The 534085-nt window shown below is 40.7% G+C and overlaps 7 protein-coding genes, 4 long non-coding RNA genes, 2 other non-coding genes and 4 pseudogenes across 34 annotated transcripts; 6 read left to right on the top strand and 11 right to left on the bottom strand.

Annotated features, from left to right (window-relative positions):
* Window positions 1-702: 702 nt before the first annotated feature.
* On the top strand, window positions 703-14256 carry Aldob (aldolase B, fructose-bisphosphate). The gene is made up of 9 exons (NM_144903.3): window positions 703-815; window positions 5331-5452; window positions 6381-6592; window positions 7401-7455; window positions 8958-9118; window positions 10453-10536; window positions 11357-11531; window positions 11922-12121; window positions 13361-14256. The coding sequence occupies exons 2-9, from the start codon at window positions 5341-5343 to the stop codon at window positions 13454-13456; spliced, it is 1095 nt and encodes a 364-aa protein (NP_659152.1). The 5' UTR covers window positions 703-815; window positions 5331-5340; the 3' UTR covers window positions 13457-14256.
* A 4434-nt stretch (window positions 14257-18690) lies between these two features.
* On the bottom strand, window positions 18691-29073 carry Zfp189 (zinc finger protein 189). Of its 2 annotated transcripts, NM_001289901.1 has the most exons (4): window positions 28998-29073; window positions 28654-28826; window positions 27767-27851; window positions 18691-21232 (listed from the first exon to the last, which is right to left on the bottom strand). In NM_001289901.1, the coding sequence occupies exons 2-4, from the start codon at window positions 28684-28686 to the stop codon at window positions 19524-19526; spliced, it is 1827 nt and encodes a 608-aa protein (NP_001276830.1). In that variant the 5' UTR covers window positions 28687-28826; window positions 28998-29073; the 3' UTR covers window positions 18691-19523. The 2 variants fall into 2 exon arrangements, with proteins under 2 accessions (NP_001276830.1, NP_663522.2); NM_145547.3 differs by having other exon boundaries at window positions 28654-29073.
* Window positions 29074-29165: 92 nt separating this feature from the next.
* Window positions 29166-37652, top strand: Mrpl50 (mitochondrial ribosomal protein L50). The gene is made up of 2 exons (NM_178603.4): window positions 29166-29287; window positions 35672-37652. The coding sequence occupies exons 1-2, from the start codon at window positions 29196-29198 to the stop codon at window positions 36057-36059; spliced, it is 480 nt and encodes a 159-aa protein (NP_848718.1). The 5' UTR covers window positions 29166-29195; the 3' UTR covers window positions 36060-37652.
* A 1310-nt stretch (window positions 37653-38962) lies between these two features.
* On the bottom strand, window positions 38963-39705 carry Gm52736. The gene is made up of 2 exons (XR_003955403.1): window positions 39489-39705; window positions 38963-39398 (listed from the first exon to the last, which is right to left on the bottom strand). It is a non-coding gene; the product is annotated as a predicted gene, 52736 (long non-coding RNA).
* Window positions 39706-42333: 2628 nt separating this feature from the next.
* On the top strand, window positions 42334-60833 carry Baat (bile acid-Coenzyme A: amino acid N-acyltransferase). Of its 2 annotated transcripts, NM_007519.3 has the most exons (4): window positions 43691-43920; window positions 47078-47594; window positions 50411-50613; window positions 59836-60831. In NM_007519.3, exons 2-4 carry the CDS (start codon window positions 47129-47131, stop codon window positions 60427-60429), a joined length of 1263 nt encoding a protein of 420 aa, NP_031545.2. In that variant the 5' UTR covers window positions 43691-43920; window positions 47078-47128; the 3' UTR covers window positions 60430-60831. The 2 variants fall into 2 exon arrangements, with proteins under 2 accessions (XP_006537628.1, NP_031545.2); XM_006537565.4 differs by lacking the exon at window positions 47078-47594 and having other exon boundaries at window positions 42334-43920; window positions 59836-60833.
* Gm32894 lies at window positions 45776-61770 on the bottom strand. 2 transcript variants are annotated; one of them, XR_881264.1, is made up of 3 exons: window positions 61749-61770; window positions 58040-58136; window positions 45776-46209 (listed from the first exon to the last, which is right to left on the bottom strand). It is a non-coding gene; the product is annotated as a predicted gene, 32894 (long non-coding RNA). The 2 variants fall into 2 exon arrangements; XR_390557.2 differs by lacking the exons at window positions 58040-58136; window positions 61749-61770 and adding an exon at window positions 58205-58647.
* A 1212-nt stretch (window positions 61771-62982) lies between these two features.
* On the bottom strand, window positions 62983-75336 carry Gm33009. Of its 2 annotated transcripts, XR_390560.3 has the most exons (3): window positions 75179-75336; window positions 63510-63690; window positions 62983-63419 (listed from the first exon to the last, which is right to left on the bottom strand). It is a non-coding gene; the product is annotated as a predicted gene, 33009 (long non-coding RNA). The 2 variants fall into 2 exon arrangements; XR_881263.3 differs by lacking the exon at window positions 75179-75336 and having other exon boundaries at window positions 63510-63942.
* On the top strand, window positions 68934-106717 carry Acnat1 (acyl-coenzyme A amino acid N-acyltransferase 1). 11 transcript variants are annotated; one of them, XM_006537840.4, is made up of 7 exons: window positions 68934-69285; window positions 69473-69655; window positions 76180-76445; window positions 76779-76831; window positions 99115-99605; window positions 100951-101153; window positions 102339-106710. In XM_006537840.4, the coding sequence occupies exons 4-7, from the start codon at window positions 76815-76817 to the stop codon at window positions 102918-102920; spliced, it is 1293 nt and encodes a 430-aa protein (XP_006537903.1). In that variant the 5' UTR covers window positions 68934-69285; window positions 69473-69655; window positions 76180-76445; window positions 76779-76814; the 3' UTR covers window positions 102921-106710. The 11 variants fall into 11 exon arrangements, with proteins under 11 accessions (XP_006537903.1, XP_006537902.1, XP_011248302.1 ...); XM_006537839.4 differs by having other exon boundaries at window positions 76727-76831; XM_011250000.3 differs by having other exon boundaries at window positions 76180-76466; window positions 76727-76831.
* Gm26424 lies at window positions 75839-75942 on the bottom strand. Its single transcript, XR_003955442.1, has one exon. It is a non-coding gene; the product is annotated as a U6 spliceosomal RNA (small nuclear RNA).
* On the bottom strand, window positions 106165-120023 carry Rbpj-ps2 (recombination signal binding protein for immunoglobulin kappa J region, pseudogene 2; annotated as a pseudogene).
* On the bottom strand, window positions 137604-137942 carry Gm12452 (annotated as a pseudogene).
* Gm12451 (predicted gene 12451) lies at window positions 139934-154101 on the bottom strand (annotated as a pseudogene).
* Window positions 142098-175791, top strand: Acnat2 (acyl-coenzyme A amino acid N-acyltransferase 2). 3 transcript variants are annotated; one of them, NM_145368.3, is made up of 5 exons: window positions 142098-142133; window positions 142521-142586; window positions 166673-167163; window positions 168325-168527; window positions 169542-170409. In NM_145368.3, exons 3-5 carry the CDS (start codon window positions 166698-166700, stop codon window positions 170133-170135), a joined length of 1263 nt encoding a protein of 420 aa, NP_663343.2. In that variant the 5' UTR covers window positions 142098-142133; window positions 142521-142586; window positions 166673-166697; the 3' UTR covers window positions 170136-170409. The 3 variants fall into 3 exon arrangements, with proteins under 3 accessions (NP_663343.2, XP_011248271.1, NP_001343218.1); XM_011249969.3 differs by lacking the exon at window positions 142098-142133 and adding an exon at window positions 174713-175791 and having other exon boundaries at window positions 142525-142586; window positions 169542-169622; NM_001356289.1 differs by lacking the exons at window positions 142098-142133; window positions 142521-142586 and adding an exon at window positions 144491-144558.
* Window positions 175560-199732, bottom strand: Rbpj-ps1 (recombination signal binding protein for immunoglobulin kappa J region, pseudogene 1; annotated as a pseudogene).
* Plppr1 (phospholipid phosphatase related 1) lies at window positions 209988-490787 on the bottom strand. Of its 4 annotated transcripts, none has more exons than NM_178756.4 (8): window positions 490632-490787; window positions 343754-343861; window positions 267805-267993; window positions 249196-249328; window positions 230238-230488; window positions 226725-226901; window positions 224499-224630; window positions 209988-212603 (listed from the first exon to the last, which is right to left on the bottom strand). In NM_178756.4, the coding sequence occupies exons 2-8, from the start codon at window positions 343814-343816 to the stop codon at window positions 212571-212573; spliced, it is 978 nt and encodes a 325-aa protein (NP_848871.1). In that variant the 5' UTR covers window positions 343817-343861; window positions 490632-490787; the 3' UTR covers window positions 209988-212570. The 4 variants fall into 4 exon arrangements, with proteins under 4 accessions (NP_848871.1, XP_017175739.1, XP_011248351.1 ...); XM_017320250.2 differs by lacking the exon at window positions 490632-490787 and adding an exon at window positions 405121-405305 and having other exon boundaries at window positions 209989-212603; XM_011250049.3 differs by lacking the exon at window positions 490632-490787 and adding an exon at window positions 368070-368159 and having other exon boundaries at window positions 209989-212603.
* On the bottom strand, window positions 260846-260951 carry Gm22685. The gene has a single exon (XR_003955561.1). It is a non-coding gene; the product is annotated as a U6 spliceosomal RNA (small nuclear RNA).
* Window positions 304652-322428, top strand: Gm32657. 3 transcript variants are annotated; one of them, XR_003955402.1, is made up of 4 exons: window positions 304652-307789; window positions 309634-309784; window positions 312294-312411; window positions 314649-314806. It is a non-coding gene; the product is annotated as a predicted gene, 32657 (long non-coding RNA). The 3 variants fall into 3 exon arrangements; XR_003955401.1 differs by having other exon boundaries at window positions 312294-313294; XR_390555.4 differs by having other exon boundaries at window positions 312294-322428.
* Window positions 490788-534085: the final 43298 nt, after the last annotated feature.

Below are 534085 nucleotides of genomic sequence, written 5' to 3'. Positions count from 1 at the left end.
AATTTTCTTCAGGCATCCACATTCACACCATGGTGTCCCCCCAAATAAATAAACGAATAAATAAATTGATAATTATATACATCAAAATAAAACAACAAATAGGAATCTAAGAGCCAGAAGTTCACCTTTGCTGAAAGATCATCTCTATTAACTATAAAGTTTAGAGGACATGCAGCAAGTGGCTACTGAACCAGCACAGAGATAAGCAACATAAATATCACATCACTGGGTTAATTTGAAATTAATAATTCTGCACTGTCTTGAGTTTGTAGATGCTACGAACCCAGTGCTCTTGTGAGGGTGAGTCTCACTCTCCAAAGGAAGAAATTAAGGCTCAGAGGACTAAGATTAAACAAAATACATAAATGTAATTTCCTTGAGGAGTGGATTTGTTTGGAAAACATGAGAGCTCAGCCAACACCCTTCCAGAGCCTCTTGACAGATTCAGCTTTCAGTCCGTGTCCCTCACTGTGTGATCTAGGGGAAGCCTCATAGTTTCCTCACCTGTACAGAGTCAGGTCTGTGTTGGGAGCTGTGTAACCTTAAGACTCCCTTGTAGCTCTAACATTCTATGAGTGTAAGGAGTGTGTGAGCCTGATTATAAAGATTGGCTGTTCACAAGCCAATCAGAGTTATTGAATAAACACCTCCTACTGGGTCATGGTAGGAGGGGGGAGGGCAAAAGTTTAAAAAAAAATCACCAGACCTTGATAAGAGGGCTATAAAAACCGTGCTCTCTGAGCAGATCCATCGTATTTGGCGGCTGCCACCTCACACAGCTTCTGATACCTTGGAGGACTCTTCCCCTTTGCTGTGTAAGTAAAAGGATTTCCTCTGAAACCTGGGTTGGACCAGCAAGCTGGGTTAATGATAACATAGTACCTAGAGAGGGAAATGTATGTTTGTCTGGGGGTGTCTAAAACCTTGATGGATCTGCTGCACTAGCTGATTTTCTTTCTCTGAGCATGAATACCCATTCACACCTTTCCTGGAGGTGGCAAATATTGCTCCAGATGGACAGCCAGTTACTGTTCGCCTGTGTGAGGCACCTCTTGAGTCCTTGTCTTGGAAGAATACTACAAACACTTTTATTTCTTAAGTTCTAGTCAGGTTAGATTCCTGGTCATTTCTTCTCTATTTTTTTCCTAACAACTTATTATGATGTTTTGTTTACATATCTACTGCCTCCTCATTTTCTCTGTTCTCTTCCCACCCCTATTGGTATTGATGCTGGCGTTTCTTTCTCACAGAAATGAATCCGAGCCTTTGCCTTTTGCCTTCTATTGCTCAAATGAAGCAAGGTTGGCCACTTCAAAGTTATCATCTTCAATTGTGGATTTCTGAGCCTTCCAACATACTTGATACTGTCCCTAGTATATTCTACTTGAAGCAGACACTGTTAGGGCCATGCAGCATCAGATGTTAGGAATTAAGTTCTCCTGATTTATTTTGGTATATTTTCTCTACTATCTGAAAAGCAGGAATATTGTGAGAATATGTTGTCTTTTTTATAAATACCTCTTCAACCAGTTACCTAGGACTCCATAGGCCAGTTTGGCTCAGTCAGGGTTTGAACTCTGCTGCTGTGGTACATCTGGGAAGCATACAGGTCCAGGTAAGACAGAGAATGGGGTATAGGTGCTAAAAACCTGACAGTCTCTGTGGTTTGGGACAATTTTGGCAGAAGAACACCAGGAAAGGGCAGCCCTAAGCCATCTAGCTCATCAGATGTGCCTCTGTAGCAGCAGAGTGGGCAACAAAGCTGTGTGCCTCTTCATGCTCTCATAAATATAAGTGATGTGGGTACAGCATGGTAATCACAGACGTTCAATGAATTACAGCCTCACCCCTGTGGTTTGCCTTGAAAAATCCACCTGTCTTGAGCATAGAGAAGCTTTTGCTCTGCTCCTACATTTCTCCAGGAGTTAAATATTCACATCTTACAAATGGCTGACTGCAGAACCTCTTCAAGGAATGCAGGAAGAACCACACCTAAAGATTCTACCCATCCATTTGCAGAAAGACCGCACACCTAGGTCAGAAGCCACTAGAATGTGACTCGCAGTCACAGAACATAACTTGGGGCTGCCTGAGCCCCAGTCTCCCCATCTCTAAGTTGGTAGGTTTGATATAAATATCTCTGAGGTTTTCAGCATTTACACCTCATTTCCTATCCTACCCATTGAACCTGAACTGGATCTGTGTGCTTCCCAGATGTACCAGAGCAGCAGAGTGGAAGCCGTGGCTAAGCCAAATTGGCCTACGGAGCCCTAGGCAACTGGCTGAAGAGGGGCATATAAAAAAGACAACGTATTCTCACACTATGCCTGCTTTTCAGAAACTTATACAAAAATAAGTCGAGGCACTTGTGCTCTGCCTCACTATATTTACTGTGTCTCCTCATAAATGTTAGTACATATATCCTTTCCCATGGTTTACCTATGCAGCACACACACACACACACACACACACACACACACACACACACACACTTACGAAATCAAACATGGCAAAGAATGTGTGCAGCAAGCTGTGAGACTCTACCCACTCTACCCCACTCTACTTCGCTCTGCAGAAGTAACAGTAGAGTGGCCTCTTTTAGTTTAGAAAGACTAACACATAATATGTTGCTGTAATTTCCTTTGTTGCTGATTTTTAATAGGACAATGAGTATTCATTAGATATTTCTCTAGAAGTTTTTCATTTGATAATTAATGAGAATTTCCCACATCAAACTTTTAAAAATAAAGTGACTTGGGACCTTAGAAATCAGAAGTTTAAAGGAGTAAAGTTCACTATTGTTGAGTATTCCAGGCTGGTGTTCTGTCTCCCAGTGACGAACATTGACCCGTGACTCTGTTTTATGATTAACGGAGGGGCAAAATTTGTGCTGATGTGGTACAGACCTTTAGTCCCTTTGTAGAAGTTTAACTTCCTGTAAACAGGATGAGTTTGACTTGACTTTTATTTAAGACTGTAATTCTTGTTGAGTCTGCATACCCAGGATGGAGAAAATAGCCTGGCAGCAACAGAGACAGGGTGCTCTTTAGGTGAACATGACTATTCTGTCCAAAAGTTAAAAAAACAGAAATACTAATACTTTGTGTTTCCCTATCATTTATAAAACGCCTCCATACTTATCATACTGCTCAACAAGCTTACATTTGAGCAACCACAGTATTCAGAGGTCGCCTGTGAGTCATCTGTAACCAGATAATCAAAGCAGATATTCGTGCCAAGCAATTAATATTATAATAAAACTCAGAGTCCTTTTGTGATTTGTCCAAGATTCTAACTAGGGAGGGATTGCTGGTCCTTGAACCAAGGCTCTGTCTGATGAACTGGCAACAAATCCTTATATGAATGTCAGATGTTTGTGAATTGGTGATATCTTGGTTTAAGAATTCATAACCCAAGGCACACTATGCTCTCACTAGGAGATTAAGATTCCCTCAGGCCAATTCCTTCCACCAGACCCACACTTCCCTTTGTAAAAAAGAGTAATAAAGGGGAGTACCACCCTTTCCCCTAACTTTGTACATTATCAGGTATTAGCCCTACAACAAATAATTTAGATGAGTATATAGTCCCCCCCTAATATAATGATGAGTGTGTTTTTAGTAACTTTTCTATTGCCATGACAAAACATCATAACCAAGGCAATTTATAAAAGAAAGCATTTAATTTGGGGCTCACAGTTCCAGAAGGTTACTGTCCATGACCATCAGAGCAGGGAGCATGGCAGCAAGCAGGCAAGCATTGCACTGGATCAGTAGCTGAGAGTTCACATCTTGAGGCACATCCATGAGGCCAGGAGAAAGAGCTAACCGGGAATGACATGGGCTTTTGAAACCTCCAAGCCAGTTCCTAGTGACACATCTCCTCCAACAAGGCCATAATCCCTAATCTTTCTTAAATAGATCTAACAGCTAGGGTCTGAATATTCCATATATGAACCTACAGAAGTCCCTCTCATTTAAACCACCACAGAGAGGGGCAGGGTCAAACTCCTTTCTGGGATCACTGTGAGGAATAAATTACAGGCTAAGTGCCAAGCAATTGACAAGATGCTTGACAAACAACAATAATGTATTAGTATTACTGTATCAATTTTTCATTTTGTTTTATTATGGGATTTTTTTTTCTTTTGGCAACTGTTAACTTATTTCAGCCAACCGTTAACCTGAGAGGGGCATTTTGCTCCTTCATTTGAAGGTCACTACTCTGGTTAGCCTTTGCTCATCTGAAGATCTTTGGACTGAAGCTAAAAATCCTTGAAGCTAGACAAACAAGACATACTATGTAAATGTGGAAAATGCCATCTACCTGTGGCTGGGACTAGAAAGAGTCTAAGAAATATTTTTTTTTTCCTAAAAACATTGCTGACTAGCTTTCCCTAATGCCGAATGACAGTATTGGGTTAGAACAAGAATTTGGGAAGTACAGTAGCAGTAGTGACATCACCAGTTGCACCTGCTCGTGAATTAGCTCGGCAGGCCTTGGTTCCTTATATCTCCAGGGACAGGGTACTGAGAACTTCCCACAAAGAGATACAGAGAACGGGAAGAGGTGGCTAAAGGATAAAGCTGGGTGGCAAGTTAGCTTTCTCCCAACTTGGAGATCAGGCTGCTGCTCCACAGAGGGCTGCTTGGGTATGTGGAGTTGTCTCTCTGTGTTTAGCAGAGAGGATACTTGCAGCAGAGAACACCATTTGATTTCTGGTGTTCAGAACTCCTTTTAGTCCAGAGGCTCTTAGGAAAATTTCCCAGTGGTGCAACACAAGTAGTCTCATAGATGGTTAAATGAAAGGAAAATTAACCCTGTGCCTCCTCTGCTCTAATCCAAAGTCAGAGGGAGGTTAACTTTCATGGCAAGCATATGTTTTCCCTCTTAAAATTGTTCCCTAGAGAATAATCTGCTGGTACTAGAGACTAACAGAGGAAAAGTTGGGGGGTGGTAGTCATGGCCATTTGGAATATCCTCCAGCACCCGAAATTCACAGGACAGAGAGCCCATTCTTTCTTGATAGATTTTAGTTGTTCAACCTCATGATCAGTGAGCCTACAGATCTCCTGGGAAGTCTTCTATTTAGGGCAACTATGAGTATTTGATTACCTTCACCCTGAACATCTGGCATCTTACCTTATCCATCATGAAAAAACACCCTCACTCAGGTGAAGGGGACACAACAGGGGCCATTGGAAATGGGCCAGAAGTGTCAATGGGGCCCATCTAGCCTGTCTGCACATTTTAACTATCCTGGCCATTAATCCATCGGAGACACCCAGAATTGTGTGTACAGTTGTTCTGTATTTTTTTTTTTTTTTTAGACCTGTCATCATGGCTCACCGATTTCCAGCCCTCACCCCAGAGCAGAAGAAGGAGCTCTCTGAAATTGCCCAGCGCATTGTTGCCAATGGGAAGGGCATCCTGGCTGCAGATGAATCTGTGGGTGAGTGTAAGAAAGTTATGCCACACAAGAGCGTACCGTGCTTGTACTCTGGAAAAGGCAACTTGATAATCAGTCACCTTACTCTCACAGGAAGCAAAGGTTTATGTACTTAGTGTTGTAGACCATTAGAGCCCTAGAGTATTAACAAGAAGATTTTGGAATACCAAAGGAAGAAACTCAGACCCTCCATATTCGGAATTCAGCCTGTAGAAGTCAGAAATTCACTAACCAAGGGGACATTCATAACTGTCAATTCTTTATAACTGTCTATTGTAGATAGGGCATTGAGAACTTGCCCTGAAGGGAAACAGAAAAAACAGACAAACAAACAAAACCAACCAACCAAACAAACAAACAAACAAAAATGAGCTGGATTTGTCATGCAAACGGAACTGGTTAGTGAGCTCTGCCTTATCCTAGTTTGGACCTGCTGCTAAGGAGAATTCAGTTTAGGGTAAACCTGAGGGTTGTGTCTGAGAAAGTTACAGGATGCATATAGGGAAAAGCTAGAAGTTTTGCATAGTCTACATTAAAATTATAAAAGCTAAAGTTAAGAGCCTGACCCATCCCTTCTTCCACTGCATGGGTATCCAAGAGATTTAGGAGAGGAAGGGAGGGGACATAAGGGAAGGGGGAGGGGGGAAGGGGAGAGGAGAGGGTTAGAGGGCCTTTCACATTCGAGAGAGCCTTCATGTCCACCGGACCCCTGCGTGGCAGCCTGTATATTTCCCAGTCATCAGTCTTAGAGCAACTACTGTCTCCTTCTTTGAAGACCAAAACCCACACAGAAACTTTGAAGATCTAGGTTTAAGAGGAATGGGAAGAGGTCCCTGCTTTTCACACCATGAGAAATATTGAGCACGGGGGAAAGACAACAGTATAGCACTGGCTGGCTTTCCCGCATGCTACCTCTGGCCAATCTCCCTAGGTACCATGGGAAACCGCCTGCAAAGGATAAAGGTGGAGAACACCGAAGAGAACCGAAGGCAGTTCCGAGAACTCCTCTTTAGTGTGGACAATTCCATTAGCCAGAGCATCGGCGGAGTGATCCTTTTCCACGAGACCCTCTACCAGAAGGACAGCCAGGGAAATCTGTTCAGAAACGTTCTCAAGGAGAAGGGAATTGTGGTGGGCATCAAGGTGAATACCCCAGTTCCTATTTCACTCGGCCTTCTCCTGGGCGAACTCCCAGCACCTTGGCTAGCACAAGGCCTGACCTCAACAGGGCACCGTTGTTTCTCACTGCTTTCCATTCTCTTTCTCAGATGGATCCTTTCCAGGTTCCTCTTCCAGTGTTCTCTTTTCAGCCAGGGGTTTTTGCTTGTTTTGTTTTGTTTTGTTTGTTTCGCCAGGACATTAGTGTTTCTGCATGCCTATTTTCTCATTTCTGGAGACAATGAGTATCTGCTCCACTCATGATATAAGGAACAAACCTGGTTTTAAAGCAGGCCCTGTCCTGCAGCTTCTCAGTCCACAGTTGTTTTTATTAAAGCACTTGTCCTGTCTTCTTCCTGAGTCTTCAGTACAGCGTGCAGTTCTCCAATGAAAACGAGCACGAATTGAATACACACAGCTGCAAGCACTACTTAATCCACCACACAACATCCAGAAGTAGATTTAACTCCTCTCCTTATTTAGAGAGTAAGAATGAAAATTGGAGCCCGTGGGGTGCTGAAAAGCAGGCTACCTACCTCTCTCTCACTTTGAACAGATATTGCACTCCTAATCTCTAACCTCCTGTCTGAACACAGTGCCCGAGGGAGCAGATGCTCCTGATGGTCAGGACTGACACTGGGTTCCCAGTAGGCAATCCCCCCTCCTGCTGGAAGCTGAATTTGAGTCCCCACAGTGACGCAGACGCCTTTCTAGTTGACTTGCTTGTGAAAGATGAGAATTCTGTCTTACTCCTGCTCGACCCTCATAGAACTAATCATTGTTTTATCCACAGTTGGACCAAGGAGGTGCCCCGCTTGCAGGAACAAACAAGGAAACCACCATTCAAGGTAAGAACCTTGTCTACTGATAAGACAAAGAATTCGGGGTAGGGTAGAGTTGAAGGCAAGTGAAGGAAAGGAGGAAGAGTGACTCTCAGTTCTAACACCAGTGGGTGAACCTGCATGTTTGTTTGCGTCTTCCCGCTTTCTCCAAACACTCCTCGGTGCTGGAGATGGAACCAAGGGACGTTTCAAGATCACTAGGCAAAAGCTCTGCCACTAAGATACATACCCAGTCCAGACTGTCAGCCTTCCTTCCCTATCTTTCTTCCTCTTCTTTTTTCCTTCCTTCCTTCCTTCCTTCCTTCCTTCCTTCCTCCCCTCCCTCCCTCCCTCCCTCCCTCCCTCCCTCCCTCCCTCCCTTCCTTCCTCCCCCCTTCCTCCCTTCCTTCTTGTCCTGTATCTACTGCAGATTGAACCCAGAGCTTTCAGTACACTAAGCAGCCACTCTACAACTAAACTATATTCCTAATATTTTTTCTTTTTATGGTATGTGCGTGTGTGCCAGCATGTGGGTATCCACATGTGGCTGTACCATACTGTGTGTGTAGGTCAGACGATAACTTAGTTCTTTCCTTCCAGTATGGGAGTTCTGGGGCTCAAACTCAGGTCACCATTGGCAGCAAGCATGTTTATTTACTGAGCCTAGTAGTTACCCTTCTTTGGTTTTTTGAGATAGTCTCACTCATTAGTTCAGGCTGGCCTGGAACTCATGGAAACCCACCTCTGTCTCAGTCTCCAGAGTATTGGATTATGGGAATAAGCTAGAATACCCAGCTTTCTGGGTACTGGGTATTGAACCCAGTGCTTCACATATGCAGGGCAAGCATTCTACCACTGAGCTACATCCCCAACATAGCAATCCCACCTCTTCCATTTAATAATTGTGTGGCCCTGGGCCAATCCTTAGTTCTACCACAATAAAATGGGTAACAATATCTACTTTGCAGACTAGTTATAGTATATTTTAAACTCTGTACTTATATATAGTACTTACCTCAGTATGCTGCCTAGGAAAGACACACTGTACTTGGAAACACTATTTTTACAGAAAATTCCAGGAGGACTAGAGAGGAAAGACCTCAGATTTGGGGCTAGTTTGGACCCTTTTTCCATAATATGCTAAACAAATCTTTTTGAAAGATATTCCTTGTCCAAGAAGTTAGTCCCATCCGTCAGGTTAGCTCAGCAGAATTTGAATTTCAGATGTCACTTTCCACTTGTTCCAGATTTTCGGTCAGGACATTTAAAGACCATCAATTTCCACATTTATGAGGATTGATTTTTACTATGAGTTCCCTAGATTTTACTTAGATTACATCAAATATGTCAAAACTGGGGTTTTAAGTCTGGGTCTTCTGGCTCCATCCTGGGATCAGTACTTATTTGTTTGGGTATTCTTAGTTTTCAGACACAACCCATTGGAAAAGTCCTTTGCTTTAATGAGAAGCCCCAAGAACTAGGCACAGGGTGCAAAGAAGCCCCTCCCTTCTTTCTGTTGTGACTTGCAGGGCTTGATGGCCTCTCTGAACGCTGTGCTCAGTACAAGAAAGATGGAGTTGACTTTGGGAAGTGGCGTGCTGTGTTGAGGATTGCTGACCAGTGTCCTTCCAGCCTTGCTATCCAAGAAAATGCCAATGCTCTGGCTCGCTATGCCAGCATCTGTCAGCAGGTGCTCTCCTGTCATCCTGTGCTAAAAATAGACCATTCCTTCCTTCAGAGTCTTGTTTTACAATTTCATTATAATTGGACATAATCTTGGACATCAAATTGGATACAACCAAAATTGTGTGTGTGTGTGTGTGTGTTTGTGTGTATGTATGTATGCATGTATGTATGTATGTATGTATGTATGTATGTATGTATGTATATGCCAGTAGAAATCCTATTAACCTATGACTTCAGGGTAAATGCTATCAACTGCTGCTCTCTATCACTGTTCTATATGCCAAATCTTAAAAATATCAGGAAGGGGCAACATTTGGAATATAAATAAAATAAAAGATCCTGAAACAGCACACATGCACACACACACACACACACACACACACACACACACACACACACACACACACACAGAGCAGAATACAAACTTTTAATGAAGTCCAACTCGACTTAAAAAAAAAAAGGCCCTAGAGCAGCAGTTTCCAACTTTCCTAATGTTGCAACCCTTTTAATACAGTTCATGTTGTAGTATAGTACAACCATAACCATATAATACAACTTTGAACCATAATTTTGTTGCTACTCCATAACTGTAATTTTTCTACTGTTCTGAATCATAATGTAAATATCTGATATGCAGGGTACCTGATATGTGACCCCTGAAGGGGTTGTGAACAGGTTGAGAACTACTACTCTAGAGGCAGGAAATCTGCTTGTTTATACTTTCTAATGTCCCAGAGACCATCATCCAGATTCCTAGTTAGAGGGTGGTAAATTGGAACTAGTCTCCATCACAACTTGTTTCTTATAGAATGATAACTGGATGCTAATGTGTCCAGCCAACATGTGTTGATGTATTTCTGTGATAGGGTTAAATTTGATTTGCAACTGTGGATATTTTGTTAAGATTACTGGAGCTGTGGGTGCCTGGAAATTTCCAGTAATAACTGTAAGTGCTCCATTAATTCATAGTAGAGGATTTTTCTTAGTGTTAAACTTGGTGGTTTGAAAAAGATAGCGTCTAGTTTCTTAAGATAGCTAGAATAGTGTGTAGTTAGAATAAGATATAGGAATTAAATGTTTGCACTTTAACACCCATTCCCTAAAAGCTCTTCTTTAACTTCGCTTGTGTGTGTGTGTGTGTGTGTGTGTGTGTGTGTGTGCGTGTGTGTCTAAGCTACAAGCACTCACTAGATATGCCATTCACCACCGTCAACTAAACCACACAGCATTTCTCCCTAACACCTTCCTTTCCTTTCAGCCACATCTGTTGGCTGCTCCTTGGCAGAGGGCCATAGTGAGCATTACATCATTTGTATCTCCTACAATTTTCCTTTTCAGAATGGGCTGGTCCCTATTGTTGAGCCAGAGGTGCTTCCTGACGGAGACCATGACCTGGAGCACTGCCAGTATGTTTCTGAGAAGGTGGGTTTCGAACATAAAGTTCTCCACTCCCGTTACAAATTTTTATTCTAAGAAAAAGCTTTTATTTAAATACATAATAGAGGAATTTCAGAAATAACGTTTAGTTCAGTAGCACAGGAAACCAAAAGTGGTGTCTATCAACCCCAACATTATAGTGTCTTATAAACTTTGGAATTGCCAGTCCTTTTGCCTACTGTGGGACCTAGGGCAAGGCATGTTGCCTCTTTTGGACATCAATTCTGTGTGTACACTGTGAAATCTTAAAAGCTTCACATGAGAAACTATGAACCATGTTGCTCTCATGGGATTTTCTAAATCAGCCATAAAAGTTTTGAAAGACTGATTTTTTTTTGATAAATCATGAGAAGGTATGCCAGACATAGTGTTACCTCACCTGAATTTCTCCACATGTAAAAATAAGTGTGGTCTGAAAGAACTGTTTCTAAAATGTGTGTTACTATTATTAAGATTCCATAGGAAAACGGAGGCTAGTTTAGATGTCACAGATTACTGAATCAAGTCCATCTCAGATGGCATCACTGAACAAGGAAATGGGAAGAGATGAGGGTTGTCTAGGAAATAAAGCCATGACAGTACTTCATGCAGAGGCACAGTTAGCTGTAGAGGTGGTCTCATGTGGTATGGCTCAATGATATAGTTTGCAAATACATGGTCCATAGGAGACTTGGGGATCTTAGAAGATTTGACCAAGATACACATGGAGATTACTTCATCCTACACCCATATAATACAGAAGTGCCAGCATCTGGTGATTCTAAGATTTACTCCAAGCTTCATCATTTGTTCCTTTGTTCTTCAGGTCCTGGCTGCTGTCTACAAGGCTCTCAATGATCATCATGTTTACCTAGAAGGCACCTTGCTAAAGCCAAACATGGTGACTGCTGGACATGCCTGCACGAAGAAGTATACACCAGAGCAGGTGGCTATGGCCACTGTCACAGCTCTCCACAGAACTGTTCCTGCAGCTGTTCCTGGTAATGCCTTCAATCTCCTCAGACTTAGGGTTTTAGTTTTTAGTCCTTCAGAAGATAGCCACAAACATCTGCATTGGTGTGGAGCCTGTTTGGATCCTTGAAACAAGATATCACCTTCTACCTCACAGGCACCCAATGCTTTTATCTCCTACTGTGTGATGCTAAGTATCTTTTTCAGTTTACCTGAAGGTTCATATTTGTGCATTTCTTCAACATTTCACTACCCTCTCTATTAAAGCCCTTCTCTTCTCAGCAAGGGCAAACTGAGTTCTGTGACCCAGTCCCACACAAGTCCAGTAGAAGGAAGATTAAGACATTATATTGCTTTTAGGCCTATTGCTTGTTTTTCCAAGTTGGGACTATATAGTACTATGATCTCTCACATTGCAGGTATCTGCTTTTTGTCTGGAGGTATGAGTGAGGAGGATGCTACACTTAACCTCAATGCTATCAACCGTTGCCCTCTACCAAGGCCCTGGAAACTAAGCTTTTCATATGGAAGAGCCCTCCAGGCCAGTGCATTGGCTGCCTGGGGTGGCAAGGCTGCAAACAAGAAGGCAACCCAGGAAGCTTTCATGAAGCGGGCTATGGTAAGAAGTTGTTCTCTCTTGTCTTCTTCATAGTGTTGGTTTGTGAGGCCTGGCATTCTTGTTTGGACAATGTTCCATCAGATAGTGTCTACTAGGTATGAAAAATGTGATATGACAGTTCAATAGGAAGAGTGGGGTTAGAGAGGGGTTTGGGTTTTCTACCCTAGGCAGACAATTGATAATAAAAGAGAAAACGATTCTCAATCAAGGTACTTCAGGGGAAAGGTGATAAAAAGATCACTTCTTCTCATTTCCTGAACTTGAGATGCCTTTCATTTGGAAATTGTCACAAGAAAGGACATGGTGAAAACCAGCAATTGCATTGTAGGATGACCCAAGGATCACAGGAACAGATAGAAGAGTTTCAGGGGATCGATATAACATGCTAGAAATTAAAATCGAAGGTCCTGAGATTAGCATTGAGGAGTATACCAGTGCTCCTCAACAAACATTTCCAACAAAGAGAAAGGTGCTCATTTAAGGATTTTGTTAGGAATTTCAACATGCAGCTCTAAGTAGACTCAGTGGGTTATTGACAAAAACTAAAATGGACAGGACACGAAGCACAGAGGTGAAGTACTGGGGATTCCTGGAGGAAGTGGGACCGGGGTTACCTCTATGATCAAGATGCACTGTTTACACATACGAAATCGTCAAAGAATAAATAAAAGCTATTCTACTTAAAAACAAAAGGATTGGGAAAAGACCCAGAAAGGTGTTCAGGAGAAACAAGGACCAAAATGAGTTTAGTCTACTAGTAAATACTAGGTTTGAAATCATCTCTGATCCAAGGACTGGGGTGAACAAAGCAGATACAGGCACTGTGTGCAGGGAGTTTATGTTTAAAGCTCTAGGAGAGTGGATGGTATGAACAAATGTCAAGTAAAAGCAGCCCAAGATGAAGGTGAGGTTAGGGAATTGAGGGCCATTGAAGCTAGAAAAACCTACAGGATACAGGACTGTAAGAGACTGTTGTTGCTTTTAGAAAGACAGGAAGGAGGGAAGCAACGGGCAGTGAGTAATATGAGCCTCAAACCTGACAAACAAATAACCAGAACACTGGGAGAATAAGGGAGAAGACAGAAGGAAGGGACACCAACAGCAATATTCAGCAGCATTACTATGAAGAGTTAATATAATTGGATGGAAGGGTAGGTGGTTTCAAATGAGTAGAAGAGAGTAGCAAACCAGGCGCTGTTGCTCTTTAATTCAGTATCTTCTCTTATGTTTGGTTTTCAGGCTAACTGCCAGGCGGCCCAAGGACAGTACGTTCACACAGGCTCTTCAGGTGCTGCTGCCACCCAGTCGCTCTTCACAGCCTCCTACACCTATTAGATACTGTCACCACCAGCCAGGCTCCAGTTCTCCTAAATATTTTGGAGACCTGAATGGCTCAGTCAACCCTGGAAATTAGATAACATTTGATTGAACTTCTGAAAACACAACACATGTGAATCATAAACACAAGAGAAAAGCCAAATCAGCTTTGAAACCCAAGAATGAGCATGTCACCCAATAGTCTCTCAACACTTCCAGTTCCCTATGTTCCAGAACATTCATCCAAGAAAAGAACAGGCCACGACTGAGAAAAGCAACTCAGAAGCAGAGGATGGAGAAGGGCATTTTAATAAACATAGTTACCAGGGGTTGGTTATAGAAGAGGCACAGCAACAGAAAAAGAAATAAAACGTGTATGAACCTTCCGTTGGTACAGTTTCACTTTCCTGCTCTTGTTGAGGGATCCTGCATTTCATTGTCTTTGCCTATACCAGATACAACCCCAATAGTCAGGATCCTCAGCCCCAGATGCTCACTACAGTCAAGTGGCTGATGGCTCCCTTTAGCTGAATTACACTAGAAACTCTACCAGATTAAATAAGAGTTCTTTTGGGGCTTCCTATATGCAGTCATACTTGAGAACAGTCAGTCTAGACTTCTAGCTTGAGAATATTTGAGAATACTAAGCTGCAACAGAGACTCATCTCTTCCAAGCTATGGAGTGTAGAGAATGAGTTGATAAACCTGACTTGGCATACTCCTCTCCAGGAATCCAGGTTTTGTGACACAGAACTACATTTTCCTCTCAAAGTCAAGCTGGTCCCCCAGCTGTGCAATAAACAATCGTTGAATAATTTTGGTTTTTGGCTGTCAATGCTCAGACCTAGCTTTCAAAATGATTTTTTTTCTCCGAGACAGGGTTTCTCTGTGTAGTCCTGGCTGTCCTGGAACTCACTCTGTAGACCAGGGTGGCCTCAACTCAGAAATCTGCCTGCCTCTGCCTCCCAAGTGCTGGGATTAAAGGCGTGCGCCACCACTGCCCAGCCTTAAAACAATTTAAGAAAATCATAATTACAGGAGAATTTAAACACTGAAACTTTGGACAATACAGAAAGAATGATTTACCTAATGGGAATTGGGATATATGATAAGTAGAGAGGGGGAAAAAGAAAAACCCAAAAGATATTAGGAATAAAACAGATGTGTTAAGAAGCAATGCTTTAAACACATGATGAAGGATCTAGACACAATTATAAATTCATACCTATTATTAAGACACAGAACGCAGCAAACTAAATTTCTTGAAGAAGAGAAAGGTAAATGATACTGCACAAAGTACATTAAGAAACAGAGGCATGATTTTGAGGAATAAGAGAACTCACCCCGGGGCTTCATCTAAGGTAGCCCTGAAGTGCAGCAGAGGAAAGTGAATTTTACTTACTGTGTATCATCCACATTTGAATATGTGTTTCCATGTACTTGTCAGTACTTTCCTAGAAGCAACCATATTCATTTAAGTATTTCAAAAATAACCTTAGTGATAAATCTAGGTCATTTAGCAGAGGGCTTCTGTTTCAGATAGAGCCTAGAACACTCAGGATGCAGCTCTATAATGGATCCAGAGCTAAGGGAGAAAGAAGGCCATGGAGAAGCCGATGGCAATGTCCAATGACTCTTCCATTGGTGTAGAACAGCATTTCTTACCGCATTAATTTCAGAAAATAAGCAAAAACTTATGCTCTGTATCACGAAGATCTGAGACAAAGATTATAATTTATTCAGTACTGGCCTTGAATAAACTTCTCTTTCAGCCAGTCTCAGTAGAGCAAGTGAGGAGTATAGGCTTCAGATTTCAGACTTTTTCTGATCTGCAGAAACACAGTAGATTACGAGTTCAGGTACGCCAAGACATACCTCACTGAAGGATACGAAGAAGGCACATTTAAAAATGACGTGCTGGGTGATGGGGGTGTGTGCCTTTAATCCCAGAGCTCGGGAGGCAGAGGCAGGTGGATCTCTGTGTGTTTGAGGCCAGCCTGGTCTACAGAGTGAGTTCTAGGACAGTCAGAGCTACACAGAGAAACCGTATCTCAAAAGACAAAAATAAAACAAGAAAAAAAGAAATAAAAAAGAAATATGACACTATGGTGGTATCCAGATGAAAATCCAGAGAATAATGAACTAGAAAGAAAATTCAAACAAGTAGCCAAGGTGCTATCAAATCTGTGACAAAGTATGACAAAGACGGATGAAATGGTGGGGCTGGGGGTGGAATTCACATTGGTAGGCCATTGGAATTTGGATTTATATTCCAGGAACCAGGTGATGTCTTCAAGACAGTTTTTGGTAGAAGGCACTGCTTTTCATTCAAATTTTGTTTTGCATTGAAATTGTCAAATGTTTCTGCCATTGTTTTCACAGATTAGAATTTAGAACTTGGAACATTGATAATATAGGCTTTAATGTAATGACAAGGAGCTTTAGTCTTTCCATATCCTGTCTTATAAGCTTGTAGGTAGTACCTTGAGTGACAGACCTCTTCTACCTAAAAATTATATAAACCTTTTAGATGGCATTAATGGTTAAACACGAAGTTACTATAATCAGACTTTTATCTTCAGTCAAGGTTAATTACAGTTTCCTGGGGAAGAGGATTTATATAAGGTACTTTGCCTAGCTACTGATATACCTTTTGTACTGAAGGGCTATAACCTATTGAAATCTTATTTACATTAATTTTCTGAATTCTGAGTAACATGACGAGAACCGTTACATGACTTTAAACCTTAGTTCCTACCATCTTTCTGATCATCAAATAAATAGATACTAAAATAAAATCTTATTATAAACTTATAAAGTACAAGAAATTTTGTCCTTAGGGGAAATATGATATCCTCATGCCAAACAAGTTTAAATAGTAAAGGAAAACAAGACCCTGACTTGGGGTTGGTAAGTGGGGAGAAGCTGCCAACTAGGTACTTGTAATACAGGAGGAGGTGACATTTAAGTGACACTAGAAATAATCAAGGGAAAGAGACAGAAAACAAACTGTCTTTATGTCAAAAATATTTTAATTAGTTACTAAAAGATATATTTGAAGACATAGATATTAAGAACCAAAAAAGAATTGCCTAAACGGTGAAAGTAATAAACTTAGAAATTTGATATCCCACCTCCCCTCCCCCCCCAAGAATCAGGGCATGACTGGGGGAGTTAGAGAAACAGGGGAAGAGAAATGAGAAAGAAGAAAAAAAAACTAAAACAAATTGTAATTATGTGGCGTTAACTGAAAGACCTTCAAAGACAAGGGGAACCATTAACAATCTAAAAAGACTTGTGAGAGAAACCTGGATTTAAAAAAGCCTACATTACACTTTACAAAAATACTATTTTTAAAAATTCACACTGTATGTGACATATGTGACAATCTTTCAAAGGATTTCAAACATCATAGGGAAGACAAGGCCAAAGTCCAAGCCCAAAATGGGCTGTAGGTCCACATGATTTAGATATTCAGGGGTCTCACAGCAAGAGGAGCAAACTGAGTTGTAGTGCCCTAAAAGGTCATCCAAAGGTCTTAAATCCAGTTAGTGAGAGTTGGGCTACTATAGTTTGAAAACTCTTCAAGGAGAGCACATTTTAAATTTTGTGTGTAGGCTAGTGCTGTGTCAACTTGGCATGAGCTAGTATCATTTGAGAAGAACCTCATTTGAGAAAAGGGTTCCATCAGATGGGCCTGGGGGTAGTGCTCATTGTGGTTGGTGCCAACCCTGGACAAGTGGTCCTGGGTGCTTAAAAGAATGCAGGCTGAGAAAGCTATGGAGGGGAGCAAGCCAATATGCATTCCCCCATGTCCTCTGCTTCAGCTCCTGCCTTTAGATTCTTGCTTGTGTTCCGGCCCTGATGTCCTGTCATGATGGACTGTAAGCTGTAAGATAAAATAACCCCTTTCCTCCCCAAGTTGTTTATGGTCATAGTGTTTCATCACAGAATTACAAGCCCCAACTACATTCAAAAGATGGCATTACCACTTAGCTATGGGAGCATGAACACATCACACACTGTTGCTCTATTCATCTATACATTATGCACTTATCATGTTGTTGAGAGAAGAAACAAGACAGTACATCTGAACAAGCTCACAACCCGTTAGTCACAGTTCTAAAATAAATGTTCTGGAAACTTTGAGTTTTCATATAAGTTTCCAGGAAATTACTTGGTGGAAAAATTGACCAGAGGCTGTCTGTCATTACTGGTGTAATAAAGGAATTAATGTGTTTGAGGCACTGCCAAGGTCCGGTGGAGAGCTATGTAATAAATAGTGCCAGCATTGAATTTTCTCCACAAAATCTGAAAAGATATGATTTTGGAGACACATGATCTTAAGGCATTAGATAAGGAATTATGGATTTGTTCTTAGAATAAATTAGCTTATCTAAGCTTTCAGTGAAAACACACTTTGGATTAAGGCTTCTTCTCCTTCTCCCTTCTCCCTCTCCTTCCCCCCTCTTCGTTTTTAATTGAGAGGCGTTCTAAAAAGCCTCATCATTATTTAAGGCCTTGACCTAGGAACCAGTGGTATAAAATAAACTGGGATGATCTAGCGCAGGTGAAATTTAATACGTAGGGTAGTTTTAAAAATTATTTTATGTGTTTGAGATTATGTGCCTGCCAAGTAGAAATGTGGAAGTCAGAGGATCAACTGTACTTGTTCTCTCTCTTTCTACCAGGAACTCCAGTCTTGGTATCAGGGGGCTTTATCAACTAAAGCATCTAACACCTGGACCTAGAGTCTAAAATGAACTGTGTTTTAAACATCTAGACAGTATAATGACAATATGGCAGAAGAATGTACAGACAGGCATCTTACCATACATATACAGCCTCAACATTTATATAAACATGCACAATATTTGAGGTGAGAAGAAACTTGGAAATGAGTTTTCTAATGGAACCTCAACTTGGAACTCTATACTCAGATATTTAAAAACCCAAACTTAATCTTATATTGAAGTACTCCAGAAAAGTGTAAATGAGTCACAAGGAGAAGGGAGGAATTTCCTTCAAACCTTTGATTCTGATGTTCAAAACCCAGTAGTCTATTAGGGCTGATATTAGCCTAAAGCAGCAAATAATGCACAAAACAAAAACCCGAATAGGCTTTAATGATTAAAATAGATAAATTAATAGGTATAGGAGTGTTAACTAAAGGAGGGTCTAGAATTAAGAAATAAAAATTCAAATCTTGCATGCAAACCTACCATAAAACCTAAAGCAATACCAAAACATCTCAGCTTTCTAGCATACATTTTAGGTCATTTTTTTTATTATTATTTCCAGTTCTTGATAATCAAAATACGTACATCTTTCTTTACATGTTCCTGATTATGTGGGAATAATAAAGTAATGTTGATATAGTATTACAAACAGATTTCACAGATGAGGCAGCACAAAATAAATCAGTAATTTTCTTTTGGGGCCCATTTTGTGGCTCAGGAGAAGGCACTCCCAAAGATTCCTTGGTAATACCTTTATTAGTTGTTAACACTAACAAATGCCTTTACAACTTAATGATTCACGCCTTTATTAACCTGGGAAGTACTGGAGCTCCAAACTTTCACCAACTAATTTTCCATACAAATTTCTTGAACAGTTTTAAACACTGTTTGGCAACTTTGAAAATATCTGGACTTTCACAAATTACATTTGCTTAGTCACTGAGGTTTGACACGTATAGTCAAACTTCATAGAACTGAAGGGCAACTACAGGAGATGGCAACATAAGACTTTTGAATTATTCCTAGCTTCCCAGGATCAGTTGCTCCCTATTCGGTACACTAATTTCACTGTGCCCTTCAGAACTTTCCTCATATGCCTTGCCCAGTCGACTCTACTGAAAGGTTAGAGGCTTAGATAAATCAAATCTCTGTGGCTATGAAAACAACTAGTAATCGCCAAGTCAGTTCCCCACAGGCACTGCCCACTATTCATAGGATCTTTAGAAACTATTCTTCATGAAGCCAACAAGTATTTGCTTTACCACTATATTTGACCCACGTTGGGCCGTATTAAAACTGCACTTTGGTAGCTAGTCACAGATTTAAGCATTAAAATATCCCTAATTTTACTGCATCCACATAATATGCAACTTTTGATGCTGAATTAGAGAAATCTGACAAGTAAAGGCTTCGCCGCAGGCATCACATTCATAAATTTCCTGGGTTTTCACCTCTGCATGGATCTTCTGATGGTTGACAAGGCTGCGCTGTTGACTAAAACTTTTGTCACATTTTCCACACCTATAAGGCTTCTCTCCTGTGTGGATTCTCTGGTGCTGAATGAGACCTGAGTTCCTGCTGAAGGCTTTCCCACACTCCTCACACTTGTGGGGCTTGTTACCAGTGTGAACGCCCTGATGGCGGATGAGATTACAAAGTTGACTAAAACTTTTGCCACACTGTCTGCACAGATAGGGTCTCTCCCCAGTGTGGATTCTCTGATGCTCAATAAGAAACGAGCTCCGACTGAAGCTTTTCCCGCAGACAGTACACAGGTAGGGCTTCTCACCAGTGTGGATCCTCTGATGCTGTACAAGATGAGCACTGACACTGAACGTTTTCCCACAGTCATCGCATTTGTACGATTTCTCCTTAGGGGAGACTTCCTGCTGTATAACCAGACTGCAGTTTGGATCAAAACTTTCCTTAGTTTCACTGAATGGCGAAGTCTTTTCCCTGATATGGATTCTCTGGTGCTGAATGAGACCTGAGCTTCTACTGAAGGCTTTCCCACACTCCTCACACTTGTGGGGTTTGTCCCCCGTGTGAATTCTCTGATGACGGGTAAGGTTGCAAAGTTGACTGAAACTTTTCCCGCACTCTTGGCACTGATAAGGGCGTTCCCCCGTATGGATCCTCTGATGTTCAATAAGGAATGAGCTCCGACTGAAACTCTTTCCACATTCAATACAAAGAAAAGGCTTCTCACCAGTGTGTATTTTTTGGTGTTGTATAAGGTATGTACTTAATCTGAACGCTTTCCCACATTCACCACACTTATGAGGTCTTTCTCCGGTATGAATTCTCTGGTGTTCAACAAGCAATGAGTTTCGACTAAAACTTTTCTTGCATTTGGTACAGTGATAGGGTTTCTCACCAGTGTGGGTCCTCTGATGCTCAATAAGGTGGGATTTCCAACTGAAGGCTTTTCCACAGTCACTGCATTTATGGGGTTTCTCACCAGTGTGAATTCTTTGGTGTTTCACAAGGCTCCTTCTCTGGCTGAAGCTCTGTTTACACTGATTACACTGGTAAGGCCTTTCTCCAGTGTGGATTCTCTGGTGTCTAATAAGGGTAGAGCTCACACTAAAGGTTTTCCCACAGTAATTACACTCATAGGGTCGTTCCCCAGTGTGAATTCTCTGATGTTCAATAACAAAGGAACTTCGACTGAAGCTTTTCCCACACTCGTTGCACTGAAAAGGTTTCTCACCCGTGTGGACCCTTTGATGCTGAATGAAATGGGCCTTGCGGACAAAACGTTTTCCACATTCTTCACATTTATGACACTTCTCTTCTGAAGTTGGTCTCTTACGGACATTAGTGTGCCCTCTAAATAGTTTCTGTTCCTCACTCAGAGAGTCACGTGGTATTTCCCACAAAAAGATCCCTCTTTGTTTATCTAACCTACCAACAAGTTCAAAGGTTTCGCTACCCACAGGATCTTGATCAATTTCACTTTTGATTCTTGTAACTATTACACCCTGTGGCTCGATATCTTTCTCAAGTTCTTCTTTCACAGTTGGCTCTTCATCTTTATTTCTGTTTAAAACATCTGAAATATTTGTAAATAAAAAGTGTAAGTATCAGCCAAGCACTTTAATGAAAAGGAGAAATTATTAGAAAAACACGGTCATCAAGCTAACTCAACCTACTATAGCTAATGTGTATTTTCTTTTACTACTTAAGTTTTAAAACTAGCTCATAATATATATTTTATCAAATAATTATTTAAGAGGCAAGATATATTTCCTAGACTGGCCTGAACTCTTGGGCTCATAAGATTCAGTTTCAGCATCTTTAAGATAGCTAGGACTATAGGTGTGTGTCACTGTGCGTATTATTTAACATTAGTTATCTGATTGATTTATTGTTTTTCTTTTTTACAGCCTTGAAACTATCAAAGAAAAGATACCATAGGAAGAAAATATTAAGTTAAGGAAATTGAGAATGAGCAAGCATTGGAAAGTTTTTAGAATATAACTAGACCAACAACTGAGAGGAAAGGACAAAAAAGAGGATCCTCAGAGGGATGGAAAACAAAGAACAGAGGATTCCACAGTTAATGTATTAACAGAATTTACTGACTGACCACCCAATGCATGCAATGTACTTACTAAGTTATCAGCCAGGATTCAAAGATGAGACATAAAACACTACCAAATAAAATGGCGTTAAGTAAAACTGGAGAGAAAATATCAAGAGAAATGATAACATATTAAGTAGATAGCAGCACGTGCAATAAAGGATTGAGCTATCTATCCACAAGAATAAAATATAACTATGTTAATAGCTAACGGGGAAAAAAAGTCATCTGTGGTAGTTTAGGATATCATCTGCAACAAAGCATACCATCTAACAAACCCTTGCATAAGTGAAGGGAAAAGAATACAATGCTATATGATAAAAGAGTACCAGGCTGATTTTCTAACTCCAGCTGTTTGATAACTCTATTTCATATTTGACCCTAAACAAGTTCCTTTTCCAAAATTGTCTTTCTCACAATTTTGTTGTCTTCTAGTTTTTTAATGACTTCAGACATTACTAAGCTAGTGTATACCACCTTTCCCCAATTAAAATACATAAAACAAACAAACAAACAAACAAACAAACAAAACTCATCCCCTAAGCAACTACTAGAACCTTGGCTTGTTTCTTAGGCTAGTATCTCCTCTCAGATTCACTTCATTAATTTGCTTCCTTTAACACAACAAAAGCAGAATGTAAAGTCCCTCAACTTTCTACCTCTACCCATAAAAACTATCTGTAACAGGGGACGTATATGTCACTCATTTCCAACAGTGTTTCACTCCCCCTCCTGACCCCACTCTCTTCTGAGCAGGTGTTCAGTTCTTTCCTCTTCTTTCAATTGGCATCTTCCTACCATGGCATGACCTACTCCATTTTGAGCCTGAAATCTTTTTTTTCTTGATAGAAGCTACCCGAAACAAAATCCTATACTGTAGCTTTCTGTTGGATTTCTTATTCCTCACCTTCTCCCTATTAGATTTATTCTGTAAGCTACAACAAAGCATATTTTGTTTCTAGAACAGAGAACAGAGAGAGAACTTCTCACCAAATTACTAAAGACTTTCCAACAACACAGTGAATTTTATAGTCTTTATTTTATTCGGCAGCATCCAATATTGTTGATCACTCCTTTTCTTTTCTTTTCTTTTTTCTTTTGTGTGTGTGTGTGTGTGTGTGTGTGTGTGTGTGTGTGTGTGTGTGTGTGTGTGTGTTTTGAGACAGGGTTTCCCTGTGTAGCCCTGGCTGTTCTGGAACTCACTCTGTAGACCAGGCTGGCCTCGAACTCAGAAATCCGCCTGCCTCTGCCTCCCGAGTGCTGGGATTAAAGGCGTGCACCACCACGCCCATTTCTTAACCCTGCTTCTCTTTTTGATGCACTCACTCTCTCTCTCTCTCTCTCTCTCTCTCTCTCTCTCTCTCTCTCTCTCTGTCTGGCTTTTTCTACTGAATTTACCTCATTATTTCATCTACCTTTGACAACTGCTTTGTGTAGCTGTTACTCAGGATTATATCCCTATACAAAATACCTTCCAGTTAAATGTATCGTCGTCGTCGTCGTCATCATCATCTCTTAATGTCTCTTCATTTCTAATCTACACCACTATTTATTATTCTCAAATCCTAGATTTCTCCCTTTTTTCTGTTAATCTGAAGAAACTATAGATTTCTTTCTAATATCTATTTCTTACCTTAATTTTCATAACCAGATACCCATTTATCTTAAGGTTGCCATTGCACTACATTAGCCTTATGGATCCAGATGTTTAGAAATAAAATTCTATTCATGTCATTACCTGAGGATTTACCAACCACATCACTTTAAGATGAAGTGATAGTTCCTTTTGATTATGATATTATCAAACTTGTCATGATATGGCCCCCAAGCCTCAATCAATCTTTCTATTCGATAGGTAAGATATAATACATGGGGAAATCACTTGTCCAGTCTTTGACATCATACTTTTGTAGATGTCACTTAATAGTCATTCTTTAACACTGTTTACCAAAGATGCCCTTGGGTCTTTGGGACTTGGCCCAAAGGAGTTACCCTAAAAAGTCCTTGCAAAATTTACCAAATAGATTTAGGTGTTTTTCTTTCCTTAAATGCTAACTATTTTTGTTAATAACCATAGTAAGCAACAAGTTTCCTTGGAAACTATTGCTACTCTGTCCTTTATCTGGCTGTTTATTCAAGAAAATAAGATTTTTCTGGTATATGTGCATTACCACAAAAATCAGCTAGTAAATACTACAGAGTCTAGGAGCAAAGGTGTGGCTTGCGCCTCAGCAAAATGGTAAACTCTGAGACCTTTAGGAAGCTCCTCAGAACTGTGGAAAGAATTCTAAACATAAATTGAAAATATATAATTTCTCCTTATGCAAAATATGAGGATGCAATATGGACTGTTTGGTGGTGCTTCACAGATCTAGGGGAGCAGAGACAAACAACTGTTTTTACAGCACCTAGCTTACAGTCTTTATTACAGCAGCTCAATTTGACTAAAACAAAACCCATACACACAATCCCTTACTTCTTGTGACTGACTTAACTTCTTCCAGTACTATTCGCATCAGCTATAATCATGCCTGTTTTTGTATAAGATATATGGCCCTATTTAAAAAATCCCCTTAGTGGCTTATACTAGCATTAATTAATATCTTCCACTAAATAGGACTAATAATCTGATGGCTAAGAAGATATTGATGGTAACATGACTCTAAATCAACTTTAGAACTGTAGTTTATACTTTTTCCATAAAGGGTCAGACATTATTTTCACTCTAGCTATATAATCCCTGCTATTATAGCTCAAAAGTATTAATGACATTGCATTAAGGTGTGGGTTTGCCTGTTTGAATAAAAAATTGATTTATGAAAACAGACTGTGGGACAGATTTGACCTGTGGCCACAGTTGATAATTTTGCTACCTAACAGATTATATGATGGACAATTCTTTTGGTTAACAAAATTGGAGAATGGAGAGCTGGAATTTGTAGGGCCTAGCACAGTGTTTAGTGACTGCTCATATAGAACGAGTACTTTAACTGAGGAGAGAACATGGTCAAAGAAAAGAAAAAAGTTGAGCTCAAGGTTTTGTAGGCTCAATGACTCTCAGTTCTTAGGAGATCCAGCATGAGTCACTGAAATAACAACCAAAGAACTGAGTGATTAGCTATTATCTTTATCATCAAGGTTACTATTAAAAATTTGAAGATAAAAAAATCATCATGAAAAGGTATGAAGAGCCAATACTATAAAGAGATATGTTTTGAAAACTATCAGATGAAGTGGATAATAGTACATTGGAGCAGAAGAGCACAGGGATCTGGGGTTAAGGGAGCACTCATCAAGGTAGGGAGCACTCATCAAGGTAGGGAGCACTCATCAAGGGAACGGAAGCAGCATCTATTGAAGAGACCGTGGAAGGAGTAAAATAAAGAACAGTGAGAAGCTGTACTTGATATTAAATAAAGAAAAGAGCTGAACTTGTTCAGCTTCCAGTGTGATAGAAAATTAAGATTTTTATCCCTTAAAGTACCAGAAACCATCAAAAGTTTTAAACATATACAAGTACAAAATCATCTTGGTGGTGAGAACTTAGTGTAGTTAGTGCTAAGCAGTTTAGTGTTGAGGCAATAATCCAACCACGAGCAACAGTTTTTAAATTAACTTGTGTTCTTCCCCAGAAACATGACCATTCAAGCAGCATGTGATTCAGGCCTAGCTTTATGGTAAGTGCTGGAAACATGCAATGAAAAAGACAGTTACTGCCCTCAGTGCTGACCAGTGTGTCCTAAGAATGAACATAAAGAATGGTTTGCAGAATGATAGAAATGGCAGTCAAGACAAAGTAGTAAAGAGGGGGAACTTCACTGTGCAGAGGAGACTCCTGAGACTTGTCAGACATAACTTACATTGTTTCCAAAAGAAGAAAACTGCAAATGTGATACTCAATAGAGGTGAAAAGAAAAAATATCAATCAAATGAAGGGGGGGGGGGAGGTGGTGGTGTAAAACAGGAAACATCAACTAAGACTGTCATTATTTTTATTATTCGCTGATCAGCATTTGAAGTACTTTACCTATATATTAGCCCAGTTAGAGAAACAACAACCTAAGAAGTACATGTTGTTACTATTTCCATTTACTGAAGAAAAATGAAAAGATTTCCCCACAGTCACGAAACTGGCAGTGGAAGAGGTCAGATTCACACGTAGGATGTAGGTGGGTGCCATATTACCTCTCATAGATGAGATTTACCATCGAGTGGTGGCAGCCAATGATCTGAGTACAGGGAAGGCCCTCTGAGCAAAGGGTATAGAGAGCAAGGAACACAAGCAAACAGAAAAAAAGCTATAAAGAGCTTTAAACAGATGTGCAGTGGGGGCATGCCTGAAGTCTCAGTAATTTGGGTGACTGGAGCAAGAAGATTGTGAATTTGAAGCCAGCCTGGGCTTTGAAGCAAAAACCTGTCTTAAAACAAAGTCATAAACATCCATAAAAAGGTAGAATAAGGTCCAAAATGTGTCTGAGGAGTCTGAGCAGGCAAGACAAAAATCACAGACATGAGAAGGTAGAGTTGTATAAAATACACAGGAATTAATAAAACCTTGACGGGCAAAAGAAATGTAGTAAGTCACAGAAAACAGCATGAGGGAGCCATTGGTCCAGTTAAGTTTCTTTCTTTCCCCCAAGTTGGGAAGACCATGATATAAATCTATATTAGAACAAGGGTTACTAAGGTAAAGAGCTGGGGCTGTACTTCACTGGTAGAGAAGATGTTTAGCATCAACAAGGCCCTAGGCTCGCTTGATCCTCCAGCCCAGCCTGGTCTATAGAGTGAGTTCCATGCCAACCGGGGCCTCACAGTGAGAACCCGTCTCAAAGAAGTCAAACCAAACCAAACTAAAACAAAAAGAAAACAAAAAACCCTCCTCACTAGATACTTGTAGGACACTGATCCTGCGATGCTTGGGAATCAGGTAGAAGGGGACAGAAGGGACAGATCTTATAAAAGATACATGATTTGAAATTTGCAGAGTAAGTATAGCAATAGTATCAAAGTGGCCAGACAACATGCTGGCAATTAGAAGAGATCTTCACAAGTCGGGAGAACTGAAACCATGGGGGAGACATGAACACATCACGGGACGGAAAATGCATTATGAATGAATTGCTTCAAGTGGAAAGGTGAAGGAAAGACGGAAATGTAAGCTGCAGTTAGGCTCCACCAGGGCAAGAAGCAAGCCTTTCTGGCTCTTTGTTTAGTTGTCAACAGTGGTCAGAGACCAGGATACTGTGTTTTCAGACTTGCTTGTCATAACAAAATTAAGGCCAGAGTCAATGGTATGGAAAGCAGGGTTCCTGAAGTTTACAGGATCAAGACCCACTGCAGCTCACTCAATGACTGGGTTAAGCAGGGTGGTGGTGGTGGGGGGGTGGTAGTGGGAGGTGGTGGGGGTGGGAGGTAGTGGGAGTGGGAGGGTCGTGACAGATGATGATAAACAGGAGCACTGGGGGAAACAGGACTGCTGACCCCACATGAGGACATGCTCCTGGAAGGTGGAAAAATAAATGCTTTGGGACAAGCACTGGGAGAGCTGGGAGAACACTTAACTTCTGCCTCCCAGTCCTGAGACAAAGCAAGAGGAAGGAGGACCCGGGAGAATGAGCAGCCCCCACTTGAAGGTCTGCCAGAGAAGTGGTGTGCTCGGCTCTGTGCCAGCTTTCAGTGTAGGCCGGAGCGGTAAGGAACACTGTGTGATGAGCAGCCCAGGCTCCAGAAGGCAGAGTGAAAAGAGGGTGGGAGGAGAGCCGTGGGAAGATGAACCGGGAAGGAAAGTACAGAGCCAACAGAGCCGTCTGGGAATGAGATTCTGAAGCTGCCAAAGCCAGCCTTTGCTAACAAGGAAGCGAGGGAGACCAGAGTTGTAGAAAGATCCGAATCAGAAGGTTGGGACAAAATAGTGCTGGTGTCAGTTACACTGCTTGACGCATTCTGGGTTTAAGTGTTAGTACCTTATTAGATATTTTAGTTAGAAAAAGCGTGCATTCTTACCCAGCGAGACCAGCTTTCCGTAGCTGTCCATCATGACATCTTTATACAGGCTTCTCGGAGCTGGATCCAGATAACCCCACTCCTCCTGAGTAAGAAACATAGCCATAGCCTCAAATGTCAGCCACTGCTGGAATTGTTTTCTCTCTGTAGTCAGTTCCAGTGGTCTCTCCACTGAAAGTGGGAGAAGTTATTGTCACTTTACCATGCTCCCATTCACTAGGAGGAACACGGTAAGTAAGAGTTCCAAAAGGTGCTCAATTCATGGCACCTCACACTGAAAAGGATCTGGACTGGTCTAGATCCACGCCTTCCAAACTGAAGGTCTTCTCTGCTTTCGTTATTACACACTAATACCACGACTGTTTTTAGTTAACAGCCTTAAGACCACCCCAACGTTCCCTGGCCTCACTGTTCGCCCCAAGCTTCTACCCACACCAGCTTGGGACCCAATTCGACGCAGTTCCATTAGGTTTTCTAAACACTCACCTTGAGTTCAGACATTGTGCTAGCTGCAGAGGACAGACGAGATTTAAAAAAAAAAAAGAAGAAAAGAAAGAAAAAAGTGCCTCACCTGAGAAACTCATAAATGAGATCTAACTTGGAGCAGTCTTAATTTTCCCCAGCCGATTTATCAAGTTACTCTTGAAAAAAAGAAAAAAAGAAAGAAAGGAAAAAAGAAAAAGGGGCCTTGGGGAGTTTGTAAGTGAACTAAAAGCACCTTGCAGCAAGGGGTATGTCCCGCAGCAAGGGGTACACAGGAGTTGACTGGGGTCCTTTCTTAAGAGTTGTAGAAATGGCCAGGAGGGGGACAGGGGAAGAGGTGATGGCGCGGCCTTGCTGTCTTGGGAGTGGCGAAATAACGGAGATCTCTTGAAAGGGCAACTCACCTTTGGCTCCAGCGGTGGGCTTGGGGACGCCATCGCCTCGTTCAGGAATAGCAGCCACACGACATTGGGGCTCTGATGAGGCCTAGATGGCTGTTGGAAATAAGGCTCGGCGAGAAGGGGCTCACCGGATGGGTCTGGTGTGGTCCTGCCTCTGTCTCGGAGCGGTCAAGTTCCTAGGGGCATATCAGACGTTCTGTCTGGCTGTCCTCCAACCCCAAACCCAGTCCTCTGTCCCGCTGCCTAGCCTTAGGGTCTCCCTGTAATATCTCCTCCTTGTTGCCAATTCCTCCGCCTCAAAGTCAAGCTGCACTACTACCGACCACCCCCGGACCAGAAGGCGTTACCCGGAGCCTTCGCGGAACCGCTCCAACTACAACTCCCAACATGCCCAGGGAGCGAGCCACCGCCTTCTTCCGTAAATGGCAAGCGAACTACATTTCCCGGAATGCATAGGTCTGGGCAACGTCAGGGGCCGCTGAAGTAAGCTCTCATCTGATTGGCTGAGTCGGGCACGTCTGGCGCTCTTGGGTTGCTTGTCGAGAATGGCGGCGCTGATCGTGTCTCGGTTAGCAAGAAGAGGCTGGCTGTGGAAGCTTCCCTTGGCAACACGTAGAGAATTTTGGTCTCGATCCAGGTAAATCTGAGTGTTTCTCAATGGTCTAAGTTCCACGTAAGTAATCAGAAGCGGAGGGGACGAGTTCAGAGGGTTAAGATGGGACCCTGGTCCTGAGCCTTCAGGAGTTAGCGTGGAGTAGGGATCCGAGCTAAAAGCTTACGTTTCTGCGATTGGCAGGACCGCTTCTAACGGCAACACGGTGCGCTTTCCCAGATTTCACTGATGCATACAACAAATAGTTTCTAAATGCCTTCCGTGTCTCTAAGTGTGTACCCAGCAGTACTCTCTTTCCCACGCTTTAGTTCCACACGGGAGGGAACTGAGGCCCACTGAAGAGAAGCACGCACATGGTGGATCCAGAAGCCCCGTGACTTAACTGCTTATCCACAGTTTTCCTCACTGCATCCTGTGGGATCTATGTATATTACTTAGATAATATTTAGGGCCTGAAAATTTAACCGCTGGGACCTCAGAGAACAACGAACGTATTAAGTTAGAAGTTTGAATCCTCACCCCATGTATTAACTCTAACCTTTCCCTGGTTAGTGTCAGATGTCCCAAGTTCATTTCTTTTTTTTTTCACTCAACAGATATTTTAGTGTTTACTATATGATAAATATTAAAGATAAAGTGGTTAATTAGACCAAATCTTTGTCCTCATAGGAGAAGGGGGGCAGTTGGTGATAAACTGTTCATTTTTCAGGTAACCGTTCTTTAAGGTGTAAATGGATGTAGTGATGTATATTCACATAGAGGAGAGATTTCAGCAGTCAGGCCAATCCCACCTTTTTACATCCCTTTTTGCGTTCTGTTTGTTTGTTTTGTTTATTGTCAATCATCATAGCTCTGTGTTAGAATTTTAAATCTTGAAGCATAATTTCTTCCATGTTTTTCTTGCTCATGATTGCTGCAGCTATTCGTAATTTAAGATTGCTCTTTATGTCTTTGGGAAAAGCCATTCGATTTTTTTGAGTTAAGTATTTAAGTAGTGCAGACATGGAACAGTCATTGAACATGGACTGTCTCTTCATTTATATGTGTGTTTTCTGTTTCTTTCATGGATGGTTTAGAGTTTTAGAGTATAGATCTTTAACCTGCTTGGTTATTTTTTCCTAAATATTTTTTTCCTGCTGTTATAAACAAACCAGATTTCTTGATCATTTGGGGGGGGGTGATTTATTATTTCTCTAGAGAAACCACTGATTTTATTGAGGATTTATTTTATTTATGTCCATATGTGTATGTATAAATATATGTGTGCTGATACTCTCGGAGGACAGAAGAGGGCGTCAGATCCCCTGAGTTTGGTGTTACAAGAGATTGTGAGCTAGCAGCCTGAGGTGGGTGCTGAGGACTGCACTCTGGAAGAGCAGCGAGTTCTCTTAACTTCTGAGCTCAAAGCTCTCCAGCCCTCGACTTCTGACTCTTTATTAAATGTCTCTGATTGCTATTGACTGGCGGAGGCTTTGTATTCTTTCTTGGTTTAGGGTTATATGTACCTGGGATCTTTAACTGCTTCTTTTAGGTTCTGCAGCCTGTAAAGCTCCTTCTTGTAACTTTTTATTTGTGAAACATCTCTTGTATCGCCGTATATTTCTGATTTTAATTACATGAGGTTTTGAGGTTTTCTGTATTAGCCCTTAGTTTTGTTGGTTTCTTTTTATGAGATTTGTGTCTGCTCTGCTCTTTATGATTGCTTTTGTTTTGCTAACTTTGGGATTTACATTTTTTTCTTTTTTTTTTTTTTTTAGTTTCATGTGGTTCAATATTAAGTTGCTTAAAATCTTTAATGATGTAGTCATTTATTACTATAAATTCACCTTAGTGCTGGCTTTCTTTTTATGTTTGTTATTGTCTTTGTTAGGGTTTCTATTGTGATTAAAATACCATGACCTAAGCAACTTGAGGAGGAAGGAGTGTTAGAAATAAGCGTCACGGTTCTAAATAAATCACACCGTGCAGCAGGTCTCACATGGGAGGTTTATTGGGAGGGGGTCAGAGGCAGCCTTTGGGAGAGTGTGGAAGGAAAGAGAGAGGGGGGCAGGGTGAATAGACACAGCAGGAGCCAGCAGCTACACTGTCTTCTAGAGAGGACATGTCTCTTCTCTGGGTCTGAGAGCTGCCTGTAAAGACACCTGATTGCTGTGAAGTCGCTTCCAGTTGTTCATGGGTGTGCCTGATACTAACAAGGGGTTTATTTTATTTTACAGCTTGGGGTCAGTCCATCATCTGGGGAAGTCAGGCCAGGCTCTCAAAACAGGAACCTTGGAGGCAGGAACTATGTAGAGACCATGGAGCAGTGCTGCATTCTGGCTTGCTTCTGTGTAACTTGCTCTACTTGATTTCTTTTAGCACACAGGACCACCAGACTAAGTGTGGCACCACCCAAGGTGACCTGTGCACTCCCACATTAATTATTAATCATTAAAATACCTCGGGCACAGGCTGGCCCATGGGCCAGTCTTGTGGGGGCCTTTCCTTAAGTGAGATTGATTCCCTTTCCCCAGATGACTCTAGCTGTGCCAAGGTGACAGAAAAGTAGCCAGCACTGTTATGTTATACATTTTCACCCAACTCAAGATATTGTGTCTGTGTGTGTGATTGTGTATGTGTTGTGTGTGTGAAGTTGAGTGTTTTCTTCAGGCATGCCCTGCTTTATAGTTTAAGACATGGTCTCTCATTAAACCTGGAGCCCTATGACTTGACTAGACTAGCCAGCCCTGAGACCTCCTTTCCAGTTTTCTGACTACAAACATGTACACATTCTGTTAATTTTCTCTCCTGGATGCTGAGTATTGAACACAGTCCTGATGTTTGGTTGTTTTGGTTTCTATTGATGAGACTCCATGACCACAGCAACTCAACTCTTTTCTTTTCTTTTCTTTTCCTTTTCTCTTCTCTTCTCTTCTCTTCTCTTCTTTTCTTTTCTTTTCTTTTCTTTTTTCTTCTTTATTGGATATTTTCTTTATTTATATTTCAAATGTTATCCCATTTCCTGGTTCCCCCTCCCCTGAGATACCCTATCCCCTCCCCCTCCCCCTGTTTCTATGAGGGTGTTCCCCCATCCACTCCCACCTCCCCACCCTGCCATTCCCCTACACTGAGACATCCATCAACCTTTCACAGGACCAAGGGCCTCTCCTCTAATTGATGCCCGACAAGGTCATCCTCTGCTATGCTGCTGGAGCCATGGGACCCTCCATGTATACTCCTTGGTTGGTTTAGTCTCTGGGAGCTCTGGAGTCTGGTTGGTTGATATTGTTGTTCTTCCTATGGGGTTGCAACCCCTTTCGCTCCTTCAGTCCTTTCTCTAACTCCTCCATTGGGGACCTCATGCTCAGTCTAATGGTTGGCTGCATGCATCTGCATCTGTATTTGTCAGGCTCTGGCAGAGCCTCTTAGGAGACAGCTATATCAGGCTCCTGAGAGGCTGACCACGGCAACTCTTATAAAGGACAACATTTAATTGGGACTGGCTTATGTTTCAGGGGTTCAGTTCATTATCATCATGGCAGAAAGCATGGTGGCATGCAGGCAGACATGGTGCTGGAGAGTTCTACATCTCTGCAGGCAGGAGGAGAAATAAACATTAGGCCTGGCTTGAGCATTTGAAACCTTAAAGTCCTCCCCCCAAAGACATATTTTCCTCCACCAAGGCCACACCTCCTAATAGTGCCACTCCCTGGTGACCAATCCTTCAAATCTATGGGAGTCATCCCTATTCAAACCACCGCACTTGGCAGGCATTTTACCCACAAAGCCAAGTCTCCGGCCCTTTATGATAACGAGATACTCTGGAAGCTCCTTTGTTATTTCCTCGTTGACCCAACGGTATATTGCTTAGTATTGATACATTTGTTAATATTCTTTTTCTCTTGCCTTTCTGGTGATTAGTTTTTTCCTTTGTGGTCAGTAAGGCTATGTTGTATGATTTTGAACTTCTAAATTCATGAGGCTTCTTCCATGATACAATGTAATCTATCCTAAAAGATGTTTGATATTGGTGTTCTATGTGAATAGCCTAAGCACTGTTTGTTGAACATGTATTATTGAGTTCAGTTATTTTGGTGATTTATTTTTTCAGGCTTGTCCATATTTACTTAGTATGTTTCGGTGCTCTGGTATTGGGTACATGTTTATTTATATCCAATTAAATTGAATTGATCTTTTTTTAATTATCTAATAACCTTTAAAAGTTTATTTGGTTTGATAGAGGTGTAGCTCTTCCTACTTTGTTTTGTTTTCTATTCCCATCGAATACCTTTTTTGCTATCAGTTTTGATTAATGTAGCCCTTGATTCTGAAAAAAAGTTTCTTGTAGACAGCATATAATTAGAGTTTGGTTTTTATTTTGACGTTTTGGTTATGAGCCTTACCTTTAACAAGTGAGCCATCTCTCTAGTCCTCAATTTTTAAATTTTTAGCTATTCTATCTTTTGGAGTGTTGAGTCTTTTACCTGAATTTCATTTTATTCTGAAAGCGATGAAATGTTAGGGAAGGGACTGGAGGACTATGGGGAGGGAGTGAGCCAAAACTCAATAAACAACTCTTTGGAGAATGTTTGTTGAAATAGCGATTAGTTTTCTTCAAAAATGGAAGCTCTTTCGGTCTATTGTTTACCTTAGAATACTTTAGTAGAGTCCTATTTCCCTTTCCATTGACATAGCAAAATGAATGAAAATGGGTGATTTATAAATACCTTGGCACTGTTAATTGTGCTACAGCTACAGAGGGCCTTCTTGCAGCCTCATAACACATCAAAGGGTAGCATGTGGTGAGGCAGAGCAAGCCTGTCTCTGTCATACCACTAATGCTTTTATGGACTTCCCAGTCTCCTTAGCTCATGAACTCTAATTATCTCTAAAAAAGACCTAATTACAAATACAGAGTGTCCAGGACAAAAGATTTTGAGGAATTTATTTAGGCCACCGCACATATTGAGATGTTAATCAAAATTTATGAAGGACGAAGGATTAGTTGGTGGAACAAAGTCTTAAGTAAACAAGAAAAGTTATATTCCAAAGCATATTTTTGGCTTCATTTCTGGTACCCTGTTTTCAGTAGGGATGGTGAGTTTCAGTCAGATGCCAAGTCATGGAAACACATTACTTAGGTAGTTCACAAACCAAGGCATTTAAGTGGTGTTTCAGCCAGATTCTCTTCTACGAGCTTGTTAAGTTTGTTTTTAAAGAACCTCAGATTTACAAAATAGACCATTATATTAAAGATCTTACAATCTGGAGTGGTGGTTCTCAAGAAACAGTGTTGGCAGTGTCCTTGCTTGTTGTGACCCAGGAGGGGAGTGCTATGAGGAGTGTCATCAAGTAAATTGAAGCCAGCATGCTACTAAATATATTACAGTGAACAGGTTGACCTCTCACATACAGCAAGAAATTGTCCAATCAAGCTATAATTTTTTAAGTGAGGTAGAATATATCAAAATTAAAACTTATATAGGATGGGATACAACGGGCACTATAGACTGCTGCAAAAATCAAAGGAACTTAATATTGATTAGAGAAGTCAGGTTAAAGGTCTTAAGAGATATGTGTTTTGTCTTAGGACTTACAGAGTAAGTATTATTTCCATAAGTAAAGATGATCAAAGTGTTTCTTGTAAGGGAGGATGTATAACATGAGCTAACAAGTATCAGGAAAGTGGCAATGTGTTTGGAAAACAATGTAGTTTAGTGTGAGCAGGCCTATAATGTATATAGGAAATTGGTAGGAGGTAAATTTAGGTAGGCGTACTGGGGTTAGATCTTGGAGGATGTGCTGGCTAGTTTTGTGTCAAATTTGAAAGAGGGAACTTCAATTGAGAAAATGTCCCTTCCAGATTGGACAAGACTGGTGCATTTTCTTGACTGAAAATTGTGGGAGGCTCTACTTCAGTATGGGTGGTACAGCCCCCTGGCAAATGGTTCTGGATGCCATAAGAAAGCAGTCAGGGCAAGCCATAGGGAGCAATGCAGTGAGCAGTACTCTTCCATGTATCAGCTCCTGCCTTGATAACCTTCAGTGATGAAGTGTGATATGGAACTGTAAGTTGAAATTAAACCCTTCCCTCTCCAAGTTGCTTTTGGTTGAGATATTTTGTCACAACAATAGAAACCAAACTAAGACAGAGGACACAATTTACAGAACAATTTATCTTATCTTTGTTCTTTACTTAGTTTTAGAACTTATACTCATATGTAAATGTGTACTGAGTTTTTGCTTTCTTTGTAGCAGTTGGTTCAGCTGCGCATGTCTGAGGAGTTGTTTTCCATCTTACTCTTTTCCACCTCTCCACTGCGCTCAGAAAGCCCTAAGTGTGCAAAAAACCTTGATTTTGATTGCAAAGCAAGATTCCAGTCAGATGCTTGTGCCAAAGGTTCACATGTTTGCTTTTGATCATTTCAGGAAGGAGAAGGAGCCAGTTGTGGCAGAGACAGTGGAAGAAGTGAAAAAAGAACCTGTTTTGGTGTGTCCACCCTTACGAAGCCGAGCATACACACCGCCCAGTGATCTCCAGAGTCGCTTGGAATCTCATATTAAAGAAGTTCTTGGTTCATCTCTTCCTAATAACTGGCAAGATATCTCCCTGGATGATGGACATATGAAGTTCAGACTCTTAGCAGGCTTAGCTGATGGCTTAGGCCATGCGGTCCCTAACTCCAGGCTTCACCAAATGTGCAGGGTCAGAGATGTTCTTGATTTCTATAATGTTCCTGTTCAAGACAAATCTAAATTTGATGAACTCGTTGCTAGTAATTTACCTCCCAATTTGAAAATCAGTTGGAGTTACTGAGCAGTCTGGTCAGAGACCACGTTGGGGGTCATTCATTCTTATTCTCACTAGCGTGACTGAAAAGTACCAGAACTTTTCTCAAAACTTCAATTTTGTATAATTTTTTTTTTTGCTCCTTGTAGAAGAGCACATCTCCCCTCCCCCAAAGGAGAATCAACAAAGAAAACGTTTTCACATTTGCTAAAGCTATTTTTCCCCCAATAAAATCAAGTCTTGATAACTTATGAAAACTTTGTTATTCCAAGGTATATAGTCAGGGTTGTTGGGAGGAACAGAAGTGACAGCATGCAAACATAGTTAAAGGAGGTTTATGATGTTAGCTCACATTAGGATCTGGGCACTTCATCAATGGCTGTGTCACCCTTCACGAGGCTGACTGTCTCAGCAGTACCAAGCTGTTGCTGAGAGCCTGGGGGATTCTTTGAAAAGCCTACTGACCTTCAATTCATGCTGGCCGCCTGAAGAAGCTGGTTCTAATATGGACGAAAAGATGCAGCAATGGCAGGAACAAGATGGATGTACTTGTCAGTCGAGTGAAGGCAAGCAGGTGGAAGGAAAATCAGACCTTCCTTCTGCATGGGTTCTGCCCACATTTACTGTGCACTTCCCTCTCGAGAGACAATCTGCTTAAGAAAATCCCTTAGTGGAGCGGCCAGCTGCTTGTCTTTTAGTTGACTCCAGATCAGTCAGTGACAACCAAGATTAACCATAACACAAAAATACTAAGTACCTCGGGCTTCAGATAAGAGGCCATTGCAAAGATGTTTTCTTTGCCTGTCATACGGTTAAAGTAGTAGTTTCAATAAAATGTTCTTATTAAGGCTCAAAGATATGGGGCTATTATATATACAAATAAGAAAATGTATAGTGAGAATTTTGGTGTCTTAAAAAGAAACACAGAAATACTGTAGGTGTGGAATCTGGGGCTGCTTCAGACTTGTCCACAGCAGCTGACTAATTTGCCTTGTGCTCTAGCAGGGGCTTGATTCTTCCAGCTGCAGATGGTTTCTGTGATTGTGTGAGGTTTTGAATTCTGGGGGTTCTTCAGAGGATAAATGTTAGGGCTCTAAGAGGCGCTGAGTTGTTGATTGTTTGCTGTTGGTTGTGATTTGTTAAGCACTCGTGAACAAAGAAGAAACAACAAGAAGAAATTAGATGTCCTGATGCTTGCCCCAAGGAACTTGATGCCCCTAATGGGCAGAAAGTCTAATAGTAACATTATCCCCTTTCCCCTCTATCCTTTTTTCTGTGCTATCTAGTTTTAGGGGGTTGAAGGAGTAGAAGAAGAGGAGTGGAGAAGGGCGGAAGAAAAAGAACCCACAAAGTAGCCAAAAGACCAGCTACCAAACAAAATGTATTAGATGTCTGAAGGAAACGTGAACATCTGGTGCACATTATAGAAAGTTCCACTGTGTTTTACTCCATAAGTAAAGGTGGAAGAAAGGGCAACGTGTTCTGGGTTCATCTCTTGGGACTAACGGAGATTTGTTAAAGGGTAATGACTTTCTTTCTGAATGAAATTCACTTTTATGTATCACTTTATTATTTCTTTTAAAATGAATATTAGAAATAAAAACAAAATGTCTAGCAGTTATTAAGTTTTAAAGTGTTATTGCTAGAGTCTACATAGATCTGAATCACAAAATTGGTTGTTATATAAAAATCATGGTAGGAAGATTTTAAGCATGGGCGATTGCATTTATTCTCTTTCCTTGGATGACTTTCTTGAATCAGTTGCATATATAAGTTAATATGTAATTTATATTAATATATAAATGAATCTAGCAGATTCATTAGGGAAAATAATGGTTGAGGCAGAGGATGGCTTAGTGGGTAAGAGTGCTTGACCTGTAAGCCTGAGGATCTAGCTTAACCCCAGGAACAAATGTAAACAGCTGAGTATGGCCGCGTGTGCCTGTACCTCCAGTGTTGGAGAGTGGACACAGGTAAAAGCCCAGTGGCCAGCTAGTCAAAAAAGTGAGATTCCTATCCAGCGAGATACGCTTTCTCAAGGCAATTAGGTGGAAGTCAGTTGGAAAAACTATGTCTTGCTCTGGCCTCAGTATGCACACAGTTGTGCATACCCACACGACAGTGTCTAAGAAAAAGTCACAGTATGTAATAGTAGGTACACATCAGTGTCATTCATTACATTATGAGCTGAAATCTCAGTGTCTGGATCCCTGGATTTAGACATAATAGCTCCTGTTTCTATGAGAAGGAGACTCAGCATGGGGACACTTGGATTTTACATGCAGAATTTGGTTATCTTGTTTCCCATACAAAAGCATACTGATAGTAAAGAGGTGGGAAGTCAGAACGGAAAGAAACACTTTTGGCTACAACTGGACAAGCGACTGCAATATTCACTATTCATATTATTGTTAAGATAGAAGGAATGCTATTCAAAGTCTATATGGAAATGAGTTATTTGGAGATGATGTTAATGTCCCGAGTGATTATAAACTTCTGCATCTCTATAATACTCAGAAGTATACTCAGAAGTAACATGGTCCCAGGGTCATGAAATAACATTAAGAGGCAGCCAAGTGCCCTTCAAAAAACACAGGTCAGCTGCATATCTGTCAGTAACTCTAGAGGTAGCCAAACAGACACAAAAAGCTTTATCTTTTAAGAAACATGAAATGTAAAAGGCATAGGCTTTCCAATTTTATATAATCGAACCTATGAGCTTAATGTGCATTTGGTAAAGCCTAGTAAAATGATTAGGAAGTCAATATAAATGATCTTACATAAACTTTTGTTTCAGGTAGCAAAAGAGACTCCTCTTGCTGGTTTTTGTTTTACCATGGAAATTTTATGATTTCTATAGTAAACACACTTTAGGAGATAGCAGATACGTCAAAAATGAGAAGGAAAGGATCACCTCAGTATACAGATAATAATGTAACATTCCAATATATTTCCAAAAGAAAAAAATGTATTTTTATTTTCATTCTACAGATATGTGTTCATGTGTGTGGGTGTGCTTGCACATATGTACAGAGAATCATGTTTCATCCAGCTTTTACACAGGTGTTGGTGGAACTCCGGCTCTCACACTTGGAGTGGAGAGCACTTTATTGATTGAGCTGTCTCCCCAGTGCTGTTTTCTGCATCTTAAGACTACTGTGGCATCACATTGCCAAATTCACATGAGGTCCTCTTAGCCTTAAATCAGGAAAGTCCAACCTTTTGATTACCTACAAACACATTGTGCTCTGTTCATGGCTCTCCTGGGATAAGTGCAGCTTCTGGTCTACAGGTGGAACACATGGTGTGTGGCAACACAGATCTGATGGTGGGAAGATCCTGGGTATTCTATCAGTGTTCATTTCACTGCAGACAGGAAATATGATGTCAGTATTGTACATTTATTGAAACAGCTCAGTTCACATCATCTTAAAAATGTTTAAAGTGTGTTCCCACCTGTGTGTATAGTTGTGCAGATGTGTGTATCTCTGATGCCAAAAGAGGATCAGCTTGTTCTATGGGTGCTGGGGTCCAAACTGAAGTCTTCCTGATTGTACGGCCAACACTCAACCACTGAGTCATCTCTCCAGCCCATAGTTTGTTTTATTAGTTTGGTTTTGTGGGATTAAACTTAAACCTAGAAAGGAATGTTTTCCAAGTTCAGAGTCCTGAAGTAGCTGTATTGACTTTTTTTTTTTTCCTGTTAAATTAGTGGCCAGATAACACCACATAGTGACAGTGGAGTTTTAAACAAACAAAAGGTCAGGGAGAAGGTTGAGCAGGTAAAGGCACTTGTCACTGTGGAATTTGTCAAAAGACCCTTACTCAATAGGACCACAGACACTGCCACCAGTGCTGCAAAACACATGAGGATTTTTATTGATCCAACATGCTGGCACTCCCCTCTCAGCACACAGCCCAGAGGAGAGACCCAGAACAAAGAAAGAACACACTTTTTATACCTTTGTAAGGGGCAGATTTGAACAACAGGGTTCTCATTGGTGTAGCAAGTAACCCTTTTAGGGGTTTATTATGATTTGGTCAGCAAAGCAGTAATACATTTTGAACTTATGGATCAGTTATTAATGTCATAGCTATCAACGTCAGGGGAATTCTCACAACAAGGTCAGGGTGGTTTGTGGTCTTTGTCAGAATCCATTAGTCTTGCAAACTTTATATGCCTCAGTACAGGGGAATGCCAGGGCCAAAAAGTGGGAGGTGTGGGGGGGGAGTGGGGGGGCATGGGGGACTTTTGGTGTAGCATTGGAAATGTAAATGAAGAAAATACCTAATTAAAATTAAATTAAAAAAAAACAAAAAGAAAAAGCAAAACAAAACAAAGAATTCAATGTGGGGCAGTTGGCAGGAGAATTGCTAATTCTGTTATGGTTATTTCTCTGAGAACAGCTAATATTGTTTTGGCAGCTTGTAGGCTCAGTCATTTTGACCGCTAAAACTATGTTTTTACATTTGTTTAGTCAGCCACCTTCCTTATCTGGCTCTTCACTTGGCCTGCTAGTACAGTTTGGAAAGTCTTTTTTGAAGGGGGAAGGTACTGGGTGGTCTTGAATTCATTTTGGATATTGTATTACCAAGCCTGAGAACTTTAGGTCACTGTCCTCTGACCTTATATGGAGTATATGTTGCATGTGCATGTGCCAGTGTGCATGTACACATACACACTATATATGTATACATACATACATTGTAATACATACTGTATTTAAAACACGTATTTAAAAATTAAAAACTTCCTAAAGTGAAGTAGAAAGGAAGGAAGAAACCCAGGGTGCTAGGTCCCCTACCATGTAAGTTAATATGTAAGTTAATGTGTAGCCAGAGCGGTGGTTGCACTGCTTACTCTGTAGCCCAGTGTAAATTGCATTATCAAGAGCATCCTTGTCCTTTCATAGAAAAGCAGCTTCAAGTGAGAAAGGAAGTATGGGTTGGCTTGTAATCAAAGCAGTTTGCTCTGAGTTGATTGGAAATACATTAAAAAAATCACAACTCCTAAATTGAAAATAAATATCAGAATTTTTTTCCTCTGGGTTTTGATACTCAGTACCTCACCAGGATAAATACTCCTTTTGCTCCTTCCATGATGTTGGAGAGCTCTGAAGTTCCCACATGTGCTATCAGTACAGATGTTACCGGGGACCTGTGCTCACTAAGATGCTTTTGAGGGACACGGAAGACTACCACAAACCACTACCCTCTCTTTCATGTGGTCCCAATCTCTAACAATGGCTCTCCCTCTTTTTAGCACTTTTCTAGAATATTGTAGACAAAAACTCCTAGTCTGGAACACTATTAAACTATACTATTTGTGTTTCATTTAAAAGATGATTTTCTTTTTAGGTTAGGATTAAGATACATTAGAATTACACTCTGAAAATACATCATGAAATGGAAACATGACTATGCAATTTGAGAATAGTTCCTATAATCAACCGTCAATAGAATAAGAATAGGTTTAAAAAAAAAAGAACTATAATCAGTTTCTCCTGCTTGGATAAACTAGTTGACAAGTGAAACCTAGGAAGAGCCTAGTGGCTGATGCTAATGCAGGAAGGAATTCTACAGCTTGCAGGGCTGTGCCTAATTATCAGGGACTCACTGGAAAAATTCTTACAGATAAGTTTGACAGAGGTAGAGATACAGATTCCATTTCTGATGGCATTCTTCATCCCTACATGATCATAACTCTTCAAATTCTGGGAGATTGTAATGAGACATACAGATTCTTATCCTCTGCACATCTCTCTAGTAGCTGATAATTCACATTTATTCATATCTGTCTGCCCCACCTCTATATGTATGTGTATGTGTGGGGGGTGGTGTAAGAACCACCCCAGCCAACCATTCATTGTATATCTTTCTATATTTATTTATTATTTATGTGAGTCTCATCTGGTCATTAGTATATGCTAGAATCCTGAAGAAGTATGTCCTAATACCAGTGAAGGAATGGATGTGCTAACAAGGCAAGGGCAAATAGGCAAAGAGCAAAGGCTTCCTTTTTCGATGTCCTTATGTAAACTTCCAGCAGCAGGTATAGCCTAGATTAAAGGTGTGTATTCGTTCCTCAAGAGCCAGGTCAAATGTGTGTGTCTTCCTGCCTCAAAGGTCTGGACTAGAACTTCAAAAGAAGGAGGAGGAGGAGGAGGAGGAGGAGGAGGAGGAGGAGGAGGAGGAGGAGAAGAAGAAGAAGAGGAGGAGGAGGAAGGGAAGGAGGAGGGGAAGGAGGAGAAGGAGGAGGAAGAGGAGGAGGAGAAGGCGGAGGAGGGGAAGGAGGAGGGAGAGGAGGAGGAGGAGGAGAAAATCTCTCTCAGGTGAGCCCTCCATTTCTCTATTGTAGCTTATTCCAAATATAATCAAGTTAACAAGAATAGCCACCACAAGTATACCTCTTGTCAACTTGGCACACAATCATATTTTCTTAGGTCATGATTAATTTCAAAATGATAACTGTAACCAGATCACAATTAGACCTAAACATAATGTAACTACCCCACACACATTCACAACACATATATTTAACCAGGTCATACTTACCTCTAACATGATATAACTGTCCTTCATACATTCCAGATGTAGTCAAGTTGACAACAAGGAAAAGCCATCATACCTCTCTTCAACAATTCCTCTATTTTTTTCTCATTTTGTTTTTATTTTATGTATGTGGGTGTTTTGCTTGCATGTACATTCATGAACCACCTATGTGCCTCATGCTTCAAAAGTCAGAAAAGAGCATCAGATTATCTGGACCTGGAGTTACGGACAGTTATGAGTCACCGTGTGAGTGCTAGGAATATTCTTCCCCATGGAAGTACTGCCAGTGTTCCTGACCACAGAGCTGTCTCTTCAGCCCCATAATGCAATCAAATATAATTATGTTGAAATTTCCCATCAGGGTATCTGTTTTCCACTCATCGGATTTATTTGCTCCCTTTTTTTCCTACTCCTGCTGTGGCAGACTTTATTCCCAAAAGATTGCAGATGGCAGTACAAATATAAACAGAATAGTGCATGCGTATACATAGCATACCCTCTTCCCTTTCCCTTATTGCTGCTATTTAACTCACTATCAAAAAATCTCTGCTTCCTTCTCCTCATTTGAATTCTAACAGGGCCATATGCCTTCTTCACAAATATAAAATGGCTAAGACTATAGATTTCAGCTGTCTTAACTTTTGCCCTTCCAGCTGTGACGTGAAAAACCCAATCTGGATCATCTAGAAAGACCACAAGGAGGCTCCCATATCCTTGGTGTCCCCAGCTCTGTTCCAGTATTGAGAACAAACATGTGCAGGAGTGAATCCCAGATGATTCTATTCCCTTGCCTTGGAGATTTCCATGTGAAATAACACACACTGTGTCACAGAGACAGCCTCTTTTTTGTTGTTGTTTTACTCTTGTTTTTCTGAGACAGTCTCCCTATGTAGCCCAGGCTGGCTTTAACTTCCCTCCTGCCTCAGTCTCCCTAGTTCTGGGTACACAGGAGCTCTCTGCCACATTCCAGCAAAGGACGTGGTTTCAGAGGACTGTTGCTGTCAAAGACCAGAGTTTGTTAGGGCCTTTCCACACTAGAAGCCCGATGCTTTCATTTTTAGATCTTTATCTCAGGCATTTATTCAAAGTCCAAGTTCCAAGGTCTTAGTCTCTTCTCTGGGTTCAGCCTACTTATATCTGGTTGAGGAGGGAAATACTAAGATATTTTCCTCAGCTCTGACCGAATAGTCTGCATTTTTAAAAACTCTTCCATTATCTACAGTGTTGTCAGAGCCTTGGTTTGAGAGTCTCTGAGAAGTCCTGGGCATCTGTGCTGACCGACAGGGCCTCCTTCTCTAGAGCACACCACGTTCCTGAGGGTTGCTGTAAAACTACTGTAAGTGATTACTACCTCTGCCTTTCCTATGCAGCTTATCCTTTAATGAATTGCTCTGACGCCTGGTAGCTCTCTTATCTATTATCTCTTAGCTCAGCGAACTCTTGATAAGTACATGAAGTTATCATTATCTACCCGCAGAAAATCTTACATCACTTGAAAAACAGTGATATAAGAATCCTATGTTTACCAGATTTTCCTCTATTTGTCATATTTCATAGATAAACCTCATAAAACTTTTATTTTGAACAGGCTATATAGAGTTTTAACTTTTCCTAAGTTCACATATGTATCTATGTAAGTGATTAAATTTTGAAAAGGGCCTTTATATTTACCCAGATAATAAATGTGTTATTGCTCTTCATTTCTTGAAGTAGTATTTACTGAAAATGTATTTTCCCCATTTCCATTCCCCCATGGGACTTTCTTTCTTTCTTTCTTTCTTTCTTTCTTTCTTTCTTTCTTTCTTTCTTTCTTTCTTTCTTTCTCTCTCTCTCTCTCTCTCTCTCTCTCTCTCTCTCTCTCTCTCTCTCTCTTTCTTTCTTTCTTTCTTTGGTTTTTCGAGACCAGGCTGCCTCTGCCTCCCAAGTGCTGGGATTAAAGGCGTGCGCCACCGCGCCTGGCTGGGATTTACTTTCTATAGCCTTCAGGTTTGATGTGTATATTTCATAGGTAAGGAATTGTGAGCATTTTGTTTTATTTACTTGTTTTTCTCTTTCTTTTGAGCACTGTGATTGAGGGGTTATTGTCTCCTGCTTTGTTTAATGTCTTTTTGGTAGGGCCAACTGTCATTTTATGTTTGTTCTTTTCCTCTGCAATGTTTACTTTTCTCTGGCTACATTAAAATTTGCTCTCTGTGTTAAGAGTTTGATTATAATAAGAGCTGGGATTTCTGCTGGGTTTGTCCCCATATTTGTTATACTTCTTGTGACTGTAGCATGGTGGTTTTCAGTGAATTGAGGGGAAATTCAGCCCTAGTATTTTTTTTAAGATTTATTTATTATTATAAATAAGTACACTGTAGCTGTCTTCAGTCATACCAGAAGTGGGCATCAGATCACATTACAGATGGTTGTGAGCCACCATGTGGTTGCTGGGATTCAAACTCAGGACCTTTAGAAGAGCAGTCAGTGCTCTTAACTGCTGAGCCACCTCTCCAGCCCCTCAGGCCCTAGTTTTTAATAAGTATTTCCCCTTTGCTTATCTCTCATATGTCTTTCTAAGGGGCCAATTATTAGAGAATATATTCAGTATATTAAGCCATAAATATTTTCCTGTGTTTCCTGTGTCTCAAGTTCTCTAATCTTTTATCTTGATTTTTCCTCTTCATAGTTTAGCTTGAGCTGTTCTTATGTCTGCTTGGTGCCTTTTATTTGCTGTCTGGTAATTCCAACGTCTGGGCTATTTCTCTTTCTATAATAATGATTCTTTTTTTCTTGGATTCTATAATTTTAAATAACTTTTATGCAACTCAATGAAAAATAAATCCTGCGTGTGTTGTATATAAACAATATCTGAAAGGGGTAGGGCAATGATATTGCTTAGTGGGTAGAAGCACTTGCTGCCTACCTAGCCTAACAAGCTGAGTTCCATGTCTGGGGGCCACAGGATTGAAGGAGAGAGTCAACTCCCATCAACTATCACAGAAACTTTCTCTCTCTCTCTCTCTCTCTCTCTCTCTCTCTCTCTCTCTCTCTCTCTCTCTCTCTCACACACACACACACACACACACACATGTACACGTATACACAAATGCACACAGACCCACATATACACACATCCATACACTCACACACACATATCCATACACATACATACCCCCCCTCACACACACACAATTAATAAACAATTAAAAGAGCTTTGAACATGCTTTGTTGAGACTTGGGGCTAATCAGTGTGACCTGAGCCAAGTGTGAGTTGGGTCTGGGACTGTGACAGACTTATTAAGGTCAGTGCATCACTAACATCACTAATTTTATTAGTGGGGAGAGTAAGTCACCTTTCTCATCAAGAGATGGGCTTCACAGCACTGGTGAGCCCCTTGTAGGTTCTTTGGCTTTAACATCCATTTACTAGCCTTTTAAACTGAGGATTTCTGACGAGAGTTCTGGATCAGGGGTCACTAGGAAATTTGCTTGGCTCAGTGATAATACTCCTGGTTCGCTCAGCATAGGAACTTCTTTCTGCTCTTCCATCTTCATCCTCTGGAGGATGCTCTAAGTGAAGGCTCGAAAGCCTCGGTGGCTTCATCTCAGATTGTGATCTGTGTCTTGGTCTTCTGGTGATGTCCTGTAGACATGAACAGGTGGAGACAAGTTCTTAGTTTCTCAGAGTTCCATCAACCCAGACAGCACCTATCTAAAGTACACCTCTTTTTCTGTTTTGTTTCTCATCTCTCTATGTGACTTCCTTTCTGCTCCTTTATCATAAGTGAATATCAGAGAAGAAGGGACATTGTCCTGCTTCCTAGAAGTAGGTCTTTTTCACCCCCTGGAACTTGATCCATTTAGATCTCTGGCATACTCAGCAAAGTAAGTTAAGATGAAACTAACACAACAGATAAATAGATACAAATCTGATGCTGCAGTTTTGGTTGTTAGGAGCAATGGTCACTCTTGTGTCAACATTTAAATGAAGACGATCAATAAATATTTCAGTAAGACTTCTGTTATGTTTTGAAGGTCTTAGCTGCTTCTAATTGTGTTTTATAACTGTATAAGTTCTAAGCCAAAGCAATGGTTATATTTCTTTTTTGTAAGGTGAAACATACAGGTGCCTGTGCAAGACAGTAGTTAGCGGTGCCACTCATTTTGAAAAGGGAAATATTCAATCAATCATCCTGTTTTCAGCTTCACATCTCAATCCTGCTTTTGCCACAGTTGTGTGTGACGCCAGATTGAGATCTCCTTACTGTCCTGACATCATCCATGCCGAGTTGGAGTGCTGTTTAAATATCTCACTTTTGTTAGTGTGCCCTCTGGCTTCTAGAAATCTGTTGAAATCTCTGAGGGGTCTTGCATTACCAAATGATCACAGAATACTTGCAACAAATCAATGGAGAGTTAAGACTGAATCCTGAGAGGTCTGACTCTAGTCCTTCCATCATTCATTAACCATATTACAACCTGATTTCATTTCTGTTTCTTTCTGTTTTGAGGTTTTGGTGAAAATATTCCTGAAGAATTGTCCAAGATTCCCTCTGCAAAAAATGGCCAAGCTGACAGCTGTTCCTCTCAGTGCTCTTGTTGATGAGCCTGTGCACATCCAGGTCACAGGCCTGGCCCCCTTTCAGGTGGTGTGCCTTCAGGCATCACTGAAAGATGAGAAGGGAAACCTGTTTAGTTCTCAGGCCTTCTACAGGGCCAGTGAAGTGGGTGAGGTAGATCTGGAGCATGACCCCTCACTTGGAGGAGACTATATGGGGGTCCACCCCATGGGCCTTTTCTGGTCCTTGAAACCTGAAAAGCTATTGGGTAGATTGATAAAAAGAGATGTGATGAATAGCCCCTACCAAATCCACATAAAAGCTTGCCATCCATACTTTCCATTACAAGACATAGTCGTCAGTCCTCCCTTGGATAGCCTGACTCTGGAAAGGTGGTATGTGGCACCTGGGGTCAAGAGGATCCAGGTAAAGGAAAGCCGCATCCGGGGAGCCCTGTTTCTGCCTCCAGGTGAGTAGAATCCCTCTGATTAGTGCCACCTCTGTTTCCTCTGTATGGGATGCCTTGTACCTCTAGAAATTCAGCTTGGACATGAGTAATACAGAGTTCTCACCATCCTGCTGAGAAGCTGGGTTAATTTTGTCTCAGAATAAGAAGTAGGTGATATTCTACTCTAATTCAAGTTTCACCCCCACATTCTGAACCTTGTCTGAGGCTAGGACTGGTTAGAGCTTGTGGGGTCCCTATATTGTGAGGTTTCTGAAAATCTGGATGTCAGTTAAGTGGCTGGCTAAATGAAGACTCCAATAAAGCTATTGTCAGAAGATGTATCATGTTGACATTCATTTTAAGCTTGTTTAGATCATTTAAATATGTTTATACTCAAAATATAGAACACTCTATTGTGCTTCAGGTCCAGGAGTTAGCACTGTTTTTTGTTTTGTTTTGGTTTATTTTTGTTTTTGATTTTTTTTTTTGTTTTTTTGTTTTTTGTTTTTTTGCTCTTGTTTTCTGTTGTTGTTGCTTAGTATGACATCCCTGTTAAAAACATATACATTAGTGCAGGCCTTCTGACTCTGGCTGATATGCTAGCACCAGGTGTGTTATTTGCTATCTCCTGGGACATTGGATATGTAGAATCTCTGGCATCAAATGATCTTCTTGGGCCCATAGGAGGGATGAGTTATATTTGGTCACAAAAGTTAAATTAGACATCAAACATTTCAGGTCCTTTACTGTTCCCTTCTTTTCCACCCATCAGAAGATGCAAACTCATCTTTATTACTGTACTTAATAGTAGTTTCCAATGTGAGATACATTGTTGTGGGTCTCCCTTTCCTTTGGGACCCCCTGCTTAGCAACTTTACTTAGGGTGATTGAAGGCTTATAAAGTTTTCTGGAACTTAGGGCAGGGAAAACCAAGATGGGCAAAAGTCATTGGTTGGGGGCTTAGTGCACATGAAATGCCTCATTAGCATGGGGAAGTGATTCAGGAATCTCAGGCTCTGGCTGGACAGGTTTTGTCAGGAGAAAGGGAATTGATCATATAAACTAATTAGGGTTACCTGACTTCTCCGGATAAGGTCAGAGAAGGAGAAAACCTGCTAATAAGGGAGTCTCCCATTTTGCTCCAAGCTCAGAGGGTATACAATCATTGTGGACTTTGACCCTTACTAGCAGTGTTTTTACACATATTATGCCATCCCATTTCTTTTCTCAAGCTAAAGGACACATAGCCTGTTAAAAACTCCTCAGTGTCTCTTCATGTGAAGCCCATCTTTAAATGGACATAGTTCATCTTCCTTCCCTAGAATCAAGTTTTCAAGAAAGAAACATATAATTGTAGTGGGTGGGCTCTGGTTTAATTTAGAAATATCTGCCTGCACAGAGTGAGTATGGACTGATGCTTGGACAGTCCTCTCTTTCACTGGGCTCTTACAGCAGGGAGAGAGAGAGAGAGAGAGAGAGAGAGAGAGAGAGAGACAGAGAGAGAGAGAGAGAGAGAGCTCTTCATTCATATCTGTTCACATGGAGATTTTATCAGTTGCTTTCTGAGTCGTTACCACAGTATAACAGAGAAGGATATTTGGCCTTCCCCCCACAACCCCTGGTTCCTGCCATTAGCCTTGAGACATAGGCACTTAAGGCAAGTGCTCCAAGACTGAGCTTCTGAGCTGTATCTCTTACAAGATATTTTAGATAGTGTAATCATTAAGATATCTTTGAGCCATGAACTTCAATTATGTAGAGAGAACCTTTGTCTAACTAGGCCCTGTGAGGATGTGCTCTCAGGGACATGAAGATCTCCAGCTAGGCTCCCTTCTTAAAGGTTCCATGTCCCCTACCTGCCCTTTGAAGGTAGCCTTTGAAAGTTGGCCTTTGAAGGTATCAATCTATAGCACTTCTCATAGAAAAGCACATGTAAACAGAGATAGCATATTTAGTGTCAAATGTTGTGACCTTCTAGATTTCCTAAATCTCATTTGTGTACCTTTTATTGATTAAGGAGTCCTGGCACAATTTGTATGGTATTTCTTACTCAAAGCCTGTGGAAATTAATCCTAATCTGGGTCTCAAAGAGTAAATATGTCACTAAATGTGGCTTCTAATAAAATCCATAGAAGTTATGTTCTACTACGTATTGACCAGTCTTCACTTAGCTTTAGACATGAGCTAACTATTTGATGCTCCATTTGAGAATTTGTGCTTTAATTGCAAGATTCAGTTCTTCTTCTTGGCTTCCTATTCTCATTGGTGTTACCTGTAACTTTTTGATACCCTGCCTATGCTCTGGGAATGGGCCATGCTACCAGCCCCCTCCCAGCATTCCTTGAATCCATGGATAAAAGACACACACACACACACACACACACACACACACACACACACAGTTGTTCATTTTCAACTTGACATCTTGGCATAAAAGCTGGGTGCTAATGGAAAGCATGCTCTTATCATTACTCTTAGCTCCACACCTCCCACCGGCCCTAACTTTAGTTTGTCAATAATCTTGTCCCTGCTAAACATCTCTGACCAACCTTGTATAGGAGCTCACCTATCCTCCTGAGACCTCACATGGTTCCTGGTTCTTCTCTCTCCAAAGCATGGTGACCTCCCTTCCCTTCCCTTGCCTTGCATCTGTGTACTTTCTTCTCCAGGGACACGGAAGTCCTATCTGTACCTTCTACCCAGCAATTAGCCCATGGCTTTCTTTTCTGAGAGATCAAGAGCCAATTGGGGAACAGGGCCTTAGCATCAGAACCACCCCTATAGTTGGCTTCCTGCTTCTTTTTTTATGTGTTTTGTTTTGTGTTGCTTTTTTCCAGGAGAAGGTCCTTTTCCAGGGGTCATTGACTTGTTTGGAGGTGCTGGTGGATTGATGGAGTTCCGGGCCAGTCTTCTGGCAAGTCGTGGCTTTGCCACCTTAGCTCTGGCTTACTGGAACTATGATGACCTGCCTTCTCGACTGGAGAAGGTAGATCTAGAATATTTTGAAGAAGGTGTAGAGTTTCTCCTGAGACATCCTAAGGTAATTTTAGGTTCATTAGTATGTGTATTAGTCAGCGTTCTCTAGAGTCACAGAACTTATGGATAGTCTCTATATAGTAAATGAATTTATTAATGACTTACAGTTTGCAGCCCAATTCCCAACAATGGTTCAGTAGTAGCTGTGAATGGAAGTCCAAAGATTTAGTAGTTACTCAGTCTCACACATCAAGCAGGCGCAGGAGCAAGAGCAAGACTCCCTTCTTCCAATGTCCTTATATTGTCTCCAGCAGAAGGTGTAGCCCAGATTAAAGGTGTGTTCCACCACACCTTTAATCTGGGATGACCTTGAACTCAGAGATTTAGTCTTCTGGAATCCATAGCCACTCTGCCTCAAGATCTCCATACCAAGTTCCAGATCAGAAACTTCTTTCTTCAAGCCTCCAGATAAGAGTCACTGGTGAGCCTTCCAATTCTGTATTGTAGTCCATTCCAAATATAGTCAAGTTGACAACCAGGAATAGCCACTATTATCCACCCCTTGTCAACTTGACACAAATAATATCTCATGTTCACATGAAACAATAACAAGGTTGTGAATACGCCTAACATGATATAACTATCCCTCATACAATCGCAAACACATTTGTGAATTTACAATGGGGCAATGTCCCTTGGGAACATCCTTTTAGTGTCTCAACTTAAATACAAATTGATGTTAAAGAAATTGGAAGAAAGACAAATATATTCGTTAGCAAAATAAGACAGGGACATTCATATTACTTTACAATCCTTGTTTCTGCAACGGGTTATGTGGCCTTAATTGGTATTTATAACTACCTTCCTCTACCACCCATTCTGTATTTCCTTCACCTTCAGCCAGCACCTCAGCAGGTCTTGGCTCTTTTCCTGGAGGATGGACCCATACCATCATTCCTGATGGGTCTGTGTCCTTTGGATTAGGCTGTTGTAGTTTCCCATTGACTTTAATCACAGGACATGGTAGTACTAAGAGACGCCCTAAGGGATCTCCTACATTCCAGACATAATCTTGCTTACCTCCATTGTGAAAAGGTAATCCAATTTCCCCATGGTAATCTGGATCTATCACCCCTCCTAACACTGTTATTTCTTTTTTAGCCTGTTGGTTTAAGGGCATTAGAAGCCCAAATGACCAGGGGGAAGTCTGAGCTTGCAGTTCATTGGGATATTTGTTGTAGCTCCTGGTAGGAGCACTCCCTCCTCTGGAGCCAAAACCTCTAGGCCTGCAGAGCCTAGAGTTATGGGTACAAGAAGCAAAAGTTTTCCTAGAGGGTCACTAGGAGTGATAGTGAGTGGAACTTTTCCACCCCTTGATTCCTGGACCCATGGATCCTGGTTATGGGGGAAACTGTACCATATATCGAATACTGATTCGAGGCATATACTGCCTTCTGAAGAACTCTGCCCCAGCCTTCCATGCTATTACCACCTAATTGGTGCTGCAACTGCATCTTCAAAAGGCTATTCCATCTTTCTAGCAGACCAGCTGCTTCAGGTTGATGGGGAACATAGTAAGACCAGTGAATTCCATGATCGTGGGCCCACTGTCATACTTCTCTGGCTGTGAAATGAGTTCCTTGGTCAGAAGCAATACTGTGTGGAATACCATGACAATAGATAAGGCATTCTGTCAGTCTGTGGATGGTGGTTTTAGCAGAGGCATTATGTGTAGGAAAGGCAAATCCATAACCAGTATAAGTATCTACTCCAGTAAGAACAAAACGCTGTCCTTTCCACAAAGGAAGTGGTGCAATATAGTCAACCTGCCACCAGGTTGCTGGCTGGTCACCTCGAGGAATGGTGCCATATCTGAGTCTCAGTGTTGGTTTCTGCTGTTGGCAGATCTGGCATTCAGCAGCAACTGTAGCCAGGTCAGCCTTGGTGAGTGGAAGTCCATGTTGCTGAGCCCAAGCATAACCTCCATCTCGACCATCATGGCCACTTTGTTCATGTGCCCATTGAGCAATGACAGGGATGGCTGGGGAGAGAGGCTGACTGTCCACAGAACGGGTCATCTTATCCACTTGATTATTGAACTCCGCCTTGGCTGAAGTCACCTTTTGGTGAGCATTTACATGGGACACAAATATCTTAACATCCTTTGCCCATTTGGAAAGATCTATCCACATACTTCTTCCCCAGATGTCTTTCTCACCAATTTTCCAATTGTGATCTTTCCAAGTCCCTGACCATCCAGCCAATCCATTGGCTACAGCCCATGAGTCAATGAATAATCATACATCTGGCCATTTCTTCTTGCAAACAAACTGTAATACCATGTGTGCTGCCCGAAGTTCTGCCCACTATGAAGATTTCCCTTCACCTGTGTTTTTCAGGGTTGTCCCAAAAAGGGGTTGTAATGCTGCAGCTGTCCACTTCTGGGTGGTGCCTGCATAATGTGCAGAGCCATCAGTAAACCAGGCCCTAATCTTCTCCTCTTCGGTCAGTCGATCATAGGGAACACCCCATGAGGCTATAGGCACATGCTTGGCAGCAGATGGCATTGTAACAGGAGTAAAAACCATAGGCATTTGAACAACTTCTTCATGTAACTTGCTTGTGCCTTCAGGACCTGCTCTGGCCCAATCACATATATACCACTTCCATTTGATAATAGACTGCTGCTGTGCACGTCCCACTTTATGACTTGCAGGGTCTAATAGTACCCAGCTCATGATGGGTAGTTCAGGTCTCATAGTAACTTGGTGTCCTATTGTCAAACGTTCAGTTTCCACTAAGGCCTAATAGCAGGCCAAGAGCTGTTTTTCAAAGGGAGAATAGTTGTCTGCAGATGATGGTAGAGCTTTGCTCCAAAATCCCAAAGGCCTTTTCTGTGATTCACCTACAGGGGCCTGCCAGAGGCTCCAAACAGCATCTCTATCAGCCACAGACACCTCAAGTACCATCGTGTCTGCTAGGTCATATGGTCCAAGTGGTAGAGCAGCCTGCACAGCAGCCTGGACCTGTTGAAGGGCCTTCTCCTGTTCCAGGCCCCACACAAAGCTAGCAGCTTTCTTAGTAACTTGGTAAATTCTTGCGTGTGTTCGCAACCGGCCAGGAAAGACGCAACAAGCCAGAATCTTCTGCGGCAAAGCTTTATTGCTTACTCAGGAGCAAGAGAGGAAGAGTGTGGCAGAGAGAGGCAGAGAGGAAGAGAGAGAGAGGCAGAGAGAGGGGCAGAGAGGGAGAGAGGCAGAGAGCAGAGGAGGAGAGCAGAGGAAAAGACGAAGAGAAAGAGACGAAGAGAGGGAGTGCCAGAACCCCGTCCCTTTTAAGGAGAATTATCCTCTGCCTAGGATGTGTCACTCCCTGATTGGCTGCAGCCCATCGGCCCAGTTGTCATCACGAGAAAGGCAAAGCACATGGCGGGAAAACTGCCCCTGCACATGTGCAGATTATTTACTACTTAGAACACAGCTGTCAGCGCCATCTTGTAATGGCAAATGTGAGTGCGGCTCCCCACAGTAAATAGGCCTAAGTAACACACCCAAGTGAGGGATGTGCTGTCTCCAGAATCCAAATAGACCCACTAAATGTTGTGCTTCTTTCTTGGTTGTAGGAGGGGCCAGGTGCAATAACTTATCTTTCACCTTAGAAGGAATATCTCTACATGCCCCACACCACTGGACTCCTAAGAATTTCACTGAGGTAGATGGTCCTTGAATTTTGGTTGGATTTATTTCCCATCCTCTGATATGCATATGTGTTACCAATGAGTCCAAAGTGATTGTTACTTCCTGCTCACTTGGTCCAATCAGCATAATGTCATCAATATAGTGCACCAATGTGATATTTTGTGGAAGAGCCAAACGATCAAGATCCCTTCTAACTAAATTATGGCACAGGGCAGGAGAGTTAATATATCTTTGAGGCAAAACTGTGAAGGTATACTGTTGGCCTTGCCAACTGAAAGCAAATTGCTTCTGGTGGTCCTTATGGACAGGTACTGAGAAGAAGGCATTTGCCAGATCAATAGCTGCATACTAGGTGCTAGGAAATGTGTTAATTTGCTCAAGTAATGAAACTACATCTGGTACAGCAGCTGCAATTGGAGTTACTACCTGATTTAGTTTTCGATAATCAACTGTCATTCTCCATGATCCATCTGTTTTCTGCACTGGCCAGATAGGAGAGTTAAAGGGAGATGTATTGGGAACTACCACCCCTGCATCTTTCAAGTCCTTGATAGTGGCAGTAATTTTTGCAATGCCTCCAGGAATACTATACTGTTTTTGATTCACTATTTTCTTTGGCAGAGGCAACTCTGAAGGCTTCCATTTAGCCTTTCCAACCATACTAGCCCTCACTCTACAGTTCAGGAAACCAATATGAGAATTCTGCCAATTTCTGAGTATATCTATCCCAATTATACATTCTGAAACTGGGGAAATGACCGCAGGATGTGTTTGGGGACCTACTGGACCTACTGTGAGTCGGACATCAGTCAAAACTCCATTAATCACCTGCCCTCCATAAGCCCCTACTTAACTGGAGGGCCGCAATGTTTCTTGGGATCTCCTGGGATCAGTGTCAACTCAGAACCAGTATCCAGCAGACCCTGAAAAGTCTGATTATTTCCTTTTCCCCAGTGTACAGTTACCCTTGTAAAAGGCTGTAGGTCCCTCTGGGGAAGAACTGGAGAAAGGGTAACAGCAAAACCTTTGGGTGTCTTATCAAGATCCTTCCTCAGCGGAACCTGGCCACCCCTTCATTCAAGGGGTTCCGGATCTGCAAACTGGCTCAAATCTGGAAATTGATTCACTGGCCAAGATTGCCGTTCACCACGAGCTAATGTGAGAAATTTTCTGCTTATACAGATCAAACAAATATGCAGTAGGCTTCCTATGTATTTTGTTCCTGGAAACACCATGATTGATTAGCCAATACCAAAGGTCCAAACGAGTCATGCCACTATAAATTTCACCTCTCCTGTGCTGACCATTACTGGGTATGTTATTATAAACATTGTTTCATCTACGCTGTCCATTATAATAACTAGGATCACCCTGTCTCTGGCGATTCAATGCTGTCACCTGGCCCTTGTTACCTCGGAATCCAATTAAACCCATTGAATTTAATTCATCTAATTGAGCAGCAGCATCTCCAATGCTAAGGTCTGGCACAGGAAAAGGGAAAGAACAAAACCCTTCAAATGTGCTGGTGCCCCTCTCACCAGTTTGTCTTATAGAGCTGATAAAGGGCATATCTTCTGGACCTTCCCATTGTTGAAGATTAGGTTTTACACAACATATCCACTCTAGCATTGCAATTTCCCTAAGTCTTAAAATCCCTTCATCAACACTAAGCCACGGAATATTAGGCATCTCCAAGTCATTTCCAGTAGGCCATCTTTTGATAAACACTTCAGCCAACCATTCAAACAAACTTTTGACACCTTTTTTTAACGATGCGAGCTTCCGTATTAAACCTAGAATCTCCACTCAGAGGGCCCATGTCAGTAAACTCAGCCTGCTCTAGTTTTATGTTCCTACCACCCTATCCCACACCCTTAAAATCTATTCCCACACATATTCGCCAGGTTTCTGCTTGAATGAATTAGCAAACTCATTAAGCTCCTTAGTAGTGTAGCGAATTTCCTCATGGACTACACTTTCTATCTCCCCTCTAGGAGCCTGTTTTGTTTTGAGTCTGGTTACAGGTCTAGAAGAAACTATTGGTGGACCTTGAGAAACATCAGTATTGTCTTGTCTGGCATTTTCTTCCGTGAAAGTCAATGCTGGTTTATCAGACTCTGCAGAATTAATTTCCTCATGTTGGGAAGGCATATTTCAAGGGGTGGGGCTGAGGGTACTACTTCCTCAGGTGGGGCAAACCCTTGAGAATCTGAAGATTCAAAATTCTCAGCTTCAACATGGTCTTCCCACACATCCCCGTCCCAAGTTATAAGATCTCATTCTTTGCCAATTAGTGCCCTTACTTTAACTGTCGACACACTCTGAGGCTGAGACTTGAATTTTCGCTGTAGTTCAGCCAACGTTACAATGAGGGTTTCAGATTGATTTTCTGCAACTTGAGCTCTATGGCTGCAGGAAAGAAGATTCTCTTCAAGGACACACTTAGCAACTTTTAGATCGTTTACTTGTGTCTGGAGCTTTTCGATTTTATCACACAACTCTTTCCTTTCATTCATCATTTTTTCCACAGATACTAAGAGCAGCCAGCCAGTAAAATCATTTTTTGATTTTTCCCCCATCTTGTAGAAAGCTTTGTACAGTGAATCACCTAATTCATCAAGAAAATCAAGGGCATTAGCTTCTTTAAGTTTGAAATATAGTTTCAACCATGGGTCTTCAAAATTCTCTGAGCTCCCAGAAGGGGGAGAATCTGGAGAGGTTTCAGTAGTTGAAAGTGCTGGTGGACCAACAAACCAATCCCAGTATTTTAAAAGATTCATCCTTGTACTTCTCTTCCTCTAGAACCACTCCCGGTACCAACTTCTGTATTAGTCAGGGTTCTCTAGAGTCACAGAACTTATGGATAGTCTCTAGATAGTAAAGGAATTTATTGATGACTTACAGTCTGCAGCCCAATTCCCAACAATGGTTCAGTAGTAGCTGTGAATGGAAGTCCAAAGATTTAGCAGTTACTCAGTCTCACACAGCAAGCAGGCGAAGGACAAGAGCAAGACTCCCTTCTTCCAATGTCCTTATACTGTCTCCAGCAGAAGGTGTAGGCCAGATTAAAGGTGTGAACACACCTTTAATCTGGGATGACCTTGAACTCAGAGATTTAGTCTTCTGGAATCCATAGCCACTCTGCCTCGAGATCTCCATACCAAGATCCAGATCAGAAACTTCTATCTCCAAGCCTCCAGATTCCGGATTGTAGTCCATTCCAAATATAGTCAAGTTGACAACCAGGAATAGCCACTACAGTATGATTTTTTTGTTCCACTTTTATATTAACTTCAATTCTTTGCAACATTCGTTAACTTTGAAGTGTGAATCCACCAAGGCTGTACTTTTGCTACAAAGAACAGTAGTCTTTTGTTCTTTCTGGTTTAGATGTTCCATTTGTAACTATTTGTAACTAGTGACTGGGGACTCTCCACAACACACACAGAGGGCATATATGTGTGTGTGTGTGTGTGTGTGTGTATACATACACATATATATACACCACACAAATATATGTATATATATTTATGTGTATATATATATATATGTGTGTGTGTAATACATGCGTACACATATAATAGAGTTGTTTATGTACAGGTTCTGTATGGGGTAACGTCTTATCTCTCGTGTGTGTGTGTGTGTGTGTGTGTGTGTGTGTGTGTGTGTGTGTGTGTGTGTGTGTGTGTGTGCACATGCTTGTAGAGATAGAGATCAACTTTGGGTGTTGTTCTTTAGGAGCCATTCACCTTGTATTTGAAACAGGGTCTCTCTTTGGGGCCTGTGAATTACCTATCAGGATAAACTGGGTGGACAGTGAGCTCCAAGAGTGTTCTTGTTTCCATCTCCACAAGGCTGAGATTACAAGCAAGTTAGCATGCTTGACTTTCTTTAAGAAAAAAAAAAAGGTTATGGAAATACAATGTATATTCTCATACTTGCATGGCAAAAACTTACCTGACTGAGCTCTCTCCACAGTCCCAGCAGTTGCATGTATTTACATCTATAAACAAAGAACTTGTGAACCTGTTTCCCAGAACCACTGTAAACAAACAATTTGTGAACATGTTTCCCAGAACTAGAGTCTGAGCCATCTATCTCCATAGGAAAAAAAAAAAAAACAATCTGAACCAAAACACAACAAAAAACAACTTATGTTAGCATTTAGTCCACCATCAGCCACTTTTCTGGGAAGTTGCTAATCAAGAAGAATACATTGATATTTCTGTAATTCGCTGCCCCTAACCTTTAGTGCACAAAGCAGCTTTGTTTCAGGCATTAATTCAACATATCATTGTCTTAAGATGGAAAGAATGGTCAAGAATGCAGATTTTTTTGTTGTTGTTGTTGCTGGGTTTTTTGTTTTGTTTTGTTTTGTTTTGTTTTGTTTTGTTTTGTTTTGTTTTGTTTTTTGAGACAGGGTTTCTCTGTATAGCCCTGGCTGTCCTGGAACTCACTCTGTAGACCAGGCTGGCCTCCAAATCAGAAATCTGCCTACCTCTGCCTCCCAAGTGCTGGGATTAAAGGCGTGCACCACCACGCCCAGCCCAAGAATGCAGAGTTTGATTGCTTGATTTTGTGTAATTTTGCAGAAAAAGAGAAGAAATCAATAAGTAGAATAGATTGGCCTCATACTAGACACTAAAAAGATACCTAAGAAAAGACATTAGCCTCCAAGTCATCAAAAAGCATCCCCGGAAAATGGATGTATTGCTTTACTACAACAAATCAGTCATATTGGCCTTAAAATTGTGGACAAATGTCTTTCATGGGTGACTGGCACACCTTCCTCACTTAACATATTACTCTTTATTACCTCCCATTTTTAACGTGTGAAGAATCAATTTACAGCCATTTCTTCTGAGAATCTTTGATCCAGATGATTTGTCTATATGCATTGTTATAGTACATGTGATACTCTTATTATCTAGGTGTCTCACCATGGCCCTCATCTCCAGGCTTCTCATCTGATGACCTGATATTGTTGCTTTGCTGGGCATGTTTGATGAATGACAATAAAAAAAAGTGTGTTGAAATACTCCTTTTCGAAATTTCCTTATGAGATAGAAACTTTCTATTCAAGTTCCATGCATTGTCCAACTCCCCTCCCATCTCACCTCTCTGTGTAGGAAACCCATTCCTCTGTAATGAAGTTTACCCACCACCTGTTCCCTGACTCATGTTATTCACAGTAACACATACACTCTCTGTTTATTTTCCTGACTACATTGAATTTTGCTGGTTTTGTTCATTTGCTCTGTGGTGACTGAACCTAGGGCCTATCCTATGATAGTGAAGAGCTTCACCACAGTTCTGTATTTCTAGTCCTGGCATGATATTTCTTGAAGGCATTTTAACCACAGAGCCAACAATAATGCTGAATCCAACATATTTACAGTAAAGCCTGGTTAGATAAATATCCTGCATTCCACAACTCTAGCTACTTTATATATAAGCACCTGAGTGGCTTCTGTAAGTGTTTTTGTAGTTGTTGTTGTTTGTTTGTTTTATTAACTTGCTATTTTTTTAAATCTGAGATTGTGGATTTCCTAATGAAAGAATAAAATCTCATTTTCATTTTTTTTCAGGTCCTCGGCCCAGGTGTTGGCATCCTTTCTGTATGCATTGGAGCAGAGATTGGACTTTCTATGGCTATTAACCTAAAACAAATAAGAGCCACTGTACTTATCAATGGGCCTAATTTTGTTTCTCAAAGTCCACATGTATATCATGGTCAGGTCTACCCACCTGTACCCAGTAATGAAGAGTTTGTAGTCACCAATGCCTTGGGACTTGTAGAATTCTATCGAACCTTTCAGGAAACTGCAGATAAGGACAGCAAATATTGTTTTCCCATTGAAAAAGCTCATGGACATTTCCTTTTTGTGGTTGGAGAAGATGATAAAAATCTCAACAGCAAAGTGCATGCTAATCAAGCCATAGCACAGCTGATGAAAAATGGAAAGAAGAATTGGACTCTGCTGTCTTACCCTGGGGCAGGTCACCTGATTGAGCCTCCCTATACCCCACTGTGCCAAGCCTCAAGGATGCCCATTTTGATCCCAAGCCTCAGCTGGGGAGGAGAGGTTATCCCCCATGCAGCTGCACAGGAGCATTCTTGGAAGGAGATACAGAAATTTCTCAAGCAGCATCTCCTTCCAGATTTGAGCAGTCAGCTCTGAGTGGACTTGATTATATTCCTGGAAAGTGGAGCTGGGCATCTCCTGGCCAGCACCACTCCTCACTTCCATAGAGGAATGTCTTTGATCTCTTATCTGGCAAGGAAGGAGAGTACCACAAGAAAATACAGGAGGATGGAGAGTGATAACGTCTTGAATTTGGAAGGGGAAACATGTTTTCCATGGAATGAAATGTCATGCAGTGAGAGCCCTATATCTACATGAATAAAATCGTAGGCCTTTCCTAAAATGTTCAACATCATAGCAACTTTCTGTTATGATAATTATCAGGGAAATTATCAGTGATAAACCACAGAATACTTTTGTTTATAAAAGAAACATGAAAATAATTATATATTATCACTTATTAATTTCTTGAAACTCACATTAAATATACTTAGATCATTCTTGCTGTCATTGAATATCTAGAGACACATATTTTAGGGCATTGTGAATGGATGGATGTATGCAGGAGCATTGAACCAATTTACAAACAACAGTTTACAAAATGTTAATACAATCACTTTTGCCTCTAAGTATCTGCAGCATGGGGAGCACCCTGAAATGTGCCAGGGTGCAGCTAAGAGAAGCACACATGGTGGAGAGGACTGTGGCCCTCCACATTAGCGGTGAGCAGCCTTGCTTGTTTCATTTCTGTAAAGTACTATCCTGTGAATAATCCCTTTATGCAGCTCCTGTCTGTGTGACACACTCTGCTCTGATAATAGGGAAGTATGAAGATGACATCTGCATTCCCATCAAACTTTAATCATGCTCACTGAAATCAGCATTTAGTAATTTTGTTTTGGGGCTGGAGAGATGGCTCAGCTGTTAAAGTCCAGGCTGTTAAACCAAAACTATAAGAGTAATTTTGTTTTGAAAACAGTAATTTTCTTTAAAAAATTTTCAGCATTTACAAATATAAACCATTGTTAATACATGGTGTCTTAGTTAGGGTTTTACTGCTGTGAACAGACACCATGACCAAGGCAAGTCTTTTTTTTTTTTTTTAACTTCTTTTCTGTATGTCTTTTATCTTTTGTTTCAAATATATTTTCTTAGCATAGGTTTATAATCTTTTCATTTCCTTTTCTTTTTTTTTCCATTTTTTATTAGGTATTTAGCTCATTTACATTTCCAATGCTATACCAAAAGTCCCCCATACCCACCCACCCCCATTCCCCTACCCACCCACTCCCCCTTTTTGGCCCTGGCGTTCCCCTGTACTGGAGCATATAAAGTTTGCGTGTCCAATGGGCCTCTCTTTCCAGTGATGGCCGACTAATCTTATAAAAAACAACATTTAATTGGGGCTGGCTTACAGGTTCAGAGTTTTGGTCCATTATCATCAAGGTGGGAGCATGACAGCATCCAGGCAGGCATGGCACAGGAGGAGCTGAGAGTTCTATGTCTTCATCCAAAGGCTGCTAGTGGAAGACTGACTTCCAGGCAACTAGGGTGAGGATCTTATACCCACACCCACAGTGACACACCCATTCCAACCAGGTCACACCTATTCCAACAAGGCCACACCTTCAGATGGTGCCACTCTCTGGTTCAAGGATATACAAACCATTACACATGGGCATTACACAAAAGCAGCTGCAGCTCACAGAGCATCATTGCTAGAGCATTCAAAATGGCCATCAGTCTTCTCCATTGGACAAATCATGGCAGAAATATTCCCAAGCTACTATATTGCAAAGGGAAGAAGTTGAGGATAACTGGTGGTTAGCAGGGTTAAGACATACATGTAAGCATACATCTCAGATCATTTTTGAAGCATGATGGGAAACTAGTGAAGAATTATCATTTAATGGCAACATGAAGACACTTCTCATATGTCTGCCTGGACTCTTCTGTCTGATTTGTGATAATTTTTCTGCTTAAATTTTTAAAAATAACTTATGTTTCAGGTGGAATAAATTGCCCCCTCCTTACTGTTTGAAGTGGGAACTTGTCATACATATGTGATCAATCAAAATACATCAATTTGATTATAATAGCCATGTAATTGCAATAACAGATATTTCTAGCACTAGTTTTGGGATATAGGAAGGAGAATTCATGTTGGCATTTATGCTGGTGTATATACCCCTAAATTACATTCCATGGAATTTCTCTCAAATAAAAAAATTAATTTTATCTTGTCAGAATCACTAGAATGTAATATAATAGATCCTTAAATAACAAGATGTTCTTCTGTATAAAATTGCTAGCTATTTTAGAACAGTAACCAGTTCTCTTAATTCTCTGCCAGGCCTCCTCCCAGTTTCCAGTCCAGCCCCTTCAAATATATCTGCCAACCATTCCTCCCTCAATTTTCCAACAGTCAGCTTAAGCAGTCCTTTCTCCCAGTTTTCCAAATACTAGCATTGGGAAGTCAATATAAATGGTCTTACATAAACTTTATGTTTCAAGTGGCAAAAGAGACTACCTCTCTTGCTGGTTTTTGTTTTACCATGGAAAATTTATGATTTCTATAGTAAACACACTTTAGGAAATAGAAGCTATATCAAAAATGAGAAGGAAAAGATCACCTCAGTATACAGATAATAATGTAACATTCCAATATATTTCCAAAAGAAAAAAATGTATTTTTATTTTCATTCTACAGATATGTGTTCATGTGTGTGGGTGTGCTTGCACATATGTACAGAGAATCATGTTTCATCCAGCTTTTACACAGGTGTTGGTGGAACTCCGGCTCTCACACTTGGAGTGGAGAGCACTTTATTGATTGAGCTGTCTCCCCAGTGCTGTTTTTCTGCATCTTAAGACTACTGTGGCATCACATTGCCAAATTCATGTGAGGTCCTCTTAGCTTTAAATCAGGAAAGTCCAACCTTTTGATTACCTACAAACACATTGTGCTCTGTTCATGGCTCTCCTGGGATAAGTGCAGCTTCTGGTCTACAGGTGGAACACATGGTGTGTGGCAACACAGATCTGATGGTGGGACGATCCTGGGTATTCTATCAGTGTTCATTTCACTGCAGACAGGAAATATGATGTCAGTATTGTACATTTATTGAAACAGCTCAGTTCACATCATCTTAAAAATGTTTAAAGTGTGTTCCCACCTGTGTGTATAGTTGTGGAGATGTGTGTATCTCTGATGCCAAAAGAGGATCAGCTTGTTCTATGGGTGCTGGGGTCCAAACTGAAGTCTTCCTGATTGTACAGCCAACACTCAACCACTGAGTCATCTCTCCAGCCCATAGTTTGTTTTATTAGTTTGGTTTTGTGGGATTAAACTTAAACCTAGAAAGGAATGTTTTCCAAGTTCAGAGTCCTGAAGTAGCTGTATTGACTTTTTTTTTTTTTTCTGTTAAATTAGTGGCCAGATAAAACCATATACTGACAGTGGAGTTTTAAGCAAACAAAAGGTCAGGGACATGGTTCAGCAGGTAAAGGCACTTGTCACTGTTGGAATTTGTCAAAAGACCCTTACTCAATAGGACCACAGAGACTGCCACCATCGCTATAAAATGCAGGAAAATTTTTATTGATCCAACATGTTGTGGACTCCCCTCTCAGCATGCAGTCCAGAGGAGAGACCCAGAACAAAGAAAGAACACACTTTTTATACCTTTATGAGGGGCAGATTTGAACAACAGGGTTCTCATTGGTGTAGCAAGTAACCCTTTCAGGCATTGGTTGGTTTGTATAGTGACTAAGTAACCCTTTGGCCTAGTGACTCACTTTTCTTTCCCCCATGGTGGGTTATTAAGATTTGGTCAGCAAAGCAGCAATACATTCTGAACTTATGGATCAGTTATTAATGTCACAGCTATTAATGTCAGACGAATTTCGCAACAAGGTCAGGGTCTTTTTTTGAAGGGGGAAGGTACTGGGTGGTCTTGAATTCATTTTGGATATTGTATTACCAAGCCTGAGAACTTTAGGTCACTGTCCTCTGATCTTATATGGAGTATATGTTGCATGTGCATGTGCCAGTGTGCATATACACATACACACTGTATATGTATACACACATACTTGTAATACATACTGTATTTTTCAAAAATGTATTTAAAAACTAGAAACTTCCTAAAGCAAAGTAGAAAGGAAGGAAGAAAACAAGGGTGCTAGGTCCCTACCATGTAAGTTAATATGTAGCCAGAGCAGGGATGTTGGACAGGGAGCAAGGGTTGCTCTGCTTACTCTGTAATCCAGTGTAAATTGCATCATCAAGGGCATTTGAGGCTTTGGTCTTAGGGCAACCATTCCTCCCTCAATTTTCCAACAGTCAGTTTAAGCAGTCCTGTCTCCCAGTTTCCCAATACTAGCAGCTCCAAATTATAACAACTGTTCTAGCCTATCTGCTCAACTCAATCCTGGTTCAACTGTCTCCTACTAACAACTTCTGCACCAACTGCCTTCTCTTCTCACTTTGCTATCCTAATTCCATTTTCAGGCCCAGTTGGCTTTTTAATAATCTACTCTGTTCCCAGAAACCACAAAGGCAACCAACACTGAAGGTCTTAGAATCAAGCAGTTCTGACATCTAAGAATTCTTAAAGTGTCAGTTGATTAGTTACTGGGATCCTTCAAAAGGTCAGGTACACAGGATAAGTCAAACCACAGTTCCAAATAGTGTTGATTGTACATTTTAATCTTTTCTCTTTGTTCAGATTTGTAATTGTTTTTGTCAGTTTGGAGGGTGGTTCAGGGTAACATAATAACTCAAACAAACAAGCCAGCAATAGATATTTATTTGGCTCGGTTTTAGATCATATTTTTTTTTCTTTCAGTTTGTTTATGTAGAGGATTACATTGACAGATTTTTGTATGTTGAAGCATCCTTGCATCTCTGGAATGAAGCCTACTTATGGCAGATGATCTTCTTTCATGTGCTCTTTTGGTTTTGGGGTATTTTATTGAGTATTTTTATATCAATGTTCATGAGAGAATGGATCTGTAATTCTTTCTTTGTTGACTCTGTGTGGTTTAGGTATCAGGGTTACTGTGGCCTCATACATTTAATTTGATAATGTTCCTTCTCTTTCTATTTTATGGAATAATTTGAGGAGTGTTGGTATTAACTTGTCTTTGAAAGTCTGGTAGAATTCTTCATTAAAACCACCTGGCCCTGGGCTTTTATTTTATTTTTTTAATGACAGCTTCTATTTCCTTATTGATTATGGTTATAGGTCTCTTTAAATTGTTTATCTGATCTTGATTTAACTTTGGTAAGTGTTCCCTACTGAGAAAATTGTACATTTCTTTTAGATTTTCCAATTTTATGGATTATAGATTTTTGAAATACGACCTAATGATCCTCTGGATTTTCTTAGTGTCTGTAGTTATGTCTCCCTTTTCATCTAATTTTGTTAATTTGGATAGTCTTTCTCTTTTTTTTTATTTTGGATAATTTTTGTCTATCTTGTTAACTTTCTCAAATACCCAACTCTTTATTTAATTTATTCTTTGTGTCTTTTACTTTTTATTTGTATTTTTTCTATTTTATTAATTTTTGCCAGAGTTTGATTATTTCCTGCCATCTGCTCCTCTTGGATGCATTTGCTTCTTTTTGTTATAAGCTTTCAGGTATGCTATTAAGTTGCTAGTATGAGATCTCTCCAATTTCTTTATGAGAGCACTTAGTGCTATGAATTTTCCTCTTAGTTCCACTTTCATTGTGTTCTGTAAGTTTGACTATGTTTTGCCTTCATTTTTATTGACTTTTATAAAATCTTCAATTTCTTTCTTTATTGCTGCCTTGATACAGTAATCATTCAGTAAAGAGTTGTCAGTTACCATGAGCTGGTAGGCTTTCTGTTATTTCAGTTGTTGTTGTTGTTGAACTCCAGTTTTAATCCATGGTGGTCTAACAGGATACAGAGGGTTATTTCAATTTCTTGAATTTGTTGAGACTTGCTGTGTAACAGAGTATGTGACCAGTTTTAGAGATTGTTTTTGCTTATGTTTTTGTTTTTGTTGTTTCGAGACAGGGTTTCTCTGTGTAGCCCTGGCTGTCCTGGAACTCACTTTGTAGACCAGGCTGGCCTGGAACTCAGAAATCCGCCTGCCTCTGCCTCCCGAGTGCTGGGATTAAAGGTGTGCACCACCACACCTGGCTTGGAGATTGTTGAGATGCTGAGAAGAATGTGTATTCTTTTGTGTTTGTGTGAAATGTTCTGTAGATATCTGTTGGGTCCATTTGGTTCATTAATATTAGCTCCAGTATTTTCCTGTTTAGTTTTGTCTCAATGACCTGTCCATTGGTGAGAGTAGATACTGAAGTATTGCACTATCAGTGTGGTAGAGTTAATGTGTGACTTAAGCATTAATAATGTTTCTTTTACAAACATGGGTGATCTTGTGTTTGGGGAATAGATGTTAAGAATTAAAAAAAATCATCTTATTTGATTTTTTCCTTTGATAAATACTAATTGTTCTTTATCTTTTAAAAACTTTGGTTTGAAGTCTATTTTGTTAAATATTAGGATGGCTATACCTGCTTGTTTCTTAGATAACATTTGCTTAGAAAATCTTTTTCCAACCCTTTACTCTGGGGTAATATTTATCTGTGATGTTAAGGTTTGTTTCTTGTATGCAGCATAAGGAAGGATCCTATTTTCACATCCATTCTGTTAGCCTGTGTCTTTTTATTGAGGAATTGAGTCCATTGATATTGAGAGATACCAATGATAGTTAATTCTGGTTATTTTGTTGGTAGTGATGCTGGTGGTAGTGTGCGTGCCTCTGTGTGTGTGTGTGTGTGTGTGTGTGTGTGTCTGTGTGTTTGTGTGTCTGTGTTTCTGTGTGTTTCCCTTCTTTAGGTTTTGCTGTTGTGCGATTATTTATTGCCTGTTTTTTTTTGTTTGTTTGTTTGTTTTTTGAGGATATAGTTAACCTCTTTGGGCTGGAGTTTTCCTTCTAGTATCTTCTGTAGGGCTGAATTTGTGGATAGATATTGTTTACATTTGACTTTATTATGGAATATCTTGTATTCTTCTTGTGTGTCAGCTGTGTTGCAATATTCAGGGCTTGCTGTAATAGAATGGCTGAACTTTGTGCTCCCATATTTCCCTGGCTGTTGTTGATTGTGTTCTTACACTGGTATCTAGGCATCTGGGCATCTATGCATTTTATAGGTTTAGGTGGTGATTTCTGAGTTTGTCGTTGTGGAATGGGTGTTTTGTTCCTTGGTTTCTGTTTCTTCTCTGGTCATCGGGCTAGAGTGGACTATAGTTAAGTAGAGGGTCTTTATCCAAGTTGATGGCTGGAGTTCTGGGGACTGGTATGTCCTGTGACCTATCAGGGGGTCCTCTGGGGTTCTGGATGCCTGTATGGCCTCTGGCAGAGCAGGTATCTTCCACCAGAGACATGATCCAGATACACTGATGAAGAGAGGAAGGACTGTTGATGGCAGGCTGGGCCAGCTCTGTTGTAGTGTTGGTGGTCTATGAGGGCATGGAGTGGGTGTTTACCTAGGGATCTGGGATTGAGAGTGGCCTCTGATGGAAAAGAGGAGTTCTGTTGGAGGTGTGGTCTGAGATATGGTGAGGAAAGGAGGAGCTATTGCAGGTAGGCTGGGTGAGATCTGTGAGAATGTTGGTCATCCATAAGTGTGGAGAAGGGTGATTACCTGGGGTTCTGGGTGCTGGAGTTGGCCTCTGGTGGAGAAGGGACACAGAAACTCTTACAAAAAAGCACACAATTGTGCATACTTACAGTTTCAGAGGTTTAGTTCATTATATTCATGGTGGTTCATAGGAATGTAGCTGGACAAATAGCTGAGAGTTCTACCTCAGGATCCATAGACAGCAGGAAGAGAGTAACCTACCGTGATCTTTTGAAACCTTAAAACTGACCCCCCAGTGATGTACTTCTTCTAACAATGCCATACCTTCTACTTCTTCCTGATGACTAAGTATTCAAAGGTATAAGCCTATGGGGTCATTTTTATTCAGACTACTGTGTTCTGCACCGTCTCTAAGACTTAAAGCCATATTATAGTGCTTAAAAGTCTAAAGTTTAAAGTCTCTTCTCAGATTCAAGGAAATTGCTTAACTGTAAGCCCTGGTAAACTTAAAATAAAGAAGCAGAATCACATACTTGTAATGGCCCAGAACATACATCACCATTCCACAAAAGAGACAAAAGAGAGCATAGTGAGGAAATACTTTATCAAAGCAAGACCAAAACTCAACAGAGGAAACTCCAAATTCTCCATCTCCATATCTGATGTCAAAGTGCTCTTCTTAGCTTTGATCTCCAACTCTTCTTAGCTTTGTTGGTTGTAACACACTTCTTTCTCTTGGAATGGTTCCACACCCAGTCTCTCCAAAAGAACTTCAATAGTTGGTTTTGTTTTGTTTTGTTTTGTTTTTTTTTTTTTTTTGGTTTTGTTGTTGTTGTTGTTTTTCGAGACAGGGTTTCTCTGTGTAGCCCTGGCTGTCCTGGAACTCACTATGTATACCAGGCTGACCTCGAACTCAGAAGTTCACCTGCCTCTGCCTCCCAAGTGCTGGGATTAAAGGTGTGTGCCACCACTGCCCAGCTTCAGTTTTTCTGCTCCACCTTGGCAGCCTGTGGCACACATAATATCCCTTGTTGGCAGGCTACAATCCATGCACTTGATAACTGGCCCCAGGCCCTGATTTCTCTACTTGTAGTCTCTATTGAAGCTTAGACTTCACATCTACAGAGTCATACAATAAATACCCTCCTAGTGTGTAATCTCCTTCAGCCTAGATAGGCTGGTTCAGACTGTATACACCACTGAGGCGGGGCTACCTGCTGTGCTGCTTCTCATCACTCTCCTTTGATGTGACACTTCCTGCCACCTGCCTGAGGCTGAACTGGTTCTCCAAGATTTTCCGGAGTTAGCTGCAAACTGTGAAGTTGGTGAGTTTCTGCTAAAAGGCTGTTCTGACAACTTCACAACTCTACATCAAGAAACTTGGCGTGATTGGGGATGGGCTTCCCTCTTTATAAACACAGATTTTATTATTAAACATTTGAACCTTGAGCAGACTAGCTTGTCTTGGTTCCATTAATTCTCTACCTGCCTAGGTTCTCTCTTCTTTTTCAGCTCCAGTTGCCTCCCAGGCTTGAACCCAGACATGAGAGCCGCAGGCCGGCCCCAACAATTTGGCAAACCAACACGGGACCTGGGAATGGCAGAGAATGCTAGAAGAAACACTGCTGGTATGGAGCCCTACAGATAGAAAATTCGTACCGGAATTCGGAGAAGCAACGGGCAAAGGTTGCTAAGGTGTGGTATGGTCTGAGCTGGAACAGCGGTAACCCGCGCTGGATCCGCTCAGGTTCAGCAGTGATATCAGGAACTAGGAATGTAACAGGCAGTCGGCCGCAGCTTCCAGAAGCTGCTTTTTAGGCGAGAGAAATAAAAGGGTTTAATAAAAAGGGATTAAATAATCAGGCGGATTGGCCACAGTCGGAAACTGCATCTGGCTGGAGGAAAATGTCCCAGAGGCAGAGAGAAACGTTAGGGGATGCCCTGCATTTTTCTCTCTAGCCCTTACAGCAGTAGTTCTCTGCTCTCTTTGTGTTGTCTAACGTCTAATGTCTGGTGCACCGGCCTGTTCACGTGTCAATTCATGTATGTTTGTGTCTAGTTGTCTGAATGACTGAATGTTCTGTGATTCATGTTAAAACATAAATAAAGGCTGCTAAAACTTTATCTGCTGGTTTAGCAAGAGAGTGGCCACACGCTTTAGCCAGGACCAGGCAGAGCAGGAGGGTCCCTGATGGAAAAACTGTTTTTTTAAGAAAGGGAGTCTGCAGCCTCATGGTTTTGGGGTGAAAAAGCTGATAGATGTTTTTTCCTAAGAAAATTCTCTGCAATCATGATTATTGCGTTTAGCTAATGACAAAGTGCCTTTTATTTTATAACTATAGCTAGAAAAATTAATATTCTCTGATTGGTCTAAGTGTAGCCGCTTCTTTTTTTTTTTTTTACTGGTAATATGCTCTGTGTCTTCACAAAAGTATCAGCTCATAAATTATTGGTTAGTATTAAATAGTTGTAACATTGGTAACAGAAGGTTAGCCTTAAATTGGCAATTCAGGAATCTTTTCAAACACGTAGCATAAGCAGGCCAAAAAACTGGGTCTCCTAAGATACTTCTAGCTGAGATAATATTTAATGTGATTTTTATCCTAGAAAGTAGAATTAGATAGATTTAAAGCAATGTCTCTTTAATGAAGCATTAAAGCTTGCACTGTCATGCATTCATAGGTATAAATTGGCAGCCAAATCTTGCAATGTGTAGTAAAGATTTAATGTTGATTCTAAAGTGATATATTGCTTTGAAATTGGGTATTGCTTTCCCAAGGCTGTAGATACTATTCTAATGTTGCATAAGAAACTTAAAAATCATGGTTAAAAATTGCCAGTGTTCCTTTAAGTGCAGCTGGCAGTTTGATCGCAAATTTAAGATTTTATACTCACCCATATATTGTTAATTAAGATAATTACAAGAGTAATTATCTTATGAGAGCACTAACACAGCTCTCTGTGGCTATACAGCCATACTAAGCTCAGGGCAGCCTCAGCGAGGTTTGTGTGACTTTCTTTTGTTTTGCAAATGGTGTGCCTAAGGAAGTTCTTGAAACTTGCCTCTTGCCTCTCAAGGGAAGTTTACTTAAAATCCTTGCTCTCACACAAGGAGCTTTTTAGTTCTGGGGAGCAGCTGTTGCTCCAGAAACTATTCAGAGGCAATATCTTTTTAATACTTAAGGTTTTAGTTTACTTCAGAAGGCTTTGCAGAAAATAAAGAAAGCTTTTATAATTGTTATCAATTATAATCAATGGTAATTAAATATTAGCTGCCCATTTTAGTTAATGGTTATTAAATGTGCCCACAGCAATTCTTTAGCAGAATGCATTGTGACTATGGGTGTGAAAACCATAGCTGTCATAAGCTGACCTTAAGCCTTATCCTTACTGTAAACATTTATCTGGTTCCTATAAATCCTTTTGAAGTCATTCCTTTGTTTTGTGTCAGGTAACTTCAAGGTACTTTGCCTGCTGTTATTTCCTACCCCCTTTATTTTCTGTATTCTTTGGCAAGAGAAAACGTTATTGCAGAGTCGTTTTTCTTATCCTCCCGGCCAGCCGGCTGCTGGCTGCTGCGGGGCGGGGCCTTGAAGTATGCAGCTTTCCCTTAGTGGTAGTGGCACAGAGCCGCTAGAAAGTGGGCGCCTTTGTAACGAACTCAGGGGAGGGCTGCGCTCGTCATTGGTCCCATGAGCCTCCACCTGTCCCAGCTGGGGTAGCATATTTTTCCCACTAAGACTTGGGGTGCTCTGCCGTCCTCGCAACAGGTTGGGCTGCCTTCAGCTTCTTCCTCCTGAGAGGAAGGGGGGGGGGGGGGCAAGGCGGAGGTGGCACTCACCTCAAAGCACAGTTTCAGCATCCTATTAAAACTACTGTGCTGCTAATAAAGAATTGTAAGATATATTCGTGTCAAGTTTAGTGCATTCATTATACAGGAGGCCATGGTTCCAGGAGACTAAATTTCCATGACCTTTTCACCTCAGGACTGTGTCCAAGCTTTTGGACCTGTCACGCAGTCACTACTGGAGTTGGTGTGGCACTCCAGCTTTGGATCAGCAGGATTAGCCCTTTCACACGCTCTAATAATTTACCGATGATATAGATTTTGGGGTGGACGGTAGGCTTAGATTTTTAAAAATATTTATTTATTTTATGTATATGAGTAAACTGTCACTCTCTTCAGGCACACCAGAAGAGGCTGTCCGATCCCATAACAGATAGTTGTGAGCCACCATGTGGTTGCTGAGAACTGGACTCAGAACCTCTAGAAGAACAGTCAGTGCTCTTAAACACTGAGGAATTGGATCTTTTAAAAATAACCTACTTTTAATACAGGTTTTCAAATGCTTCAACCCCCCACTCTAGCCCACCGTCCAAAGGTAGGGGAGAGAAGGGATGGGACAAGGGCATGTGGATTGTTTAGGAGTAGTCCTTGGAGGTGATTCCAATCTCTGTTTGTCAGAAGATCAGCAGTCCAATTCAGTAGTGTCAGGATACCAAGCACAAATCAGCGGCAGTGACATGATCCAGCAGAAACTGCCAGGCACTAGGCAGTGGAATCTACCAGAATCAGCCTGGATGATAGGAGAAATTCTCTGCTGTGCCTCTCTCAACAAATTGAAAATCGGCAAAGACTTGAGCCCAAACAAAGCTTTGCAAGGTTAGCTATGCAAGCACTCCATCACTGTATATTGAGTTCTATTTATACTCTCTCCAAACATCATGTGTCCTCCGATTGGTCTTGCCTCAGCAAAACACCACATGAGTCTACATCACATGACATATCCAGAAACTTCTACTTCCACGAACCAATTCAAAATCCTGGATCTGGGCCTGGGTGGTAGCTGAGTTGGTCAGCCCCCTGGATCTCCCTCAAACTCCCCAGCACTGCTCTGGCTAGGCCACCTAATGCTACCATGGGCAAGAGCTAGGATCAGCTCTCCAGCTTTCATCAATCTAGCAGCCAGATACCCAAGTAACCCCCCTTCTGCAAGGCCAGAGAAACCATGAGATGGCTATGGTGTATCTTCTGGCACTGAGCCTCAGCAGCCCCCACAACCCTACCAGGGTGACATGGCAGGTTCTCTAAATCACTGGGGATATGGCTTTGTCCACTACAGAGGAACACCTGCATTGTATCTGGTGGCAGGATCTTGTCTTTGATCTTTGATGACTCCTGGTGTGTCCCTGCCCTAGACACACAGGGTGGCAGGAATCTAATCCCCTAAATGGTCCATCTATGCATTTGGTCAAGTAATTCCTCAGCTTGCTTTCTGGAAGTATAGTTTTTCCTTCTTGTGTGTGACGCTGCCCTTCTTTCTCTAGGTAGTAGTTGGTAGGGTGGCTAGCAATCTGAGTCCTTTCTTTGTCAGTATATTCTAAGTGAGGCCATCCCTTAGTCCAGTCCCACTTCCCAGTAAGTGTCTCTTGCAGGCCCATAACTGGGATAGTCTCCTACATAGCCATTTCTTGAGCCGCTTGGGTTTCCTCTCCACTCTCAGAGTTACCCTGGGCTGGGGAGGGGTTCTGAACCCCATCTTCCCTCTTCCTCCAGGGCTAGCACCTTCACCATTTGGGGACACTTTTCCCAAGGCCTGGGATTTCTTGCCCCCGGCTTCCATTTGTTAGGGCACTCTCAGGCCCAGTGGTCTCTCTCCTTGCAAGATGCACACTGGTTCTTTTCAAGGAGTTTTCTGTCTCTCTTCTCTGCTTTCCCTCACTACTGTAGCCCGGACTCTCTGTAGATTCCTTCCCTGTCACTTTTCTTTCTTTCTTTTTCTCTGCGCCTTCTTCTCCTCTGTCTCCCTGTTATGGTAGACTTTTTCAGCAACCTGCACTAAATCCCTCAATGGCTTATTCTGTCATCCCTCTAGCCCCTGAAGCTTTTTCCTGATATCTCTACTAGCCTGGTTTATAAAAGCCATAGTCACAGCAACTTTGTACTCCTTGCTGCCTGGGTCATAGGGTGTATATTGGCAGAATGCCTCCATGATCCACTCTAGAAAGGCTATGGGCGACTCATCTGGTTTCTGCTTAACCTCATGTACCCTGGTCAAATTTGTGGGTTGTTGTGTGGCCCCCTTGAGACCTGCCAATAGAGTCTAGCATAGACCTTCAGGTGGTCCTTACCTTCTGCCATATTAAAATCCCATTCAGGTCTAGTCAAGAAAAGCCTGCTGTTGACAACAACCCCCATGTCTGAGGGGCATTCTTTCTAGCTTCCTGCATTATTATCTCTTACTCTTCAGTCATAAAGAGCACTCTCATGAGTTGTTGGATATCATCCTAGATAGTCTGATGAGTAAGCAAAACAGTCTCAAAGAAATTAATAGGTCCCTTGGAAAGTTGTGTGTGTGTGTGTGTGTGTGTATGGGGGATTGTTGGGCCTTCCAGTTGTACAAGTTAGCCAAAGAGAAGGGCCAATATTGCATAGCCTGATTGCCCTTTTGTAGGCCCATATGCTTTCAGTGGGAGAGCCACCATGGTATCAGGGGAGTGGTTCTCAGACTTTGGGTCCCCATGGCAGGACTGGGAAGTCCCATGTTTCCTTCTTCCTGAGAGCCAGAACCTGTGAGGTGGGTCCTGGGGAGAAAGAAAGGCTTTTATCCATGGGGTGGGGAAGGGTCTCCTCTACTAGATTCTTCCAGGTAACTATATAGGGCACTTGGTCTGAGTGCCCGAGGGATCCTGGCCTAAAGACTCTTTCCTCTACTGCTTTGATCAGCTGCAAGTTGAAGGTCCCTACAGGTGGCCACCCTACTCTGAAGGTAGACCATTCAGAGGAACAGAGAGTAACTAACTTGCTCTTCTTTACTACTACTACTACTACTAACAAGTTTTCTCCTCCAGTGGTTAGCTAGGATATTTAACTGGGTAGATTCAGTCTGTCCAATAATGTCATTAGTCCAAGTCCAAAAACACAGGACAAGATAACCAACACCAACAAACACAAAGAAAAACAATAAATGCACAGTTCATTCCTGCCATGGGCAGGAAGTCAGTAATCAGGTGACTCGGCTGGCTTACACTTGACTGGGTCAAATGGAGGGGATTCCTCCTGCCTCCCAACAGGGGACTGGAGCCTCCTCCAGGTTCCTAATGGTAGTGACATTAAGGCACATCTGCCCACTGCTCTTGACCACCCCAAACACCGTGGGCTCTCCGAGTCTCCAGATGTTTGCAAGCAAACTGAAAGTTCAGACAAAACCATGGTACCTGCTTGAGCTGGTCCAAGACTATGATGAGCCTTAGCTACCAAGGAACCTCTGAGTGAACCATGCAGAGCCAGGGATCCATGCAAAAGCAAGAGGGTCATTCTGCATCCAAAGGAGAGGTGGCAGACCTGGGCAATCAGTTTTTATACAGTATTCAGGGCAGAATAGAGCATCAGCAACTAGGCACAATGTGATTGGCAAAACAGTGTGACTTTTAAACTGATTAGTCCTTAAGGAATGAGGTAGCAAGGGCTTCTCTTATCTGTGGGTGGCCAACAGTGGGTCCCCACTGTAGTCTTTCTGAGGAATGTAATCAGCCTCTCCCTTCTGGAGGGGAGGGGCTCCTATGTGCTCTATGACCTCTCTATTTCAGGAGGGGAAGGCTGCTTGGTGGAATTTTCCAAAGGTCCTGAGCCAACCTCTTCAGTATTATAATTCTCCCATCTATATTTTGAATATCCAGTGTCACCTTCATCAACTATCAAGGTACTTTCCCAAGGTATTATGCCCAATTCCTATATGGCATGTTACACGCATATGTAGATATACTATGAAAAGGAAAACAACAGGAAGAGGTACTAAAATGTGGGATATTTCCGGAAGACAATATTTTCAAGTTTTTTTCTTTTTTCTTGTGATTTACTTTCTTACCTACTCTCCAAAAAATACAGAATGCTTCATAAACGTGTGTGTCAGTCTTTTGCAGGTGCCATGCTAATCTCAGTATTGTTCAAATTTTAGCATATGGGCTGCTGCAATGAGCACTATTTTAATCACTTATAAAGAAGCACCACAGTCTTTAGAGCAACCAGCATTGGTAACTATACACCTTACATTCCTAAAACTGTAAGATGTCCGTTTTGAGAAAGTTTTGATGCTCCGCTACAGTATGTCACATAAATTCCAGTGCCTTTTCTTAGACCAACCAAGTCACAGACTTCAGGTGTGGCCCCTTGTAATATTTTCAAAAACACGATCCTCATGTGACTCTTTTGTTTCCAGTCCACACCACTGCAGAGATGGAAAGGGGATAACCTGCTTACAAGATTACTGCCACAGAGGAGGAAATCAAAGACAAAAGCCAAGAGAGGGAATCAGGAGCTGAGAGGAGGAGTCAAGGAAAAAGGCTTAAGTATTAAAGTCCATTCTGGAGCAGCTCAGTTGAAAGGCAGCCTGGGACAGAATCTCTGCTTTCAGTCTGTGAAGGCTCCTGCTCCTGCTCCTGCTCTGACCTTGGGAACCTAACAAACAGGATCTTGGAGCTGCTGGTGATTTTCCTGGAAACATTTGTAACCTTCTTCTATTCTTCTTCTTTTTTTAAAGTATAGAATGGAGTTTATTCAGGGCATGGGGAGGGGAGTTAAGAGGGTAGTAGAGACAGAGAGAGGGAGAGAGTAGAGAAATAGAGGCTGGCCATGAACAGGTCATGAACACGTGGTGAGATGGGGGAAGGGAATAGGGAAGGGAAGGGGGAAGGGAAGAGTCCAAGAAGGCAAGAGAGCAAGAGCCATTTGTAACTTTCAACACGTTATGGTGTTTTGTATGATAGAAATTTGCAAGCTACAGGTAAATCTGCAGTGCTTTGCCATTGTTCCTTAAAGGCAAGACATCCTGTCCTACACTGTGCATCTGAATTCATGGAAATGTCTAGGAGGTTAGTTTTTTGGTTTCTTTGGTTTTCTGTTTTCTAGTAGGCAGCACCTCTATTTTAGGAAAGCCTTTTTACATTTTGCTGTTTGTGTTTCTCGAATTACACCTGGTGGCAGATTCTCTGAGGATCTAGAAATATACTATATCACTATAGTATGTTGTTTGCAGATTTATATCAGCTTCATTGAGTGAAAAAATAAATTAAAAAGCAAGGAAAGGACATGACAGCTCCAAGGTATGGTGGAAGAAAAAGTTTATTACAGATATGTGGGAGAGCATAGTCAGAGGCAGGGACATCTGGGAGAGTCCAGAGGAGACATGTCCCTGAACCATGTAGGGAGATGGGGAGGGGAAGAGAAAAAGGAGAACCATGTACCATAGTCATGAGGCCAAATGTACAAAAAGGGGTAGGTAACCAAAATGCCTGGGTTATATAGGGAAGAGGCACTGGAGGAAGGCCAAGTTAGACTAGTGAGAGGTAAGTCAATTTCCTGAAGCTTACAACAATATATATGTAAAACATTTATAAAAAGAGATAAGTTTTAGACATTATTATTACCGCTGTTGTAATCTGTACTGAAATCCACATTGTAGAAAAGAGAAAAGACAGTATATTCAAGCATTTGAGTTATAGTAAAATCTATAGTAAAATGATTTTAGCCAAAAGCATTCACACTCTTCATTCTATCCAGAAGACTGGATGTATATAGATTAGACAGATGTTTTACCTGAGATAACAGATGTTTAGATTTAGAAGATAACCAGAAGGAAACTTAAAATCTTGAGCTTGTGACTATGATAATATTAGTAGTGCTTCACCAGGGCCAGATTAATAGTTTATCAGAACTCTATGGCTTAATATTAAAATTCTGAACTCTTAAAGTCTTTTCTATTTTATTTTTTAATTTAATTTAATTTTTTTAATTAGGTATTTTCCTCATTTACATTTCCAATGCTATCCCAAAAGTCCCCCATACCCTCCACCCCCCACTCTCCTACCCACCCACTCCCACTTTTTGGCCCTGTCGTTCCCCTGTACTGGGGCATATAAAGTTTGCAAGTCCAATGGGCCTCTCTTTCCAGTGATGGCCGACTAGGCCATCTTTTGATACATATGCAGCTAGAGTCAAGAGCTCCAGGGTACTGGTTAGTTCATAATGTTGTTCCACCTATAGGATTGCAGATCCCTTTAGCTCCTTGGGTATTTTCTCTAGCTCCTCCATTGGGGGCCCTGTGATCCATCCAATAGCTGACTGTGAGCATCCACTTCTGTGTTTGCTAGGCCCGGGCATAGCCTCACAAGAGACAGCTATATCAGGGTCCTTTCAGCAAAATCTTGCTAGTGTGTGCAATGGTGTGAGCGTTTGGAGGCTGATTACGGGATGAATCCCTGGATAGGGCAGTCTCTAGATGGTCCATCCTTTTCTCTCGGCTCCAAACTTTGTCTCTGTAACTCTTTCCATGGGTGTTTTATTCCCAATTCTAAGAAGGGGCAAAGTGTCCACACTTTGGTGTTCATTCTTCTTGAGTTTCATGTGTTTTGAAAATTGTAACTTATATCTTGGGTATTCTAAGTTTCTAGGCTAATATCCACTTATCAGTGAGTACATATCATTTGAGTTCTTTTGTGATTGGGTTACCTCACTCAGGATGATGCCCTCCAGGTCCAACCATTTGCCTAGGAATTTCATAAATTCATTCTTTTTAATAGCTGAGTAGTACTCCATTGTGTAAATGTACCACATTTTTTGTATCCATTCTTCTGTTGAGAGGCATCTGGGATCTTTCCAGCTTCTGGCTATTATAAATAAGGCTGCTATGAACATAGTGGAGAATGTTTCTTTCTTACTAGTTGGAACATCTTCTGGATATATGCCCAGGAGAGGTATTGCGGGATCCTCTGGTAGTACCATGTCCAATTTTCTGAGAAACCGCCAGACGGATTTTCAGAGTGGTTGTACAAGCTTGCAATCCCACCAACAGTGGAGGAGTGTTCCTCTTTCTCCACATCCTCGCCAGCATCGGCTGTCACCTGAATTTTTGATCTTAGCCATTCTGACTGGTGTGAGATGGAATCTCAGGGTTGTTTTGATTTGCATTTCCCTGATGATTAAGGATGTTGAACATTTTTTCAGGTGTTTCTCAGCCATTCGGTATTCCTCAGGTGAGAATTGTTCGTTTAGCTCTGAGCCCCGTTTTTTAATGGGGTTATTTGATTTTTTTGAGTCCACCTTCTTGAGTTCTTTATATATATTGGATATTAGTCCCAATATATATAAAGTTCTATAAACTATTCCCCAATACCCATAAACATTTTGTATGTTAATTCTTTTATTCCTTTCTTTTGTCCAGCTGTCTTAGACAACTCTTTTTGAGCCAAGTTCTCATATATAGCCATCCATAGTAAAAAAAAACAAATGTCTTTAGCTAGGCAGGCAGGCTCTGGCTACTTTAAACTAATCATGAGGAGTCATAGAAAATGTAAATGACAGGGGTTCCCATAAAGAATCCTATCCCCTTTATTATCCTCCCTAACCAGTGGGAAACAGCCTCCTGATTTAGCCTTTGCTTAGCTTAGTATACTCCAGCAGCAAACCCTGTAGGCCCTTTTGGTTTCTTTTTACATTTTTCAGGAGTTCTTGTGAAATGACTTAGGTTTAAGTGCTGCAGGGTAGGCCACCCATGTTTCTGATATTTTGTTACTTTCTTTTCAGATCCCTCCTCCAAGTTTGATTTTTCTTCTTCTGATTCATCACTACCCCTGAGCTGCCTTTCTCAAGGGATAGATGTTGTTCCCTCCTTCTGCTGTAATGTCATCATTCCTAGTTTTTGTACATTTTCTTTTTTTTCTTTTTTCTCTTCCTTCCTTCCTTCCTTCCTTCCTTCCTTCCTTCCTTCCTTCCTTCCTTCCTTCCCCTCTCTCTCTCTCTCTCTCTCTCTCTCTCTCTCTCTCTTTTTTTTTTTTGAGACAGGGTTTCTCTGTATAGCCTTGGCTGTCCTAGAACTCAATCGGTAGACCAAGCTGGCCTTGAACTCAGAAATCCACCTGCCTCTGCCTCCCAAGTGGTGGGATTAAAGGCATGAGCCACCACTGCCCAGCTTTTGTACATTTTCTAGGAGAATAGATCACATGATTTTTTTCATTCATTTTTTTTTTTACAAAAGTTCACTAAAAGTTGTTCAAATCACAAATTTAATAAGAAGTTTACAACAAAAATACTTACAAGTGTTTCCATTAGAAGTAGTTTTCTAGTTAGATATTCATTATCTGTCACTAACTCCACAGGTTCACTGAGAGTCTAAAACTAAAATTTTTGTATTAAGTTAGCTTTGAAGTTTTATATAGATAAACCCAGTCAATATCTTGTTTTCTGTCCTTGCACTTAGAATAAATCATTCTTTCTCTTTTATGACCTTTGGTTAATTGTTTTATTGCCTCTAGGAATGTGCTTCTAAGTGCTAAATGTCTGGTTTTTCTCTCTCAGAAGCAATTACCTCTTGACACATGAAGACTGGCAGAGCTATAATTGCAGTTTTCATATCAGAGAGGGCTTTAATATCAGTCCTATTATAAAAGGCTTAATAAATACTAGAATAATTCTAAGAATTCACATAAGATCATCATTAAGAAATCATCAATTTGTCTATATAGCACTACAAGACAGCACATCTTCATTGATCTGTAGAAATCTGGCCAATAGGGTAGGCTAATGCTCAGGATTTATATATTAACTGCATAAGGACAGAAACGGCATATCAGCTGCAGGAATTATTTCCTGAGATTTGCCCTTTGGGCCTCGCCTCTCTCTCAAAGGTTCTTTCATTGTAGTTTCATGTAGTGAAACATCTCTGGACGATCACCTGCTACCTTATAGCTGTTGTTAGATGGCTCCTGACAAAGTAGCATATATATATGGTACATTCTAGAAAAGAATCAAATATATATCATATATATGGCAAATTAAATTAAAATTTCTATGTATAGATTTTCATTATAAGCCTTTTGTTATAAGTTTAAAGCTAGGTTTTGTTTTTACAGATTCTTTAACCTCACCCAATGAACTTACAAATTAACCTGTGATAAAGACTATTTACACAATAATCTTAAAAGATGTCTTGAGAAATTATAGAGATTCAAGAGTCGAAAGCTGTAGAACCTTAGAAATAGACGATGTTAGGATCATTTGCATTTGGGATGGCAAAAGTTGTTACAATCTGCAAGAATTTGGAACTTGAGTGTGCCACCTTTGGCCTTTGACCTATACTTCGGCCAAGCTATTCTCAATAAGAAATCAAGGCTTCAAGAAAAATCTCTGAGTCCGAGAAAGGAATGGAGTCCAAGGAGGAAAGGTGGTGAAAGAACTCCCCATAGGGAGGTTTAGACAGTGAAGAGACAGAGAATAGTGTAGCCATAAGAGACAAAGAGGAACAAGCAGGACCTCCACCCGACGGAGGGTCCCAATACTATAGAAGCCAAAAGGGCACAGAGAAGCTGCAAGACCTTGTAGGCATCTCTGAGGGGGAGGCAAGAAAACTTGCAATGTAGGGACCCAGGAGGGCCCAAGGAGAGACAGTGCAGGTAGCTGCAAGGAGAAGGGGGCAAGGAAAGGCTGCAGACTCTGGAGTATGTAGGCAGCTCCTAAGGGGAGGTGAAGAAGTTCCAGGAAGGAGCTGAGAGGAGTCATGATGGAGCAGAGGGATAAGTGTCATGGTAACAAGAATTTCAATCTGGAGCATCCCCAATCAACTGAGAAACTTGTCAGAGAGAAATGCCCCAAATCACAGAGCAGAGGTATTCCTTTCCACATGACGAGGGCCCAGTAGGGTGAAAGGAAGCTTCTTGTCATACTGGTATGGCTTTTATAGCAAAGGTAGACAAAATAGGGAGCTTTTTAGTAACACCCAGTAGAAGGGGAAAGACAAGTGGTTAGAGAAGGTAGAGGAAGAAACAGTTGGAGAGGTGCAAACGTCTTAGTAAGTAGAATTGCCCATGTGGTGGCTGTGTCATGGTATCACCCCACCACCACCCCAAGGGGCTTTGTAGGAGATGCCTATGTGGTGGGCAAAAGAAGAGATATGACCATGTAATTAGCAGACCAAAAGGGTGTGAGGGACCAAAAGCCATGTGGGGAGAGGAAGAGGAGAATGGAGAGAAAAGAACCAAGGATTGTGGATTATGTAGAGCAGAGCCTCTTGGGGGAAGGGCAGCCCATTCCTTGGGCTGAAAAGTTCAGGACAGAAGGTGGAGTATGTCAGCTATACACTGTAATAGGTAAGGACTGAGGGATGCTGGAAGAACCCAGAGGCCATACTTTAGTGTAAAACCCATAGAAACACTCTTGAGGCCAAATGTACAAGTTGAAGACAAAAAGAGTGTAATAAATGCAAATGTATTGAGAGACAGTTCGCTGACTTTTTGAGGGATTTTCTTGGAGTATAGTTCTCGAGTGCTGGGGAAATGGGCTGGGGTGGTAATGCTCTTGGAGTGAAGGATGTAGTGTTCTCGGAGTGAAGAGGAAACAGGAGAAGCTGCTGGGAGAACAGCACTATGGTTTCCGATTGGTAACTGCATCTGCAGTGGGAGATGTTTTGTTTTCTTTCATTCTTTGTTTGCTGCTTCCTCTTGTTGGGCCAGTTCTTGGCTGTGTTTCCTCCTCAATCAAGTAAGAGTGGTTTCAAATTAGACAATCCTCTTAAGCTTGGGAGTCTTTCACCATGAGGTCTGTGACCAGCTCCACATCCAGACTATCAAGCTCAGCTTCAAATAACTCTGTTTCTAAACAGTGGGTGGCTTCAGCTCCACCTGCTGTTTATAAAAGAGAGAGACAGGATATGTTTAAAGAGACAGGTATGGTGAGGTTGGAAGAGTGCTTCAGCTGGCCCTAGGCCCTCCCTCGCTGAGGCATCCCTTCCCCCTGAGGTACCAGCCATCAGGCGGGCGGGTGCATAGGATAGGATAGGGAATAGGACACGGGAAGGGGAGTTGAGAAGGGAGTAGAGGCAGAGAAAGACAGCAAAAGAAAGAGTAGAGAAGGAAAGGCGGAAGCACAGAGCCGCTGAGACAGCACCCTTTGCGGGCAGCAGACAGCCGGCCACTGTCCGGACCAGAGGACAGGTGTCCGCCTGGGTCAGGAGGCGGCCTCAGCCTCAGCAGCAGCGGTCGCCATCTTGTTCCGGGACCCACCGAACTTAGGAAATTAGTCTGAACAGGTGAGAGGGTGCGCCAGAGAACCGGACAGCTTCTGGAACAGGCGGAAGCACAGAGCCGCTGAGGCAGCACCCTTTGCGGGCCGTAGACAGCCGGCCACCCTCCGGACCGGAGGACAGGTGTCCGCCCGGCTTGGGAGGCGGCCTCAGCCTCAGCAGCAGCGGTCGCCATCTTGCTCCGAGACCCGCCGAACTTAGGAAATTAGTCTGAACAGGTGAGAGGGTGCGCCAGAGAACCGGACAGCTTCTGGGAAAGGCAGAAGCACAGAGCCGCTGAGGCAGCACCCTTTGCGGGCCGTAGACAGCCGGCCACCCTCCGGACGGGAGGACAGGTGTCTGCCTGGCTTGGGAGGCGGACTCAGCCTCAGGAGCAGCGGTCGCCATCTTGTTCCGGGACCCGCCGAACTTAGGAAATTAGTCTGAACAGGCAAGAGGGTGCGCCAGAGAACTGGACAGCTTCTGGGAAAGGCGGAAGCACAGAGCCGCTGAGACAGCACCCTTTGCGGGCAGCAGACAGCCGGCCACTGTCCGGACCAGAGGACAGGTGTCCGCCTGGGTCGGAAGGCGGCCTCAGCCTCAGGAGCAGCGGTCGCCATCTTATTCCGGGACCCGCCGGACTTAGGAAATTAGTCTGAACAGGCGAGAGGGTGCGCCAGAGAACCGGACAGCTTCTGGGAAAGGCAGAAGCACAGAGCCGCTGAGGCAGCACCCTTTGAGGGCCGTAGAAAGCCGGCCACCCTCCGGACCGGAGGACAGGTGTCCGCCCGGCTTGGGAGGCGGCCTCAGCCTCAGGAGCAGCGGTCGCCATCTTGCTCCGGGACCCGCCGAACTTAGGAAATTAGTCTGAACAGGTGAGAGGGTGCGCCAGAGAACCATACAGCTTCGGGGAACTGCCAAAGCAACACAGCTTCTGAGAAAGGTCCTGTTTTGGGCCTTCTTCTTCGGCCAGGAGGAGGTCCAAATACAAGATATCTGCGCACCTTCCCTGTAAGAGAGCTTGCCAGCAGAGAGTGCTCTGAGCACTGAAACTCAGAGGAGAGAATCTGTCTCCCAGGTCTGCTGATAGACGGTAACAGAATCACCAGAAGAACAATCTCTAAATAGAGTCAACTATAACTACTAACTCCAGAGATTACCAGATGGCGAAAGGTAAATGTAGGAATCTTACTAACAGGAACCAAGACCACTCACCATCATCAGAACCCAGCACTCCCACTTCGCCCAGTCCAGGGAACCCCAACACACCCGAAAACCTAGACCTAGATTTAAAAGCATATCTCACGATGATGGTAGAGGACATCAAGAAGGACTTTAATAAATCACTTAAAGAAATACAGGAGAACAATGCTAAAGAGTTACAAGTCCTTAAAGAAAAACAGGAAAACACAATCAAACAGGTAGAAGTCCTTACAGAAAAAGAGGAAAAAACATACAAACAGGTGATGGAAATGAACAAAACCATACTAGACCTAAAAAGGGAAGTAGACACAATAAAGAAAACTCAAAGTGAGGCAACACTGGAGATAGAAACCATAGGAAAGAAATCTGGAACCATAGATTTGAGCATCAGCAACAGAATACAAGAGATGGAAGAGAGAATCTCAGGTGCAGAAGATTCCATAGAGAACATCGGCACAACAATCAAGGAAAATGGAAAATGCAAAAAGATCCTAACTCAAAATATCCAGGAAATCCAGGACACAATAAGAAGACCAAACCTATGGATAATAGGAGTGGATGGGAATGAAGATTTTCAACTCAAAGGTCCAGCAAACATCTTCAACAAAATTATTGAAGAAAACTTCCCAAATCTAAAGAATGAGATGCCTATGAACATACAAGAAGCCTACAGAACTCCAAATAGACTGGACCAGAAAAGAAATTCCTCCCGACACATAATAATCAGAACAACAAATGCACTAAATAAAGATAGAATACTAAAAGCAGTAAGGGAGAAAGGTCAAGTAACATATAAAGGCAAGCCTATCAGAATTACACCAGATTTTTCACCAGAGACTATGAAAGCCAGAAGAGCCTGGACAGATGTTATACACACACTAAGAGAACACAAATTCAAGCCCAGGCTACTATACCCAGCCAAACTCTCAATTATCATAGATGGAGAAACCAAAGTATTCCACGACAAAACCAAATTCACACATTATCTCTCCACGAATCCAGCCCTTAAAGGATAATAACAGAAAAAAACCAATACAAGAACGGGAACAACGCCCTAGAAAAAACAAGAAGGTAATCCCTCAACAAACCTAAAAGAAGACAGCCACAAGAACAGAATGCCAACTTTAACAACAAAAATAACAGGAAGCAACAATTACTTTTCCTTAATATCTCTTAACATCAATGGTCTCAACTCGCCAATAAAAAGACATAGACTAACAAACTGGCTACACAAACAAGACCCAACATTTTGCTGCTTACAGGAAACGCATCTCAGAGAAAAAGATAGACACTACCTCAGAATGAAAGGCTGGAAAACAATTTTCCAAGCAAATGGTTTGAAGAAACAAGCTGGAGTAGCCATCCTAATATCTGATAAGATTGACTTCCAACCCAAAGTCATCAAAAAAGACAAGGAGGGACACTTCATTCTCATCAAAGGTAAAATCCTCCAAGAGGAACTCTCAATTCTGAATATCTATGCTCCAAATACAAGAGCAGCCACATTCACTAAAGAAACTTTAGTAAAGCTCAAAGCACACATTGCACCTCACACAATAATAGTGGGAGACTTCAACACACCACTTTCACCAATGGACAGATCATGGAAACAGAAACTAAACAGGGACACACTGAAACTAACAGAAGTGATGAAACAAATGGATCTGACAGATATCTACAGAACATTTTATCCTAAAACAAAAGGATATACCTTCTTCTCAGCACCTCATGGTACCTTCTCCAAAATTGACCACATAATAGGTCACAAATCAGGCCTCAACAGATTCAAAAATATTGAAATTGTCCCATGTATCCTATCAGATCACCATGCACTAAGGCTGATCTTCAATAACAAAATAAATAACAGAAAGCCAACATTCACGTGGAAACTGAACAACACTCTTCTCGATGATACCTTGGTCAAGGAAGGAATAAAGAAAGAAATTAAAGACTTTTTAGAGTTTAATGAAAATGAAGCCACAATGTACCCAAACCTTTGGGACACAATGAAAGCATTTCTAAGAGGGAAACTCATAGCTCTGAGTGCCTCCAAGAAGAAACGGGAGAGAGCACATACTAGCAGCTTGACAACACATCTAAAAGCTCTAGAAAAAAAGGAAGCAAATTCACCCAAGAGGAGTAGACGGCAGGAAATAATCAAACTCAGGGGTGAAATCAACCAAGTGGAAACAAGAAGAACTATTCAAAGAATTAACCAAACGAGGAGTTGGTTCTTTGAGAAAATCAACAAGATAGATAAACCCTTAGCTAGACTCACTAAAGGGCACAGGGACAAAATCCTAATTAACAAAATCAGAAATGAAAAGGGAGACATAACAACAGATCCTGAAGAAATCCAAAACACTATCAGATCCTTCTACAAAAGGCTATACTCAACAAAACTGGAAAACCTGGACGAAATGGACAAATTTCTGGACAGATACCAGGTACCAAAGTTGAATCAGGATCAAGTTGACCTTCTAAACAGCCCCATATCCCCTAAAGAAATAGAAGCAGTTATTAATAGTCTCCCAGCCAAAAAAAGCCCAGGACCAGACGGGTTTAGTGCAGAGTTCTATCAGACCTTCAAAGAAGATCTAATTCCAGTTCTGCACAAACTTTTTCACAAAATAGAAATAGAAGGTACTCTACCCAACTCATTTTATGAAGCCACTATTACTCTGATACCTAAACCACAGAAAGATCCAACAAAGATAGAGAACTTCAGACCAATTTCTCTTATGAACATCGATGCAAAAATCCTTAATAAAATCTTCGCTAACCGAATCCAAGAACACATTAAAGCAATCATCCATCCTGACCAAGTAGGTTTTATTCCAGGGATGCAGGGATGGTTTAATATACGAAAATCCATCAATGTAATCCATTATATAAACAAACTCAAAGACAAAAACCACATGATCATCTCGTTAGATGCAGAAAAAGCATTTGACAAGATCCAACACCCATTCATGATAAAAGTTCTGGAAAGATCAGGAATTCAAGGCCCATACCTAAACATGATAAAAGCAATCTACAGCAAACCAGTAGCCAACATCAAAGTAAATGGAGAGAAGCTGGAAGCAATCCCACTAAAATCAGGGACTAGACAAGGCTGCCCACTTTCTCCCTACCTTTTCAACATAGTACTTGAAGTATTAGCCAGAGCAATTCGACAACAAAAGGAGATCAAGGGGATACAAATTGGAAAAGAGGAAGTCAAAATATCACTTTTTGCAGATGATATGATAGTATATATAAGTGACCCTAAAAATTCCACCAGAGAACTCCTAAACCTGATAAACAGCTTCGGTGAAGTAGCTGGATATAAATTAACTCAAACAAGTCAATGGCCTTTCTCTATACAAAGAATAAACAGGCTGAGAAAGAAATTAGGGAAACAACACTCTTCTCAATAGTCACAAATAATATAAAATATCTTGGCGTGACTCTAACGAAGGAAGTGAAAGATCTGTATGATAAAAACTTCAAGTCCCTGAAGAAAGAAATTAAAGAAGATCTCAGAAGATGGAAAGATCTCCCATGCTCATGGATTGGCAGGATCAACATTGTCAAAATGGCTATCTTGCCAAAAGCAATCTACAGATTCAATGCAATCCCCATCAAAATTCCAACTCAATTCTTCAACGAATTGGAAGGAGCAATTTACAAATTCATCTGGAATAACAAAAAACCGAGGATAGCAAAAACTCTTCTCAAGGATAAAAGAACCTCTGGTGGAATCACCATGCCTGACCTAAAGCTTTACTACAGAGCAATTGTGATAAAAACTGCATGGTACTGGTATAGAGATAGACAAGTGGACCAATGGAATAGAATTGAAGACCCAGAAATGAACCCACACACCTATGGTCACTTGATCTTTGACAAGGGAGCCAAAACCATCCAGTGGAAGAAAGACAGCATTTTCAACAATTGGTGCTGGCACAACTGGTTGTTATTATGTAGAAGAATGCAAATCGATCCATACTTATCTCCTTGTACTAAGGTCAAATCTAAGTGGATCAAGGAACTTCACATAAAACCAGAGACACTGAAACTTATAGAGGAGAAAGTGGGGAAAAGCCTTGAAGATATGGGCACAGGGGAAAAATTCCTGAACAGAACAGCAATGGCTTGTGCTGTAAGATCGAGAATTGACAAATGGGACCTAATGAAACTCCAAAGTTTCTGCAAGGCAAAAGACACCGTCAATAAGACAAAAAGACCACCAACAGATTGGGAAAGGATCTTCACCTATCCTAAATCAGATAGGGGACTAATATCCAACATATATAAAGAACTCAAGAAGGTGGACTTCAGAAAATCAAATAACCCCATTAAAAAATGGGGCTCAGAACTGAACAAAGAATTCTCACCTGAGGAATACCGAATGGCAGAGAAGCACCTGAAAAAATGTTCAACATCCTTAATCATCAGGGAAATGCAAATCAAAACAACCCTGAGATTCCATCTCACACTAGTCAGAATGGCTAAGATCAAAAATTCAGGTGACAGCAGATGCTGGCGTGGATGTGGAGAAAGAGGAACACTCCTCCATTGTTGGTGGGATTGCAGGCTTGTACAACCACTCTGGAAATCAGTCTGGCGGTTTCTCAGAAAATTGGACATAGTACTACCAGAGGATCCAGCAATACCTCTCCTGGGCATATATCCAGAAGAAGGCCCAACTGGTAAGAAGGACACATGCTCCACTATGTTCATAGCAGCCTTATTTATAATAGCCAGAAACTGGAAAGAACCCAGATGCCCCTCAACAGAGGAATGGATACAGAAAATGTGGTACATCTACACAATGGAGTACTACTCAGCTATTAAAAAGAATGAATTTATGAACTTCCTAGCCAAATGGATGGACCTGGAGGGCATCATCCTGAGTGAGGTAACACATTCACAAAGGAACTCACACAATATGTACTCACTGATAAGTGGATATTAGCCCAAAACCTAGGATACCCAAGATATAAGATACAATTTCCTAAACACATGAAACTCAAGAAAAATGAAGACTGAAGTGTGGACACTATGCCCCCCCTTAGAAGTGGGAACAAAACATCCTTGGAAGGAGTTACAGAGACAAAGTTTGGAGCTGAGATGAAAGAATCGACCATGTAGAGACTGCCATATCCAGGGATCCACCCCATAATCAGCTTCCAAACGCTGACACCATTGCATACACTAGCAAGATTTTGCTGAAAGGACCCAGATATAGCTGTCTCTTGTGAGACTATGCCAGGGCCTAGCAAACACAGAAGTGGATGCTCACAGTCAGCGAATGGATGGATCACAGGGCTCCCAATGGAGGAGCTAGAGAAAGTACTCAAGGAGCTAAAGGGATCTGCAACCCTCTAGGTGGAACAACATTATAAACTAACCAGTACCCCGGAGCTCTTGACTCTAGCTGCATATGTATCAAAAGATGGCCTAGTCGGCCATCAGTGCAAAGAGAGGCCCATTGGACACGCAAACTTTATATGCCCCAGTACAGGGGAACGCCAGGGCCAAAAAGGGGGAGTGGGTGGGTAGGGGAGTGGGGGTGGGTGGGTATGGGGGACTTTTGGTATAGCATTGGAAATGTAAATGAGCTAAATACCTAATAAAAAATGAAAAAAAAATTTCAACTTTTCTCCCAAAACCTCAGCCAACCTAGTACTATGGTAAAATAAATACAAGGTGAAATAAAGGCAATGGCCCCATTAAATGTCACAACAATTTTTATTGAAAAAAAAAAAAGAAAGAGTAGAGAAGAGGAGAGGTAGGCCATGTAGAGAGAGAGGGGGGGGGGAGGGAGAGAGGGAGGAAGTGGAGAGGGAGAGGGGGAAAGGGAGAGAGGGAGGAAGTGGAGAGAGAGAGAGAGAGAGAGAGAGAGAGAGAGAAGTCAAGCAGCCTCTTTTGTGGGAAGCCAGGCCTACCTGGCTCTTGCCAGGTAACTTTGGTGGAGCCTAGAAGTACTAACACCACCCATTTCGGGGTTAATCCTCCAAAAGGCAGGGGAATTGTTTGTGCATGCCCTTTGTTTCTATCCTTTGTGTGTGTGTGTGGGGGGTGTAATTCCATAATTATTCAGTCCTGCCTTCTGGGGGTAAATAATTGGGAGCATTAGAAAACTTATTCCATTGGATATTGAACAGTCACCCATCTTCATAAGTACTTCATAAAAATTCAGTTTGGCTCCTTTTAAAATTCATATTCTCCTTGAAAAAAATTTCTCCTTTTAAAATATTTACTCATTCTTCAATATGATTCTTTAAACATTTATTAACTGTTTTCTTCTGGGCCCTAGGCTAGGAATGAACACAGTGTTAAATAAGGCATGAGTCTGCTCTTGAGGCATTTACAAAGTCTGTAGCAGTGGTGTCCAATGGGAAGGTTCCTGATAATGAAAATGTCTTTATTTACGTTGTCTAATATAGGAGTCACTAGCTATATTTGTTACTGAGTAGTTAAAATGTGGTTACTGTAAGTGAAGAACTATGCTTTAATTTCATATGTTTTCAATGAATTAATATTGTGCTTAGAGCATAAAGGGTAGAAAAAGAAAAAAGATGTGTATTTTTGTTATACTCCTGTTAAAGCTGTAATGAAATGGTTGGTTAAACATTTTTAAAAATACATTGAGTTAATTGTAACTGCCAAGGTATTAATATATATATATGTAAATTTGCAACACACATATGTGTGTGTGAGTGTGCATCACAGTTATATGTTAATGGAAAGGCCACAAGTTTCTCTTCCCAGAGATAGGGAGAAGGACTCCCTTTTTAGCAAGCAGGAACTTCCTTCAAGCCTCTGAGGGAATGGGGGCTTTTGTTTAAATGCCTGAGCTTGGGTAAAGGACTTTCTTGGGGAACCAGACACACAATTATAGAATATTGCAGTTTTTTTTTAAATGTAGCTTATTTTATCCAAAGAGATAAAGGTTACAGAGGGGGTAAACAAATATTACTGTGTATATAGACAAATATATGTATTATACATAGATAACATAGAAAAATCAGACCATGAAAATGGAGCATGAGACAATGAGAGGTTTTGCGGCTTTTTTTATGTTGAAAGTAATGTCAACTTCCATAAAAAGGCTAATATTATTAATTGATGGTCTTGACTATCCACCCTCAAATTTCAGTATTTTGCAATTTTTTTTTCTTGCCTTTTCTCTCTTCAGGGAAGCCTAGTCAATATCTGTCGCCTCAGACAAATATGGCGCACCAGAAATAGAAGAAAGCAAAACATTTTCCCAGCTTTTGAGTTACAGAAAATCTTCTGGGAGATATCCATTACCAAGGCATATAGGGGTATATACTCTTTGTTGATATTATATTCTTATACATTGCTATTTGATTCAGGGCCTCCTTAGCTGCTGGGACATATATGCACCTGTTGTGGTTTTTCTATTGTTGCTCATGGTTCTTTCTTTCTTTCTTTCTTTCTTTCTTTCTTTCTTTCTTTCTTTCTTTCTTTCTTTCTTTCTTTCTTTTTTTCCCTTTCTCTCTCTCTCTCTCTCTCTCTCTCTCTCTCTCTCTCTCTCTCTCTCTCTTTCTTTTTTCTTATGCCTTTAGACCAGGCAGGCAGCTTTTAGTTCACAACAACTCTGTATTCCACCTAACTCTGGACTTTATATATAGACTTATACTATGTGTGTGCCTGCCTATAAGGTATCTCACCTTGGCATTTTTTTTTCAAACCAGGCTTAGAAAAAAAGCATCATGTTATATGGGCAAGGCTTCCCAAGCACTGAGGAAATCATAGGCCCTTCCCTGGGGTCCAAGAAAACACACACACACACACACACACACACACACACTCAGTATTTGAAATTCTGTAGTTAAATTTCTGCTACCCAGAGGGACATAAGCTAAAAAGGGAAATCATTTTACTCGAGAAAAATAAAAAGACATGCATGAGATTTTGCACATGTATAAGTTTGTGAACTATAACTCTTTCCCATTATATATCTTGTGAAATGCCTCTAAGGAGTTAAGGAGTATATTTAACTAACTACATTAATAGTAAGAGAAGGAAAATAATACACTATCAGAAAGCATACAAAAAGGAAACAGAGAGGAGGAATGAACTATCACATTTCTATTTTTTAATGATCTTGAAATTACAAGGTTTTGAATACACGTATACATGAACACATCATAGTACATATATGCATATGTACGTGCCACAGTGCAATATACTTATATGTGCCATAGTGCATGGTTACATGTGTTTGCCATAGTACATGTATACGTATGCATGTACAGAGATCAGGAGACAACACGAGGAACTTGGTTCTCTCCTTTTGCCTTTCAGGTCCTGAGGAGAAAACTCAGATTACCAGTGTTGTTTGTAGGTGTCTTTACCCATCAAACCATCTCCCTGGCCTCAAATTTCTACTCTTGTTTGGGGAAAATAGGGTTTATATGTAGGGTCACATGGCATGAGTTAAGATGTTAAGTTTCTAATTTATAAAAAACCATTATTTCTTCGAGAAATTGTTGTAGATTTAGAACTTTTTGTTAGACTATGCAAACTGGAGCAGGACAAATTATATTACAGCTACTGCAATGCCAAGAAGTGACTTCTTTGTAGGGACAGAATTTGGAAGTGTGACATTATGAGAAATGTCTAAGATGGTGGACATTCCTATCACTAATCCAAAGAGAATTGTCCCTGATTTCTACAATACTTTTCCACTTTAAATTCATTTTCAAAATTATCTTACTGTCATTTTTAAACACACAAATGTCATATGATATGATACTAAAAAGCATAATGAATATGAGCCAAAAGAAATCCACACCCCAAGGCAACAATTTCTTAACATAGTGTGTTTTATACATGGTGAAAAATTTCAATGTTTATAACAATAGGAAGGTGCTAGCATACAGCTCTCTGGCAGTGCATACAAATTCATTTTAAGAATGCAAATTTCTCTCTGGTTTTCATTTATACAAATACAGTTAGCTCAGTCCCTTAGTTTACTCTATAGAGTTAAGAAGAATTTATTGGAAGTGACTAGAGAGGGAAAGGCAAACATTTTCTACCTGATGTCCTCTGTACATACAGTACTCACTAACAATCAAGAACATCCATCTTGCATGCAGAATTAAAAATGGACTCAACCAAGTAAACACTGTATTTTATGTTCTGTTGTATGGGGATGAGAGATCTATACAGAAATCACTAACAGGGTTACTTAAGACACTGTCAATGTGAATGCCAGCATTACATGACAGGTGACTGTGGTTCCCTGAGCCCCCCACCCCCACCCCATTAAAAGCTCTTATAGAAAGAAACCCTGGTGATATTTTTTAAAAGACCATTAGTTGAGACTCTGAAGTGTATAAGTATAAAGTCTTATATGGTGTGTGTGTGTGTGTGTGTGTGTGTGTGTGTGTGTGTGTATGTGTGTTTTAAGCCTGGATATTTTTATGTGTCTATTGGATCTCTAATAGACTGTTATATAAAGAACAAAGAACAAATGGGCCTGATTATATCTTAGATGTGTCAAACTGAAAATCATTTGTATAAAGAAAAATTCTAGAGCTTTGGCTTGAATCCCTATCACACTTTAACATGTGCACACTATAACCCACCCACTGTGAAGGTGCCTTTGTTTAGCTCGTGTCCCAGGTGTTATGAGTATTGGGTTACTGGTCATATGGTCATATGGTCCTTTGTATGTTTGTTGGTTGGGAAACCTGAGACATCATTCACTTGCATACACAGTTGGCTTCAACAAGCCCTTCTTGTTTCCCTCATGGGTTTGTTTACATCAAAACCACATAATCCTTTAGGACAACTCCAAATAGAAAGGTTCACCGTCATCTAAGTCCTTTCCCTTACCTCAGTGTAAATGGTAGACATTTAGACTTAACATGACATTGATCATTGTGTGTACATTCTGGCAAGCCAGAATCCGTAAATTAAAGTACTTAATAGGGACTCCAGAAAAATTAAAAGGTGAATATCAATAGTTAGTGGAGTGTTGAGATACAACGTTTATCTCTCTAAGATAGACACTTCCAGACGATAGCCCCTGAGACCTATCAGCTTGCATTGCTTTCTGCTTGTGTCTATGTGTGTACTTATTTAAATGAGAATTGTATCTTTAGGACTTTACATTTACATTCCAAGAGAGAAAAGCTAGAAGTATTGAATTAAATTAAAGCATAAGTTAAATACCACAATTACAGCTTTTAGTAGACAAAGAGACACAGGGATAGCTTAGTTGGTAAAGCGATTACTCCAGAACTCCTGTAAAAATTCTAGCCATGGTGATACATGTCTGTAATCTCAACACTGATGTTGAAGATCCTGGATGTTCACTGATCAGTCAGTCATGTCTCATGGTGGGTTTCAGCCCAATAACAGACCTTGTCAATGTGTTATCATGAAGATAACAACCAAGGTTGTCTTCTGGTATACCCACATGTAGTCTCTCAGACACAAACACATATGTGCATGCATGCACCCAGGCACACACATGCATAAAAACAGATGAAGAAGAAAAAGAAAAAATCTGTTGCTAAGTTTTAGAAGATTTTAAAAAGGCAGGTATTGTTTTAGTAGGTTGATGCCATTATTATCCAATATTTGATTGGAAGAGGGTATAAAAGAAAGGTTCAAGAACTCAGTTGTATGGGATGCTTCTAAAACATTCTTTGGGAGGTAAGAATATAGAATATATTATCTATAGAGTAACTTTAGGTGCTTTCAATGAAGGACTGGGCAAAGAGTCAATACTGTAAGCAAAATAAAGGTGAAAAAGATTAGGGCTTAAGCAGCGTTCTGGGGTAGACAAAAGGCTAAAATAAAGGGAGCATTGATTTTTCTTTCAGTAAAATTGTTCCATGTTAATTGAGAAATGTAGTCAGAACAACTTAGAATGTGAACTTGCCAGTAGATAGACCCACTAATATATCTAGTATGCCACTAGGTATTTTTCAGGGCATCCTAAGAAACAATGAAGTTAGAAACCTATGTCTTGTGGCTCTTTGGTAAAATACCTGGCTCTCAGAAATAAAGTTAAGAAAGAAAGAAAGAAAGAAAGAAAGAAAGAAAGAAAGAAAGAAAGAAAGAAAGAAAGGAAGGAAGGAAGGAAGGAAGGAAGGACAAAAGAAAGAGAGAAAGAAAAGAGAGAAAGAAAAGAAAAGAAAAGAAAAGAGAAGAGAAGAATAATAAAGCCAACAAGCAGTCAAAACATCTCCAGTTTCTCTAATTAGAAAGATGTAAATCAGAAAAGACACATTCATGTTGCATAATACAATGAGCCAAGGGAAACCTGATGTCCTCTACTGAGCAGAAACAGAACAACTGCTCCCAGTGTTTCCCAGTGGTGCTGCTTCAGGGGAGGTAGGGTGGCTCTGTTTCTTGTTCTTCAAGCTCAGAATAGTGTTCCATAGCCAAAGAGGAAAGGGCTGTCTGGAAGGTGATCATCCTAGCTATTCTCATAGGAAGAGTCACAAGGTCCATAAGGGAAAGGACAAGTAAGCTTGTCCAAAACTGTCTGTGACTTTGACACCATATACACCCTGTTCAACAGCACTGGCATAGAAAGTGTAGCAGAAAACACCTCCATAAAGCCCTTCGTTTTATTTTTAGGAAATGCAAAACAAAGGCATTCAGGTTTGTTCTGATGAGTAGAAAAACCTGTGAGTACAGGAAGCTAAGAGCCCATGCCCAATTCTTCCCAGAAAGAATAGAAAATAAAAAATAGTCAAGGAGAAAATGTATTTTGTAATTTAAAGAAAAAATAAGTTTCAGGGGCAGCTATAATATTCAGACACTTGAGTCACTGAGGAAAGAATTCTTTCAGCCTATGAAATGAAGCTAGCCTGCACAATATCACAGCCTATGGAATGAAGCTAGCCTGGACAATAGAACAAGAACAATTTCTTTAAGAAAGTGTGTAACATATTTTCAGGCACTGCCCTCCTACTGCTACATTAAAAATAAACTTAGTTCTTGTAAGACAGTGGGAGCAGAGGATCAGGCATTCAAGGCTAGCCTCAGCTACATAGTGAGTTTGAAACCTGACTGTGCTGCATGAGATCCTGGTTTCGAAAACAACCAACCAGCCAAACAAACAAACAAACAAACAAAATCACCAACCCAAAGCAAAAAAGCAAAATACAACAACAACAACCACACTCAAAGCTGAATTCAGGCCATTCAGTAAGTGATAAAGATCTACCTGAGACTTGTGAGTAATCGTGAATTTAAACATGAACCAGTAACCCTAGACTGGCCATGAAGCCAAAGGGTACGTAATACAATTAGCTGTGCCATCCTGGCCTATAGGTAACAAAATCAAAGGAAACGGGTGGCAACAAGTACTGTTATTTCTTTCAGGTCATAAAATCATAAAACTAAATGACATGTAGACAATAATCAAGAAATTTAGTATTCCTTGTTGTCAATACGCACCTGTGAGTTCTATACCAAATAGCAACTTTCAGCTCAGTACAAGGTTAAATATTTGTAACATAAACATATGCATGCATGTGAGTATATGTGTTTGTGTGTGTGTGAGAGAGAGAGAGAGAGAGACAGACAGACAGAGACAGAGAGAGAGGGAGAGGGGGAGGGGAGGGGGAGGGAGAAAGAGGAAGAGGAAAAAGAGTCAGAGAGGCAGAGACAGACAGAGACAGAGACAGAGAGCCAAGGTCTGACTTTGTTGCCACTCAGCCTAGCCTGCAACTTGCTATGTAGCTCATCCTGCCCCAATCATGTGTTGATCCTTCTGCCTCTACCTCTCAAATAGAAGGGTTACATCTGTGCTCCACTGTGTTTGACTGTAAATGGAACAGTACTAAGGTTTCGTTGGCCCTATAGGGTGGAACACTACTTTCATGTCCAAGGTCCTGGTCAATTTTGGAAAAGGGCATTTTTGCACTCCTTCAATTAAAACTACAAGAAACAGAGACCCTAGGAACACTCCTCATTTTCCCTTATTCCTGCCTTGTCTCCCCAAGATGTTTTGATCATTTCTTTATAAGAAAGTGTAACTTTCCAGGCTCCAAGATGACTCAGCAGATAAGAGTGCTTGCCTTCAAGACTGATAATCTGTGTGGTCCCATGGTGGAAGGAGAAAACTGACTCAAGCAATATGTCCTCTGACTACACATGCAAACAGACAAACAGACAGACTGACAGACTGAAACATACAAACACAGAGCCACACACACACACAGAGCCACACACACACACACACACACACACCACACACGCACACACACATACCCTTTAACTCTAATGAAAATAATCTAAAGAATGTTTCCTCCAAAGCAAACACGTAATAAAAAAAACAAATAAAAAGCAAACAAATAATAATATGGCAGTCTGCTTTCATAGACAGAAAATGTGTGTGTGTGTGTTTTTATGAACAGCAAATACCAATGCCTAACTTCTTCACTATGTGTTTTACCATCTACAGTATAACATAGGAAACATTTATTTTAGTCTGTCTAACTTACTGAGTTTTATTCCTCCAGGGGTGTACCATGTATGACACCCTATCTTTAAAATGCATTCTGAGACACCTCTAAGTCTATAATAAAAAGAGTCCTGGAATCTATAATCTGTTCTCCTGGCCAGTCAGAGTTTGCCAATTGTCTCTGTTTACCCTGCACCAATTATATTGTTTGAGTTAGCTCAGGGGTAGATACCGTGAGAAGATTCTTGGAATAGTGGAGTCATGCAGCTATGTACTTCTCTGTGCTCAATGATCTCCAGGGCAAAAGGAAGTTGATTGTAGGGTTTTCCTAAAAAGACATAGATATAATTTTTTTTTTAAAGAAAAAAGACATAAAATGAATCATAATGAAGAAAGTCCCCAAGAATGAAACACTCAGAGACCAAAACCCCAAAGTTGTAGCAATCTGTTGGGCCTTGATGGAGCTGTCAATCAGCAGTGTTGGCTTCAAGACCCTCAGTGTTTCCAGTGGATAAGGCTATGCCAGGGTAGGGAGAGGAGAGAGTGGGGAAGGAGAGGGAGAGATGGGGGAGGAGAGTGAGAGATGGAGGAGGAGAGGAGAGAGATGGGGGAGGAGAGGAGAGAGCAGGAACATTGGTCATGTTACAGTGATCAAATGAGCTAAATGACATGCTAAACTCTGGTCAGTAATGGAGAGCAAAATTGGGAATTCTAACTAGATTTGACCCCACAGATTCATGTCCCAGCTACTATAAAACTGTAGTTTTGTGGTTTTGAATAAATTGAGCATTAATGCTATGGACATTATACCCCAACATGAATTTCTGTGAAGTTTTAAGAGAGGTATCACATGGATCCAAAAGATTACACCTCTCCTGCCCAATTTGGTCTGGAGTGATTAGATAATAATAGGTAATCTATTATGGTGGTGATGTAACTAGGGGCACAGGGTGCCTTTTTTTCAAGTTCACAGTTTCATTGGTAAAGGGATTTTAAAGGGACACAGAATGGAACATGAGGAGAATTTATTGCAGTCAGAACAAGAGTTTCCTTGATACGAGAGTGAATATGGAGAAATGGAAAGTTAGATTTGCAAAATTCTGTCCTGTTCCTGTTTTCTAATTGTGACTGGACTTGCAACTCTAGACATGTAAAGAAAGATCAAACAGAACCTACACCACTTAGATAATCATTAGTCTGTGAAACTTGTTTAAATAAAGAAGGGCCTGGTGGATTGTGAGTCAGGGCCACAGAAGCCACTCCCTCCCTCCCCTTGCTGACTCCTTATCTTCAAGATCCTGGTTGGGGGAAGGGGGGCACACACACACCTTCCACCACCAACATCTCTCTACTTCTCAGAGCTACACATTTCATACTAAAGTCCTTGAAAGCCTTGAGGACAGCCTTGCCTTGGACTTTTCAGTCTCCAGCTTATTTTCCTTTCATCACAGGGAGGAAGCGCCCCTTAACACCTTGATGATGATCAAGTTGATAGCCACACCTTCAAATGCCCTTGTGGATGAGCCTGTGTCCATTCGAGCAACAGGCCTGCCTCCATCGCAGATAGTGACCATCAAGGCAACAGTGAAAGATGAAAATGACAATGTGTTCCAATCCCAAGCCTTCTACAAGACTAACGAGGCTGGTGAGGTGGACCTGGAGAAGACACCGGCCTTGGGGGGTGACTATGTAGGGGTCCACCCAATGGGCCTCTTTTTCTCTCTGAAACCCAAGAAGGCTTTCCATAGGCTGATGAAGAAAGATGTGATGAACAGCCCCTTTTGCATCTGTTTGGACCTGTACGACTCTGTTAACTGGCTAGAAACAGTCAGGATTCCATCCAAGGCCAGCCAGAGAGTGCAGCGCTGGTTTGTTGGCCCTGGGGTTAAGCGGGAACAGATTCAAGAAGGTCGGGTTCGGGGAGCCCTTTTTCTCCCTCCAGGTGAGACAATCTTTGTTGAGTATAGATTATTAAAGGTTTTTTTTTTTTTTCCTACTTGTGAGCTCTTTTTTGCTATAGGAATTTTCACATGATATTGGGAATATAGGTGTATGGAAATAGGTGTAGAAATCCGTTACTGATAATGTATGGAAAATACTTTCAAAATTGTTCTTTGGTATACATACAATTGTACCATTTATTAGAGAAAAAGCAAATTTGCAAACTGATGGATGAATGGGCTTGCCTGTTTTTCCAAAAGGAATTAAGCTTTGGTGGAATATTGGAGATTTCAGGATATGGATAGATATCTCTACTATTTTCAGGATTCACTGAGATTTTGGTCATATAATTGTCAATGCTAAGAAATCTGCTCCACATAAATAGGTAGTGCCAAATTGCAGCAGTATGTTTAGGGCCATTTAACAACCTGTTGAAAAATTCTATGCTTCTCCTAAGTCAGAGTTCACTGGATGAAATATTATGAAACTCAATTCAGTAAGGCAAAGGGCAGTTTTAAAAGTCAGACACTAGGGTGTGGTGGCACAAGCCTTTAATCCCAGCACTCAGGAGGCAGAGGCAGGCAGATTTCTGAGTTCAAAGCCAGCCTGGTCTACAAAGTGAGTTCCAGGACAGCAAGGGCTACACAGAGAAACCCTGTCTCAAAAAACCAAAAAAAAAAAAAAAAAAAAGAAAAAAAAAAAAGAAAAAAATCAGACACTAACACAATACAACATGAAGGTTTCCTAATTTGATACATGCTGAAGAATGATGGCTGGAACACACCAGAAGCCCTCATGCTTTCTGTAATTAAAGCACCATGGGTTTATAAGAACAAAGAACTGCCTGTTGTGCTGTAGAAGCACTGCCGTCCATTGCATACAACAAATAAATCTGAATCTGAGCCCAGGTGTTGGAGGTAACAGAGACTGATGACTGTGCTATTCTGGCCCCGGTGGAGATAAGTGGACCTGCTGTGCATTCAGAACCAGGGTAAAGTGAAGCCTTGTGGGCAGCAGCAGACCTTGGGACCACTGCTCATTTCATTTTGAATTAAATTTTGGTCATTGCACATTCACATGATTTCTTATGGTCAGCTTTTTCCCATATTCACTTACATGAGCCTGAATGGATTTGTGACTCACAATTTAAGAAGCTATGACATAAGGTAGCAATTTCTATGAACTGTAATGTGGACATTTGTGTATGCACACATGCATGTGTGAGAGTGTGTGAACATGAACCACTGTATGCCTATATATACTTCCTTGTGCTAACTTTCCTTTGACTGTCATACTTAGCTCTTTTTTTTTATTCCGTTTTCCTCTTTCTTTTTTTTTTCTGCCAGGGAAAGGTCCTTTCCCAGGAATTATTGATTTGTTTGGTGTCATTGGGGGTCTAGTTGAATTTCGTGCCAGTCTTTTGGCTTCCCATGGCTTTGCAGTGCTGGCGTTGGCGTATTTTGCCTATAAAGACCTGCCTGAGAAACTGCAAGAGGTGGACTTGGAGTATTTTGAAGAAGCTGCCAACTTCCTACTATCTCACCCCAAGGTATTGAAAATAAATTTCATTTTATCTTGTGAAATCATAGGAAAGAAAAAGCGCAGGTGTCTCATCCGTTCTGTGCAGTCTTGGGCTGAGCACAGTTTATGCTTTAAAAGTGATAGGATTGTTGAGTTGCTCACTGGTTACTGGTTACTAGCATACAAAAGGCAAAAAAAAAAAAAAAAATACACAGTGCACACATTGTGACTCTCTTCACTGGGAAAAGCCAAGACATGTTCCATTTGAAGCTCTTAAAACATATTCATGTGTCTCTTTAATGTTCTATCAGCTACTGATCCTAAATCCTGAACTTGATATGTTTTCATACATCAGTGATGATCTCTACATGATTCTTTCTCCCAAAGTTTTGATATTTGTGCTAATAACCAAATTTGTGCTCATGTCTCTCTAGTGCATGGAATTACAGCTGTGAAACACCACTCTTGCCTCTCTTTTAAACATAGATCCAAGGAGCTGAACTCTTGTCCTCATGTTTGCCAGCAAGCCTCCTACCCCTGAGCTATCTCCTCACCCCCAAATACTTTTCTCTAGTGAAGTCAAGAGTGTGATTCTCTAGAAGCCTAACTTCCTCTGCTCTTGGCTTGTTCATTCAATATTGCTAGGTTCTAATTACATTTTTTACAACTTCACTTGAAAATGATTATTTATTTTCAGACAGGGTTTTCCTATATAGCATAGGTTGGACTGGAACACAAAATCTCTGGTCTCAGTTTCCCTAGTATTGGGATTATAGCTCCCTCTTCTGCACTCTTCTCAACATTATCTTCCAAGCTCCTGCATAACATTTGACAGAGCCCTTAACACCAAATGGATCTTCTAACCCAAAGTTCCAAAGTCCTTCCACAGTACTCCCTAAAACCTGGCCACCTTGTCACAGAAATACCCCACTATGCTGGTACCAATTTGCCTTAGTCAGAGTTTCTTTATGACTCTACTTTTCGTGAGGTTATAAGGTTATATTTTGATTGTTTAAAGATGGATGATAAGTATGTTCCCTGAAGATGGTAAAGCTCAGATAAGGTATTATTACATCAGTAGTAGATTCTTGATTTTGAAAGCTGGAAGACCTGAGTGTCAGAGTTTGACTGTTTTGAATGCCTGGCCTTCTGTCAGAAGAGCTTCCTCCCAGAGGCTGTATGTAAACTGTTTTTCCTTTGCTTTATATTTAAGATCCAACAGCCAGGAATTGGTGTGATCTCCACGAGCAAAGGAGCAGAGATTGGGCTAGCTATGGCCTGTTACCTGAAGCAGGTGATTGCCACGGTCTGCATAAATGGGGCCACCACCACCACAGCCGTCCCACTAAGATACCAGGATCTGGTTGTGACACCCATCCAACAGGCTCTGGAACGGATGGAGGTCCATGTTTCAGGGGCTGTATGCTTCCGTCACACTACACAATATCTCCAGAATAAGAATATACTTCCCGTGGAAAAGGCCCAGGGGAAGATCCTCTTCATTGTGGGAGAGAATGATGAATTGTTGGATAGCAAGTTACATGCACAGAGGGCCATGGACCGGCTCCGGAGGCATGGAAGAAGCAGTGGAAGGATGCTGGCATACCCTGGGGCAGGCCACCTCATAGAGCCACCTTATTCTCCCCTTTGCTTTGCATCCTGGCAACCTGTCCTGGGTCGACCCATGTGTTTTGGAGGAGATCTCATGGCTCACGCAGCAGCCCAGGAACACTCCTGGAGAGAGATCCAAAAGTTCTTCAGGAAACACCTCCTTCAATCCGGAAGCAAACTCTAAATAGAGTGTCCATGCCAGAGTAAAGTGCTGTAGCGAAAATGCTGGAATTGTTGTAGGGATAAAAACATCAGATGGGAATTGCTGGGAAAGGGTAGGGATGGGGGTCAGAATTCTCCTGGCTTTCTTTTTTTTTTTTTTTTTTTTTTTTTTTTCTCCTGGCTTTCTTACACTCACATTCACACCAATTCCATTGGAAGGAAATGAGATAAACGAAAAGACCAAGATACACGTGCATCTGATATGTTCCTGATAAATCTGTATGTAGTTTGCAATTTTCTTTTCTGTTTTTTAACGGTCACAAGAAGTTTTTGGTTTTGTTTTTGATTTTTAATCTTTTTTTTTATAGCTCAGATTTCATTCCCCTCCTGGACCACCTTCTGACTGTTCCATATCCCATACCTTTCCCTAACCTCCCATCTCCATTAGGATGTCCCCAGTCACAAGCCCCTGACCCATCAGACCTCCCCACTCCCTGGGGCCTCAAGTCTCTTGAGGGTCAGTTAGGTGCATCTTCTCTGACTGAGTCCAGACCCACCAGTCCTCTACTATATATGTAGTGGGGGCCTCATATCAGCTGATGCAGGCTGCTGGTTGGTGGTCCAGTGTTTGAGATATCTCAGGAGTTCAGGTTAGTTGAAACTGCTGGTCCTCCTACAGAGTTGCCCTCCTCACCTTCTTCCAGCTTTTCTCTAATTCAACCACAGGAGTCAGCAGCTTCTGTCCATTGGTTGGGTGCAAATATCTGCATCTGACTCTTTCAGCTTCTTGTTGAGTCTTTCAGAGGGCAGTCATGATAGGACCCTGTTTGTAAGCACACCACAGCATCAGTAATAGTGTCAGGCCTTGGGGCCTCCCCCTAGGCTGGAATCTATTTTGGACCTGTAGCTGGACTTCATTTTCCTCAGGCTCATCTTCCTTTTTGTCTCTGCAGTTCTTTCAGACAGGAACAATTATGGGTCAGAGTTTTTGACTGTGGGTTGGCAACTCCATCCCTCACTGGATGCCCTGTCTTTCTCCTGGAGGTGGGTTCTACACGTTCCCTTTTCCCGCTGTTGGGCATTTCATCTAAGCTGCCTCCCTTTGAGTCCTGAGATTCTCTCACCTCCCAGGTCTCTGGTACATTCTGGAGGATCCCTGCACCTCTTTCTTCCCAAGGTTGTTTGTTTCTATTCTCTCTGATAACCCCGAGGGCTTCTCCCCACCCCAAATACCTGATCATATCACCCCTTTCTCCTCCCAGTCCCCATTCCCTCCCAGGTCCTTCCCTTCCTCCCCTCTCCTGTGATTGTTTTCTTTCCCCTCCCAAGTGGGATTGAGGTGTCCTCACTTGGGTCTTTTGACTTGTTAACATTTTTTAGTTCTTTGGATCATATCCTGGGTATTCTGCACATTTTTTGGGGGGGTGCTAATATCAACCTATTAGTGAGTACATACCATGCATGTCCTTTTGAGTCTGAGTCACCTCACTCAGAATGATTTTTCTAGTTCCATCCATTTGCCTGCAAAACACAGTATGTCCTTACCCCTAATAGCTGAGTAGTATTCCGTTCTGTAAATGAACCACATTTTCTGTATCCATTTTTCTGTTGTGGGACTTCTGGGTTGTTTCCAGCTTCTGGCTATCACAAACAAGTCCTCTGTGAACATAGTGGAACATGTACCCCTGTGTCATGGTTGGAGCATCTTTTGGGTATATACCCAAGAGTGGTACAGCTGAACCTTTAGGTAGATCTATTTCCAATTTTCTGAGGAACCTCCAGATTGATTTTCCAGAGTGCTTGTACTAGTTTGCAATCCCAACAGCAATGGAGGAGTGTTCCTTTTCAGCACATCCTTGCCAACATGTGCTGTTATCTGAGGTTTTGATCTTAGCCATTCAGATTGGTGTAAGGTAGAATCTCAGGGTTTTGATTTACATTTCCCTGATCACTAAAGACTTTGAACATTTCTTTAAGTGCTTCTCAGCCTTTCAAGAATCCTCTGTTGGGAATTCTCTCTTTAGTTCTGCACCCCATTTTTTGATTGGGTCGTTTGCTTTTTTGGTGGTTAGATTCTTGCGTTCTTTATATTTTTTGGATATTAGCTCTCTATCAGATGTGGGGTTAGTGAAAATTTTGTTTCCTAATCTGTAGGTTATGGATTTTCCCTATTGACTGTGTCCTTTGCCTACAGAAACTTTTCAGTTTCATGAGGTCCCATTTATCAGTTCCTGATCTTAGAGCATAAGCCACTGGAGTTCTGTTTAGGAAATTTCCCCTGTGCCAATGGGTTCAAAGCTCTTTCCCACTTTCTGTTATATTAGATTCAGTGTATCTGGTTTTATGTTCAGGTCCTTGATGTACTGGGACTTGAGCTTTGTGTAAGGTGACAAATATGGATCTATTTTCATCTTTCTACATATAGACTACCAGTTCAACCAGCACCATTTTTTGAAGATTTTTTTCCATTGTATATTTTTGCTGTCTTTGTCAAAGATCAAGGGTGCATAAGTGTGTGGTTTTATATCTGGGTCTTCAGTTCTATTCCATTGATCAATGTGTCTGTCTCTATACCACTAATTTTAATTATTTTTGGTTGCAAGGTGTCTTACTCAAGGTTTTTATTCCTGCACTAACATCATAACCAAGAAACAGTGGGGAGGAAAGGTTTATGCAGCTTACACTTTCCACATTACTCTCTGAAAACACTTCCCAGAATATTTCACCTCAATGATGCTGGTCTCTTCTTAATCACAGCTAATTTCTTAGCTCCAGCTAACCAGCATCAATAGTCCCAGTAATGCAAGGTTTTCACTTTAGTAGTTCTGGTATCTTGTTAATCACAGCCAACTCTTCAGCCCCAGCTAACCAGAACCATAGAATCTTCACAATCAAATACCAATGGCTCTGTGAAGAGTCTTTAATCTTCCCTCTGAAATTTCACAAGCCAGGCCTCCATCTTCTGCACTGTTCTCAACATTATCTTCCAAACTCCTACATAACATTTGACAGAGCCCTTAACACGAAATGGATCTTCTAGCCCAAAGTTCCACTTTATCATAGAAATACCCCACTCAGCTGGTACCAATTTGCCTTAGTCATGGTTTCTATTCCTGGACAAAACATAATGACCAAGAAGCAGTTGGGGAGGAAAGGGTTTATTCATCTCACACTTTCCACATTGCTGTTGATCACCAAAGGATGTCAGGACTGAAATTCAAGCAAGCCAGTAAGTAACATCCCTCCATGGCCTCTGCATCAGCTCCTGCTTCCTGACCTGCAATTATACAAAGGGCATCCTACATTTTCAGGTTTGGCCTGCCTTCCAATCTCTTGTCAAATTCAAGTTGCTAAAATAAAATATACGGTGGGTCTTGGATTCTTCATTTAGACATGTTTTAAGAAGTTTTGTAGACACACTCTAAACAGAATGGAAAGTAACACCCACACACTGCAACTGAAGAATTCCCGCTTCTAAGAAGATAAAAGGATAAAGGACCAGCATCCACAGGAAGAGAACATTCCTCAGTAACTTGGGACAAGTTTCCTGTACATCGTATATTGAAATTGATTTACAAATCCACAAAAAGGACTTTTAATAAAAGCAGCTGACAAAAGAACTATCAACGTCATGGTAAAACAGCCGTATCTGTTCATACTATTCTGTGGTAGAAGTCTGACATAGAACCATAGGAAAATGCCCTTATTGTTACATTCTTGAACTTTGTAAAATGAACAAACAAACAAACAGAAAATCAACTTATAGTCTAATTGTTTCAATTCTTACTAAAATAAACAAAAGACTGAAATGAGATATAAGCATTTTTAAAAGTCAATAAAGCCGTGAACTTGAAAACTTACTTTAAGGTACAAAGCTGGATAAGGAATAGTTTGTTCTACAAAAGCATCTCATCTGTCCTCAAGTTATCAACTTAACTACATCCTGAATCCAGGACCTTAGAAAGCACAAAAGATGATCTAGTCAGCCATCACTGGGAAGAGAGGCCCCTTGGTCTTGCAAACTTTATATGCCCCAGGACCTGGGAATGCCAGAGCCAAGAAGTGGGAGTGGGTGGGTAGGGGAGCAAGGCGAGGGGAGGGTATAGGGAACTTTCAGGATAGCATTTGAAATGTAAATCAAGAAAATGTCTAATAAAACAAACAAACAAACAAACAACAACAAAAACAACTAAAAAGAAGGAAAGAAAGAAAGAAAGAAAGAAAGAAAGAAAGAAAGAAAGAAAGAAAGAAAGAAAAAGAGGAAGAAAGCACAGCAGGACTGTAAACTGCTCAGGCTATGAACAGATCACAAGGTCCTGCTTCCATCACAACTGAGGAGTGGTGCTTGGGAAACTGAGAGCAGTTACTGCAGAGATAGATTGGTAAGGCCACAGTGAGCTCTGCTCTGGACCACTGAGACAGCCTGGAGGGGTGAGGTGGGGCAGGGAGGTGGTGGGCTGCAGCTGATCTGAAGAGAATCAGCTAGAACAGCTGGTACTGCACAGCCCAGGGTGGACAGAAAGGCTGTCATCACCATGTTTAACAAGTGGCCTTCCCCTTGACATGCCAAGGAGGAGGCTGTTTAAAGGTGTCTGGAGTGGCACTTACACTGGTACATTCTACAAAACAGCAAGTGAAAACAGCAAAGCTGGAAAGCAATGGTCCTGACAGAGGAGTCTAAGAGTCTGCATGAAAACTTTCAGAAGCCCAGAGAGCAAGAAAGACACCAGAAAAATGCCATAGAAGTTACAGTCTGCATTCGAGGGTACTAGTGGCCCCTGTTTTAAGGGACAGTAAAAGCTTACTACAATCTAGAGGTAGTTTTTACTCAAGGATGATGGCATCACTAGACTGAGTCCTTTAACACCACATATGTGGTTCTTGTACTAAATGTAGCCCAATGAATCAGGTGCAATTCCCAAGAAACAGAATGAGGCATTACCAAAGAACAGGGATGGGAGCAAAATAAAACTGACATGTTAGCATACAGGCTGACATACAAGCCTGAATGTAAGCAAAGCTTAACAAAAAGGGAAAAAATGGACAGGATATTTCTACTGGGGAAAAATAAACAAAGGTGCAAAGAGGAAAGTGGAAATGTAAGTTACATATGTACATTTATAAACTTACAACTATATGTCCCTAAGGTACTGTCTTCTGGCTACCTAGTTCAGTTTATTTAGTTATAATCTAATAAAAGTCATCTTACACTCTTAAGTTTAAAATTATAATGATGTTCTGGCTAAGCTAAAAAGAAAAGGAAAAAAATACAATAAATCATCCTGCAGAGACTTTCCTCATTTTACCATACAGGCACTATCTTGGTAGCAAATAATTCTCATGATATTTTTTGTCATTTGCCAACAAGGTGGGAAACACCCTGTTAAATGTAATCACTGGGAACATTCCAAGTAAAGATAAAATGTTTAATTTACACATAATACAAGTTATGTACAAGAATTGTGGGATGGGGAAATCTGAAGAAATCCTTGAACACAGATGAACTGATGAACAGGCAGAGGCACAAAGCCTTCGAATGGCGGTGTTCAGTGACATGAACTCAGACTAAATGGCCATACGGGGCTCTGTTAGTATCTCTTACATTACCACTATAAATAATTTTTAAAAACAGGGGTCCTTCTGGTTGGTGCCAGCTCTGGGCCATCTTGGGTGCGAACTAGGCAGATGGTCCCCCAGAGGACTCTCGATGCCGCAGGCACTCTAGCATACCCAGGATCTTAGGACCACTGGTGAGTGGAACACAACATCTGTTCCAAACCAATCATGATGGGCCTGTGCCATCAGGAACAAGGACACAGGTGCCCTGCCTGACCAGCAGCTCAGGTTCCTTCTGATCAGTACTGGTATAATTTGGTTTCAAACACACAAGACATCCCCACAGTCCCCAGAGGAGACACCATTTCCAGGAGCTGTAACATGCCCAGGATCTTAGGATTTCAGGATTCCAGAATATCAGGAGCTTGGTCACACCAGGATCTCAGGGTCTCAGAAGTAGCTTGACTGCCAAGAGCTCTGACACACCCAGAATCACAGGTTCACCGGATCCCGGAATCACAGGATCACAGAGAAAGCTGGACTCAAAGGAGTCCAAAATCAACCAGGATTATAGGAAGGACAGGCTCCAATTAGATATATTGAGGGCAGCAAGCACTTGAGATAATCACATGGCAGGAGGCAAGCATAAGAAAAGAAGCAACAGAAATCTAGGTTACTTGGCATCATCAGAACCAAATTCTCCCACCATAGTAAGTCCTGGATAAACCATCACACCAGAAAAGCAAGATATGAATCTAAAGTCACTTCTCATGATGATAATGGAGGACTTTAAGAAGGAAATAAATAACCCCCCTAAAGAAATACAGGAGAATACAGTTAAACAGCTAGAAGCCCTTAAAGAGGAAACACAAAAATCCCTTAAAGAGTTACAGGAAAACACTATCAAACAGCTGAAATAATTAAACAAAACCATCCAAGATCTAAAAATGGAAGTAGAAACAATAAAGAAATCACAAAGGGAGACAACTTTGGATATAAAAATCCTAGGGAAGAAATCAGGAGCCATAGATGTGAGCATCAGCAACAGAATCCAAGAGATGGAAGAGAGAATCTCAGGTGCAGAAGATTTCATAGAAAACATGGACACAACAATCATAGAAAATGAAAAATGAAAAAAAGATCCTAACTCAAAATATCCAGGAAATCCAGGAAAAAAATGAGAAGACCAAACCTAAGAATAATAGATATAGATGAGAATGAAGACTTTCAACTTAAAGGGACAGTAAATGTCTTCAACAACATTATAAAAGAAAACTTCCCTAACCTAAAGAGAGAGATGCCTATGAACATACAAGAAGCCTACAGAACTCCAAATAGACTGGACCAGAAAAGAAATTCCTCCTGACCCATAATAATCAAAACAATAAATTCACCAAATAAAGATAAAATATTGAAAGCAGTAAGGGAAAAATGTCATGTAACATATAAAGGCAGACCTATTAGAATTATACTAGACTTCTCACCAGAGACTATGAAAGACAGAAGATCCTGGACAGATGGTATACACACCCTAAGAGAACACAAATACCAGTCCAGGCTACTATACCCAGCAAAACTCTCAATTACGATAGGTGGAGAAACCAAAGTATTCTATGACAAAACCAAAATCACACAATATCTTTCCACAAATCTAGCCCTTGAAAGGATAATAAAGGGAAAACTGCAACACAAGGGAGGAAATGACACCCTAGAAAAATCAAGAAAGTAATCTTTCAACAAACCTAAAAGAAGATAACTACAAGAACAGGATCCCAACTTTAACAACCAAAATAACAGGAAGAAACAACTTCTTTTCCTTAATATCTCTTAATATCAATGGACTCAATTCTCCAATAAAATGACATAGACTAACAGACTGGCTACATAAACAAGACCCAACATTTTGCTGCATACAGGAAACCGACCTCAGGGATAAAGACAGACACTACCTCAGAGTAAAAGGCTGGAAAACACTTTTCCAAGCATACAGTCTGAAGAAACATGCTGGAGTAGCCATTCTAATACAGAATAACCAAACCAAATTTATCAAAAATAGAATGAGGGGCATTTCATACTCATCTAAGGTAAAATCTTCCAAGATGAACTCTCAATTCTGAATATCTATGCTCCAAATGCAAGGGTATCTACATTTATTAAAGAAACTTTAGTAAGGCTCAAAGCACATATTGCACTGAACACAATAATAGTGGCAGGCTTTAACACCCCACTCTCCTCAATGGACAAACTCTGGAGACAGAAACTAATCAAGGATACAGTGAAACTAACAGAAGTTATGAAACAAATGGATTTAACAGATATCCATAGAACATTTTATCTTAAAACGAAAGAATATACCTTTTTCTCAGCACCTCATGATACCTTCTCCAAAACTGACCTATATAATTGGTCACAAAACAGGCATCAAGAGATACAAAAATATTGTAATTATTCCTATCAGATCACCACAGACTAAGGCTGATCTTCAAAACAACCATAAATAATAGAAAGCCAACATTGACGTCGAAGCTGAACAACACTCGACTCAATGATAACCTGGTCAAGGAAGAAATAAAAAAGAAATTAGAGACTTTTTAGAGTTTAATGAAAATAAAGACACAACATACCCAAACTTATGGGGCAAACAAAAGCAGTCCTAATAGGAAAACTCATAACTCTGAGTGCCACCAAAAAGAAACTAGAGAGAGCATACCCTAGCAGCTTGATAGCACACCTAAAAACTCTAGAACAAAAGGAAGCAAATTCACCCAAGAGGAGTAGATGGCAGGAAATAATCAAACTCAGGGATGAAATCAACCCAGAAGAAACAAAAAGAACTATGCAAAGAATCAACCAAACCAGGAGAAACCTGGTCTTTTGAGAAAATCAACAGGATAGATAAACCCTTAGCCAGAATAACTAGAGGGGACAGGGACAGCATTCTAATTAACAAAATGAGAAATGAAAAGTGATTCATAACAACAGGACCTGAGGAAATGCAAAGCATCATCACATCCTAGTATAAAAGCCTATACTCAACAAAACTGGAAAACCTGGATGAAATGGACAATTTTCTGGACAGATACCAGGTATCAAAGTTAAATCAGGATCAGCTTAATGATCAAAACATCCCCATATCCCCTAAAGAAATAGAAGCAGTCTTTCATAGTCTCTCAACCAAAAAACAGCCCAGGATCAGATGGGTTTATTGAATAGTTCTATAAGACCTTCAAAGAAGACATAATAATTCCAATTCTCCTCAAACTATTTCACAAAATAGAAACAGAAGGTACTCTACTCAATTCATTCTATGAAGCCACAATTACTCTGATACTTAAACCACACAGAGACCCAACAAAGAAAGAGAACTTCAGACCAATTTCCCTTATGAATATTGATGCAAAAATACTCAATAAAATTCTCATTAACAGAATCTAAGAACACATCAAATGCTCACCCGTCATGATCAAGTAGGCTTCATTCCAGGAATGCAGGGATGGTTTAATATATGGAAATCCACCAACATAACCCACTATATAAACAAACTCAAAGACAAAAACAACATAATCATCTTGTTAGATGCTGAGAAAGCATTTGACAAAATCCAACAACTCTTCATGATAAAAGTCTTGGAAAAATCAGGAATTCAAGGCCTATACCTAAACATAATAAAAGCAACATACAGCAAACCAGTAGCCAACATCACACTAAATGGAGAGAAACATGAAGCAATCCCACTAAAATCAGGGACTAGACAAGGCTGCCCACTCTCTTCCTACCTATTCAATATAGTACTTGAAGTCCTAGTCAGAGCAATTAGACAACAAAAGGAGATCAAGGGGATATAAATTGTAAAGGAAGAAGTCAAAATATTGCTATTTGCATAGATATGATACTATATCTAAGTGACCCTAAAAATTCCACCAGAGAACTCCTAAATCTGATAAACAGCTTCAGTGCAGTAGCTGGATATAAACTTAACTCAAACAAATCAGTGGCATTTCTCTACACAAAGGAAAAACAGGTTGAGAAAGAAATTAGGGAAACAGCACCCTTCACAATAGTCACAAATAATATAAAATATCTTGGTGTGACTAAGGAAGTGAAAGATCTGTATGATTAAATCTTCAAGTCTTTGAAGAAAGAAATTGAAGAAGATCTCAGAAAATGGAAAGATTTACAAATGCTCATGGATTCCAGGATTAATATAGTAAAAATGTCTATCCTGCTGAAAGCAATCTACAGATTCAATGAAATTCCCATCAAAATCCCAACTCAATTATTCCCCAAGTTAGAAAGGGCAATTTGCAAATTCATCTGGAAAAACAAAAAAGAACCTCTGGTGGAATCACCATGTCTGATCTAGACCTGTACTACAGAGCAATTGTGATAAAAACTGCATGGTACTGGTATAGTGACAGACAGGTAGATCAAAGGGATAGAATTGAAGACCCAGAAATGAACCCACACACCTATGGTCACTTGATCTTTGACAAGGGAGCTAAACTCATCCAGTGGAAAAAAAGACAGCATTTTCAACAAATGGTGCTGGCACAACTGGCGGTTATCATGGAGAAGAATGCGAATTGATCCATTCTTATCTCTTTGTACAAAGTTCAAGTCTAGGTGGTACATTTACGCAATGGAGTATTTCAGCTACTAAAAACTATGAATTTGTGAAATTCTTAGGCAAATGTATGATGGATCTGGAGAATATCATCCTGAGTGAGGTAACCCAATCACAAAAGCACACACATGATATGCCCTCACTGATTAGTGGATATTAGCCCAGAAACTTAGAATACCCAAGATCCAATTTGCAAAACATATGAAACTCAAGAAGAAGGAAGGCCAAAGTGTGGATACTTTGTTCCTTCTTAGAATGGGGAACAAAATACTCATGGAATGTGTTACAGAGACAAAGTTTGGAGCTGAGATTTAAGGAAGGCCCATCTAAAGACTGCCCCACCCAAGGATCCATCCCATAAACTACCACCAAACCCAGACACTAGGCAGATGAAAACAAGAGCCTGCTGACAGGAGCCTGATATAGTTGTCTCCTGTGAGGCTCTGCCAGTGCCTGGAAAGTACATAAGTGGATGTTTACAGTCATCCATTGGACAGAGCACAAGGTCCCCAATGAAGGAGCCAGAGAAAGTACCCAGGGAGCTGAAGGGGTCTGAAGCCCCATAGGAGGAACTTCAATATGAAATAACCAGTATCCCTGGTACTCCTTGGAACTATACCACCAATCAAAGAAAAGACAGGGTAGAACTTGTGGCTCTAGCTATATATGTAGCAGAGGATAGCCTAGTCAGTCATCAATGAGAGGAGAGGCCTTTAGTCCTGTGAAGGCTCTATGCCCCAGTATAGGGGAATGCCAGGACCTGGAATCAGAGTGGGTGGGTTGGAGAGCCAGGGGAGGAGGTGGGGGATAGAGGAGTTTCAGACGGGAAACTGGGAAAGGGGATAACATTTGAAATGTAAATAAAGAAAATATCTAAAAAGGAAAAGAAAAGAGGAAAAAGGAAAAGGAAAACACAGAAATAACTACTAACAGTATCTGCGAACAGATTCAGTTAACATGCATTGCATGTGTTGCAGGCAAGGCAGAGGCATTTTTAAAACTTTTGCAGACCTCATATAATCTTAAAAAATATGCAGGCCTCTTCAAAATTTGACTTGTTGAAATCAAAATAATTCCATCTTCTGAAAAAGTCTTAAGACTTCAGCTTAAAAAACGTTCCAGCCTTAGACCACAGGAACCTGGAAGTGTTCAGTATTCAGACTGAACAAACATGGTGAGGCTCGAACCTGAATGTACTTTAGAGCCAACCCTCAAAGGGTGGGGAGCGCAACCTGTTTGGTAACAAGGTGTACTACATACTGTGATATAAAAAAGGCATGGTGAAAAGGTACCTTTTACTAAAGTTTATGCAATTCCCTTGGTCCATAAATCTATGTTAAGTTTGTGTCTTCTAGCTTAACCTGTATCTCCAGCCATGTATCTATTTCCAGACCATTAAATCAAAACCAAACCAAAAACAACCAAAAAGGTGTGTGTGTGAGAGTGACAGCTGAAAACCTGGATTCCCATCAGCCTGTGCATTTTGATGTTGTTCATTGTATTATGGCTTGTGCATGTCACACCTGCACTTGCAGTTTTGAATAGATCACCCGGTATGAAACGTTTCCCCAGGAAACCACAAAAGGTTGTTCACTTTATCCTTAGCTTTTTTCTGTGAAATTTTTTGCCACATTCAAGTCAGTTGCAGTCACAGCAAAAAGATGATAGTTAGGACACCACGGTTGCTGTGGACGATGTGACACTGGTAGAATTTGTGCTGGCATTTGTGTAATTCCCCTCGCTGTTTGTGTTTGACTCATTGGAGGGCACTTGGCTGGATTTGACTCTGAGAATCACTCCTGCAGCGCTGCAGTGTGGCCTTGGCCCTGGCTATGGTGTGTAGGTGAAGGTAAGCCTGGTGGAGTAAATGATTCTGTCAGTACTGACCTAAGTTACTGGAACCTGGAGTGTCTCTTAGACCTATCTCCAACCTTCTCTGAATGCAGAAATGTCTGGGATCTTACAGAGCATGCTCTTTAAACATCTGTACATTGTGTCAACTTCTACATCTCCAATCCACACTCATAAATTTCGAGTAAGGTTTGTTCTTTAAGTTCAAGGATTGCTACTTCCCTGCTGCCATTCAAGTGAAGACTTTCTACAACAGGCACAGGAATGACTGGGGCAAGGATAGGGTCCATTCCCTCACAGATACCATTTTTTTTTTATTTTGTGTTTTTGGACACAGAGTAGCCTGAAATTGAAATATTCTTTCTTGAGAAAGGCACAAGTACATTCTTTCTGTAACCTTAAGGTAAAATGCACATTTGTGGAGCTGTGATACAGGGTGGTCTGCATCCAGTAATGCTGTCTGCTTATCAACTTTCTTAATTATCAATCTTGGGAGTGCCATGCCAGTCACTGAGCACACAAGCTTGACACTCTGTCCATAATGGATGTAGCCATCACTAACTGTGAACTCTTCTCCTTCTGGCTCATCATCTTCCAGGAGTGTTGGAGACCATACCGTGAGAAAAAGCCTTTCAAGTCTCCCACCCTGACAAGCCAAATGACCTTGTGCTAGGAGCTAGCTGGTTGTCACTCCCTTCTCCCTGTTCCCTTCCTGGCACCTGAGTCTCTATAAGCTGAATTATAATCCCCTCTTCCTTATCTCTTCCTGACTCCCATGACATCAAAGGACATGAGTTAAGTGCTGAGCCGGGCCTGACACCCAAGGATGTTAAGGAGGATCCGAATTCCGGAGATAAGACGGACGCAGAGTGCCCACCGCCTGGAACCTGACTTCCGCCCTTATGTCCCCTGATGTCCACTTCTTTGTTCTTTGTTAATTTCCCCCTCAACCCCTCCCTATTCCCCTCGATGTATGCTTTAAAAACCCGGCGTTTCAGCCTAATAAACAGAGACCTTGATAGGACTTCCCTCCTTGGTCTCTGCTCCTTCTTTCTCTCCCATCCCATTTTTCTCCCAGGTTTTCAGTCCCCCTCTCACCCACGAATAACTGAGTCCTGCTGGAACGGACATGTGGCGCCTGATGTGCGGCTGAGGTTCGGATCGTATTTCCTTCAGTGGAAGTCCCAGAGAAGTTCATCGTGACCCCAAGAAAATAGAAGTAGTGAAGGAACGCTTCCACTGCTCGTGGGAGAAAGAGAAGTCCTTGAAAAATGAAAGCACCTCCAAAGAAGTCACTCCTGATCATTGAGATTTGGCTGTGTCTTTGCCTGATGAGAAGCACATCGCCAGTGGTAGGCCAAGTTAAGAAAAATCCTTATGGACTTTTTAATTACACCTGGCTGATCATTAACGAGGCCGGTGAAATAGTTAATGCCACCTCCAAAATCAAAGGTTCTATCCCATGGCCCATCCTGAGGGTCGATCTTTGTAAATTAGTCCTAGGAGGTCATAATCACTCGGGAACCCACTCAGTATTCATGCCCCAAGAACAAGCCGTTGACGATCTAAGACAAGTTGCCTCTACCACCCCTGGATATGCTAGCTTAAGTCGTAGAACACGCGCCAGTGTTTTTAAAAAAATGGGGCATGTATATTTGTCCTGGCCTCAGTCATAGGAGCCACACTCTTAATTATAAATGTGGTTTCGACCCTGAATATTTCTGTGCTTCCTGGGGCTGTGAGACCACAGGAGGCACCTATTGGAAACCCACCTCTAACTGGGACCTAATAAAGGTCCAGAGCAGGCCCGATTATGCTGCCTGTGCTAGTTCCAACCAAACTTTCCAAGGATGGTGCAACACCTTGGAGATCTCCTTTACTGACTCAGGGAAAATTTTTATTAGGAATATACACGAGGGCTGAGAGGGGTTTACGCATCTATAGAGATGAAAGAGATTTTGGAGTGACTTTCAAAATCCAGTTACTTAAGAACACTCCATCTTTAGGGTCGGCTGCTATAGACCCCAACCTTATTCTGCATTCCTCATATCCAAAAAGCCGAGTCTCCCACAAGCTGCTACCCTGGGTTCACCTGGGGCTACTATATTCCAGGCTACTTTACCTGCTGGATCTCCCTCCTCCTCAGAATTGATTTTATCCTTGGTAAACGCATCAATTGCTACTATGCATGCAGCTAATGCTACTCAATATGAAGAATGTTGGGTGTGCTTTTCTCCTCAACCTCCCTTTTACGAAGGGGTGGCAACATTTGGGTCAGTTATTGCAATTAACAATTCCAGCAGACTTGGATGGCACCCCGAGATCCATGATGGGCTCACTCTGAGTCCCGTGTCTGGTATAGGCTTATGCCTTTTGGGGCCTTCCATGCTTCCCCCTCAGGCCTTATTAGAGGTTTGCAATCAGACTATTATGGTAAATGCCACCTCTCGATACCTTGGAACACCTAATGGTACTTATTTAGCATGTTCTACTGCACTAGGTACCTATGTAGTTATTCAGACATTTTTAGATGACAGAGATTATTGTGTTGTAGTTCAGCTTCTCCCGAAACTGACAGTGCACCAAGCAGAGGACCTCCTCCGATTCTGGAAGAGTGACACAGACCTACCCCATGATAAGAGAGAGTCTATTTCTGCAGTGACCTTAGCAGTGATCCTAGGCTTAGGAGCCGCAGGCACAGGAACAGGCATTGCATCTTTGGTCACTTCCCAACAGCAATATTCTCAGCTTCACCTTGCTGTGGACAGAGATATACAAGAGCTACAAAGGGGCTTGAAAAATTTAAAAGACTCCTTGGTCTCTCTGTCTGAAGTAGTATTACAGAATAGGCGAGGCCTTGATTTAGTGTTCCTAAAATAAGGAGGGTTATATGCAGCCCTCAAAGAAGAATGTTGTTTTTATTCTGATAAGACTGGCTTAGTTCAAGATAGCACAAAGTTAGAACTAGTTTAGAAGAGAGAAAACGCAACAGAGAGAAACAAGAATATTGGTATGAAAATTGGTTTTCTACTTCTCCTTGGCTCACTACCCTACTTCCCAGCCTTTTGGGACCTTTCATGGGTATTTTACTGCTTTTGTCTTTTGGCCCTTGGGCCTTTAAAAGATTAACCAGTTTTGTTAAGTCACAGATTGAAGCTGCTTTAAGCAAGCCGGTTGCAGTTCACTACCATCAACTGGATATCCAAGACTCAGACAAAGAAGATCTTCCTCCCACTGAGGCAGAAAGAGCAACTGGTCTTCAGTTTTCCACCCTTGCTGCAAATGCAAGGTCCACTTGGTTCCTCAGACCGTGGAGACAATAGGAACGAGGAGGGTGACCTCCAGCTCCTAATATAGCTTAGGAGCCACAAATTGTGATGTTACAATTGGCATAATTCTTGTAGAGGCCTTGCTGAATCTGAGGTTGACAATTCTCCTTTGGGAGCTGCACAGGACTCAGAACTGTGCATGCTGGTTCATGATAATACAAATCCAGTATGGGCACCAGCGTGGGTACAAGGCTAAGCACTGCAGGGGAAGGTCCAATTAGACCGTTTCTGAGTTCCCTGAGACACACCAGTTTGCATGGAGGTTGGTATCTAGTTCCAGTTACAACCAAAGAATCTTTCTAAGGCTCTGCCTCCCCTCCCCAAAAGATACCAAGAGCCATGAATGTGGGTCATGACAGCACCCACGGGAGGAATCGGGTCAATGCTCCCCCAGCCATGGTTAATGCCCACTCATCCAAGGATGAGAAGATAATTTGATCACCTCAGTTAAGTGTGGCCTTATTAAATTTAATTCAGAAGGGAGATATGTTGGAGACCATACTGAGAGAAAAAGCCTTTCACAGTCTCCCACCCTGACAAGCCAAATGGCCTTGTGCTAGGAGCCAGTCGTCACTCCCTTCTCCCTGTCCCCTTCCTGGCACCTGAGGCTCTAAAAGCTGAATGATAGTCCCCTCTTCCTTATCTCTTCCTGACTCCCATGACATCCAAGGACATGAGTTATGTGCTGAACCCGGCCTGACAACCAAGGCTGTTAAGGAGGATCCGAATTCCGGAGATAAGATGCAGAGTGCCTGCTGCCTAGAGCCTGACTTCAGCCCTCAAGTCCCCTGATGCCCACTTCTTTGTTCTTTGTTAATTCCCCCTCAACCCTTTCCTATTCCCCTCGATATATGCTTTAAAAACCCGGCGTTTCAGCCTAATAAATAGAGACCTTGATAGGAATTCTCTACTTGGTCTTCGCTCCTCTGTTCTCTCCCATCCCATTTTCTCCCAGGTTTGCAGTCCCCCTTGCACCCACGAATAACTGTGTCCTACTGGACGGGACACAGGAGATGAATGTAAAATGCTCTCCACTGTTGTTAACTGGAGTGGAAATCTCCTCCTTCTACATGCAGGTATCTTGTACTAACTGTCTGGGGTGTAATGCAATTGAACAGTGCCACCTTCGTCCTCGAGGCAATACACAAGCCAGCATTTTTCAATGACTGCTCTTTTTGGAGTTTTTGGAGATGACCTTTATCTGCTTGCTGAGGAACACACCAGTGTCATCACTGTTGCCATAGAACATCTTTACAGACAACATGAAATATTTTCTCTTGTCTGAATCAGGTATGTACAATGTTTTGGCTGTATAGTAGTTCTTCCCTTCCAAGTTCAGCTGCTGCATTTCTTGGTCACAATTTCCTATTCCAATAAACTCACAGGGTTGAGACTCTTGTTCAGAACAATCATTTCATTCCAATTGTTCTTTTTCTTTTTTTCTTCCAACCACTGCCCATAAAATACACACAAAGAGGAGGGCAAAAAATCTTTCTAATTTCTGTACAGTTTCTGTGAAACTTATGCATGAAGAATGAGTTTTGTTTGATCCCCTCATTCTTTTAAATAATTTTGCATAGCTTCCCTAGTGAGTCGTTTAGGTGGAGGCTGTTCACCAAACTTTCCAGATGATGGAGCATGTGCAGGCTCTTCCTTTTTCGGTGAGCACTCCAAGTAGTCCAGGGGGAGAGCTCTGGTTATCCGGGTTTTGGGACACACCCTCTGGGACATATGTGGAGACTGAGGAAAACTGGAGGGCCTAACTATGGGGACCAGGAATAGAGGGGCTACTTTATGTCTTTTTATAGATGAGTTGAGTCCATTAATATTGAGAGATATTAAAGACAGGTAATTGTTAGTTCCTGTTATGTTTGTTTTTGTAGGTGGTATTATGTGCATGTGGTTCTCTTTTTTTGGCACTGCTGTGAGATGATTAATCTCATTATTTCTTTGGTGTAGGTACCCTTCTTCTGTTGGAGTTTTCCTTCTAGAATCCTCTGTAAGACTGGATTGGTAGATAGATACTGTTTGAATTTGGTTTTGTCTTGAAATATTTTGGTTTTTTCATCTATGTTGATTGAGAGTTTTGCTGGGTATAGTAGCCTGGGCTGACATTTTTGTTTTCTTAGAGTCTGCATGATCTCTGTGCAGGCTCTTCTGGCTTCTAGTGTCTCTGTTGAGAAGTCTGTTGTAATACTCATAGATCTGCGTTGATATTATTACTTGGACCCTTTCCCTTGCAGCTTTAAATAATCTTTCTTTGTACTGGGCATTTAATGTTTTGATTATTATGTGATGAGAGGAATGCCTTATCTGGTCTATTCTATTTGGAGTTCTGTAGGCTTCTTGTTCTTTTATAGCCATCTCTTTCTTTAGGTTGGAGAAGTTTTCTTCTATGATTTTTTTATTTTAATTAGGTATTTTCTTCATTTACATTTCCAATGCTATCCCAAAAGTCCCCCATACCCCACCCCTCTCCCCTATGCACTCACTCCCATTACGGGCCCTGTAATCCATCCAATAGGTGACTGTGAGCATCCCCTTCTGTGCTTGCTAGGCCCCAGCATAGTCTCACAAGAGACAGCTATATCAGGGTCCTTTAAGCAAAATCTTCCTAGTGTATGCAATGCTGTCAGCGTTTGGAGGCTGATTTTGGGATGGATCCCCAGATATGGCAGTCTCTAGATGGTCCGTCCTTTCATCTCAGCTCCAAACTTTGTCTCTGTAACTCCTTCCATGGGTGTTTTGTTCCCAATTCTAAGAAGGGGCAAAGTGTCCACACTTTGGTGTTCATTCTTCTTGAGTTTCATGTGTTTTGAAAATTGTATCTTGTATCTTGGATATTCTAAGTTTCTGGGCTAATATCCACTTATCAGTGAGTACACATGATGTAAGTTCTTTTGTGATTGGATTACCTCACTCAGGATGATGCCCTCCAGGTCCATCCATTTGCCTAGGAATGTCATAAATTCATTCTTTTTAATAGCTGAGTAGTACTCCATTGTGTAAATGTACCACATTTTCGGTATCCATTCCTCTGTTGAAGGGCATCTGGGTTCTTTCCACCTTCTGGCTATTATAAATAAGGCTGCTATGAACATAGTGGAGCATGTGCCCTTCTTACCAGTTGGAACATCTTCTGGATATACCAGGAGAGTTTTGCTGGATCCTCTGGTAGTACTATGTCCAATTTTCTGAAGAACCACCAGACTGATTTCCAGAGTGGTTGTACAAACTTGCAATTCCACCAACAATGGAGGGGTGATTTTCTTTCTTCTCATCCTCACCAGCATCTGCTGTCACCTGAATTTTTGATCTTAGCCATTCTGACTGGTGTGAAATGGAATCTCAGGGTTGTTTTGATTTGCATTTCCCTGATGTTTAAAGATGCTGAACATTTTTCAGGTATTTCTCAGCCATTTGGTATTCCTTGGGTGAGAATTCTTTGTTTAGCTCTGAGCCCCATTCTTTTAATGGAATTATTTGATTTTCTAGAGTCGACCTTCTTGAGTTCTTTATATATATTGGATATTAGTCCCCTATCTGATTTAGAATAGGTAAAGATCTTTTCCCAATCTGTTGGTGGTCTTTTTGTCTTATTGACGGTATCTTTTACCTTGCAGAAGCTTTGCAACTTTATGAGGTCCCATTTGTTGATTCTCGATCTTACAGCACAAGCCATTGCTGTTCTATTCAGGAATTTTTCCCCTGTGCCCATATCTTGGAGGCTTTCCCCCACTTTCTCCTCTATAAGTTTCACTGTCTCTGGTTTTATCTGGAGTTCCTAGATCCAATTAGATTTGACCTTAGTACAAGGAGATAGGAATGGATCAATTCTCATGCTTCTACATGATAACAACCAGTTGTGCCAGCACCATTTGTTGAAGATGCTGTCTTTTTTCCACTGGATGGTTTTAGCTCCTTTGTCAAAGATCAAGTGACCATAGATGTGTGGGTTCATTTCTGGGTCTTCAATTCTATTCCATTGGTCTACTTGTCTGTCACTATACCAGTACCATGCAGTTTTTATCATAATTGCTGTGTAGTACAGCTTTAGGTCAGACATGGTGATTCCACCAGAGGTTCTTTTATCCTTGAGAAGAGTCTTTGCTATCCTAGTTTTTTTTTGTTATTCCACATGAATTTGCATATTGCCCTTTACAATTCGTTGAAGAATTGAATTGGAATTTTGATGGGAATTTCATTGAATCTGTAGATTGATTTTGGCAAGATAGCCATTTTTACTATATTTATCCTGCCCATCCATGAGCATGGGGGATCTTTGCATCTTCTGAGATCATCTTTAATTTCTTTCTTCAGAGACTTGAAGTTCTTATCATACAGATTTTTCACTTCCTTAAGTAGAGTCACACCGAGGTATTTTATATTATTTGTGACTATTGAGAAGGGTGTTGTTTCCCTAATTTCTCTCCCAGCCTGTTTATCCTTTGTGTACAGAAAGGCCATTGACTTATTTGAGTTATTTCTATATCTAGCTACTTCACTAAAGCTGTTTATCAGGTTTAGGAGTTCTCTGGTGGAATTTTTAGGGTCACTTATATATATTATCATATCATCTTCAAAAAGTGATATTTTGACTCCTTCCTTTCCAGCTTGTATCCCCTTGATCTCCATTTGTTGTCGAATTGCTCTGGCTAGGACTTCAAGTACAATGATGAATACATAGAAAGAAAGTTGGCAGCATTTTCTAGTTCCTGATTCTAGTGGGATTGCTTCCAGCTTCTCATCATTTACTTTGATGTTGGCTACTGGTTTGCTGTAGATGGCTTTGATCATGTTTAGGTATGGGCCTTGAATTCCTGATCTTTCCAAGACTGTTATCATGAATGGGTTTTGGATTTTTTTAATGCTTTCTCTGCATCTAATGAGAAGATGATGTGGGTTTTGTCTTTGAGTTTGTTTATATAATGGATTGCATTGATGGATTTTCGTATATTAAACCATCCCTGCATCCCTGGAATAAAACCTACTTGGTCAGGATGGATGATTGCTTTAATGTGTTCTTGGATTCGGTTAGCGAGAATTTTATTGAGGATTTTTGCATCGATATTCATAAGAGAAATTGGTCTGAAGTTCTCTATCTTTGTTGGGTCTTTCTGTGGTTTAGGTATCAGAGTAATAGTGGCTTCATAAAATGAGTTGGGTAGAGTACCTTCTACTTCTATTTTGTGAAATAGTTTGTGCAGAACTGGAATTAGATCTTCTTTGAAGGTCTGATAGAACTCTGCACTAAACCCGTCTGGTCCTGGGCTTTTTTTGGTTGGGAGACTATTAATAACTGCTTCTATTTCTTTAGGTGATATGGGACTGTTTAGATGATCAACTTGATCCTGATTCAACTTTGGTACCTGGTATCTGTCCAGAAATTTGTCCATTTCGTCCAGGTTTTCCAGTTTTGTTGAGTATAGCCTTTTGTAGAAGGATCTGATGGTGTTTTGGATTTCTTCAGGATCTGTTGTTATGTCTCCCTTTTCATTTCTGATTTTGTTAATTACGATTTTGTCCCTGTGCCCTTTAGTGAGTCTAGCTAAGGGTTTATCTATCTTGTTGATTTTCTCAAAGAACCAACTCCTCGTTTGGTTAATTCTTTGAATAGTTCTTCTTGTTTCCACTTGGTTGATTTCACCCCTGAGTTTGATTATTTCCTGCCGTCTACTCCTCTTGGGTGAATTTGCTTCCTTTTTTTCTAGAGCTTTTAGATGTGTTGTCAAGCTGCTAGTATGTGCTCTCTCCCGTTTCTTCTTGGAGGCACTCAGAGCTATGAGTTTCCCTCTTAGAAATGCTTTCATTGTGTCCCAAAGGTTTGGGTACGTTGTGGCTTCATTTTCATTAAACTCTAAAAAGTCTTTAATTTCTTTCTTTATTCCTTCCTTGACCAAGGTATCATCGAGAAGAGTGTTGTTCAGTTTCCACGTGAATGTTGGCTTTCCATTATTTATTTTGTTATTGAAGATCAGTCTTAGGCCATGGTGGTCTGATAGGATACATGGGACAATTTCAATATTTTTGTATCTGTTGAGGCCTGTTTTGTGACCAATTATATGGTCAATTTTGGAGAAGGTCCCATGAGGTGCTGAGAAGAAGTTATATCCTTTTGTTTTAGGATAAAATGTTCTGTAGATATCTGTCAGGTCCATTTGTTTCATAACTTCTGTTAGTTTCACTGTGTCCCTGTTTAGTTTCTGTTTCCACGATCTGTCCTTTGAAGAAAGTGGTGTGTTGAAGTCTCCCACTATTATTGTGTGAGGTGCAATGTATGCTTTGAGCTTTACTAAAGTGTCTCTAATGAATGTGGCTGCCCTTGCATTTGGTGCGTAGATATTCAGAATTGAGAGTTCCTCTTGGAGGATTTTACCTTTGATGAGTATGAAGTGTCCTTCCTTGTCTTTTTTGATAACTTTGGGTTGGAAGTCGATTTTATCCGATATTAAAATGGCTACTCCAGCTTGTTTCTTCAGTCCATTTGCTTGGAAAATTGTTTTCCAGCCTTTCACTCTGAGGTAGTGTCTGTCTTTTTCCCTGAGATGGGTTTCCTGTAAGCAGCAGAATGTTGGGTCCTGTTTGTGTAGCCAGTCTGTTAGTCTATGTCTTTTTATTGGGGAATTGAGTCCATTGATATTAAGAGATATTAAGGAAAAGTAATTGTTGCTTCCTTTTATTTTTGTTGTTAGAGTTGGCATTCTGTTCTTGTGGCTGTCTTCTTTTTGGTTTGTTGAATGATTACTTTCTTGGTTGTTCTAGGGCGTGATTTCCGTCCTTGTATTGCTTCTTTTCTGTTATTATCCTTTGAAGGGCTGGATTCGTGGAGAGATATTGTGTGAATTTGTTTTTGTCGTGGAATACTTTGGTTTCTCCATCTATGGTAGTTGAGAGTTTGGCCGGGTATAGTAGCCTGGGTTGGCATTTGTGTTCTCTTTGTGTCTGTATAGCATCTGTCCAGGCTCTTCTGGCTTTCATAGTCTCTGGTGAAAAGTCTGGTGTAATTCTGATAGGCCTTCCTTTATATGTTACTTGACCTTTCTCCCTTACTGCTTTTAATATTCTGTCTTTATTTAGTGCATTTGTTGTTCTGATTATTATGTGTCGGGAGGAATTTCTTTTCTGGTCCAGTCTATTTGGAGTTCTGTAGGCTTCTTGTATGATCATGGGCATCTCTTTTTTTATGTTTGGGAAGTTTTCTTCTATTATTTTGTTGAAGATATTAGCTGGCCCTTTAAGTTGAAAATCTTCATTCTCATCAATTCCTATTATCCGTAGGTTTGGTCTTCTCATTGTGTCCTGGATTACCTGGATGTTTTGAGTTAGGATCCTTTTGCATTTTGTATTTTCTTTGACTGTTGTTTCGATGTTCTCTATGGAATCTTCTGCACCTGAGATTCTCTCTTCCATTTCTTGTATTCTGTTGCTGATGCTCGCATCTATGGTTCCAGATCTCTTTCCTAGGGTTTCTATCTCCAGCGTTGCCTCGCTTTGGGTTTTCTTTATTGTGTCTACTTCCCCTTTTAGTTCTAGTATGGTTTTGTTCATTTCCATCACCTGTTTGGATGTGTTTTCCTGTTTTTCTTTAATGATTTCTACCTGTTTGGCTGTGTTTTCCTGCTTTTCTTTAAGGGCCTGTAACTCTTTAGCAGTGCTCTCCTGTAATTCTTTAAGTGACTTATGAAAGTCCTTCTTGATGTCCTCTATCATCATCATGAGAAATGTTTTTAAATCTGGGTCTAGATTTTCGGTTGTGTTGGGGTGCCCAGGACTAGGTGGGGTGGGAGTGCTGCGTTCTGATGATGGTGAGTGGTCTTGATTTCTGTTAGTAGGATTCTTACGTTTGCCTTTCACCATCTGGTAATCTCTGAAGCTAGCTGTTTTAGTTGTCACTGTTAAGAGCTTGTTCTTCAGGTGACTCTGTTAGCCTCTATAAGCAGACCTGGAGGGTAGCACTCTCCTTAGTTTCAGTGGGCAGAGTATTCTCTGCAGGCAAGCTCTCTTCTTGCAGGGCAGGTACCCAGATATCTGGTGTTCTAACCAGACTCCTGGCAGAAGTTGTGTTCCACTCACTAGAGGTCTTAGTATCTCGTGTGGAATCCTGTGTGGGCCCTTGCGGGTGTCAGGCGACTCTGCTGGCAAGGTAGCCCGGGGCTCGAGTGGAGCAGAAGGGGTTTGTGCCCCAGATCAAGCCCGGGTAGCGGGCTTCCCTATGTACCGCAGTCTCAGGTTCCACGCGATTGGATTGGGGCAGGCGCTGTGTTCCACTCACCAGAGGTCTTAGGATCCCGTGGGGGGTCCCCTGTGGGCCCTTGCGGGTGTTGGGGCAAGACTCTGCTGGCAAGGTAGCCCGGGGCTCGAGTCGAGCGGAAGGGACTTGTGCCCCAGATCAGGCCCGGGTAGCCTGCTTCCCTATGTACCGCAGTCTCAGGTTCTGAGCCATTGGATTGGGGCAGGCGCTGTGTTCCACTCACCAGAGGTCTTAGGTTCCCGTGGGGAGTCCCGTGTGGGCCCTTGTGGGTGTTGGGCAAGACTCTGCTGGCAAGGTAGCCCGGGGCTCGAGTCGAGCGGAAGGGACTTGTGCCCCAGATCAGGCCCGGGTAGCCTGCTTCCCTATGTACTGCAGTCTCAGGTTCCGCGCGATTGGATTGGGGCAGGCGCTGTGTTCCACTCACCAGAGGTCTTAGGATCCCGTGGGAGTCCCATGTGGGCCCTTGCGGGTGTTGGGCAAGACTCTGCTGGCAAGGTAGCCCGGGGCTGGAGTCGAGCGGAAGGGACTTGTCTCTGATTTTCTTAATTAGGATGCTGTCACTGTGCCTTCTTGAGTCTGGCTAAGGGTTTATCTATCTTGTTGATTTTTCTCAAAGAACCAGCTTCTCATTTGGTTGATTCTTTGAATAGTTCTTTTTGTTTCCACTTGGTTGATTTAACCTCTGATTTTGATTATTTCCTGCTGTCTACTCCTCTTGAGTGAATTTGCTTCCCTTTGTTCTAGAGCTTTTAGGTGTGTTGTCAGGCAGCTAGTATGTGCTCTCTCTAGTTTCTTTTTGGAGGTACTCAGAGCTATGCATTTTCCTCTTAGAAATGCTTTCATTGTGTCCCATAAGGTTGGGTATGTTGTGGCTTCATTTTCATTAAACTCTAAAAATTCTTTGATTTCTTTCTTTATTCCTTCATTGACCAAGGTATCATTGAGAAGAGTGTTGTTTAGTTTCAATGTGAATGTTGGCTTTCTATTATTTATGTTGTTATTGAAGATCAGCCTTAGTCCATGGTGATCTGATAGGATGCATGGGACAATTGCAATATTTTTGTATCTTTTGAGGCCTGTTTAGTGACCATTTATATGGTCAGTTTTGGAGAAGGTACCATGAGGTTCTGAGAGAAAGGTATATCCTTTTGTTTTATGATAAAATGTTCTGTAGATATCGGTTAAATCCACTTGTTTCATAACTTCTGTTAGTTTCACTGTGTCCCTGTTTAGTTTCTGTTTCCATGATCTGTCCATTGATGAAAGTGTTGTGTTGAAGTCTCCCACTATTATTCTGTGAGGTGCAATGTGTGCTTTGAGCTTTACTAAAGTCTCTTAAATGAATGTGGCTGCCCTTTCATTTGGAGCATAGATATTCAGAATTGAGAGTTCCTCTTGCAAGATTTTACCATTGATGAGTATGAAGTGTCCTTCCTTGTCTTTTTTGATAACTCTGTGTTAGATGTCGATTTTATTTGATATTAGAATGGCTACTCCAGCTTGTTTCTTCAGATGATTGGCTTGGAAAATTGTTTTCCAGCCTTTTACTCTGAGGTAGTATCTGTCTTTTTCTTTGAGATGGGTTTCCTGTAAGCAGCAAAATATTGGGTCTTGTTTGTGTAGCCAGTCTGTTAGTCTATGTCTTATTATTGGGGAATTGAGTCCATAGATATGAAGAGATATTAAGGAAAAGTAATTGTTGCTTCCTATTATTTTTGTTGTTAGAGTTGGCATTTTGTTCCTGAGGCTCTTTTCTTTTAGGTTTGTTGAAGGATTACTTTCTTGCTTTTTCTAGGATGTGGTTTCTGTCCTTGTATTGTTTTTTTCATGGAAAGATAATGTTTGAATTTGGTTTTGTTGTGGAATGCTTTGGTTTCTCCATCTATGGTAATTGAAAGTTTGGCTGGGTATAGTAGCCTGGGCTGGTCTGTATAACATCTGTCCAGGATCTTCTGGCTTTCATAGTCTCTGGTGAAAAATCTGGTGTAATTCTGATAGGCCTGCCTTTATATGTTACTTGACCTTTCTCCCTTACTGATTTTAATATTCTATTATTTAGTGCATTTGTTGTTCTGATTATTATGTGTCAGGAGGAATTTCTTTTCTGTTCCAGTCTATTTGGAGTTCTGTAGGCTTCTTGTATGTTCATGGACATCTCTTTCTTTAGGTTTGGGAATTTTCTTCTATAATTTTGTTGAAGATATTTGCTGGCCCTTTAAGTTGAAAATCTTCATTCTCATCTACTCCTATTATCCGTAGGTTTGGTCTTCTCATTGTGTCCTGGATTTCCTGGATGTTTTGAGTTAGGATCTTTTTGCATTTTGCATTTTCTTTGATTGTTGTGCCGATGTTCTTTATGGAATCTTCTGCACCTAAGATTCTTTCTTCTATCTCTTGTATTCTGTTGCTGATTCTTGCATCTATGGTTCCAGATTTCTTTCCTAGGGTTTCTATCTCCAGCGTTGCCTCACTTTGGGTTTTCTTTATTGTGTCTACTTCCCTTTTTAGGTCTAGTATGGTTTTGTTCATTTCCATCACCTGTTTGGATGTGTTGTCCTTTTTTTTTTCTTTAAAGACTTCTACCTGTTTGGTTGTGTTTTTCTGTTTTTCTTTAAGGACTTGTAACTCTTTAGCAGTGTTTTCCTGTATTTCTTTAAATGAATTATTAAAGTTCTTCTTGATGTCCTCTACCATCATAATGAGATATGCTTTTAAATCCGGTTCTAGCTTTTTGGGTGTTTTGGGGTACCCAGGACTGGCTGAGGTGTGAGGGCTGGGTTCTGATCATGGTGAGTGGTCTTGGTTTCTGTTAGTAAGATTCTTATGTTTGCCTTTCGCCATCTGGTAATCTCTGGAGTTAGTTGTTTTACTTGTCTCTGGTTAGAACTTGTTCCTCTCTTGATTCTGTTAGCCTCTATCAGCAGACAGGGGAGACTAGCTCTCTCCTGAGTTTCAGTGGTTAGTACACTCTCTGCAGGCAAGCTCTCCTCTTGCAGGGAAGGTGCACAGATATCTGGCATTTGGACCTGCCTCCTGGCAGAAGATGAAGGCCTGAAACAGGATGTGTCCCAGAATCTGTGTAGCTTCTATAGTCCACACTTTCACCCGTGCAGACTAGGCTCTTTGGGTTCTGGGAACCAAGATGGCTCCCCCAGGTGCTGCGTCAAAGCTCTTCCAGTTTGGGTGGACACCTCTCCTCTGGCAGGGAAGATGCTCGGATGTCTGGAGCCGGAAATGGAGTCTGCCTTGGAAGCTCTGTGGCTTTTGTCTGTCCCAGAAGCTGTTAGCTTCTGTAGTCCACACTCTCACCTGCGCAGACTCTTCTTTTATGGTTTTGTTGAAGATGTTTTCAGGTCCTTTGAGCTGAGAATAGTCTCTCTCTTTTATTCCTATTATTCTTAGATTTTGTCTTTTCATTGTGTTCTGAATGCTTTGGGTTAGGAGTTTTCTTATATTTTAAATTTGGTTGGGGGGGGCAGTTGTTTTAATCTCTTCTAAGGTATCTTCTACACCCGAGATTCTCTCTTCTATCCCTTGTATTCTCTTGGTGATGCTTACAATGGTAGTTTCTGGCCTCTTTCCTAAGTTTTGCATTTCCTGGGTTGTTTCTATTTGTGTTTTCTTTATCGTTTCTACTTCCAATTTTATGTCTTGGACCCCTTTATTCAATTCATTCACCCATTTGATTGTGTTTTCCTATATTTCCTTAGGGGATTTATTTGTTTCCTCTATAAGAGCTTCTTCTTGTGTTTCCATGTATTTCTTTCAGTGAGGTATTTATATACTACATAAAGAAATCCATTATCTTCATGAGATAGGCTTTTAGGTTAGCTTCCTGATTTTTAGGTGTGTTGTTGTATTCAGGGTTTGCTGTGGTGGGAGAACTGGGTTCTGATTATGCCTACATATATTGGGTTCTGTTGGTTATGGTCTTGTGCTTGCCTCTGGCCATCTGGTTATCTCTAGTGTTTGCTGGTCTGGGTGTCTCTGTCTGGAGATTGCCTCTTTTGTCTCTAGGTTGTTTTAGGTCTCCTGGCAGGCCTGTGGCCCTGTCTGTAGCAGACCTCCTGTGGGACCTTCTGACTGTGGTGTCTTCAGAGGGGCATGTGCTCTGGTGATTTGTTGCCCTGTCTACAGTGGCTTTTCTGGGAGACCTTTAGACTGTGGGCTCTTCACAGGAGCTGAGAAGCTGCTGATCTGTTGCCCAGGCTTCAGCAGATATTCTGGGAATCTTTCAGACTGTTGGATCTTCAGAGGAGCAGTCAAGCCTTTGCCCTGTGTGTAGCTGTTCTTTGGGGATGCCTACAGACTGTGGGTTCTGTTTCTGTGTGTGCAGAACTCCGGGGAGGCATTCAGACTATTGAATCAATTGCTCTGCATCCTGTGGAGGCCCTGGGAGGTCCTCAGACTGTGTTGTCAGTTGCCCATTTGCCTTGAGTGCAGAGTAACTCCTGAGATGCCTTCAGGCTGTGGTGTCTTCAGGGGAGCAGACAAGCTGGCAATCTGCTTGAAATTTTCTAAATCAAAAATTTGTTTATCTATTATAATACACCAGTATTTAGAATTTGTGATATTTTTGCAACCTGATAAACATTGTGTGTGTGTGTGTGTGTGTGTGTGTGTGTGTGTGTGTTTGTGCGCGCTTGGGCTCGCGTGTGCGTGCCCGCACGCTCATGCTTGCACATGTGCATCTCCCCAGTTATGGATTCATTTGATCTAGGCATTTTCAAACCAAATGAAATCTGTAAAACTGCCAACCTCATTCTAGGAGTACAGGCTCGATTTAAACTATAATAAGTTGGGGTTCTGATGCTTGAATGAACATTCTTGTCCACTGTCAAGCATAATGCTTGTGTAGATATATTTTAGATAACTTTTAAAAAATGGGTTGCTTTCTCTTTACTCTAAGTGTATATTACCTTTTAAAAAATTCAGAAGTGTAATCAAATGTAACCAAGTGTGTTTGTGGCATTTATTGAAGCTGAGTGAGCTGTGTAAGCAAGATTTTTAAAGCAGTGCCTGGTATATAGCTCTCCCCTGATCAGGGTTAGCTGTTCTGGTTTCCATGCTGATTTCCTCTCTGATGACATCATGCTTTTCTCTTCTGGGTTCTTATAGTGGGCTGTGTTCATGGTCACTAGGCCCTACTTCTGCATCTTCATTTAATTTGAATAGATGAAAATCCATGCACTGGCTAGCAAGGGTTCTGATGTTGCTTTTGGAGCCCATCTCATTATTTATATTTTTGCAGACTTTCACTTGTTTTCTAGAGCATGTTCTTTTCATAAGTTATTTTCTCACCGACACTGTTTTCTCTTTTCTCTCAGTGTGATCTATCTAAAGATTTGGCTATTTTATCTTTTCAAGTGGAGACTTGCTTCACTTATTGGTCAAGTCTTCTAAAAGTCATTTCTTAATTTACTATATTTTAAAATAAATTAGTTTGTGCTCTTGTGTTTATGGTTTTTTGTTTATTTGTTCCCAATGTGTAGTATTCTCTTTTTGTTTATTAGTGTTCTGCTTTGATAAAAGGCAGTTTTACCAAAGTGCAAAATGCCATAGTGTGGTAGGGGCAGGAGAGGAGGAATGTGGCTTTGCCATGGAGGGATCATATTGGTACTGCCAAGACCCACCACTCACATTGGTCTGTATAAAGGGACAGTTTACATGATGGAGGGAAGTAACAGGTGTTGATGGTGCTACTAAAAGTCAATTCTTACAACATCTTGCACTTGAGTCATTAAGCCTTAGATCAATTACCACCATTGTGGCAAGCGAACAAACTAAATTTCACTATGCGTGAACAAATTCAGATGGCAGGCTATCCTGTGATTTAACTGTTCTAGAGATTTGTCAGTTAATTGTGTGGGCAGCACTAAGTTAGGCAAGGAAAATAAAAGTTCTATGAAAGGCGCTGATCTGAACAGAAGAACTATAGCCATAAGTTAGGAGATGGAGAAAAAGTTAAACTTTTATTTTTAATTGATAAGAAGGACATGTTAGTGTGATGTTTTGATGTATATGTTAGATCATGGTCTGCCCCTTTAAGATTCTTGAAGAGACCAAATCCACACCCTGAAAAAATCAGGTCCTACCACTATAACTCTCCCCACTCTTTCCCTCCATCCTCCCCTATATATATGCTACCAGGTATGTTATAATTCATTACAGTCATTATGTTGTTGGAAATATTTCAAAAATTACTTCTTAGAACAATTTGAATATAGATTAATTTAAATGGTATCAAGAAAAGATACTAAGACGTGGTGATGATGTTGGTATGTGTGATAACTGTATTAAGTGATTAATAAAAGCGTTTAGAGACTTATACTGAAGTACCTCATCAGTGGCCAATTTTGACATGTGTGTTAACAGCCAGAAATACTGCAACAAGCAAGATTACTGCAAAAAGACTTTGGATGTCGTCTTGAGTAACTTCTGTTATAATATTCTCTTTGCCTTTATGTATGCCTGAAAATTTTCCAGAATTCCACGGAGCTGAATATTATATCAATGCATTTGTTTTTCTGCCTCCAAGGCAATATTATCTTATCTATGCACCTCTGAACTTACAGATTATTACTTTATTTGAAAGCACATAATTATTTAATTATAGCAATGACTTAGGCACTTATTTGCTTTTCCTTACAGCCTACTTGACAAAAAGAGACCTATGTGTATCTTTGCACATCTGAAAATGTTTATATTTCGATGTCTTTAATGGTAACTTTTATAGGTCTAGAATTTGAGGTTAGCAATTATTTCTCCTCAGTTGTTTAGTCTGTTTTGGCATGTTGTTTTCCTGGGAGAGGAAATATGCTTCTCCTTCCTCTTTCCACCATTCTCTCACAGTTTTAGTTATCGTCCTGAGAAGACTGTAGATGGAGCACACAAAGGTGTCAACATCCAAGACAAAGCAGAGCTGAGCACCCAGGAGTGATCTGGAGAGGGTAAGTATATTCTCCAGACAGTTTCTTCGCTGTGAGGAACACATGTAGGGTTTTCTGGGCTTCCAAGGGAAGCAGAACAGCTCTGAGGTGACTTCCTGGGGAGGACATTCAAACCTGACTGGATTTTCTTTGCAGCTTTTTACTCACGACCAGGCTTCTATGAAGCAGAAGAGTTAGATTTGGAAAAGTGTTCTCCAGGAAGATGTTACTGATTGCTATCACCCATCAATGAGCTTCAGGCTCTACTGACTCTATCTCCTAACAGTTCTATATATCCTTCAAAGATGATTTTTCTTCATGGTTATAGGCACTCTACTTCAAGTCATGACATTTTACCCAAGAAAGTAGCATCCTGTGACTGGAGAGATGGCTCATCAGTGAAGAGCATGCACTGCTCTTGCAGAAGGTCAAGTTCTTAACACACTGAACATGTCAGGTATCTCAAAAACCACAGGCATGAGCTGGGAGTGGTGGCACACGCCTTTAATCCCAGCACTCAGGAGGCAGAGGCAGGCAGATTTCTGAGTTCGAGGCCAGCCTGGTCTACAGAGTGAGTTGCAGGACAGCCAGGGCTATACAGAGAAACCCTGTCTCAAAAAACAAAACAAAACAAAACAAAACAAAACAAAACAAAACAAAACAAAACCACAGGCATGTGCACTTACAGGCCCATACTCCCGGCCCCTACAGACATGCACATGCACATGTAAATACAATTAAGAATGAAAGAGAATCTCAAAAAGAAAGTCAGGCCTGACTTGCTCATCCCTTTGAGTCCTTTCAGCCATTCTATCCACCGACACAAAAGAGCCCTCGATAAACAAAAGTCTGAAGAAAGTTCAGAGAACACAAGACCAATGATGACATTATCTTGCCAAAGGCCTCTTGTTACTTCAGGATAAATTTCAAAGTGTGTAACAAGTAGACACCCCCAAATCTCCAATATTGCTCTCTGGCATAACATGTGTCTTTTATACACACTTAACAAACTCCATCTCCATTAACTTTCCTTTAACATTTCAAGTGTCTATAGTTGTTTCATGCCCCAGGGCCTCTCTCTATATGTGTTCTCTTGATTTCATATTCTTTTGTAGATTAATTTATGCTCTTTAAAAATTATGTATCTCACTGTGTGTCTATTGATATATGCACATGAATACAGATGCTCTATGAGGAGGGAGACATTGGATCCCTCTGGAGTTGGAGTTACACGTGGCTGTGAACTATCTCTCCAACCCCTTAATATTATTTTCTATACATCACCCCTTACTTATTTAATGTAGCTCACTCACTCACTCACTCACTCACTCACTCTCTCACTCACTCACTCACTCTATCTACCTATCTATCTATCTATCTATCTATCTATCTATCTATGTATCTATCTATCTATCTATCTATCTACCTACCTACCTACCTACCTACCTACCTATCTATCTATCTATCTATCTATCTATCTATCTATCTATCTATCTACCTACCTATGTCACTGCTGTATAGAAGCTCTTATATTAATGCTAATTTATATTAGTTTTCTCATCTAAACTAGGAATTCTTTCATTTCTCTTTATATTAAAGGCTTTGGCTTGCTGAAGAATTAAAGCAACATAAGTTGACAAGGGATATGAAATTGTGCTTTCTGAGATGATGGATACTTGTTCCTAGAAAACCTTGCAGGGAGAGATGAGAAGAAAGCATATGGTCAGGTATCTAAACAGGACCAATAGAGAAAAGGGAAGGACCCAAGGGTCTCATAAAATATTCAAACCAGCATCCTTTCGCTGGACTCCCCACTATATAGATCCTTTTCAATCCTGAAGGAACACGGTGGTTAGTTTTGATTTTCTCACACTGCTTGGTCTTCTATTTCTAGAAGCTCAGTTCTTTGTTCAAGGAAATCACCTTGGAAATCCCCTAGACAATTTCCAGCATCCCTGCTACACAAACCTTCCATCTCCTCTCATTGACTCTGTCCCTTGAAGGAAAGCAGCTGGTCTACTTATTTTGTTGCATGTCCCTAGGTATTAGAACAATTCTGACTGCATGATAGATGTTCATTAAGCATGTGTTCTTAAAGACACAGATCAAAGCTGGCACAACCTAGATCAAGAAGTAGGATCTGAGTAAAGTTTTGGTGTTCACTACAAGATCGTCATGGATTATGGGTAGTGACAGTAAGTGGCAGACTAGTTCTTGAATTCACTAGGGCAAGAATGGTTCTGTCAGCACAGTGACTTTTGGGCTGGTCCAGATCTTTGGCCCAAGACAGAGTCACCTAAGACACTAAGATGTGAGACTCAATACCTTCAGGGAAATGGAACTGAATGCTCTACACTTCTTAGGAGTCTGCTGACCCCTAGACTCAGCAGAGCAGCTTGAGCACAGCTTCCTTCTGTCTCACTGCCAGAGTGACCCCCCCCCCCAACTTCTTAAAATGTTGCTTACCAGAAGTCCCTTTTGCTTGTTAAAGTTTCTTTTTCCTTCTTGTTTCTTTTTTCAGGGTCTACAAATAACTTTTATTGAAATTGAACAAACAACACAACAGTCTTCCTGTGCTGGGGATCACTCACCCCAAGCCATTTCCCATACTCTAGAAGCACAGAGCTTCCACAAGGAAGTATTTTTTAAAAGCCATCTCTGTATAGAAATCAGACTCTGCCCCAACATTATCATAGTCTAGACTATCTACAAACCTTCACATTTTAATTACGTCTTTTATGTATTTTCCCCTCCTTTCTATCCTTACCAAGGAGCTGCAGTACTTTCCCTTAACAGACCCTGAAGGGGTAAAGATACTGTGGGAGAAGGGCGATGGGCTCCTCAGAGCTACTGGCATCAGCCCCAGTCGTTTCTTACCACTAGGTGGTGGACTGCCTCTCCCCTACAACTGGGGATTTGTGGGACTGGTGCAAAGACAAGGAAGCAGACGGAATATGTGGTTTGGAGCAAGACCCCACAGGTACAGGCGTCTGTAGTTTGTCCTGACCCTGGCCTGTACCCTCTCAACTTGAGGGCAACTGGTTGAAATCAAGAGAGATCAGTCTAGCCCTGGGTGAAATGATAAGCCTCCCACACTAGTTCTTATTCTTATTGAACAGCCAGCAGAATGTCCAGCTTAAGAGTGGGAGCACATGGTGAAAGACTCCGAGAGGAGCCCCTCGCTCAGGCCTCAGGACAATAGCGGACACCCAAGAACTCATGACAGACCGAGCTTGTTGCAAACCACTTGAGGCTTTATTCGGGGAAAGCCAGAGCTCTGGGGACGACTCATATCCCACGAAGGGGTAGAGGAGTCGACCTCGAGGGGAAAGAGTTCCCAGTTTTTATAGGCCCTCAGGGGGGAAAGGAGAAGGGGGAGATTAGGGGATTTCCAGATCTAAACAATGTCTATTCTCAAGAAATGGGTATGGGAGGGGTACAAGGAAAGAGTCTAATGAAGGTGCAGCAATGGGCACACACCTGGTCAGAACATTGGCAGACATACAGGTTCAAGGAGTGGCCAGAGCATTGTGCACCTCTATTTTTCTAAATCAGTGAAGCTAGTTCTGCTAACACTGACGTCTATCTTGCCAATTTCAGGGCTTCTGTGTCCTTTTACATTCTGCCAGGATCTTTCAATGGCAGGTAGGCAGGAAGGGTGAGGCTGGTACGTATCTCCAGTCTGTCCAATACAGGAGGAATCGAGGTAGCAAACGGCTGAAATGCTCTGACTAGGGATAAGGGGAGTGAGGGAAAGGAAGTTTCCACTTGGCCAGCCCAGGCGCCTGAAGAAGGTAGACTGCTTATAAAGTGCCAGCTTCTAGGAGAACTGGGCCCTAGGCAAGCTTGGAAGAAAACAGATCAAGCAAGTAACTAGGAACCAGACATTCCTGACCGGCATGTGTCCTGCCAGCTTCTCGCAGAAGTGGATGTGGGAGATGGGCTGGTAATTCTATCATTAGCCCTCACCAGCCACCAACCACTTATTGTTCAGACATCAACCAATACCAGTTAACACTGAGGGACTGCCTCTCTTACAACTGGATCTGGGCCAACGGAGTTTAGTTTATTCAAGGTTGTGGCACCAGCCTGGACTCCTCAATGGAAGCTACAACTTGATCCTGGGAGTTTCTTGTTGGGGCAGTGGGTGCTTGTGTCTGCCATGCCACAGGCTCATACTTCATAGAGGATCACGGGGAAATCCATATGGATTCGGAGGATCCAGCTTCACGATGCCCTGAGGAATCTGATTCTTATGTACCCGCCTCAGCTTGGCTCGCTTCTGCCCATTCTTGGTGACGATTGTCTCCTCATAGAATTCGTGAGCTAGATCTCCATCTTCATCATAGAACATGGAGCCACTGCGCGTGAATACGAAGGGAGGTACTGCTCGGCCTCGAGGCCACACCAAAGACTGTTCAGAGCCTGCTGCCTCTGGGTCGCGGTCCCCCAAAGTGGAGGCAAAGGGCCAAAGACCCCGAGCTTTGGAGCCACTGGCGCCCATGTCAGTGCCACTCTCACAGTGCAGCAGGCATGACCATGGCCTGCCCCATCTTTGACTTTCAGGTGCCACCGCTGCCTTCTGCAGGCTCCCATTTTTCCTTCTTAACACTCTCCAACCACACTCCCTCCAACTAAAAGCACGATATAAAAACCCATACTTCCTTCTTGTCAGGGCTGCTTTCCTTTCTCTTGGAGACAACCTGACAGGCTATCCCTTGAATAAAGTTTTGCTTTTTTGGATTTCATGGTCTGGTTCTCTCAGTAAGCCAGTTATTCCAGAGCACTGAATAAGTGAATTCGGTGGAAGTGCACTGAGGACTTCCAACTTCCTTTATCTTTACCAAACTCCACTCTAGTAAAGCCAGATGCCTGGCTTTGCCACAGGAAAGAATTTCAGGCTGAGCCAGTATGAAGTAAAGTTAAAGTTTATGTTAAAAAAAAAACTTTAAAATTTGTATTTTTGGAATCAATTCTCTCCATGTGGGTTCCAAGAATGGAACTAAGATCATTTGGCTTGACAGCAAGCATCTTTGCTCACTGATCCATCTCATCAGCCCTTAAAAGATTCTTTAAACCAATTTAAAAACAGGTTACTAGAAAGAGAGGTACCTTAGAAAGAAAGTCATACATACTTAAGATCTTGTGATTTCTCAAAAAGAGTCAGACTACATGTGTACATTAGCTGTGTATGTTAGCATTGGTGGCTTCTGACTTTACATCCCAAGGGGTTATTTCGGGGATCCATCCCACAATCAGCCACTAAACCCAGACACTATTGCATATACCAGCAAGATTTTGCTGAAGGGACCCTGATATAGCTGTCTCTTATGAGGCTATGCCAATGCCTGGCAAATACAGAAGTGGATGCTCACAGTCATCTATCTATAGGATGGAACACAGAGCCCCCAATGGAGAAGCTAGAGAAAGCACCCAAGGCACTGAAGGGGTCTGCAACCCTAGAGGTGGAACAACAATATGAACTAACCAGTACCCCCAGAGCTCGTGTCTCTAGCTGCATATGTAGCAGAAGATGGCCTAGTTGGCCATTATTGGGAAGAAAGGTCCATTGTTATTGCAAACTTTATATACCTCAGTACAGGGGAATGCCAGGGCCAAGAAATGGGACTGGGTGGGTTGGGGAGCAGGGCAGGGGGAGGGTATAGGGGACTTTCGGGATAGCATTTGAAATGTAAACAAAGAAAATATCTAATAATAATAATAAAAAAGAAATGTTCAGGGGTGGTTCCCTATATGCACCAAGTGAGATTGCAACTGATAAGGTAAAATCCAAGATCTTGAGGACTGTAGAGGAGGCTAAGATGCATTTACTGTTAACAAAGTTTTAGTTTTGTTTGCTACAGTTTGAGGAAATATTTGGGAAACGAGTAAGGTCAAACTTGGTCATATAACGTCAGTGTTTCTTATCTTTATGCACTTCCTCATTATTGTAGCAGTTGTGGAACCCAGTCCTTGAAATAAACTTGGGGAATTGTCTATTTGATGAATCTACCTTCAAGATATTATATGTTGCAGTTGCTAATTGCTAATCTATGTCAGGGAATGAAGCCAAAATTTCAAAGCATAAATACCAGTTCTTACCAATTCATTCCAATGTCATCTACTCTTTCTCCTTTCAAGAGCACATTAAAGGATATTTGCATTTTCCAATACTGGAGTTGCCAAAGCCTTCCTATCCATCACAGTCAAAGAGATCTTTAGAGCTTATCACTGGGATACACAGAGGCATAACTGCACAGGGTACACTCTTTGTCATTATTAACCCTGTATCTAAATGTGTTATTTTTCAGCTCCTTTAGACCCTATTAAAAGTACTCTTATTTCCAAATAGGTCATAGTTAATCTTCAGGCAAGTTGGGATGAAATTTGGCATCTATCTGTTGGATAAACTTTAACAAAGTGTTTTCTGTGTCAAGTCCTGTAATGGGCATGTCATCAGAGCATGGACGTCCACGAGTTAACAGTCTCACTGGTGCATAACATCAAAACACTTTATTAGTCTTGTTTCTTTCCAATCCCTTTCCACAGCAAGTCAGACTTTCTCAGGCATTTCTGCAATCCACTAAAAAAGAGGAACAGCATTCACTCCAGAATTTATTTCTCTTAGGTTATAGTCATTATTTGTCCTGTTTGAACAAAAAGCTTTGTCTTTGTCAGAAAAACCAAGTAGGGACATCCAAACCTGAGGAATGAATCTCACATGCTAGATTGGAAGGTTTACCCTCAACCTGAGGCCACTGAATATCTTAAGGGTACGCAGAGGCTTTATTAAAGTGGCATAATGCAGAGGGTAGACTAACTCAGAGATCCAGGGAACAGAACAGAAAGAAATCCCTCAGTTGTAACTGATATAGAGCATAGCTTGCCAGAGAATACCCTATACACCCTGGGCTATGGAAGCAGAGTCTGTGACCACAGATTTTGAAGTAACAAGTGATCTTCCCAGAATCAAACCTAGAAAAAAAGAGTTCAAAGGTAGTGATCCGTGTTGTTGACTTGATTTTTCTTCAAAATACAATTTGGTGACAAGAAAAGCTGAAAACTACGTGTGACATGAAGTAGGTAATAAACATCAATTTTGTCTACCCTCATTTCTGATGTTTTAGGAAAAGTAAACTAAAGAGAGCCCATTACTAATTTTCTTTAAAAATACCATGTGTTTAAGTAAATAAAATGAGTCGCCCAGACACTGGATGACTTCACACTTAGCATACAGGACAGAAGACAGAGCTCAGAGTCTACAAATCATTCTTTCCTGGGACTTCCTTTTGTCTGTAGCATCCATGAACCATCTCAGTAGACACATCACACCAAGAAGGGCTAAACTTGATTCAGAGGCATCATGTAACAGAAAGAATAGAAATAAGAATGGGGCAGAGCTCGACCAAGATGTTGGAACTGGTGTATGTCACAGTGTTTTCGAGTTTATATCCCTCCCTGGGTTCATTGCCCTGAAAACAACAGATGCATTATATATGTGAGGGCAGGTGGTTAACACTTGTGATGAACAGAGCCTTAACAGCTCTTTTCTCTGACTTTAGTCAGATACTACTTAGAACATGTGTATGAGTATAGTTCAGGAAACTCCCAGGAAAGTTTTATCAGAGGTGACTTTTGTTCCTAAAAAAAAAAAAAAAGACTAATTGTTTACTGAAAACTTGGAAATTTCAGAACAGGTTGAAGACTATGGCATCACACTAAGAATCCAGAAAATGCATTTGATTTGAGTATCTTAATAAATGAAGGAATTCTTTCACCTTATTTTAACACATATGTATGCCTATTTGTGTACAGTCATTCCTTCGCCCCCTGCTTCTGTCTGCTTACTCTGAATGACCTTTCAGCATGCCCCTGTTTAATGGTTCATCTAATCCCCTCTCTCATGGACTGAGAAGCACAGACACTCCACAGTTCTTCAAACACCGCCAACTGAAATGAAACACAGAGCACAGGAGCCAGACTACATTTTGTGATAACTTTTTTTTTCTTCTCTTTAGAAAAAAAAATATGTACAAAAAAAGCTAAGAAGACCTGACAAGGGTGAGAAACATTTTGATAGATACAGAAAGGGAACTCCTTCTCCCAAAGGAGGGACACATTATCACCATGCTAGAAAAAATGGGATGCAGTTAAAATCTAAGAACAGTTAAAAGCCCCATAGTGAAGCCGTTGCTCTGGGCTCTACATGTAGATGCTCTGATAGCCTTTCTGTAAAATAATACTGTGCAAACTGTAAAATATTCTTTTTCATAAAAAGTCCATACAATATGATATACAAAACTGTTGAGTTGACAGGAAAGGCTGGTGCTTGCTGCTCTCTTGGATAGTAGGCCACGGTGTCACCTGCCCAAGGTCAGAATCCCAGACTGACCTTGTGCTCTGTAGGATGGCGAGGCCATTATCTAAGAAAGCATCATATAACCAAAGTACTCTTCCTCCAAATATAGGCTTCTGTGCCAATAGTTGGGCAACTAGAACTCTTCACTAGTATGCCCCTGTTGCTTTAACTGGGAATGCAGTCAACTATTTACAAAGCAGAACACAATGTTCTCTTCCAATATTTTTTTTCCACGATTGACTTTGAGATTTACAATTAACTACCACGGTCCTTCCTGTAACTCAAAAGTTTAACTTCCATTAAAATTCAAAACTTCTGGAGGAGGCAGCAACTGTGGTAATAAAGGGTTAAAGTGGGTTGTTCGCTTTATTTGTGTCTATAAAACTGAGAAAAATTTGTGTACAAATATCACAAAACAACGTTAGCCATTGGATAAATGTGATTCTTCAATGCACACTCGAACAACAGGAAAATTTTGTTGGTTTTAAAAATCTGGCATAAATATATTAAAGCTGACAAAAAAAGATCAGGGCAAGCTACATCACTTCTTCATACAAAAAATGTACAAAACATTAGCCTCTAACTAGATAAATGTAATACTTGTCTTCACAGTTTGACTTGAGTATCTGTGTGTTTTGAAGAATTGAACTGGAAGGTTGCTGGAAAAAAACAAAACAAAAACCAAACAATCCCTAAACAGCTGCATGTCTTTATTCATCTCAGGTGACTTCGGTCATGGAGGCGGAGTGATTCTGTAGAGCAAGGAAAACATACAGTCTCAGAGCTGGGGTAAGAGACATCGACATACTATCATCCATTCCTTAAATATCTTCCAGACTAAGGCTCACTGATCTCTCACTCTCTCTCTTATTAATTTAACATTTCAAACTTTTCATGGTGTATTTTTCCTCTCCCCCAAATTTTTCCCTGATCCTTCCCCTCCCCATCCCCCACCTCAGCTTCAGGTCCCCTCTTAAACAAATAACATCCCCAAACAAAACCCACAAAACTATGCTTTCCCCTTCATATTCTTCCAAGGCCCTTCAACTCCTGTTATCTCTTCCTTCAGCATTTTCTTTTTTTTTTTTTTCTTCTTTTCTTTTCTTTTATTGGATATTTTATTTATTTATTTATTTATTTTTTCCATTTTTTATTAGGTATTTAACTCATTTACATTTCCAATGCTATACCAAAAGTCCCCCATATCCACCCACCCCCACTCCCCTGCCCACCCACTCCCCCTTTTTGGCCCTGGTATTCCCCTGTACTGGGGCATATAAAGTTTGCAAGTCCAATGGGCCTCTCTTTCCTAGGATACCCAAGATATAAGATATAATTTGCTAAACACATGAAACTCAAGGAGAATGAAGACTGAAGTGTGGACACTATGCCCCTCCTTAGATTTGGGAACAAAACACCCATGGAAGGAGTTACAGAGACAGAGTTTGGAGCTGAGATGAAAGGATGGACCATGTAGAGACTTCCTTCAGCATTTTCAACTGAAGCAAAATCACTTCTTCATGTAAACTTTCCCCTACTGTTTTAACATACATATTTAACACAGGATCCCAAAGTGACAGCTATATTTCATACCTTTGAAATGTTTTAAAGACTGACTACTAGCTATGAATTATTACTAGTATGACTTATTCTTTGAGTTATGACTTCTCTGGGACTAAAATTATTATTTTCCAGTGGATAAAGTGGTTTTCATTTGACTTTAATTAATTTGTAGGAATATGGTCTACATAATTCAGAGTCATTAAAATGTCTTCTTTTTACATATTTAAAAATTAAATTGTGTGTGTCTGTGTGTGTCTGTGTGTGTATGTCCCTGTGTACATGTATTGTTACCACATGGATGTGACCTTAAGATAGTCAGGTAGGTGACTTTGACCTGAGTTCTTTAATTCTGCTTTGTTTTATTTTTCTATTTATATATAATATGAAGTTTGTGTTAGTACTAATTCAGAATCAAAGGTGCATCAGAATCCCCTGGGAATATTTTTCAACTTGTTTCCACCATGCATTTCTGAACTAAAATCTCTTGGGAGAGGAGTCCAGGTATCTGTAGTCTTGTTAACAATTAGTTGTTCTTGTTCTTGTTCTTGGTGTCTTCTCTTATTGTTCTTGTAGTAGTATCTGTTGTTGTTGTTCTTTTTGTTCTTCTTGTCTTGTTGTTCTTGTTGTTCTTGTTGTTTTTGTTGTTGTTGTTGTTGTTCTTCCTCTTCCTCCTCCTCCTCCTCCTCCTCCTCCTCCTCCTCCTCCTCCTCCTCCTCCTCCTTCTTCTTCTTCTTCTTCTTCTTCTTCTTCTTCTTCTTCTTCTTCTTCTTCTTCTTCTTCTTCTTCTATGTTTTATCATCTCTTGTCCTCATGAGTAGAAAACATCCATACATACAGAGGAAACCAATTGCTTCATTTCTAACTTATTCCTTTGTTAGAGTGAATATGAGCATTTAATTGGGGAACATGGGTAGCTGAAAGATGGCGTTTTGGAAGAATTTTAGGCCCATACAGTGATGGCTGGAGAACTATCTCTTCAGTTGGAATTTTCTATAGTAGTTTACTTTTTAGTTCCTCTGTACCCTGTCTTAATCAGCAATATCAGCAGGAATCACAGAATGCAAATGTCAAACATGGGTTAATATTTTAAGGAGGAGGGTTCTGTGAGGCAAAGGGAAAAGAATGTTCCAGAAGGAGAGAAAGCAGATTCCTGGCTCCTGGTCATAGAAAGCTGTCCTCCTGAGATTCTGAATGGCAGGTAGGTTTCATGTGTGTAAGTATGTGCTCCAAAGGGCAGTTTTGGTCTCTAAAATCTCCATAGTTCCTCCCTGGGAAGATAGTTTCATTCTCCCAGCCACAAAGCATCAGCTTCTACTGTATACTCTGGCCCAAGGTGTTGCATGGGAGGCTTTTACTCAGAGAGAACATGCCAGCCACTTATTGGAAGAATAGTTCAGGTTGAACATACAATTCCTGCAGCACATTTTCATGTTCAAGTCTGAGAGGTAGATTTTTAAAAAGGAAGTTTTGTTGAATGAAATAAGAGGCTGTATGCTAAAGTAGGATGCACAGGGTTTGATGGGTCCATGTTTAATTTTGGTTAAACATCTTGGGAATGGTATTAAGGATATCTTCCTTTCTAAAATAGGGTAATGCCAGTTGTAAGAGTACTGTGAAAGTGTGAGGAAAGGACTCTCAATGACTGTTACTTCTCTTTCTTGAACAATGAGTAAAGGTTATTATCTTCTATCTCTGCAAAAATGTTTTCTAGTAAAAGCAATGCTTGCCTTCCTCAGTTGTCCACCATGGGTTTGGACTATGCCACATGGCCAGTACTTCCCACAGCTTCCTGTAACTGTGTTCTGATTCACCTGCAGAAGTTTTGCTCATTGGTTCTCTCAAGTCTGTATTTGTCATAGAAATAGTGACAGCAGAAACAGTGTCTCTGGTCTAACTTGAGGTTGATTGGTTTTTGGTTGAAGGATTTAGTTGAGATTTTGGCTCTGGCTTGCTTCCATCCAAACAGTATTTGTGTTACACTTAGTTAATGTCAAGAAACATGTCACATAGGACATAGATCATAGAACCCAGGTCCTTAAAGGTTCTCAGTTCCACGAGGAGCATGAATGAGAGGGAACTCTAATTGTAAGGGGCAATCAAATGATGGACACAGAAGGACCTTCTGCCCAAGCTTGATGATAACAACCAGTTGTGCCAGCACCAATTGTTGAAAATGCTGTCTTTCTTCCACTGGATGGTTTTAGCTCCCTTGTCGAAGATCAAGTGACCATAGGTGTATGGGTTCATTTCTGGGTCTTCAATTCTATTCCATTAGTCTACTTGTCTGTCTCTATACCAGTACCATGCAGTTTTTATCACAATTGCTCTGTAGTACAGCTTTAGGTCAGGCATGGTGATTCCACCAGAGGTTCTTTTATCCTTGAGAAGAGTTTTTGCTATCCTAGGTTTTTTGTTATTCCAGATGAATTTGCAAATTGCTCCTTCTAATTCGTTGAAGAATTGAGTTGGAATTTTGATGGGGATTGCATTGAATCTGTAGATTGCTTTTGGCAAGATAGCCATTTTTACAATGTTGATCCTGCCAATCCATGAGCATGGGAGATCTTTCCATCTTCTGAGATCTTCTTTAATTTCTTTCTTCAGAGACTTGAAGTTTTTATCATACAGATCTTTTACTTCCTTAGTTAGAGTCACGCCGAGATATTTTATATTATTTGTGACTATTGAGAAGGGTGTTGTTTCCCTAATTTCTTTCTCAGCCTGTTTATTCTTTGTGTAGAGAAAGGCCATTGACTTGTTTGAGATAATTTTATATCCAGCTACTTCACCGAAGCTGTTTATCAGGTTTAGGAGTTCTCTGGTGGAATTTTTAGGGTCACTTATATATACTATCATATCATCTGCAAAAAGTGATATTTTGACTTCCTCTTTTCCAATTTGTATCCCCTTGATCTCCTTTTGTTGTCGAATTGCTCTGGCTAATACTTCAAGTACTATGTTGAAAAGGTAGGGAGAAAGTGGGCAGCCTTGTCTAGTCCCTGATTTTAGTGGGATTGCTTCCAGCTTCTCTCCATTTACTCTGATGTTGGCTACTGGTTTGCTGTAGATTGCTTTTATCATGTTTAGGTATGGGCCTTGAATTCCTGATCTTTCCAAAACTTTTATCATGAATGGGTGTTGGAACTTGTCAAATGCTTTTTCTGCATCTAACGAGATGATCATGTGGTTTTTGTCTTTGAGTTTGTTTATATAATGGATTACATTGATGGATTTTCGTATATTAAACCATCCCTGCATCCCTGGAATAAAACCTACTTGGTCAGGATGGATGATTGCTTTAATGTGTTCTTGGATTCGGTTAGCGAGAATTTAATTGAGGATTTTTGCATCGATATTCATAAGAGAAATTGGTCTGACGTTCTCTATCTTTGTTGGATCTTTCTGTGGTTTAGGTGTCAGAGTAATAGTGGCTTCATAAAATGAGTTGGGTAGAGTACCTTCTACTTTTATCTTGTGAAAAAGTTTGTGCAGAACTGAAATTAGATCTTCTTTGAAGGTCTGATAGAACTCTGCACTAAACCCGTCTTGTCCTGGGCTTTTTTTGGCTGGGAGACTATTAATAACTGCTTCTATTTCTTTAGGGGATATGGGACTGTTTAGAAGGTCAACTTGATCCTTATTCAACTTTGGTACCTGGTATCTGTCCAGAAATTTGTTCATTTCGTCCAGGTTTTCCAGTTTTGTTGAGTATAGCCTTTTGTAGAAGGATCTGATGGTGTTTTGGATTTCTTCAGGATCTGTTGTTATGTCTCCCTTTTCATTTCTGATTTTGTTAATTACGATTTTGTCCCTGTGCCCTCTAGTGAGTCTAGCTAAGGGTTTATCTATCTTGTTGATTTTCTCAAAGAACCAACTCCTCGTTTGGTTAATTCTTTGAATAGTTCTTCTTGTTTCCACTTGGTTGATTTCACCCCTGAGTTTGATTATTTCCTGCCGTCTACTCCTCTTGGGTGAATTTGCTTCCTTTTTTTCTAGAGCTTTTAGATGTGTTGTCAAGCTGCTAGTATGTGCTCTCTCCCGTTTCTTCTTGGAGGCACTCAGAGCTATGAGTTTCCCTCTTAGAAATGTTTTCATTGTGTCCCAAAGGTTTGGGTACGTTGTGGCTTCATTTTCATTAAACTCTAAAAAGTCTTTAATTTCTTTCTTTATTCCTTCCTTGACCAAGGTATCATCGAGAAGAGTGTTGTTCAGTTTCCACGTGAATGTTGGCTTTCCATTATTTGTGTTGTTATTGAAGATCAGTCTTAGGCCATGGTGGTCTGATAGGATACATGGGACAATTTCAATATTTTTGTATCTGTTGAGGCCTGTTTTGTGACCAATTATATGGTCAATTTTGGAGAAGGTCCCATGAGGTGCTGAGAAGAAGTTATATCCTTTTGTTTTAGGATAAAATGTTCTGTAGATATCTGTCAGGTCCATTTGTTTCATAACTTCTGTTAGTTTCACTGTGTCCCTGTTTAGTTTCTGTTTCCACGATCTGTCCATTGATGAAAGTGGTGTGTTGAAGTCTCCCACTATTATTGTGTGAGGTGCAATGTGTGCTTTGAGCTTTACTAAAGTGTCTTTAATGAATGTGGCTGCCCTTGCATTTGGAGTGTAGATATTCAGAATTGTGAGTTTCTCTTGGAGGATTTTACCTTTGATGAGTATGAAGTGTCCCTCCTTGTCTTTCTTTATAACTTTGGGTTGGAAGTCGATTTTATCCGATATTAGAATGGCTACTCCAGCCTGTTTCTTCAGACCATTTGCTTGGAAAATTGTTTTCCAGCCTTTCACTCTGAGGTAGTGTCTGTCTTTTTCCCTGAGATGGGTTTCCTGTAAGCAGCAGAATGTTGGGTCCTGTTTGTGTAGCCAGTCTGTTAGTCTATGTCTTTTTATTGGGGAATTGAGTCCATTGATATTAAGAGATATTAAGGAAAAGTAACTGTTCCTTCCTATTATTTTTGTTTTTAGAGTTGGCATTCTGTCCTTGTGGCTGTCTTCTTTTTGGTTTGTTGAGGGATTACTTTATTGTTTGTTCTAGGGCGTGATTTCCGTCCTTGTATTGCTCCTTTTCTGTTATTATCCTTTGAAGGGCTGGATTCGTGGAAAGATATTGTGTGAATTTGGTTTTGTCCTGGAATACTTTGGTTTCTCCATGTATGGTAATTGAGAGTTTGGCCAGGTATATTAGCCTGGGCTGGCATTTGTGTTCTCTTAGTGTCTGTATAACATCTGTTCAGGCTCTTCTGGCTTTCCTAGTCTCTGGTGAAAAGTCTGGTGTAATTCTGATAGGCCTTCCTTTATATGTTACTTGACCTTTCTCCCTTACTGCTTTTAATATTCTATCTTTATTTAGTGCATTTGTTGTTCTGATTATTATGTGTCGGGAGGAATTTCTTTTCTGGTCCAGCCTATTTGGAGTTCTGTAGGCTTCTTGTATGTTCATGGGCATCTCTTTCTTTACGGTTGGGAAGTTTTCTTCAATTATTTTGTTGAAGATATTAGCTGGCCCTTTAAGTTGAAAATCTTCATTCTCATCAATTCCTATTATCCGTAGGTTTGGTCTTCTCATTGTGTCCTGGATTTCCTGGATGTTTTGAGTTAGGATCCTTTTGCATTTTGTATTTTCTTTGACTGTTGTGTCGATGTTCCCCTGAAGTTTGGATCCCACTTTTCCACCCCACCCCCAACAACATCAAGGGAAATGGAATTGCACAGGAAACCACTTGGATGTTAGTCAAACTGGCTTCCCATAGGAATCGTTCAAAGAACCTGAATGTTGACTATACATTAGCGATCAGAGTCCCCTAAAACTCCTTGGGTTTAATTTGAACAACACTTAGCACTTCCTCAGGATTAAATAAGTAACCTGCAAAGGTCATGAGTTTGCTTGCTACAGTGACTTTACTATACCTGTGCACTTAAGGTTTCCAGCGGGCTCTCTATCCTTGGGAAAGCCATCAGGGGAACTCCGCGGGGATCCTCGGGTTTGGGTTTGGAAGGAGAGCCTTGGGTTCCTCTAAAGTTATGAACCACACACATTCCCTGCAGGATGAGAGGGAAGAGAGATTGGGTCAGACTCCGGCAGGCGGCTCCCGGTCATCTCTGATAGTGACAGACCGTTGTACATGAATATGAGCACCAAGGTGACATATTTCCTTGGAATTGTAGGAAAGAGTGAGAGGGGCCTGAACTGTATGCTGAGCACACAGCAGGTACTGTGAAGGAAATTCACCAGGTGGCTGGGGATACCCCACAGGGCTCATCTCCTCAGCTGTCAAATGGGAGCGAGAAAACTTACCTTATAGATTTATGACAGTATGACCCGTGTAAGTCCCCTTGTTATCACACCAAACATGTGCTGAAGGCTGCTGTGTGTCTGGCAGTGTCCTGGGCTTGTGCCTCACTTTGGTTGATCCAGGCAACAATTTCCAACGGTAAGAAGTGAGGTGCTATTGTATTAGTCTCTTCAGCTTGGACAGGGGAAGTTTAAATTCCTCAAAATCCTACCACTATATTATTTTTTTCTCTTAAGTGCCAAACATAACAAGTTCTCAGCCCACACTGACTGATGTTTAACATCTGCCTAAAATGATCATTGTCAAATATGTCTTTATTGCTTACTTGGCTTAAGCAACTCACTATAAATGTTTATCTATGTTCCGTTCCTTATTTTCTACCAGTCATAGTTTTTAGCATCTTCTCTGCCCACGATGCATTGTTCTGCCTCTTTCCATATCTATTTTTGTTATTCTGCTTCTTTGTTTCTATGCCTAGTGTTGAGTCTTTCCGCTAATTTTTCAAACCATACAGAACATCCACACAAACATTTTTTTTTTTTAAAAAAAAACAGGCTCGTCTCCACTTTACACTATAGCTCTGTTTAAAACTTTGGCTACTTTGGAAATGGTAGAAGGGGAAGTGTCCAAGCCTTGGAGTTGAGGTTTATCGTGAATGGGTGATTATTTACTAAGCAATATATTTTGAGGCCCAATTTACTGGACAGTAAAATGAAGGTTAAAATATTGCCAGCTGTGTCCTAAGAACTCAAAACTGGAGGCGTTTGTATTGCAGGGCATGCAGTCATTGCTCAGTCCACATTTCCATTGCCCTTTCTCATGGGAAACACAGATGTGTAAAGCAGTGTTGGAGGGGAACAGAGAGTATGCTGGTCTTCTTGGCTTTTGCTTCTATCTGTCTCCTCTCCATATCTGGTTACTCTCTCTCCTCTCTCTGACGTCATTTTTCCCTTCTGTTCCCAGCTTGATGTGTGCCTTTGAGCTATGGATATGTGTGTGCAAGCGAGTAGACAGCAATTCAATGGCAGTCTGGATTTTTAAAGTACAAATCAAATTGGATGAAAGCAAAATTGACCATAGCTGTCAAATCACTGGAAGCAATAACAGAGCAAACAATGACCAAGGGATAGGAAAGAAGATGGGAAAGTTACTAAGAGAAAAGTCTAATCTTAAAGCAGAACTCTTCTTATACAGCACCCCAGCAACCCACAGGCTTTCACAGACAATCTCTCAAAAGCCCATGCAGATGTGTGGATGTCTTTGCTGTCATTTCTTATTAGCGGGCGATAGTGTGCTCTAATGATGTTAGATATCAAGAGTGACTTGTCTTCTAGCCCATCCTTGTTCATGTACCAGTGATCTCCCTTGGAGACTGATCTCTTGAAGTCATCTATAATTCTTGTTTTCTTTCAAAAATGTTTCTCAGGAAGTCTTTCTAATGAGAGGCCAGCAGCATGGGATCATTTCAGCACTTGCTCTGTGTCTCCACCCAGAGAATTTATACCTCAGCCTCTCATCTTCTTCCATTAGGAAAAGAGGGCTGGTGTCTGATGGAAGGAATGTTGAGTGACAATAGTTTCACAGGGAGTGTTCTATAGAAATGTGTGAGCATATTCAGGAAAAGCAGCTGTCCACCATGCCCGGTGTCCAATCAAATTTCTCAAAGCAAAAGTACTCTGCTTTTCTTCTTGTAGAGAAGCATATGTATTCTTTGGAGGATTGCTGCTTAGAAGTCGGGAGCACGGGGAATGGCGACTCAGACTGGAATCTGGGAAAGTCAGTGAGTGAGCTGTGGCTTTACCCAGAGGACATGAAATGGAAGAAGTAGAAGGAAAAAGGCTGACCTACCAAAAACAGGGCCACTGCGGTGCCCAGGATGAAGCCGGCGATCACGTCGGAACAGTGGTTCCGGTACTCTGAGACGCGGTTGAGGCCTGTCAGGAAGGCGGTACAGAGGGTCCCCAAGCACAGCACTGGCTTGGCCAGCTGACTGCTCTTCGTCTTGATTGTGCTTGTGATGTACATCTGCAGTGGGGGGGGGGGGGGGGGGGAGAGAGAGAGAGAGAGAGAAAGAGAGAGACCAGGCCAGTGAGTCCCCGGCAGTCCTTGGCCTGGCTCCTCCACGGCAATGCACACGAATCCCAGGTCAGAAACAGGGACTTTGTAAAAGAAAACCTGAGCAACAAATCTCATTGGACAACTTCATTAAGCTAGTTAGTTAGATAGGAAACAGGGCAGCCATGACAATGAACATGAGTTCGTTAGTGACTTTTTCATTGTCATGAGTTTATGAGCAGAAACTATATTGTCAGAAGGAATAACTGAACAATAATGGCTGGATCCAGACCACGTAGTTTTTTTTGTTTTTTTTTTCCTTTTTTATTAGGTATTTAGCTCATTTACATTTCCAATGCTATATATATCCATCAGCCTTGAGCAATCCTGAAAGCATAATTTAGCACATAACAGAAAACGTTTATTCCGTTGGAACGTTGTATCTGGGTTTATCTATATAAGTGTGAGGCCTGCTTTTACTAGGATGGTGTCCGAATCCTTGAATGATGCCAGCAGGGTGAGCGGTGTGCCCCCACTATATTCAATTCTTTCCACGGCTGCCGGTGTTCAGGTTTCATCTGATGATGGCACTCTGGCCTAAGTTACCAATTTATCTATATAATGGCATCATCAAAATCAATTTCACATAGTAGTGACTTGAATCTGATAAAAATGCAAAATGGGAGGGAGGCAAAATCAAGTGACTTTATACAAATTATGCTCCAGAAAATTTAGGAACCAATCAATATTATGAAAATCAGAAAACACACTAAATGTCCCTGAGGATTCTTGGCCTACGTTTCCTCTTTGTTATGTAAAGAAAAAACAAAGTCTAACCAGGGACAGAGTGTGTGCCCCCAGCAGTGCTTGGCTGGAGGAGAGGGGATGCTGCTCCCTGCAGGCAGGGCTGAGAAGTCAGGTGAGGGAACTCCAGAACATCTGGGTAGTTTGAAAGGAGCCTTAGCTCTGACTTCCTTAGGGGTCCTTCTGACCTGTGGCTACTTGCACTGGTGAATCATACACAGCAGTGCACCAGTGAGTGACCTTGTGCTGCTGGCCTGTGTGTGTCCAAGCTCGTAGTTGTGCTCCTGAGTTCCAGGTTCAAATGAAGCATAGGTCAGAGAAAGACGAAATAAGCCATTCCCAGCGTGGGTGCTGGTTAAAGTGTAGGAAAACAAAGACACTACTGCTCTTCCTCGCCTGAGAGTAAAACAAGCAAAAAGATGGCATTCTGACCTAGTGGAGCAATCAAAGGCCATGTGATCTAGGGAGAAGTTTGGGGGTCTTAGATTCTTCTGGAAATATCCAACATTTAACAAAGTGATAAGATAATGCATGTTGCAAGAATCTCAGGAGACCGGTTTAATCCTGACCTGCACACTGTGAGGGTAACTACACATCCAGGCAACTACAACTGAAACCCTTCAGGTAGGCACGAGCAAGGTATGCTGTCCTGAAACCACCAAAACTGTGGCAGAGCAGTCAGAGAGTCCCAGACCCAGGGCCAGGAGCTTGGCAAAGCTCTGACTGTGCATTCTTAGGTATTCATGAGGACTTAGTTTCTCCGCATGTAAACCGGGAGGGTATAAATGGACAATTATCAAATGTCTTTTCAAACTAAGTCCTCTGGGAGGGGCTTATCAACAGTGTGATATGATGTGAGAGAAACATGTTTTTTTTTAGTTGGATATTTTATTTATTTACATTTCAAAATGCTATCCCCTTTCCCAATTTCCCCTTCACAAACCTCTTATCCCACCCATTACCCCTTACTTCTATGAGGGTGCTCCCCCTCTCATCCACCTACTCTCACCACACCACCCTGTCATTTGCCCACACTGGGGCATCGAGCCTTCAGAGGACCAAGGGCCTCTCCTCCCATTGATGACCGACAAGGCCATCCTCTGATACATATGCAGCTGGAACCATGGGTCACTCCATGTGTACTCTTTGGTTGGTGGTTTAGTCCCTGAGAGCTCTGGGAGAACTGGTTGGTTGATGAGAGAAACATGTTTTATCTGACTGACATCACCACGTGACAGGGATGACACAATGGTTGTGGGAAGGGTGAGAGACACAGCCCAGTAAAGCCTCAACTTGGGAGACAGTAAGACTCACACACTCACCGTGGCATATAAGGCGGAGTAAATGCTCAGAGCGGCATGTTTGGAGGGAAAGGACCTCCGCGTTTTTTCTATCACTTCCAGGTCCCCAGTGCAGATGTTGCCATTGTTGATGAACTATTGGTGTGCCCGGCAGTCTGTACTGGTATAGTTTGGCTGGCACACTGTCAGGAAGTATGGTGTTAGGTGACCAGTGACCACTTGCCCCGCGTTTACAAAAATGTCAGTAGCAAAAAGTCCAAATGCAAATACCCCTATAAGGAGATTTGAAAGAAGTCAGAGTGGTGACATGTAATTGCCAGTTGGTTTTTGCCCCAGAGAAGAGATTGGGGGAGTCCATGATGATACCTCCAAAAAGATTTTTTATTAGATATTTTCTTTGTTTACATTTCAAATTTTATCCCCTTTTCTCATTTCCCCTCTGAAAAACCCCCTATCCCTTTCCCCATCCCCTTGCTCACTAACCCACCCACTCCCACTTCCCTGTCCTGGCATTCCCCTACACTGGGGTATTGACCCTTCACGAGACCAAGGGCCTTTCCTCCCATTGATGTCCCATAAGTCCATCCTCTGCTACATATGTGGTTGGAGTCTTGGATCCCTCCATGTGTCCCCAATGGAGGAGCTAGAGAAAGGACCCAAGGAGCTGAAGGGGTTTGCAGTCCCATAGGAGGAACAACAGTATGAACCAATCAGTACCCCCAGAGCTCCCAGGGACTAAACCACCAACCAAAAGGATTTTAATAGTCAGATTGTCCCTTCACCTTTATCCTTCTAGAGAATGAAGCCTGCCTCTTGAATGACCTTTTCTTTCCAATCTTGGCAGACTATCTACTGTTAGAATTTTATTGCATGTTTGAGTACAGTTAGCAGCAATTTAGTCTCAACGGAAGGAGCTTGAAGTTTTGAGTCTCATTGATTTGGGCTCCAGCCTTGGTGACCGGCTCACAGAATGAGTAGTATTTAACTTCTTTGAACCTTAAGGCCCTTGGTTGAGAATTAGAGATGGGGTAGTTTGGGAAGATGGAATGAGCTATGTACAAAATATCCAGCATGAGTCTGGGTTTGCTTTGCTTTTGAGACAAGGTCTCATGTATCCCGGCATGGTCTCAAGCTCTCTATGTAGCTCAGGATGGTCTTACAACTTCTGACCTTCCTGGTATCACCTCCTAAGTCCTGGCATCCCTGGAGCATGGCACTGTAGCTGTTTTGTGCAGTGGTAGGAATGGAACCTGGGCTTATGAGCACACTAGACAAGCACCCTACCAACTGAGCTGCATCTCTAGCCTCATAGTATCTTAAGTGATTCCTCTTTCTACAGACAATGTATTCAGCCTGTTTTTATTTAGAAATGCAAATGGGCTGTTATCTGTAACGGCTTGGTAATCGAGAATGAATAAGGATTTTACAGAGTTCCTCCCCAAAGAGAGGGGGAAAAATTATTCCAAATATGTCACTGAATTGTTTTATTTGATGAAGTGACTAGTAAAGGAGGAGATGAAGAAGAGATTCAGGTTAACTGTTACTAGTGGTATCAGTCTCTCACTGCTGCTACAACAAGCAGCCATAAACACCATGGCTTGAACCAATGCAAATCCATTTCTTCACCAACTTATGGAAGTTGGAAGAATGACATAGATTTCAACCAGGTGAAGCTCCAAGTGTTGTCTGGGCTGTCTTTCCGGGAACTCGGGAAAGTTCCAGCATAGAACTTATTTCTTCTCCTTTCCAGCACTGAGGAGTTGCCTCTTTTCAGCACTCACCTAATTCCACTGCTCCATTGGTTCTGACTTTCTTGCCCGTCTCATAAAAATGCTTGTGATTGCATTCAACCCACTTGGGCAATCCAGGATAACCCCTATCTTGAGATCATTAGTGTAAGCATATCTTCAGATCCCCCTTTCACAAAAAGTAGCAAGTCCACTGTTTCCAGGGTCATCTTTAGGGGTTCATGGGCAAGCATGTGTTTTCCTATGTGTGAGTATATATGCATGTGTGTCTATATTTGTGTGCACATTCGTGTGTGTACATGCATGCATATGTGTGCATGTATATGTGCATTGCATGTAGTCATGTGTGTATGTGAGTGCATGTATGCATGTGCACACATGTATATGCATGTATATATGTGTGCATGTTTGTGTTCTGACTGTTATTTAGCTGGGAAGCCTGTGCATTCCACCTCTATATTTTTAATCTGCTCTTTAATAAATTCCATAGCTTTAGCCTCAATGAGTTTGACCATTGATAAACAGAATTTTTTTTTAGTTGAAAACAATTTTTAGCTGTAAAACCATAACAATTATACATACTTGTGATATTTTGACACATGTAGAATCTTTAAATCATTTGTATTGTGACTGAAGTTATCAAAGCATCATTTATATGTATTTACTCAAACAGTTGTCATTTGTGGTGAAAATAATCAAACTTCTTCTCCCTAGCATTCTAAAAGCTATAGTACATTGTCAATACTGATAGTTACTGGGTGGAGAGAAGGCACCGTGGTTTAGAGCACTTGTGGCTCTTGCAGAGGGTCGGGTTCAGTTCACAGAGCCTACATGGTAGCTCATAACGATCTAGACTCTAGTTTCAGGTGACCTGATGCCTTCTTCTGGTCTCCAGAGGACTGCATGCATGTGGTACACTAACATACATACAGACAAAACACACTAGAAACTGTATATAGCTTAAAACATTGATGCTTAACCCCATCACCATAGCTACCTTTATCTTTAGTACTCATTAAACAGCCTCTCTTCATCCCTTCTTCCACATCCAGTCAGCTTTTCTGAAGTCCACGTTTTTGGATTCCATACATGAGTGAGATTATACAGTACTCAGTCTTTCTATGACTCTTTCCGGTTTCATTTTGATATGTATTGATTGCTATAATTCTCCTTTCTGTGGCTTTGCAAGAACATGCTTTATCACAATGAGAACTGGCATCTTTATTAGCTGCAGGCGACTCACACTGAGGGGGCTCTGACCCGCGAGAGCAGGTATCCATTGATCATGCCTGGCAGGATTTATCCCTGGGCTCTACAAGTCTGAGTGGTTGAATTTTTTTTTTTTTTAATCTTCAAGTAAGATTCTTAAAGACCAGTCTGTGGCTTGTTCAAGGGGTAATAAGTCTGTCTAGACAATCTTTTCCAGGAAACGAGGGTTATTTATGGCTTGAAAATGGAAAAGAGACAGCATTTTCCCCTGGCATTTTATTCATCAGGCATGCCGTCAGTGAGAACAATGGTAGGTTGTGGGAGAAGGACGGTTCCTAGACGAGCAGGACCAGTGTTGAAGAACCAGCTCCACATCCACAGGGATTCTGGGATAGCAGGCTCTGCACACGCTGCCCTGCTACCGTGCTTCTCTGTTCTTTTTCTGCTTACATCTGCTTTTCCTACTGGCTTAACAGCATCCACTCTCCTCACATTATCATTCTGGGATGTTCGAGCCGGATGAGAAGGGCACCGCCCACTGAGGGATCCCACCCTCCTCAGACACATTCCATGCCAACAAAGGACACCTAGAGTAGTGACGTATAGGTGATGGCAGAGCACACTGTGTGTTTGCAAAAGACCCAGACATTCCTTTATTCCTTAACCCTGAGATTATTTTTATAACTCTCAGAAACTAAAAATAGTAGTTTTAGTCTTTGAGTTTGGTGAAATACACTGTATGGCCTCTTCTATCGAAAGGTATGATATTAAGGAGATGTTTCAAAACATCTGTGCAGTATAGCTTGATGACTAATTTGAGGGAGATCACAACTTTGAAAACTTAGATACATTTTCTTAAACTTTCTATTATCACATACACATTATATATAATAATAGGCTCAGTAAGACAGTTTCCTAATGTAGATAATGTATTTTGATCGAATTCACCCTCATTGCCCTCCCTTGATGCCCTCCTCCTCCAACTTGTTCCCTCCTCTTATCCAGTAATCTCCCTTCGACTTTTATGGCTTTTTTGTGTGTGATCCCTTGACTTCATCATTAAAGCTGTTTACAAAGCATAGAAGATTTCCTTATGGGAGCACAGATACCTACTAGTAACTATATACCATTGAAGGAAATGGCTTTCCCTTTCCTACCAACCAATCAACCCTTATCTGCTTACAAATCCTCAGTGGTGGTGGGTGTTGTGTATTATAAAAAGGTAAGAGAGGGAGAGATATGTTTGGTTGAGGTGTGGTATGGTGTAGGAGAAGGGGATGCTTATGCGGGCCCATGCTGAGGCATCCCTTCCCCTCTGAGGTACTAACCACACAGTATAGCATGGAATAGAGTTTATTCAGGGCATGAGGAGGGGAGTTTAGAGGGTAGTAGAGATAGAGAAAGGGAGAGAGAGAGAGAGAGAGAGAGAGAGAGAGAGAGAGAGAGAGAGAGGTTGGTCATGTATGTATGGAGAGAGAGGGGGAGGGCAATGGGAAGAGAAGGGGAACAGGAACAAGAGAGAGCAAGAGCAAGAGGGCTAGAGAGAGGCATGGGGTATTGGGGGGAAGCAGCCCCTTTTATGGTAAGTCAGGCACACCTGACTGTTGCCAGGTAACTGGGGGGCAGAGCCTAGACTAAATGCAACAGCAGGGGCTCAACAGGGGGAGCCCACTTTTCCTCCATAACAGGATGTTGGTAGACCCCATGTTGTGTAGGTAGGTACACCAGCCATGAATTCAAGAGTGCAGCAGGCACGCCAGGCCCATAAGTCATTATTCTTTCGCACTCTCCCTACCTTCAACTTCCCTCCAGCTCTTACATTCTTTCTGTCCCTTCTTCTGTAATATTCAATGAGCCTTGGAAGGATGGTATAGACGTTCCATTTCTGGCTGAGCATTCAACAATTATTAGAAGCCCTATGCTCACTTACGCATCTCTGCAGTTACCACCGACTACTAAAGAAAAAATAGTCTCTGACCAAAGATGACAGCATCACCAATATAGATAATAAACAAAACTATTTAGAAGATAACTTGGCTGACACACCATGTTCATTTAACAAAATAAATAAATAAATAAATAAATAAATAAATAAATAAATAAATAAAATAACAGCAGTAGTTTTCCCATGGTAGCCTGTGATCTCCTCAGCCATGGTATTATTCTGAATGTCTTCTTGCGCAGCAGACCTCAATACAATCAGAAAGTAGTTGATTATCCCAGAGCAGCTATGTCACTACTGCACCAGAAGGAACATCTTGCCTAGCCAGATGGTAGTGTTTCATGATGGCTTTACAGCTGGCTAACATTGCTGATGATATTTTTTTTTTCTGAAAAAAAAATGACATTTAAACTTATATTGTGTACAACAGTGGGATGCAGCGTGATGTCTCCAGGTGCACACAGCATGCACCGTACAAACTGAAGGGAACTTTCCCACCTCTAACTCCTCTCCCAAAGCCCCCCGAACACGGCTCTATTTCTAAGTCACCATTCTTTAGTGTTTATGAGGGGGGAAGAAAGGAGAGCAAGGAAGGAAGAAGGGGTGAAAAGAGAGAGTGGGAGAGAGAAAGGAGAGGGGAGAGGGGGGAGAGGGAGAGAGAATTTGTCTAGTTTTATTTATTATAATGATCTCTTGATCTATCTATTTTCTCAAAATAAGAATGACAGAATTTTTGTCTTTGTGGTCACATGAAGCTGCACTGTGCCCAGGCCACGCCCCCCATGCACCTGCGCTCACACACACACACACACACACACACACACACACACACACACATCCCTGTTTGACATAACCCTTTCATTTCCTTTGTTATACACCTACAAGTGGAATAGCTGGGTCAGACAGGGATCCTGATTTGGGTTTTCTGGGTTACTTTTATGTTCTTCACAGTGCACTAATTAGCATTCTCACCAACAGAAAAGAGTTTTTTTTTTCTCCACATCCAAAACAGAAATTTATTTTTTTTTACTATTTTGTTTTAACTTAAGTGAGATGACCTATCAATTTTGCTTTAATTTGAATGTCTTTCATGTTAACAATTCAGTGCACATGTTCACTTTTTTCCTGTTACATTTCTTCTTTTGAGAAATATCTATTCAGGTCATTTGCCCATCATTTTGTTTGCTTGTTTTGATTCATGTAGATAGGTGAGGGTGGCCTGGATTCCCGATCCCCCTGCCCCCACCTCCTAGTGCTGGGATTATAAATGTGCACCACTATACCTGGCTAATATGATCCTTAAAAAGGTATTATTTTAAAATGTTCTTTATCTCTTTATATATTCTGGCTATCAGCTATTGTGTGCATGTTGGTGGCTGTTTTCTCCCGCTGTGTCGGCAGTCTGCTCACTCTGGTGATGGCTGCCTTTGGTGTGAAGATGTGAACATTTTTTAAAACACATTAAGTTAAGAAGGCTGTAGCCTCACAGCCCTCACCCCCAAAGCTGCAAGAGAGACTATAGCTAGATCCAGTAACTGGGTACTTAGCACATAGGCAAGGCTGAAATGTTATGTAATTTAAATCATTTGGCATTGAACTTCCACTTTCCTCCAAAATGTATGAAAGCCAGGATACATCGATGGGGGGTGGGGGTATTATATAAAGTCTGTCTGCTGTCTTGTTGATCAGATTATCTCTTTGCTAGTATAAAATGGGCCCTCTTAATAAAGTGCCTCTTAGGTTTTTAAAGGTAAGCCTCACTTTTTCTCTTTGATAATGGAGTTCATTTCTGAAGAGTAATTTTATTTCAGCTCCTTTACTAAACTTCCTCTTCCTTGATTTCTTATAATAGGTATACATTTTGAAATTATTACACCATGTTAAGTCAAACATCACACCACATACTTATGATGCTTTGTACTGAATCTATTCTTTTTGTGATTTTGATAGACAGGCATGTTCTAATTAACTACAGTCATTACTCTGTTGGAAATATCACAAAAATTACTTCTTAGAATAATTTGAATATAGATTAATTTAAATGGCATCAAAAACGACACTAAGACGTGGTGATGATGTTGGCTTGTGGGGTGACTGTTTTAAGTGATTAATAAAAATGTTTAGCGACTTATACTGAAGTACTCTCATCAGTGGTCAGTGTATTAAAAGCCAGAAATTCTGTAACAAGCAAGGTTACTGCGAAAGACTTTGAATGTTCTTGAGTAACTTCTGTTGTAATATTCTCTTTACCTTTATGTCTGCCTGAAATTTTTCCAAAATTCCATGGAGCTGAATATTATATCAATGTGTTTGTTTTTCTGCCTCCAAAGCAATATTATCTTTTCTATGCACCTCTGAACTTATAGATTATTACTTTATTTGAAAGCACATAATTATTTAATTAGAGTAATGACTTAGTCACTTATTTGCTTTTCCTTATGACCTATTTGACAAAAAAGAGACCTACCTGTATCTTTGCACATCTGAAAATGTTTATATTTTGATCTCTTTAATAGCAACTTTTATAGGTCTAGAATTTGAGGTTTGCAATTATTTCTCCTCAGTTGTTTAGTCTGTTTTGGCATGTTGTTTTCCTGGGAGAGGAAATATGCATCTCCTTTCTCTTTCCACCGTTCTCACACAGTTTTAGCTAGCTTCCTGGGAAGACTGTAGATAGAGCACACAAAGGTGTCAACATCCAAGACAAAGCTGAGCTGAGCACCCAGGCGTGGTCTGGAGAGGGTAAGTATATTCTCCAGACAGTTTCTTTGCTGTGAGGAGCACATGTAGGGTTTCTGGACTTCCAAGGGAAGCCGAACTGCTCTGAGGTGACTTCCTGGGGAGGACATTCAAACCTGACTGGATTTTCTTTGCAGCTTTTTACTCAGTACCAGGCTTCTATGAGTCAGAAGAATTAGTTGAATTCAGGCCATTCAATAAGTGATAAAGATCTAGCTGTGACTTGTGAGTAATTGTGATTTTAAGCATGAACCAGTGGCTCTAGACCGGCCATGAAGCCAAAGGGTAGGTAATACAATTAGCTGTTCCATTCTGGCCTATAGATAACAAAATCAAAGCAAACAGATGGCAATAAGTACTGTTATTCCTTGCAGATCATAAAATCTAAAATGACATGTAGACAATAATCAAGAAATTTAGTATTCCTTGTTTTTAAAACATGTTTGTGGGTTCTATACCACATAGCAACTTTCAGCTCAGTACAAAGTTAAATATTTGTAACATAAACATATGCATGCATGTGAGTATATGTGTTTGTGTGTGTGTGTGTGTGTGTGAAAGAGAGAGAGACAGAGAGAGAGAGTCAGAGAGAGAGAGAGAGTCAGAGAGAGAGAAAGAGAGAGAGAGACAGAGCGAGTGAGCCAAGGTCTGACTGTGTAGCCACTCAGCCTAGCCTGCAACTTGCTATGTAGCTCATCCTGCCCCAATCATGTGTTGATCCTTCTGCCTCTACCTCTCAAATAGAAGGGTTACATCTGTGCTCCACTGTGTTTGACTGTAAATGGAACAGTACTAAGGGTTCCTTGGCCCTTTAGGGTGGAACACTACTTTCATGTCCAAGGTCCTGGTCAATATTGGAAAAGGGCATTTTTGCACTCCTTCAATTAAAACTACAAGAGACAGAGACCCTAGGAACACTCCTCCTCATTTTCCCTTATTCCTGCCTTGTCTCCCCAAGATGTTTTGATCATTTCTTTATAAGAAAGTGTAACTTTCCAGGCTCCAAGATGACTCAGCAGATAAGAGTGCTTGCCTTCAAGACTGATAATCTGTGTGGTCCCATGGTGGAAGGAGAAAACTGACTCAAGCAATATGTCCTCTGACTACACATGCAAACAGACAAACAGACAGACTGACAGACTGACACATACAAACACACATACACGCACATACACAGCTGCACAGTGTGACACTCACACCACATACAGGCAGACAGACACACAAACAGCCACACAAGCCACACACAGCCACACACCACACACACACACACACACACACACACACACACACACACACACACACACACACACAAACACAAGCACTTTAACTCTAATATAAAGAATCTAAAGATGTTTCCTCCAAAGCAAACACGTTTATTATATGGCAGCCTGCTTTCATAGACAGAAAATGTGTGTGTGTGTGTGTGTGTGTGTCTTTTTATGAACAGCAAATACCAATGCCTAACTTCTTCACTATGTGTTTTACCATCTAAAGAATAACATAGGAAAAGTTTATTTTAGTCTGTCTAACTTACTGAGTTTTATTCCTCCAGGGCTGTACCATGTATGACCCCCTATCTTTAAACTACATTCTGAGACACCTCTAAGTCTATAATAAAAAGAGTCCTGGAATCTATAATCTGTTCTCCTGGCCAGTCAGAGTTGGTCAATTGTCTCTGTTTACACTGCAACAATCATACTGTTTGAGTTAGCCCATGGGCAGATAACACGAGAAGATTCTTGGAATAGTGGAGTCATGCAGCTATGTACTTCTCTGTGCTCAATGACTTCCAGGACAAAAGGAAATTGATTTTAGCATTTTCCTAAAAAGCCCTAGATATAATTTTTTAATGAAAAACGACATAAAATGAATCATAATGCAGAAAGTCCCCAAGAATGCAACACTCAGAGACCAAAACCCCAAAGTTGTAGCAATCCTCTGGGCCTTGATGGAGCTGTCAATCAGCACTGTTGGCTTCAAGACCCTCACTGTTTCCAATGGATAAGGCTGTTCCAGGGGAGGAACAGAAGGAGAGTGTGGGGGAGGAGAGGGAGAGATGGGGGTGGAAAGGAGAGAGCAGGAACATTGGTCATGTTACTGTGATCAAGTGAGCTAAATGACATGCTAAACTCTGGTCAGTAATAGAGAGCAAAACTGGGAATTCTAACTAGATTTGATCCCACAGATTCATGTTTCAGCTACTATAAAACTATAGTTTTGTGGTTTTGAATAAATTGAGCATTAATGCTATGGACATTATACCCCAACATGAATTTCTGTGAAGTTTTTTTTTTTTTTTTTTTTTTTATGACAAGTTTTATTTTGTAACATTTCTTGAAATCTCCTTTCATGGGTGACATTTTTCTGTCTCCCGAGGACTAAAGAGCCATGAATGCTTTAAGAATGAGCCCTTCTCATTTCTTTCTTTTTTTTCCATTTTTTATTAGGTATTTAGCTCATTTACATTTCCAATGCTATACCAAACGTCCCCCATACCCACCCACCCCCACTCCCCTACCCACCCACTCCCCCTTTTTGGCCCTGGCGTTCCCCTGTACTGGGGCATACAAAGTTTGCATGTCCAATGGGCCTCTCTTTCCAGTGATGGCCGATTAGGCCATCTTTTGATACATATGCAGCTAGAGTCAAGAGCTCAGGGGTACTGGTTGGTTCATAATGTTGTTCCACCTATAGGATTGCAGATCCCTTTAGCTCCTTGGGTTCTTTCTCTAGCTCTTCCATTGGGAGCCCTGTGATCCATCCATTAGCTGACTGTGAGCATCCACTTCTGTGTTTGCTAGGCCCCGGCATAGTCTCACAAGAGATAGCTACATCTGGGTCCTTTCAATAAAATCTTGCTAGGGTATGCAATGGTGTCAGCGTTTGGATGCTGATTATGGGGTGGATCCCTGGATATGGCAGTCTCTACATGGTCCATCCTTTCATCTCAGCTCCAAACTTTGTCTCTGTAACTCCTTCCATGGGTGTTTTGTTCCCAATTCAAAGGAGGGGCATAGTGTCCACACTTCAGTCTTCATTCTTCTTGAGTTTCATGTGTTTAGCAAATTGTACCTTATATCTTGGGTATCCTAGGTTTGGGGCTAATATCCACTTATCAGTGAGTACATATTGTGTGAGTTCCTTTGTGAATGTGTTACCTCACTCAGGATGATGCTCTCCAGGTCCATCCATTTGGCTAGGAATTTCATAAATTCATTCTTTTTAATAGCTGAGTAGTACTCCATTGTGTAGATGTACCACATTTTCTGTATCCATTCCTCTGTTGAGGGGCATCTGGGTTCTTTCCAGCTTCTGGCTATTATAAATAAGGCTGCTATGAACATAGTGGAGCATGTGTCCTTCTTACCAGTTGGGGCATCTTCTGGATATATGCCCAGGAGAGGTATTGCTGGATCCTCTGGTAGTACTATGTCCAATTTTCTGAGGAACCGCCAGACTGATTTCCAGAGTGGTTGTACAAGCCTGCAATCCCACCAACAATGGAGGAGTGTTCCTCTTTGTCCACATCCACGCCAGCATCTGCTGTCACCTGAATTTTTGATCTTAGCCATTCTGACTGGTGTGAGGTGGAATCTCAGGGTTGTTTTGATTTGCATTTCCCTGATGATTAAGGATGTTGAACATTTTTTCAGGTGCTTCTCTGCCATTCGGTATTCCTCAGGTGAGAATTCTTTGTTCAGTTCTGAGCCCCATTTTTTAATGGGGTTGTTCGATTTTCTGAAGTCCACCTTCTTGAGTTCTTTATATATGTTGGATATTAGCCCCCTATCTGATTTAGGATAGGTAAAAATCCTTTCCCAATCTGTTGGTGGTCTTTTTGTCTTATTGACGGTGTCTTTTGCCTTGCAGAAACTTTGGAGTTTCATTAGGTCCCATTTGTCAATTCTTGATCTTACAGCACATGCCATTGCTGTTCTGTTCAGGAATTTTTCCCCTGTGCCCATATCTTCAAGGCTTTTCCCCACTTTCTCCTCTATAAGTTTCAGTGTCTCTGGTTTTATGTGAAGTTCTTTGATCCACTTAGATTTGACCTTAGTACAAGGAGATAAGTATGGATCGATTGGCATTCTTCTACATGATAACAACCAGTTGTGCCAGCACCAATTGTTGAAAATGCTGTCTTTCTTCCACTGGATGGTTTTAGCTCCCTTGTCGAAGATCAAGTGACCATAGGTGTGTGGGTTCATTTCTGGGTCTTCAATTCTATTCCATTGGTCTGCTTGTCTGTTTCTATACCAGTACCATGCAGTTTTTATCACAATTGCTCTATAGTAAAGCTTTAGGTCAGGCATGGTGATTCCACCAGAGGTTCTTTTATCCTTGAGAAGAGTTTTTGCTATCCTAGGTTTTTTGTTATTCCAGATGAATTTGCAAATTGCTCCTTCTAATTCGTTGAAGAATTGAGTTGGAATTTTGATGGGGATTGCATTGAATCTGTAGATTGCTTTTGGCAAGATAGCCATTTTTACAATGTTGATCCTGCCAATCCATGAGCATGGGAGATCTTTCCATCTTCTGAGATCTTCTTTAATTTCTTTCTTCAGAGATTTGAAGTTTTTTTCTGTGAAGTTTTAAGAGAAGTATCACATGGATCCAAAAGAGTACACCTCTCCTGCCCAATTTGGAATGGAGTGATTAGATAATAATAGGTAATCTATTATGGTGGTGATGTAACTAGGGGCACAGGGTGCCATTTTTTCAAGTTCACAGTTTCATTGGTAAAGGGATTTTAAAGGGACACAGAATGGAACATGAGGAGAATTTATTGCAGTCAGAACAAGAGTTTCCTTGATACGAGAGTGAATATGGAGAAATGGAAAGTTAGATTTGCAAAATTCTGTCCTGTTCCTGTTTTCTAATTGTGACTGGACTTGCAACTCTCGACATGTAAAGAAAGATCAAACAGAACCTACACCACTTAGATAATCATTAGTCTGTGAAACTTGTTTAAATAAAGAAGGGCCTGGTGGATTGTGAGTCAGTGCCACAGAAGCCACTCCCTCCCTCCCCTTGCTGACTCCTTATCTTCAAGACCCTGGTTGGGGGAAGGGGGGCACACACACACCTTCCACCACCAACATCTCTCTACTGCCCAGAGCTACACATTTTATACTAAAGTCCTTGAAAGCCTTGAGGACAGCCTTGCCTTGGACTTTTCAGTCTCCAGCTTATTTTCCTTTCATCACAGGGAGGAAGCGCCCCTCAACACCTTGATGATGATCCAGTTGATAGCCACACCTTCAAATGCCCTTGTGGATGAGCCTGTGTCCATTCGAGCAACAGGCCTGCCTCCATCGCAGATAGTGACCATCAAGGCAACAGTGAAAGATGAAAATGACAATGTGTTCCAATCCCAAGCCTTCTACAAGACTAACGAGGCTGGTGAGGTGGACCTGGAGAAGACACCGGCTTTGGGGGGTGACTATGTAGGGGTCCACCCAATGGGCCTCTTTTTCTCTCTGAAACCCAAGAAGGCTTTCCATAGGCTGATGAAGAAAGATGTGATGAACAGCCCCCTTTGCATCTGTTTGGACCTGTACGACTCTGTTAACTGGCTAGAAACAGTCAGGATTCCATCCAAGGCCAGCCAGAGAGTGCAGCGCTGGTTTGTTGGCCCTGGGGTTAAGCGGGAACAGATTCAAGAAGGTCGGGTTCGGGGAGCCCTTTTTCTCCCTCCAGGTGAGACTGACTTTGTTGATACAGGACGTAGATTATTAAAGGTTTTTTTTTTTTCTACTTGTGAATGCTTTTTTGCTATAGGAATTTTCATATGATATTAGGAATATAGGATTATGGAAATAGGTGTAGAAATCCGTTACTGATAATGTATGGAAAATACTTTCAAATTTGTTCTTTGGTATACATACAATTGTACCATTTATTAGAGAAAAAGCAAATTTGCAAACAGATGGATGAATGGGCTTGCCTGTTTTTCCAAAAGGAATTAAGCTTTAGTGGAATATTGGAGGTTGCAGGATATGGATAGATATCTTTACTATTTTCAGGATTGGCTGAGATTCTGCTCTTATAATTGTCAATGCTAAGAAATCTGCTCCACATAAATACATGGTGCCAGATTGCACCCGTATGTTTAGGGCCATTTAACAACCTGTTGTAAAATTCTATGCTTCTCCTAAGTCAGAGTTCACTGGATGAAATTTTATGAAACTCAATTCAGTAAGGCAAAGGGCATTTTTAAAAATCAGACACTAACACAATACAACATGAAGGTTTCCTAATTTGATACATGCTGAAGAATGATGGCTGGAACACACCAGAAGCCCTCATGCTTTCTGTAATTAAAGCACCATGGGTCTATAAGAACAAAGAACTGCCTGTTGTGCTGTAGAAGCACTGCCGTCCATTGCATACAACAAATAAATCTGAATCTGAGCCCAGGTGTTGGAGGTAACAGAGACTGATGACTGTGCTATTCTGGCCCCGGTGGAGATAAGTGGACCTGCTGTGCATTCAGAACCAGGGTAAAGTGAAGCCTTGTGGGCAGCAGCAGACCTTGGGACCACTGCTCATTTTATTTTGAATTAAATTTTGGTCATTGCATATTCACATGATTTCTTATGGTCAGCTTTTTCCCATATTCACTTACATGAGCCTGAATGGATTTGTGACTCACAATTTAAGAAGCTATGACACAAGGTAGCAATTTCTATGAACTGTAATGTGGACATGTGTGTATGCACACATGTACGTGTTAGAGTTTGTGAACATGTACCACCGTATGCCTATATATACTTTCTTGTGCTAACTTTCCTTTGACTGTCATACTTAGCTCTTATTGTGGATCCCATTTTCCTGTTTCTTTTTTTTTTTTTCTGCCAGGGAAAGGTCCTTTCCCAGGAATTATTGATTTGTTTGGTCTCATTGGGGGTCTAGTTGAATTTCGTGCAAGTCTTTTGGCATCCCACGGCTTTGCTGTGCTGGCATTGGCATATTTTGCCTATGAAGACCTGCCTGAGAAACCACAAGAGGTGGACTTGGAGTATTTTGAAGAAGCTGCTAACTTCCTACTATCTCACCCCAAGGTATTGAAAATAAATTTCATTTCATCTTGTGAAATCATAGGAAAGACAAAGAGCAGGTGTCTCATCCAGTCTGTGCAGTCTTGGGCTGAGCACAGTTTATGCTTTAAAAGTGATAGGATTGTTGAGTTGCTTACTGGTTACTGGTTACTAGCATACAAAAGGCAAAAAAAAAAAAAAAAAAAAAAAAGCACAGTGCACACATTGTGACTTTCTTCACTGGGAAAAGCCAAGACATGTTACATTTGAAGCTCTTACAACATATTCATGTGTCCCTTCAATGTTCTATCGGCTACTGATCCTAAATCCTGAAATATGTATGCTTTCATACATCAGTGATGATCTCTACATGATTCTTTCTCCCAAAGTTTTGATATTTGTGCTAGTAACCAAATTTGTGCTCATGCCTCCCTAGTGCATGGAAGTACACCTGTGTACCACCACTCTTGCCTGCCTTTTAAAAATAGATCCAAGGAGCTGAACTCGAGTCCTCATGTTTGCCAGCAAGCACCCTATCCCTCCTCACCCCCAAATACTTTTCTCTAGTGAAGTCAAGAATATGATTTTCTAGAAGCCTAACTTCCTCAGCTCTTGGCTTGTTCTTTCAATATTGCTGGGTTCTAATTACATTTTTTACAATTTCACTTGAAAATGATTATTTTTTTTTTCAGACAACGTCTTCCTATATAGCATAGGTTGGACTGGAACACAAAATTTCTGGTCTCAGTTTCCCTAGTATTGGGATTAGGACTGTGCCACCACACCTTTCTTTATAACTCTACTTTTTGTGAGGTTATAAGGTTATATTTTGATTGTTTAAAGATGGATGAGAAGTATGTTCCCTGAAGATAGTAAAGCTCAGATAAGGTATTATTAAATCAGTAGCAGTTTCTTGATTTTGAAAGCTGGAAGACCTGAGTGTCAGAGTTTGACTGTTTTGAATGCCTGGCCTTCTGTCAGGAGAGCTTCCTCCCAGAGGCTGTATGTAAACTGTTTTCCCTTTGCTTTATATTTAAGATCCAACAGCCAGGAATTGGTGTGATCTCCACGAGCAAAGGAGCAGAGATTGGGCTAGCTATGGCCTGTTACCTGAAGCAGGTGATTGCCACAGTCTGCATAAATGGGCCCACCACCATCACAATCTTCCCACTAAGATACCAGGATCTGGTGATGACACCAATCCATCCGGCTCTGGAACGGATCCAAGTCCATGATTCAGGGGCTTTACTCTTCCGTTACACTACACAATATCTCCATAATAAGCTGAACTCACAGAATATACTTCCCGTGGAAAAGGCCCAGGGGAAAATCCTCTTCATTGTGGGAGAGAATGATGAATGTTTGGATAGCAAGTTGCATGCACAGAAGGCCATGGACCGGCTCCAGAGGCATGGAAGAAGCAGTGGAAGGATGCTGGCATACCCTGGGGCAGGCCACCTCATAGAGCCACCTTATTCTCCCGTTTGCTTTGTGGCCTGGTTCCCTGTCCTGGGTCAACCCATGTGTTTTGGAGGAGATCTCATGGCTCACGCAGCAGCCCAGGAACACTCCTGGAGAGAGATCCAAAAGTTCTTCAGGAAACACCTCCTTCAATCCGGAAGCAAACTCTAAATAGTGTGTAAAGTGCCAGAGTAAAGTGCAGGGAGTGCTTTAGAAAAAATGTTGGAATTAGTGTGGGGATAAAAGCATCAGATAGAGATTGCTGGGAAAGGGTAGCGATGGGGGTCAGAATTCTCCTGGCTTTCTTACACTCACATTCACCCCAATTCAATTGGAAGGATATGAGATAAATGAAAAGACCAAGATACACCTGCATCTGAAGTGTTCCTGACAAATCTGTATGTAGTTTGCAATTTTCTTATCTGTTTTTTAAAGATCAGAAGAAGTTTTTGTTTCTGTTTTTTTAATTTTTTTTTTTACAGTCCAGATTTTATCCCCCTCCTGGTCTACCTTCTGACTGTTCCAAATCCCATACCTCCCCCCAACCTCCCATCTCCATGAGAATGTCCCCACTCCCCAGCCCCTGACACATCAGACCTCCCTGCTCTCTGATGCCTCAAGTCTCTTGAGGGTTAGTTAGGTGCATCTTCTCTGACTGAGTCCAGACTTAGCAGTCCTCTGCTATATATGTATTGGGGCCTCATATCAACTGATGCATGGTGCTGGTTGGTGGTCCAATGTTTGAGATATCTCAGGAGTCCAGGTTAGTTGAAACTGCTGGTCCTCTTACAGGGTTGCCCTCCTTCTCAGCTTCTTCCAGATTTTCTCTAATTCAACCACAGGAGTTAGCAGCTTCTGTCCATTGGTTGGGTACAAATATCTGCATCTGACTCTTTCAGCTTCTTGTTGAGTCTTTCAGAGGGCAGTCATGATAGGACCCTGTTTGTAAGCACACCACAGCATCAGTAATAGTGTCAGGCCTTGGGGCCTCCCCCTAGGCTGGGTCCAACTTTGGGCCTGTTGCTGGACTTCATTTTCCTCAGGCTCCTCTTCCTTTTTGTCTCTGCAGTTCTTTCAGACAGGAACAATTATGGGTCAGAGTTTTTGACTGTGGGATGGTAACTCCATCCCTCATTGGATGCCCTGTCTTTCTCCTGGAGGTGGGTTCTACAAGTTCCCTTTTCCCACTGTTGGGCATTTCATCAAAGGTGCCTCCCTTTGAGTCCTGAGATTCTCTTACTTCCCAGGTCTCTGGTACATTCTGGAGGGTCCCCACACCTCCTACTTCCCAATGTTATTTGCTTCTATTCTTCCTACTGACCCCAGGGGCTTCATCCCTCCCCCCCCCACAATATCTGATCATGTTCCCCTTTTCTCCTCCCTGTCCCCATTCCCACCCAGGTCCTTCCCTTCCTCCCCTATCCTGTGATTGTTTTCTTTCCCCTCCCAAGTGAGATTGAGGTGCCCTCACTTGGATCTTTTAACTTGTTAAACTTTTTGATTTCTTTGGATTATATCCTGGGTATTCTGCATTTTGGAGGGGGATGAGTGCTAATATCCACATATTAGTGATTACATACCATGTATGTCCTTTTGAGTCTGAGTTACCTCACTCAGGATGATATTTTCTAGTTCCATCCATTTGCCTGCAAAACTCAGTATATTCTTGTTCCTAATAGCTGAGTAGTATTCCATTGTGTAAATGAAGCACATTTTCTGTATCCATTCTTCTGTTGTGGGACATCTGAATTGTTTCCAGATTCTGGCTAACACAAACAAGTCCTCTGTGAACTTAATGAAACATGTGTCCCTGTGCCATGGTTGGGGCATCTTTTGGGTATATGTCCAAAAGTGGTATAGCTGAACCTTCAGGTAAATCTATTTCTAATTTTCTGAGGAAACTCCAGATTGATTTTCCAGGGTGTTTGTACTAGTTAGCAATCCCAACAGCAATGGGGGAGTCTTCCTTTTTCAGCACATCCTTGCCAACATGTGCTGTTATCTGAGGTTTTGATCTTAGCCATTCAGATTGGTGTAAGGTAGAATCTCAGGGTTTTGATTTATATTTCCCTGATCACTAAAGACTTTGAACATTTCTTTAAGTGCTTCTCAGCCATTCAATATTCCTCTGTTGTGAATTCTCTGTTTAGTTCTATACCCCATTTTTTGATTGGGTCGTTTGCTTTTTTGGTGGTTAGATTCTTGAGTTCTTTATATATTTTGGATATTAGCCCTCTATCAGACATGGGGTTAGTCAAGATTTTGTTTCCTAATCTGTAGGTTATGGATTTTCCCTATTGACTGTGTTCTTTACCTTACAGGAGCTTTTCAGTTTCATGAGGTCCCATTTATCAGTTCCTGATCTTAGAGCATAAGCCACTGGAGTTCTGTTTAGGAAATTTCCCCTTGTGCCAATGAGTTCAACTCTCTTTCCTACTTTCTCTTCTATTAGATTCAGTGTATCTGGTTTTATGTTCAGGTCCTTGATGCACTGGGACTTGAGCTTTGTGTAAGGTGACAAATATATATTTTCATTTTTCTACATACAGACTGTCAGTTCGACCAGCACCAATTTTTGAAGATGTTTTCTTTTTTCCATTGTATATTTTTGGTGTCTTTGTCAAAGATCAAAGGTGTATAAGTGTGTAATATTATTTCTGGGTCTTCAATTCTATTCCATTGATCAATGTGTCTGTCTCTGTACCGCTACCATGCATTTTTTATATCACTTTTGCATTGTAGTATAGCTTGATGTCAGGGATGGTGATTCCCCCAGAAGTTCTTTATTGGTAAGAATTGTTTTTTGCCATTCTGGGTTTTTGCTTTTCCAGATGAATCTGAGAGTGGCTCTTTCCATGTCTTTGAAGAATTTTGTTGGGGTTTTGATGGGGATTGTGTTGAATCTATAGATTGCCTTTGGTGGGGTGGCCATTTTTTTCTATGTTATTTCTGCCAATCCATGAGCATTGGAGATCTCTCCATTTTCTGAGATCTTCTATGATTTCTTTCTTGAGAGACCTGAAGTTCTTGTCATACAGATCTTTCACTTGATTGTTTAGAGTTATCCCAAGATATTTGGTATTAATTGTGGCTATTGTAATGGGTGTTGTTTCCCTAATTTCTTTTTTAGCCTGTTTACCATTTGTACAAAGGGAGACTACTGATTTATTTGAGTTAATTTTATATCCAGCACTTTGCAGAAGTTGTTTATCAGCTGTAGAAGTTCTCTGGTAGAATTTTTGGGGTCACTCATGTATACTATCATATCATCCAAAAATAATGATACTTTTATTTCTTCTTTGTGTCCCATTGTTCTCTTTTTGTTGTCTTATTGCTCTAGCTAGCACTTTGAGTACTATATTGAATAGCTAAGGGGACAGTGGGCATTCTTGAGTTGTCCATGATTTTAGTGGTATTATTTCAAGTATCTCTCTACTTAATTTGACATTGGCTGTTGGTTTTCAGTAAATTGCTTTTATTTTGTGTAGGTATGGACCTTGAGTTCCTGATCTCTCCAATACTTTTAACATGAAGTGATGTTGTATTTTGTCAAATGCTTTTAATCATCTAAGGAAATGATTGTGTTTTTTCCCTTTGAGTTTGTTTATATAGTGGATGATGTTGATGGGTTTCTGTATATTGAACCAAACTTGCATTCCTGGGATAAAGCCTACTTGATCATGATGGATGATCATTTTGATGCGTTCTTGGATTCTGTTTGCAAGAATTTTACTAAGTGTTTTTGAATCGATATTTGCAAGTGAAATTTGTCTGAAGTTCTCATTTTTGTTGTGTTCTTGTGAGGTTTAGGTATCAGAGTAATTGTGGCTTCATGGAATGAATTAGGTAGTGTTCCTTCTGCTTCTATTTTATGGAATAGTTTGAGGCATATTGGTATTAGGTCTTTTTGAATGTCTGGTAGAATTCTGAACTAAAACCATTTCGCCCTGAGAATTTCTTTTGGTTGCAAGGTATCTTAGTCAGGGTTTCTATTCCTGCACAAACATTATGACCAAGAAGCAGTTGGGGGGAAAAGGTTTTATTCAGCTTATAATTTCCACATTGCTGTTGATCACCAAAGGCTGTCAGGACTGGAACTCAAGCAGGTCAGGAATCAGGAGCTGATGCAGAGGCCATGGAGGGATGTTACTTACTGGCTTGCTTCCTCTGGGTTGCTCAGCTTGCACTCTTATACAACCCAAGACTACAAGCTCAGAGATGGTACCACCCACAAGGGGCCCTCCCCCCTTGATCAGTAATTGAGAAAATGCCTTACAGCTGGATCTCATAGAGGCACTTTCCCAACTAAGGCTCCTTTCTCTTTGATAACTCCAGCCTGTGTCAAGTTGACACACAAAATCAGCCAGTACAATTGACACCTTGTCAACTTGACACACAAACACATCACTATTAAGCTTCAACCCTTACATTCTTATTCATCCCCAAGATCTAAATAACTTTAAAAGTCCCATAGTCTTTACATATTAACACTCCAATACCTTTAAAATATCCAATCTCTTTTAAAATTTAAAGTCTTTATACAATTCAAAGTCTCATAAATGTGGGGTCCACTAAAATATTTTCTCCCTTCAAGAGGGAAAAATATCAGGGCACAGTCACAATTAAAAGCTAAAATTAAACTCCAACTGTCCAATGTCTGGAATCCAACTCATGATCTTCTGGGCTCCTCCAAGGGCTTGGTTCACTTCTCCAGCCCTGCAATTTGTAACACACAGCTTGTCTTCTAGGCTTTAGCTGCCTGTACTCTACTGCTGCTGCTGTTCTTCGTGATCGTCTCATGGTACTGGCATCTCCAAAAAACTGCATGACATCTTCAATCTTGGGCCATCAATTACAACTGAGGCTGCCCCTTCACCAATGGCCTCCATCACCTCTCATAGTGCCAAGCCTCAGCCACTCTTCATGACCCCTTCATGCCTTCAGCCACCTGGGTGACTCTTACAAATTACCAAGTCCTGCTGCAGCATGAAGTAAAACCTTGGTTATCTCTGGAACACAGCTTCTGTGCTCTCTGAAAACACTTCCCAGAAGACTTTCACCTCAGTGATGCTGGTCTTTTCTTAATCACAGCTAATTTCTTAGCTCCAGCTAACCAGCATCAATAGTCCCAGTAATGCAAGGTTTTCACTTTAGTAGTTCTGGTATCGTGTTAATCACGGCCAATTCTTCAGCCCCAGCTAACCAGAACCACAAAATCTTCACAATCAAAATAGCAATGGCCCTGAAAAGAGTCTTTAATCTTCCCTCTGAAATTTCACAAGCCAGGCCTCCATCTTCTGCACTGTTCTCAACATTATCTTCCAAGCTCCTATACAACATCTCACAGAGCCCTTAACACCGAATGGATCTTCTAGCCAAAAGTTCCAAAGTCCTTCCACAGTCCTCCCAAAACATGGCCACATTGTCACAGGAATGCCCTACTATGCTGGTACCAATTTGTCTTAGTCAGGGTATCTATTCCTGGACAAAACATCATGACTAAGAAGCAGTTGCGGAGGAAGGGGTTTATTCATCTTACAATTTCCACATTGCTGTTTATCACCAAAGGATGTCAGGACTGAAACTCAAGCAAGCCAGTAAGTAACATCCCTCCGTGGCCTCTGCATCAGCTCCTGCTTCCTGACCTGCAATTGTACAAAGGGCATCTCACATTTTCAGGTTTTGTCCTGCCTTCCAATCTCTTGACAAATTCAAGGGGCTACAATAAAATATACAGTGGGTCTTGGATTCTTCATTAAGACATGTTTTAAGAAGTTTTGTAGACACACTCTAAACAGAATGAATAAATAACACCCACACACTGCAACTGAAGTATTCCTGGTTCTAAGAAGATAAGTGGATAAAGGACCATCATCAACAGGGAGAGTACATTCCACAGTAACTGGGGACAAGATTCGTGTACATCATATATTGAAATTGATTTACTGATAGAAACTAGTGGGGAAACCCCAACTCAATTCCCGATTCGGCATGCACCCAAAAAAATCACGAAGGACCATCTTGATGTAATTACATGAGGTCGTTTAATGACGGAGCTCCGGACTGACATGCATCCCACACAGGAGATAACAGATGTCGGCCACAAGGCTCAAAAGCTAGGGGTTTTTATGGGGTAAGGGGCTTAGGGGTGTGGAATTCGGCTCAGCGACACACTATTGGCTTATTCAAACATCAGCAGAAAAATTACATGTACGTGCAGGGTGTCAGAGTTCTGTGAGTTGTTGACTCAGTTCAGATAGCCAGTTCAGATGTCCTCACATTCCTCTTTATCTTTAAGGTTAAGCTGTTCCCAGGAATGTTTTAACTATGGGGCATACCCAGGTTTGTTTTTCTTTTTTCTCAGCCCCAGGCAGCCTCTAGGCTCACAAACAACCAGCAATTTCTGAGTACTTTATATGACTTACAGGTCTTGAAATTTCATCTTTCTTTCATTACAAATCCACAAAAAGGACTTCTTATAAAAGCAGATGACAAAAGAACTATCAATAACATGGTAAAACAGCCATATCTGTTCATACTATTCTGTGGTAGAAGTCTGACATAGAACCATAGGAAAGTGCCCTTATTGTAACATTCTTGAACTTTGCAAAACAAGCAAACAAACAAACAGAAAAACAACTTATAGTCTAATTGTTTCAATTCTTACTAAAATAAACAAAAGAATTGAAATGAGATATAAGCAAACATGTTTTTTAAAGTCAAAGTTCATTTTAATAAAGCCATGAGCTTGAAAACTTACTTTAAGCTACAAAGAAGGATAAGGAATAGTTTGTTCTTCAAAAGCATCTCATCTGTTCTCAGTTATCGACTTAACTACATTCTGAATCTAGGACCTCAGAAAGCACAGAAGATGGCCTAGTTGGCCATCATTGGGAAGAGAGGCCCCTTGGTCTTGCAAACTTTATGTGCCCCAGGACTGGGGAACGGCAGGGACAAGAAGTGGGAGTGAGTGGGTAGGGGAGCAGGGCGAGGGGAAGGTATAGGAAAATTTCAGGATATCATTTGAAATGAAAACCAAGAAAATGTCTAATAAAAAACAAACAAGCAAACAACAAAAACAACTAGAAAGAAGGACAGAAAGAAAGAAAGAAAGAAAGAAAGAAAGAAAGAAAGAAAGAAAGAAAGAAAGAAAGAAAGAAAGAAAAAGAGGAAGAAAGCACAGCAGGACTGTAAATTGCTCAGACTCTGAACAGATCACAGGGCCATCACAAATGAGGAGTGGTGCTTGGGAAACTGAGAACAGTTACTGCAGAGATAAATTGGTAAGGCCACAGTGAGCTCTGCTCTGGACCACTGAGACAGCCTGGAGGGGTGAGGTGGGGCAGGGAGGTGGTGGGCTGCAGCTGATCTGAAGAGAATCAGCTAGAACAGCTGGTACTGCACAGCCCAGGGTGGACAGGAAGGCTGTCATCACCATGTTTAACAAGTGGCCTTCCCTGACAAGCCAAGGAGGAGGCTGTTTAAAGGTGTCTGGAGTGGCACTTACACTGGTACATTCTACAAAACAGCAAGTGAAAACAGCAGAGCTGGAAAGCAATGGTCCTGACAGAAGAGTCTAAGGGTCTGCATGAAAACTTTCAGAAGCCCAGAGAGCAAGAAAGACACCAGAAAAATGCCATAGAAGTTACAGTCTGCATTCGAGGGTACTAGTGGCCCCTGTTTTACGGGACAGTAAAAGCTTACTACAATCTAGAGGTAGTTTTTACTCAAGGATGATGGCATCACTAGACTGAGTCTTTTAACACCATGTACGTGGTTCTTGTACTAAATGTAGCCCAGTGAATCTGCTGGAATTCCCAAGAAACTGAATGAGGCATTACCAAAGGGCAGGGATGGAAGCAAAATAAAACTGGTATGTTAGTACACAGGCTGACACACAAGCCTGAATGCAAGCAAAGCTTAAGAAAAAAGCAGGGGGGGGGGGATCGACAGAACATTTCTACTAGGAAAAATATAAACAAAGAAACAAAGAGGAAAGTGGAAATGTGAGTTACATTTGTAGTTTTTTTTTTAAATTAGGTATTTTCTCCATTTACATTTCCAGTGCTATCCCAAAAGTCCCCCCTACTCTCCCCCACCCACTCCCCTACCCTCCCACTCCCACTTCTTGGCCCTGGCGTTCCCCTATACTGAGGCTTATAAAGTTTGCACGGCCAACGGGCCTCTCTTTCCACTGATGGCCGACTTGGGTACTTTCTCTAGCTCCTCCATTGGGGGCCCTGTGATCCATCCAATAGCTTACAGTGAGCTTCCATTTCTGTGTTTGCTAGGCACCGGCATAATCTCACAAGAGACAGCTATATCAGGGTCCTTTCAGCAAAATCTTGCTAGTGTATGCAATGGTGTCAGGGTTTGGAGGCTGATTGTGTGATGGATCCCCGGATATGGCAGTCTCTAGATGGTCTGTTCTTTCGTCTCAGCTCCAAACTTTGTCTCTGTAACTCCTTTCATGGGTATTTTGTTCCCAATTCTAACAAGGGGCAACGTGTCCACACTTTGGTTTTCATTCTTCTTGAGTTTTATGAGATTCACAAATTGTATCTTATATCTTGGTTATTTTAAGTATCTCGGCTAATATCCACTTATCAGTGAGTACATATCATGTGAGTTCTTTTGTGATTGGGTTACCTCACTCAGGATGATGCCCTCCAGTCCATCCATTTGCCTAGGAATTTCATAAATTCATTCTTTTTAATAGCTGAGTAGTACTCCATTGTATAAATGTACCACATTTTCTGTATCCATTCCTCTGTTGAGGGGCATCTGGGTTCTTTCCAGCTTCTGGCTATTATAAATAAGGCTGCTATGAACACAGTGGAACATGTGTCCTTCTTACCGGTTGGGACATCATCTGGATATATGCCCAGGAGGGGTATTCCTGGATCCTCTGGTAGTACTATGTCCAATTTTCTGAGGAACCGCCAGACTGATTTCCAGAGTGGTTGTACAAGCTTGCAATCCCACCAAAAAACGGAGGAGTGTTCCTCTTTCTCCACATCCTCACCAGCATCTGCTGTCACCTGAATTTTTGATCTTAGCCATTCTGACTGGTGTGAGATGGAATCTCAGGGTTGTTTTGATTTGCATTTCCCTGATGATTAAGGATGCTGAACATTTTTTCAGGTGCTTCTCAGCCACTCATTATTCCTCAGGTGAGAATTCTTTGTTAAGCTCTGCACCGCATTTTTCATGGGGTTATTTGATTTTTTTGGAGTCCACCTTCTTGAGTTCTTTATATATATATTGGATATTAGTCCCCTATCTGATTAAGGATAGGTTAAGATCCTTTCCCAATCTGTTGGTGGCCTTTTTGTCTTATTGACGGTGTCTTTTGCCTTACAGAAGCTTTGCAATTTTATGAGGTCTCATTTGTTGATTCTTGATCTTACAGCACAAGCCATTGCTGTTCTATTCAGGAATTTTTTCCCCTGTATCCATATCTTCGAGGCTTTCCCCCACTTTCTCCTCTATAAGTTTCACTGTCTCTGGTTTTATGTGGAGTTCCTTGATCCACTTAGATTTGACCTTAGTACAAGGATATAGGAATGGATCAATTCTCATTCTTCTACATGTTAACCGCCAGTTGTGCCAGCACCATTTGTTGAAAATGCTGTGTTTTTTCCACTGCATAGTTTTAGCTCCCTTGTCAAAGATCAAGTGACCATAGGTGTGTGGGTTCATTTCTGGGTCAGCAACTCTATTCCATTGGTCCACTTGACTGTCACTATACCAGTACCATGCAGTTTTTATCACAATTGCTCTGTATTACAGCTTTAGGTCAGGCATGGTGATTCCACCAGAGGTTCTTATATCCTTGAGAAGAGTTTTTGCTATCCTAGGTTTTTTGTTATTCCAGATAAATTTGCAGATTGCCCTTTCTAATTCGTTGAAGAATTGAGTTGGAATTTTGATGGGGATTGCATTGAATCTGTAGATTGCTTTTGGCAAGATAGCCATTTTTACTATATTGATCCTGCCAATCCATGAGCATGGGAGATCTTTCCACCTTTGTAGATCTTCTTTAATTTCTTTCTTCAGAGACTTGAAGTTCTTATCATACAGATCTTTCACTTCCTTAGTTAGAGTAATGCCAAGGTATTTTATATTATTTGTGACTATTGAGAAGGGTGTTGTTTCCCTAATTTCTTTCTCAGCCTGTTTATCCTTTATGTAGAGAAAGGCCATTGACTTTTTGAGTTAATTTTATATCCAGCTACTTCATTGAAGCTCTTTATCAGGTTTAGGAGTTCTCACATTTGTAGTTTTATAAACTTACAACTATCTGTCTCTAAGGGACTGTCTTCTGGCTACCTAGTTCAGTTTATTTAGTTATCATCTAATAAAAGTCATCTTATGGTCTTAAGTTTAAAATTATCATGATGTTCTGGCTAAGCTAAAAAAGGAGGGGGGGGGATACAATAAATCATTCTGCAGAGACTTTCCTCATTTTACCATACAGGCACCATCTTGGTAGCAAATAATTCCCATGAATTTTTTTGTCATTTACCAACAAGGTGGGAAACACCCTGTGAAATGTAATCACTGGGAACATTCCAAGTAAAGATAAAATGTTTAACTTACACATAATACAAGTTATGTGCAACAATTGGGGGATGGAGAAATCTGAAGAAATCCTGAAACACAGATGAGCTGATGAACAGGCAGAGGCACAAAGCCTTTGAATGGTCGTGTTCAGTGCCATGAACTCAGAGTAAATGGTCACATGAAGCTCTGTTAGCATCTCTTAGATTACCACAATTAATACATTTTTAAAAACAGGGGTCCTTCCAGTTGGTGACAGCTCTGGGCCACCTTTGGTGCGAACACAGCAGACAGTCCCATGGTCCCCAGAAGACTCTCAACCTCTCAGGTACTCTAGCATGCCCAGGATCTTAGGATCACTAGTGAGTGGAATAAAACATCTGTTCCAAACCAATTGTGATGGGCCTGTGCCAGAAGGAGTTAGGACACAGGAGGCCTGCCTGAACATAAGCTTGTGTTCCTTCTCATGGGTGCTGGTATACTTTGATTTCAAACACACCAGACAGCCCCATGGTCCCCAGAGGAGACACCACTTCCAAGCATTATAACAAGCCCAGGATCTTAGGATTCCAGGATACCAGCACACCAGGAGCTTGGTTGTTGGGGCTAGCCTGCAGCTCTCATGTCTGGGTTCGAGCCTGGGAGACAACCTGGAGTTGAAAGAATAGAAAACTAGGCGGATGAGAGAGAGATAGAACCAAGATAGGATTCTGATCAAGGTTCAAATGTTTAATAATAAAATCTGTGCTTATAAAGAGGGGAAGGCCATCCCCAGTCATGCCAAGTTTCTTGTGAAGTTGTCAGAACAGCCTTTTAGCAGAAATTCGACAAATTCACAGTTTGCAGTAAACTCTGGAAAACCTTGGAGAACCAGTTCAGCCTCAGGCAGGTAGCAGGCAGAGTCACATCAAAGGAGAGTGATGAGAAGCAGCACAGCAGGTGACCCTGCCTCAGTGGCCAACAATCTGAATCAGCCTCCCTATGCTGAAGAAGGGTACATTTCCCCACCCCCCCTTTAAATAATATTAAACAAAACTGGACTGAGGCATAAAATTTATTTATGCTCTATTGTCCTGCCTGGGAGATATGGTGGCTGGCATCCGTGCCTGCCTTAGGATCTCAGATCTTCTCGAATCATCCTTATCTGTCATAGGAGCATATGTGCAGCTTGTTTATGTTTATTTTACACAAAATATGGCTCTTTGGTGTATTATTAACAGCCACGTCCTCTTGGCATGTACCCCTGACTTAGATTGGTATGATTATGTGATCTGGTTGCCCATCATTGACTAACCGGCCCTCATAGCACACCATAATTCCCAATTCAGACCAAAGACACAATATGTACGAGAATGCTTCTTGATGAAGAATAATAACTGCTACCTGCACTGTTGGAGGCAAGGTTTTACTCCTGCTGCATTCAGGCTGAACAGTGGCTGACCTGCTTGAGAAACAAAGGTGGGGCAGTGAAAAGCAACAGTATAAAAGCTTCATTGGAGAAGTCCAGGTACTCCATTCAGTTGCAAATTAGCAACGATCAAGTGCAGGCTTTGAGCTCCCAGTGTGGGGGAGCTGGCTTTGAGAATTAGCAGAAAGGCCAGAGATTCTCTGGAAGTGGAAGCTGTGCTAGGTAATTAAGATTTTTAGCTATCTTCAATAGGAATCTCTAATATTGGAATTATTACTAGAACAGTCTAAGATTGAGTTAGAATAACTGGTTACATTAAAGAAAAGAGAAGAATCATTATGACTCTATTATATGACTAATCTTTCTAATCAAATATACAGCCTCTGATGTTCTTTTTACCATAAGGTTAAAAAGCTTGAAGCAAGGAAGCTTCCCTTGTCCGAACTGGAAAAATGGCAAGCAAGGATGGGTCGAAAACATATACCCAATTCAGCTTCTTTGTCACTTCATTCAGGGCATGGAGCCAACTCACCTGCCAGCTTGTCACACGAATTAGCCATCATGCTGTGCGGTGGTGGTGCATGCTTTTAATCCCAGCACTCAGGAGGCAGAGGAAGGCAGACCTCTGAGTTTGAGGAGCATGGTCTACAGAGAGAATTCCAGGACAGCCAGGGCTACACAGAGAAACACAGTCTCGAAAAACAAAAATCAAAAACAAACAAACAAATTAGCCATATTGCTTCTGCAGCGTTCTGTGGAGAGAAACTATGCTTTTCCCTTTCCTAATAAGGTAGTTGTTCAGGATCAAACCATATGCCAATAAGTAGATCCTTTTAAGATACTAGAAGGCATTTATTAAGTTCGTTGACATCCAAATTTCAAATTTCTAAAATAATGGTGTGATTTAAATAATGTGCATGGGAATACATTTAATATGCACGGGGATATATTTTCCCACTTCTTTGTCTTTTAAGAATCTAGAGTTTTAAAGTTCCACAATACCTTGTCCTTGAGAATTAATAATATGTTGACAAAACATCACAAATACTTGACTGTTATAGTAAGTATTAATGTAACATAGGCAGTGACTAATTGCACTTTCAATTGTTTTTTTTTTTTTTAATTTTTTTCATTAGGTATTTTCCTCATTTACATTTCCAGTGCTATACCAAAAGTCCCCCATACCCTCCCCCCCACACCCCCTCTACCCACCCATTCCCCCTTTTTTTCCCTGGCGTTCCCCTGTACTGGGGCATATAAAGTTTGCAAGTCCAATGGGCCTCTCTTTCCAGCGATGGCCGACTAGGCCATCTTTTCATACATATGCAGCTAAAGACAAGAGCTCTGGGGGAATGGTTAGTTCATATTGTTGTTCCACCTATAGGGTTGCAGTTCCCTTTAGTTCCTTGGGTGCTTTCTCTACCTCCTCCATTGGGGGCCCTGTGATCCATTCAATGGCTGACTGTGAGCATCCACTCCTGTGTTTGCTAGGCCCCGGCATAGTCTCACAAGAGACACCTATATCTGGGTCCTTTCAGCAAAATCATGCTAGTGTATGCAATGGTGTCAGCATTTGGAAGCTGATTATGGGATGGATCCCTGGATATGGCAATCAATAAATGGTCCATCCTTTCATCACAGCTCCAAATTTTGTCTCTGTAACTCCTTCCATGGGTGTTTTGTTCCCAATTCTAAGAAGGGGCAAAGTGTCCACACTTTGGTCTTCGTTCTTCTTGAGTTTCATGCGTTTCGCAAATTGTATCTTATATCTTGGGTATCCTAAGTTTCTGGGCTAATATCAACTTATCAGTGAGTACATATTGTGAGAGTTCCTTTGTGATTGTGTTACCTCACTCAGGATGATGTCCTCCAGGTCCATCCATTTGCCTAGGAATTTCATAAATTCATTCTTTTTAATAGCTGAGTAGTACTCCATTGTGTAAATGTACCACAATTTCTGTATCCATTCCTCTGTTGAGGGGCATCTGGGTTCTTTCCAGCTTCTGGCTATTATAAATAAGGTAGCTATGAATATAATGGAGCATGTGTCCTTCTTACCGGTTGGGATATCATCTGGATATATGCCCAGGAGAGGTGTTGCTGGATCCTCTGGTAGTACTATGTCCAACTTTCTGAGGAACCGCCAAACTGATTTCCAGAGTGGTTGTACAAGCTTGCAATCCCACCAACAATGGAGGAGTGTTCCTCTTTCTCCACATCCTCACCAGCATCTGCTGTCACCTGAATTTTTGATCTTAGCCATTCTGACAGGTTTGAGGTGGACTCTCAGGGTTGTTTTGATTTGCATTTCCCTGATGATTAAGGATGTTGAACATTTTTTCAGGTGCTTCTCTGCCATTTGGTATTCCTCAGGTGAGAATTCTTTGTTCATTTCTGAGCCCCATTTTTTAATGGGGTTATTTGATTTTTTTGGAGTCCACCTTCTTGAGTTCTTTATATATATTGGATATTAGTCCCCTATCTGATTTGGGATAGGTAAAGATCCTTTCCCAATCTGTTGGTGGTCTTTTTGTCTTATTGAAGGAGTCTTTTGCCTTGCAGAAGCTTTGCAGTTTTATGAGGTCCCATTTATCGATTCTCGATCTTACAGCACAAGCCATTGCTGTTCTATTCAGGAATTTTTCCCCTTTACCCATATCTTTGAGGCTTTTCCCTACTTTCTTCTCTATAAGTTTTACTGTCTCTGGTTTTATGTGGAGTTCCTTAAACCACTGAGATTTAACCTTTGTACAAAGAGATAGAAATGGATCAATTAGCAGTCTTCTACATGATAACAGCCAGTTGTGCCAGCACCATTTGTTGAAAATGCTCTTTTTTCCACTGCATAGTTTTAGCTCCCTTGTCAAAGATCAAGTGACCACAGGTGTGTGTGTTCATCGCTGGGTCTTCAATTCTGTTCCATTGGTCTACTTTTCTGTCACTATACCAGTACCATGCAGTTTTTATCACAATTGCTCTGTAGTACAGCTTTAGATCGGGCATGGTGATTCCACCAGAGGTTCTTTTATCCTTGAGAAGATTGTTTGCTATCCTAGGTTTTTTGTTATTCCAGATGAATCTGCCGATTGCTCTTTCTAATTCGTTGAAGAATTGAGTTGGAATTTTGATGGGGATTGCATTGAATCTGTAGATTGCTTTTGGCAAGATAGCCATTTTTACTATATTGATCCTGCCAATCCATGAGTATGGGAGATCTTTCCATCTTCTGAAATCTTCTTTGATTTCTTTCTTCAGAGACATGAAGTTCTTATCATACAGATTTTTCACTTCCTTAGTTAGAGTAATGCCAAGGTATTTTATATTATTTGTGACTATTGAGAAGTGTGTTGTTCCCCTAATTTCTTTCTCAGCCTGTTTATCCTTTGTGTAGAGAAAGGCCATTGACTTGTTTGAGTTAATTTTATATCCAGCTACTTCACCGAAGCTGTTTATCAGGTTTAGGAATTCTCTGACGGAATTATTAGGGTCACTTATATATACTATCATATCATCTGCAAAAAGTGATATTTTGACTTCCTCTTTTCCAATTTGTATCCCCTTGATCTCCTTTTGTTGTCGAATTGCTCTGGCTAATACTTCAAGTACTATGTTGAAAAGGTAGGGAGAAAGTGGGCAGCCTTGTCTAGTCCCTGATTTTAATGGGATTGCTTCCAGCTTCTCTCCATTTACTTTGATGTTGGCTACTGGTTTGCTGTAGATTGCTTTTATCATGTTTAGGTATGAGCCTTGAATTCCTGATCTTTCCAAGACTTTTATCATGAAAGGATTTTGGATTTTGTCAAATGCTTTCTCAGCATCTAGGAGATGATCATGTGGTTTTTGTCTTTGAGTTTGTTTATATACTGGATTACGTTGATGGATTTCCGTATATTGAACCATCATTGCATCACTGGGATGAAACCTACATGGTCAGCATGGATGATTGTATTGGTGTGTTCTTGGATTCGGTTAGCAAGAACTTTAGTGAGAATTTTTGCATCAATATTCATAAGGAAAATTGGTCTGAAGTTTTCTATCTTTGTTGGGTCTTTTTCTGGTTTAGGTATCAGAGTAATGTGGCTTCATAGAATGAGTTGGGTAGAGTACCTTCCGTTTCTATTTTGTGGAATAGTTTGTGAAGAACTGGAATTAGGTCTTCTTTGAAGGTCTGATAGAACTCTGCACTAAACCCATCTGGTCCTGGGCTTTTTTTGGTTGGGAGACTATTAATGACTGCTTCTATTTCTTTGAGGGATATAGGGCTGTTTAGATCATTAACCTGATCTTGATTCAACTTTGGTACCTGGTATCTGTCTAGAAACTTGTCCATTTCATCCAGGTTCTCCAGTTTTGTTGAGTATAGCCTTTTGTAGAAGAATCTGATGGTGTTTTGAATTTCTTCAGGATCTGTTGTTATGTCTCCCTTTTCATTTCTGATTTTGTTAATTAGAATGCTTTCCCTGTGCCCTCTAGTGAGTCTGGCTAAGTGTTTGTCTATCTTTTTGATTTTCTCAAAGAACCAGCTCCTTGATTGGTTGATTCTCTGAATAGTTCTTCTTGTTTCCACTTGGTTGATTTTGCCCCTGAGTTTGATTATTTCCTGCCATCTACTCCTCTTGGGTGAATTTGCTTCCTTTTGTTCTAGAGCTTTTAGGTGTGTTGTCAAGCTGCTAATATGTGTTCTCTCTAGTTTCTTTTTGGAGGCACTCAGAGCTATGAGTTTTCCTCTTAGAAATGTTTTCATTGTGTCCCATAAGTTTGGGTATGTTGTGGCTTCATTTTCATTGAACTCTAAAAAGTCCTTAATTTCTTTCTTTATTCCTTCCTTGACCAAGGTATCATTGAGAAGAGTGTTGTTTAATTTCCATGTGAATGTTGGCTTTCTATTATTTATTTTGTTATTGAAGATCAGCCTTAGTACATGGTGATCTGATAGGATGCATGGGACAATTTCAATATTTTTGAATCTGTTGAGGCCTGTTTTGTGACCTATTATGTGGTCAATTTTGGAGAAGGTACCATGAGGTGCTGAGAAGAAGGTATATCCTTTTGTTTTAGGATAAAATGTTCTGTAGATATCTGTCCGATCCATTTGTTTCATAACTTCTGTTAGTTTCACTGTGTCCTGTTTAGTTTCTGTTTCCATGATCTGTCCATTGATGAAAGTGGTGTGTTGAAGTCCCCCACTATTATTGTGTGAGGTGCAATGTGTGCTTTGAGGTTTACTAAAGTTTCTTTATTAAATGTGGCGGCCCTTATATTTGGAGCATAGATATTCAGAATTGATAGTTCCTCTTGGAGGATTTTACCTTTGATGAGTATGAAGTGCCCCTCCTTGTCTTTTTTTGATGACTTTTGGTTGGAAGTCAATTTTATTAGATATTAGAATGGCTATGCCAGCTTGTTTCTTCATACCATTTGCTTGGAAAATTGTTTTCCAGCCTTTCATTCTGAGGTAGTGTCTATCTTTTTCTGTGAGATGAGTTTCCTGTAAGCAGCAAAATGTTGGGTCTTGTTTGTGTAGCCAGTCTGTTAGTCTATGTCTTTTTATTGGGAAGTTGAGTCCATTGATATTAAGAGATATTAAGGAAAAGTAATTGTTGCTTCCTGTTATTTTTGTTGTTAAAGTTGGCATTCTGTTCTTGTGGCTGTCTTCTTTTAGGTTTGTTGAGGGATTAACTTCTTGCTTTTTCTGTGGCATGGTTCCCGTCCTTGTATTGGTTTTTTTCTGTTATTATCCTTTGAAGGGCTGGATTCGTGGAAAGATAATGTGTGAATTTGGTTTTGTCGTGGAATACTTTGGTTTCTCCATCTATGGTAATTGAGAGTTTGGCTGGGTATAGTAGCCTGGGGTGGAATTTGTGTTCTCTTAGTGTCTGTATAACATCTGTCCAGGCTCTTTTGGCTTTCTTAGTCTCTGGTGAAAAATCTGGTGTAATTCTGATAGGCTTGCCTTTATATGTTACTTGATCTTTTTCCCTTACTGCTTTTAGTATTCTATCTTTATTTAGTGCATTTGTTGTTCTGATTATTATGTGTCGGGGGAATTTCTTTTCTAGTCCAGTCTATTTGGATTTCTGTGGGCTTCTTGTATGTTCATGGGCATGTCATTCTTTAGATTTGGTAAGTTTTCTTATATAATTTTGTTGAAGATGTTTGTTGGTCCTTTGAGTTGAAAATCTTCATTCTCATCCACTCCTATTATCCGTAGGTTTGGTTTTCTCATTGTGTCCTGGATTTCCTGGATGTTTTTAGTTAGGATCTTTTTGCATTTTGCATTTTCTTTGATTGTTGTGCCGATATTCTCTATGGAATCTTCTGCACCTGAGATTCTCTCTTCCATCTCTTGTATTCAGTTGCTGATGCTCGCATCTATGGTTCCTGATTTCTTTCCTAGGGTTTCTATCTCCAGCGTTGCCTCACTTTGGGCTTTCTTTATCGTGTCTACTTCCCTTTTTAGGTCTAGTATGGTTTTGTTCATTTCCATCACCTGTTTGGATGTGTTTTCCTATTTTTCTTTAAGGACTTCTACGTGTTTGGTTGTGTTTTCCTGTTTTTCTTTAAGGACTTGTTACTCTTTAGGAGTGTTCTCCTGTATTTCTTTAAGTGAGTTATTAAAGTCCTTCTTGATGTCCTCTACCATCATAATGGTAAATCTGTGTCTAGCTTTTCGGGTGTGTTGGGGTGCCCTGGACTGGGCGAAGTGGGAGTCCTGGGTTCTGATGATGGTGAGTGGTCTTGGTTTCTGTTAGTAAGATTCTTACGTTTACCTTTCGCCATCTGGTAATCTCTGGAGTTAGTTGTTATAGTTGTCTCTGTTTAGAGATTGTTCCTCCGGTGATTCTGTTACCCTCTATCAGCAGACCTGGGAGACTAGCTCTCTCCTCTGAGTTTCAGTGGTCAGAGCAGTCTCTGCAGGCAAGCTCACCTCTTACAGGGAAGGTGCACAGTTATCTGGTGTTTGGACCTCCTCCTGGTCGAAGATGAAGGGCCAAAACAGGACCTTTCCCAGAAGCTGTGTTGCTTTGGCCTGTCCCAGAAGCTGTTAATTTCAGTAGTCCATACTCTCTCACCTGTGCAGACAACTTTCTGTGGAGTCCTGGAACCAAAATGGCTCCCACGGATCCTGAGGCTAGGGCCTCCCGGGCCGGGCGGACACCTGACCTCTGGCCGAGAAGGTGGCCGGATATCTGAAGCCCAAAAATGGTGCTGCCTTAGAAGCTCTGTGACTCTCACCTGTCCCAGAAGCTGTTAGCTTCTGTAGTCCACACTCTCGCCTGTGTAGACAACTTTCTGTGGAGCCCAGAGCCAAAATGGCTCCCGCCAATCCTGAGGCAAAAACCTCCCGGACCGGACGGACCCCTGTCCTCTGTCTGGGAAGGTGGCCGTATGTCTGGAGCCCGAAAATGGTGCTGCCTCAGAACCTCTGTGGCTCTTGCCTATCCCAGAAGCTGTTAGCTTCTGTAGGCCACACTCTCACCTGTGCAGGCTGCTTTCTGCCGAGTCCAGGAACCAAGGTGACTCCCGCCGATCCTGAGTCAAAATCCTAGCCTCCAGGGCGGGGCAGACCCCTGTCCTCTGGCCGGGAAGATGGCCGGATGTCTGGAGCCCGAAAACGGCGCTGCCTCAGAAGCTCTGTGGCTCTCGCCTGTCTCAGAAGCTGTTAGCTTCTTTGGTCCACACTCTTGCCTGTGCAGACAACTTTCTGCGGAGTTCCGGAGCCAATATCAATTGTTTCTCTTAAAGAGCAATTGTAACTAGAAGACTTGAAAAGTTTTTAATAGTCACATGTGTATCATTTATTTATTTATTAAATCAGAAATAGGAACATTTATTTGCATCAATTTATTAAGTATAAGTCCTCAGGAATTAACACTATTATGTGAAAACAAGTAGTAACTTAGGAGACTAAGAGCAAAGAATTTGACATGCACAATTTCCAAGAATAATAAAATATTATTTTAAACCATATCTGTTTTGAAAACATAAAGAATGAGATTATATATCCAATCCATCTTATATGTAGGACCTATAGACTGCCTGAGATATAAATTGAACTTGGCATTGCTTTTAGATGTCCAGGCAATCTAGAACAATTTATTAAATGTCCAAAAACAGCCTTCTTAAAAGGACAGCATTTTTTCTTATGAATTGTATACGCATAAGCAATTGCAAATTTGACAATTAATAGCATCCGAGGGATGAACAATCTTAAGCAATTGTGAGCTCTGAGATATAATATTGACTATTAATATACAAATTAAGGTTTGATTGTTCAGCATCTTAAAGCACCAACCACAGCACACAACTTAATTATCTGTGCTGAAACAGGAGGAAACTCAAAAGAATAAAAGTGCGATTCTAATTCACATCTACTTATTTCCCATAGTGGGGTTGTTTTTAAACAAAATATTTGGGATGCATGCATGCATGAATTTATAGAAAATACAGAAGCATGCATAAAAATATTTTTAACTTATCTTTGGGATATTGAGTGTCAATTTAATTTAAGATGATGGTATGCAATAGATCAATTATTAATATTCTGTAATAACCAAATTAATTTCTGTTTGGAACAAGGAACAGACACTTTGTCAGGTTCCTAAGACACAATTTTTGTTATAAGTTTTCCCAAACTATATGAATTTATCTTATAATTATTTGTTAGCACCACAGTAGTTTTAATAGGATGCTGAAACTGCTCGGCCCCTCCCACCTGCCTTGTCGACCTGGCACCACGAAGGGCCCATTTGCCATCGTCCTACCTGGCCCCGCCCAAGCCAAACCTTGACTACTCACCATGGTGTGTGGAGCCACTCTGAAAAGGACTCTGGATTTCGACCCTCTGGCAAGCCCCCGCATCTCTGAAGTGGAGGCGGTGTATGCCTTTATCGGCACTGCCTTCGGCTGCCGCCGCCACCTCAACCTTCCTCTCAGGCGGAAGAGGCTGAAGGTGGCCCATTCTAATAAAATACTTTCCACTTAGAAAACAATATACACTGAAAGATTCAAACACTTAGCTTCTTGTATAGAAGCAGAAATGATAAACATTTCTTACATAATGTAGACCTATATTTAGCCATAACTAGAGGCAAAATTTTCCAGTGATTACAAACTCACTAGAAGCAAACCCTTTACAATTATTAAGATGCAAAGAAAAAACAAACTTTTAGATCTACAATAACTATATAAAAAGTAGGCAAACCAGATTGTAATGCCTTTATAAATTCTACAGTCTGATTGACCCTCTATAAACTTTGAATTTGAACTTTTTAAAAACAGCATCTGGCTAAATCTGCAAAGGTACTCTTTTAGCTAAAAGAAAATTCCCCTGGAGGCAAGGAGAGGCAAGTTTCAAGAACTTCTTTAGGCACACCGTTTGCAAAACAAAAGAAAGTCACACAAACTTCGCTGAGGCTGCTCCTAGCTTAGTTCTTCCTGCCATGAGGACAGATTTTAGAATTACTAAGTTTCTTTTGCAATATTAGACCATAACTACAACTTTGGGAAAGCAAAACCCAATTTCAAAACAATTTATCATCTTTAGAATCAATATTAGAAGCATTACTATCATATTACGAAGTTTGGATGCCAATTTATAACTATGAACGCATGACAGCTATAAATCTTATCTTTAAATTTACTTTCTAGGATAAGAATCACATTAAATATTATCTCAGCTAGAAGAATCTTAGGAGGCCCAGTTTTTTGGCCTGCTTATGCCACATGTTTAAAAGATCCCTGAGTTGTTGTCAATTTAAGGCTAATCTTCTGTTACCAATGTAACAATTATTTAATCCTAACCAATAACTTATAAGGTGATCGTGAAGACACACAGAGCACATTACCAGTAAAAAAATCAAATGAAGCAGCTACACTAGACCAATCAGATAATATTAATTTTTCTAGCTATAGTTATAAAATAAAAAGCACTTTGTCATAAGCTAAATGCAATAATCACGATTGCAGAGAATTTTCTTAGGAAAAAACCATCTATCAGCTATTTCGCCACAAAACCATGAGGCTGCAGACTCCCTTTTTTAAAAAAACATTTTTTCCAGCAGTGGCCCTCCTGCTCTGCCTGATCCTGGCTAAAGCCTTTGGCCATTCTCGGCTTTGCTATACCAGCACAGAATGTATTAGCCATCTTTTATTTTCCAACATGAAAACACAGAACATTCAGTCATTCAGACGACTAGACACAAACACACATGAATTGAACACTTGGACAGAACGGCGCACCAGACATTAGACAAGACCTTAGACAAAAACACAAAGAGGACAGAGAACTTCTGCTATAGGGCCCAGAGAGAATAAAGCAGGGTGTCCCCTAAAATTTCTCTCTGCTTTTGGGACATTCTCCTCCTGCCTGATGCAGTTTCTGACTGCAGCCAATCCACCTGATTATTAAATTCCTTTTATTAAACCCTTTTATTTCTCTCACCTAAAAAGCAGCTTCTAGAAAGCTGTGGCTGACTGTCTGTTGAGTTCCCAGTTCCTGATATCTCACTGCTGAATCTATGTGAATCTAGCGCCCAGGTTTAGCACTGTTCCAGCTTAGCCCATACTACACCTTAGCAGCCTTTTTGCCCATTGATTCTCTTGTTCTGGTACGAATTTTCTTTAATTCTTTTCTTCCAGTGTCCTCTGCCTTTCCCAGGTGCCATGTTGGTTCGCCAAATTGTTGGGGCCCACCTGCCACTCTCATGTCTGGGTTCGAGCCTGGGAGGCAACCTGGAGGTGAAAGAAAAGGAAACTAGGCGGATGAGAGACAGATGGAACCAAGACAGGATTCTGCTCAAGACTCAAATGTTTAATAATAAAATCTGTGCTTATAAAGAGGGGAAGCCCATCCCCATTCATACCAAGTTTCTTGTGAAGTTGTCAGAACAGCCTTTTATCAGAAAGTCGACAAATTCAGTTTGCAGTAAACTCCGGAAAACTTGGAGAACTGGTTTAGCCTCAGGCAGGTGGCAAGCAGTGTCATATCAAAGGAGATTGATGAGAAGCAGCACAGCAAGTGGCCCCTCCTCAGTGGCCAACAGGTGAACCAGCCTGCCTAGGCTGAAGAATGGTACACTTGGTCACACCAGGATCTCAGGGTCTCAGAGGAAGCTTAAGTGCTAAGAACTCTGGCACACCCAGAATCTAAGGTTTACAGTATCCTGGAATCACAGGTTCACAGAGAAAGCTGGACTCTGAGGAGTCCTGAATCAACTGAGATTATAGGAAGGACAGGCTCCAATCAGATATATTGAGAGCAGCAAGCACTTGAGATAATCAGATGGCAGGAGGCAAGCATAAGAACAGAAGCAAAAGAAATCAAGGTTACTTAGCATCATCAGAACCAAACTCTCCCACCATAGTAAGTACTGGATAAAATATCACACCAGAAAACCAAGATATGGATCTAAATCACTTCTCATGATGATGATGGAGGACTTTAAGAAGGAAATAGATAACTCCCCTAAAGAAATACAGGAGAACACAGTTAAACAGCTAGAAGTCCTAAAAGAGGAAACACAAAAAGTGTTTAGTTTTCCTTAAAGAGTTACAGGAAAACACTACCAAACAGGTAAAATAATAGAACAAAACCATCCAGTGCCTAAAAATGGAAGTAAAAACAATAAGGAAATCACAAAGGGAGACAACTCTGGAGATAGAAATTCTAGGAAAGAAATCAGGAACCATAGATATGAGCATCAGCAACAGAATCCAAGAGATGGAAGAGAGAATCTCAGGTGCAGAAGATTCCATAGAAAACATGGACACAACAATCAAAGAAAATGCAAAATGCAAAAAGATCCTAATTCAAAACCTCCAGGATATACAGGACACAATGAGAAAACCAAACCTAAGAATAATAGTTATAGATGAGAATGAAGACTTTCAACTTAAAGGGCCAGTAAATATCTTCAACAAAATTATTGAAGAATACTTACCTAACCTAAAGATAGAGATGCCCATGAACATACATGAAGCCTACAGAACTCCAAATAGACTGGACCAGAAAAGAAATCCCTCCCAACACATAATAATCAGAACAACAAATGCACTAAATAAAGATGTAATAAAAAAAAAAGCAGTAAGAAAGCAAGGTCAAGGAACATATAAAGGCAGACATATTAGAATTACACCAGACTTCTCACCAGAGACTATGAAAGCCAGAAGATCCTGGACAAATGTTATATAGACCCTAAGAGAACACAAAGGGCAGCCCAGGCTACTATGCCTAATAAAACTCTGAATTACCATAGAAGGAGAGACCAAAGTATTCCATGACAAAACCAAATTCACACAATATCTTTACACAGATCCAGCCCTTCCAAGGATAATAAAGGGAAATCTCCAACACAAGGAGGGAAATGACACCCTAGAGAAAGCAAGAAAATAATCCTTCAACAAACCTAACAGTAGACAGCCATAAGAAAAGAATGCCAACTCTAACAACAAAAATAACATGAGGCAACAATTACTTTTCCTTAATATCTCTTAATATCAATGGACTCAATTCCCCAATAAAAAGACACGGACTAACAGACTGGTTGCATAAACAGGACCTAACATTTTGCTGCTTACAGAAAACCCACCTTAGGGACAAAGACAGACACTACTTTAGAATAAAAGGCTGGAAAACAATTTTCCAAGAAAAGAGTCTGAAAAAACAAGCTGGAGTAGCCACTCTAATATCGAATAAAATTGACTTCCAACCCAAAGTTATCAAAAAAGACAAGGAGGGACACTTCATACTCATCAAAGTTAAAATCTTCCAAGAGGAACTCTCAATTCTGAATATTTATGCTCCAAATGTAAGGGCAGCCAAGTTCATTAAAAAAAAACTTTAGTAAAGCTCAAAGCACACATTGCAACTCACACAATAATAGTGGGAAGCTTTTAACACCCTACTCTCATCAATGGACAGACTCTGGAAACACACACTAATCAGGGACACAGTGAAACTAACAGAAGTTATGAAACAAATGGATTTAACAGATATCTACAGAATGTTTTATCCTAAAACAAAAGGATATACCTTCTTCTCAGCACATCATGTTACATTCTTCAAAACTGAACATAAAATTAGTCACAAAACAGGCATCAACAGACACAAAAATATTGAAATTATCCCATGCATCCTATCCGGTCACCACGGACTAAAGCTGATCTGCAATAACAACATAAATAATAGAAAGCTAAACAACACTCGACTCAATGATAACTTGGTCAAGGAAGAAATAAAGAAAGAAATTAAAGACTTTATAGAGTTTAATGAAAATTAAGCCACAACATACCCAAACTTTTGGGGCACATGAAAGCATTTCTAAAAGGAAAACTCATAGCTCCGAGTGCCACCAAAAAGAAACTAGAGAGAGAGCACACCCTAGCAGCTTGACTGACAGAACACCTAAAGACTCTAGAACAAAAGGAAGCAAATTTACCCAAGAGGAGTAGATGGCAGGAAATAAACTCAGGGCTGAAATCGACCACTTAGAAACCAAAAGAACTATTCAAAGAACCAACCAAACATGGAAGCTGGTTCTTTGAGAAAATCAACAAGATAGATAAATCCTTAGATTAACTAGAGGGGACAGGGACAATATCTTAATTAACAAAATGAGAAATGAAAAGGGATTCACAACAACAGAACTTGAGGAAATGCAAAGCATCATCACATACTAGTATAAAAGGCTATACTCAACAAAACTGGAAAACTTGGATGAAATGGACAATTTTCTAGACAGATACCAGGTACCAATTTTAAATCAGGATCAGATTAATGATATAAACACTCCCATTTCCACTAAAGAAATAGAATCAGCCATTAATAGTCTTCCAACCAAAATAAACCCAGGAGCAGATGGGTTTATTACAGAGTTCACTCAGACCTTACAGAAGACCTATTTACATTTACTCCTCAAACTATTTCATAAAATAGAACAGAAGGTAGTCTACCCAATTCATTCTATGAAGCTACAATTACTCTGATACCTAAACCACATAAAGAACCAACAAAGATAGAGAACTTCAGAACAGTTTCCCTTAGGAATATCAATGCAAAAATTCTCAATAACATTCTCACAAACTGAATCCAAGAACACATCAAAACGATCATCCATCAGGACCAAGTAGGCTTCATCCCAGGGATGCAAGGATGGTTTAATATATGGGAATCCATCAAAATAATCCACTATATAAACAAAGTCAAACACAAAGACCACATGATCATCTCATTAGATGCTGAGAAAGCATTTGACAAAATACAACAACTCTTCATGATAAAAGTCTTGGAAAGGTCAGTAATTCAAGGCCCATACCTAAACTTAATAAAAGCAACATACAGCAAACTAGTAGCCAACATCAAACTAAATTGAGAGAAACTTGAAGCAATCCCACTAAAATCAGGGACTAGATAGGGCTGTCCATTCTCTCTCTACGTATCCAACATAGTACTTCAAGTCCTAGCTACAATTAGACAATAAAAGGAGATCAAGGGGATACAAATTGGAAAGGAAGAAGTCAAAATATCACTATTTGCAGATGATATGATAGTATATATAAGTGACCCTAAAAATTCCACAAGAGAACTCCTAAACCTAATAAACAGCTACAGTGCAGTAGCTGGATATAAAATTAACTCAAACAAAACAGTGGCCTTTCCCTACACAAAGGATAAACAGGCTGAGAAAGAAATTAGGGAAACAACACCCTTCACAATAATCACAAATAACATAAAATACCTTGGTGTGACTCTAACTAAGGAAGTGAAAGATCTGTGTGATAAGAATTTAAAATCTCTGAAGAAAGAAATCAAAGAAGATCTCAGAAGATGGAAAGATCTCCTATGCTCATGGATTGGCAGGATTCATATAGTAAAAATGATATTTTGCCTAAAGCAATCTACAGATTCAATACAATTCAATAAATATTCCAACTCAGTTCTTCACAAAGTTAGAAAGCTTAATTTGCAAATTCATCTAGAAAAACAAAAAAACCTAGGATAGCAAAAACTATTCTCAACAATAAAGAACCTCTGGTGGAATCACCATGCCTGACTTCAAGCTGCACTACAGAGCAATTGTGGTAAAAACTGCATGGTCCTGGTACAGCAACAGACAGGTAAACCAATGGAATATAATTACAGACCCAGAAATGAACCCACACATCTATGGTCACTTGATCTTTAACAAGGGAGCTAAAACCATCCAGTGGAAAAAAGACAGCATTTCAACAAATAGTTGTGGCACAACTAGCAGTTATCATGTAAAAGAATGAGAATTGATGCATTCTTATCACCTTTTACAAAGCTCAAGTCTAAGTGGATCAAGGAACTCCACAGAAAACCAGGACAGTGAAACTTATAGAGAAGAAAGTGGGGGAAAGCTTCGAAGATATGGATACAGGGGGAAAATTCCTGAACAGAACAGCAACAGCTTCTGCTGTAAGATCGAGAATCGACAAGTGAGACCTCATAAAATTGCAAAGCTTCTGTAAGGCAAAAGACACTGTCAATAAGACAGAAAGGCCACCAACAGATTGAGAAAGTATCTTTACCAATCCTAAATCTGATAGGGGGCTAATATCCAATATATATAAATAACTCAAGAAGTTGGACTCCAGAAAATCAAATAACGCTATTAAAAATGGGGTACAGAACTAAACAAAGAATTCTCAACTGAGGAATACTGAATGGCTGAGAAGTACCTGAAAAAATTTATGACATCCTTAATCATCAGGGAAATGCAAATCAAAACAACCCTGAGATTTTATCTCACACCAGTCAGAATGGCTAAGAGCAAAAATTCAGGTAACAGCAGATGCTGGCAAAAATGTGGAGAAAAAGGAATACTCCTCCATTGCTGGTGGGATTGCAAGTTGGTACAACCACTCTGGAAATCAGTTTGAGGGTTCCTCAGAAAATTGGACATAGTACTTCCGGAAAACCCAGCAATACCTCTCCTGGGCATATATCCAGATGTTCCAACGTGTAATAAGGACACATGCTCCACTGTGTTCATAGCAGTCTTATTGATAATAGCCAGAAGCTGGAAAGAACCCAGATGTCCCTCAACAGAAGAATGGATACAGAAAATGTGGTACATTTACACAATTGAGTACTACTCAGCTATTAAAAACAACGAATTTACGAAATTCTTAGGCAAATGAATGGATCTGGATGGTATCGTCCTGAGTAAGGTAACCCAATCACAAAAGAACACACATGATATGCACTCACTGATAAGTGGATATTAGCCCAGAAACAGAATGCCCAAGATCCAATTTGCAAAACACATGAAACTCAAGAAGAAGGAAGGCCAAAGTGTGGATACTTTGTTCCTTCTTAGAATGGGGAACAAAATATGGAAGGAGTTGCAGAGACAAAGTTCAGAGCAGAGCCTGAAGGAAAAACCATCCAGAGACTGCCCCACTTGGAAATCCATCCCATAAACTACCACCAAACCCAGACACTAGGCAGATGCCAACAAGAGCCTGCTGACAGGAGCCTGATATAGTTGTCTCCTGTGAGGCTCTGCCAGTGCCTGGCAAATACAGAAGTGGATGCTCACAGTCATCCACTGGAAGGAAAACAAGGTCCCCAATGAAGGAGCCAGAGAAATACCCAGGGAGCTGAACGGGTCTGAAGGCCCATAGAAGGAACATCAATATAAACTAACCAGTACCCCCAGAGTTCCTCGGAACTATACCACAAATCAAAGAAAACACATGGTTGAACTTGTGGCTCTAGCTATATATGCAACAGAGGATAGCCTAGTCAGTCATCAATCGTAGCCTCAAATTAGAATATTCTTTCTTTCGAAAGGCACAAGTACATTTTTTCTGTATCATTAAGGTAAAATGCACATTTGTGGAGCTGTGATACAGGGTTGTCTGCATCCAGTAATGCTGTCTGCTTATCAACTTCCCTAATTATCAATCTTGGGAGCGCCATGCCAGTCACTGAGCACGCAAGCCTGACACTCTGTCCATAATGGATGTAGCCATCACTAACTATGTACTCTTCTCCTTCTGGCTCATCATCGCCCAGGAGATGAATGTAAAATGCTCCCCACTGTTGTTAACTGGAGTGGAAATTACCTCCTTCTACATGCAGGTATCTGGTACTAACTGTCTGGGGTGTAATGCAATTGAACAGTGCCACCTTCATTCCCGAGGCAATTCACAAGCCAGCATTTTTCAATGACTGCTTCTTTTTGGAGGGTTTGGAGATGACCTTTATCTGCTTGCTGAGGAACACACCAGTGTCATCACTGTTGCCATAGAACATCTTTACAGACAACATGAAATGCTTTCTCTTGTCTGAATCAGGTATGTACAATGTTTTGGCTGTACAGTAGTTCTTCCCTTCCAAGTTCAGCTGCTGCATTTCTTGGTCACTATTTCCTGTTCCAATAAACTCACAGGGTTTGTTGAGAACAATCATCTCGTTCCATTTGTTCTTTTTCTGTTTTTCTTCAAACCACTGCCCATAAGATAAACACAAGGAGGAGGGCAAAAAAAAAAAAGTTTTTCATTTCTGTACAACTTCTGCGCAATGTTTGCATGAAGAATGAGTACTGTTTGATTCCCTCATTCTTTTAAGTAATTTCTGATAGCTTCCCTGTTGAGTCATTTAGGTGGAGGCCTTTCACCAAGTGTCCCCGATGATGAAGAATGTGCAGGCTGTTCCTTTTTGGGCGAGCCCTCCAAGTAGTCTATGGGGAGAGCTCTGGATATCCGGGTTGTGGGATGCACCCTCTGGGACTTATGTGGAGACTGAGGAAAACTGGAGGGCCTTACTATGGGGACCAGGACTAGAGGGGCCAGTTTATGTCTTTTTATAGATGAGTTGAGTCCATTAATATTGAGAGATATTAAAGACAGGAATTGTTAGTTCCTGTTATGCTTGTTTTTGTAGGTGGCATTATGTGCATGTGGTTCTCTCTTTTTGGCACTGTTGTAAGATGATTAATCTCATTTTGTCTTTGGTGTAGGCACCCTTCTTGAGTTTTTCTTCTAGAATTCTCTGTTGGGCTGGATTGGTAGATACATACTGTTTGAATTTGGTTTTGTCTTGGAATATTTTGGTTTTTCCATCTATGCTGATTGAGAGTTTTGTAGGTATAGTAGCCTGGGCTGACATTTTTGTTGTCTTAGAGTCTGTATGACCTCTGTCCAGGTTCTTTTGGCTTTTAGTGTCTCTGTTGAGAAGTCTGGTGTAATACTGATAGGTCTGCGTTGATATGTTACTTGGACCCTTTCCCTTGCAGCTTATAATACTTTCTTTGTTCTGTGCATTTGGTGTTTGGATTATTATGTGATGGGAGGAATGTCTTTTCTGGTCTAGTCTATTTGGAGTTCTGTAGGTTTCTTGTTCTTTTATGGCCATCTCTTTCTTTAGGTTGGAGAAGTTTTCTTCTATGATTTTGTTGAAAATATTTTCAGGTCCTTTGAGCTGCGAATCTTCTCTCTTTTATTCCTATTATTCTTATATTTAAGCTTTTCATTTTGTCCTGAATGCAACTGTGTCAATCTCCTCTAAGGTATCTTCCTCACCTGAGATTCTCTCTTATATCCCTTTTAGTTTGTTGGTGATGCTTACAACGGTAGTTTCTGACCTCTTTCCTAAGTTTTACATTTCCTGGGTTGCTTCTATTTGTGTTTTCTTTATTGTTTCTACTTCCACATTTAGGTCTTGGACCACTTTATTCAATTTGTTGATCTATTTGATTGTGTTTTCCTGTATTTCTTAGGGGATTTATTTGTTTCCTCTATAAGAGCTTCTTCTTGTATTTCCCTGTATTTTTTTCAGTGAGTTATGTTTATACTCCTTAAAGAAATCTATTATCTTCATGAGATAGGACTTTAGGTTAGCTTACTGATTTTTAGGTGTGTTGTTGTATTCAGGGTTTGCTGTGGTGGGAGAACTGGGTTCTGATGATGCCTCCAAATATTGGGTTCTGGTGGTTATTGTCTTGTGCCTGACTCTGGCCATCTGGTTATCCCTGGTGTTTGTTGGTCTGGGAGTCTCTGTCTGGAGCCTGCCTCTTTTGTCTCTAGGTTGTTTTAGGTCTCCTGGCAGGCCTGTGGCCCTGTCTGTAGCAGAAATCCCGTGGGAGCTTCTGACTGTGGTGTCTTCAGAGGGGCATGTGCTCTGGTGATTTGTTGCCCTGTCTGCAGTGGCTTTTCTGGGTGGCATTTAAACCGTGGGCTCTTCAGAAGAGCTGAGAAGTTGCTGATCTGTTGCCCTGGCTGTAGAAAATCTTCTAGGAATCCTTCAGACTGTCGGATTTTCCTAGGAGCAGTCAAGCTGTTGCCCTGTGTGTAGCTATTCTTCAGGGATGATGCCTATGGACTGTGGGTTCTGTTCCTGTGTCCCGGAGCAGAACTCTGGGGAGGCTTTGAGGCTGTTGAGTCAATTGCTCTGCATGCTGTGGAGGCCCTGGGAGGTCTTCAGACTGTGTTGTCTGTTGCCCAGTTGCTTTGTGTGCAGAGGAACTCCTGGGATGCCTTCAGGCTGTGGGATCTTCAGGGGAACAGACAAGCTGGCAAACTGCCAGAAATTTTCTAAATTAAATTTTTGTTTATCTATTAGAATACACCAGTATTCAGATATTTTTGCAAACTGATAAACACTGTGTGTGTGTGTGTGTGTGTGTGTGTGTGTGTGTTTGTGTGTGTGTGTGTGCTCATGCTCACACATGTGCATCTCCCCAGTTGAGGATTCATTTGATCTAGTCATTTTCGATCCAAATGAAATCTGTAAAACTGCCAACCTCATTCCAGGAGTACGGGCTCTGCTTAAACTATAATGAGTTGGGTTTCTGATGCTTGACATGAACTTTCTTATCCACTATCAAGCATAATGCTTGTGTAGATATATTGTAGATAACTTTTTAAAAAAATGGGTTGCTTCTCTTTATTCTAAGTGTATATTACCTTTTTTTTAAAAAAATTCAGGAGTGTAATAAAATGTAACCAAGTGTGTTTGTGGCATTTATTGAAGCTGAGTGAGCCGTGTAAACAAGATTTTTAAAGCAGTGCCTGGTATATAGCTCTCCCCTGATCAGGGTTAGCTGTTCTGGTTTCCATGCTGATTTCCTCTCTGATGACATCATGCTTTTCTCTTCTGGGCTCTTACAGTGGGCTGTGTTCATGGTTGCTAGGCACTACTTCTGCATCTTCATTTAATTTGAATAGATGAAAATCCATGCACTGGCTAGCAAGGGTTCTGATGTTGCTTTTGGATCCCATCTCATTATTTATATTTTTGCAGACTTTCACTTGTTTTCTAGAGCATAATTTATGGCTATAGTTCTTCTGCTCAGATCAGCGCCTTTCATAGAACTTTTATTTTCCTTGCCTAATTTAGTGCTGCCCATACAATTAACTGACAAATCTCTAGAACAGTTAAACTACAGGATAGCTTCATAAGTTATTTTCATAAGTTATTTTCACACCGACTCTGTTTTTTCTTTTCTCTCAGTGTGATCTATCTAAATATTTGGCTATTTTATCTTTTCAAGTGGAGACTTTTGCTTCACTTATTGGTCAAGTCTTCTAAAAGTCATTTCTTAATTTACTATGTTTTAAAATAAATTAATTTGTGCTCTTGTGTTTATGGTTTTTTGTTTATTTGTTCCCAATGTGTAGTATTCTCTTTTTGTTTATACCTATTTTGTGTTCTGCTTTGACAAAAGGCAGTTTTACCAAAGCCCAAAATGCCATATTGTGGTAGGGGCAGGAGAGGAGGAATGTGGCTTTGCCGTGGAGGGATCATATTGGTACTACCAAGACCCACCACTCACATTGGTCTGTATAAAGGGACAGTTTACATGATGGAGGGAAGTAACAGGTGTTGATGGTGCTACTAAAAGTCAATTCGTACAACATCTTGCACTTGAGTCATTAAGCCTTAGATCAATTACCACCATTGTGGCAAGCGAACAAACTAAATTTCACTATGCGTGAACAAATTCAGATGGCAGGCTATCCTGTGGTTTAACTGTTCTAGAGATTTGTCAGTTAATTGTGTGGGCAGCACTAAGTTAGGCAAGGAAAATAAAAGTTCTATGAAAGGCGCTGATCTGAGCAGAACTATAGCCATAAATTAGGAGATGGAGAAAAAGTTAAACTTTTATTTTTAATTGATAAGAGGGACATGTTAGTGTGATGTTTTGATGTATATGTTAGATAATGGCCTGCCCCTTTAAGATTCTTGAAGAGACCAAATCCACACCCTGAAAAAATCAGGTCCTACCACTATAACTCATCCCACTCTTTCCCTCCATCCTCCCCTATATATACACGCTACCAGGTATATTATAACTCATTACAGTCATTATGTTGTTGGAAATATTTCAAAAATTACTTCTTAGAACAATTTGAATATAGATTAATTTAAATGGTATCAAGAAAAGATACTAAGACATGGTGATGATGTTGGTATGTGTGATAACTGTATTAAGTGATTAATAAAAGCGTTTAGAGACTTATACTGAAGTACCTCATCAGTGGCCAATTTTGACATGTGTGTTAACAGCCAGAAATACTGCAACAAGCAAGATTACTGCAAAAGACTTTGGATGTCGTCTTGAGTAACTTCTGTTATAATATTCTCTTTGCCTTTATGTATGCCTGAAAAATTTCCAGAATTCCACAGAGCTGAATATTATATCAATGAATTTGTTTGTCTGCCTCCAAAGCAATATTATCTTTTCTATGCACCTCTGAACTTACAGATTATTACTTTATTTGAAAGCACACAATTATTTAATTATAGCAATGACTTAGGCACTTATTTGCTTTTCCTTACTTACTTACTTGACAAAAAGAGACCTATCTGTATCTTTGCACATCTGAAAATGTTTATATTTCAATGTCTTTAATAGTAACTTTCATAGGTCTAGAATTTGAGGTTAGCAATTATTTCTCCTCAGTTGTTTAGTATGTTTTAGCATGTTGTTTTCCTGGGAGAGGAAATATGCATCTCCTTTCTCTTTCCATCGTTCTCTCACAGTTTTAGTTAGCGTCCTGGGAAGACTGTAGATGGAGCACACAAAGGTGTCAACATACAAGACAAAGCCGAGCTGAGCACCCAGGAGTGGTCTGGAGAGGGTAAGTATATTCTCCAGACAGTTTCTTCGCTGTGAGGAGCACATGTAGGGTTTTCTGGGCTTCCAAGGGAAGGAGAACTGCTCTGAGGTGACTTCCTGGGGAGGACATTCAAACCTGACTGGATTTTCTTTGCAGCTTTTTACTCATGACCAGGCTTCTACGAGGCAGAAGAGTTAGATTTGGAAAAGTGTTCTCCAGGAAGATGTTACTGATTGCTATCACCCATCAATGAGCTTCAGGCTCTACTGACTCTATCTCCTAACAGTTCTGTATATCCTTCAAAGATGCTTTTTCTTCATGGTTATAGGCACTCTACTTCAAGTCATGACATTTTACCCAAGAAAGTAGCATCCTGTGACTGGAGAGATGGCTCATCAGTGAAGAGCATGCACTGCTCTTGCAGAAGGTCAAGTTCTTAACACACTGAACATGTCAGGTATCTCAAAAACCACAGGCATGAGCTGGGAGTGGTGGCACACGCCTTTAATCCCAGCACTCAGGAGGCAGAGGCAGGCAGATTTCTGAGTTCGAGGCCAGCCTGGTCTACAGAGTGAGTTGCAGGACAGCCAGGGCTATACAGAGAAACCCTGTCTCAAAAAACAAAACAAAACAAAACAAAACAAAACCACAGGCATGTGCACTTACAGGCCCATACTCCCGCCCCCTTACAGACATGCACATGCACATGTAAATACAATTAAGAATGAAAAAGAATCTCAGAAAAGAAAGTCAGGCCTGACTCGCTCATCCCTTTGAGTCCTTTCAGCCATTCTATCCACCGACGCAAAAGAGCCCTCGATAAACAAAAGTCAGCGAACACAAGACTAATGATGACATTATCTTGCCAAAGGTCTCTTGTTACTTCAGGATAAATTTCAAAGTGTGTAACAACAAGTAGACACCCCCAAATCTCCAATATTGCTCTCTGGCATAATGTGTGTCTTTTATACACACTTAACAAACTCTATCTCCATTAACTTTCCTTTAACATTTCAAGTGTTTATAGTTGTTTCATGCCCCAGGGCCTCTCTCTATATGTGCTCTCTTGATTTCATATTCTTTTGTAGATTAATTTATGGTCTTTAAAAATTATGTATCTCTCTTTGTGTCTATTGATATATGCATATGAATACAGATGCTCTATGAGGAAGGAGACATTGGATCCCTCTGGAGCTGGAGTTACACGTGGCTGTGAACTATCTCTCCAACCACTTAATATTATTTTCTATATGCTTTCTATATCATCACCCCTTATTTATTTAATGTAGCTCACTCATTCACTCACTCACTCTATCTATCTATCTACCTACCTATCTATCTATCTATCTATCTATCTATCTATCTATCTATCTATCTATCTACCTATCTATCTATCTATCTATCTATCTATCTATCTATCTATCTATCTATCTATCTACCTATCTATCTATCTATCTATCTATCTACCTATGTCACTGCTGTATAGAAGCTCTTATATTAATGCTAATTTATATTAGTTTTCTCATCTAAACTAGGAATTCTTTCATTTCTCTTTATATTAAGGGCTTTGGCTTGCTGAAGAATTAAAGCAACATAAGTTGACAAGGGATATGAAATTGTGCTTTCTGAGATGATGGATACTTGTTCCTAGAAAACCTTGCAGGGAGAGATGAAAAGAAAGCATATGGGCAGGTATCTAAACAGGACCAATAGAGAAAAGGGAAGGACCCAAGGGTCTCATAAAATATTCAAACCAGCATCCTTTCGCTGGACTCCCCGCTATATAGATCCTTTTCAATCCTGAAGGATCACAGTGGTTAGTTTTGATTTTCTCACACTGCTTGGTCTTCTATTTCTAGAAGCTCAGTTCTTTGTTCAAGGAAATAACCTTGGAAATCCCCTAGACAATTTCCAGCATCCCTGCTACACAAATCTTCCATCTCCTCTCATTGACACTGTCCCATGAAGGAAAGCAGCGGGTCTACTTATTTTGTTGCATGTCCCTAGGTATTAGAACAATTCTGACTGCATGACAGATGTTCATTAAGCATGTGTTCTTAAAGGCACAGATCAAAGCTGGCACAACCTAGATCAAGAAGTAGGATCTGAGTAAAGTTTTGGCGTTCACTACAAAATTGTCATGGAGTATGGGTAGTGACACTAAGTGGCAGACTAGTTCTTGAATTCACTAGGGCAAGAATGGTTCTGTCAGCACAGTGACTATTGGGCTGGTCCAGATCTTTGGCCCAAGACACTAAGACACTAAGATATGAGACTCAATACCTTCAGGGAAATGGAACTGAATGCTCTACACTTCTTAGGAGTCTGCTAACCCCTAGACTCAGCAGAGCAGCTTGAGCACGGATTCCTTCTGTCTCACTGCCAGAGTGACCCCCCCTCAACTTCCTAAAATGTTGCTTACCAGAAGTCCCTTTTGCTTGTTAAAGTTTCTTTTTCCTTCTTGTTTCTTTTTTCAGGGTCTACAAATAACTTTTATTGAAGTTGAACAAACAACACAAAAGTCTTCCTGTGCTGGGGAATCACTCACCCCAGGCCATTTCCCATACTCTAGAAGCACAGAGCTTCCACAAGGAAGTATTTTTTAAAAGCCATCTCTGTATAGAAATCAGATTCTGCCCCAACATTATCATAGTCTAGACTATTTACAAACCTTCACATTTTAATTATGCCTTTTATGTATTTTCCCCTCCTTTCTATCCTTACCAAGGAGCTGCAGTACTTTCCCTTAACCGACCCTGAAGGGGTAAAGATACTGTGGGAGAAGGGCGATGGGCTCCTCAGAGCTACTGGCATCAGCCCCAGTCGTTTCTTACCACTAGGTGGTGGACTGCCTCTCCCCTACAACTGGGGATTTGTGGGACTGGTGCAAAGACAAGGAAGCAGACGGAATATGTGGTTTGGGGCAAGACCCCACAGGTACAGGCGTCTGTAGTTTGTCCTGACCCTGGCCTGTACCCTCTCAACTTGAGGGCAACTGGTTGAAATCAAGAGAGATCAGTCTAGCCCTGGGTGAAATGATAAGCCTCCCACACTGGTCCTCATTCTTATTGAACAGCCAGCAGAGTGTCCAGCTTAAGAGTGGGAGCACATGGCAGGTAGGCAGGAAGGGTGAGGCTGGTACGTATCTCCATTCTGTCCAATACAGGAGGAATCGAGGTAGCAAACGGCTGAAATGCTCTGACTAGGGATAAGGGGAGTGAGGGAAAGGAAGTTTCCACTTGGCCAGCCCAGGGGCCTGAAGAAGGTAGACTGCTTATAAAGTGCCAGCTTCTGTGAGAACTGGGCTCTAGGGAAGCTTGGAAGAAAACAGATCAAGCAAGTAACTAGGAACCAGACATTCCTGACCGGCATGTGTCCTGCCAGCTTCTCGCAGAAGTGGCTGGGGGAGATGGGCTGGTAATTCTATCATTAGCCTCACCAGCCACCAACCACTTATTGTTCAGACATCAACCAATACCAGTTAACACTGAGGGACTGCCTCTCTTACAACTGGATCTGGGCCAATGGAGTTTAGTTTATTCAAGGTTGTGGCACCAGCCTGGACTCCTGAATGGAAGGTACACCTTGATCCTGGGAGTTTCTTGTTGGGGCAGTGGGTGCTTGTGTCTGCCATGCCTCAGGCTCATACTTCATAGAGGATCATGGGGAAATCCATGTGGATTCGGGGGATCCAGCTTCACGATGCCCTGAGGAATCCAATTCTTATGTACCTGCCTCAGCTTGGCTCGCTTCTGCCCATTCTTGGTGACGATTGTCTCCTCATAGAATTCGTGAGCTAGATCTCTATCTTCATCATAGAACATGGAGCCACTGAGCATGAATACGAAGGGAGGCAGTGCTCGGCCTCGAGGCCACACCAAAGACTGCTCAGAGCCTGCTGCCTCTGGGCCGCCGTCCCTCATAGTGGAGGCAAAGGGCCAAAGACCCCGAGCTTTGGAGCCACTGGCGCCCATGTCAGTGCCACTCTCACAGTGCAGCAGGCATGACCATGGCCTGCCCCATCTTTGACTCTCAGGTGCCACCGCTGCCTTCTGAAGGCTCCCATTTTTCCTTCTTAACACTCTCCCACCACACTCCCTCCAACTAAAAGCACAATATAAAAACCCATACTTCCTTCTTGTCAGGGCTGCTTTCCTTTCTCTTGGAGACAACCTGACAGGCTATCCCTTGAATAAAGTTTTGCTTTTTGGATTTCATAGTCTGGTTCTCTCAGTAAGCCACTTATTCGAGCGCACTGAATAAGTGAATTCGGTGGAAGTGCACTGAGGACTTCCAACTTCCTTTATCTTTACCAAACTCCACTCTAGTAAAGCCAGATACCTGGCTTTGCCACAGGAAAGAATTTCAGGGTGAGCCAGTATGAAGTAAAGTTGAAGTTTATTAAAAAAAAAACTTTAAAATTTGTATTTTTGGAATCAATTCTCTCCATGTGGGTTCCAAGAATGGACCTAAGATCATTTGGCTTGACAGCGAGCATCTTTGCCCACTGATCCATCTCATCATCCCTTAAAAGATTCTTTAAACCAATTTAAAAACAGGTTACTAGAAAGAGAGGTACCTTAGAAAGAAAGTCATACATACTTAAGATCTTATGATTTCTCAAAAAGAGTCAGGCTATATGTGTACATTAGCTGTGTATGTTAGCATTGGTGGCTTCTGACTTTACATCCCAAGGGGTTATTTCGGGGATCCATCCCATAATCAGCCACTAAACCCAGACACTATTGCATATACCAGCAAGATTTTGCTGAAGGGACCCTGATATAGCTGTCTCTTATGAGGCTATGCCAATGCCTGGCAAATACAGAAGTGGATGCTCACAGTCATCTACAGGATGGAACACAGGGCCCCCAATGGAGAAGCTAGAGAAAGCACCCAAGGCACTGAAGGGGTCTGCAACACTATAGGTGGAACAACAATATGAACTACCCAGTACCCCCAGAGCTCGTGCCTCTAGCTGCATATGTAGCAGAAGATGGCCTAGTTGGCCATTATTGGGAAGAAAGGTCCCTTGGTATTGCAAACTTTATATACCTCAGTACAGGGGAATGCCAGGGCCAAGAAGTGGGACTGGGTGGGTTGGGGAGCAGGGCAGGGGGAGGGTATAGGGGACTTTCGGGATAGCATTTGAAATGTAAACAAAGAAAATATCTAATAATAATAATAAAAAAGAAATGTTCAGGGTGGTTCCCTATATGCACCAAGTGAGATTGCAACTGATAAGGTAAAATCCAAGATCTTGAGGACTGTAGAGGAGGCTAAGATGCATTTACTGTTAACAAAGTTTTAGTTTTGTTTGCTATAGTTTCAGGAAATATTTGGGAAACGAGTAAGGTCAAACTTGGTCATATAACTTCAGTGTTTCTTGTCTTTATGCACTTCCTCATTATTGTAACAGTTGTGGAACCCAATCCTTGAAATAAACTTGGGGAATTGACTATTTGATGAATCTACCTTCAAGATATTATATGTTGCAGTTGCTAATTGCTAATCTATGTCAGGGAATGAAGCCAAAATTTCAAAGCATAAATACCAGTTCTTACCAATTCATTCCAATGTCATTTACTCTTTCTCCTTTCAAGAGCAGATTAAAGGATATTTGCATTTTCCAATACTGGAGTTGCCAAAGCCTTCCTATCCATCACAGTCAAAGAGACCTTTAGAGCTTATCACTGGGATACACAGAGGCATAACTGCACAGGGTACACTCTTTGTCATTATTAACCCTGTATCTAAATGTGTTATTTTTCAGCTCCTTTAGACCCTATTAAAAGTTTAGACCCTATTATTTCCAAATAGGTCATAGTTAATCTTCAGGCAAGTTGGGATGAAATTTGGCATCTATCTGTTGGATAAACTTTAACAAAGTGTTTTCTGTGTCAAGTCCTGTAACGGGCATGTCATCAGAGCATGGAAGTCCACGAGATAACAGTCTCACTGTGGCATAAAATCAAAACACTTTATTCGTCTTGTTCCTTTCCAATCCCTTTCCACAGCAAGCCAGACTTTCTCAGGCATTTCTGCAATCCACTAAAAAAGAGGAACAGCATTCACTCCAGAATTTATTTCTCTTAGGTTATAGTCATTATTTGTCCTGTTTGAACAAAAAGCTTTGTCTTTGTCAGAAAAACCAAGTAGGGACATCCAAACCTGAGGAATGAATCTCACATGCTAGATTGGAAGGTTTACCCTCAACCTGAGGCCACTGAATATCTTAAGGGTACGCAGAGGCTTTATTAAAGTGGCATAATGCAGAGGGTAGACTAACTCAGAGATCCAGGGAACAGAACAGAAAGAAATCCCTCAGTTGTAACTGATATAGAGCATAGCTTGCCAGAGAATACCCTATACACCCTGGGCTATGGAAGCAGAGTCTGTGACCACAGATTTTGAAGTAACAAGTGATCTTCCCAGAATCAAACCTAGAAAAGAGGAGTTCAAAGGTAGTGATCCGTGTTGTTGACTTGATTTTTCTTCAAAATACAATTTGGTGACAAGAAAAGCTGATAACTACGTGTGACATGAAGTAGGTAATAAACATCAATTTTGTCTACCCTCATTTCTGATGTTTTAGGAAAAGTAAACTAAAGAGAGCCCATTACTAATTTTCTTTAAAAATACCATGTGTTTAAGTAAATAAAATGTGTCGCCCAGACACTGGATGACTTCACACTTAGCATACAGGACAGAAGACAGAGCTCAGAGTCTACAAATCATTCTTTCCTGGGACTTCCTTTTGTCTGTAGCATCCATGAACCATCTCAGTAGACACATCACACCAAGAAGGGCTAAACTTGATTCAGAGGCATCATGTAACAGAAATAGAAATAAGAATGGGGCAGAGCTCGACCAAGATGTTGGAACTAGTGTATGTCACAGTGTTTTAGAGTTTATATCCCTCCCTGGGTTCATTGCCCTGAAAACAACAGATGCATTATATATGTGAGGGCAGGTGGTTAACACTTGTGATGAACAGAGCCTTAACAGCTCTTTTCTCTGACTTTAGTCAGATACTACTTAGAACATGTGTATGAGTACAGTTCAGGAAACTCCCAGGAAAGTTTTATCAGAGGTGACTTTTGTTCCTAAAAAAAAAAAAAGACTAATTGTTTACTGAAAACTTGGAAATTTCAGAACAGGTTGAAGACTATGGCATCACACTAAGAATCCAGAAAATGCATTTGATTTGAGTATCTTAATAAATGAAGGAATTCTTTCACCTTATTTTAACACATATGTATGCCTATTTGTGTACAGTCATTCCTTCGCCCCCTGCTTCTGTCTGCTTACTCTGAATGACCTTTCAGCATGCCCCTGTTTAATGGTTCATCTAATCCCCTCTCTCATGGACTGAGAAGCACAGACACTCCACAGTTCTTCAAACACCGCCAACTGAAATGAAACACAGAGCACAGGAGCCAGACTACATTTTGTGATAACTTTTTTTTTCTTCTCTTTAGAAAAAAAAATATGTACAAAAAAAGCTAAGAAGACCTGACAAGGGTGAGAAACATTTTGATAGATACAGAAAGGGAACTCCTTCTCCCAAAGGAGGGACACATTATCACCATGCTAGAAAAAATGGGATGCAGTTAAAATCTAAGAACAGTTAAAAGCCCCATAGTGAAGCCGTTGCTCTGGGCTCTACATGTAGATGCTCTGATAGCCTTTCTGTAAAATAATACTGTGCAAACTGTAAAATATTCTTTTTCATAAAAAGTCCATACAATATGATATACAAAACTGTTGAGTTGACAGGAAAGGCTGGTGCTTGCTGCTCTCTTGGATAGTAGGCCACGGTGTCACCTGCCCAAGGTCAGAATCCCAGACTGACCTTGTGCTCTGTAGGATGGCGAGGCCATTATCTAAGAAAGCATCATATAACCAAAGTACTCTTCCTCCAAATATAGGCTTCTGTGCCAATAGTTGGGCAACTAGAACTCTTCACTAGTATGCCCCTGTTGCTTTAACTGGGAATGCAGTCAACTATTTACAAAGCAGAACACAATGTTCTCTTCCAATATTTTTTTTTCCACGATTGACTTTGAGATTTACAATTAACCACCACGGTCCTTCCTGTAACTCAAAAGTTTAACTTCCATTAAAATTCAAAACTTCTGGAGGAGGCAGCAACTGTGGTAATAAAGGGTTAAAGTGGGTTGTTTGCTTTATTTGTGTCTATAAAACTGAGAAAAATTTGTGTACAAATATCACAAAACAACGTCAACCATTGGATAAATGTGATTCTTCAATGCACACTTGAACAACAGGAAAATTTTGTTGGTTTTAAAAATCTGGCATAAATATATTAAAGCTGACAAAAAAAGATCAGGGCAAGCTACATCACTTCTTCATACAAAAAATGTACAAAACATTAGCCTCTAACTAGACAAATGTAATACTTGTCTTCACAGTTTGACTTGAGTATCTGTGTGTTTTGAAGAATTGAACTGGAAGGTTGCTGGAAAAAAAACAAAACAAAAACCAAACAATCCCTAAACAGCTGCATGTCTTCATTCATCTCAGGTGACTTCGGTCATGGAGGCGGAGTGATTCTGTAGAGCAAGGAAAACATACAATCTCAGAGCTGGGGTAAGAGACATCGACATACTATCATCCATCCCTGAAATACCTTCCAGACTAAGGCTCACTGATCTCTCACTCTCTCTCTTATTAATTTAACATTTTCAAACTTTTCATATAGTGAATTTTGATCGTATTTTTCCTCTCCCCCAAATTTTTCCCTGATCCTTCCCCTCCCCATCCCCCCACTTCAGCTTCATGTCCCCTCTTAAACAAATAACATCCCCAAACAAAACCCACCAAACTATGCTTTCCCCTTCATATTCCTCCAAGGCCCTTCAACTCCTGTTATCTCTTCCTTCAGCATTTCCAACTGAAGCAAAATCACTTCTTCATGTAAACTTTCCCCTACTGTTTTAACATACATATTTAACACAGGATCCCAAAGTGACAGCTGTATTTCATACCTTTGAAATGTTTTAAAGACTGACTACTAGCTATGAATTATTACTAGTATGACTTATTCTTTGAGTTATGACTTCTCTGGGACTAAAATTATTATTTTCCAGTGGATAAAGTGGTTTTCATTTGACTTTAATTAATTTATAGGAATATGGTCTACATAATTCAGAGTCATTAAAATGTCTTTTTTTTACATATTTTAAAATTAAATTGTGTGTGTCTCTGTGTGTGTGTCCCTGTGTACATGTATTGTTACCACATGGATGTGATCTTAAGATAGTCATGTAGGTGACTTTGACCTGAGTTCTTTAATTCTGCTTTGTTTTATTTTTCTATTTATATATAATATGAAGTTTGTGTTAGTACTAATTCAGAATCAAAGGTGCATCAGAATCCCGTGGGAATATTTTTCAACTTGTTTCCACCATGCATTTCTGAACTAAAATCTCTTGGGAGAGGGGTCCATGTATCTGTAGTCTTGTTAACAATTAGTTGTTCTTGTTCTTCTTATTCTTGGTGTCTTTTCTTGTTGTTCTTGTAGTATCTGTTGTTGTTCTTTTTGTTCTTCTTGTCTTGTTGTTGTTGTTGTTGTTCTTCTTCTTCTTCTTCTTCTTCTTCTCCTTCTCCTTCTCCTTCTCCTTCTCCTTCTCCTCCTCCTCCTCCTCCTCCTCCTCCTCCTCCTCCTCCTCCTCCTCCTCCTCCTCCTCCTCCTTCTTCTTCTTCTTCTTCTTCTTCTTCTTCTTCTTCTTCTTCTTCTTCTTCTTCTTCTATGTTTTATCATCTCTTGTCCTCATGAGTAGAAAACATCCATACGTACAGAGGAAACCAATTGCTTCATTTCTAACTTATTCCTTTGTTAGAGTGAATATGAGCATTTAATTGGGGAACATGGGTAGCTGAAAGATGGCGTTTTGGAAGAATTTTAGGCCCATACAGTGATGGCTGGAGAACTATCTCTTCAGTTGGAATTTTCTATAGTAGTTTACTTTTTAGTTCCTCTGTACCCTGTCTTAATCAGCAATATCAGCAGGAATCACAGAATGCAAATGTCAAACATGGGTTAATATTTTAAGGAGGAGGGTTCTGTGAGGCAAAGGGAAAAGAATGTTCCAGAAGGAGAGAAAGCAGATTCCTGGCTCCTGGTCATAGAAAGCTGTCCTCCTGAGATTCTGAATGGCAGGTAGGTTTCATGTGTGTAAGTATGTGCTCCAAAGGGCAGTTTTGGTCTCTAAAATCTCCATAGTTCCTCCCTGGGAAGATAGTTTCATTCTCCCAGCCACAAAGCATCAGCTTCTACTGTATACTCTGGCCCAAGGTGTTGCATGGGAGGCTTTTACTCAGAGAGAACATGCCAGCCACTTATTGGAAGAATAGTTCAGGTTGAACATACAATTCCTGCAGCACATTTTCTTTTTTTCTTTTTTTTTTTTTTTATGTTTATCCAACTATCTTTTTTTTTCCATTTTTTATTAGGTATTTAACTCATTTACATTTCCAATGCTATACCAAAAGTCCCCCATATCCACCCACCCCCACTCCCCTGCCCACCCACTCCCCCTTTTTGGCCCTGGTATTCCCCTGTACTGGGGCATATAAAGTTTGCAAGTCCAATGGGCCTCTCTTTCCAGTGATGGCCGACTAGGCCATCTTTTGATATATATGCAGCTAGAGTCAAGAGCTCCGGGGTACTGGTTAGCTCATAATGTTGTTCCACCTATAGGGGTGCAGATCCCTTTAGCTCCTTGGCTACTTTCTCTAGCTCCTCCATTGGGAGCCCTATGATCCATCCATTAGCTGACTGTGAGCATCCACTTCTGTGTTTGCTGGGCCCCAGCATAGTCTCACAAGGGACAGCTACATCTGCGTCCTTTCAATAAAATCTTGCTAGTGTATGCAATGGTGTCAGCGTTTGGATGCTGATTATGGGGTGGATCCCTGGCTATGGCAGTCTCTACATGGTCCATCCTTTCATCTCAGCTCCAAACTCCGTCTCTGTAACTCCTTCCATGGGTGTTTTGTTCCCAAATCTAAGGAGGGGCATAGTGTCCACACTTCAGTCTTCATTCTCCTTGAGTTTCATGTGTTTAGCAAATTATATCTTATATCTTGGGTATCCTAGGTTTGGGGCTAATATCCACTTATCAGTGAATACATATTGTGTGAGTTTCTTTGTGAATGTGTTACCTCACTCAGGATGATGCCCTCCAGGTCCATCCATTTGGCTAGGAATTTCATAAATTCATTCTTTTTAATAGCTGAGTAGTACTCCATTGTGTAGATGTACCACATTTTCTGTATCCATTCCTCTGTTGAGGGGCATCTAGGTTCTTTCCAGCTTCTGGCTATTATAAATAAGGCTGCTATGAACATAGTGGAGCATGTGTCCTTCTTACCTGTTGGGGCATCTTCTGGATATATGCCCAGGAGAGGTATTGCTGGATCCTCCGGTAGTACTATGTCCAGTTTTCTGAGGAACCGCCAGACTGATTTCCAGAGTGGTTGTACAAGCCTGCACTCCCACCAACAATGGAGGAGTGTTCCTCTTTCTCCACATCCTCGCCAGCATCTGCTGTCACCTGAATTTTTGATCTTAGCCATTCTGACTGGTGTGAGGTGGAATCTCAGGGTTGTTTTGATTTGCATTTCCCTGATGATTAAGGATGTTGAACATTTTTTCAAGTGTTTCTCTGCCATTCGGTATTCCTCAGGTGAGAATTCTTTGTTCAGTTCTGAGCCCCATTTTTTAATGGGGTTATTTGATTTTCTGAAGTCCACCTTCTTGAGTTCTTTATATATGTTGGATATTAGTCCCCTATCTGATTTAGGATAGGTAAAGATCCTTTCCCAATCTGTTGGTGGTCTTTTTGTCTTATTGACGGTGTCTTTTGCCTTGCAGAAACTTTGGAGTTTCATTAGGTCCCATTTGTCGATTCTCGATCTTACAGCACAAGCCATTGCTGTTCTGTTCAGGAATTTTTCCCCTGTGCCCATATCTTCAAGGCTTTTCCCCACTTTCTCCTCTATAAGTTTCAGTGTCTCTGGTTTTATGTGAAGTTCCTTGATCCACTTAGATTTGACCTTAGTACAAGGAGATAAGTATGGATCGATTCGCATTCTTCTACACGATAACAACCAGTTGTGCCAGCACCAATTGTTGAAAATGCTGTCTTTCTTCCACTGGATGGTTTTAGCTCCCTTGTCGAAGATCAAGTGACCATAGGTGTGTGGGTTCATTTCTGGATCTTCAATTCTATTCCATTGGTCTACTTGTCTGTCTCTATACCAGTACCATGCAGTTTTTATCACAATTGCTCTGTAGTAAAGCTTTAGGTCTGGCATGGTGATTCCGCCAGAAGTTCTTTTATCCTTGAGAAGACTTTTTGCTATCCTAGGTTTTTTGTTATTCCAGACAAATTTGCAAATTGCTCCTTCCAATTCGTTGAAGAATTGAGTTGGAATTTTGATGGGGATTGCATTGAATCTGTAGATTGCTTTTGGCAAGATAGCCATTTTTACAATGTTGATCCTGCCAATCCATGAGCATGGGAGATCTTTCCATCTTCTGAGATCTTCTTTAATTTCTTTCTTCAGAGATTTGAAGTTTTTATCATACAGATCTTTCACCTCCTTAGTTAGAGTCACGCCAAGATATTTTATATTATTTGTGACTATTGAGAAGGGTGTTGTTTCCCTAATTTCTTTCTCAGCCTGTTTATTCTTTGTATAGAGAAAGGCCATTGACTTGTTTGAGTTTATTTTATATCCAGCTACTTCACCGAAGCTTTTTATCAGGTTTAGGAGTTCTCTGGTAGAATTTTTAGGGTCACTTATATATACTATCATATCATCTGCAAAAAGTGATATTTTGACTTCCTCTTTTCCAATTTTTATCCCCTTGATCTCCTTTTGTTGTCGAATTGCTCTGGCTAATACTTCAAGTACTATGTTGAAAAGGTAGGGAGAAAGTGGGCAGCCTTGTCTAGTCCCTGATTTTAGTGGGATTGCTTCCAGCTTCTCTCCATTTACTTTGATGTTGGCTACTGGTTTGCTGTAGATTGCTTTTATCATGTTTAGGTATGGGCCTTGAATTCCTGATCTTTCCAAAACTTTTATCATGAATGGGTGTTGGATCTTGTCAAATGCTTTTTCTGCATCTAACGAGATGATCATGTGGTTTTTGTCTTTGAGTTTGTTTATATAATGGATTACATTGATGGATTTTCGTATATTAAACCATCCCTGCATCCCTGGAATAAAACCTACTTGGTCAGGATGGATGATTGCTTTAATGTGTTCTTGGATTCGGTTAGCGAGAATTTTATTGAGGATTTTTGCATCGATATTCATAAGAGAAATTGGTCTGAAGTTCTCTATCTTTGTTGGATCTTTCTGTGGTTTAGGTATCAGAGTAATAGTGGCTTCATAAAATGAGTTGGGTAGAGTACCTTCTACTTCTATTTTGTGAAATAGTTTGTGCAGAATTGGAATTAGATCTTCTTTGAAGGTCTGATAGAACTCTGCACTAAACCCATCTGGTCCTGGGCTTTTTTTGGTTGGGAGACTATTAATAACTGCTTCTATTTCTTTAGGTGATATGGGACTGTTTAGATGGTCAACTTGATCCTGATTCAACTTTGGTACCTGGTATCTGTCCAGAAATTTGTCCATTTCGTCCAGGTTTTCCAGTTTTGTTGAGTATAGCCTTTTGTAGAAGGATCTGATGGTGTTTTGGATTTCTTCAGGATCTGTTGTTATGTCTCCCTTTTCATTTCTGATTTTGTTAATTAGGATTTTGTCCCTGTGCCCTTTAGTGAGTCTAGCTAAGGGTTTATCTATCTTGTTGATTTTCTCAAAGAACCAACTCCTCGTTTGGTTAATTCTTTGAATAGTTCTTCTTGTTTCTACTTGGTTGATTTCACCCCTGAGTTTGATTATTTCCTGCCGTCTACTCCTCTTGGGTGAATTTGCTTCCTTTTTTTCTAGGGCTTTTAGATGTGTTGTCAAGCTGCTAGTATGTGCTGTCTCCCGTTTCTTCTTGGAGGCACTCAGCGCTATGAGTTTCCCTCTTAGAAATGCTTTCATTGTGTCCCATAGGTTTGGGTACGTTGTGGCTTCATTTTCATTAAACTCTAAAAAGTCTTTAATTTCTTTCTTTATTCCTTCCTTGACCAAGGTATCATTGAGAAGAGTGTTATTCAGTTTCCACGTGAATGTTGGCTTTCCATTATTTATGTTGTTATTGAAGATCAGTCTTAGGCCATGGTGGTCTGATAGGATACATGGGACAATTTCAATATTTTTGTATCTATTGAGGCCTGTTTTGTGACCAATTATATGGTCAATTTTGGAGAAGGTCCCGTGAGGTGCTGAGAAGAAGGTATATCCTTTTGTTTTAGTATAAAATGTTCTGTAGATATCTGTCAGGTCCATTTGTTTCATAACTTCTGTTAGTTTCACTGTGTCCCTGTTTAGTTTCTGTTTCCACGATCTGTCCTTTGAAGAAAGTGGTGTGTTGAAGTCTCCCACTATTATTGTGTGAGGTGCAATGTATGCTTTGAGCTTTACTAAAGTGTCTCTAATGAATGTGGCTGCCCTTGCATTTGGTGCGTAGATATTCAGAATTGAGAGTTTCTCTTGGAGGATTTTACCTTTGATGAGTATGAAGTGTCCCTCCTTGTCTTTTTTGATAAGTTTGGGTTGGAAGTCGATTTTATCCGATATTAAAATGGCTACTCCAGCTTGTTTCTTCAGTCCATTTGCTTGGAAAATTGTTTTCCAGCCTTTCACTCTGAGGTAGTGTCTGTCTTTTTCCCTGAGATGGGTTTCCTGTAAGCAGCAGAATGTTGGGTCCTGTTTGTGTAGCCAGTCTGTTATTCTATGTCTTTTTATTGGGGAATTGAGTCCATTGATATTAAGAGATATTAAGGAAAAGTAATTGTTGCTCCCTTTTATTTTTGTTGTTAGAGTTGGCATTCTGTTCTTGTGGCTGTCTTCTTTTTGGTTTGTTGAGGGATTACTTTCTTGGTTGTTCTAGGGCTTGATTTCCGTCCTTGTATTGCTTCTTTTCTGTTATTATCCTTTGAAGGGCTGGATTCGTGGAAAGATATTGTGTGAACTTGGTTTTGTCGTGGAATACATTGGTTTCTCCATCTATGGTAATTGAGAGTTTGGCCGGGTATAGTAGCCTGGGCTGGCATTTGTGTTCTCTTAGTGTCTGTATAACATCTGTCCAGGCTCTTCTGGCTTTCATAGTCTCTGGTGAAAAGTCTGGTGTAATTCTGATAGGCCTTCCTTTATATGTTACTTGACCTTTCTCCCTTACTGCTTTTAATATTCTATCTTTATTTAGTGCATTTGTTGTTCTGATTATTATGTGTCGGGAGGAATTTCTTTTCTGGTCCAGTCTATTTGGAGTTCTGTATGCTTCTTGTATGATCATGGGCATCTCTTTTTTTATGTTTGGGAAGTTTTCTTCTATTATTTTGTTGAAGATATTAGCTGGCCCTTTAAGTTGAAAATCTTCATTCTCATCAATTCCTATTATCCGTAGGTTTGGTCTTCTCATTGTGCCCTGGATTACCTGGATGTTTTGAGTTAGGATCCTTTTGCATTTTGTATTTTCTTTGACTGTTGTGTCGATGTTCTCTATGGAATCTTCTGCACCTGAGATTCTCTCTTCCATTTCTTGTATTCTGTTGCTGATGCTCGCATCTATGGTTCCAGATCTCTTTCCTAGGGTTTCTATCTCCAGCGTTGCCTCGCTTTGGGTTTTCTTTATTGTGTCTACTTCCCCTTTTAGTTCTAGTATGGTTTTGTTCATTTCCATCACCTGTTTGGCTGTGTTTTCCTGCTTTTCTTTAAGAGCCTGTAACTCTTTAGCAGTGCTCTCCTGTAAATCTTTAAGTGACTTATGAAAGTCCTTCTTGATGTCCTCTATCATCATCATGAGAAATGTTTTTAAATCTGGGTCTAGATTTTCGGTTGTGTTGGGGTGCCCAGGACTAGGTGGGGTGGGAGTGCTGCGTTCTGATGATGGTGAGTGGTCTTGATTTCTGTTAGTAGGATTCTTACGTTTGCCTTTCGCCATCTGGTAATCTCTGAAGCTAGCTGTTTTAGTTGTCACTGTTAAGAGCTTGTTCTTCAGGTGACTCTGTTAGCCTCTATGAGCAGACCTGGAGGGTAGCACTCTCCTTAGTTTCAGTGGGCAGAGTATTCTCTGCAGGCAAGCTCTCTTCTTGCAAGGCAGGTACCCAGATATCTGGTGTTTGAACCAGACTCCTGGCAGAAGTTGTGTTCCACTCACTAGAGGTCTTAGGATCACGTGTGGAATCCTGTGTGGGCCCTTGCGGGTGTCAGGCGACTCAGCTGGCAAGGTAGCCGGGGCTCGAGTGGAGTGGAAGGGGTTTGTGCCCCAGATCAAGCCCGGGTAGCCTGCTTCCCTATGTACCGCAGTCTCAAGTTCCACGCGATTGGATTGGGGTAGGCGCTGTGTTCCACTCACCAGAGGTCTTAGGGTCCCATGGGGAGTCCCGTGTGGGCCCTTGCGGGTGTTGGGCAAGACTCTGCTGTCAAGGTAGCCCGGGGCTCGAGTCTCGAGTCGAGCGGAAGGGACTTGTGCCCCAGATCAGGCCCGGGTAGCCTGCTTCCCTATGTACCACAGTCTCAAGTTCCGCGCGATTGGATTGGGGCAGGCACTGTGATCCACTCACCAGAGGTCTTAGGGTCCCGTGGGGAGTCCCGTGTGGACCCTTGCGGGTGTTGGGCAAGACTCTGCTGGCAAGGTAGCCCGGGGCTCGAGTCTCGAGTCGAGCGGAAGGGACTTGTGCCCCAGATCAGGCCCGGGTAGCCTGCTTCCCTATGTACCGCAGTCTCGAGTTCCGCGCGATTGGATTGGGGCAGGCACTGTGATCCACTCACCAGAGGTCTTAGGGTCCCGTGGGGAGTCCTGTGTGGACCCTTGCAGGTGTTGGGCAAGACTCTGCTGGCAAGGTAGCCCGGGGCTCGAGTCACGAGTCGAGCAGAAGGGACTTGTGCCCCAGATCAGGCCCGGGTAGCCTGCTTCCCTATGTACCGCAGTCTCAAGTTCCGCGCGATTGGATTGGGGCAGGCACTGTGGTCCACTCACCAGAGGTCTTAGGGTCCCGTGGGGAGTCCCGTGTGGACCCTTGCGGGTGTTGGGCAAGACTCTGCTGGCAAGGTAGCCCGGGGCTCGAGTCTCGAGTCGAGCGGAAGGGACTTGTGCCCCAGATCAGGCCCGGGTAGCCTGCTTCCCTATGTACTGCAGTCTCAAGTTCCGCGCGATTGGATTGGGGCAGGCACTGTGATCCACTCACCAGAGGTCTTAGGGTCCCGTGGGGAGTCCCGTGTGGACCCTTGCGGGTGTTGGGCAAGACTCTGCTGGCAAGGTAGCCCGGGGCTCGAGTCTCGAGTCGAGCGGAAGGGACTTGTGCCCCAGATCAGGCCCGGGTAGCCTGCTTCCCTATGTACCGCAGTCTCAAGTTCCGCGCGATTGGATTGGGGCAGGCACTGTGGTCCACTCACCAGAGGTCTTAGGGTCCCGTGGGGAGTCCCGTGTGGGCCCTTGCGGGTGTTGGGCAAGACTCTGCTGGCAAGGTAGCCCGGGGCTCGAGTCTCGAGTCGAGCGGAAGGGACTTGTGCCCCAGATCAGGCCCGGGTAGCCTGCTTCCCTATATCTGCAGCACATTTTCATGTTCAAGTCTGAGAGGTAGATTTTTAAAAAGGAAGTTTTGTTGAATGAAATAAGAGGCTGTATGCTAAAGTAGGATGCACAGGGTTTGATGGGTCCATGTTTAATTTTGGTTAAACATCTTGGGAATGGTATTAAGGATATCTTCCTTTCTAAAATAGGGTAATGCCAGTTGTAAGAGTACTGTGAAAGTGTGAGGAAAGGACTCTCAATGACTGTTACTTCTTTTACTTGAACAATGAGTAAAGGTTATTATCTTCTATCTCTGCAAAAATGTTTTCTAGTAAAAGCAATGCTTGCCTTCCTCAGTTGTCCACCATGGGTTTGGACTATGCCACATGGCCAGTACTTCCCACAGCTTCCTGTAACTGTGTTCTGATTCACCTGCAGAAGTTTTGCTCATTGGTTCTCTCAAGTCTGTATTTGTCATAGAAATAGTGACAGCAGAAACAGTGTCTCTGGTCTGACTTGAGGTTGATTGGTTTTTGGTTGAAGGATTTAGTTGAGATTTTGGCTCTGGCTTGCTTCCATCCAAACAGTATTTGTGTTACACTTAGTTAATGTCAAGAAACATGTCACATAGGACATAGATCATAGAACCCAGGTCCTTAAAGGTTCTCAGTTCCACGAGGAGCATAAATGAGAGGGAACTCTAATTGTAAGGGGCAATCAAATGATGGACACAGAAGGACCTATTGCCCAAGCTTAATATTCACGATGCCTCAGATTGAGACAAGGAGAGCACATACATAGACACATAGAGTCAGGCTTGGAAGAAGTTCAGCTACAACCTGTAGTGCCCAGTGCATTTATTGATAATCTCGTTGTTATTCTTGGTGTGGATACTCAAGCGTCCTTCATCTCTAAGGGGAAGAACCATTTCTGAAAGTGTTTGGTCCTTCACTTTTCACTATGAAACATTGAGAATATGTTTCTAGAAATCTGTTGTCCTAGTCAACTACAAATAGTCTTGGAGGAGAAGAAAAAAGCCACAGACATAGGTTAAGGAAGGCCTGACTGGTGTGGACAGATGGAGGACATCATTCTAAGAGTAGGAATATTCAGGGGACACTAAGTACACATAGACTGATACATCTGTGAAACTAAGCAAATAATCTTCTTTAAATGTATTATTTTTTTGTATGTGTATGAGTGTTTGTTTGCATGTTGGTATGTGGAAAAAGTGTATTCCTGGTGCTTGTGGCGGTCTGAAAAGAGCATTGGATATGTTTTTCATATCCTGTTTCTAATTAAACTATTAAAAATGTGAAATATGGGTGAAAAGTTGAATATGCTTGGTGCTGGGTTTAGTGATAAAACTACATAGTTTCTCACAATGGCTAGGATTTTATTGCTTTCTTTCCAGTTCACTAATGAAGTGAAACTTCATTAAAGGTCAAAAGACATAGAAGAGCTTGTGACAGTAAATCTTTAAAGAGTGAGAAACACCTAATAGTTTCACTGGAAAGCACAGTGCTGCCTTTTATATTTTGAGATGAGCAGAATATTACAGAAAACATTTCATAGAATTCCAGAGGCCTTCTGAAAAGAAGGGTGTTCGAATGAAAGTAATGACTTCTTAAAAGGGGGGCTGTTCTCTTGTTCTTTAATTATATTTACTCATCTGCACTTTCCTACCTTTTAGCCGGGTGGGGGGAGGGTAAATAGTTTAACTGTGATGACTTCATTATCTTCATTTTTATCAGAGAGATGGGCATATTGATAAATATCCATTCTATATGATGGTTGTTCAAATAAGAATACCTTTTGATGTTGCTGGAAGAATCCTAGGCAAAAGTTTCAATTGTCCTGTGTCTAGGCCTCTTTAACAGCCTTCCGGACGTTTCTCATCTCCCTAGAGTAGGCATTTCTCTTAACTTGCACTCCTGTGGTGAACCTAATTTAGCACTATACACTATGACAGCTTTATTTCTACTGTCCCCAATCATCAGAGTTATGCAGAGCTAAGGCTGTGTCTAGTTATTGTTTTGACCTCATGCATAGATGAAGGGCTTGTGGTAGAACTCCTAATCAGAAAATATTATTGTGTTGGATTTGTGACCATTCTCAGACCAGACTCTGTACCTCTAGCTTGAGTAACTAGTCACTAGATTGAACAAAATCTTTGTCTTTCCAAACAAAGTTGTCCTTCCATTATCCATGGGTTCTGCAACCATGCATTTGTGCAGTCATAGATGAAAAGGATTTAGGAGACTAAACACAGTTGCCCTCATATTAATTATTCATGGTTTCTGCAGCCATGCGTTCATACAATCAGAGCTGAGAAGTATTGTGGCGACTGGATGTGTACAACACTGTTTCCTTTTTAGATTCCCTCAACAGTACTGTTTAACCACTATTTTCTTAGTTGTTGCATTGTCTTAGGCATTGCAGGTAAAATGGAGATGAAGGTATATGTCAATTTTTGTGTAAGCTCCATGCAAACATTATGTTATACTACATTAGGAACTTGTGAGCTTTGGGCTTTCATATCCCCTGGAAGTTTGGATCCCACTTTTCCACCCCACCCCCAACAACATCAAGGGAAATGGAATTGCACAGGAAACCACTTGGTTGTTAGTCAAACTGGCTTCCCATAGGAATTGTTCAAAGAACCTGAATGTTGACTATAAAATTAGGGAGCAGAGTCCCCTAAAACTCCTTGGGTTTAATTTGAACAACACTTAGCACTTCCTCAGGATTAAATAAGTAACCTGCAAAGGTCATGCGTTTGCTTGCTACAGTGACTTTACTATACCTGTGCACTTAAGGTTTCCAGCGGGCTCTCTATCCTTGGGAAAGCCATCAGGGGAACTCCGCGGGGATCCTCGGGTTTGGGTTTGGAAGGAGAGCCTTGGGTTCCTCTGAAGTTATGAACCACACACATTCCCTGCAGGATGAGAGGGAAGAGAGATTGGGTCAGACTCCAATAGGCAGCTCCCGGTCATCTCTGATAGTGACAGACCGTTGTACATGAATATGAGCACCAAGGTGACATATTTCCTTGGAATTGTAGGAAAGACTGAGAGAGGCCTGAACTGTATGCTGAGCACACAGCAGGTACTGTGAAGAAAATTTACCAGGTGGCTGGGGATACCCCACATGGCTCATCTCCTCAGCTGTCAAATGGGAGCGAGAAAACTTACCTTATAGATTTATGACAGTATGACCCGTGTAAGTCCCCTTGTTATCACACCAAACATGTGCTGAAGGCTGCTGTGTGTCTGGCAGTGTCCTGGGCTTGTGCCTCACTTTGGTTGATCCAGGCAACAATTTCCAACGGTAAGAAGTGACGTGCTATTGTATTAGTTTCTTCAGCTTGGACAGGGGAAGTTTAAATTCCTCAAAATCCTACCACTATATTATTTTTTTCTCTTAAGTGCCAAACATAACAAGTTCTCAGCCCACACTGACTGATGTTTAACGTCTGCCTAAAATGATCATTGTCAAATATGTCTTTATTGCTTACTTGGCTTAAGCAACTCACTATAAATGTTTGTCTATGTTCCGTTCCTTATTTTCTACCAGTCATAGTTTTTAGCATCTTCTCAGCCCACGATCATTGTTCTGCCTCTTTCCATATCTGTTTTTGTTATTCTGCTTCTTTGTTTCTATGTCTAGTGTTGAATCTTTCCGCTAATTTTTCAAACCATACAGAACATCCACACAAACATTTTTTTTTAAAAAAACCAGGCTCATCTCCACTTTACACTATAGCTCTGTTTAAAACTTTGGCTACTTGGGAAATGGTAGAAGGGGAAGTGTACGAGCCTTGGAGTTGAGGTTTATCGTGAATGGGTGATTATTTACTAAGCAATATATTTTGAGGCCCAATTTACTGGACAGTAAAATGAAGGTTAAAATATTGCCAGCCGTGTCCTAAGAACTCGAAACTGGAGGTGTTTGTATTGCAGGGCATGCAGTCATTGCTCAGTCCACATTTCCATTGCCCTTTCTCATGGGAAACACAGATGTGTAAAGCAGTGTTGGAGGGGAACAGAGAGTATGCTGGTCTTCTTGGCTTTTGCTTCTCTCTGTCTCCTCTCCATATCTGGTTACTCCCTCTCCCCTCTCTGACGTCATTTTTCCCTTCTGTTCCCAGCTTGATGTGTGTCTTTGAGCTATGGATATGTGTGTGCAAGCGAGTAGACAGCAATTCAATGGCAGTCTGGATTTTTAAAGTACAAATCAAATTGGATGAAAGCAAAATTGACCATAGCTGTCAAATCACTGGAAGCAATAACAGAGCAAACAATGACCAAGGGATAGGAAAGAAGATGGGAAAGTTACTAAGAGAAAAGTCTAATCTTAAAGCAGAACTCTTATACAGCACCCCAGCAACCCACAGGCTTTCACAGACAATCTCTCAAAAGCCCATGCAGATGTGTGGACGTCTTTGCTGCCATTTCTTATTAGCGGGTGATAGTGTGCTCTAATGATGTTAGATATCAAGAGTGACTTGTCTTCTAGCCCATCCTTGTTCATGTACCAGTGATCTCCCTTGGAGACTGATCTCTTGAAGTCATCTATAATTCTTGTTTTCTTTCAAAAATGTTTCTCAGGAAGTCTTTCTAATGAGAGGCCAGCAGCATGGGATCATTTCAGCACTTGCTCTGTGTCTTCACCCAGAGAATTTATACCTCAGCCTCTCATCTTCTTCCATTAGGAAAAGAGGGCTGGTGTCTGATGGAAGGGATGTTGAGTGACAATAGTTTCACAGGGAGTATTCTATAGAAATGTGTGAGCATATTCAGGAAAAGCAGCTGTCCACCATGCCCGGCGTCCAATCAAATTTCTCAAAGCAAAAGTACTCTGCTTTTCTTCTTGTAGAGAAGCATATGTATTCTTTGGAGGATTGCTGCTTAGAAGTCGGGAGCACGGGGAATGGCGACTCAGACTGGAATCTGGGAAAGTCAGTGAGTGAGCTGTGGCTTTACCCAGAGGACATGAAATGGAAGAAGTAGAAGGAAAAAGGCTGACCTACCAAAAACAGGGCCACTGCGGTGCCCAGGATGAAGCCGGCGATCACGTCGGAACAGTGGTTCCGGTACTCTGAGACGCGGTTGAGGCCTGTCAGGAAGGCGGTACAGAGGGTCCCCAAGCACAGCACTGGCTTGGCCAGCCGACTGCTCTTCGTCTTGATTGTGCTTGTGATGTACATCTGCAGTGGAAGAGAGAGAGAGAGAGAGAGAGAGAGAGAGAGAGAGAGAGAGAGAGAGAGAGAGAGAGAGAGAGAGAGAGAGAGACCAGACCAGTGAGTCCCCGGCAGTCCTTGGCCTGGCTCCTCCACGGCAATGCACACGAATCCCAGGTCAGAAACAAGGACTTTGTAAAAGGAAACCTGAGCAACAAATCTCATTGGACAACTTCATTAAGCTAGTTAGTTAGATAGGAAACAGGGCAGCCGTGACAATGAACATGAGTTCGTTAGTGACTTTTGCATCGTCATGAGTTTATGAGCAGAAACTATATTGTCAGAAGGAATAACTGATGAATAATGGCTGGATCCAGACCATGTAGTTTTTATGTAAATAACCAGAGAATTGTGTGGTGATATTACAAAACTCTTATAAAATTCTTAGATAGCTAACATTCTATTTGAATGCATTTGTGTCAGAAGACACCAGGTAAGGGAGAGATTTCACATTTTACTTTTTACTGTGTCGTCTGCACTCTTTGGGACCATGATATAAAATTATTCACTGACTGGCTGATAGCCCTAATATGAACGCCCTAATCTGATCACGACTATGGGACGCTATTCTGCTGGAAGTTGGTTTTCATGTCAGGGACAACTGAGGTCTGCTACATTTGTCTACTATCCACTCACTTGTCTACTTTAAACTGTTTTAAAACACTAAAATTCTCTGTGTAGTACAGTATATAAAAGGGTGAACGATATGAAGAAAATAAAAGTTGTTGCACTCTCTGACACTAGAAATGTGGGCTGTTATTATCAAATGTTTCCACAATGCCCACAGTAAAGAAAAAACGTGTTTCTAGCAAATTACAATGCTTTGGTAATTGCTATAAACCACCACTAGAGGGCAATAGTTACCTAACATTTCCCTTTTTCTTTTTGGATGGACTTCACAGCCCAGTCTAGCCTCAACCTTGGTTCCCTCCTTCTGCCTCAAGCTCCTATGTGGGTTCTGGGGACTATAGACATAGCTCATTAATTCTGATCAAATATGGTGAGTTCAGTAACCCCAACCCCTGCAAAGGCTGATATTTAAGATTATAACCTATAGAATATTTGATGTCCGGAATATGAGTACGATCCACATAGATTCATTTGGCAATATTACATTGGGAAATTAATTTCTAGCAAGATGTTTCAACACTGGCATGAATCCTAGTGGGATACAGGCGCCTCTTTACCCTGTGTTACAGGTGGTGCAAAAAGCTCTGGTAGACCAAAGGCACATAGACGGTAGAATACTGTGTGGGAATCTTACTTAAATGATGAATGAAATGCATATGTTCAACTTGATTTTTTGTGCTCCTATATTGTTTTCTAGGTATGCTTTTTTTGTGAATTGTTCCTGTGAAACATTAACCATTAAGAACATAAATATCCTTCACAGTATTAAATGAAACCTAGGAACTAACTGCTGAGTAATGTTTTCATTAGAGTTGCCTCTGTCTTTGGCACATAATAATTGCAGATGTTTATGAGTGTTGTATAGTGTTTCAACGCCTCTATTACATCTTGCAGTGAAGCCCTGGCAATTAGCATATCCATCAGCCTTGAGCAATCCTGAAAGCATAATTTAGCACATAACAGAAAACATTTATTCCGTTGGAACATTGTATCTGGGTTTATCTATATAAGTGTGAGGCCTGCTTTGACTAGGATGATGTCCGAATCCTTGAATGATGCCAGCATGGTGAGCGGTGTGCCCCCACTATATTCAATTCTTTCCACGGCTGCCGGTGTTCAGGTTTCATCTGATGATGGCACTCTGGCCTAAGTTACCAATTTATCTATATAATGGCATCATCAAAATCAATTTCACATAGTAGTGACTTGAATCTGATAAAAATGCAAAATGGGAGGGAGGCAAAATCAAGTGACTTTATACAAATTATGCTCCAGAAAATTTAGGAACCAATCAATATTATGAAAATCAGAAAACACACTAAATGTCCCTGAGGATTCTTGGCCTACGTTTCCTCTTTGTTATGTAAAGAAAAAACAAAGTCTAACCAGGGACAGAGTGTGTGCCCCCAGCAGTGCTTGGCTGGAGGAGAGGGGATGCTGCTCCCTGCAGGCAGGGCTGAGAAGTCAGGTGAGGAAACTCCAGAACATCTGGGTAGTTTGAAAGGAGCCTTAGCTCTGACTTCCTTAGGGGTCCTTCTGACCTGTGGCTACTTGCACTGGTGAATCATACACAGCAGTGCACCAGTGAGTGACCTTGTGCTGCTGGCCTGTGTGTGTCCAAGCTCGTAGTTGTGCTCCTGAGTTCCAGGTTCAAAAGAAGCATAGGTCAGAGAAAAACGAAATAAGCCATTCCCAGCATGGGTGCTGGTTAAAGTGTAGGAAAACAAAGACACTACTGCTCTTCCTCGCCTGAGAGTAAAACAAGCAAAAAGATGGCATTCTGACCTAGTGGAGCAATCAAAGGCCATGTGATCTAGGGAGAAGTTTGGGGGTCTTAGATTCTTCTGGAAATATCCAACATTTAACAAAGTGATAAGATAATGCATGTTGCAAGAATCTCAGGAGACCGGTTTAATCCTGACCTGCACACTGTGAGGGTAACTACACATCCAGGCAACTACAACTGAAACCCTTCAGGTAGGCACGAGCAAGGTATGCTGTCCTGAAACCACCAAAACTGTGGCAGAGCAGTCAGAGAGTCCCAGACCCAGGGCCAGGAGCTTGGCAAAGCTCTGACTGTGCATTCTTAGGTATTCATGAGGACTTAGTTTCTCCGCATGTAAACCGGGAGGGTATAAATGGACAATTATCAAATGTCTTTTCAAACTAAGTCCTCTGGGAGGGGCTTATCAACAGTGTGATATGATGTGAGAGAAACATGTTTTTTTTAGTTGGATATTTTATTTATTTACATTTCAAAATGCTATCCCCTTTTCCAATTTCCCCTTCACAAACCTCTTATCCCATCTATTCCCCCTTACTTCTATGAGGGTGCTCCCCCTCTCATCCACCTACTCTCACCACACCACCCTGTCATTCGCCCACACTGGGGCATCGAGCCTTCAGAGGACCAAGGGCCTCTCCTCCCATTGATGACCGACAAGGCCATCCTCTGATACATATGCAGCTGGAGCCATGGGTCACTCCATGTGTACTCTTTGGTTGGTGGTTTAGTCCCTGAGAGCTCTGGGAGAACTGGTTGGTTGATGAGAGAAACATGTTTTATCTGACTTACATCACCACGTGACAGGGATGACACAATGGTTGTGGGAAGGGTGAGAGACACAGCACAGTAAGCCTCAACTTGGGAGACAGTAAGACTCACACACTCACCGTGGCATATAAGGCGGAGTAAATGCTCAGAGCAGCATGTTTGGAGGGAAAGGACCTCCGAGCTTTTTCTATCACTTCCAGGTCCCCAGTGCAGATGTTGCCATTGTTGATGAACTGTTGGTGTGCCCGGCAGTCTGTACTGGTATAGTTTGGCTGGCACACTGTCAGGAAGTATGGTGTTAGGTGACCAGTGACGACTTGCCCCGCGTTTACAAAAATGTCAGTAGCAAAAAGTCCAAATGCAAATACCCCTATAAGGAGATTTGAAAGAAGTCAGAGTGGTGACATGTAATTGCCAGTTGGTTTTTGCCCCAGAGAAGAGATTGGGGGAGTCCATGATGATACCTCCAAAAAGATTTTTTATTAGATATTTTCTTTGTTTACATTTCAAATTTTATCCCCTTTCCTCATTTCCCCTCTGAAAAACCCCCTATCCCTTTTCCCATCCCCTTGCTCACTAACCCACCCACTCCCACTTCCTTGTCCTGGCATTTCCCTACACTGGGGCATTGAGCCTTCACGAGACCAAGGGCCTTTCCTCCCATTGATGTCCCATAAGTCCATCCTCTGCTACATACGTGGTTGGAGTCTTGGATCCCTCCATGTGTCCCCAATGGAGGAGCTAGAGAAAGGACCCAAGGAGCTGAAGGGGTTTGCAGTCCCATAGGAGGAACAACAGTATGAACCAATCAGTACCCCCAGAGCTCCCAGGGACTAAACCACCAACCAAAAGGATTTTAATAGTCAGATTGTCCCTTCACCTTTATCCTTCTAGAGAATGAAGCCTGCCTCTTGAATGACCTTTTCTTTCCAATCTTGGCAGACTATCTACTGTTAGAATTTTATTGCTTTGTTTGAGTACAGTTAGCAGCAATTTAGTCTCAACGGAAGGAGCTTGAAGTTTCGAGTCTCATTGATTTGGGCTCCAGCCTTGGTGACCGGCTCCCAGAATGAGTAGTGTTTAACTTCTTTGAACCTCAAGGCCCTTGGTTGAGAATTAGAGATGGGGTAGTTTGGGAAGATGGAATGAGCTATGTACAAAATATCCAGCATGAGTCTGGGTTTGCTTTGCTTTTGAGACAAGGTCTCATGTATCCCGGCATGGTCTCAAGCTCTCTATGTAGCTCAGAATGGTCTTACAACTTCTGACCTTCCTGGTATCACCTCCTAAGTCCTGGCATCCCTGGAGCATGGCACTGTAGCTGTTTTGTGCAGTGGTAGGAATGGAACCTGGGCTTATGAGTACACTAGACAAGCACCCTACCAACTGAGCTGCATCCCTAGCCTCATAGTATCTTAAGTGATTCCTCTTTCTACAGACAATGTATTCAGCCTGTTTTTATTTAGAAATGCAAATGAGCTGTTATCTATAACAGCTTGGTAAGCGAGAATGAATAAGGATTTTACAGAGTTCCTCTCCAAAGAGAGGGGGAAAATTATTCCAAATATGTCACTGAATTGTTTTATTTGATGAAGTGACTAGTAAAGGAGGAGATGAAGAAGAGATTCAGGTTAACTGTTACTAGTGGCATCAGTCTCTCACTGCTGCTACAACAAGCAGCCATAAACACCATGGCTTGAACCAACGCAAATCCATTTCTTCACCAACTTATGGAAGTTGGAAGAATGACATAGATTTCAACCAGGTGAAGCTCCAAGTGTTGTCTGGGCTGTCTTTCCGGGAACTCGGGAAAGTTCCAGCATAGAACTTATTCCTTCTCCTTTCCAGCACTGAGGAGTTGCCTCTTTTCAGCACTCACCTAATTCCACTGCTCCATTGGCTCTGACTTTCTTGCCCGTCTCATAAAAACACTTGTGATTGCATTCAACCCACTTGGGCAACCCAGGATAACCCCTATCTTGAGATCATTAGTGTAAGCATATCTTCAGATCCCCCTTTCACAAAAAGTAGCAAGTCCACTGTTTCCAGGGTCATCTTTAGGGGTTCATGGGCAAGCATGTGTTTTCCTATGTGTGAGTATATATGCATGTGTGTCTATATTTGTGTGTACATTTGTGTGTGTACATGCATGCATATGTGTGCATGTATATGTGCATTGCATGTAGTCATGTGTGTATGTGAGTGCATGTATGCGTGTGCACACATGTATATGCTTGTATATATGTGTGCATGTTTGTGTTCTGACTGTTATTTAGCTGGGAAGCCTGTGCATTCCACCTCTATATTTTTAATCTGCTCTTTAATAAATTCCATAGCTTTAGCCTCAATGAGTTTGACCATTGATAAACAGAATTTTTTTTTAGTTGAAAACAATTTTTAGCTGTAAAACCATAACAATTATACATACTTGTGATATTTTGACACATGTAGAATCTTTAAATCATTTGTATTGTGACTGAAGTTATCAAAGCATCATTTATATGTATTTACTCAAACAGTTGTCATTTGTGGTGAAAATAATCAAACTTCTTCTCCCTAGCATTCTAAAAGCTATAGTACATTGTCAATACTGATAGTTAGTGGGTGGAGAGAAGGCACCGTGGTTTAGAGCACTTGTGGCTCTTGCAGAGGGTCGGGTTCAGTTCACAGAGCCTACATGGTAGCTCATAACGATCTAGACTCTAGTTTCAGGTGATCTGATGCCTTCTTCTGGTCTCCAGAGGACTGCATGCATGTGGTACACTAACATACATACAGACAAAACACACTAGAAAACTGTATATAGCTTAAAACATTGATGCTTAACCCCATCACCATAGCTACCTTTATCTTTAGTACTCATTAAACAGCCTCTCTTCATCCCTTCTTCCACATCCAGTCAGCTTTTCTGAAGTCCACGTTTTTGGATTCCATACATGAGTGAGATTATACAGTACTCAGTCTTTCTATGACTCTTTCCGGTTTCATTTTGATATGTATTGATTGCTATAATTCTCCTTTCTGTGGCTTTGCAAGAACATGCTTTATCACAATGAGAACTGGCATCTTTATTAGCTGCAGGCGACTCACACTGAGGGGGCTCTGACCCGCGAGAGCAGGTATCCATTGATCATGCCTGGCAGGATTTATCCCTGGGCTCTACAAGTCTGAGTGGTTGAATTTTTTTTTTTTTTTTAATCTTCAAGTAAGATTCTTAAAGACCAGTCTGTGACTTGTTCAAGGGGTAATAAGTCTGTCTAGACAATCTTTTCCAGGAAACGAGGGTTATTTATGACTTGAAAATAGAAAAGAGACAGCATTTTCCCCTGGCATTTTATTCGTCAGGCATGCCATCAGTGAGAACAATGGTAGGTTGTGGGAGAAGGACGGTTCCTAGACGTGCAGGACCAGTGTCGAAGAACCAGCTCCACATCCACAGGGATTCTGGGATGGCAGGCCCTGCACACACTGCCCTGCTACCGTGCTTCTCTGTTCTTTTTCTGCTTACATCTGCTTTTCCTACTGGCATAACAGCATCCGCTCTCCTCACATTATCATTCTGGCATGTTCGAGCCGGATGAGAAGGGCACCGCCCACTGAGGGATCCCACCCTCCTCAGACACATTCCATGCCAACAAAGGACACCTAGAGTAGTGACGTATAGGTGATGGCAGAGCACACTGTGTGTTTGCAAAAGACCCAGACATTCCTTTGTTCCTCAACCCTGAACTCCTTGAGATTATTTTTATAACTCTCAGAAACTAAAAATAGTAGTTTTAGTCTTTGAGTTTGGTGAAATACACTGTATGGCCTCTTCTATCGAAAGGTATGATATTAAGGAGATGTTTCAAAACATCTGTGCAGTATAGCTTGATGACTAATTTGAGGGAGATCACAACTTTGAAAACTTAGATACATTTACTTAAACTTTCTATTATCACATACACATTATATATAATAATAGGCTCAGTAAGACAGTTTCCTAATGTAGATAATGTATTTTGATCGAATTCACCCTCATTGCCCTCCCTTGATGCCCTCCTCCTCCAACTTGTTCCCTCCTCTTATCCAGTAATCTCCCTTTGACTTTTATGGCTTTTTTGTGTGTGATCCCTTGACTTCATCATTAAAGCTGTTTACAAAGCATAGAAGATTTCCTTATGGGAGCACAGATACCTACTAGTAACTATATACCATTGAAGGAAATGGCTTTCCCTTTCCTACCAACCAATCAACCCTTATCTGCTTACAAATCTTCAGTGGTGGTGGGTGTTGTGTATTATAAAAAGGTAAGAGGGAGGGATATGTTTGGTTGAGGTGTGGTATGGTGTAGGAGAAGGGGATGCTTATGCGGGCCCATGCTGAGGCATCCCTTCCCCACTTAGGTACTAACCATCCAGTATAGCATGGAATAGAGTTTATTCAGGGCATGCGGAGGGGAGTTTAGAGGATAGTAGAGATAGAGAAAGGGAGAGAGAGAGAGGGAGAGGGAGAGGGAGAGGGAGAGGGAGAGGGAGAGGGAGAGGGAGAGGGAGAGGGAGAGGGAAAGGTTGGTCATGAATGTATGGAGAGAGAGGGGGAGGGCAATGGGAAGAGAAGGGGAACAGGAACAAGAAAGAGCAAGAGCAAGAGGGCTAGAGAGAGGCATGGGGTATTGGGGGGAAGCAGCCCCTTTTATGGTAAGTCAGGCACACCTGACTGTTGCCAGGTAACTGGGGGGCAGAGCCTAGACTAAATGCAACAGCAGGGGCTCAACAGGGGGAGCCCACTTTTTCTTTTTTTCTTTTCCTTTTTCTCCATAACAGGATGTTGGTAGACCCCATGTTGTGTAGGTAGGTACTCCAGCCATGAATTCAAGAGTGCAGCAGGCACGCCAGGCCCATAAGTCATTATTCTTTCCCACTCTCCCTACCTTCAACTTCCCTCCAGCTCTTACATTCTTTCTGTCCCTTCTTCTGTAATATTCAATGAGCCTTGGAGGGATAGTATAGACGTTCCATTTTTGGCTGAGCATTCAACAATTATTAGAAGCCCTATGCTCACTTACGCATCTCTGCAGTTACCACCGACTACTAAAGAAAAAATAGTCTCTGACCAAAGATGACAGCACCACCAATATAAATAATAAACAAAACTATTTAGAAGATAACTTGGCTGATACACCATGTTCATTTAGCAAAATAAATAAATAAATAAATAAATAAATAAACAAACAAATAAACAAATAAATAACAGCAGTAGTTTTCCCATGGTAGCCTGTGATCTCCTCAGCCATGGTATTATTCTGAATGTCTTCTTGCGCAGCAGACCTCAATACAATCAGAAAGCAGTTGATTACCCCAGAGCAGCTATGTCACTACTGCACCAGAAGGAACATCTTGCCTAGCCAGATGGTAGTGTTTCATGATGGCTTTACAGCTGGCTAACATTGCTGATGATATTTTTTTTTCTGAAAAAAAAAATGACATTTAAACTTATATTGTGTACAACAGTGGGATGCAGCGTGATGTCTCCAGGTGCACACAGCATGCACCGTACAAACTGAAGGGAACTTTCCCACCTCTAACTCCTCTCCCAAAGCCCCCCGAACACGGCTCTATTTCTAAGTCACCATTCTTTAGTGTTTATGAGGGGGGAAGAAAGGAGAGCGAGGAAGGAAGAAGGGGTGAAAAGAGAGTGGGAGAGAGAAAGGAGAGGGGAGGGGGGGAGAGGGAGAGAGAATTTGTCTAGTTTTATTTATTATAATGATCTCTTGATCTATCTATTTTCTCAAAATAAGAATGACGGAATTTTTGTCTTTGTGGTCACATGAGGCTGCACTGTGCCCAGGCCACGCCCCCATGCACCTGCGCGCGCGCGCGCGCGCGCGCGCGCGCACACACACACACACACACACACACACACACACCCCTGTTTGACATAACCCTTTCATTTCTTTTGTTATACACCTACAAGTGGAATAGCTGGGTCAGACAGGGATCCTGATTTGGGTTTTCTGGGTTACTTTTATGTTCTTCACAGTGCACTAATTAGCATTCTCACCAACAGAAAAGAGTTTTTTTTTCTCCACATCCAAAACAGAAATTTATTTTTTTTTACTATTTTGTTTTAACTTAAGTGAGATGACCTATCAATTTTGCTTTAATTTGAATGTCTTTCATGTTAACAATTCAGTGCACATGTTCACTTTTTTCCTGTTACATTTCTTCTTTTGAGAAATATCTATTCAGGTCATTTGCCCATCATTTTGTTTGCTTGTTTTGATTCATGTAGATAGGTGAGGGTGGCCTGGATTCCCGATCCCCCTGCCCCCACCTCCTAGTGCTGGGATTATAAATGTGCACCACTATACCTGGCTAATATGATCCTTAAAAAAGGTATTATTTTAAAATGTTCTTTATCTCTTTATATATTCTGGCTATCAGCTATTGTGTGCATGGTTGGTGGTTGTTTTCTCCCGCTGTGTCGGCAGTCTGCTCACTCTGGTGATGGCTGCCTTTGGTGTGAAGATGTGAACATTTTTTAAAACACATTTGTTTTTTAAACTTTTCATACAAGTTTACTTTGCATGTTAGGGATTCCTCTTCCGTGTTCTCCTCTCTACCTTCTTTTTTCTTCTTGCTAGTCCACGTTGTCGCCCAGACAATTTCACTTGTGTTTTCCTGCGAAAGCCTTTAAGCTTAGTGTAACTCTCCTTGCAAGTTTTGCTTCTGTTTTCCATGCTGCTAGAGTCAGAAGTGTTTCTGCTATGCTTCTCCCCCAACCTGGAGTTTCTAGTCTTGTATTTAGGTACTTTGCCCATTGGGATTTATCTTTCTGCACTCTGAGAGACAAGTACAGTCTTCTGATGTGGATACACCGTTTCTTCAGTGCTGGCTGAAGAAGAGGCTGTCCATTTTCCAGTGTGTGTCTTGGTGCTTGTGTCCAGAGGTAGATTTAGACTTCTTCAATGTCTCTTAAAATTAAGACACCTCCAGCTTTGCTCATTTTACTCATGGTTGCTTGGCTGTTTGCAGTCTTGTGTGCTTTCATACAAAATTTCAGGTTTTGTTTGTTTGTTTGTTTTTAGTTCTATGAAGTACATCATCAGTATTCTAATGGGGATTCCATTGGATTTTGTATCTCTTTGGATAATATAAACATCTTAACAGTAACCATTTACTTCATGAACATGGGAAGTCTTTCTCTTTACTGTAAGTATTCTACAGCTTATTTCATTAGTGATTTAGAATTTTCACCAACAGATCTTATTTTCTCATTAAACCTATTCCTACGTATTTTAAATAACTCTTGTGATGGGATTGCTCTTAGGATTTCTTGTCAAAATTGTTAAAAACTTGATATTGGTATGTAGAAAATGGCTTAGTTTTTGTATGTAACCTTGTACCTCAAAGCTTTAATTCACTTTTCTGTTCTAATTGCGTTTTGCTGGAGACTTCCGTCTTTTCTCATCATATGGTCTGCACACAGGGATGGTGATGGTTGCCTAGTTTATCGTGTGCCCTTTATTTCTTTTGCCTTGTCCAGTTGTTTTGTTGCTAAAGTTTCTAGTTCTGTATTTAGTAACCGTGTTGGAAGTAGATTCTTTCTTTGCTCTTAGTATCAGGGACATACTTTAAAATTTCCATGTGTGATCTGATGTCAGCGGTGGCTTTGTTTATGTTTGTTGGGGTATAGCACTTCCATACCTCATTTGTTCAGTGCTTTTCTCACGGGCATGTATTGAATTTTACAAAAGAACTTTCTCCACATTTAGTGAGTTATAATTTTTCTTGTATTCTGTTAATGTGGTTGTTTATATTTGCTACCCTTCTATTTCTGAAAAATAGATTCTACAGGGTATGATCGTTTTGCTTGGGAACATTTTCTCTCAGCATGAGGAACACAACATTCATGCTCTCCTGGTGTGAAAGGTTTCTCCCAAGCAATCTGTTTGTATTCTCTAACCAGAAGTGCCTTAAATAGGACTCTGAGGTTTTATTTTGAAGATTTAATAGATCTTTCATTTTTTTGTAACTTGACCTGGTGGTGATAAAACACTGTAAAAGATCTTCCCACATGGGTGCTTGTCTCGTAGTGGTCTTCCAAAGACTTTGAATGGTCTCTTCAGCTCCCATTTTTTTGTTTTTGTATGAATGCAGTATTTCAAAAGGTCTATCTTCACGTTCATGCATTCTTCCTTAAGTTTGATCTGGATTGCTATTGAGTTTTCCCACTGTATGTTTTGACTGATAGGGCTTGTTTCTGAGATTTCGATTTGTTTTTTTACAGAATTTTTATTCTTTTGATGTCATTCCCCCTCACATCTAGAATTGTCTCCTTAGTTTCCTTTAATGGTTTGCTTATCTGTGTTCTCTTAGCGCTCAATATATATTTTTTTTTGTTTAGAATCATTTTTATAAAATTCTTTATCAGGCACTTCAGCCATTTTTATCCCTTTGTGACCTGATTCTTAAGTTGCGTTTGCTTTGGGGACATCTGGTCTCCTTTTCTTGTTTTCTTATATTTCTTCTCTTCCTGTATTGAGATCTGTTCATCTGATGGATAAGAATTTTCTACCAGCCGGGCGTGGTGGCGCATGCCTTTAATCCCAGCACTTGGGAGGCAGAGGCAAGTGGATTTCTGAGTTCGAGGCCAGCCTAGTCTACAGAGTGAGTTCCAGGACAGCCAGGACTATACAGAGAAACCCTGTCTCAAAAAACCAAAAAAAAAAAAGAATTTTTCTATTGAGGTTCTGAGGTTGTCTGCTTAGTTAAAGGGCCTTTTCCTGTAGCTGACTCGAGGGTAGGCATTGTTTTGATATCTAACATTGGCTTTGTTTTTAGCTGGGTACCCACCAGAATACAACCTCATTTTAGCTTCTTTGGATTTTGATTAATGAGGCTGGATATAGTAACTATCATGTTGAAGACAGACTTCTATTTCTGCAGATCACACAAGGACAGTACTCTAGAAGTTCAGTCAACTGTGGTGTTGACAGCAGTGGCTGTGGGAATTCAAAGTACGGCTTCTCCCAGCCTGGAAATGGATTTGTCTTCACTGATTGATAGGGCTTCTTCATGTACTGTTGACACTTGTTAGGGCAATGGGATAGCAGCAGTGGTGAATGGCCTGATGCATTTGTCTTCTGACCAGTCAGCAGTGGTGCCAGCTTAGAGGCTTCATGAGGAATAGCAGCAGTGAGAATCGTGGTAATCTCTCTGTGGCACACTTAGGTTCTGATAACTGTGTGTGCTCAGACAAAATGCTCTCTCTCTCTCTCTCTCTCTCTCTCTCTCCCTCTCTCTCTCTCTCTCTCTCTCTCTCTCTCTCTCTCTCTCTCTCTCTCTGTGTGTGTGTGTGTGTGTGTGTGTGAGTATTACAGCAGCAAAGCTGCCACATTCTGTCTGTATGTGACCTTAGTTAGAGTGGACAAGGTTTTGGGGAAGATGAGAGCCTAAGCCATTGATGTTTCTACCATCTCACTATTCTCCTGTGGGTGTAGCAGAGACAGAGGTGTGCTGTTCCTCCCTGCTGTCAACTTCTGGTATTTGAGTGTGATAGGGACTATGGGAACTGCATGGGTGGCTGGCTGCCTTCAGTCCAGATACCAGAGTCACACAGAGATGGCTCTACCACTGCAATGATCAGAGGGCAAACATTCTGATTGTGAGTCCTCCAGGCAGTGGCCTCTGTTCCTCTGTGGATGATACCTACCATCCACCATGTCGCCACCCAGCAAGTTTAGGTCACAGTCATATTGTTGGTCTAAGCTGCATTGTCAAAACTTCCCCTAACCCAGTGTATGGAATATCTGTGGAGTTGCAGAGACAGGAACATGTTGGGCAAACTCAGACAACAGCTCACTCCTCAAGACGGTTCCTACCTACAGCATCCTGTGGAGTCGCTGGGAGACGATGTGAGTCCTTTTCCCAAAGCTAGGCTTTCTTTTAGATTTCTGTTTGCTTATTTAAGTAATCCAAAAGCCTGTGTGGATTATGAAACTTCTTTAGTCACTAGGATTCCTACGATTACCCCAGCAAAGTGGACATTCTGCTTTCCCTGACTGTGGAGTGACAGAAGGTGGGATATTTTCTCTCTATTCTTAGGCTGTCTCTGAATCCTACACAATTCTAGTTTCTCATACTGGCTTCCAGTGTTCCAGGGTCTCTCACTTCATAACATAGCTATCTATCTGTCACTATGTGCTTTCTTTTGGAATATGCTTTAAATAGCCCCCGTACCATACAGCTGTCATTCAAATCATAAAAATACTTAAAAAATTGTTAGTTTTAAATTGATATTGTGATTGTAAATGAAAGAGGTAGAGATAAGCTTTTAACTTCTTCCTAAAAACTGATGAGATAAGAAATCTGTAATTCCGAAAAGCTAAGGCAAATATTCAGCACCATGTGTTATTTATTTTCTGTTTCAAGAAAGAAATTTCTACAGTATAATGAGCTGGTCTGTTTTGAAAATAATCCCTGTGTTTGTCATTGTTGTAAGTTCTAATCGCAGGAAGTGATGACAAAGGATAGTTACCTAAAAACATGACAGTTTATCAGCTAAAACACAAACACTGAATATTTTCATAAATAAAAGGTCAAAACTAACAAATAAATCCCTTCCTTCCAAATGTGCAATAGCATGATCTGGGAACAGATTGTTTTATTTCAGTGAGAATACCTTCTTTGCTCCTTCCTTACAGGACAGGTCCTGGGTGTTCTCTCTCTGTCTGTCTCTGTCTGTCTCTGTCTCTCTGTCTCTGTCTCTGTCTCTGTCTGTCTGTCTCTCTCTCTCTCTCAGGTGTCATCCCCCTTTTACTCAGCTGTTGTCCCCACTTTTTGCCTTGTTAGCCCCCACTGCTTTCCCCTGCTATTGTCTCCCCCTTTCATCCCACTATCTCCAAGTAGCTGCTTCTGTGTCCTTCTAGGCAGTGTGGATCCACATGCTGATTAGTAAAGGGGGAAAAGCCAAATGTTAGCCAGAGGCCATGACGATTTTAAATACAGTCAATGGAGAATTCGGCTACAGATAAATCCAGGAAGTATGCCCAGATACAAATGATGCAGAGAGAAATGTTTTTACGATGAACTGATAACAGAGATGTCAAAACCTAAGGGATTATAGAACTCCCACAGTTCCTTAAATCTCCCCCTTCTGATTCTGTTTATAGGTTTTTAAATCTGTAATTGGTGATCTATTCCCCTTTCCACCTTCAGATCAGCACCACGGAGGCTGGACATTCAGTCACCAGTCCTGTGATGATTAAGAGACACAGGACTGGTGCCCCTGTCCTGGCATGATGCATTTCCTAAGCATTTTATTAAGTACTGTGGTCATAATTAAGTAGCTCCCTAAACACTTTTGCTGGGTAGAGTCCTTAGAAAAGGAGTCTCATATAACTTTATATCTTTTCTTCTAAAAACTGGGAAGCCTATAGAATTCTGGGTAAGGAGTCTGATCCGGTTCATAATAGTCTAGACTAGTGGGGATAAAATTCAAAGGAGAATATTCATCTCTTGCACAGAGAAGAGTAATCAAAATCTATACTCACCGCCATGACTTCCAGAGTGTTGAGCAGAGATTGTACCCTAGCACAGCCAACTAGTTCCCAGTTTTGACACCAGTCTTCCCCCTGCAGTCTTGAACAATATTCATGGTCTAGAAACTGTACACATTTCCAGTAGGGAGATCCAAATATTTTAGCCTCATGAGATCAAGAATCTATTAGGTTATTTCTATTTCTTTCAAAACCTCTAATATCTACCCTGATCCTGTCTTTCTGATCTCTTCAAGTTTCCTATCACTGAGTTGCAGAATCATCCCTATGTGTTTATAAGCATTGCTCTTGACATTTATTCTTTTACGGTGTAGATTCATGGCTCAGAAACAAAGCTAGATGCTGTGGAGAGCCGTGCTGTGAGCAATCGCCATTATAAGATGGCGCTGGCTTCCACTTCGCCTAACTAGTAAACAAGCCTTATGCGCAAGTGCAAGAGTAAACTCACGCCTAGTCACTGCCCATCTCGGGCGTAGTAATGGAGTGATGGGCGAGCAACGAATCAGGAGCTGACACGCCACATCAGGTGCTGAAACGCCATGGCTGAGGGCTATATAAGCAATGCCATTTTCCGGGGCTGGGGTCTTCCTTATGGTGAAGCAATAAAAGCTTTGCCATAGAAGGATCCGGTTGTCCGAGTGAATTCTTGCTGGAGAGATACTAGCTCGGTTGAGAAGATGCCATGACACAGTGACCTCGTTTTTAGGCTTCTTGGGTAAGTTAGTTTTCTGCAGGCAGCACATGAAACTAGCCTTGTTTCCTGACTACCTTGCTCACCAGTATTGTCCCTTTATTGGTGGTTCTGTTTTTCTATCAAATCAGTATCAATTCTAGACAATTCTTATTGACTGACAACATCCTCCTTCCACTGAGATTTGCAAATATATTGGTATAAACACCCTATTTCATTTTCCCCATTAATTTTTCTCTGTAGCATATATCTTCTCAAAAACGCAATTTAGTTATTGATGTTGTTTGTTGGCCTTTCCAAATTAGACTAGAAAATCAACTAAAGCAAATTTTATTCAGCTTTGTTGACAAAAGTGGCCCCCTCAACACTATCACAATCTAGCATAAAGTATATTCTCAATAAATTATTGTCTGCAGGTTCTCAATAAATTATTAGTTGAAGATTGAGTGAACATGAATGACCCCCCATGTTTAAATGATAAATAATGTAAGTAGAAATAAAATGATGAAATGAAATCTCTTTCCAGAATAAGTACACTTAAATTACTTTAAAAATTGAGACCAATTTTCTAGTTCTCAAAAGGCTGAAATTAAGCTTGTCTCTGAGTATCAATCCTTACAACCATAAAATACGATGACCTTTGAAAGTGCATTTAAAATATTCATGCTTCATTCAGATCACAGATAATTTATTAACTAGTGTTACATTCATTAACTGTTTACCATGGCATTTTGCATTCTGTCCAGTGTTCTTAATTGTTGGACTTGACCTAAATTGCGAAAAAGCTTGCTTAGTATTTAATTACATTTTGATTAGAAGTCATAATAGAGCAGCTCTGTGGTCACCAATGAAAAGCCCGTGCTAACTGGTTTCTGGATGGTAGGCTGTTTTAGGTGCTAACAGAGAGTCTACTGTTGGCATGTGTGTAGTATTTTTTTCTAGTAACTCCACAGAAAAGCTATTCAGGAAAAGAAAGTTAATTTAGTCTTCTTTCTATAAGGCAGCCCCAAGCCCTGCTAATTCTACTTTCTACTAATTGCTTCTCAGTACTGAGCCAAAAAATAATCATTTAAGAACTGATGTTTACAATAGGTTTCTCCCTGAAGTATGTTTATCTCCTTATATTTTGGGGGGAATGTATGGCTTCCTTACTTAAGTCTTCACTGCTGGAAAGGATGCCAGGGTTTCATCTCTCTTGACAGCCTAAGGCTGTAGATTATTTTCCTGTAACTTGATGGAGCGAGAAGGAAAAGGCATGGAGATCAGAAAATTAGAGATGCCACATATCTTTGTTTTAAATCCACTTAAATCTTTAGTCCTTTTCTGTTTTTAAAATTAAACATTTCACAATGAAATGAATCGAGATTACAGAAAAGTAGCTATCAAAACAATTCACTTATAATCTTACATTCTGAAGTTACAATGATCAACTTTCATTTTAATCCATTATTTTTTGTTTATTTTTGCAATTATAGTCATATCTTCTTTTTCTACCCTCCATCCTTTCCATGTACCTTCCTTGCTCTCTTTTAGTGGATGGTCTCTTTTTCATTAATTGTCATTCGTTCTCACTTAAAGGGCACATAAACATGACATAGGCGTGTATATCGTATCTTTTTAAATTTGAGACAGGGTCTTACTATGTAGCCCAGGCTGGACTTGAACAGGGTCTTACTATGTAGCCCAGGCTGGACTTGAACTCTCATCCCACCTCATCCTCACCCGCACTCCTCCCTCAGTGCTAGAATCTCAGGCGTTTGCTCTCCTACAATGAGCAGAGTTCTACATTTAGAAATAGAAAATATTCTAATGTTCATTTATATTCTTTTAATATCCATTATATCATGAGTAGTTTCCCTTCATTAAACATGTTTAATGGCATTTTGAGGTTATAATGGAAGCTATAGCACTGTTGTATTTTTTTAATAAAGACCTACTTTTTAATCATGTGTATGTGTGTGGGTGTGTGTATGTGAGTGCAGATGCGTGTGAAAGCCGGAGGTGTTGGATCCTCCTTGAGCTGGAGTGAGAAGCCATTGTGAACCACCTGCCTGACTGCTGGAAACCACACTCGGGTCCTCTGCAAGATCAGTGCTTCCTCTTAGCTGGAGAGCCATCTTCCTAGCCCTACAGATATCACCTGGGTATTTTCATTTATATTATGGAAAATTCACTTAATGCATACAGATAATCTACATCGCTTCCTTCTTAGGATACATGATTTGACATGGAATATGGGGCTTGAAAAGAGATCTGTTTCTAAGGCACTGAAGAAAAGATGTCTCCACATATTCCTGTTCGACAGAATGCCGCTATTCCTGATATTCCTGCTATGAAGCATATTTCCGTAAAATAATTTGTTAAACCATTGGCTTTTTTGTAACACAAAGCTGATTGTATTTCCTAGAGAATACTATTTAAAATGGCTTCAAAAAAACAGTTACATAAGCTGCAAGGGGAAATCATGCCATTTAGGCTTAATTAGAATAGTCATTTAAAACAGTTGTCATTTCCCAATGCCAATTGCCGACTATGCATTTTGGTGACTGCTGGGTTATAAAAAAGACTATTAAGCTCTGTACAGTAACATTTCTAATAGAGTTTGGTAACTGCCTTATTGTATTTTAATTTTTGTCAAAGGAAATATTTCCATTTAAACCTTTTTTTTATTTGAACGAACACATATTCTCCCTTTTATAAACAAATTAATCTAGATACTCAGAAATTAACCTTGTCTGGATCAGTAGACCTCTTTACTCCTCTTTTACTGACACCACTGTATAAAAAGTCAGAATAGACTTCCACATCTCTCTTTTCCAAATCACCTTATTTGTGTGCTTTAAAGTTCTTGAACCAAACTGGACTGGTAATCAGAGTCATTAAAAAGAGGAGGAAAATGAAGATGTAAGAATCAGCCTTTGTAAAACTAGTTTTAGGAAAACATTTTAATTAACAAAATTTATTTCTGCTCTTCATTTATCTAAAACAAAACAAAAAAGTAAAACCAAAAACCAAACGTCCCCAAAACTAAAAAACCAAAAGCCAACCCCCCCCCCCAAACAACAACAATAAAAACAAAAACAAAATTAAAAAAAAAAACTTCCCAAGCCCTACATTTGTTCAAAGTCTATGTTTGAGGCCTGTTGCCTGCAATATGCTGTTCACATAAAGTCCCCACTCTGCAAGGATCAGAAATTATTAGGAGCAACCGACTTAAGCTACAACGCCAGTATGTAAGGTGCCTATAAAAGATTAAAGGACAGGTTCAATGGGGGTCTGGGAGACCTGTTTAGATGGGTTTAAATAGGTAATGATTAAACAGATCCTGAAGGTTGTGCCCAGATGCTACTCTAGACAGTAGGAAGACAGCACGAACAGGAATTGAGATGGGAATCCTATAGTCTTTCTCAGGGCCACTAAAGCAATCTATCATGGGACATGAGACTGGAAACAGAAGAGGGCTCAGATCACTATGGGCTCTGTAGGCTATGCAGAGAACATGAGGAAATGGTTCAGAGTGATGGCCCATCGTGTAGGGTTACTTGGAATGTAAGCGTGAGCACTTGAGTTTGATTCCCCAGAACCCATGTAAGAAACTGGGTGTGGCTGCCTGTGCCTGTAACCCCAGTGCTGTAGCGAGCAGATGGAGACAAGAGGATCACTGGGACTTTCAGGTTGTTAGCCCGGCTCCAGGTTCCGAGCAACCCAGTCACAAGGGAGTACAATGGAGAGTCATAGAGCACCACATTCTACATCCTTCTTCAGGTACCATACATGCATAGGTATATGGATACATTCATGAATGCATATACACCACACACACACACACACACACACACACACACACACACACACACACACACCAATGACTGCAAGATCGTATTTTTGTAGAGTTGAGGCTGAATACAACTGAGTTTCTGAGTTTTGAGGTAACATGTGGAGAAATCTCTCATAGGGATAAAAGAATTTTAATTGCTTAAGTGAGTGGTTTCCAAATTTCACACTGACCACAAGGCTAAATCTTCAGAGTAAGTACAGTGTGGGTCCCATAGATCTGCATTGCTAACAAGTTCCCAGATGGTGAGAGTCTCTCAGATTTTCTAGTTGAGCAACTGGGCAGATCCTTGTGTGATAAAACAAGGAGTATATGAAGCGAATCCTCTTGTGATAACTGTAATCACTGCTTTTTATTGCTGTTTCTAATTTCTCAAGCTTTACATATTACCTACTGGCTATATTATCGTGTTGAACTCGAGCTGATTAATTTGAATATCTCTGCCTTATGCTTTTAGCATCCAGATTTCTGTCTTATGATAAGCTTGTCAGCTTCAAAGGAAACTCCAATTCCCCAGACTCAAAAAGGCAGTTCAAATATCCAGAATTGAGCTCAAGCTCCACTCTAAGAGGATTTCTGGAGGTTAGATAAAAACCAGAAGGCCTCGGGAACTTGTGAGACTGGTTCCTATGTGCCAAAAGGAGTCATTTCTCTTACTTCTGCCTGAAGGGACTCATGGGTCTCTCTCCATTGTCATATGCTTGTGGTTTCATAGCAAAGCTCCTTTCAGTGCTGGCTTCCAAGCTCCTTCACTATCACAAGTACTTGCTATACATTCCAAAGTCCCCACGCCAGTCCTCAGATCCTTCCTTCACCCCAACTACTCACACTCTTCATAACCCCATTGTTCTCACTTTGTGTTCTTGATTCTCTATCTCCTGCTCTTCTCCCCCTCTCAAAGATAACCCTGGCCATGTCCTGTCTTCTGGCCACATCAAGTCAACTTCTTTCTCTCTGTGCTCTGTACTCGTCCAGATGTCTCCAGATATTCTGTTTCATATCTACAGTAAGCCCCCTCCTCTTACCTATACCATGAAATGGTCACATTGGTAGCTTCTTTGACATTTTTGTCATTTCAAACAAAAACCAAATGGAAAAATGTGTCATCACTTGATAGTGGGAACTTGATCTTCCATTGATCTTGAAACTATCCCTTAGCTCAATGTTCTGTCTCAAGTGTTAATTTCATGGACCACAGCATGCTATGTGGAGGGTTCACCTTGAGAGATTGAGATCCCTTGTCATCTCTCCATAAGCACTAATATAAAATTACAAGGTCCTACATAAAGGATAAACAATAGTTAAAATTTCTGTTCTTTGGACCATGCCCCAGGTAAGGTGAATCATACATAGATATGGCTTCTCTCTGCAAAGAAACAGTAACAGTGACTTGTTTATAGTTAATTTTAGTGGACAGGGTGGAGGAAACCTCTTTCTGAGGCAAAGGGGATAGGGTGAAGAACTCTGGAAGGGGGACTAGGAGGGGGTGCAACATTGGGATGTAAATAAATAAAATAATGAATTAAAATGTTTTTCATTGAATAACTTGTTTAATTGCATGCATAGGGAGCAGATCAAATGGAGAAATCCACACAATCTTGAATAAAATTATAAATAAATTATAATATATTATATAAATTATCAAATATATTATAGATTTGAATAGAATATTCTGTATTCTAGTAATTTATACACTTCATGTAATATTGGGTAGATTAAATGGAGTAATGTGATGAACTATCTATCTAGTTCAGTGTTGAGTGGGATAAATACTCTTTTTTCTCCTCCTTTCTCATGATTTGGTAGCTGGTCATTTAGGTGGAAACAGTCTAACTTTGGACATGTTTGAAAGGAACCATTGTTTGAAACTGTTGTCTTGGACAGTAGTAACATCATATTGATCAAGCTATATCCAAGTGAGCCAACTAAAATCCTCTGAAGTCTAGAAAAACTTTAATTTTACAGACTTTAGTTCATTCCTAAGAGAATTTAAGCATTAAATTTTAATTTGATGTATTTCCATAACATTTTCTTAGGCTTTCTGCTCTAGTACCTTCTTCATTCCTAGTCCAATCAGAGTTGTTATTTTATATTAGACTTTGATAAAGTCATTTGTTTATAACTTGAGCCCTTTACTATAACAGGAAGAAAGGTATTAATTATTTATCAAAAGGTACAAGATCATGATATACTAGTTCCCTGTCTTCCAAATAGTACCATAGCTTGTTTTAATAACAGCTATGTTCACAGTTTAGAAATTTTTTTGGGACTCCTATGAGGATCTTGTCAGCACATTTACAAGGCTTTGTTACACTATTGACTTAATGATCATTTATTGACTGCTTACAGTGAGGGCATTATGCAATATTTAAATTTCTACCTGAATTAACACACAAATTCCCTTTCTATAATCATTATCCATAGCATTCTAGGCATTTTTAGCAAGGACATAAAACATACCTTCATTATTCTTTATCATGAACAATAAACCAAACATTCCTTTCCCAAGTTTGAAAAGGCATTGTTTTCAAGAATCTGAAGGATTTGATGTCTCATATTTTGTTAGATTTCCTGAATAACAAATCTACAAGTCAGGAGAACTTTGCCAGAAGTTTTGATCATTTCATTTTACTGATGTTCCCATTTGTCCCCCAACCTTTACCTGACCCTTACCCTTTAGTATATGTCAGCACCCAAGCAGTATTAAAACATATGCCCAGGGATAATCTCAGAGAAATGATGAGCAGAGAAAAATTGGCTGGGATCATTCTGCATAACAGTGTAGTAAACACCACCTAACCTCAAGCATCACATATCTGACTCTGTACAAAAATTTAATAAATCACATCTTACTTCAAGGATCAAATATTTGACATGGCACCAGGATTAGGCTTACCTTTACCCTTAGTGGGAAATTCCCAAACAACCCTTGCTTTTAGTGCTGGCTCAGCTATATCTTGGCTTATTTGCTCAAGCATATCTTTGGGAGCACAGCTCCTTGCAACTCACCGATGAACCTGATGATCCTTCGGAGTAAGGGGCTCAGGTAGCAGCAGTCCCCTGTCAGGATCATTTTCTCCTCAGCAATCAGGGACTCCCTTGTTGACTTTATGAAATACATGGATATTTCACCAATGAAAATCTGGGGAAGGAAATGGTGAAGATGTGTCAAGCAGGAGAACTTTTCGATTCAAGATAGAGCAGAGGTATACAAAATAACTTCTAAGGAATTACAATCCTTTTAAAAGATATCATGATGGTTGGGGAGATGGTGAGTGAGTTTCTTGTATTTAGTTCTTCAAAAGAATCAGAGAAATCAATGTTTGACCATTTATGGTACAACTCAGGGCAAAATATTAAACTCTAAGGTCATAAAATACAAATTGAAGTAATAGCATCTGGTGGAGTTTATTATAAAGCTTGTGGTAGAATTCATTTTTAACTCATGTTGGAAGTCACAATGATGAAGAATGACTCTGATAGCTAATGGTCTGAGAAAGCACACCTTTACATCTCAGAATACATTATTATTTGCATGTTAACGCTTAATATTTTTGCCTGAGGCGTGTTTCTCTTACACTGAAGTGGTTTGAATGTGAGTTCTTTATTACCATATCCATCTCTTGATTCTTAAACTGATACCCCATACATCCTTATATCCTTACATGGATTGTAAACTCTTTGAGCTCAGCATCTACACTGACATTTAAAAATTATCCCAACAACACTAAGCATAGTAGACTGATGTTTAAAATACAGAATCAGCATGGACAAGTGTTAATAATCCCTGGCACTGCTGCACCTGAAGATGGAAGTTATCAACAAGGAGCAAAGGTTAACAATACTATCATCCTTTAAATACTAAGTGTATGGCACTTCAGCATGTCGACATGCCCAGAAGATCTAGGCATAAATACAGGTTCTTTCCTGGAGAGCCAAGAAGGCCGTCTAAAGCATACAAGTAGCACATGGGGAAACTGAATCCAGGTCAATAAGACTCAAACCCGACACTTCCCAATGTACTACATGTAGTTGTGATTTTCCTAATTCTATTTCCAATTAATCATCAGAAGTTCAGGATTTAAAAATGCTTTTCTCTGCCTTCATATAATCTGTGCTTTTAGAAAAATTTTAGCAATGTTTTAAGAGTCTCCATGTTTAGATTGTTTAATTTTTTGATGCATTTGTTTGTATGAATGTTTTATCTGGATATGAATGTATACTACAAGCTTGCCTAGTAACTGTGGAGGCCAAAAGATGGCATCAGATTCCCTGTTATTGGAGTTTGAGATGGCTGTGAGCCAATATGTTTATGCTGGTAATGAAATTCAGGTCCTCTCCAAGAGCAGCAAGTGCTCTAAACCACTAAGCCATCTCTCCAGCTTCCCCCTATTTTGTACACGTGTAATCACAGAGTATCTGCAGGAAAATGTTATAAAAGAACATATGCAATAGTGTTTGGGTTTGGTGGCTGATTATGGGATGGATCCCTGGGTGGGGTCTCGTATGAGGCTATGCCAGTGCCTGGCAAACTCAGACGTGGATGCTCACAGTCAGCTATTGGATGGAACACAGGGCCCCCAATGGAGCTAGACAAAGTACCCAAGGAGCTGAAGGGGTCTGCAAGTCTACAGGTGGAACAACAATATGAACTAACCAGTACCTCCAGAGCTCATGTCTCAGCTGCATATGTAGCAGAAGATGGCCTAGTCGGCCATCATTGGGAAGAGAGGTCCTTTGGTCTTGCAAACTTTATATGCCTCAGTACAGGGGAATGCCAGGGCCAAGAAGTGGGAGTGGGTGGGTAGGGGAACAGTGTGGTGGGAGGGTATAGGGAACTTTCAGGATAGCATTTGAAATGTAAATAAAGAAAATATCTAATAAAATAAAATAAATAAAAGCTTTATCTTTAAGTACTTTTAAAAAAAGAACATATGTGGTAACAGAAATTAAAATCTAAAATTTCAAAAGCATCTATGTGCTGTTCCTCTTTAATGGTGGAGTCACTGACTGTCTTAGAAACTCCAAGACAGCTCTAGAATGTAGCACATGAGTCTATTTTCACTACTTCCCAAAATTTCATACTGCAACATCACAAGAACCTTTCAATAGCTAAAGAATCATAAACTTAGCCCATTTGTCTATTGATGTTTCCAGTACTAGTAAGAAATTCAAATATTTACTGTTCTGTACAAGTGTAGTGGTTAAGAGGTAAAGCCCTGAAGGCAGCTGGCCTTGGTAACCTTGGAAACACTATTTGACCTTTAAATTTTTTCTCTTTTATTTTTCTGAGATTATAATTATATAACTTCCTCAAATTTCCCATCCCCTTTCCTCCCTCCCAATGCTGATTCTCAAGTTGGGGGATGCTTTAGTGCACTCTGTATTCAGATGCCAATTACTGGGCACAGACATCTGGGTACAGTCTGGAATTTTTAAATTGTCATTATTATGAAGTATTTCTTGACTCAAAATTTTGTAAAAGCTTGCTCTCCATCATCTCTGATTGGTTAATGGAGAGCTGACTCAGTCAATAGCTGGGCAGGAGAGAGGAGGCTGGACTGCTGGGCACAATGAGGGGGGGGTGGTCTCTGGTAGAGGCCAAAGAGAGGAGATTTGCCTTGAGCGATTCACACAGGGCATTCACCATGAGCAGGGGAGGTGCCATGAGGACACAGAAGAAGAAGGAACCAAGATGAAATCAAGATGGCAGAAACAGGACAAGTGGTTGGAAAGTAGGCTGGGAAGTAGAACAGGCCAGCAGAGTAGGGTTAGAATAGCTTAGAACCTGCCCAGCTTAGTGTCAGAAACACTAAGCTTGAAATAAATATACAAATATACCAAGTCTCTGTGTCATTCATTTGGGAGATAAAAGAGATAATAGAATAGTCACCCAAATTACCTTACATTCCCCCCCCCCCCTCTTTCTCTCTCTCTGTATGTGTGTGTGTGTGACCTGTTATGGCTCATGGCTCAAGTATTTTATTTCTATTATCAGGATAGTAGACTTACTGGTTTAACCATATAAATATATACATATATTTAGTTTTATATATAGTTAAGCCAATAATATATATACAAACGCAAGCATAGCTATGCGCTGTATATACATGTGTATGCTTATATATCCATATATAAATTGTTTACAACACCGTCTGAATCTTCTTATGTGCTATAGAAGTAGGTGAAGTTGTTTGATAACAGTTGATAGCATTCCCACTAGTCATCATCACTACAATTACTCTATTACCACGAAGCACTTAACTAAGCCACTGGAGAGGCAGGTTCCAGGATGAGCAAAGTCTACTGAGAAAGTACTGAAAAAACGGAGAACCCAAGATGGAAGAAAGGATTTTCCTTCTCTAGAAATCCCAGATTTGCATCAGTCTTTATTCTTTGTGTAAAATGTACCTCCTAATTATGTGTGTGTATATATATATATATATATGAATCCTAGACCCACAAATGAGAAAAAACCCTTCAACTCTGTCTTCTAAGTTTGGCTTATTTTGTTTAAAATAATGATCATCAGTTGTATTCCTCAAGCCCGATTACCTGAGCTCAGTCCCTGAGACCTACATGAGGGAAGGAGAGAGTTGACTTTTACACATTGTCTTCTGACTTTCACATGGAGGTATTGTGTCATGTTCATGCATACACACAATCAGTAAGTAAATGGAATTTAAAAATTAAGAATGTGGAAACTGATACAAAGATAGTATCGCAAGCCAACATTCACAAAGGAGGAACATAAAAGAGAAAAACTAGAGCAAGTGCTTATTTGAAATGAAACCCCTATTTTGTATGCTTAATAAAAATTAATTAAGAGAAAAAGAAAATGTAGATTTAATACGGATATCCAAATACAGGTAGTGCCTGGAATATACTAAGTGCATAAGTACTAAAAGAAGGAAGCTAGAGAGAAGGATGTGTCTAAAGGTCATTTTATAGTCAAACTGGAGAGATATATTTCTGACTTGTAAAATTTTGATGGAGTAATCCAGCTCCTTTCACAGTGCAAGGACAGCCATCTTCCTAACCACACGAGCCATCAATATTTCTCCACTTACTGATCTTCTGTTCTTTTTTTTTTTGTTGTTGTTGTTGTTTGAGACAGGGTTTCTCTGTGTAGCCCTGGCTGTCCTGGAACTCACTCTGTAGACCAGGCTAGCCTCGAACTCAGAAATCCACCTGCCTCTGCCTCCCGAGTGCTGGGATTAAAGACGAGCGCTACCACTGCCTGGCCTGATCTTCTGTTCTTATAGGGGGATGATTCTGCCTTAGGATGCAGGACTGTGAAGTTAAAGGATGTCTTTGCTTTCTGCCAAGCCTGCAGCCTACTGTGGATGCCATTTTGTCAGGATGGCAGATTTAGGGCTCTGGCATTGGCAGTGCCTTGGCACTTCCATCTGTACTTCTGCTGGACCATTCTGTCTTAATCCATCATCTGTACAAAGAGCAGCTGGAGCACGTGGGAGGCTCCATGTGTTCAGTTTTGGCTACCTTACTTATTTAGGCCTCTCTGATTGTTGGCTAACAAACTCCATATCAATCATGGCAAATTAGAGTGTCCTACAGTGAGAAATGGTCAAGGCCAAAGTAGCCCTGGCAAGAATGACATGTAGATAAATTCCATTAGTACACTGTCATTTCCCAGGTATGCTAGCCACAATCCTAAGTGATATGTAACCTTTTACACAGAAGTCAGCATACTTTAAGTCAGGAGGGCAACTGCCATTCTTGGTTAGGCTTATTTCACATGCAAAAACTCAAGTACAAATATGTAAACTGTACAGAAACACAGTTTTTGTGTGTGTGCTGTTTTGCTGCATTTATTCATACAATTAAAACTATTTTAACAGATAAAATTATATGCATTTTCCTATGTTCAGCATGATGTTCTAAAGTGTGTTTATATTATATAATCTCTAACCCTAGGTAATTAACATGTGCCCTACCAAACACAGTCATCACTTTGGGACTTTGAGTAGTTAGCATTCATTCAGCATTTTTAAAGTTCACAATGTCTTGGTATTCATATTGTACAGTTATAGGTTTATTTTATGAACACTGCTAACTGAAGTTTTGAATCATTTGAACAATATTTGCTTGAGCCTTCTCCCTCCCTAACCACTCAGGTCCCTACCAGTCATCATTCTATTCTGTGTCTTGGTGAGGTCAACTTAGAGTCCACATATAAGTGACATCATGTGGCATTTATTTTTGTATTTAGTTTACCCCACATATAATGTCCTGAATGATCCCATCCACATCACGATTGACTTCCTAAGTGTTTATACCACATTGGACATTTGGAATGATCTGATATATTGAATATTGTAAATGAGGCTGCAAGAGATGTGTGAGTACAGATTTCTTCAATGTATTGACTTTATTTCCTTTGGGACAGATGGACCACATGGCAGTTCCATGTTTACATTTTCAAGGAATATCCACAATGTTTTTCCATAGTGACTTCACTAATTCTCATCTCTACTAACCCTTGTTATAAGGTGTCCTGTTCTTCAGATCATTTTTTTTTTCTTTTTGGAAGGCCCATCTTAATAGGGGTTGAAGCATTATCTCATTGCTAAGCAATTTTTATTTCCATGGTGAATAATGATGCTGAAAACTTTGTATGTGTTCTTTTCAGAGGATCTGACAATGTTTAATCCAAGGGCTATTGTGTTATTTATGTATTTTACATATGAATCACTTGCCACATGTATAATTGCATATATTTTCTTCAGTTTTGTGTATGATTTTTTTCTATACAACTGTTTCCTTTGTTAGGCATAAGGAATTTAGTTTGTAATCCTCTCTATATATCTTTCATTGACTATGCTTTTGGGGTCATACCTAAAAAATCAACAAGTCCTTTGTCATAAAGTTTTCCTTTGTTTTCTTCTAGCAGTTTCATAGTTACAGGATTTACATTAAGTCTTTAATTTGCTTTGGGTGTATTACTCCATAAAGTGTGAGCTTAGAGTCTAATGTCCTTGTACTGTTGGTAGGTTTCCAATGTACCCAACAGCATTTACTTTGTATGCATGTCTGTGCACCATGTGCATACAGAACCTTTCGAAGTCAGAAAGAGTGTCAGGTACCCTGAAACTAGGATTACAGATAATTGTGAGCCATTATGTGGCTTCTGTGAGCTCATGAATATTCAGAGGTCATGTCCAGAAGACACTGTTCTGACCTTCTTAACATTATTATTTTAAAATTCTGTAGCAATTGTACACTGCTTTCTTGATTCATTTTTCAGAGAGCCTTTGAACAGTGTATATAAATGCTATTGATTTCTGTATACTAACTATACATACCGTAGCTTACTGAATGGGCTTAGTGTCACAAAATTAGGTAGCATGTGTTCCGCAAAGAGGCACAATGTAATTTTTTCATTTACAGTTTGGACACCTTTTAATTCTGTTTGTTATCTACTGTAGTTAGGACTATGCTAAGTAGAAGTGAAGAGACCTGGCATCTCCCTGTGAAGTATGAATATGTCATATGATATTTTTACTGTATTCAGGCAATTTACTGGTCATTTTTATAGTGAAATAATATTGAATATTGTTAAACACTTATCTATTAAAACAATCATATTTTTTCTTTCTTTCTATTAATGTGATGTACTGTGTGTATTGATTTGCGTATGTTGAACCATCCTTACATTCTTGGATGAATTCGCTTTATCTCTGGGATGACCATTTTAAAACTAAAAAAATTAATTAAAAATGTAATTACATAATTTTCTCCTTCCCTTTCTTCCTTCCAATCCCTTTCAGGTCCCTACATCCTTATACCACTTAAACTCATGGCCCAGTTTCTTCAAAAAAAATTATACATACATACATACATACATACATACATACATACATACATACATATATAAACAGAATTTGCTGTATCCGTTTGGTGTTGTTATGTGTATATGATTTCAGGACTGACCACTTGGAAGTGGATAATCAATTAGTGGGCTCATCTTCTATCTTTCATTAGTTCTTTCTTTATGGGTGGAACTTTCTGTGATGAGATTTTTCTCTTCCATGCTAACAAGTCTTTTTGTATTGTCCTTGTTTAGATCTTGCCCAGGCAGGCTTAGAGTTGAAATATTCTGGATGTAGCTTCCCCATCTTTTCTAGAGGACACAATCCCACAGCATATCTCCTGCTCCTCTGATTCTTACAGTCGTTCTGTCCTTACTTCTATGATGTCTCTGGAGGGACATTAGCTGCAAGAGTTGTGTTATAGATGTATTCAATGGGGATATGTATCCCATGGTCAACTGATCTTTGAATTTTAATCAGTTGTGGCTTTTTCTAATTGTCACTGTCCATAGCAAAAGAGATGTTTGATGAGGTCTTGAAAGCTACACTTATCTGTAGGAATAGGAATAAGTTTAATTGGGGAGCACTTAAGAGGCCCTGTAGATACCTAGTGCAGATAGTATAGATAGTTTGAATTTGTGAGAGTAACACTAGTAATGTCTCTCAGTAGTGGGGATATGGAGCCTGAACTAGCCATCTTCTATAACCAATCAAGGTTCCTAGCAGAGTGTCTGGGACATGAACCCAGCCAGAAAACCTTTGACCTATTAATCTGTCCTTGCAAGATATCCTGGTGTAATAGTGGGGCCGAACTTGTTGGAGTGAACAACTTGAGGCTCAGGCCTCAAATGGGATCCCATGCTTGACACTGCCTGGATGGTCAGGAACCAAAGCAGGATAGTCCAGAGACCATGGACAAAATCAAACAAGACTGGCAAAAAAATGGCATGGTGTCTAAAGATTTTCTGCTATACTCATAGATCAGTGCCTAGCCCAATTGTCATCAGTTAGGCAATCCTCCAGCAACTGGTGTGAGCAGATGCAGAAACTCATAGTCAAAAACTGGTGGGGAGCCAGGGGAACCCCACAGAAGAGGATAAATAAGAATTGTAGACACCAGAGGGGTCCAGAACACCATGAAGCAGGGCTCATAGGGCTCACAGAGACTGAAGTGACAAACATGGACCCCATATGCATTTGAGTTAGGTCCTCTGTATATATGTTATGATTGCACAGCTTGGTGTTCCTGGGGGACTCCCAACAGTGGGAGTGGGGTGCATCTCTGACTTTTTTACCTGCATTTGTGACCTATTTTCTCCTACTGGGTTACATCATCCAACCCTGATATGAGGGTTTGTGTCCACTCCTATTGTATCTTGTTAGGCCATGCTTGGTGGATATTCCTGGAGGCCTGATCTTTTATTTTTAAAGGGAAACAGAGCAGGAGTGAATCTGGGCAAGAGGGGAGGTGGGATTGGGACTGGGAAAAATAGAGGGAGTGGAAAATTCAATCCAAATATACTGTCTGGGAGAAGAAAAAAAAAAGAAACAAAAGGTTAAGTTTTGAAATTTAACTGGGAATTATGTTGTTCTACTAAAATGGTAGTAGCAAGTTCTTCCTGAAGATCCATGATTTCTTTTGCTCTGGATAGTTGTCTATGTTTCTAGTACCAGGATGATCTCCCTTGTGTCGAGTTGGACCCAAGTCCAATTAGAAAGTTGTTCTAATGGATGCCACATTTGCACCTGTGCACATATCTTGGCATGCTGGTCATCATTGTGGTTCATAGATGTCATAGCTAGTAGAATTACTGGATGATTCTCTCACTTGGCAACATGCTCAGAACCTTCTGGTACTTGGAAAGCAGTCCCAGGACGGAGGCCTTCAGGTTAGACCAAGCTTATGTGCAAAGTATATGCCATCTTCAGCAATAGGGACTTATCATCAACTGCTAAGATGCCACCAAGGGAAACAGAAATAACCTACATTGTGTTGGAGTTTCTTGGACTACAATGACCAACAACTTGAAAAAAGCTTTCTCATGCCTGATACCAGGTTTTTGTTAGACAGTGTGTGGCTTTTGTGGGGAGCATTGCCAGCCCAAATGACATACTGCACACTTCTGTGTATTATGTAGTTTTAGGTATATATAAAATAATATAATTCCCCATGACCTTTTCAAACATATTTACTATTATTTGGCTCCCTCTTTCCCTCTCCTGTATTCACTTCTTTCCTGATTACACAGTTAAAGCCTCCTTCCAGTTTTCCCTATTTCCCTCTTCATATCTCCTGTATCCTGATATTCTCCTCTCTAGCCCCAGTCATGGTCTCTGTTTACTTTCCTGGAATCTGTGGTACTGAAGATGATCTTCAGGTAATCTGAAGATGTGGAATTGCTGAACTCAATTTGGTGATAGCTAGTTAAGGGAGGTCCACATCTCTTTTCATCAGCAGGAGTGGCCTGGCAATCTCTTTTGATGCACTGTGTTTGTTGGTTTTAACACTAGGGTCACTCTGGCCTCATAAAGTAGGATTACAAATATGTTCTCTCTAATTTCTAGGAAGAGTCTGAACAACTGATATTCATTTTTTCTGTTAACATTTGGTAGAATCCAGCAGAGAAGGAACTCAGTTCTTGATCTTTTTCTTTATTGATTGTCTTATGTTTTTACTACTGTGAACAGACACCATGACCAATACAAGTCTATTAAAAAAGGATAACATTTAATTGGGGGCTGGCTTAAAGGTTCAGATATTCAGTCCATTATCATCAAAGTGAGAGAATGGCAGAGTCCTCACAGACATGGTGTAACAGAGCTGAGAGTTCTACATCTTCATCTGAAGGCTGCTAGCAGAATACTGAACTCCAGGCAGCTAGGATGAGGGTCTTAAAGCCCACACCCACTGTGACACACTTACTCCAACAAGTCCATACCTTCTAATAGTGCCATTCCCTGGGCTGAGCATATACAAAGCATCACATTGATGATACACTTTTGTTTTTGATTCAGTCTCCTTTTCATTCTCTATATTTCCTATTTTCTTATGACTACATTTTGGCTTATTTTATGTGTTAAAAATTGTATATATTTCTTTTAGATTATACAATTTGTTGGCTACACTTGTTCATAATATCTTCTAATTATCTATTGTCTTTCCCTTTTATTATTTGTAGTGTCCCTCTTTTGACTTTTGGGGTCCTCTTTCTCTTCTTTTTTTAAAAAAGAGATAAAATCCTGTATTGTTTTTGCAAACAATAGCTATTAAGCTTTATTGATTTTTCTAATATCTCTTTCATTTATCCCCCTATGATATGTCCTTTATATGTATTTTCCTAATTTCTTAAACCATAACATTATGCTTTAATTAATAGCTTTCCTTTCCATTGACTAAAGTATTATTGCTATAAAAATTCAATCTTGTACTGGTTTCATTCCATTGAGTTTTGGTATGTTGTTTTCCAGCATTCTCTCTCTCTCTCTCTCTCTCTCTCTCTCTCTCTCTCTCTCTCTCTCTCTCTGTATTAGTGCGTGTGTGTGTGTGTGTGTGCGCGCGTGTGTGCGTGTGTGTTGGCATGTGTATGTGCATATGCAAGTGAGGACTGGAGTCCATCCTGAAGTGTTTCCCGTAATCACTGTCTTCCTTACTTTTTAAATGGTGTTTTCCACTGAACCTGGAGCTCAGAGATTGGCTTGATTTGCTACCCAAAGCCCTCCAGTATTTCACCTATCTCTGTCTGCCACACTGCCAGCTGGGCTTGCAGATGTACAGTAAGTTTTGACACAGGTGCTGGTGATCCAAAGTTAGGTCATCATTTCACCTCCTAAACAATCTCCCCAGGCCTCAGAGAATTAAAAAAAAAACAGAATATATGTATATGTGTACACACACACACACACACACACACACACACACACACACACACGCGCGCGCGCGCACACACACACACACACACACACACACACACACACACACATATATGTATATATTCTTTCTTTTTTTAAATTACGTTATTTATTTCATTTACATTTCCAATGCTATCCCAAAAGTCCCCCACACCCTCCCCCACCCACTCCCACTTCTTGGCCCTGGCGTTCCCCTGTACTGAAGCATATAAAGTTTGCTAGTCCAATGGGCCTCTCTTTCCACTGATGGCCAACTAGGCCATCTTTTGATACATATGCAGCTAGAGACACGAGCTCCAGGGTACTGGCTAGTTCATATTGTTGTTCCATCTATAGGGTTGCAGTTCCCTTTAGCTCCTTGGGTACTTTCTCTAGCTCCTCCATTGGGGGCCCTCTGATCCATCCAATAGCTGACTGTGAGCATCCACTTTTGTGTTTGCTAGGCCCCGGCATAGTCTCACAAGAGAGAGCTATATCAGGGTCCTTTCAGCAAAATCTTGCTAGTGTATGCAATGGTGTCAGCATTTGGAGGCTAATTATGGGATGGATCCATGGATATGGCATTCTCTAGATGGTCTATCCTTTCGTCTCAGCTCCAAACTTTGTCTCTGTAACTCCTTCCATGGGTGTTTTGTTCCCAATTCTAAGAAGGGGCAAAGTGTCCACACTTTGGTCTTCGTTCTTCTTCAGTTTCATGTGTTTTGCAAATTGTATCTTATATCTTGGGTATTCTAAGTTTCTGGGCTAATATCCACTTATCAGTGAGTACATATCATGTGAGTTCTTTTGTGATTGGGTTACCTCACTCAGGATGATGCTCGCCAGGTCCATCTATTTGCCTAGGAATTTCATAAATTCATTCTTTTAATAGCTGAGTAGTACTCCATTGTGCAAATGTACCACATTTTCTGTATCCAAAATATATGGAACGCTTCACGAATTTGCGTGTCATCCTTGTGCAGGGGCCATGCTAATCTTCTCTGTATCGTTCCAATTTTAGTTATGTGCTGCTGAAGCGAGCACTATATATTATCTTTATTGACCAATTTGTTGTTATGAAGCATGTTGCATAGTTTAAATGTACTTGTGAATATTCAGATTTTGTGAATTTTTAGATTATTCTCATGTAGATTTATATAAATCTGCTCAGAAAAAAACTGGATATGATTTGAATCTTTGTTGTTGTTGTTTTTTTTTTTTTTTTTTTTTTTGAGACAGGATTTCTCTGTATAGTCCTGGCTGTCCTGGAACTCACTTTGTAGACCATGCTGGCCTCAAACTCAGAAATCTGCCTGCCTCTACCTCCCAAGTGCTGGGATTAAAGGTGTATTCCACCACGCCCAGCTATGATTTGAATCTTAAATGCTAAGAATCATTTTGTGGCCTAGTAGGATCTATCCTAGACAATGTTCTGTACATGTTATTGAAGGTGTATTCCACTGCTGTAAAACAGAATCTCTTATATGTGCCTGTTAGGTCTATCTAGTCTAGATTAAAGTCAGATGTTTCCTTATTGGTCTTATTTCTGCAGGATCTGTCCACAGCAAGAAGTAGGGTACTAAGATAGCCTGCTATCTATGCCACTGAAAACTCTCTCTTCAGATCTTTTAATATTTGCTTCATGTATTTAGGTGCTCCTGTGTTCAGTGTTTGCAAATGTTGTACCCTCTTGCTGAATGAGCCCTTTTGCTATAGTATAATGATCTGCTTTGTATCTTTTTACATATTGTGGTTTAAAGAGCATTTTGTTCAAGTATGGCTATAAATGTCTGAGCATCCAACAATCAAAATCTGAAATGCTCCAAAAGTTGAAGCTTTTAAAAGCATTGGTTCTCAAGAGATTTGGAAGGATTTCACACTTTTCAGACGACAACTGGAAAGTGTATGAAAATATTCCCAAGTCCTCAGTTTTGGATATGATGATTACCCCGTGCACCCTTTCCATTTTGATTTTTATTTGCATATAATATTCTTTTATCTTTTTACTTTCCACTACATTGTACTTCCTGTGAATTTGGATCCCTGAGTCCTTTTAGTTTGGCTGATATGTATAAACATGAAGGGCTGACCATTTCGTATTAGATAATTGATTAAGGAGCTCCTCTGGGGTAGAATGCTTCTGCTCCTCTTATCCATCATCGAAATTGTTTGAGGCTCTTCATCTAGGGATGAGGCCTTGTGAGATTTCCCCCACTCACACTGGCATGTCAGCTGTATTGTCATTATCCAGGACTTGTTTAGACAGACATATTGTTGGAATTTCATAGATGCAGTTTCCTTGTCATATATGGAAGATACTATCATGTAGCAGACATCCTAGTCCTCTGGCTTTTACAATCTTTCTGCCTCCTCTACCATAATATTCTCTGAGTTGTAAATGTAATACACAGGACCAGGCACCCCACAGTTAACAGTTCTCTGCATTTGACCAGTTGTGGATATTTGATATGATTCTGTCTGCCACCAAAAAAAAAAAACAAAAACAAAAACAAAAAAAACCAAAAAACTCTTTTGATGAGGGGTGGGAATTACACTTCTCTGTGGGTGTAAGGATAATTATTTAGAATGCAATTAGAGGTCATCCTAATTTAGCAGAGTGGCAGTAACAGATTCTCCTGTGGGCTGCATGGACTTTCCAGCTAAGGTAAGTTGGCTGTTTACCTACCAGTCATGGTTTTCCCATGGACCAAGCCTTAAGTCCAATTAGATGGCTTTTGGGTATCTCCAAGACATAAGTGCCACTATTTTACCCTTGTGAGCACATCATTCCACATGGGCTATTGTTGTGGTCCATGGGTATTACAGCTGGGTATAATTATAAACTTCTATTCTCCCTTGGGAGCTTGCATAGCACCTTCAGCTACTGTGAGAGCTAATACTCAATATTCTGCCTGGGAGAATTCCATAGTCATAGACATTCAAATTTTTGTAGATTTTAAAAGTGACCGAGGAAATGAGGAAAACAATATAGAGAAGTTGCCAGCATTGTGAGAGTACCCTTTATTCTGGACTTTCAGCTTTCACAATGAGTGCCATGTCCTCTAGATCTGCAGGGAGGCTCTGCTTCCTTTACTTCCAAAACTTTGATTAGCTCAAGAATTACCGACTTTTGCTTTATCATACATAGATAGAAACAAATAATAGGCACTATCACTAGACACTTCCCGTGCCTTTTAACAGCTCAAGTAGGCAATGCTGTTGGTATGATAGTGTTTCGAAAACCATTCAGTGCCTCTGATAAAATACTAGCAATTGACTTCTGACCTGGTCCAAGAGCTACGTCTACCTGCTCAGAGAGCTGTTGAGACTCTGCATGGTGTTGTAGAAAAGCCAAACCATATATTCCAAAAACCACGAAGTTCACTGACACCATTTGTTTTGTTGGACAAGAAAAATGGAATCTTGAAATAGTTTCACTAAAATCCTGCTGTCAATAAAAAACTAAAGCTCACTGTAATGTCCAGGTAATTTAACAAGTCCAAATTTCTAGGCAAACATTTGTGACAAAAACAAGACAGAAACAAAAAAATCCTAAAACAATCAAATGGTCAATCTTTCTAACATGTCACCAGTCAGCAGTCATTGGATGGCATACCTTTACACTAGGAGTAGCTCAAAATCATGCAATGAACAAGCAAATGAACAAATAACCAAACTAACGAACAAACATCACTAAAGGAAATCAGGATCACTAACCTCTAATATGGACAGAAAATGTGGAATTTTTTTAAAGTTTTTTTTTTTTTCAATTCAAAAAAACTTAATTGGGTTGTCTGTCTGTCTGCTCCAGAAGAGAGTGTAAGTTGTAAAGACCGAGTATAGTAGCAACAGTGGTAAGAGAATTTTTTTTATTTAAGAAGTCACGTGCAGTACAGTGGAAATGGATGTGACTTAAAAATGTCAAAGAATCTTAACACAGGAGACTGTTCAGAGCCCGGAAGAGGCAAATTCTGAAGGAGCACACAGCCAACAATGTAACAATGTCTCCTTTACTTCAGCAGCTGTGGCCTTCATCAGCCAGCCAATGGTCCGCGGCAGTGACAGTCTACTCTGATCTGCAGCTAGTCTTGCATTTGATTCAAAGAGCTTGCACAAATGTACACATGAAGATTTGCAAGTTCAGCTAAACTGTGGCTTTGTATCAAATTGTGTTTAGCTTTTCCTTCCTGAGGAAATTGCAATTGTTGCTGAGTAGCCTCTGTGTGTGTGTGTGTGTGTGTGTGTGTGTGTGTGCGTGTGCGCGCGCGCGCGCGTGTGTGTAAGCACTGGAGTGTAAGCTGTGAGCGATTTCAATTCTCTTGGGCAGGGAGTCAAATGTTCTGCTTCTTCAATGCTAAATACTCCCCAGTCACTTCATTGTAAGGCCAAGAGAAAGGTTTAATAGCTATCTTCTCATGCCTTGTGCCACTGGGACTGAGATAAAATAAGGGTAGATCAGATTCTCTGCCCAGTAAATCCTCTTATTCAAGCAGGCTCTCTGGCTCCCTTCCTTTGCCTGAGAGGCTGAGTTTATTCAGAAGGCCCAAGGCAGTACTTATTTAGCCAAGCTGTCCAGGTAGTCAGAGCACACCCTGCAGGTTTCTTTGAAGTATGGGTTACCACTGTGGGATAAACAGTTCTGGACACAATAAATTCTCTAAGCTTTAACATTTCCTAAAGACCTGATAAAACGGTGGCACTGGCCCCGTGCACGCGATCCCAAGTGGCCTTGCCTCAATATGAGGTTGATATGTTTTGACAGGAAAGCCTAAAAGGGAAACCAGGAAGCTGACAGGTCAAATGGTACAGTCTTTACCCTCATCCCTCCCCTGAGTATATGCAGCTGTGAATGGGGCTGTTAATGGCCATATGTGGAGTCATAGGAGTGTGACGTTCAGTTCAGCCACTGTCGTTATTTGCAGATGCACAGAAAGCCAAGGACAATCCAGCTAGAGGTAAATTTTTTTTTTTTAAATCACTGCTAGTTACCATACAGACCACTCAAAGAGGGTCCTGCTCTCATTATACTCCAGGGAGCACAGAGGAGTCTTTGAAGGAGAAACAAGTAAGAGCTTTAATTCTGTGACACATGCAAAGCCCAGAAACACAGAAGTGGATCCAGAAAGGAAGCTCTGACTTGCTGAGAACCTAATGTGGAGACTCTCATCAAAATCTTCCTTTTTGTGTTCTCATGACATCTGAGAACTAGAGGGGTCCTGGAAATCACTGAACCTGATCCCCGTTGAAGTGTAGGGATGAGAACCTGCAAGAAGCTAAGCAACTAGAAACACCAGCTATTGCCTCCCCGTCCCGTGTCCCCGTCCCCCGTCCCCCCCCCCCCCCCCCCCCAGTTTGTGGGAGATGACTGCTCACTGAAGGCAGTGAAGCTGGGGGCCTCTGAGTCTGTGCTGAAGTGTACTCCAGCACTCGGAGGCCCTGACACGCCATTCTGGCTGCCGTTGAGCAAGTCGTGTCTCACTGACACCGGAAGTGAACGCAGCTCCTTTCCCTTTCAGAGGAGCCCTGGCTTGCGGCTGCTCACTAATTTTGAGATCCCGAGGGAAGATCACTGGTGACTAGACGACTAGACTGAGGATTAGACGGCTCTCTGCTATGAACCCATCAGCTGTGCTCAGCCCTGGTTCTCAGCAATGCCCCTAACATGAGAGGGAAAACAAAAACAGGACCCAGTGAGAAGATCGCTGTCCATCTGTTTATAGAAAAATGGAACCTTGAGGACAACGTTTAGCCAAACTGTGCCTCAGTGTCCTCAACTGAAAGGTGAATGGACCTGTAAACTCAGTATCCTGTGTTCGTTGGCGTAGCCCTGTTCCAGCTCACTGGGTTGCTATGTCACTCATGCAGACAACACCTGCAGAGTATACATCAATTATAAAATGCTTTCTTTCCTTTTAGGTATACAAAACAATGTTTTTCATTATAAAATTTTCATACATTTGTCATCATTCTTTGGTCACATTGATCCACCCTTGCTCTCCTTACCCTGGCCCAAATCGGTCCTCCCTCCAAATAGTTTCCCATATTTTCCTTTTCCACTTTTATGTGCACTTAACACTTTGACGAATTTTTTATTATATTTAATAATTATATTGTTTTCTGATGCTATTTTTTGCTCACATTTGTTAATGATTCATTGACCTTAGATATCTTTTTGTTTTAAATGGGCAAAATCTCAATACATTTATAGGAAGATAAAGAGAATGATAATATTCCCTGAAACTAGGAAGAAAAGAAGAAAATACATTAGTAACTCAATGGGTCAATCAGCAATTCATGTCTGAACACATATGAAAATGATATACATAGAAAACAGAAGGGAGCACAACCCAGTTCCAGACTAAACCACTGCTTCATGTCAGAGCCAGTCCACTCTAGACAGAGTTTTACTTTCTTCCTTGTTTTATCTGAGGTCTTCTGACTTTTGAGGCACATGCCTTCTATCTATGCTTTCTCCTCTTTCTAGGGCTGATAAGCAAGGAAGGGAGATATAGAAGTTATGTCCGGTTCCCTCTAGAAGAGTTCGTACAGGGATTCTCAATGGAATGTCATAATTCTCAGATGAGGACATTCGTCCTGCGATGCCAAAGTTGGTGAAGGGTAGTTTCTACCAGGTTCTGTACTCCCTGGCACTAAAGGTATGCTAGGAACTTTAGGAAGTCATTTTTAAATCCAATGGCAACCTTGTCTTGTCTTGTCTAGGAGAGATCAGTGAGGAGAGCCAGATGCGCTGCTCTCTAGACCTAAGGTTTGCAGCCACCCTGATATATTATGCTGCATCTCATCAATGTTACTCTCCCTTCTCCTGAAGTCTTGGTAGTTAAGGGCTCCTCTGAGGCTGGGTTGATGATTTTTAATAAATTTAAAGTATGACAACTCATTACTGCTATATCCTCAAAATTATGATCACTTTCTCATCATAAGGCCTTTCCTGAGTGGAAGCATTTCCACTCAGGACAGCATTTGAATTAAATGTCTGAGCCATCGCGCTGCTCTTCAGGACGCTAGTTGGTATTTTTATTTAGGCCTTGGATAAAGGAGAGCAGAAGGCATGTCAGAGGTGAGGTGGATGAGTTGGAGAGCAACTATTGAAAAGGAAAGGACAGAATGGGGACTAAGATACTGGGATTAGTCTGTCCTGGTAACAGCAATGGGTTCAGTCACAGAAATGTTTACTTTAGCACTCTCATAAAATGATAATGTCTAAATGTTAAATCACTCGACTGGCTCACTTGGATATGCAAGCTTTATGTCCTTGAAGCAGTCTCCCTCCAGAGCTGTCTGTCTGATTTTTGACCTCGGTAGAGAGAAAAATGAAATAAATGAAGGTAAGGTTGCAACTGAGCTAGCTCAATGTGACGTGACTTCTACAGGGGCAGAGACATCAAATTTTTGGGTCAAGTATTTTGTTCATCTCTGGCCTTTGCAGTTCAGCTGTAGCAGCAGGAGGTACCAGCTAGAGGGTTCTGTTCCTCTCTGATCTGAGTCTGTGGCAGTGCCCTCACTAACAGTTGGCCTCCTTTCTGAATACACACAACTCACAGCATATTTTTTTTTCTGAGAGTACAGTAGCTATTCTTAACATGCCAAGCTAACAATATCTGTTGATTTCTGACATTCACACATGCTTAAAAAAAACAGCTTTAAAAATCTAGATACTAAAAAGCAAAAAGTATCCATCTATCTATAAAAGGCAGGATCTATTTTATTTTATTATTTATTTCCTTTGCCGACTTCCACTCAGTCTGTCTCAGCTGAAACAGAAAACTGTCAATAAGACTATTTGCTGGTGAGAGCCCAGTAGGACAGGAAAGAGGAAAAAAGGCAGACAGGAAATACTTTCAGGTGTCTGACAACAAAGAACTGCTTCTGTACTCACAATAGCAGTTGGAGTGGCAGCCAGAACGCAGTAGAGCACCAGAGGGCTGATGAAACTTTCCTCCTCTGTCCCCGGGTAAGGCTTCATTAAGTCTCCGTCCTGACAGAAGAATCCTTGGATATGCACCTGAAAGGTGTCAGTGCATTCGAAGTAGTAGGCAAGCAGCACGGTCCCAGCCATGATGACAAGCTGAAAATAGAGCATGGCCACACATTAGCAGAGCTTCGGAGCAGTGCTTGCCCCTCAGAGCACACTCTCTCTGTCATTCTGCATCACTTCTGGGCTTGGAATGCCAAGTGTGAGAGTGCCTGGCTCAGCCTGCTCTGGGCATTGGGATTGTGAACTAGCTTGTCTACCTGCTAACATCTGCTGTAGAAACCTTCCAGCAAATGTGCAGACCCCATCCAAAGGGCAGAGCCCAACATGGCTTATAGAAAGACTCAGCTTCTACAGCCAGTTTCTCAAGTATCGGTGGGAACCAAAATGGAAACATGCATTCAGATCAGAGGTGAAAGGTCAAAGGGCAGTGGCTTAAAAGTTGGAAGGACGTTGGTAGGAGAAGTTTTATAAATTATTAAAGAGAAACTTCCCGTATAAAATGTTAAGGCAGGAGTAAATGACTGAGTAGGCAAGAGAGAGAGAGAGAGAGAGAGAGAGAGAGAGAGAGAGAGAGAGAGAGAGAGAGAGAAGGAGGAGGAGGAGGAGGAGGAGGAGGAGGAGGAGGAGGAGGAGGAGGAGGAGGAGGAGAGAAAGAAAGATAGAAAGAAAGAAAGGAAGGAAGGAAGGAAGGAAGGAAGGAAGGAAGGAAGGAAGGAAGGAAGAAAACAAAAGGAAAAAAATAAGCTTGTCGGGGCTAGGGAGATTTTGCAGAACCATGCCCTATATTATTGGAGTGTTTTCTAAATTTTCCCCCAAATGATGTTTCCTACTAGAAAAGCAAGCACTTTGCTGTTGACCCTATCTTATAAGACACACTACCTTCAAAAGATTTAGACATAATGAGACCCCATTCTTTTTTGTTGTTGTTGTTTTTGTTTTTCGAGACAGGGTTTCTCTGTGTAGCTCTGGCTTTCCTGGAACTCAGTTTGTAGACCAGGCTGGTCTTGAACTCAGAAATCCGCCTGCCTCTGCCTCCCAAGTGCTGGGATTAAAGGTGTGTGCCACCACCGCCCAGCCGAGACCCCATTCTTGACTCATGAATTTTCCAGATGCTTATTAGTGTAGGTAGTTGTAAAAAGTATGAGGAATTGATGAGATATGGAGGTTCAATATTATTTTTCACATTTTATTCAGAAGACATCAAAATGTCAAGGTAAGAAAGCAATGAAAAAGGTGGGTAGGAAACAAGGATTTTTGGTTATGAGACTGGAAGCTGAAGACCAATCGAGAAGGTAGAGTCCTTTGGATCTCATGCTCTCTCTCAGAGATAAAAGCTGAGGTCCAGAGAGCAGACCTGACTATGGCCGGATTACCTATGGTAACTGATAATGTGATCAGATAGTGCACTGGCAAAATGTGGAAACTAAAGTGAGAAAAATGCTATTAAATGTTTATTTGTTTAAAGGTACCATGTAAGCATTATGGGAAAACAATATATTCAGATGTCTTTATACAACTTCAACTTAAAATTGCTTTTGCTCACAAACACGTGTGAGGCAATGCAAGGAAAGCCATACTGTTTGAAGGGTTTAGAAACACTGGGCTTTTGATGAGATATAGTCTCATGCACGCTGGCCTTGATTTCATCAAGCAGCCAAGGATGATCTTGAACTACTATTCCTCCTGCTTCTGTTTATTGAGTTCTAGGATTATGGGCATAAGCTGCCATGATCCATTTATCCAGTGTTGAGTACTGAAGCCAGGAACCCAAGGCTTTGTGCTTACTAAACAAGCATTCTACAAAGTTGCATGCTCTACCCTTGAATTTCCCTTTCCAGATAAATAATAGCAATACCCCTTTCCGTAAACAGACAAAAACCCCCAAACAAACAAGCAACCCTCCCCCAAAACAAGCAAAAACCTCTCAAACCAAAAATTATCTGTAATTCAGCATTAAAATTGCATCCTATACAGAGGGATAAGGAAACAAGGAAGAGAAAATAGGTCAGCCTTGGTAGAGAGAGTTGCTATTCATCGTATCTTTTTCTGATCCTTTATCCTCATTATGGAAGCAGCCTCACTCCTGCCCTTCTAAGCCTCTGGAACCATCGGAGCTCCTTCATCTGGGGAGATCCCTCTGTGGCTCTACCCCATCATAGCAGAAAGCATCACTTTTCTCAGGCGTCCTTTGGGTTAAGAATACTTCAGTCCTTCTAATCTCACTTCTTCTTCTATGTCTTTCCTTTCTGGCCCAGGAGTCTTTTGTATCTCCTAGCTGTTGTGTGTTGCAAGTAGAGACTCCCCACCATCTGATATGAATGTCTTTCTCTTGGCCACTTCAGTCACCACTTTCCTCTTAAGCCAGAAGGCTACATAACACTCCATTCACTGTCCCCTATACATGACTGGTTTCTGGCTCTAGTGGCTTTGGTCTTCTAATGTCTGACAGTCTATCCAGTGGCACTTTCATCACAACTCCTGACCATCCAGTCAGTAATCTCCGGACTGTCTTCTGTGTCTCTTCATGCACGAAGTTGTTTGTTGGTACAGTTTGAAAATCACCCACCTTTCTTCCAGTTTCTCTGTGGATTTGAATATTTGGTTTATTTTCCTTACAGCAGTAGGGAACAATCTAGAATAGGTATGCTTCCTATAACACTGAGAGGCAGGCAATTGAAAGCAGACCCTGCCAGATAGTGTTCTTGCCTACAGCTAGCTTCTACGTTACAAGTATATACTGGGCTTTGCATGTTTCTTCCATATTGCTAGAAGCACATTTCTCTATTCCTTAGTTTTATCAGCTCTTAGACAATTCCCAATTGGTGAATAGATGGGATCTGTGGGAGAAATTTCAGAGTCAAAAGAAAAAAATGGCATCTAAATCTCTCTACTGAGAAAGAACATTTTGCTTTAGTAGGTGTGTTTGTGCCCCCAATTCCTTTCGAGGAAACTGAAAGTGAAGTAACACACACACACACACACACACACACAGCAGAATCAATACAAAGGCACAGAGTAGAAACAGTATGGAAATGTCTGTTGGAAATTGCTTGATGTAATCCTAGAGGTAGCGTTCAGAGAGAAATGAATACATGAATGAATGAATGAATGAATGAATGAATGAACATTACAAGACACAAAGAACGGAAAATGGTAAAGGCTTGCTGGGTGGATGTAAGCAGGAATTTCAGCAGCTTATACTGACCCACCAGACATAACTTGCCTTAGCTCTTTTCCCACTGAAAAATCTAGAAGTTCATTCCTGCCACTGTTAAGTAACTCTTGAATTCCTCACAGTGCTCTCTACTATTCTTTAGAGAAGGGAAAAGTAGAACAACTCAGAACTCATGTTGTACTATTCTTCCCCACTGAAAACTCTTTTGTGACAGCGTAATAAAAAGAAATCATTTCTGTTTTTACAGGAACAGAAACAACACAGGATAAGCTGTGTCCATGAGCAGAGAGGCCAGTCCCATTGCACTGATGGTGATCTACAATTAGCCATCAGCCATCCTCCTTGTCCTGGGTCATGATTCATCACTGTCTAGGTTTGTGCAACCAGAGCCAGCTGGCACTCATGCCATCTTATATTCCTTCCCGTGCCCACTTAGGGATGCATAGAGGGAGCCCATAATGTGGTTGTCACACAAACAGATGGTGTGACTGAGCCAGACTGAGCACTGGTGGAAGAGGTGAAGCTGTCACTGTGACAGAGGCAATTATGGATGAGGGATGACAATAAAGTGTAGGGAGAGCACAGGCCAGGGACTTTTTCCAGGCCTTCTTCTCTCAGAACAACAGTCTAATACGAGAACGCGTATAGCACGAAAATAGTGCCACAAGGATTTGAGAGGCAGATGCCAGCAGAACTAGAAACCCAGCCTCCAGTGGTTGATAGTGTAGTGTTTCTCCCCAAATCTCTGCTGATTAAAGATAATGTCACACAAATTGGAACAAGGAAGTCAAAGCCAAACAAGTAAACATAAAATTTAGAGTAATTGTAGATCATTGATTTCTGATGTGATACAAGCTGGGGCATCAGGGCTCCAGGTAGTAGTGAAGTGTGTGTGTGTGTGTGTGTGTGTGTGTGTGTGTGTGTGTGTGTGTGTTTGTGTGTGTGCCCATGCGCACCAGGGAGCCTTCATCTGCTGTAGCCACCTTCCCAAGTTTTAGGAGAAGCTGGGGATCCAGAGGCACAGAATTCCACCACAACCCTATTTGGGAAAAATACATATTTCAATTTCTTTATTTTTATTTTGTTTTTTATTAGGTATTTATTTCATTTACATTTCCAATGCTATCCCAAAAGTCCCCCACCAACTCCCCCACCCACCCACTCCCACTTCTTGGCCCTGGTGTTCCCCTGTACTGAGGCAGATAAAGTTTGCACGACCAATGGGCCTCTCTTTCCACTGATGGCCGACTAGGTCATCTTCTGATACATTTGCAGCTAGAGACACGAGCTCTGGGGGTACTGTGTAGTTCATATTGTTGTTCCACCTATAGGGTTGCAGATCCCTTTAGCTCCTTGGGTACTTTCTTGAGCTCCTCCATTGGGGGCCCTGTGATCCATCCAATAGTTGACTGTGAGCATCCACTTCAGTGTTTGCTAGGACCCGGCATAGTCTCACAAGAGGCAGCTATATCTGGGTCCTTTTGATAAACACATGAAACTCAAGAAGAATGAAGACCAAAGTGTGGACACTTTGTCCCTTCTTAAAATTGGAAACAAAACACCCATGGAAGGAGTTACAGAGACATGGTTTGAAGCTGAGACGAAAGGATGGACCATCTAGAGACTGCCATATCCGGGGATCCATCCCATAATCAGCCTCCAAATGCTGACACCATTGCATACTCTAGCAAGATTTTGCTGAAAGGACCCTGATATAGTTGTCTCTTGTGAGGCTATGCCGGGGCCTAGCAAACACAGAAATGGATACTCACAGTCAGCTATTGGATGGATCAGAGGGCCCCCAATGGAGGAGCTAGAGAAAGTACCCAAGGAGCTAAAGGGATCTGCAACCCTATAGGTGGAACAACATTATGAACTAACCAGTACCCCCTGACACCATTTCATACACTAGCAAGATTTTGCTGAAAGGACCCACATATTTCAATTTCTAATGATGCTTTTGGTTTTAACTTGGTAATGGACTACTAATGATAGCAAACTGACAGCTCTTACAGGGAACTGCCTCTGAGCTCAGTTTTAGACATGCTTACCTACCACTGTTTTCTTTTACAAAAGAAGTGCCTTATCTTTCATAAAATAAAGTATAGGAAGTTGGAACAGAAGAAGAAAGAAAATTATTGCACCAATAGTAAAATAGAGATAGGAATTACACCTCTGAATGCAGACTGTCTAACACAGTCTTTTCATAAGAAAATTCTGGATACATAAAATGAGATGATAAAGCAATTGCTACTGTCAAGTAGAAATCCAGACAGGAGTTCTTCCTTTGGATTCCTATGAAATGGTTGATGCATGTAAGTGCATGTAAGTAAAATTAACAAAAGTGAGAGTGTGAAATAGAATGAAGAAGGTGGGCACTCCAGTTCTGTGCAGTTTGACTCTGACAGCAACGATGCTGAGAAAGGCTAAGAGTGTGGACTCATTACTGTTACTAGAATCTAAGTTCTTATGTCTCTGTTTCTTTATTTATAAAATGAGTTACTAATATGGTGGTCCCCATTTCTTTAAGTTATCACGAGGATTAAATGAGGAGTGTGCATCATGTCCTGAGAAAAGACTGCTTCCTAGAATCATGAGTGGAATACATGTGTTTCAGTGTTTCTCCATAACTATAGTTTCTCTCAGTTTAGCTTTTCAGAAACATTGGGTAGCAAGGACTTGGAGGACATCTTTAAGCAACCCTCTAGCTATTTAAATGCAGGCCTGCATTTTTTGAAGTAGCAGGGAATTGAGCTGTAGTTGAGAAAGACATCCCGTAGTAATATCTGAGGAACCTGATCTTGCATATTTGAATTCACCACCCTATCTTTAAGAATTACCAAGGAATATCTATAGGTAAGAACACGATGGGAACAAAACTGCTACTATTCCAGTAATAATAACTTTCAACCACATGCAGACATTGAGAATATTCAAGTATTAACAAAACTGTGAGAGCAGGTTGGGTCTATGGACTGTGGTGGCTTTCTGTAGATAACAGAGCTTATAAAAGTAAGTCACAACAAAGACGATGATATGCAATCATCAACCAGGTAACATGATGGCATAACTTTAAATGCACCATATTTATGACACACCCACACTGGGAGTTATCCTCACATAGAAAAGGAGGGACTTTCCCTAGCTCTCAGAAGTGGTGAATGGTAGAGCCTGCAGGAGCTGTCCCTCCAGTGCTCTTTAACTCTTTATACTTAACCCTTGTAATTAGCAAAAGGAGATGACACATGTAATATACTTAGCACAATGCCCTGGACTTGGTAAACATTCAGTTCCCTCTCTTGCTTTTGTTTTCCTGTACACAATTTCAGCGTGAGAATCAAGGTTGATTCCATTTTCCTTTCTTAGCCTTTAAAATACTGAATTCCCTCTCCTGGCACTGCTTTCAATGGCTTTTTTTTCTTCCTTTCCCTCAACCTGACTCCTAAATGATGGTGCCCTCCAAAGCTCTGTCCTTCACACCCTCCTAATTATCTTTCCCTTCTTTCTCATTTAGAGGTTCATTTCTTTCCACCACATCCATTTTCACACTAACTCCAAATTCCTCTAGTCGCTGTTATTTCCTGTTTGTTTTAGCCTTCTCAGCAGCATAGTCTTCATAGATGCTGCAGATGCTGAAGCTGGAAACAGCATTTTCTTCCCTTTTGTATTCTCTCTCTTACTACCGTCCATCACCATGGTCTCAATCTTATAGGAATGTCAGTAGAATCTTTGGATCCTCCTTCCTTCAATTCATGCCCTATCCAGCCAGTAGCTAACTCTTATGATTTCAAGGTCCACTTGTATTCATCCAACTTTCTTTCATCACTGGGAGCTGCCTTATTCATGACTCATGTGATCTTATCTATATCACTGAAATTTGTTCTGTCTGCTCATCTTTGGAATTTCAGGACCTCTATTCCATCATTGACTCTGCTGTTAAAGAGTTAACATCCTACCCTGCCTAATCATCAGGCCTAGCCCTGAGAGGTGGAGACAAGGATTTTACCATGAGTTCAAGGCCAGCTTGGCCTACAGTGAGTTTGAGGTATTGCTTGGCTACAGAGGGAGGCCTTGTCTTAATAAATACATTTGCATATAATTACCCTGAATGGGTGGACAATGTCATTCCCTGAAGACATTGGTTATTAAAGGAAACATGAAGTGCAAGACCTGGGCTATCTCTCTATGAGTTAGGGTCAAGGAGACACCACAGGTCTACAAACAACATGGGATATTGGTTAGTCAGTGTAACTATGTGTTAAGACTCTATTGTGGAAGATATCTCATACATTGGCCCTGGGACACAGAGGAATCAATCTCAAATTGATTGGGCAATTTTATCCCTGCCAAAGGAGGAAAGACATCAATGAAGAGCTAGTAGCAATTGGTAGCTGTTGGGAGAGGATGACTAGTTCTTTTTGGAGGATGCAGCCACTGGGAGGATTCTAATGTTCCAGTGAATCAGAAAATTTATAAAGAGAGACATACAGAGTCTCTCTCTCTGACCCACCACCCATGTAAACATAAAAGCAATGACTGCTTACAAGCCACCATGAGACAATGGACTTGATATTAGACTTTGCAGCCTTCAAAATCAGATGAAATAGTTGTTGCTTTTATTATTATTATTATTAATTAGGTATTTTCTTCATTTACATTTCCAATGCTATCCCAAAAGTCCCCCATACCCTCCCCTACCCACCCACTCCCACTTCTTAACCCTCGAGTTCCCCTGTACTGAGGCATATAATGTTTGCAAGACCAATGGGCCTTTCTTCCCAATGATGGCTGACTAGGCCATCTTCTGATACATATGCAGCTAGAGATACGAGCTCCAGGGGGTACTGGATAGTTCATATTGTTGTTTCACCTATAGGGTTGCAGATCCCTTTAGCTCCTTTCTCTAGTTCCTCCATTGGGGGCCCTGTGATCCATCCAATAGCTGACTGTGAACATCCACTTCTGTGTTTGCTAGGCCCCGGCATAGCCTCACAAGAGACAGCTATATCAGGGTCCTTTCAGCAAAATCTTGCTAGTGTATGCAATGGTGTCAGCATTTGGAGGCTGATTATGGGATGGATCCCCGGATATGGCAGTCTCTAGATGGTCCATCCTTTCCTCTCAGCTCCAAACTTTGTCTCTGTAACTCCTTCCATGGATGTTTTGTTCCCAATTTTAAGAAGGGACAAAGTGTCCACACTTTGGTCTTCATTCTTCTTGAGTTTCATGTGTTTTGCAAATTGTATCTTATATCTTGGGTATTCTAAGTTTCTGGGGTAATATCCACTTATCAGTGAGTACATATCATGTGAGTTCTTTTGTGATTGGGTTACCTCACTCAGGATAGTTGTTGCTTTTTATAAAGTAATATGTTGTACAATTTGAGATAATACATGGCCATTTAGATAAAATAAGCAATTTTATCTGCAGCAAACACACTGGATTTTGCCCTTCACATGGGTTTGGTGAATGAGAATCCCCCCAAAACACAAGTATGGTCTCTGCCAACAAGGGTGATGAGCCATCCCTCATTTCATGGAGTAAACATACTGTATCTCTCAATCCAGGATCATTTCTTTTCCTACATGGACACCGCTTAAATAACAAGTGCAGGACTGGAGTGTTTAAAAGCACTCTTCCGGAAGACCTGAAGTCAGTTCCCAGCATCCACTTCAGGTGACACATGATAACTGGTAGCTTGAACTCCAAGGGCTCAGGTGCCCTTTCTAGCTTGTGAGGGCACATGAACACACATGTGATCATACATTCACTCAGACACACAGACACATGAATAACAGTAATTATTTTAAATAGACCAAATGCAAAGACTACCTATGTATCTTTAGTCAGCTAGATATTTTCTCTACTCTATCAGATTGCTCACTTACTGTGAATTGCATGAAGAAACACAGAGTTTTAATATCCAGTTTTACAGTTACATCGGGGGAGATAAACATGGGGAAGAAATTAAAATTAAGTGGGTCACATAGTTTTTCTCTTGGTATTCTGATACTAGTGTTTTTGTTTTTTGTTTTTTAATTTAATCAAATGCGTGGATGCGTAGAAGGGGTGCTGGATGTACAGTGCTACAGAACTGGCAGGAGTAGCTTTCATCTGAGAAAGCAGCGTGGAAATCGAAAAGAGCGCTGACATTTGGGAATACTCATCCTATATTAAAGTAAGGTCCAAGAGCAAGGACAGGGCAGTGAATAATTCAGGGCCTGTGCAGGCTGCCGTCTGAGATGCTCAGGGACCATGCCTGCCCTATGGGAATCCTCAGAACTGAGAAAGGGCAGAGCTCAGCATGCATTACATGCATGGGAAAGTGTGAGCAATGAGAGCTGGCAGAAAGAGTGGTCTTGGAAAAGACAATTCGAGATGATGAATGCTCATTTCACCTCTTTTGGTAAAGGTGGGTGCGCTGGTTTGAATGAGAATGGCCTCCACAGGATCATATATTTTAATGCTCAGTCATCAGTCAGTAGACTGCTTGGGAAAGATTAGGAGGTATGGCCTTGGAGGAGGTGTGCATGGAGTGGGCTTTGAGGTTTCAAAAGTGCATACCAGGTCTAGTGTCTCTGTGCCTTTCTGTCTGTCTGTTTCTCTCTGTGTCTGTCTGTCTGTCTGTCTCTCTCTCTTTCTCTCTCTCTGTCTTTGTCTCTCTCTGTCTCTGTGTCTCTCTATCTCCTCCCTCCCTCCCTCCCTCCCTCCCTCTGTCTGTCTCTGCTGCTGCTGCTACTGCTGTAGGGGAGAAACTCCAGTGGTATTGATAAACAGGTCAGTCTAGCTGAGCTCCTCTGATGGACTGAAAATGCCAGATTTTCTTGCTACATCGACTCTTTCTTTTTTTTTTTTCCTTTCCATTTTTTATTACGTATTTAGCTCATTTACATTTCCAATGCTATACCAAAAGTCCCCCATACCCACCCACCCCCACTCCCCTACCCGCCCACTCCCCCTTTTTGGCCCTGGCGTTCCCCTGTTCTGGGGCATATAAAGTTTGTGTGTCCAATGGGCCTCTCTTTCCAGTGATGGCCGACTAGGCCATCTTTTGATACATATGCAGCTAGAGTCAAGAGCTCCGGGGTACTGGTTAGTTCATAATGTTGATCCACCTATAGGGTTGCAGATCCCTTTAGCTCCTTGAGTACTTTCTCTAGCTCCTCCATTGGGAGCCCTGTGATCCATCCATTAGCTGACTGTGGGCATCCACTTCTGTGTTTGCTAGGCCCCGGCATAGTCTCACAAGAGACAGCTACATCTGGGTCCTTTCCATAAAATCTTGCTAGTGTATGCAATGGTGTCAGCGTTTGGATGCTGATTATGGGGTGGATCCCTGGATAAGGCAGTCTCTACATGGTCCACCCTTTAATCTCAGCTCCAAACTTTGTCTCTGTAACTCCTTCCAAGGGTGTTTTGTTCCCACTTCTAAGGAGGGGCATAGTGTCCACACTTCAGTCTTCATTTTTCTTGAGTTTCATGTGTTTAGGAAATTGTATCTTATATCTTGGGTATCCTAGGTTTTGGGCTAATATCCACTTATCAGTGAGTACATATTGTGTGAGTTCCTTTGTGAATGTGTTACCTCACTCAGGATGATGCCCTCCAGGTCCATCCATTTGGCTAGGAATTTCATAAATTCATTCTTTTTAATAGCTGAGTAGTACTCCATTGTGTAGATGTACCACATTTTCTGTATCCATTCCTCTGTTGAGGGGCATCTGGGTTCTTTCCAGCTTCTGGCTATTATAAATAAGACTGCTATGAACATAGTGGAGCATGTGTCCTTCTTACCAGTTGGGGCATCTTCTGGATATATGCCCAGGAGAGGTATTGCTGGATCCTCCGGTAGTACTATGTCCAATTTTCTGAGGAACCGCCAGACGGATTTCCAGAGTGGTTGTACAAGCCTGCAATCCCACCAACAATGGAGGAGTGTTCCTCTTTCTCCACATCCTCGCCAGCATCTGCTGTCACCTGAATTTTTGATCTTAGACATTCTGACTGGTGTGAGGTGGAATCTTAGGGTTGTTTTGATTTGCATTTCCCTGATGATTAAGGATGTTGAACATTTTTTCAGGTGCTTCTCTGCCATTCGGTATTCCTCAGGTGAGAATTCTTTGTTCAGTTCTGAGCCCCATTTTTTAATGGGGTTGTTTGATTTTCTGAAGTCCACCTTCTTGAGTTCTTTATATATGTTGGATATTAGTCCCCTATCTGATTTAGGATAGGTAAAGATCCTTTCCCAATCTGTTGGTGGTCTCTTTGTCTTATTGACAGTGTCTTTTGCCTTGCAGAAACTTTGGAGTTTCATTAGGTCCCATTTGTCAATTCTCGATCTTACAGCACAAGCCATTGCTGTTCTGTTCATGAATTTTTCCCCTGTGCCCATATCTTCAAGGCTTTTCCCCACTTTCTCCTCTATAAGTTTCAGTGTCTCTGGTTTTATGTGAAGTTCTTTGATCCATTTAGATTTGACCTTAGTACAAGGAGATAAGTATGGATCGATTCGCATTCTTCTACATGATAACAACCAGTTGTGCCAGCACCATTTGTTGAAAATGCTGTCTTTCTTCCACTGGATGGTTTTAGCTCCCTTGTTGAAGATCAAGTGACCATAGGTGTGTGGGTTCATTTCTGGGTCTTCAATTCTATTCCATTGGTCTACTTGTCTGTCTCTATACCAGTACCATGCAGTTTTTACCACAATTGCTCTGTAGTAAAGCTTTAGGTCCGGCATGGTGATTCCACCAGAGGTTCTTTTATCCTTGAGAAGAGTTTTTGCTATCCTAGGTTTTTTGTTATTCCAGATGAATTTGCAAATTGCTCCTTCTAATTCATTGAAGAATTGAGTTGGAATTTTGATGGGGATTGCATTGAATCTGTAGATTGCTTTTGGCAAGATAGCCATTTTTACAATATTGATCCTGCCAATCCATGAGCATGGGAGATCTTTCCATCTTCTGAGATCTTCTTTAATTTCTTTCTTCAGAGACTTGAAGTTTTTATCATACAGATCTTTCACTTCCTTAGTTAGAGTCACGCCAAGATATTTTATATTATTTGTGACTATTGAGAAGGGTGTTGTTTCCCTAATTTCTTTCTCAGCCTGTTTATTCTTTGTGTAGAGAAAGGCCATTGACTTGTTTGAGTTAATTTTATATCCAGCTACTTCACCGAAGCTGTTTATCAGGTTTAGGAGTTCTCTGGTAGAATTTTTAGGGTCACTTATATATACTATCATATCATCTGCAAAAAGTGAAATTTTGACTTCCTCCTTTCCAATTTGTATCCCCTTGATCTCCTTTTGTTGTCGAATTGCTCTGGCTAATATTTCAAGTACTATGTTGAAAAGGTAGGGAGAAAGTGGGCAGCCTTGTCTAGTCCCTGATTTTAGTGGGATTGCTTCCAGCTTCTCTCCATTTACTTTGATGTTGGCTACTGGTTTGCTGTAGATTGCTTTTATCATGTTTAAGTATGGGCCTTGAATTCCTGATCTTTCCAGAACTTTTATCATGAATGGGTGTTGGATCTTGTCAAATGCTTTTTCTGCATCCAACGAGATGATCATGTGGTTTTTGTCTTTGAGTTTGTTTATATAGTGGATTACATTGATGGATTTTCGTATATTAAACCATCCCTTCATTCCTGGAATAAAACCTACTTGGTCAGGATGGATGATTGCTTTAATGTGATCTTGGATTCGGTTAGCGAGAATTTTATTGAGGATTTTTGCATCGATATTCATAAGAGAAATTGGTCTGAAGTTCTCTATCTTTGTTGGATCTTTCTGTGGTTTAGGTATCAGAGTAATAGTGGCTTCATAAAATGAGTTGGGTAGAGTACTTTCTACTTCTATCTTGTGAAAAAGTTTGTGCAGAACTGGAATTAGATCTTCTTTGAAGGTCTGATAGAACTCTGCACTAAACCCGTCTGGTCCTGGGCTTTTTTTGGCTGGGAGACTATTTATAACTGCTTCTATTTCTTTAGGGGATATGGGACTGTTTAGAAGGTCAACTTGATCCTGATTCAACTTTGGTACCTGGTATCTGTCCAGAAATTTGTCCATTTCGTCCAGGTTTTCCAGTTTTGTTGAGTATAGCCTTTTGTAGAAGGATCTGATGGTGTTTTGGATTTCTTCAGGATCTGTTGTTATGTCTCCCTTTTCAGTTCTGATTTTGTTAATTAGGATTTTGTCTCTGTGCCCTCTAGTGAGTCTAGCTAAGGGTTTATCTATCTTGTTGATTTTCTCAAAGAACCAACTCCTCGTTTGGTTAATTCTTTGAATAGTTCTTCTTGTTTCCCCTTGGTTGATTTCACCCCTGAGTTTGATTATTTCCTGCCATCTACTCCTCTTGGGTGAATTTGCTTCCTTTTTTTCTAGAGCTTTTAGATGTGTTGTCAAGCTGCTAGTATGTGCTCTCTCCCGTTTCTTTATGGAGGCACTCAGAGCTATGAGTTTCCCTCTTAGAAATGCTTTCATTGTGTCCCAAAGGTTTGGGTACGTTGTGGCTTCATTTTCATTAAACTCTAAAAAGTCTTTAATTTCTTTCTTTATTCCTTCCTTGACCAAGGTATCATTGAGAAGAGTGTTGTTCAGTTTCCACGTGAGTGTTGGCTTTCTGTTATTTTTTTTGTTATTGAAGATCAGCCTTAGTGCATGGTGATCTGATAGGATACATGGGACAATTTCAATATTTTTGAATCTGTTGAGGCCTGTTTTGTGACCTATTATGTGGTCAATTTTGGAGAAGGTACCATGAGGTGCTGAGAAGAAGGTATATCCTTTTGTTTTAGGATAAAAGGTTCTGTAGATATCTGTCAGATCCATTTGTTTCATCACTTCTGTTAGTTTCAGTGTGTCCCTGTTTAGTTTCTGTTTCCATGATCTGTCCATTGGTGAAAGTGGTGTGTTGAAGTCTCCCACTATTATTGTGTGAGGTGCAATGTGTGCTTTGAGCTTTACTAAAGTTTCTTTAATGAATGTGGCTGCCCTTGTATTTGGCACATAGATATTCAGAATTGAGAGTTCCTCTTGGAGGATTTTACCTTTGATGAGAACAAAGTGCCCCTCCTTGTCTTTTTTGATGACTTTGGGTTGGAAGTCAATCTTATCAGATATTAGGATGGCTACTCCAGCTTGTTTCTTCATACCATTTGCTTGGAAAATTGTTTTCCAGCCTTTTATTCTGAGGTAGTGTCTATCTTTTTCTCTGAGATGTGTCTCCTGTAAACAGCAAAATGTTGGGTCTTGTTTGTGTAGCCAGTTTGTTAGTCTATGTCTTTTTATTGGGGAGTTGAGACCATTGATGTTAAGAGATATTAAGGAAAAGTAATTGTTGCTTCCTGTTATTTTTGTTGTTAAAGTTGGCATTCTGTTCTTGTGGCTGTCTTCTTTTAGGTTTGTTGAGGGATTACCTTCTTGTTTTTTCTAGGGCATTGTTCCCGTTCTTGTATTGGTTTTTTTCTGTTATTACCCTTTGAAGGGCTGGATTCGTGGAGAGATAATGTGAGAATTTGGTTTTGTCGTGGAATACTTTGGTTTCTCCATCTATGGTAATTGAGAGTTTGGCTGGGTATAGTAGCCTGGGCTGGAATTTGTGTTCTTTTAGTGTCTGTATAACATCTGTCCAGGCTCTTCTGGCTTTCATAGTCTCTGGTGAAAAATCTGGTGTAATTCTGATAGGCTTGCCTTTGTATGTTACTTGACCTTTTTCCCTTACCGCTTTTAGTATTCTATCTTTATTTAGTGCATTTGTTGTTCTGATTATTATGTGTCGGGAGGAATTTCTTTTCTGGTCCAGTCTATTTGGAGTTCTGTAGGCTTCTTGTATGTTCATAGGTATCTCTTTCTTTATATTTGGGAAGTTTTCTTCAATAATTTTGTTGAAGATGTTTGCTGGTCCTTTGAGTTGAAAATCTTCATTCTCATCCACTCCTATTATCCGTAGGTTTGGTCTTCTCATTGTGTCCTGGATTTCCTGGATATTTTGAGTTAGGATCTTTTTGCATTTTCCATTTTCTTTGATTGTTGTGCCGATGTTCTCTATGGAATCTTCTGCACCTGAGATTCTCTCTTCCATCTCTTGTATTCTGTTGCTGATGCTCAAATCTATGGTTCCAGATTTCTTTCCTAGGGTTTCTATCTCCAGTGTTGCCTCACTTTGAGTTTTCTTTATTGTTTCTACTTCCCTTTTTAGGTCTAGTATGGTTTTGTTCATTTCCATCACCTGTTTGTATGTTTTTTCCTCTTTTTCTGTAAGGACTTCTACCTGTTTGATTGTGTTTTCCTGTTTTTCTTTAAGGACTTGTAACTCTTTAGCAGTGTTCTCCTGTATTTCTTTAAGTGATTTATTAAAGTCCTTCTTGATGTCCTCTACCATCATCATGAGATATGCTTTTAAATCTAGGTCTAGGTTTTCGGGTGTGTTGGGGTGCCCTGGACTGGGCGAAGTGGGAGTACTGGGTTCTGATGATGGTGAGTGGTCTTGGTTCCTGTTAGTAGGATTCCTACGTTTACCTTTCGCCATCTGGTAATCTCTGGAGTTAGTAGTTATAGTTGACTCTGTTTAGAGATTGTTCTTCTGGTGATTCTGTTACCGTCTCTCAGCAGACCTGGGAGACAGATTCTCTCCTCTGAGTTTCAGTGCTCAGAGCACTCTCTGCTGGCAAGCTCTCTTACAGGGAAGGTTCGCAGATATCTTGTTTTTGGACCTCCTCCTGGTCGAAGAAGAAGGCCCAAAACAGGGCCTCTCTCAGAAGCTGTGTTGCTTTGGCAGTTCCCAGAAGCTGTCAGCTTCTGTGGTGCAGACTCTCACCTGTGCAGACTAAAATCCTAAGTTCCAGGGAGTCCTGGAACCAAGATGGTGATGCTGCTCCGCCCGTCCCAGAAGCTGTCCGGTTCTCTGGTGCACCCTCTAACCTGTTCAGACTAATTTCCTAGGTCCCGCGGAGTCCCGGAACCCAGATGGCGACCACTGCTGCTGAGGCTGAGGTCGCCTCCCAAGCCAGGCGGACACCTGTCCTCTGGTCCGGATGGTGGCCGGTTATCTGCGGCCCGCCCAGGCTGCTGCCTCAGCGGCTCTGTGCTTCTGCCCGTCCCAGAAGCTGTCCGGTTCTCTGGCGTACCCTCTAACCTGTTCAGACTAATTTCCTAAATTCTGCTGAGTCCCGGAACCAAGATGGCGACCGCTGCTGCTGAGGTCGCCTCCCAAGCCAGGCGGACACCTGTCCTCTGGTCCGGATGGTGGCCGGTTATCTGCGGCCCGCCCAGGCTGCTGCCTCAGCGGCTCTGTGCTTCCGCCCGTCCCAGAAGCTGTCCGGTTCTCTGGTGCACCCTCTAACCTGTTCAGACTAATTTCCTAAGTTCTGCTGAGTCCCGGAACCCAGATGGCGACCGCTGCTGCTGAGGCTCTACATCGACTCTTTCATTTTGCAGGGCTTGCATTTGTCTTCCCTCTGCAGAAGTTGCTGGGCAGAGGTCTCTGCTTATCACGCAATATCTATTGCTTCCTTAACGAGCAGTATCTATTTGGTTGGAAATGATTTGCTTTTATTTCTAGTCTTGATTTGTGACTTTAAAATTGACTATAATTCCAGAGATTCTGACTGACGTAAGGTAAGCAGAGTAACAATCCTAACTAATGATTCTTTTTACTCTAAATGAAAGAAATTTGACTTGGGGCCCAGGAGACAGCACAATCAGTGACACACTTGCCATGAAGAATGAAGACCAGAGGTAAACCACGAGAACCCATGTAAAAATGTTAATCATGAGGCTGGAGAGATGGCTCAACCTTTAAGATGTCCTACTGCTCTTGCATAGAACCTGTGCTCAGTTCCCAGCCCCCACATAGTAGCTCACATACATTTGTAACTCTAGTTCCAGGGCACGCCTTCTTCTGGTCTTGACAGGCACTGCCCATATGTAGTGCACATACACACATGTACGCAAACTATGCATACATATAAAATTAGAGATAAATAAATAAATACCAGGGCTACTGGCACGGGTTTGTAACCCCAGTCTGAGGAGACTCAGGTAGAACCCTAAGTCTTGTAGATAAAACAGCTTATCTAGCAAGCCCTATTCCTTATAGGCTGGTGTGAATAAATGTACATCTCCCTTTGCATGCTTTACAAAGGGGGGGGGGGAGTCCCACAGGCCTAGTGGTTAACCTCATTTGAGGTTTTCATCCAGATCATGATCTTACATATTTGAGAATTACATACTGACACCCACAGTGCCACGTTCTCTTGCAAAATTGACTCCCTGGCCTAGAGTTGACTTAATTAATGGTCAGCTCCTGAAACAACCTACGTTCATAAAGTGCACCCAAAACTTTGAAGCAGGATTCACAGAGCATGTATCTTGTGGACCACTTGGATTCAGGACATAAATGTCCAGGACTATAGACCTGCGCTGTATGGTCAACTGAATCTGGCAACATGATGATAGCTAATAGATTACACACACATGGAAAAATGAACCATGCATGCAAAGTGCTATGCTCAGGATGCCCAGGAAAAGAGCATAGCTATAATTTTAATGGTTATTAAGTAGCTTGCTGCAATTTATGGTGAGGTCTGTCCATACTCCTCAGATATCATAGGAGTCTGTTTTGCTCTTAAAAATTCCCTTTTAGCTCGGTTTATAGCATCAAACATTGAACAAACCTAAAGTTCAGTTAAATAGCTGTTGGTTCCTCCCAAGACAGATGTGCTGTCATTGCACCTTGTGGATATCTTCCTGGTCCAGTCGCTGTTGTGCTTCATAGACTTTAAAGCCGGGTAGGACTACCGACTGCTCCCCTGCCTCTGCAGGTGGCATAGCGTCTTCTTATACAATGAAAGCCACCTCTGAAGTGAATTTCAATTTGATTCCTCCAAGTCCTGTATCTGAAGTGTTCAGTGACATGGTGCAGCTGGTTATCTCATCACCAATCCAAAGAGCTGGGGATGAAACAACCCATTCTGCATGCAGAGGATCTAGAAGTAGAGGGCCTGGCTTGGAACCTGCTATAAATCTGCATATGTGCTTGGGGTTTGATGCTCAGGGTCTTACTTTGTAGCGTAAGTGGGTAAGCCATAAGGATAACAAATAAGCAATAGGGAGGCCTCGTTGCTAGCTTTCAGATACGAATGCCACAGCTGATACCAGGCTTGAGAAGGGACAGAAGAACCTTTGATGTATCAACTCTTGCCAAAAATGTTGAAAACAGTGAGAACTTTAATGCTATGATGGTCTAATCATGCAGAACACTAATCCCCATTCAAAGGACAAAAAAAAAAGGCAAGCCATTTCTGATAGCTAAGACATCTGTAGCAGATTTTTTTGAGTGAATCAGTCATTCAAGGAGGTTTGGGTAAGCTCAGAGAAGAAGTCTCATTAATCCATGCACATGAGACCTTCTCAATTTTTTAAAGAAATGGTTGAAGGTACTACACGTATAATTTCTAAGGGAAATGTAATTTTCTTGCCATCTTAAAACTTTCCTTCATTTATAATTGAAAAAGGTTTTCAGTATGAGAGCTATGGGCTTAATCAGCAGGCACAGCCAGTGCACAAGCAAAACCTGACTTTACAGCAGTTGTATAGTCTAGTGTTAAGTCATCCATGTGGCTTTTGCTTTCTGAGTTCTTAATTGGCTTTAGGAAGACCAGTAGCATTCTGGCCTCACGTGTAGCCTCCTGGCCTCTCGCTCATCCTAACAAATCAAGTAAGAACTGTGTTATTACTTCTTATGGCTAGTTCATATTGCAGTCATAAATAGCCACATTAAAATTTTAATGTGTGATGTTGCAAGAAAAGATGACTTACTTAAGGGTTTAAATGCGGATTTATTCCCTTAGTCTACGGATGAAACTTGACAGGTTTTGCTAGTGGAATATTCTCAGGGCTTACTGGCATTCCCAGGAGTATATTTTAGCATACAATAATTTACATTTACTTATTCCTTCACAAGGTACAATTGTTATCAACTTGTAGAATATTTATAGGAATGTTTGGCAAACCGTATGATATATAGGTGAATCCCGTCTCAAAACAAAACAGAAATTTAAAAATCTCACTTGTTCCTTCAATCCAAATCATAAGAATTCTTGTTAGTTATTCATAATATGAATCCTTTTCTCATCGTGAGCTTTTAAATCCAAGATCTATTTAGAAAACATTGCGCTGAGAAGTGATTTCCACATCACAAGAGAAAGCAAATCTAACTCTTGACATGCCAAGCATAGCCAATGTTAAAGATGATGGTGAAGAAGACAATTAAGGCCACACAGCTTCCCGGGTTTGCTTTAAAGCGGTTTTAAATGGAAGCATTGATACTGGTTTAATTTCCCTGCAGAAAGGGGCAGGATGCTCTTGTTTCCCTGTGCATTCATTGCTACCTTACTTGGAAATTAGGCAAAATGACAAGAAAAGGAAAAAACTCTTCTCCCCCAAACAACTAGTTTGTTTTTCTTTTGAATCAAAACAGGGAAATCTCCCCATTTCGGAAAGACTTAGATGTTCCAGCTTTCTGTTAAAAGGAGTAGGTAAGGAGTTTCCTAATTTCCATTGTGTCTTAGGTAAGGCCACATCCAAGCACAGGGGAAGACGCTATGCGAACGAGACTCTCCCATCTCTGGGGCCGCTGGAAGGTCACAGGTGCAGTCTGCACCTGCTTCCTTCAGGTTGCAGCTAAATGAAGCCAATTATCCCACGGAAAGCAATTAGGTGGAGACTTGAAATAAAATGTTCATCCCACCGTTGTGTGCTAGCCACATTTCATCTCAATTCATTTAAATCTTCATAAGCATGCAGATAAACGTATGATGGTCTTGTGTTAGCAGAGGGACACCATAAAACAAGCCCATATTGGACTATTTTTTTATTATCAGTTATCCCAATACACAAAATTTAAAAATAAACCATCAGAATTTAGCCCAGAGACTACAAATTCATTTTTAGTCCCTGCCTATTTATTTTGCCAGACTTTCTATTTTGCCCACACATAACCCACAGCAGATTTAGCATATATGTATGTATGTATTGGAATCACACCCTAGGCAGTTCTACAGATTGCTACTCTCTTAATAATACACTGTGACTCTTTTTATGTCAGTACATGAGCTGTATATATTTCTACATACATGCTTCTCTTTGCCTCTTTCTACCACTGCCATTTTTAGCTATGGAGTCCCGATTAATATAGGAGTGTGCTCAGGGCCAGACACACCTATTGATCACTGTGTTACCTGATTTACAGTAAGTGGGGGGAGGGAACAGCAACAAAGAGGAGAGTCTTGGAAGCTTCAGGCAGTCAAATGCAGTGTACATTTCAAAGGAAATCACCAAAGGGTTTTGAGCAGGGAAATGGGTTGAGACGTGAGACATGTCTCTGAAGAAGGTAAAACTTGTAGGAACTTCTAAGAGACTGTAGCAGATTTTTTTCATTCGAGAATCCAGGATTGGAGCAAAGATTGCTTATGGGTCTTGTCTGGCTTTCAGAATAACTCTTATACATGTGCCCTCTCTTATGTGCAGAACAAGCTCATATTTAGGTCTCTCATATTACAAACATGTGTAAGAAAAAGATCCTGTCTATGATGTATGGGTTTTTTTTACTGTTTGTGAAAATATGAAATCATCTTTAAGCTTTTCTTGAGCATTTAATAAATAGCAACCATAAGAATATTATCAATGCACAAAGTGGTGTCTATTCGAAACAGGAGAGACTGTACTGAAAGATCCGAGGCTAGGTGACAAGACAAAGCTTAATTCCAAACCCAAATTTTGAGATGTTCCTCACAGAAAAATAAACAACAGTTTGAATCTACAGAAGTAGAAATGATAAAGCATGTTATGTAGGGTACCACTCTCCAACCTTAATCCCAAAGAACACACAGATACTTCTTTGAACTCTTTCTCATTACTTGCTATCTGCTACTCCAGTTGTTACCAGATGATTAGAACCAGCCACCCCTGAAGATACGTGCACAACCACATATTACAAATATATATCATTTGAGTTCTTTTGTGATTGTGTTATCTCACTCAGGATGATGCCCTCCAGGTCCATCCATTTGCCTAGGAATTTCATAAATTCATTTTTTTAATAGCTGAGTAGTACTCCATTGTGTAAATGTACCACATTTTTTTGTATCCATTCCTCTGTTGAGGGGCATCTGGGTTCTTTCCAGCTTCTGGCTATTATAAACAAGGCTGCTGATAAGTGGATATTAGCCCAGAAACTTAGTATACCCGAGATATAAGAGACAATCTGCAAAACACATGAAACTGAAGAAGAACGAAGACCAAAGTGTGGACACTTTGCCCCTTCTTAGAATTGGAAACAATCACCCATGGAAGGAGTTACAGAGACAAAGTTTGGAGCTGAGACAAAAGGATGGACCATCTAGAGACTGCCATATCCAGGGATCCATCCCATAATTAGCCTCCAAACGATGACACCATTGCATACACTAGCAAGCGTTTGCTGAAAGGACCCTGATATAGCTGTCTCTTGTGAGACTAGGCTGGGGCCTAGCAAACACATAAGTGGATGCTCACAGTCAGCTATTGGATGGATCATAGGGCCCCCAATGGAGGAGCTAGAGAAAGTATCCAAGGAGCTAAAGAGATCTGCAACCCTGTAGGTGCAACAACATTATGAACTAACCAGTACCCCGGAGCTCTTGACTCTAGCTGCATATTATCAAAAGAAAGAGAGGAAAGAGAGGCCCATTGGACATGCAAACTTTATATGCCCCAGTACAGGGGAACGCCAGGGCCAAAAAGTGGGAATGGGTGGGTAGGGGAGTGGGGGGGAGGGTATGGGGGACTTTTGGGATAGCATTGGAAATGTAATTGAGGAAAATACGTAATAAAAAAAAGAGGTTATATATATATATATATATAAAGATGCGAGCTAGAATATCATGGGGCTTTAGAATAATTCCTGAATGATTCATGGACTCATTCAAGTACTCTAAGTGCCCAAGACAAGAAAGCTCTGGTTCCCCAGTATCTTCTCAAGTAGAGACACCCAAAGGGCAAGCTAACATGAACACTGTCAGACACTTGCACACCAATGGCTACTTTAATTCTGAAAGGGCCAGATGACTTCAGTAGATTTAACTATCTTTTGCCACAAGGGACTCTCTAAATCTCTTGAGTTAATAGCATTGCTGTGTTGTAAGATTTGGTGCACTCATGGTGGCTTTACCAAATTGGAAGCACTGAACGAAGCAAATGTTTTTCAATTAACTTGAATTAGGTTCTATTGTCCCCAAATGCACTTGGTTAGAAAGATGCTATACCTACCTAATATTCCTTAAAACCACTTTTCAGATTAAGGTTTGCCCTCAGAGAGGCTCTGTTCAGTTTCTCGCTTTTGGAAGGGATGCAAACCCCACTACAGGACTCAGAGCTTGGAATTGCTTGAATGGTTTAGCGTTCTCTGGACACATATGACAATTTCTTAATGTTCTTTCTAAGTTGAAATAAGATGAGAACAGGCATTAAGCTGCTTAGAGATCTGAATTAGAAGAACAATTATCCTAATACACGTGATAGGGAAAAGCTCTCTGAGCCAGAACCCGTAATCTCCCTATTCTTATGAAAAGCTGTCATTTTAAGGACAGCTATGCTTGATTGGAGGCCATGAAAGAGATGCTCCGAGCCTCTTTTCTGTTATCCTTGTGGATTGATGTATGTTCCTTTGGAAAATAGTTGTTCCACCTTGCAACTTTCTGTGCATGGCGCAACACAGAATCTGTTTTCTTTGTCACTCCACATGTTCTGCCATTCTGCAAGAATGTGTGTCTTGTCCACGGGAATTTATTCAATGGAATGTGAAATTACTTTAGAAGACGACACATTTAGAGCATCCGGCTTAGGCCAAGCACGCCAAGCAGGGGAGGTTCAGAAAGGCGTGTGCATTCTCGGATAACTGATAATGTTTCCTGTGGCACTAGAGCTTTGTACATGCCAAGCAAACACTCTGCTGCTGAGCTCCATCCAAAGCCCCGGTTTTTCTGCCTTCTGATCTTTTCTAAGGGCCACCAGAGGGTCGAGAATTTAGTACGTCAAACCATTCCAACATGTCTTCACATTTTCTTACATCTTCCTGTTAAAACTGTCCTAGAAAATGTATGGAGGGCCTTGGTCTGAGCTCTAGCGACTACACCTGGCAGCTTGTCCCATTTTCTGCCACTCACTACCTATAACATGGAACAAGTCACTAAGGCTCTCTGTACTTTATTTTCTTCATCTGCAAAATAGACATTAGCATCTACTGACAAGGCTAAAGTGGACATTAAGCTATTTACATCTGGAAAGATTAGACTTGGCCTGGCATATGGTAAGCATTATCAGTATGTGCTCAGCACTTAGAATCCTCAAGCTTTGTGCTGGTGGAGTCAAAGAGGGTTGCTACTGTATGTGGCCTGGCCTATCTATCCTCCTAAGTAGAGGATGGGTGTTCAGGGATGTGAGTCGCTATTCTGAGGAGTCTGTTTTCATTTACCTGTGGCTCCTGCTTGCCAGGGTAGGCAAGAAGTTTTTAACTTTGCCTCAATGTTTTTAAGTTTGCTTCTTGTGCTATGGATTAATCTGTTCCTTGTCTGCAGGCATCTATTGAGATTTTTGTCATCTGATATTATTTCTCGCTAGATTTCAGTATTTACTGAGTTATCCTTGCTTATGTGTTCTTTTAAAAAATAATGACATTAGCCTGATATAGCTCTCTCCTGAAAGGCTCTGCCAGTGCCTCACAAACACAGAGGTGGATGCTCACAGCCATCCATTGACTGAGCCTAGGATTCCCAATGAAAGGGCTAGAGAAAGGACCCAAGGAGCTGAAGGGGTTTGCAGCCCCATAGGAGGAACAACAATATGAACTAACCAATACCCCCAGAGCTCCCAGGGACTAAATCACTAACCAAAGAGCACATATGCAGCAGAGGATGGCCTAGTCACACATCAATGGGAGGAGAGGCCCTTTGTTCTATGAAGGCTCTATGCCCCAGTGTGGGGGAAATGCCAAGGCCAGGAAGCAGGAGTGGGTGGGTTGGTGAGCATGGGGAGGGTGTTTTTCTGAGGGGAAACCAAAACAGGGGATAACATTCAAAGTGTAAATAAAGAAAATATCCAATAAAAAAAGAAAAATAATGAAAGTATGTAAGAAGCTTACATTCCAATAACAATTTATCCTAGAGTTATAAAATCACATACAATAAAAAAAATAAAAAAATATTTACATACTTTCAAATGTTCTAATACAACCTTGCTTTTATTGATTTTCCATTTTTCATTATAAGGGAAGTTGACAACTCATTACTTCTTCCCTCGTGTTTTGAGAACTGTTGATATGTACTGTTAGAAAGCTAACTAGGGAAGTTTTTAATTCAAATGTACTGTGAGTCCCCTTAATAAATGATTATAGACTCAGGAATGAAAGGTGCTTGGGATATTATCTAGCCTCTGTTGTTACAGAAAAGGGAAGGGAAGCTCCGACAAGTTAAGTGACTAAAGTTAAAGTCCAAGGTTCCAGAGTAAGTTAGACACAGAGCTCTCCCCAAGCTTTGAGATCTAATACTTAATTTTCATAAAAATATATTTAGTATATGTTAGATACACAATAAATTGAATCTGGACATACCACCCAGTTTCAGAAGCAGAACATCATCAAGGAATTACAAACTCCTTTACATGTATATGATGTATAGGTATAAGTGTATATGAGTTTGTATGTAGATGTGTATGTCTGTGTATGTGTATGTACATATGTACAGGATGTATATGCAAATGTATACCTAAGCTTTGTCTACTGCATTTTGTTGTATCTCCTAAAGATGTGATCATTTTCCTGAATTTATATCACTTCATTGCACACTCTATCTTTTTCTAGAATGACATATGAATGTGCATTGTCTTAGTTAGGGTTTCTATTCCTGCACAAACATCAAGACCAAGAAACAAGTTGGGGAGGAAAGGGTTTATTCAGCTTACAATTCCATACTGCTGTTTATCACCAAAGAAGTCAGGACTGGAACTCAAGCAGGTCAGGAAGCAGGAGCTGATGCAGAGGCCATGGAGGGATGTTCTTTACTGGCTTGCTTCCCCTGGCTTGCTCAGCCTGCTCTCTTATAGAACTCAAGACTACCAGCCCAGAGATAGTTCCACCCACAAGGGGCCTTTCCCCCTTGATCACTAATTGAGAAAATGCCTTACAGTTGGATCTTATGGAGGCATTTCCTCAACTGAAGTTCCTTTCTCTGTGATAACTCCAGCTGTGTCAAGTTGACACAAAACCAGCCAGTACAGCATGTATGTGTTTTCATATACATACATATATATATGTACATGCACATCTATATACACATACATAGAGAGGGAGAAAGACAGAGAGAGGTAGAGAGACAGGAACAGAGATAAAGACAGTGTTTCATATATTCCAGGGCAGCCCAAAATGATATATAGTCAACAATAACATTGAACTTCTGATCCTTATACACTCACCTTCCAAATGTTAGTACTACAAGTGCATACTACTACTGGTTTGCATGGGGCTGAAGATGAAGATCACATAACCCCACATACACACATATATACATACAAACAAGGCACTCAATTTATCAATGTATTCATGAAGATGTGTGTGTGTGTGTGTGTGTGTGTGTGTGTGTGTGTGTCCATCATTGACTTTGGGTATCTTCTTCTATCACTCTCCTGCATATATATTGAGGTAGGGTCGCTAAGAGCTCATGGATCTTGACGAATCTAGTTAGTGAGCTTTTTCTCTGGCTCTAGCTCCAGTGCCCAGGGATTATAGATAGACTGCCTCACAGTGATGGGTACTGGGTAAAGGGAGTCCTGGCAGTCTGCCACACCCACGTGGGTGCTGCGAATATGAACTCAGTCCTAGTGATTGCACAGCTAGCAGTTTGCCCTTGGAGACATCTCCCTAGCCACAGATTACACACACACACACACACACACACACACACACACACACACACATAAAGCAAACATTTTATATTAGAGTTTTGTTTTTTAACTTGGTATGTGTTCATTCACCTACACTTTTGCACTTAACTGAGGCTCATTCCTATTTTACTGTTCATGTTGAAGGCTTTTTTCTTAGTGTTTTCATTGTTGATATAAAATGATATAAATAACTTCTATCATGTCAAGTGAGGCATAGCTAAAGTTTCTCAACAGTAGGCACTTATGAGTAGTTTTTCTGGAACATAAGATAATATGTACTCTCAACTTTGTAAGATAATACAAAAGTGTTTTTATCTTCCACACCTATCTGTGGGGTTTTAGAGTTTCCTGCAGTCTAAAACATACCTAATAACTAGAACGTTAAACATCTTACACATATTTATTCACTCTTTGTACTCTACCTTGTATGGAATGTCTATTTACATATATTTTGTTGTGTTTTGCATCTTTGTATGCTTCTTTCTTTTTGACTTGTAATAATCCTTAATACTACCTTTAAAATCATATACTAAGATGGCAAACAGGTTTTGTAGATGCTTACTGGCTTTTAAAACTTCTATAAGTGTTTATGTATTTTTACTATGCATAGGGATTCTTGGTTCTAATATTGCCTTCAAGATGGGTTTCATTATACCAAAGGCATTACAAATCAGAAGAGTAAAGAAATTGTCTCCAAATTACAGGGATTTGGTAAGTACAGATAATTTTATATCAGAGTCAGTCCATACCCAAAATGAAGTGCTGAATCTAACTATAAACTAATATAAATAAAAAGGAGAATTCCTAACACGTGTATCTAAAATAATCCATTGCTCAAACATGGGGAGCAACTCAACAAACGGGAATGCTTCAAGCCACCAGACACAGGAAATGTCCTGTAAAGGATCAGCTGCTAACTGACTTGTCTTGCTGAGAGCTTCTCCATTTGTGTATTTTTCTCCTCTTGAATGTTAAACAGCTTTAGCATTACTGCTTCTGCAAAGATCTTAAACACTGAGAGCAACCAACATGGAATACAGAAACAAAACCTTGTGGCCATTATTCTCAATTTTCAGGATATCATCCAGTTTTCTCTTTCTTCCCTGCAAAGCTACCCAGGGGCTCCTTCTGTTGGGCTCTCTGGTCCCTTCTCTCTCAGATTCCTTTCATTAGGGTTATCAGTTACTTTCCCATGCTAAGCTTGTTTGGTGTGACTGCAGTAGTCCACAGTCCTAGTTGGGGTTCATCTTCGTTCTTGATTCTCTCATTTTTCCAGGTCTCAGAATTCCACCTCAAACCTTGTGATGGTTTGAATAAAAATAGCCCCCATAGGCTCATAGGGAGTGGCACAATTAGGAGGTGTGGCCTTGGAAATGTGTCCCTGGAGGTAGGCTTCGGGGTCTCAGATGCTCTAGCCAGGCCCAGTGTCATTCTCTTCCTACTGCCTATCAGTTCAGATGTAGAACTTTCAGCTACCTCTCCAAATTACGTCTGCCTGTGTGCCACTATGCCTCCTGCCATGATGATAATGGGCTAAACCTCAGAACCATAAGCCAGCCCGAGTTAAATGCTTTCCTTTATAAGAGCTGCTGTAATCATGGTGTTTCTTTACAGCAATAAAACACTAACTAAGACAAACCTCTGCCAACTGTCCTCAGGTGCATACTTCAAATAGTGGTGGTATTTCCAGGATTTTACTGTTAGCTTGGTGTTCATTCTCTGGTGTTTGTCCTGGGAGAACATACATTCTCTGAGAAATCAATTGTCTATTGGATAGGGAAATCCTTATTTATACTTATATTTTTATATATTATATGAGCACCTTTCTTAGGGACCAGGGTTTACTTCATAGTGAGCTTTTCCATAGTTTCAACCACCACACGAATCTTGATGATTGGATGACCTACTGCTGTAATCCAAAGCTCTCTTTCATACTTAAGTCCCTAGAGTATGAAAAAGTACCAAGGTCTAGAGTTTAGACTTTATTTCTGAATACATATGTAACATCTGCCCCAGATGTTCCTTAAGCAATATATGTTCAAGATTTTCCATTCTGAATCAATTTGTCTCTTCTTTCCACCTACTGAATCCCTCTCTCATACAGTGGTGCCTCTGGAAATCACATTACTATCAATAAAGTATTTCAAGGTAAAAAATGGAACATCATCCTCGAGTCTTGCTTCCTCTGCTGACTCCATATTCCGCCAGGGTCTGATAGGAGTTCACCCTCCCGTTTCCCTCCCCTTCTAGGCAGCTCTTGTCTTAGTGTCCCAAGTGCTGGGTGTGTGTGTCACTAAAATTCTCTACATTTCTCCAGGCTGATCCTCCTCCTATCTTCTGCTCTTTAATTCAACATGTCATAATTTCCTTCCAACAGTATCAAAGTGTTTGTTCAGATTACTTTCTTTTGGTCTCACTTTGGTTCACAGCATGTATCACTGAAGCACTTTCTAGAAAGCACAGACATACCAATAGCCCCTTTCTAGAGGGTCAAAAGAGCTCAAACTCTAACATTCCACCCCTACTCCTTACAGGCAGATTCTCTTCCCTACACGTGACAAGTCATAAAGTGAAGTTTATCTACGTGTCTTATACTGTTACTATTCACATATTTTTTCCTTCTGTTTCAATTTTTCTTCCTCCAATTTCTGTGCTCAAATGAATGTTCTTAAGGCACAATGCAGGTGTTTGTAGGTCCTTTGTTTTCTCTACGTGGCACTCCTTCAGATCCTCATTTATTACTGTTAACACGAGAGTCATTTCTATTGTGCTGTTAGTACCTCAAGGAATATGGGCAGTTTTGTGTGTCTTTGCAATCCCATCACACACAGTGAACACCTAATTAAGGTTTATGGAATAGATCAAGGTTCATGGTATCCCTTAGAGTCTCTTCTACAGAAGCATGGGCTCCTCTAGCTCTAGCAACCGTCCTAGAACCTATACAGCGAGGGCTAGGATGATCAGCTAATATTGAGAGAACTTACTCTGATGTGATGCTGCTCAGAAACTAAGGTACTGTAGGTATAAAGTGAAAAACACCAAAAGAAGGATAATCAGGAAACTAACATCATACTTCCAGAACAATGATTAAATAGGAATTGTTTACATAAGGCACCATGAATTAAAATGAAAATACTATCTATTCCAATAATACTGCATAAGTCTTCTAACAACAGATAATTATGATAAGTCAGAGAAGACAAGTTCTTTGTTGCTTCTCCCACTAAGATGTGAAGTCTGATTAAAGGTCATGTGATTTTCAGTGGCCTAAAGCAAAAAGCACAATGCAAGTTGGCAGATACCTTCCAGCCCCTGCCTCGGTCCCTTGGAATGTCTCTTCTTAGAATGCCTATACTCTGAACCCAGCCACTGGGTTGTGAGAAATCCAAGGCTCATAAAGAGGGGAAGATGTATGCTGCTTTATTAATCCCAGCAAATGCCTGACTGACAGTCATCTCCAGTGAGGAGCAGACTTAGTCTTGTCAAGCTTCCACCACTGACTTCTGACTGCAGTCACATAACAGCCTGGGCAGGCTTTCAGATTCATGACTCACAAAATAGGATGGAATAATTTTTATACAATTAAATGATATGTTTGCTACATAGCAGTGGAGAGGAAAGCAATAAATACATATAGACATTGACCAAAGGGTGACTTGGTAAGAAGAAATAATTGTAGCAAAAACTGGGCTGTGCTGCTTATATCACACTTCAAAAAGGAAGTGATTTCCAATTGCAAGGGACAAAGCTGCTAGTTTGTAGCCTTCCTCTGTCTAGGAGCTCTCTCATTTATGTGCACGAACTCACTTTTGGGTAGCATTGAAATTATATAAGCATAGAAACTGACTTTGCCTTCTGTTTCCTTTATGGTTAAAGTTGAGAAATTTTGAAGTGGGTTATTGTAACAGTAAAGAGAGAGGGAAGGAAGGGGAGACTACCAATCAGTTCATCGTTTTTAAATGGAATTTAATAACCTATTGCATTCTGCTCCTCGATCAATCTCACATTTAGAGTATTATTTGCCCTTTCTTTGACAGTTGACGTTACCAGTCCTGGGAGAGAGAGGACTGTCCTGAGAAGGACAGGACACTTCTGTTTAAATATTTGAAGAATTCAGAGGAGTGAGATTTATTACAGTGAAAACAGCTATCACAGCAACAGGGTGGAGATTGCTCACTATGACTGAAAACTGAGCACTGAAAAATGGGCTTGAACTTTCTGAAGAATTGTTCAAAGAGGCAGTGGGCTGCTTTGGTGGGTGAGGTACCATGTGCCACCAGGGAAAGTCAAGCCTAGACCTGACGCTTACATATTTGAGAAGGCATTAGAGGAATCCAAGAAATTCTTTAAAGCAGCTGTGCAAAAATATATGAAAGAAACAGATTGGCAAATGTGAAGACATTTCAAGAGTCCCTGTCCCCTCAACTATAAATATGACAGGAATTACACCACTGAAACCAGATGTTAGCCCTGGCGCCTGGGTTGTAAGGTAGAAAGCTCAGCTCATGCCTTTATTGCTTTCTAATAAAGCCAACCAAGCTTAAAATAACCTCGTGGCTACTTTAGCAAAGACTAATAGAGGAAATTACACTAGTGAGAAGCTAATAACGCAGACAGGATGATCTGAGACATCTTCAGATGAAGATGGTGGATGCTGAGTTCCTAACTGAGGGGATTAAAGCTCTTTTCTTAGGAAGGGTTTAGGGAATTTATCAGTAGGGGGCATTGGTGCACTATCAGTGGAAGAATCCACCGCAGGCACTGAGTGTGCTTGGTAATTCTGAGCACTTCAAAACAATCAACAAAGCCAAGCAGATAGGGAAACCATTTTTCTTACAAAAAAAAAATGAGCACAGATATATCATCTGTTGAGAGTGAAATTTTAGGAAATGAAAGCAAAGCATTGTATATTTGTTGTTGTTTTTTTTTCAAGATAAATGAAAGATGCTAGAGGCATACATTTTTTTTTTCCTTGAGAGTAAGACTAATATCATAGTGGCTGCAGATTCAGCATTTCTGATTTCAGGAATTGAGAAAAGAGCTGAGTCTGCAGGGCAGGGAGCGAGCATCTGTAATGTTGAGGACTCCCACGGAAGGGTAAGGAATGTGAGTATGTTAGTGATGTCCCCAGGGGAACAGATGCTGGTCTCTGCTTGTCTAACTTCCCTTAGACCAGGGTAGGCAAAGTCATACAGGTGTAAAAGTAGCTTTTTTTTCTCCTGTAGTAAATGCCTCTGAGGCTTACTGCTTCGATCAGCTAACCTAGATCTAGTCCTGGAAGCTTCTAGACAAACTTATCTAGGCCTAGATAATTTTCAACCTCTCAGAATTGCTGCTGAATTCTTTCTGAACTCTGGCTAACTGGTTCAACTCAACTATTCTGGTTCAAACTCCTCTCTAAGCTGACTGATTCAATCTGGCTTCTCTCTCTCTCTCTCTCTCTCTCTCTCTCTCTCTCTCTCTCTCTCTCTCTCTCTCTCTCTCTCTGCCTCTCCTGAATTGCTCTGCTTGGCCTCATATTGACTTTGGTAATATGTTCTAATCTTCTGGCTCCGTCTCATTCTCTAGCTGTTAAGTCTTCACCTGTGGCTAGCTTGTACTCGCTCTGTAACCTGTCTCTCTATCACTGTCCCAGTAAAACGGCCTCTTTCTCTCTCTCGCCTCTCTTTTTATACTTCTCTCTTCTTTTTTCATTAATTCATTCATTCATTCATTCATTCATTCATTTATTCACTTTACAACCCCAATATTAGGCCCCCTATTTTCCCAGTCTCCTACTCTCACAGCTCCTCCCTCCATTTCCCTCCTCTTCTGTGAGAAGGGGACCCCCTGGGAATTACAGCCCCCATATGGCACATCAAGTCACTTCAAGACTAAGTGCATCCTCTCTCACTGAGGGCAAATAAGGCAGCTCACTTAAGGAATTGGGGTTCACAGGCAGGCACTAGATTCAGTGACAGCACCTGCTCCAGTTGTTGGGGGACCCATACGAAGAACAAGCAGTATATCTGCTACATATTGCACTACACCCAGAAGTAGCTTCCCTTTTGTTTCTCTTCTTATGAGAGTTGAGCATATCATATTTTGTCAAATATTTTTCTGATTTGTCACTTTGTCTGCCACTCAATTAGACATCACCTTCAAACATGAGTTCTTCCTTCTAAACACGACTTTTACCTTCATTGTTTGGGGTTAAAAATATGTGCTAAGACTAAGCTGATTTACAACTAGAAATGGGGTTTTCCAGTAAATAACATAATCTTGGGGCTGACCGTGTGATCAAATATCCTATAACAGGATACAATACAGGAGTCCTATACAGGAATGACGTGAATGGTGTAAAACTGAAAACTTGCAGCTTTGTAATGTACAGAATAGGAGTGTCACCCTTTTCCTGCCATCTGCCATGGGTGAGACGTTTCTTCAATACTCACACCATTTCCCAAGTCCATCACAACAGAAATGTGATAGGTAGGTACAATTATGTATGAATTATTACATTTTATAGAAAACCATGATTTTCCAGATTCTTTGACCTCTACCCTCAAATAATTTCATATTACAGAAGTTATCATCTTGAGGCAATAAAATTTGAGAGCTGAGAGAACAAGACAGAAAGATCCATTAAAATATACACATCCTGATTTCTCTGATCCAACTCTGTGAGAAGCAGCCTTGATTTAGTATGCACTGGTGAAGACTTTCTAAGTGGATTTGCTTCAACTGTTGGTGCTATCCTCTGAACTTTTGGCATATATCTTTCTAGTTTACTGACACAATCACATGTTCATAAATACACATATTTCAACTTAATACGTTGTTGAAGAATTCATCTAAGATATAAAACTTTTATTTATTTATCTATCTACCTATCTATTTATTTATTTATTTATTTATTTAAAAGAAAATACTCTTTGAGATGGACAGGTGGAAAGTAAACCCTGAGGACATAGATTTGTAGGGACAAGATAACGAAAGGAGGCCATTTTTTTTCTGTATTTTTAATGCTCTGAAATTTGATACGGGAAAATGAAGAGGAAGGAAGAGTAAGAGAGATGGTTCCTTGGGGTAAGAAAGGCAGAAAACTTTCCAGATAACACAAGACTTAGAACTCAAATATCTAATTATGAAACTTTAACTTATTTATTAGATTGTAAGGGAGAGATCCTTTTGCTTCATGTTTTTTAAAAGTAACTGAAGTTTGTGAATGGGTTTGTTTATGGATAAAGAACTGCTCAAAACAGTAAGGCAAAGCAAGCCCCACACTGATGGTAAAAGGACAAGAATGAAAACTTCAATAGCAGAGAAGTTCAGAGAGACAGCATAGCGACTACACTGAATGCACAGGATCAGGAGAACGAAACAGAGCAAACGGTGCCAGCATAAGGCCTTCTATTTCTTCTCTGCCAACTGCCTCTCCCACTAGAGTCCAAATGATGAACAGGACTCTGGACTTCTGAGGGTCTAGAAGGGAGGGTGACTCAATATTACAGTGATTGAAAGGGTCAAACAGATTTAGCCAAGGTTGTTGTTAGACAATGATGTCCTAAAAATAACTTGAACGATCCTTTTAAATTTCTGGTCTTGCCTTCCTTATAGGGTCCACAACAAAGTTGTATAGGTATATTCCTGAATAATAGGGTCCTGAGATTATGTTTCTGACTCCTGTCTTAATCTACTTTACTATAACAAAGTAACCTGAAACCAGGTAATTTATAGTCTACTGGACCTCAACCCTGGAGTCTGGGGAGTCCAATATCAAGGCATTAGTATCTAGGCAAAAAAGGCCAACTCTTCCTTTTATGTTACCAATCCCAGCTATGGAGGGCACTTAAGGCCTATTTACTTCCTATAAGTAGTGTTGAGGTTGATATGCTAATGTAGTTTGAATCTCTCTGTAAAGTCATAGGTGCATTTTGGTAACCAGTGAACTAGGGAAATGATTATAAAACTAATATCATTCCAGGATTGAAGAGATTACCCAGTAGTTAAGAGTGCTGGCTGCTCTTCCAGAAGGCCTAGGTTCAATTCTCAGCACTCACATGATTGGTCATAATGTTCTGTAATTCCAATCTCAGGAGATCTGATTTCTCCTGGCCTCCCCTGGCATGCACATGGTGCAAAACAGACATTTATGCAGACAAAGCACTCATACACATAAAATAAAAATAAATAAAAATTCACACACCCACAAATTAATATCATTCCATAGTAGAAGCACCCCTGAATGGTATAGAACATGCATTTATATTTTAGAGCAGAGTTTCACTCAGTTTCTCCTGAGATCCTTGGTGTGTGTGTGTGTGTGTGTGTGTCTAAGAGTGTGGTGTGTGTACCTTAGGTCTATGGACAAATCACCAACATTTTGTAGTGCCTCAGTTTCTTTCTTTAAGAAAAGGAGTGTCAAGAATACTCATACAACTCAAAGAAAGCACCAAGAACAGGAATTTAGGGGCTTAGACGCTCTGTGAGCTCACTGCAGGTCAAGACACTCATCTACTGGAATGTTATAGCTCACCTGGGACAGACATGCTGCTTCCTGGGGGTTCTCAGCGATACTTCTAGGCCCAAAGAGGAAGCTTCGGAAAACAAGTTATTTCAAAAACAAAACAAAACAAAACAAGCAAGCAAACAAACAAACAAAAAACCAAAGCAGTGCCATAAAAGCTGGCTTTCCACAAATCAGAGTATCTTCCTGTCACTAACTGGATCTACATAAGAGGTTTGTTTATTTACTGGTGACTCCACCTAGATCTTCCTCCAGGTCTGGGTCCTTCTGACCTACATTGTGTATGATCTTTTTATCTACCCTTTTCTGTCTAATGCTTTAAAGATTACATTTCAACTATGGCACAGTTTGATGATCAAACATAGAACCTTGGAAGCAGAATATTAAACTTGTAAAACTGAAAGTAAGAGAATGAGAGAAATCCAAAAACGGTCAGTCATGAGTCAGAAGAACTGGCATCTCTTGTTCCTAGAGGAACAAGAGGGGAAAAAAATCCTACTCTACTCACAAGTAGATCAACAGAGTCAGAACACTAGAAAGAGAGTGGGTGATAGCTGCACCTTTCTCTAAAGTAATTGTTTTAATGTGGTAACACAAAGGAATCAATGCTTGTGTGTGTGTAAGTGTGTGTTTTGTGTGAGTGTGGTGCATGTATCTGTGTGTTCCCGAAAGCACACTGAGGGTCCGTCCAACTGATGTCTTCATCAACCTCACTTTTTTCCCTTTGTATTTATTTCTTTAAGACAGAATCTCATTATATAGCTGAGGTTGACCTTGAACTCAAAGTACTCCTGTCTCAGCTTTCTGAGTGCCAGAGTTCCAGGTGTGTGTACCACCATGCTAGGTTCATATCTACACCTTCTCGAGGCTAAGAATTCTTTAGTTGCCTTTTGTAGTCACATTTGCAAAGCACTGGTCAGATATGGGAGAAACAATGTCAACAGTGTTGTTCCACAATGAAAAACAGTTGTGGTAAGACCAAAATAATCAATAGCAAAACTGAGGTATTTTATAAAGCACTGTGGAATCAGTCTCAACATTTATTTCTGAAGTGCCTGGGAAAAGTAAACTCTTGCAATTGACAAATTTAATTAACTTCCTGCCTATGGCTTAAGCTGTTTGGGAGCAGAAAGAAAACAAAACTGTGGCCTGTTGCTCGGTCAGGAGCTTGGCCTGATGCTTGGTCAGGAGCTAGCAGGCGATGGTTGGCTCCTGAATCACAGACTTTTCCCGTTTTCCTTACGGAGTACCTTCTCCTATTCCTCCTTCCCTCCCTTCAGCGATCATGGCAGTCAGATGATGAAACTTGCAAGAGTTGTGGAGTTGCTGGCTTGGGAGCTGGCCAGTGCAAATCCTTGCTCTTCTGGGGCAGCTGTGTGGGTTTCTCTGCCTTTTCAAAACTCAGTAAAACAGGGAGGATAATTTCTAATGTGGGCAAAGGAAAAATATCAAAATGATATTGGCACTGATACTACCAATGGCCTCCTGCTGAGAAACACTTGGGCCACAGACACTTCCAACTCTTCCCTACAGCTCCTTTTAATGCAGTAGGTGCAGGGTGGAACAGGAAAGGATAGCGAACACAGCAGTATTTACAGTAAAACTAAATGGAAATTCAGAGCAGAGAGTCATGTGAAAGAAAAAGATAAAACTTTCTTTAAAACATGAAGGACAACCCCATAGGAAGACCAGCAGTCTCAACCTGGATACCCTAGATCTCTCAGACACTTAGCCACCAACCCCGTAGCATACACTAGCTGGTACAAGACCCCAACACATAAGAGAAGATGCACCTAACCCTCAAGAGACTTGAGGCTCCAGGGAGTGGGAGGGCTGGTGGGGTGGAGTGCTGAGGACATCTTCTTGGAGACCACGGGTGGGGTTGGAGGGAGGAGGAACGGGATGAGGAACTGCCAGAGGGCAGACATGGAGGGAGACAAGGAATGGGCTGTAAAAAATGATTAAAGATAGTTTAAAACCAAACCAAATCAAACCCCCCAAACCCATTCCTAAAATGGGTGTGGTGTTTTACATTTTTAATTTCCAGCCCTTGTTTAGTAGCACTGACTTCAAAGAGGGCAAGACATGGAACACATTGTAGCCTCCCAAGAGGTACCGGCCAGAATTAAAATAACCCTTGATACTTCTAAATACTAGTTTACAGCAGGCAGCTAAGATGGGCCTCCTAGGACTGAACCACGTAATTAGGTAGCCTTGCCCCCACCAGGACAGGAAACCACAACTGTTCCCACATAGAAAGAACAGAGTAGAACACAAGTTTCCTGTGGTATCTGCCACCCAAGATGAAGGCAGGAGAAAGGAGCAAAGCCATATGTGCCCAGTTCTTTCAATCTTGCTTATCATATAACAGTGTATCTTAGCAGAGCTGCCTATACCCTTATGGATCTTTCTCGGCAAGATTCGAAATAACAAGCATGGGAAATGTGGAAATCCATTGTCTCGACTCACTCTTGCTTTGCAGAATGAATGGGATTTTATAATAATGAAATTTACTAAAAGAAACAACTCTATATCAATAGTCCTTAATGTTTAAACACTGGATCTTGATGAATGCCCTTCTGCTTTTATTCTAGAATTGACTGAATGAGATATGATGATATATTTGGCTTTCCCTTCTCTTTCTTAAATCTTTCAGTAAATTTAATTTGCAGACGTGATTGGATTGGTTCCAGGAGGGGGAGGGGAGAAGTGTGTACGCATCTGTAATGATCTCTGACAGTGTGATGTGGAGCAATAGTTGTTTTTTTTTTTTTATGACAGTAGCCAAAATTACCATAATTAGGGAAAATATCCACATCTTTCTAAACAGCGTTAACTGATTCAAAAGGGACTTAATGAGAAGTTACGAGGGGAAGAACATTTTTGCCATTGACGATTAAACATTAATTAAAGTCAGAAGGCACTAGTCAAATTGTCTTTGGTCTTCAGTCATTTGGCAAGGCACAGAAATTGGAGTCTGTAGAATCTGCTGACGTTGCTGACTGTGACCCTCCAAATGGGTTCTCTAAATTTACAAGCAGTTTCCATGTCTAATTTTACTTCCTGCTAAAGACCTTGATAAGATCATACTGCAGAAATCCAGAGCTGAAGGCTTTTAAATGCAAAGCATTTTAGAATGTGGTATCTTATTTAAATAATCTTTTTTTTTTTTTTTGGTGACAGGTCAGTAAAGGGAATCTTATATGAAATATAGCATGATCCATATTATGAAGAAAAACGTGCAGGGATGATGCCAGAAGAAATGCATCAGGTTATTAGGAACAGATTTTTAAAAAAGAATTGAGTATTGGATGACTCTCCTGCATCTTATGTATCTTCAGTTCATAAACAGGAAAAAAAAAATAAAGTAAGTTTCAACATCCAAAATGTTCTTTATTCTCATGGAAGAAACGATCAGTATCATAAAGTTGTCCCTACTTAGGGTGGTGACATTTTGATTCTGCTGTTGACCCTAGAGTTTGGAAAATGTGATGAAAGGGAAATAAACAAGCACACCTCCCATAGAAATCTTACAGAATATCCAGGGACAGTTTGTTATGTAACCCAGGCTGACCTCCTGCTATAGTGCTATCCTGAAACGCTATATGTTCCAAAGTAGACAAGAGAGTGAGCTAGGATGTGTGTTTTGTCTGTTTGTTTTGTTTTACTTTGTTTTGTCTATGATGTAGGGTGGTCACGTCACATGTTTGCTTTATTTTGCCTATGACATAGGGCAGTCATGTCACGTGTTTATTTTGTCTATGATGTAGTGATGTGGGATGGTCATGTCACCTGTTTGCTTTGGCTCATTTATTTTGACATCGCCCTTTCCAGTTTGCATCCCCTTCCTATCGATCCGCCTCAGCCCACTCACCATCCATAAAATGTAGCTGCCACCTGCCCAGTGACTTTCCACTTTCATACCGATTCACCATTTTATTCTTTTAGAACATGTCAGCCCCCTTTCTGCCCAGAACTTATGATGAGCTCAGTTTGTCTCACTCTTAAATCCCATCTCTTCAGTTTATCCTATCACCAAGAACCCGCTGGAATTCACTGGTAATTTCAACCTCTGTCCAACTATTTTTTGTGTTTACATTTAGTAATTACATGTTATCTTTCCTACTTAGCTTTCTCTCCTCTGTGTTTAACTCCACATTAGTTATTTCATATAATTGGTACTGAAGGGTTTTTTTCCATAATTTAAAACACACATTTTAAAGATGCTAACCACAGCATCTATAACACAACTCCTATACCTAAAGCTCAGGGGACATCTCAGAAGAGGAGACAGAACAGTTTTAAGAGCCAGAAGACCCAGGGGATTGGTAGATATACAGTGTCATATAGACATGACAGGGAAGTTATGCTAATGGAATTGAACAATATGGTTTCCTACACAAGACTTGCATAATGACACTAGCTGACATGCCAACATGAATGAAGAAAATCTCAGAAGGCCTCACCCTGAGATGATGAGCCACAGGGCAATCAACAGCTACTCTCAAAGGGAGAGAATAAGTCTTCTCTCAAAATGATTTCCCCAATAGGTTATCCAATATTAAGTGGTTAGCCTGAAACACGTATACATATGAGCAATACTAAATTCAGACAGAGGAATTGAACCTATTGCCTTCATTTCAAAATTCAATCTTGTGTCTCTGTACTCTCTCTCTCTCTCTCTCTCTCTCTCTCTCTCTCTCTCTCTCTGTGTGTGTGTGTGTGTGTGTGTGTGTGTGTGTCACGGTCAGTTATTTATAGAATAGTTATAGCCAGGTTGGCTTATGTTAGGTCTGAAATGGGACATCTGCACTAAGACATTTGCAGAGTAATTTTTCTCTTATTTTGATTGGTTTTGTCTTAGAATAGTGAGGCATTCCTTGATGCATTTGTGTGAATGTTTGTGAGTGAGTATTCATGTGTGTGCATGTGTTGAGTGTCTGTATCCACACAAAGCCAAGTGCCTCAGCCATACAAGAAGATCACCTTGACTTTGTCAAATTGATGTGAGTTAAAAGTGCAGATAGCAATAATAAGGAAAATATAGTCAATAACTTTTAACTTTGTGCTGGTGCTTTTCATCAGGGCAAAGGAAGAGTGAAGAGGTTTGTAGAAGACAGCTGATTAAACCTCCACATGAGAAGGTGTGGAGCTACTGACCTCCAAATAGCACCGAGACTCTTCTAAGAAATAACCTTGCAAGAAAAGCCTTGGCTCAGACGATGGAGTGAGTTTGTGTGTTTACTGATGTCTTCTGTGTCTGCACCTGGGCTGGTTCCTGGGATTCACTGAGAATAAGGCACAGGCTCCATTCTTAATGATCTATCTAAGTCTAGTACGAATGGCAATTGTATCACAGCAGAGAGTCCAGTGCAGTTTGACATGTGTTTACAAGAGACAGAGTAGTCCAGAGGCATGTCTGGTCAGGAAAGGCATCAGAGGACAAACAGAACTCCATCTCATCACAAACCTGACCCCATCACCAGCAAAGGATTAATTTTGAAGCTGAGTCTTTCTACACTTAGAAAACGGTCTTGTTTTCACTTACTGAAGCAAATGTGATCTCCACACTTGTCATTTAAAAATACAAATAGCACAGGTATAAAACTTGACTACAAAGCAGTATTTTAGAAAAGTCTGATTTCTTTATATTTAAGTCCACTTATCTCTATGGTTGCACCAGAATCACACTTGGCCACAAGAAATCGTTCACAACAGGAATTCTTGGGACTCCCTCATCACAGATGCCTTCAGGGTGCTAGATAGCACTGCAGCACCTGTTGTGGAACTTACAAGTTTCCCTCAGTTCAAAGGCTGTGATGTTTCTATGCTAGGGTAGGGGCACAGACATCTACGAAAGCCCAGAGCCCCGGGGCATGGTCCTGTCTCCTTTGAGGCCCATGGGTTACCATCTTTCTGTTCTTGCCTTTTCATAGATCAGCACTGCCTTTCCCCAATAGGCTAAAATCTCACTCAGTCTGCTTCTCTTCTTTCAGCGCAGCGGGAGTATGTTCCTCATCCTCCTGGTCCTCCCTCAAAGGTGCTCTCCTTCTCTCTGTGCTCCCCAGGCCTCCTGGTAGAAACACTTTTAAGGCAGTGGTTTTCAACCTTCCTTTTCATTGCTACTTCATAGCTGTAATTTCACTACTGTTATGAATCATAATGTAAATATCTGATATGCAGGATATCTGATTTGGGACCCCCCGTGAAGGGCTCATTCAACCATAAATTGAGAACCACTGTTTTAAGGAGTACAAGCTCTCAAAAACTAAGTACCATGTGTGAATGCTTGGGTCTCCCTCTCTCCATAACTTGAGATCCTAGCGTCCAACCTCTCTGAGAGGCAAGCAGGTTATGAGATGCGAGCAACCATGAGTGGTGTCACTGCAAGAGGTCCTAGACTACCATAGAGGGATAGGGTGGTTTAATCTCATCTAACCTCAGTTTCCAGAGATGTGAGACAAGTCAAAGTAATGGGTTGATCCTAAAAGTCCCTCAGCCCAAGGACTGGTAACAGGTTTACTGTAACACAAAAGAGTCTATGTGTTTACCGGGCACCTCAATAATTACCAAACCATTGGCATAGTGATGCTTCATTGCTTGACTAGACAGGCACATATGGAGCATAGAGAAGTAGAAACATCAAGAGTGAATGCTGTGTGTAAGCTAGGAGTGACAGACAGGCTGTGTCCAGAACACGAGACTCCTACAGGCGGCCGTGGATCCTGTTTCGGTCTTCTCTGTATGTTTCCACACTGCATTTAGCTGCACAGGTAATTTCAGTCATTGGGATGGGAAGTTATGGGAATCAGAAGTTTATAGATAAATCCTTGTATAATAGCGGCCTAGAAAATGTTTAAGTTAGCTGTCTGGGATCAGATTGAGAGCACGGCCCTGGTCAGCGAGGTGAGGTCTCTCCTTCATTAACCCTGACTTCTGGGCCTTCTATTTAAGTGATGATTTGGTATGACCAGTGAGAATATTTCAGTCTACAAATGGCCCATAAGAAACATAAAAAATATCATGTGCTCTAAAAGAATTGACTTAATATTTTTTTTTTCTTTCACTTAGGAATGGCATAGAATTCATTCCTTCAAATGACTCCAAATGGCAGAATCCTGGCACATGCTCAGGCCAGACAAGTTAACTCTGGCTTCCCACCCCTGGCATTCTTCTCAACGCTGTCACTAAACCCCAAGTCTATCCTCTGCGTGGTCTCAAGGTGGGGGCGGGGGAGTGCGTGGTCTCAAGGTGGGGGCGGGGGAGGAGTGCCCACAGTGTACTTTCCTAGGGAAGAAATAATACATTCCATCAAAGGCTGGAAGAAGCCTGAGCGACAGCAACTCTGGATTCATTGAGAAGGAAAATGATCTCAAAAGTCACCAAAATGGAAGATTTTAATTACGGTCTTCACTGATCCACCTTAGATGCTTTAAGTGGAATTGTAGAGCCTTTCTTTGTTGATATGGCCCTGGAATGCTTCCTCTTTTTCTCCCTGCCAGATCATTTTAAAGCACAGTTAGTATCGAACTATCAACAAAAGCAAAGACCTTCACTGCCAGACTTGTAAAGAAAATCCCTTTTGCAGAGTTTCTCCGTCCGATTCGGCTTCTTACACGCTCAACTGCCAGAGACTACAGCACAATGGGACTGCCTTACTTGTTCCTCACAAGAGTGGGAGGCAGGAGGGCCTGCCACTTCGGCTTTTCCAAGATGGTTTTAGGCCCATACACAAAGCCGTAGCATCGTTGGTAGAAACAGGAAAGAGACACAGGCATATAGTTCATCTTGTGATATAATTGATCTTGTGAGATGTTTTGTTGAAAATGTAAGAGTTATAGTCTCAGCACCGACTATATTTTTCTTAACAATTATAAAACACTGGTTTAATTAAATCCAGTAACATAAATATTTCATATTCATTTTCTTTACTGACACAACTAAATTGTTTCAGTTTACACCAGAATTACCACTTCCTCCCTTCTCAGAAGACCTGTATCTCAGGACACAGCAAGCTTCTCCAAATCTCCATCTTATAGTCATGCCCTCACACTCTCAGTCAACAGTCTGCCACTGGCTCCTCCTGCTACTGGTCGGTCGGACTAGTGAAGATGTGATATGCTCACGCTTTACTTAGAATTCATCATCTAGGCTAGTGGTCCTCAACCTTCCTAAGGTTGCGACCCTTTAATACAGTTCCTTATGCTGTGTTGACCCCAGCCATAAAATTACCATAAAATTGCTACTTCATAACTGTAATTTTGCTGCTGCTATGAATGGTAATATAAATATCTGTTACACAGGAAATCCCATATGTGTTCCCTGTGGGGTGTCATGACTCATAGGTCGAGAATCTAGGCCCTTGTTACTTGTAGGTGTGAAAGTATAAGATTATATTCTTATACTAGGTAGGGGTCTCTGATAGTTCTGTTCCTTAGATTATACATTATTATTCTACACCAACCAATATACTCCCACATCAATTCAGGGGAAATCTGTCAGGTCACTCCCTCCACACTGCCTCCTTCCCCATGACCTTTGTTTTAGGGTCTGCTGTACTGAGACTAACTCAAATGTCAGAGAGGCAGAAGCACACTTCCCTGCAGGACCATGTTGTAAGCCCTTGTAATATGGGAAATGTGATCCGTAGCCACTATTGCAGAACTCCATGACAGAAATAGGCTCAAGTGAAGAAAACCTCAGGATACTGGGTGGAGAAAGAAGCAAGCAGAATTTCCTGACATTCCTCTGCCCTTAGTATCTCTGAACCCCAGTTACAAACACTTGGCCCTTAGAAAACCCCACCTGAGAACACTTCCACAGGCTATCTGCCAAACAGGTAGATTGTACACAACTGCTCAGTTTCTGTGAGATACCTAGCTGCATATTGTGGATCATGGCAAAGAGATGACTCATTGGCTTCTCCGGCACAGTCCTTCTAAAATTTATGTAAGTTTGAATGGCAAGTATATAGAGATTGATTTGGGTGGAGTATTTTGCTGTTGTTGCAGTTGAGTATAGGTAAAAGCCATATACATTGGCAAAGATGAGAGAAATCCACTTAGAATCTATGGAGTAAGGAATACACAGAGATATTTCATCTTTTCCAGGTAACAGGAATAAGGAAATGCTCCCACTGTTCATTTTGTTTGGATTTTAGCAAAAGCCACGTTCTTGTATATTGATGCACTCCATTCTCCAATGGGAATTTTCCCAGGGCACAGCAGCCTGGGGCAAAACTGACATGCCTTATATGGGACCGTCATGCACACGGCTCAGCGCCCTGATTTCTCAGGTGTTGCATCAATTCCCAAGTTGCTGCTCAGGCTGTGGCTAATTTCTCTGGGGACTTGATGTCACTACCTAACTAAGTCCCATACTGTATATACCCTGCTGAAGAAACTCTTTCATGTTGCAATGTTGCTGATGTTAGTGCTGTTGAAACTGGCTTTCTACATGTGCTCCATGCTACCAGCACTGCGAGGGCATCTGTCATTACACAAAGGCTTTATTTTTCTATCTCTTCCCTTTTCAATTTCTTTATTCCTGGAATAAGGGTTCACACTCTCTGTTATTCAAATACCACTAAGCACATTTGTTGATAATAGATATCCAATAGATGTATACTTATGTTAAATACATATGCTGCAAATGTTACCTTAGGTAGTGTTAAAAAACAGGTTTTAGAGTAAAAGGAGCATCGACTTGCATTCACATTCTGCTTCTTACAGGTGGTTTGACATCGACGTGTCCCTGTATTGCTCTAAATTCCTATGTCATCATTACAGTGGAATATGATGGAAGAAACTATATGTAACTGGCATGAGAGATGGATAATGCTCAAAACCTGTAAGTCTCCCCCCGCCCCCATGCCCCCAACACTTGAAGGATAAAGTCCCTGAGCCACTGGTAGGGTTTCAAGCTGACTCGGCCCCTCAGTGGTGGTGGTGGGGTGTCACTGAGATCCAGAGAAACTCTGTTTTCATGGGGACCACTGGAAGGACTCTCCAACTAAAGTCGGTGGACTATGGATCTTGGTCTGCCACATCTGTCTACTGGGCTGCACCTGGTCACTTCTTAAGGAATTGCCACAATTTTCAAGCAAAGAACAGAAACTGTCTATGGAAGCTCACAGTGACTCAGAAGCAGGTACTGCTAGTGATGAAAATGTCCAAGTAGAGGAGGCATGTGAACTGATACAAAGGCATAGTAACCCTGCCCTACAGCACCCATGCCTGCGTCTCTTGGCATCTTTCCCTTGGCGTCCTTTGAGAAACCACTTCTCTTCATTTTGGGATATATAATCAAAAGGCATTCATCTGCTGACTTAAAGAAAGTGAAAATAAGGGCCCTGCTGAGGAAGCCTGAGGGATTTGGAACCCTGTCAAGCACACACTTGGGTACCTATTGCAATGGATAGCAGTGCAAACCCCAGCAGTACAGTGCTGTTCAGATGGGGATGGAGCATGATAGTGTCCTGGCCTGAAATACCCCTGTATCTTTAACTATCAGGAAGGATTGCAGAGGTGGAAAGGCTGAGATCTTGTCACAAAGGAGCAGAGCAGCTTAATTCCACTGCCCAGCTACTGACCTCTGAAGGCTATGTGCAGCTTTAAACTCCATAAACATGTTTGCATCTGTTGCTCTGTGATGAGGATGTTTGCACATCTCAGCATGGTGGGAAAACTGAACATGGTCTCATGGAGAGTTTTGAGGACAACAGAGAGGAAAGGTAGGACAGATCCACCACTCACCATCTGGCTTTTGGGGGCAGTGACACCTATTTAAAAAGTTGCAGGATACTTTCACATTTAGACATTAAATGACTTTTTTTCTCACAAACTTTCTTGGCACCACATGGCAGCAGTGAACTTGATTTATGTACTTTCTTGCTGTATTTGAGCTCAGTTGCTCAGGGAAGCTCCACAGGCCACGCTCCTCCCTGGTATCCAGCAGTCTATTCACTTGCAGTGAGAATTAAGGATCTGGTTAAGGAAGAGCTTCAAAAACCAAGCTCATATTCCTTGCTCTGGGGGAGAAACTGCACAGAGGAGGAGAGGACCTTCATGGGGGGGGGTGTTTAACAATTATCCTTCCTTCTGCTCATGGCTGACTTCATCAACCAGAGAAGTTGTGTATGCATATCTGATGGAAGCTTTAATTATTGCTGCTCATTACTCTTCGCTGTGATCATTCCCGTTGTCCCTGTGACTCTGCTTAGCCACGGATTTTAAGGCATCTCAGTGTTTCTGTTGGTGAAACAGTAACCTTGTTACCTCTGCCTTAAGAGTTTTGATTTTCTACTTGCTGAGACTGTTGCTGTCTTCATCTTCCCATCTTAAAAGGCAGCTGTTAAAAGTTGCAACTGCCCAAATAACATGTGAAATAAAAATAAACGTAATTCCTCATGATTTTTTGATAAAACAGCAATGCAATCAACAGCAGATACATTTAATATCTGAAAGCACTGTGCTATGTTGTGTGGACTATGCCTCAATTTCACTCTCACAACACAACTAGACAGATAGCACAGTGTTAATTACATCTCTTTCTACAAAAGGTCACTTGTCAGAGTATGGTCCATGAATGAATCTGTGTGAGAAATTTTGAGAACTTAGGAAAACTCCAAAGAAACAAGACAAAAGTCTTATCAGTTTCTCTATAACATGGGCTGTCCTTGGAATGTCCCTCCCAGTTGTAATAAATTAGGATTTTTTTATTCAGATTACCCATCATTTTATTATTATTTAGATAATGGTTCAAGGTATAGGTTGTCCCCATGACTGTATACAACTTAAATTCATATGACCTTAACCTTGCAACTGTATACAACCTGAACTAAAGTGAACTGGGCTCATGTGACCTTGCTTTGCCCTCAGAATGCCCTCAGAATATGAACTGTCTGATGCTCTGAATAAAGTTTGATACTGAGTGAGACTTTACCGTCCCTCATTTTCTTTAGGCTCCACTGTTCCAGGTTCACACTGCCAAAGAGAATAGCAATAAACTTACAGTCTTAGAGAGGTAATAACTTGTCCAGATCATGACAGATGTTACCCAGAATTGAAACTCAGATTGCATTTCAGGGGTAGCCTTTCTGGATCCCTTCAGAACTTGTCTCCATGTCGCTGATAACAGGTTCCTGGCACCATTGCATCTTGCCAAAGCACACAGGACCAAGTGACCATGAATTGAACCCTCTGAAAGTGTGAGTCAAAAGAAATCTTTCTTCCTTTACATGGTGAGGCAGATACTTTAGTTACAGTGATAAAAAATAACTAATGTATGCAATCTTCCTGCATCTGACCCATTTCACCTATACTGGCACTCAAACAGCTCAATAACAAAACATCAAATAACCCAACTAGAAAATAAATTACATATATTATGGTTTCCAATTTGTGTGTTTGTGGTTTTGGGGAAGTTGCTTTCATTTGGTTCGGTACAGTGTTTGTGTGCATGTGTGTGCATGTATATGTGTTTCTCATGCATTTTCTTTTACTTTTTTGATTTTTTGTTTTATTCTTTTTTATCATTTTTCTGTTGTTTTTGTAAAGACAGGGGAAAAGGTGTAGAGTTGGATGGATACAGACATGGGGAAGATCTGGGATTAGATGAGGGAAGGGAATTAGATTAATTAGGAACTAATCAGAATATATTGTATGAAAAAAAAACTAATTCCCAATAAAACCACTTACTACTCTTTTAAAATATTAAATATATATGAAAATAAGCTAGAGATCTGAATACATAAATCTCAAAAGAAACACACATGGCTGTACATGAAAAAAATAAAATCACTAACTACCAAAAAATGCAAATAAAAACCATTGTAACTTATCACCTAACCATGTTAGAATGGTTACCAATAAAAAGGCAAAAAGCCAAAACAACCAACCAACCCCCTCCAAAAAAACTGGAAAAACAAAAACATAAGTATTAGTGAGGTTATGTATAAAGGGGGATTCCTACATACTACCAGTGTTTATATCTAAGCCTTAGCATAGCATAGCCATAGTGACTCAATGCATGTATTTAATTTATATTATATGGCCAATACGAATAAACAAATACGGGCTGGAGAGATGGCTCAGTGGTTAAGAGCACTGACTGCTCTTCTGAAGTCCTGGGTTCAAATCCCAGCAACCATATGGTGTCTCACAAGCATCCATAATGAGATCTGACGCCCTCTTCTGGTGCATCTGAAGACAGCTACAGTGTACTTAGCTATAATAAATAATAAATAAATCTTTTTTTAAAAAAAAATAAACAAATACAGAATTCGAAGGTTAAATAAAAATGAATATTCAAGTGGAGATACTTGTTGAACAACTGTTAGGTGTTTCAACATTCCCTCCATCCAGCTTCTTCCTCAAGAACAGATCTCTCAGTTCTCATCACAGAGACTTCTATTTGCAGTAGATGGTGATTCACACAGACACCCACAACTGGTGAAGGTGCAGAGAATAAGGGATGTTCAGACTTAATGGCTGTTTATATCATATCCTTTCTTCCCAAGGCTCAGGGATCATTGAAAAGGAGGGGTGGAAAGAGGGTAAGAACTAGAGGTGGCGAGATCTTCAAGAAAACTGTTTTCAGAACACAACAGGGTATTTGAACATATGGATTCACAGTGGTTGGGATAGCACACACAAGACCTTAGAAAGCTCAAGCCAAAGTCTCAGCATAAAGAGAGGAGATGGGCATGAAGTCCCACATCTAGTGCAGGAGCTGTTGGTCGTCAACAGCTGCCAGGAGATGGAGAGCTGGTTTTTAAAAGAACGTGACCTCTGGTAAGTCAATCACATTCCAATAAAGGCCACACATCCAAGAGTATATGGCAGCAAAATTTGGCTCAATTAGAATTTTTTTTTAATAACAATACAGAGTTGGACAGGTAAGGAAGTGGAGTAGATCTGGGAGGAGTTGGGGTAGTGGAATGAATATGACAAAAATTTTTCCAAAAATCAATAAAAAAGAATTTTAACATAATCTATCTCGGCATCAAACCAACTTCCTGTCACATGATCATGAAGTTCACACTGTCCACACAGCAAAACAATTATTGTTTGTAGCCTTACCTTAAAAGCTAGTATAATATAATATATATGTGTTATAATATATTACACATATTATATTACATATGCTTAAGTTTACATCATATACTATGTTGTATATACACACACACATGTATTTAAGTTTACATTATATTATATAATATATATATATATAAAACAATTGAAGTTACACCAATTGAGATACAACTATGTAACTAACCCCCAGTGCTAAGCATGGGAAAGCTCCTTTTGAGTTGCTGGTCAGGGGGACCTAAGAGACAAACTCCCCAAACAATACAAGCTATGGAAATTGCCCTTGCTACTTTCCAGGAAGGAAATAAGATCCTTCTGCTGTAGACAACACACACTTCAGACACTGGGTTTGAGCGCCCTGTGTCTGACCTGGAAGCCTCCTCACTGAGGGCTCTCGTAGTTTGAAAGGAGTTATGCAATCTGCCAACAGTCGCTGCATTTGTTTCCTGGGAGTTACTAACAAGCAACTAATTAAATTTGAAGCCTAATGACACAAAAATGTCCACAGACTACCTATTCTTGAGTACTTTCAATTAAAAATACTTTATAACTATATAAAAATTTGAGCTTCAGATCAGTGTTAAAGTACTTACCACTAGCATTTTATTTCATTACATAGTCCATATATGTGTGTGTGTGTGTATGCATGCATGCACAGAGAGCAGAACTCTAAAGTACTACTGAGACATAGCAAAGCCGGGATATGTTAGCTGGGTCAGGGCACACTGGCTGTATAATGATACGCTCACGCCCCTTGAATTACAAGGAGCTATTCACAAGCGCCCCAGGATAAAAGTGTCCTCTATGGCAGGTCAAAATGTAATTTTCCTCAGCATCCCTACAGAATAGTATGATTGATTCCTGAATGGACTCGAACAAAAATATTTCTAATCTAATCCTTAGCCTTCAGTGACAGCAACCCTTAAGCCCCCTTTCACAAGATCTACATTGTCACCCCATCCATCTCCTTACTCATTCTTCTTCTGGCATCCTCACGGGGCAGTCAAGAGTGAACAAAGTACATTTTTCCCCCCAGAGATGAGAACTGTAGACAAACACTGCTGTACAGCCTGGGCCACGCTTCTTGCTCTGTGAGCATGGAGAATCTTAAGATTGCAGTCTGAGATACAATTCAGATGGAATAAATTACTCACTACAAATTATCGCATACTCTTCTCTTTCAGCATTTACCCTGTGGTTAATACTGAAACAATAGCACATTTGCATTTGAAGTGCTCATAATTAATTTTCTCTCAATTTCCTTCTCAGTGTCTTTGTGTTCAGCGGAATGTTGGCTTTAGAAGTTGATTGGCAGGGTGAAGCAACAGAAGAATTGTGAAAACAAATTGCGACCTACATGCGATTAGGTAGGAACTGATAGAGTATTCTCTGTGCAAAATGCTAAGTACATCACTAAGACCCAGGTAGTATAGGGCCCATAATGATTGGTTTAAATAATGGGCATAGAGCCTTACAAATACTCATGCATAAACCATGCCTTTCTTTCTGTAAGTTTGGTAATAAAGCGAAAAGATGAAGTCTGTTATCCTGCACATCTATCAGTTTCACATCAATTTTAGGATTTTCAGTGTGTATATGTATCCAAATCAAACAGCCTTGTGTTGAATTTGCTACATGGTTCTTAAAAGTATTGGTAAAGTTTGCACCTATTTCAGAATATTTGACACATTTTGTTGTGTTCAGGCAACCTTATGATTCATTGGTATTAATCAAAGGCTTCAAAGTTTGAGATGTGCATAAAATGGCTAACTGCTCTAAAAATTTGGGCCTTCTGTAGAAAAGTGAAATTAGCATTATAAGTGTGGTCAAGTAGGGTTAAGGAAAAAAAAAGATGTATGGGGCCCGGGTTGGGGAGATGGATTCATTGGTAAAGTACTTGCTGCAGAAGTATGAGAACCTGAGTTCAGTTCCTCTGTTGGAAGCTGGATGTGTCCACCATGCCTAGGATCCCTACAGTAGTGAGATGGAAACAAGAGGATCTGGGGGCTTGTTGGGCAGCCAATCTAGTTAAATTGGTGAGCTCCAGCTTCAATAAGAGATCCTGTCCCAAAAATAGGATGGATGATAATTGAGGAAGGCATTTGACATTGACTTCTGGTACACACACACACACACACACACACACACAGAGAGAGAGAGAGAGAGAGAGAGAGAGAGAGAGAGAGAGAGAGAGATACACAAAATCCAGAGAAGTGGGGTTTACTCTGGAGCAGGGATCAAGCAATCTCTCGTACAGGGAAGAATAGGCATGATCGGAATTGTAACTCGTGAGGCAGCTACTCCTACCAGGGTACAGAGTGAACATGGTTGCTATTTGTGGCTTACACAGTCCTTATTTTGTGAATACTAAGATGAACACTCAGAGTGGTCTTCTTTTATGTTTTAATCTACCACAGACACAGAAAGGCCCTTTTTATTTTTTTTATTACATCATCTATGAAACTGTGTATATAAGAGGCTGCCAAGGCCCAGTGTTAGTCCCAGATCCATGGACCTTTATATGTTAATGCTTTTTCTTCTGAATTGGGTAAGTGATCTGTTGTAAAATATCCAGTCATTTGAGGGGCTGGAGAGATGGCTCAGCGGTTAAGAGCACTGACTGCTCTTCTGGAGGTCCTGAGTTCAAGTCCCAGCAGCCACATGGTGGCTCATAACCATCTGTAATGAGATCTGATGCCCTCTTCTGGTGTGTCTGAAGACAGCTGCAGTGTACATAAATAAATAAATAAATAAATAAATAAATAAATAAATAAATAAATAAATCTTTTAAAAAAATCATCATTTGAATTCTGAAACTAACCAGAGATCCATAAAAACATTATTATAATTCTGGTAGGAGATACAATTAAATTAAACTTAAATTTTAAAAAAAAATGGAAAGATGCCAACCTCCACAGGGGTAACATGTAGACTGCATTCTTCATTCAAAGTCTAGATGCTAAATGTCTATTTTTCCTGTTTGTTTGTTTGTTTTTGTTGTAGGGTCTCACATTGGCTTGAATTCACTCTGTGTAGCTTAGGCTATTCACCAACTCAAATCTTCCATCATTAACCTCCTGAGTGCAGGAGCCACCATGCCTGGCTGGAAAATGTTGTGAACAAAACTGACCCCACAGACATAGTTCATTACATTCATGATACAAGACTCCTGGAGAAAATTTTGATTGCAAACTATAAATTCTTTTATAATCAAAGTCCATTACAAAGAATGAGAGAAAGATAGCAAGTGCTCCCTAAAAGGACTCAAGAGAGTGTTTTAGGGAAGCAGACATGCAGCCTTACCTTTCTAGGCTTCTCACAATGACTGGTCATGGGCTGGGTATATATGCTATTGGTAGAGGGTTTGCCTAACATCCAGGAGGCCCTGGTTCAATACTTAGTACCGCAAACATAGAAATGATTAAGGAATTAATAAACACATAATGGCTAACTGGTTTCCACAAAATCCTCAGAGTCCAGCAACTGAAGTGAGGGTACTCAGTCGTCTTTGGGCTGCCTGAGCCCTGTAGCTGCTGGGCCTCCTGACATTAAGAATTTGGAAGTCATCGAATTGCCCCTGATATTATCAGTACGTGTACATGCATCTATTGTATGATCCCTATAGTGCTCTGAAGCAGCAGCTGAGATTGTGTTACTTCCTGTGAAATGTGTGCAAATTATACATCACTGCCTCAGAGCCAAAATATTTTTATTTGTGATGGAATGGCATTGTATATTCAACTGAAATATTAACCATTGTGTGTGGTATCAGAAAGTCTGATGACCCCAATTTAAAGCAATTGTTAAGAAAAAAAATGTATTAAATTTTTGGTTTTATAATCCTAAGAAGAATTCTGCATTTTAGGGAAATGTAAAGGTGAATAGGGTTGTGCACACCTATCAGCACAGCACTTGAGAGACAGAGGCAAGACAATCACCACAACTCTTGTCTACATAGAGAGTACCAGGGCAATGAGGGCTATCTATCAAAACCCTGCTGCAAACCAAGCAACCTGATGGATTGGTCAAGGCAGTTATAAAAGCAATCCCTACTTCTCGGATGCGTTGCTCATTATTTACATCTCAGGCACCATTGCTCCTGGACTAAGTTCTCAATTAACAATCAATGACAATGGAAGTGTCTGCAGGAATCACCATTACTCTTAAAGACAGAGAAACAATGAGATGAGCAAGGGTATAGCCTGGGGTGACAGCAGAAATGCTATGTTTAAGGTTTCTCAATGGATAAATTGTTCATGCTTGTAATAATTCACTGCAATAACTAACTCACCAAAAATTACATATAACTAGAATGGCCCAATCCTTTATATTCATTGAATGTGGAAATCAAATACTCTGACTACTAAGAAAACTGCATTGTCAACTGTAAAATGTATATCACCCTTTGTGTCATGTGCATCTCCACCGTCTGGACCCAACAGCTGCTCTGGGTAAAAATGTTGACCCTATCTTTCTGATGTACAGGCAGTGGAAAGGATATTGTTTGAAGAGGAGATACAGGCTGGACAATAGCTTAGTCTGTAAAGTACTTGTTTGTGCTCTCCCCCAGCCTTGAGCAGGCTGGCTCAGACCTGGCTTGCCACAGCCCCCTAGCCCACCTAGGGTGGAGTCTTCCAACCTAGGTAAAGTCTATTGTTCTGCCACATCTGCGGTTTCCTCCGAGATGCCACAACCTGGTTAGAGGCTGAACCTGTTCTCCTGAAGTGGTGGGGGAATGGGCTTCCCCCCTTTTAAGTTCAGACTCAAAAGATAAACTTTGGCCCTTGATCAGTAACTTGTCTTGGTCTCTTTCTTCTTTCATTCTTTCTCTCATACAGCCCCAGCCTTCCTCTCGGGAACCCAGTTCATGTAGCCACTGGTGGCTACACTTGCTTCATAAGGATGAGGGGTCAAGTTGAATTCACAGGATCTACATTAAAAACACCAGGAGTGATGCTGCATATTTATAATTCCAGGACATGGCAGATAGAGATGAGTAGACCTCTGGGACTGGCTAGCCAGCCAGCCCTGTCTCCTGTTGTTTCAGGCCTGAGAAAATACTCTGTCTCAAAAATCAAAAAGGATAATTGTCCCTCTAGCTTCTACATATACATGCACAATACAGTCATTGACCTCCCAAAACACACATGCACCCATACACATGAACACTCACAAGGACATGCACACACACACACACACACACACACACACACACACACACACACAAAAGGGAAGACATTCAGACTGTTAGCACAGCCTTTAAGGGATGGTTCCACTTTTGTTAATGTGAAGAGCACCAATTTCAACCAATTAGAACTTGTGTGGACACTTAGAAAACCTCTTTAAAGGCTCCATTAGAATTTCTAATGTCTTTTTTTCTGAGTAGTATGGAAAAATGCTTAGTGGAATTACCTTTACAAAAGAATTAATTTATTGTACCCTGAGGATGTTATATTTGGTGATTTAGCAGAATGAATCTGAACTAATAAAGTACATTTACGGAGGCTAAGGAAATTTTCTAGTAGAGAGCTACTTAGTCACTTGGAACAAATGAAAGTGGAGGTCTAAAGATTAAAGAATAGCTGTAATGTTTAAAAGCTGTTATTGTGTCTATAGAAAGATCGCTCAACAGCGACTGAAATATGAAGCAGTGTTCCTGGGTCAACAAAACCCACAAACCTCTACAGTATGCTTATGACACAAAAATCTAATAAAGCAACTGAGCAGAGAGCTCAGGTTCCAGGAAAAAGTTCAGACAGGAGAGCAGAACACACAGTGTTTCAGAAACCTCTTCAGGACTTCAAGCATCTTACCTCACTTCTTCAGATGCGCATCCTTGCGGTTCAGTTCATGCAATGGACTATATTTGAAAAATTGACTTTCTAGGAAGTTGATCAGCAGGCTGGGGACATGGGCCCTGAGATCATACTTGCTTTGTGTGTACCTGGTATTGTGCAACCAATGAAACATTCCATTTGTTCTTATCTTCAGGGGCTGCGAATAGACCTCAGTAGCAAAGTGATAGCCTAGTGTTACGTATTGTGTTCAATATTTTTCAACACTGGAGTTTGGTTGGTAGGGGTGGTAGAGGGTAGGGGGATAACAAAAGGAAGGGAGGAAAGAAGGAATGGAGGAAGGAAGGGAGGGAAAGAGGGAGGGAAGGAGGGAGAGAAGAGGGAGGGAGGGAGGAAGGAAGGGAGGGAGGGAGGAAGGAAGGGAGGGAGGGAGGGAGGGAGGGAGGGAGGGAGGGAGGGAGGGAGGGAGGGAGGGAGGGAAAAAGGAAGGAAGGAAGGAAGGAAGGAAGGAAGGAAGGAAGGAAGGAAGGAAGGAAGGAAGGAAGGAAGAAATGCAGATTCAGAAATCATTATGTATTGGTAGGTTTTAGGCCCCTTTAAATACAGGTCACCTTTGAGGAATAGTTTCACTTCTGTAAATCCTGTGTTACTAAGACTTGAATGTGCGCATGCCAGAATAGCCAGAGACTAGTGTTAGATTTTAGGTACACTACCCCTCCATGACTGTCTTACCTTTTCTGACTGTTGGTTGAAATCCTCTTCTAGAAGACCATGCACATTTTTGTTTTAGGAAATCAATTTTTATCTGAGTTGATATTTTATAGAAGCTTACACATAGAGGACACTCATATACCACTCATGGAAGAGTTCAAATGTGACATCATACCCATGTCTGGCATAGAGCCCAGCACCAGAAAAAATTCAATAAATATGTATTTAATATATGTTGGTTTAATAGAATATTTGGTTTAACATTTTTAAGGTCACAGGCCTGCTCATGACTTGACATTTTTCAAGTCCAAAGAGGACTGTTGATGTGAACTTAGTAAATGTTAAAAAAGAAGATGAAACAAAATACTTCAATGCATACGTGTTCCCAAATAACAATGACTTTCAGATAAATGTCTCATGTTACTTGTGTTTTCCTTTCATCCTACAGATGTTGAAATATTACTTATCTATGACCTACTCTTTGAAGCACTTAATATTTGTATCAAATTCTCTTTTTGGTCATATTTTTTCAAAAACATTTATCATACAAGCTTCTCTAAAATTTTTTTTCTCAAAATCAGTTGCACTTGTCAACTACACTTAACATCAGACAGGCAATTTAAAATGTGGACTTTTAATCGGCTACTTTCCTTGACTTTTCTTTGCAGAGTACAGTCTGCTATCCATATTATAATACATTCTGCAGATTCTCAAGCATATTACAATTTTAAAGGTATTGTTCTGAGCTCTCAGTATGGGGAAAAGTGGATGCTGCCAACGCTCACTTCTTATTCCAGCTTTACAGGTAGAAGCAGGAGAATCAAAAGTTCAAAGGCAACCTTAGCTGCAGAGTGACTTTAAGGCCAACCTGGGCTCCAAGCTGTTTTAGCGTCTCTTGCCTCCAAACTAATAAAGTACAAAAAATAATAATTAGGATATTTTAATTTTTTATTACAGTATTTTAAAAGAAACCTAGTTTCACAACATAGATATAGTATATATGTTTATGGATAGTCTAATATAAAAGGTATTTTTAAGACTTAGAAGGAAAAGCCACTGTTCTAGAATATTCCAGATATGCCTTCTCTGTTCCTGTCTCTAAACTTCCCAGAGGACATTCAGCATCCTGATAAGTGAGAACTTTTATTCCTACTCATATCTTGGGGAAATATTATACAATACCAGTCAATAAGAGTGATAAAAATCACAAATTGGATTTGGAACCCTCCTTGTACAACATGCATAAGATATCACAAATTTAAGAGTTATACTTTTCTTGCAACAAGAATTCACAGCTATGGAGAGTTGTAAACTAAAGACTACAAAATCAACTTTGAGCTTGTTAAAACACTTCTTGTCAGTAACACACACACACACACACACACACACACACACACACACACACACACTTCACACTCTTTCTACTATGTATAGCCTAATCTTCAGAGACCTTGGTCAGGTTGGCTAGTAGTTGCCCACTTTATGTTTGGTGTATTTGAGTGGACTAAAGTGAACACGGTCTCCTCTATTATGATGTTCACAGGTTTGAAACATTAGAATGTTTCAAAGATGAAGTTGATTCAAAAGTCTTCTGTCCTCTCAATACTTAAGAAAACTTTGGCTTACTAAAGCTTAGACACTGAATACCTCCAGAGCTCAAACTCTTTGGGGTGGGGCTGTTCACTAAGAAGGTTTATAGGCAGCCACAGTTGCCAAGGCCTAACAGAAAGGCCTACCTGTGACCCTGCTTTCTCAACACATAGGAACTACAGCTGTAGTGTGATCATCAACCTGGTTGGAACTCGTATCCAGGGTTGGCAGTATCTTCACCTGAACATGAGCCAAGCAGCAGCACTGCTGAAAGGACTCAGGGAGGAAGAATAGCCTGGATGAGTGTGTGGGTGTGTGTGTGTGTGGAGTGCTGGCAGGGAATGTGAACTCTCCTTCCCTTTGGCATTGTTTCAAGTGTGAGATCAAAATTTTTGAAGTATTTAATTTCCTCTATTCCTAGTGTGGTATAAATTCCATGAGAGGACAGGGCTTGTGTCCCTAACAGATTGTGTCATGCTACAACACAGAACAAGCAGTAAGAAAAGGACATTTATTCAGTTAAAAAAAAACACAGGCTAAACTTGCAAACTACAAACTTCCTTAATACTAGGAGGTAACAATTTTTTTTCTAGTATAATCCAACTTCCTGTCTGAAGACAAAAAGGAAGTTAAAAGAAATGCATCACTAGGGAAATCAAGTCAAGGTTATTTTTGAACCAAATTTCAAGTTACATTCATTTTTATGTACTACTATCCATACCAATCATAAGTCAAAACAAACATATACCCACCCCTCTTTCTCAATTTTATGGTCTGATTCTAACATAGGAAATATATTGTGGTTTGACATCAGAAAAAAAAATCATTTGAAAAACATATATTCTCAGTGCTGTAATTTCCCTTATTTTTGGAATAGAAATGTCTGCAGAAAAGATACATATGAACATACATATTACAAAAATAGATGTGCATATTGCCCATACATGCAGGTCTGCATTTTTCTTCTAAGTTTTACTTGAGCCATAGAATATAAATTTCACTGCCTTATTTTGTAGGATATTGTGTTTGATGAAATTTTTCCCTTTGATGTTTAAATTTAAAGATGAGTCAAATGAAACCTAGAAGGGCTGAAGTGATTCCTTCAAGGCCTTAACTTCATACAGGAATGATGATGAAAACATACCTCCTGATTTCCAAACCAGTACCATTTTCAAGGGGGAAAAAAAGGTCTCTTAACCTTACAACGGTGGTTCTCAACCTTCCAAATGTGTGGCTCCTTAATACAGTTCCTCATGTTGTGGTGACCCCCAGCCACAAATTTATTTCATTCCTACTTCATAACTATAATTTTGTTACTGTTATGAATCATAATGCAAATATCTGTGTTTTCTGATGGTCTCATATGACCCCTGAGAAAGAGTCATTGGACCCTCAAAGGGGTCGCAATGCACAGGCTGAGAAGCACTGCCTTAGAATCTCTGCTGAATGACACGCAGTTTAAAATGAAGGAAGGAAAAAGCACTTTGCTGACTCTGTAACCCAGGGTGGGAATGAAAGACACAGCTCTACTGTGCTAGAATGAAAAGAAAAAAAAAATGCCCTGCACAGCCGTACGTGGTGGTAGTGCCCCCACATTATTCAACACTGACAGAGTTGATGCTGTTTAAAACATGCATCTGTAGGAGGTAAGTGGGAAAATCAGGGATTCGAAGTCTCGGGGCTATTTGACATTTCTTCTAGCTCTAGGCAAGTTCCATTCAGTTCTGTACAGTAAGTTTATTGCACAGCATCAGAAAGGTGCTTAGCTCTCTGTCATAGTTATTTGGCACTGGCTGTGGCCTTATGAGAATGACTGCCTGAGGCTTTTCTGGGGCTCAAGTAGTACACTGACTGCACGCAGGGAGGACCAAAGTAGCTATGAATCAATGTCTCGGGAGTAAAGCTGAAATAATACCGAACCTTACAGAAACACTCCAGTTTCCCGGCCACTCTGTTGGGATAACTCATATTTCCAGCCTTCTAGGAGTCTCCAGTTCATAGTGATTCCCAGTTGTCTGCAATAAGAACTTGCTTTTAATGCACCCTGGGTTAAGCCCATCCCTTTTCCTTATATTTGAAGTATATGGTGATGACAAGTCACAGCATTCTATACATTCATTCATTCTATACATTCTATATGTTAGAGAAGCAACCGAGGTCCTTCTTCCCTTTGGGATTATTCCATAGAATTTGTTACTGTTTGTAGAATGCAAGCTTGGATGAACAATTCAAAGGTAAAAATTTCAGACAACTAGGATTTGTTTTCCAAAGGGAAGAGTCCACACACAACCTCCAAACTTGTTGGACAAGATTAAATGGCCGTTTTGCATCTTTTGATTGTGGGATATGTCAACACTATCTATGTTTACATTCAGTTATGTCAAAATAGACTAATTTTTGTAGACTGTGCACAAATCCATACAGGTAAATTCTGTGTGTGGCCTTTGGTCAATAGATCAGCCATTGCAGTTTTCGCTGGAGCTATTGGCCAGGTCAAAGTCAGTCACGTATTTATAAGCATCAGTGAATGACTACACAGAATCCGGTGAGCAAGGCTTCCATGGACCAAACTGGAGTCAGCGGAAGTGAACTGTGTGATCAGATATCTCCTGGGCTTTGCTGAGTCGATAAATGCAGGGTCTTCACACCATGAGCTTCCAGTTAGACTGGTTGTGAGCCTATGGATACTGACACTCCACTGGCTATAGACTGAGCATTGTTAACCCTCTGAACAACCCAGAAAAACACATCTTATTGCTCTTCTATGGGTGAGAAAATTCATACCTCCTAAAGGTCGCAGAACTATTCAGCCAGTCCTTAAAACCAAACATGGCCCTTAGATACCATGCTGTCTTCGTTCAGGGATGAATATGAAGTTTCAAGGTAATGTGTCTTACACAGCAATGAAGAAAAGACTGAAAAAAATGTCTCCTGACAAGAACTTACAGTTTAATAATAAAGGGTGCCCAGTTTTGTTTTGTTTTTTGCTTGTTTTTGCTTTTTTAAATAGTTGTTGCCCCTTAAACATTGGCAACATGAAGGCTCCTGGCAAGCAAATGAAGGCTCCCAAGACTGAGGAAGCTGTAAGTCACTCCAATAAACTCACTGAGCTGTATTTAGGGGAAACCACTTCTCTGGGCTGTTATCAGGGTGAAGTGATGTTTGTTTGCGTCTCCCCAAGAAGGGTCATACAATACCGTGCAGGTGTTAAGACGTAATGGCCAATTTCACAGCATTGAGAAGTGAGACCATGGCAGTGCCTTTCTTATCAATGGGATTAAGGTCCATATAAAGGAAGTGTTGTGCATTGTTCTCCTACAGAGGACACAGCAATAAGACATCATTTGGACGAATCCAGAGCAGTTCTCATAGACACTGAACTTGCCAGGGCTTTGATCTCAGACATTTCCGTTTTCATAATTGTAGGACAATAAATTTATGTTCTTTATAAATTACTCAATATCAAGTACTTTGTTGCAGTTAGGTCAAATATTATGTGGTTTGAAGGAAAACAAGCCATTAAGAATGTGGGGATTGACGGGCAGTGGTGGCACACGCCTTTAATTCCAGCACTTGGGAGGCAGAGGCAGGTGGATTTCTGAGTTCGAGGCCAGCCTGGTCTCCAAAGTGAGTTCCAGGACAACCAGGGCTACACAGAGAAACCCTGTCTCAAAAAAAAAAAAAAAAAACAAAAAAACAAAAACAAAAAACAAACAAACAAAAAAAACCAAAAACCCCAAGAATGTGGTGATTTTTGGGCCCCAGCATTCTTTTGTCTAAGATCAAAGAGAATTAATCCATTTCTGAGTTACCTAAATTTGATGCAGTGTATACAATATATATCCCAGAAGGTCTGAAGGTCTTCTTGTGGAGAATTACAGGCTTTAAGATTAAGGCACTGGGACACCCTGGTTGGAAAGAATGTTGTACACACTGGATTTCATAGGAAGGTAAGTAAACACACAGAAAAGAGAACACTTGTGAGAAATAGCTACCTAAACGGGCTCAGTTTTAAGAAAACTGTAAAGCACTCTAGATCACAAGGATCTTGAATTTAACAAAATTACCTTAATCACATATCTTTAGTTTCCTTTTAGCCCTCTGTTCTCCAGACCTAATTACTAATTCACTTGGGATTTTTTTCCAGCTACATTCTCTTTCTTTCTTTCTTTCTTTCTTTCTTTCTTTCTTTCTTCCTTTCTTTCTTTCTTTCTTTCTTTCTTTCTTTCTTTCTTTCTCTCTTTCTTTCTTTCTTTCTTTCTTTCTTTTTCCTTTTGCTTCTTTTTTTTTCCTTTGAATTTTGAGACAGATGTGTAGAATGGGAGAAAAACTAATGAGATTGTCAATGATTATTATCAATGATCATCACTGTGAGCAATTGCCGTTCTGTCTTGCTTGGTACCTTGTGAGAGGCTGCAACAGATACCCATTTGAAATGCCTCACCAAGGGGTTCGCCTAGCGCCATTCATTCTTCTTTGGTAGAGAATGCTAAGGCCTAAGCCCCAAACCACTTACTCAACTCCTAGGCCTCGTATGGTTTACAACTGGACAAGCCTTAGGATGAAGACTCGCCCTGCATGATGGGATCAGACTGTAAGCATCCTTAGTGTGGGGCTATGAAATCAGGCAGGGGTACTGTCCACACACTATAAATATACAAATCTGAAATGACTTTAGTTCTCTCTGCTCTCAAGGGTTCCTGCTCACAAAATTTTAAATACAGAAAAAAAATACCATACTGCACTTTATATCATTGGTTTTGCTATATATATATTGAAATAAAAATTTAAAAACATTTGTGTGGGTACATAATATATGTTGAAGATATTCCCCACCCTGACTCTCCCACCCATCCTTCTGTTTCTAACTTCACTTCCCTGTTTGTCATCTTTGTTCTTTTGGAAAATTGAAATGATCTTTATAGCTCTGCATTTGAAACTAAATTAATGAGTAAGTAGCAAATGATTATGGCAGGAATCAAGAGTTACAAATTTGGTAGCAAACCTAGTTTGCCCTTGGTTGTGTGGTTATTGTACAAGTTACTTAATCTCTGAATTTCCCTTATCTAAAACTTATTGGGATTAGCGACTTGTTTGGAATGATAAGCTCTTGCTTCTATCATTAACCGTAGAAAGCAACGCTTCTGATGCAGTACTTAATATGCCCCAGAGTCTGAGGACCAGGGTGGGTACCCTAGCCAGAACTGCCAGTAGAGAAGAAAATGATAATTACACATGCATGTAGGAAATACAGTTCTAAAACTGAAAATAAGAACAATTGCTTATTTTACATAATGAACAATTTAACATATTAACCTATAATTAGAGAGCAAGTTAAAATACTCAAATAGACTTTCCTAAAGAAAATCAACAAAGGAAGCAGGATTATAATTATTTGTAACATCCCTCATCCTGAGGGCTTGGCATTGGGAAAGGCCACATAGAATATGTTGTCAAACAAAAAATCCCATGTTAGAAAGAACAATCGCCACCATTGCTTCTATCAGTTCTTCCATGAGAAATGATATGAGACTTTGTGAAGTTTGTAAATAAAATTAATTTTCAAATCGCAATAAACATAACTAGTTTCTTTGTATAGAGAATTTTATTGGGAACATGTCAATAGGAATGTAATCTCAAAAAGAGGTTAATTTTTATGGCAATAAATGAAAATACACATTCATGAAAAAACATACTTTTTTATTTTTATTTTTTACACATTTTTATTAGATATTTTCTTTATTTACATTTCAAATGTTATCCTCTTTCCTGGTTTCCCCTCCGAAAATCCCCTATCCCCTCCCCTCTCTGCCTGCTCACCAACCCACCCACTCCTGCTTCCTGGTCCTGACATTCCCCTCTACTGGGGCATAGAACCTTCACAGGACCAAGGGCCTCTCCTCCCATTGATGACGAAAAAGGCCATCCTCTGCTGAATATGCAGCTGGATGCCTGGAGCCTCCATTTGTACTCTTTGGTTGGTGGGGTTTAGTCCCTGGGATCTTTGGGGGTAGTGGTTGGTTTATATTTTTCCTCCTATGGGGCTGCAAACCCCTTCAGCTTCTTGGGTCCTTTCTCTAGCTCCTCCATTGGGGACCCTGTGCTCAGTCCAATGGTTGGATGAGAGCATCCACCTCTATTTGTCAGGCACTGGTAGAGCCCCTTAGGAGACAACTATACCAGGCTCCTATCAGCAAGCCCTTGTTGGCATCCACAATAGGGTCTGGGTTTGGTGACTGTATATGGGAAGGATTTCCAGGTGGTGCAGTCCATCCATTTGCCTAAGAATTTCATAATAGCTGAGTAGTTGTCCATTGTGTAAATGCACCACATTTTCTGTATCCATTCCTCTGTTGAGGGACATCTGGGTTCTTTCCAGCTTCTGGCTATTATAAATAAGACTGCTGTGAACACAGTGGAGCATGTGTCCTCATTACATGTTGGAGTATATTCTGTGTATATGCCCAAGAGTGGTATTGCTGGGTCCTCAGGTAATACTATGTCCAGTTTTCTGAGGAACCACTAAACTGATTTCCAGAGGGGTTGTATCAGCTTGCAATCCCACCAGCAATGGAGGAGTGTTCCTCTTTTTCATATCCTCACCAGCATATGCCGTCACCTGAGTTTTTAATCTTAGCCATTCTGACTGGTATGAGGTGGAATCTCAGGGTTGTTTTAATGTGCATTTCCCTGATGACTAAGGAGGTTGAACATTTCTTTAGGTGCTTCTCAGCCATTCGGTATTCTTCAGTTGAAAATTCTTTGTTTAGCTTTGTATCCCATTTTTAATAGGGTTATTTGGTTCTCAGGAATCTAACTTCTTGAGTTCTTTGTATATATTGGATATTAGCCCTCTACTGAATGTAAGATTGGTAAAGATCTTTTCCCAATCTGTTTGTTGCAGTGAAAAAATAAACATAGCTTTTGTCCACTGATTCTCAAATCACACATACATATTTTCAAAATCGTGTCCAGTTTTAAGTCTGTGCTATTCTATATGCATGAGAGATTACTGGGCTAAGATATTATTTGGCACTACAGTGTTTAATGCTACTAATCTAATAGGCATAGGATGGCTGTGAGCTTAATAAGGCTTATGGGCCACAAAACTCAGTTTCTGTGAATGAGTCCACATGGCAATATTGAACATGAGGAGAGAGACAAGGAGTTGTCTTCTTTTCAGTATTGATCCTCTAACAAGTACATGGTTTTATGCCTCAGTCCTATGAAAAGAAGGTCTATATGCAGAAGTTTAAGATACAACGCCCCAATCTGGATGTGGTGGCATGTGCCTTTATACAAGCACTCAGAAGGCAGAGGTAGGTAGGTCTCTGTGAGTTTGAGCCCAGCCTTGTCTATTCAGGGAGTTCTAGTCCAACTAAGTAGAAAGAGTCAGGCCGCATCACAAAACCAACCAACCAACCAACCAACCAACCAACCAACCATCCAATATAAAGGAGACTCCTTCATGAGTGAAGATAGAAATTCCAGGCACACCTGTGGGGCTGTTAGAATCCTGTACTAGTAGTCCAGATGTTATCAACTGTCAGTGGCATACTGGGTCATATCAATACCATGAGGCCTGCCATTAATGTTCACAGGCTAACAAAGCCTGGGAAACTCAGATCACAGCCATTCTGAATTCATTCCCTTCCCATTCACTGAACTAGCTAATCTTACTAATTTCTCATAGGATCACCTACTTCATACAGTATGACTTTCATGGATTTATCTGGTTCCACTATATAATGAACAAGCATCTTCAAATACACTGCCTGTATTTTAATATCAGAACTTTTATTTTTCAGCATTACAGACCACTTTATGATAAAGTAATGAATCACCATGTACCAAAGTCTGTTCATTTATGATTATTTCTGGAAGATAGATTTATATACTTTCGGATTTGCAGCATATTGCCAATCTACTTTGTCCAAAAACTGATATGTTAACCATCCCTTTAAAAAAGGGAGTATTTCTATCTCCTATTTTTATAGGCTCAGAGATCTAGTTGGTGTATTAAGGAAACTGCTTTGGTCTATATGGTCCATGCTCACACAGCTATGTCTGAGCTGAAAGATACTTAGAATCTGAAGGGTGTGTTAATCCTCTCCCAATCAAGTTCAAGCTAGAGTCCTATCTCCAATATACTACCTCATGGAAAGTTGTTTCTGCTTGAGGAACAATGGGGTTTCCCACATAAATCATTAATAGATAAAATCTCCGCAAACATTTTCCAGTGTCTTATTAACTGGAACTTGACTAAGTAAACCTGTAACATGTAAATGAGACAGGATTTCATTTTTAGTGGAAAAAGAACTCATGAGGACACTTAGTGATACACAACTTAGGCTGAAAAAAAAAGACTTTCTCTCTTTCCACTGTTCATTTCTATGTTGGATGTAATGGGAAATGGCCATATGCTTATGGCTCTTGATAATGAAATGCTAGTGGTAATGACATACCTGATCAAATATGAGCTTTAAAGGTCAGTTTTATGAGTCTGCAAGATTGTTTCACCTTATAAAAATAAACATGGAACCACTCTGGGATGGAGGCTCCAAAGGATTTGGTCCTGAAGAGAATGAGATGAGATGAACAGACATCTCTTATCAACAACCACAGTGTAAGAAAGTAGCCTGTATGTTAGTCAAGCCACCAGCATTTAGGTACAGCGAGTTACAGTGGCAGAATCTATTCTATACAGCAAGAATTAATAACTTGGGAGACAATTTGTGTACATTGTCTAATCTTTTATACAGTTATAATTATATGTACTATGTTCTTTAGATGCTTCAACAGTGCAGCTATAATTGTTTTCAGTATTTTGACATATTAAGGCACAATGTACACTAATGCATATGTACAAAATATTTACATGTTACAAAACTGTATTCACCAAACTTAGATTGGTAGTGAATTCTGAACGGGCAAAGAGGGAAATGAAATCCTATAAGAAAGAATACAAAGGAGCTTTGACTGCATCAGGCAAGTCCTATGATGATGATGATGATGAAATCCAAGCCAAATAATGTCAAAATGCTGAAGTTCTGTACAGCTAAATTATGAAGACTTTGCTGATTATATTTTTACTGTATAAAAGTCTAGTTGAATTCATTCAAAATGCATTTTTACAAACAGTGTTATATTGGAACTAGGAAAGATGGCTCAGGTCTTAGCACCCACATGGCAACTCATAACAGTCTGTAATCCCAGTTCCAGAGGAAGTGATGCCCTCTTTTTACTTCTGTGGGCACCAAGCATACATGCGGTGTACAGACACTCATACACATAAAAATAAAAGCAAGCAAATCTTTTTAGAAAAAAATGTCATCTAATACCAAGAGCTCAGAGTATTTTCTGAGTCTCACTAGTCAATGTAAGTCTCCATCAAGTCAAAGGATTTTGCAAAGAGCTTTAGGGAGTTGAAATCTATCTTGATCAAAATGTAAAAATGTTTTTTAGGGTCTTCAAGGAAGACAGATTCTAGGAAAGGAAGTTCACACTTCCACAGTTCAATGTGTCTTCCTTCTGGTCCCTGAAGACATAAACAAGAACTTCTCTCTAATCCACTGCTTCTCAATCTTCCTAATGCTGCAACTCTTTAACACAGCTCCTCATGTTGTGGTGATCACAACCATAAAATTATTTCATTGTGACCTCATAATTGTAATGTTGAAACTATTATGAATTATAAAGTAAATATTTGATATACAGAATATCCAATATGTAACCAATATGGAATCATGGCCCAGAGGCTGAGAACCAATAATTTAACTGGTTCTCCACTGGACAAAGTTCAGCAGTTCACTGTAATAGTGATAGCTATATATACACAGTGAAAGAAAAGAATACTTTATATTGTAAAGCTCCAAACTTTAATGTCGGAAGCTGTGTTGCCTTGGGCCAGTCAGTTTCTTCTTTGTTCTTCAGATTTTTCTTTTGGAAGTTAACATGTGAAGACAAATTTCTTTTATATAGGATCATAAATATTGTTCTACTAATGTTTTAAGCATACAGTTTTAAGGAAATATGATGTATTTGATGATAGAATATCAGTATCTGTGGATGGGAAGGGGCTGAGATCTCTGAAAGGAAGAGATTTCATTATAATTAATTCATTTCATTAACATGCTCACGAGAGCACAGACACTCTTACTCTGCTCATCCCTTTCCCAGTCTCCTCTTTCTTACTTCTGAGGTTGAGGGTTGTTTGTTTGTTTGATTTTGTTGTTGTTGTTGTTGTTTGTTTGTTGTACTTCATAGAAGCACGTACTTCTCCCAAGAGTTGCAGGAAGGAGAACTAACCATTGAGGTGATCAGAGAAGGCAGCATGGGGATGTAGGAAACCAGATTCCCAACCCCACGTCTTTGATCAAACTCACTCCCAGTTGGTTTCCTCAGCTCCTGGTCCCTTGGCATTCAGGACAAGATCATCTTGCTGGTCCTCACTTCTCTTATTTTGTGAGATCTTGTTTTAACTGGGACCTGGACCCATTCTAAAGGAGTCTCACTCACTCCCTCAGAAAATCAAAAACCAAGAATGGAGTTCTGCCTTTAAAACTAGCCTGGGGACCATGATACTTACCAAAATGGACAACTGAATATTGATTGCACCAAAAACACCATTAAGTGATGTTTGTCCAGAAAAGTATAGGCAAAAAATTTTATCATTAATATTTGCCACTGTAATTTAAAAGCCATATAAATTCATTGTTCTGCTATCTAGTAAAGTTTCTTCCTAAAATCATGTAAGCCCCCAAAATTCACATATAGCAGGATTAAACTACCCAGAGGCTGTCTCTTCTGTCGGTTTTTGGTGTGTGTGTGTGTGTGTGTGTGTGTGTGTGTGTGTGTGTGTCTATGCAAGTACACACAGGCACAAGTGTATAATTGGCTTACTTTCATCTTTGTGCCAAAACTGTTACTTTAAAATTATTCTTGTCAAGCATGTGTTACTCAGCAAGAATGCTCGGGTGCCTCACCTCATTAATTTTTCAAAAGCTCTCATGATGCATTCCTATTTCTTTCTGTTTAACAAAGTAACTGAAATCTTAAAGGACAAACAAGTTTGTATCGGCAACAAACAATAGAGCCAGGACTTGAGTCCAGAAAGCTTCATAACAACTTATATATTTTCCATTTCATTTTAGAAGACAATAAGATTCTGATATTTTTCTATAAGCAGAAACCAGTTTATTATTTTATTTATTTATTTCACTATTATTTATTTATTTAAAAACTGGAGACAAAACTTTCAATATGAATTAGGTATACAAATCTGAAAGAATCAAAATGTGAGGCTCATATACAAACAGGTAAAATGACTTAATCTAAGAAGCTGCAAGCTCAGGTTAGAAATGCAGGTACAGAGACATCCTTCTTCCCAAATCAGAGACACTTAAGGCAACGGACACAGATGGCATTCAATGCCCAAAGAGTGATGCACGGTTACTTCCCTTCCACCCTAAGGAAATCAAAATCAAGTTCTTGGCAAACATTGTATTATTTATTTATCTCCAGGATATGATTTATCATCATCATCTGATAGGTTCAATCTGAGAGGAATGAATTGTCAAACACGGGCAATAAAACTTGCAAGTACAGTCAACCACCAAAATGAGAAAACTAACCCTGGCTCATGCATACATGTCAAGCCTCTGCTGCATACATTATGGAAAGGTTTCCAGCCCCCAGTCTCTTCTGAGGAAGCACAGCTCCACATAGAGTTGGTCTTAGCACAAATACATTTGAAAGAGATTTGAAGGTGCAGTTTAGTAACGATTTTACAGAGGATACAATAAAATTGTCCTTAGAGAAATCTATTTGTATGTGGAGACATTTGTCCAAAACAGATAGTTACTATTAAGCATTTTGGGGGGAAAATGTCTAATTTTGCAAGGGAGCATGGGATACCACAAACAACACACATTATTTTTGTTCAGACTCCTGAGACACCAATTTATGAGTCTTTCCTTAGGGAAATGCTCTCTCTATAGATTCTCAAGCATGAAATGCGTTGCTGAAATAACAGATAAAGAAAAGGCAAGATGGAGACAGCAGGATGCAGAAAGGAGGGAGTGTACAAAAAAACACAGAAAGACTCCTGAGTCCTTTGGCACTGTTTTAATTTTCCTCTAACTGTTAGACTCTCAGTCCTGTGTCTTGATCCCTCCAAGATATTCCTAACTGTAAGATGCAGAAACAAAGCTGAGAGAGCCATGCCTCCTGTTAAAAATGAATTTTTCTCCTATTCCATCTGATTTCTCTGGCCTCTGTCCAGACAAACATTTGCTACTTTTTGCTTTTTCTACTGCAATTAGATCAGTGAAAAGCTAAAGTCTATTGGTCTGAAATACCACATGGATTTTTCTCTGATTGTGCTAAAACCCTTCCGTTCCAGACCCTCAGATCCTTATCCACATGTTAAGATTTCAGTGTCAGAGACAGAACCTGCTGGCGCTGGGAGGAGACAAAGGATTCATTCTGTCTGCCCAGCATTGCTTGCGTCTTAACCTATCTGCTTTCCTCCCAACGCTCTGCCCTTCCTTTTGGTCCGGTCATTATTTTCTACATGCGCTTTTGTAATCTATAAGCACTGACCCCTCTCATTTTTGTACAATTCCAGAAATGCCCAGGGTAATGCTGCTCCTGACTGTCATGGCCACAAGACGATATGTGCGGCTCAGCGCCTCACCAGGCAGCTCACTGCCACCTCTTCCAAGTGAGTCCAAAGCAAGTTCCTGCTTCTCTGGGAAATTTGAATTAGGGGTGTTGGTTCATGGCTATTCTCCTCACCAACTTCCAGGAATAAAACAAACATACCCAGTCTATGCTTATATAAAAGTAGCGAAGAAAATGCACTTGAGAGTTCAACACTGGGCAACAGGTGTCTCTCATCCTTGCCTTGTATTCATCTCAGCAGGGCTACGAAATCCTGCCTTACAAGGAGTTTTATAAGCGCCAAGTTACAGAAGAAGCTTAGTTACATGAAAACCATTTAGAAAAGGCAATCACCTAGTGCCTCAGGGAAACTGTAGACATTAATATTTTCTTGAGTTAATAAATTGATGGAAAAAGGTAATGGAAAAACCTAGTACAAAACACATACCTTTCTCTCATTCTCTCCTCTCCTCTTTCTTCCTCTCTCCCTCCCTCCTTCCCTCCCTCCCTCCCTCCCTCCCTCCCTTCTTTCTTCCCTCCCTTCCTCTCTCCCTTCCTTCTTCTCTCCCTTCCTTCCCTCTTTCTCTCTCTTTCTGTTGAATTCACAGGTTAAACTGAAACAGAAAAGGTACTAGAAACGCTGGTGGTGATGCATAGACACAAGCCCCAGTGGGCCCATGGTGGTGATGCATAGACACAAGCCCCGGTGGGCCCAGGTGAGTGTAGAGAAAGAGTTACAGATCAATCTCAGTATTGGGGTTTGGACCTTAGTGTCCACAATATAGGACAGGAGGACTTGTTTTGGAAGGACAACACCTGTGTAAAAGCCAGTATTCCTGAAAAGTCGCTCTTCGCTCTCAAGAACAAAGACACTGCTAGCATAAGAAGAACACAGGGAGAAAAATGCTCTGACTTTGGGGCCATGGGAGTTGGGGCTCCAATAATAAAACCAAAGTGCAAGAGTTATAGTCATTCAAAATCCCTCCAAAGCGTTACTCCCAAAACCTAACACCCACATGAATCCTAAAAGAATCTATCCACTGAGCGCCACACGGTGGCAGACACAACAAATAAGATGACTAATCACCTTATTCTGAGAGTACGTAAAATGCATGTGGTACAATGAAAGACACGCAAGAAAGGCAAAAGCAATGAAATAACACTATAAAGTAGGAAGACTAAAGCAAAAAATGCACAGAATTTTTAGAAATTAAGTAGAAATGAGATGAATGAACAGAAAGAGTATAGAAAGAAGTAGAAAGGTATATAATACATCAGAAAGTTGTTACAGTGAAAAGAAAATGGAATATTATTTGGATGTTCATTGCTGTGTGTCTTTTGCTCGGGGAGGGCAGGAACAGACATCTGTTTACCTAGAGAGGATATCAATGGCAGATGAAAGAAATGATTCTACTCTATTCTAACCTAGGGAGCCGGTGACTTTATTGGGGTCACTTTCAAGCATAGGCAGCTGAATCACTGAAAATGCCTACTCAGGTGCTGATGAGGACTCACAAAACCTGTATCCTTGAAACTCTCTGCAAGATCTATGTCAGCTATCAGGACAGCCTCCTCCCAGGAATTGTTTTACTGGCTTTCTAATCTTGAAGAGGGACCTTTTGAACCTTGTTACATTTCAAGAACTTCCTAAGACTCGTAATTTTTGTTTTTTATTGAGTCTTAGGAGTCCTCCTCCTCCCTCTACAAGGGAACATTTTAATCAGGACAAGCTATCTAAATGTCATTTATATTGATAATGCAAAATAAATTATAGGAGAAATTAGCACTTAGGAACCGAAGCACTTCTAGGGAAGGGGGGCAAATATTACAATCAACTGAAAAGAAAGAGTGCATCACCTGTTGTGAAGAGTTAATGCTGGAGGAGTTTGCAGCAGTAACAATTCTATCAGGGAGTAAAAGGGAGCAGAATAGAGCTGACTGTTGTACCCATGGAGACTTCATGCCAAGTAAAGTTACCATTCCTCAGTTATCACAATACGAAGTCAACTTTAAACAAGTATTTATGAGTTATGACTTCTGAAAAACCTGCTAAAGGATAAACTAAAAATTAAAACTATTTTGAGTTCCCATCTCACCCCAGTCAGAATAGTATGTCTCAAGTGACAACAGATGCTGGCATGGATGTGGGGAAAAAGGAACTCTTATTCACTGTGGGTGGGAGGATCACTATGTAGGCAGTATTGAAATCTGTGTGGTGCTTCCTCAAAAAGCTAGAACTACTGTATGTCCAAGCTATACCTCTCTTGGTTATTTACCCAAAGGTCTGTATAGCCTTCAAACAACACCTAGAAAATAGAAATAGCATAGATTTCCACCAGCTGATGAATGGATAATTAAAATGTGTTACATACAAACAGTGAAATTTTCTCAAGATATAAAAAAAGACAGAAATATGGATTTTGCAGGAAAATAGATGGAACTAGAAAAAAATAGGTTGATGTAATCCAGGCATAGGAAGATAAACACCACATGTTGTCTCTCAGATCAGGACCCTTGCTTCATTCTTTAGATCTCTGTGTTTAGCTTAATGGAGGCAGACAGTAGAGTAAATGTGATATGAAAGGAAAGAGGAGAACATTGCAAAGGAAATGTCTAAGTTGGGAAGGGGTATATAAGTGGAGGGAGGGTTAACTGAGATGAAGGGTGTATGAAATAGCCAAAGGAAACCTATCTCCTTGTAATTAAAACATATAGGTATAAAGAAATGTGCTAGATGCTCCCAGAAACAGAACCACCAACCAAAGAGCTTGCTTGTTGGATCTTTCAGAGGGCAGTCATGGGCTAGACCTATCCCCCTGCACATACATAGAAGATGTGCAGCTTGGTCTTCATGTGAATCCCCGAATAACTGGAATAGGAGCTGTCCCTGAATCTGTTGCCTGCCTTCTTGTAGATCCCATGATCCCATTCCCCTAACTGGGCTACCTTGTCTGACCTCAGTGGGAGAGGATGCGCCTAGTCCTACAGTAATTTGATGTGCTCAGAACGGGAGAGCAGTGTGTGTGTGTGTGTGTGTGTGTGTGTGTGTGTGTGTGTGATACCCAGAGGAGGCTTTACCCTCTCAAAGGAGGAGGAATGGAGAGAGGATCTGCATGAGGGGGTATGTGAAGGAGAGGGGGGGCTGATATTGGGATGTAAAGTGAATAAAATACATTTTTAAAAAAAATCTACCAAAGTTTTCAGATTTAAAAAAGAAGGTGCAAGAAGGTGAAACCATGGCTCTCTGGAATCCTGAGGAGGGTGTTAGATCCCTCCTCAGTAGTCATTCATCATAGAGACCCACAAAACAACACTCTTGTCAATTGCCTTGGCTATTCACCAGTAATAGTAAGATCATTTTGCTGAAGATACAACACACCCTGCAGGCAAGGCTTATGGAATTCAGTCTACACTTGAGCTGGAAGCTTCCTCCCTGCATTCATAGCATCAGAAGGAGCTAGACAGGCTGCCATTGGAGAAACGGCATTAATGTGCTTACCCATCTGAGGATGATACCAACCTGTCAGGCAAGGTGTGCTCACCAATGCTACAAGGGCATGAAGGCTAGGAGAGGAACCAGCTGGCCTCTGATCAGGTTTGAGGCTCACGCCACATGAAAGTATTCACTATAAACCCACTAAGAATCCCATGGATGAACAGAGAGCACTGGCTACTGTTGTTAGTTAAACTGACGTGGTACCAAACTGCCTTCTAAATATTTATTTTTATATATATGGACAAAGGCTACCCTCAGCCCTTATCAGAGGAATTGTTCTTTTTGCCTTGAAAGGCAGTCTACCTACAGAGGAGACTTATTCTATCTCCAGAATGAGCCCCTTAATTGCTTTCTCAGAGCAATGTAGTCAGACTGAAGCCATCTATACACAGACAACATAAACAAACCCATCAGGTTGCATTTATATATTAGTCTATGTGTATGTGTGTGTGTGTGTGTGTTTAACGATAATCATGGAAGAAAAGGCTATCAGTTTGAGAATGGGGATATGGAAAAGGTTGGAGGGAGGGGCTAAAAGGAGGAAAGGGAATCATATTTTAATTAACATTGTATAAAGAGTACAATAAATAAGTAAAGAGTACACTTGAATCATATTCTATGTTGTAAGACGTTGGCCACACCAGCCACATTTTACTTTCCCTGGGGGAAAATATTTGAAGCAAACATGGAAAAATTGTAAGTTTTGTTCTGGGTAGTTGGTTTGGGTTTTTTTTTTCTTGTGTTTAATATTTTTCCTAATTAGAAAACAATAACCACTGATGCAACTGGCATTTTAACCTAGTGACTTTGGCTACATTTTCTGATACGCTTGGTGCAGTGCCCGGAGGAAATACAGGCCAAGTATCCAATGTTTGTTAACGCAACAGTGAGAACCATTGAAGACACCTTGAGGCTCCCTTTCTCCTACTTCTCAACTAAGTTCCATCCCCCACCCATCCTGCTTGTTCTTCAAAGATGTTAATGATACATCTGAACTCCTATAAGGAATGATAACACAGCAAGAAAAAGAAGGAATCGTTTCTCCTCTCCCGGGTTTCCAAATTATACTGATGACAGCATCAAGGTGAGCCACAGAAGAGTTAATTTATATCCCTAGCGCCTGCTTCACCAGCCAAGCTCATCATTCTCAAATTAGAGCTAAAAACCTTCAGAAAGTACAGTTTTCAATAATAAATTATCCTTTGCTTTAAGACTTGGTTCTTGTTGGGCTTGGGGGGGGTAAATCTAAAATATAAAAGTGTGCTAGAAGAATGAAGATGATGATAGGTGACTTATTCCTCAGCATCCTCATAGAATACTATACATTTTATTTTTTTTATAACAAAAAAAGAGAACACTTAAAAAGGAAATGGTATTCTTACATTTTCTGCATAGGCACCAAGAAAAAGTACTCCTTTCATCCATTACAATTTCAACAAGAGGTAGAACCCATAATTCACACACTGCGTTGCTAGAATGTGACTAGTGTTGTCCATTACATTATGTAGCAAGTTAAAGGCAATATGTGCATGTTGCAGAGATGAGTTGTTTAAACTTCTAGAATTTTAGCTTAATTATTTATATATAAGCTTTGACCTTCTCTCCTAGTCCACCAGATTCTGTAAGGCAAGCAAGCTGCTTCACAAATGTCAAACAGAGAATAAACTGCCAGGCAATACTATCCTGCCCCTAAATGCCCACCAGATAAAACACACAGACTTTAAACTTTTAAACATAAAACTTTAAGCTCAAAAGTCACTATGATTCATCGGCTGAGTATAAAAATGTTTCTAGGTAGGTGAGGTCATACTAGCCCATAATCCCAGTACTCATAAGGCTAAAGCAGAAGGATTGTGTGAGGTCAAGACAGTCCGGACTAAAAAGGGCGATTCTGTGTCTAAAACAACAACAACACTAAAGGAAAAAGCCGGCACAGTTACTGAAAGTCTGTATTTGTTATGCTATGTAGTAGTTTAGCCTGAGTGACTCTTTTCACAGATAATAAATAGATCAACATACATAATCCCCAGCCAACCAAAAACATATACAACGTAAAAGACGCTCTAGCTACCTTTGGGATGGCGTGATTATTTCCACAGCTATCCAGACTGAATTCTCAGGCACTTTTCAGCTCTTGACAGTTCATATTAAAGTCTTTATTAATGGTAAAATAATCCCTTAGGTGACCTATCTTGATAAGAACAAACAGTAATATAGTTGACAAACCAACATTTTAATCTCAGATAACTTGGGGAATAGACTTTTGGACATAGGAATCCCAATTTTCCCAAATGTCCTCATCTTTGTCTCCTCCATAGCAAATACTCCATAGAGGAAAGGGCTATGGAGAAGGTACTAGAAACTAGCAGAACAGATGCAGGGAGAGATGCATGATGGAAGCAGTATCCCATCACATATGTTTTCTAACATTACAGAGAAAAATGCATAGAAGTGGCCAATTCTATTTTTTCCATCCATGGGCTCCTGAGGCAAAAGAACATGAACTAATAACATTGGTCAACTGCCTGCCATATCGGATTTTTAGAAAAGGACATTGATTTTTAAAAGAGAATTTAATTAAAGTGCTGCATTGACTTTCATAGCTAATATGTTCACAGGATCATTGAAAATAAAAGAAACAGAATAAAAACGCACTTTGTCCTAAAGACACAGTTTCAAAACCTTCTTAATTATGGTTTATTTAATAAACATCATTTTAAAATTATTTTCTTTGTGATACCAATGTTTGACCCTATCATAAAATGAAGTAATTTCACAAAAGAATACATGTTCTCAGCATGTCATTTGCTATTACAACATGCTCATCGCTTTAAAAATACACTTACCTCAACAAATATAAAACATGGAATGATGGAGTAACTGCGTTGAGTGTTGTTTTCTACAGCCATTTCTCAAATCATGTGGTGAGACTGCACTGTCAGAAACTGTCCAGGCTGAAACGGAAATAGATGGCAAGGTGTTAAGAACTGTGTGTGCAGACGGAGAACAACCAAGGCATTAATCTACAACACAGTTGAGCCAGAGTCAAGTCTATACCAGCTAACAATAATCCTAGAGGAAAACTGACCAAGTAACGAATGTCTCATGCACACAGCAATAGCAAACAAGATTATTACTCTGGGCACTCTACTGTGTCTTAACTCAGTAGACTGCCGCCATGCCACAAAACACAGTTTCTGGTAATAAAATATTTCTTATTGTCATCCCACCAGGAATTCCTTTACCTGTGCCTAATTCTGCTTTATAACCTTGTTTGCTCTGCTTGTTTGCCTCTGCCCTTTCCTCTCCCTTTTGGGGCCAAGATCATCTACAGACACTAATCTTTCCCTGTTCTTTCCTGAATCGTAATTATTTGCCCTTGCTTGCGACTACACAGCAAACAACTACTTTGGGTTAATACATCACTGACTTCTCTTTCTGTGTGCCTCCTGACCTGTGAGCATGACCCCAGTATGAAGCATTAAAGCAATAATCAATTCTCCATACCTACAAAAATAGAGGAGCTAGACTATAGCAGATTACTCTCCAATATTTTATTAGGTCCTCTCTGTCCTGCTCTCAGCTGAAAATATTCCTCTAATAGGGGGTAAATTAATTTGGGTTTTTCTTAATAGAAGGAATGAAGCTGAGGTTCTAGACTCTTTGAGACTCACTAGATAAAAAAGACTTTCCAAGACATGTCTGTCCCAGAGAGTGCTGCAGGAAGGTCACAGATGCTCTTATTAGCTGCACGTTGCTTTTCACTTACTCTCTATGTCATTATGACTAACAATTCTTAGGGATTTTGATATGAAGAGTTACATGGGAACTGCATAGCTACCTGAATAGTCAATAGCACCTGCTAATGTCTTTATTTAGCTAATTTCTCTTCATTAAGGTCTCCCATACCTGACATGTTTGCAAAATAAAGCTTTAAATTAGATTGTCTTTAGTTTAAGATGCTGCATTCTCAAATGTTAATTATTCTCAGATCAAATATAATTTATATCCTTTGTAATCTGTATTTATCACACCCACTATACAATTTACAGATTATATGAAGCCCAAGAGGGAGAAAGACCAAAGTGTGGATGCTTCAGTCCTACTTGGAAGAGGGAACAAAATAATCATGGGAGGTGGAGGAAGGGAGGGACCTTGAAGGGAAAGAGGAGAGGGAAGAAAAAAGGGGGGCAGGATCAGATATGAGAGAGACAGGGGGAATACAGAGGATCAGGAATTTGAACAGAAATATGTAGCAGTGGGGGATAGGGAAGAGGGGGTAGCTACTAGAAAGTCTCAGGTGCCAGGGATGCGAGAGGTTCCTAGGGCCCAACAGGAATGATATTAGTTGAAATACCCAACAAAGGGGATATAGAACCTGTAGAGACTATATCCAGTGGTTAGGCATGGCCCCAGGTTGAGAAATGGGGCCACCCACCCACCTCAAAAATATTAATACAGAATTCCTCCTGTCAAAAGAAAATGTAGGGCAAAGAGTGGAGCAGAGACAGAAGGAAAGGCCATTCACAGACTGCCCCACCTGGGGATCATCCCATCTACAGACACCAAACCCAGATACTACTGATGATGCCAAGAAGTGCTTGCTGAGAAGAGCCTGGTATAGCTGTCTCCTGAGAGGCTCTGCCAGATCCTGACCAATATATATTCGGATACTCAGCCAACCATCGGACTGAGCACGAGGACCCCGATGGAGGAGTTAGGGGAAGGACTGAAAGAGCTGAAGGGGTTTGCAACCCAATAGAAAGAACAACAACATCAACCAACTAACCCCCCCCCCCAGAGCTCCCAGGGACTAAACCACACATGGAGTACAAATGGAGGGACCCATGGCTCCAGCTGTATATATAGCAAAGGACTGTCTTATCTGATATTAATGGGAGGGGAGGCCCTTAGACCTGTGGAGGCTCAATACTCCAGAATGGGAGAATGATAGGGTGGTGAGGTGGGAGTGGGTGGGAGGGAGGGTGGGGGAGCACCTTCATAGAAGCAGTGGGGAGAGAACATGGGGTAAGGGCTTTGCAGAAGAGAAACCAGGAAGTAGGATAACATTTGAAATGTAAATAAGTCTACTAAGGCCATACCACCCTGAACACGCCCGATCTCGTCTGCAATGTAAATAAATAAAATAGCCAAAACCATCACTGGAAAGAGAGGCCCATTGGACATGCAAACTTTATATGCCCCAGTATAGGGGAACGCCAGGGCCAAAAAATGGGAATGGGTGGGGAGGGGAGTGGGGGGGAGGGTGTGGGGGACTTTTGGGATAGCATTGGAAATGTAATTGAGGAAAATACATAATAAGAAAAAAAATTTGCTTTACATTTCAGTCATTTGCATATTTAAGCAGGCTTTATATTACAATGAAATACTTTTGGAAACTTAAAAAAACATATGGAAAAAATAAAAATTAAGTCTCAGACAACTTTAAAAATTTTAAATGGACATTATATACTATGAAATAATATCCATAACATACCTAGTATTTTATTATTCAACTTTGGAATTTAGGAATAACTAATATTATCTTCATTAAGAAAGGAACATGCATATCCATTTTACACACTGGACTAATGGGTCTTATTTTGTTCAATTTTACTTTCTTCAAAGATCTTAAAATTCACTCATCATGCTTTATGACTCAAATGTGACCTCTTGTTAGCAGCAACAAAGTACAATGCCTTCTGTGGAATGTCTATTTAAAACTTGAAACTTCTGTGTGATATGCTTCTTCATTTATTGTTTTCAGGGTGTAATTTCTTTTTGTATATTCTGGATACTTGTCATTTATTAAATATATGTTTAATAATTTTTTTCTTCCAGACTTTTGGTTTACTTTCAGTTTCTAATGATATATTTATATGCACATTTTCCTAACACAATAACAATTCTAATTAGAGATTTTAATTTCAAAGACCATTAAATACAAAAATTTATTACCCTATTATACTCATCCAGATTTTCAACTGCAGCTTAAAAATGTAAAAAGATATAAATCAACGTTGAGACAAAAGAAGTGCCAGGATTTTTTATAAAAGACTACCAATGTAGACAAAGTATTGTAATACATGAGCTGTAGGAGAAATTTATATCACCAATGAACAAATGAAAATATTCACAAACTTATTTACTAATTCAGGCTATGAAAATGAAGACAAACAACATGGAAATGCTTCCCATCTCTGAGAGTAGAAAAGAGGTGCAAGTTGGATAGCCACAAATTTTGAACCCAGTGGAGCAATGGGTGCTGTTCACACAGCTGGTAGGAATAGTTTTTGAAGAGCGAATCAATGGTATTAAAGTAAATTATGCTCAATTCTCTACCCCATCCCCACAGAACAAAACCCTAAGAAAAGTTTCCCCATCCCAAACCTGGTTGCATGTTGCATTTCTATTACATGCGCAACAAGCAATCAGAAAAACAAATGAGAAGAGAATTCCATTCACAAGAAAACCTTTAGACTTAGGAATAGTACAACCAGGGTGGTGCACTATCTCCATGCTAAACATGACAAAACATTCACGAAAGAACTGAAGAAGACACCCACAAAGGAGAAGACATCCCATGTTAACAGATTCAAAGAACTAACATAGTTAAAAGGACCAGACAAGGTGGGGCATGGTGGTACAAGACTTTAATCCCAGCACTTGGAAGGCAGAGGCTGGTGGATCTCTTTGAGGTTGAGGCCAGCCTGATCTACAAAGCAAGTTCCAAGATAGTGTCTCAAAAATAAAAATCAAAACAAGGAAGCAAACGACAAAACCCACCAGATTTTCCAGACTACGAAAAATAATCCAGAGTTAATCCAATTGCTAACAACATTTCAAAGGTATTTTCTATTTTCTTTTTAAAAAGGCAATCTTAAATAATACTTCATGATGGCATTCTTATCTGTTGATTGTGGTTTTTTTACTGAAGTCTGGGATGTTATAAGGTTCAGAGTTGTATTAAGTCCAGTGTCTTATCATATCTCTTCTGATCCTGCTTCAGTGAATGGAGGAAGGACAGCCATACTGTCTTATGAAAGGCAAACACAGTTTCTCTGGGGGCAGAACAAAGTCCAGGCTTCCCATTAGACTCCAGTAAAAGCCCAGCAGCATCAACAGCCACTTCCAACGAGGCATCATCTGAGACCCTCTGATCACCAAGAGGAAAATATTTTAGTATATAACATATTCGGGTTTATTCCATATCAAATATAAAACATAATTTTTATTTTCATGAAGAAAGGGGCTTAAAAATGCAAAATGTCTTTGGGCTCATATAATAATAATGCAGCCCTAGTTTGAACAAATGTGGGAAGAGATTTGTTAGATGAGATAGTTGTTTTGATTGGCTGAAAGAAAGTTAAGCTTTCTCCTACCAGGTTGGGGGAGGGAAGCACTCCAGCATGTTTTCTAGAGCTATGAATTCACTCAGCTTATTTGTGAAAGTTAAAGACCAGTACTAGACCCAATATAGGAAATGCAAGAAGGAGACGTGGATGCTGCCACCAAACTCCACTCATGTACTTCCTGCTCATTATGCACAAACTCTCAAGACTAGAACACCTCAGGGCTACAAACTCAGGACGGGGTATTTCCATATCTAATGGAAACATAATAGAAGGAGGAGAATGAATACTGACAGGCAGTGCCCTCTCTTGTTAATTACCTCGGATGAAGCATTTCATCTCCCAGCAAGTATTACTGAATTATGAATCATACCTCAGTGGAATCTCAATTCAATATCGTCTGATGAGTTTCCCCTGGAATTTTCATACTGTTTCCTCTTGTTCATGGGAAGGATACCAAGTTGTTGTGAACTCAAGACACAGATCATCAAGTACCCATGTTAGTGATACAAAAATGGAAAAAAAAACATTTTGGGGGAAGATAAGATGGGAATAAATATCTTCATATTTAAGTTGAAATTAATTCAGCTGACCAGTTTGGGAAGCTCCTGGGAACAAATATAATTGAAAATGAGTATCCATAACTTAGCAACCTCAGTGTCTAACTTTGGTGTGAATTAAATTGTTCTTAGCATCCAGGACTGCTAATTTTAGGGAAATATGAGCTTGTTGTCTGTATAGATAGAATGTACATTATGCTAATTTTGCCAAGAGGACTATGATAGCTCTTTTAAAAATGACAACAGGAAGGTTACCAAAAGTATTTCCTTTCTGAGCAAGCCCAATACTCTCAACATTGAACCCACATTGATTAAAAAAAAAATGTCTCTCAGTCCTACCACTGTTGACTCTCTAGTCTACAGAGTTGTGGGGAGGAGGGTTTCTTAAGCATTTCTGGGTACTTAGCCCTATGTATGACCTCTGCACATAAGATGCCAAAGAGAGCAGGCATCCTCTCACCCAAGGTGTGATGACCAAAACTATTCCCGGATATTGACAAATATTCCCTTCAAGTGGGGACAGTGTTTTCAGTGCATAGCAGCAGAACCTATGGCCCCACCATATCAATAGCATTTTCTGATGTATTACAATATTTAGCCTAGTGTTTCTAGAAGCTTCTCAAATTTAGGTTGAAATTAAATTTAAAGTGAGATTATAGTTAGCATTAAAAGCTGGGAGGGAAACAAGAGGTTGTTTCTCTATGACATCAAATAGAGGGATGGGGGGGGGCCCTGTTGAAGAATTGCTACTTTAGGATTGAGCACACAGGCACATGGGCTTGGAGCTGCTTTGTCTGACTGGGATAAAGTCCCCAACTTGGGCCACAGGAAAAACTGGTTTTGCCTAGTTCCTAACAAAGGGGAAACTGGAATTTGACAGGGTGTTTACTTGTATATAGGGAATTAAAGAGAGTCCAATGTATAAATGCCATATCAAGATGAGAAAAAACCTTTAAGGTACAGCATCCTAAGTTTAAAGAGCAATTAAGTAGGCTCTATCCTTTAGGTACTTCAGGCTAGACTCCTAGTGTCAATGAAAAAAAAAAAATGTAGCCGGACAGTGGTAGTGCACGCCTTTAATCCCAGCACTTGGGAGGCAGAGGCAGGCAGATTTCTGAGTTCGAGGCTAGCCTGGTCTACAAAGTGAGTTCCAGGACAGCCAGGGCTATACAGAGAAACCCTGTCTCGAAAACCCCCCACCAAAAACAAATTTTAAAGCAGCAAAAATACACCAAACCCATTTGAAAGTATGCAATGAGATGTCCAAAATGTAAAATTTCAGCAACTTCACTATGTTTATTGTTTGTTAAAATTTAATTTATATAAAAATGAATTGTAGGTAAGATTTTCTTAATTCTGAAAATGCCCTTTCAAATAAGCTACAAGTAAGTATAAATTAAACTACTGACTCCTATAAATTACTTCAAAATCTTTTTTTCAAAACCCTTTTTTGCTCCTAAATAACTATTTATGTTTTTTTACATTTAGATTCTACTTAATAGGCTTATAGTAATAGGAATGAAGCTCAAAAATTGACCACAGAAAATAATCTTATGAACCTTCAAGTACCCCTAGAAGGATTTTGCATCATGAATGTCAAATAATCTGGAATATGATTCCTTTCTTGAAATTATTAGAAGATAACAAAGCAAACAAACAAACAAACTAGCCAAAAAGTAGAGACAGTCCTTCCCTGAGATTTCTCTTCCCATCCCACACCACTTGCTCTTGCATACTTCCCTAGACTTTAGAAGCACTGCAGATTAAACACATACATCTAAAGACTTAATGCTAAGATCCTCATGAGTGAGAATCTGTGCCACTTGTCTTTTTCCATTCGGGTTAACCTCACTCAGTATAGCTTCCAGATCTAATCATCTACCTGCAACTTTCATAATTTCATGTTACTTATACTGGTGAATAAGATTCCATTGTACAAAGGTACCATGTTTTCATTTCTCATCTATCAGTTGAACACTAAGGCTGTATGAAATTCTCAATTAACAAAAATATAAAAATACAAGTGATAATAAATGGGATGATGGCTTTGAAGACGTCAATTAGACAGGAGGCCCAGACTAGCAGTGATCCAGAGAAGATGGAGCAAACAGAGGTGAGTTCCGGCTTACTGCCTGGGAAGGGTCAAGAAACCCTTGTGTAGTTAGAGAATGCAGACGTGTGACTGGTGTTCTTCCAGATCTGAGTGGGGCTAGTAGGTGGGGAGGCTGCAGTATCTTGGCCTCTGCAGGCTGGGCTTCAAAGAGAATGGTATGTACAGACAATGTGATTTCTCCAGACTTCAGCAGAATTCTGGCATGCATGTGCAGAAGAGGAAGCTACTTAAGACCCAGTGAAACCATTAGAAAGGCTAAGCACAAACAACTCTTAGAGCTCACACACAACCAAGCCTTCTCACCAAAGTAAGTAGAAAGACCTCCCAGCTCTTCAGCTGCCTGCCAGAGTGCATGGTTTTTGGGTAAATTAGCCTCAGTATAAAACATTTCTCACTTAGAAGCCACAAATGGTGGTGGGTAGTAACTTACAGCATGCATTTTTTTTTCATTTTTCTAACTCACAGTTCTAAATACATTCAGGTACTCCTTTGATCTGTCATATTATGGCTAATGTTTTGAGCCACTGAGTTGCTTTTCCTTGTCATACCTTCTTCTCGAAAGAAAAGCGTATTTTGACAAGTGTGTGTTGTTAGGACCACAGAACCCATGTCCCAGGTCTTAACAACAGCATCTTCTACATCCTATAGCATATTCTATAACACTCAGACTAGTGTTTCTAGAAGCTTCCAAAAGTTAGGTTAGTTTAAGAATAAAGTGAGAATATAGCTAGCATTAAACATGGAGAAACCAGAGCTTATTTCCATATGATGTCTAATACTAATTGCAGAGGAGGAGGGAGGCTTAAGTTAAAAGGAGAAAATGAAAAGGTAAGAAAAAAAATGACTTGTGAGAGAAACCTTTCATTTTTATCTTTCAGTTCCTGTGCTGAGCCATAATCCCCAGATGTAATTCATCCTGAACACATGTTAAAGATGCATTAACTGCCTGGGTGGTATGAGCTGCCTCTCCCTATTCTGGATCACTCTATTCAGTCCATGATCTTCAATCAAGATCACAGTTTGCATTTAATTTCCCAGTGATGGAAAAATCCAGTCGTGTTTTTAAAGCAACAGAGCCACTAAGAGACAGGAACAAATGAAGAAAAAAAAACTGTAGGTGGATGTAAAGTAGATTTTATCAATTAGTCATGTGGGTTTGAGGAACGCTCTACTTAGGCTTTTAAGAGAAACACTTCGTTGAGTTTTAGAGAGGTTTTGCAAAGTTCTTCGAGCATGACAGTGTGAGAGCCACACCCAAAGGGAGGTAGAAATGGCACTCTTCTCTTCACTCTCTCCCTTCTTGTTTCTTGAAACTAGACACATGGCTCACCCCTTGACCTAGCTCAAGTCAACCAGAAGAAAACAAAGGAGTGAAAATTCATAATTTGGAGAAAGCGAATTTGGTCATCTCTTTATCTGTGAGGATTCCAGGCTCCTCATGGGCTCTTTGATGCATTTTAGGACCAAGAGATAATTCTAGGATTCTTCAGGGTACCGTTGTTCATTGACCTATTCAGTAGGACTAGTTTTCAGTCTTGTCACTATTGATTAAATATCAATTAGCATCTAGGGTCTTCCCAGCTTATTGGGCCTTTCAAGAAAGAAGATTGCGTGACTAATACCTCAGCTTGCTGTAACTCTTTCAGACTGTCACACATTAGCAGTCCCATTTGGCAGCATTCCTCGCCTGTGGTCACCCTGTCTCTCTGCACTCTAACCACTCCGTCTTGGCAATAGGCCAGCCTCTTTCTCACCTATGGGTTCTCTCACAATCTGTTCCCACTGTTAGAATGCTGTCTCTTCCTCTATATTTGCCTAAGAAATGTCTGCTCATTCTCTAGACCTACAAGTATATGTCAACAGATCCCACAGTTTAACCATCCTGTCATCATTTCTTATTGCAAACGTTTAATCTGCTTCTTTTACAAGTTGTCATGTGGTCAGGACTGTGTTTATCTTGTTCATTCCTTATAACCTCAGCCCTGTACACAATACTTGGCAAATAGCATACAGTAAATGTTGACACGTACATGCCTCAGCGATCTAGCCCTACTGTGTTATCTGCATTATCCTCTACTTGCCTCGAGTCAGCCCTTGAGTTTCTGAGCCAGTCTTAGGTTTTGGGTCAATCTTCTGTAAGTCCTACATGAACTCAATTATGTAATGCTAGTCTAGATCTTGGGTCAGTCGTTTCTGCCTGTTCCATATAGTTAAGATTCATTATACTGCATAATTAAAGAGAATAGAGAAATTATGTGTTTGGGTCTCCTATAAAAAGTTAGGAATACATTTTTAAGTGTAAAATTGATAGGAAGAATTATTCCATGGCACTCTACCTGGGCCTTTTGATTATGCAAAAAAGATTATTGCATTATAAGGTTTATGCCTTAAATGACATAAAATGAATATTGTTTTAGAAGTCTGAGACTATGCCTGTTAATCTTTCAAAGCAACAATAAACCCAAATATGATATCGATTATGAGACTCAGCATATGACCCAGAGCAGCGAGGAAGAAAGCATACAGGAATGCTTGGATGACTGAGAAGAGAACCCTGGCTCACCTTCTGCTTTACCACAACTGCTAAGTAGAAAAACAAGCCTGAGAAAGAAGGGTACTGCTTCTAATTTCGTTTTCAAGTCACTGATTTTGTTTATCTGTAACTTTCCATTAGGAAAAACAATAGCTGGGGAACATAGAAACACACAACGAGGTTTTCTTAATTATAAAGTGGTGAGTTCACATTTCCTTCAATCCAACTAGATGCTGGGAGGAAATGAGGTTTTGATGCTACGTTAAAAAGAAACCCTGAAGCACAAGAGCCAGGGATATGGGGACCACACACATAGACACACACACACACACACACACACACACACACCACCACCACCACCACCACCATCACCACCACCACCACCATCACCACCACCACCACCATCATCATCCTTCTCCTCCACTCTATGGAGAGAAAAGAAACAGTTAATATGTTGCCAATAGTCTTAACTGAAAACTAGTCAAAGTGATTCTAACGTGCTAAAGTTAATTGTTGCCCCTTTTACTTCTTTCCCTGGTTATAAAATTTGAAACACTACTCATTGTAGTTCTCAATAACAAGATTTATAATTAAAATTATCCTAATTTACTTTAGGATAGGAGCATTATTACATGGTGGTTTCTTGAATCTTTCCCATGAAACTGTCCACTGGTAAGCATAAACATGCAATTACATTATGTTAAAGTCTATTCTAGAATAAACCATGCCATGCTAAGTCAATGGGGTACCACTCTGTACTCTATTTACATCTAACCAGACTCTTATCAGGACCCTGAAGATGCATTGGGATGCTTTTTCATTTATTTTTCATTTATTGTTCTTCCAAACATGGACTAAACAAAACAAAAACAACCACAATAACAACAAAACCCTGTTTGACTCTTTAAGTGGCTAAGCATGCCTTAGTAAAGCTGCCAGAGACCAGGACCTGGTCCTAAAATCTCCCTCAACAATGCCTTGAGCCACACTGGTTTACAAAGATTCAAGATACAGGAGTCATTAAGTATTTAGAGGGAAAAGAATCATAAGAACAGGGTGAAAATTTTCTGGAAAGATAAGAACTGTCCCCAAAGGCTAGAATCTAAAGATTCTGTGCAGAGTCCTTTTGGATACTGAGCTCTAGAATGTTAGACAACCCTTTGCAGTCTTGCCTGCAGGGATAGATTACAAACTGTTGTGAGCGGTGGGGAGGCTGTGATACTTGTTCTGTCAAGCAAGGCTGCGTTTTCCAATTTAAAACTGAGCTGCCCTGGAGCCAAGCTGTTTGGTTTTTCAGAAGGAGAGACAGAAAGTAAAAGTTTGTGTACATCTGTGTCTCAGGAGGGTGAGACCACAAAACGGTGCATTCCATGGGCAGAGGCACCAGATCTACCCATTTACCCCATGGAATACTCCATTCCATGGCTATGTGTTTGTGAGAAAAATCCCTGCCAGAAGTCCTTGAACCCTCAGAACAGGGTAATGCACCAGCCCTGTTAGATCCTGTGGAGATTGGACAAGAAAAGGAGGTGAGAGAAATCCCTTAAAACTCTGGGGTGACTCATGGTTTCTCCATTGGTGCATAATCAATCAGTGTGTGCTCTGTGATAGAAGCAGCCTGAGAATTTTGGATGAGCAGAATAAATGGTAATTTTGTTCATTAGTCTCCTTGATAAACATTGAGCACCTGGCGTTCCATGCCAGGATTATATGAGTATAGCCTAACAAGTTTAAGTTTTGTATTTAACATTTTAATGTTAGTTGCGTTCATTTTTATCTGGTATAGTAATATGCTGAGCATTTGTTTTAACATTGCAAACTGTTACTCTTACCCAGAATTCTAGGCCTTCTGCCCCCTGCATTACTCCCCTTCAGTTTATCTATACTACTCACCAGTTGACACGTTATACAGCTCATTGGGAATATTTGTCTTTACCACTACCTTTTTTTGCTCAGCAGTTATACTCACCCCAAGCATTCCTTGGAAAGATGATAATAAACTCATAATTACAAATGAGATTCAAACACTATCACTTTGAGACCTGCATGAGTATAACTTAGTCTAAGAGGCCAAAAAAGTCTCATTCAAAGAAATGATCATGGGATGCATAAGAATTAGGGACAGGGACAGGGACAGGAATGTATTCCTTGTTTAGTGTTCCTGAAAGGAGAGAATATAGAACAGTGTGGCTGTAACCCAGGAAGCATAGGTAAACAGCATGTAAGAACAGGCTGGAGTGAGAGACACCTTGCCCAGATGATAGGGAGTTAACACCATGCTCCATAGTTTGAAATTCCTTTTAAGAAAGGTAGGTAATACTCAGCTATTAAAAACAATGGATTTATGAAATTCTTGGACAAATGGATGTATCTGGAGGATATCATCCCTAGTGAGGTAACCCAATCACAAAAGAAGTCATTAGATATGCACTCACTGATAAGTGGATATTAGCCCAGAAACATAGAACACCCAAGGTACAATTTGCAAAACACAAGAAAATCAAGAAGAGGGAAGACCAATGGGTGGATACTTCATTCCTCCTTAGAATAGGGAACAAAATACCCATGAAAGGAGTTACAGAGACAAAGTTTGGAGCTAAGACGAAAAGATAGACCATCCAGAGACTACCCCACCTGGGCATCCATCCCATAATCAGCCACCAAACCCAGACACTATTGCATATGCCAGAAAGATTTTGCTGAAGGGACCCTGTTATAGGGGTCTCCTATGAGGCTTTGCCAGTGCCTGGTAAATACAGAAGTGGATGCTCACAGTCATCTATAAGATGGAACACAGGGCCCCCAATGGAGAAGCTAGAGAAAGTACCCAAGGAGCTGAAGGAGTCTGCAACCCTATAGGTGGAACAACAATATGAACTAACCAGCATCCTCAGAGCTCATGTCTCTAGCTGCATATGTAACAGAAGATGGCCTAGTCGGCCATCCCTGGGAAGAGAGGCCCCTTGGTATTGCAAACTTTATATACCCCAGTACAGGGGAATGCCAGGGCCAAGAAGCAGGAGTGGGTGGGTAGGGGAGCAGGGCGGGGGTGGGTATAGGGAACTTTCAGGATAGCATTTGAAATGTATATAAAGAAAATAATAAATAAATAAATAAATAAATAAATAAATAAAGTAGTAATTTATGGGAAATTTTTGAGGAAGGAAGCCCCACAACCCAATTTGCTTTGGGGCATTGCACAGGCTGTGGAGAGTGGGTTTAAGAGAGCAGGATAAGAATGAGAATGGTGGGTGGTCAGTTGAGATTTCCTGTGATCATCTATACAGCCGGAGATGGTGCTTTGGGGTACGGATAAAGCAACATGAATGAATTTTAAAAATAAATGACTAAGTAGTTTTAATTTGGTACTTTACTAAAGAGAATACTGTGTTCTAGATAGTTTTAGGAGTTATGTGTAAAGAGGTAACTTCAATTGAGAAAATGCCTCCATGAGATCAGGCTGAAGGAAAGTCTATATTGTATTTTCTTAATTAATGGTTAATTGGAGAACGTCCAGCCCATCATTGGTGGTACTATCCCTGGCTTGGTGATCCTGAATTCTGTAAGAAAGCAAACTGAGTGATCTACGATGAACAAGTCAGTAAGCAACACTCTTCAATTGCCTCTGCATCAGCTCCTGACTCTAGGTTCCTGCCCTGTGTGAGTTACTGTTCTGACTTTCGTTGATGAGCTGTAATGTGGAAGCATAAGCTGAATAAACTCTTTCTTACCCAAGTTTTTTTGGACATGATCCCAGCAACAGTAACTCTAACTAAGGCACTTTGGTAGCAGGATAGTGTGTGTGTGTGTGTGTGGGGGGGGGGGTGTTGTTGTAACAGACTTAGGGAGGATTATGGAAGGACTCTGGAACTTTGGGCTACAAAAGCCATTGAGTGTTGAGACTTCATTGGATGTTCTATAGGATCTTGGGAGATAAAAATGTTGAGGATAATGTTGATGACGGGTGCCTGACTTGTGAAATTTCAGAGGAAAGTTTAAAGACTTTATTGGGGCTATTTGTTACTTGGAATTAAGATTCTGTGGTTCTGGTGGCTGGGGCTCAAGATTCAGCTGATTAACAAGATACCAGAACTAAGGTGAAACCTTTGCTTTGCTGGGATACCTGATGCTGGCTGACTGGAGCTGAGAAATTACTGGTGATTAAGAATACACCAACACTGTCGAGATGAAATCTTTTGGGAAGTGTTTCCTGAGAGTCAGCCCACAGAAACTGCATTCCAGACATGGTTGTACCCTGTGCTGGGAGCTGAACGTGTGGTTGTATTGGTTTTAAATGCATGAGAGGGTCATAGAAAGCAGCTAAGGCTTGGTACTGTCAGAGGTTAGGAGAGGTCATTAGTGAAGGAGCAGCCTCTGCAGCAGTTGAAAACCTAGGAGTGACGGTGTCAAATAGAGAGAGTTTGGCATCATGAAGAAAGCCTAAAACAGGCTATTGTTGAAAGTACAGCCCAGCTGTAGCAGAAAATATCACCAATTTGGAGATACCAATACCATAGGATGACCACCAAGAAGAGCAGCAGCCTTGGTATGGAGCCAGTCCAAGCTTAGAGGATGGTTGTGTGTGTAGCAAAGGGCTGAGCTGGAGAAGTGACCCAAGTCCCTAGGAGGCACCCAGGAGATTGTAAGTGAATCTCACAAATTAGACATTGAGTTATTTTCAATGTTGGAGCTTTGGTTTTTTGTTTTGTTTTGTTTTGTTTTGTTTTGTTTTGTTTTGTTTTGCTTGGTTCAGATTGTGACTGTGTCCTCATTCTTTCCCTTGAAATAAGAAAGTACTTTTTTTTTTTTTATTTTACAGGAGCCCACAGTTGAGAGACTTTAAATATTTTTTTAAAGAGCTTTTAGGGTCTTAAAGAGATTTTTTTTTTAAGCTTTTGGGGTTTTAAAGAGAGACTGGATTTTCTTTTCTTTCCTTTCCTTTTCTTTTCTTTTCTTTTCTTTTCTTTTCTTTTCTTTTCTTTTCTTTTCTTTTTCCAGAGCCAACCTTAAGGTTTAAATTTGCAAGGCTGTGGGACTTTTTAAGTTTGTAAAATGTGTTATATTGTGGTGTCTTTATTAATATGTAATCTTGGGGATGAATAAGAAAGGAAAGGTTGTGGTTTAACAGTGATGCATTTGTGTGTCAAGTTGGCAAGGGGTCAATTGTGCTGGATGCTCTCCTGTATCCATTTAAATCCTTCAAAGCACAACATACCAAGACATACATCTATTTTTCTATTTTGTTTCCAGTTGCAATTGATAGGTAATGGGCAGCTTTCTGGATATCTTGCCATTAAATTACCCACAACCTTCACTTCACTTTCGTGAATCCCAGGCATTTCCTTGAGGCTTCATCTGGTTCAGAATTAGGCTCTGCATGAAACAAGTTTTTCCTGAAATCATTAGTTTCCCTCTTTCTTCCTGCACCATCCTGTCTGTCTGTCTGTCTGTCTGTCTGTCTGTCTGTCTGTCTGTCTCTCTCTCTCTCTGTGTGTATGTATGTGTGTGAGTGTGTGTGAGTGTGTGAGTGTGTGAGTGTGTGTGAGTGTGTGAGTGTGTGAGTGTGTGTGAGTGTGTGTGAGTGTGTGAGTGTGTGTGTGTGTGTGTGTGTGTGTGTGTGAGTGTGTGAGTGTGTGTGTGTGTGTGTGTGTGCGTGTGTGTGTGTAGAGGGTGCACATGTTTGGGCAAGTATGTGTACATGGCTGTGCTTGCTTGTATAAGTTAACCTTGGTGGTTTTTCTCCAGGTGCTGTCCACCTCAGTCTTTGAGGTAGGGTCTCCCAGTGGGTTATAACTCACTGAGGAAGCTAAGCCCACACATCCCATGGATCCGTCTGTTTTCCTCTCCCTAGTACAAGGATTGCAAATGGATGCCACCCTGTCTAGCTTTTTCAGTAAGAGTAAGAGTTTTTCAAGATTAAACTCAGCTCCTTATTCTTTCCAAGGAAGCATTTTGCCAACTAAGCTATCTCCCCAGACTCTAGAATGCTCACTTTTGGAAAGAGGAAGAGGAGGCAGAAGAAGAAGAGGAAAAAGAGGAGAAATTGGTGCACTGATGTTTGACAATGAGATGGCTCATCTCGGAATGACTTATTCTAACAAACCCTATGACCTAAGTTCATCCCCCGACCAAAGCTGCAAAGGGAAAGTACAAATTCTCAAAGCTTCTTTCTAAGTATCACTCATAAACTGTGGTATATGCACACACACATTTACACACACTCAAAATAAATAAATAATACAATGCAATACAATACAATACAATACAATACAATACAATACAACTACTGTGCCTAAAGAAAAACATGCGCTTCAGCCAGGGGAGCAGGTAGGCTAAAAACTCCTGTCTCCCCTTCAAATCCAATGCCCTATTCTCATGCCCAGCTCTGTAGCAGATCACATGCTGTAGCCTCCACTCACTCCCCACCCCCATCTCCAGGGAATTACACAGATCTTTCCTTTTCACCTTCCTTTCCAACTCATCACTGCATTCCAGCTCCGGCAGGCACTCCCTGGGAACTCATTAGCCAAGCCTGCCAGAGAAGCAAGTCTGCCAGTAAATCAGGTAAGCAAGGCTCAGAACATCACTCTTCCCCCTCTCCTACAAATCTAACTCTCCAGTCTCATCCCTAGCCCTGTAGCAGACTATCTGTTGTAGCCTCTCCTCACTCTCTACCTCTATTCCCGGGGACTAAGGAGATCCTGAGAGAGCATTCTATTTTCCTTCCTCCTGTGAACCCTTCAGAACCCCCTGACCAGTCCATCCCCATTCCTTCATGTAAGCTCCTAATACTTAAAAACACATTTACCCAGAAACCCAGTGGCCACACCTGGCAGGATCCCAGAAAATTTTCCTACGAAGTGACTCACAGTTACCACACTCTCTTAAGAATCACGGAGGAAAACAAAACATGAAAGAAACCCACCCAACAAAGACAAGACCAGATATCAACACCTAGAATTACAATCAGTCATCCCTAAACCAGAAGCTTATATATCAGAAAAGAACCACAATGAATCAATAACAGCCAGGACGATCAATATGTCTCCTCTAGAGCCCAGAAACCCTACTACAGTAGGACCTGATAATTGCAATATAGCAGAAGCACAAGAGAAGGACCTTTAAAAAGCCTTTATGAAAATGATAGAGGGTCCTTAAAGAGGAAATGAATACATTTCTTAAAGAAATCCATGGAAGCACAAACAGTGTAAGGATATTAATAAAACAGTTTAAGACCTGGATGTGGAAATAGAATCAAAAAAGAAAATGCAAACTGAAAAAAAAAATCTGAAAATGAAAAATTTAGGAACTTTAGCAGAAATCTAAGAGGTGAGGCTCACCAACAGAATATAAGAGAATCTTAGACACTGAAAACACAATATAAGAAATTATATCAATAACAAAATAAGCATTAAATTTTTTAAAATCCTGCCCAAAACATCCAGAAAATCTAGGATACTATGTAAAGACCAAATCTATGAATAATGAAATAGTGGAAGAAGAAGAAGAAGGTGTCTTAGTTAGGCTTTTATTGCTGTTAAGAGACACCATAGGTCTGTGGTACAGTTCAGAGATTTAGTCTATTATTGTCATGGCAGTAAATGTGGTGGCATCTAGGCAGACATGGAAACATAGCTGAGAGTTCTACATCTATACACAGAATAAAGGGCAGTGACACACTGACTAGGCTTGGGCATCTGAGACCCCAAAGCCCACCCTCTAGTGACACACTTTCTCCAACAAGGCCATACCTGCCCCAACAAAGCAATACCTTTTAATAGTGCCATTCCCTATAGGCCAAGCATTCAAATATGAGTCTATGGGGGCTATTCCTATTCAAACCACCACACCAGGTAAAGGAACAAAAATATTTTCAATAAAGTTATAGAAGAACATTTCCCTAACCTGAAGAAGGAGATGCCTATCAAGGTAGAACAAGCATACAGAACACAAAGAAGATTGGACCAGAAATAAAGTTCCCTTGGCACGCAATAATCAAAATATTAAATGCATAGAACAAAGAAAGAAGTATTAAAAAATAGAAAAGAATATTAAAGGCTTCAAGGGAAAAAGACTAAATAACATATGAATAGAAAACAACCAACAACCAATCAAACAAACAAAAACAACACAAAGGATCAATGAAACAAAGAGCTGGTTCTTTGAGAAAAATCACTTAAGATTGACAAACCCTTATCCAAAAAATAACTAAAAGATGGATAAAGAAACTGCAAATTAAGAAAATTAGAGATGAAAAGGGGGCATAAGAAGAGACACTGAGGAATCATAAAGGAAGTTTAAAATCTAGAAATCATAAGGAAAATTTAAAAGTAATGGCTATTTTTCTCTATACATACCACTTAAAAATTAAATGAAGATTAGATAAGCAAATTAAACAGACATATAACCCCTATTAAAATAAAAGCAGTAATTAAAATCTCCCCACTAAAGAAAGCACTAGGCCAGAAGGTTTTAGTAAAGAATTCTACCAGAATTTCAAGGAAGAGTTAATAACAGTACTTCCCAAATTATTCCACAAAATAGAAACAGAAGAAACATTGTCCAAATCATTTTATAAAGCCACAATTACTCTGATAGACAAAATTGCATAAAAACCCAACAACGGAAGAGAAGAGAATTACAGATAATTTTCTTTTATAAACTTAAATGCAAAAATGCTTAATAAAATATTTGCAAACCAAATCCAAGAACACATCAAAAAGACCATCCTTTATGATCAAGTAGGCTTCATCCCAGAGCTGCAGGAATGGTTAAATTGATAAGTGTGATCCACCATATAAAGAAAATTAAGAACGAACCCACATGTCCACTTCATTAGACGCAGAAAAGGCCTTTGACAAAATCCAACGTAATAAAATTTCTGGAGCAATTAGGGATGTAAGGGAGATTCCTCAACATAAGGCAGTTTACAGCAAGTCTACAGACAATACCAATTTAAATGGAAAGAAACTCAAATCAATTCCACTACAATTAAGAAGAGTACAAGGTTCTCTACTCTTTCCATACCTTTTGAATATAGTACTTGAAGTCTTAGTTAGACCAATAAGACAACTTATGGAGATCAAAGGGATAAAAATTGGAAAGGAAAAAATAGCAGATGCTATGATGCTATACATAAGTGACCTTAAAAATCTCACCAGTAAGCTTCTAAAACTGATAGACACTGTTGACAAATTAGCTGGATAAAAATTTAACTAAAAAATGTAGGCCTCATCTATACAAATGTCAAATCAGAAAAAAAATCAGAGAAACAGTACCTTTTACAATATCTTCAAATAACATAAAATATCTTGGGGTCACTAACAAACAAATGACCTATATAATAGAAAATTTAAGACACTGAAGAAAGAAGTTGAAGAAGATAGCAGAAGAACAGACACGTTGGTCAATGAAACTGAATTAAAGACTAGAAATAAATCTACGCTTATATGGACACTTGATTTTTACTAAAGAAGCCAGAGTAACACATTGGAAAAAAGACCACACATCTTCAACAAATGGGGCTGGTCTAACTGGATGGTTGGTTATATAAGAATCCAAGAATTCTCACCTGAGGAATACCGAATGGCTGAGAAACACCTGAAAAAATGTTCAGCATCCTTAATCATCAGGGAACTGCAAATCAAAACAACCCTGAGATTCCATCTCACACCAGTCAGAATGGCTAAGATCAAAAATTCAGGTGACAGCAGATGCTGGCGAGGATGTGGAGAAAGAGGAACACTCCTCCATTGTGGGTGGGATTGCAAGCTTGTACAACCACTCTGGAAATCAGTCTGGCGGTTCCTCAGAAAATTGGACATAGTACTACCGGAGGATCCCGCAATACCTCTCCTGGGCATATATCCAGAAGATGTCCCAACTGGTAAGAAGGACACATGCTTCACTATGTTCATAGCAGCCTTATTTATAATAGCCAGAAGCTGGAAAGAACCCAGATGCCCCTCAACAGAGGAATGTATACAAAAAAAATGTGGTACATTTACACAATGGAGTACTTCTCAGCTATTAAAAAGAATGAATTTATGAAATTCCTAGGCAAATGGTTGGACCTGGAGTGCATTATCCTGAGTGAGGTAACCCAATCACAAAAGAACTCAAATGATATGTACTCACTGATAAGTGGATATTAGCCTAGAAACTTAGAATACCCAAGATATAAGTTACAATTTGCAAAACACATAAAACTCAAGAAGAACAAGTGGACACTTTGCCCCTTCTTAGAATTGGGAACAAAACACCAAAGGAAGGAGTTACAGAGACAAAGTTTGGAGCTGAGACAAAAGGATGGACCATCTAGAGACTGCCATATCCAGGGATTCATCCCATAATCAGCCTCCAAACGCTGACACCATTGCATACACTACCAAGATTTTGCTGAAAGGACCCTGACATAGCTGTCTCTTGTGAGACTATGCCGGGGCCTAGCAAACACATAAGTGGATGCTCACAGTCAGCTATTGGATGGATCACAGGGCCCCAAATTGAGGAGCTATAGAAAGCACCCAAGGAACTAAAGGGAACTGCAACCCTATAGGTGGAAAAACAATATGAACTAACCCGTACCCCGGAGCTCTTGACTTTAGCTGCATATGTATCAAAAGATGGCCTAGTCGGCCATCACTGGAAAGAGCGGCCCATTGGACACGCAAACTTTATATGCCCCAGTACAGGGGAATGCCAGGGCCAAAATCTGGTAGTGGGTGGGTAGGGGAGTGGGGGGGGGAGGGTATGGGGGACTTTTGGAATAGCATTGGAAATGTAAATGAGGAAAATACCTAATAAAAAAAGAATCCAAATAGATCCACAGTTATTTCTCTGTACAGAACTCAACTTCAAATGGATCAAAGACATCACCATAAAACAAGATACACTATACGTGATAGATGAGAAAGTGGTGAATAGCCTTGAACTCATTGACACAAGGAAAGACTTTCTGAACAGAACACCATTAACAAAACAACTAAGGTGAATCACTACTAGGTGGGACTTCCTTAAACTGTGGAGCTTCTACAAAGCAAAGGAAACCATCGACATGAAAGAGCAGTTGTCTACAAAATGGGAAGATCTTCATCAACTACACACCCAATAGAGGAACAACATCCAAAATATATAAGGATCTCAAAAAAGCTAGGTGTAAAAACAAAACAAAACCAAAACAAATAACCCAAGTTAGAAATGGGATATAGATCTCAAGGAACTAACTGTAGGAGAAATTCTTAAGCTGCTGAGGAATTTCTCAGTACAATGGTTGAGAAACTCTAATTAAATATAAAATATCACTTGCCATCATGGAAAGGCAAATCAAAGTTACTTTGAAATTTCATGTTCTACCTGCCAGAATGGCTAAGATCAATAAAACAAGTGACAGTTCGTGTTGGCAAGGATGTGGAGTAAGGGGAAGACTCATTCACTGCCAGTGGAAGTGCAAAGTTAGATAGTCACTGTGGAAATTAGCATGGTGGTTCTTCAGAAAGACGGGGACTGAACTACCTCAAGATCCTTTCATCTCTTGTCCAAGAATAAAGACTACAGAGTCCATAATGTAGTATGTATAACTAATGCGAGACTTTAAAATGTGCCCTATAAATCTGTTAAAAACGATTCCTTGCTTTTCACGGACCCTGTATCAGCTGAAAGCTCAAGTTTGATGGAGACCAGAAAATTCGTCAAATTCTCATAGTAATATATCTATTATCTTATATCTAATTATCTATCAAGATTTTGTAAATTTTTTTTATAAATATGTATTGTTGGGAAAAATTCAAGTAAATGTGAATGCAGTTAAGAAAATTGTTCTTCATTTCCTCAGTCACTATAGCCACTTATTTATATCAAAATGGTCTTGTTTTTTTTTGTTTTGTTTTGTTTTGTTTTGTTTTTTTAAATTGTAACCATGTTAGTGTGACAAGTTGTGGTCAGGTGGTCGACTGGATGGAAAACATTAGATTCCTTCAGCTATTAAGACTGGCCTTTAAAAAGAATATTTCCCAATTTCCTTCAAGATCACTTGTGCTTCAATGAATAGCACTGAACCTCTTCACTTTTTGTAATGTCACTTCATCAGCATGGCTTTTTGTCCTTAACCTACAAGAGATTCAGTGGGCATGACATTGCCAGATGAATACAAGTATGAGCCTCTGAACATCAGAACTTCTTGCAAATAGAACAAGCTGAAGGATTGCTTCCATTCATTGCAGATGTTCAAATAATTCGAGGCACATGGTGTGGGGGTTAGAACGTTGCTCTGGTCACTATAGAAGTAACCTCTAAGAGAGCAGAGAAGCATTTGGGTTTGTATTACATTAAGAAAGCATTGGGTTTTGAGAAAGCTATATATGCTAATATAAGCACAACTATTCACTAACATGAAGCTGGGGAAACATGCGAAGCCACTCGCTTACCTGCTATAATCTCATTGCATGTTTCCTTATGTTTTATCCACTGCCTTCGTTAGGGTTTTTATTACTGTGATGAAACACTCTGACCAAAAATCAAGTTGAGCAGGAAGGAGTTTATTTGCCTTACACTTCCACGTTGTAACCCATCATTGAATGAAGTCAGGACAGGAAGGATCCTGGAGGCAGGAGCTGACACAGACAAAGTCAAACAGGGCAGGATCCTGGAGGATCCACAAGTCAAACAGGGCAGGATCCTGGAGGCAGGAGCTGACACAGACACCATGGAGGGGTGCTGCTTACTGGCTTGCTCCCCATGGCTTGCTTAGCCTACTTTCTCATAGAGCCCAGGACAACCAACCCAAGGATGGCACTGCCTACAATGAATCGAGTCATTTTCTCTTAACACCTATATAAATATTCCCTCTAAAATCAAAAGAAAAAGAGGAAGTAAACCTCAAATTATTCATTTACATATATATGCATTTGTTTGTTTATTGATTTATTCATTGATTGTTTTTGAGTAATTTTAGCAAAAGCAAGGTGAAATAAGTTACCACCTCACACATTTTCTTTTAATATAAATATCCTTGGTTGACTATGCACTAACCACAGGGTGCTTTGTATAGGTGATAATTTAACCAAGCCAGAGTTTACCAACTTCCTATTTGATGTCATAAAGAGAAAGGGAGTCAGGAGTTGCACCACTTCCACAGATGTAGCTGTATACACATAAATATTCATGATGTGCTATTCATTTAGCCAACATTTAATGGAGACTCAAAGAACTTCCAAGTTGTAACAGTTTTGTGGGTTAGAATAGAGGTGAAATGATGACATATGTGCCTGTAGAAAGTCAAGGGAGATCTTTGTCTAATTTCAAGATAAACTGAGTGTACACAAGGCAAGTCATGGACTGGACATATTTACAAGTTGCCTCCTTACCCTGTACCTTAGCACCAAACCAGTGGCTTAGAGAGCATGTGCTTTTGCTTGCTGGTACATTAGTGCACCACTGTTTGAAATGATAATGTTAAATACAGTCCCTCAGAGGGCATCACGACAGAAGCAGAAGTTGAGCTCTAACTTGAGAGTACAGGAGTACTAGAAAAAGAGAGAAAAAGTAAAAAGAGATTAGGGGTGCCAACTCATTTGGAAAGTAAGTTTACAACCCGGTTACTATCCAGATTGCCTGGTGGTTTTCCATCCACTTGAATCTCTTGTAGGCCATCCCTTCTCCCTTCCCCTTCTCCTCCTCTTCATGCTTGCCTGCAGAACTGGCCGCACTACTGCCCTTAGCTTTCTTTCTGCTCTCTGTGTTTTGCGCTCTGTGTTTTGCAGCCCTTCCCACTCTACTCTCAGTTAGCTTTTCTCTTTGCTCCATGAAACACTGTATCTTCACAGGAGCTTTTAGAAACGTGTAAGGTAGCACTGAGTTTAAGAGGCCAAACAAAACCATGAAGTTTATAATGTCAGTAACATTCGCCTCTCCTACCTCTGCCTAGCTCCTTGCTCCACTCTTCAGACAATCATGATGAAATATTTTTATTGTTGCTTTTGCTATTTAGTAAGTAGATTAATGCATGAAAGCAAACTACTGGGATTAATATCAATATACTGAGAAAAAAATCTTTTTAACCCCCAAATAGCAAAAGAAAACCTCAAAGAAACAATATTTGTATAGCCAAAACTACATCGAGGCTAGTGTCTTTATTTAAATATCTATAATAACAAATACAGTGTATATGTCTTAGAATATGAATTTCATGTTTTGATTCCAACTTTAACAGAATTCCTAAGTACTTAGAATATTTTAATGATTAGTTTTAAATTTTCTATGTCATATAAACTTGATTTTCACAGGGAAATTCCAACTCAACATATTTCTACACTAAGTATGAGGAATCAATGTATCAAGAGTTACATGTAATTATTATCATTCATACATATGAAAGAGGGTTTTCTCCAATATACAATATTATTTAGACACATTCATTTTACATAAAATTGACAATGTGACAAAGATATAAACTAAATTTAACGTGTATAAACTTATCACAGGAAAGGTAGTAAAGAGTCCATTTAACCCCCAGGCCTCCATTCAGTCTGCAAAGGTACAGATCTTTTAGATCACTGGAGAACTTGTTGGTGACTTGCCCACAAACCTCACATCTTACTACTTTACCTTGTTTGGCCCAAAGGCTTCTGTGAAGATCTATCTGCAACCTTTCTTTACCCAGCTCCACATTAGCTGATGCGAGGATGTCTGCACTGTAGGCTGGAAGGGTCATAGAATTAACAATCTCAAAAGTAGCCCATGACCAATGTCTGCTTACAGGTAAGAGTACTCAAGCTCCCTCACTCCTCAGATGGGAGAACTCTCAAACCTTCTTCTGGGGTTAAGCTACAGTAACTCAGAGTTAGCTGCCTTGATTTAATCCTTCATTGGCTTTCTTCCTTGCCTGTCTCATTTTTTTTTTTAACCCTACTGCCAATACCTCCTGGTTTTCCCAAAGAAGTACTTGCATTTGCTTCATTTTCTCAGGGCACGTGTCTCTGATGATCTAAACCAAGACAAAGAGCGGATTCTTTCTGAAATCCTGGCCTGCCCATCTTCCATCTCACTTTTCTTCCATTGGTCTCCTCTTTTTTTGGGGACCCAATCTTGTCTTGAGGGACAGTAAGGGCTTTTTCCAGTCCCACGCCCTCCTTACAGTTTCCCTCTCCTGCTTGGGTCAAGCCTAGGCCAACTTCTCCTCTCCTCCCTCATAAACATTCTTGAGAAAAAAAAACTCAGAAAAACTACAGAATGTACTGACTGAGAGTCACCTGACCCTTTGGAAAGTCCCAAGTAGCATTCAAATGTATGTCATGATCTGGCCATGCTTGCTAGCCGATAAATTTAAAGGGCAGTATGCTTAGCCAATAAGTTTGAACTGTAACCTTGCTGTGCCCCTAAAAAGTGTAAAAGCTGCTTGTAATATCCATTTGGGGTTGCCTTCTAGTCACTTGCCTTGAGGTCCATCCACCTCCAAATAAACCTCTTGCTTTTGCATTGATCTGCATCTCGGTGTCTCACTCAGGGCATCTCAAGCTAAGTACTATTGACCAAGGATCAGGGTCTTACAATGGAACTTTATGAAAATGCTCCTTTCATCTGTTTGCAGAAGGGGTGGTAGGAGGCTGTTTACAGAATCTTCTCCAACCCTTCCCTCCTTTCCTTTGCAGCCAATCCAAAGAAGTCTTTCACATTTCTAATGGCTGCAATAAACACTTCTTCACCTAGTTCCCTACTGAAGCTCTTTTGACCAAAGGTCAACAGTGACCTTCTAAATACCAACTCTAACTAAATGTTCCTGACCCTAATTTGGCAGATTTCTCTGCCTCCAAATCCAAATGAAATTGACTTTTGTGACATTGTTCTCTTGATGTTCTTTTCATTATTTCTGATTGTTCTTTTGTAATATGCTTTGCTGGGTGCTACTCTACAAACCATCTAAATATTCATGTTACCTAGGGCTCTCTTCAAAGTTGCCTCTTTCTCAGGCAATTTCACATAGCCATATTGTTTTTTTCTTAGCTGTTACTGCCATTGTTGGTCTTTAAATTCCAGGCTGGCTTGGACATGTGTATCCACCTGTCTCAGCCTGCTGAGGGCTAGGATTACAGGTGTGCACTGACATGTCCTGTCAGGATGTCCTGTTGTTTTAACCATAAGGATATATTAACACTGCTCAAATTCCTAGATCCAGGCTTCCCACTTCTTCTGAATTTAAATACATAGACCTACCACAATAGATGTATGGTTGGATGTATACAGGAACATGAAGTTCATATTTCCAAAATTAAACTTGCTAAATTAGTTCAAGTCTTTTAGATTCTGTACCTTAGGGAAAACTCCAACTGTCATGTTATCCTTTCCCTTTCTCAGGTATCATGGCTAGTCAGCTTAAGGGTCAATTGTTCCTTCTAAATAATTCCAAAATAGTCCCTCTCCATCTCTATTGTCACAAGAAAATCATGCAGAAGGGGGGAGAATGCATAAATTACAGTGGGTATTTACAACTTGGTAGTTCCAATTTGTCATTGTAATAGCTCATTGTTTCAGTGGCCCCTTAACACAGCATGATAGCTTGAGGTATTTATCTCCAAGCTTTCTCACACCCACAAATCCAGCCTTAAATGGTCAGTGTGTAAGAAGTGGACCAATGTTGATGTCAGGCTCTGTGGCACATAAAGATAACATTTAAGTTTCTTTATATGTCATGTAGTGATCTTTAAAATCTTAATCCAGCCTTTTGCTTGTCATTCAGTCATATCTAGTTCCCAGCAAATACTTAGCCACAGGATTCCTTAGTGTTGGAGCTCCACCTACTTCATCTGCCTGGAGCCATTCCCTGATCCTTAACTGTCCATTGACATTGATTCTTTCATTAAAACCTCCCTTGAGCCTTTCCTTTCTGTTCTTCCCTGACCCCACCAGACAGAGCTAATCATGTCTTTGGCCTTTCTGTTCCATGTACTTTGCTCTTTTATTTATGTGTGTCACATCAAGTTCTATTTTTTGATGTCTGAGCATATTTCTAATTAGATGACAAACTCTTCCACCCACAGAAAACTTAGCACTGCTGTCGTAAGGTGTGCCAACTGCTTTGAAACACTTTGTGTACTTAGCAGTTAACCATTATACGTGCAGAATTCTTATCTTCCCTACTTAGTACTCTCTTCCAAGAGGGTAAGGTCAATGCCCATTATTTTTTAACTGCTGCAGTCCAGAGGCCACATCTATCAAAGAATTTTCCAGTAACTGTTGAATGGCTAGCTGGCTAGCTCCTTGTAGTTACTTTATCAGGCTTAATATTACTAGCTCACAGAAGGCATCCATAAATGTTTAATTGAATGGCAGTTGCCCATACCCAAATAACACCTGAAAATAGCAAAATGAATGGTAGTGACAAGAGATCTCATCCTTGCACAATTTTGCAAATTCCTACTTTCTCACTTTGAATTTGAGAATTCTGCTAATCAAGAAGCCTGATGGTAAATTAGACCAACATTGGGAATAATGAAAAATGGACTGCTTTTGTCAGCCCTACTTGAATGAGTTTATAGTAGATTCTTTGAGCTTTATGTGAACGAGTTCTGAGGTTATGTTTGATCTCAGTGTAAAATATACATTGATGAATTAGCACGCATTTGTACTCAGCAAGAAGGACGCAGCTGCACACATAGCTGCCAACCCTTTAGGAAGCAAAAGGAGGAGGGGAGGCACACACTGCTTCCCCACACAAGACTCCCTGTGTGGCTCAGGCAATCACCCAGAATGCTAAAGATTCTGACAATAAGCTCCTTCTTCATAGGATGCTGTTCTGCTGTCCACTCTCTGTACTATTTTAAAGCAAGAAGCCCTCATCTCCCATGTCAGCAATAGCTGATGCCTTCCTTTGCTTGGGAAGCCCTCATGTATCTTCCTTTGAAAACAAGTACACATATTTGAAAGCAAATAAACAAGCAGGCTGCTGGATATGCCTGCAAGTAAGTCTAGGATGACCTAGATTTATAAAAAAATATGCTCTGTGGCAAATTTTGCCATCTTATATTTAAATATCATAGTTTTGAAAGTTTGTCCTCCTGGAAGGTTTCCAAAATATCACCCAACCAGGTCAAATGGTAACAAATATTGTTAGTTTCATGTTAACTAGCTCACAGACTATTTATCTACTAGCCACATATGGCTTTTTAATCTGATAGGACTTTTAAAATCACAGCATTGATTAATGATATGAATGTCTTTCCATTTGTTCACTCAAATACCATATTTTACAATAACTGCTAACAGGAAAGATTTCTGTAATTGTAAATGACAATGCTACTCCCCCATGCAGTACAGCAGATGAGCGATGCTGTGGGTGGCTACTGAAGGCAAAGCATCCTCCTCAGGTCTCATGCAGCATTCACACATCAGCACCAAGCTACAGCCACTGCCCTTCAAGGCCTATTCAAAGATCATGTTGTTTGAGGCAAAAAGGTCCCAAATGGATAAAAGACAACCAGAGAGATTGCACAACTCTCTCATAGATAATTTTAACAGGTATGTAAGACAGCAGTGATCATAGGTCAGAAATGTTCAAAGGATAAGCTCTCTAGGAACCAACACTGTGCCCGAGGAAGATTAGTCTGATGGGAATTTTAGGATGGGTAACAGATCATAGGTAGAGGCATTCCTAAGGTTAGTGTTCAAGGAGGACTTTCCTACATCATGAAAAGAGGAAAGGGAACTAGAGAGAATATCTGAGATTTATTCCAGAAGGGAAGGTCTAAGCAAAAGAGTTTTGGCAAATAGATGCAAATGAGAGGCTGGAGGTAGTGGGTTAGACTTAAACACTCAAGTCTGGCTTCTGGAAATGCTGCTAACAACTCCCCTGAGTTAGGTGTGTAAAAAGCATCACTTCAGAGGCAGATAAATACAGGTCAGGTCAGCAGAATCACCTCCATTAGAGCAGGGTCCAACGATGGTGAAACTAGAGAGGACAGTGAAGGAGATGTGGGTGCAGGGATGTGTAAACTGAAATGCCACAGGCACAGTCCTGAGGGGAACACAGGGAAGACAGTGCTCTCTTCTCAGCTATGACAAGCTGTAGAACTTCAACCTCATAGACTTCATTCAGTCCATCCTGGCAGAGTGAATAGATATGCCATCCTAGCTGTGCACAGATTGGAGGACACCCAGTTTTGCCCACTCTCAGAAAGTGTGCATCTAAGTTTGCCTTCAACTGTGACCATGGTGGACAAAATACCTTCATCTATAAGAAAAAGGTAGCATCTGGGGTTTGACTGTTAAAACAAACTCTGAAATAAAAGCATATTTGGATTCTTCTTCCATTTCTACCATGTTCTGGGTGGCACTGGGCAAATGACTTACCTCTGCTAAGCCAGCTTTGAATATTTTCTCACAGGGTTCTGGTGAGGATTTCATAAGGTAGAAAGAGTAAAAGAGATAGAGGTCTAGATGTACCAACATTGATATGTGGGCATGTGGAACGCACCCTTCTACATACCTTCCGCATCATGGCTAGTTTCCCACAAAGCCACTCCCAGTTCCCAAAGCTATGCCCCTCCCTTCTCCCTTCCATGTATATACTCACATCTCCCTTTTCCCTCGAAGTCCTACCCCTTCATCCTGTTTTCTGAATCTCTTTCTTTCTCCTAGATTCTGCTCTCCATCCTTCATAGTCACAGGGTGTCTGCCTCTAGTGCCTTTTGCTATTCTGTTCCTCCCTCCTAAGGGCTAAGGACTCAGAAGACATAGAGCCAAAAAGATGCTTGGTCCAAACACCTTACTGATTCCCAGGGAAGATAAGAATCACAGGATTATGAAGAAGCATCATGACTCAAGTGACTACTTTTTCTAATACTAGCACAAAATCAGAGAGAGAAGGGCGGCGGCGGGGTGGTGGTGGTGGTGGTAAGGAATAACAAATGAGAGAAAGAAAAAAAACATAATTACTAAAGAAAGCCCTCACTGTAAACATCTCTCATAAATCATAAATGCACAGACTTTGAAAATATACAAGACCACTAGGCACTGGGGGAGATTATGCTGTGAGCCACAGAGAGCAGCTTGTGTGTGGCATTCTTAGGAGGCCATCAGACCAGCTAACACACACCTGCAAGCACAGAGCCTCTTTTGTAAGGTGAGGATTGAAGTTCTCAGGCCACAGAGGCAGTCTCTCTTTAGTTCTAATGTTGACAAGTGTTAAAACTGCCAAAGGGATGGTTTTACCTAATACTGTGGTCTAGCAGAACCCTGGTCTTTTTCTTTTTATTAAGTTAGAATCAGAGATATTTTAAGATTCTTATTAAATATCTTAAATTAGATATTTAAGAGTCTTAAGGTGGACTCAGTAGCAGAGTTTTCTAAAGGAGATACACTTTCTTCCTTGTGGGATCTTATCCAGCGAAGGTTAATACTGGCTTAGTCCCAGAGACTTCTTCGTCTAAGGCTACTTTCAAGGCTCATTTTAAACACAGTAAGAGTCCATCTGCTTATTTAACCAAACATTTATTCGCCCAACATTTACAGAGCATCCGTAAGGTGGCAGGCCCTAGGCTAGTTACAAAGTGCAGAGGTAACAACATTGTGGCTCTTCAAGGCAAGAAACATAAATACTTAAGCTACACTAAAAAAATATGAGAAGACAAAATTCAATGGTCTCAGAAGAAGAACAAATTAATTTTTTTCAAGTAGGATGATGGGCAGTTTCCCAAGTAGGTTAGGTTTATACAGAGATTTCCTTTTCCCACTTTCTTTAACTCATGGGCATATTATTTTTCTTTTTTAATATATTAATTTGAATTAAAAGGAATTTCTATTGAATGAACCATAAGGAAGGATTTAGAGAGTTATCAAATCCCTTTTTGTATATCACAGTAAGTGGGATTCCTCTAGTATAGTTACATTTAGATTAATAATATATTTTGCTTCTTACACTTTAAAAGACATTTTAAAAGTTATAACCAAAGCTGGGCGTGGTGGCACACCCAGCACTTGGGAGGCAGAGGCAGGTGGATTTCTGAGTTCGAGGCCAGCCTGGTCTACAAAGTGAGTTCCAGGACATCCAGGGCTATACAGAGAAACCCTGTCTCAAACAAACAAACAAACAAAGAAAAAGCTATAACCAGTGAGATGCTGTCTTGGTGACCAACATTAGGCACACAGCTGAGTAAATGCATCACTGAAGGATACAGATGGATAGTTTTGTCAAATTATAATATAAAATTGGGTAAAAAAATAAAAACAATCCATATGTGATAAGATATTAATCAGCATGCAGCATGGAATGTGAATATGGATCTTCTTAATAGGCAAATAAAAATAGTATAATATATAGATACATACATATAGTATACTTTAGAATGGCTAAATCTAACATGCAGAGGGCCTTTATATGCACCTTGGTTTGTGGTAGGGACACTTAGTATCTACTTTCTAAGCTGTTTTCAAGGGTATAGTATATTATTAATAGCTACAACCACTATGGAATATAATAGATTCGTGGAGTTAATTCTTTCTATTATCTGAGAGTTTGCTTTGAGCACTATCCCTTCATTCCTCCCAGCCTCTGATAACCATCCTTGGGTCTCTGCTTCTATGAGCTGTAAGAACATAAGGGCAAACCTCGATCTAGATGCACAGAGACAAAGTCTGAATGGTATGCAGGGGCTTTCTGAGCATGCAGAGAAAGGGTCAAAAGAGTACCCAAGCTGGTAAAACAGCAAGAGCTGATGTTAACAGTTGGGAATGGTTGGCATATTGAAAAATCTGCAGAGTCTACTTGGTTAAAAGCCCCACTACATAAATAAGTAAGAGGGTGGGAACACACTAGCTCAGTCTGTGAAAGACAGTATTAACTGAGTGACTACTGGAAGTGCATATTTTCATTCCACTTGTATGAATTTCTTAGGAATGCCACAATAAAATGTGAGCCAGTCTATGTGGCTTTAGTAATAGAAATTAATTTTCTGATAATTCTGGAGCCCAGAAAGCCTTGGTCACGGTGTCACCAAGTTCTATTTTTTTTTTTGAGGCCTTTCCATGACTTGCAGATGGTTCCTACCATGAGTTCTAACAGTAAGTTCGTAGTTCCAAAGCCTCTAAAGAGTTCTGGCTCTTCTAATATCTTCATATAATACATGAATCACTGGATCAGGGTCCTTCGTAATGACTAATGTCTCTTTGCATGAATTATATCTTTGTGTGTTCTGCTTTCATGCAAAGTTACATTCAGAGGCACTAGGGAATAGGTGCTTAGTATGTGGATTTGAAAGGGGCTATATTTCATTCAATATTGCTATGTAGGACATAGCATATTCACTCAAGGATAGTGCTAAAGAGATGGTACTCTCTGATAATCCTCAGATGGTTTTGATTGACTAAGATTTTGGAGTCATTGCCATAGACAAAATAGGCATTAGACATTTCTAAACATAGTGTGGTGCTTTAAATGAGAATGGCCCCACAGACTCAGATATTTAACTATTTGGTTCCCAGTTGATGTGCCTATCTGAGGAGATTTGGGAGTTATGATCTTGCTGAAGGAAATATGTCACTAGGGAGTGTTTTGAGAGCTTAAAGATTGTTCAAGTTCACTCACTCTGTTTTCTGCTTGCAGCTTCATTTCAGCTGAGAACACTCAGCTCTCATTTTCCAGCTCTAGTCACAGTGTGTCTGCTGCCATGTGTCCCCAACATGATGATGATGATGATGATGATGATGATGACGACGACAACGACTCTAATCCCTGACCATAAGCATGCTCATGGTGTTTTATCACATTGATAGGAAAGTAACTAGTACTTATAGCAATAATACAGGACAATAGACTAGTAGAACTGAAGAAAAGGGGGACACTTAAATGCTTTTTGACCTAAGGAAAAGACAGCAAAAAATACAGCAAGCAATCCATATACCTATCCATGCTTCATCCAAACAGGAACATATAATAATAATAATAATAATAATAATAATAATAATAATAATAATAATAACCACTTAACTGGGATTCCTTGCTTCAGTTGATTAGAAAATTCCTACATCACAGACATTTCCATTGCATGTGACACCATTAAATCCTTTCTAAGGTCTGCCTTTCCACTTAGATTTGATTCCATGCATAGTACTTATCCAAATCTATTCCTCATGTATCCCTGCGACCTTCAGGATGAGGTAACCATTTGTCACATTCTACACTCAGTACTTCACAGGAGCAAAAGAAGAGCTAAATAAATAAATTAAAGAAGCAATAGTAGGAAATGAAAAGGAATCCAAACTGAAGAGATAAAGTCTTAATAGGGACTAGGAAGGATTTTAGGGCACTTTCTCATCTGGAAGAATGAGGATATAGATTTTGTTGAGTGAGAATATAGATGAGGTAGCTGAGGTAAAAGACACAAGAGAGCATTGGTAGAGTAGTCATTCTGGCCACAGCTGGGACAGGAGAAATGCTAATCATGAAGGGTGTTCCTAGTATGAGTTCCTCCAGTCCCTGGGAGGAACCCAGCCAATTCAATCCAAACACAGGTATGTGCAATTGAGACACACACAATTACAAGCTCACCTTTCAACATATGGGCTCAGCTGACTTGGATATTATGGTCAGAAGCAGGTTTACCTCCTACTCCTCCTTTAACAGATCTAACCATTGATTAAATTTCCAGTATAGAAGACCCAAGAAAGTATGGGGTAGAGGTTAATGGGGCAAAGCTTATAAATGGGGCAAAGCTTATAATAGTGACATAGTCTGAAGCCTATCTGTCATTATTCACAGTTAGACTTTTAGAAGTTATTTGATAATTCTGTGCCTCAGTGTGTATGTGTCTGTGTCTGTCTGTATATATATATGTATATATATATATATATATATATATATATATATATATATGTATGTATGTATGTATGTATACAGACAGACAGACATGTGTGTGTGTGTGTGTGTGTGTGTGTGTGAATTATGTATGACATGTTCCCGTGAGACACTTTCTTGGTGAAGATTATGAAGATTATATAGTGAGAGGAAAGATCAGAGGGATTTGGGTAGAAAAATGTAGTAAATGCTTAGAATACCCCTAGAGAACAGAAGGTAGACAAGGGTAACAGCAAATCTGATCTTTATTTTTTCTCTTTCTAGTCAATCATGGCTTTTGTGTGATATTGAGAGCTTCAGGGTCTCTATAGGGACTGGACTTCCAGAGAGCAGGGGACTACAAACTATGCCTGATAGAGGTTCATGAATGATCAGGGTAGGATCTCAGTACAGCTTCCTACTTTCAGTTTTTATGTCTAACCAACTGCTGTACAATTTACTTTAACGGCACCACTTCTACTCAGTCTAACTTTGCAAACAACTATGAAATCACGGGCTAGTTTATTTCCCAATACTAAACTTAACAAATATGTTTTTAGTGCTCATATCCATCTACAACCCAGAATCTTCCTGCATATCTTTATTTTTTTTTGCAACAAGTCACTATTGTTGTTATAGTCAACAAGTAAGATGTAAGACCTGTTCATGTGGGCTTTGACCTAAGTTCAGTTCTACCTGTCAAGGGTTGTAAGATTTTCTACTCACATCTACTTTACAGATTATACAGAGCAAGAATGAAAGCAAGTGATTAACAGAAAATGATTACTCCAGTGAGAAGCCTGAAGTAGATGAAAATTACAGATTTTTGTTATTCTGACCCCCATCGTCCATAATGAATGTAATGGTAATGAATGGTATAACATGAACTATAACCAATTTTTGCTCATCTACAACCTTCCCTCTGCCATGAGAGATAAGTGTAAGTTGTCCTAGAGACTCATCTCTCCTCACGGTGTCTAACTCAATGCAATGCCCTCTGTAGGTGGTCATGAATGCTTATTTTCTGTCCAGAGAATTCTTGCTAAATGAATGCTCTGTTCCTATTCAGGGATAACTCACATAAAGTGTTCTGTTTTCTTTCAGTGAAAAACACACATATTTAGATCTTTCTCCTGGGATTCTTGCCAGTTATCATCATCCTGATGAATCTTGCTCTGCTAGAGACCTTGCTCTGCTAGACACCCACAGAGACCTTGGGTCATGGTCCCTTGGAGTTCACCATCTACCCTTTCTCACACGTGCCTCTGTCTTGCTGTTACTGCTGATTTTAGTCTAGCACCTTAGCATTGAATCACACTTCTTATCTGGCTAGACATAATATATTCATGTCAAATGGTTGAGATCAGTAAGTCTTATAGAGTCTACCAGAAGATTCCTCCATACCACCCACTGGCTACATTAACTGTAGTATAAGTGGTTGCTGTCTTTTACTGTCATTCACACACACTGAATCCTAGCATTTAGCCATCTTGTTGGCTTCTTCTCTGCTATGTTAGCTTACGAAATACTATTAAATGGCTGCCTCTGTTAACTTTTTCCTCATGGTAGTAAGATACTAAAATAAAACAGCGTAAGGGAGGAAATATTGCTTTACGCTCAGAGTCCCAGAGGTTTTCGTTTAGCATGATGGGGAGGGCATGGAGGAGAAGAGCAACTCACACTGTGGCAGTCTGAAGACGGAAGGAAGAAGTGGGAGGGAGAAAGGGACAGGAAGAAGGGAGAGAAGAAGGGAGAGAGGGGGGAGGGGAAACTGTAGTTGCTGGTTTCTTTTACCTTTTCCTTTTCCTGTTTGTTTGTTTGTTTGTTTGTTTGTTTGTTTTAACTATGGGACTCCTGGCTATTGGAGTGCTCTATTCACACTCACGAGTTGAGTATTCCATAAAGTGAAGCCTCTGGGAACATGGCCTTACAGAGACACAGAGGAAGGTGCTTGATCTCCTAGGTAATTAATTCAATCAAGTTCCCAGTCAGGACTAACAATCACATTGTCATTTGCCATTTTACCATAGGTGAGATGATAAGGAGGACTTTAAGCAGGGAAAGTTCCTGGGAGAAAAACCATTCCATGTGTACCTATAGGACCACCTCTGCCTTTCACACTTTCCTCATTTGAGACAGAAGATTTAGAAGGTTTACCCCATACAGTCTACAAAGGGCAAACCTGTAGAAGCTCCTGTGAGCAGTAGAGTTAGAAGGGAAGACCAGACTCTCCAGCCTGTTCGGATCTGGACCAAGTCTGAGGTCCTCAGCCCCAAGCTTGATTGACATTCTTTTTCATCTTTACTTCAAAATAACCATTCTAGGAAGACCAGATCTGTGAGGACAGAGGCTCAGCTGTTATGCTCTCTATTTCCTGTTTAGCTTTGCTATGGACATAAAATTTCCCTTAAAAATTATTTACTCTCTGCTCTTAGGTGGTCATTACATTGGCTAAGTGTAATTATAAATAAGTTGCTTTTGTTTCCATGCTTATAAAATTAGTACAACAAGGGCATTCTCAACCTGAATGCCACCTGCTTACTTGACTGTCACTCACCATTTATAGCTTGTCTGACTAGTCCTCGCCAGTCAGTCCTCAAGGAAAAGAAAGCCATTTTCACAGAGATCCCTCCATCTGTAGGGCTCTGATAGACACACCACACCATTGCCATGTTTAGTATGTTTCATATACCTGGTAGACTCAAATGACAAAAGATGGATAAGGTCAAGAGACAACAGACGACCCCTTACATACGATGACAAAGTTATGACGTCACAAAGCTACTCTAAACACTTGCAATTACTCCTCCTCTAACACTCATGTGACAATTCTGGGCTGTTATATAAATATAACAGATAGATATAGTGCAGCCAGGTAGGCAGGGTCAGAGCTGAGTCTCTCTCTAAACTATGTCCACTTCTGTGTGTCTATCTGATGTCTGGGGCATAGATGCTGTTTTTCCATATTAGGAGATAAAGGGCTGTAGTAACTCTGTTTTTAATCATCGTTATTCTTACAAGACTGTTTATTTTAATATTTTATAAGTACATTTTCCTGTTCCCAAAATGTGAAGATTACTGTTTTATAGGTTGTTTTGCAACAAATGAATTTTTAAAGCACTTACCAATTACAAAATTAATGTTTTGCCAAGAGGTCTCATGGGATAAATAAATGCATTCTAACGAAAGAACTAAGTTCACTATCTTATGGGATATGAGTCACTTTGGGTTGCTCCTGTGCCTGCCTGGAAGGAAGCCAGCTCCATTGTCTACAGTGCTGTGCAATCTACAAGAGTACTCACTGCTGGAGTTGATGAGGGCTAAGGGCTTAAGGGAGAAAGTCTCATTACTTGGGAACATAAGAAGCCCTCATCACTCAGCACAAGATGGGAAGAGAGCATCAGCCTAGTTAGTCATCAGAAATTGGGATTAAAGTTCTTTGTGAACTAAAGCTTTATATTTATTTACTTTAGAGATGATCAAAAAAACCAATCATGATTTTAAAATTTTAGACTGGAAGAAAACTCTTGATAATTGAATATTTGTGTGTAGTTTTCAGTGCTAGGTCTAATACATGGTTGTATTTAAACCTTAACAACAACCCCGGTAGCTAAGAAGACAAGCTTTGGGCCAGACAATCTTACATGAGACTCCAGGGTCACTTGTCTATGCTGGGTCAGTTGTCTGTGCTTGGCCTCATTTGTACATTGGATGTTAGGTTGTCAAATCTAACTTGCAAGTCGGAGGCAAGAAGTAAGTGAAATGATGTATCTAATGCATTTATCAGGGTACCCACCGGGCAGTACGTTTTCAAATCTAACTATCATCTCTATCTGCTTATCTATATTATCTGTATCTACCTATCTACATAAGGTGCCAGAGGAAAATGAAAACATATATTTGTGTCACATAATTACAATATTTACAATAAAATAGTGAGGGAATAAGAGCTCCTGTCTCATAGATCTTAACATTCAGACATATGGTTACGATCTCTGACATACCGGTGAGTTGTGACATAAATATTGTAGGCCTCAGTTTACAAATGAAGAGCATGAGGTATAAGCATATCCTTCACAGAATTGTCTCAGTGCCAGGCGCCTCGATCTGTATGGATCCATAGATTGTTTTCTATAATAGTATCTAAAAATGGGATGAGCAAGATGACAGTGTTCTAACAAATGGATATCCATAGCCTAATTATGTATATGCATGAGAGTGGTCATGATAGATTTATGCATACAGTCTTATTTATTCTGACTTTTTACTGTGTATCCCATTAAGCAGAAAGACTAAGGAACTATAGTAAAAGACCCTGGATTCAACTTCTGACTCTTCATCAAACTTGGAGCTATACAACAGTACTATATATAACTATATATATAAAATGCCTATGGGTAAATTTGTTTCCTCTACACCACTGAGATTACACACACACACACACACACACACACACACGGCCATTTTAAGGAGCATATGAAGCGTGGAAGTCCAGATTCTTGGTAAACCATGATGTGTTATAGAAAGAAATATTATCATGAGACTATTCAGAAGCAGACAGCTTTTTCTCGTTACACCTTAGCCCAAGAGGTAATGCATGATCAAAGATATAGCTATGCTTTTTAGGAAATTTTCTTCATCATTACAACCAGTGCTATCAGTTATGACATAAGACTATATGCTTCACTAGGAAATTCATCCAGGGGACTAAATAGGCATGCCCCCTGTTCTCCATGCTGTGTACCCTGAGGCAGAATCTCACCCAGACACACTGACATTCCCAACCTCCCCCCTTTTCAACATGCTCAAAAGGCAGAGTATAGGCCAAGAGGGCCTACCATGCTTTGTGTTCCTTTCTACCACAGAAATAAGATTCAAAAGAACACAATGTGCTTTCATGCCTTCAAGAAAAAAACAATTTCTTAAAAGCCAACAAAACAGAACTGCTACATCACGAAGAAATATACATGTAATTTCTTAGCAGAGAATTCAGTAAGCGAGGTGCATTGAAGACTCCACAGTAGCCAGGAGATAAATGCTGGGAAATCAGATGCCAGGGTTATGAGAGCAGCTTGAAGTCAGAGGAAAAGAGAGCATCTCATACCAACCATGTGCTGAATGCTGTCAAACAGACCAAGCAGAGGAGCACCCACAAGACACTTTCATTCCAAATTCTAGCAAACCCACAGAAACTGGTGCTAATTAATGAATATACATGCACATATTCTACCAACTCTAGTTCTGACAGTCCAGTGTGTGTGTGTGTGTGTGTGTGTGTGTGTGTGTGTGTGTGTGTGATGTTTCCTAGGGTATTTCAGAACTATTTGCAATATGCTACCAATGTGGAAGAGTATAGAATGAAGGAGGTGACACATGGAGAAAGGTAGAGATTGGAATCATTGTTCCATACTAATTCTGATTCACTTTCCATTCAGGGACATGAAGAGAAATGGAAAGAAGTTAGGAGGAGAAATGGAGGTGAGGAAAGAATTCAAAAGTCACTTATACAAATCTCTGTCACCTCAATCATGGCGCGCACTATCCGTGTTTGTGTTTTGTCTGCAGAGTTTCTGGCTGCCTCCTCTTCCTAGCCCAGCCATCAGGCATATCTAAATTAAACCACGGGCTGCATTAACACACAGCATTTTCTGTTCCCTTCCCCCAGCCCCTACTACTCCTTTGAGTGTCAAGAACCCATGAGCAGACAGAAGCAAGAGAAAGAACTGAAAAACCACGAAGATGGAAACAGCTGTCCAAGAGTGACAAGAGTGACAGAACTTCACAAGATGCTTTCCCAAGGGACATCTGCTTCAGTGGGGCCTGAAATCTTCAAGCCAGAGGTGACCCAGAGGAGGAGTCTCGCTAATCTACTGCCTCTCTGATCTAATGATGTGAGTGGTTTAGTAACACAGCACAACAATACAAACTCAAAATCAGCAGCTCTTTGGAACACAGGGGACAGCAATTGTAGAAATAGCACTGAAGCAAAGACGATAACACTTCATTGATCTCGGAGTGGTTGATAAAAGTGAGAAAGGAAAAGAATCAGAATCCTTAGGGGCAAAGCAAAGTGTACATTTATCTTGGCAGCGACAGAAGTAAAGATCTCCTTAACAAGAACTTGAAATCAGAGCAAATGAGTGCAGGTGATGTTGTCTCAGAGAAAGCGCTTCACCCCGTGAGGCAGGACCTGCTTCTAAGCCAGCATTCCTCGAAGCAGAAGACCTTTATAGGGCTAGGTGTTCCCAGTGGACACCAATGAGGCCTTTGTTTGGATAGTTTATTAATCACCATTTGCTTCTTTCACTATTGGGAATATGGACAGGGAGAAAGGGAAGCAATTTATTAATTAACTTGGAAGCATGAGGTAAGGGCTTGCCAACTCTGAGTTCTTTGTACTCTAACCCCATACAGTAACACAGTTTCAAGTCCACTAGAGGTAGTGCTCATGGGGTGGGTGTAAAACGAGAACTGACTCAGTAAGTGTGACACCAAAAATAGTAAAATTGGGATGTTAACCAGTTGTGGTTTTCTTAGCAGGTTATATTTATATAAGAATAAGTAAGAATAGTAAGAAAAAGGGTTGTGAATTTGTGAGTGAGTAGGGGATGGTACACAGAAGGGATGGGTGAGAGAAAATAGTATACTTAGTAAAAGGAAATTAATACTGAAGTATAAAATACTTTTTAAAAAAAGTGTATTATCCATCAGTATGTGGGCAATAGGGATTGTTCTCAGTGAGTTATAAAGGGGGAGGCATAAAGGGGAGGGAGAAGGGAGTGGTTATGACCAAGACTCATTGTATGAATGTATGGAACTTTCAATGAGTAAACAATGTTTGATCTAAGGGGACAGAAGCAATGTATAGTAAATGGAACACAGGATTGCTCAAAGTGAGTAGTAATAGGGAAGATTCTCTCTCTTTCTTTCTGTCTGTCTATCTATCTATCTATCTATCTATCTATCTATCTATCTATCTATCTGCCTATCATCTATCTATCTATCTATCTATCTATCTATCTATCTATCTATCTGCCTATCATCTATCTATCTATCTATCTATCTATCTATCTACCTATCATCTATCTATCCATCTAATCTATCTATCTATCTATCCATCTATCTATCCATCTAATCTATCTATCTATCTATCTATCTATCTATCTATCTATCTATCTATCCATTTATCTATCCATCTAATCTATCTATCTATCTATCCATCTATCTATCCATCTAATCTATCTATCTATCTATCTATCTATCTATCTATCTATCTATCTATCTATCTATCTATCTATCTGCCTATCTGCCTATCATCTGTTTATCTAACATCTATATCTATCTATCTATCTATCTATCTGTCTGTCTGTCTGTCTGTCTGTCTGTCTGTCTGTCTATCTATCTCTCATCTATCTCTCACCTATCTATCTATCTATCTATCTATCTGTCTGTCTGTCTATCTCTCATCTATCTCTCATCTATCTATCTATCTATCTATCTATCTATCTATCTATCTATCTATCTATCTATCATCTATCTATGGAAAGAAAGAGCACAGTTATTCCCCAGGCTGTGTCTCCAGCTTATGCTTCTGTAACACCATTTCCTACTTGGAGCTGGTTTCTCTGGGATTCCTCTCATGGCTCAACCCTAACTCAGTGCATAGTTTGGTCATGGTTAAATATGTCTGGCAGGCAAACTTAGATATGAGAACATAATCTATAATCTTTGCCTCAACATTAAAGATACACAGGTAGTTTAGACACTAAGGAGGTTGTATGCAAAAATGTCCTGAAAGGTTTACAGATCACTTTAGTTCCAGAGTCTGAGATAAAGAAGTGACAGACTGGCATGCACTCTAGAATTCCTTAGCATATTCTTTCTTCTAAATTATCTTGTAAAGCAATTTTAAGTTCTCATATTACTTATCAGCTAAATTCATAGACTTTGTCATAGAGTGGAATGTTTATTACAATTGACAAACCTCTACTAATTAATTATAACTGTACACAGCAATTGTTTACATTGGGTTATTGAGATACCATAACCAGAAGTCTTTGTTCAATGCTATGGGTTAGAAATGGGGGAAGGATCACTAGATAACTACTGTCCATTTTGCTATCTAAATAATTACCTCTCCAGAGGCCTAGAGAGATGACTCAAAGGTTAAGAATACATACTGCTCTACTAGAAGACCAGATTTACTTCCCAGCACCCACCTGTTACTCCATCCTAAGGGTCTCTAACACAATCTTCTTCCTCGATAAGCAACTGACCTTAACATACACACAGAGACATGCACACATGTGCATAATTAAAAATACAATACATCTAAAAAATGTTTTCACTTTTGTCTTTCCATTATAAGAATTGTGTGGTATGCAGAATTTTAAGATTATCTCCTTTTTTTTTTCATGGTACTCAAATGAATTTAAGTTTTCTCTAAATATTTTTGTGATTTGAAAACTCCTTTGTTGAGCATTGAATAATATTTTATTTTATTAATATACCATCATTTATTTAACTACTTGCTTACTGAAGGGCCTGAAGGTGGTTTCCAATTTCCAACAATAATTTAGAAAGGAGATGTCAAAAACTAATTGGAAGGGTGTGTGTGTGTGTTTTCAGGGAGGCCAGACCCTTCTAGTGTGGCTGCACATTCATGCATCTCTATCAGCAATGAGTCAGTCGTAGTTGCTGCTATTCCTACTATCATTGGGTGTTCTTATTGTTCCAGACTTGGGCCACTGTTGTAGATGTATTGTCCCATGAGTTCTTAGGTACCAGTAACCTGCTCCCTTGTAGAGATTTAGTAGCAGTAATAAATAGTCTTTTCATTAGGCTTTCTGGAATCCTCTGCAAATATCCCTCTTAGTTCCAAACTGACTTAAAATCTACCACAGTGTCATTAGGGACTACTAGCCACATATTCTAGGAAAGATATAGTTACAAAGAGCTTGAATAATTCCACTACATAAAACTTCCTAAGATGCAGACAAAATGGAAACAACGTGTGTGTGTGTGTGTGTGTGTGTGTGTGTGTGTTGAAACACTACTGCCCATTAGCATTTCACAGAACTGAAAACCAGAACAACAAAACTTCAGTAACTTGTACCAGATCCCAAATCTCAAACTCAAAGATAAAACTTGAACCCACATAATCTGAGAATACAGTGTGATGTTAAATCTCTTTGCTAAACTTCTTTCAAAATAAATTCGCAAGGGCTGGAGAGATGGCTCAGCAGTTAAGAACACTTGTTGTTCTTCCAGAGAATAACAAGTTTCAATGTGTATTGCTGTCATGGCACTGCATAAGGATCCACAACTCCAGTTCCTGGAGATCTAACACACTCATCTGACATCAGGCACTGGGCAGGCATGTGATGCACGGAGAAATCACTAGTACACAGAATCACTCAGATGGAACTGCTTTTGATGACACACAAGTCTCAAAGAGAGAAGTTGAAGCTTGGCCCCAGGGGAGGACAGTAGAGGCCATTGGTGAAGGGACAACATCAGTTACCATGGGGACCCCACTGTATTGAAGGTGTCAGTGCTGCATGATGACCACCGAGGACAGCAGCGGATGTGGAATGGCACCAACTTGAGCCTACAGTGCAAATTGTGTGCCTTTTGGTGGCAGAGTCCTAGAAGTAGAGGCACCTAAGCCCTTTGCACAAAGCTCAGAAGATCATGATTCAGTCTCAGACATTAGACACTGAGCTTACCAACACTGGTGGACTTGGTTTTGCTTTATTCTGATTATAACCTTATCCTGGCTCTCCCTTTTTGCAATAAGAACTATATAACTTATTTTTTATTTTATAGGAGGTCACAGTAGATAAACGTTGTACTTTAAGAGAGACATTGAATATTTTTTAAAAACATGACTTTTCAAGTGTTTGAAATGTTAGACTGTAGGAGTTTTGAAGGTATGTTACATTTTTTATATATTGTGTTATTAGTATGAGAACTTGGAGATAACAAGAAAGGTAGAGTTCTAGTAATGATGATGTATTTGTGTGTCAAGGGGTTAGTTGTGTAGCTTAGTTTTGTCAACTTGACACAAGCTGGTCATCTGTGAAAAAGAAATCTCAAATGAGAAAATTCATGTGTTAGCCTATAAGCAAGTCTGTGGGATCATTTTTCTTGGTTGAAGATTGATGCACAAGAGCCCAGCCTGCTGTAGGCAGTGCCGCCCTGAGGCAGGTACTCACAGCTTGCATTAAAAAGCAGGCTGAGCAAGCCATGGAGAAAAATCCAATAAGAAGCATTTCTCAATGGTCCCAGCTTCTTTTTCTGCCTCCAAGTTCCATCCCTGACTTCCTTTATAATACACTCTAAACTGTAAGATGAAATACTCCCAAACAAACCAACAAACAAACAAACCAAATAGTAAAAAAAAAAAAAAAACTCACGTCCATAATATAAATTAAATCTTAATATTTTAAACAAACCTGTTTCTTTAGAATTCAGTACGTCATTGACAAAATTATATTAAAATATGCATATTGTTGTGAGAAGACTGGGAGGCAAGCTGGCTAATAATGAGAGAGTGCTGGCAGATCTTCACTCTTTTCCCTGATTGCTGCTTCCACATCCTTGTTCTGCCTGGCCTGCTCCCTGATTCTACTTCCTCAACAGAACCTCTGAGACCTGGACATGCACCTCAGCTGGTCCTTCTAATCTCAGGGACCTCACTTCAGATGCACTTGGTCAGTCATCTGTCTTCATTTCTTTACTTAAAAACACTTATATTCCTCTTCCTGCCTGTGATCAGAATGTTTTAAAGGTTGCAGCGATACCCCTCTTAAAAGAAACATCAATGGAAGGACTGAAGACATCAGATAATCACTTCCTACACACACACACACACACACACACACACACACACACACACACACACACACCACAAATATTCTACAAGGAACTTACTAGAGCATGATATTAGATTGTTCATAAAATTCTACATAGGACATCCTAAACAACTATCTATTAACTATATTCTAGACCTTACCCATATATACTTGTAGTGTCAAGGGGTCAGTTGTGCTGCTTAGTTTAGTCAACTTGACACAAGCTAGAGTTATCTGTGAAGAAGGAATCTCAACTGAGAAAATTCATTGTGTTGGCCTATAAGCAAGTCTGTGGGGGAATTTTTGTCCCAACAAATACAGATAGGAGCCACATGCATACAATACTTATCCTGGGAATTATTTCTACTGTTAATATAGTGGTAATTTACTTTCACAACAAATTCACAATATGTGTATTATTTCATGTAGTAAACACAGACTAAACTCAGATGCATTGCAGCTGAATAATCCATCTAAGTCCAGGGCTTCAAGCATAAACAGAAAGAGGTTGAGCTCATATTTTATGTCAAACCTGTAAACCCAAAACATATTCTTCCAGCTACTTCTTGTTCACTCAAGTTCCCACTTTGCTCCTGACACATTCCTTGTATCTCCTAATCTCCTCTGAACCCCTGAAAACATTTATATGCTGTCACCTCAGCTTAGTACAACTGGTAGTGAATGAAGTAACTGAGGGTCCAGTAGGAATGTTGTATTATTTATGTAACCCAAGCTAGCCTCAAACTCACTAGGTAGTCAAAACTGACACTGACCTCCTTATCCACCCACCTTTACAACCCAAGTTGGTTTAGAAGTGAGATATCATGTTCAGGCATTAAGGATCAAACCCAGGGCTTTGTAAATGTTAGGGAAGCATCTATAAACAAAGCTACATCTCCAGATCCTGCTTTCTTTAGTCTGAGTGATTGGTTGTATAATAAAAGCTACAATCAAACAAAGAAAGTTCTCAGTAAATGCATATCAGTCAAATATAAAATAAATGCTATTTATGAAGTTTCAGATTTTTATCCAATTCAACTTTTAAAACATTTGCAGTTGGGAGGTAGAAAAATGGCTCAGTGGTTAAGAGAACGTGCTTCTGTTCCAGAGGACCAGGGTCTGATTCCTTGCATCCATCCACCTGGCAGTTCACAACTGTTCGCGACTCCAGTTGTAGGAGAGCCAACAGCCACTTCTGGCTCCAACATGTACCAGGCATACATATATATGGTGCATAGACATACATGCAGGCAAAATACCCATATGTATATGTGTGTATACACACACACACACACACGCACACACACACACACACACATATATATATATATCACATATATATACACATATATATATATATGGTTAATATTTTATTAAATCAATTTTACAAAGGGGATGGATGATAAAGGCATGAGAGCAGTGAGGTGGCTTTGTATTGTTGCACAGCTAATAAGAGGAATGCTTGAATATATGAGCTCTGGGTATCCCCAATATCATTCCATATGCTGGTCTCAGAGAAGTTCCTTATTGTGGGTATACATAAGCTGTAGAATAGTGATGAGTGAAAACTAGGTATTAGAAGAGTTATCAACAGAATATATGGAAAGTGAAAATTTGCTCTCATTTGACATATGCATGTACACATGCACACACGCACAGAAATCATTACCATAATAGAGCAGATCTATCATGCACCCCAAATTTCATCATTGCTTTTCATTATCTTATGTTCTCTGCTTTATCATCTCCAGATAAGATCAGTATACACAGAATACCTTAGTTTCTGTGTCCTAGAATTCTACAAAAATGGGATCACACAGTATATACTCTTTGTCTAACCTCTCTGATCAGTATACTTATTTTAATTTATCTTGTAATTTTATGGTTAGCATTTTGACCCTTTGAAGCATGAATTTAAACGTATGTTTGGCACTCAATACACAATATTGTCTGCCATGGATTGATTCAAATGGTATAATGGCACAAACAAATAAGAATATCGTTATCTCTTAAAGAAAAAAAAATCAAATTTGTCTGTTTTCTTAAGATTTTCCATTCCTATTTTATGTATATTGGTGCTTTGCCTTACATACATGTCTGTGTAACACTTGAATTCAGTTTAGGAGGGGGCCTGAAGAAGGTGCTAGGCCTCTGCAACTGGACGTATAGATGGTTTGGTAGCTACTGTGTGGGTGCTGTGAACCGCGCCCCAAGTCTTCAAGAGCAGCAAGTGCTCTTAACTGCTGAGTCATCTATTTAGCCCTAGTATTCACCCTTTTTAAGGAGAGAACATCTCTGTAGGTAAACAAAGGTCTATAAGGTTATTTTGAAAAGATCATGAATCTGGTGACATTTTGAGTTTTACCACAATTGATTGTACTGGCTGGTGTTTCGGTATAAGCCATGCACATTGGAGTTTGCTGTTACAGGTTCCAGCCTTGCTTGGATTATCTCTAGACACAAACCAAGGTTCTTCAAATGAACAACAACAACAAACCCTTCCCCTTATTAAAAAATGTTTACTCTTTTTGTTAGATTGCACAGAATTCTGCATTATTTTTCCTAGAAATTCTGCTCATCTAAATTTCCACCTGCATCTCAGCCCAACGGCCCGACCACCATATGTGATGTGTCCTAATTCTTCCTACCCCATCTCCACGTCTCGTTCCTCATATCCTTGAGATGAGTTTTCACTATCTCCTAGCTTTCCCTCTTCTAGCGAACTCTCCATAGACTCCCTTCCATACCAGCAGTGGAAAATCACACCCACCTTTATTGAAGAAATCAGACCTAGCTCCTTTGATTTAACAGCCTGGAGGACTAACCATAAAGATGTCCTATATCTTGGTGTTTGAGCCTCGGAATTGAGTTCTAGACAAGGATGTGCTATGGTTTAGATGTGGTTTGTGCCTCTCTCCCAAAAAGGTTCATGTTCACATTTTGAGAACATATTTTCTGAGTAAGTATTGGAAGATGGTAGAAAGTTTTAAGAGGTAGGGCTTAATAGACGGTATTCAGGGAAACTGGGGCAATGCCCTCCAGATAGACTGGAGTCTAAGCTTTGCTCTGACTTTCTGTCTGTTGAACTGGGTGACTGCTTACCTCTGCATGGGTCCCACTATGAGAATTCCCACAAGGTGAATCGGAGAAGGGCCTTCACTATCAGTGATGCCATGTTCTTTCAACTTGTACCCTTGTAAACTCTGAGCTAAATAAAATACTTCCTTTACATCCTCTTTTGGATATTTCATTAGAGTTACAAAAAGCTGGCTCCAGAAAGCATTACAAAGTTTTCAGTTTAGGCTGACTTTTATACTTAAAATGTTTTGTGTCAATTGTAGAGCATTAAACCTACTTCGTGTTTGGGAAATAAAGAGAAATATTGATTGACCTTTAGTGGAAAGCATATATAACTTCCAAAGTTTTAGGACTATCATTGATCCCTCGGCAGATGAATCTTCCATATTGACACTAAATTTAGGTTAAGGGAAAGAATGTATTATGAAGACCCCAGATACTACAGTTATAATACACGAATTCACAATTCTGAAAACAGAAGTAGAAGGATCACAGCTCTAACTCCTCTGCATGGAACTGAACGACAGCAGGGCTTAGGCTAAGCTGCTGCTGAGTACTACCTAGCTCATAGACAAGGTGTGTGTTGATGGAGATGAAAGCATTTTTAAAGAGCAATGACTCCAGTGAGAGTTTTTGCTGGATCTGTATTACAACAGGGTATTGTTCAGAGATCCTGTTTCACCATACATGTAGTTGAACAGATATTTTTTGATTTTGCTGAGCTACTTGATTGAGCCCTAAGGTCAACAAAGACAACAACCTATGAACAGTTTCTCAAATACTCTTATTTGAAATTGTTTTTGACTTTTTAAAAATTAAATATCTACTTTGATGCTTGTAAGGAATTTTTAAAATTTAACTTACATTTCTTCATTTTTTTAAGAAAAAAAAATAAACCTGAGCTAAATTCCATCTTCAGAAAATGAGAATCACCACAGAGATTCTGTGAGATAAAAATCCAAGCACATAATAATGCAATTAATAGTTTGCTTGAGATATTATTAAAGCCAATATTTGTAGACAGTGCCAGGTTCTGAAAAAACAAAGGAAAGACAAACGGGTTTTTTAAATGCCTGGAAAAGGTATATATCTTTACAATGTATGGCAGTATTCTTGGGTGAGATTAGCCTACAGCGGCAGCCCAGGAAATAGTGCCAGGCTTGCTTCCTTGTTATGGCTCAGACATACTCCAACACCATCCTTCTCTGCACATTCAGAGAAAATTGCAAGGACTAACCGGAAAAACAACTGAATACAAAGCAAGCTTCAGTGTCTATTTTCATAGGGAGAAAACAGATGCCTGGAAGCCTCCTGGTCCAGGTTCCCTGACAGCAGTGGGAAATGCTACTTTCCTACTCCTCCAGGTGACTCTGACCCCTTAGTCTTTCCTACCACAAATTGACAGGATCAGATAACCACATTGTCAAGGCTGTATTTTAACCAAACCTCAGATGTCTTTGCCTAGCCCATGTCTAAAGAAGAGGAGAGAGTCACAGAAGCAACTCAGGGGTAAGTTGCTTCCTTTCTGGAGAACTCCTTGTTCCTATTTGCACATGAGTTGCAGAGTAGAGCCCACTATGAAATAGTGAGTATATAAACCTATCAGGGCCAATTACATTTCACCTTCTCTGAGGAGCACAGATTCCCGGTTTGCTGACACCTACTGTGAGAATGAACTGGCAACACATGCTCCACAGTGAATGTAAAATGCAGCTGAGTGAGGTTTACCCTGCAGCCATGGGTGAAAAATTACGAACTGCTTCTGAATGATGCATTACTATTGAAAATGTTGCTTCCTGGGACTAAAATGTATGGCCACCCTTGGTAGATGGGTAGATCCCCGTACGCAGAGCCTCTTTATCTTAGAGAGTGTTGCCCTGGTGTGCTAAAGACATAGATCTCCACCAAGATCTGGCCAGGGGCTTGGGCTCTGCTGTAATTTGCCTTTGGGATGAGTGACTCTCAGTTTTTCCATGTGCAGAATAGACTTTTAGCAAAGTTCTGTTGAGCATTAATGGAATTAAGGACTTGGCAGAGTACCTGATACACAGATCAATAAATGCTAACCTGTTCTTTGTCTTGTGTTAGGTACCACATTTCAAAGGTATTGCAATATTATGCTGGCTGACGTCCCACAGACCAACAGGAATTTGTTAGAAACCTATTCTAGAAGCCCATAATCATTATGTGTCCTGGATGGCTAAGGAGCCTCTGGATGCAAAGGCTGTGACCTTCAGAAAAGAGCCCTTTCTCTTAATATACCTTATTCTTTATTTTTCTTTCCAATTGTTAGAATTTTGGCTTCTTTAATTACATCTCCACAAATAATGAATTACTGGGTTATTTTAATTATTGAATTTATGTTTCTTTTTTCATTTTTATTGGTTATTTTATTTATTTATATTTCAAATGTTACCCCTCTTCCCAGTTTCCCCTCCACTAACTCCTATCCCCTTCTCCCTCCCTCTGCCTCTATGAGGTGCTCTCCCAACTGCCCACCCTCTCCTGCCTCAGCACTCTAGCATTTCCCTATCCTGGATCATTGAGCCTCCATAGGACCAGGGGTCTCCCTTCCCAATGATGCCAGATAAGGCGATTCTTTGCTACATATGAGGCTGGAACCATGGGGTCTCTTCATGTGTACTCTTTGTTTGGTGGTTTAGTCCTTGGGAGCTCTGGGGGTCTGTTTGACTGATATTGTTGTTCTTCCTATGGGGTTGCAAACCCCTTCAGCTCCTACAGTCCTTGCCCTAGCTTTTTCATTGGGGTCCCTGCCCTCGGTCCAATGCTTGGCTATGTACATCCATATCTGTATTGGTCTGGCTCTGGCAGAGTCTCTCAGGGGAGCCCTTTCTAAGGAGAGCTAGCCTTTGTCTCTACCTGATCCTCTGTGACTGGTCACACCCTTTTATATCCAGCCCCATTTACCATTGGGAAGGTTTAACTTCTAGAAAGTGCTTCTCTAAATTGGGCTTGAAATTGGCCTCTCTGTGCCAGCTAGACCCACTGATGAGTTATAACTTAGTCTACTAAGTCGCCAAAAATACCAATATACTTGATAACAGAAGGTGCAGGATGAAAGAGTCATTTACCTGAACTATGTTACAGTAGGCAGAGCCTCACAGGATTGGCCATATAACTTGCCTTACTTAGTTGGGGTTTCTATTGCTATGATAAAACACTGTGGCCAAAAGCAACTTGCTGATGAAAGGGTTTATTTTAACTTAAAGTTCTCTGGTCGTATTTCATCGCTGAGAGAACTGAGGATACAATTTGTGCAAGAACACAACAGCAAGAACTGAAGTGGAGGCCACGGAGAAAGGCTGTTTTCTGGCTTGTGCTTCATGGTTGTCTCAGCCTGCTCTCTTATAACACCCAGGATGGATTGTCCAGAGGTGGACCCGCCTACAATGGGCTGGACCCTTATATATCACCTGCTAATTAACAACATACATCACAGGCTTGTCTACAGGCTAATCTTCTGAAGGCATTTTCCCAATTGATGTTCCCTCTCCTCAGTGAATCTAGCCTGTGTCATGTTGACAAACAAAAATGCCAGATATCTCTTCTCTAGGGTAAAGAGATTCTAAAGGCAAGAGGGAAGAGTCTGAACTGACTATAAATGCCGAGGGTAAACCATACTTCCATCTTTGGATGGAGGAAAGAATATGCTACAATATTGTTCATCCAGGTAACTAAATGGAAAGGTGTTGAGTTAAATGGGACATAGCACTTATATTACATAACAGGCACTTGTCCTTCCATTCATTCATCAAGGTCTGTTGCTAAGTGACTACAGGATGAAGGGTGAGGACGCCATTTAGAAAGATTCCATGCCCATCAATGAGACTCTACACAAAAAAAGATATGTCTAAGTTTAGTGATGTGGCTCAGTGTTAGAGTGCTTGGCTGATAATAATAATATTTATGATAGTTCCTTGAGAAATAATAAAATATAGACAATAAGACATAATGCCATTGGTATCATTGGTGAATGACCTTGAAAACAAGAAACAACAAATATGAGCCTTTGAATGCTATTTCTGCTTTTAAAAGTTATAAACCCTAATATGAGCAATTTTCATCAGCAAGATCAACACAGCCACTCACTAATTGGGTCTCTCAATGGTCACAGCGTAAGTGAAAGTATCAAGAGAGGTGAAGAAATGAAAGGGAAACTATGAGAGGTTGTGCATTCTTCTCACTCGACAGATGCTGAGTTTTACTACTGTATATGTATAGATATTTTTCTCTTGGGAAGACATAGTAAGAAGTGGCTGGAAAAATCACCTTAGGTGTGAAGATGTGAGTCTCAGCTACTGGAAAAAACTCAGAGTTTTTTTTTCTTAGCCAATAAATGAAAAATTCAGTAAGGCACAGGCTAAATGTGCTAAACGGGAGGAAAAAAAAAACCACTTCATGTGGGCAAGCCATATTGGTGAACAGAGGTCACAAGCCCTCCAGAGAATCTGCCCGAGTAGCTGATGGCAGCACAAATGCTCTCCTAAACGCAGGACCAGCCTTCAATGCTACTGAACAGATATAGGATGGGAATGGGTGATTTGGATGGCGGAAGGGAGTTGATGACAGGGTATTATTATGAAGCCCAGTGCAACTGAGTTCTTTAAACAAGAGAAAGATCCTAGGGACTAACGGACATTCTCTAGTTCCTGTTCAAGGCATTTGATCCAGCTCATGAAGGCCTCCAGTGGTCTGCAGAAGGCAAAATGGTTGTAACGAGCTAGGTGGCCCTTCCTGTCCAAGACCAAGCTCAGTCGGTATCTAGTTTCCCAATGGCGTTTGCTAACCCACTTTGGGATCTTCAGGGTGAGAGCTCCTCAGTCTCTCCACAGCCTAACCTCTCTCCATAGGGGTTACTGGCCCACGGGCATCTCTCTATTCTGTAGCACAGCACACTCATAGAAAGAGACAGATATCTCCAGGCAGTTAATGGCCTCCAGGGGGAAAGCTGGAACACTCTGAAGCCCTCTGCTGCCCTCCACAGGCCACACACGATGGGCAAAGTTTGCTAGTCAGCTCTGGGCCAGTGCGGTATAAAGTAGATTACTCCAGTCATCTCTCAGAAGGCTAGGTGAACTTCCACTCTGCCCCAAACAGAAGCTTACTCTACTGGAACATGAGGACATGATAACATAGGTAAAGTTCCACTCGGAAAACTCTACTCAAAATCATCCTGCACAGAAGGGTTTGCTATGGTTCCAGACATGGCATGATTGTAGAGGTATGAAAAAGAACAGGAGCTCTCAAAAAAAAAAAAAAAAAAACAAAAACAAAAACAAAAACAAAAAAAAAAAAAACTGCAGTGGTCAGCCCTGAAATCATATACATACAAGTACCATTATAGGGATGAGACAGGTTGTAATGCTTTTAGGAAAACACACACACATACACAGGAGAGAAAGAGAGAGACAGAGGGGGGAGACCAGAGGGAGAGAAAGAGAGAGGGAAAGGGAGAGAGGGAGGGAGGGAAGCATGGAGGGAGGGAACACAAAAGGGAATAAAAAGGAAGAGTTGGAAGGAGAAACTTGGAAGAGGTAAAACAATGCTGTTTAATTAATGATGTTTTAATTAAAAATTATTTCAAAGAAAACTCCCCAGTGTTCCATGCCCCACTCTGTCTGACCCATGCCCAGGCACCCAACTCTAGTCCAGAAGAAAAATAACTTATTCTCTGAGTCCAAACGCAACATGGATGTTTATTCCAGAAATAAACATCTCATGCAAATGTACACTTCATGTGTGCTACCCTTGTTTTGGAGGCATAAAAGTTTAAAACATAAGACTTGCTATCAATGTCTTTCATAGGCAGACAAGGAAAGAGCTCTTGAAGGAAATTAGTTAGGAGCCAAGCTGTGAGGACATAAGAGCAAAAGACAGTTGTTTATGTCTCTGGGGCTAAGGAGAAGAAGGAAGAACCATTTATCTGACATGCCACTTGTATGTTTAAAAAGGCAGGCAGGCAGGCAGGAAGGCAGGAAGGCAGGAAGGCAGGAAGGCAGGAAGAAGGCAGGAAGGCAGGAAGGCAGGAAGAAGGCAGGAAGAAGGCAGGAAGGCAGGAAGGCAGGAAGAAGGCAGGAAGAAGGCAGGAAGGCAGGAAGGCAGGAAGAAGACAGGCAGGCAGGCAGGCAGGCAGGCAGGCAAGAATTTAATGGGTTCCCAACTTCTATAGGAGTTCAAATAGAACTCCTTTAGCAGAAACTATAGCTTGATCCATGACTTTGTGTGTATATAGTATATGCATATATGTGTCCACAAGTGCACGCATGAGCTTGCAAAATAGAGTGTCAATGTCAGGTCTCCTCCTTGATCACACTCTACCTTAATATCTGAGGCAAGACCTCTCCCTGAATCTAAAACTCACAGATTTGGCTAGATTAGCTGACCAATGAGCCCCCCAAATATCTTCTGTGTCGATCTCATTTGGATTATACATACAGACCACCACACTCAGATCTTTATGTGGATGCTTGCTAGGGAAGCACTTTACCAACTGGGCCAACTCCTGAGGCCTTGGCTTCACACCCTCCCTGTAGCATCAGTAGCAGTTTTTATATTGCTCTCTAATGTCGACTAGTGCCACTGAAATGCAACTTTATCTCTGAAATGCAGCTTTATCTCAAATAGTAGGTACCCAGAACCCCCAAAAATGTTCCAGGCATTTACTCCCCCATTCAGACACACTGTGCTTCACTTTCTCCTTAATTTCTCTCCCTCTCTTGTTGTATTTATTCAATTTTGTCTCAGCCACTTTTTCTAGAATGGCAAACCTGGTTCCTGCTGTGTCCCTCTAAGTTCATTCGCCCATGGGCAGTTGTTTTTATTCTGCTCATCCCCAGCTCAGCTTCTCTAAACCTTGAAGTTTAGAACCTGACCAGCTAACACCCATGTCCTGTCTACGAGGTTTTACCTAAGATCCCTGGGGGTCATGGCCCATGGCAGTCACTGTTTGCCTTCAACACCTCCCTGCCTGCCTGTATCCTAAGACAGTAGTAAGCAATCAAAGCTGTCACAGCTATATCATATCTTAAGAAGCTTCCCTGGTCTACTCGGAGCCCTCTTTGAGCAGTTGCTTTTATTTTCTTTCACTCACGGGCCACCAGATGGATTGTTCCCCTATGTGTCCATAATAATCATTGCTGGACGTGAACATTTTATCTCCATTGACAGTCCTAGTAAAGTAGCTCTTAACAAGAGTTAGCCTCGGAATCAGGGAGCCCCACTCAATTTGAGAAGAAGTCGATTACACTGCAGTGGTTATGAGAATACTGGTAGATTAATGCCCACAATGTGCCAGGTTCTTCATGTCACTGCACGCTTCCAACTCCCTTCTGACAGTTTAACTTAAAGTTCAATTTAAGGGAGATTAAGGGATTTCCTTGAGGTTTTTCACTCACCCCATGTCAGAGCCTGGCCTTGGAAATATGTATTTGTTGCCCATTGTTTTAGAGTTCCAATTATTGGGATGAAACATCATGACCGAAAGCATTGTGTGTGTGTGTGTGTGTGTGTGTGTGTGTGTGTGTGTGTTATTTAGCTTGTATTTCTGTATCACAGTTCATTAGTAGAAGCAGTCAGAGCAAGAACTGAAAGGGAGCAGGATCCTAAAGGCAGGAACTGGTGCAGAGATCATGGAGGAGTGGTACTCCAGGCCTGCTCCTCCTGGCTTGCTCAGCCTGTTTTCTTATAGAACCCAGGACCACCTGTTCAGGGCGGTGCCACCCGTAAGCAACTGGGTCCTCCCACATCAATTACTGATTCAGAAATGCTCTGCAGCCTGAGGTTTTTCCTCAACTGAGGTTTCCTTTTCTCTGATGACCAGTTTGTGTCAGGTTGACAGAAAAACTAGCCTGCACCACCCACCCCCACTCCTCTTTGGTATGACTGTGTATCATCCTATCTGAATTTGGATTCTAGATGATACTAACTTCTGGCCACAGGGCCACATTTGGGTTTTTAATGACTTCAAAGGAATATTCAAAGGCTCGTGATTCTATAGGATCTCCTTTTATATTCTTTGGAAATGTTTGAGGGGCTTGAAAGGCATCTAAGAGCCACAGTGAAATAGCGAGGATTATTTAGAACTCAGCATTAAGTGATTACCCTCATAGAGTGACTCACTATTCTTGTTGTTATTATTGTCACTCCTGGCTGAACGTAAAAAAGTTCTATGAGTAGAAAAAAGCAAGAGATCTTCTCATTAAGACAGGATATTGCTAAGTGTATATTCAAGCTATACGGCAAGAAGCATGACACACATAAGCCATATGGTCTATGCACACATTTCACCAGCAGGTTGTAAGCAACGGTTGCTAAAAGGGGCTATTATACAATATGGTTTTTTTGTGTCTCTCACATCTATGGATTTTTTTTTTACTCTCAATTCCTTGTCCTTTCATATTCCCCAATAGGGGAAAACACATATCTTTTCATCTCAACTGGCAATTTGCACTTCCGAATGTAAAATTTTCAAAAGCATTTATGTGCCCACATCTGTTGCATTCATCACCATAACCCCAGTGTTTGGCCCCTGGTAGGAACTCAATAAATAATTGTGTAATTTAAATCAGGTTCCATTTCCACAATGATCACAGCTGCCCTCTTAGGCTAAATTTATGCAAGTTGATGAAGCTATGTGTGAACACAGATAGATGTAAATGTAAGGCTGTTCTCTCCCATACATTATCCCCCAGGAGTGAGCAGGCCTCTTGGTTGTATGAGGCTTTGCTGTGGAAATGGTGGAAATGAAAGTCTTTCCTGCATTGCCAATTGGGCAGAATGTACAGAGTCTAGCATCGGCAGGCAGGCAGGCTCCTGGGTACAATGCTACAGGTACCTGGAGAGCCATCCCTAGCAACTGCTGGGCTCAGCCTAGTTGGGAAATATAATGAACTGAAAGAGTTGGCAACATAAAAGGAGACCTTCTTCACCACCTCTAAGAAGTACTGAGTAGTTAATCAAGGCAGATCATTTAAAACAACCCTCAGGTCCCTCCTGTGTTTATCAGCTTCCCCCTGCTGTGCTTTTCAATGAGAGCAGGAAAAAGAGTAACCCCTTGCTGGCCATTCCAGTCCTCATTAAATTGAGGCCAGCACAGTCAAGTACCAGGTACTTAGTCAGACATAGGCAGACGCTCAAAGACTCCATCCTGGAACCAGGTCAAGTTCACACTCCAGTTCCCACTGCTTCTTACATCCAGATCAACCTTTTTCACCCTTAGGCTGAGCCAACTCCTCACCTTCCTGCTTCCTGATGGGATTCTAGAAAGATACTGAAGGGAAAAGCAGAGTGGGGCCTTGCTCTGGTATCCCCACTCCTACCTCCCTCTCCACAGGGTCACCTGCATCAATCATAGTCCCTGCCCACAGGTTTTCTGTCAGTAAGGCTCTCCACACAGCACTGTCTATTGACCACTGAATTTCAGACCTCCGTCCTCTAGTTACATCCAGGCATACTCTATGTAGGGTTGTTATCCTGCCTGATCCACCATTTTCTGTATGAGATGTGGCAGGTTAATATTTAACTTCTCTGCTTACTTATGCTGGGAATGGCACCAGTTCCCAAGTCACATGGGTGTCGTGAGAACAAAATAACACATTTATAGCAGTTAGAACAGGGCTCAATGAAATATTAATTACTGTTATTACAGAAGCTCAGCTTGGCAAGATTCCTGGTTTTAGCCTCAGATTTGACCTTAATCTCCCATTCCCACTCTTTTATAACAAAGGAAAATAACTGTGCAGATACTTTTTTTTTAATGTCATCTCTTATTTATCTTTAACATATTACGTGAAACAAGTTAATCTATTTTTTTTTCAGGATCCTATAAGAAATTAAACTGCTAACATGGTCTTGTCCAACCCAAAGCCACAGGGAGGTCAGGTTCAAAGCCTGAAGTAAGGTCAGTCAGGGCCTCCTGAATTTTAATCTAGAGAAGTCCCCTTGGTGTCCATCTCGGGGGTGACAGCACTGATGGATTGGCAGTCACTACCAGAACATTGTGTTCAAAAATAGTGATGAAAGAGGAGTGCTGTGATTGATTACCAAGGTCTGCCAAGGGCACATAGGTTGAAATGATGACATCAGTGCCCTTGTTCTTTGTTTACTGGTCCACTCTACCTTCCCAAAGAATTAGACGAGTAATTCTTCAGCAGATATTGATAAAGCAACTTCTCTTTGTAAGCATCACAGGAGAAGGTGGAACACACATTGGGCCTTTGGACCTACTCTATCTTTGTCTCTGGTAGTTTATAATCTAGGCAGAAAGTCAAAGAAGAGAGTGACGCCCCTATTAACTCAATAGTAATTGAAAAGTGGAAAAGTTTACTGTCCCTGTTATTCACTGGTACTTTAGTAAGCACTGGAGAGTTGAAAAGAACATAACTGCACTGATATAAGGAGTCTATGAAGCAAGGGTAAGATAGCACATAGAACAAGAGGAGTTTCTACAAGTTCTGTGGGAGGGAGCTGAGTCCAAGCTCAGTTTCAGAATGGCGTGTCAGATACGCCCTGCAGGAGAGGATTGTCTGAGTGCTCAGAAAGGTGCTGACAACACAGTTCTTAATACACACCTTTCCAGTGTAGAGTCAGACATATGGTCTCTCCCTTCCCGCTATCACAAGTTTTGGGCTCTGAGACCAAACATGTCTGTACTCAGAACTTAAACACTCAATTTAATGTTCAGGGAACTGAATATCAAGTTTGCTTGATGAAATTTATGATGAGAGTGAATACTTTTAAGTCAAGATTTCTGACCCATTGAGTCCCAATAATTACCCAATAATTAGTGTCCAATTCAGTTATAGATTATACACCCTGCTACAAGTAGCTTCCTTATTCAGGTAGGTATTGGGATAGCTAATCTTGGTTGTCAATTAGACCATATCTTGAATCAACTAAACTCATACCGCTGGGAACTCCTGTGAGGGAGTCTCATGACTGGATCATTTGAAGTAAGAAAAAACCTCCCTAAATCTGGGCACACCTTCTGGTGGCAGCTTGCATAAAACAGCATGGCAAAAGGAAGCTTTTGCTTTTTGCCTGTTTGCCCCCATTTCTCTGGAAGGTTCAGCTATCCTGCTGCTAAGGCATTTCTCTGCTGGTGTTAAAACCTACTTCTTCAGGATTGCAAAGTAAAGTGAAGGCCAGCAGCGCTGGGAATCCTTCAGGCCTCCAGCACTAACTTGGCCCTGACTCAATTCTTGGTCTTTCTGTCAAGAGACAGACAGACATTCTACCCAAGTCGGAGCCTGTGAGTCAGTTAGATAAATCACTGAGTGTGTGTGTGTGTGTGTGTGTGTGTGTGTGTGTGTGTGTGTGTGTGGTGTGTGTGTTATGAGAGATGATAGATAGATAGATAGATAGATAGATAGATAGATAGATAGATAGATAGATAGATAGATAGATAGATCTCATGTCCTTTTCCATGTTTATATGTGGTGGAACTCTCTGGTACAGTGATTGATGTGAGTAGAGGCCAGAAATGGATTTTGGGTGTATTTCTCTATGACTCTCCACTTTCTTTTGTGAGACAGCATCTCTCACTGAAACTGGAACTTACCAGACTGGCTGGCCGTGAACCCTGGTCCTGTCTACCCCACCCTGTCCACATTGCTGGAGTTATTGAATGTTGTCTCTAAGTTTGGCTCTGATGTGAGTTCTCGGTACTGACCTCAGGTTCTTACACTTGCAAGGTAAGCTCTGTGCCCACTGAATTCTGTTTACCCTACACCCCACACCCAGATCTTGATGCTCTCCCAGCTTTTCAATGGTGCATAATCTCAGATTGCTGTCTTCCCTCCAGGACACCTCCATTGCTCTGTATCTCGTCTCCTGTGAGGATATCTACAGTGCTCTGTTGTCTGCCAAGACATTGTCTTCATGCATCCTCTCCAAAATGATGTTTTCTGTTTATAGGTCTTTTTCTCTTCCATTGCCTCTGTGGCTAAACCTGCCAAGCCTTCCCTCCATTACTGCTGGACATAGAGGTCTTTTTTGTTTGTTTCATCATTTAACCAGATGAATAAACAAACAAACAAATACAAAACAACAATAACAAATCATCAAGGGCATACATTTCTACAGAAGTATGCTTCTTAAAATAAACATTTTCTTTTGATTTGTTAATCAATATTATGAGAAGAATTATTCTTCTTTCATAGCTAAAAAACAACACAAAGCTTCAATCACAGCATAAAATAGACTCTAATATTCTCTGCTTTTTCTTAATATCACTACATTTTCCTCCAAGCAGATTCAGTTCGGCAATATTTAAGGAGTTGTAAAAATTCACATTACAAATGTAAATTGCAGTTTCATTGGTATATTTGAATTTTGATTTGTAAAGATCTTGGAATGGTACATTCTCTAGTTCATACTACGGGAAATCCATTTCCTTCAGGAAATTAAAAATTATAAATTACAATCATATATTCCTTACTGTTAGCACTCTCTGGTTTCTCTAGAGAGCACTTCGCACTGCATGGAGGTACAGATGTCTACATCACTTATTGATACCTAATGTTTTGTTTGGGTTTGTATGAGTCACAATCACCGTGTTCATGCAGGAAGGTATGTTTGTGTCCTTGTGGTGAGGGAGGGATAAAATATGCAGGGGCTCATGCTGTGGTTCAGGCTTCTATTGCTGTGATAAAATGCAATGATCAAAAGCAACTTAAGGAGGAAAGGATTTATTTCCAGCTTTGAGTGCATCACCCAGAGAACTCAAGGCAGGGACTGATACAGGAACTGATACAGGAACTGATGCAGAGGCCACAAAGGAATACTACTCACTGGTTTGTTCTTACTGGCTTGCTCTCAGTGGCTTACTGAGCCTGCTTTCTTACAGTTTCCAAGACCACCAGCCTAAGGATGGCACCACCCTCAATGAGCTTAGCTCACTCTACAAACATCAAACAAGAAAATACACCATAAGCTTGCCACTGGGCCATTATGACACAGACATGTTTATTGGCTGAAGTTTTCTCTTCACAGTAACTCTGACTTGTATCAAGTTGACATGAAAACTAGCCAGCATAGCTCAATGTGTGACTCGAATTCTTTTCATTACTTTGTTGCCCATTTCTATCACTCTGGCACCTTTGTGAACCTCAGATTCTACAACTAAAAGAACAAGACAGCAATGGATAGTACTCTAAGCATGTAACAATTGTCTACAAATAGCTATTTCTTTTAAGATTTCTGATCTTCCACTGTAAGAGCAAATCTCTTAAAAGGCTCACCTGTCAATAAAAATTGGCCTATGGCCAATGAGCTGAAGCAGGAAATAGGTGGTGGGATACTGGCAGGGAGAGAAAGGATTCTGAGAAATCGGAGAGATATAAAGGAGAGACACAGGGGGATACAGAGAAAGATGGAAAGGAAGACGTGGACCAGGACTGAAGGGGAGGTAACTAACCACGTGGAAGGCAGAATAGTTTAAATGGTTAAGTAAGTCATAGCTAGTCAGGGGAGGAGCCAAAGCTTATGGCCTAGACATTTAATAATAAATAATTAGTCTCAGAGACTAGTTTTATTTTATTTATTAATTTAATTTGCTCATTCCAGGAGCAAAACCTGGGAAAGAAATATGGATTTCTTTTTTACATTCCACAATGAAAAGCTAAAACAAACAAACAAAACAAAAATGTTGAGCAAAACAAAAGCTTAGAGAAAGCATACCCATCGTGCAAATCCCCACACCCTGTGCACTGTAAATATCCACACACCCGAGGCAGACATCTGAAAAGTAAGGTCAGCGCCATCTTACCCCCAGATGGTCAACGGGGACCGCTGCCGGCTGGTTTATTTCAACATAAATGATACAAGGCCACAGAAGCACCGTACCAACACTTGACAGTGTAAAGATGAAGTATTAACACACCTGCACAGATGTTCACAGCCAGACAGCTGCCAACCCCACTTCCTATTTCGACTTGGAGGAGGGAAAGTGCACAGTAAGCATTCCTCATAGCCACATTTCCTCCAAAGTGTGAAGCACCATATGGAAACTGTCAGACTCAGCTCCACAGGGCTCAGAGTAAGTGAGGAACCAGGCCTGGGTGTTGCTTACCCTGGGAGACAATGAGAAGATGCAGGAGAGAAAGCATCAGTACGAAAGCCCGAAATTACTGAACAGCACTGTTTGTATTTGAAGCTGTCAATCTAAGATATTTTTAGATATAAATAACACCCAAACTCTGAAAACCTAAAATTGCTTATTAGAGAATAAACCCAGTACTCAATGGATAAGGACTGCATACATGAACAATATCAACTAAACGCATTACTCATGAAAGTGAATTTTATTTCGTTCTCCATTCACTTTTAAATTTCTACTTATACAGTACCCATTGTTTATGTGTGTGTATAGAAATAGATACATATGCATGTGGTGTATAAAACTATATGGAAATAGAAGAATCTGAAAAGTTGTGTTAAAGATGCTCTTGTGTTCCCAAACCATTTGAGTGATGGAATTATATACTAAAGCAGTACATGGGTTGGCTGTTTAAGATCCCCAAATTGCATGCTCTCTCTCTCTCTCTCTCTCTCTCTCTCTCTCTCTCTCTCTCTCTCTCTCTCTCTCTCTCTCTCTCGTGTGTGTGTGTGTGTGTGTGTGTGTGTGTGTGTGTGTACACGCATACACACGTGTAGGAGGTGTATACACATGGAACATGGATCTGTGGTTGTAAAAGTGAGAGGAGGATGTTGGGTATCTTGCTCAGCTGTTCTCCACCTTATTTCTTTTTTCTTTTCCAGATTTGTTTATTTGTTTTTAGTGGATATTTTATTTATTTACATTTCACATGTTTCCCCTTTCCTGATCCCCCCAAAACCCCATATCCCATCCCCCCTCTTCCTGCTTCTAGGAGGATGTGCCCCCACCCACCCACCCTCTCCCATATCCCCTCCCTTGCATTCCCCTACACTGAGGCATTGAGTCTTCATGGAATCAAGGACCTCTTCTCCCATTGATGCCCGACAAGGCCATCGTCTTCTGCTACATATACATATGGCTGGAGCCATGGATCCCTCCATGTGTACTCCTTGGTTGGTGGTTTAGACCCTGGAAGTTCTGGTTAGTTGATATTGTTGTTCTTCCTATGGGGCTGCAAACCCTTTCAGCTCTTTTAGTCCTTTTTCTAACTCCTCCATTGGGGACCCTGTGATCAGTTCAATGGTTGGCTGTGAGCATCCAGCTCTGTATATGTCAGGCTCTGGCAGATCCTCTCAGGAGACAGCTATGTTAGCCTTCTGTTAGCACGCACTGCTTGACATCCACAATAGTGTCTGGGTTTGCTGTCTGTATATGGAATGGATCCCCAGGTGGGTCAATCTCTGTATGGCCTTACCTTCAGTCTCTGTGCCATACCTAATTTCTTAAAGACAGGATTTATAACTAAACAAATGGTCACCATTTCTGACTGGCTAGGGATCTCCCAAGATGTATCTATCTTTATTCTCCAAGACTTAGGTGGCAGGCATGGAGGGCCATGCCAAGTTTTATGTGGGTACCAACGTTCTATTTCAGGAATTCACGCCTGCACAGCCAGATCTCTCACCCACTAAGACAATGTCTCTTCCTTGAATTGTATTGTCTTTAAATATGTTTATCAATTGGCAGTTATCGCTTCTCATAAAGCATATAAATATATACATATGTATGTTTTATATATATATGTATATGATGTATATGTATATGCATATGATGTATATGTATATATATGTAAATATATAGTAAACATGTAAACTATGTATATATGTATATACATCTATATATACATAATATATATATATGTAAAGTATGTATTTTATATATATATATATACACATTAGTCATGCAAAGAAATGTTGACTGATCCACAGAACTTTAATTGGTTTAAAGAAAGCCCATGGCACAAGCCCCTTCCGCTCCACTCGAGCCCCGGGCTACCTTGCCAGCAGAGTCTTACCCAACACCTGCAAGGGCCCACACAGGACTCCCCACGGGATTTTAAGACCTCTGGTGAGTGGAACACAGCGCCTGCCCCAATCCAATCGCACGGAACCTGAGACTGTGGTACATAGGGAAGCAGGCTATCCGGGCCTGATCTGGGGCACAAGCCCCTTCTGCTCCACTCGAGCCCCGGGCTACCTTGCCAGCGGAGTCACCTGACACCCGCAAGGGCCCACACAGGATTCCACACGGGATCCTAAGGCCTCTAGTGAGTGGAACACAACTTCTGCCAGGAGTCCGGTTCGAACACCAGATATCTGGGTACCTGCCCTGCAAGAAGAGAGCTTGCCTGCAGAGAATACTCTGCCCACTGAAACTAAGGAGAGTGCTACCCTCCAGGTCTGCTTATAGAGGCTAACAGAGTCACCTGAAGAACAAGCTCTTAACAGTGACAACTAAAACAGCTAGCTTCAGAGATTACCAGATGGTGAAAGGCAAACGTAAGAATCCTACTAACAGAAATCAAGACCACTCACCATCATCAGAATGCAGCACTCCCACCCCACCTAGTCCTGGGCACCCCAACAAAACTGAAAATCTAGACACAGATTTAAAAACATTTCTCATGATGATGATAGAGGCCATCAAGAAGGACTTTCATAAGTCACTTAAAGAATTACAGGAGAGCACTGCTAAAGAGTTACAGGCCCTTAAAGAAAAGCAGGAAAACACAGCCAAACAGGTAGAAATCATTAAAGAAAAACAGGAAAACACATCCAAACAGGTAATGGAAATGAACAAAACCATACTAGAACTAAAAGGGGAAGTAGACACAATAAAGAAAACCCAAAGCGAGGCAACGCTGGAGATAGAAACCCTAGGAAAGAGATCTGGAACCACAGATGCGAGCATCAGCAACAGAATACAAGAGATGGAAGAGAGAATCTCAGGTGCAGAAGATTCCATAGAGAACATCGACACAACAGTCAAAGAAAATACAAAATGCAAAAGGATCCTAACTCAAAACATCCAGGTAATCCAGGACACAATGAGAAGACCAAACCTACGGATAATAGGAATTGATGAGAATGAAGATTTTCAACTTAAAGGGCCAGCTAATATCTTCAACAAAATAATTGAAGAAAACTTCCCAAACATAAAGAAAGAGATGCCCATGATCATACAAGAAGCCTACAGAACTCCAAATAGACTGGACCAGAAAAGAAATTCCTCCCGACACATAATAATCAGAACAACAAATGCACTAAATAAAGATAGAATATTAAAAGCAGTAAGGGAGAAAGGTCAAGTAACATATAAAGGAAGGCCTATCAGAATTACAACAGACTTTTCACCAGAGACTATGAAAGACAGAAGAGCCTGGACAGATGTTATACAGACACTAAGAGAACACAAATGCCAGCCCAGGCTACTATTCCCGGCCAAACTCTCAATTACCATAGATGGAGAAACCAAAGTATTCCATGACAAAACCAAATTCACACAATATCTTTCCACGAATCCAGCCCTTCAAAGGATAATAACAGAAAAGAAGCAATACAAGGACGGAAATCACGCCCTAGAACAACCAAGAAAGTAATCACTCAACAAACCAAAAAGAAGACAGCCACAAGAACAGAATGCCAACTCTAACAACAAAAATAAAAGGAAGCAACAATTACTTTTCCTTAATATCTCTTAATATCAATGAACTCAATTCCCCAATAAAAAGACATAGACTAACAGACTGGCTTCACAAACAGGACCCAACATTCTGCTGCTTACAGGAAACCCATCTCAGGGAAAAAGACAGACACTACCTCAGAGTGAAAGGCTGGAAAACAATTTTCCAAGCAAATGGACTGAAGAAACAAGCTGGAGTAGCCATTTTAATATCGGATAAAATCGACTTCCAACCCAAAGTTAACAAAAAAGACAAGGAGGGACACTTCATACTCATCAAAGGTAAAATCCTCCAAGAGGAACTCTCAATTCTGAATATCTACGCACCAAATGCAAGGGCAGCCACATTCATTAAAGACACTTTAGTAAAGCTCAAAGCACACATTGCACCTCACACAATAATAGTGGGAGACTTCAACACACCACTTTCTTCAATGGACAGATCGTGGAAACAGAAACTAAACAGGGACACAGTGAAACTAACAGAAGTCATGAAACAAATGGACCTGACAGATATCTACAGAACATTTTATCCTAAAACAAAAGGATATACCTTCTTCTCAGCACCTCACGGGACCTTCTCCAAAATTGACCATATAATTGGTCACAAAACAGGCCTCAACAGATACAAAAATATTGAAATTGTCCCATGTATCCTATCAGACCACCATGGCCTAAGACTGATCTTCAATAACAACATAAATAATGGAAAGCCAACATTCACGTGGAAACTGAATAACACTCTTCTCAATGATATCTTGGTCAAGGAAGGAATAAAGAAAGAAATGAAAGACTTTTTAGAGTTTAATGAAAATGAAGCCACAACGTACCCAAACCTATGGGACACAATGAAAGCATTTCTAAGAGGGAAACTCATAGCTCTGAGTGCCTCAAAGTAGAAATGGGAGAAAGCACATACTAGCAGCTTGACAACACATCTAAAAGCCCTAGAAAAAAAGGAAGCAAATTCACCCAAGAGGAGTAGACGGCAGGAAATAATCAAACTCAGGGGTGAAATCAACCAAGTGGAAACAAGAAGAACTATTCAAAGAATTAACCAAACGAGGAGTTGGTTCTTTGAGAAAATCAACAAGATAGATAAACCCTTAGCTAGACTCACTAGAGGGCACAGGGACAGCATCCTAATTAACAAAATCAGAACTGAAAAGGGAGACATAACAACAGATCCTGAAGAAATCCAAAACACCATCAGATCCTTCTACAAAAGGCTATACTCAACAAAACTGGAAAACCTGGATGAAATGGATAAATTTCTGGACAGATACCAGGTACCAAAGTTGAATCAGGATCAAGTTGACCATCTAAACAGTCCCATATCACCTAAAGAAATAGAAGCAGTTATTAATAGTCTCCCAACCAAAAAAAGCCCAGGACCAGACGGGTTTAGTGCAGAGTTCTATCAGACCTTCAAAGAAGATCTAATTCCAGTTCTGCACAAACTATTTCACAAAATAGAAGTAGAAGGTACTCTACCCAACTCATTTTATGAAGCCACTATTACTCTGATACCTAAACCACAGAAAGACCCAACAAAGATAGAGAACTTCAGACTAATTTCTCTTATGAATATCGATGCAAAAATCCTCAATAAAATTCTCGCTAACGGAATCCAAGAACACATTAAAGCAATCATCCATCCTGACCAAGTAGGTTTTATTCCAGGGATGCAGGGATGGTTTAATATACGAAAATCCATCAATGTAATCCATTATATAAACAAACTCAAAGACAAAAACCACATGATCATCTCGTTAGATGCAGAAAAAGCATTTGACAAGATCCAACACCCATTCATGATAAAAGTTTTGAAAAGATCAGGGATTCAAGGCCCATACCTAAACATGATAAAAGCAATCTACAGCAAACCAGTAGCCAACATCAAAGTAAATGGAGAGAAGCTGGAAGCAATCCCACTAAAATCAGGGACTAGACAATACTGCCCACTTTCTCCCTACCTTTTCAACATAGTACTTGAAGTATTAGCCAGAGCAATTCGACAACAAAAGGAGATCAAGGGGATACAAATTGGAAAAGAGGAAGTCAAAATATCACTTTTTGCAGATGATATGATAGTATATATAAGTGACCCTAAAAATTCTACCAGAGAACTCCTAAACCTGATAAACAGCTTCGGTGAAGTAGCTGGATATAAAATTAACTCAAACAAGTCAATGGCCTTTCTCTATACAAAGAATAAACAGGCTGAGAAAGAAATTAGGGAAACAACACCCTTCTCAATAGTCACAAATAATATAAAATATCTTGGCGTGACTCTAACTAAGGAAGTGAAAGATCTGTATGATAAAAACTTCAAATCTCTGAAGAAAGAAATTAAAAGAAGATCTCAGAAGATGGAAAGATCTCCCATGCTCATGGATTGGCAGGATCAACATTGCAAAAATGGCTATGCCCCAGTACAGGGGAATGCCAGGGCCAAAAAAGGGGAGTGGGTGGGTAGGGGAGTGGGGGTGGGTGGCTATGGGGGACTTTTGGTATAGCATTGGAAATGTAAATGAGCTAAATACCTAATAAAAAATGGAAAAAAATGGCTATCTTGCCAAAAGCAATCTACAGATTCAATGCAATCCCCATCAAAATTCCAACTCAATTCTTCAACGAATTAGAAGGATCAATTTGCAAATTCGTCTGGAATAACAAAAAACCTAGGATAGCAAAAAGTCTTCTCAAGGATAAAAGAACTTCTGGTGGAATCACCATGCCAGACCTAAAGCTTTACTACAGAGCAATTGTGATAAAAACTGCATGGTCCTGGTATAGAGACAGACAAGTAGACCAATGGAATAGAATTGAAGACCCAGAAATGAACCCACACACCTATGGTCACTTTATCTTCGACACGGGAGCTAAAGCCATCCAGTGGAAGAAAGACAGCATTTTCAAAAATTGGTGCTGGCACAACTGGTTGTTATCGTGTAGAAGAATGCGAATCGATCCATACTTATCTCCTTGTACTAAGGTCAAATCTAAGTGGATCAAGGAACTTCACATAAAACCAGAGACACTGAAACTTATAGAGGAGAAAGTGGGGAAAAGCCTTGAAGATATGGGCACAGGGGAAAAATTCCTGAACAGAACAGCAATGGCTTGTGCTGTAAGATCGAGAATTGACAAATGGGACCTAATGAAACGCCAAAGTTTCTGCAAGGCAAAAGACACCGTCAATAAGACCAAACTACCACCAACAGATTGGGAAAGGATCTTTACCTATCCTAAATCAGATAGGGGACTAATATCCAACATATATAAAGAACTCAAGAAGGTGGACTTCAGAAAATCAAATAACCCCATTAAAAAATGGGGCTCAGAACTGAACAAAGAATTCTCACCTGAGGAATACCGAATGGCAGAGAAGCACCTGAAAAAATGTTCAACATCCTTAATCATCAGGGAAATGCAAATCAAAACAACCCTGAGATTCCACCTCACACCAGTCAGAATGGCTAAGATCAAAAATTCAGGTGACAGCAGATGCTGGCATGGATGTGGAGAAAGAGGAACACTCCTCCATTGTTGGTGGGATTGCAGGCTTGTACAACCACTCTGGAAATCAGTCTGGTGGTTCCTCAGAAAATTGGACATAGTACTACCGGAGGATCCAGCAATACCTCTCCTGGGCATATATCCAGAAGATGCCCCAACTGGTAAGAAGGACACATGCTCCACTATGTTCATAGCAGTCTTATTTATAATAGCCAGAAGCTGGAAAGAACCCAGATGCCCCTCAACAGAGGAATGGATACAGAAAATGTGGTACATGTACACAATGGAGTACTACTCAGCTATTAAAAAGAATGAATTTATGAAATTCCTAGGCAAATGGATGGACCTGGAGGGCATCATCCTGAGTGAGGTAACACATTCACAAAGGAACTCACACAATATGTACTCACTGATAAGTGGATATTAGCCCCAAACCTAGGATTCCCAAGATATAAGATACAATTTGCTAAACACATGAAACTCAAGAAGAATGAAGACTGAAGTGTGGACACTATGCCCCTCCTTAGAATTGGGAACAAAACACCCATGGAAGGAGTTACAAAGACAAAGTTTGGAGCTGAGATGAAAGGATGGACCATGTAGAGAATGGCATATCCAGGGATCCACCCCATAATCAGCATCCAAACGCTGACACCATTGCATATACTAGCAAGATTTTATCGAAAGGACCCAGATGTAGCTGTCTCTTGTGAGACTATGCTGGGGCCTAGCAAACACAGAAGTGGATGCTCACAGTCAGCTAATGGATGGATCACAGGGCTCCCAATGGAGGAGCTAGAGAAAGTACCCAAGGAGCTAAAGGGATCTGCAACCCTATAGGTGGAACAACATTATGAACTAACCAGTACCCCGGAGCTCTTGACTCTAGCTGCATATGTATCAAAAGATGGCCTAGTCGGCCATCACTGGAAAGAGAGGCCCATTGGACACGCAAACTTTATATGCCCCAGTACAGGGGAACGCCAGGGCCAAAAAGGGGGAGTGGGTGGGTAGGGGACTGGGGGTGGGTGGGTATGGGGGACTTTTGGTATAGCATTGGAAATGTAAATGAGCTAAATACCTAATAAAAAATGGGAAAAAAAAAGAAAGAAAGCCCATTTTGGGGGTGAAGTAGGAGGTTGTAAGGATGAAGTAAAGTATTTATTTTAAAATATTGGTATTTGAGCGATTGAATTCTACTCATTCTACAGCAAAGTTGTTCAATTGCTTGTTGCCTTCAATTGCTTGTCTGCCTTCCCGATTCTCAGTGGTGGGTTGGGCTAATGGCTATCTCAGATTGATACTGCTCCATTATGTCAAGCAGAGAGCAATTCAGTCATTGCTCTGTGACTAGGGAGACTCAGACAATAATGTGTTTTACAGGCTACCAACACCATTATGGTTTCACCACATGATATCTGACATTTTCACAAAGCAGCACACCATAAGTGCTTTAGAGTTTGTCTGTTTGACCAAAATGAAGCAAATATTTACAAAATACCAGGCTATAGTCCCAACAAAATGTTTTTAAGTCATAGAAAATGTTGCATTGTTTAGGTATACAAGTATGGGTACATCAGAAAAACACTTTCAAATACTTCACTAAAATATTTTTATTAAAGCAGTTAATTGATAAATAAATTGAGTGAATCAATTATTTAGGGTTCTACTTCACACCTTCAGAACTGTATTAGAATACTGAATTATGAAGCAGAATTTCACCACAAAATGTGGGATGGAATACTGTAAGTATGTTAAGAGGAGACTGATTAGCTTAAGCAGAAACATCTTCTTAGGTTTTAATTTTGAATAACATTACTTATTTGTGTGTGTGTGTGTGAGAGAGAGAGAGAGAGAGTGAGAGAGAGAGAGAGACAGACAGACAGAAAGAGAGAGAGAGATTCTGCACAGCACCACCATGTGTGGAGGTCAGAGGACAATTTGCTGGAATAAGTTTGGTTCTCTCTTTCCACCATACAGATCCAAGCCATCTCAATAACCCAAACTACTTTTTCTTTTAATATCAATAAGTACTGCTCTTTAGAGACAAAATAAGAAACAGCTTTAAAAAAAAAAAAACCTCTTGTATTGAGTTTGATAATTTCATACATGTATAAATGCATTCAGATTATTCTAATCACCCCTGGATCTTCTCCCCACTTTTGTTATTCCATCCCTCCCTACATTTCTCTTTCCACATTCACTATGTTCTTGTTGTTTTGAGAACCATGAAGTTTGGGGTCCAACCATTTTCATCTGTGTGTCCATAGGTTTGGAACTATTTGCTAGATCCTGGTGGTTGTCTCAGTAAGAACACAACTAGAGAAAGTGAGTGCCCTTCTCCTCCTCCAGAATCCATCAGTTCATCATCAACAACCAATAGTTCATCAGGGATGGGTAGGACCAATCACCTATTAACTTCTCCCTGCCTTGTTTCAATATATTTCATTCCTTTAAGGGCCACCATCTAATAATTTATTGGTAATGTTCTGTCACAAGATGAATTTAAGTACCGAACTGTAATACAGTTGATCTATCTTCTGTGGTTGATCATTTATATCACTCCTAATTCTTTAAAATTAATCAGGTATAATAGTAATTAATAATAAAGTATAAACATCTATCTTCAAAGCAAAGCTTGGTATGCATATCGATCTCTACAAGATTATTTACAAGGCAATGCATTAGATCAAAAGTTATGCAAATGCAAGAAATGACCCTGTGTTAGAACATCTTAAACTATAGAAGCAACATAGGATCATGTTTCTCTAGAAGAAAAAGTCTGTTTCTCTTTCTTCCCTCACTTCAAACTACAGCTCACCCTTCTGATGTAAACTCTAGTAACAACTTCTTGTTTACTCTTCTAGAAATTACTGAAGCACAGTAAGTCCAGGAAGCACACTGAATCTTAGTGTCCCAGAGAGTGCTGAGTATCTGCGCTTGTATCTTTACCTCTATCATTTTAACAGCATAGTATTTAACTAGATTTAATGATCTAGTTAGAACACAGCCAATGAAAGAGCCTAGTCATGATGGAGAGGATGTATACAACTTTTGTTATTGTAACACTATAACAATATAGCACATATATTTTGACAGTATTTCAGAGTGTATAATTAGAGAGAGAATTTTCCAAGTAATGGGATAAAAGCCATTTAACTTTCTTAGCTATTGCCATATGGTCTTGTAATAGTTGTTTACAATTTAACAACTCTTAGTACAGTGCATTTTAAACCAGTCTTTAGTCCTTGACATGCTGAAAGCTAAGGAAACCCATTATTTTGTTATTTTCATTCTTAATTCTTTAATTTCGAATGAGATAAACAACTTATTCAATTATACCTCAATTTTTTAAAATCCAACTGAAGCCTAGGGAAAAATCTTGCCCTTCCTAGTTTCCCAGAAACTACTACATTTCCTGAAATTTCTTGTGACTTGTACACTGCATTATTATATTACGTTTTTCTTTTAGACAACACTTGGGTAAGACTTGCTTGTATTATCTGTGTTACAACAAAAAAAGGCTGTTTATATGTCTGTGGTAGTTTGCTGAGAGAATTGTTGAGCATAATTGATAATTGTTAAATACCTCTTTCTTACCCCAAGGCAATCTGCTATATGTTCTCACTGATATCTGCCAAAAAGTCAAAGCAACTTTGAAAAGAATGAAGCACAAACTACTTACTAACAGATACTCTGTGCAGCTAGGTTAATTTTGATTTTTAAAAAATGTCTTTAAAATACAAGGTAATAATACTCGCAACCACATTTCAAGGGCCAAGAAGATAGCTTAGCCAATAAATATATTTTCCACTAAGCCAATAACAGGAGTTTTATAGCTGTAATATACACGGTGGAAGGAAAAAAGCAAGTCTTGCAAGTTGTCTTCTGACTGCCATAGTACACTATGGAATTTGAATGACATGCCAAAATTAAAAAATAAAAAAACAAATAAACAAAAATAAGCAGATACACATGCCATATTTTAAATTGTCAGAATATACTCCAAACTGTTAACAATGACAATTGTTGACTAGTAGAATGTATAAGAAATATAATATGTACATATGTTAGAGTGCATTAAAATTAGAAGAAATTTTAAATTAGTCTAATAACTGACTGATATAGATTTTGTGTGAAAAATATTACTATATTAAGATTTACTGATAGTGCATATTTTTGTCATTAAAAGTGAGATTTCCAACTAGGAAACAATCCTAATGATAAAATATTTTCTCTAGAGATGAATTAATATATGAAGTGATCAGAGTAATTGTCTGTTGTCCAGTGGTTTCCAGACTTCAGTTAGATGTAAAACATTTCCCACTTTATTTCTATCACAACTCAAACAAGAAGCTACAGAGAAAGTCTAGAACAGCAACTCCGTGACCCTTCTCGCAGGATAAAGACACACATCCATGTAAGACGTCTACTATTAGTCAAAAATCCTTCTGCTTCATTTTGTACATGAGTTTACATCAGAGAACTGCTTCTGTTGACACAGTTCAATGAACTCATTAATCCTTGTTAGCAGTGTAAGATCTGGTAAGATACTCCCTAATAGGGTTTCCTAGGCATCACAGAAGAACAGAGAGCACTAGAAAATACACTCTTATCTATTTCTCAATGGAAAATATATTTGAAATCAACGTCAAAGGATAAAAATATTTTAAAAATTCTCACAGATATATTGTGGTCTCTAAAACCCAAATTATGCCTTGCAAAATAAATGTATCTTTGAATACAAAGTTAATTTACTGTCCCTAAACAATTTGCATAGGGTTAATAATTATGATTCATTTGTGGTTTGAGTTACCCATCAGTAAAATCGGAGTGGGGGTGGGGGTGTAACTAGTGCCCAGCAAATTTAACAGCATTATTTGAGGCTTAATAAAGACGTAAGAACTTATCATACTGCTTAGCCCAAACTAAGTAGTCAGCTAATGGAAGCTGCCGGGTGACGGTAATGCTTCTCTTCCTAAAGTGTTTCTTAGAAACATGGACACACATGCATAACAACACCTGAGCATGGCTGAGTGACAGTGTGACAGCAACAGGTTCTATAGCAATGTCTTCCAAAGGCAATGTTGGACAAACCATAGGAGTACTAAAATCACATATGGCATAGGTCATACACTAAATTCAAGCTAAACTAAAAATACTTAAATATAAACCAATCATATTCTTTTAGAATATAAATAGAAGAATGCTTTAAGAACCTAAGGTAGCAAATTTTATACACCATGGAAAGGCTTAACTATTAAAAGAAGTCATTAAATTTCATCACCACAAAAGAAAGCCCTCCAACATCAAATATACATGCATATGTATTCTCGTGCACACACACGCACGCGTGCGCGCGCGCGCGCACACACACACACACACACACACACACACACACACACACACCATAACCTACCGAGCTGATTTAGTATACACCTTTAGGTCTGATCACTTGGGATTGGATAATTTATCAGGGGTCTTGAACCCCCCAAAATTGAACTTTTCTCTCTTTCAATAGCCACTATAGCTCTTCATCTAAAGATGAGGCCTTGTGAAAAATTTTCCTATCACATTGGCCTATTAACTAGAGAGGAACATATTTCCATTTTCCTAAGCCATTGTAATTTTTAGCTGTATTCCAAATGCTTATCCTTACATGCATAGATAAATGTAACTCTCATCCCTCATAAAAGAAGCCCCCTTTACAGCAGAGATCTACAGTTATTCAAATCACTGAGAGTAAGTGGCCATAGGCTGCCCAACCCCAACCAGTACATCTATTATGCAACCTCTATATCTGATGCTTAAGGAACATTGTAGAAGAGAGTGCAGAAAGAATGCAACAGTCCGAGGACCAGGACACCTGATAGGGATGATACACCTATGAAATCTCAACCACAGGGTTGCCCAGACAAGATCAGTGTAATATCATCAGCAAATAGTTCTTATGTGTGTCACCTCTTGGTTCAGTAATGAAGAATATAGGGGGAAAATTTGGCTTTAAGAGATCCCGGTTTCATGAAAAGTTTAAGCTATTAACGTTAAAAGGGATCATAATATTTACTTTTCCATATTTCCTTTTATTCTATTTAATCAAACATATGGGCATTTGTTGGTTAAAGCATCCAGTAAGAAATTGGGAAAGGAATTATGTCTGCTAACCATTTGTTAGTCTTTATTTTTCTTTTTCTTTTTCCTTTTAAATAATCTAAGTTATTTTCAAATCTCACTAAAGATGTCATGCACAGTCCAGATCTAGTTCAGAAACTGCAGCTAGATTTAAAAAAAAGAAAGAAAGAAAGAAAGAAAAAAATGACAGATGGCCTCAAAGATTCAGAACCACTTACAGAAGACACACTGATATTTTCAGGAGGAGAGTGACTTTCTTAGAAAGTATTTAGTACTAAAATACTAAATAATGAGTATGTTCATGATGCAGGAAAAACCAAGGACACTGAAATTATACTTCAGTGGAGAAATATATGATGTTATATAAATAATCAGTGAAGAATTAACTTGTCTTAATGTCTGCCCATTCTCTTAATTTTTGAAAAAAATATTAAATTTTTGTTTTAACTACATATATATGTGTGCATATGTGATTTGTGGTACCCATGGAAAATAGAAGAGGTCATAGTATTCCCTGGAGCTGGAGTTACAGGCAGTTGTGAGTCACCCAATGTGATAGTGGGAACCAAGCTTGATCCTGTGCAAGAGCAATGTGGACTCTTACCCACTTAGCCATGTCTCCAACATTCCTCCCTGCATCCTGTTATGGTGTTTTGAGGCAGGATTTCACATGGTAGCTCTCAGGATGGTGTGGTACTTTCATAGCCTGGGATGACCTTGAATATATAGCCTCCCAAGTGCCAGAAATATAGGACTCTGTCTTAGTCAGAGGTTTATTGCTGTGAAGAGACACCATGAACAATGCAACTCTTATAAAGGCAAACATTTGATTGGAGCTGGCTTACAGTTTCAGGGTTCAGCCCATTATCATCATGGCAGAAAGCATGGCAGTGTTCAGGTAGACATGGTGCTGGAGAAGATGCTGAGAGTTCTACATCTTGATCCATGGCAACAGAAGGGGACTGTCTTCCACACTAGACCTTTCTTGAGCATTTAAGACTTCAGAGTCCCACCTCCACAGTGACACATTTTCTCTATCAAGGTCACACCTCCTCCAATAAGGCTGTACCTCCTAATAGTGCCACTCTCTATGGCCAAGCACTCAAACACATGAATCTATGTAGACCATACCTATTCAAACCACCAAGGTCTCCATACCTAGCTATTGCCTGTCCATTACTTGTTTATTTATTTATTCTATTTAGGGGTTGGGGTTGATACAGGGTCTCACTATGTAGCTTTGGTTACACTGGAACCCACTACATAGGCCAAACTGGCTTTTAACTCACAGCAATCCCCCTGCATCAGTGTCTCAATTGCTGGAATTAAAGGCATGTGTCATTGCACCTTGTCCCATTTTTCTTAATTTTTAAGGTTATATTTATTTTTGTGTATGTAATGTTTTATTTGCATGTATGCAAATGTACTCAGTCTCCCTCTGTCTCTCTCTCTGTCTCTCTGTCTCTCTGTCTCTCTCTCTCTCTCTCTCTCTCTCTCTCTCTGTGTGTGTGTGTGTGTGTGTGTGTGTGTGTGTGTGTGTGTGTGTGTGTGTGTGCGAGTGTGTGTAAGCCATAAGAGGGTGTTGAATCTTTAGAGCTAGAGTTACAGAAAATTTTGAGCACTTTTGTGTGCGCTAAATATCAAACTCCAGTCCTCTGCAAGAGCAACAACTGCTTTTAACCACAGAGCCACCTCTCCAGGCCCTTACATTGTCTGTTTTTCTTTAGTGATTTCCTAAGTTTGTCAGGTCCTCAAAGGCTTTCAGGACTGCTAGCACAACCCCTTACCACACAGAAACGAAGAGTCAGTAGCAAGTCACAGCACACAGGAAGATCATAAAGAAATGCATAAAGCCCCAGCAGCACACTTGAATACAAGCTGCAATGCTTGCATTACAGTTTATTTTGCTCGCATATCAGTTTTTCCCCCACAAAAATAATGTACAATGGATCCAAGCTTGAGTTTGGAGAAGAGACAGACCTGCGTTCAGGGTTGATCTGTTTAGCTATCTGACTTTAGGCGAACTGCTTTACATTACAGAGTACTGCTATCAGCTACACAATGGGGAAGTGAGGACCTCAATTAAGGGCTTTGACTATGAAGATGAAATATATATATATATCGTTGCAAAAAGTGTATAACAAATGTGAACTATGATCATTACACACCAACACACACATGCACACACTTGCAAAACAAAAAGTAAAACATTTCTGACACATGGCCTTTTAAGTTTATCTCATATATAACAGATTTCTACAGAGGTAGATAGTTCAAATAACATTCAGAATTGTTTTTCAGAAACAGCCAAAAGTGACTAGGGTTAAAACCTAATTTTTATTCTTCCCCTTGTCTGGCCTTTAATCCACCTGGTCTCATTAGATTGTCTGCCATGGAGATAAAGATGGCTTTGCATTGCAAAACAGTCATGATATCCCCAGAGGTAAGGCCCTTCACCTTCTCACTTCTCACAAATGCTTTGAATCAGACCTTCTTTCCATTCAGCAGCCTTATAAACTCAATGAGGGACCGTATTCACAACTCACTTTTGGTCAATTTCGTGTTTCTAGATACTGTACACATGAAAAATCTCATACACTTGAAAAAGATGCAGGGGGTCTCTCTGACCAGGTCCGATAAAACTGAGAGGTGAACTCAATCCAAACTTGTAACGTTTCCCTCATTTTTACTGCAATATGCTGAGGAAGAAAATAATCATCCGCCCCAGCAACCGAACGTAGGAAAGTACTTATGACGAGTCATTAGAGAAAGGCCGCATCTGATTCCCTGCTGCAGGGCTCCCTTCTTGCCTCCAGGGGAGAAGCTCCTGGCTAGTGAGCTATTTCTTAGTGCATTTGCATTTTATGTCAGGTAATGTTTTCATTGGTATTATTTTCTCTTGGTTGTACAATGTATTCCAGAAATGAGAAAACAAAACCCCTTTCCCAGTCAATTCGTAGATCATAAATACCTAGTGACTAGCTCATTACAGAATCACAGGGGAAAAAAAGAGAAAGAGACAAAACAGACAAAAAGGATGCTGGGCAGGAAGGGAATTTAGCAACAATTTAATTCAATGTTGTTTCTTACCATAATTTTCATAGGGTTTGGACTTGTGTAACTGGGTCAGTTGGCTAGTTTTACCAGTTATACTGTACTGGGTATTGTAAGCATTTCCTGTGCCTTGTATACATGAAAAGAGAGAGAAAGAGAGAGAAAAGAAAAAAGTCCTACACACGTAGTATCAGACTCTTTCCTAGGAAATTAAGACTTAGCATAATTATATAACATTCCCAAGGCCAAATCACTAGTTAGTGATACCATGGGGATTTTAACCTAGGACTAAGCCAGAGCTTGCAAACACAGTAAGCATTTATTCCAAGGACAGGCTTCAACCCCTCAAGTAGCAGCAAAAGAGATGAACAAGTTCCTGTGTTTCTCCCTGCAAACTTGGCTTTTTACTTTTCATATTTTTCTAGTTCTCAACTAAGGACTCAGCTGAATGGACCAGGGCCACCAGCTTACCTGGTGGTTTGGGCTGGGTGGAGCACAGAACTCTGTGATTCCAAATAGTTTCTCCAAGTCACTCTACACAGGACTCTAGAAGTCATTAAACCAAATGGCCTTTCCCTACTGTTAAAGTGACCCATCATTACAGGAGAGGCACACAGCTATGTAACTTTCCTTCCTGCCTTCTCCATATCTCTCCCTCATTTCCCTTTGCTGAGTTTCTTCTTTTGTTCAACCTTTACATTGTGTTCTGATTCAGCATCTTCAACCTCACTGCTCTTGTCTCAGCAGCCAGTACCAGCCCATGCGTTGAGCTAGCAACTGATTAATAGCTATTAACTAGCTATCAATTAGCAAACAGCTAGTGTTCCTCCTTTCATCTTTGACACAAACTTTCTTCCAAGTTTTAGACTTGAGAAGTCTCATAGTCTTTTACCTCCTCTCCTGAAAAGCTTCTTAGTCTACTCCCAGGCTGCACAGCTTCATCACCCGAGGTACAGGTTTGTGACAGTGGATGTCCTGGTGCATTTTCAGCCTACCTCCTGCTCAGCCTCCAGTGTGATATTTCTAAGTATAAACCAATTACATCCCTTCCCTATTTAAAATCTTTAGTGCATTGTGAATTTCTAGGGAAGAAATGGAGAATAGAAACCCTTCCCACAGGTTGTCTGTCTCATAACCCACAGGACCTCCATGACCTGACACTTCATGAATATTCCAGCTTCTGTCTCTTTCTTGCTCCTATCTGATATTTTCCATTCTTGAAATCCCCAGCTACTTGGAGTTTCCCAACACTGCCAAGCTAGCTTATTTGTTAAACACTGCCTGTGTTTGTTTCCCTTAAAAATACCTCTCCCACACATCTCTTCCTGCCATATTGCAGAAATCTTCATTGGCTTTTAAAACAAACCTCACATGTCACCCAACACACAAACACACACACACACATACACACACACAATTCTTGATTGCTTATATTTCTAAAATAGCTGTAATTCTAGTATACCTTTGTTTCAGGGCACTAATGTTTACAATTTTCACAATGTATGGGGATTATTCATATACATATATATGCATATATATGGCTATTTACACACAGACAGAAAACGCTGTTAAGTATAAAATACACAACTGTTTCTAAAGGTTGAATGTACTCAAATGATACTAATGCTCATTTGGTCCATACAACTTCACATGGTATTTCATATGTTTATGAACACATTAAGATATAACACAAATCCAACTGTATTCTCCTTCCATCCTTTAAATGATATGTGTATCTCTAACACGTACTTGTGTGGATGATATGATGCTTGTTGAGATGATACACATGACCCTTAAATGTCACATCAGCTCCCTTAAATCTGATTTATATTCATTTAAATACTTATCAGCTCATTCAGACAACACGTGTAGGTGTGACACTTTTAGGAACTGTTCTTAGAATGTCCTTGAACCAACAGCAGAAGCCTTACCTGCAAGCTTGTTAAAAATATCACTTAAGATCCCTAATGTACTGAGTAAGAAACTCTGGTGACGCATGATACCACGACTCTATGGTTAAACAAGTCCTACAGGTAAGTCTGAGAGGAGCTCAAGCTTGAGCCTCTCCCATGTAAACTCAATACAATCTGGACTCGCCTGGGGAGGGAGTCTCTGTGAATCTACATCAGTTTGGCCGTGTGTGTGTGTGTGTGTGTGTGTGTGTGTGTGTGTGTGTGTGTGTGTGTCAATTTGAAGCGGGAATACTCACCCACTGTTCCATGAACAGTGGGTCCTGAACCTTACAAGAGATGAAGGTAAGCAAGCATGTATTCACTGCTCTCTATTCCAGATTATGGATGTGATATGTAAAACTCTCCCAACTCTCTGCCACAAGGCCTTACTTGATATGATTGACAATAACATGGAACTACGAGGCTGTAGGAATAGTTCAGTAGTTAAGAGCACTGGTTACTCTTCCAAAGGACCCAAGTTCAATACCAAGCACTCACATAACAGCTCACAATTTTCTTTAAATCAAGTTCCAGGGGGATTCAGCAATCTCACACAAATATACATGTAGCCAAAAGAAACCATACAAAATGAAAGTAAATTAAAAAAAACACATGGAACTGTGTTTTGAAATAAACCCTTTCTATAGTCTATAGAAGTTGCTTTTGTTGTTTAATCAAAGCAACAGGGAAAACTTAAACTGACCTATTCATTAAAATGTTATACATTAGCTTCTTAAAAGTCATATTTACTAAGATGGCAAAGTGTTCCAGTATATGTGAATAAGCAGTACATGTGCTAACTCAGATGTCACACCTGAGATATACCAAACCCTTACGAGAAAACATGCATGCCCATGGAAATAACGCTAATATTCACTGTGCTGCTAACAATGTATACTTCAGTTGTTTACTTGTTCAGTTGGTTAAGACTGGTTTTCACAGGATACCCATGCACATAGAAATATTTTACCACAGCACTCTGGCTGTGTGCCAAATCAGATCAAACTTCTTCATGCATACAGGATCATAAAGTTGTACACTCACTCACTCACATACCATCTTCTAGATGCAGTATGCAATGATATGCAACACAGAGGATAGATTATTGAATAACTACTGCTCTGGGCATTCCCCCATATTGACTATGATATTGTTCTTCAGAAAGCCAGCTTGGTCCTCTCTGACGCCCAGCCTCTCTCCTGATGCTCGAAGCATGGCACTTCCTTTGCAGAATGTGCTAATTCATTTGCTGCCTTTTTGTTGTGACATCTAGGTTAGCTCAAAGACTTGAGTGTTTGAGTATACCAGTGTTCTCATGGAATTTATATCAGTTTCCCATATTCAGATACTCTCATCTACTTGAAGAAAATGGTTCAAACAAGCATTGGCCTTTCTCTGCGCTTAAAAAAATGATTGTTAGTTCATCTGTCATCTTTGGCATCCCATGGTCATAAAGCTACAAGGCATTCCATGTTCATTCATTTTAGGAAAGGTTTAGATTGGTTCTACTTCCTAACTCTACAATTGTCTTGACCACAATCAATAAAAAAGACTTCTGTAGTAATACTGAGCTGACATCAAAAGCAAAAAAAGTATTAAGTACTTATTATGAACTCAAACTCCTTTGTGACCGAGAAATTCCCCTCTGCCCATTTCAAGAGTTTCCTTCTCTAACATAGAGAGATGGACGTTAGTATTGGGAATCATACTGACACCAAATTGAGTCTTGTTTCCAACCACAGACTGACCCTGTGAACTTGAGGACATTATTTAATATCTCAGATAGAGTTCTTGTCTGCAGAAGATACAGTGATTATGTGTAGGCTACACAGTATGCAATTTTAGTGAGATTATCTTTTTTCTAAAAGATTGTAAGTCAAATAAGTGCATGAATTATGCTCATTCACAAAGAAACTATCATGGCAATGCCAGAGAAGTTCATGACTGGGAAGCTAAACCCACATACCTTATTCTTGTCTCAGGAGATAGCCAAACATTGGGCTTCAGAGGGATTGCATGGGACAGTGGTCAGGAATCTATCATTCAAGCAAATAATAAGTAATTACTTCTAATAATTCTACCTAAAGGTACCAGGCAACTCCTGGAAATAGCATAGAAGCAGTGAAGAGTCCCAATTAGCTCAGTTGTTTCAAAAATAAATTCTGGAAAAAGAAATTAAGTCAGAAGTCCCATCTTATCGATTGAAGCACTTGATCAAAAGAGGAGATATTGATCCTGAAAAACTGAGCACAAGATTACAATTGCAGGATGGATAATTACAAGGCTTATGAAAAGGATAAAGAGCTACACAAACTCAGACTAGATTCTTGAGATACCTTGCTCAGAATCAGACTAGCTACAAGTTTACTCTCAACAAGACTAGTGCCTTACAAGCTTGATGCTACAACTCACTAGAAATGAGGGTGGGGCTTTCTTACATAGTCTTGAGGTCTAATGGAGACTGAAGACTATTGGGAGGTCTTTAGTGAGGTGAAATTAGAAAAAAATAGAAACTGAGAGTAAAAATATAAATAGTTTGGTGAGAGGAAGGCCTGTAGTGTGGGTTTCAAATTCCTGTGACACTTAAGTGGCAACTCAGGGCCTATGGACCAAAACGGTTTCCTGGCTGTACATAGTTACTCTTAAAAGAGTAGCACACATGCATTAATTAGAGCAGACTTTGACATAGGTTCCATAATTTCTCATCTAATATACCTTTCCAAAATACAAAACCATAAGGGAAAGACTGGCCAATTCTGGAAGGGTTTGGTGCAGTGGTTGTGTCTAAGAAAACTGGTATATTTAAACAACCTTTTGAGTATTTGGGAGGAAAGTGGGTAGTGAGGAACACCAGCAAATATAAAAACATACAATTGGAGAATGAGAGGGACAGAGGTATCACAGAGAACCAGGGAAAGCACAGACTACAGAAGAAGGCTGGAATCAAATCAACTATCTCAGTTAGACTGTAGGTAATAGTGAGCCAGTGGAAGTCAGCCTGAGCTGATATATAGTCTAGACTGTAATGGATACTTAGGCAGGAGTCTGGGCAGGAGGAAGAGAGATGGCTAGGTCATTCTCTTGCAGCTTACATGAAAGATGATGATCTGGATGAAAGAGAGCAGGAGGGATGGAGATTGGATTCACTATATAGAAATGACAGGATTTGGTGATAACATGGACAAAATGTGGAAGAGAGTGACTGAGGTGAACCCTATCACACTTTCAGCAAAAATTCCAGGTTTGGTTTTCCTGTCTGTGTGGGAGGAGAGGGATGCACATTCACGTGTGATTAGAGGCCAGAGGTCAACCTTAGGTGTCAATCTTCAGATGCTATCCACCATTGTTTTAGAAACAGAGTTTATCATTGTCCTGAGACTCACTGATTTGGCTACTCTGGCTGGCTAGAAAGTCCCAGGGATCTGCATGTGCCCACCTCTTTATCTCTGTAAATACCTTCCAGCATACCCAGCTTTATTCCACATTAATTTATTCATCAATTCACTTTACATCCCAATTGCAGGCCCCATGACAGTCCCCCTGATCACATGACCCTGTCCCTTCCCTACCTTCCCTTCACCTCTGAGGAGGATACTTGGGTACCAACCTACCCTGGCAAGTCAAGTCACTACAGGACTAGGTACATCCTCTTCCATTGAGGGCCAGTCAAAACAACCCACTTAGGAGAACAGGATCCACAGACAGGCAACAATGTCAGGGTAAGCCCTTGCTCCATTTGTTTGGGGAATACATCTGCTACATATGTGCAGGGGTGGGGTGTGCTCAGTTTCTGGGAGCCCCCAAGGGTCTAGGTTAGTTGACTCTATTGGACTTCCTATGGACTTCTTATCCCTCCTGGTTCCTCAATCCTTTCCCCAACTCTTTCGACAAGGCTTTGAGAGCTCTATGTAGGTCTCTGCATCTTTTTTGGTCAGCTGCTAGGTGAAGCCTATCAGAGGACAGTTATGCTAGGCTCCTGTCTGTAAGCATAGCAAAGTATCATTAATAGTGTCAACGGTTGATTCCTGCCCATGGGATAAGCCTCAAGTTGGTCCAACTTGGTTGGACATTCGTTCAGTCTCTGTCCCATCTTTGTCCCTGTACTTTTTGTAGGCAGGACAAATTTTATGTTGAAGCTTTTGTGGGTGGTTTGGTGTCCTTATCTCTCCACTAGGAATCCTGCCTGGCTACAGGATGTGCTATGCCAACTTTTTTTTAATTAGGTATTTTCTTCATTAACATTTCAAATGCTATCCCAAAAGTCCCCCATACCCTCCCCCCCACCCCCCTACCTACCCACTCCCACTTCTTGGCCCTGGTGTTCGCCTGTACTGAGGCATATAAAGTTTGCAAGACCAAGGGGACTCTCTTCCCAATGATGGCCGACTAGGCCATCTTCTGATACATATGAAGCTAGAGACATGAGCTCCAGGGGTACTGGTTAGTTCATATTGTTGTTCCACCTATAGGGTTGCAGACCCCTTTAGCTCTTTGGGTACTTTAGCTAGCTCCTCCATTGGGGTCCCTGTGTTCCATCCAATAGCTGACTGTGAGCATCCACTTCTGTGTTTGCCAGGCCCCGGCATAGCCTCACAATAGACAGCAAAATCTTCCTGGTGTATGCAATGGTGTCAGCGTTTGGAGGATGATGGGATGGATCCCCGGGTATGGCAGTCTCTAGATGGTCCATCCTCTTGTCTCAGCTCCAAACTTTGTCTCTGTAACTCCTTCCATGGGTGTTTGGTTCCCAATTCTAATAAGGGGCAAAGTGTCCACACTTTGGTCTTCGTTCTTCTTCAGTTTCATGTGTTTTGCAAATTGTAACTTGGGTATTCTAAGTTTCTGGGCTAATATCCACTTATCAGTGAGTACATATTGTGTGAGTTCCTTTGTGATTGTGTTACCTCACTCAGGATGATGCCCTCCAAGTCCACCCATTTGCCTAGGAATTTCATAAATTCATTCTTTTTAATAACTGAGTAGTACTCCATTGTGTAAATGTACCACATTCTCTGTATCCACTCCTCTGTTGAGGGACATCTGGGTTCTTTCCAGCTTCTGGCTATTATAAATAAGGCTGCTATGAACATAGTGGAGCATGTGTTCTTCTCACCGGTTCTATGCCAACTTTTTATATGGGTACTGGGATGTAACCCAGGCCCCATGCAAGCTCAGTACACATATTGTCAACGGATCCATCTTTCCTGCTCTACATAAAACTTGGATTTTTAAGTGAGCTTTTACAGTAGATCTAGGAACAGAAAAACAACTCTGCTGAAGAAGCAGAGAAGAAACAGCAGGAAGGACTTGGAGCTGCCCATTCAGTTGCCTGTGCCTGAGCCTTGACTGCCCCTTCTTAGATGATAAAGCATCGTGGATAATCGAGTGAGGAGTGATTCACTGGCTTCACTTCATTCAAGCAATGAAGATGAAGCAGCTGCCTGGCGATGCACATAGATGTCAGCTGAGTTGATGAATAGCAATTCTAAAGCTAAAGCACATAGACCTGGGGTCAAGTGCAAAATTGGTTGGTGGTGATGGAATGTTTGCCAGTTGCATCAAAAGAGACAGGAAGCTAATTACTGCCTTATGAGTGAGCAGAGGGCTGACATTCTAAAATTTCAAAGCCACATTACAGATGCTACAACCAAAATATTCAGTGAAAAATGTCAGGGCTACATATTAAGTGACCAGTCAATTGGGCAAATAAATGAATGAAGAGATCTATTTGAAATATTAAATCTAGGTTTCAAGATCCCCCGGTGATTATATTACTGTTCACTTTTCCACAGGGGCATGGTGATGGCATATTAATAACCGCTGTGTTGATTAATGGATCACTGTTAATTTGGCAGGATGTTTTAGATAGTGCCAGGCTTCCCTGCTTACTGCAATCCTGTTCAACATTTCTATCTGTAATCTGAATGGAAGCACAATGGCAATCCTTACCAAACTGAAACTCATTCAGAACTGGTGGCTTCCATCCCTCCTTCCTCCCCTGTCCTTTTGGTCATAGGGGTCTTAAAGATCTGGCTTTTATGAAGGAAATGGAAATCATAGGCCATCTAGTTACTTTATAGCCGTTGAGAATTAAATAGAACGACAGAGAAGACTGATGAAGGAAAGGAGGAACAGTTTAAGGCAAAAGGCAGTAAAGGAGAGGAAGAAAGGAAACAGAGAATGGGTAAGAGAGTGGAAAACAAAGACAAAAGAAGAAAAATAGAAGCAGGAGGGAAAGGAGAGAAGGGAGGAGGAGGCAGCAGCCTGAGAGAGAGGAGAACAGACCGAATACAATCAGAATGGCAATGAAGAAAGGGGAAGAAGCCTCAAAAATATAACTTGGTAAGGAAATAGTCCTAATAACAGTCATGATTGCAGAGTCATGGAAAACAAGAATAAACTCTATCCTATAGTGCTACAGAGAACCAAAATGGGAAAAGAAAACAAATCATATGACAACAGCTGCTCATTTGCTAAACAATCAAAGCTACTGAAATTAATTGACATGTTGAGAGCAATCGGTGACTAAAGTGTTCATAGGAAGTTATCCAGCTGTTAGAGAATAAATCTAAAAAGTCTCCCCTAGGCACACATGTTGAATTCTTGTTCCCTGGCTGTTTTTTGTTGTTGTTGTTGTTGTTTTGTGTTTTTTTCTATTTAGGGAGGCTAGGGGACCTTTAGAACAAGGGTGTCACTAGCCTAAAAGGACTTTGGAAGTTATACTCTGTTTCTGTTTCTGTTTTAGTTAGGATTTCTATTGCTGTGAAGAGACACCGTTACCATGGAAACTTTTATGAAGGAAATATTTAATTGGGACTGGCTTACAGTTCAGATGTTTAGTCTATCATTGTCATGTAGGAAACAAGGTGGCACTCAGGCAGTCATGGTGATGCTGGAGAGTTAGATGAGAGTTCTAGGTCTTGATCAGCAGGCAGCAGAAAGATGCCTACCTTTAGCGCATTTGAGACTGAAAGCCCTCCTCCACCGAGACACACTTCCTCCAATAAGGCCACAACTACTGAGACAAGACCACACCTCCTAGTAATGCCATACCCTATAGGCCAAGCATTCAAACCCTTGAGTCCATGGAGGCCATTACTATTGAAAGCACTACAGTTTCTATTCCCCATTGCACAGAGATCCTCATGCTTTCCCTATCTGCCATGTTGTGAAAAATGACTCCAAAGCTTCAGCAACCATGAACTGAGCTATTCTGATGCATCATCTCTGATAATGGACTGCGACCTTGAGCCAAAATAAATCTTACCTCTTTTAAGGGTTTCCTTTCTCCTGCCAGGTATTTTGTCCCAGCAACAGAAAAGTAATGAATACACTAGCCAAGCCTTAGAACCGTAGCGTAAACTCCAGTCTGGCATGGAGACTGACCCAGATGGGAGACATAAAATCATCATGTCCATAGTAGGTTGGAGGTCAAAGTCAAAAGATTTCCCTGGAAGAATGAACCTTGGACTGAGATCTGTAGGATGAATGAAGGCACAGGAATTAATTTCAGAAAAGAAAGAGAAATAGGAGATCTGGAAGGGGGAGAAAAGAAGAGGGGAAGAGAGAGAGAGGGAGAGAGGGAGGGAGGGAGGGAGAGAGAGAGAGAGAGAGAGAGAGAGAGTGAGTTGACATGATGGAGCACAGGTCTTTGACCATATAAGGCTAGCCAGTGTACATGGGGCATGGAGAGGACAGATGAGACTCAAGTGGTAAGCATTTGTCATATCACCTGATGACAGGTTTTAAATTATCATATTTTGCTCCGCTTGTTCACCAGTCTGTTTTGAGAAAGTACTTTGTCAGTTACCACTTAGGGACTAAAACTATAGCAGGGGTTGTACCACGGAGGGTAAACAAGATAGATAGAACTCCTTTCTGCTCTTTGTAGAACATGGAGTCAACAATAGAGAGCAGAAGACTACAATAAAATCGCGGTGCTGAAGTAGGGAAAGTGCTGATTTAAGGAAGTAAGAGAATGTAGCATATTCTAAAAGATGTTGAAAGATGGAAATCAGCAGAGCCATCTTAAAGAAAATGTCATTTAAATCAAGACTTAAACGATCAGTAAACAATAGCAAGGTAAAGGGCAAAATAAAAGAAATTCTAGTGTGGAAAAATAAGTATTCTGATGCAGAGGTGAGAGAAACGGGCACATTGTGTTGAATGAAGATAGTTCAGAAGAAGCTGAAATACAAGGAGATATACTAAGAGAAGAAGCTGGGGTGTGAGTAATAGATCCTTCACAAGAAGCCAGTCCTCCTTGTTAAGGACAGTTTAACTCCTGAGGGGAAGTGGCAGAACAGGATGTATACAAAAGGGAAAGGCCACAGCTAAGAGCTCATTTGGGAGAATAATGCACAAAAGAACTGATAACCCTTGAATCATATTCTGAACATCAGAGGAAAGGGAAGTAGGGTTGAGAGATATAGGAGCCATTAGACCAAGAAATTGATAGCTAAAAATTGTGGACAGAGACCCAGAGGGGAGGCAAGGTGAAGAGGCACAGGCAGAATGCCAGATGAAGGTTAAAGGGAGCTGATGCAAGTCAGGAGTGGATGGAGCCACCAGAACTGAAGAACCCAGGAAGATGTTCCCTTTAAGGGTTTTGGAGTGTGGTCCAGACAATATCTTGTTTCTCAACTTATAACCTCTAGAATTAAGGAAAAATAAATTTATTATATTCTCAACTACCCAGTGTGTGGTACAATCTGAAACTAAGATATCTTGACTTTATCTGCTTAGACTATCTTATTAATGTGTATCATGTAATTTTGAAATCATAATTTGACTCTATTTATCCTAATGTTTATATCAGTAAACTAATGAGATAAACAGAGAAGATCTCTGTCATAGACTCATAATGATGACAAAATATAAACAACGGAAAATAAGTTATTTCACTAAGTGACAAGTTCATAAGCTAAAAGCAAAAACCTTACCACATGTCAAGTACTATTAAATTAGTGATATGAAAAAAATTTCATCCTATATTTTAAATGAAAATGTTACATTTGGCCCAATATTATTCCAATTTCATATCTTGTCTTCTTTTTACTTTTACAGTGTTCTTGGACAATTCCTTTAATTTCTAGAATACTACTTCATCTGTGATATGAGAACTCTCTTACTTGGTTGCTAAGAGGATTGGAATAGATAATGGACATAAAGATTAGCACAGTGCCTGGTAGACACTAAGTGGTCAATACGTGCTGCCATCATTGCACCTTATCTCCTACAGTTAGCTCACTAGGAATCAAAAACCCATGTCAGAGTATAGGAAAGATGGCTCTCTGGAAGCTTCCAAGGCTCGCCATTTGAATTTCCTCTAGGTGTCAAAATATTTGTTTCATTAGCTGAGTCCTAACACTCAGAGAGCACTAATCTAACTCGGCAAATATGAGCAGCTCTTTGTGTTCACGCTATGATTTCCCATGAAAAGTTATAATTTTAGTATAAAGGAAATTTCTAGAAAAGGAAGACTAAAAGGCTAAACAGGTTAAAAATGTTTGATTACCATAAGTTAAATGACAGCCAGAATATTGCCAACCACTTCCTATTGTAACCCTTACTGTAATTTTCTCAAGGTATTTTTCAGAATGAAAGCAATGGGGAAAAAAATAGTCTTTTCACTGGCAAGGAGCTCAGCGATGGAAAGTCAGTCATATAGCAGGTTACTTAAGATGGTCAGATATGGTCACCATAAAAATCGGCAGTTGCTCAAAATTATCCAACAAAATGCTGTGCTTCTGAAGGAAGGAAAAGGGAAATGAGGACATTTAAGTAATTTTCAACATTTATTATCCCTGTGGGACTAATTCACTTGTCTACCATATTATCCTATGTAACTTGTACAAGTGAGAGCTTGACAGTCATTTTATTATGAAATATATTTTTATTAAAATCCTTCTTTTTTTTTACTATTGTTAGTCTTTATATGTTTTTATTCTATATACAATGAGTACAACACATCTCACGTATTTTAGGTCCCTTTACCATAACTTTGAACATATTTCTTCACTCTGGATAAACACGTCAGTGTTAGCTGCTTTTTTTTTTTCCTCTCTGCTTAACCTTTCATGTATAAGTGACACAAAGGACTAAACATTATTACTTCCACAAAAATCAGTCTTTACAGTATTCTAAGACTTTATGATGAATTCAATTTGTTTTGTAGGAAACAATTTTATGTCAAATCAAAGCATAACCATGAACAGCTTTCTAATTAAATATATCCTTTTAAACAGTTTTCACTTTTCAATAATTTTATTTACTCATGTGTGTGTGTGAATGAGAGAGTGTGTGTGCCAGATACCAAGTGTCTATGCACATGCTTTAGTATGAACAAACGGTCAGAGGACAGTTTGCAAACGTTGGTTCTTTTCTGGATTTTAATCCCAGGAACAGAATTCAGGTGGTCAGCCTGGACAGAAAGCATTTTTACCTACAGAGCCACCCATCTCTACAGCCCCACAATAAGTTCTTATTAAAAACTGGATTTTTTAAAATAAGTTCACTGATATGATGCATCATTCATGTGAGAAAACGAATGTTTAATTGCAAATGTGCTCTAACATGCCTGCTTTCTTTGGTTTATCCATTCTGTGGGATTTTCCTAACATATCTTCATTTTTCTTTCCTCACTGAAAGTCTCTATATGGATCATTTAGAGGCCTACCCAATCCTTGAGAGGCCATGTCTATCAAAATAAGTGTGTAAGTCTAGGGTAAATATCTGGATTCGGGCTTAGTGTCTGAGTTACTCTGCTCTCATTATCCCAGTCTCACTTTACTGCTTCATCCCCAAAGGGAAAAGTAACAAGCATAGATGGGACTGAATTTGCATGCTTTTTGTTCTCTGGAAAAGTGCTGTAATGAGCAGGAAACCTTACACTATGGTACTGGGAAGAGGAGCATGGAGTGGAAACCACATTAAGGGGCCAATGCTTTTCGTGACAGTTTCCCAAAGCCTTGAATTCTAGATTAGCTGGGAACCGGAGTGAGGGAAGTTAACTCATTTGGTGTCCTAAACATGAGCTGATGCTCATAACATTGGTCCAGTCTGCTTTCAACAGTGAGAGTAACAATGTGGTATTAATACCCTCATAACTGTCTACTTACCAATGGAAGCAAATCATTCTTCCATGAGTTAAACAATGATCTCTCCTCTCTGTCTCTCTCTGTCTCTGTCTCTCTTTCCCCTGTCTTGCATTTCATCACCCAGTTCACAAGATTTAATATTCGGTAAGCACATTTGATCCACTCCTAATTCTATATCACTATCTGCTTTCAGAGGATTTGTAATGACACCAGTTAGTTCACTCTTGCCAATGACAGGTTAAAGTGATCCAGTACTAGGCAAAGCAACTCTTAGACTTTAGGTCCAGATAAAGATGGATCCAATCACCAATGGCCCACCTTTGGTGGAACAGGAGATACCCACTGAACCACTGTGAAATCTATGGAGAGCCTTAAAAAAGTCAGAGCTACTTTATTGACAAGTCTCCTGACTCCAGACTACCTCTTTCTCCTGAAAACTGGTCCCAGTTACTCTCCTTTAAAGGCCATGGTTCATACCTACTAAGCATACGATACAAATTTTCCAACAACTTTCTACAAAAAAGTTCATTAATTATTGTTTCCATTCCAAATAGACATATTTTTTGTTATTCCCATCCCTTACTCCAATATTCTCTTTTATGTGTGGATGTTTACCACCAACGTTTGTTTCTGGGCCCCCTTTTCTCCATCTCCCTGTTTAGGGCTATATGCATTAGTCACTCCCTCTCCCATGTACTCTGCAGATGGATACAAACACTCCTCCCTGGTTGTCCCCCATTTCCTTCACCCTCTCCCTGCCTTTGCAGGCAGATCTTTGAATCAATTGACACTCTTATGGACAAGTCAAAAGATCCAATTTTAATCACCAATGGCCAAAAGGAGAAATATCTTGGAAAGGTATTCTAGAGGATTGGTTTTGTAACTAAAGAAATAAGCAGATTGTAGGACTTATACTATTGGACCCAAAGACAACCAGGGCTGGGAATAGGAATGCCATCAGTACCCTCACTAGCCATCTTCCTCTTCCTGCATCTATGAGTCTGTTTCACCCACAGAACACCAGCATCTTTCAAAACTGGAGACCATGACCATCAGTAGTTTCTAGATACCTGGATCTTAAAATGAAAAACCTCAGAGAAAATAGCCTATTGGCTAAGAAATTAGAACATATCTATCTCCTGAGTTTTATAGTAATGGCCTTGCCTAACACACTCCTGTGTGTGGCAGAGATATTTGCTGTTCCCATTGCTTATTTTACTTTAGATAGTATACATGCCCTCCAATCAGCCTACAGCTCCCTCATACTCATTGAATCATACCACATGGTCTTGTCTAAAACAATGTGAGTTTGTAGCTCAATTTTGATTAGCACCAGGCATTTTCATTTTTTTTATGTTCAGTCCCAAAAAGAAGAATGAAATTCTGACATTTGCAGGAAAATACATGGAGTTGAAAATCATTACATTAAACAAATTAAGCCAGATCCCCCAAAGACAAATATGCCTTCTTTCATATATAGGACCCAGGAAATGCACACACACATACACACACACACACACACACACACACACACACACACACATATCTTCCAACCTAAATACGCCCAATTAATCCATAAGTATCTAGTGATACCCAGCTGAATTGTACTCTTACTCTTCCCACTGATAGGAATTTTCACCATTTACCTTAATAGGCACAGAATCTCCAGTTTACTCAGACACTGGAATTTTGAGTGGTGTAGTAGTTTGAATAAGAATGTCCTCCCCATAGGCTCAAATATTTCAATGCTTGGTCCCCAATTAATGGAACTGTTTAGAAAGGATTAAGAGGTATGATGTACTAAGGGTGGGTTTTGAGGTTTCAGCAGCCAGAGGAGAGTCCCAGTGTATCTCTCCCTGCCTGGTACTTTAGGATCAGGATGTAAAGCTGTTGTAGATAGTTTTTGGTTGTTTTATTATTTCTCTGGAAAAGAGGGCAGGATACCAGCTTTCCTGGTTGCTGACTGGAGGATATGCTGATTTGGGAGAAAGGTTTTGTCTTTGTGTTTTTAGAAAAGGTGATTAGTATAGCAGCCTTATTTATAATAGCCAGAAGCTGGAAAGAACCCAGATGCCCCTCAACAGAGGAATGGATACGGAAAATGTGGTACATTTGCACAATGGAGTACTACTCAGCTATTAAAAAGAATGAATTTATGAAATTCCTAGGCAAATGGATGGACCTGGAGGGCATCATCCTGAGTGAGGTAACACAATCACAAAGGAACTCACACAATATGTACTCACTGATAAGTGGATATTAGCCCAGAAACTTAGGATACCCAAGATATAAGATACAATTTGCTAAATGCATGAAACTCAGGAAGAATGAAGACCAAAGTGTGGACACTTTGCCCCTTCTTAGAATTGGGAACAAAACACCCATGGAAGGAGTTACAGAGACAAAGTTTGGAGCTGTGACAAAAGGATGGACCATCTAGAGACTGCCATATCCAGGGATCCATCCCATAATTAGCTTCCAAACGCTGACACCATTGCATACACTAGCAAGATTTTGCTGAAAGGACCCAGATAGAGCTGTCTCTTGTGAGACTATGCCGGGGCCTAGCAAACACAGAAGTGGATGCTCACAGTCAGCTATTGGATGGATCACAGGACCCCCAATGGAGGAGCTCAAGAAAGTACCCAAGGAGCTAAAGGGATCTGCAACCCTACAGGTGGAACAACAATATGAACTAACCAATACCCCCCGGAGCTCGTGTCTCTAGCTGCATATGAATCAGAAAATGGCCTAGTCGGCCATCAGTGGAAAGAGAGGCCCATTGGCCGTACAAACTTTATATGCCTCAGTACAGGCGAACAACAGGACCAAGAAGTGGGAGTGGGGGGGGGGGAGTGGGGAGGGGAGTGGGGGGGGACTTTTGGTATAGCATTGGAAATGTAAATGAAATAAATACCCAATAATTTTGATTTAAAAAAAAAAAGAAGAAGAAAAGGTGATTAATGTCCTTCCACCTTCCAAACCTTCCAACACCTTACAAAGTTATATGGATCAGATATGACAAAGGGAAAGCTCTGAAGACTAGATTCCAGAGAATCAAGCAAAAAAGTTATCTTGATGATGCTAAACTTTTGTTTTGAGATTTTATATTACAGAATATACAGCCTTGGTTAGTCAGACATGCTGAACTGACCTTCTTGAACTCCTGATCTCTTGGACTTTCAGCCAGATCCAGTCAAGACATAGACATCAGAGACTATAACAATCATTAGTGTGGTCTTCTTAAGGCCAACCAACTCCCCCATTTTCCCTACAGTCCCCCCTTCAAAGATATCTCAACTCCCACATTCAACATGAAGAAATTATGAAGAGTTGTCACTCCTCCCCTCTGGGCTCAGGAAACTATGCATAAGAGGAGGTGGAAAGACTGTAGGATCCAGTGGTGATGGATGACTCCAAGAAAACAGTGTTTTCCAGACAGAACAGGACAGATGTTCATGTGAGCTCACAGAGGGTGTGGCAGCATGTGTAAGGCCTGCAAAGATTCATGCTAGAGAAGGTCCGAGCACTTAGAGGAGGGATGTGGACAGGGGCTGGCACCTCTAGTCAAGAAGCCATGTGCAACTGGCATTTGTTTGGAAAGGAAAAAGCAGTCTTCTTGAATGAAGTCATAGTGGGTATACTAATCACAGGTCAGGATGATAAAAGTACATGTCCAACACAAAACAAATTCAATGGTAGGCATTTCTGTGGGGTTTTGTTGGCTTTGGTCTTATATTGATTTGTTTGGGCATTTCTTGTACTAAGGGTCTTTTGTCTGTATATTTTGGTTCCCAATTCACAGTTTCATAGTTTCATGCTGTGTGTGTGTGTGTGTGTGTGTGTGTGTGTGTGTGTGTGTATGAGAGAGAGAGAGAGAGAGAGCAGTGGTATGGAGTTGGATGGGTAGAAAAGTTGGGAGGATATAGAGGAGTTAGGGTAAGAAAAATCATCATCTATATTAAAAATATTAAATTTTAAAAATAATAAAAATCCCCTAAGGGATGCTATTCAGCAAGCTAGGTGGCAAAGTCCTCTGTGCATAAAAGGTAGAAAAGGTGCCAAAATTTCAAAATTTCAACTGTAGAGATCTCTTCTAAAACTAGCCAGTTGGAGCAAACACAATTTATCTTCGGTGATCCTGTTATTAGATCTACCCATCGAGGCACATTAAAATTGTGTCTTCCACCTAGAGAAAGCACCCAAGGAGCTGAAGGAATCTGAAACCCTATAGGTGGAACAACAATATGAACTAACCAGTACGCCCAGAGCGCGTGTCTCTAGCTGCATATGTAGCAGAAGATGGCCTAGTCGGCCATCACTGGGAAGAGAGGCCACTTGGTATGGCAAACTTTATATGCCCCAATACAGGGAAATGCCAGGGCCAAGAAGCGGGAGTGGGTGGGTAGGGGAGCAGGGCGGAGGGAGGATATAGGGAACTTTCGGGATAGCATTTGAAATGTATATAAAGAAAATATCTAATTAAAAATAAAACCATGTCTCCCTCACAGCTGAACTGTGATTAATTAGGCAGTATCAGGCAAGTGGAGTTCTCTTGAGAATTAGATATAAATACACTCACTCTTGCTATTACAACACTTGAAAACACTCTTCCCATTTCTGTTATTTAAAGTAAAGAATCTGACCATTATGAAGCAAATAGAAAAAATATTAGATGTTTGTATTCCATGTGGCGAACCTCAATTGAATATTCTCCTTTAAGATGGATAATGGAGTTCACTCTGAGGATGCTGTGTGGTGAGTTATCACCTCTCTTAAGGACCCACTTCTTATGGCATAGATACAGTTTTCAATAGTGTTTTGATTCAATCTTTTATTAAAGGTCTTCCTTGAGTAGCCAATTGATTTTTGTTAGTCCCTGGAGTAAATGCAAAACAGAGACTCTGCCGCCCGTATTTAAGAGGCTCCTGCCTTTGTATGAAGTACATTTGATGTGCTAAATAAGAGAAAGCAAAGGCTTCACTTACTAAGTGCTTTATTATTTTCAGGCCAGTTTTGCATTTTTATTTTTTTAATTCTGAAAATCCAACTCTAAATCACAGGTCCTTTGAAGCCTGGTTATTTTCCCAATTCAATTTAAAAAAACAAATTCTCTTCGAATCTGAAAAGATACTAGTTAAAAAGTTGCCAATTTGCCTAATTATCCACAGGCTGGTCACCTAGCACAACAATTATTTACAACTCTGTGAGTTAATTTAAAGTATCTTAGTTGAAAATCATGTGTTTACAAATGTTCATTGCCCTACCGGGGTTCCCTCATCATTACAGTATTTACTCCCTGTTAACATTGACAGAGGAGGGAAGGAAGACATGTTTTTGTGAAGGGGACTCTATAGTAGTCACTGATATGTCACTGAGCTGCTTCCTGGCAGCTGACAAGGATGTTTACGGGATAATCAGACAAATTCCAGGGGGATTCCTGAACATTACGTGGCACAGAATTCATTGGCTCATCTGATCTGTGGAGGAATGTTCACTCGGGCCTATAATTAGAATCCACAAGTGAGGAAGGCTCTGTGCTTACTTCTATGACTCTGCTGAAGCCCTTTCCCCCTCTTTTTCTTTCTGACAAGCCCTTATATTCGAGCAGTGATGATAACAATAATAACTATGCTGATTCAGAGAGCTCCCTCTTATCAGTATGTATTGAGCAGCTTGTCTACATTTGTCTTTAATCTTCAGAGCCACCCTAAGGGAAACAAACATTCTCCCTGTTTTATAAGTAAAGACGATGAGAATTGGAGAAATTAATTAGCTTGACTAAAGTCACACACACTTGGGCCCAGATCTGTATCACACACAAATCCTATTCTCTTAGACCACAGTGCTTCTAGAAACAGGGGGCTAGAAAACCTAGTTAAACAACTAGTCTATACTAAAGCTGTCCTTTCAAATTCAAAATACAGGATAGGCAAGGAGTGTTCAAGGAGTGTTCAGCACAAAGTAGCAAATGACAACTTTAGTTTTGTGGGTTTCACTCATCAGTTAAACATAAATCCAACCTAATTTCATGCATGGCAAGGAGGCTTTTGTCCCGGCAGTACTGACTTTTCAATGTGTAGAAACATAATAAACACACAAGTGCCTAGGCAGAAGCTATCATGGGGAAAACAGGCATTTACTCTTGGTAGGCATGAAATGCCACCCTAGCTAAAAAGCTATTGGCACTTGATAGCTTCCAGAAGAGGATGATAGAGCTCACTTTCTTCAAGGGTGTGAGCCCTGCTATGCCAGGCACACTTCAAGGCATGCCCCACAACCAAGAGTATTTGGGCAACAGAAATGGGACTTTAGAGAGAAAAAGAGAGAGAGACAGACAGACAGACAGACAGACAGACAGACAGACAGAACGTGGGATACGTGGGTGGACCTTGGAGGAGTTGGGGGCAAGAAGAGGAGAATGATCAAAACGAATTGTATGAAATTGTCAAAGAATAAAACCACTGTTATAAAAAGTCTCACTCCTTTCGAAGAGAGAAGCTTTCCTACTGATCCCAATATTCCACTATCATCATTGGGAAAGGAACATCCACGGGCAGCTTTATTATAAGTCATATAAAGGAGAGCATAGGAGGCAAGCCAAACACCAAACAGATGCGCCTAAGAACTCTGAAGGTAGCTCTCACTGTCCCTGCATAAAAACTGGGAGGTTCCATTATCCCTGGGCATGTTGCATGGGGTAAGTAGTTGTCACTGTGGATGGTACAGCTCTTCTCCCCTCCACAATCCTGAGTTACCCCACCCAACACTCTCAAAAATGAAGCCCAGGCACTAATTAGACATATGCGACTTAGTTTCAGAGACAACACTGATTATCTAAACATGAATTAAACGTGTTTTTGCTTACACATTGCTGATAACTTTTAATCCAGACAAAGAGGAAAGCATGCCTGTCCCCGCACTAATTGCTGTGCCTCACAAAGGCCTTGTCAGCCGTGTGAATACCCATGCTCTGCTCCTGAATCCTTGTCACTTCAGCTACTCACAGGCTTCAGAGGAGTCCCCTGATAGCACACTTCAACTTCCCACACACGAGGGTTTTTTTTTCCTACCACCTACCTAATCTCCATTCCTCCATCTGAGATGTAAATACATCCCTGCTCATCTTACAGTAAGCAGGAACAGAACAGTATCGTTCGTTCGATATCTGCCACGGAGGAAAAAAGGAATTGAATCTCAACTTAACTGTAGCTATTTCTGATTTCTCATAGAGAAGCATACGGTTAGAAATTGCTGTAATAGAGTTCTTCACTTCTTCTATCCCAATTTGAGGCTAGAGCTAGAGGGGATGAAATAAGTTTGAAGTCCCCTCGGATTTGAAATGGTGAATTAAACACATGTGTTGGGTTCTGCTCCATCCCAAGCCCCATTAACTTCCAAGGAAATTTTTAATCTATTAACTTACAAAGGGGAGTGAAAAAGAAAAACAAGCTACAATGTTGGCAGCTGAAAAGTGGATGGATGGGTGGGTGGTACCTGACTCTCTAGACCTAAGAAGGTGGCGCTGTCATCCTGCAGCAGGGAAAGGGAGGAGCCGTTGGCTTCGTACTGCGAGAGTGGAAGGAGGCTCTGCTACCACAGTACCAGAGATTCCTGACAGAAGAAATAAAGACATCCCAAACAGGAAATCTACCTTCCAGAAATGCATAGGAAACAGGTAGTTCTGTCTTTTTTCTATCTCTCTTCCTCCATCTCAACCAAGTCTTGAGCATTATTCTTTTTTTAATTTTCTTTTTTTTAATTAGGTATTTTCTTCATTAACATTTCAAATGCTATCCCAAAAGTCCACCATACCCTCCCCCCGACACTCCCTACCCACTCACTCCCACTTCTTGGCCCTGGCGTTCCCCCGTACTGAGGCATATAAAGTTTGCAGGACCAATGGGCCTCTCTTTCCACTGATGGCCAACTAAGCCATCTTCTGATACATATGCAGCTAGAGACACGAGCTCCCAGGGGGTACTGGTTAGTTCATACTGTCTTAAGAAGGGGAAGAAATGACCTCTGAGTTGGGCCTGGTGCCACCGAGCACTGAGCCCTGGAATTGGCTTCATGATTAAGAGTACTCCAATTCAGGACAACCATAGATTGATTTCTCAGCTACCATGTAAATAGCATGGCGTGAGTTCCCGTGACTCTGGCATTGGAGGGCAAAGGCAAACCAGTCCTGAGAGCTCACTGGATAGCTAGCCTAGCGCCTTAGCTTCTAGTTCATGGGAGGTCTGTCTTAAGGCAGAACAAGATAGAAGGCTTGCTCTGGCTTTCACATGTGCATACAGACTTCCACATTCATGTGCATGTAACACACACACACACACACACATACAAAGAGAGAGAGAGAGAGAGAGAGAGAGAGAGAGAGAGAGAGAGAGAGACCAGATGTGTGTTGGCAGCCATGCAGAGTAGACAAACAACTCTAAGTGACAGAACCAGACAAAGAAAAAAAAATGAAAATCCTGCTTTCAAAAGTTTAATAGAATGTCTAAGCATAGATAACTTCTCTATTGTCACCATCCAGCCTTCAGCCTCAGTGATAGCCATATCTACCCAGCAAACTTGGAGCCTCTCACAGCTGTCTTGATACCTCTTGCTTCCCAACTCTCTCTGTACCCCCCCATATCCAGGCTATTTAACTTCATTTAACTTTCTCGCAGTTCCTTGTATGTGAACGTGAGTTCTCTTTCTTTAAATGTGAAGATTCAGTAGCCCACAGATCATAAGCAGTTCTCCACCTTACGGGGCGTCTCTCTTAGGAGTGGCCCTAACTATGGCATTGTCTAAGGTTAGGACATCTTGCTGGGAGCAGCCCGGATGTAGTGTTAGGCAATCCAAAGTGTTCCGAAGCACAGCTTAATCCAGAATGATGAGGAAGATCCTTCCCAGCCCCGAGTTTCCTCCTGGCACCTTCCGATGCCTCTGTGGTATTATGTTGTCCATTCACTCCTCCATTGCCCATCCCAAAAGGTGGTGTTCTGAGCTCAGCCATCACCAATAAACTTCGCATCCTCAAACCCCTACCTCAGAGAAATGGCCCCAAACCAGGCCTATGGTGACTTAGTGTCGTTATGTCTAGGATGGAAAGTATACCTTTAGAAATGTGTGCATGGGACTTAGATGTGGGAAAACAAGTGATGCAAAACTTCAAAGGGAAGCCAATGCTTGAGTCAGACAAGAGGGTGGGGAGATGACATTGCTAGTAATGAAAGAAAACACATAGGAGACTCAGCCACAGAGAATTCCTCTCTCGTTGGATCCTGTGGAGTCTAGCTGGTACAGAAACCATGGCTTTCTTTTACAATGTCTGTGACAAGTAACGCTAAACCCAAGACAGTTCTTAAGACTCCGTGCATCTGCACATCACATGTAAGGACTTTGCCCCTTCAGGAAGGCAGCCTCCGCACTTCAAGATGATTGTGACACAAAGCCTCCGAAGTATAATACAGGAGGCAATGTCCCTGGCCATAAGAGGTGATTTAAAATGGTTACTTAAACGAATACATTGAGTTTTGCTCCCTCCCAAGCCCTACTAACTCCCAAATAAAGTCTTTTAATGACGCATTAACTTACAAAAAGGAAGATTGGAGGAGACCAAATTAAGCTCAAATGTAGATGGCCAGAGAATGGACAGATGGGTGGGTGCATGGGTGTGTGCTTTGGTGGAAGGTGGGACCTCACTTGCTAGACTTGTGGTTGCAGAATTACAAGTCAGCAGTGCCAATAGTGTGCCCTCCGATATTACTGAAGGTAGTTGGAGCATAGACAATACAGCCTCATGGAATTTTATGAAGTGTATCATAGGAGAGGAAAATGGACAAGCAAAAAGGGGAAATGGCAGATGTAAGCTGTATCTGAGAAAGCTTGTTCAGGACTAGAACATTCATTCCTTGGAGACTCTATATGTACTAGAGGAATTTTATAGTCGGGGGAATAAATTCTCAGTCTAAAGCTGATTTTTATGCACATGGGCACATCCTCCAGAATCTAAACTGATATCCGGAAGAGGGAGTGAATATTAATTTGTAACTGTTCTAATTACATTCCCTTCCCAAAGCCAAGTGTTACTTTCAATGGGAAAATCGGCCCCCACTTAAGACATGAGTACCTGAAGACAACTGATGATAGGTTTGCATTTCCACAAGCCCGTTTGGGTTTCAGTTATTTGACATGCCACAGCAGGGAACTGCTATTTGCATTTTCAGGTACCCAACATCTGGAACTCAGGCATAAGATTGAACACAATTATCCCTGCACAATAAAAGTAAACAGAGCTCTGCGTGAATCTGCTAATTGTTCTTTCCTGCTGAGCTACAATTTTTAATCAGAGGAGACACATAAAAGAGTAAGTACCAATCTGTCCACTGTTACAAAGGCCAAAGTTATCTTCTCAAAGTCCACATTACTTTATTTCACTCTCTTCCTTAAACACACTCCAATGGGAGATAAAATTCAAAAGCCTATTCTGGCCGGCGAGGCTCTAGACCAACATTTAAGCCCGGGGCGTGGATCTGTTACCAGAGAACTGGCTGAAACAGAATTCCCAGGCTCGCTCCAGTAGAGCACAGCAGAACCTGAGGAAAAATGTGCGTACACTCTTAGACAAAGCTGATGCTGCTGGGGTCCACATGTTAAAACTCACTGAATCCCAGCAGAAATCTTGGTTCAGTTTCTAGCTTCATCCAGCACCCTCCATTCTACCCACCGTACTTTCGCTGAAGGGTCTGCCTGACCTCCAACACTTCACACTTGCTGCTGTGTGCTTGCCCTCAAGCCCCCTCTGTAGAACATATTCTCTTCTCCATTGTCCTTTCTCAGAAGTTTCTTCCCAAGTACCTCAATTTAAGAGCACCCTTCCAACTGTACTGCCTACCCCACTGCCCAGTTGGTTTTCCCTTGACCTGGGGCTTTTTGTCACCAGCTGACGTCATTCTTTGTTGCTAGCCTCAGCATCTGCCTCTCCTACAGAGAGAAGGTTCCAGGCATGCCAGCACTTCTGGCTTATCCTGGAGGTAAGCAATGACTAAGTTGGGATGGAGAACTGAGTCTATGGAGGAGACTAGAACAATTCCAGTTCTATTGGTCTCTTTCCATTACTCTCATCTAGGAAGCCTTTGTTTCCTACATTACCAACAGTTAGAAGATGTATCTTGAACATCTTTTGCAATTGGAGAATTAAACCAGAAGTTTCAGTATGGCACCAACCTGGTAGAATATTAGTTAGGTTGAGCAGAAGGGGAACATGGCAATAACAGCTGATTGTCACAAAGATAATCAAATATGTTATTAAAAGAGGAAGAGTATTGTGAGAACATTAAACATGCTTTTAAATGAAGTGGAACTAATAATTCATTTTCCTTTGATGTTTCTCTGTCATTCCAGGCATGCAAACTTGGATGGATCCTCAAACTGCAAGTTTAGAAGAAGATATGCTGAGTTTTGGGATTGTTAAGCAATGTTCCTGAAGCTCACTTGTCAACCTTAACAACAACAACAAAAAAATAATAAAACACCCCACCTCCCAGACACTACATTATTTAACGGCTGCCTGTTCTCCAGCCCTTAGAATAAAATGTTGGTTTTTTATAACTCTCATTTGAGTTGTTTCTCACAACTTCAGGCTATGATAATTTCTCTCCATGAAACATTTAATGTTTGTTTCAAATTCTGTGGCTCACACTAAGTAAGCTCTCTTAATTTCTTTTGCTGGAGAAGGAAAGGAAGAAAACACTTGCATTTTATACCCGGATCCTGCTGAGGGGTTTTAAAGGCTCTTCATAAACTTGTTCTCTCTGTGTGAGCATTGTGGATTTTCTTCTGGCTAATTAGTGTGATCCTTGCCTACTCAGTATACAAACATCTACACAACTTTTCTTCATTGTCCTGCTAAAGCTCACAGAGGAGCTAACACATAAGCAAAGTCAGAGAGTATCAAGTGACTAATAGGCCAAAGAGAAAAGGAACACAAAGGCACAGTTATGGATGGGAAACATGTCTCTACTGTAGTCTGCACTGTCTCATGTCCCTGGAACATATTTTAAGAATAACCAGATCACAGGTTAGCAAGATGGCTCAGTAGGTAACAGCACTTGCTTCCAAGCCTGACATAAATTCTATCCCTGGAACCCACATGGTAAAAGGAAAAACTGATGCCCCCAATTTATCCTCTGATTTCTACTCGGGTACTATGGCATAGTGGGTCCCCAGGTACACACACACACACACACACACACACACACGCGCGCGCGCGCGCGCACCTACATAAATAAACAAATAAATAGAACTAAAAAAAGATTCTTTGGGTTACTCATTCAGAGAGAAGTATATCTATGGACCCATTGCTACAAATATGAAAAAATGTTATTAAATAATGAGGTTCTTTTAAAAAGCTGTTCTATTTCTCTGGAACCATCTTCCTTTGGGAGGGGTAGTTAAAGAGTTAAATGAAGACATATAAAATTCTATGGCAACAATTACATCCATTTCTAATAATTCCTTCCAGGAAAGAGCTGTGAGTCAATTCATACTTGATGATTCTAATAGCTAATCTCTTTGGCTGAAATGTGTGCGAGCACTCACAGACCACCACACCACGTTAATGTCTTGCGTTTTATTGATCCACAGAAACTGGGTGCCGTGTGCAATTTTTCTGATCTATTACTACAGCTCCCTGTATGTAACAGATGAACCTTAGCATAGAGACCCTGGGGCCACACAGTTGATTTTAGTGACCAAGCTTGGAATCATCATTTGTTTTATGCTCTGGCCTGGCTTCAGTTCTTTGGGACAGGAATTATACAGCTGACCCCACAGTCCTTTTCTTTTTCATCTTGTGGCTTTTATGGTGTATGTGTTTGGAATATCATCACATGGTAATCAGATCTTAATATTCATGGATTCATTTTCTTTCTTTGCTCCCCATAAAATAGATTCTTATAGATTAGCACCAGCTGCTGTATTGCAGAGACAAAAGCAGGAGCCAGGGCAGGCATGGAAATCCATGTTAGGAACAACCAAATTCAGAATGAGTGAAAAAGATCAATCTATTTTTAGTCTTCGAGCTAACACATTGTAAAAAAAACAAAAAATAAGCAAAACAAAAGTCAAGTGTGATAGGGATTTTAATTGGAGAATGTGGTTATCACCAAAGCCCAGAGGAAAATACAAGGCTAATCTTATTATCTGGATAGGCAGCAACAGCCAGCCCCAAGAAACCAACCATTCTTCAATCAATTTTTCACTGGGGGAACTTAGTTTCTTCAGCTTAATGAACTGGGGGAAGGCACGGGACTAGAAATAAAATATGAGCTTTTTTTTTTTTTTAACCAGAAAATGTAAATGGTTTAGGTTGTTCACAAACCAATTGGTTCGTTCACTCTTAATGAAACATGCAAATTTTCCTTTACATGTGGCCCTGAGAAGTTGCCAACTGAAGAGAACCCTTTCCCTGATTAGTGGCCCTTTGCCTCACCCCCTCACCATGTAGTCATCGAAATGAAACACATGCTGTGCACAGCTGCTTCAATTTGTGCGACAGAAAAGGCTGCAAAAGAAAATCCAACCACGGATCCCATATTGGTAGGCGACAATTGAATTGGAAGCCCCTCTGAGGAATAGCCAAGCAAAGAAAAAAAAATGGAGTTTTAAAATATTGCCAAGCTATGCAAACATATCATGATTTATTGCTGTGTGCTCACCTCACCTGACCTGGGCCCTTTCCTCCACAGTTGTCTTTGTTATATCTACAGAACTGTATAAGGACTCTTATTTTCCAGATTTGTTAAGGAAGATACATTAAAGCAAAAGACAAGGTTTTGCTCATTGTGTGTGCACGTTATGAACCTTAGTAAACTAAACTAATACTAACAAGGATGTCTAAACCTCAGCCAAACACTTGCTTCCTTAAAGTCTTCATTAATAGCACATATGAAGTTGAATTGTTTCATGAATGGTGATAGTACTGCTGCTTTAAACATATTTTTAGTTTATGTGCATGAGTGTTTTGCTCATAAGAATGTATGTGCACTTTGTGTATGCTTGGTACCCTTGGATGCCAGAAGAGGGCCACAGATCCTCTGCACTAGAGTTATAAGTGTTTGAGAGCTACTACATTGGTGATGGGAACTGAACATGGGGCCTCTGCAAGAGCAACAAGTGCTCTTAACTACTGAGCCAGCTCTCCAGCTCTGTGATATTATTTTTAATGTAACATGGGAGAATCAAACATTCTCCTGCTAGTGTAAGAGCTTTTAAAATTCCCTGTGTCTCTCAACAAACCCCTTCAATATTGCTTCTTGTGTCTTTTGAAGATATAAAACCTACTATGGCAGTCTAAGATCTGGGAAATATTAATGTATGATTTCAATGGAATATTCTGGAAACAGCTTTTTTTTTTCTCTTACTGGCGGCAATTATAGTTGGAAATAACTTTCCCAGCTCTTTTCCAGGCCCAATCAATAATAATTTTACTGTCAATCCTAGTTGCTGAATATCTATTGTGTCATGATTTAGAGATCAGTACTCCCCAGAGGCCATGTGCAAAGGTTTGGTTGACAGTTACTGGCATCTCAGGGAGACAGTGAATGTTGAGAGGCAGGGCCTACTCAGACAGAGCAGGTGACAGCTGACTGCTTCTGAAGGCAGCAGTCCTCTCTGTTCCACTGTCCACTGTCCACTGTCCACTGACCACTGTCCACTGTCCACTGTGAGATGAACTGCTTTTCTCCACTATCATCTCCCATCATGGTGTGCTGCCTTACCACACATATGCCTAGGAACACAGCATCTGAGTTACTACAAGCAAAACCCCCTAAAACTTAAGCCAAAGTAAGTGTTCTTCCTTTTTATTTGTTTCCCTCAGCAAACAAATGCTTCTCTAATGCCAACTAAAGGCGCACTGCTTCTCTATGCCTTTCAGGCAATCTTTTCATCTCCCTTGAGGCAAAGTTGAGTTTGTTATGCATCAAACCAGACTCCTCCTCCTCAGCCCACAGTTAGCTACATTCTCCAGGCCTCTTGCAGTTATAAGTTGTTTGCTTGTATTTTGTCAGTGGAACTCATGTAAAAGAAATATGGTCTGTCTCTTGTGTATAGTGCATAGACTCATATAAGCATCCTTTTTGGATGGAGGGAACTCCACAGAGCCAGATGAGGGCTTAGATACGTAGGACTAAGGTGTGAGTCATATTTTGTAGGCACACTATCTGTCTGTACAAGTTGCTCACTCAGGAATACAGGTGGTGCATTCTTTTTCTAACATTTATGGTTTTGATACTGGCCTCAAATGAAACACAGGTGAGGTAAGTATCTCAGGAGCGAATTGCTTGCCTAATATGCTACTGTACCAGCTGGGGTTTTGTGTCAACTTGACACAGGCTGGAGTTATCACAGAGAAAGGAGCTTTAGTTGGAGAAGTACCCCCATGAGATCCAGCTGTGGGGCATTTTCTCAATTAGTGATCAAGTGGAGAGGGTCCTTGTGGGTGGTGCCATTCCTGGGCTGGTGGTCTTGGGTTCTAAAAAAGAGCAGACTGAGCAAGCCAGGGAAAGTAAGTCAGTAAGAAACACTCCTCCATTGCCTCTGCATCAGCTCCTGCTTCCTGACCTGCTTGAGTTCAAGTCCTGACTTCCTTTAGTGATGAACAGCGTTTTGGAGGTGTAAGCTGAATAAACTCTTTGCTCCCCAGCTTACATGTTAGTCATGATGTTTTGTCTAGGAATAGAAACCTTGACTAAGACAACTACTAAAACAGACCATTTCCCACGTTCTGCATCTCTATTCTCTTGCCCACAGTAAACTATCCATCTTCCCAAAACACACATTAAAAACTATGGCCCCGTTAAAGTTATTCTAAAGTCAACTACAAATCTGATCTGGTTCTTGACTCATTTAAAGTCCTGTAGTTTCCCAACTGGTTTTACAAACAGGCTCCACGCAGAGTAAGCATGACCATGACCTATTTAGATTCTAATAATTATTCATTAACTCAACAAACATCCAGGAATCAGATGGTAGGAGACACATATTTAAGTCCAGCTGTCAGTAGGCTAAGGTGGAAAGTTCAGAGGCTATCCTAAGGTGTATAGTGATATCCTGTCTTAAACAAAACAAAACAAAACAAAACAAAACAAAACAAAACTCCCAATATGTGGAAGTTCCTGTTTCAGAATGTTGGATATTATTCTCAGTGATGGCGGATACATTAATGAACAAGACAAAGAAGGTTCATGTACTTAGTGAGCTTACATTCTCTTGTGCTGATCTGTAGTGAGATAAGAATAACTGCATTGCCCAGCTTGTTAGAAGGTTACATGTGTTAAGGAACTAGAGCTAATAGCAACATGAGGAGTGGGAGGGATTACAATTCATATAAGGAGATCTAGGCACGTTCCCTCTAAGAAGGCACTGTTTGAACCATGCACACACAAGACGGAGCCAGTGCTAAGCGCTGGGCAGATCCATTCAGCCTATGTAACATGGTTGATCTTATAACCCCTATTTCTTATAAGTGCCTTTCTTTCCTTTCTGCAACACCACATTATTACTTGCTGGGTAGAACACTGCTCACTTCCTTACTCACTCATCTTCTGTTAGCTGTGCAAAGCATCCTCTCTGAATGGTGCACGTGTAAACCACCAGAGTGAAAGATGGCTGTTCCTTCCTCTTAAACTCCCAGGCCATGATGATGCTACTGCTAACAGCCACTGGACCAGGGGATAAATAGCCAGTCACAAAGGACTGGTCCATGGTTCTAAATATGGGTTATATTAGAGCTACCTGGGAAACATATCCAACTTCTTCTCTCAACATCAGTGGCATGCACAGCCCATCCAAATCCAAAGTTCTAGAACAAGTTGTGTACCCATGGACTTTCACTCTCCAGGTAATCTCAATGGGACAGCATGTTGAGAATTGCTAAGATCCCTCTTACCTCAGCAAGTTACTACTGCAGAGGCTAGACCTTTCCAGAGAAACCATAATCAAAGGTACTCCAGGCATGATGCAGTTAGGTAGCACAGGGATTCTAGTGAGGCTCTAGAAATGGCAATTCATACCCCAGCTCTGATGCCTGGACCTTGGATGCGTCATTTTAAGTCTCCCAGCCTCAACTTCCTCACCTCTAAAATGAAAGCCATTAGCTTGACATGTCGGCTGGTATCTAATGAAAGATTTACAAAGGTGACTTTGCCCTGCATCTCATGAGTAGCAGCAGCCAGTAGTTTGAAGGCATTGTTGATATTAAATAGGAGAATTTGCAGCATCATATAAAAAGCGAAGATGTATTCCATTCTCTTGCTTTCCTCTCGACAGCATCCACATGGAAAATAACAGTAGCCACTAGGGAAGGCTGAATCAAACTTAAGCACCACCGGGGGAACTATTTCCAATACTTAATTTCCTTCACGGCCCTCAGCTCCCAGAGCTACTCTGGTATAGTCTACTGTGTTACTTTATGAAATATTTGCCCAGTACAACAGATAGCAATTCTAAGTAGTGTTTCAGGACTGAGAACTTTACTCCCCCATCACCCTTGTGCGGAACAGGCATCATGGATATATTCAGGAGTAAGTAACACCCCCACCTGTCGTCATATGCTTGCAGTGGTCTATGGTTATAACTGTCTCATGTGAATCAAAGACTCTCTTGGTGGAAGGTGCCACAGCAATGAAATGATTAGATTATTCCAGGCAGTTAGTGAGCCATGAACACCTTTGTCTCTTGACATTTGGGGAAAGAATCAGGGAGCAAGAAAGGAGGTCAGTTTCCATTTCCTCTCAGCCCTGGGCAACAGAAGTGACAACATTTCCACTGCTATTTCTTATCAATCTTCAATCATGCTGAATGCATGTATTAGGGCAGGCTCTAGTTCCTGCCCCTACTGGCTCACCAGACCTGGCTAGTAAAAGAGAATTTTGAATGAACTCATATCTATCAAAGCTTTCAGATATATGTAAAGTCCTATTCTCAGAATGCCCTGTTCAAAACCAACACTCAGACATGTCTTGTCAGAGCTCTCTTAGTCGACCTCCCTATGGGTTCTACTCTCATAACTTTACACACTGGAAGGTCACATTTCCTCTCACATCTAGAATCTGAGAGGTACTCCCACTATAAACAGCATGAGAAAGATTTTGTTGGATTCTGAAATATAAGCCAACTGATTAACCTAACTGCTTAGAGTTCAAATGCTTCTGGACTTAGCATAGAGCTAACCTGACAAGCCCAGCATCAGTTGAAACCACCGTCATCAAGTGTGGATTTAACTTAGCTCCCTGATAAACATTGCAGCTTAGGCTTGCTTCTCTCAAAATCATGAGGTATACAGAACTATAGCTCATGACCATCGATCAGAATGGCAAGGGAATATTGTGTGCACATTACTAGCCCAGAAACAAGATCAAAACTTGAAAACTGAAGCATAGATTCTGCTGGATGCATTGTGCTTCATGTAGTAGCAATAACTTGTAAGTCAAACAATCATTAAATCAGGGACCACCAAACTTGTATGTAGGACACACTCTATAGGTGTTTATCATTAACATAACTGTTACTGCTGTCATTACTAACAATCAGCTCTACTGTCCTTTCAATGGGCTATATTGGCTGACTTATAAGTTTGGCTTCTGACTAATTACATACTTTCTGGGCATTAAGCAAAGCAGCACAATCTTTCCCTTAGGTGATAGCTACAAATTTCTTACAAGGAAATGTTGCTAGTTTTTATTTAAATCCCGAGGACACTGAAGCTCAGGAAGGTTAAAAAAGAAAAGCTTACTAAGGGCCAGAATTGGGACTTTACCACATGGCTATTCTGTTCTAAAGCCTCTTCTGAGCTATGACAGTTTCCTGACAGATCTGTGGTGGGTCTACCCTGCTCATCTTTGCCATTCTCAGATTGTGTCTGGGAAGCTGAGGACTCTAGTGGTACCAAAGTGATTTTGTCAAAGCCAGGAGGAGAGTCTTCATCTCCACTGAAGACACTTCTGGCATGTGGGATGTGACCTTACAAGAGAATAAAAAGAAACTGATCTCTTGCTTATTTTCATTGTAAAGCATTTGGTCTTTTAAGAGGTCTTCCTAACTTGAAAGCTCCCCGGCACTCAGACTCACCAACCAATCATGAGAAAACCATCAAAGTCTAATTGAAAAGTGTTGCATGAGGAATCCACAATATCAGATCAGTACTCATCAAAACTGTCAACAAAAATAAGGATGGTCTAAAGACTTATAAGGCTAGAGGTGAGTTTAAACACATAGCAAGTGAATCTACTATGGTATCCTGGGACCAAAAAAAATAGCTTTAGATTAAAAATAATTATAATAATGAATCTGCATAGATCATAGACCAGGTAATAATAATGAATGAGTAAGTGTTCCTCAACTATGAAAAACAAATGTATTCTGGTGTCACTGACAACAGCTCAAGTTGGATAAGAGTAATGTAAGTGCTTTAACATCTTTGCAATTTTCCTTTCAGAATAAAACTCATTAAAATAAAAACTTTATTGTTAAAAATCCAATGAATCCTGGTTAAAAAAAAAATCAGACCTGAAACAGTGCTCTTACTGTGTTCTCAACCTAAAACTAAAGTAGGTGAAGAAGAAGAAAGCAAATGGAAAAGATGGTGAGGATCATTATCAAAAACTAAATTAAGGGTGTCTATATTTGTGAGTTTTGTATTTAACATTGTCTTTTGCAACATTTCATCAGTTTGGTGAGATGATAAAGATACACCCTAGAACTCATGATTATTATTTGCTTTGAGATTCTAGCCAGGATAAAGAACATAAGCTTCACTGATGAAAACACACTTTAATAGAAACATAGAATTCATTATGTAGCGTATTAGGGCTGGAATCCAAGAGTAATTATTCTGAGGACATTCTTTCCCCCAAACACATGGAAACGAGATGAATCACTGCACCAGATAATAAAGGTCCAAATGTGCTTGGTTGGTGTCAGTGACATGTGTAAGATGGAGAGGTATTTATAAGAGAGGAAATCCAGAAATAACGACTAAGATCAAAACCTCAGGTGACAACACATGTTGGCGAGGATGTGGAGAAAGAGAAACACTCCTCTATGGCTGGTGGATTGCAAGCGGGTACAACCACTCTGGAAATCAATCTGGAGTTTCCTCAGAAAATTGGAAGTAGATCTACCTGAAGATCCAGCTATACCACTCTTGGGCATATACCAAAAAGATGCCCCACCATGGCACAGGGCGCGTGTACCACTTTGTTCATAGTGACCTTGTTTGTGATAGCCAGAAGCTGGAAACAGCCTAGATGTCCCACAACAGAAGATGGATATAGAAAATGTGGTTCATTTACACAATGGAATACTACTCAGCTATTAAGAACAAGGACAAATGGATGGAACTAGAAAATATCATCCTGAGTGAGGTAACTCAGACCCAAAAGGACATGCATGGAATGTACTCACTAATAAGGGGATGTTAGCAAAATAAAACAAAAACAAAAACAAAAGCACACCCAAGATATAGTCCATAGAACTCAAAAAGTCAACAAGATGAAGGGCCTTGGTCCCACTTGGGAGGGAGAAGAAAGCAATCGCAAGTGGGGAGGGAGGGAGGGAGGGAGGGAGGGAGGGAGGGAGGGAGGGAGGGAGGGAAGGAGGCACCTAAGAGAGGTTCTGGGTGGTTGGGGAGGAGGGGGGACCCTGATCTGGTATTGGGTGAGGGAAAAGGACTGAAGCCCTGAGGGCCAGCAGAAAAATGGAAACAGGCAACCTCAGGAGGTAGGAGGTTGGAGGGACTCTCCAGAATGAACCAGAGACCTGGGTGGTGTGAAACTCTCAGGACTCAAAGGGAAGGACCTTAGATGAAATGTTATACAGTAGGGAGAGGGAACTTATAGAGCCCATCTCTAGCAGGAAGACAGGGCATCAAGTGAGGGAGGGGTTGCCACCCCACAGTCAAAACTCTGACCCATAATTCCTGTCTAAAAGAATTGAAGGGCTGGGCAGTGATGGCACACGCCTTTAATCCCAGCACTTGGAAGGCAGAGGCAGGCAGATTTCTGAGTTCGAGGCCAGTCTGGTCTGCAGAGTGAGTTCCAGGACAGCCAGAGCTATATAGAGAAACCCTGTCAAAACAAAAAACAAAAAACAAAAAAACAAAAAACTACCACCACCACCAAAAAAAAAAAAAAAGCTGCAGAGATAAAAATGGAGAGGAGCCTGAGGAAAAGAAGGTCCATCGAAGGCTCAAAGTGGGATCCAGCTCAAGAGGAGGTCCCAAGGCTTGGCACTATTACAGAGGCTACAGAGTGCTCACAAAAAGGGACCTAGCATGACCGCACTCCGGAAGGCTCGACAAGCAGCTGAAAGAGTCAGAGGCAGATAGTTGCATCCAACCAATGGACAGAAGCAGCTGACCCTGTTGTTGAATTAGGGAAAGACTGAAAGAGGATGAGAAGGGTGATCCTGTAGGAGAACCAGCAGTTTCAACTAACCTGGACCCCCGAGATCTCTCAGATGCTGGACCACTAGCCAGGCAGCAAACACCAGCTGCTTTGAGGCCCCCAATACACATACAGCAGAGGACTGCCGGGTCTGGGTTCAATCAGGGTTGATACACCTAACCCTCAAGAGACTGGAGTCCCCAGAGAATGTAGAAGTCAGATGGGGTGGGGGGCAGAGGTGGGAGATGAGGACAGGGGAATGGGGAGGAGGTATGGGATATGAAACAGTCGGAGGATGGACGGGTTCGGGGGATAAAATCTGGAGTGTAAATAAATAAATAAAAATTAATAGAAAATCTATACCTGAAGGAAGTTACAGAGCTTCTTGTTGATCTAAAACTCAGTACGATGAGATGGAAAGTTTGATAATAACAATTCCTCCCAATACCTTACAAAGCCCACCGATTTCTCTCTTGGTTGGTGTTAGTTTCAGTATGGAACCACAAACTCTTTGGGCATGCCTACTGCTCAAAGCTGGGGTCTCTATCCCTATGCCTAAAGCCTTCATGTGTGTCTGGACAACAGAACAGAGGCCCAGTGACACAGCGCCATGGAAACCAGGTCTGGAAAATCTCTCCTGAAACCAGGTGTGTGTTTGTGTGTGTATGTGTGTGTGTGGGGGGTGGGGTGGGGGGTGGTAATCTCTCCTGCTGCCTGGCTCTCAGGAACACCTGCTCTTGAAATGTGACACATTGTTTCTCTAGCCCCAGCCACAGGCGACCATCACTGGAGTGTCTCTGAAGTGGCACATGTTAGGTAAACACTTCCTGAATTATCTCCCCACTACATATGTGAGAGGCAATGAAATGATTGTGACTGCTTTTAGTCCCAAGTTCTGAGGTGGTACACAGCTCAGCAACCACTAACTGGACTATTCAGTTTATAATTAGTCCGGAAAGAGGCAAATACGAAGTGTCAAGGTGACATGTAACGATCCAGTCTGTGTTGTGTCAAACCTGCTCATTGACATATAAATACATCAATTTGTATTAATGGCAAGTAATGGTGTTTTACTGCGGGACTCTAATTATTTCATTGCCCATAGTTTCTGCCCTGTTTCAGAAAACATTTATTCTGCATCTACTAGGCATGGCCACTATGATAGACATTAGGAATTTAGTGGCATTTAGTGGTTTTTGTCTGTTTTTTCCAAATCAAGTAATTACCAGTTTTGATAAGTTGTTTAAAGGAAACCATAAAAGAAAAATAAATCTGACATTCAATAGGTGATTGAACATTGTCTTTTAAGATGTGGGAAAAGGCATTTAAGTTAAACCTTGAAGAAAGAAAATAATGAGTTATGTTAGAAGCACTAAACAGTTTCCTAGGGGAGGGTCAGACCAGCCAACATTCAGAAGTAGAAAGATTCCAGGATGAAGATAATTGTCACACGTCTGTAGCTTAATGTGGAGGAAGAGCATGGGAGAGACAGTTAGTGTTCCATTAGGGAAGGCTTACCTATTCTGTACTATAGAGTTCACATGAGGTTGTGGCTTCACAGGGTAAATCTTTACTACCTAGCTTAGCAAGGGTGTAGTCATGTCATTAAGTCCTGGGAGACATAGCATGTGGAGTAGCACTAACTCCGGAGATGGCATGTATTGTCTCCACTCCCTACACTTAAGTACCAGTTGGACTTTAACACCTAGAGGGTTCTTGAAAGCTAGATGTGAGTATGTTATCTCTTAATCCACCTTAAGAAATTTCAGAGAGCCACAGCCCATCCTTTCCCTCTTCCTAGCACTGGGATCCACCTTAAAAAATCCAGCTCCCCTCCCCCTCAGAAGACAAACTCGGTGCTCAGCTATGAGATCTCAGGGGTTGCCTAGTCTATGAGTCACTTGTACCTTAACTGAAACAAAAGACGGAGATACAAAATTTACCAAAAACTACAAGAATCCCTCCAGAATGCCAAGGAATCTGGCATTAAATTCAAGAGCACTGAAAACCCATGACTACATGCATGAAGTATTATGGTGGTGATTCGCATAGGATGTGTTGAAATTTGAACCTAGAATGTGTCTCATAGCCTCAGGTGTTTGGACAGTTAATTTCCCATGTCTGAGAGGTTGCAGAAACATCCAAAGTGAGGCAAGGCTGATACAAGCAAAACCCTGATAACAGGACCTAGAAGACTGTGTTTCTGCCTGGGCTCTCTGGTGTGGCTCTCTGTGTGCTCACCTGCTAATCTGTGAGGCTGCCACAGCAAGTGACTGTAGCCAAAGCATCACTCCACCATGCCTTCTCTACCTGTGGGATGTGCCCTTCGAAACTCTAAGCTGAAAGCAACCTCCCCACACCCATGTCTGCTAAAGTAGTAGTGCCTGCCTGGGGATTCTCAGCCACCTCTAAGAGAGCAAAGATCGTATTTTTAAAAACAATTCAGAGCCATCCTCTTGGAGAAAGCTGCGGTCTTTACGTTGCCTAGCCGTTTTCATACCTTCTAGAAACATTGCTAAAGTTTCTTCATAGTTAACTATAGTGAGAACTTGGGGATTTTGCTGTCACGGAGAAACACAGAAATATTATAAAGATATGGTTTCAGCTGTAGGACGTGGGGCTGCTCCCACTGTACTGGGAAGCCTACTATGTACTGCCTCATACTTTAGCAGTGGCATGGTTTGGCCAGCTGCAGATAATTTCTGCGATTGTGTGACATTTGGAATTCCAGGGACATTTTAGAGAGCATATAAATGCTAGGGCCCCAAAAGGTGGGGTGGGTCGTTTGTTAGGCTGTTGTTGGGCTGTTGGTGGGTTGGTGGTGGTTGGTGGTTGGTTGCTGCTGGTTTCTGTTGGCTGTGGTTTGTTAAGTAGTTGTGTACAAAGAAGAAACAACAACAAGAAAAAATTAGCTATCCTGACAGCAAAGATGAAATCTGCACCAAGGAACATGATGCCCCTAATCAGCCGAAAGTAGTCTAACAATAATGTCACCCCCATTCCAACCCTTGACTTTATTCAGGGATTTCTGTCCTTTCCTCTTTATCCTTCTCTTTTTTGTCTCTTATCCAGTGTTAGGAAGTTGAAAGAGTATAAAAGGGTAGAGAATACTTGGAGGAGAAAAAGAACCCACGAAGTAGCAAAAGACCACCTACATTTATCTATTTCTGAGGGGTAGGAATTGTGTGTCATGGCACACATACAGAAGTCAGAGGGCAATTTACAAGAGCGAGTTTTCCTTCCACTACAGAGGCTAAGGGATTGGGTTCAGGTCTTCAGACCTGGTGGCAAGCACATTTATTTGCTAAGCCATCCTGCTGGCCCTGGAGCACTAGCTAGCATCAAACATTTCCTATAATGCAAAACACATTCTACTTACATATCTCCTTGTTCTTGAACAATAAATACTTTACTAACTGAGCTATCTCCCCAGATAATAAGCTATATTTTAATTAGTATATTCTTTTCTTCAAAAAAAATGTCACCAGTGAGACTTAGTGAGATCATCACCTTGCGCCATCTGGAAATTTGCTTTTAGTTTCACAAAGGAAGAAAGACACTAGAAATGCAAAATGAGCTCCCAGGAAATGTGAGTAGGAGGGAGACCACAGAGGACAGCTGCTGGTTTAGAGACAGACTAGATTCTCTAGACCCTGAGAAACCCAACCCTGTCAGGGTGATATCCACTTTAGGAAGTTGATGATTCAAAACACTGTAGGGACTCCTGCCACTGGCTCCCAGATCTGTCCAGTGGTTTTTACACTGAAGTCAGTGAATTTGGCTTTAGGTAACCAGAAAAGTAAATTCACAACTGGGTTTAGTAAATAAGGCCTACTATTCAATGATGAATCACCACATTTTCTTTTATAAGAGAGTGACAATAAATCCATGAGACCAACTTTCTATAGCTTAGAAACTGGCTCTAAGAAAAACTCACCCAGGGAAATTTTGAAATGCTTTAGAATATGTCAGAATTACTGGAACAAAAGAACACAGATTTGAAAGTAACTATTATACAAAGAAGTACACAGGAAGAAATAGAATCCCCCGCAGCTTGCTACACAGTGAAGTGCATGCTCCATATAGGGTTTTAATGCACAAAGAAAGTTATATTCGTAAGCATTATCTAAATTCTTACATATTTTAATTTAATATACATGTTTCTTTTAATAGGCATGGAAGTACATCTCATATGTTTATGAAAGGTGTCTGACATTGTATTTTGATATATGTGCATATTATAGAAAGGCAAAGTAAAGTTAATTAACATAACCTTAAGCAACTTCCACTTCTAGGTGATAGAGCTTTTAAGGCCACTTTGTAGCAATTTTCAAATATATATTAATGAGGCTTGAGAGATAGCTCTGAAGTGAAGTACATTTGTTGCTCTTTCAGAGGATTCGATATCTACTTCCAGCATCCACATGGCAGTTCACAATGATCTGTGACTCCAGTTCCAAGGGATGCAACGGCTGCTTCTGGATTTTAAGAGTTACCAGTAATGCATGATATATATATATATATATATATATATAGATAGATAGATAGATAGATAGATAGATAGATAGAGGCAGAGACAGAGACAGAGATAGATAGAGATAGATAGATAGATAGATAGATAGATAGATATACATAGATATACATAGATATAGATATGCATAGATATGCTTGCATGTGAGCAAAACATTCATACCCATAAAATAAAACAAATAAATCTTTTAAAAATGAATATATCATATATTGTCACTGTGTTTTATAATGGATGACTTCAATTAATTCTATTTCACTAAGATTGAAAGTCATTTAAACAGTGTCTCTCCAATCTTAACAGTCCCTAGCTAATGTAAATATTGCCTTATTCTGTGAGTTCAATACTTCATACTCTATTTGTAAATATTATGCAACATTTCACCTCCTGTTCCTGGCTTATTCCACTTTACATATATCATATTCTATACAAGCTATTGGGTACTTAGAATATTTCTGTTTCTTGGTTATTGTGAACAGTGCTGCAATGAACACAAACGTTTTATTTATTTTCTATATACAGATGCATATATGTATTTGTGTATGTATCCACACACACACATTTGCACATGCGCAAGCACACATACAGATTATACTGAAGTTCTATCTAAAGTACTTTGAGGGGCTGCATACTCTCCACATGGTTAGAGCAATTGGCTGACCCACTCAGTGCTGTAAAACTCTTCCTTTTGTTCCACATCCTTACCAGGACTTATTAGATTTTGTCTTTTGGATAACAACTATGCTGTTAGCCATAAATTGACACTTTTTATGATCGTAATTCTCATTCACTAGTGATAAGTGATTTTGAACATCTTCTTTGAATGCTTGTTGCCCGTTTGTATGTATCTGCTGAGAAATGTCTATTAAGTCCTTTGTCTAATTTTCCCAAGGTTACTGATTAATTGATGACTGAGTTGAGGTCCCATATATTTTGGGTGTTGAGCCCATATCAGATGTAGAGTTTACAAATATTTAAATCTTGGTGTTTTAAAACTTCATTATCATAGTGCCAAACTGCCTACCCCTCTGTGTGATTATTGAAATCATTTTATATAAACAGAATTCAAAAGTCTTTTACAGGCAGGTGGCTGATGAATTACCAGATCTTTAATTCATAATTTTAACTTGTTACACTCAATTGGTTTATTGTGTGGAATGTGCATAAGCCCTGAATGATTCATACAAACATTTTTTTCCACTCACAAAAACATGGCAAAACCTTTTCAGGGATTGCTTTTGTTTCCCTTTGGAGTGCTCACTCTTCGGTAAGGATAAACAAGCAAATGCTTTGATATTCAAATTAATGAAGGCAGAGGAAATGAGAGCTGAATCCATCTGAGAATCATACGCCTCCCCTGAATACCTACTATTGAAAAATCTCTCTCACACGTGTTATTTGAGAGAATATCTATCCTAGAAGCTATGAGGAACTCCCCTGAAAGCTAAAACACACAGGTTATTTCACAGGTAACCATAAGAGCAGCAAAGCTGTGGCCCTGGTCTAGTTGATTCACTTTTTGAGGTTTAATTTATTCATCAATAACATGCAAGTAATAGTAATACTCATTTCACAGTTTAATTTTAAGAACTGAATAATAGCACGTATTTAACGCAGTGCCTTGGGATTTAATTGTTTTGTTGTCAAAAGCTCTGGCTTTTTTCTGTACCGCAGCTTTCTCTCATATTGAAAGGAGCTACTTATTTCATCAATGATAAATGGATGAGATGGTAGAAATTTTTAAATGCTATGTGTTGCTGAGTATTGTTATGAAATGGAAATGCTATTTTCCCTATATCACACAGAATAATTGGATGCCTTTCCTCCCACACTACTTCAGACTGGCCATACATCCCACAGTGTGTGCATCATCTTGTTTCTTCAGACTGACTATACATTCTTAAACAGTGCATCATCTATTAGCAATACAATTTGGACAACTATAGCCTGGAGTGGTTAAGCTCTTTTTCCCCTTCTCCAAACAGATGGACTTATAGTTTCTGTAATAAATCAAGGGACATTGTTTTCTGTCCCATCTGTTCAGGCAAGATCTGGCAGCAACACTCTCTAAGAGTCTCAGTGTAATGCCTGGTAAAGTCACATAAATGTATATCTTCTGTGTGCTCACCAGCATCTCTTAGTTCTGTTGAGCATATATCACCTGTCAGGCTTTCTTCTTGGTCAGTGTGTCTCTTAGCTACTTTTCTGTTGCTGAGAAGAGACATTAAGACCAAGCTAACTTAAGAATTAGAGCATTTAAGTGGGGGGAGGGCTTGCTTACAATGTCAGAGGCTAGTTCATAACCGTCCTGGTGTGAAGCATGGTAGTAGGCAGGCATAGCATTAGAGAAGTAGCTGAAAGCTTACATCTTGATCCACAGGCAAGAAGCAGAGACAATGAGCAAGAATGGGGCCGAGATAGATTTTTGAAACCTCAAAGCCTACTGCCAGCGACACACCTCCAACAAGGCCATATCTCCTAATCCTACCAAAACAGATGCAAGGGGAACCAAGACTTCAAATATAAGAGGCTATATGGCCAGTCTCAGTAAAACTACCACAATATTCTAAAACATCAGCCATTTGAGAAAGGTCCCTGCTGTCAATGTTATTGCTGGAATATCCATGCCAAGTATAGTATACATCGGTGTTCATCAAACCACAAACAGTTCTCTGTCTCCATGAATAAAACCAATGGTACAATCCTTTCCCTCTCTGCTCTGCCTCAGCAATGCATAGAAACCTGGCCTTTCATTGGGTTCAGATGGGCAGATTGTGAAGCCAAATGTCTCACAAAAGCCATCGTGCTATGACTCTATGACCCATTTTCTCTTCTTCCTTCCCTTCAAATTGAGTAATGACAAAGAAGCTATGCCTCAGGTATGCACAAGATTCAACACAATTTAGTTACTATTTCCAATAGGAAAGAAGTGTTTGCTGATTAAAGCATGTTCCACGGAGTCAAATAAAAAGGTCAATATCTAATCTTCTTGCTTACTAATATGTAATTTTTCAGTTTCAGCGTCTCGAGCCAGCTAATGAATCAGCAAGTAAAGGCATGTGCCACAAAAACTTACAACTTGATTTCAATCCCAGAACCAACAGGGTGGAAGGCGATAACTGACTCACGCAAGTTTTCCTCTGATCTCCAGATGTGTGTAGATATGCATACACGCATGCACACACACACACACATGCACAAGCACACTCAAGCACACACACATGCACACACACACACATGCACAAGCACACTCAAGCACACACACACACATGCATGCACACATACATACAAGCTCAGGCACAGAGCACACTCATGCACACATACACGTGCACACAGGCACACACATGCACATGCAAACACACAAGAAAAACACACGTGTGTGCAAGCACAGAAAGAAAAAAGAAAGAAAGAAAGAAAGAAAGAAAGAAAGAAAGAAAGAAAGAAAGAAAGAAAGAAAGAAGGGAGGGAGGGAGGGAGGGAGGGAGGGAAGGAAGGAAGGAAGGAAGGAAGGAAGAAAGAAAGAAAGAAAGAAAGAAAGAAAGAAAGAAAGAAAGAAAGAAAGAAAGAAAGAAAGAAAGAAAGAAAGAAGGAAGGAAGAAAGGAAGAGAGATGATTTCAATGTCATATCTTCTGCAATGAGCTATTGAAAGTAAATGAGTGATAACACATAAAATACTGGATAACTATAGTTCTTGGCTCATAGTATGTACTAAAATGAACAGTTATTATAAATTGTGATAACTTTTAATAGTATGCCTTATCTTTCTTTACGGTACATTTGCACAATGCCCATCAATACATAAAAGTAAAACCTATTCATTTTTAGAATTGTATGCTTTGAGAAAAATAAAGGGAATTACAGGAAATGATAGAAGGGGAGAGTGACCCTACAGGAAGACCAGCAGTCTCAACTAACCCAGACTCCAGGGAGCTCCCAGAGACTGAGCCACCAACCAGGAGTATCAACAGGCCAGTCGGAGGCCCCTGGCACATACACAGACCAGTCGGTATATGAACTCTGGCACATATACTGACTGGTCAGGCCTCAGTGGGAGAAGATGTCCTTAATCCTTGAGAGATTTGAGGCCCCAAGGAAGGGGGAGGTCTTATGAGGAGGGAAGCACCCTCTTGGAGATAAGGGGAGGAGGAATAGGATGAGGAACTAATGGGAGGGGACGACAACTGGAATGTAAAGAAATAAAATAATTGTAAAAATAATAGTAGTCTTTTAAATTTAAAAAAAATGTGAATCTCTTCTTTTTCCTTAATTAAAATGAAAAAAATTAGTAACACAGTCCGAGTTCACAACATCCGGTCGTGTCGTGACGCATGAGATTTGTATGGTATGCTGAGAAGGCTGTATTACCTCTGTGTATTCTTTCCAAACCATATCTCATCTGGACATAAAAAAAAAAAGTATCAAGTGGAACCAAATTAAAGATGACTCTACAAAACATCCAAGTGTATACTTCAAAAAGTGTCAAGGTCACAAAGAATAAAAGCTATGAGGTCAAGGAGGCGTGACATCACAGCAGTGAGCTGTAGGTGTAAAACCATCTGAGTAAGGTCTGCAGTTTAGTCAGGAATTGCCACCAAGGCTCATCCTCGGCTTCAATAACTGTACCCGCATTACATAACACGATGGCTTTGGGTGAAGACTCTCAAAATTCTCCGTGTTATTTCTGAAACTCTTCTTTAAACCCAAAAATACTCGAAAATAAAAGGATTCTAAAAGAAAAAAATTATAATTTGCTTTGTATTTCTAAAACTGAATTTAATTTCTGTCATCATGCTCTCTTCTGAAAAGGGAAAAACCTAACCTTCTCAATGCAGAGTCCTCCTTTCCCATGGGGCTTTGCAAATTCCCACCGGTTTCTATGGTGCCAGTGCACTGAGGGAAGGTCATGGTGCAGAGCTGTTTACAGATAGGCAGAAAATAATTGATGCTAGATGTTCATTTCAGCATGCTCTCCATATTGGCCCACTCATCTTGTTGAAACTGCCCTATATTTCCAGCCCTAGAGCTCCATGGCTCTCTAGGCCATATCTGTGCCAAGACTTGTTGCTCAGTAAACATAACTTCTTTCCTTCTCGCAGTGAAGAAAACACACAATGCTGCTTAGACTCATCTGGCTATTTCTCTTTCTTTCCCCTGACGAACAGTTTGACAGTTTGATGGTGGAATAGGTGAATGGGTGTAAGAACCCAATGTAAATGACTAGGGTTGGTGATTCTGAAGAGAGTTCAGAGCTGAACTATGCTGAATATAAAAACCAACCTGTCTTGCTAATGGAAGCCCCCCAAGAAAGCTTTCACCAAGATCAGAACAAACTCTTAGAATCTTAGAATTCCTGGAGGAATTTTGAGATTAAACTTTATCTTAGGGGTGTCATATAGCAATGAAACATTTTATCTTTTAGGAAAGCTCATTAAGACTTAGAATGTTCTAAAGGAGGGTGAAACATTGCATCCTACAGAGAAGCTATTTAAGACTGAGGATATTCTGAAGGAAGTAAGTCTTTACTACTCAGGAAGAAAACAATTCAGAAGGATCAGAATGTCCCTGAAACTGACAAGAAGCACTAAGCCCTTCTATTTCCAAGCTTTTACAAATAATTAGGAATACTAAGACATACTCTCACATAAGCCCAGTTGCCTGAAAGAGGTTTATATCCACTGAGCTGCCTAAAAGAGACACTTTCCTATCTGTTGAGCTTCCTGAAAGTCATATAGTGATCTCTGGAGTTCAAACTCTCAAGATCCATCACCCATATGGGGTGGGCTTTTGATGATGCAGCTGTCTTTGGGTCATTTCTATTCCTGTAAGTAACCTTTGATTCATAATCCTGAAAGTAACCCCACTGAAACTCACTGTCTCACCAAGCTGGTGTCCATGCAGTGGTCTGTCATTAGCACCCCCTCTAGGCTGAGCAGACATTTTGTCACATCTACTGAAGAAAATATAAGAGAGAGGGTCCCTCTGCTCTTGCATGTTAAGATTTGTCTTTGCTTTTTATCCTTGCCTGCAGAATGAAAGAAGACACAACACCTTTCATTAGATTCAATCCTCAACTAAGCTATCTTTAGTCTACCCACTTCAGAAATGTCCAACATAGGACACCTGTGAAATGAAAAAATGAATAAATAAAGAAGAAGAAGCAATGTTCATTAAGGAGTATGGCATTCTTCTCTCCTACCAGAGACTATAGACTCCAGCTAGACAAAGGAACAGGATTGCAATCTTAAAGAGGCTCAGGATTTTGTATATAAAGGCGAGATCAAGAATACTTGGCAGAGAAAATTTAATTTATCAGAAATATTTTGTTTTAATTCTTGCTGCTGCAGAAATTCCCCCTTCTCTTTCTGGTTTTCCCCACCCAGATTCTGAGGAGTCCGAGGCACAAAGAAGAAAAAATAATGAACTTGAAATCTGGGATATGACTTTTTAAACACCCCTCACAAGCCATCAGGGAGAAAAAAAGAGAGGAACGGATTAAACTGGACATTTCTTTTTGAAAAAAAAGTGTGGGATAAGAGCCTGAGGAGAAAAGACCTGTAATCCAATGACATTTACAAGAAGCTGTTTGCTCTTAACTGATGACCAGGCACTGGAGGTAACTGAGCTCAGAAAGTAATAGGGGTCACTACCAGTGCTAGCATCCTCTGCACTAAGCACTGAGTCACACAGCCACGAGCTGAACATTTCAATACCCAGAGACAGGACCAAGGCATTCTGAGTGACACAAGCAAAATGCCAAGTAAACTTTGCCAGCCTTTCAAATATTCAAGGTTTAAAAATCAGAACAAAGATCTATCAAAGAATGCTTTACACACATGCACATAAGCACACATGTGTGTACGCATATATACATACATACTGTGTGTGTGCACACGTATATGCAGATGTGTGTATGTGTGTATGCATGGAAAAAAATCAGAGGTCAGTATCAAGTGTCTTCTTCATACTCCATATATTATTTAAATTTTTTGATACCAGGTCTCTCACTGAACCTGAACCTCACCAATTCAGCTAGACTGACTGGCCAGCAAGACCAGGGATCCTTCTATTTATACCTTTGCAGCACTGGGATTAGTGAGGCACACTATTATGGCATTTTCACATGGGTGCTGGAGATTGAACCCAGGGCCATTGTGCTTGTACACCAAGTACTTTACCAATCAAGGCATCTTGAATCCACTTGCCAAGCAGGAGGGGGGACTTCACTTTCCACTTCACATGGGATCCCTTGTCCCTCCACTAAGTCACCATGAGCTTATAAGCAGCCTTATGTCTTCCAAAAGATCTGACAATGACCAGAAGTGGAAAGTGGCTTTGTTTCTGTATTGTGTTTTGTTGTTTCTTCTCTTTTTTCTTTTTATGTATTCTTCTTCCATATGTTACATACTGACTGCAGTTCCCCTCCCTCCCTTCTGCTCAGCCCTTACCCCCACCTTCATTCTTCCTACATCTACTCTCCTCTGTTTTCCTTCAGAAAATAGCAGCCTCCCAGGGATAGTAACCAAACACAGCATAACAAGTTACAACAAGACTAAGCACAAACCCTCAAACCAAGGCTGAACACAGCAAGCTAAGAGGAGGAAAATGGTCCCAAGAGCAGTCAGAAGAGTCAGAGACAGCCAATGTTAGGAGTCCCACAAGCACCCCAAGCTAAACAAACCAAGGCATGTATGTAGTGGGCTGAGAGCAGACATATACAGTCTCTGTGATCACCACCTCAGGCTCTGTGAGGCCCTAGGAACCTTGCTTAGTTCATTCTGTGGGTCAAGTTCTGTTGTCCTTGATCCCTCTGACTCCTTCTATCGATTCGGTTTTCTTATTCTGGCCCATTCAGGACTAGAATGGATTCACACAACCAGAAGAAAAAAAAATAAAAAAAGTACCAGGAGACAGATATGATCCAAGTACCAATGGAACATTACAAGTGTCAGAGAAATAATGAAAAACAATCATTCTAGAAGTTATATGTAGGGGTACAGAGATGGTTCAGCAACTGGCAACTCTACCAAAGGATCGTATTTAATTTTCAGCACCTGCATGGTGGCTCACAACTCAGACTCAGGTGATCTGATGCCCTTTTCTGGCCTTCATGGACAAAATGCATGGCATGCGTGTGGCATATAAACAGAGATGCAGCCAAAACATCCCTGCACATAATTTTTTAAGTTATATGTAATTTTGAGGACTAAGTAACACTTCTATAGGACTATATAATCTCATGAGTCAATTGCTCAGGCATACTCTCAGAAGGGATTAGGTAGATCTGGAAAAAAAATAAACCAAAATTATAAATAATAATCTACAGGAGAAAAATTCCATGGAGAGAGCTGAAAGCTCTCTCTAGTCAGGCTAAAACAAATGAGAAAAAGTTTCAGGGAAATAGACTTCAGTGGCACCTAAGACAAAATTCTTTAACCGCTGATAGATGAAATGGACTGCCCTGAGAGCATGCTTAGTGATAGGTTGAAAGGCACCAGTGCATAGGTCAAACTTGTAGATCCCAGTGCTGAAGTTTAATGGCAATACTCTGCTTTTCAATGTCTCCTATCATACCAGAAAACTGGATAATAATTACATCCCACAGCATTTACAGAGTGCATAAAAATCATGTCCTGAACACATACAGTCTTTCTGTCAACATTCCTTAACAATGAAATATGACAAGTATTTGGATACTATTTATGTCTTATTGGGTGTTATATAAGTGGCCTAAGGAGGTTATAAGGTGAACCAGAGGATGTATGTAGGTTATATGTCATTTTACATGGGACTTAAGCATTTGCAGATATGTCTAACTCTGGCATCAGGGATCCTAGAATTCATTCCCCATGGATGCTGAGTGAATACATTAACTCAGAATACTGAATGATTAACAAAAAGTGCATCTCAAGTATTTACTTAGATATCCTCCTTCCAAAGACTTGATACACCGAGGTTGTCTTTAGTGTGGCCTTGGTATTGTAAACATGCATGAAGTAGAGGCTGTCAATTACAATGAGAAAAGATTCCTTTGGAAACCATGATATAAAATCCAAATGTATCCTAAGCAGACAATAGCTTTAAACATGACAGTTGAAAAGAGATGAGGTTAATGGTGTCCATGGGCTAGAGAATCTCAAAACATCCATATTGTCCACTGTGCCACTTCAGTGTACTTCTGTAATGTGGAGCCACATTGCCCACCACAATAACCAGACAGATCGATAAAGTTAAAACAAGAATTCCCGCAGGAGGTGATTCAGGGGGAGAAAAGCCCATGAAATTGGATTATGACATGAAGGGCCTCTGTGTGAGTGTTGAAAATATCTGTAAGTGATTTTATATGACCTAAAGCAGAGGACCAAGAGCCGGTGATTACATAAATAATGGAGCAGGAAGACAGCACATGAGTATTTAAGGTTTTTCAAGACAATGATGAAGTATAAGGCTGTCACTGCACTGAGAGCCTCTGATCCAATTCTATAAGGAATTGGTTAGCTGATCTTTTGATTTGCTTGAAACATTTGGCCAAATGGCTCTCAGAAAGATAAACACGACTGTCTGCACAGGTAAGACACATAGGCCATCTCTAGCTCTAATGAAATAAAGACCCACAAGACATTTCACAGCCTGTGATTTGGTATCGGAGATCGTCTTTGTTAGGCAAGTAGTTAAAGCATGTTTCCTAGGGTAGTGTAGGAGAGCAAAACCTAATACATTTAGAACTTTTCACTGTTCACATACAAACACAACACAGATCATTGTTACAGATGACTCTACACAGGATGAAAAAGACCTACAAGGAAAAGAGAATTTCATTCTATTCAAAGTGGGGAAATCCCCTACCAGTGACAACTCTTTACCCGAGGAGCAGCTCCACTCAGGGATTAAAATCTTAGAAACTGAACTAAGACCCTCTGGAACCCACAGACTGTCTTTGTTTGTGACATTGCCGTGTTGTTGTGAACAAAAGCTGTGTTTGAGCCACTCCTTCCCAGGCCATCTCCACAGCCTTCCTGCTCACAGCAGGGCCAGGGGTTCTGCTTCTCTGGTTCCTGCTTGTTCTGCTCCTAACAGCCTCCTCCAATTCCCATTCAGTCTGCTTTTCTTTGAGCTGACACAGCAAATGCACTTGGAAGAACACTTACAGCAGAGGGGAAGTCATAGCCTTGAAACAAAGGAAGTTCTTTGGTAATTTATCTGTTTATTTACTTCCAATTCTCTCCTTCTGGAGGTCCAGGATTTCAAGGATCAGAACCTGGGATGGGCACTGTAATAAATCCATTTACAACACCGTCTGAGACTACGGAGTAATGGATAATTAGTAATAAGTCTTTGTGAAGAACAGATCCTGAGAGATAGCTAGTGGAATTTTACAAAGCTCAGTTCCACACGGGTAGAATAGTCTATGAGACATACCACACCTTGGCTCTAAGTGTTCAGTGTCATTCCGGATCCTGATCTAATCAATGTTGTCATCTATGCCATTTAGAGATGATGGAATTGTATCCTGATATGCATCAAATGTTATGGTTAAAAAAATTAATGCATGAAAGAGGCTTGGGGAATTATCGTATGAACTGGAAGATTTTAGGTACTAGAATGCAGGTATTAAGTAGATTAATCTTCATCAAGAAATGATTTTCACCGTAGACAAAAACATGCACATTTGTGATTTTTTGATGTTGAAGTATTTTGTAAATGGAGTTTGCTGCTTCCATTTCTAGGGGTTAGTGGGAATGGCAGAGCCCACAGCAAGCTCGCAGTGCTTGGCAGAAGAGGACCTTTGCTGCTTCGTGTGACACACACAGTCATTTATAACCGAGCCCAGCACATTGTTCACACTGCATCAGTTTCTTCCGACTTTCAAATTCTTTCCTCCAGCCACACTGAAAGCATTTCTGAAGAGGGAATGATTTATTCATACTCATTTATTCAAGAGAAGAAAGTATCTCACTTATTTACTTAACAGGGGCATAGTGCTCCACTAAGCATTAGAGTTTGATTCTTGAAAAAAAAATTAAAAAGGAGATTCCACAGAAGACACGAACATTCAAACCTCTTTTGTATTGGAATTGGTGTGTTCTGGGGTTTAGTCTGGAAAGATGGCTCTGCAGACATTAGGGGAGGGGAGGTGTGGTAGCGGAATGACAGGGGACACTGAAGTCATGGTAATGATCCTGGAAGGAGCTGTAAGAATAAATGGATCCTGTGGTGACAGGACTGGGGGCTATGAAATCGATCTGGAAGGCTTTCTGAAGGTGAAGGAATGGAGAGCTCAGGGACTAATTTAAAAAGGGAGAAGGCGGCTCCAAGAGGGGATCGGACTTATGAGTTCAACCGACAGCAATAGTGGTGCCATTAACTGAAATGAGAAGTCTGGGAAGGGCAGGATTGTGGGGGCACGAAAGCACTTCTGCATGTTTTGTGTTAGGTGTTGCATGCCATTTGAGGTGAGATGCTACCAGGCACTTAGCACCGGAATCTGGGCTCCCTGCGTGGGAACATCAAAAATGGATTAATATAAAGTTTCTATTTTCCTTCATTCCCATCCTGCCCTTTTTGCATTCGCCTGTCTCATCAAAGACTGTAAGTGCTAATAACTTCTTAACAGCAATTTAGAAGTAACTGTGAGATAATGAAATACAGACAAGTGTTGAGGAGTGAATTAAGTAAATTGGTACAGGCTTCATGGAGGGTGGGTCAACAGAGCCTCACTTAACGTATGTCTCCTGATATAGTAGGTTTTCATCGTTTAAGTTATTTTTAGCATAACCTCATGATTTTGTTGTCTTCATAAGAAAACCAGCTTATGACTGGATCACCTGGCCATTGTCTTCTTATCACCAGGCAGTTCCAAACACTTTCGTCCTTAATAGCAGAGTTCTCTAAGTCTTTGCTTAGCCTTGGCATATTCAGGCCTCAGCACAATCTTCTCAGTAGTCTTAGCCTTTACAGCCATGTAGCCACCCTGACTCCCGTCATCTACTCCTGAACATGTGGCCTCTCCTGGAGTGCTTGATATACCCACTGTCTTGTCACTCTATTGGAGAAAACTGATTTTCCCTTGTCCATAACTGACATCAGTTGATAACCTTTACCATAGTGACTAAGTTTTCATTCATTCATTTAAAAGTACATATATATATATATATAACAAAATAAAATATAATAATATAAAACAAAATCTGCCACTTCAAGACAAACTAACAGAAGTAAAAGAGCCCAAGAAAATGAACAAGAGTCAGAGACCCACAAAACACTCAATTATTAGTCATAAGAAAAGTGTAGAGAATCTGGTGCAGAGCTGTCCAGGCCCTGTGTGGGCTACTCCAGTCTCTGAGAGTTCATATGAGCTTTGCTCAGGTTGGTTTAGAGGGTCTTGTTGGTTTTTGGTGTCCTTTCCCTCTGTCTATTAGATTCTTCATGCCTCCTTTTCTGAAGGGTTTCCTGAGCTCTGAGGGGAGGGATTGATGAAGGCTCATTTGTCTAATGAGAAGAATTGTATGTAGGCAAAACAGCCCTCCAAGGACACACATCAAAGAAATAATAGTGGTTATTGTCTATTGATGCTGGGATTTCTTGCATTACCTCTATATTTCTAAATTTAAAAATTGCATTCCTTTGAGACAGTACAAAATAGGAGAGATTGACACATATCAAGTAGCTATGAGCCACGAACTAAAATAAAATGTGCTCTGCAGAAGTACAAATTTGACATAAAAATGAAGAAGCGAACAATCCCTTCTAGTAGAAACACCTGGAAGGATGGGTGGTTAGGAGGGATGAGAGAAGCTCCGAGGTAGGGGACAGGGATGTAGAGGGAATGCTAGAGGAAAGGCAAGATCTCTCATGCAACTCCAGCAAGAAGGAGATGGCACGGGGAATGGAGTCTGTGGCTTCCTATTGGAGGATATGGAGTGTCATAGGAAGACCCAAAGCTTCATGGCAACCTTCTGAGCATCACCAAGGGAAGAAGTAATAAGGACTGAAGATGTATATTAGGCAGGTATTCAATGGTTACAAAGAATTGGAGGGAATGAAGACTAGAACATGAGGGGATAACATAAGCAAAATTATGAATCAAGCCATAGCAAAAATCATGCAAAATGAAGCCAAAATGATTGTGGGTACCAGAAAACACAAACTTAGAGGGAAGATGGAGCAAGACGAACTGAAACCAAAAAGCAGATTGAAGATGAAGAGCCATAGAGATAAAAGGAAAACCATGAAGGGACAATACAAGGATGTCATGGGTAGAGACAAAGTGAATGAGACACTCCAGTGACAAGGAGAAGCCTACAGAGGCCAGGAGAGAGCAAACAGAAGAAGAGGTACAGATGGGAGATGAAAGACTTGAGGGACTATGACACATAGCAATTGGGAATTTCCAGTTTTGTAAGTGGAAACAGTCCTGGCTTGGCTAGGATCGATCAATATTACTATTGCTAGGCATCAGCCTGGGCCAATTTTGATCCATAAATGCTTTGAGAAACTTGGCATCAATAGAGAGACTGGCTCTGCTGTGTATCTTCTTCTCAAGCCCTTTCCTCTCCCACATGCTCTCTCCGACTCTACAATTCTCAAGCACACTTTCCCAACCACCACATCCTACACAGTTTTCTTCCACTCTTGGCTTTGCCAGCTACAAGCAGATAGTGAGACAATGGCACCTACAAATGTAGGGAAACCTTCAGGGACTTTTCACACCAAATATTAGGAGTCTTATCTTTTCTTGAGAAAGTCAAGCATACATCTAATTTTTTTACTGCTTTTTTTTTTGTCTTTTACATCCAAGACTCGCTATTTAAAAGATTTGTTTTATTCTTTTTAATTCTGAGGTGGGGAGAGGAGACTGTGCTCCTAAGTGCAGGTGTCCACAGAGGCCATAGACACTGGATTCCTCAGGATATGGAGTTGCGATGGTTTTGAACTCTGGACATGGGTACTGAGTCCTCTGCAAAAAAGTGAGCACTGGCCCTTTGAGCCACTAGTCCAGTCCCAGAGAGTTCATATTTAAAGCACAACCTGCTCCAAGAGTCCCCTCCACCTTTCAGTGTTGACAGGAAATGCTCTCAGTGCACATTATTATTGACAAAATGATAATGAAGATTTAAGCCAATTCAGAAAGGCAGAATCACAGATCCTAGTATTTCTTAGACTCTAAGGAAGTTGTTGTTCTGATGATCTGGGCTGAATAAACTCACAGAAGAAACCCTTTCGTGTACCGTTTATATAAAAGCAAATACTCTTGTTCTTAGCATATGTCTGGATCCTGGAGCCAGGATCCTAGAACCCCTAACTTTCTCAGAAACCCTATAAACTTCCTGCTGAATCCCTTCTTTGTTGCTTCAATACATTCAAGATTCCATCCTTTTGCCATCTGAGGCTGTTCTGTAAGCATGGGGCTCACAGCAAGATGGTAAATCACAGTAGCTATATATGTGTGAGTGTGTGGATGGAGGCGTATTTTTAGACAAAAAAAAATACAATTTCCACTAGTCATTATTCCATCTCTTAATTAAAAACACCCCACCATCATTGCCAACATTAGAACCATGTCATCAAAGTATGTAACTACCTCATCCTCAAGGCAATTTAAGTCATTAGACAAGTCATTGACCTGTGGCTGCTGTTTTTCTCAAGTATTAAATGATAATGTGAGAAATAAACAAAGTACTGAGAATGGTGCCTGTCACATGGTATGTAAAGTATACCATTCAATTGTCATTATATTCCTTTCTATAGTCATTACAACATAAAAAAGATATCCTGCTGAAAAGATACAGCATCACATTTTCCTAGTATTATTATTATTATTTAATCTTTCTTTACAGTCCAGTCATTATCTTCCTCCCAGTCTGACCTCCAACTGTTCCTTATCCAATTCTTCCTCCCTCATCACCAAAAAGATGTCCCCTACCCCTACACCACCAGAACTCTCCACTCCCTGGGACCTCAAGTCTCTTGAGAGTTATGTGCATCTTCTCTCACTGAGGCAAGACCAGAAAGTCCTTTGTTGTATATATGTTGGAGGCCTCAGGCCAGTTCATGTATGTCAACTGGTTGGTGGCTCAGTGTCTGAGAAATCCCGGGAGCCCAGGTTAGTTGGGTCTGCTGGTGTTCCTATGGGGTAGTTCTCCACCTCAGTTTAGTTTTATACCCTATTTTTGATTGGGTTGTTTGGTTTTTTGAAGGTTAGCTTCTTGAGTTCTTTATATATTTTGGATATTAGCCCTCTATCGGATGTGAGGTTAGTGAAGTTTTTTTTCCTAACCTGTTACATAGGTTACAGATTTGTCCTATTGACTATGTTCTTTGCCTTACAGACGCTTTCCAGTTTAGTTATATATTATTCCAATTTAACACCCCCAAATTTACTAATCATCTTATTGTTAAGAGATAGAATTTCTTCCCGTATTTTTCTGCTGAGTTCCATACAATTGGGTACACAATCCCCACCTAAGAAACCTACTGCATGTTGAAAATATGAAAGGCAACATAAAGTCAAACAATTGCTAAGTTCAAGCTTAGTAAAACCTATATACTCATATTCTCATGCTGTTTTTTCTTTCTCCAGTCAGACTGTTGAATGAAAAGGTATATGTACTTTCAATTCTGAGAATATTTGCCAGTTAGAGACAAAAAAATTCATAAGACTATCTGGGCAGTATGTTGTTTTCATAAGCACACAGAGGCATGCTTGCATCTGTGGTCAATGTCTTTTTATTTTATTTTAACATTGTACTAATTGGACAGCTGCAAAGTGAGAACTTGAATTTTTATTCATCTATTCATTGTGAAATTGAATGAAATCCCAAGTCATTGGCCATTTACGCTGTCTAGTTTCTGTGTTTGCATACTTTACTCTCACTGGTGTACATTTCTCACTGTTAACTCTCTCTAGTCGTGTGGCTCTATTAAGGTCATCTCAGCTGTTCACAGCTCTACTATTCCTATCTTTTAAGGCTTCCCTTGTGAGTGGTCATTTCCTGGAAAGCAGCTCTGAATGCAGCTTTCTCCAGGCCCCCGAGGATTAGTGGCAATTGAAGTCTGAACATCACTACCAATACATTAGTAGATGTTCATGTTTCCTACTATAAAATCAATACTTCTATCAATCTCTCTGCAATCTACAGCACTATATTCATCTTTAAATTGTACCTAAAACAAAAAGAAACCTTTTCCTTAACAGACATTTCTGATTCTGTGGATTAACATCTTGTTGTGAGCCCCATGCTTACAGAACAGCCTTAAATGCTGTAATAATGGGATCTTGAATGCCTTGAAGCAACATAGAAGACATTCAGCAGGAAGTTTATAGAGTTTCTGAGAAAGTCAAGAGCTCTTGGATCTTAGAAGCTTTGAATTAGCTCAGGCTAACCCTGACACATCTTCCCTCAAATGTTCCCGGCATCAAATATCTTATTATCTTATGCTCATGCCTTTTGTTTTTCCAGTGAAATGATAAGTTCACTTGTCATTTTTCATTTTGCTTTTCAGGAGTCCCAGTGTTTTCTTGGACACAGAACAAGGCCATTTGGCATCTCTCCCGGTGAGTAATGATCTATTTGTGGACCGGTTTCTCTGGCACATTTCTGCTGACATAGTTCTCTAGCTACAGGGGGAAAAATAGCCAAAGTTAGGCCACATGGCTTCTGAACATTGCAAATGAGCTGAAGGAGGAGATCAGGCCCTCAGTCAATAAACGTCTTGTTTATACTTAATTGGCAATAATTGTATAGATGTACAGAATACAACACAAGATTTTAATACATACATATATATGTATTAAATACGTTATATATAATATATATAATACATTATAAATTCTTGGAGCCTCTTAGGTATACTAAGTTAGTTCTGCCTACCATTGTGGTGGAATATAAGGATAATTACCAAGATTCTCCTACACTAAAGCTTTCCCTCGATAACAAATGTTCAATTTCTGAATATTTTAATAATACCCATGATTGGAAGACTTGAAAAAGGATTGTGATTGTCATCAAAGGAGGCAAGAAGAAAGAGAGAATGCTTTCTCCTGCTCAGGATAAGGAGAGATATGCAAGACAGGCTGCAGTCACAGACATAACTGTGGACAAAATCTACCTACGGCATGAACACTATAAACAAGTGCTTTAAAAACATTTTGAAAAATGTACTTTTATTTACGTGTTTGTGTCTATTTCTATACATAGGTGTGAGAAGATGTCAGCCTAGTCTAGAATCTAGTGAACACCTGGCACTGGAGTTACAGAGTGTTTCGAGCCACCTGACATGTGTGCTGGGAATTAGACACAAGTCCTCCGAAAGAACAAGAGTGACCTTAACCACTGATCCACCTCTACAACTCCAAACACTACATGCTGTTTACAAGTGCAAACAATGATGACTCATGCGATTCCACCTGAGGGTGGAATCCTGGAATCGACAACGCGCAGAAGAAAAACTGAAATGACATCATTATGGGAAAACGATGGAGATTATTTGAGCTGATCACGAAATGATGTGCTCCCAATACTACAAATAGCCGGCCACCACAGTGAGGCAAGGCAGGGACTGAGGACAGGTACTTACAAACTGGTGACAAGTTACTTGACATGCTGCTCACAGACACCCTTGACATCCTTTATGCAATCTCCTGTCTCTGTGGGGAGATGATGCTTCAGGTGAACCTTTCACTTGTAACTACTTCTGAACCAAAGTGAAGAGGACATTCAGGGGACAATTCCATGATAGGACTGTGAGAGCCAGGGAGGAATTCTTCAAGGACTTCCTAGGCAAAAGGCAACCAAAATCTCTCCATCTAAGAGTGCTGAAATAATTTCCAGGGCTAAGTTTATGTGTCGGGGAGGATGGTTATCGCAAGGAAAAATTCAGACAAGAAGACTATAAATGATTCTGTTGGGTAGGGACCTTATCTAGAGACCACAATGTAACTAGAGATGGTTTTCAGTAAGTCCCATTTTTTAAAGATAAAATTCTGAAAGAGACACATAATTAAAGTAAAGGTATCAAAGTCAGTGCCATAACTAATTAGATTGCTAAAAGCAAGAATAACCTAAGGGTCACAAATATGTTAGAAGAAGAAAAGGCTTAAAGGTTTTGTAAGAATAAAAGAGACCTGAGGCTGGTAATGGACAAAACAAGCCGCACTGAAAAATTTGGTTACCCTGGAAGTGTAAGGATATGAGCTTCACCATTGGCTGTCTGTGTGGGATCTGATGTGCATTGAGGGTCAGCAGGAAAAGGTTCCTAAAAATGGCAGGAGAATAGGCAAAGCCCAGTAGCCTCATTCACATTAGTCCTTTGGAGCCAATGCCCTGCACTGAGTCCCTGTGCTCTCTGGAGCATCTGCACATTTTGAGATGTTCATGTTTTGGATGTGGCCATTGCTTTTGGCATCTTAGAACCATATTCAAAATACTACTGGTTTTTCTCTTCAAATACATTTATCCATTACATTTCAGGCAGTCTTTGGGTTTGGGGTTATGTGATAATGAACAAAATATACAGAATCCCTCATAATGTTTATATTGTAGGAAGAGAGACGGGTCACAAACAGATGAATGAGCAAATTCATGAATAGAAAGTTAAAGGGCTTCTGAGAAAATATAAATCAAAGCAAATTAAAGGGTAGTGGGCTGAATATTTCCACCATTATCAGGGAAGGCCTACCTGACAGCCCATGTGTAAGCAAACATATGACTTCGGAATTGGAGATGTGCAGATTTTTTTCAAAGCAGACATTGCAGGTGGATCTCACCGTGAGTGCAAAGGCCCTGAATCGCACGTAAGCATGACTGTCACATTTGATTAACTTTCTTTGTTTTCACTGTCAGGATACTTGACAGCCACAGTCCAGACCTGAATGGCTCCTATCTTCTATCCATATATATGGCTACCTACATAAGGAACGATAGAAGTCATGGTGATGGAAAGGAGAGGCTAATCTACTTATGTGCAGTGAAAGGAGAGACCTAAGCACTGTGTAGGTTTCTGGTTCTTATCACCTACCCTTCAGGTTCTATGAGTCTCTGCAAGCATATGAATATGTGTACATCCAGGTAATTCACCAATACAACTAGGAAAACAGAGCCTTAATGCATGTGTTTAACTAGTATAGATCAACAGTGTCAACCTTATGTGTAAAAACTCCATATATTTACATTAATTCCTAAGAGTTTCCACGAAAGTAGAATAATACAGAGATGGAGAACTAGATTTTACTTTTTTCTACTTTTTTTAAAAATGGGATATTTTCTTTATTTACATTTCAAATGTTATCCCCTTTCCCAGTTTCCCTTCTCCTGGAAACTCCCTATCACACCATCCCACCCCTGTTTCTATGTGGGTGTTCCTCCATCCACCCACCCCCTCCAACCTCCCTTCCCTCAATTCCCATACACTGGGGCACCTATCCAGCCTTCATAGGACCAAGGACCTCTCCTCCCATTGATTCATGATAAGGCCATCCTCTGCAACGTCTGCAGCTGCTGTAGACTTCAATTTTTAAAGTCTTCATGTATTATTCTCTCCATCTTCCCATCCCTTCCGAGGCTTCTGAATCCTACACATAAGAATTCTCAGAAAGACAGGAGGGTTGGCCCAGCATCACAAAGCTAATGAATGACACAACTGAGGCCCTTAGCTTAACAGAGCAGGGAAATAGAATTAGCCTGTTTAGAAGTTGTGGTTTTATTTATGCCATAGCATGAGCAAAACTTTCCAGATAAGCATAAGAAGGAGCAAACTGTTTGATTAAAGATGACATGTCAAATGTATTCATTTTGGGGATTCATTTCTTAAGGTTCAAGTTGGCAAGATGCCAAATTGAAAACTAAATCCCTAGTAATACGTTCACAGATGAATACCTTCCCTAGGAAACTTGGGTAACATCTCATTTCGCATCAAGAATGTTGCCTGGCTTCAAAGTATTATGCAAATGTGAGACCCTCCGGTCTTTGAGGAGAACAAGGAGTGGGGGATGAGATGGGCAGGTTGGGGCTGGAAAATGAGAAGGTAATCTTTGCAGAGGCTCCTGAGTGACATGTACATGAAGCGTGAGTTTCAATTTGATAGCAATTCATTGCACAAGCTAGTTTTTGTGATCCAAGTTCCCAGCCCCCACTTCTTGACTTGGGGAGTTGTTTTGCAGTCAGATGTAGTGGCTTCAGCATTGACTTAACAGACTAGAAAATAGTCTGTCATCTCTGCCTTGACAATCACCAGGTGTGGGACCCTAGACAAGCAACTTAACCTCAAAGAACCTCAGCTTTTTTTTTTTTTAAATCTGGAAAAATCCAGCAATTGAAATGGACCCTCCCTTCCAGCAATTCTGTGAATCAAGAAGAAACGATGGCTGCTGCCATGGATTAAGTTTGAATTTAGTGCCCTCATTATCTGTTGTGAGGATGCAAGCTCTGGGGAGGTCCCCTGTTTTACAGGTGGCTTCTGGGAGATGTTCAGAAGACATGCGTTAGCTAGTCTTCATCTGTCCTGAAACAGAAAGCAGCATTTAGCCTGCTCATACAATTGGTGACATTCAGTATATGTTTACTAGACAGAAAAATCAACTAAATTCAAAAGGAGAAACGATATGTAGAGCCCCACCACTTAAGAAAAAAGATAGAATATATACATGAAAATGGACAAGAACTGTTGGTAGCATTGCAGTACATAGTTTACATGGATTCTCCAAGAGATTGGGACTGGAATTTGAAAAAAAAAAAACTTCATTTATTATACATGCATTTTGTACAGCAACATAAAACACACAGGACTGACAATTCAGTTTTAAATTGATGAGGTGTGGTATTATTATTGGTTCAAACTAGCCTGGCAAGAAATTGTGCTATGTGTCATAAAACAAACAAACAAAACAAACAAACAAAAACTAAATTAAACCAAAAAGATTTTTCTCAAGCTTTTAAGGTACTGTCTGGCTTTTAAAGTTCAGGGAAAATGCAGAATACTATTTGCAGAGACGATGGCTTCCCTATTATACAAGTAAGAATAAAATATCTCTTTTTTGTCATTTTTGTTTTGTTTTGGGGGTCCCAAGGGGAGTAGGCTGTGGGCCAGTTTTCAGATCAAGGGAATGTGTGAGTCAGCCAGACTAGGTCACAGACATGATGGTAAAGTGATAAAGTGGCTTGTAGTGATGCTGAGCTGGGCATCAGCTCTCTCAACCAGACTATACCTCTTAATTGCATCTTATTCCACTTGATTATGTATTTCATTGAACTCATATATTGATGAGGGTCCATTGCTCAAGGCTTCCTATCAGAAATCTCAATAAAATGGCACCCCAGACACCCTCACCCCTCAGCTGTGCAGACAGCTCATCTCCTTATCTCGTGGTTGCTCCCATCACCACAGCCACCTTTTCATCAGACTGTCTGTAAGCATCTTTCAAACACTTGATGCCACAATGCTGAAAGAGATGGCCATTTCTATTGTAACTGAGGCAATCTGCGCTTCCAAGTCATGTCAAGATTTATGATACTCACTAGAAGAGGATACTTATTTCGTGTGTGCATGTGACTCTGTTCCAGGTTGTTAGTGATGGATGAAAAACATAAATTTGCCATAGCTGAAGGACTACCTGCATGGATGCCAAGCTGACTCCCTGCCAGTAAACACTGACTAGCCACAAAGCTTGTCCCCAAGGTTTTCCAGAGAGCAAAAGGCTTATGGATGGTATGGAATGCCAAGTCTTCAGGATTAGAAGAAATGGGCTGTGCACTGACTTTGGATGCATCTATGACTGTGAATCTAACTCTGTGTCAGTCAACTGAGTAAGCCAGCTCAACTTTCTGCAGTTTGATTTGCTCAGCTGTCAAGTGAAGATGTTGGTAACTACTCACCAGTGTGCTGTAACCTACTGTTGATAACACCTATCACACATGAAGTCCTCCAGACAGCTGGGGTGCCTACACGGTATCTAGGAAACCCACTCCATCTTCCCTGCCTTTAGTTCTTTCTCTTTCCCACTGATGCTCTTTCTCACCTCTCTAATTTCAGAAACAGTCAGTCTCTGTCACTGTGCTTGCTGTCCTCGTTTCACAGACAGGTCACCGTGCTACAATCCAATGCAGGCCAAGTTGACAGGTGTGCTCATTGTCAACCATTTCCCAGCTTGACGGCTCAAAAACCTCCGAATTATAAAAGCAGACAAAAGGTGCATGAAAAACACTGTAAACAAAAAGATTTGTCTAGACAATCCTTACAACCCCTTCCAGCTCTGAGACAGAAGTAAGCAAATAATAGGTAGATGGCACTTTTCCCCATCTCTCAGGTTAGCTCTTTGGCTTGACTTTAACCATCAAATGCAATGTTTCATGCCAACCAGGTCATGAAAGTTTGTTATCAGCACGTGTCTGTATGTTAGGTTAAGGTTCCATCGGTGCTTTTCGATGTGTGTTCTTGCTTTAAATGGCATCGCCATTGTATTCTGTTGGCGGTGCAAAAGCTAGTGACAAATCCTTACTACACTTTGTGAAAAGGCAGGGAATGAGACAATGATATCCGGGGGGGGGGGGGGGGGGGGGAATTCAAACAGTTCCCCTAAACATCAACAACCAAACTGGAGTGTCTGGGTGAAATATTTTTAAATTCATACTTAATCAAAGAGCTCTAGAATGATCAAAATATTTAAAACTTAAATAAAGACAGAAGCCAACAGCATGTTTGCACAACCATGCTCCTCTAACATCATCTAATTTCCATGCTGTAGAGGGACTTCTCAGCCTACATTTGGACATTTCTCACCTACAGTCACTAGTCGCCTCAGGAAAATGTGATTCCTCATTCCTAATCACATTTCAAGTGGAAGCCTGATGAGGTAGCTCACTCTATGACCCACTACACTGGAAAACTCTATGGTTATTCTTTTAAAAAACCAAACAAACAAACAAAAAAAACAATAACAACAACAAAAATGGACTGTGTTTAGGACAGTGTCGATGACTCAAAGAGTAAGCTTTGTTCACTTATGTCTGCAATGTAAAGTGTTTACTGAGCAGTAGCTATGAACCAAGCACTAAGTTAGGCACTGAAATCGAAAAGATCAGGAGGTCAGGACCACCTAAGAGTGGAATTCCAAAAGGAGGGCACATCATAGCCAGAAACTTCAAGGTGAAAAAGAAAGTTCTCCCTGGGAGGACTGGGAGGAATTTAGTGTATGTGAACATAAATAGGATGGGTGTATACACAGGCATATATGTATGCATATGCATATAAATATACCTTATATAGAAGTTGATTATCCATCAAACCTGAGTTCCACTAACTGCTTTGCTGCTGACTGGCTAGACCATGGGGCCTCCTTATTTCCTGGGATTCTGTTTAGGGCACTATACAAACTTTTCCATGGAGAACTTGCAGACAATTTGCTAGAGAAGGTTGTCAGTCTCACATCTGAGGTATCTAGAGTCTAGATTTCTCAGTACCTAGGTAGGGCTGTAATTACGACATGTAATCATGTCCCCGAGAGCATTTTGCTCAACAGCTAAGCTCCCATTGTGAAGTGGCTGAAAGGCTGAAGCTTTCATCTTCTGCCTCAGGTGTGGGAAGCAAAAGTTCCTGGCAGCCACCCCAGCAGGCAGCCTAGCTAGCCTTCCCCCACCTTGATTGTCTCTATTGATTTAATTCCTCAACCCCAAAACTTGGCATTACAATCAGCTAACTAATAAAAGATTGGTCTAATGAACACCAAAGCACCCATGGGCTGTATATTTTTCACTGCACTGTTTTCACAAGTAAGATCTTTTATCCCCTTGCAACAAGATGAACAAATAACTCATCCTCAGAGCCTTTCAGGATACAATCCTCTGTGATTCCTTTTTCTATTAGATTTTTTAAATTTACATTTCTAATGTTATCCCCTTCCCCTGTTTCCCCTCCAAAAACCCCCTATCCCATCCCCTCCCACTCCCTCTTTGATTCTTAAGTACAGCAGGAATTGAGAGCACAGAGAGATTGATTTATTATGTGCCCAAACTCACACAGTTGATAAGTAGCAGAGTCAGAATTTAACTGAAGGTTGGTAAGACGATAGCAGGTCAAAGTGCTTACTGCCAAGAATGACAAGGTGACTTGGATCCTTAGAACCCACATGGTAGAAGAAGATAACCCACAGAAAGGTGTCCTCTAATCTCTTCATGTGAACACTGGCATGTGTGCTCTCTCCCTCCTTAGTTGTTCTCTCTCTCTCTCTCCCCTACATAATGATGATGATGATGATGATGATAAACAATTTTTAAAATTTAAAAAGGCAGAAACTGCCCCCACCCAACATCTACTTTTTTTTTCTTTATGAGCTAATGTTTATTGCAAGCCAACATTTACTTTTTAACAACAAAGAATTCAATTAATTCAGATTTTTGAGTGAATTCAGAATGAGCTCAGGCAGTAGCCATGTTGCTCCTTAAACAAGGTTCATCAACCTGCAGGTCCAGTGACAGCACTCAGGTTGGACACTCAAGACTAGAGTTCTTGCCGGGTGATGGTGGCGCGGGCCTTTAATCCCAGCACTCGGGAGGCAGAGGCAAGCAAATTTCTGAGTTCGAGACCAGCCTGGTCTACAAAGTGAGTTCCAGGACAGCCAGGGCTATACAGAGAAACCCTGTCTCGAAAAACAAAAACAAAAACTAAAACTAAAAACAAAAAAAAAAACAAAACAAAACCAAAAGACTATAGTTCTCCAGGCTTCAGGAAACACCTATGACTTAGTAGTTGCGGGAGGGGGATCCTGTGTCTGCCCCCAGACCTTCTCACATTCTTAAGACCAGACATGCTTTCTGCTCTGCTCTCCTACTCTCATCCCTGCACCTTTTGTTCTTAAGCATTACCTCTTTCCATCTGCTCCTCCTTGATAAGAACTTGCTGCAAGCTCACGACATCTTCTCCCGATGGTCCCATAACTCTTTCCCCTGCCAGACTTCATAAATGATGGATAGATGCACAAGCCCGGATGCTCTTCCCTCCACTCCCCCTCTAGACTCTGAAATATGACTTCTGTGCACACGGTTGTGTGAGGCTGCTTTGCTGACTGTCACAGGGGAGGTCTGTTCATTGTCTATCTTCAGTTCTCTACTTTAGATTCTTTCTCACTTAAAGCCATCCTTCTCACTGATACGGTCAGTGAAGTGACACAGACTATAAAATAACCACAGTAGCTTTGAGAGCTGGTCTTGATGCTGACTAGCTTGGTACCTCACAAGAAAGCTGTTAAGAGGAACTGTCTCAGCACTGAGGCAAAAAAGGACTATGCATGCTGTAAATCAGATTCCATGTCTGTGTCTTGATGCAAGGCCTGATCCAGGGTACATCTCTGGAGCCTGACTATCCCTTTCACAGCTCTCTTAGGCTTTTTGGCTTTCATGTTAATTCTCCCCTACCTTGTCTGTGAAGCCCATTCTTACATTCCTTATTTGACTCTCTCTTTTACCCCTACCTGTAGCTAAGTGTTGAGATTTTTATTTCTGGATTTATGATCTTCTTCCCATCCTCTCTCTCTTTTTTTTCCTTTTCCATTTTTATTAGGTATTTAGCTCATTTACATTTCCAATGCTATACCAAAAGTCCCCCATACCCACCCACCCCCAATCCCCTACCCACCCACTCCCCCTTTTTGGCCCTGGCGTTCCCCTGTACTGGGGCATATAAAGTTTGCGTGTCCAATGGGCCTCTCTTTCCAGTGATGGCCGACTAGGCCATCTTTTGATACATATGCAGCTAGAGTCAAGAGCTCCGGGGTACTGGTTAGTTCATAATGTTGTTCCACCTATAGGGTTGCAGATCCCTTTAGCTCCTTGGGTACTTTCTCTAGCTCCTCCATTGGGAGCCCTGTGATCCATCCATTAGCTGACTGTGAGCATCCACTTCTGTGTTTGCTAGGCCCCGGCATAGTCTCACAAGAGACAGCTACATCTGGGTCTTTTCGAATGAAAATAAGAGTTGATATTTCTTGTGATATCACGGTATACTGAGATATATCCCAGTATTTTAGGAGATGTTCCAGAGATACACCAAAATCCATTTCTGTAAAACATCTTCGTTAACCTCTTTTTCTCTCCATTGCCATCATCTGCCCATCTATCATATTATCAAATACACCAGGCTATCTGGAACACTACTTTTCCTTCACCACTGTGGGGACGTTCATATTGTAACTCAAGATATGTGGATACTGGCTCACTAAGATGCATGGACACTCAAGTTGTATTGTGGGTTTCTAGATCATGGGAGTCTGGCCACGATGCCAAGATGCCAAGAGCTCTTTAAATGAGACCCTAGAGCTTAGGAGCCTTAAGCTCCAACTTACAAAGTTTCCACTAAATTCAGTAAATAAGTGTATTTTGACAAGCAAGGGGAATAGGGAAAGATTCATTATAACCTACTTAGTATCAGGAACTAATTGAATGATCCTACCACCGTGTCCAAGATTTGCTGGTAAGCCAATTTTTTCAGTAGGTGCTCTAAAATGATGCCTCAATGTTGTTCACAGTGATTCTGTGGAGGAGTGGCATTTCTTCACAGATTAAGCTGAGGATATGTGTCTGCAGTCTCCCTAGTACATTTTTTTGTCACTGGACCCCAAAAGTGGGGACCTCAGAGACCATGACTTAATGTCTATTATCTTAGAGCAGAGTCATTACAGAGAGTTCAGTGACTCGTTCAACTAATTTAGTCATCTGTCCAGCAAATGTGTGTTGGCTCTCTATCAGCCCCATGCTAAATATGCAAGATACAGAGGTGGCTGCCCTGCACTCACAAAGCAGAAAACAACACCCAGGAATGGATGCTGAGGGCGAGTAGCAGGTTTTACCACTATCTCTGGCTTCCCAGGCCTATTTCCTCCTGCTTCCCACCGCTACTCCACCATCTCTGTCATTTCACACTCATCTTCCCACAGTAAGCTCCGGGACTGCAGCCTCACCATCTCCAATCCATCCTCCACGCTGTGGTCATGCCCAACATTCTCTAATGCAGATCTGATCGTGTCTCAGACTCTCCCAACCTTCAAAGGCTCCTACACTTTCACATAAAATTGAAGCTCTTTTGATGGAGCGTCAGGGGTGGGGGTGGGGGTGAGGGCAGAGGGAATTCCCGGCACACACGTGACTCGTGACTCCTGCTTATTTCTCTGACATGCTGTTATCCCACTCTAAGGAGATAAGGACCCTGCATCTCTTGCTGCAGCCACACAAAACTCCTTCCATGACTCAGATTTGCTTTCTGCCTGGGAAGTCCTTCTCTTCTTGTTCTTGTTCAAGACTCACCTCCTGTCAGACTCCCTAAGAAACTTTTTGATCCCCCCCAACCTGTCTTTCCCTGGAAGCTCTCCCTTTGTGTGCTTTCATAGCATCCTGGCCATATCTCTGTACAAACACTCACTCCACAGCATTAGCTGTTAATTAGAGTCACCCAGGTGCCATTCTTTCCTATATGACTACAGTCACACGGGACGACTTACAGTTACCCAATGTGTATCAAGCAGTCACACATTTCCTCTGCCTAGAATTACCTTTCAATCCTTCCCTCCTTGCAAAGACTATTCAATTTTTCGAAAGTATCCCAAGAATCACTTACATTCTCCAGGGGAAGAAAAGGAAATCATTGGCTTGCATGTGCTGTTGGCACTCTGCTTATACTGCGGTCATTAAGTGAGTTGGTTATACACCAGGGGTGGTTTGCTCTTTCTTGAAGGTTTGAACCAGCTTTTACTCTCCTGGGTTTTGTTTTGTTTTTATTTTTTCCTTCAGCAACAAGTCCTGGTGCCTGTTCTCTAAACGCTGAGACAATCCAGAGGAAGGGTGAGGACTACACAGGTCATACGTCCGGAGCTCAGTACAGGGCAGAGACAGTGCAAGCTGACTGCTCTGTGTGTGCCAAGCCCAGATTTACCCACTGGCTGAAAACACTCTGAGGGCCAGAACTGGGTTCTAGATTTTGAGTGGCTTCTGGTACTGAGTGCAGGACACATGGTCAATAGGCACCTGTCAACAGAATCTGCGTGTTCAAAATAACTGCGTCTTGCAAAGGAAGAAAGAAAATATATTGTAGCAGATAAAGAACTCTAGGTAAGGGGAGAAAAAAAAAGCCAAAACCCTCCATCTTTTCCTGCCGAGAGTTTCGAGAATCAGGCTGAGACTGTCACCCTGAGGTAAGAATAACTAGCTTCTGGGAAGGTCTTTTCTTCCCTAGTTATTTGAAAAAGAACAAGCAAAAACACTTTTGGATTTCTTTCTCGCTGTACACTTCAATGGAGTCCTAAAGCTAGGCTTTTTCAGTCCTCTGTTTCCCTTGATCAACCCACCCCTGCCCCTCTATATTTTTCCTTTCCTCTTCCAAGCCTCACCCGGCAAAACAAGGTCTCTCATGTGAACTTTGTTAGTGAAGCTCATATATGTCACAGTGTCTCACATTTCAGTCCTAAAGTTATCAAAGCAAAATCATTGCCACCTGAAGGTCTGAGAGAAGGCCCCATGGCTATATGGTCCAGTCACTAATACTGGATCCCGGCCTCCAGCATTTCTTCTGCCAGCACCAGCTTCGCTTCAACACCAGACTCTAGCTTATAGAAGAGACAAAAACTGTACCCACGTGCATCCACCCAACCTTCCAGTCACAAACACGGCAGGATGGAGAAACGTGAACACATTTACTTTCTATACCTAAAAACCCAAACTTGTTTGTATAGTAAAGGCAAGTTTGGGAAGACCAAGTCTTTTGTGGTCCAGATGCAACAACCTGGGCACCTCCAAAGTAGATCCCACTCCATGAACAGGGACTGCCAACCACAGCCCCAGAAAGGAGAATGGAATCAGTGAACGCCTTACAGTGCCTGCCACTGGCCCTCATCCTGCCTTAATTGGCTGTCTGTTCACACCTCTTTAAATGCCTCTCGTTTGCCCCTCTTCTATTCCTCTTTGTCTGGCCTCACCTGCTGACCCAGTGTTGGCTACCTCAAAGGGCCCTTAGATTCCAGGCTTCCCCCAGTCGCAAGAGACCCTTGCTCAGAGTTCATCTCAGCGGGGACTGGCTTTTCAAATGGAAATTCTGTTCTCAGGACCTTTTCCCTGGTGCAGAAGAGAAATAGGTAGGGAAATAACTAGATAACTAGGTGGCAGGTGGCAAAGAATCTCCACAGAATAGGTTGAAAGCAAAAAAAAAAACCTGTATCCCCACAAAGACAAATAACAGCCCAGAATCCTACACGTAGTCCACACGTGTGTGCCACAAAATCCAGGGCAAAAATAAATTCCCAGATTCGCTTGACACCGCTGCCACACAGCTGTCTCAGCCCAGCTCCCAGATCTGCTGCAGTGGTGTTTGTGAAGACAGCGCCTTCTCCCGGGAGCAGAGACCCTGGGGCCCGGCGTTTCTAGGAGGTGATTACTCCAAGCCTTTCAATAACTCATCACTCATCCTGCACTGACCCGAGCCTCACCCTAGAAACTCGGTCACCGTCGAAGTCGACAAGAAAGCCCTTGGCCATCCTAATTCTCCAGGTGACACTGTTACTATGCGCCTGGAGCTCAGGAAAGAGAATCTCTGGCAGGTGCCCACGCCTGAGGCAAAATCAATGGCAACGCTTACAGCTAGGGGCTGAGAAATCTCAACCCCTGCTGGGGCGGTGGGTTTGACAACAGCTACTGGAAAGGTCTCCGGATCCCCACGCCCACCCCTGCAACCCTGCTGGGTATCTCGACCCAATGCAGTCTGAAGGGCGGAACCGGACCGAGAGAGCGCCTCCACGCCCCCTTTGTCTCCACGTTTTCCAAATGACAGGAGAGGAAAGTTTACGAGCCTGGACGGGGTAGCTTTCTTCTGGGTCCATCTGGCACCTCGCAGGAGCCGAGATCCTCGCTGGGATGGGATCGCGCTCTCCTCCTCGGAACAACCAGGGCATTACCTTCATCTGCACCTTGCAACCGGCAAGCCAGGCGTGGGCCACCTGAGTCGCTTCGTCCAGTCGGAAACCTGCCCCCTTCGCCCCAGTATGTCCAGCCTCAGCTGTGCCCCGGGCACCACACTCACCTTTGGCGGCCAAGCTTCCTTCCTTGCGCCCTATTGGGCGGACGGACTGCAGGCGGCGAGGTGCATTCAGGCAGCGGCTGCAGACGAGCTCCTCAGGCGCTGCTGCATTCCGCTTGCGTGGGAGAGCGAGCGGGCGAGCGCGCGGCACGGGCGTATGCGAGTGTGTGTGTTTGTGCGGTGTGTGTGTGTGTGTGCGCTCGTGGGCGGGGTGGGGGCGGGAGTGCGCGGGATCACAGATTCCCCTCGGCGACCATCCCTTGCTAAGCCTCCTCTGCTGCCTCCTCTTGTCGTTGGGTCCAGGTTTTGGGACCTCCCGTTTGTTTAATGAAAGGGAAGGAGCAAAAGGCCGGCGGGGAGGGGGCGTGGGGGGGCGTAGAGGCGGGGAGAGGACCGCGCATGCTCAGAGAGGGGCACCGAGCTTGCTCTCTCTCAAGAGCTGAAGCATGAAGCTTGCAGGGTTGTGCCCCAGGGAGTACCGGAGACTCTGCGGGGTTCCTGGAAGGCAGCCCGGGAATCCCGCTACCTAGGTGCTCCCTGAGCAGAGACGCCAGGGCTCCCGCGCTCTGGAAGCCAGTGGCAGGATCCCCACCCACCTAGGAGCCGCTTCTGCTTGCCAGTCTTTGGTAGCGCTGCGTTTTTCTTGCCTTGGATATTTTTAGTGCTTTCTCAAGCAATCTCTGAGGCCAAAGCATGATATATGCAGAGAAGTCCACAAGGAAACCCGGGCTGCAGGTGGCACCTGGACTAAAATGAGCTTTCTGACTTGGGTTTCCTTCTTCCCCCAACTTCCAGTCTGTGTTTAGCAAGGAGTAAGGGCAGGCAGTCCAGAGTCGTCCAGTCCAAACAGCTTTAACGGCTTCAGGGCAGAAAGGCACATAAAGGGTAGCGGAAGGAAGGTGACTCTCCAAGGACCCTGGATTCAGCCTTGTTCCGTGTCAAGATCCGATGGAGAAGACAGTTGCCTACTCAAGAGGGCAAAAAGAACAATGCAGCCATTGCCCCGCTTGTCTCCAGTGCCAAAGCAATTGTGGGCTCTCATAGGTTGAGGCTTCTGGCCCCTCTGCTAAGTGGAAGAACAACTGTTAGCTTAAGAAAGTCCAGTAAGAGAACTTGAGCCTGTAAAGGCACAGTAACCTGAAGCCACTGGACATTGGCAGGTGAGAGACTCAGCAAGTGGAGTGGAAACTTTCTCAGCGATGTTTGTGCACCAACAAGCGTCCATTTTCTTCTCACAGTTTAATCAAACAGCAGCAGCACACATAACCCCATTTGCTTCCCTACTTTAGAAAAAGACATCCCAAACAGGGGACTTTCTGGAACTCCCTTGCACTCACTTGTTTTTTTTTTTTATCCCTCCAAGGAAGAAGCACAGAAGATGGCCCTCTCTGGCAAATGTTTTCCAAGCTTTCCTTAAAGATCACTTCGGAGGGCTTCCACTGTGCACTTCTAGCAAGCAGATGCCTTCTTGATGAACTCTGACCTGTGTCCCATTTGTCTTCTCAATAATAATGCTGAGTGACACTTGAACAGCAGACAATTAGATCAAATCCTAGGACACACACAGAGGAGAGAAAACAGCATGTCTAAATACCACAAACAAAAGCAAAGTTCAGGAAGGGGCGGGGGGGGGGAACTAAGAACACCAGGATAGGAGGTTCTTAGAAAGAGTGCTGCCCAGGAAGTGTGGCAGGTGGCAATACCTTCCCCCTCATTGAGAATAAAGCTGAGTCCTTTGCTTAAAGAACAGTAACGTTGGATTTCCATCCACCCAGGAGGAAGATCAGGGTCTCCAATGAAACCTCTGACATATATTTGGGGCTCCTAACCATGACTGTTTTTATTTTTTTAATGTTTTGCTATTACAGTATTTAGAAATATCTAAGAGAGATCTGCACGCGCGCGCACACACACACATTCCCTTTAGAACAATCAACAATGTTTACAGGAATTTCAAGGTTCTCATATTAGCAGGGTCAGAGAACAACTTGCAAAAGCCAATCCTTACCCTCCACAATATATGGATCCTGAGAATCAAACTAAGTTTGTGGTGTTTAATTGTGGACACCATAACCTGCTGAGCCATCTCCCCGGGCCCCACTTCACCATCTGAAAGTGTCAAGTAGCTTCAAGGTCAAAGGTGAAGAGAACCTTTCATGTGTGGAACTGCGAATCAAGTGGAATCCCTCTATACTGCATCTACTATAGAACTATGAATGGACAGTTCAAGAATAAAACCTTCCTATGTGGGGAGTGGGGAAAATTCAGGGGGGACACGATGTACACAAAGCATATAACACTTCCTAGCTTGCATGGCTCTCTGCAAACTGCGGCTCTCAGTGTTTTGGTTAACGTTTTCATTACCCTGAATTTTGTTTTAAGCTGAGATTTTCTTTTCTAAGAGAGTGCAAGTGAAAAAGTTGAAAACCAAAGCTTCCCAATTTTCCCTTCTGGCTTCTTCTATCACCCACGCACGCATCACCCTAATGTATTTAAATCCATGTAGTAAAAAGAATACTATGAAGACACGTGGCCTTGCAAATAGTAACTAATTCTAGCCTCACCTTTCTGCTCATGTATGGACATAACGGTGAGACAGGCGTGTCTTCAAGCAAGCATGTGCACCCCTTATTTCTCATCGTATGAATAGAGGTCCACCCCCCCCACCCGACTGGCACTTTCCTTGGCAATCAACTTTGAAAAATATTTATCTTTACATTTGACATTAGCTTAGCTAAGTAGGGTTTCATATGCGGTTTCCAGGCACATTTCATTTTGGATGATTACTCCCAGACACATACCCGTCCTTCATCTTACCCCCACTTTCCCCACTGTATCTTCTCACACACACCCGCATTCCCTGCTCCACCTTACTCTGTTACTAGCCCCACCCCAACTCCTTTAAAGTGTCCTTCTTCGAAGTCACGTGGGCCCCTTTCTAGTTTCCTGCCTTTACCTATATTTACTCCCTTCTGGATACACAAACTCAATAGCTAGCGGCAAGGATCCGCATGGGAGAGAACATATGGTACTGGTCTCTCTGAGCCCGTGTTAGCTCAAATAATGCTTCCAGTTGCATCCATCTTTCTGCAAACTTCACGAATTCCTCTTCCTTTACGGTTGAATAAAAGCACGCAGTGCATGTGTATATTTTCACTACCCACTCACCTGCTACTAGACGACATATTTTCTTCCCATCTAAGTTTGCCTATCAGATGTCTTACTCCTGAGTATAAGATCTATAGTAGTAATAAAGATTTTTGCTGACAGAACTATGGCAAAATTATCCCCATGATCCTTCGAGTATATAATAAGTAATTTAACACTGCATGTCTGCTTTTGTTTATCTTTCCTTCAGACAGGTCAGTTATGAGTCACTCAAATAAAGAGTTTTTGTTCTTCTGCTGCAAGTGGGATATATTCAGTAAATGTTTAAAGGGTGAGTGATAAATACGAACTCACAAATTAACATATGCTGATAAAATGTTTTCTTTGAAACAGACTTCTGAACACACTGATACTTGGTACTTTTATAGATCGTGAAGTTGGTAGGTTCTGCTTTTAAAATCTTTTGTGCAATTGTCTAAAAATGGAAGTTGAAATGAGAAAGGCAAAGCAGGTTTCTGAAGACAGTTTCTATTTCTTTGGAAACAGATAAATCAAGCCCATTCTAAGGTTTTCTTCTAATTCACAAAGAGAGTAAGTTTGGGCTCAAAATGTCTGATAGTTTGAGAGACAGAATCATGCTAGACAACTAGCCCACCAGAATTATTTTCTAGTGCCTCCACTCAAAAGAATAAAATTGTCATTAGTTGTTTTTTCTTCTTCAAAATTGTAATTATAACCAGAGAAGGACCATACTCAGAATCTCACTCTAGCCTTTCTAAATCATTACTCATAAAAGTATGAAATTGGTTTTATTATTATGGATAAGAGTTAGGGTGTTGTGGGAGCATTGGAACTATGACTTCCATATAAGCCATGGAAAGGACTGAGATGATCAGGTGAGCGATGATATATTTATCTTTTCCCTGCCATATATCTAACAAGAATTTTCTGAGGCTGATATGAAAAATGAAGAAGATATAAAGAGAGAAGCTTAGGTTCTTTGTATCCTACTTGATGAAGGAACAGACCATGAATTCTGCCACATTCTGTTAACCACATGGACAAGCATGGTCACTCCTCAGATTATCTTAATTTAGTCTTAATCTTAGAATAACTGTGTTTCTTAAGAAGACACTGATTGACATAAATTTCCAGTGCATTTCTCATATTCATAGACTTTTCTCACCTGTCTTGAGTGATCTCAACCACCCTTACAGTGTTTGAAAGAGAATGATCCTCATAGGCTTGTATGTTTGAATACTTACGTGGTCCCAGTTGGTGGAACTGTTTGGGAAGAATATGGAGATGTGACCTCATTAGATACGGTGTGTCAAGGGGCAGCATTCAAGACTCCTGAAGCCTCCTACCATCCCCAGTGCACTCTCTGATTCTTCTTGATTGTGGATCCAGATGTCTCTCGCCTGCTGCTCTCTTTGCTACTGTTCTGGAGGCATGCTCATTTGTCTACTGCCATGCTGCCTGATAGGATGATTTTGATTCTAACCCTAAGCCCCAAATAAACTCTTTGTTCTATGAGCTGCTTTGATCATGGTGTCTTATCAAAGCAGTGAGAAAGAAACTAAGACATATTTCATACTTGTGCTCTAATACCTGGGCTTCTCCATCTCCTGTGCTTTGTATTTTGGGTCAGTACTTCATATGTCCTACACTTCCAGACCGAAAGTGCCCTCCAAGGTCTCCATCTCTGCCCACTGTTAGCATTTCCTTACTGCGTCAGAATGGGCAGATAGAAAATCCACCTATTCTTTTTCATTCTGGCCCCTGCTGCCAGCCTGGACTGGTTTATTCTCAATGGTCTTGGTGGCTTTGGTTTTTTGGTTTGTTTGTTTGTTTGTTTAAACCATCATTTTTAATGTTTAAATTTAGACTGCTGAAATAAATTGCTCAATCATCACTTCATAGTAGTCTAGTCCAGAGATTAACCGACCAGTAAGTACACACTTTATGCCTTGTAGGCCATATGGTGTCTGTCAGAAGTACTTAACTCTTTAGCCACTGACAATGTATGAAAGAATGGGGATGTCTATACTCCAGAATATTTTTCTTTAATAAAAGCAGGTGGTGAGATGGATTTGTCCCTCAAGGTATAGTTTGCCAACTCTGAGTTCAACCTTTTCCTTTATAACCTCCACATTTATCATCAGCAATGTGTTGCGTGTAAGGAATTTTAAACGTGCCATTTGTCCTATGTGTAGGAAAATAATAAAAGCGCAGGAAGTCTTAGTCTTGCCAGTTTAGGGGATTCTTGTCAGCAAGCATGCCTCTCTCACTACCTTATAAACATAGTCAAAAATTATTTTTTTCTACTTGTACATCTGCCTGTTTTCTGCATGTAACAGTGCAAGCAATAGCAAGTATACTATTTTTAGTCTAAAAAGCTACTTTTGCAGCCTTAGAAATTTGATGAGAGAGCTAGTTAAAGAAAAATTCAAGCATGGCATTCTTTCCTTTTAAAATAGAGCAAGTATCATAGCCTGATTCTGACCAGCACCTTAGAAACTACCTCTCCAAATAAACTCCAGCCAATAAAAATATGTCCTCATGCAGAGGCAACCCCTCTACTAAGTTGAACTCATATGATTTTAACTATTGCCTGAGCACTTTTACAACACTTAACCCAACTTATAAAATTTACCCCATCTAAGAAATATTCCTACACAAACATCTGCAGATTAAACAATGTTCCTAATAAAATACAGCATTTCTGCAATTCAAAAATTCACATAGAATCTCAGTGGACTCTATACAACCAAAACCAATTTTTTTTTAAGAAGAACCAAATTGGAGGTCTCACTATCCAGGATTTTGAAACTTACAGAAAATCTAATCAAGACAATGTGATACTGGCACAAAGACAGGCATATAGGCTGAAATAGAATAGAAAGCCCAGAAATGAATCTAACATATGGTCAAAATGATTTTTGACAAGTATGCCAAAACTGTTCAATGGAGAAAAGTCACTCTTCAACAAATGGTGACAGAAGAACTGCCCACATGCAAAATAATGACAGTAAACTCCTACTTCACACCACCAACATTAACAAGTTGACCAAAACCCAAACATAAAAGCTAAAGCTTTAAAACCCTTAAAAGAGAACAGAAGTAGGGAGCTTTATAGCATGGGTTTTAATAATCATTTCTTAGCTCAAGTGATAAACAGCACAAGTGAGGAAAGAAAATTTGGTAAATTTATTTGCATCAAAACTAAAGGTTTTGTGTATTAAAAGGCACTATTAAACAGAAAAGAACACTCATAGAAGGGAAAGATAGAGAACGAGATAGAGATCGAGACAGAGGTTATCACAAGCAGCGTGCAACTGGTAAGATGTTAATATTATGGATGGAGAGATGGCTTCACAATTAAGAGCACTAGCTGATCATCTAGAGGATCTAAGTTGATTCACAGCACTATAACTCAAAGGTGCCTAAAACTCCAGTTCCAGGGAATGCAATGTTTTCTTCTGACCTTCATGAGCACCAGGCACACCTATGGTGCATCAATACTCATGCAAGCAACGTACCCATACACATAAAATAAAAGGGAGAGAGAGGGGGAGAGAGAGAGAGACAGAGAGAGACAGAGACAGAGAGACATAGAGACAGAAAGAGAGAATGTTACAATGCAGAATGCATAAAGAACACTGGGGTTGATTGTTGGCTGAGTGATGGAGAGCAATTGCTGTTCTTCCAGAGGACCCAGTTCTGTTTCCAACACCCATAACATGGCTCCCAGCCACCTGTAACTCCAGTTTTGTGGACTCTGAAAATCTGTCTGGCCTCTTTATGTACCAGACATGTGCATGGTACACAGACATACATGCAAACAAAACACTCATACATGTAAAACAAATGATACTTTAAAAAGTTGAGTACCTACAATTCAACAACAACAACAACAAAAGTGAACTGACAGATGAGCAGAAGGCTGGTGTCTTGGTCCACATTCTATTGCTGGGAAGAGACGCCATTTGTCTAAGAATTTCATAAATTCATTGTTTTTAATAACTGAGTAGTACTCCATTGTGTAGATGTACCACATTTTCTGTATCCATTCCTCTGTTGAGGGACATCTGAGCTCTTTTCAGCCTCTGGCTATTATAAGTTTGCTATGAACATAGTGGAGCATGTGTCCTTATTACAAGTTGGAGCATCTTCTGGGTATATGCCCAGGAGTGGCATTGCTGGGTCCTCATTTTCTGAGGAACGGCCAAACTGATCTTCAGAGTGGTTGCATCAGCCCGCAATCCCACCAGCAATGGAGGAGTGCTCTTCTTTCTCCACATCCTCCCCAGTATCTACTGTCACCTGAATTTTTGATCTTAGCTATTCTGACTGGTGTGAGGTGGAATCCCAGGGTTGTTTTGATCTGCATTTCCCTGATGACCAAGGATGTTGAACATTTCTTTAGGTGCTTCTTAGCCATTCAGTATTCCTCAGTTTAGAATTCTTTGTTTAGCTCTCTACTCCATTTTTTAATACAGTTATTTGGTTCTCTGGAGTCTAACTTCTTGAGTTCTTTGAATATATTGGATATTAGCCCTCTATTGGATGTAGGGTTGGTAAAGATCTTTTCCCACTCCATTGGTTGCCTCATAAAACCAGATACACTGAAACTAATAGAAAAGAAAGTAGAGAATAGCCTCAAGAACATGGGCATGGGGGAAATTTCCTGAACAGAACACCAATAGCTTGTGCTCTAAGATCAAGACTTGACAAATGGGACCTCATAAAATTAGGCAAAGGACACTGTCTTTTTTTTCTGGCTCATAGGTATCATTCATGGAAATATCTGAGTGTGGAGGTTTGTTGAGAAGGAATCACTGAGGAAGTAAACTCACAAGTCTGTAATTTAAAAAGAATTGTGGGGCTGGGGCTGCAGCCAGTGGTAGAGCATCTCCAGAACTTCAATAACAAACTAACTAACTAACTAACACTAAATACATGAATAAATCAAATCAAATTGTGATTAAAATATACACACCACTAATTTACCATTTTAACCTTATAAAAGTACAATCACCGATACCCACCTTTGAGATTTGTTTTATCTTCTTTAACTGGAAGTCTGCGCCTGTAAATAATGACTCCCATTGCCCCCTCCACTCCACACCTGAGTCCACCATCCTCTTATCCTTACTCTCACAACCTTGCCTATGCTCAGCACTTCATGCGGTATTTGAACTTCTGGGACTAGTCTATTCACTTACTCTGAACAACCGAAATATGCTAGAGTATCAGCCAGAAGGTTTTCCTCTTTTCTCCACTCTGAATAATATTCCATAGGATATGTATGCAGTATTTTGCTCACCCACACATCTGTCAATGGACAGCTGATTTGCTTGCTCTGTGATTCCCATGAATGAATGCTGTTACAAACACAAGTGTAATGGGTATCTATCCATGTCCCTGCTTTTAAACTTTGAAGATATATAACAAAAAAAAGAGACATTGGTACATCATATAGCAAGTCCATGCTTAACTTTTAAAAGAACTGGCATATGCATTTAAATTTCCATCATTGCCCCGGGAGAATCCCAGATCCTCTGTGTTCTTTTCAGTATCTGTCATTTCCTTTTTCTTCATAGTTTCCATGTGAATGGATAGACATTGATGTCAGATTGCCTGCCTTGTTGTCAGTTGTACATTTTCCTTTTGTCTACCCAACTGTGGTGGTTTGAATAAGAATAGGCTAATGCTCATATATTTGAATGCTTAGTCAACAGGGGGGTGTCATTACTTAGAAAGAATAGAAAATGTAGCCTTGCTAGAGTAAGAGTGACCTTGTTGGAGAAGTATTTCACTAGGATGGGCTTTGAGGTTTCAGAAGCATAAGCCAGGCCCAGTGGCTCTCTTTCTTTCTGCTGCCTGCTGCTGTAGAACTCACAGCTCCTTCTCCAGCACCACGTCTGCCTGCATGCCACCATGCCTCTCAGCATAATGACAACAGACAAAACCCCTGAAACTGTAAGCCAGCCCTAATCAAATGCTTCCTTTTATAAGAGAACTAGAAAAGATCATGCTGAGTGAGATAACCCAATGGCAAAAGAACACACATGATATGCACTCACTGATACATGGATATTAGCCCAGAAGCTAGGAATACCCGAGATATAATTCACAGATCACATGAAGCTCAAGAAGAAGGAAGACCAAAGTGTAGATACTTCAATCCTTCTTAGAAGGGGGAACAAAATACCCATGAGATGAGATACAGAGAAAAAATGTGGAGCAGAGACATACTGAAGGAAAGGCCATAAAGAGACTGCCTCACCTGGGGATCCATCCCATATACTGTCACCAAATCCAGACACTATTGTAGATGCCAACAAGAGCTTGCTGACAGGAACCTGATATAGCTGTCTCCTGAGAGGCTCTACCATTGCCTGACAAATACAGAGGTGGATGCTCTCAGCCAACCATTGGACTGAGCACAGGGTCCGCAATGGTAGAACTAAAGAAAGGACCCAAGGAACTGATGGGGTTTGCAGTAAAATGACAACAACTATTATTGCATCAGTACTCACTGTGTACCCATTGAAAAGTCATCTTGAAATGGTGAAAGAATCCCTGGCCTCTTAAACAGCTAACTACAGTGTTTATTTCTCAAATTGTTTCATGACTTTTCCTACCCATTCTCAAGGCTAGCAACCCAGGTAAGGCTCTCATTACCCAACCTGGGTTGGCACTAGTGGACTCAGATAGCTGCATGGTTTTACTTTCCCACAGGGGATGAGATTGAGATGGCCCTGTATCTCTCCTCTTTTACTTAACACATGTGGAGCAGATGCTGGGGTCAATGTAATCACAGTGCTCTAAAAATGTAATTTTGTAAGATAACCCAGCCTGATCCAGGGCTCAAGTCCCTTCTGGCCCACTGCAGCACCGGGGTCCCTGGCCTGGGGAGTCTCCGGACACCCGCAAGGACCCACACAAGATCAGCCATGGGATCCTAAGACCTCGGGTGAGTGGAACACAACTTCTGCCAGGAGGCAGGTTCAAACACCAGATATCTGGGCACCTTCCCTGCAAGAGGAGAGCTTGCCTGCAGAGAGTACTCTGACCACTGAAACTAAGGATAGAGCTAGTCTCCCAGATCTGCTGATAGAGCCTAACATAATCACCTGAGGAACAAGCTCTAACCAGAGACAACTATAACAACTAGCTCCAGAGAATACCAGATGGCGAAAGGCAAACGTAAGAATCCTACTAAAAGAAATCAAGACCACTCACCATCATCAGAATGCAGCACTCCCACCCCACCTAGTCCCGGGCACCCCAACACAACCGAAAAGCTAGACCCAGATTTAAAAGCATATCTCATGATGATTGTAGAGGACATCGAGAAGGACTTTAATAACTCACTTAAAGAAATACAGGAGAAGACTGCTAAAGAGTTACAAGTCCTTAAAGAAAAACAAGAAAACACAACCAAACAGGTAGAAGTCCTTATAGAAAAACAGGAAAACACATCCAAACAGGTGATGGAAATGAACAAAACCATACTAGACCTACAAAGGGAAGTAGACACAATAAAGAAAACGCAAAGTGAGGCAACGCTGGAGATAGAAACCCTAGAAAGAAATCTGGAACCATAGACACAAGCATCAGCAACAGAATACAAGAGATGGAAGAAAGAATCTCAGGTGCAGAAGATTCCATAGAGAACATCGGCAAAACAGTCAAAGATAATACAAAATGCAAAAAGATCCTAACTCAAAACATCCAGGAAATCCAGGACACAATAAGAAGACCAAAGCTACGGATAATAGGAGTTGATGAGAATGAAGATTTTCAACTCAAAGGACCAGCAAATATCTTCAACAGAATTATAGAAGTAAATTTCCCAAACCTAAAGAATGACATGCCCATGAACATATAAGAAGCCTACAGAACTCCAAATAGACTGGACTAGAAAAGAAGTTCCTCCCAACACATAATAATCAGAACAACAAATGCACTAAATAAAGAGAGAATATTAAAAGCAATAAAGGAGAAAGGACAAGTAATATATAAAGGAAGGCCTATCAGAATTACACCAGACTTTTCACTACAGACTATGAAAGCCAGAAGAGCCTGGACAGATGTTATACAGACACTAAGAGAACACAAATGCCAGCCCAGGCTACAATACCCAGCCAAACTCTCAATTACCATAGATGGAGAAACCAAAGTATTCCACGACAAAACCAAATTCACACATTATCTTTCCACGAATCCAGCCCTTCAAAGGATAATAACAGAAAAAAACCAATACAAGGACAGAAATCACGCCCTAAAAAAGCAAGAAAGTAATCCCTCAACAAACCAAAAAGAAGAGAGCCACAAGAAGAGAATGCCAACTCTAACAACAAAAATAAAAGGAAGCAACAATTAATTTTCCTTAATATCTCTTAATATCAATGGACTCAATTCCCCAATAAAAAGACATAGACTAACAGACTGGCTACACAAAGAGGACCCAACATTCTGCTGCTTACAGGAAACCCATCTCAGGGATAAAGACAGACACTACCTCAGAGTGAAAGGCTGGAAAACAATTTTCCAAGCAAATGGTATGAAGAAACAAGCTGGAGTAGCCATTCTAATATCGGATAAAATCGACCTCCAACCCAAAATTATCAAAAAAGACAAGGAGGGACACTTCATACTCATCAAAGGTAAAATCCTCCAAGAGGAACTCTCAATTCTGAATATCTACGCTCCAAATGCAAGGGCAGCCACATTCATTAAAGACACTTTAGTAAAGCTCAAAGCACACATTGCACCCCACACAATAATAGTGGGAGACTTCAACACACCACTTTCATCAATGGACAGATCGTGGAAACAGAAACTAAACAGGGACACAGTGAAACTAACAGAAGTTATGAAACAAATAGATCTGACAGATAACTACAGAACTTTTAATCCTAAAAGAAAAGGATATACCTTCTTCTCAGCACCTCACAGGACCTTCTCCAAAACTGACCATATAATTGGTCACAAAACAAGCCTCAACAGATACAAAAATATTGAAATTGTCTCATGCATCCTATCAGACCACCATGGCCTAAGGCTGATCTTCAATAACAACATAAATAAGGGAAATCCAACATTCAAGTGGAAACTGAACAACACTCTTCTCAATGATACCTTGGTCAAGGAAGGAATAAAGAAAGAAATTAAAGACTTTTTAGAGTTTAATGAAAATGAAGCCACAACATACCCAAACCTATGGGACACAATGAAAGCATTTCTAAGAGGGAAACTCATAGCTCTGAGTGCCTCCAAGAAGAAACTGGAGAGAGCACACACTAGAAGCTTGACAACACATCTAAAAGCTCTGGAAAAAAAGGAAGCAAATTCACCCAAGAGGAGTAGACGGCAGGAAATAATCAAACTCAGGGGTGAAATCAACCAAGTGGAAACAAGAAAAAGTATTCAAAGAATTAACCAAACGAGGAGTTGGTTCTTTGAGAAAATAAACAAGATAGATAAACCCTTAGCTAGACTCACTAGAGGGCACAGGGACAGAATCCTAATTAACAAAATCAGAAATGAAAAGGGAGACATAACAACAGATCCTGAAGAAATCCAAAACACCATCAGATCCTTCTACAAAAGGCTATACTCAACAAAACTGGAAAACCTGGACGAAATGGACAAATTTCTAGACAGATACCAGGTACCAAAGCTAAATCAGGATCAAGTTAACGATCTAAACAGTCCCATATCTCCTAAAGAAATAGAAGCAGTCATTAACAGTCTCCCAGCCAAAAAAAGCCCAGGACCAGATGGGTTTTGGGCAGAGTTCTACCAGACCTTCAAAGAAGATCTAATACCAGTTCTGCACAATCTATTCCACAAAATAGAAGTAGAGGGAACTCTACCCAACTCATTCTATGAAGCCACAATTACTCTGATACCTAAACCACAGAAAGATCCAACATAGATAGAGAACTTCAGACCAATTTCCCTTATGAATATCGATGCAAAAATCCTCAATAAAATTCTTGCTAACTGAAACCAAGAACACATAAAAGCAATCATCCATCCTAACCAAGTAGGTTTTATTCCAGGGATGCAGGGATGGTTTAATATAAGAAAATCCATCTATGTAATCCATTATATAAACAAACTCAAAGACAAAAACCACATGATCATCTCGTTAGATGTTGCAAAAGCATTAGACACGATCCAGCATCCATTCATGATAAAAGTCTTGGAAAGATCAGGAATTCAAGGCCCATACCTAAACACGATAAAAGCAATCTACAGCAAACCAGTAGCCAACATCAAAGTAAATGGTGAGAAGCTTGAAGCAATCCCACTAAAATCAGAGACTAGACAAGGCTGCCCACTTTCTCTCTACCTCTTCAACATAGTACTTGAAGTCCTAGGCAGAGCAATTCGACAACAAAAGGAGATCAAGGGGAAACAAATTGGAAAAGATGAAGTCAAAACATCACTTTTTGCACATGATATGATAGTATATATAAGTGACCCCAAAAATTCCACCAGAGAACTCCTAAACCTGATAAACAGCTTCGGTGAAGTAGCTGGATATAAAATTAACTCAAACAAGTCAATGGCCTTTCTCTACACAAAGAATAAACAGGCTGAGAAAGAAATTAGGGAAAAAATACCCTTCTCAATAGTCACATATAACATAAAATATCTTGGCGTGACTCTAACTAAGAAAGTGAAAGATCTGTATGATAAAAACTTCAAGTCTCTGAAGAAAGAAATTAAAAAAGATCTCAGAAGATGGAAAGATCTCCCATGCTCATGGATTGGCAGGATCAACATTGTAAAAATGGCTATCTTGCCAAAAGCAATCTACAAATTCAATGCAATCCCCATCAAAATTCCAACTCAATTCTTCAATGAATTAGAAAGAGCAATCTGCAAATTCATCTGGAATAACAAAAAACCTATGCTAGCAAAAACTCTTCTCAAGGATAAAAGAACCTCTGGTGGAATCACCATGCCTGACCTAAAGCTTTACTACAGAGCAATTGTGATCAAAACTGCATGGTACTGGTATAGTGACAGACAAGTAGACCAATGGAATAGAATTGAAGACCCAGAAATGAACCCACACACCTATGGTCACTTGATCTTCGACAAGGGAGCTAAATCCATTCAGTGGAAGAAAGACAGCATTTTCAACAAATGGTGCTGGCACAACTGGTTGTTATCATGTAGAAGAATGTGAATCGATCCATTCCTATCTCCTTGTACTAAGGTCAAATCTAAGTGGATCAAGGAACTTCACATAAAACCAGAGACATTGAAATTTATAGAGGAGAAAGTGGGGGAAAGCCTGGAAGATATGGGCACAGGGGAAAAATTCCTGAATAGAACAGCAATGGCTTGTGCTGTAAGATCGAGGATTGACAAATGGGACCTCATGAAACTGCAAAGCTTCTGCAAGGCAAAAGACACCGTCAATAAGACAAAAAGGCCACCAACAGATTGGGAAAGGATCTTTACCTATCTTAAATCAGATAGGGGACTAATATTCAATATATATAAAGAACTCAAGAGGGTGGACTCCAGAAAATCAAATAACCCCCTTAAAAGATGGGGCTCAGAGCTAAACAAAGAATTCTCACCTCAGGATTACTGAATGGCTGAGAAGCACCTGAAAAAATGTTCAACATCCTTAATCATCAGAGAAATGCAAATCAAAACAACCCTGAGATTCCATTTCACACCAGTCAGAATGGCTAAGATAAAAAATTCAGGTGACTGCAGATGCTGGCAAGGATGTGGAGAAAGAGGAACACTCCTCCATTGTTAGTGGGATTGCAAGCTTGTACAACCACTCTGGAAATCAGTCTGGAGGTTCCTCAGAAAATTGGACATAGTACTACCAGAGGATCCCGCAATACCTCTCCTGGGCATATATCCAGAAGATGTCCCAACCGGTAAGAAGGACACATGCTCCACTATGTTCATAGCAGCCTTATTTATAATAGCCAGAAGCTGGAAAGAACCCAGATGCCCCTCAACAGAGGAATGGATACAAAAAAAATGTGGTACATTTACACAATGGAGTACTACTCAGCTATTAAAAAGAATGAATTTGTGAAATTCCTAGGCAAATGGTTGGACCTGGAGGGCATCATCCTGAGTGAGGTAACACAATCACAAAAGAACTCAAATGATATGTACTCACTGATAAGTGGATATTAGCCCAGAAACTTAGTATAGCGAGATATAAGGTACAATTTGCAAAACACAGGAAACTGAAGAAGAACGAAGACCAAAGTGTGGACACTTTGCCCCTTCTTAGAATTGGAAACAATCACCCATGGAAGGAGTTACAGAGACAAAGTTTGGAGCTGAGAAAAAAGGATGGACTATCTAGAGACTGCCATCTCCAGGGATCCATCGCATAATTAGCCTCCAAATGCTGACACCATTGCATACACTAGCAAGATTTTGCTGAAAGGACCCTGACATAGCTGTCTCTTGTGAGACTATGCCGGGGCCTAGCAAACACATAAGTGGATGCTCACAGTCAACTATTGGATGGATCACAGGGCCCCCAATGGAGGAGCTAGAGAAAGTATCCAAGGAGCTAAAGAGATCTGCAACCCTGTAGGTGCAACATTATGAACTAACCAGTACCCTGGAGCTCTTGACTCCAGCTGCATATGTATCAAAGGATGGCCTAGTCAGCCATCACTGGAAAGAGATGCCCATTGGACAGATAAACTTTATATGCCCCAGTACAGGGGAACGCCAAGGCCAAAAATTTGGAATGGGTGGGTAGGGGAGTGGGGGGGAGGGTTTGGGGGACTTTTGGGATAGCATTGGAAATGTAATTGAGGAAAATACGTAATAAAAAAATGTAATTTTGTGTGCTTGTGTTCTTTCAATTTACAGCTGCATTGGCTGAAATAACAGTTCCTAGAGGTATAAGGGAAAACCTTGACGAAATAGTTTTAAAGTAACAGTGGTGTTGTTGGAATGTGGTGTAGTCATATTTGTGTGTGTGTGTGTGTGTGTGTGTGTGTGTGTGTGTTTGTGTGTGTGTGTATGTTTGTCTGTCTATCTCTCTGTGTGTGTGTGTGTATTCTCTCTCTCTCTCTCTCTCTCTCTCTCTCTCTCTCTCTCTCTCTCTCTCTCTCTCTCTGTCTCTCCCTCTGTGTGTGTGTGTATGTGTGCATGTGCACATGTGCGCACGCATGTGCATGTACATATCAAAGGAAGATGCCTGGAGTGTTGCTTTGTCACTCCCCCTACCTCCCTTGAGACAGGGTCTTTCTCTGAACTTGGAGCTTATGCCTCTTTTCAGCTAAGCAGGGTGGTCAACTTGCCCCATTTATTGTCCTGTCTCTGCTGCCCCCATCCCCACCCCAGGGCTGAGGTCATAGTCATGCTAAGCCGTGCACAGGTTTTGCACAGGTGCTGGGAATCTGAACTCACATGCTCATGCTTACACAACAAGTTTTCTTAGCTAGTGAGCCATCGTCTTAGCCTTGAAAGTTCTATTTTATCTACCTTTGACAGGGATATGAGCTATAACTCTTAAAAACTGGCTAAAATGTTTAAAGAGCATGTTTTCTAGTCTCTTAGTGAACCCATGTCCCTCACATGTAGCAAAGAATCCATTAGCTGAGGTAAACCTTCAGGGAACCCCTATGTTAAATGGTGCAATTCTCTTCATAATACCAATACCAATGACTGATTACATCCTTGCCATTACTATCAGTAGGAAATTTCCCCTGAAGAGCATCACTATTAGTCTACACAGATCAGTATACCAGTATGCTGAGCAGTGAGGTTGGGGACATCTGCTGTTCTAGCTTGCTCTTTTCATCCTCCAACCAAGAATGCATCCAGCTAAGCAGTTGGCATCCTCCAAACAAACAAACAAACAAACAAACACTGCTCTCCCATATCTAAGCATGAGCCTAGAATCCCAACCCAGTGGATCAGGCTTTCCACTGTCCTAGCCACTGTGGTTTCCAGCAGATGGTAAATGATAGAACCCTAGAGAATTAGGTCAAAATTCACAAAAGGAAAACTGTCATGTTTTTCCTTACTAGGACACTAAGCAGTTGAGGCACTGTAAGACTGGGAATACCATAAGGATTATATCTGTAAGATGATGTTGAATTTACTGTGCCTTAGGATACCACTAGATGTTTCAGTTACTTGAGAAGTTCACTTGGACTGGCTTAAGGCATTTTGATTTGGTTTTCTTTCCCATGTCCTGTTGGAATTCTCTTCAATAGACACAGCCATTTTAGCACCTCCTTAATAGTAATAGAGGCAAAGAAAAGGAAAAGCAAACCATGGATCCGCACAATGCTTAAAGGACCCATTCCTCTGGCCACACTGTGCCTGTTTCCTAGTCCTGAATATTTCAGACAGTCTCACCCATAGGCATACTTTCTAAGTGTCTCCTTCCCCTTTTTCTGAATTGCCAGCTTAGAAAGCTGGTGCCCTTAAAGGCTGACACCCACTGCTAGACAGATGGAGCAGAGAGGGCCAAGGCCAAGGCCAGGCTTATGCTGCCAACTCATTTGGCCAAAGGCCCAGCCTTACTCCACTTACAGCCACCAATGCTGTCATTACCCAGTAAAGGCTGATCTCAGTGCCCTTTGCTTGTCAGCTTCTCTACGCTCCTGAAGGTGACAGTAGTCCAGGAAGTCCTTGCTCCTTCCTGGCATTCATACATCTGCCAATCACAGCTTTGTGTAGTTGATAAGGTGTCCCTTGGCAAGAGACAGCCAGAAGTCCTGTCCCATGCCCACAGCAGGTGTCAAGAGAATGTCTGGAACAGCTGTCAGCTTCCCAATGCCAGGCTGGTGTGACTGGCTTGTGGGGCACACCTTCCTTCCCTGCAGCTCTCTAAGGTTTTAACTTCACAAGCATTAGTTCTGAGGTAGGGTAACTGTCTTGGTTTATTTCCAATATTCTATGGGGTCAATCTTCTATTATGCTTATACATATCAAGTAGGGATCTAAAAGGTACACTGACCATGTCACTCACTGCTTTAACTTCCCAAGGGAATTCTCAAGCTTTCTCTTCAAAGTCTGTTATGGTCTTGGTTAAAATTGTTTTGGCCCCAGACCTCAACATTTCCAACAAACCCATCTTCTTGTCTCTCCCCTGCTGTTCCAAGCATGCCAAGTTCCCTTCAACACTAGATGCTGGTTTTGTTCCCTTCAGTATGTCTGCCTAAGTCTTATTTGTCTTTCCAGTGTCAGTTCAGATGCCCTTCATCCAGAAAGCCTTCTCTGAATCCCCTAAAGCAGGGAGGAGAGGAAAGGGACCTGCCTCTGTGTTCCCAAGGCTTTCCTGACTTTGCTCTTTAGCTTACTGTTATGTATAACTATATGTAAGGTACACATTTACATGTGTTATACTTAAACTATTTCTATCTCTTTCTCCTGTCCAAACTCAATGGCCTTTGTGATGATATTAAGTGTTGATGCCTTTAAGAAGTGATTAGGTCTTGAGGGTGGCATCAGGAGTGAGTTCATTCTCTTCCATTTTTCCAAGGGAGAATGTAACAGGAGGTCTTACACCTGATACTGGTGCCTTGATATTGGGCTTCCAAACCTCCAGGAAAGTGAGAAAATAGCTTTCTGCTCTCTCAAATGACCCAGATGTGGCTATTGTATCCCAGAAGCAGTAAGTCGGTATGTAATTCTATTTATGGACTTTGAACAAATTGAAGATGAGTGCCGTCTTTTATCTTATCTATACTAGGTTCTTAGTATATGCTTCTTGAATAAATAAATTCATACTCATGCTTTCCCACTAGAATTAAGGTACAAAATGTGACATGAATGGAATCACTCAAGGGGCTCTCACTTCTGGAAAAAGAAAGTTACTGTTATCTTGTGCTTATGCATAGGGCATGGTGTGTTTGATTCAAAATGAACATGGATGGACTGGAGGTGTCATTAATCTGAAAAACACATGCTTGGAATGTATGAGGCTCTGGGTTCTCTCTGTAGTCTATGCATGCACAAGTGTGAACACACACGCACACGCGATGAAGAAGAAGAAGGAGGAGGAGGAGGAGGGGGGGAGGAGGAGGAGGAGGAGGAGGAGGGGGAGGAGGAGGAGGAGGAGAAGAGGGAAAGGGAAGTGAAGTGGGAGGAGAGGGGAGGGGAGGGGGAGGGGGAGGGGAGGGGAAAGGGAGGGGAGGGGAGGGGAGGGGGAGGGGAGAATGAAGCATGCCAAACTGAACATAGAGGAGCAGAGGGCCTTTCACCATTGTTTCTCTCAACTCACAGCATCTAATTAAGGGAAGAGAAATCTTGTCTCTTGAGCATCTCATTACGATGTTCATACAGCTGAATCACTTTACCTCTGTGCTCATCCCCAAAGATCAGCCCACTATAGCATCACTAACACTCCTGGAAGCAGAGGCCTGATTTGGCACTTCAGTGGCACCAGGGTCCCACACTGTCCGGGTCTCTGGCACAGAAACTCATCAACAACTGTGACACCTCATGTCTATGATAATGGATGTCAGCAGGACTCAGGATCCTGGGACTCCAGTGGCACCTGCAATGCTGTCTCAATATTATTGGGTTTGTCACAAAGCTCATCCTCTCTGCCAATAATGGCGGACTGCATCATCCCTTGCAATATAGCAGTTTTCTCTTCCAAATTAAGTGTTTTCCCATTCAGCACCAAGAAAGAAGTAGAAGGGAGAGTCTTATTTCCATCTAATACACCACAGAAAACTGGAAAACATCAAAGGATTATTTTTTTTCTTGACAATGGAAACACTTCCTCCGATGTGACCTAGGGTGACATATATAAACTCTAAAAGCAGAACACTGAAATACAGATCCAAATCATGAGTTCAATTTAGTTTGAGTTCTTTGTTTATTTCTTATATTAATGGTGGTTAAGAGCCCTCTCAGCTTCAGAGCCATCATTTATAAAATGTGCATCACTAAAAGGTAATGTCTCTGATAGTGTTTTTCCCAACTGTGATCAGCAAGCACTTATAGGACAGAGAAAGTCTTCAGAATTATGCTTAGTTGAAACACAGGTGAACCATCACTAAACACTGCTAAAATGTTGCCAGGATAAATTATAGATCCTTATTCTCTACACTCCACATTCTTTCTTAGTCAAGGAAAAGAACTGATATTTTCCAGATAGATTAAAAACTGTACATACATACATACATACATACATACATACATACATACCCAGTGTGGGTTAAAAAAGGTGGTCTGCGTCCAGCTTGCCACAAGGCTAGGGCCACTCATGGAGGCGGACACGGGAAGTTTGACTATGTGCAGCCCACGCCACTGTTGGGCAGTGAGAAACCATAGGACCCTGCTCCAGGAGGCACAGTCTGAGGTCCTGCAGAACTGCCAGAGTTGATTCGGAGGTCCCAGCCCACACAGAGGCCAGAATGGCAGGTTCTCACTCTTGGGCACCACAGACGCTGCGGGATGCCATGGAAGAGCTGAGAATATAGTAGGGGCCTTCAGGGCTGGCTCTGACACGGGGGCCAGGGGGGGGGTGGGGGGGGGGAGGGAAAAGAGCAGGAGGAGAGAGCTCTGGCTGACTCCCTCCTGCACAGATGAGAGTATCCTAGACTTGCTCACTTGCTCTGTGGGTGGCTTGGATTGGTAAAAACCATGGCCGGAAGTGCTGAGAGGCTTTCTGAGGGAGATTAGAAGCTCGGCTCTTTAGAGGAGGACGGAGGGTCCCAATGAGAAGAGACAGTCCATGGTTTTAAGGCGTTTATTGTCATGGCAGCTGGCCATGGTCATATGGAGAGACAGGGTAGGGAGTGCAAAGAAAGGGGGAGCAAGAGGGCAAGAGAGAGAGGCAAGGGTAAGAGAGTAAGAGAGGGAGGAGGGGGCAAATAGCCCCTTTTATAGTGGGCCAGGCCTACCTGGCTGTGCCAGATAATTGTGGGGAGGAGCATACCTGGCTGTTGCCAGGTAACTGTAGGGAGTGGAATCCAGGCTTGGAGCATTGCCCTAAGTGACTGATGGCCACAGACCTCTCTAAAGGAGCAGGGGGTGGGCTGTGGGCCGGGTATAGCTGTGACAGGAACCAGGGGCCCAAGGGGTGTGGCCAAACACCTGCAGTCTCTTGCAGGGGACAGTCGCCTGCTGGGTCTCTGGGGTTTTAAGCCTGAGCTCGACCAGGGACCAGGCTGCCTATGCACAGCTCACCGCCCCCACAATCCAGAGTCTTTATTTCAGTGAAAAGATGCTCCTGGTTTCCAAAGTAGGAATCACATTCCCTAAATATCATGAAAGATGGACTTCTCTGTCTCATGATGTAATATTTGTTATCTTGTGTGTGTGTGTGTGTGTGTGTGTGTGTGTGTGTGTGTGTGTGTATTAGAATAGAAGGATGCTAGCAGGATCACATAGTCCCACAAAGTCCTTTACTATGCCCTCTAAGAAAGTTTGAGGGTGACCAAACCATTGATGTATTAAGTATGCCCTTGACTACTTAGTAGGATAGGGTTCAGCTGGTGGTGGGAAGTGGATACACTCATCAGCATAAGGCTATACACACCTCCACCAACTGGTGAGAATAGAGTAGACAATTCTGGGTCCCAGTGATAGGCTATCAACATCTGCATTGCTAACAGTGCTCAAGTGATGGTTGACATGACTCCACTGAAGACAGAATCAACACACTGAAAATGCTTGTCACTGAGCAGTGAGACTCAAAAGGAAAACTAGTATGAGCAGAAAGCTCCAGAGTAGACCAGACAGGATGATGCTTTTAAAGGAGGAAACTCAAATTTGTAATAAAAGAAAGATAGGTTGAGTCATCAGTTTTTCTTTCCTTCAAGAGAAGCTGTAAGTCAGATTTTATATACAGATTTTTGATCTTTCAAAAATTAGAAAGACAAACAATGATATCCTTTACTGAACAAGAAAACATATTTCTAAACAGAATCAAGATGATGTACAGGCCAGTGTATATCATCTGGCATAGAGCTTTGTCACTCCTAAGAGATCTGTTGCTTTGATGGAAGGCACAGAAAACACAGTCATGTACTAAGGCATGTAGATGACTAGGCTGTGCTCTAGTTGCAAACTATGACGTGTGTAAGAACCACAAAGAAAACAACACTGATGTTTTAGGGCCCAATTTCGTGTGATGCAGAGGCAGTCAAGTGAAGTTAATGAGGGCATGAATATTTTCCTATGCAGCTGACTGAACATGCTGTGGGGGGGGGGGGAGAAAGGGATGGAGGGAGGGGAGAGAGGGGGAGGGGGCCCTCATCACTGGCATCACATGTGTAGAAATATATGCAACAAATTCTAAAAGGAGAGAGTACTAGAAATTAACAGAAAGAGAACTGAGCTAGAAAATAGTCAGAAACAGACTCCTTAAGAGCTTCATAATGTAGCTTGCTTTCTTGCCAACAGATAACTGTGCTCTTTGCAGGGTACATTACAGGGATCATTAAAACTGTGTATCTGTCTTGGTAGCTAGCTAGCTAGCTCTATCACCATCATCCAATAAATGCAGCCCCATGCAAGCATAGACGTCATGTATCTAAAAGATTCATAGTGTTATACCCTAAAATATATCATCTATGTTGGGTTGGTTCCATGGTTTTACAAATTGTTGATGTCTCAAGGGGGTTATTTAGAGAAAAAGAATTCACAGAATCCAGTTGCTCTGCTGCCTTCTCGGGCTCCAGTCATTCCCATGTTCCACTGGCATGGGAGTGTAAGGTCAATGGTGTTACCGTGGGCAGTAGAAAAGTGCCTAAATGGCAGAGTCCTACCACTGAGAAAATCCTTCTCACAATAAAAATAATAAAAAAATTAAAAAATTAAAAAATCCCATTACCATTGTTATTATAGCTGACATACTTCACTTTGCCCCTGCCTAAGTCAGATCCCTGTAAGAATGAAGAAGAAAAATGCTTGATGACATTTTTCAAAGGTGGATAGTATGTATCTAGGCTTTTGGCTCTGGGCTCCAGTTCCAATTTCAATAGAATAGGTAGAAACTATATGATTACAACTTTGCATTTGTTAACATGTCACCTGTCCATTTCCAGTTACACAGCCACACTCCCTGGCAGTCTAAATAGGAATCTACTCATGTGACTGGCAAGTAAACGACAAATACAAATGAGTAGAAGTTAAAAAATAGAACGCTGTAGAGTTAGTTCCTTAATGTTCCTTACTGACTGTCAGTCATGTATGTTCAGCCTGATAGGCAACATGTGATAAAGGCTCACATATCTTGTGTGTCTCTATACCCAGCCCAATAGGCAGCATGTAGTAGTTCATGTCTTGAAGCATCTCCTTGAATACATGAACGTCTTTGCAAATTGCTAATGAGACATATCTATGTAGAGAAAAAAGACCAGTTGTGGAAGATTAGTCCATTTTCTCCACATCCTCACCTGTCCCTTGAGTTTTGTGGGTTTTTTTGTTTTGTTTTGTTTTGTTTTATCATAACCTTTCTGACTGGTATAAGATGGAATCTCATGGTCATTTTGATTTGCATTTCCCTGATGACTAAGGACGTTGAGCATTTTTTTTAAGTACCTCTCTGCCAATTTGAGAATCCTCTGTTTAGTTCGGTATCCCAGAGCACAACTCCATTGCTGGTAGGATTGCAAACTGGTGCAGCCACTCTGAAAATCAATCTGGTGGTTCCTCAGATAACTGAAAATAGCTCTATCTGAACACCCAGCTATACCACTCCTAGGCATATTCCCAAAAGATGCTGTACCATACCACAAGAACACTTGCTCCACTATGTTCATAGCAGCCTTATTTGTAATAGCCAGAAACTGGAAACAACCCAAACGTCCCTCAACCAAAGAATGTAAACAGAAAATGTGGTACATTTATACAATGGAATGCTAGTCACCTATTAATAACAAGGACATCATGAATTTTGCAGGCAAATGGATTGAATGAGAAAATATCCTGAGTGAGGTAACCCAGACTCAAAAGGAGATGCATGGTAGGTACTCACCGATAGGTGGATATTAGCCAAAAAGAATGCTTTTAAAAAATGTTAAACAGAGTAAGTATTACTTACTGTGGGAAGAATAATTTATATTATTTATCAGGAGAATAATTCAGCGTTCTATATACCTGGAATCACTTCTTTCATTTAGCTATTTGTCAGTGGACATTTATAAGTCACATCTTTATTTTGTATGTAAATTTTTGTTATTGCAATACTAGGTTATGACTAATGTAATAAAATATTTTATAAATGAATGAAAAATACCAACAAAATTTATTTTATAATTGCGTTAGAATAAAGAATCATAAAATAGAGACTATTATCACAATTTCTATCCCTGTTGGTGTTTGGAAAGTGTCCACTTTGCTTAGCTCCACACAATAGAAAACTAACAAGAATATGACATATGTTAAAATATTTATGTTAATGAATATTTCCACTCTTTTGTTCTGCCTAGTACCTGTTTGCTTTTGCCTGAACTCCACCTACATACAGCATGTGTGTATGCAGGAATCATGGACACATGTTTTAAGTTAGCCTGGAAGGAGTCAAGAGGACACCTTTACTTCTTCACCACACAAGACTGAGTTGCAGTGTACACAGACAAAGGAGATAACTTCAGATTCCATATTTAACACAAACACAGACCCCTAAATAAAGCCGTAAAAGGATGACTCGTATTTTCTGTCTCTTAATGTGTCATTTGTGATAAGTTGACTTTTTCTCATGAGTTTATTAAGCTGTTATTTCAATTTTATTGTCATAAAATTGTCCATAATGCCATCTTAACTGAATTTTAATATCTAAAGGATGGGTGGTGAGGTCCCTGTTTATTTTTTGACATTTTTATTTGTATTTCTCTCCTTTGAAAATAAATTTATCAAGGATTTTTATATTCTATTAGCTATTTTTAAAAGAAAAATCTAATTTTCTTGTATATTCTCTTTATTGTTTTTTATGTTATTCTCATCTCTCTTTTTTTTTCATTTTTGCATCCTAATTTCTGTGTCACTGGACTTTAGTTTACTGGGCTTTCCTTCTACTTTTAGGAGATACATGTTTAATACAACAATTTTTCTTCTCTAAATCTTGTCACATCCTGAAGTATTAGACTTCATAATTTCAGCATATGATTCTCACAGAACACAATTCAGCCCAGAACAGTGATGGACCCAGGCTGGCTGCTCTCTGCTTCTGCACCACCCTTACTCAGTGCTATGGCTTTTCAAGGTTCCAGAGCAGCCTCAAGGGCCTTACTGATGGATTTTTTTTGATAGTCTCTGGTACCCAACCCCATAGCCCCACACTCTCATGAGATTTTCAGTCGGCCACTCAGACCTGTAACCTCCCAGCATGCTACAAAATGTAAATTCTCCAAGAAAACAAAAAGATAATTTTAACGTTCTTTTTCCCCAAAACAATAGACTTGTAAGTTTTCAGTAATATATGGACTTCCTGATACTGTTAAATAGATTTAGGATTATGTATTTTGTGCAGATTTTCTAGTTGTCCTCAGAAAGAGAACTAGCACAATTCTTTCTTTATATTGTCTACTGAGAAACATAAGTTTAAACCTAGGTGTGTCTACATCAATTATTTACAAAGAGCATTGTATCAATGGCTTTTGTGTTTTTCTACTATAAAATGATTATGAAAAATTTAGGATAAAGTGATATATCTACATAGAAAGTAAGTGGTCCCCTCCCCTCTGCTTGACTCTTCCATTCATCTCTCTAGACAACTCTGCATATTCTACATTCTTTATACTTAGATACATACATTTTATAACATATTTTCAATAAATGGCATCAAACATACCCAATTGCATCTAACTTAGCCATTCTGTGAGTTCTGTCAGTCCATTTATATTAACCCATTATTTTTCATTGCTCCAAAGAATGAATATGCTATTATTCATTTATCTTTTGTTGAATTAAAAATATTAAAGATCATAATTTTTCTCTATTTTTATTTTTATTTATTTTTTTTTCTCTATTTAAGATAGAGTGCGGAGCCCCGGGCTACCTTGCCAGCGGAGTCGCTTGACACCCGCAAGGGCCCACACAGGATTCCCCATGGGATCCTAAGACCTCTGGTGAGTGGAACACAGCGTCAGCCCCAATCCAATCACGTGGAACCTGAGACTGCGGTACATAGGGAAGCAGACTACCCGGGCCTGACCTGGGGCACAAGCCCCTTCCGCTCCACTCCAGCCCTGGGCTACCTTGCCAGTGGAGTCGCCTGACACCTGCAAGGGCCCACAGAGGATTCCACAAGGGAACCTAAGACCTCTAGTGAGTGGAACACAACTTCTGCCAGGAGTCCGGTTCGAACACCAGATATCTGGGTACCTTTCCTGCAGAGAATACTCTACCCACTGAAACTAAGGAGAGTGCTACCCTCCCAGGTCTGCTTATAGAGGCTAACAGAGTCACCTGAAGAACAAGCTCTTAACAGAGACAACTATAACAGCTAGCTTCAGAGATTACCAGATGGCGAAAGGCAAACATAAGAATCCTACTAACAGAAATCAAGACCACTCACCATCATCAGAACGCAGCACTCCCACCCCACCTAGTCCTGGGCACCCCAACACAACCGAAAATCTAGACCCAGATTTAAAAACATTTCTCATGATGATGATAGAGGACATCAAGAAGGACTTTCATAAGTCACTTAAAGAATTACAGGAGAGCACTGCTAAAGAGTTACAGGCCCTTAAAGAAAAGCAGGAAAACACAGCCAAACAGGTAGAAGTCCTTAAAGAAAAACAGGAAAACACATCCAAACAGGTAATGGAAATGAACAAAACCATACTAGAACTAAAAAGGGAAGTAGACACAGTAAAGAAAACCTAAAGCGAGACAACGCTGGAGATAGAAACCCTAGGAAAGAGATCTGGAACCATAGATGCGAGCATCAGCAACAGAATACAAGAAATGGAAGAGAGAATCTCAGGTGCAGAAGATTCCATAGAGAACATCAACACAACAGTCAAAGAAAATACAAAATGCAAAAGGATCCTAACTCAAAACATCCAGGAAATCCAGGACACAATGAGAAGACCAAACCTACGGATAATAGGAATTGATGAGAATGAAGATTTTCAATTTAAAGGGCCAGCTAATATCTTCAACAAAATAATAGAAGAAAACTTCCCAAACATAAAGAAAGAGATGCCCATGATCATACAAGAAGCCTACAGAACTCCAAATAGACTGGACCAGAAAAGAAATTCCTCCCGACACATAATAATCAGAACAACAAATGCACTAAATAAAGAGAGAATATTAAAAGCAGTAAGGGAGAAAGGTCAAGTAACATATAAAGGAAGGCCTATCAGAATTACACCAGACTTTTCACCAGTGACTATGAAAGCCAGAAGAGCCTGGACAGATGTTATACAGACACTAAGAGAACACAAATGCCAGCACAGGCTAATATACCCGGCCAAACTCTCAATTACCATAGATGGAGAAACCAAAGTATTCCACGACAAAACCAAATTCACACATTATCTTTCCATGAATTCAGCCCTTCAAAGGATAATAACAGAAAAGAAGCAATACAAGGACGGAAATCATGCCCTAGAACAAGCAAGAAAGTAATCCCTCAACAAACCAAAAAGAAGACAGCCATAAGAACAGAATGCCAACTCTAACAACAAAAATAAAAGGAAGCAACAATTACTTTTCCTTAATATCTCTTAATATCAATAAACTCAATTCCCCAATAAAAAGACATAGACTAACAGACTGGCTACACAAAAAGGAGCCAACATTCTGCTGCTTACAGGAAACCCATCTCAGGGAAAAAGACAGACACTACCTCAGAGTGGAAGGCTGGAAAACAATTTTCCAAGCAAATGGTCTGAAGAAACAAGATGGAGTAGCCATTCTAATATCAGATAAAATCAACTTCCAACCCAAAGTTATCAAAAAAGACAAGGAGGGACACTTCATACTCATCAAAGGTAAAATCCTCCAAGAGGAACTCTCAATTCTGAATATCTACGCTCCAAATGCAAGGGCAGCCACATTCATTAAAGACACTTTAGTAAAGCTCAAAGCACACATTGCACCTCACACAATAATAGTGGGAGACTTCAACACACCACTTTCATCAATGGACAGATCGTGAAAACAGAAACTAAACAGGGACACAGTGAAACTAACAGAAGTTATGAAACAAATGGACCTGACAGATATCTACAGAACATTTTATCCTAAAACAAAAGGATATACCTTCTTCTCAGCACCTCACGGGACCTTATCCAAAATTGACCATATAATTGGTCACAAAACAGGCCTCAACAGATACAAAAATATTGAAATTGTCCCATGTATCCTATCAGACCACCATGGCCTAAGACTGATCTTCAATAACAACATAAATAATGGAAAGCCAACATTCACGTGGAAACTCAACAACACTCTTCTCAATGAACCCTTGGTCAAGGAAGGAATAAAGAAAGAAATGAAAGACTTTTTAGAGTTTAATGAAAATGAAGCCACAACGTACCCAAACCTTTGGGACACAATGAAAGCATTTCTAAGAGGGAAACTCATAGCTCTGAGTGCCTCCAAGAAGAAACGGGAGAGAGCACATACTAGCAACTTGACAACACATCTAAACGCTCTAGAAAAAAAGGAAGCAAATTCACCCAAGAGGAGTAGAAGGCAGGAAATAATCAAACTCAAGGGTGAAATCAACCAAGTGGAAACAAGAAGAAGTATTCAAAGAATTAACCAAACGAGGAGTTGGTTCTTTGAGAAAATCAACAAGATAGATAAACCCTTAGCTAGACTCACTAAAGGGCACAGGGACAAAATCGCAATTAACAAAATCAGAAATGAAAAAGGAGACATAACAACAGATCCTGAAGAAATCCAAAACACCATCAGATCCTTCTACAAAAGGTTATACTCAAGAAAACTGGAAAACCTGGATGAAATGGACAAATTTCTGGACAGATACCAGGTACCAAAGTTGAGTCAGGATCAAGTTGACCATCTAAACAGTCCCATATCACCTAAAGAAATAGAAGCAGTTATTAATAGTCTCCCAGCCAAAAAAACCCAGGACCAGACAGGTTTAGTGCAGAGTTCTATCAGACCTTCAAAGAAGATCTAATTCCAGTTCTGCACAAACTATTCCACAAAATAGAAGTAGAAAGTACTCTACCCAACTCATTTTATGAAGCCACTATTACTCTGATACCTAAACCACAGAAAGACCCAACAAAGATAGAGAACTTCAGACCAATTTCTCTTATGAATATCGATGCAAAAATCCTCAATAAAATTCTTGCTAACCGAATCCAAGAACACATTAAAGCAATCATCCATCCTGACCAAGTAGGTTTTATTCCAGGAATGCAGGGATGGTTTAATATACGAAAATCCATCAATGTAATCCATTATATAAACAAACTCAAAGACAAAAACCACATGATCATCTCGTTAGATGCAGAAAAAGCATTTGACAAGATTCAACACCCATTCATGATAAAAGTTTTGGAAAGATCAGGAATTCAAGGCCCATACCTAAACATGATAAAAGCAGTCTACAGCAAACCAGTAGCCAACATCAAAGTAAATGGAGAGAAGCTGGAAGCAATCCCACTAAAATCAGGAACTAGACAAGGCTGCCCACTTTCTCCCTACCTTTTCAACATAGTACTTGAAGTATTAGCCAGAGCAATTCGACAACAAAAGGAGATCAAGGGGATACAAATTGGAAAAGAGGAAGTCAAAATATCACTTTTTGCACATGATATGATAGTATATATAAGTGACCCTAAAAATTCCACCAGAGAACTCCTAAACCTGATAAACAGCTTCGGTGAAGTAGCTGGATATAAAATTAACTCAAACAAGTCAATGGCCTTTCTCTACACAAAGAATAAAAAGGCTGAGAAAGAAATTAGGGAAACAACACCCTTTTCAATAGTCACAAATAATATAAAATATCTCGGCGTGACTCTAACTAAGGAAGTAAAAGATCTGTATGATAAAAACTTCAAGTCTCTGAAGAAAGAAATTAAAGAAGATCTCAGAAGATGGAAAGATCTCCCATGCTCATGGATTGGCAGGATCAACATTGTAAAAATGGCTATCTTGCCAAAAGCAATCTACAGATTCAATGCAATCCCCATCAAAATTCCAACACAATTCTTCAACGAATTAGAAGGAGCAATTTGCAAATTCATCTGGAATAACAAAAAACCTAGGATAGCAAAAACTCTTCTCAAGGATAAAAGAACCTCTGGTGGAATCACCATGCCTGACCTAAAGCTTTACTACAGAGCAATTGTGATAAAAACTGCATGGTACTGGTATAGAGACAGACAAGTAGACCAATGGAATAAAATTGAAGACCCAGAAATGAACCCACACACCTATGGTCACTTGATCTTCGACAAGGGAGCTAAAACCATCCAGTGGAATAAAGACAGCATTTTCAACAATTGGTGCTGGCACAACTGGTTGTTATCATGTAGAAGAATGCGAATTGATCCATACTTATCTCCTTGTACTAAGGTCAAATCTAAGTGGATCAAGGAACTTCACATAAAACCAGAGACACTGAAACTTATAGAGGAGAAAGTGGGGAAAAGCCTTGAAGATATGGGCACAGGGGAAAAATTCCTGAACAGAACAGCAATGGCTTGTGCTGTAAGATCGAGAATTGACAAATGGGACCTAATGAAACTCCAAAGTTTCTGCAAGGCAAAAGACACTGTCAATAAGACAAAAAGACCACCAACAGATTGGGAAAGGATCTTTACCTATCCTAAATCAGATAGGGGACTAATATCCAACATATATAAAGAACTCAAGAAGGTGGACTTCAGAAAATCAAATAACCCCATTAAAAAATGGGGCTCAGAACTGAACAAAGAATTCTCACCTGAGGAATACCAAATGGCAGAGAAGCACCTGAAAAAATGTTCAACATCCTTAATCATCAGGGAAATGCAAATCAAAACAACCCTGAGATTCCACCTCACACCAGTCAGAATGGCTAAGATCAAAAATTCAGGTGACAGCAGATGCTGGCGTGGATGTGGAGAAAGAGGAACACTCCTCCATTGTTGGTGGGATTGCAGGCTTGTACAACCACTCTGGAAATCAGTCTGGCGGTTCCTCAGAAAATTGGACATAGTACTACCGGAGGATCCAGCAATACCTCTCCTGGGCATATATCCAGAAGATGCCCCAACTGGTAAGGAGGACACATGCTCCACTATGTTCATAGCAGCCTTATTTATAATAGCCAGAAGCTGGAAGGAACCCAGATGCCCCTCAACAGAGGAATGGATACAGAAAATATGGTACATCTACACAATGGAGTACTACTCAGCTATTAAAAAGAATAAATTTATGAAATTCCTAGCCAAATGGATGGACCTGGAGGGCATCATCCTGAGTGAGGTAACACATTCACAAAGGAACTCACACAATATGTACTCACTGATAAGTGGATATTAGCCCAAAACCTAGGATATCCAAGATATAAGATACAATTTCCTAAACACATGAAACTCAAGAAAAATGAAGACTGAAGTGTGGACACTATGCCCCTCCTTAGAAGTGGGAAAAAAACACCCTTGGAAGGAGGTACAGAGACAAAGTTTGGAGCTGAGATAAAAAGATGGACCATGTAGAGACTGCCATATCCGGGGATCCATCCCACAATCAGCTTCCAAATGCTGACACCATTGCATACACTAGCAAGATTATGCTGAAAGGACCCTGATATAGCTGTCTCTTGTCAGAGTATGCCTGGGCCTAGCAAACATAGAAGTGGATGCTCACAGTCGGCTATTGGATGGATCACATGGTCCCCAATGAAGGAGCTAGAGAAAGTACCCAAGAAGCTAAAGGGATCTGCAACCCTATAGGTGGAACAACATTATGAACTAACCAGTACCCCGGAGCTCTTGACTCTAGCTGCATATGTATCAAAAGATGGCCTAGGCGGCCATCACTGGAAAGAGAGGCCCATTGGACACGCAAACTTTATATGCCCCAGTACAGGGGAAAGCCAGGGCCAAAAAAGGGGAGTGGGTGGGTAGGGGAGTGGGGGTGGGTGGCTATGGGGGACTTTTGGTATAGCATTGGAAATGTAAATGAGCTAAATACCTAATAAAATGGAAAAAAAAGATAGAGTTGCAATAAACATCATTGCCTATGCCTCTTCCTGTACATGCGTAAATATACATATGCAACATATATGTGTATCTCAAATTTCTTCTTTGACAATTACATGTTTGTATATAATACATTTTGGCTACATTCAGCCTCCCAATATTTTCCCCTGTCTCCTTTTCACTCCTGTGAACTCCCTCTTCTTTTCAAGTCCTTTTCTCACATTCAAGTCTTTACCCTTTGTCTTGGACCCACTGACTAAAAACCAAAACAATCCAAACAAAACTAATATTCACTGGAATCTGGTTAAATTGTCTGTAGTTACACAAGTGAAGACATTGACTACCTCATGCCCAGTATCCATCAGTAGCCAATAGTTCCATAGAACAAAGTGTGGATCCTTGAGCCCCTCCCCAATCCATGACTGACTGATGCAAGGCCCCATCATCATATGTAGTCCTGTTGCAGGCAGATGTAGCTGCTGAGACGATGAAGCCATTTCCAGAAGCTAGCATTTCACAGTCGTATTCCTCATCTTCCAGCTCTTACATTCTTTCTGTGTCCTTTCCTCTCATGTTCCCTGAAGCCGAGAGTGGGTGATGTAAGTGTCTTGTGGAAGGAAGGATAAGCACTCAACCGGCACATGTTCTTAGCATATGCAGAAATGAGTCTGGATTCACTGCATTGCTCGAAGCAAAAAGAAGTTCCTCCACTTAAAACTGACAGCAGTATTTGTCTGTGGGCAGAAAATAAATATTTAGAAGGTAGTTTAGCACCATGTCAAATAGCTGCCTGCGCCACCCCCCAACCCTCATCCCCACCCCAAGGCCTGAGACATCCCTGGCCACTGGACTTTGGCTGTGTTTGTAGAGCCAAGCATGCATTCCGATGTGAAGTAGGATCAAGGAGACTGGTTATCACTATATCAGCCGTGCTACTACTGTACCAGTGGATAAAACCTCCAAGCCAAATAATTGCAATACTTCTTATGTCTTTTAGGAGATACCATGTAATTTCTCGGTATACAGTGTTTTCATTGTTATTAAATGTTAAATATTCTATTGTTTTGTTATGGATGCTTCTAAAACATAGGTTGATACAATTTTTCACTGCCTTTTGTTTTCTCACAGAGATCCTCTTAGAGCTCCAAAAACCTCTTCCATTCTTGTTTTCTACAAATTTTTTTCATTCATACTGAACATTTCCTTGGAATCTTTTGAAATGGACATACACATTCTTCCTTATAAAGCCCTTGTGTGTAGTGACATACATTAATAGAAACTAATGCAAACATTCCAGCACTGTTCAGACTACAAAACCATTTGATAAGGTTTTGTTTTAATATCTGTTTTCTAAGAAAACACTACTAGATATTATAATCGTTTATAAAACCATTTTCATTTGTTTCTGTTTATCTGGACTTTGTGTGAAATTATATAAGCTTTATAGAGTGGGATAAAAAAGATAATCGTGCATTTGTCTGCTATGGAACATTTATATGGGATCAGAATTTTTTGGTTATTGAGTACAATTGCTTTTTATATCTCGCCTAGTACACCTGAAACTGGACTATTTTTTACAATATGTATGTCCATACTTCAATATGAAAATATAATCCCTTTGTATATATCATAATTTAGAACACATCAGAACTGCTCTTCACAGCCTCCTTCTTCCATTATTTACTCTATATTGATTTTTTCCCCTAAAGTTGACTAACCCCTTTTTTTGGTTCATTTTCCAGTTTTTCCTGATTTGTTGTTTACTTGCACTTTATTAGCTACATTTATAGTTCAATGTGTGTTTCAACTTACTACTTTTTGTCAGCTTCAAAACTTGCTTAGTAATATAATCTTCATAGAAATAAAATACCATCAGTTTGTTTTTCTCACTTTGAAATGGCCATTACACACTTATAACAGTATAATTGTGTGTGTGTTTACATAAGAGTGTGTGCACGCATGTGTGTGTTATTGTTCACCTTTGTCTTTTCCACTGAGCTTTGAGGTTGTGTTTGTTTTCCTGGCATTTCCCGCTGTCCCTTTTTCAAGGATGTTTGAATGGGTATACTTTTGAGAACACATTGAGAGAAACTTCAAGAACTTACGTACAGATAAAGGTTCGGTGAAGACCACATTTCAAAATAGTTTTTCCTAAGGCTTTCAAAGGTATTTTCATTGTCTTCTATAACCTATAAAATGCTATCAAATTATTTTTGTGCCTTTATAGGGAATATATTTCTTGCTCTGAAAAATTTTAGGGCTCTCCTTAGTCAGTCTTTTTGAACTTGATATGTATGGTTTTTTTTGTTTATCCTACCTACTCCTCAAAAATAGATATTTAAAAGGCAATAAATGTGTTGAACTACACGGATGTACTTTTTGTATTAGCCTTGCCCCCCCCCCCATTTTCTCTGTTGTCTCACTAGGATATTGCTATTTGTATATATGCTCCTTTACCACTGTCTTCTTGAAACTTGATTTTTGCTTAATCCCAAGAGAGGGCTCAGGGAATAAGGCATTTACTGCTCAAGTATAAAGACCAGAGTTCAAATCCATCCACATAAATACCAGGCAGGTGTTACAGCCTGCTTGCAATCACGTTGCTCAGGGAGTGGATATGCAAAACAAATAGGATACCACTAGCCAAAGCAACAAGCTCCGGGTTAAACCTGTCTCAGTATATAATGGGGAAAGAAATGGAGGAAGGTACCTAATGTAAATCTCTGGCCTACATATGTGCATACACACACACACACACACACACACACACTCACTCTCATACATACGTTGTGTCCATACTTGTGTGAACACACGTTTACATGTACATGAAAACCACACACACACACACACACACACACACATGCAAAAATAAGAACACATGTGGCTATCTTTAGGGCCCAGACAGGTACTCCAGAATAAGAACTGCCTCTAAAGGTCATGAACTTAATCATATCCTTTGCCACATTGTGTATTATTCAAAATGTTGCCTGGTAAGTTAATATTTGTTGACCTTAAAGCTTCATCGTGACAAAACTAGTCTATCATAGCTGAAAATGGCATCCATGGCAGACCACAGACTTGTTTTAATTGGGGTTAAAATTCATTGACTCACTGAATTACCTCAGCTAGTTCTTATGCTCAGATCTACAAATGCTCAGTCAGTAGGACCAGCAGTCTAACAATGAATTATTACTGATTTCACAGGCATATGGAGGAATAAAATAAGTTCTGCTACACAGAGCACTTTCTGAATGGCATTATGAAAAGAATATTAAATTTATCATTTACATTCTAAGCTCTGGAATGAGGCAAAGAATGACAGCCAAGACTTCCTGACCTTGGCTTATTTATCATCAAGCAAAGGTAGGATACTTAGCTTACAATTTGTTTCATAATTAAATAACTCACATAAAATGACATGCTGTCCTCCTCTTTTTCCCTTGCTTTATAAAACATAATCTACACACTCCCAGCATTGCTCTAAGATGCTATGTAGATAAGCTTTGATCAGCAGTTTTCATCTCAAGCAAGAAGGACAAATGTAGATAATAACTATTTAAATAATTAATAGACTGGAAAAAAAGGTTCATGGATACTATACATGGGAGACAAGAATCCTCTGTTGTGACCTAATTCGTGTCCTTGGTCAATATATGCTTCTGCCTTTGTTCCGGGGATGATTAACAACACTGTGTCAAAAGCATTGTCAGGGCCTGAAAAAGTAGACTGGTAAATTGTAGTTATTGCTACTAACATTTTTATCATGTACTTGCATCCTCCAAGGCACTGATAGCAGTATTGCTATCCATATATAAGAGCAAATGAGGATTACATTCAAAGGATCCATCAATAACTCTGAGTTTACTTCCAGTATTTCTATTGCCTATTAGGTCTCTGCCTAATGACTCCATTCTTTAGTTCTGCCAGCTGGTAATATCCAGATTGTGGATCTGGCTTTCTGGGAGTGTTTTGGAGACTCCCACCAGAAGTAACTGGCAGACACTTCTTTTCCTGACATTATGGGTTTAGAGCAGAGGAAGAGAAGCAGTGTTCTCACTTGAGTATGAACACATACTGCCCCATGGACCTAGAGGGTGTACTTAAATGGCCCTGACTCTTAGAGTGCGTTATGATCTACTGGTGACATTCTGCTAGATCTTCCTGACTAAAATTCTCTTGAGCCAGCAAGTGCTTTCCTCCCACCAACCAGCACAAGCATCCTTCAGGTTCTGCACCCAACAGATTACCCTTAGCTTCTGTCTACGGAGATGCCAATGGGTTCTAGCATGGTAGTGGCCTTTTGGGTAGAAGTCTGTTTAAATGACCCCAGGACAAAATCCAGATGATGGATGTGGATTCCATGCCAGTTCCCCAGTCTCTGGACCTTTGCCAACAAGTAGAGGCGAACACATTGTTTCCAGGTTTATCCTCTTCCCTGCTTTACTCAGTCTTAGAATAGCAGAGAGGTTTGCTATTCTCTGATGCTAAGGACAAGTCCACAGTGCTCACCAAATGCAAGAAAGAATCCTGACTCCTTCCTAGGCCTTGCGTTAAAAAAATAAACAAACAAACAAACGTGTTTTTCCCATCTGCCTTACTCTCTCCGGTGCATTAGAAATCATGGGTCTACAGAGACATTTTTAGAAAATCCTCCTAGTCTCCAATAAATATACATACATTCAGCTTTTAAACGTCTATTGTTCAATTTTGAAACATGTCTTTTCTCTCCTTAGTTATTTTTTTATAACCACTTTTGAAATTATTTTATTTATTTACATTCCCTCTGTTGTCACCCTCCCAGTTCCCCCTCCCACAGTTTCTCATCCCATTCCCCTCCCCATTGCCTCTGAGAGGGTGCTACTCCTCCCCCAAACTCTCTCCCTTTCCTGGGGCCCCAAATCTCTTGAGGATTAGACACATCTTCTCCCACTGACACCTGACCAGGTAGTCCTCTGCTACATATGTGCCAGGAGTCTCGGACCAGTCTGCATATGCTGCCTAGTTGGTGGCTCAGTCTCTGGGAGCTCCCTAGGGTCTGGGTTAGTTGAGACTGCTGGTCTTCCTATGGGGTGTCCCTCACCTTCAGCTTCTTCAATCCTTCCCCTAATTCAACCATAGTGGTCCCTGACTTCAGTCCAATGGTTTCGTGTTAAGTATCTGCATCTGTCTCAGTCAGCTGCTGGTAGGGCCTCTCAGAGGACAGCCATGCTAGGCTCCTGTCTGTAAGTACATCATAGCATCAGTAATAGTGTCAGGCCTTGGTTCCCCCCCCCCCCATCCTCTCCCCCATGTGATAGATCCTAAGTTGGGCTGGTCATTGTACCACCTTTTCCTCAGTCTCTTCATCATTTTTGTCCTTGCAGTTCTTTTAGACAGGAATAATTCTGGGTCAGAAATTTTGACTGTGAGTTTATTTTTAAACCTTTTCCTGTTTAGAACTTCATATATGAATACTACATCTACATCACCTCTTTCTCATCCTCAAATGCCTCCCTTGTCTCCACTCCCCAAATCATGCTTTCTTCTTTAATTGTTACAGTTTCATGCATATGCATGTGCATACTGCCTCTATGCAGTTATTTAAAAGTGAGAGGACACATCCCATGCCAGTACACTATTTTTCTAAGCCAAATGCTCCTTGAATGTAAGGCTAACCTTCTAGACACCCTTGAAGAGCCAGAAGTGGCTATTTGTTACAGTCAATAACTCATCCCTTTCTGCTGCTCTTCCTGTCTCTCACTTTTCCTGCAAATGTAAGATTCTCTCACAGTTGCTACTTTAGGAACTTGTAGGTAATGAGAGTTAATCAGCTTCATGTCATACAGATAAACTTTTGGCTTAAGAAGCAATCATCATTTGCAATGTTCGTGTCTCCATGTGAACAGCAGAATGGAAATAATTGGGGTTGGATGAATAAATGAATTAATTATCAACTTGTTAATTATAAAGAAACATTCAATCATAAAGGATGATGAGTGTCAGAGAGTCTGCTATTGATTCCTAGAATATAGAACTTTGAACACTGATACTCTGTCAGTTTGCATAATTAGGCTGTAAAGCAAGAACTCTGTAGAGGTCTCAGCTTAATTCTCTAGCGCCACATTCCTCCTCCCCACAGTTCATAGGGCTCCTAGCATTATACCAAAATTATACGCCCCATCACCAAGTATGAAAGGAGTATTCTTACTACAGCTGCAATAACAAACTGTCATGAATTTATGACTTACAATGACAAGGTTTATGGAAGACCAGCTTTGGATTCTGAGCTCCATATTTCATATCGTGCTAACTAGTCATAGGTTCTGAGCCATTTTCCAAGTCTCCACGCTGACAACTCAGAATCTAAGGGACAATTCCAAAAGCAAGGTTTGCTTCTGTCCCAGACTTTGTTTCCCTTCTGTATTAGTAACTGTTCAGTGCCTTCAAACACATGTTTTCATTTGGTGCAATGTGGTTCACTATCACAAGAGCATCGTTTTTAGTGTCCTTGAAGCACTTTGATTGATTTCAATTCCTTATTATATGATTCATCTTCCCTTTTATCTTGTTCTGTTGTCCTTTGTGTTCAACCCACGATCTCATTGTAGTTCTTATGCCATCCCATAGGTTCTATACATTGTAATGAAGAAACCAGGTTTTATTGTTTAGGTTTGCTTTTCTGAATCCTACACATTTTCTCAATCTTTGCTTCCTTGGGGTAACACTGCTTTGGCCTGTTCTGTTCTGATTTATTGGAACCCTCGTGTACTTTTGTTTCTATCTCCTTATCTGTCTTCCATTAAATTACATTGGCCCAGACTTAACAATACATTGACTGCTCTTAGTCAATTCCTAGATAGACAAATAGATTTACCAGATTTCCCCTCAACTATCAGACAAATGGATATGCCCTTTACACTAGAATCTCAAGATTTCCAGTAGTTTCTTCTATCTTCCTAGTTCCATTTCTCTGAAGTTGTCTAGCTCCAACGTACATTCTGTCTGATTCCAAACTAGAAGAGATCCTTTAAGCAGAAACAGAAGGAAGGGCTATCTGGGGACCACCCCATCTGGGGATCTATCCTGTCTGCAGACAACAACCCCGGACACTGTTGCTGTTGCCAAGAGGCGCTTGCTGACAGGAACCTGGCATGGCTGTTCCTTGGGAGGTTCTCCCAGCACCTCACCAACTCAGATGTGGATGCTTGGAGCCAATCATCCTACTGAGCTTGGGGACCCCAGTGGGGGAGCTGGCAGAAGGACTAGAGGAATAGAGGGGGTTTGCAACCCCATAGGAAGAACAATGTCTACTAGCCACACCACTCTGTGTTCCCAGTGACTAGTCCATCAACCAAAGAGGGAAGAGGGAGGAATCCATGGCTCCACATACATATGTAACAGAGGATGGTCCTGTCTGACATCAATGGGAGGGGAGACCCTTGATCCTACAGAGGTTTGATGCCCCAGTGAAGGGGGATGTTGGAGTGGTGGGGCGGAAGATGATGGGTGGGTGGGGAATTTCTCTCACAGAGGCAAAGGGAAAGGGGAAGAGAGCAGATGTGGGATGAGGGGTTTGTGGAGGGGTAACCGGGAACTGGGATATCATTTGAGATATAAATGAATGGAATACTTAATAATAATGAATAAATAAACTTTTTCAGAAATAACCATAGTTTTTTTTTTTTTTTAAGATCCTACATCTGGCATTACTGATGCTTTTTCCCTATTGTTTTTTATGGACAATTTGCCTACAGGTACAGTACAGTGTTTTGGGCGTCTCTTACAGAAGCACTGGTAAGTAAGGTTTTGTTGCTGTTCACTGATATGGTTTCAGGTTGTCTTGTTTAAGATGGGTGGACCACAGGTACTATTTCTTCTCTAATTGGACCCCCTCTTTTCTTTTTATTCTTCCATCTTTTTTTACAGTCCAGTCCTTATCCCCCTCCCAGTCTGCCCTCTGACTGTTCCTCTTTTAAGACATGAAGCCGGTTCTGTCTTTGTCAGCTCCACTCTCAACACTTAGAAGAAATTACAACTTGCCAGATGATATTTCCCAGCACTCTTAGTTTTTCATGCCACCTTGAAACTTATTTGAGGTAATTATACTCCCATTTAGAAGTCTTTCTGGGAACTGTGAATTAAAGGTCAGCATCTACTGGAGGCCGTAGTCCTACAGATTCAAACCTGCAATTATCCAGGAGCCGGGTCACTCTGTTGATTCCGTGGAGCTAAATGCTCTTCATAAATATTCCAGGCAGGTTTTCCAGGGATGACAGAGCTTGTGCACTAAGTCACACACAAAAAAATACAAATTGATATCAAAGCAGGTACTTGGCACCCATTAAACTCAATTTTGTTCAGAATTACTGATTTGTAATTTAGTACCCAGGGATTTGGTACAGTGAGAGTTTGCCTGTTTTACAAGAAGAGATAATGAGTCACAAAACAGCCAACAGAGAAGTCATATAGGACACTGCAGTTTTAAGCAACTGGCCTTGTTTGTTTAGCTGTTGTATAGATAAACAGTGCAGAAGGAAGGAAGGAAGAATCAGAAGGAAGGGCTCAATTTGGGTCCTTTCTCATCTGTCAGTCCATGCCTCTGGTCAAAGCACTTATCTCTGTACTTGACTGTCTTCTTTATAATGGGAATGGCAATAATGATTAAACCATACCTAACTCACTTCTTCATTGACCAAGGACATTGGTAAAGAAAATCTTAAACTTCGTAAATTTTAAGTACAGTAAGTTATATTTTAAAATATATATATATTATTTGAGGATGGCTGAGAACAAATGCTTGCCAAAGATGATTGCCATTTAATTTGAGTGACCCCTGACACTCTTCAACTGTGGATTCATTACAGAGTCAACACAGAAAAATAAACACTAGTTATTTTTCATAAGATGACAACAGTGTCTGCTCAAGGAACGGCCTATGAAGGATGAATCTAGTTATACCCTGAAGATATTTTTCAGGCAGATAAATGCATCTTGTCTTCCCCTAAGAACTTGTCAATCAAGAACCACTGGTTTTCATCTCAGCCTCTGTACTCTTTCATTCCTCTCCCCAAACAGACAACTCTGAAGAAGCTTAGACTGAAGTTTAAGATTAAAAGACAAAGATCAAAAATAACTAAGAATAGATAGAACCTGTAAAGATCACCTCTAGTGGTCCACCCAGTTGAGGGATGGGGCCACCCACACATCTCAAAATTTTTAACCCAGAATTGTTTTAGTCTAAAGGAAATGCAGGGACAAAATGTGTAGCAGAGACTGAAGAAAAGGCCATCCAGAAAATGCCCCACCCTAGGTAGTGATCTGTCCCATCTGCAGACCAAACCCAGACACTATTGCTGATTCCAAGAAGCACTTGCTGACAGGAGCCTTGTATGGCTATCCCCTAAGAGGCTCTGCCAGCACCTGACTAAGGCAGATGCAGATAGTCACAGCCAACCATTCAACTGAGCCCAGTGACCCCAGTGGAAGAGCTAAGGGAGGACTGAAGGATCTGAAGGAGATTGCAACCCCATAAGAAGAACAATATCAACTAACCAGACCACACAGCGTTCCCAAGCACTAAACCACCAACATGTACACATGGAGGGATGCATGGCTCCAGCTACATATGTAGCAGAGGATGGCCTTATCTGGTATCAATGGGAAGGGAGGTCCTTGGTACTGTGGAGGCTTGATGCTCCAGTGTAGGAGGATGCTAGAGTGGTGAGGCTGGTGAGTGGGTAGATGAACACCCTCATAGAGCCAAAGGGGAGGGGGATGCATGAGGAGTTGTAGAGGAGAAACTGAGAAGGGGGACACCATTTGAAATGTAGATAAATAAAATAACCAATAAAAAAGTATCCTCAAATTTACATTTTAAATTGTGATTAAAGGATTTCCTGCTAGGTATATTGGAATTTTATGGGCTATTTTTTTCCATAAGAGAGAATTAGAAACATGGGCATCCTACCAAGGCAAAGGGCTCAACCCTGAGAATAGAACTCAATGCTAAAGCAAGCAGAATGGAAACATCACATTTTCTGTCTTCCAGAAGGGAATCTCAGTGTCTGGTGCAAAAGATTAGAGTAATTTGCAAAGAGAGAAAGAAGAGAAAAGGTTGCTCTCATGCTGAGGGAATCTAAGCTTGAGGAGATTGTCTAGTGATTTCTTTCAGAAGCACTGTGAGATTTTTTAGCAAGTGGATTATCATTTATCAATAGGTGTCCATTTATAAAATACTTCTTTCTCTGCACTAGATTTTTTTCTTTTATTGAAAATGGATCTTTCATATGATGTATTCTGATTATGGTTCCCTTCCTTCAACTCTTCTGAGATCCTCCCACCTCCCATCCCATCTGAATCCAATGGTTCAGTCTCTCTTTAGAATAAAAATGAGCATCTGAGGAATAATAATAAAGTAAGATAAATCCAATTAACCAAATCAGAATAGGACAAAACAACAAAAGAAAAAGAGCCAAGGAAAAAGCACAAGAAACTATAGAGACAGAGATATACAATTCACATTCACAGAGCATTAGTATTTGGTTTTCCCCCAGGACAGCAACTTAATTAGTCTTGGGTTCTTGGTCATTCAAGCAGTGTCTCAGATACATTCCATCTCAATGAGTAGGCTTTAAATCCAACAATAGTTGGCCATTCTTACAAGATTTGTGCCCCTATTGTGCCAGTGAATCAAGCAGGCAGATAATCACTGTAGATCACAGGGTTTGTAGTTGGGTTGATGTTTACCTTTTCTTTTGGTAGGGTCTAGAGAACCTTCCAGCACCATGAACACTAGTTGGTAGGGGTGACGGCTTTATGTGGGCACTAGTTCAACTTCTCCATGTTCAATGAGTTGTCTATTACCTTCAGCAATGGGGTCTTACTATTACTTTGTAGAGATCATCCAATAGCCTTGACAATAGACTATCCAGTCTATTGTTAGGAGTTTCCCACAGGACCCCCTTGCCCAACAGCTCACTTAGATATAACCAATTTCTGGTACTGTAAGCTTCAAGTGGGGAGAGGAAAGTCCAGTTAGGACTCAGTCTCCTCCTTCATTTAGCTCACCTTCATATATGTATACATTTTACAAAGCTACTGTACTAAGTTTCCATATGACCTCCCAGATGGTACTTAATTTTATCTGTCCCTTCCCATATTCCCTTTCTAGCCTCATTTCTTCCCGATTCTCCATTTGATCCTCTTGTTCTAGTTCTCCTTCCCTATTCCAACCATATC

The sequence above is a fragment of the Mus musculus genome, chromosome 4 (assembly GCF_000001635.26).
Source record: "Mus musculus strain C57BL/6J chromosome 4, GRCm38.p6 C57BL/6J".
Classification (NCBI taxonomy): Eukaryota; Metazoa; Chordata; class Mammalia; order Rodentia; family Muridae; genus Mus; species Mus musculus.
This window is presented reverse-complemented; position numbering and strand designations above follow the sequence as displayed.

Excerpts from the sequence above, each read along its gene's own strand:
- Plppr1 (NM_178756.4), bottom strand. The coding sequence starts at position 343,816 with ATGGCTGTAGAAAACAACACTCAACGCAGTTACTCCATCATTCCATGT. Across the intron at positions 226,902-230,237 it reads ACTCCGCCTTATATGCCACG|ATGTACATCACAAGCACAAT; the intron begins GTGAGTGTGTGA and ends CTTCCACTGCAG. Across the intron at positions 212,604-224,498 it reads TGGAAACCTTAAGTGCACAG|AATCACTCCGCCTCCATGAC; the intron begins GTATAGTAAAGT and ends CTTGCTCTACAG.
- Baat (NM_007519.3), top strand. The coding sequence starts at position 47,129 with ATGGCCAAGCTGACAGCTGTTCCTCTCAGTGCTCTTGTTGATGAGCCT. Across the intron at positions 47,595-50,410 it reads AGCCCTGTTTCTGCCTCCAG|GAGAAGGTCCTTTTCCAGGG; the intron begins GTGAGTAGAATC and ends GCTTTTTTCCAG. Across the intron at positions 50,614-59,835 it reads TTCTCCTGAGACATCCTAAG|GTCCTCGGCCCAGGTGTTGG; the intron begins GTAATTTTAGGT and ends ATTTTTTTTCAG.
- Zfp189 (NM_145547.3), bottom strand. The coding sequence starts at position 28,686 with ATGGCGTCCCCAAGCCCACCGCTGGAGCCAAAG. Across the intron at positions 27,852-28,653 it reads GCCCACCGCTGGAGCCAAAG|GAGGAGTGGGGTTATCTGGA; the intron begins GTGAGTTGCCCT and ends TTTCTTACTCAG. Across the intron at positions 21,233-27,766 it reads CGGAAAGCTGGTCTCGCTGG|ATGTTTTAAACAGAAATAAA; the intron begins GTAAGAATGCAC and ends CAAATATTTCAG.
- Acnat2 (NM_145368.3), top strand. The coding sequence starts at position 166,698 with ATGATGATCCAGTTGATAGCCACACCTTCAAATGCCCTTGTGGATGAG. Across the intron at positions 167,164-168,324 it reads AGCCCTTTTTCTCCCTCCAG|GGAAAGGTCCTTTCCCAGGA; the intron begins GTGAGACTGACT and ends TTTTTCTGCCAG. Across the intron at positions 168,528-169,541 it reads TCCTACTATCTCACCCCAAG|ATCCAACAGCCAGGAATTGG; the intron begins GTATTGAAAATA and ends TTTATATTTAAG.
- Aldob (NM_144903.3), top strand. The coding sequence starts at position 5,341 with ATGGCTCACCGATTTCCAGCCCTCACCCCAGAGCAGAAGAAGGAGCTC. Across the intron at positions 10,537-11,356 it reads GCCAGTATGTTTCTGAGAAG|GTCCTGGCTGCTGTCTACAA; the intron begins GTGGGTTTCGAA and ends TTTGTTCTTCAG. Across the intron at positions 12,122-13,360 it reads CTTTCATGAAGCGGGCTATG|GCTAACTGCCAGGCGGCCCA; the intron begins GTAAGAAGTTGT and ends TTTGGTTTTCAG.
- Mrpl50 (NM_178603.4), top strand. The coding sequence starts at position 29,196 with ATGGCGGCGCTGATCGTGTCTCGGTTAGCAAGAAGAGGCTGGCTGTGG. Across the intron at positions 29,288-35,671 it reads GAATTTTGGTCTCGATCCAG|GAAGGAGAAGGAGCCAGTTG; the intron begins GTAAATCTGAGT and ends TGATCATTTCAG.
- Acnat1 (XM_006537840.4), top strand. Across the intron at positions 99,606-100,950 it reads AGCCCTTTTTCTCCCTCCAG|GGAAAGGTCCTTTCCCAGGA; the intron begins GTGAGACAATCT and ends TTTTTCTGCCAG. Across the intron at positions 101,154-102,338 it reads TCCTACTATCTCACCCCAAG|ATCCAACAGCCAGGAATTGG; the intron begins GTATTGAAAATA and ends TTTATATTTAAG.